Here is a 576,716-nt window from a genome sequence, read left to right as displayed (position 1 = left end):
CAGATGTGTACAGAATGGTGTCGTCTGCATAGAGGTGTATCAGGGAATCACCCGCAGCTAGAGCGACCTCGTTGATATATACAGAGAAAAGAGTCAGCCCGAGAATTGAACCCTGTGGTACCCCCATAGAGACTTCCAGAGGTCCGGACAACAGGCCCTCCGATTTGACACACTGAACTCTATCTGAGAAGTAGTTGGTGAACCAGGCGAGGCAGTCATTTGAGAAACCAAGGCTGTTGAGTCTGCCGATAAGAATACGGTGATTGACAGAGTCGAAAGCCTTGGCCAGATCGATGAAGACGGCTGCACAGTACTGTCTTTTATCGATGGCGGTTATGATATCGTTTAATACGTTGAGCGTGGCTGAGGTGCACCTGTGACCAGCTTGGAGACCGGATTACACAGCGTAGAAGGTACAGTGGGATTCGAAAGGGTTAGTGATATGTTTATTAACTTGGCTTTCAAAGACTTTAGAAATGCAGAGCAGGATGGATATAGGTCTTTAACAGTTTTGGTCTAGAGTGTCACCCCCTTTGAAAAGGGGGATGACCGCGGCAGCTTTCCTATCTTTAGGGATCTCGGACGATACAAAAGAGAGGTTGAACAGACTGGTAATAGGGGTTGCAACAATGGCGGCAGATAATTTTAGAAAGAGAGGGCCCAGGTTTTGCATCTCTTTCAGAACATCTGCTATCTGGATTTGGGTGAAGGAGAAGCTGGGGAGGCTTGGGAAGTAGCTGCGGGGGGTGCAGAGCTGTTGGGCGGGGTTGGGTTAGCCAGTAGGAAGTCATGGCCAGCTGTAGAGAAATGCTTATTGAAATTCTCGATTATCGTGGATTTATCGGTGGTGACAGTGTTTCCTAGCCTCAGTGCATTGGGCAGCTGGAAGGAGGTGCTCTTATTCTCCATGGACTTTACAGTGTCCCAAAACCTTTTGGAGTTAGCTACAGGACGCAAATTTCTGTTTGAAAAAGCTAGCCTTTGCTTTCTTGACTGACTGCGTGTATTGGTTCCTGACTTCCCTGAAAAGTTGCATATCGCGGGACTATTCGATGCTAGTGCAGTCTTCCACAGGATGTTTTTGTGCTGTTCGAGGGAAATCAGGTCTAGAGTGAACCAAGGGCAAAATCTGTTCTTAGTTCTACATTTTTTGAAAGGGACATGCTTATTTAAGATGGTGAGGAAATTACTTTTAAAGAATGACCAGGCATGCTCTACCGACAGGATGAGGTCAATATCCTTCCAGGATACCCGGGCCAGGTCGATTAGAAAGGCCTGCTCGCAGAAGTGTTTTAGGGAGTGTTTGACAATGATGAGGGGTGGCCGTTTGAACGCGGATCCATAGTGGATGCAGGCAATGAGGCAGTGATCGCTGAGATCCTGATTGAAAACAGCAGAGTTGAATTTGGAGGGCAAGTTGGTCAGGATAATATCTATGAGGATGCCCATGTTTACGGATTTAGGGCTGTACCTGGTGGGTTCCTTGATAATTTGTGTGAGATTGAGGGCATCTAGCTTAGATTGTAGGACTGCCGGGGTGTTAAGCATATCCCAGTTTAGGTCACCTAACAGAAGGAACTCTGAAGATAGATGGGGGGCAATCAATTCACATATGGTGTCCAGGGCACAGCTGGGAGCTGAGGGGTGTCTATAACAGGCGGCAACAGTGAGAGACTTATTTCTGGAAAGATACATTTTTAAAATTAGAAGTTCTAACTGTTTGGGCATGACCTGGGAAGTATGACAGAACTTTGCAGGCTATCTCTGCAGTAGATTGCAACTCCTCCCCCTTTGGCAGTTCTATCTTGACGGAAAATGTTGAAGTTTGGGATGGATATCTCAGAATTTGTGGTGGCCTTCCTAAGCCAGAATTCAGACACGGCTAGGACATCAGGGTTGGCGGAGTGTGCTAAAGCAGTGAGTAGAAAACTTAGCGAGGAGGCTTCTGATGTTAACATGCATGAAACCAAGGCTTTTGCGGTTAAAGAAGTGAACAAAAAAGAGCGCCAGGGAACACACAGTGCCTGGGTTAACCTCCACATCACCCGAGGAACAGAGGAGGAGTAGGATGATGGTACGGCTAAAGGCTATCAAAACTGGTCGTCGAATGCGTTGGGGACAGAGAATAAAAGGAGAAGATTTCTGGGTGTGGTAGGATAGCTTCAGGGCATAGTGTACAGACAGGGGTATGGTAGGGTGTGGGTACAGTGGAGGAAAACCTAGGCATTGAGTGACGATAAGAGAGGTTGCATCTCTGGATGCACTAGTTATGGTGGGTGAGGTCACTGCATGTGTGGGAGGTGGGACAAAATAGGTATCTGAGGCATGTTGAGTGGGACTAGGGGCTCCACAGTAAACTAAAACAATAATAACTATCCTAAACAACAGTATACAAGGCATATTGACATTAGAGAGAGACATAAAGTGAGGCATAAAGCAATCACAGGTGTTGATTGGGAGAGCTAGCTAAGACAACAACGGGTAAGACAACAACAGCTAATCAGCTAAGACAACAACAGCAGGTAAAATGGCGATGAATGGGCAGAGAGGGTCAGTTAACTACACACAGGGCCCGAGTTTGAGGCTGGGGCTGACAGATAAACAAAAATAAACAAAATGGAGTTCCGTGATTAATGAACAGTCCAGCAGGCATCAGCTATGTAGCCAAGTAATCATAGGGTCCAGTGAACAGCAATAGACGAGACATGGAAGCCGCTGGGTAGTCGTTACTACGCTAGCAAGCGGCAGACACGGCGTTCAAAAAAATAAAGAGTTAGCAGGCCAAGGCTAGTAGAAGCGTCTGCTCCGATGTCCGCCAAAGGCCGGATAGAATTACGTCTTCAGACCAGTCGTGATGGAACGGCAGGGCTCCGTGTCGACAAAGGGTCCGGGCCAGTTGGCAAAAGAGGTATTGTAGCTGGAGTAATTTAGTTTGCTAGCCGGGAGATGCGCCTGGCTCGCGGCTAACTGGTGCTAGCTTTGGGACAAGAGTGTTAGCCACTATAGCCACTCGGTAGCAGCTAGCTAGCAGCGATGATCCGATGCAAGAATTCAGTGGAGTAGTGGATTCTAGTCGTGTTAGTGAAGAGTCCAGGAGGCATCAGCTGTATAGCCAAGTGATCACTGAGCAGGCCGGGAGGTGGGCCTGGCTGAAAGCTAGCTTCGGAGCTTGGCCACTTGGTGGCAGCTAGCTAGCTTTGATGATCAGGGGTAATGGTCCAGGGCTTACGGGAGAAATCCGGTGTTATAGTGGAGAAAACAGTCCGATACAGGCAGGCTGGCAAGTATTATCCAGGCTAAAAGCGGCTGGTGTCTGTGCAAAAGGTAAAGGCTTCTATAGCAGTGGCAAACAATGACTAAATAGCTAGTAGCTAATTAGCTGTTTAGCTTCTAATGGCTAGCTTCTGTTGGAGGTTCTGGCTATCAGGTCTAAAAATATCAGATCCGTATCACATTGGGTGAGGTGGGTTGCTGGAAGGCATATTTAATCTAAAAATGATTTAAAAAAAAGACATTGAAAATGAATTGAAATATATACAAAAAAGACAAAAAATACTAAATGTACACGGGAGAACGACAAACAACTTCTGCACAATTATTTGATGACATACACTGTATGAATATATTTAGTATAGTCGTATCTAAAAAGTACAACTTTTTAAATGTTTCACTATATAAAAAAAAAACTTAAAACATGTACTGAGGAGGATGGTCTTCCCCTTCCTCCACTGGTCAGAATGAGTGACTGACAAATCAACCTTTTTTTCAAAATTTTAATTTGTTGATAAAATGCGGGACATGATTGTTTGGTTGCGGGACAAAGGGCCAAAATGTGGGATAGTCTTGCACAATTCAGAACATCTGGTCACCCTACATGAGATATACATTATCTCCAAGCAGGTTAGGTGGTGAAATATGACACATGGGTAAAATTGCCTGCTACAGTAGCTAGCTACTACTACCCAGCGCACCACAGATGGCAGGCTGTAGAGCACCACTTTACCTTCCCCATCAACAACCCTGTTGTTCTCTGCCTATGTGAGACTTAGACAAAGGTAGGTGAGAGTCATCTGGGAGCAGGTAGAGACAGACAATGTTTGGGCTGTGATGTGTGCGTGATGAGGTGGAATGAGTGAGTAGGCGTTGGAGAGAGGAGAGGTCTATGAATATGCTATTCCCTACTAAGCACTTTTCTACTTTTGTTTAGAGTTCCTTAATCACTTTCTCAATCACTTGCTGTCTATTGAAGCTAACATTATCTTTGTTTGGTTTGTGTCTGAGTGGAGATAGAATGCACATTGACCTGATCATAATATTTAGTGTCACCTCTAAAGTTTTGATGATCTCTCAATGGCTGCCTCAAATCATTCGGCTGTATGCACATTTGTTGTTGTGTATCTGGAGGTTCATTGACTCTATACACTAACACAATGTGACTCCTTTAAGGGAACCACAAACTCACATGTTCAGAACAGGATCTTGGGTTAAACAGCAAAACATTTTACCTGGATAAGTCCAGGTAGTCCCTCCCTGTTTGAGTCAGTTTTATTCAATTTGGTGCCTAATGAATTTTCTGTTCTCCACTTAACTTCAATGCCAATAATGCACCACTCTGACCAGTGGCGTTATGTTGGATGATAAAAGGCTTCCCACTGGTCACAGACATCAATTGAACATCTATTCCAAGGTTGTCTAACACAATTTTATTGAAATTACTTAGAAACAATTTTGATTCAACCAGTGTGTGTTCTGCTTCAAATATAAACATGTATCTTCTACTATGGACAATTGTCATGATTAAACAATGCATGGGTACAAGTAACTGCCCAAATAAATTATACACCAACATAAAATGTCTTAATAGGGCGTTGGGCCAAGGCCAGTATGTAGGAGATCTAGTTTCAGGCGTTTCTTCTACGCCTGTTACGTTAGATTATGGTGATGGTGGGGGAAAACGCTGTCTCAGGCGCTGCTCCAATCTCCCATAAGTGTTCAACTGGTTGAGATTTGATGACTGAAACACACACCAGTGGAGGCTGCTGAAGGGAGGACGACTCATAATAATGGCTGGAACTGCGCAAATGGAATCAAACACATGGAAACCATGTGATTGATGAATTTATACCTTAATTTATACCTTAATTGAGCCCGGCCTCCCCATTAAGGTGCCACCAACCTCCTGTGACACACAAACACATTTTCAAGTCTTGCCACAGATTTTAAAGCAGATTTATGTCAACGCTGTAACTTGGCCACTCAGGAACATTCACTGTCTTCTTGGTAATCAACAGTTAGATTTGGCCTTGTGTTGTAGTTTATTGTCTTGCTGAAAAGTAATTTCCTCTCTGTGGCTAGTGTAAAGCAGACTGAAGCTGATTTTCCTCTATGATTTTGCCAGTGCTTATCCACATGAGAAAAATACAATAGTGTACTATGGTCTAAATACTGTAGTGTTAGTATATTTATAGACTATAGTATTCGTGCTTCTACATCTGCATTGCTTGCTGTTTGGGGTTTTAGGCTGAGTTTCTGTATAGCACTTTGTGACATCGGCTGATGTAAAAAGGGCTTTATAAATATATTTGATTGGTTGATTGATTGATTGATATTGACTTTAGTATTTTTTGCTGTCTTTACTGTAGTATTCACTGTAGTGTTTTTTGCAGACTTGACTATAGTATGCTGTAGTATTCACTGTAGTGTTTTTGTTGACATGCCTGTAGTTTTCCTTGGGTAGCCTTATTAGGGGAGGACATGCAGGAACTGTATAAAGGCACCCCTTGGTCATGTTCAGGTGAGAGCTTTGTACCTGGAAGGTCCTTTGTGTGTATAGGCTGTACTGTGTTGGTGCTATTGGATTATTTCTGTGAGCAACCATTTTCTGTCCAAGCTGTCTTGAAGAAATGTTTGCGGTGTGGCCGGTTGTTCTGAATGGTATGTGTTGAGTTTGACCATCAGTGAATTTATTCACTTCTGACAATATTCAAGATGTTCATTATGTAAAGTCACTGCAATAATGTCCTTTTGATTTCAGTTGGTTTGTTTGCAGAGGCTTTGCTGGTTTGAGGTCCAGGCATTATATTTGCATCATCCCTCCGATATGGTGACTGTCTAAGTAAAGTAATTTGTATTTCTAAAATATCTATTGTTTATGTAAATGTGAACATGGTCAGCCGAATCTCTGTGAAAGCATTATTTCAGAAAGCTACCTAGTGGAAGTAACAGATCTAAGAAATCATTTTGTTGTACTCTTGTTAATGTGTGTTACTTATCTGCATCAAACAAGCAAACCTAATCTTTTAAGCTTTAATAAACGTTGCATGTTCTTCATATCTGTCTCTGTACTGTTTCCATATAAAGGGCCTAGATAGAACCTGTTTAACATTTAGATGTAACAATTCCAATATGGTCTGTTGCATTGCTCAGAACTCAATCAACCTCATTTTATTTGTCACATGCTTTTTGGACAGGTGTAGACGATCTGTCAAATGCTTATTTAGGGGTCCTTCCCAACAATGCAGAGAGAAAAAAAGAGAAATAATAGAATAACAATAACACATGACAAGACCCAATGAGTAACGGTAACTTGGCTAAATAAAGAGAGTACCAAGTCAATGTGCAGGGGTACGAGGTAATTGAGGAAGTGATTTACATATACAGCGCCTTCGGAAAGTATTCAGACTACTTGACTTTTTCCACATTTTGTTAGATTACAGCCTTATTCCAAAATTGATTAAATAAAAAAATGTCCTCAGCAATCTACACAATACCCCATAATGACAAAACGAAAACAGGTTGTGAAATTCTTACACAATACCCCATAATGATAAAGCGAAAACAGGTTTAGAAATGTTTGTTAATTTATTAAACATAAAACAGAAATAACTTATTCACATGAGTATTCAGACCCTTGGCTATGAGACTCGAAATTGAGCTCAGGTGCATCCTGTTTCCATTGATCATCCTTGAGATGTTTCTACAACTTGATTGGAGTCCACCTGTGGTAAATTAAATGAATTGGACATGATTTGGAAAGGCACACACCTGTCTATATAAGGTCCCAAAGTTGACAGTGCATGTCAGAGAAAAAAAACAAGCCATGAGGTCGAAGGAATTGTCCATAGAGCTCAGAGACAGGATTGTGTCGAGGCACAGGTCTGGGGAAAGGTACCAAAATAATTCTGCAGCATTGAAAGTCCCCAAGAACACAGTGGCCTCATTCATCATTCATAAATGGAAGAAGCTTGGAACCACCAAGACTCTTCCTAGAGCTGTCCGCCCGGCCAAACTGAGCAATCGGGGAGAAGGGCCTTCCAGAAGGACAACCATCTCTGCAGCACTCCACCAATCAGGCCTTTAAGGTAGAGTGGCCAGACGAAAGCCACTCCTCAGTAAAAGGCACATGACAGCCTGCTTGGAGTTTGCCAAAAGGCACCTAAAGACTGTCAGACCATGAGAAACAAGATTCTCTGGTCTGATGAAACCAAAATTGAACTCTTTGGCCTGAATGCCAAACGTCACATCTGGAGGAAACCTGGCACCATCCTTACGGTGAAGCATGGTGGTGGCAGCATCATTCCGTGGGGATATTTTTCACCGGCAGAGACTGGGAGACTAGTCAGGATCGAAGCAAAGATGAACGGAGCAAAGTACAGAGAGATCCTTGATGAAAACCTGTTCCAGAGCGCTCAGGACCTCAGACTGGGGGTGAAAGTTCACCTTCCAACAGAACAACAACCCTAAGCACACAGCCAAGACACCGCAGGAGGGGCTTCGGGACCAGTCTCTGAATGTCCTTGAGTGGCCAAGCCAGAACCCGATCGAACATCTCTGAAAAGACCTGAAAATATTTGTGCAGCTCTCCCCATCCAATCCGACAGACCTTGAGAGGATCTGCATAGAAGAATGGGAGAAACTTCCAAAATACAGGTGTGCAAAGCTGGTAGCATCATACCCAAGAAGACTCAAGGCTGTAATCGCTGCCAAAGGTGCTTTAACAAAGTACTGAGTGAAGGGTCTGAATACTTATGTAAATGTGATTTAGTTGTTTATTTTTATACATTTGCAAAAATGTCTAAAAACCTGTTTTTGCTTTGTAGGTAGGGGTAAATTGACTAGGCAACAGGATAGATAAACATTAGCGGCAGTATATGTGATGAGTCAAAAGAGTTAGTGCAAAAAAGGTCAATGCAGATACAGTACCTTCAGAAATGATTCATACCCTTTTACCTTTTCCACATTTTGTTGTGTTACAAAGTGAGATTAAAATGGATTTAATTGAAAAAAATGATCTATCTACACAGAATACTCGAAAAAAAAGTATTTATTTTTTTGACATGTATTTAACCGCCATTTTTTGGCAACAGTCTCCATATATACAGTACTTCCATTCCATTTTTCAACTGGTACCTTGGATCTTAAGAGGAGTCTTTTCTGAAAAAACTGACATGATCGTGTTCGTGAGAGTCTCATCTTTCCATAGAGGAGTCATAATAGTTTGTAGGCCAAACTGTTTGAGTGCTACAGATACTTTTGTGAGAAGACCGATTTTCGGGATGTCTCATGGTCTGACAAACATCGCTCTAGCTCTTCCACCTTTCACCGCAGAAGCGGAAGTTTAGGGATGCGGTGGATTGAGATGCATCCAACGCAAAAATAGATATATCTAGCTTAAACTGATGGATTTTTATGGGGATTTTTTATTGTGCAAATTAGATTTCCGCATGGGCGCGGACATCGACTAGGGGTTAAGCACATTTTTACTCCTGAACTTATTTAGGTTTGCCATAATAAAGGGGTTGAATACTTATTGACTCAAGACATTACATATTTTTTTATGGGGCATTGTGTCAGCCAGTGACCAAACAATCTCAATTTAATACATTTTAACACAACAACATTTGTAAAATGTCAAGGGGGTGTGAATATTTCCTGAAGGCATTGTAGTCCTTGTAACTATTGGTTAACTATTTAACTAACTGTAGGTGGCCTGCCACAAACCTGTGTGTCTTACTGTATGTTCTGGTTGAGGTGTTCCCCTCATTAAACATAACTGGTGTAGTCTGGTAGTTGTGCCATTTTAGCTAACCCTAGTCGGCAATATACTATAGCCATGTCCGCAAAAACACTGCAGTATATTAGTCATTTCCACAAAACACTATAGTGAATACTATAGTATACTACAATCATGTCGGCAAAAAAACATTTCAGTGAAAACTACATTATACTACAATCATGTCTGCAAAAACAGTAAATACTACAGTAAAGTCCACAAACTACAATGAATACTATAGTATATAAATATAGTAATACTACAGTATTTAGACCATAGTATACTATAGTATTTTTTTGATGTGGGTTAGATGTAAATCTGTAACATGTTTGATTTTTGAATCAGGATCACAATAGGAATGTTGAAATGCATTGTATCCACATTTATGGTTGTATTGTGTTTTTAAATAGTCAAATCAAATATATAAATCAAGAGATACTATATAGTGTGGAGTACAGTATTCTACAGTATACTACAAAATTCTATAGTAAGCACGACACAACATAGGGGGAACCTTAGAAGAAATTCTCGGCATGAGCTCCACAAGGACAGCGCGTTCAAATCAAAACATCATCGAAAGCTATCAGTTAGCTGTAAAGCTAGATAGCAGTCCAATCGATAATTTCCCTAGAATTTCTAAGCAAACAGCTGGAGGCAGGGCTTTCTCCTATAGAGCTCCATTTTTATGGAATGATCTGCCTACCCATGTGAGAGACGCAAACTCGGTCTCAACCTTTAAGTCTTTACTGAAGACTAATCTCTTCAGTGGGTCATATGATTGAGTGTAGTCTTGCCCAGGAGTGTGAAGGTGAACAGAACGGCTCTGGAGCAACGAACCGCCCTTGCTGTCTCTGCCTGGCCGGTTCCCCTCTTTCCACTGGGATTCTCTGCCTCTAACCCTATTACAGGGGCTGAGTCATTGGCTTACTGGTGCTCTTTCATGCCGTCCCTAGGAGGGGTGCGTCACGTGAGTGGGTTGAGTCACTGATGTGATCTTCCTGTCTGGGTTGGCGCCCCCCTTGGGTTGTGCCGTGGCGGAGATCTTTGTGGGCTATACTCGGCCTTGTCTCAGGATGGTAAGTTGGTGTTTGAAGATATCCCTCTCGTGGTGTGGGGGCTGTGCTTTGGCAAAGTGGGTGGGGTTATATCCTTCCTGTTTGGTCCTGTCCGGGGGTATCCTCGGATGGGGCCACAGTGTCTCCTGACCCCTCCTGTCTCAGCATTCCAGTATTTATGCTGCAGTAGTTTATGTGTCGGGGGGCTAGGGTCAGTTTGTTATATCTGGAGTACTTCTCCTGTCTTATCCGGTGTCCTGTGTGAATTTAAGTATGCTCTCTCTAATTCTCTCTTTCTCTATTTTTTTCTCTCTCTCTCGGAGGACCTGAGCCCTAGGACCATGCCTCGGGACTACCTGGCATGATGACTCCTTTGCTGTCCCCAGTCCACCTGGCCGTGCTGCTGCTCCAGTTTCAACTGTTCTGCCTGTGATTATTATTATTTGACCATGCTGGTCATTTATGAACATTTGAATATTTTGGCCATGTTCTGTTATAATCTCCACCCGGCACAGCCAGAAGAGGACTGGCCACCCCTCATAGCCTGGTTCCTCTCTAGGTTTCTTCCTAGGTTTTGGCCTTTCTAGGGAGTTTTTCCTAGTCACCATGCTTCTACACCTGCATTGCTTGCTGTTTGGGGTTTTAGGCTGGGTTTCTGTTCAGCACTTTGAGATATCAGCTGATGTACTTAAGGGCTATATAAATAAATTATTTTATTTGATAAAAACATTCTAAAGTAAGCTTAACGTGATCGAGGGATACTACAGTCTGTAGTATAGTATTCTACACAGCATACCCCAACATTCTAAAGTAAGCACTACATGATCAATGGATACTACAGTGTGTAGTATAGTATTCTACAACATTCTATAGTCAGTACTACACAATCAAGGGATACTGCTCTGTACAGTGTAGGATTCTACAGTATACTACAGAATTATATACTAACTACTATTCTATAGTAAACTGTAGTATTTTTTATGTGGGTAGCTCCATCCCATTTCTTTTTATCCAAGAAACTGCCCAGTCTTGGCCGATGTTAAAAGTAAGCTTATCAGGATGCAGCCACCACCATGCTTGTAAATAAGGAGACTGGTACTCAGTGATGTGTTGTGTTGGATTTGGCCCAAACACAAGACTTTGTATTTAGGCCAAAAAGTGTATTCCTTTGCCATGTTTCTTTTTCAGTATTACTTTAGTGCTTTGTTGCATACAGTATGCATGTTTTGGAAATGTTTTATTCTGTATACTTTTATTCTTCTTTTCACATTGTCATTTAGGTAATTCTTGCAGAGTCATGATCCATCCTCAGTTTTCTCCCAACACAGTCATTGAACTCTGTAGCTGTTTTAAAATCACCAATAAAAAATTGCCTTAGCAGTTTCCTCCCTGTCCTGCAGATTAGTTCAGAAGGATGACTGTGTATTTGATGTGTCTGGGTGATTTAACCCATTAATAATAGATCAGCCACAGCATAGCATAATAATTAACTTTGACCATGTTTCAAGAGTTATTCAATGTCTTGTTTGTTATTGTTGCAACCGATCACTGCCCTTCTTTATGAGGCTTTCAAAAAGTTCCCTGGTCTTTGCAGTTGAAAGGTATGCTTGAAATTCAACACTTCACTGAGGTACCTTACCTACAATATGTTTTATGCATGGGGGAAAGACGAAGGAGTAGTCATTAAAAAAAATGTCAAACTATTATTCTAGGGTCCATGTAAGTTACAGTATAATGTGATTTGTTAAGCTACATTTTACTCCTGAACTAATTTAGGCTTCCCTAAACAAAGGTGGTTAATACGTATAATTATAAAAAATAAAAAAACATTTGTAGAATTCTTTTCACTTTGACATTATGGAGTATTTCGTGTAGATCAATGCCCCCCCAAAAATCACTATGAAATATATTTCAATCCCACTTTGATACCCAACGAATGCTTATTCTCAGATATATATTTACAAAGTGTATTTGTGTTTCTTTTGATGGCATTATTCCATTGATTCTGAAGGTGGTACTTAGCCCATAGTAGAGCTGTTCCTAGAAAGTGTTATCCAAAATCAAATCAAATCAAATTTTATTGGTCACATGAACATGGTTAGCAGATGTTAATCTGAGTGCGCCCTGATTAAAAGCAGTGGTTGACACTTTCAGTTTTGCACGAATGCTGCCATCAATCCACGGTTTCTGGTTGGGGAAGGTTTTAATAGTCGCCGTGGGTACAACATCACTGATGCACTTGCTAATAAATTCACTCACCGAATCAGTGTATACATCAATGTTGTTATTCGATGCCATCCGGAACATATCCCAGTCCACGTGATCAACGCAATATTGAAGCGTGGAATCAGATTGGTCGGACCAGCGTTGAACAGACCTGAGGCGTTTCCTGTTTTAGTTTCTGTCTGTAGGCTGGGAGCAACAAAATTAAGTTGTGGTCAAATTTGCCGAATGGGGGGTGAGGGAGGGCTTTGTATGTGTCGCTGAAGTTAGAGTAACAATGCTCCAGGATTTTGCCAGCCCGGGTCGCGCATTCGATATGCTGATAACATTTAGGGAGCCTTGTTTTCAGATTAGCCTTGTTAAAATCCCCAGCTACAATAAATGCAGCCTCAGGATATGTGGTTTCCAGTTTACATAGAGTCCAATGTAGTTCTTCCTGGGCCGTCGAGGTGTCTGCTTGGGGGGGCGGGATTCTAGGTCAGGTGAACAAAAGGACTTGAGTTCCTGTATGTTGTTATGATTACACCACGACTCCTTAATCGTGAGGCATACAACTCCGCCCTTCTTCTTACCAGAGAGATGTTTGTTTCTGTCGGCACGATGCGTGAAGAAACCAGGTGGCTGTACCGACTCTGATAATGTATCCCGAGTGAGCCATGTTTTCCGTGAAACAGAGAATGTTACAATCTCTGATGTCTCTCTGGAAGGCAACCCTTGTTCGGATTTCGTCTACCTTCTTGTCAAGAGACTGGACATTGGCGAGTAGTATACTCAGGAGCGGTGGGCGATGTGCCCGTCTATGGAGCCCCTTCTGCGGCGCCGTTGTTTTCAGTCGCCTGCTGGGATCCGATCCATTGTCCTTGGTGGTGGAACAAACATAGGATCCGCTTCGGGAAAGTTGTATTCCTGGTCATAATATTGGTAAGTTGACGTTGCTCTTATATCCAATAGTTCCTCCCGGCTGTATGTAATAACACTTAAGATTTCCTGGGGTAACAGTGTAAGAAATAATACATTAAAAAAACAAAATGCTGCATAGTTTCCTAAGAATGCGAAGCGAGGCGGCCATCTCTGTCGGCGCCGGAAGTGTTGTCCTTCTATCAAGAGAAAATTGCCTGGAATGCGTAAATTCAGGCTTTTATTGAGATATGTTATATTTTGAGAATTCACTTTTTTCATTTTAAAGATGAAGCTGTATATTCTTTAAAGGAGAAGTTAACTTTTTTTTACAACCAAATCTGTATTTTGGATGTTAATGGCACATTATAGAAGTGTCCAGACACTTATTTTTTTTGTTTGGTGTTTTTGAGAAACTAACTCCAACCAGTGATAAACTTCCTCATCCTCGTTCTGCAGTATCTATCATGACTCAGGGTGAGACCCAGATGCAGACAAGTGAGTACACAAGGGTAGGCCAAAGGCAGGTCCAGGGCAGGCAGAGGTCAGTCATCCAGGGCAGAGTAAGTACGGTACAGAACGGCTGTAGGGTCAGGGCAGGAGGAAAGGTAAAAACCAGAAGAACAGGGACTAAAGCAAACAGGAGTACGGCGGAAACAAACATGCTGGTAGGCTTGACGAGACAAGACAAACTGGCAACAGACACACAGAAAACACAGGTATAAATGCAGGGATGGGAGACACCTGGTGGTGGGTGGAGACCAGCACAAGACAGGCGAAACAGATCAGGGTGTGACGGTATAGGGGCTTAAATTAAAAAAAACTGTCTGGACACTTTTATAACATGCCATTTACATTGAAAATACAGATTTGGTTGTAAAAAGTTAACTTCTCCTTTAAGCTGACATTTTGCTGTGAATGAATGCAGAGTTGGTTTGTTGTTGTCTTTTCACCTTCGATGAAAGGGGTTTTGATTCTATTTGCAATATTTTGTACTAATTTTATACTCATTTTGTGTATAATGAGTATTGATTTATTTTAATGATATGTAGAGATAAAGGACTATATTGTTCCTTCCTGTAGTTGAACTGTGACTATATTTAAATGAGAAATAAATGCAAGTACAATGCAACCTCATAACAGTCTCTTCTTCTTTGTGGTGATTTTATAATAAATAATACAAATAAATAATTGTTTTGATTTATATTGCATTTTACCACCTAGATTCTCAAATGACTACTCTGTGGCATGGGATGGTCGGCCCACCACTTTAAGCTCAACCTCGACAAGACAGAGCTGCTTTTCCTCCCGGGGAAGGCCTGCCCGCTCCAAGACCTCTCGATCACGATTGACAACTCCACGGTATCCCCCTCCCAGAGTGCAAAGAATCTTGGCATGACCCTGGACAACAACCTGTCGTTCTCTGCAAACATCAAAGCAGGCACTTTCTCTTGCAGGTTCATGCTCAACAACATCCATAGAGAACGACCCTACCTCACACAGGAAGCGGCACAGGTCCTCACCCAGGCACTTGTCATCTCCTTTTCTGGACTACTGCAACTCCCTGTTGGCTGCTCTCACCGGTTGTGCTATCAAACCCCTGAAAATGATATAGAACGTTGCAGCCTGCCTGGTGTTCAACCTTCCTATGTTCTCCTATGTTACCCCGCACCTCTGCACACTCCACTTGCTTCCAGTCGAAGCTCGCATCCACCACAAGACCATGGTACTTGACTACGGAGCAGCAAGAGGAACTGCCCCTCCCTACCTTCAGGCTATGCTCAAACCCAACATCCCAACCCAAAGACTCCGTTCTGCCACCTCTGGTCTCTTGGCTCTCCCACTCCTACTTGAGTGCAGCTCCCGCTCAGCCCAGTCCAAGCTCTTCTCTGTCCTGGCACCCCAATGGTAGAACCAACTTCCCCCTGAAGCTAGGACAGCAGAGTACCTGTCCATCTTCTGAAAACATCTGAAACCCTACCTCTGCAAAGAGTATCTTAAATGATCCCACAGCGCTCCATGCACCTGTAGTTTACTGACTGAACTCTAGCTGATTAAACACAGCATGCATCTCACACAGGATTACATCTTTGTCATCTTCAACACCATTGTCTTACACCACCTTTCCGAAGACAATGGTTCATAACCATAGAATGTTTTGGTAAAGGGGAACATTTTGGTAACACTTCCTTAAAGCCTTCCGTAATGTCTAATTATCATCTCATAATGATCCTGACTAATTGTGATTCTTCATTAGTAAAGTTCCAACTTTAAAGTGCTGGAGGGCCATAACTGCAGCCACTAGCAGAGAACAATGATGAGTTTTGTTCTAGTGGCTGGTCTATTACACTCTCAGGCTGTGGTGGAAAATCTCATTTAAAAGGGGCTTATTGCTGTGGTAAACACGCACGCACACACACAGGGGGTTTACTCCTGTTGGAACTCGACCAGTCCTCTGGCAAGAAGCTCATTCAAACACAGCCAAGATTCCACATCAACGGATCCCACTCTTCCCCTTCAATAAAGTGTCTGTGATTGCATGAATCAAATAGATGACCCTATATATTATATTGTATTGTATTGGATGTTATTGAGGTCACTTCAGTAGATCTTTATGTCCATCACTGCATGATGAGACTTCCAGAGATTTGGTGGAATGCGAGAGAGAAGAAATAAAGAAGAAAGAGGGGATGAAAGAGAGGGGTAAATCCTACAGCCCATTGCTTAAAAATTCCTCCATTCATTGATAAGCAACAGGTGAAGTGACATGACAGTAATGAGGCGTGAGAGAGAAGTAGAGAGGAGAACGAAGGAGAGGAGAGATGGAGGAGAGAAGAAAGGGGGGAAAGGAAAGGAGCACAGAGGAGAAGAGAAAGCAAATGATGTGGGGGTTTAGTCCAATGCTCCTTAATTAGTTTTACCCTGGCAGTCCATGTGTTGTGCCAAAGATTTTGTTGCTTGGTCAAGAGGTGGCTGTATAGAAATAAAGACTGACTGCATCCCAAATGACACCCTAATTCCTATGTAGTGCACTACTTTTGTCTAGAGCCCTATGGGTCCAGGTCAAAGGTACTGCACTATATAGGGAATAGGGTGCCATTGGGACATAGCCAGCATGTTGGATCCAGCAGCCCAATGACGTCGGCACAGAGAGAGACTGGCAGTCCTCTGTTAGGGAAGGAACTCTCCATTTCCGGTAGGGTGTCTGGTAAGCGGAAGGAGGCTGATGTGTAGAACAAATTAGACTTTTTAAGAAGAGAATGGTGTTGCTAAGAGAGTAAAGAGATGAGTCAGATAGGAATCAGGGAGGGGGAGGAGTGAGAGGTATGGGGAGAGCGAGGAAGGGGGAGACAGCGAAAAAGAGAGAAAAGGAGAGCGATACAATTGAAAATGGAGAAAGGAAGAGAGATTAAGTAAAGGATAACTGAGGATGATCGAGGAAGTAGACCTAACCTGTAAAAAATGTGACAAAAAAAAGAGAAATTGTTTAACTAACATGGAATTCTCAATTGACCCAACAATTTCTACTGTGAGTTGAATTGGAAAAATAATAATAATACTGTGTGTGTATTGAAGTTTGCCTTTGCAATACAAATACTTGTATTTATCTTTTATTTAAGCAGGGAGTAATGTGAAGTTGATCACCCAAGACCCAGCAATTTTGGAACATGTGGAAACCTGCTCCACCTATTGAAATGCACCTTTTGTTAGGTAAATCATGTGATAAATTTGGTGCTAAGGTAGCTGAAGTTTTATATACTTTGTTGGCTTAAATCTGCAAAAAAATTATGTAACCTTTTGGACACTGACCAAATTCACAAAACATGTGAGTTATAGAGCTGTCATTCTCATTAAAAGCAAGTCTAAGAAGCGGTAGATCTGTTATACAGTATGTGTGCCCTATCTATGCTTGCCTTTCTTGTTTTGTTTTTGCGTCTTTTACTTTCGGTTTTGTACACCAACTTGTAATGGGAATTTTAATGTTTGTGCTTTTCTTATAACTAATTTCTGTGTTCTATTCATGTGCTGTTCTCATAACCAATTTCTGTGTTCATGCAAGTGACTGATTTAACGAATCCTCATTTATTAGTATCTGCAATTTGGCAGTACGCTCAGACCTTCTTTTGAGAATGAACGAAAGATATCTCAGTTTGAAGTTCTCAGCTTAGAGCGAAGAAGCCTCATGAGGTGTTGGTCAGTCACGTGAATGAAACAACACGGTAATGATTAATTCATTATGCTAAATCATGCAAATATAACTTGTCTGTGTATCGCCGTATATAAGTCAACTGCTGGGACTGCCCAAGGAGAGTTCACTTCAGACCGGTACTTATGCATTTAAGTTTGACTGTGCTCCAGCTTGCTGACAATAAAGAGAGATTAATTTAATATTGACTTTGAGTGTCCCGTGTAAGAATTTCCATAACAATTGGCGTCACAAAGAGGATGATTGATTCTGCCTGCAGAGCTTTCTGTGAGGAAAACCAGTGGCGCATTCATGAAGCGCAAGGGAAATTCCTGCTATACCAAAAGAGGACGGAGGTCCGCCCAGAACAGACCCTTACTGTGAGCTGCCCAGGAGGAGACACATCATCCACAAAACAATGGAGGAATGGCAACTGATTTCAGTAAGTCAATTTAAATGAATCTGTGTATTGAGCATTCCAGTTCTGTGTGAGCTGAGTATTCCAGATCTGTATGAGCTGAGTATTCCAGTTCTGTGTGAGCTGACTATTCCAGTTATGTGTGAGCTGAGTATTCCAGTTCTGTGTGAGCTGACTATTCCAGTTATGTGTGAGCTGAGTATTCCAGCTATGTGTGAGCTGAATATTCCAGCTATGTGTGAGCTGAGTATTCCAGCTATGTGTGAGCTGAGTATTCCAGCAATGTGTGAGCTGACTATTCCAGTTCTGTGTGAGCTGAGTATTCCAGTTCTGTGTGAGCTAAGTATTCCAGTTCTGTGTGAGCTGAGTATTCCAGTTCTGTGTGAGCTGAGTATTCCAGTTCTGTGTGAGCTAAGTATTCCAGTTCTGTGTGAGCTGAGTATTCCAGTTCTGTGTGAGCTGACTATTCCAATTCTGTGTGAGCTGAGTATTCCAGTTCTGTGTGTGCTGAGTATTCCAGCTATGTGTGAGCTGAGTATTCCAGTTCTGTGTGAGCTGACTATTCCAGTTATGTGTGAGCTGAGTATTCCAGTTCTGTGTGAGCTGACTATTCCAGTTATGTGTGAGCTGAGTATTCCAGCTATGTGTGAGCTGAATATTCCAGCTATGTGTGAGCTGAGTATTCCAGCTATGTGTGAGCTGAGTATTCCAGCAATGTGTGAGCTGACTATTCCAGTTCTGTGTGAGCTGAGTATTCCAGTTCTGTGTGAGCTAAGTATTCCAGTTCTGTGTGAGCTGAGTATTCCAGTTCTGTGTGAGCTGACTATTCCAATTCTGTGTGAGCTGAGTATTCCAGTTCTGTGTGTGCTGAGTATTCCAGCTATGTGTGAGCTGAGTATTCCAGCTATGTGTGAGCTGAGTATTCCAGTTCTGTGTGAACTGACTATTCCAGTTCTGTGTGAGCTGAGTTTTCCAGTTCTGTGTGAGCTGAGTATTCCAGCAATGTGTGAGCTGAATATTCCAGTTCTGTGTGAGCTGACTATTCCAGTTCTGTGTGAGCTGAGTATTCCAGTTCTGTGTGAGCTAAGTATTCCAGTTCTGTGTGAGCTGAGTATTCCAGTTCTGTGTGAGCTGACTATTCCAATTCTGTGTGAGCTGAGTATTCCAGTTCTGTGTGTGCTGAGTATTCCAGCTATGTGTGAGCTGAGTATTCCAGTTCTGTGTGAGCTGACTATTCCAGTTCTGTGTGAGCTGAGTTTTCCAGTTCTGTGCGAGCTGATCTGTACCGTTATCTAGGGGTCTGTCCATCACCACCGTTGGATCTACAGGTAGAGGATAACATGTCTCAGAAATCAGATATGAACATTTCTCAGAGGATAGCATGTCTTGTTAGTAACAAGGATAACATGTCTCAATAACGAGGATAGCATGTCTCTGAGGTTAACATGACTTTAGATTATATGAGGATAACATGTCTCATCAGTGGAGTTTGATGTATAATGTTATTATGTACGGAGTTAAGAAAGAAGAATATGCTGTTAAATAGAGCTAGTGTAAATATCTAAACCCCAGTATGAATAGAACACCAGTGTAGATGAGGAATTTGTGATGTAACACAAATGCATACTGCGTTACTAGAGATAAAGTAACATAATATTTGTATAATGTGTTCTTATGATGATCTGATAATAATAATAATATACAACCAGCCCACCCACATGTAGACGTACTTAAGTGGTGAAAAAGTATTCTGAGGAATGTTCAGAGTCGTCCCTTTATGGATAATTTGAGGTTAAAGCATTGTACGAGACTTGACTTACCCCTAACCAATAGAACTGATGAAAGCTTAGAAGATTTCCCCCACCCTGGTAATGCATTATGAAATAAGCCCATACACTGTTAAATAGAACCAATGAATGTTGAACATGATTTTCTGTTAACTAAACTTAAAAGGCTACAATTTATCGTACTCCCCATGGAGTTTTCATTGATATCCCAAATGATGACGTTCTAAACCAATTCGTGAGTAGGCAAAATGGGGAGTGAAATCTACTGGGGACTGAGGCAGTGCCAACCCAGTAAATACATATTAATCCCTCCAAAGCATTACGTATGAATCTTAAAATAATAGACCTTTAATAGAATATTGAAACAGAAAGTGAATATCCAACAGAGATTGGTAATGAAAATATAGATTCCCTTTTTGAAGGTATACTAAGATGAAAATAATGCCTTCCAATATGGAGAAAGTTATCATGTTTGTTTGTTTTGTTTTAAACCTTGCAATAGGGGTTAAAGCAGAACATTGTTTGAGAGTGATCCGTGTATATTAGGAGAAGTGATTGAGAATGTTTTTTTTTCTACTGGAAAGAATAGAAGGGTTTTAGATTATGGAGACTAGTGAAAGCAACAAACTGAATGGTAATTGGCTTTCAGATAGCAATCTAACAATGCTATATTTTAGTAATTTGAAGGAATAAGATTGGGATTGAGTATTGGGACTGATATTAAATTAGAGACTGCTCACTCTTCAAGGCCTGGTCCACTGCACTCATGTTTAAGTCATCTGTTGTTTGAGTTAGAGATAACCTCCTGTGGAACCATAGATAGTCACCAGTACACACTGAACTCAAACAAGCAGTGGGGAAATTTGAGAGACACAGTGGGGAAATTTGGGATATTAAGATTACAACAGAGATGTTTACTTTAGAAGGTGCCCAATTCAGCTTTACGGGGCACCATATCGTCTGGTATGTCTTAAGTATAAATGTGTCAGAAGTATAATTCTGTCTATGCATGGGTTTATTGATACTTCCTACCCAAGATACAGTAAACTCGACTAATAATTAAGAATTTTTAGGACTTATCAAAATTAGAAGAAATGTACTGAAAAACCTAATGTAAACCTGATACATAAAATGTTTGAAATATCTTTAAATAATGTCTGTGGTACAGGAAAACAAACACTCACTTAATAGGGCTGACTGACCTTTGACCTCTGTTCTGACTTCCTGGTGAGACCTGATCACCCTCATGAGGAAGACAGCAGACAGCAGTTTTTTTATGGGCTATGTAAAAACAAATAATTAAGAAGAAGTTTATAATGTATCAATAGTCCTATGTTTGATTCGGACCACGAGAAGAACACAGAGAGAGAGAGAGCTGTCTAGTCTATTTACCATTACCTTATGTGATACAATTATTTCCTTATGTAGTTATCAATAAGTGGTGTGGGGGCTGTGCTTTGGCAAAGTGGGTGGGGTTATATATTGCCTGTTTGGCCCTGTCTGGGGGTATCATCGGATGGGGCCACAGTGTCTCCTGACCCCTCCTGTCTCAGCCTCCAGTATTTATGCTGCAGTAGTTTATGTGTCGTGGGGCTAGGGTCAGTCTGTTATATCTGGAGTATTTCTCCTGTCTTATCCGGTGTCCTGTGTGAATTTAAGTATGCTCTCTCTAATTCTTTCTTTCTTTCTTTCTTTCTTTCTTTCTTTCTTTCTTTCTTTCTTTCTTTCTTTCTTTCTTTCTTTCCTTCCCTAGGACCATGCCTCAGGACTACCTGGCATGATGACTCCTTGCTGTCTCCAGTCCACCTGGCCGTGCTGCTGCTCCAGTTTGAACTGTTCTGCCTGCAGCTATGGAACCCTGACCTGTTCACCGGACGTACTACCTGTCCCAGACCTGCTGTTTTCAACTCTCTAGAGACAGCAGGAGTGGTAGAGATACTCTCAATGATCGGCTATGAAAAGCCAACTGACATTTACTCCTGAGGTGCTGACCTGTTGCACCCTCGACAACTACTGTGATTATTATTATTTGACCATGCTGGTCATTTATGAACATTTGAACATCTTGGCCAGGTTCTGTTATAATTTCCACCCGGCACAGCCAGCAGAGGACTGGCCCCCCCTCATAGCCTGGTTCCTCTCTAGGTTTCTTCCTAGGTTTTGGCCTTTCTAGGGAGTTTTTCCTAGCCACCGTGCTTCTACACCTGCATTGCTTGCTGTTTGGGGTTTTAGGCTGGGTTTCTGTACAGCACTTTGAGATATCAGCTGATGTAAGAAGGGCTATATAAATACATTTAATTTGATTTGGTGGGAAAAGTACTCAATTGTCATACTTGAGTAAAAGTAAAGATACCTTAATAGAAAATGACTCAAGTAAAAGTGAATGTCACCCAGTAAAATCTATATCTATATCATCTATATAGCTAATAAAGTTACCCATAGCATTGCAAACTTACATATTACATCACAAGACATAGAGGATCATCATGATCCCAGTGGAACACCATTTTTGATGTTAAAAAGATAATTGGATTCTGTCCAGAAAAATTGTAATGCACAGGGTCCAGAGACAAATACAATCAATAATTGAAGGGCTAGAGAAGTGAAACGTCAGGTTCCTCGATGGTCTTTGAACCAAGGAAGCGCTAACTTTGACCAACATGATAAAGAGGTTCTCTATACCATGATCACAGTGCTCTGCTGGAAGGAGAAGCAGTCAACACCACTGGCTGTCATCTTTTAATGATTGCAAGTGACACTAATGACTGTTTTATGGTTTATACAGTTAGCTTATAACTAATTTATTATTATTTTCCACCATAATTTGCAAATAAATTCATTAAAAATCCTACAATGTTATTTTCTGGATTTTTTTTCTCATTTTGTCTGTCATAGTTGAAGTGTAACTATGATGAATATTACAGGCCTCTCTCATCTTTTTAAGTGGGAGAACTTGCACAATTGGTGGCTGACTAAATGCTTTTTTGCCCCACTGTAAGTGCAGTATATTCAGATGTATGATTTAGAATGGTCAGGATGACATCCTCATTAAAATTACAAATTAACAGGTAAAGAGGTATGCTTAGATAATCTATGCAGAAAAATAGACATATAAATTCAGCAAAAAAATAACCGTCCCTTTTTCAGGACGCTGCCTTTCAAAGATAATACGTAAAAATCAAAATAACTTCACAGATCTTCATCATAAAGGGTTTAAACACTGTTTCCCATGCTTGTTCAATGAACCATAAACAATGAATGATCATGCACCTGTGGAACGGTCATTAAGACACTGACAGCTTACAGACGGTAGGCAATTAAGGTCACAGTTATGAAAACTTAGGGCACTGAAGAGGCCTTTCCTTGTCTCACCAGGGGGTTTTGGTCGGATTCGCGTTTATCGTCGAAGGAATGAGCGTTACACTGTGGCCTGTACTCTGGAGCGGGATCGATTTGGAGGTGGGGGGTCCGTCATGGTCTGGGGTGGTTTGTCACAGCATCATCGGACTGAGCTTGTTGTCATTGTAGGCAATCTCAACACTGTGCATTAACAGGGAAGACGTCCTCCTCCCTCATGTGGTACCCTTCCTGCAGGCTCATCCTGACATGACCCTCCAGCATGACAATGCCACCAGCCATACTGCTCGTTCTGTGCATGATTTCCTGCAAGACAGGATTGTCAGTGTTCTGCCATGACCAGCGAAGAGCCCGGATCTCAATCCCATTGAGGACGTCTGGGACCTTTTGGATCAGAGGGTGAGGGCTAGGGCCATTCCCCCCAGAAATGTCCGGGAGCATGCAGGTGCCTTGGTGGAAGAGTGGGGTAACGTCTCACAGCAAGAACTGGCATATCTGGTGCAGACCATGAGGAGGAGATGCACTGCAATACTTAATGAAGCTGGTGACCACACCAGATACTGACTGTTACTTTTGATTTTTGACCTCCCCTTTGTTCAGGGACACATTATTCCATTTCTGTTAGTCACATGTCTGTGGAACTTGTTCAGTTTATGTATCCGTTGTTGAATATTGTTATGTTCATACAAATATTTACACATGTTAAGTTTGCTGAAAATAAACGCAGTTGACAATGAGAGGACATTTCTTTTTTTTTGCTGGGTTTAGAATAGAATTAGGTGTAATTATTATAGCTCTAGATGGTAGAAAAAAGCTGTTTCAGGTGTTTGAAAAATACTAAATTCTCCAACTAACCACCCCCCTCCATCCTTACGTACTTCATGCCCCCTCTAAAATAATATGAATCAGAAGCATTTATTCTAGTGTCAATATTGATTTCAAAGTGTAAATAGGATCATTTGGGTCATAAAGTCAGTCTTGTCCAAAACGGAGTTTGTTAAGTGACTGCGTCCTAGTATGCATCCCCTTCGCCTCAAGAATGGTCTACCATATAACCAGTTATGCAGGGTTAAATGAATCTGTGGACAGATTTTGACAGCAATGCTAAAAGAATGACAGATAAATTCAAAATGAGAGGCTACAAAGGCGGCAGCAGCAGAGTAGCATAGTGGTTAGAGCGTTGGACTAGTAACCGAAAGGTTGCAAGATCGAATCCCCGAGCTGACAAGGTACAAATCTGTTGTTTTGCTCCTGAACAAGGCAGTTAACCCACTGTTCCTAGGCCGTCATTGAAAATTAGAATTTGTTCTTAACTGACTTGCCTAGTTAAATAACGGTAAAATAAAAACAAGGACAAAACTCTTAATACTGCAATGATGAAAATACTTCAAAAACCAACAGAGGAATTACTAAAAGCTCAACCAAAGAAGAAAACAACGGAACAGTCTTTTGCACCAAGTGTTCGGAGAAAATGAACACAAACATGGTAAAGCACTGGCATATTCTGCAATCAGAACAAAAAAATCGCACACCTCTTCAAAGAACCCCCATTGGTGGTCTATAAGTGTGGTCGCAATATTGGAGATAGCTTGGTGAGATCTGACATGCCCCCTGAGCCCACCCAGACACTCTTGACACCCATTCCATGGGAACTACAAATGTGGCTCATGCGCACAGTGCAATACCACTATAAAAACATCCTTCTTCAGGCACCCACATACAGGTCGAAAAATCCCTGTTAGGGGTATCATCTCATGCAAGACCAAGGGAGTCATCGATCTCATCACCTGTTCATGTGGAAAAGCCTACGTAGGACAAACGAAAAGCCAATTAAAACAACGCATAGCTGAACATCACAGCTCAATCAGGTGTAAGAACATTGACTATCCAGTAGCAGCTCACTTTGTTGAAGCTAAACCTCCAATGTCCTCCCTCAAATAAACAGGAAATGAGCATGTTACTCTACCAAGGAGAGGAGGTGACATTGAGATCCTACTACTACAAAGGGAGGCTTACTGGATATCCTATCTAAAAACATTGACCCCTAGTGGTCTGAATATTAACTTTGGTCTAAGGCCCTTATGAACAATTCTCTCTTTTATGAACAAGTCTCATAAATCGATATGTTCTTTTTACATCTTATTAGCGTACACCTATTCCCCCTGTTGATGATGCTTATTAAAACCTCTAGTGACTCCCCATCCCGCATGAGGGAGCGTAATCATCTACTGACACTAATTAGCATAACGCAACGGACATAAATATTCCAAGAAAATATTCCTATTCATGAAAATCACAAGTGAAATATGTTGAGACACAGCTTGGCCTTTTGTTAATCACCCTGTCATCTCAGATTTTCAAAATATGCTTTACAGCCAAAGCTAGACAAGCATTTGTGTAAGTTTATCGATAGCCTAGCATAGCATTTTGTCCAGCTAGCAGCAGGTAACTTGGTCACGGAAATCAGAAAAGCAATCAAATGAAATCGTTTACCTTTGATGAGCTTCGGATGTTTTCACTCACGAGACTCCCAGTTAGATAGCCAATGTTCCTTTTTTCCAAAAATATTATTTTTGTAGGCGAAATAGCTTTGTTTGTTCTTCACGTTTGGCTAGGAAATCACCCGGAAATTGCAGTCACGAAAACGGCAAAAAATATTCCAAATTAGCTCCATATTATCGACAGAAACATGGCAAAAGTTGTTTATAATCAATCCTCAAGGTGTTTTTCAAATATCTATTCGATAATATATCTACCGGGACAATTAGTTTTTCAGTAGGACCGATTGGAATAATGGCTACCTCTGTATTTTACGCGAGAATCTCCCTGGGAGCATCAGGTGACCACTTGCATAATGTAGCCGCTTACGGGTATTCTTCAACATAAATGCGTAAAACTACGTCACAATGCTGTAGACCCCTTGGGGAATACGGAGAAAAAGTATTCTGGTTGATAGCCCATTCACTGCTCAATAGGGACGCATTGGAACGCAGCGCTTTCAAAACATGAGGCACTTCAAGATTGGATTTTTCTCAGGCTTTCGCCTGCAACATCAGTTCTGTTATACTCACAGACAATATTTTTACAGTTTTGGAAACCTTAGAGTATTTTCTATCCTAATATCCTAGTATTTTTCTAAACCTTATATGCATATTCTAGCATCTTGTCCTGACAAAATATCCTGTTTACTACGGGCACGTTATTTTTACAAAAATAAAAATACTGCCCCCTAGTCACAAAATGATTTATTAAGCATTAAGTTTGAACCAAAAGATTACATGTAACAAATACAAAATGATATAGGAGACAATTAAATATGTGAAATTGAATTAAACAAAAATTAATGTTGATGGTAATATTATGTACAATATTCAATTATGTTTCCATATGATAACAATAGCCTAATATATTTAATATGTCATAAACTATTGTTTTTTAAGTTTCACTCAATTCATTCTAATTAACTTAAAATCAATTAAAATCATTACAACACATCCCTCACTATTGTCATTGGTTGCACTAATTGCACTACATAACTTGGTTCCAGTATTCATGACATTACCCTGAAGAATGCACAATGATGTCGAAACGTTGGTGATTGAAATGAAACGGCTTTCCATGGTTGAGCAGCCACACACTAGCCTAAGATCACCATGCGCAATGCCAAGTGTCGGCTGTACTCTTTGGACTGTGGAGCAGTGGAAACATGTTCTCTGGAGTGATCAATCACCCGTCATAATCTGGCAATCCGAGACAATTCTGGATTTGGCGGATGCCAGGAGATCCCTACCTGCCCGAATGCATAGTGCCAACTGTAAAGTTTGGAGGAGGAGGAGTAATGGTCTGGGGCTGTTTCTCATGGTTCGTGCTAGGCCCCTTAGTTCCAGTGAAGGGACATCTTAACGCAACAGCATACAATGACATTCTAGACGATTATGTGCTTCCAACTTTGTGGCAACAATTTGGGGAAGGACTTGACTGGTCTGCACAGAGCCCTGACCTCAACCCAGTCGAACACCTTTGGGATGAATTGGAACGCCGACTGTGAGCAAGGCTTAATCGCCCAACATCAGTGCCCAACCTCACTAATGCTCTCGTGGCTGAATGGAAGTCCCCGTAGCAATATTCCAACATTTAGTAGAAAGCATACCATTTTCCAAAAATGTACCAACAAATGTAAAAACGTTTTCACTTAGTCATTATAGGGTATTGTGTACACAGAATATTTAATTTACCTAAGTGTTCACACTACTGAGTTAATATATGTTAGAATCACCCTTGGCTGCGATTGCAGCTGTGAGACTTTTTGGGTAAGTATCCACACCTTGATTGTACAATATTTGCCCATTATTCCTTTCAAAATTCTTCAAACTGTGTCAAATTGGTTGTTGATCATTGATAGACAACCATTTTCAAGTCTTGCCATAGATTTTCAAGCAGATTTAAGTCCAAACTAATTCAGCCACACAGGAACATTCAATGTCTTCTTGGTAAGCAACTTCAGTGTAAATTTGGCCTTGCATTTTAGGTAACTGTCCTACTGAAAGGGGCATTCATCTCCCAGTGTCTGGTGGAAAGCAGACTGAACAAGGTTTTCTTCTAGGATTTTGCCTGTGCCTAGCTCCATTCCATTTTTTTTTATCCTGAAAAACTCCCCAGTCCTTAATGATTACAAGCATACCCATAACCTGATGCAGCCACCACTCTGCTTGAAAATATGGAGAGTCGAACCAAGTATGTCACGCCTGTCCCCGCTCCCCCTCCCTGGCACTCGAGGGCACCAGGCTGTCCATCGTTACGCTCACCAGTGCCTCTTTGGACTCACCTGGACTCCATTACTTTGTTGATTGCCCCTCCTATATCTGTCTGTTCCTCGGTTTGATCCCCGTGTCAGCATTATGTTGGTTAGTCTGGCTCCCGTATCTTGGCTGGCCCGTCAGGCTGGCCCAGGTGGGATGCCAGGTGGTGCCCCTAGAGGGGGGGTACTGTCACGCCTGCTTTCCGCTCCTCCTCTCTGGCGCTTAAGGGCGCCAGGCTGCCCATCATTGCGCACACCTGTCACCATCATTACGCTCACCAGCGCCTCTTTGGTCTCATTTGGACTCCATTACTTTGTTGATTGCCCCTCCTATATCTGTCTGTTCCTCGGTTTGATCCCCGTGTCAGCATTATTGTCGTTATGTTTCCCCCTGTCCAGACGCTGTCCTTGTTTGTTTTATATTTTTCATATGTTTCAAATAGTTTTCCCCAAATATAACACTTTGTTTTCAGAACAAAATGTACATTTTTTGGGCCAAATTTGTTACAGTATTACTTTTGTGCCTTATTGCAAACAGGATGCCTCCTCTATAGGGTTTCTTCTTTTCACCCTGTCAATTAGGTTAGTATTGTGGAGCAACTACAAGGTTATTCATCCATCCTCCAGTTTTCTCCTATTACAGCCAGTAAACACTGTAACTGTTTTAAAGTCACCATTGGCCTCATGGTGAAATCCCTGAGTGGTTTTCTTCCTGTCCGGCATCTGAGATAAGGACACCTGTATCTTTGTAGTGACTGGGTGTATAGATAGCATGCATCAAGCTGAACAATACAAGGGTTGAAGAATTGGTGGCCATCCTGCCAAATTTGAGGCTTTTTGAGCCTGACAATGAGCCATCCTCAACAAGGTTGGAAAGTGACAGTGAAGATGAGGCCTCAGAGTCGGATGTTCAAGAGGTGGACATTGAGGAGTTCCAGGGAGAAGACATGGAAACCTGAGAGGAAGACCACCAAAGCTTAAGTTTCTAGACTATCTTTTTACAGACGTATGTTGAAAACATTTTTGGGAGATGCGATGGATCATTGGGATCATTCAATATTCCCTTTATTTTGTTGTTCAGTGAAATCCTCCTACGTGAAGAGTCAACTCCTTTAATTAAAGTTAAATTCGTAACTAAATAGTTTTTGTTCCATTGGAAGGATTTAATTATCTATGATGTCTACTTATGATAAGGTAAAAGGTTTATGTTTCTGTCTCCTTATGATATGGTATATATATCCAATGCAAAAACCATCTACATTTAAATGGTATTAATATTAATTTGCATATATTTCCGTTAATTCCCATATATTCGCGTTAATTTCCACGGAAAGTTTCCACCTCTGAATATTCCCCAAAATGTGCAACCCTTAGTGAGACTATAATTTGTTTTGCAACTTGGACAATGACCCAAAACACGCCTCTAGTGTAAGGGCTATTTGACCGAGAAGGAGAGTGATGGAGTGGTGCATCAGATGACCTGGCCTCCATAATCACCCGACCTCAACTCAATTGAGATGGTTTGGAATGAGTTGGACAGCAGAGTGAAGGAAAAGTAGCCAACAAGTGCTCAACATATGTGGGAACTCCTTCAAGACTGTTTGAAAAGCATTCTTCATCAAGCTGGTTGAGAGAATGCCAAGAGTGTGCAAAGCTGTCATCAAGGCAAAGGGTGGCTACTTTGAAGAATCTAAAATATACCATATATTTTCATTTGTTTAACACGTTTTTGGTTACTACATGATTCCATATGTGTTATTTCATAGTTTTGATGTCTTCACTATTATTCTACAATGTAGAAAATAGTCAAAATAAAGAAAAACCGTTGAATGAGTAGGCGTGTCCAAACTTTTGACTGGTACTGTATATATACACACATTGAAAGATGAAAACACAGTCATGGGAAGAACAAGTAGAACACCACAAATCACCCAGAAAAACAGTTACTTTCCTCCACAAATAATTCCCCAATCAATACTCTAAACATTAAGATATGCATTTACAATTTTGTTCCAGCAATACTGTGCATTAAAACTAAAAGCACGTTTACCTAGATTGGTGGAGACCAGTGGAGGCTCGTGACTTAAACAATTGAGGAGGATGGGAGACCCATGGTATAGGCCCGTAACGCATGGAGACAACAAAGTGTGTTATTTCAACCTAAAGCGTTTAAAAGACATTTATAGTACAATATTATGGGGAATGGGAATGAGGGCTACTTACACCGTGTGGGAAAGGGATCACAGCAGTGATTGAATGAGGGTATGAGGCATGAGTTGAGGTGTTTAGAGGCTTGACCAGTGTAGTAGAGAATTTGACTGGGAAGACAAAAAACAATAACACAACACACTACACAGTCAGACAGAAGTGCTAAGAATTAGTTAGTCCAAGCAAGGAGTAAAATCACTTATGTTGAACAATGTGATTGTGTATGTGATTGACTCTACATAGATAAACATTTATAGGGGTACTGTCATGCCCTGACCTTAGAGATCCTTTTTATGTCTCTATTTTGGTTTGGTCAGGGTGTGAGTTGGGGTGGGCATTCTATGTTTTGTGTTTCTATGATTTTCTATTTCTATGTTTTGGCGTAATTAGGTGTAATTATTATGACTCTAGATTGCAGGAAAAAGCTGTTTCGAGTGTTTGAAAAATACTAAATTCTCCAACTAACCACCCCCATCCATCCTTACGTACTTCGTGCCCCCTCTAAAATAATATGAGTCAAAAACATTGTTCAGTCTATATCTGAGTTGTTGAATATTATGTTCATACAAATATTTACACATGTTAAGTTTGCTGAAAATGAACGCAGTTAACAGTGAGAGGACGTTTCTTTTTTTGCTGAATTTATGTTAACCTAACTAGGAAAACTCTGGACCATATATGGTATGATAGTGATTGATGAGTTGTGAAAAGTTTTAAACGGGCTAAAATGGGACCAGTTTTCCTAATCAGGTCACATGATTTTTTTTTTTACTTCTGAAAAAAAAACCTGGCCCTGGTGGGGTTGGAAATTATATTTAGACTATATTAGGAGGGGGATTTCCTGTAGACACATGAACAACAACTGATGGGCAATAGAACTCACAGGGCTGAGCTTTCATTATCCATGTTTGCTTCATGCAGGCCTATGCAACTATAGGCCTTACAGAACATTTACTCACATCCGTCATTACTATTATGTTGATTCATTCATTCCAGTTACTCATTATGGATAAAAAAATGTATAGGCAGCCTAGCCAGCTCAATTCTGAATAGAGAAACTACATTTCATCACATTCACATTTTCTCCTGACACACAAATGGACTATAAATACATAACGTTACCAATTAGTTTACCCTGACCAGATGGACAGGGCTCATAGGCTGTATGCAGCTGCTCTTATTAGTAGCCGACAGTTGATCAGACTGAAAAAATCGTCTCGTTTTCATCCCATACATCACGTCAGATTTCTAATGTTTAGGTGTAGCCTAGGCAGCTGCAACATTTCTATCATACATTTCTGCTTGTGTCTGTCCGGAGTGATTATGTGTTATCATCTTTGCTAAATAAATATCTGAGGAAAGTGGAAAGCCTACTTAAGCGCATGTGAATAAATGCTCTGTGTCAAACTCTCTCTTTAATCTTTTTAATGGATGGAAGCTATCAAATCATTCGGAATTGTTTTCGACATCCAAGAAAAGACCGTCGAAAGTGCAATTGTAACGTGCAATTACCTCTACAAGCTCCTTGTAGTTGCCCTTGTCGGAAAAACTTTCCATCTCGTCGTATACTCTAATAGCAAATTCTCGCATGCCCAACAACGCAGGCAAGGCCAGCAAGGCCTTGGTTTAGATCATTATACGTCTTTTAGATTGTCTGAAGCTTGCATTTCCCAATCATAATTTAGGTTACCCAGGATAATAACTTCTGATATAGTAAAAGACGACAACAAACAAGTTAACATCACGAGTGCCAAGGGAGGAAGGTAGACCCCTACAGTGGTTCCTCAATTAAAAGTTGAGATAATGCGCAGGATTTAGAGGTAATTTGTGGTTTAGTACATTACCCTGCGTCACTGCTTCACTGCTTCATTGCTCCGGACTCCGTTTTCAGTTGATGCCAAAGTTTGATTGGGTTTAAATCAGGAGACCTGTCAAGGCCCAGGAGAAGACTTGATGCAGACAGTTTTGAAGTAACAACATTTTATTTCAAAAACAGGGGGAGGCTCAGGGTCAGGGCAGTCAGAACGCAGGGATGTAGCTTGAGGTCCAGGGCAGAACGCTGGGACAGGACAGCCCCCACATCCTCCACCATGAACTGACGAGACGGGTCAGGATGAACCAATATGGGAACTGTGGTGAAGCAGTGCTTGAGGTCCCGGAACGCCCGGTCAACAGCTGGGGACCAAGTGAACAGAACCTTGGGAGAGGTGAGTGCAGACAGGGGGAGGCCAGGGTGCTGTAGCCCCAGATAAAGTGTTGATAAAAGTTGGCAAATCCCAGGAAACTTTGCAGCTGCACTTTGGACGTAGGCTGGAGCCAATCCACCACCACTCTCACCTTCCCGGGATCCATCTGTAAATTCCCTGCAGAGATGATGTAACCAATAAAGGTAATGGTGGAGCATTGGAATTTGCATTTCTCCGCTTTCACAAAAAGCTGGTTCTCCAGGAGGCGCTGGAGAACCTGTCGGACGTGGAGCACGTGTCCTTGGGCTGAGTGGGAGAACACGAGGATGTCGTTGAGGTAGACGAAGATGAACCGGTTCAACATGTTGAGGAGAACATAATTTTCCAGGACCTGGAACACAGCTAGCGCGTTGGTAAGGCCAAATGGCATGACCAGATATTCATAGTAACCGCTGGCCATGTTGAAGGAAGTCTTCCACTCGTCCCCCCCTCCCACCCCCCATCCGCACCATGTGGTAGGCGTTCCACAGGTCCAACTTGGAGAAAACGGTGGCCCCTTGGAGCGGCTCAAAGGCCGAGACGATGAGTGGTAGTGGGTAGCGGTTCTTCCATAGCCTTGGTCTCTGGACCCGACAGAGAGTACAGTCATCCCTGGGGCAGTGCCTGGGAGAAGGTCGATCCCGCAGTCATAGGGTCGGTGCGGAGGAAGTGAAGTGGCCCGGGCCTTACTGAAAACCTACCGGAGGACCTGGTAAACCGCAGAAATGGCGGTCCGGGGCAACTTCAGAGCCCACCGGAAGACGTCCCGGGGCTTCAGACAATGGGCATTTCAGAACGGGCTCCAGCCCATGATGGCACCAGCAGTCCAGTCAATAAGGGGATTGATTCGCTGGAGCCAAGAGAATCCCAATACCATGGGAACCTGAGGAGACTTAATCAGAAAAAATTGGATAGCCTCGCTGTGGTTCCCTGACACTCGTAGGTTGATGGGAGTGGTATTGTGGGTGAACCGGCCTATAGAGTGCCCACCCAGCGCTTTAACATCCATGGGAATGGAGAGTGGCTGAGTCGGGATGCCCAGCTTGGACACCAGGGCGTCAATAAAACCTTAATTGGCCCCAGAGTCGATGAGTACCCAGAGAGATTTCGACTGGTTCCCCCACAGCAGGGTGACACGGAAAGGGGTTCGAGTAAAGGGAGAGGAAACGTTCTCCGTATGGCCCACCAGAGTACTTGCTCCTGGACAGGAGGACATGAAATGACCAGTAGACCCGCAATACGGCATCTCTTCGTGTGAAGCCGGTGTAGACGCTCGACTGGGGACTGCCTTGCACTGCCTAGTTGCATCGTCTGAGGTGAATCGTCAGACTTCGGAGACTCTCTGAGTAATTTGGTAGCTTCGGGTCCTCTCGGCAACAGAGACGTAGGGGACTTCTGGGATGCCTCGGAGGCGAGGTGGAATCGAACCTCCTCTCCTTCCTACGATCCTGTAACCACCGATTGATCTGGATGGTCAAGGTAATGAGCAAGCCGAGATCCATCGGTAGTTCCCGGGCTGCTAGTTCATCCTTAACCTCTTCCGTGCAGGAACGTGTTGAACAGCAATTCTGGGTTCCAGGCACTCTCAGCTTCCAACGTGCGGAAATCCACCGCATAGTCTGCCACACTGAGGGAGTCTTGCCGAAGCTGGATTAGCTTCCGGGCAGCCTCTCTCCCGGACAATGGAGAATCAAAAACCTTCTTCACCTCCGCCACGAACTCCTCCAGACTGAAGCATATGGCCGACTGTTATTCCCACACGGCCATAGCCCAGGCTAGAGCCCTCCCGGGCTAGGTACGCTATCTTCGAGCGGTCCGAGGGGAAGGAGAAGACCTGTATGAAAGAACATTGCGCGAGAAACGACCAACAGGTTCCTGACTCTCCAACAAAGCGTTTCGGGGAGGTAAGCGGGGCTTTTGGGGAACCAGGGTGGCCGGGGAGGCCGCACTGCTAACAGCTGGGTTACTGAGGGTCTGGGATGTTACCACCGTGGTTGGCTGCCTGACAGACAACCCGCGGAATTGCTCCAGCAAAGTGTTCAATGCGCGGTCATGGCGTTCGGCCAAGGTCTGGAACCGTTCCATAAGACCATGAAGCAACTCCTCATGCCTTCCAATGGTGGCTCCTTTGGAGGAGATGGCATAGCATATCTGGTCCGAGTCTGCTGTGTCCATCAGGGCCAGTTCGTACTGTCAAGGCTCAGGAGAATACCCAGGTGCAGACAGATTCGAAGTAACAACAGTTTATTACAAAAACAGGGTGGCAGGCAAATCAAGGGCAGGCAGAGGTCAGTAGTCCAGAGCAGAGTCCAAAAGGAACAGAAACGCAAGCAGTATCAGGGTCAGGGAAGCAGAGGCCAGTAATCCAGGGTGGTTTTACAAGGTACAGAACGACAGGCAGGCTCAGGGTCACGGCAGGCAGAATGGTCAGAAACCGGGAAAGCTAGAAAACAGGAACTAGAGACAGACAGGAGCATGGGGAAAACCGCTGATAGGCTTGATAAAACAAAACGAACTGGCAACAGACAAATAGAGAACACATTTCACACTGGAGATAATGGGGAAGATGGGCGACACCTGGAAGGGAGTGGAGACAAGCACAAAGACAGGTGAAACAGATCAGGGTGTGACAAACCTACATGTAGAGATAAAAACAATTTTAGATACATTGTAGGCCTACTTTAGGCAAGGTGAGTCTCACTAGTGTTGAGTAATGTGCTTTGAAAAAGTGTTGTAGGTCTACTTCCTCTGCTGACATCTTGACCCAGTTTATGTCCTCATTTGCCATGCAAACCTGTCGGCAGGGTGTTTGGGTCATTGTCTGCATTTGAGAGAGATTGCTCATCGTCATAGATACAGTATGTGCTACAGCATAATTGAAGTAAGGACAGTGGGAGGTCTGCTGTTAACGTATGGCCTGTTGTAACCTGGAGTCACACCTTTCCAGTATTCCTCACCCAACCCTGAACATTCGCCCTTAATAAATCCTCTTAGGGATAGTGAGACGCTAGCGTCTCAAGTGGCCAATAGCCTCGGGAAATGCATAGCGCCAAATTCAAATAAAACGCGATAAAACTCAAACTTTCATTAAATCACACATGCAGGGTACTCAATTAAAGCTACACTCGTTGTGAATCCAGCCAACATGTCAGATTTAAAAAAATGCTTTTCGGGGGAAGCATGAGAAGCTATTATCTGATAGCATGCACCCCCCCTGAACCACCTGAACTAGCTGTAAACAAAAAAATTAGCTTTGCCGGCGCTACACAAAACGCTGAAATAAAATATAAAACATGCATTACTTTTGACGAGCTTCTTTGTTGGCACTCCAATATGTCCCATAAACATCACAATTGGTCATTTTTTCGATTAATTCTGTCCATGTATACCCAAAATGTCCATTTATAAAGCAGGTTTGATCCGGAAAAAAACAGCTTTCCAAAACACAACGTCACTACAAAACATTTCAAAAGTTGCCTATAAACTTTGCCAAAATATTTCAAACTACTTTTGTAATACAACTTTAGGTATTTTTAAACATTAATAATCGATCAAATTGTAGACGGGGCAAACTGTATTCGATAGAGAAAGTAAACAAAACATGCTCCTTTTTCCCTCTTGCGTAACTATCAAAAGTGTAACGTTGTTCCAGGAAGTGCCTCTTCTTCGTTTCACCAATGATTAACTTCAACCCAATTCCAAAGACTGGTGACATCCTGTGGAAGTCGTAGGAACTGTAAAATGGGCGCTATCTAATTTCCCATGGCAAAGACAACTGAGGGAACTGTCAGAGGGAAATGCTGCCCCCTATCTCTAGGAAGTTTTTAACACAGTTACCATTAAACAATTATCTGTTTATCTCAGAATTTTTCCATTGAGACTAAAGAGAACAGACGGAATGGATATAGTTTTCAGCAAGCCAGCTTCTTTCTATGGTGCTACCCGAGATACGGGTGATACGGAGAGTCAGGCGGCATTGGTGGAGAGTCAGGCAGAGAATGACACATTGAAGAGGGTGAGGGATGAGATGATGAAGTCACTATCTATGTCAGGCACACATGTGAGCTCTGGAACTCCACCTCTGACAGACAGAGACAACAATTGTGGCGGGTTAGTCAGGTTGTCGGTTCACCCATTCCCATTTCCATTTCTCTTCCTCTTCTGACACCAGAACTTGACGAACTGCTCACCACCAGTGATGCCACGAGTGAACACAGAATACCAACTGGGATGGATTCCGAGGCAAATTTGGCTTACCAGTGAACCTCCGAGTGTTCATAATGAATACTGTGTCCCAGAGGTTTCTGTCCATAAGCGTTGCAACCCGAAAAAGCATTAAAGACCGAGTTAATGAGTACTTGAGGTCGCTGAGAAAGTCTGGACATGGCCTGCTCTCCCTTATATAAGGAATTAGGCATGTAGAATATGTAGGCTATACTGTACAACCCTTACAAATATGAAAATTGATTAGAATCCACATTGTCCACCCTACAAAAATCCCCCAATTTCTGGCTCTTATGTCTGGGTGTAAATACATTTGACCTTAATCCTTAGCGGTCTTTATAATAACTTATTTTATTTTCCCACTTGTAATTAAAGCTCATTCACCATTCAAGTGCAGGCAACAGGCTATCAGTGCATCACCCACCACTTTACAATGTGAGCTGGAGCATTTTGAAAACAGGTTTTCAAACACTTTTTACAAGGGTAGCAGGTTGTGAACTCTGCAAACAACGTTTCCACTCCGAGAATGAGAGCGGTAATGACTGTAATTAATAAATTCTTTCAATGCATTGGAATACAAAAGAAGCCATCCACCATTGATTGGCTATTAGCAGGACAATAGACTCTTGCCAAGTTGATTTCTATTTTTAGGGACTTGAAATGTATTAATGGTTGTTTAATGGATGTTTGCCTACTAATGATAATGACATGAATAAGGATATCAAAAAGGAGAGTAGGAGGAGCAAGCTCTGCGTGCTGTCGGGACGTTGTATTGATTAATGTGACGACTTCATCGAATGATTAACTGTTTATAATGAATCAGGTAATTATTAACTCAGTAACCTGGGGCACCATGGGAAAGTTTGGCTTTATTGAGTTTCTATTTCTATTTCCCAAATTAACTCAAAGAATATCAGAATATCGATTTAACAAAAGTCGCTAATTAATTTCCTCCACAGTCTCATTCTGAACGTCGCATAATCCGAGAATCTGCACAAACCCGAGTCCCACTAAATAAGTCCATACCACACCAATTGAGTTAATTATTTATTTACTAACAAGCTAAAATTATAATATAAGATACACAAACACATGGTCTAGGCTATTGATTAGAACTTAGTACAATGAAACTGTCACGGTTCTCTGTAGGCAAAGGAGAGTCGGACCAAAATGCGGCGTGTAGATTGCGATCCATGTTTAATAAACAAACGTAAAACACGAATCGATACAAACACTACAAAACAAAGAACGTAATGAACGTAACGAAAACCGAAACAGCCCTATCTGGTGAAAACACAGAGACAGGAACAATCACCCACAAACACACAGTGAAACCCAGGCTACCTAAATATGGTTCCCAATCAGAGACAATGACTAACACCTGCCTCTGATTGAGAACCATATTAGGCCAGACATAGACAAACTAGACAATGAAACATAGAATGCCCACTCAGCTCACACCCTGACCAACCAAAACATAGAAATATACAAAGTAAACTATGGTCAGGGTGTGACAGAAACAGGTCCCTAGCGGGCCAACACAATATGACACGTGTTACACAAAATGGGGATTTAAAAAGAGAGAGAAAGAGAGAAAAGCACACCAGGGTACATTTGTAAACTATGCTTAGTTTAACCCTAACCTTGTCCCGTACTAACACAATTATGGCTCAGAGTATAATGATGTAACTACGTGTCGAAGGTCTCCGATGGGGTATCTCCTTGTGGGACGAATTTCGACTTCTCCACTGATGGAGACACTTCTGTTGTTACCGGGTGTAACTCTCTGACTGTCCACACGATGTAAGTGTTCTTTCTCTTAGTGGTCCGTTTCCACGCCCTTGTTCTGAAAGAGGGGTCTTCTGAGGACGGCTAATCAGCCATATAGGTGGCTCCAGCGTGGAAATGAAAGCCGTGTAGACACGATTCTAGCTGGTCCTGCTTGAATTCACCCTCTTAGACACAACTACTCATCCGTAGCATAGATTAGCATAGAAAGGTTCCTTTGTCTTCTTCAAACTTGTGTTGTGTTTTGGGTTTTCAACTAATTGGACCTTTGCTGCAGCTCGTGGTCAACTAGTCATAATGTTAATTCTAAACTCACATGTTTTATACCCTCGGGTCAGAAATGGGCATTTCCTCCTTTAGGGCAAGTTCTCTGGGTGTAACGAGTTACGAGGCTAGGTCTGGATTTTTCTCAGATCCGATTTAGACAACTAATTTCACATTTCATCTTTTCAAAAACATTCCCTTTGATCTGGACATTTTCCACACAACGTACAATATGCAGACATCAGGCGCATATTGTGAAAACTATTCAAGTTACAATGTTTTCGTTACAACGTCGTCATTTATCTTTTAATAAACCACATTCAATTTCATATTCCATCTATCGACATTACCACCATTTTGTCTGACGAAACATATTGTCCCAAAGTCAATTTATTGCATGTTACTGTTCTGAGGTAAATTCTCCATAGGCCCATCATACATTCCATTCCTCCACAGTGAGAGGACTAAGGGATTTTGTCTGCTGCCTTAAGATTTACAATGGGTGTGAGGTGTCATAAAACCCCCTACCTCCATACCTCTCGATCTCTCCCCCTCTGGCGGGTGTGAGAGATATCTCTTGTAGAAGTGTGGTCCACAGTAACCTGACTTGAACAGGCCAGTCATGATCGTGCTTATTACAGTATGTGTGATTCATATTTTTTTCGGACCATTTCGAACAGCGTAAACACAACAAACACAATAATAATTTACAAAAACAATCTATCCCATATAGTCTGTTCTAACAAAAAGGTTTTAAAGTCTTTAGTACAGCCAAGATTAAAAACAGTTGAATCAATTCCTGAATTCAATTGCTTTCGCCAACGTTGCGGTTGATTTATTGTTTAGTTATTCAAGGCTTCTTTCTCTTCTCTGTGCTGGAGTTCTTTTAAGAACGTGATGGTATAGCAATAGCCTAATAAACTTGACATTAACTTGAACCTTCTCCCTCATTTTAACCTCTAACAAAATCACTAATAGTCTAGAATAGTCCCATGTAGCTCAGTTGGTGGAGCATGGCGCTTGCAATGCCAGGGCTGTGTGATCGTTTCCCACGGTGGACAAGTATGAGAAGAAAAAAAAGTGTGAAAATATATGCACTCACTACTGCAAGTCTTACCTACTAAAATGTAAATCATATTGTTTTTTATTAGTGCTAGTATAATTTAGCAGCTTTGACATGAGTCATCCAAACAGTGGCTATAGGGCAAACGCGATCTAATGCCGATGTCTCGGCGACAGCTTGCCCATGTGCAAACGCTCTCATCGGCCTGATGTATCATGTACAGTGCATTCGGAAAGTATTCAGACCCCTTCAATTTTCCCACATTTTGTTACGTTACAGCCTTATTCTAAAATGGATTGAATCGTTTTTTCCCCCTCATCAATCTACACACAATACCCTATAATGACGAGGCAAAAACAGCTTTTCAGAAATGTCTGTAAATTTATTAAAAATAAAAAACTGAGATATTACATTTACATAAGTATTCAGACTCTTTACTCAGTACCTTATTGAAGTACCTTCGGCAGCTATTACATCCTCTAGTCTTTTTGGGTATGACGCTACAAGCTTGAAACCTCTGTATTTGGGGAGTTTATCCCATTCTTCTCTGCAGATCCTCTCAAGCTTTGTCAGGTTAGATGGGGAACATCGCTGCACAACTATTTTCAGGTCTCTCCAGAGATGTTCATTCGGTTTCTGGCTGGGCCACTCAAGAATATTCAGTATTTGTCCCAAAGCCACATCTGCATTGTCTTGGCTGTGTGCTTAGGGTAGTTGCCCTGTTGGAAGGTGAACCTTCGCCCCAGTCTAAGGTCAAGAGCACTCTGTATCATGTTTTCATCAAGGATCTCTCTATACTTTGCTCTGTTCATCTTTCTCTCAATCCTGACTAGTCTCCCAGTCCCTGCCGCTGAAAAACCTTCCCACAGCATGATGCTGCCATCACCATGCTTCACCGTAGGGATGGTGCCAGGTTTCCTCCAGATGTGACACTTGTCATTCAGGCCAAAGAGTTCAATATTGGTTTCATCAGACCACAAAATCTTGTTTCTCATGGTCTGAGTGTCCTTTAGGTGCCTTTTGGCAAACTCCAAGTGCTTGTCATGTGTATTTTACTGAGGATTGGCTTTAGTCTGGCCACTCTACCATAAAGGCCTGATTGGTGGAGTGCTGCAGAGATGGTTGTCCTTCTGGAAGGTTCTCCCATCTCCAGGAACTCTAGAGCTCTGTCAGTGACCATTGGGTTTTGGTTACCTCCTTGATCAAGCCATATCTCCCCCGATTGCTCAATTTGGACGGGTGGACAGCTCTAGGAAGAGTCTTTGTGGTTCCAAACTTCTTCCATTTAAGAATGATGGAGGCCTGTCACACACTGTTTCACCTGGCTTTGTGCTTATAACCACCCCCTCCAGGTGTCGCCCATCTTCCCCAAAATCCCCAGTGTATTTATACCTGTGTTCTCTATTTGTTTGTTGCCAGTTCTTTTGTACGTCAAGCCTACCAGCGTTTTCCTCCTTGCTCCTGCCTTTATTCTAGTTCCTGTTTTCTAGTTTTCCCAGTTTTGCCCTTTTTGCCTGCCGTGACCCATAGCCTGCCTGCCGTTCTGTATCTTGTCACACCACCCTGGATTATTGACCTTTGCCTGCCTTGACCCTGCCGTTCTGTACCTTTTGGTCTTGATTACATACCTCTGCTTACCCTTGACCTGTCATTTTGCCTGCCCCCTGTTCTAGTAATAAACTTTTGTTACTTTGGCACTGTCTGCATCTGGGTCTTCTTTAAAACATGATACTACGAACTGGCCCTGACTGACCCAACAGACTCGGACCAGCTCCGCAACACCATCTCCTCCCAAGGAGCCATCATTGGAAGGCATGAGGATTTGCTTTATGGGCTTATGGAAGGGTTCTAGACCTTGGCCAAACGCAATGACCAAGCGTTGAACACTGTTAGGCAGCCTACCACGACGGTAACTTCTCAGCTCCTCAGTAACCTGACTGTTAGCAGCACCGCCTCCCCGGCCACCCTGGTTTCCCTGGAACCCAGCTTGCCTCCCCCGGTGTGCTTCGATGGAGAGTCGGACACCTGTCTGCCATTTCTCGCTCAGTGTTTCCTCATCATCGAGTTGCAGCCCTCCTACTTCCATCTTGACTGCTCTACGATAGAGTATCTCATCAAGCTGATGTCCGAGAGGGCTCTCGCCTGGGATACGGCAGTATGGGAACAACAGTCGGCCATATGCTTCAGTCTGGAGGAGTTTGTGGCGTTACATAAAGTTTTCAATGCCCCATTGTCCGGGAGAGAGGCTGCCCGGTAGTTACTCCAGCTTCGGCAACTGTCTTGTCAGATTTTAAGTGAAATGCAGCGACTAAATCCTCAATCTTCTTGTTGTAATCACTGGCATAAAAGTCAGTTAACTTTTCTACCTGAATGAGAGGCGGCAATAAACTGCCAGCACTTAAATAGGCTTGGAACAGTTGGTGTCTCTCTGCTGGAGTCCAACATAATGTAGTTTCTTAAAGTTGTTTAATTTCCGTGTACACTGCTTGAAGTAAGTATGCTTACTTTCGAACCTCAACGTCCAGAAGCGAATAAGTGGCCCGAACCTAACGATAAGCTTGGGGTAATGGCAGAGATAATGATGCTTTGGCTTGAGGGGTTTGTCAGGAACATTCTTAGTTATTAAATGGATATATTCATCATTGAGGACTTGAAGATATGCCCCCTGGTCAGCAGAAATGGCTAATGCACATATATATCTGACGATTTCTCTTAGGCGCAAAATCAACTGACATACACTTATCTGGTGGATTTTGTACAGCAGTTTTGTACAGCATTTTACCTAGAGTAAAATAGAAAGCAAGCACCTTGTGTTTATTTTTCCCTGAATCCAAAGGATTTGCAACCTCTAATGCATCTTGATATAGTATTAAGGCTAAAGATGATGCTTCTGTTTTAAATAAAGCATTGTCTGCAATATTCTGTCCTCCCAAGAATCTTGAAAGATTTCCTTATCAGAGATGTGAGCGTGTGTACAGTTCTTACTGTGTCTTGAATGTCTCTGAATGTCTCTGTTTGTGGCTGAGAATAGCTCACCTAAATTCAGCTCAAAGGACAGCTGTAATGCAGCAAGCTCGCCAACTTGACAGATTGATTACACATTCAAACCATCAAGCCATAATGGACATAACAAAAATACATCTAGAATCTATTCCATCTTGATTCAAACAACGTTCCAATATTTAGCTAAGGGAGGGCACAGCTAGCTATTAGCTCACGTACAAACATATTTGGAGAAAACAGAACATGGAATAGGTTATTCATTGTGACAGTTTTAGACTGAAGGCTCACAGGGACACTGGACGTTTTCAAACCAATTCACCGGCTCCCAATGCAAAATCTGACCGCAATTGCAGATGTTCGCTTCCATCACGAGACTGCCCAGGCATGTGGAAAGTGTGATGTGCCCAAATGGCCAATTCTTTACAATAGGCTATATGATTCTGTAGGCTATTTTACATCGGGAGCCGTAACCTAGTGAGAAATTGTCTTCTCATTGTATGGCTGATGAAAGTAAAATATGATTTAACCCACCTGATGGATGCTTCAGTGTAGAGGTCTTGTACAAAAATTCACCTGAAAAGACCTCGCAATCCCATAATCCAATGTCCCTACTGTAGGACTAACCATTACTAGCTGTAAATCATCATGCCTGTAATTTGTGTACATGACATTCACTGTTACAAACTGTAATCGTTCGGCAAACCAAGATGCATTGCAGTCTACAATAGTATGTTGTTAATGGGAATTACTGTGCATTTTTTAATGTAAAAACTACAGCAATTTGTTAGAGTGCACTGATTCCACACCAGCCATTACCACAAGCCCATTCTCCCCAATTAAGGTGCTACCAACCTCCTGTGGTCCTTAGAGCTCATCTCGCACTGCAGCCGGGCCTTGCCCTTCTCCTTCACGCACAAGTTCTTCAGGTGGCTTGCATATTTTATGGCGATCCTTGGAGAGAGGGAGGATAGAAAAGGACCAAAAAGGACAAGGCCAAGGGTCAGAATAGAATGGAATTTAACTGAATTAAATATGAAACAATTACCTTCTGTTCCACCTCACAAGTATCTTGATATAAACATGGCTTACATAAATATGGCCTTTGTCTCCTGTCTTTTATGATTGGAGGAACTGTGTTCCTATGTATGTGAAAGCCTAAAGTGGTCAAACAACAGTATATGGAGTCCTTTCAGATGAATGCTTATGAGGGAAAGACTGACAAGAATATGCAATTTAAAATGGTTAAGAACACAGCACTTGTCCTTTTGAAGTTGCACTTGGAGCTAGAAAACAAGTGTGTGTGTTTACATGCATGTGTGTGTGTATGTGTGTGCTTTCATGCATGTGTGCGGGCACTTGTGTGTGTGTCCGTGCTTGTGTGTGTGTGCATGTGCATGCACTTGTGTCTATGTGTAACACAGATAGTCTAATGATGAATAACTTAATTAACACCACCCCAATCACTGTGGCTGAATACCCAGAGGATCAGCTCATGTCCTTGTGCAGATATTTACATGCTTTAGCTTGTTCCTTGGGCTAGTAAACCTCTTGTTAATCAGGCCTGTAATGAATGAGCCTGTTGTCGTGTTTGGGATTTGCATAGATTATATTAAATGAAGCTGCATCATTTGGCTCCGTTTACGTAAAACAGCTGCATCATTTGACTCCCAAATGACTCTTCCTTCAAAATGCTTGAAAATCGACCTACTACCATGAAGAAATTGCAAATCTCTAATGTAAAGCCCCAAACATAATCTGACATAATGGTAGCCTATGATATGCACATAAATAAATGTACCTGGTCAAATTATTAGATTGCCTTTTTTACGTATTGCGGTGAGGATTCACCATCTTCGGAGAAGGATTTTGTAACTTATTAGCAGATAATCGTTGTTTGAAGCGCAAAAAGCAGTAGTAGCTGTATGCAAATCAGTACCGTAAAACATTATTTGTTGTTTGAACTTATTATTTCCAGTGACCTAGTTGCGTGGCTTTTTTCAAGCTCAGAGTACTTCACATTTCACATTATCCTAGCTTTTATTACATTTATTTTGACTAACAATAGACGGTTGAGAATCTGAATCTATGGTTGTTGTGGGGGAAAGGGGTTGAATGTGTATGAGTGTGAATGAGTGTGTATGAGTGTGTGGGTGTGTGTGTGTGTGTATCCCACAACTGTTCCACAAGGAGTAAAAGATGTTAGGGACAATATAGGATGATTCACAATAATTGTTTGCCATTATGTAATTTTGGTAATGGCGAGACTGGTGAGAGGTAAAAATTATTTGCATAAATTGACTACAAATATTAATAGCTAATTATGGAAAATAAGAAACAGTATTTTTAGAAACAGTATTTTTTTTTAATGCCGATATATAATACAAATCGAGTTGAGGGCGATGGAAATGCATTTGTCGGTTGATCTACTTCTGTTCTGTAGGTGGCACTGTGTGCTCTTTTCGAAGTATGGGTCCCGGTCTCTCTGGGGCTATGGGATCTGGGGGGGTCGGGGGTGGTCTGCCGGGCATCCCGATGACAACCCAACTCGGGATGAGGAGGGCTTTTAGCGGGTGGAATAGTGGGGTCCAATTGGAGGTTTACTTAGTAGCAATGCAAATATCATGGTACAGCTATATAGACACTCAATCATCATGTTACGTTTTAGTGGTACGTTTACAAACATCTTTGATAAATAGAATTGAAACTTGTCTCATTATGGTAAGTGATGAAATAAGTATAGCCAGTTATAATTGTAATGGCTTAGCAGAAAATAAGAAAAGACGATCAGTATTTACCTGGCTAAAAGAGAAGGAATATAATAAGAATATAATCTATTGTTTACAGGAAATTCATTCAGCATTTTTAGATTAAGTTTTGTGAAAAAGGACTGGGGGAGGGGCAAAGATGGGCAAAGAAAATCAAAAGGCGTGATGATATTAATTAACAGTGATCCAAATGTGCAAATTATCCAAACAGATCATCAAGGTAGATGGATTATTTTAAATATGTTGTTGGACAATAAACAGATATGGCTTATTAACCTATACGGTCCAAATAATGATGATCCAAGCTTCTTTGAAAATGTATATAAGAATTGATCAACTCTACAAGCAACACTAGACTCTATTGTTATGGTGGGGGATTTTAATACAGTTTTAAATACATCTATGGACCGTAAAGGAAATCACACTACAAACAATAAAGAAGTCCAATCAAAGTGGCAAAGGCATTTGGGACATTGTGAAGCTCATGTATGATCACCTGCTCTTCTATCACAAGGGCAACGTCCACATTGTCAGCTGGCATTGGGTCATCTGCTGCAGCTCCATCCACAACGACACTGATTTTCACTCCGCGGGTGACTTCCTCAGAATCAGTTGTCTTCTGAAAAACAGAACAAAAATAGACAAAGATTAGAGGCATTGCCTTACAAAACATCCTCTGATACAATTTTTCTGTGGAACTGTCTGAAAATGTACTGTTGCAGGCAAGTGTGGTGGCAGGTAGCCTAATGGTTAAGAGAATTGCGCCAGTAAACAAGCATGGTCCTTAAGCACGTCAGTCAACCATGATTGCTCTCAGGTCTAGATAGAATGTGTTCTTAGTTGAGGTTGTCTGTTCTTGCTTATTGAAATTCTCAATTATAGTGGATTTATCACTGGTGACAGATTTTCCTATCCTCAGTGCAGTCGGTAGCTGGGAGGAGGTGTTCTTATTCTCCATGGACTTTACAGTCTACCAGAACTTTTTTGAGTTTGTATTGCAGGAGGCAAATTTCTGATTGAAAAAGCTAGCCTTGGCTTTTCTAACTGCCTGTGTATATTGGTTTCTAACTTTCCTGAAAAGTTGCATATCACGGGGGCTGTTCGATGCTAATGCAGAACACAATAGGATGTTTTTGTGTTGGTTAAAAGGGCAGTCAGGTCTGGAGAGAACCAAGGGCTATATCTGTTCCTGGTTCTAAATTTCTTGAATGAGGAAGGCATTTTTTTTTAATAACTAGGCATCCTCTACTGACGGGATTAGGTCAATATCCTTCCAGGATACCCGGGCCAGGTGGATTAGAAAGGCCTGCTCGCTGAAGTGTTTCAGAGAGCGTTTGACAGTGATGAGTGGAGGTCGTTTGACCGCCGACCCATTACGGATGCAGGCAATGAGGCAGTGATCTCTGAGATCTTGGTTGAAAACAGTCGAGTTGTATTTAGAGGACAAGTTGGTTAGGATGATATCTATGAGGGTGCCCATATTTACTGCTTTTTGGTGGTACCTGGTAGGTTCATTGATAATTTGTGTGAAATTGAGGGCATCAAGCTTAGATTGTAGGATGAAGGTGATTAGAGGACACAAGGAACTACATACATTATGAATGTGTTTCCAAAAATGTATTCCTTTTACAGTGCCTTGCGAAAGTATTCGGCCCCCTTGAACTTTGCGACCTTTTGCCACATTTCAGGCTTCAAACATAAAGATATAAAACTTAATTTTTTTGTGAAGAATCAACAACAACTGGGACACATTCATGAAGTGGAACGACATTTATTGGATATTTCAAACTTTTTTAACAAATCAAAAACTGAAAAATTGGGCGTGCAAAATTATTCAGCCCCCTTAAGTTAATACTTTGTAGCGCCACCTTTTGCTGCGATTACAGCTGTAAGTCGCTTGGGGTATGTCTCTATCAGTTTTGCACATCGAGAGACTGAATTTTTTTCCCATTCCTCCTTGCAAAACAGCTCGAGCTCAGTGAGGTTGGATGGAGAGCATTTGTAAACAGCAGTTTTCAGTTCTTTCCACAGATTCTCGATTGGATTCAGGTCTGGACTTTGACTTGGCCATTCTAACACCTGGATATGTTTATTTTTGAACCATTCCATTGTAGATTTTGCTTTATGTTTTGGATCATTGTCTTGTTGGAAGACAAATCTCCGTCCCAGTCTCAGGTCTTTTGCAGACTCCATCAGGTTCTTCCAGAATGGTCCTGTATTTGGCTCCATCCATCTTCCCATCAATTTTAACCATCTTCCCTGTCCCTGCTGAAGAAAAGCAGGCCCAAACCATGATGCTGCCACCACCATGTTTGACAGTGGGGATGGTGTGTTTCTTGTTCTTCATGATGCTCTCTGCGCTTTTAACGGACCTCTGAGACTATCACAGTGCAGGTGCATTTATACGGAGACTTGATTACACACAGGTGGATTGTATTTATCATCATTAGTCATTTAGGTCAACATTGGATCATTCAGAGATCCTCACTGAACTTCTGGAGAGAGTTTGCTGCACTGAAAATAAAGGGGCTGAATAATTTTGCACGCCCAATTTTTCAGTTTTTGATTTGTTAAAAAAGTTTGAAATATCCAATAAATGTCGTTCCACTTCATGATTGTGTCCCACTTGTTGTTGATTCTTCACAAAAAAATACAGTTTAATATCTTTATGTTTGAAGCCTGAAATGTGGCAAAAGGTCGCAAAGTTCAAGGGGGCCGAATACTTTCGCAAGGCACTGTATCTGTACTGCACTTAGGCTGAGTGTAAAAATCATAACTCTCTGACTGTTAATAGGTCACACAAATGCAGGGCTCTGTACAGTGTAAGCATTTCACTCACATTTTATGACGTCAATTATGGCTATAAACCACAGTTGTCTTCAAAGTATTTCTGTCATTTAGTTTCATAGCTTGACTCTGAATCCCTTAACTTTATTTTACAACGAGCACAGTGGCAGTCACAGGCTGTCATAGACACATTGTATATTATCCCAACTGAGACTTAGCTAGTTTTCATGTTTCCTAGCTTTGTATATTTTAATCACAAGCTTCCTGGTTTTTCAAGGTCCTAAACGACATCATAACCACCATCGATAAGAGACATTACTGTGCAGCCATATTCATCAACCTGGCCAAGGCTTTTGACTCTGTCAATCACCACATCCTCATAGGCAGACTCGATAGCCTTTGTTTCTCAAATGATTGCCTCGCCTGGTTCACCAACCACTTATCTGATAGAGTTCAGTGTGTCAAATCGGAGGGCCTGTTGTCCGGACCTCTGGCAGTCTCTATGGGGGTGCCAAAGGGTTCAATTCTTGGGCCGACTCTCTTCTCGGTATACATCAAGGATGTCGCTCTTGCTGCTGGTGAGTCTCTGATCCACCTCTACGCAGACGACACCATTCTGTATACTTCTGGCCCTTCTTTGGACACTGTGTTAACTAACCTCCAGACGAGCTTCAATGCCATACAGCTCTCCTTCCGTGGCCTCCAACTGTTCTTAAATAGTACATCTAAATTTACTTTGTAAAACTAAGTAAAACTAAATGCATGCTTTTCAACCGATCACTGCCTGCACCTGCCCACCCATCCAGCATCACTACTCTGGACGGTTCTGACTTAGAATATGTGGACAACTACAAATACCTAGGTGTCTGGTTAGACTGTAAACTCTCCTTCCAGACTCACATCAAACATCTCCAATCCAAAGTTAAATCTAGAATTGGCTTCCTATTTCGCAACAAAGCATCCTTCACTCATGCTGCCAAACATACCCTAGTAAAACTGACCATCCTACCGATCCTCGACTTCGGCAATGTCATCTACAAAATAGCCTCCAATACCCTACTCAATAAATTAGATGCAGTCTATCACAGTGCACCACCTGTACGCTCTCATTGGCTGGCCCTCGCTTCATACTCGTCGCCAAACCCACTGGCTCCAGGACATCTACAAGTCTCTGCTAGGTAAAGTCCCCCCTTATCTCAGCTCGCTGGTCACCATAGCAGCACCCACCTGTAGCACGCGCTCCAGCAGGTATATCTCTCTGGTCACCCCCAAAACCAATTCCTCCTTAACTTAACATAACAACACATTTTGCACATTTTGTTAACTTGAATAGATGAAATAAGTTATTTGGACTTTTTATAAACGGTTAGGGAGGCAGATGAATGGCTGTTTCACCGAAACGATTCGGTTACCAACAGTTACCAAATAGAGACCTTCACAGAGCTGTTCATTCGCCAATGACCCATCCTTACTTTATGTAGCTCATACATCTTAATTATACAGAACACACAAAGTCTGTGTCCAAAATGGTACACTATTCCCTATTAAGTGCACTACTTTGACCAGGGCCCAAAAGGGGGTTGGGTGCCATTTGGGACATATAGAGGGGGTGTTTGTCAGGAGTGGTAATGAATCTCAAATATTTGTCGAAGAGACAGATCGTACTCTGAATCGGAATTACCAGGGTAAATGCTTACTTTCACCTCTAAGCTTTTCATTTCATTATTTGATGTGAAATAATTAATTGATACCATTGATACTTTGATATTGTTTGATATTGATACCAGTTGATATGGCAAACAATGAAATCAAACTTTATGTGATTTCTGCAGATTTCACAGACAGTTTTTAAAATGCTCTCTATGATACAGCATGTATCATTACTTTTCTGTGTATCAGACCTTGGTCAAATACGTAAGTAAGAGTAGCAAAATACTTATTTGAGTTGTGCTTGATTTCACTTGGAGTTTGCACGTTTTTGACTATTCTATTGGTGTAACTGTAACGGCTTCCTTCGGTTGAAGTAGAGTCGGACCAAAATGCAGCGTGTAGATTGCGATCCATGTTTATTCAACAATGATAAAACATAAACTGTACGAAAACAATAAACGTAATGTGAAAACCGAAACAGCCTAAACTGGTGCAAACTAACACAAGACAGTTATAAGGACAATCACCCACGAAACACCCAAAGAATATAGCTGCATAAATATGGTTCCCAATCAGAGACAACGATAAACACCTGCCTCTGATTGAGAACCACTTCAGACAGCCATAGACTTCACTAGAACACCCCACTAAGCTACAAACCCAACACACCACATACAAAAACCCATGCCACACCCTGGCCTGACCAAATAAATGAAAATAAACACAAAATACTTCGACCAGGGCGTGACAGTAACGATGTGTGCTGAGAGTCGGGAAGCAAGTTTAGGGAGTGAGTAATTTAATAAACAATAAACAAAACATAATACAAAACAAGAAACACGAACAACACACAGACATGAAACAGAAACAAACAATAACGCCTCAGGAAGGAACCAAAGGGATTTACATATATACGGGCAGGTAATCAAGGAGGTGATGGAGTCCAGGTGAGTTTCAGAATGCGCTGATGCGCGTAACGATGGTGACAGGTGTGCACCATAACAAGGAGCCTGGTGACCTACTGTAGAGGCTGGAGAGGGAGCACACGTGACAATTGGTTCCATTGCACTAAAGCAAACTATACTGAACAAAAATATAAACGCAACAATTTCAAAGACTTTGCTGAGTTTTAGTTAATATAAGGAAATCAGCCAATTGAAATACATTCAATAGGCCCTAATCTATGGATTTCACATGACTGTGCAGGGAGCCAGGCCCACCCACCCACTGGGGGAGCCGGGCAAGCCATTCAGAATGAGTTTTCTTTTTTCAAAAGGGATTTAAAATTGTTTTATTTAACTAATGGACAACGCTTAGGCTTCTACTTCCAGTTAATACATACTATATACATTTTTCAGACACAATGTATTTTACAATAGTTATATTTTGTTTGTTTTTAATCTCGTTCTTCAGCTACCATCAACCCCTCCCATCTATCTCTGTGTCACTTGTGCTCCCTCTCCGGCCTCTAGGTCACCAGGCTGTTCGCTATGGCACACACCTGTCACCATTGTTACGCACGCTTACGCGTCATCAGACTCACCAGGACTCCATCACTTCCCTGATTACCTTCCCTATAAACAGTTGAAGTCGTAAGTTTACATACACCTTAACCAAATACATTTAAACTCAGTTCTTCACAATTCCTGACATTTAATCCAAGTGAAAATTCCCTTTCTTAGGTCAGTTAGGATCACCACTTAATTTTAAGAATGTGAAATGTCAGAATAATAGTAGAGAGAATGATTAATTTCAGCGTTTATTTATTTCATCACATTCCCAGTGGGTCATATGTTTACATACACTCAATTAGTATTTGGTAGCATTGCCTTTAAATTGTTTAACTTGGGTCAAATGTTTCAGGTAGCCTTCAATGCTTCCCACAATAAGTTGGGTGAATTTTGGCCCATTCCTCCTGACAGAGCTGGTGTAACTGAGTTAGGTTTGTAGGCCTCCTTGTTTGCATATCCTTTTTCAGTTCTGCCCACATATTTTCTATGGGATTGAGGTCAGGGCTTTGTCATGGCTACTCCAATACCTTGACTTTGTTGTCCTTAAGCATTTTACCACAATTTTGGAAGTATGCTTGGGGTCATTGTCCATTTAGAAGATCCATTTGCAACCAAGCTTTAACTTCCTGACTGATCCAATGTATCCACAGAATTTTCCGTCCTCATGAAGCCATCTATTTTGTGAAGTGCGCCAGTCCATCCTGCAGCAAAGCACCCCTTACAACATGATGCTGCCACCCCCGTGCTTCACGGTTGGGATGGTGTTCTTCGGCTTGCAAGCCTTCCCATTTTTCTGATGACAATTATACCGGATCCGGGGGGCACTATTTTTATGTTTGGAAAAATAAGGTTCCCAAAGTAAACGGCCTATTTCTCAGGACCAGATGCTAGAATATGCATATAATTGACTGATTAGGATGGAAAACACTCTAAAGTTTCCAAAACTGTTTTTGTCTGTGAGTTAAACAGAACTGATATTGCAGGCTAAAACCTGAGGAAAATCCAATCCGGAAGTGCCCCTGTTTTGAAACCTCTCTGTTCTTATGCATCCCTATTGCCCATTTAAAGGGATATCAACCAGATCCCTTTTTCTATGGCTTCCCTAATGTGTCAACAGCCTTTAGACATAGTTTCAGGCTTTTATTTTGAAGAATGAGCGTGAACGACCACATTGCGTAAGTGGATAGGTGGGGGCTCTCAGAGTGAGTTGTGCGTAAAAGAGAAAGGCAGCAATTGTTACTCCTGGTCCTAGTGAAAAGCCAACTGTCCCGGTTGATATATTATCGAATAGATATTTGAAAATCACCCTGAGGATTGATTATAAAAACGTTTGACATGTTTCTGTGGACATTATGGATATAATTTGGAATTTTTGTCTGCGTTGTCGTGACCGCTCTTTCTGGTGGATTCCTGGGCATAACGCACCAAACTAATGGAGGTATTTGGATATAAAAAATATCTTATGGAACAAAAGGAACATTTGTTGTCTAACTGGGAGTCTCGTGAGTGAAAACATCCGAAGATCATCAAAGGTAAACAATTAATTTGATTGCTTTTCTGATTTTCGTGACCAAGCTACCTGATGCTAAGTGTACTTATTGTTTTGTCGAGCGACCGATAAACTTACACGAACACTTGTATTGCTTTCGCTGTAAAGCATAATTTCAAAATCTGAGACGACAGGTGGATTAACAAAAGGCTAAGCTGTGTTTTGCAATATTGCACTTGTGATTTCATGTATATGAATATTTTCTAGTAATATTATTTGACTGTGGCGCTATGCTATTCAGCGTTGCTGATGACAATTATCCCGGGTCCGGGATGGCTGGTTCAGAAAGGTTAATTTTGTATTGCTTGAAGTTCTAAATAAAAAGTTATATTTTTTGAAAAACAGGTCGCTAGGTGTAGGCGAGACTCTAAGCAAATATTTATCAATCAATCAAATGTATTTATAAAGCCCTTCTTACATCAGCTGATGTTACAAAGTGCTGTACAGAAACCCAGACAAAAACAGCAAGCAATGCAGGTATAGAAGCATGGGGGCTAGGAAAAACTCCCTAGAAACGCCAGAACGTAGGAAGAAACCTAGAGAGGAACCAGGCTATAAACTGGGATATGACTAAAGTTAATTAGGGTGCTTTTTTTCACACAAATAGACAGATATTTTCCTTTCCTTGGTAGCAAAATCGTGTCTATTTTTAATAACTTTCTATTAAAATATATTGTATCGGGATATGTATACCCAGTATGTCCACATCACCGTCAGACCATTTTATTAGTAAACTACACGATAATGTAAACGTTTTTAGTGATCCAATATGTAATTTAGTACACTTAACATAATTTGGTTGTAATCCAGAGAGGTTAGAAAAAGTATCTAGATCCTCTATGAGGCTGTGGAGGGATATTATCAGCATAACAACGACACCTTTGATTTTAAGCCCTTGATTTATAACCCCTGAGTTTAATAGCTCTTGACAGTTTAATACTTTCTGAGAAGTAGCCATTATTTATTATGTTACACCTGGGGGTTACTATATATAACTTTAACCCATTGTAAAGGATTCTCAAAAACTAAAAAAGTCCAGGCATTTATATATAAATTCCAGTAATTTTTTTTCTAATGCCTTTTTAATGTCAGCTATGAATACCAGGCCTGGTTTCCCAGATTTTTCAAATCAAATCAAATTTATTTGTCACATACACATGGTTAGCAGATGTTAATGCGAGTGTAGCAAAATGCTTGTGCTTCTAGTTCCGACAATGCAGTAATAACCAACGAGTAATCTAACCTAACAATTCCAAAACTACTACCTTATACACACAAGTGTAAAGGGATAAAGAATATGTACATAAAGATATGAATGAGTGATGGTACAGAACGGCATAGGCAAGATGCAGTAGATGGTATCGAGTACAGAAAATACACATGTGATGAGTAATGTAGGGTATGTAAACAAAGAGGCATAGTTAAAGTGGCTAGTGATACATGTATTACATAAAGATGCAGTCAATGATATAGAGTACAGTATATACATATACATATGAGATGAGTAATGTAGGGTATGTAAACATTATATTAAGTAGCATTGTTTAAAGTGGCTAGTGATACATTTTATATCCATTTCCATTATTAAAGTGGCTGTAGTTGAGTCATTGTGTTGGCAGCAGCCACTCAATGTTAGTGGTGGCTGTTTAACAGTCTGATGGCCTTGAGATAGAAGCTGTTTTTCAGTCTCTCGGTCCCTGCTTTGACCTCGCCTTCTGGATGACAGTTGCCGTACCAGGCGATGATACAGCCTGACAGGATGCTCTCGATTGTGCATCTGTAGAAGTTTGTGAGTGCTTTTGGTGACAAGCCAAATTTCTTCAGCCTCCTGAGGTTGAAGAGGCGCTGCTTCGCCTTCTTCACGATGCTGTCTGTGTGGGTGGACCAATTCAGTTTGTCCGTGATGTGTACGCCGAGGAACTTAAAACGTACTACCCTCTCCACTACTGTCCAGTCGATGTGGATAGGGGGGTGCTCCCTGTGCTGTTTCCTGAAGTCCACAATAATCTCCTTTGTTTTGTTGACGTTAAGTGTGAGATTATTTTCCCTGACACCACACTCCGAGGGCCCTCACCTCCTCCCTGTAGGCCATCTCGTCAGTGTTGGTAATCAAGCCTCCCACTGTAGTATCGTCCAACAAACTTGATGATTGAGTTGGAGGCGTGCATGGCCACACAGTCGTGGGTGAACAGGGAGTACAGGAGAGGGCTCAGAACGCACCCTTGTGGGGCCCCAGTGTTGAGGATCAGCGGGGTGGAGATGTTGTTACCTACCCTCACCACCTGGGGGAGGCCCGTCAGGAAGTCCAGTACCCAGTTGCACAGGGTCGAGACCCAGGGTCTCGAGCTTGATGACGAGTTTGGAGGGTACTATGGTGCTGAGCTGTAGTCGATGAACAGCATTCTCACATAGGTATTCCTCTTGTCCAGATGGGTTAGGGCAGTGTACAGTGTGGTTGCGATTGTGTCGTCTGTGGACCTATTTGGGTGGTAAGCAAATTGGAGTGGGTCTAGGGTGTCAGGTAGGGTGGAGGTGATATGTTCCTTGACTAGTCTCTCAAAGCACTTCATAATGATGGAAGTCGTTTAAATCAGTTACCTTAGCTTTCTTGGGGACAAGGGACAATGGTGGCCCTCTTGAAGCATGTGGGAACAGCAGACTGGGATAAGGTTTGAATGAATATGTCCGACCAGCCAGCTGGTCTGCACCTGCTCTGAGGACGCGGCTGGGGATGCCGTCTGGTCCTGCAGCCTTACGAGGGTTAACACGTTTAAATGTTTTGCTCACATCAGCTGCAGTGAAGAAGAGTCCGCAGGTTTTGGTTGCGGGCTGTGTCAGTGGCACTTTATTGTCATCAAAGCGGGCAAAAAAGTTATTTTAGTCTGCCTGGGAGCAAGACATCCTGGTCCGCGACGGGGCTGGTTTTCTTTTTGTAATCCGTGATTGACCGTAGACCCTGCCACATACCTCTTGTGTCTGAGCCGTTGAATTGCGACTCTACTTTGACTCTATACTGGCACTTAGCTTGTTTAATTGCCTTGCAGAGGGAATAGCTACACTGTTTGTATTCGGTCATGTTTCCGGTCACCTTGCCCTGGTTAAAAGCAGTGGTTCGTGTTTTCAGTTTCACACGAATGCTGCCATCAATCCACGGTTTCTGGTTTGGGAATGTTTTAATCATTGCTATGGGTACAACATCATCAATGCACTTTCTAATGAACTTGCTCACCGAATCAGTGTATTCGTCAATGTTGTTGTTCACGTGATCGAAGCAGTCTTGAAGCGTGGAATCAGATTGGTCGGACCAGCGTTGAACAGACCTGAGTGCGGGAGTTTTCTATTGTTTCAGTACTTGCCTGATATTATCTCCAATGTATCGTCCATATAAAAAACCTGTCTGATTAGAATGAATAATATCCGACAATACCTTTTTTATTCTATGCACTATACATTTTGCTAGAATTTTCGCATCACAACACTGAAGTGTAAATGGCTTCAAATGTTTTAAATGGACCGGATCTTTATATTTACCACTTGAATCCTGTTTCAGTAATAATGAAATCAGACCTTTTTGTTGAGTTTCTGGTAATATACCATTTTTATAGGATAATAATAATATAATATAATAATATATCTTAATAAATCTTCTTAATAAACCTTTTTTTCAGAATTTCCACCTGACTGACATGCCCAAAAGTAAACTGCCTGTTGCTCAGGCCTGTCACGCGCTGGCCATAGGATTTTTATTCTCTATTTTGGTTAGGCCAGGGTGTGACTAGGGTGGCATTCTATGTCCTATTTTCTATGATTTTCTATTTCTATGTGTTTGGCCGGGTGTGGTTCTAAATCAGAGGCAGCTGTCTATCGTTGTCTCTGATTGAGAACCATACTTAGGTACCCTTTTCCCCCACCTGTTGACTTTGTTCAGGGCACATAGCCCAAAGCTTCACGGTTTGGTTTTGTTCTTTGTTTTGTCGGTGTCATTTTTAATAAAAAGAAAATGTACGCTTACCATGCTGCACCTTGGTCCAGTCCTTCAGCCAGCCGTGACAAGGCCCAGAAGCCAGGATATTCATATAATTGGTATCATTGGATAGAAAACACTTAAATTTTTTTTTTTTTATGTTAAAATAATGTATGAGACTATAACACAATTAATATGGTAGAAAAAACTCAAAAGAAAAACTAACCGGACATTTATTTTTTGAGATCCCATGCTCTTACAATAGAAAGCTATGGGTCCTATGCAATTCCAGCTCCAAGATTGCAATTCCTATGGCTTCCACTAGATGCCAACAGTCTTTGTTCAAGGTTTCAGGCTTGTGTCTTTCCAAACGAGGAAGAATTTTTGGTACTTGGAGTTTTGGTACTGGGCGTCACAGTTGGAAATCAGTCTGTTGGAACGCGGCGAAGAGGATGCGCACTTGCTAATTTTAATTTTCTATTGAACATACTTCATTCCGTATTAAATATTATAGTTCAATTACACTTTAGAGTACCTGAGGATTATATAGAAACATAGGTTGACTTGTTTTTACAAAGTTTAGCGATAGCTTTTCCGATTCCTTTGTCTGCACGTTACTCAAATCGGATTACTCAAATCGATGGCGCCAACTAAACTGACTTCTTGGGATATAAAGAAGGATTTCATCTAACAAAACGACCATGCATGTTGTAGCTGGGACCCTTTGGACTGCAAATCAGAGGAAGATTTTCAAAAAGTAAGTGATCATTTAATCGCTATTTGTGAAGGTTGAAAAATATGTTGATGTGGGGCATCGTCCTCAAACAATCGCATGGCATGCTTTCGCTGTAAAGCCTATTGTAAATCGGACAATGCATTTAGATTAACAAGAATGTAAGCTTTTAACCGATATAAGACACTTGTATGTACCAAGATGTTTAATATCCATCATTTTTACGATTATTTATTTCATTTGTGTGCCCTCCAATTTCACCGGAAATTATTGACAGGTGTTGACAGGTGTCCCGCTGGCGGGCCTAGCCCTAAGAAGTCCTTTGAGTATAGGTTTGGAAAATCTCCACTGGTATGCTATCCAAACCTGGTGTTTTCCCAGACTTAAAGACAGCTACGAAAAATGATGATGAAAATTCTCTAGGTAGATAGTGTAGTCTACAGCTTTCGTGAGATACTCTACCTCAGGCAAGCAAAACCTAAGGAAGTCTTGATGTTTTGCTTGCCTAAGGTAGAGTATCTCATGATAAGCTTTAGACCACATTATCTACCTAGAGATTTTTCATCTGTGTTTTTCAAAGCTGTCTACATACCTCCACAGATCAAGGCTGGCACTAAAACCACACTCAATGAGCTCTATTCCGCCATAAGAAAACAGGAAAACGCTCATCCAGAGGTGACGCTCCTAGTGGCCGGGGACTTTAATGCAGGGAAACCTAAATCAGTTTTACCTAATGACTATCAGCATGTTAAATGTGCAGCCAATTATTGACCACCTTTACTCCACACACAGAGACGTGTACAAAGCTCTCCCTCGCCCTCCATTTGGCAAATCTGACCATAACTCTATCCTCCTGATTCCTGCTTACAAGATACATTTATAGAGCTGCCACTTTCAAGGTGTGGGACTCTAACCCGGAAGCTTATAAGAAATCCCGCTATGCCCTCCGAACTATCAAACAGGCAAAGCGTTAATACAGGAATAAGATCGAATTGTACTACACCGGCTACGATGCTCGTCGGATGTGGCAGGGCTTGTAGACTATTACAGACTACAAAGGGAAGCACAGCCGAAAGCTGCCCAGTGACACGAGCCTACCAGACGAGCTAAATAACTTCTATGCTGCTGAAACATGCATGAGAGCATCAGCTGTTCCGGACGACTGTGTGATCATGCTCCATGCAGCAGATGTGAGTAAGACTTTGAAACAGGTCAACAGCCCGGCTGGGCCAGACAGATGTCCAGGACGTGTACTCCGAGCATGCGCTGAACGTCTGTGAATTAAATTGATTGATTTGGAAAGGCACACACCTGTCCCTTCCATTATTAAATGGAAGAAGTTCGGAATGACCAAGACTCTTCTTAGAGCTGACCGCCTGGCTAAACTGAGCAACTTGGAGAGAGGGCCTTGGTCAGGGAGGTGACCAAGAACCCAATGGTCACTCTAACAGAACTCCAGAGTTCCTCTGTGGAGATGGGAGAACCTTCCAGAAGCACAATCATCTCTGCAGCACTCCACCAATCAGGCTTGTATGGTAGAGTGGCCAGATGGAAGCCACTCCTCAATAAAAGGCACATGACAGCCTGCCAAAGAGCACCTAAAGGACTCTCAGACCATGAGAAACAAGATTCTCTGATGAAACCAAGATTGTACTCTTTGGTACTCTTTGGTCTGATGAATCCAAGATTGTACTCTTTGGCCTGAATGCCAAACATCACGTCAGGAGGAAACCTGACACCATCCCAACGGCGAAGCATGGTGGTGGCAGCATCATGCTGTGGGGATGTTTTTCAGCAGCAGGGACTGGGAGACTAGTCAGGATCGAGGGAAAGATGAACGGAGATCCTTGATGAAAACCTGCTCCAGAGCACTCAGGACCTCAAACTGGGTCTAAGGTTTAACTTCCAACAGGACAATAACCATAAGCACACAGCCAAGACAACACAGGAGTGGCTTCGGGACAAGTCTTTGAATGTCCTTGAGTGTTCCAGCCAGGTCCCGGACTTGAACCCGATCAAACATCTCTGGAGAGACCTGAAAAAAAGCTGTCTCAACCTGACAAAGCTTGAGAGGATCTACAGAGAAGAATGGGAGAAACTCTCCAAATACAGGTGTGTCAAGGCTGTAATCGCTGCCAAAGGTGCTTCAACAAAGTACTAAGTAAGGGGTCTGATTACTTACGGAAATGTGATATTTCATGTTTGTCTAAATTTTCAGACATTTATAAAAACCTGCTTTGTCATTATGGGTTATTGTGTGTAGATTGATAAGGAAAAAGTAGCAATTGAAACAATTTTATAATAAGGCTGTAACTTAACAAAATGTGGAACAAGTCAAGGGGTCTGAATACTTTCCAAATGCACTGCATATCCACTTTTTTCCTTAAGTGCATGAGGGTTCTCAAGTGGAGCAGCATTCTAAGGCATTGCATCTCAGTGCAAGAGGCTGGATCACATTCAGCTGTGATTGGGAGTCTCATAGGGTGGTGCACAATTGGCCCTGCATCGTCCAGGTCATCATTGTAAATACAAATGTGTTCTTAACTGTTTTGCCTAGTTTGTAGTGTGATTACCTTTACGGTCCATTGAGGTACTTAAAACTGGATTATAATCTCTCACCATAATAATAGTCTTGTTTCGCTTGTAAATTTGATAAATGATTATATATATTTTCAAAGATAAATGCATCATCATTAGTTGGACCGTATAGATTATTGAGCCATATATGTTTATGGTCAAATAACATACGTAAAATCATCCATCTACCTTGCGGATATGTTTTGACAATTTGCATATTCAGATCAAAATTATAGTTCATTAATATCATCACCCCTTTTGACTTTCTTTACCCAATGGAGAAGTATATTCCCACCAACTAAAGAAAGGACTTGATGTGTGAATGCATATGCTGTACAGCTGCAGCTGTTTGAGAAGGCATGTCAAATTGAGCAAATAGACAACATTTGGGAAATTTGATTAACCAATGTCAAGTCCTAGATTATGGAGATCAGGTACAACCCCTTCCCCTGAAACACACACGCTGGTCCCTCATTGTTACCATTTTCCCAAGCATCTCTGTGCAGTCAGACCTTTGATTATTTCATGCCACCAGGACCACAGTCATTTGCCCCCTCTCTGATTGTCTGAGTGTGAACCCCTCCCAATGTGTTACTGCAGCTAGTGTTGCCAGCAATGCCACAACCTAGCAGCTTTGAGAAAGTCCTTGCATATTATGCTCACCCATCAGAGGGCATTGACTTTGTAGGACCAACCCTGCCAGGCAGGCTCAGAATATTGAGGGGCGGTGCTGCTTTAATGGGTCTCTGACCACATTCATCTTTCTTTTTTGGATGTGTATAGGCTACTGTCAAGTCCCATAAAAGGCCCATAAAACAGATAAGGACTTCTCCTTAGCACATGGGTTGCTCAGGTGAGTGTCTAGAGGGTTGGGGACAGATCCATCATGATTGGACAATAAATAAATAACCTATATTTATAATTTATTTTAAAATGTATATCCCATATCTGCACAAAATTGAAATCTCTCTCTCACAGCCCCTGCTCGCAGACACACACGGGCTCTGGTATTCACAACCATTTTCCTTTTTCACTCACTTAACTCCACACTTTTCCATACAACACCCCCCCCCCCCCAGCACATACTGTGCCTTCTATGTCCTCTGTTTGCTGTGTTTTTGTCCCTACCATGTTGATTCTGAGTACTTTTGTGTTCTAGTTCCTTATTATTTGAAAATGTACTATTTAGCTAATTATCCTTTCTTTTAATGCTGTATTATCTGTTTATGAAATACTAAATACAAATTTTATAGGAAGTCGAATACTAATTATTTTACAACATTCCCTATCTTGAATCGTTTGGTCTAGATGTAGTTTATTTCTTTATCAATTGTTGTATTTTGTTTTCCTATGTTAGCAGTCAATGTACAGAACGTAGCACACGTAGCACACGTTGCTCTGAGTTCTGGAGTGACATTCCACAGATTCTAAACAGCTGTTGAACTGAACTCCTATTTACAATTCCCTACTGACCATTAGTACTCTACTTTTTAGTCCTCTCATCCTCTGCATTGTGTATTTATCTTAAAAATATTCTTATACCTAAATATATATGTTTTATTACAATCTCTACCATGGATAGTATTGTGTATTCCATTATTTGACTCCATTATGGGAACGTTGTAATATTTAGAATAGCCATGGAGTAGTCTTGGTGTCTCGGAACATTTGGTTTTCAATATACAGTTTATCAACTACGAGAGCTACACGTTTGCCTTTTAATCTATTCTCCTTGAAGAGTGGGTACAGAACTTTGCACCATTCTGCAATTTCTTTTGGGAACTGAATATTTCCTATTTTCGTGACAGCAAGTCTTTAACCCATGCTTTTAAATATTATTTTATCTTTAAAAACCTCTTGAGTGTACGTACGGGGCAGTATTTTGATGTTGGATGAAAAACGTACCCAAATGAAACTGCCTATTACTCAGGCCCAGAATATGCATATAATTGTCAGATTAGGATAGAAAACATTCTAAAGTTTCCAAAACTGTCAAAATATTGTCTGTGAGTATAACAGAACTGATATTGCAGTTGAAAACCTGAGGAAAATCCAACCCGGAAGTGCTGTTTTTCCTGAAAGCTCTCTGTTCCATTGCCTGCCTTCGCTCCATTTCAAGGGATATCAACCAGATTCCTTTTCCTATGGCTTCCCCATGGTGTGAACAGTCTTTAGACATAGTTTTAGGCTTTTATTTTGAAAAATGTGCGAGAAAGATCACATCGCATCATTGAATGGCTGGGTGCCAGCAGCATTTTGCATGCACAAAACGAGCAGACATGGAGCAGACATTTTCTCTCTCTCCTATTGAAAAAGCTACAAATATTATCGATTATATATTGTAAAAACAACCTGAGGATTGATTATAAAAAAACGTTTGACATGTTTCTACGAACTTTACGGATACTGTTTGGAATTTTCATCTGCATGGTCGTGACCGCTCGAGCCTGTGTATTTCTGAACATAACGCGCCAACCAAATGGAGGTATTTTGTATATAAAAATAATCTTTATGGAACAAAGGGAACATGTATTGTGTAACTGGGAGTCTCGTGAGTGCAAACATCCGAAGATCATCAAACGTAAGTGATTCATTTTATTGCTTTTCTGACCTTCGTGACCAAATCTTCTTGGCTGCTAGCTGTTTGTAATGTTTTGTCTACTAAGAGAGATGTCCTTACATAAACGCTTGGTATGCTTTCGCCGAAAAGCTTTTTTGAAATCCGACATGCCAGGTGGATTAACAAGCTAAGCTGTGTTTTGCTATATTGCACTTGTGAGTTCATGAAAAGTAAATATTTTTTGTAATTTAATTTGAATTTAATTTCAGGATTTTTGCCTTCTTTTTCTTTGATACCAGTAAGTACCATATTTCCCCTCATAGATGTAGTCTGTACTTCAAGTAAGGCTTCTCAGAAACATATTCTATTTTTTAAGTTCATTAACGTCCGTTTCCATCTTATTGACTGTACCTTTAAGCTTCTTTGTTTCTTTCTCCATCGTCGCAGCTTTTTCATCACTCATCTCGATGCTCGCCTTCAACTCCTTTATATATTTACTGACTAATTCAAGTATGCTCAGTTTATCATTATCAACTTCAACAGATCGGTTTTCACTCTTACCATTCCGGTTGGTGAAAATAATAAATCATTTTCTAGTCTCGTCTTTTGGGGATTGGATCTCCATGTTTACTCTCCGTCATGTTTGGGTGTTGATTGTTTCGGTAATATTAGTCGATAAATTTCTCTCGCCTTATAATTTGTTTTGTGTTGTTACCCAGATTGAACGTTATTACCCACGAGTATGTGGAGTGAAGTGCTAATATTTCGTCAAACTTATAGATATTGAATATTACATTTTTATCTTGGGGCGAGCTGCACCGCTGTGTTCAGTCCGCCATCTTTACGCCACACCTGATCTTAATCAAAAGGGCTTTACTACAGACAGAAATACTCCTCAGCACACACCCCTGGCTGTGAGACTGGCTGAATGTACTGGCAAATTCTCTGAAACGACGTTGGAAGATAAATTAACATTCAATTCTCTGGCAACAGCTCTGGTGGACATTCCTGCAGTCACCAGGCCAATTGCATGCTCCCTCAAAACCTGAGACATACAGTATGTGGCATTGTGTTGTGTGACAAAACTGCACACTTTAGAGTGGCCTTTTATTGTCCCCAGCACAAGGTGCATCTGTATAATGATCATGCTGTTTAATCAGCTTCTTGATATGTCACACCTTTAGGTGGATAAATGCTCACTAACAGGAATGTAAACACATTTAAATAAGCTTTTGTGAGAATGGAAAATGTCTGAGATTTTTTATTTCAGCTCATGAAACATGGGACCAACACTTTACACATTGCATTTATATTTTTTGGTCAGTATACATAAAAGTATTTGAGAAAAGTACATGTGACCCTGCTCCAGTCCATATCAGAGGAGACTGGTAAGGGTAAACATAGGAGGACGGGCTCATCATAATTCCTGGATTGGTCTCTGTGTTTGAGGACTTTCCATTTATTCCATTCCAGCTATTACAATTAGCCCGTCCTTAGATATTTCCACCCACCAGCCACCAGATATAGACCTACTTTCTATAAAGAGTGGTGAGGTCTTTGATGCTCATGGTGTAGTCTCCTGTATGGCTAGCACTCACAACCTTTATCTTCAGGGTTTAGGTCAGGCCATCCTTGGACACTGGCATGTCAAACTTTTCACCCCTCTTCACCTCCTTGCCCTTCACCTGCTACCACACAAAGAGAACAAGGTAGCAACAATTGCTTGTTTTTTATTCTGAAAACTGGAAGCTTAACTTTGAGGATAGTAGACCTGGGGCATGTTCATTACGCACCAAACTGAAGAAAATGGACTGAATCAGAGAATCAGGGACCGCTTGGATGTGTCAAATAAGAAATGCTTATTTTTGTTTTCCTTTGTGAAACATTTACATTGAAAAACAAACCTGGTATTTTCACAATGATCATGGCGATTCTGACCACGGGAAAAAAGGTATGTTTTTATGACACTTGATTTCATTTTGATTTGATTTATTTAATTCATGCTCGCAGTCAACAAGACTACATTTTGCAGAATGCACAGTTACATTTAGACAATACTTTGTGTGGCTACTGTGTGGAACTGTGTGGTTCCTGTACCATCCAGACCAGCGGGGCATCAAATCAAAGTTTATTTGTCACGTGCCCCGAATACAACAGATGTGGACCTTACAGTGAAATGCTTACTTACAGGCTCTAACCAATGGTGCTGAAAAAAAATATATGTGTGTGTGTGTGTGTGTGTGTGTGTGTGTGTGTGTGTGTGTAGGTCAGTAAAGAAATAAAACAACAGTAAAAAGACATTTGAAAAAAAGAGTAGCAAGGATATATACAGACACCTGTTAGTCAGGCTTATTGAGGTAGTATGTACATGTAGGTATCGTTAAAGTGACTATGCATATATGATGAACAGAGAGTAGCAGTAGCGTAAAAAGAGAGGTTGGCGGGTGGTGTCGGGCCAATTTAGGTAGTATGTACATGAAAGTATAGTTAAAGTGACTATGCATATATGATAAACAGAGAGCAGCAGCAGCGTAAAAGAGGGGTTGGGAGGCGGCACACAATGCAAATAGTCCGGGTTCAGGAGTCTTATGGCTTGGGGGTAAAAACTGTTGAGAAGGCTTTTTGTCCTAGACTTGGCACTCCGGTACCGCTTGCCATGTGGTAGTAGAGAGAACAGTCTATGACTGGTGTGGCTGGGGTCTTTGACAATTTTTAGGGCCTTACTCTGACACCTCCTGGTGTAGAGGTCCTGGATGGCAGGCAGCTTTGCCCCAGTGATGTACTGGGCCGTACTCACTATCCTCTGAAGTGCCTATCCTCTCGACCTTGAGGTCGAGCAATTGCCGTAATAGGCAGTGATGCAACTGGTCAGGATGCTCTCGATGTTGCAGCTGTAGAACCTTCTGAGGATCTCAGGACCCATGACAAATCTTTTTAGTTTCCTGAGGGGGAATAGGCTTTGTCGTGCCCTCTTCACGACTGTCTTGGTGTGTTAGGACCAATCTAGCTTGTTGTTCATGTGGACACCAAGTATTTTGAAGCTCTCAACCTGCTCCACTTTAGCCCCGTCGATGAGAATGGGGACGTGCTCGGTGCTCCTTTTCCTGTAGTCCACAATCATTTCCTTAGTCTTGGTTATGTTGAAGGATAGGTTGTTATTCTGGCACCACCCGGCCAGGTCTCTGACCTCCTCCCTATAGGCTGTCTCATCGTTATCTGTGATCAGGCCTACCACTGTTGTGTCGTCAGCAAACTTAATGATGGTGTTGGAGTCATGCCTGGCCATGCAGTCGTGGGTGAACAGGGAGTACAGGAGGGGACTGAGCACGCACCTCTGGGGAGCTCCAGTGTTGAGGATCAGCGTGGCAGATGTGTTGCTACCTACCCTCACCACCTGGAGGCTACGGGTCTGTAGTCATTTAGGCAGGTTGCCTTTGTGTTCTTGGGCACAGGGACTATGGTAGTCTGCTTAAAGCATGTTGGTATTACAGACTCAATCAGGGACATGTTGAAAATATTGGTGAAGACAACTACCAGTTGGTCAGCACATTTCCGGAGCACACGTCATGGTAATCCGTCTGGCCCCGCAGCCTTGTGTATGTTACCTGTTTAAAGGTCTTACTCACGTCGGCTACGGAGAGCGTGATCACACAGCTGATGCTCTCATGCATGCCTCAGTGTTGCTTGCCTCGAAGAGAGCATAGGAGTGATTTAGCTCGTCTGGTAGGCTCGTGTCACTGGGCAGCTCGCGTCTGTGCTTCCCTTTGTAGTCTGTAATAGTTTGCAAGCCCTGCCACATCTGACGAGCATAGGATGCCGGTGTAGTGTAATTCAATCTTAGCCCTGTATTGACGCTTTGCCTGTTTGATGGTTCGCAGTAGGGCATAGCGGGATTTCTTGTAAGCTTCTGGGTTAGAGTCCCACACCTTGAAAGTGGCAGCTCTACCCTTTATCTCAGTGTGAATGTTGCCTGTAATCCATGGCTTCTGGTTGGGGTATGTACGTACAGTCACTGTGGGGACGACGTCCTCAATGCACTTATTGATAAAGCCAGTGACTGATTCCTCAATGTCATCGGAAGAATCCCGGAATGTGTTCCAGTCTGTGATAGCAAAGCAGTCCTGTAGTTTAGCATCTGCTTCAACTGACAATTTTTTTATAGACCGAGTCACTGGTGCTTCTTGCTTTCATTTTTGCTTGTAAACAGGAATCAGGAGGATAGAGTTGTGGTCGGATTTACCAAATGCTTTGTACGCGTCTCTGTGTGTGGACTACAGGTGATCTAGAGTTTTTTTTCCTCTGGTTGCACATTTAACATGTTGATAGAGATTTGGTAGAAGTGATTTAAGTTCCCTGCATTAAAGTCTCCATCCACTAGGAGCGCTGCCTCTGGGTGAGGTTTCCTGTTTGCTTATTTCCTTATACAGCTGGCTGAGTGCGGTCTTAGTGCCAGCATCTGTATGTGGTGGTAAATTAACAGCCACGAAAAGTATAGCTGGGAACTCTCTAGGCAAGTAGTGTGGCCTGCAATTTATCACAATATACTCCAGACTTCCTTAGATTTCGTGCACCAGCTGTTGTTTACAAATATGCACAGACCGCCCCCCTCGTCTTACCGGAGTGTGCTGTTCTATCCTGCCGGTGCAGCGTGTATCCCGCTAACTGAATATCCATGTTGTCATTCAGCCACTATTCCGTGAAGCATAGGATATTACAGTTTTGATGTCCCGTTGGTAGGATATTTGTGATCGTACATCGTCTAGTTTATTGTCCAATGATTGCACGTTGGCGAGTAATATTGACGGTAACGGCAGCTTTCCTAGTTGCCTTCTGCGGGTCCGGACGAGGCATCCGGCTCTTCGTCCTCTGCGTCACTTCCTTTTGTGAATAATTGGGATGTCTGCCCTGTGGGGTGTATGGAAAATATTGTGTGACTCCTGTTTGTTGTTGTTGAAGAAATCTTTGTCTAATCCGAGGTGAGTGATCACTGTCCTCATATCCAGAAACTCTTTTCTCCTGTAAGATACGGTTGCAGAAACATTATGTACAAAATAATTTAAAACACATAATAGCACAATTGGTTAGGAGACCAATTCCCTCCGGAGGGAAACACCTCGAACACAGCCGTCTGGCGCTCTCTCACATGCATGGGCTTCAGATCAGAAACAAACCTAAGAGACTTGTCTGCGAAAAGGATGAGAGAAAGAGAGAGCGATGAGAGGGGAAGGAGGAGAGAGTATGTCTATCTGAAGGTTATTTTGATGTTAGCTTCAGCTCAGAAATGAACAACAGAGACTATACTGCCTGTTTATTAACCAATACATATTAGTGAGGCCTCATAATTGGGTCCAACATTGCAGGGTGTGCCAAAATAAAAGTATGACTTTCAAAATAAAAGCATACCGCAGATCTTGACAGTACTACCCGATTACCCAATTAATAAGGATGTTATGAGCCTGATTTAGTGTGTGAGAGTGAGAGTATTGAACTAGCCAATGACAGTGAGCTTGGCTGAAAGGCTCTTCTCTCTGTCAGGGTGCATGTATACATATCATCAAGTCCCACAATGGAGATGCACAGCATGTACTTAGTTCCCATTCACTTCTGCTCGCATTTTCCCAGAGTACTGGATACGTAACAACTCTGTGCCCTGCATCACAAACAGGCTCACACACACACTAGTGTGGTAACTTTACATCGAATATCCACAAGTGTTTCAATGTTCATTGCCTGTATTTGCAAACTACAAAATAAAGGGGTACAGCCATATACAAACGGTAGAAAACAGGAGAGCGATATACCCAACTCAACATGAGGTAGTGTCATGTTAATACTATACATTAATACTGGGTGATGACATCACAGGAGGATAAAGGTCAGGGTCAACACCAGTGTCCATAATAACAATGCTCCCATGAATATTAATAATACTACTCTGCAGTTAAGTACACCATCTTTTCAGTAGGAATGGTTTGTATAGCGTCTGTTGTTTTGTGTATCAATTCATAAACCATGTGCCATGGAATGGGTACATCAAAAATCTCTTCCCAACTACTTTGGAATATATATGGCACAGGTGTCAGTTTTTTGGTCATCAAATGAAATTGGTATGTGTTTTTATTCATCACAACTTTTCTTTAACCATTTATGTTCTTTAGTACAGGGCCAACATACAAGTTCCTTACTTTTTCTCCCTTCTACTTGCCTCTTACATTTTTTGTGGTAATGCTGCAAGTAGTTGGTTGTAATTTTGGGTAGAGCAGACATTTCCATATGTATGTGTTAGCTGTATGTGTGGCATAACTCCACCAGTCCTATTTATGATATCATTCACAAAAATTATACCTTTTTTAAACATTTCTTCGAAAAATACGTTTTCTTTTTAATCAATTAGTATATTTGAGTTTAACCACAATATTTGTTGTATTATTTGTTCTGTCTTTTCATGTGGATTAAACTGAAATTACAACCAACTTTAGGCCCTCAAGGCCCTTCCTAAACATAGGATGAGACATTCTTCCCAATTTACTAGTGAACCAGTTTGGATTTAAGTATAACTTTTGTATGACTGATACTTTAGTGAGAGGTCTAATGCTTTAACATTTTATAATTTCTGCCCTCCGAATTCATATTTGTTATACAAATAGGCCCTTTTAATTTTGTCTGGCTTGCCGTTCCAAATAAAATGGAATATTTTTTGTTCATATAATTTCAAAAGTAAGGTCACTAGGTGCAGGCAAAACCATAAGCAAATAGGTAAACTGTGATGTGACTAAAGAGTTTATCAGGGTGATTTTTACACAAATAGACAGATATTTGTCTTTCCATGGTAGCAAGATCTTATCAATTTTTGGTAACTTTCTATAAAAATGTATTGTATTGAGATCATTTCTTTCTTTCGGGATATGTATACCCACACTATAACACTTCTCCCCCTTTAATTTAAATCAACAACAGTGTTTCCTCTTCTTTTCTTCACGATACTTTAGTACTTGTGCCAGTGTTACTGTAAACAAACAAAGTTAACATACATTTTTCTTTGAACTCTTTGAACTACTAACACCACGAGTCTCCTAGTCTCAACTATAGAGGCAGTCTGTCAGGAGCCTTGTGACCATGCTGTGATCTGCACAGAACTCCTGGTGTCCCACTAGACACAGTGAGGCCTGCCCCAGTGGAGCTGTGTCTGAGGGCACAAGAGTGGGTCGGATGTTTGTAAGAGAAAGTCCATCACCCTTTCCTGGAGCCACTGATGCCCCTGCTTCTCAGACCCTGTTCCCTGTGGTGTTTCAACTTGTGCTCTACCACCCACAGCTGCTTTGTCTGAAAACGTTGTATTTTCTTTGTCGTAGTGCAGGCGGATATGGTCCTGGTGTCTGTGCATGACTCAACCATCAGTCAGTTTGCCTTCAAAGGAAACTGGACCACTCAGAACGATACCTGACAACAAGCGTTGTCTGCTTGTGAAGTTGTGGATGTAGACAGTGTGGCTTTAACTGTCTCTCTCTTGCGTGATGGTCATGTTTCTCTTATTGTTTCTCCTGCTTTCATTCCACTCGTACTTTGATATCCGGATGCAGTCCAGGTAAGCTTTTGGCTTTCTGCCCATCAGCATCTCAGCTGGAGTCTGCCCTGTTGTTGTTTGTGGTGTGATGCAGTAATGGAACAAGAACCGAGAGAGCATGGTTGCGATGGTTCACCCAATCATCCTTTTGAGCCACTCTTTCAGTGTCTGCACAGCCCGCTCCGCTAAGCCATTAGAGGCCTGGTGAAATGTAGCTCTGCAGACATGGTAAATCCCGTTTCTCTATATGAATTCTTGAAACAAGTCACAGGTGAAGGTTGTCGCATTGTTTGAAACTAGAGAGCCATGCAGATCATGGGTTGAAAACACTTGACACAACTTCTCGATGGTTATTGTTGCTGTGATGTTGTTCATAATGTGAGCTTCCGGCCACTTGGAGATCGTGTCCATCATGATAATGAACATGTGACCCATAAAAGGGACTGCAAAGTCTAGGCCACTTCCACGGATGTAGTGGAGCGGGCTGGGCCATCTTCTGGTTGATCTGGTACTCAGAACAGAATTTTACTTGATCCATGTTTGGCCCCTAGATATAAGATCTGGCTAAACTTTTCATTGAAGGAGGCACCCGGGTGAGCCTCATGAACCTTATCCATGACTTGTGAACGGCCAGGGGATGGGACGGCCACTCTGTACCCCCAGAGTATGCAGCCATCTTGCACGCGGTCTCAGTCCATCATCCTCTATGATAGGAGACCAAACCTGCCTAAGGAATATTTTCACTTGGGACAGGATAGGATCCCAGTCTGTACACTGTTTAATCTGTTTGGCATTCACAGGTGAGTTTTACAATCTCTCCGTTAGGACAATTGTCTCGGGAGGCACCACAGTTGTGTGGTAGTGGGAGACGGCTGCGTTTGCATTGTCCTTCCCCCCTTTGTACACGATGGTGGTTTGGTAAGCTGAAGGTCTGAGAGCCCATTGTCCTTGCTGTAGACATGGGAGGAATACATGGTAGGAATACATATTGGCTCATCAGGGGCTTGTGATAAGTGCATACGCTGAAATGATGACCGTAGAGGTACTGATGAAAACATTTTACAGCAATGGCTAAACCTTCCTTGTCTATCTGTGAATATCCCTTCTCAGCACTTGTCAGCGTGAGCGATGCAAATCCAATGGGTTTTTCTGACCCATCCTCCATCTGATGAGAGAGTCCTGCCCGACGCCATAAGGCGAGGCGTCACATGACAAGATGATCTCTTTGTCTTAGTCGAAGTGAACCAGCAGTTGCTGGTGCTGATTGTAGTAGTACTTTTACTTCCATGAAAGCTTTCTCTTGTGCTGAACCCCACTTCCAATTACAGTCTTTGTGGAGCAGCTGATACAGTGGAGCCAACACTGTTGACAGCTCAGGGAGGAACTTACCTTAATAGTTCACCATGCTCAGGAACGACCTGAGCTCAGACAAGTTCTTGGGGTTTGGAGCATCCTTAATTGTTCTGACTTTGTCCTTAACAGGACACCGACCCTGTGCTGTGATTTTGTGACCTAGGTATGTCACGCTCTGTACTTGTAAGGTGCACTTGCTACACTTCAGGTGCAGCCCTGCATCAGAGTCTCTTTAACACCTGGTCCAGATTGCTGCAATGCTGCTCCTCCAGCTCCCCTGTAACCAGGATGTCATTCAGGTACACTGCTACATGAGGAATCCCATGCAACAGATTGTCCATTGTCCTCTGGAAAATGGTTGGACTGGATACCACTCCGAAAACCAAGTGGTTGTATTTGAACGCCTTTGTGGGTAATGACTGTGCCATACTCTTTTAAGTCATCGTCCAGGAGGAGTTGTTGGTAGGCGTGGCTAATGTCAAGCTTTGAAAACATCTTGCCTCCTGCAAGCGTCACAAACAGGTCCTCCACCTGTGGCAACAGGTAAGCCTCCAGCTTGGAGACCTAGTTGATGGGAAGTTTGTAGTCCCACATATACACACAGTGCAGTCACTTTTCAGAACGGGAACAGTTGCAACTGCCAAGCTAGAGAACTGAATAGTCGTAATGATGTTTGTTTCCTGCAGCCGCTCCAACTCAACCTCCACTTTCTTTTCCATGGCGTATGGCACTGTCCTGGTCTTTAAAAAACGAGGCTCTGCTTGAGGATCCACAAACAGCTTAACTGCAGAACCTTGCAGCGTGCCCAGTTCATCTCTGAAAACCTAGGGTACTTTTCAATGCCATCCTCAGTCACTTGTGTGTGTTTCCTCTCACCCCAGAGTTGTGTTTTGTAGAACCAGTCAAGCCCTAGTAAACTAGGCCCATTCCCCTTCACCACCAGGAGCCATGTTATCGCTTCCTGGCTGTTGTATGCAGTGTCCACATCTAGAGCCCACAACAATGGAATGGTCTCTCCAGTGTATGTACCAAATCTGATCCCTGCCGGTGTGATGGCAGGAGCCTGTTTTGAATCCCAGGTCTTTCTGTAGGTCTCCTCACTGATGATAGATGCAGAGGCCCCTGTGTCAACTTCCATCCACATCTCTTTTCCATCTACCTCAACCATCTACCTCTACCGCTCACTCACATTAAACATGTCGTATGAACAATCCTCTTCTTCTGTGCTTTCTAGGTGCTCTTTAATTTGAACTTGTCCTGCCCTGTCTGCCCACCCTCTGGCTTGCTCTTAGCACCCCTGCACGTTTTAGCTAAATGCCCATTTTTGTTGCAATTGTAAAAGTCAGTGTTGGCTTCCCCCAGCTGCATGCTGTCCTTACTAACGCCACAGACTAATCTGTCACAGCTCATGTCCTCTAACACAACCCCAAACTCACAATGTTAAAAGAGTTGACATAATTCAGCAACAAAGTTTGCAACAGACTGACCTGTTTTCAGATAATTGTAATTAAACTTGAACCTCTGGACGATCACTGAAGTCTTCCGACAGTTGAAAGTGAAGTGTCTAGCTGATAATCAACCCAATAATTTCCTCAAAACTGAACCTAAAATATACCAAAACTAATGTCACACATATAACAACAGATTAAATAAATTAAGTAGGAAAAATGGGGAGAATGGGTGAGTTGATGAGCGAGGGGAAGCGAACGATACATAATTATGTACGTGCTTATTGTTGGTTGGGGTATTTTCATTTTGGCATTATAAAATAAGCTGTTACCATGTTCCAACACATATGCCTTCTGTTTCATAGTTCTAACAAAGACACTCCACCAAGAACATTTCTTGAACACTTTAACGTTTTTTTGTTTTTACAGCCTACAGTAACATAAACTAATGAAAATGCTAATGTTTTACCTGAAATAAAATAAAACATTTGAGTCTGATGTTACCGAAGGCCTTCATAAACGCAACACAATTATAATTTTTGGTATAACATATATTAAATATATGAACTACATTTTTAGAATGTTGCAGTCAAAATGACTGCTCATTAGCATGAAGGGGTGTCCACGGAGGCCCAGCAAATGGTACACACATAGAGATGGCAGTCATAAATCTTTCACCTGTATTGTAATTGTGTATTGTATTCTACTTACAGTTGAATTCGGAAGTTTACATACACTTAGGTTGGAGTCATTAAAACTCGTTTTTCAACCACTCCACAAATGTCTTGTTAATAACTTGTTATGGCTGGGGGCAGTATTGAGTAGCTTGGATGAATAAGGTGCCCAGAGTAAACTGTCTTCAAGTGTTCACGATGTATTTTATTATCAAAAAACACCGAACAAAGTAACAAAACGAAAGCGAACAGTTCTGTCAGGTAACAGAGACTAAACAGAAAATAACTACCCACAAATACAGGTGGGAAAAAGGCTGCCTAAGTATGATTCACAAACAGAGACAACGATAGACAGCTGGCCATTGATTGGGAACCATCCTCGGCCAAAACAAAGAAATAGACAACATAGAATGCCCACCCCAAATCACACCCGTACCTAACTAAATAGAGAAATAAAATGGCTCTCTAAGGTTAGGGCGTGACAATTCCACATTAACCGACAGGGATTTAACAGTTTTTATAGTCATTTTCTTAATGGGTGCATGCTTATTAGTAAATGAAATAAGCTATTTCATAAATGTGTCAAGTCGAGCATCCGGTTTCTCCTCTTTACACACCACAACCAACAAATAATCTTTACATCAACAACATAGGAATCACAACAAAACGCATGCTATGACCTTTTATACTCTATATTAGGCCCAGCCTTAGGAACTTTGGTTTTCCTAGATATGGCAACTGTATTGTGATCACTACACCCAATGGATTTAGATACCGCATTAAAGCAAATTACTGCAGCACTAGTAAAGATGTAATCAATACATGTTGATGATTTCATTCCTGTGCTGTTTGGTACAACCCTGGTAGGTTGACTGATAATCTGAACCAGGTTGCATGCACTGGTTACAGTTTGAAGCTTTTTATTGAGTGGGCAGCATGATGAAAGCCGAACAATAATGCTGCATACTCCAAGAGAGGTTAAAATCTCACCTTTTAGTTGTTGAGTTATTAGTCACCTTTGAGGACACAAGCTCAAGTACGCAGTACAACTACTATGAAAATATGAAATATTTTATGACGTATTTCCTATTCAACAAAACTGGATGAAGAAGGCTTGACATAACTTAAATTCTTTCTAAGTATAGTAGAATCAAATTATAAAACCACTGACTATAAGATTTCACCTTTCTTATAACTGTAAAATACATATTTGCATGTTTAGTGTTAGAGGAAATGTGCATGTTTTCTCTTGATCAAAACATCTGCCCCCCCCCCCCTTTGAATGTCACACAGATCTTTAGCTTGGCTTCCCGAACTTGTTAGGAACTCACCTTTCATGTCATATTAATCTTGTCCACCAATAGAAAGTGTTTTCTTAAATTTTTATTTGTGAATTATTTTAGATGAATGGCTATAAATCGATCTCTGAATCGATCTCTGAACACTCTCTCCTGCTACACTACAATTGTGGCGGAATCCTGCACGTAGCCTGCAACATGCGCTGCCACTTTAAGAGCGCATCAGCAGTCAGAAAGGAGGAAATAAATAGCTCTTCCGGCTCTCTGGGAGGTAGCTCTTGGTTGGCGCGGCAGTTTGATTAGGGTGTGCAATGCTGCAATGCTTAACACAGATTATTGCAAATCCTCTAATGTTGATGACTGGGTTCTTTCTTGTAAATTGTTTCTTTGAAGTTGCCGTTAAATTGCTCTGCCATTATTATTGTATGAGGTATTATTGGTTGGGTTACCCCTGTGCTGTGATGTGTCTTATTGTTTCTCTCCACTAGCTATCTGGCAAACAGGCTACACTCTAGGCAGTCTCTTCTGTGTGTGTGTGTGTGTGTGTGTGTGTGTGTGTGTGTGTGTGTGTGTGTGTGTGTGTGTGTGTGTGTGTGTGTGTGGTACTCTATCCTACTATTTTCCTTTTCGGCATAGTTAATACCTGCCTGGCGCCCGAACAAAATCTTTATCTTTGCCCCTCTCTAACAATACCGCTACAGAATTGGAGCCCGAACATGTACTTGAAGAGAAGCACCCATGACACCACCAACACAAAGTTGAATCATGTCTTGTTGGCACCCCCTTGTGTCAGTGTGGACACACTTAATGGTAAGCGTGACCGGGATTCTTTCATTGTGGAAGGACTCGATGGTCTAATGGAGTTAGAGAGCATTGTCCCTTATCCTCAGGCTTCTGGCTCAGCTATAACTTCTCCACCATTACCCTCCCCTAAACCTCTTCCTGTTACCTTGCCCAGACAGACTGGGAGAGGTGCCTCTATGCTCAATGGACAAATGGAACAACAATGGACACACACCAATCATAGTTTGACAATGCCACTCGCAAACTGAAAGTGTGGAGGCTCATCAGAAAGATGTGCAGTGGAGGTTGGCTCACCTCCCCCATCAAATGGAGGAAAACCAACAAACTGTTCAGAGACAGAAATATTTACAAGATTCTCTGAAGCAGGATATTCAAGGAAAAATGCAAAGTTTCAGCACTAATGGAAACGAAGCATCAATATAAGGGCACAGGGCGAGACCCAGATGCAGACACGGGAGGCAGATGGTTTGAGTCTCTCATATTTATTAGTATCCAAGGGGCAGGCAAGAGAATGGTCGTGGACAGGAAAAATATCATTTAGAAGGTCAGAGTCCAGGAGGTACAGAGTGGCAGGTAGGCTCGAGGTCAGGGCAGGACGAACTGGTCAGGACAGGACGAACTGGCAATGGACAAACAGGGAACACCGGTATAAATACCCTGGGACTAATGGGGAAAACAGGTGACACCTGGAGGTGGGTGGAGACAATCACAGACAGTTGAAACAGATCAGGGTGTGAAAATCAAGTCATAACCTATCTTGTGGAGGAACAAAAACAGAAAGCAGAGGCGTCAGCCGTCAGCTGTGAAGGGAGTGTGTTCTTATCCGAACAAAGTTATGGAGGACATGAAGAACTCTCTCTCAGGGGAACTACGATGTTTGAGTGAACAGACTCAAAAGGAGATCTTTAATGAGATGGAAAAAGCACAGAAGGCCACAGATCTTCAACTGGAGGAGCTACACCAGGATGTAATGCAGTGCTTTTCCCTTCTGGACAAATCCTCTGCACTTCCCTCAGGCCTTGCAATTAAGGAAATAAGAACAGGTAGCACTACACCTTTGCCAAATACATTTAAACTCATTTTTTTCACAATTCCTGACATTTAATCCAAGTGAAAATTCCCTGTCTGAGGTCAGTTAGGATCACCACTTTATTTTAAGAATGTGAAAAGTCAGAATAATAGTAGAGAGAATGATTTATTTCAGCTTTTATTTCTTTCATCATATTCCCAGTGGGTCAGAAGTTTACATACATTCAATTAGTATTTGGTAGCATTGCCTTTAACTTTGGGTTGAATGTTTTGGGTAGCCTTCCTCAAGTTTCCCACAATAAGTTGGGTGAATTTTGGTCCATTCATCCTGGCAGAGCTGGTGTAACTGAGTCAGGTTTGTATGCCTCCTTGCTCACGCACGCCTTTTCAGTTCTGCCCACACATTTTCTTTGGGATTGAGGTCAGGGCTTTGTGATGGCCACTCCGTTACCTTGACTTTGTTGTCCTTAAGCCATTTTGACACAACTTGGAAGTATGCTTGGGGTCATTGTCCATTTGGAAGACCCATTTGCGACCAAGCTTTAACTTCCTGACTGATGTCTTGAGATGTTGCTTCAATATATCCACATAATTTTCATCTATTTTGTGAAGTGCACCAGTCCCTCCTGCAGCAAAGCACCCCCAGAACATGATGCTGCCACCCCCGTGCTTCACGGTTGGGATGGTGTTCTTCGGCTTGCAAGCCTCCCCTTTATCCCTCCAAAAATAACGATGGTCATGGCCAAGCAGTTCTATCTTTGTTTCATCAGACCAGAGGACATTTCTCCAGAAAGTATGGTCTTTGTCCCCATGTACAGTTGCAAACCGTAGTCTGGCTTTTTTATGGCGGTTTTGGAGCAGTGGCTTCTTCCTTGCTGAGCAGCCTTTCAGGTTATGTCGATATAGGACTTGTTTTACTCTGGATATTGATACTTTATACCTGTTTCCTCCAGCATCTTCACAAGGTCCTTTGCTCTTCTTCTGAGATTGATTTGCACTTTTCGCACCAAAGTACGTTCATCTCTAGGAGTTTGAGGGTAGGCCTTGAAATACATCTACAGGTACACCTTGACTCAAATGATGTCAATTAGCCTATCAGAAGCTTCTAAAGCCATGACATAATTTTCTGTCATTTTCCAAGCTGTTTAAAGGTAAAGTCAACTTAGTGTATGTAAACTTCTGACTCACTGGAATTGTGATACAGTGAATTATATGTGAAATAATAATAATAAATTGCTGGAAAAATGACTTGTGTCATGTACAAAGTAGATGTCCTAACCGACTTGCCAAAAATATAGTTTGTAACAAGAAATTTGTGGAGTGGTTGAAAAACGATTTTTAATGACTCCAACCTAAGTGTATGTAAACTTCCGATTAATTTGTTCCGAAATGTTGCATCTTACTAAATGCACTCCTGGTCTGTTTGTATGGCAGGTGGTCACGTGTGTTTGAGATCATAGGACCACTGGTTCAAGCCCCGTCGGGGGGCAGGGACAACGGAGGAAGCAAATCTGGTTGCAGCACAGTTACGCAGGTTATATTTACACTAATGTATTTTAAACATAAGGAGAGTGATAATTATATTATGATTATGCTCCCACCTTTCAGTGACAGCTGTGGTTACTGATGTGTCAGTAAGATGCTGAAGAAAACAATACGATTCGTATCATAAAAAGCAACAAATATTTAGAAACATCCAGCTACATGTCAAGTCACAAAACATTATTATTAACAGAGCAATCTGGAGATTCTACATCCATTTTTGGATGGTGTGGCAGTGAAGCAAACCCGGGCCACTAGCGTGAAAAGCAAACACCATACGCATCGCACCAATAGGGTTAATCCACTTGGTGGGAATTGTGGTGCATCGGGAAGGCACGTCCCCGTGCTTAGACTACTCAGCCCCCAAGTGACCATGGGTTCCATTGGCCCCATAGCCGCCATCCCACTTCTGACACCAGTGTAGCGAAAAGCGGGGAAGGAATGCAAAACCGGGTCACTGGTGTGAATGGTCCACAGTAGCTCAGTTGGTAGAGCATGTAACACCAGAGTTGTGGGGTTGATTCCCATGGGCGACAAGCATGAAAATGTATGTACTCACCACTGTAAGTCACTTGAATAAAAAAGTGCATACGAAATAGCATATTCTTCTAAAGGGAAAACCTAGTCACTTGCTCAACAGAAATGTGTCTTCCAGACTTAACCCAACCCTTTTTGAATCAGCAGGAGGCTGCCTTAATAAACATCCACGTCATCGGCACCCGGGGAGCAGTTGTTGTTGGAGATTAACTGCCCTGCCCTGCTATTCTTCCACCTTTCCGGGTCAGGGAATCAAACCAGCAACCTTTTGGTTATTGTCCCAATGCGCTTAACCACTAGGCCACCCTACACATCACACCAATAAGTTTAACCCACTTGGAGGGATTTTTCTCAGCCATCTGCACACAATACCCTATAATGACAAAGTGAAAACATGTTTTTAGAAATATGGAGAGTGGTACTCAGTAATGTGTTGTATTGGCTATGCCCGAAACATAACACTTTGTTTTCAGGACAAAAAGTAAGTACAGTACTATTTTAGTGCCTTGTTGCAAACAAGATGCATGTTTTAGAATATTTGTATTAAGTACAGTACTTCTATTCACTCTGTCAATTAGGTTAGTATTGTGGAGTAACTGCAATGTTATTGATCCATCCTCAGTTTTCTCCTATCACAGCAATTAAACTCTGTAACTGTTTTAAAGTCACCATTGTCCTAATAGTGAAATACCTGATGGAGTTTCCTTCCTCTACGGCAACTGAGTTAGGAAGGGACACCTGTATCTTTGCAGTGACTGGATGTATTGATACACCATCTGAAGTCTAATTAAGAACTCCACCATGCTCAAAGGGATTTTCAATGTCTGCTTAGGTGCCCTTCTTCGCGAGGGACTGGATAACCTCCCTGTCTTTGACGTTAAATTTACTGCTCGACTGAGGGACCTAACAGATGTGTGGTGTACAGAGATGAGTTAGTCATAATGTTAATGTAATGTTAAACATTATTATTGCGCACAGAGTGAGTCCATGTAACTTTTTGTGACTTGTTAAGCACATTTTTACTCCTGAACTTATTTAGGCTTGCCATAACAAAGGGGTTGAAAGCTAATTGATTCAGCTGTTCATTTTTTTTATTAATTTGTCAAAATTCTGAAAACATCACTCTACTTTGACATTATGGGGTATTGTGTGTAGGTCAGTGACAAAGTTCAGGCTGTAACCCAAGAATGTGGAAAATGTCGAGGGGTGTGAATACTTTCTGAAGGCACTGTACATGTGAACTCTCCTTCCATAAGGGATGTAGGAAAGGGAGCTAGGAAAGGATGAAATTAATACAGGAAAGGAATCTAGGAAAGGAGAAAGAGGAACTAGGAAAGGAGGAATGCTCAAAAAGGATAAGAGGAACAGAGCTAGGAAAGGAAAAGCTAGGAAATTAAAGGAAATTAGGGAAGGGAGCTAGGAAAGAAGGAAATGATAGGAAGAAAGGCATCTCGGGAAAGCAAAAGAGGGGAGGGAAGAGAAGGAGGAAAGGAAGGAGGAGAATAGGAGGAAAGATATGTAGGAAAGCAGGAAAGGAAGCCAGGAAAGGATACATTTAGAGATGTAGGATAGGAGGAAAGAATGATAGAGATCTAGGAGAGTTTTTGAGTGAACACCTACTGAGGCTGATGCAACACCTACTGAGGCTGACTCAACTCCTACTGAGAATGACTGAACTCCTACTGACAATGACTAAACTATTAGGGAGAGGATGAAATTTGCACAATTGTTTCCTGGAGGAAAATGGGAGAGGGTCATGCTTTTTCAGTATCAATATCGATTTATATATCAATATTTTTTGATAATTAGTAGTTTATTATACCTTGATGTGTGCTCGATGCTCCACTCCTGATTATCTGCTGGGGATGCAATATCAAGTGTGCCTAGTCTGGTCTCAATCAAATGATCCATAGCCTATACAATAAGCTATAGACCTAGGCTATACGAAAGACATGCTCTGCTCAAAGAAGCACAGGGCAGAGTTATATTTCTGAGTTTTGAGCTTCTGAGATGGTGCATATAAAACTAGGCTACACTACATTACACACCTTAATGTATAGGCTATCCCGATCATAAACCCTGGCCTGCCCTGCTCTTGGTGATGTAAACCCTTTTTTGCTGCCCAACCAATGGCTGTGTTGTGTACGGTGGTTCTTCAGGAGGCGAGTCAAAGACTTCTTACTGAAAACAATTGCGAATTGGTACCAAAAAATGAAATATCTGTGCACACAGACTAGGCGTACTGATGTCCTGTTCAGTTTGAGGGGGAGAGCACGATGATGAGAAGGAGGACTGGAGGTAAGCTGGCTACTGCTATAATAGATTTTGCCCAAAATGAAGCTATTTATCAGAGTTATTGACCTTACAATAAGCCATATTCAAATAATTTACATCTTACATTACTATGAAGTGGCAGCCATGGAGATGGACAGCGCATGGGTGTTGAAAGTAGGCTAATTCGAGCAGGCCTAATTTATTTAAACATTCTTCATTTTAATTTGACTTTATGCTATTAACAAGAAAAGGGGCTTTGTGTTGGAGCCTACTTCTTCCTCTTGAGAAATAATAGGTAGGCCTACCTGTTTGACAGGCAAAATTATAGTCCAATATCCATAGAATTTGTCAGGCAATTCCTTCAGTTACCATGCACTCCTTAAATATCTTTATTTATTGAAACTTTATTTAACTAGGCAAGTCAGTTAAGAACAAATTCTTATTTACAATGATGGCCTACCCCGACCAAACCTGGACGACGGTGGGCCAATTGTGCGCCACCCTATGGGACTCCCAATCACGGCCGGTTGTGATACAGCCTGGAATCAAACCAGGGTCTGTAGTGACACCTCTAGCACTGAGATGCAGTGCCTTAGACGGCTGCGCCACTCGGGAGCCCCGAGTGAATGGCTTGGTGTGTTAACTTAAAACCAGGGCTTGAATTGAAGGGGGTATGTGAGGGTATTGTGGCTTTTGTTAAAGAAAATGGCTAAAAGCTTAGGCCTACCCCTAAGGGTATAATAATAATGGACCTGATTATATAAAGCGATCTACGCTTTAGTCCGCAATACTTTATGCTACAAACAAGCTGTAAAATGCAGAGGAAAGTTGTGATTACGATGCATACAGTGCATTAGCAAAGTATTCAGACCCTTTGACCTTTTCCAATTTTTATTTACTGTACAGCGTTATTCTAAAATGGATTAAATACATATTTTTCCTCATCAATCTACAGACAATACCCCATAATGGAAAAGTGAAAACAGGTTTTTAGGAATTTTTGCAAATGTATTAAACAACAAAAACAGAAATATCTTATTTACATAACTATTCAGACCATTTGCTATGAGATTCAACATTGAGCTCAGGTGCATCCTGTTTGCATTGATCATCCTTGAGAGGTTTCTACAACTTGATTAGAGTCCACCTGTGGTATATTCTATTGATTGGACATGATTTGGAAAGGTACACACTTGTCTTTATAAGGTCCCACACTTGACAGTGAATGTCAGAGCAACAAAAAAAAGCCATGTGGTCGAATTGTCCGTAGAGCTTCGAGAGAAGGTTGTGTCAAGGCACAGATCTGGGGAAGGGTACCAAAAAATGTCTGCAGCATTGAAGGTCCCCAAGAACACAGTGGCCTCCATCATTCTTAAAAATGGAAGGAGTTTGGAACCAAGACTCCTCCTAAAGCTCCTCCTAACTGAGGATGAAATACTATGCAAGAATTTATCAAAACACCTTTTTTTTAATGAAAATACGTCAATCATTATTGGAATATGTTGTAAACCCATTGTATAAAAGTGATAATAACCTCAAAGCCGGTGTTTGGATGATATATTGGCACGGGATCCCAGCTCTTGACTTTGTCTCGAGCCTAACAACACTCATGACAATATATCCTCCAAACACCAGCTTCTCTGGCACTTCACTTGGTACTTTTGGTATGTTATTAGGATCCCCATTAGCTGTTGCAAAAGCAGCAGCTACTCTTCCTGCGGTCCACACAGAACATGAAACATGAGATAATACAGAACATTAATAGACAACAGCCAGAACTACATATTTTTTCCTTCTCAAAAGGCACATGTAGCCTACATATCAATACACACAATCAAACTATCTAGGTCAAATAAATCAATATCAAATGTTTTTGGTCACATACACATATTTAGCAGATGTTATTGTGGATGTAGAGGAATGCTTGTGACTAGTTTTTTGTTGTTGTTTTTTAAAAGTTATTTCCGGCTGTATGTAATAACACAAAACAAATTCTGTGCTAATAATGTAAGGAATAACACACAAATAAAACAAAACAAAACAGCTGCCATATCTTTCGGAGCCATCTTAGGGGAGAGGCTTTGTGCCGTGAGGTGTTGCTTTATCTGTTTTTTGAAACCAGGTTTGCTGTTCATTTGAGCAATATGAGATGGAATTGAGTTCCATGCAATAATGGCTCTATATAATAATGTACGCTTTCTTGAATTTGTTCTGGATTTGGGGACTGAAAAGACATTAAGGCATGTCTGGTGGGGGAAGTGTGTGTCAGAGCTGTGTTTAAGTTGACTATGCAAACAATTTGGGATTTTCAACACATTAATGCTTCTTAGAAAAAGAAGTGATGCAGTCAGTCTCTCCTCAACTCTTATCCAAGAGAGACTGGCATTGTCACGACTTCCGCTGAAGTTGGTCCCTCTCATTGTTCGGGTGGTGTTCGGCGGTCGACGTCACCGACCTTCTAGCCATCGCTGATCCATTCTTCTATTTCCACTTGTTTTGTCTTGTCTTCCATCACACCTGGTTTCAATCCCATCAATTACATGTTGTGTATTTAACCCTCTGTTTCCCCTCATGTCTTTGTCGGTGATTGTTTGTTGTATGTTTTGTGCAAGTCATGTTCTGGTGTGCGACGAGTTTTGTACCCTTTTATACTATTTTTGTATTTGAGAACAAGTATTTGATACACTGCTGATTGTGCAGGTTTTCCTACTACAAATGTTCCTGATATCCTTACACAGCTCTCTGGTCTTGGCCATTGTGGAGAGGTTGGAGTCTGTTTGATTGAGTGTGTGGACAGGTGTCTTTTATACAGGTAACGAGTTCAAACAGGTGCAATTAATACAGGTAATGAGTGGAGAACAGGAGGGCTTCTGCAACATCAGTTCTATAATACTCACAGACAATATCTTTACAGTTTTGGAAACGTTAGTGTTCTCTATCCAAAGCTGTCAATTATATGCATATTCTAGCATCTTTTCCTGACAAAATATCCCGTTTAAAACGGGAACTTTTTTTTTCCAAAAATGAAAATACTGCCCCCTAACACCAAGAGGTTAAAGAAAAACTAACAGGTCTGTGAGAGCCGGAATTCTTACTGGTTGGTAGGTGATCAAATACTTATGTCATGCAATAAAATGCTAATTAATTACTTAAAAATCATACAATGTGATTTTCTGGATTTTGGTTTTAGATTCCGTCTCTCACAGTTGAAGTGAACCTGTGATAAAAAATTACAGACCTCTACATGCTTTGTAAGTAGGAAAACCTGCAAAATCGGCAGTGTATCAAATACTTGTTCTCCCCACTGTACGTTCCTCTCAAGTTCTTGGCTCTTTCCAGAACAGCTACCTTGTCCTTGAACCTGGCCTGGGCCTGTCACTCGTTCTGTGGGCGTGCCCCTCCTCAATCTTCCTGCGGTCTATCTTCAATTTCTCAGAGATATTTTCCCTCACTTTGTCCTCAGATCCCGTCCAGGTCTCAGGTGGAGATTCTGCAAGTCCGGTCATCAGATCGTCCATTCTTTTATTAGTTGATACCACCAGTCTTTTGACAAAACACTTGAAGCTATTTTCTTGTTGTTGTAACAATGGCTTGTAGAACTCTTTTGTTAGTTTTAAAGATCCTTCACGTGTGATACAGAGACACCACTGTCCACAATGGTACTCCCACTGACTTTGGTCTTTGTCATGGTAGCTAGCAACATAGGTTACGCTGTTACTCCTCACAGTTCCAGACAGGGCAGGTCACAAGAACGATTGAAAACAACAAACAACAGGGACCTAGACAGCAACAAATCCAGGACAATCCGCGGTCCCAGCCACAATGGCTATCTGCATCGCGGGCTGCGTTTAAGCGTTCAAGAAACCCCTCTAGAAACCCTGCTACGCAAAATAGCTCCTCAGACCCAGCCTTGGTCAGCAGGATCACTGGACAGAGAGTAGCAGTCCCATCAACTGATGCCAACTACGTTGCAGGATCCAAATAAAAAAGTTAGCTAGCTACTAAGAATGTATATATATATATATATATATATACATACACAGTACAAGTCAACAGTTTGGACACACCTACTCATTCCAGGGTTTTTCTTTATTTTTACTATTTTCTACACTATAGAATAATAGTGAAGACACCAGAACTATGAAATTACACATATGGGATCCTGTAGTAACCAAAAAAAGTGTTAAACAAATCTAAATACATTGCCTGACAGGAAACACATGCCTGACAGGAAACACATTTAACATTTAGTTGATGCTTTCTATTTCCTGTCCAGTCATGGTCTATTGCATTAGATGTTCTTATATATTTTTTTCTTGTAGGTGGATGTACCTTTTGCCTGAGAAATATGGATTGGTAAAGAGTTTCGTTCAGCTATGGCTCTATATAAAACTGTAGATTTAAGGCAATTTGTCCTTGGCTTGGGTTGTCTTAGATGCCCTGAATTTACCTGTCTGGTTTGGTGGTTATGCGTGTTGCTAGTATGTACTAACTGGCCTGAAAAATACTGTGTTTTTTAAATATAACATTCCTAAAGAAAATCAGAAGACCAGATCAGTAAATCTTTTTCATTTTGAAGCCACGAGAAATTCTGATGCATTTGGACAATATTCATAAAGAGAGCAATGAAGAGTTAATCTGTCAGCCCTGGTTTGAGTGATTTAGAGCTTTTTTCTATCTTTCTTTGCTGCAGATGACAATATATCTGGACAGTACTCTAAGTGTGATAGGACCAGGGATTGAATCACCTGATTCAGAGTGCTTGATGTTACATACTCTGAAAATGTTTTCACTTGCTCTACATGCGTTCAATTCATATAAAAATGTAATTGGGGATTATCAGTATGCATATATCTGAAACCAAATACAATACAGAGACTCTGGGTTCACGCCCAGGTTCTGTCGTAACCGGCCACGACCGGGAGGTCCGTGGGGCGACGCACAATTGAACTAGCATCGCCCGGGTTAGGGAGGGGTTGGTCGGTAGGGATATCCTTGTCTCATTGAGCACTCCTGTGGCAGGCCGGGCGCAGTGCGCGCTAACCAAGGTTGCCAGGTGCACAGTGTTTCCTCCGACACATTGGCTTCCGGGTTGGATGCGCGATGTGTTAAGAAGCAGTGCGGCTTGGTTGGGTTGTGTATCGGAGGACGCATGACTTTCAACCTTCGTCTCTCCCGAGCCCATACGGGAGTTGTAGCGATGAGACAATATAGTAGCTACTAAAAACAATTGGATACCAGAAAATTGGGGAGAAAACAGAGTAAAAAAAAGAAAGAAAAAAAAAAGAAATGTTCAACACCAATTTGTTCATATCAACCCATTTAGACACCATTCTTAGTTCACTACTCAGTACATCTGAGTAGTGATGTACTGAGTAGTGAACTCGATCCCCCTCGATCTGGGGCTCCACGCAAGATCTCACCCCGTGGGGTCAAAATGATCACAAGAACAGGTGAGCAAAAATCCCAGAACCACACGTGGGGACCTAGTGAATGACCTGCAGAGAGCTGGGACCAAAGTAACAAAGCCTACCATCAGTAACACACTACGCCGCCAGGGACTCAAATCCTGCAGTGCAAGACGTGTCCCCCTGCTTAAGCCAGTACATGTCCAGGCCCGTCTGAAGTTTGCTAGAAAGCATTTGGATGATCCAGAAGAAGATTGGGTGAATGTCATATGGTCAGATGAAACCAAAACATAACTTTTTGGTAAAAACTGCATTTGGAGGACGAAGAATGCTGAGTTGCATCCAAAGAACACCATACCTACTGTGAAGCATGGGGGTGGAAACATCATGGGCTGTTTTTCTGCAAAGGGACCAGGACGACTGATCCGCGTAAAGGAAAGAATGAATGGGGCCATGTATCGTGAGATTTTGAGTGAAAACCTCCTTCCATCAGCAAGGGCATTGAAGATGAAACGTGGCTGGGTCTTTCAGCATGACAATGATCCCAAACACACCGCCCGGGCAACGAAGGAGTGGCTTCGTAAGAAGCATTTCAATGTCCTGGAGTGGCCTAGCCAGTCTCCAAATCTCAAGACCATAGAAAATCTTCGGAGGGAGTTGAAAGTCTGTGTTGCCCAGCAACAGCCCCAAAACATCACTGCTCTAGAGGAGATCTGCATGGAGGAATGTGCCAAAATACCAGCAACAGTGTGTGAAAACCTTGTGAAGACTTACAGAAAACGTTTGACCTCTGTCATTGCCAACAAAGGGTATATAACAAATTATTGAGATAAACTTTTGTTATTGACCAAATACTTATTTTTTCACCATAATTTGCAAATGAATTCATTAAAAATCCTACAATGTGATTTTCTGGAAATGTTTTTCTCATTTTGTCTGTCATAGTTGAAGTTTACCTATGATGAAAATTACAGGCCTCTCTCATCTTTTTAAGTGGGAGAACTTGCACAATTGGTGGCTGACTAAATACTTTTTTTGCCCCAATGTATATGGTTAGCTGTAACTCTCAGCAATTTGGCATCAATATTATCTGTACCAGGCGACTTGTCAACTGAAAGAGACAATAGCATTCTTTCTAACTCTTCCCTTTCTACTTGGCGAAATTCGAACATGCATTCCCTCTACTTTGTGATACAATATTTTATAAGGGTATATGACATGGAGCCATCAGTTGGAATCATAGCATTCCTCAACTTGTCCACTTTGCCTGTAGAAATTAATTAAAGTAGTTTGCGATGTCATGTGGTTTTGTAATAAATATACCCTCTGATTCAACAAAAGAAGGGGACATGTTCAAATTCCTACCCATAATAGCGTTCAATGTTCTCCACAGTGTTTTCCCCATCACAATTTTATGCTGATAGAATTCCTTCTTCTTTCCTTTGTTTAGGTTGGTCACAAGATTTCTTAATTTACAATAACTTTGCTTATTAAAGAGTGCAAGCTTTATCTGCCGCTTTTTTGGCATCATACCGTTATCATTCGATTTCATCTCATCATCAATCCATGGGCATTGTTTGACCTCACAGTGCATTTTCTTAAAGGGGCATGCTTATCAGCTACACTCATCATAAACAAACTTAGTGACATTTCAGGATCATCCTTACTACACACTTCTACCTTTGCACATTCTTAATCTCATCCACATATGAGTCCTGATTGAACCCTCTGTAGAACCTTCGGTAGATTACCTTAGGGCCAGCATTTGGTATTTTAGTTTTCCTAGTGCGTGCAACCAAGTTATGATCACTACAACCAAGTGCCACTGATACAGCTTTAGAACAATATTCAGCCGTGTTAATAAAAATGTGATCGATACAAGTTGATGATGTGATACCCAACACATTTCTTCTTTGACGAACTGCATCAGAGAAATCCTCATTGATGAACACGAAGGACCCTTTAAGGCATTTGGCTTTTTCAAGGACTGCAAGCTTATCTTTGAACCTGAGGAATTTCACTACAATTGGCCTGTGTATGGTTCCATTGGCACCACCATTGGCACCACCAGTGCCCCCTGGTTTCCCAATTGAATCTCCTCAGAAAACAGCTTTCGAACGTTGTCCTCTGATTCAGCCCATGTCTCACTTTGTCTCTCCTGGATACCATCTACTACAAGATTATTTCTCCTCGATTGTCTATCCAGGTACTCAGCCTTCCCAGATATGTTCTGGAGGCCCTCCCTGACTGTGGTGATTTCATTCCGCACAGAGGAACAGTTTCTGGGAAGTGTGTCCTGTGTGGTCTTCAATACATCCAAATCGTTCTGTGTGAATTGAAGTACTCCTCCCCCTTGGTGTTTTTACTATTTTGTTGAGTTAAATACATTTAAATTGATTTTTATTCGGATTTCATGTAATGGACATACACAAAATAGTCCAAATTGGTTGAAATTAATCAAATAACATGTTTCAAAAAAATCTAAAAAAATCATGGTACGGAAAGGACTCATGGTCAGAGTCCTTTCCGTGCCTCATTGGTAAACTCCAAGCGGGCTGTCTTATGCCTTTTACTGAGCAGTGGCTTCCGTCTGGCCACTCTACCATAAAGGCCTGATTGTTGTCCTTCTGGAAGGTTCTCCCATCTCCACAGAGGAACTCTGGAGCTCTGTCAGAGTGGCCATCAGGTTCTTGGGCACCTCCCTGAACCTTGCTCAGTTTGGGTGGGTAGCCAGCTCTAGGAAGAGTCTTGGTGGTTCCAAACTTCTTCCATTGAAGAATGATGAAGGCCACTGTGTTCTTGGTGATGTTCAATGCTGTAGACATTTGTTGGTACCCTTCCCCAGATCTGTGCCTCGACACAAGCCTGCCTCTGACAATTGCTTCGACCTTATGGCTTGGTTTTTGCTCTGAGATGCACTGTTAGCTGTGTGACCTTATATAGACAGGTGTATGCCTTTCCAAATTATGTCCAATCAGTTTAATTTACCGTAGGTGAACTCCAATCAAGTTGTAGAAGCATCTCAAGGATGATCAATGGAAACAGGATGAACCTGAGCTCAATTTCGAGTCTCATAGCAAAGGGCCAACCGAAACCAGGGCCAACCGCACCAGCATATGGTCTCACAAGGGGTCTGAGGATCTCATCTCGGTACCTAATGGCAGTCAGGCTACCTCTGGCGAGCACATGGAGGGCTGTGCGGCCCCCAAAGAAAGGCCACCCCACACCATGACTGACCCACCGCCAAACTGGTCATCCTGGAGGATGTTGCAGGCAGCAGAATGTTCTCCATGGCGTCTCCAGACTCTGTCACGTATGTCACATGTGCTCAGTGTGAACCTGCTTTCATCTGTGAAGAGCACAGGGCACCAGTGGCGAATTTGCCAATCTTGGTGTTCTCTGGTAACTGCCAAACGTCCTGCACGGTGTTGGGCTGTAAGCACAACCCCCACCTGTGGACGTCGGGCCCTCATACCACCCTCATGGAGTCTGTGTCTGACCGTTTGAGCAGACACATGCACATTTGTGGCCTGCTGGATATCATTATGCAGGGCTCTGGCAGTGCTCCTCCTGCTCCTCGTTGCACAAAGGCGGAGGTAGCGGTCCTGCTGCTGGGTTGTTGTCATCCTACGGCCTCCTCCACGTCTCCTGATGTACTGGCCTGTCTCCTGGTAGCGCCTCCATGCTCTGGACACTAGGCTGACAGACACAGCAAACCTTCTTGCCACAGCTCGCATTGATGTGCCATCCTGGATGAGCTGCACTACCTTAGCCACTTGTGTGGGTTGTAGACTCTGTCTCATGCTACCACTAGAGTGAAAGCACAGCCAGCATTCAAAAGTGACCAAAACATCAGCCAGGAAGCATAGGAACTGAGAAGTGGTCTGTGGTCACCACCTGCAGAACCACTCCTTTATTGGGGGTGTCTTGCTAATTGCCTATAATTTCCACCTGTTGTCTATTCCATTTGCACAACAGCATGTGAAATTTATTGTCAATCAGTGTTGCTTCCTAAGTGGACAGTTTGATTTGACAGAAGTGTGATTGACTTGGAGTTACATTGTGTTGTTTAAGTGTTCCCTTTATTTTTTTGAGCAGTGTATAAAGTCAGAGTTGTTGCCATTAAACATTCCAAAGAGCTGAAGCGCCTGAAGAACCTTAGAGAAAAAGATTTCATGGGCAAGCTTGGCGGTTTTCTAAAGAAAGATAATCTATCTCACGAAGAAGATTCTGCATTTAAATCTTTACAACTAGAATTAGAACAGCTTTACATGGATCTGGCAGGGCTTGTAAACTATTACAGACTACAAAGGGAAGCACAGCCGCGAGCTGCCCAGTGACACGAGCATACCAGATGAGCTAAATTACTTCTATGCTTGCTTCGAGGCAAGTAACACTGAAACATGCATGAGAGAATCAGCTGTTCCGGACGACTGTGTGATAACGCTCTCCGTAGCATATGTGAGTAAGACCTTTAAACAGTTCAACATTCACAATGCCGCAAGGCCAGAAGGATTACCAGGATGTGTACTCCAAGCATACACTGACCAACTGGCAAGTGTCTCCACTGACATTTTTAATCTCTCCTTGTCTGAGTCTGTAATAACAACATGTTTCAAGCAGACCGCCATAGTCCCTGTGCCCAAGAACACTAAGGTAACCTGCCTAAATGACTACCAACCCGTAGCACTCACGTCAGTAGCCATGAAATACTTTGAAAGGCTGGTCATGGCTCATATCAACACTATTATCCTAGAAAGTCAGAGTTGTTGCCATTGCATACCACCCCAACAGATCCACAGATGATGCAATCTCTATTGCACTCCACACTGCCCTGGACAAAAGGAACACCTATATGAAATGCTATTCATTGACTACAGCTCAGCGTTCAACACCATAGTGCCCTCAAAGCTCATCAATAAGCTAAGGACCATGGGCCTAAACACCTCCCTCCACAACTGGATCCTGGACTTCCTGACAGGCTGCCCCCAGGTGGTAAGGGTAGGTAACAACACATCCGCCACGCTGATCCTCAACACGGGGGCCCCTGTGTTGTTCACTCATGACTGCATGGCCAGGCATGACTCCAACGCCATAACTAAGTTTGCTGATGACTTAACAGTGGGATAGCCTATAGGGAGGAGATCAGAGACCTGGCCGTGTTTTGCCAGGACAACAACCTCTCCCTCAACGTCATCAAGACAAAGGAAATGATTGTGGACAACAGGAAAAGGAGGACTGAGCACACCCCCATTCTCATCGATTGGGCTGTAGTGGAGCATGTTGAGAGTTTCAAGTTCCTTGGTGCCCACATCACCAACAAACTAAAATGGTCCAAGCACACCAAGACAGGGGACACGACAAAACCGATTCCCCCTCAGGATACTGAAAAGAGGAGACTGAATTAATTGAATTCAATGAAAAAAGGGAAATCACCTGGCCCTGATGGTCTGTCAGTTAAATTATATAGGCAGTTCTGGGAGTTACTAAACTCAGCAAAAAAAGACCCTGTCTTTCAAAGATAATTCATAAACATCCAACTTCACAGATTCATTGTAAAGGGTTTAAACACTGTTTCCCATGCTTATTCAATGAACTATAAACAATGAATGAATATGCAAGTGTGTAACGGTTGTTAAGTCACTAACAGCTTACAGACGGTAGGCAATTAAGGTCACAGTTATGAAAACTCCACTACGTTCTTCACCAAGAAACAGGGCCTTTATTTCACTGATTCCAAAGCCTGAAAAATACCCTTCTCTTATTGACAATTGGAGACTAATTACTTTATTAAATATTGATTACAAATTGATTGCTCTGGTTCATGCCAAAATATTAAAGAAAGAAATAGATAACGTTATAAATGTGACTCGAAAAGGATTTCTGAAGGGCCGTCACATACGCTCCAACATTCGTTTAGTATTGGACCTTTTATATTATTCAGATGCAATTGATTTAGATGCTGTTGTTTCTTTTTGGACTTCTGTAAAGCCTTTGACATAATTTAACATTAATTTCTATTTCGGTCTCTTAAACTTTTTGGTTTTGGTGAAAATTGTATTAAAGTAATTTGCATGTTTTACAAAGATATAAATAGATATGTAATTCTAAACCTTAATACTTCCAAAAGATTCAGAATCAACAGAAGTGTACGACAGGGATGCCCAGTTTCGCCCTTTTTATTCATTTTGGTAGTGGAACTTCTATCTCTAGATATTCTGAATAACGCAAATCTGCACGGCTTTTCCATTTTTAAAAGAAATCAAAATTTACCAACTGGCTGACAATAGTACTCTTTTTTTAAAAGACAAAGACCAGGTTGCCCATGCCCTTAATGCTATCACTGAATTCTCTATTGGATCTAGATTAAAACTGAACGTTTCTAAATGTGAAATATTTTGTTTATATAACTCTGATGATAAATAAATATAAAATATTCCTGGAAAAGGACTGTGTTAACTATTTAGGAATACATCTATCAAAAAAACCCTTCGTATGACAACGTATGAATTTCTCTCCTAAAATTAAGAAAAACAAGAATATATTTAATAATTGGATACAAAGGGATCCAATTATTAACTTGGGAGAGTGTTTCTTTCCAAGGCAGAGGGACTATCTTGCTTTGTGTACCCCTTCTTATCTTTATTTGTAAAGTCCTTTCTTGACTTTATCGGGAAAAATAAGTCTCGCAAACTAAAAAGTCAGTGCTCCCAAATAAAAGATCTGTAAGAGGTCTGGAAGTGTTGGATTCAAGATCAATTGGGTGAAAAGATGTTTGGTCAATACAGAATCAATTTGGTATTTCATTGCAAAAAATTTGTTTAAGAAGTTGGGAGGTCTTCCATTTTTACTGAAATGTAATTATATCCCTGAAAGATTACCTGCTAAATTGGCTAGGTTTCACCAACAAGCTTTTAATGTCCTTGAAAATATGTTTCCTGCACAATTTTCCCACTCATAAAGCTCTTTTTAAGAACAATTCAGATATAACTGTAAGGAATAACTCATTGTCCTATCCTAGGTATCATGAGAGGATTATTGACTATGTTCTTGATGTTTCCGACAACAAGGGTAATATTCTTTCATATGAACAATTTATAACTTTGAATGAGTTTCCAATACCTTTCAGAGAGTTTATTTCCGTGATCAAAGCCATTCACAGTGGTCTTACTACACTAATGAAAACTCATCTTATCTTTGGTGATGATCACAGACCTTATCCAAAACTCAGTTTGGAAGGCATGGGCTTACTTGAGAAATCTTGTTGTAACAAATACATAAGACGCATTTTTCATTCACAGATCCAATTTACGCATAGAGGAACATTTTAATGGATCATGCTTATTTGTGACATTGTCTTGAAAAAAGTTTGGTTGATGCCTTACAAATATTGTATAGCAAACAAATTTAAGGAAGTGACTGAGATTATACATAAGATTTATCCATGTTATTCTAAGTTCTACAAATGTGTTGATATTGATGATATCTGCATTTTCTACAAAAAAGGTGAAACTCTGACTCACTTGTTCTATGAATGTAAATCTGTGATAGATTTTTGGAAAAACCTTGCAGAATACTTATTTACCTTTTTTAATAGTACCCATGTTTATGACATGAAGGAAATACGTACTATCTTACTATTGCAATGATACCAAGACAATTGAAATAATTGTGAATTGTTTTATTCTTGTTGCCAAATACTTTACACAAACAAAGATTCCAGAATTCTTTATCAAAATTACACATATTTTTGATTGAATTTAATAATCTTGTTAAGACATTATACATAGTGAACAAGAACAACATATTTCTGAATCATTATAATGAGTATTTTTTCTGAGTGAATACAATTGCACTAGAATTGTTTTAATTATTTATTTAGTATTTTCTTGTTTATACCTGTGTTTTGTTCTAATAAGTACTTAACATTTAGGACTTAACATCCATGAACTTGAGGGAGCTTGACCTTGTAAAACTAGGTTATTAATACATTTTTTAGAGGTTTATTATGAGAGGTCTGGTCCTTACCTTCCCATGAACTTGGATGAAGAGAATGAGGAGGTGTGGGTAGAGACCTTGCATAGCTTGGTGGAACTCATGGAAAAGGATGAGGAAGAGGAGGAAGAGGACATCTGCATCTCTGCTAGCTGCTCCATCATGCTGCTCCCACTGGCTTTTAGGACCTCTGTAGCCATTGCCACCATAGAAGCTGGAGGCTGTGATTGGTGGGTGGGCTGGTGGGCTTGCATGTGATTGGTCAGCGGGCTGGTAGGGTGGTCTGTGGTTATTAGGTGGGTTGATAGCCTGGCCTGTGATTGGTGAGTGGGTTGGGTGAGCCGGACCGTGGTTTGGGTCAGAACGCTGGGGAGAGACAAGAAGAGTATTTTCAAAATAGGTGTCGAAATTGTCAAATTTTTGTCACAGTGTGGCACCATAGAAATACTGTTATAGGAGATAATATTGAGTCATACAGTAGTCCTTATCCTCTGATTTATGGTCATGTGTAGGCTAATGAAGGGTCATATATGATTAGATCTAATATTGAACCTGAGATAATGTATGATAATGAGTTAATGAGTTAAGTGACATTTCTGTTGTTTACCCAAAAACGTTTTGTCTGCGAACCAGCCTTCATTTATTTATTTTTTACCTAGATTTAAAAGATTATGGAAGTTTATTTTCTCAACCCATCCACTACAAAACATGCAGTCTTTGAAGATTTAATTGGAGCAGTAGGTGTCTCCTACAGTTGTACTATGCCACTTTACTGTATATATTACCCGATTAGAGAGAAGAAACCGATTGAGGGAGAACAGCACTAACCATGTCTTCTATATTCACACACAGGTGTCTCTAATGTTCCTGAGCGGTGTCTGATGACAAAAGAGGTGATCTTCATTCAGTCGGGCAGAAGCACCTTCTTGTGGATATGTGAGTATAGTGTGTCGGTGTGTGTGTGTGTGCATGTGTGGGTGTGTGAATGCTGATTAATACACCTCCCTCCAGCTCAGTCGGAATTGGCTTAGTATTTCCTGGAGCAAGCTCCAAAGAAGATTGAAATACACCTCCTCTCATTCTGTGCTTTCTTCACATCCACCTCTTCTCTCCCTCCTTTATCTTCCCTGCACCAGTGAATAGAATAGCCTTTTGACTTACACTTGAACCATTACCCGAGTTGAAAAGGTAAGCCGCGGCCCTGCATTTTGTCTCCTTTTTCTCTCTTCTTTCTCTCCCTCTAACACTCCTCCAATACTCTTTCTCACTGCCATTTCCCCGCCTCTATCTCTCTCTATGTGTGTGCACGCGTGTGTGTGCGTGTGTGTGAGAGCAGTCAATTACCTGCGTGGCGGACTCAACCCCTATCCAGTAATTAAGTGTCACTCGCAGTTCGTATATTCAAACACTCAGGCACTACTCACATACTCCAAAGGAAAGGTGGAGGGATATTTATGTGTGTATGTGCGCACATTTACGTATGTGTGTTTGTGTATGCGTTTTTTTATGTGTCTGCCTTTGTCTTGGGAAGGAAAATACTTCACATCTGTGTTTCCTGCCCGACTCCCGGCATGCCAGTGAAATAATTAACGCAAGGATTAGTGACATACCTGGGTAAATAAACAAATCAATCAAAAAGATCCTGGCCCTTCCCCAATGAAACCAACTTCCTCTTGTCTCTGAAGGTGCAGAACCACTTTGATCAGAGCCATATATAGAGTGTTAGGCCAGGTTTTAGAACGGCTTCCATGTTAGCGCCTTCATTCTCCAAAATTGAGTGATGTAACAATACGAAAGCGCCTACGACAATTTCTTATGAAATGACCTGCTGTAAACAAGCAAAACAGAGCAGCAAATTTAACAGACATTTTATTGATTAGCATTTGGGATAATCCTTCAGCACAACACAGAAGCGTCAATTATCACTTGAAAAAGTGCCGCTCTCGGAACGTTGTGCCAGAAACCCAACTGACTGGCTGTGATGTCTGTGTGTGTGCGTGCATGTGTGTCTGTGTGAAAGCACAGCACAAAGCTTCTGAAATTGCATGTCATTTTACATCAAGAAAATTCAAAGAGACTTTGACGCAAGCTCCCCTCTCAACTCAGAAAATTAGCATTATTAAACAAGTTATAACATGATGGATGATCCAGCGCAGTAGCCAACCTCATCTATCTATTTTTCTTTCCTTCTTTCTAATTTGTATCAAGCCACACAAAACATGTAAAACGTACCTGTTTGAGGCCACATTTTCTTCTTCTTGTACAACAATCGGACCCTCAGGTTCCCTTATATGAGGATTTCAAACCAAGCTTTAATGCCTGAAGTTTTCTCCTCATGGTTCCTTGTGTGCCTGGTTTGTTTGCTCCTTACTTGGTCCCTCCACTTTGGATGACCTATGAATTGATGGATCTTAACTCTGGCTAGCACCTGGTAAGTCCTATTAGGACAAATAAGGTTGTGATCTGAGTCTGAGCAGAGCTAGGTTCGTCTAAAGCTGCTCTTAGCTGATCTGGGATGGGTTTGACTCTCCGAGCTTTAGGTCATCTCCCAAAGGGTTATTGGGATTCAGTTTATCCAAATAAACTGAATTCTTCCCTTGCTCTATGTTTTCTACATACTTCAGTCTGAGACTGCCATCGTTGAAGTTGTTTGGGGTGACATCAAAATAAGGTGTGTTGTACAAAAACAAGTCATCAGTGATTGGATAATCTCTAACCAATCAGAGTATCAAAGCCACTTTACCCAAGTTTCTGGCCCAATCCATTGGTTTCTGGGACCAATCAGAACGGTTAGAATGTGTTTGCGTTGTAGAAATCATCTGGGAGGTACTCAGATCCAGACTAATTGCAAAGAAGAAATTAGCGTCCATGGGCATGGCATAGTGTTTGGCCAGAGCAAGGAGTTTGGGTAGACCACAATGCACGACCCTGCATGACCCTGAACTAGTTCAACAAGAACAATGGTCATGTCCCAATTCTGTCTTGCCTACTACTTACAAAAACTATTGTAGTGGTTTCAGGGGTTGTGTGGTGGATGGACGGTATATTCCTGCGAGATTTCTGTGTTTTCTGGCTGGCAGGACCACGGACAGCAATGGGAAGTATTCCCTAGAGGCAGGACCACGGACAGCTCAGGGGAAGCTGCAGACTGCAGCAGAACAGCCACACCTGTCTCCAGTTGTAATTAGAGACTAAACGGCAGACAGGTGAAACCAATCAGGGGCCTCTAATTAACTGCAAACTGGGTTTGCTTCTTTGTCTTTCCTTTGACCCTGACAGGTGAACAAGGAGGTGGCTATTGGAGAGACTGAGCATAGGAGGTTTACCGGAATAAAGAAACTGAAGATTTCATTACGGAGTGAACCCCAAAGACCCAGAGTGGAGGACCTTCCACTGATGACGACATATTTACTTTGTTTGTTGGACTTTTGTAGATCAGGAACACTGCCGATACCTGATAAAAAAATAAACTATGTTAACCCTTCACGTGGCCTGGTGGTGTGTGTTTGTATGTGTAAACCCTGCCTTACCAAGATCATTGTGCCAAAACCGCCACACTATATACTGTGTACTAATCATACTACATACTATTTAGAATGCAATGTAGAATGCAGTAAGCAACACATATCAACACACTGGGATTATACATACTGAGAAGGCATCAAATAGGTGTAATTTGGTTGTTCCCTGCCATCAGTTCATTTTGGTACTGCCTGTCCCCTTATCTGATTATTGTTGTCAAACACACAATGACCTAAAGAAATACTATTGTCTTCCTCAAAAGCATGCAGCAAATTCGTACTAGACGAAAAGCCGAAATGAGTTTGACATCTTTTTTTAAAGCATACTAAATTACTTCATACTTCAACATTTTAACATACTATTACACTTTTAACATGCACAATCCGCATACTATTTAGAACGTAAGTACGGGTAATCGGACATGGTGATTGATTTTGATCTTCCGTTCCAGAATAATTTTCTCCTATTTGTCACTGCTGAAAAGTGACACAGCCAAAACTCTCAGCTGCCTCTGAGGACTTGAATGCACCGCTGCAAAATAAACATGAACCCTTGTTACCTAACATCAGACCACTCGTAATTTCAGACACTGCTCTGTTTGGGAATGAAGGGGTGGGGAGGGAGTGTTGTGTCTCATTGTGTTCTCAGTAATCAAAGAGATCCCAGCAGCATTATACTCCTCTGTTAATCCTTCTCCATGCTACACTTGGCTGACATAATAATGAAGAGGATCTGGCCTATTGTAGATTCCTCTCTTCTATCTCTCTCTCACTCACTCTGTCTCTCTCTGCTCTCTCTCTCTCAAAGCTCTCAGTATCCTCATAGGGTCCTCAGCAAAATGACGAGGAGCTGTGAAGATCATGATTAGTTCATTAGCTTAAACAAGACCCTGACAGAAGGCCTATTTGGAGCTTCCTTGACCTTTTTGTAAAGGAATGCAATTTCTTATTTCTTGGGTGAGGGTTATTTGGGTGTTGTCCAAAATTCCTGGAAGTTCTGTACAGAATGCGTTCAAAAGACGGGTGAGTGGGTGTGACAAAGAGGAAATCTAGGGTGTGTCTAAAGGGAGCTCCATATACCATGTCATTTATGTCATTTATTTTTAAATCAATGAAGAGAAGTGAACAAGTGTACACTTCGGGAGAACGGAGAGACGATTGAGACGTAGCCCTACAGTTCTCTACGGAACAGCAGAATTCCTGGGAGTTCTGTGTACGGAATGCCCTTTGAAGATGGGAGGAGACTGGGCATTATGAGTATCTGATGTTCAAAGCTCCTTTCAAACATCTCCTGGGATGTTTAAGCTTCCAATCTATCTGACTATGTTAGGAGATGGCAGCTGGAGAGGATTGTGTGCCTGTGTGTGTGTATGTGTGTGTGTGTGTGTGTGTGCGTGCGTGAGTGCTTTTGTGTGTGCGTGCCTGCGTAAAATAGAGAGAGAGTACATGTGTGTGTGGGTGAGAATGTGCACGCACTCACTGTCTGTGTTAGAAGAACGTCTATCATCCTCTTCCTATGTGTGTTTGTCTGCGTACATGCATGTACATGCATATGTGTGTGCACATGTTTGTGTGTTTTGAGAATGTGTAGAAGAGAGAGAGAGAGAGAGTATAGTGCTTTGGCTTTAAGTTGAATATGAGTCTTGCAATGAATATCTCATAATGCAAAAGATCAAAGTTCCTAAACAAGTTATCGGTTGCAGTTTGACTCTCCATTTAGCTTGAATGTTTATCTGCCCATCAATCTACTAAAGCTATAGGAGTGATAGAGAATAATCATTTCCTGGAAAGCTGTATCTCTCTCATACATTCAACATCCAAGGGAAAATATGTTGTTGTCTTTCAATTTTCTCATCCTCTCCTCCCCTCTCCTCCCATCACTTTTCTCTCCTCTCATTTCCCTCTTCTTTCCTTTCCTTCCATTGCTTTTCCTCTCCCCTACTCTTCTCTCGTGCCACCTCTTCCTCCTGCTCAATGGGTGACATGTCTGGTGAGTATGCAGGCCAAGAACTGGGACATTTTCAGCTTCCAGGAATTGTGTAGAGATCCTTGTGACATGGGGCGGTGAATTATCATGCTGAAAGTGAGGTAATGGTGGCGGATGAATGGCACGAGAATGGGCCTCAGGATCTGGTCACGGTCTCTCAGTGCATTCAAACTGCCATCAATAAAATGCCATTTGAATGCACTCTACCATAGGGCACTCTGTTCATAACATTGATATCAGCAAACCGCTGGCCCACAGGATGCCATACACGCTGTCTGCCATCTGCCCGGTACAGTTGAAACCGGGATTCATCTGTGAAGAGCACACTTCTCCACCGTACCAGTGGCCATCAAAATGGACCATTTGCTGAAGTTGGTGACGACATCCAACTGCAGGCAGGTCAAAACCCTGGTGAGGACCACACACATGCAGATGAGCTTCCCTGAGACGGTTTCTGATGGTTTGTGCAGAAATACTTATTGGTATATGCAAACCAGTTTCATCATCTGTTTCATCAGCTGTCCGGGTTGGCTGGTTACAGACTATCCCGCATGAGAAGAAGCCAGATGTGGAGGTCCTTGGCTGGCGTGGTTACACGTGGTCTGCTATTGTGAGGCCGGTTGGACATACTGATCTAAAACAAATTATCTAAAACAATGTTTGAGGCGACTTATGGTACAGAAATTAACATTCAATTCTCTGGCAACAGTTCTGGTGGACATTTCTGCAGTCAGCATAACAATTGTACGCTCCCTTTTATTGTCTCCAGCACAAGGTGCACTTGTGTAATGATCATGCTGTTTAATCAGCATCTTGATATGCCACACCTGTCAGGTGGATGGATTATCTTGGCAAAGGAGAAATGCTCAGGGATGTAAACAAATTTGTGCACCAAATTTGAGAGAAATAAGCTTTTTTGTGTGCATCTAGAAAATGTCTGGGATATTTTATTTTAGCTCATGAAACATTGGACCAACACGTTACATGTTGCGTTTTTATTTTTGTTTAGTGTAGTTAAATAGTTTAGTGTAACCAAATAACTACCCGGACTATCCGCACGGACCCTTTTTGCACCCTACCCTTTTTTTTTCTTTGAGGCCCCCATAACAGTCCATTTTTTTCTTCGAGGCCCCCATCACAGTCCATTTTTTTCTTCGAGGCCCCCATCACAGTCCATTTTTTTCTTCGAGGCCCCCATAACAGTCCATTTTTTTCTTCGAGGCCCCCATAACAGTCCATTTTTTTCTTCGAGGCCCCCATAACAGTCCATTTTTTTCTTCGAGGCCCCCATAACAGTCCATTTTTTTCTTCGAGGCCCCCATAACAGTCCATTTTTTTCTTCGAGGCCCCCATAACAGTCCATTTTTTTCTTTGAGGCCCCCATAACAGTCCATTTTTTTCTTTGAGGCCCCCATAACAGTCAATTTTTTTCTTCGAGGCCCCCATAACAGTCCATTTTTTTCTTTGAGGCCCCTATAACAGTCCATTTTTTTCTTCGAGGCCCCCATAACAGTCCATTTTTTTCTTTGAGGCCCCCATAACAGTCCATTTTTTTCTTCGAGGCCCCCATCACAGTCCATTTTTTTATTTGAGGCCCCCATAACAGTCTAATAACATTATTAGTCAACTAACAATCATTCATGAAACAACAACAAAATTGACAGGCCCACTTGACTAAAGATGGGTCAGCAGATCTGGCATTCGTCAGAACTACCCTGTTGTCTTTTCCTGGGTGATAAAGTGAACATGAAGGATGAGAGGAGAGGAGATGAAGCAAGAATCAAATGTAACCTTGCACTTATATAAAAGTGAAACATTTACAGTATGAAATGACGATTGAAATGTGCTTGGCAAGGATATGTTATGTATGCCGAGAATATTTGAACACAAACTGTATTGTGTTGATATTTGCCAATTAGGCAGTAGGCCTCTAAGCCTGCAGATACTGTATGATGTAGTTAGAGGCGTGAATTATGCCTGTAGGCCTTTTTTTGAGAGAGCCTAGCAATGAGGCAGTTCTATTAACCTGAGCAGCGGTGCACCGTCACTTTTGTTTTGAGCAGACAAAACCATGGGCTTTGAATCTTACGCCTGTGAGGCAATCCAGTTCCAAAATGAATGGGCACTTTGGAGACTGGAAACCAAAAGGGAACTTTGGAGACTGGAAAGGCAAAGGGGGATATGCTCTGCTCAGGTAGAGCCCTATCTGTGCATGTGCCTGTCCTTTAAATACACTACAGATGCCAGAAGTATGTGGACACCTGCTCGTCGAACATCTCATTCCAAAATCATGGCATTACAGTTTCTTCCAACTGCTTATACACAAAATCTTTTCATGTCACACGATTTTTGAAACCTCTCACTCAAAGTGCAAAACTACACACCAAATGTGAAAAAGCATAAGCTATTTCTCAGCCTTTGACTCAGTTGTCAATTGCATAAAACACTTTTTTCAAAATACTACACACAATTCTCAACCTAAAACACAAAAATCTAACAGAAAGTGACTTGCTTTCCTTTTCCAAACACAACCAATCAAAATGCTATACTTATTCACCAGGTCACACACACACTCCTCATATGTGCAAACCCTAATAGCTTAACTGATCACTAACCAATCACTGCTTTACTGTAGTATAGGCCTATAAATAGGTCAAAGGCCAGATTACCTGTTTTGAACAATGGATGCCAACAATGGACAGAGAGCAAGAGTAGTAGGAGGGAGAGGAAGAGGACGAGGGCAAAGAAGAGAAGGAAGGCGAGGCATCTCTAATGAGATTAGGGCAAAATTTGTTGATCGTGTGATCAACTACGGTTTGACCATGAGAGAGGCTGAGAGTCCAGCCCAATTTGAGTCGATTTACAGTGGTGTCCATAATTCGAACCTTCAGAAATGAGAACTGGTATGCAACTACCTAATGACTATTTTAGCATTACAGTAATGTACTGTAAAATACGTATGACTTCATAGTATTTACATAAACATTTGTAACTCTAAGCCATCCATTTACTGCACTGCATTGAATGAATGAGGTTGGTTATCATGCTGTACTACATTTTTTTGTACATTGTTTACAGTTCCTATGCTGAACACATACTGTGTTAGAATTCTGTACGGAGTGGAAAGGCAAAGACATCATGGAGGACGAGGATGCTTGTTTACAGATGTACAAGAGACTGCAATTATAAATATGGTCTATGTGGGGACATAGAGGTTGCCTCTGTCCAAGGTTGGATGAGCCATGCTAGGAGATTCTTCCCTCGATGTTTGGCAAGAGAAAACCTATCTTGTGATGTGGACGAAGTATCGTGGCCAGACTCAGGCCGGAGAAGAGATGAAGCGTAGCTTAGCACTGGTGACTGCCTCCCCCCCCCCTCCCCCCTACCAATTCCTGTACTGCCCCCTTGGGACGCCGCACACACAATTGTGTTCTTTACTGTATTCTAAAGAATATACTTTTGGTTTACATATGTTTATGGTTTTGTTGTATGCTACTGTATACAACAGTAATGTTTGGCCTAATAAATATTTTCTGTTTCTACATTGCATTGGTGTTTACACTGTGTACTTGTTACCCCTCTCAGCCGATTACTTTCACTGTAGAACATTGTATTGAAATGTAGATATAAGCCTATGAAAGACCAAAGAGCTTTAGATTTAGAACAACAGTGTTTACATGGTATATCCAAAAATGTAGTATTATGAAAGCAGTGTTTGCCATTTGATGCTAATGCTTAATTCTGACATGTGTTTATGGCATTTTGAATGCAGTGTTACATTTTGAATTGAGATGTGAGGCATTTTGCATTTTGTGTGTGCAGTTTTGGGAATTGTGTGTAGAGTTTTGAAAAAAAGGAGACAGTTTTGAAAACTTGTGTAAGCAGTTGGAAAAAACTGTAATATGGAGTTGGTCCCCTCTTTGCTGCTATAACATCCTCCACTCTTCTGTGAAGGCTTTACACTAGATGTTGGAAAATTGCTGCGGGACGTGCTTACATTCAGCCACAAGAGCATTAGTGATGTGTGGAGATTAGGCCTGGCTCGCTGTTTGCATTCCAACTCATCCCTAAGGTGTTCGATGGGATTGAGGTCAGGGTTCTGTGCAGGCCAGACAAGTTCTTCCATGTGATCTTCCTGTCTGGGTTGGCGCGCCCCCCCCCCCCCCCCCCCTTGGGTTGTGCTGTGGCGGAGATCTTTGTGGGCTATACTCGGCCTTGTCTCAGGATGGTAAGTTGGTGGTTGAAGATATCCCTCTAGTGGTGTGGGGGCTGTGCTTTGGCAAAGTGGGTGGAGTTATATCCTTCCTGTTTGGCCCTGTCCGGGGGTGTCCTCGGATGGGGCCACAGTGTCTCCTGACCCCTCCTGTCTCAGCCTCCAGTATTTATGCTGCAGTAGTTTATGTGTCGGGGGGCTAGGGTCAGTTTGTTATATCTGTATGTAGGAGTACTTCTCCTGTCCTATTCGGTGTCCTGTGTGAATTTAAGTGTGCTCTCTCTAATTGTCTCTTTCTTTCTCTCTCTCGGAGGACCTGAGCCCTAGGACCATGCCTCAGGACTACCTGACATGATGACTCCTTGCTGTCCCCAGTCCACCTGGCCGTGCTGCTGCTCCAGTTTCAACTGTTCTGCCTTATTATTATTGGACCATGCTGGTAATTTATGAACATTTGAACATCTTGGCCATGTTCTGTTATAATCTCCACCCGGCACAGCCAGAAGAGGACTGGCCACCCCACATAGCCTGGTTCCTCTCTAGGTTTCTTCCTAGGTTTTGGCCTTTCTAGGGAGTTTTTCCTAGCCACTGTGCTTCTACACCTGCATTGCTTGCTGTTTGGGGTTTTAGGCTGGGTTTCTGTACAGCACTTTGAGATATCAGCTGATGTACGAAGGGCTATATAAATACATTTGATTTGATTTTGATTTGATTCCACACCGATCTCGACTGAAAGAGGAAAGGACCTACCCCAAACTATTGCCACAAAGCTGGAAGCGCAGAATTGTCTAGAATGTCATTGTTTGCTGTAGCATTAAGATTCCCCTTAACTGGGGCCTAGTACGAACCATGAAAATCAGCCCCAGACCATTATTCCTCCTTCACCAAACTTTACAGTTGGCACTATGCATCCGGGCAGGTAGTGTTCTCTTGGCATCCGCCAAACCCAGATTCCTCTGTCGGACTGCCAGATGGTGAAGCATGATTCATCACTCCAGAGAAAGAATCCAGGTCTAACGACGACAAGCTTTACACCACTCCAGCCGATGCTTGGCATTGCGCATGGTGATTTTAGGCTTGTGTGCTAATCGGCCATGGCCATGGAAACACGTTTCATGAAGCTCCAGACGAACAGTTCTCGTGCTAGCGTTGCTCCCAGAGACAGTTTGGAACTCGGTAGTGAGTGTTGCAATTGATGACAGACGAGCTCGTGTGGCCTAATTAGACCTGCATTCTGTCTTAATGTTAGTGTATCATAGACTATGCTGCAGTAAATGCAGGCCTAATTGTCACAAGAGGACAGACGATTTTACGTGTTATGCGCTTTAGCACCCTGCGGCCCCGTTCTATGGATTTGTGTGGCCTACCACTTCGTGGCTGAGCCATTGTTGCTCCTAGACGTTTCCACTAAAATAACAGCACTTACAGTTGACCGGGCAGCTCTAGCAGGGCAGAAATTTGACAAACTAACTTGTTGGAAAGGTGGCACCCCATGATGTTGTCACGTTGAAAGTCACTGAGCTCTTCAGTAAGGCCATTCTACTGCCAATGTTTGTCTTTGGAGATTGCATGACTGTGTGCCCAATTTTATACACCTGTCATCAATGGGTGTCGTTAAAATAAGCGATTCCACTAATTTGAATGGATGTCCACATACTTTTGGCCATGTAGTGTATTAAGGTTGAAAAGAGGGAACCTGGTTACCGAGAAACCAGTCAATTATAATACATTAGTTATATGAACAGCATGGCGAGAAATTTAACTGTTATATTATATGCCGTCTCAAGCTCAGGGTAGGGACAGACAGCCCATCTCAATATGATTGCAGTTCTCAATGCATGTAAACCAATCATCTCATGATAACTTTTTTTCTTATGACAGTTAGGCCTGCATTTACTCCAGCATAGTCTATGCTACATTAATATAAAGACAGAATGCCGGTTTAATTAGGCCACACAAGCTTGTCTGTCCTCAGTTGCTACACTCACTACCGAGTTCCACACTGCCTCTGGAAGCAACGTCTGCATAATAACAGTTCATTGGGAACGTCATGAAATGGGTTTCCATGGCTGAACAGCCGCAAACAAGCCTAAGATCATCATGCGCAATTCCAAGAGTCAGCTGGAGTGGTGTAAAGCTCGCCACCATTGGACTTTGGAGCAGTGGAAACGCGTTCTCTGGAGTGATGAATCAAGCTTCACCATCTGGCAGTCCGACGGACAAATCTGGGTTTGGCGGATGCAAGGAGAACGTTACCTGTCCGATTGCTATGTGCCAACAGTGAGGTTTGGTGGAGGAGGAATAATGATTTGGGGCTGTTTTTCATGTTTCATGTTTTTCATGTTTTTCATGGTTCGGGCTCCTTAGTTCCAGTGAAGGGAAATCTTAATGCTTCAGCATACAATGACATTCTAGACCAGGTATTCCCAAACTGGGGTACACAAACTCCCAGGGGTACGCACAATGCCGTCGGGGGTACGTCAAATAAAAATGTGATTCACATCTAAGAAAATAAAATGTTTTTTTTCTTTTTTTTCTTCACATTTTCAGACAGTCCATTTATATTTTCCAACAGGGCTATACATTTGTGTGAGGTTTTTTCTCACCTGAGTAGCCTCGTTTCACTGCCAAAAATAAAATGAAACCATCTAGTGTTCAGCAAAATAACAACACAATGTCAAATACAGGTAGCCTAGTCAAATAATTAACATCCAATCACATTAACCGTTACTCGAAATTTACAGCAAACGAAATTACTACAACTACAATACCTCTTTCGCCATCTGGCCTGGACCCTTTGTCGACACGGCGCCCCGCCGTACCACCACGACTGGTCGCTGACAGAACTCCTTCCGCTGCGCTCTCAACCGGCCTTTGACGGATGTCGGAGCATACGCTTCTACTAACCCCGGCCTGCTAACTGTAAACACTGTGTCTCCCGCATGCTAGCGTAGTAACGACTACCCCGCGGCTTCCATGTTCCATCTATTGTTGTTCACTGGACCCTATAATCACTTGGCCACATAGCTGATGCCTGCTGGACTGTTCATTAATCACGGAACTCCATTTTGTTTATTTTTTGTTTATCTGTCGTCCCCAGCCTCAAACTCAGGCCCTATGTGTAGTTAACTGACCCTCTCTGCCCATTCATCGCCATTTTACCTGTTGTTGTTGTCTTAGCTGATTAGCTGTTGTTGTCTTACCCGTTGTTGTCTTAGCTAGCTCTCCCAATCAACACCTGTGATTGCTTTATGCCTCGCTTTATGTCTCTCTCAAATGTCAATATGCCTTGTATAGTGTTGTTTAGGATAGTTATTATTGTTTTAGTTTACTGCAGAGCCCCTAGTCCCACTCAACATGCCTCAGATACCTCCTTTGTCCCACCTCCCACACATGCGGTGACCTCATCCAGCATAACTAGCGCGTCCAAAGATGCAGCCTCTCTTATCATCACTCAGTGCCTGGGTTTACCTCCACTGTACCCGCACGAACCCTGGCTAACAAGTTTAATCAGCAATACAAAATTTGGTTTAATTATTTATTTACTAAATACCTAAATAATCACACAGAATTACATCTACACAGAATGGATTGTACATTGATTACAAATTATGTCATAAAGAAAACGTCCCTGGTGGATGGAACAGATACGACGGATGGTTACACAAAGAGAGGGGGTTGGGTTTGAGTGAAAGAGCGGGAAGACTGAGTAACAAAGGGAGAAGCTATGCTATCGTAAATACAGAATCTTATGCATTCTAAATAACTGCCCATTTGAAAAAGGAAAAGGCAATACATATTTACACTGAGCTGCGTTTCGATAGATTGGTCGTAGATGGTAGGCCGTGTTATACTTTGAAAAATGTCTCTGGTGGTAAACTGAATACGTTGTAGTATCGTTGTGTGTGTTAGACTGGATACGTCGTCCTTCCTTTCCTAGCCCACGTTTACAGCTGCTGCGCTAACGCAACGGCTAGGAGGTATCACTTCTTTAGTGAAAAAGAGTTCAAAGTTCATACCAAGTTGCCATACTTTAAGCTCATGCTATATTCTGGCGGTATAGTCGAAATTCATCATTCCGGCATGTAGGTCGTCACCTTCACATTGAAATTCAATGCTAATTTTCATCGGACACTTGCTGAGGTTGGCTTAGTTCTGTAGGTGATCTTTGTCCTTTCAACGTGGGAACCTCAAGTCTACATGTCCTTGGAACAGGAAGTTACATTTTCGTAAAGGGGCATATATAGGATTGGGAGAGAGGGCCGTGTTTCATAGTTTACCACCAGTGTCTGTTCACATGGGCGGAGCCTCTGAGTGAGCAGAGTGGTGTTCTTCTGACATACCGTTCTCTCATTAAGAAGCTAAAAATTACATTTAATCTTTTCACAAATAGTTGCATATTTAAACATTTAAGTTGCACAACAATTCCATGTAAATCTGATAACTACAATGTGTAGATTTTCCAAGATACAGTTTATGTCGTCCTATCATCAGTAATCATGTCTCAGACGTCAACTGAACTGACATCATATTCATTAAGTACCAACGCATATTTTCAACTGGTTGGATTCCTGAAATATGGTTCCGTTTCCCACCTTTTGATGTCCCCGGAATCTCTATGTTAACAAAGAGCTTTTTCAAGACTCAACTCTATAGAGTAGAGAGAGAGAAACGGGGGGGTATTTATGGGGGTAAACCTCCCCCATCAAGCCAACGTCATGACAAAGGATATTGACCTCATGCCATCAGAGGATAACTGGTCGTTCCTTAAAAGTAATTTCCTCACCATCTTAAATAAGCATGCCCCTTTCAAAAATGTAGAACTAAGAACAGATATAGCCCATGGTTCACCCCAGACCTGACTTCCCTCGACCAGCACAAAAACATCCTGTGGCGGACTGCACAAGCATTGAATAGTCCCGGCGATATGTAACTTTTCAGGGAAGTCCGGATGCAAAGATTAGCTTTTTCAAACAGAAATTTGTATCCTGTAGCTCTAACTCCAAAAAGTTTTGGGACACTGTGAATTCCATGGAGAATAAGAGCACCTCCTCCCAGCTTCCCACTGCACTGAGGTTAGGAAACACTGTCACCACCAATAAATCCACCTATAATCGAGAATTTCAAGAAGCATTTCTCTACGGCTGGCCATGCTTTCCTCCTGGCTAACCCAACCCCGAACAACAGCTCCGCACCCCCCATAGCTACTTGCCCAAGCCTCCCCAGTTTCTCCTTCATCCAAATCCAGACAGCAGATGTTCTGAAAGATCTGCAAAACCTGGACCCATACAAATCAGCAGGGCTAGACAATCTGGACCCTCTCTTTCTAAAATTATCCACCACCATTGTTGCAACCCCTATTACCTCTCTTTCGTATCGTCCGAGATCCCTAAAGATTGGAAAGCTGCCGCGGTCATCCCCCTCATCAAAAGGGGTGACACTCTAGATCCAAACTGTTATAGACCTATATCCATCCAGCCCTGCCTTTCTAAAGTCTTCGAAAGCCAAGTTAATAAACAGATCACTGACCATTTCAAATCCCACCATACCTTCTCCGCTGTGCAATCTGGTTTCCGAGCTGGTCACGGGTGCACCTCAGCCACGCTCAAGGTGCTAATCGATATCATAACCGCCATTGATAAAAGACAGTACTGTGCAGCCACTCTGTCAATCACCGTATTCTTATCGGCAGACTCAACAGCCTTGGTTTCTCTCAAATGACTGCCTCGCCTGGTTCACCAACTACTTCTCAGACAGAGTTTAGTGTGTCAAATTGGAGGGCCTGTCGTCTGGACCTCTGGCAGTCTCTATGGGGGTACCACAGGGTTCAATCCTCGGGCCGACTCTTTTCTCTGTATATATCAATGATGCCGCTCTTGCTGCGGGTGATTCCCTTATCCACCTCTATGCAGAGGACACCATTCTGTATACATCTGGCCCTACTTTGGACACGGTGTTAACTAACCTCCAAACGAGCTTCAATGCCAAACAACACTCCTTCCGTGGCCTCCAACTGCTCTTCAACACAAGTAAAACCAAATGCATGCTTTTCAACCGTTCGCTGCCCGTACCCACCCGCCCGACTAGCATCACTACTCTGGACGGTTCTGACTTAGAATATGTGGACAACTACAAGTACCTAGGTGTCTGGCTAGACTGTAAACTCTCCTTCCAAACTCACATTAAACATCTCCAATCCAATATCAAATCTAGAATTGGCTTCCTATTTCGCAACAAAGCGTCCTTCACTCACGCCGCCAAACATACCCTTGTAAAACTGACCATCCTACGTACCTAGACTTCAGCGATGTCATTTACAAAATAGCTTCCAATACTTTACTCAGAAAACTGGATGCAGTCTCTCACAGTGCCATCCGTTTTGTCTCCAAAGCCCCTTATACCACCCACCACTGTGACCTGTATGCTCTAGTTGGCTGGCCCTTGATACATATTCATCGCCAGACCCACTGGCTCCAGGTCCTCTTTAAGTCTATGCTAGGTAATGCTCCGCCTTATCTCAGCTCACTGGTCACAATAACACCCACCCGTAGTATAAACTCAAGCAGGTATACAGTGCCTTGCGAAAGTATTCGGCCCCCTTGAACTTTGCGACCTTTTGCCACATTTCAGGCTTCAAACATAAAGATATAAAACTGTATTTTTTTGTGAAGAATCAACAACAAGTGGGACACAATCATGAAGTGGAACGACATTTATTGGATATTTCAAACTTCTTTAACAAATCAAAAACTGAAAAATTGGGCGTGCAAAATTATTCAGCCCCCTTAAGTTAATACTTTGTAGCGCCACCTTTTGCTGCGATTACAGCTGTAAGTCGCTTGGGGTATGTCTCTATCAGTTTTGCACATCGAGAGACTGACTTTTTTTCCCATTCCTCCTTGCAAAACAGCTCGAGCTCAGTGAGGTTGGATGGAGAGCATTTGTGAACAGCAGTTTTCAGTTCTTTCCACAGATTCTCGATTGGATTCAGGTCTGGACTTTGACTTGGCCATTCTAACACCTGGATATGTTTATTTTTGAACCATTCCATTGTAGATTTTGCTTTATGTTTTGGATCATTGTCTTGTTGGAAGACAAATCTCCGTCCCAGTCTCAGGTCTTTTGCAGACTCCATCAGGTTTTCTTCCAGAATGGTCCTGTATTTGGCTCCATCCATCTTCCCATCAATTTTAACCATCTTCCCTGTCCTTGCTGAAGAAAAGCAGGCCCAAACCATGATGCTGCCACCACCATGTTTGACAGTGGGGATGGTGTGTTCAGCTGTGTTGCTTTTACGCCAAACATAACGTTTTGCATTGTTGCCAAAAATTTACATTTTGGTTTCATCTGACCAGAGCACCTTCTTCCACATGTTTGGTGTGTCTCCCAGGTGGCTTGTGGCAAACTTTAAACAACACTTTTTATGGATATCTTTAAGAAATGGCTTTCTTCTTGCCACTCTTCCATAAAGGCCAGATTTGTGCAATAGACGACTGATTGTTGTCCTATGGACAGTCTCCCACCTCAGCTGTAGATCTCTGCAGTTCATCCAGAGTGATCATGGGCCTCTTGGCTGCATCTCTGATCAGTCTTCTCCTTGTATGAGCTCAAAGTTTAGAGGGACGCCAGGTCTTGGTTGATTTGCAGTGGTCTGATACTCCTTCCATTTCAATATTATCGCTTGCACAGTGCTCTTTGGGATGTTTAAAGCTTGGGAAATCTTTTTGTATCCAAATCCGGCTTTAAACTTCTCCACAACAGTATCTCGGACCTGCCTGGTGTGTTCCTTGTTCTTCATGATGCTCTCTGCGCTTTTAACGGACCTCTGAGACTATCACAGTGCAGGTGCATTTATACGGAGACTTGATTACACACAGGTGGATTGTATTTATCATTAGTCATTTAGGTCAACATTGGATCATTCAGAAATCCTCACTGAACTTCTGGAGAGAGTTTGCTGCACTGAAAGTAAAGGGGCTGAATAATTTTTACACGCCCAATTTTTCAGTTTTTGATTTGTTAAAAAAGTTTGAAATATCCAATAAATGTCGTTCCACTTCATGATTGTGTCCCACTTGTTGTTGATTCTACACAAAAAATAAAATTGTATTTCTTTATGTTTGAAGCCTGAAATGTGGCAAAAGGTCGCAAAGTTCAAGGGGACCGAATACTTTCGCAAGGCACTGTATCTCACTGGTCATCCCCAAAGCCAACATCCCATTTGGCCATCTTTCCTTCCAGTTTTCTGCTGCCAATGACTGGAACATTTTGCAAATGTCGCTGAACCTGGAGACTTCTATCTCCCTCAATAACTTTAAAACATCAGCTATCTGAGCAGCTAACCGATCGCTGCAGCTGTACATAGCCCATCTGTAAATTGCCCACCCAATCTACCTACCTCATCCCCATATTGTTTTTTATTTAATTTTCTGCTCTTTTGCACACCAGTATTTCTACTTGCACATCATCATCTGCTCATCTATCACTCCAGTGTTAATTTGCTAAATTGTAATTACTCCGCTACTATGTGTAACGGCTGTTTGAAGAAGAGGACCAAGGTGCTGCGTGGTATGTTTTCATGATTTTTAATAAAACTGAACACTAGAACAAAACATAACAAAGCGGAACAAACAAAACAGTTCTGTCTGGTGCAGACACACAAAACAGAAAATAACTACCCACAAAACACAGGTGGGAAAAGGCTAACTAAGTATGGTTCTCAATCAGAGACAACGATAGACAGCTGCCTCTGATTGAGAACCACACCCGGCCATTCACAGAAATAGAAAACATAGAACACATAACATAGAATGCCCACCCCAACTCACGCCCTGACCAAACCAAAATAGAGACATAAAAAGGATCTCTAAGGTCAGGGTGTGACAGTACCCCCCCAAAAGGTGCATACTCCGGCCGCAAAACCTGAACCTATAGGGGAAGGTCTGGGTGGGCATCTATCTGCGATGGCGGCTCTGGTGCAGGACGTGGACCCCGCTCCACCCTAGGCTTGGCCCACTTAGGTGGCGCCTCTGGAGCGGGGACCTTCGCCGCCGACCCCGGACTGGGGACCCTCGCAGCACGCCTTGGACAGGAGGGAGACTCTGGCAGCTCCGGACAGGAGGGAGACTCTGGCAGCTCCGGACAGGAGGGAGACTCTGGCAGCTCCGGACAGGAGGGAGACTCTGGCAGCTCCGGACAGGAGGGAGACTCTGGCAGCTCCGGACAGGAGGGAGACTCTGGCAGCTCCGGACAGGAGGGAGACTCTGGCAGCTCCGGACAGGAGGGAGACTCTGGCAGCTCCGGACAGGAGGGAGACTCTGGCAGCTCCGGACAGGAGGGAGACTCTGGCAGCTCCGGACAGGAGGGAGACTCTGGCAGCTCCGGACAGGAGGGAGACTCTGGCCGCTCCGGACAGGAGGGAGACTATGGCCGCTCCGGACAGGAGGGAGACTCTGGCCGCTCCGGACAGGAGGCAGGCACAGGACTCACCGGGCTGGGGAGACACAGGAGACCTGGCTCTGGGAGCAGGCACAGGACTCACCAGGCTGGGGAGATATCCAGGAGGCCTCTTCCTTGGTCGTGGCACCGGATACACTGGGCCGTGGAGGCGCACTGGCGGTCTTGAGCGCAGAGCTGGCCCCACCCATTCTGGCTGGATGCCAGCTTCCACCCGGCAAATGCGGGACGCTGGCACCGAGCGCCCTGGCCTGTGAATGCTCCGCCTTGACACCGTGAGCATCACCCCATAGCACGGGTCCTGACCAGTCCCATGCTCGCCACGGTAATCACGGGGAGTTGCTCAGGTCTACTACCTGACTCTGCCACACTCCCCGTGTGCCCCCCAATTTTTTTTGGGGGGGCTGCCTCTCTGGCTTCCTTGCCAGCTGTTTTCGTGTCGCCAACTCCATTCTCCGGTATCCCTCCTCGCACTGTTCTAGAGAATCCCAGGCGGGCTCCGGCACTCTTCCTGGGTCGACCGACCACCTCTCTATCTCCTCCCAGGTTGTCTCATACTCCAGATAGCGCTGCTCACCTGTCCAGGAGTCCCTTTCACCACGCTGCTTGGTCCTTTCGTGGTGGGTAGTTCTGTAACGGCTGTTTGACGAAGAGGACCAAGGTGCAGCATGGTACGTGTTCATGATTTTTCATAAAACTGAACACTAGAACAAAAAATAACAAAGCGGAACAAACTAAACAGTTCTGTCTGGTGCAGACACACAAAACAGGAAATAACTACCCACAAAACACAGGTGGGAAAAGGCTACCTATGTATGGTTCTCAATCAGAGACAACGATAGACAGCTGCCTCTGATTGAGAACCACACCCGGCCAAATGCACAGAAATAGAAAACACAAAACATAGAATTCCCACCCCACCCCACCCCAACCCACGCCCTGACCAAACCAAAATAGAGACATAAAAAGGTTTTCTGAGGTCAGGGTGTGACACTATGGCCTATTTATTGCCTTACCTCCTCACACCATTTGCACACACTGTATATAGACTTTCTTTTTTTTCTATTGTGTTATTGACTGTATGCTTGTTTATTCCATGTGTAACTCTGTGTTGTTTGTGTCGCACTGCTTTGCTTTATCTTGGCCAGGTCGCAGTTGTAAATGAGAACTTGTTCAATTACGCAGGTACTTCCCCGAAACGGATGACACAAACAACTGGATTCGTTATCCCTTTCATGCCCTGCCTCCAGTCCACTTACCGATATCTGAACAAGAGAGCCTCATCAAAATTGCAACAAGTGGCTCTGTGAAAATGGAATTTAATCAGAAGCCACTGCCAGATTTCTGTATTGGGCTGCACTTAGAGTAGCTTGCCGTGGCAAATCACACTGTTCAGACACTGATGCTCTTTTTTAACCTTTATTTAACTAGGCACATGAGTTAAGAACAAATTCTTAGCTTTGGAACAGTGGGTTAACTGCCTTGTTCAGTGGCAGAACGTCAGATTTTTTATCTTGTCAGCTCGGGGGTTCGATCTTGCGACCTTACAGTCGAACACTTAGGCTACCTGCCGCCCCTTTAGGCTACCTGCTGCCCCTTTAGGCTACCTGCCGCCCCTTCATGGCCAAAATGTTCAAATGTTCATAAATGACCAGCATGGTGAAATAATAATAATCACAGGCAGAACAGTTGAAACTGGAGCAGCAGCACAGCCAGATGGACTGGGGACAGCACGGAGTCTTCATGCCCGACAGTCCTGAGGCATGGTCCTAGGGCTCAGGTCCTCTGAGAGAGAGAAAGAAAGAGAGAAAGAGAGAATTAGAGAGAGCATACTTGAAATTCACACAGGACACCGGATAGGACAGGAGAAGTACTCCAGATATAACAAACTGACCCTAGCCCCCCGACATATAAACTACTGCAGCATAAATACTGGAGGCTGAGACAGGAGGGGTCAGGAGACACTGTGGCCCCATCCGATGACACCCCCGGACAGGGCCAAACAGGCCAGTCAAGTTTTAAGACTGAGACTCTCTCCATAAGAGCTCTTTGACACTTCCCATGAAGAGCTCACACTCCATAAGAGCTCTTTGACACTTCCCATGAGCTGGGGTGTGACAGAAACTCACCCTCATTCTTATGTTTAATAAAATATATTGTATAGTGTGTGTGTGGCAGGCTTACAATGACGGCAAAAAACAACATTTGAGAGTGCGCTGACCTGGTGCTAGAGGGGCTACGCAGCTGGAGGTTGAATGTTTGAAGGGGTACGGGACTTATAAAAATGTTGGGAACCACTGTTCTAGATGATTCTGTGCTTCCAATGTTGTGGCAACAGTTTGGGGAAGGCCCTTGCCTGTTTCAGCATGACATTGCCCCCATGCACAAAGCGAAGTGAATACAGAAAAGGTTTGTTGAGATCGGTGTGAAAAAACTTGACTGGCCTGCACAGAGTCCTGATCTCAACCCCATCAAACACCTTTGGGATGAATTAGAACCCTGACTGCGAGCCAGGCCTAATCGTGCAACATCAGTGCCCGACCTCACTAATGCTCTCGTGGCTGAATGGAAGCAAGTCCTCGCAGCAATGTTCTACTGGAAAGCCTTCCCAGAAGAGTGGAGACTGTTATAGCAGCAAAGGGGGGAGGGACCAACTCCATAGGAATGAGATGTTCGATGATCAGGAGTCCACATACTTTTTGTCATGTAGTATCTATCTGTCTGTCTGTCTGTCCGTCCATCCATCCATCCAGCTATCCATCTATCTATCTACGTATCTATCTATCTATCTACGTATCTATCTACCTATATATTTTTGGCCATGTAGTATATATAGTGTATGTATTCCAATAAGGCCTAGATGATGGGACGAATACATAAGCATTTAATTTACTTCCTGGTTTTTGTTGTAGGATTATTGGTAAATCCACTGTGAGAGGGAATTACGCTTTGTGGAATAACCTCTTTTCATTGGCCAAATACAAAGGTGGACTGATGAGAGGTCAGTGGTTACATTTTTAGGGCAAACCCTTGCCCTATTGTCCCTGTTTGGGCAGACTGGATTGCTTTCCCAGTTTATGGGCAACACTGATAACCGCTGGGAAAAAACATGATAAGAATGTAGCCTACTTATCCCTGATGGTTAACAATAACATATCCTGACATAATTGTAAACATTATTATTACTCTCTCTCCCTCTGTGAAAGGAATAAGTATATTTCATTATTTCATATGTCAAGAAATCAGAACCCACCAGCTTATGGGCTACACTGATAACCTCTGGAAAAAAACATCACAAGAATGTAACCTACTTATTACCAAGACACACAAGCAAAGAAATGGTAATATAGACAGACAGACAGAGAGACAGAGAAAGAGACAAACACTGACATAGATAGATGCGTGCACACCACCCACCTCTTCTGAGTATATTACTTGCTAATGTTCAGTCCCTAGTTAACAAAGTCGACGAAATTAGGGCAAGAGTTGCTTTCCAAAGAGATATACGGGATTGTAACATGCTTTGTTTCACGGAGACATGGCTAGCTGGGGACATGCTGTCGGAGTCTGTACAGCCAATGGGATTTTCAGTGCATCGAGCCGACAGGAACAAACATCTCTCTGGTAAGAAGGGGGTTTATGTTTAATGATTAACGACTCAAGGTGTAATTGTTACAACATACAAGAACTCAAGTCCTTTTGTTCACCTGACCTAGAATTTATCACAATCAAATACCGACCGTATTATCTCTCAAGAGAACTCTCCTCAGTCACAGCCATGTACCAAGACGGCCATCAAGGAACTTCACTGGACTTAATGCGAACTGGAAACCATATATCCTGAGGCTGCATTTATTGTAACTGTGGATTTTAACAAACCTAATCTGAAAACAAGGCTACCTAAATTCTATCAGCATATCAATTGCAGTACACGAGCAAGTAACACACTGCTACTCTAACTTCCGCAATGCATACAAGGCCCTCTCCTGCCCTCCTTTTGGCAAATCCGACCATGACTCCATCTTGTTGCTCCCCTCCTATAGGCAGAAACTAAAACAGGAAGCACCTGTGCTTAGGTCTATCCAACGCTGGTCTGATCAATCGGATTCCACACTTCAAGATTGCTGCGATCACGTGGACTGGGATATGTTCCGGGTGGCCTCAGACAATGACATTGACGTACAGTATATGCTGAGTCTGTGAGTGAGTTTATAAGGAAGTGTTTAGGAGATGTTGTAACCACTGTGACTATTAAAACCTTCCCTAACCATAAACTGTGTATTGATGGCAGCATTCGCGCAAAACTGAAAGCACATACCACCACTGCATATAATCATGGCAAGGCGACTGGAAACATGACCGAATACAAACAGTGTAGTTATTCCTCCGTAAGGCAATCAAAGCGCAAAGCGTCAGTATAGAGACAAAGTGGAGTTGCAATTCAATGGCTCAAACACAAGACATACGTGGCAGGGTCTACAGACAATCACGTATTGCAATCGCGGACATCAACGTCTTGCTCCCAGACAAATTAAACAACTTCTTTGCTCACTTTGAGGACAACACAGTGCCGCTTACACGGCCAGCTACAAAAGACTGTGGGCTCTGCTTCTCCGTGGCAGACGTGAGTAAAACATTTAAACCTGTTAACCCTCGCAAGGCTGCCGGCCCAGATGTCATCCTTAACCGCGTCCTCAGAGCATGCTCATACCAGCTGGCTGGTGTGTTTACGGACATATTCAATCAAACCCTATCCCAGTCTGCTGTCCCCACATGCTTCAAGTTGGCCTCCATTGTTCCTGTTCCCAAGAAAGCTAAGGTAACGGAACTAAATGACTATTCCCCTGTAGCACTCACTTCTGTCATCATGAAGTGCTTTGAGAAACTACTCAAGCATCATATCACCTCCACCTTACCTGTTACCCTAGACCTACTCCAATTTGCGTACCACCCCAATAAGTCCACAGACGATGCAATTGCCATCACACTGCACACTGCCCTATCCCATCTGTACAAGAGGAATACCTATGTAAGAATGCTGTTCATTGACTACAGCTCAGCATTCAACATAATAGTACCCTTCAAACTCATGATTAAGCTGTGCAACTGGGTCCTGGACTTCCTGACGGGCTGCTTCCAGGTGGTGAAGGTAGGGAAACAACATCTTCATTCCGCTGATCCTCAACACTGGGGACCCACAAGGGTGCATTCTCAGCCCTCTCCCGTACTCCCTGTTCACCCACAACTGCGTGGCCATGCACGCCTCCAACTCAATCATTAAGTTTGCAGACGACACTACAGTGGTAGGCTTGATAACCAACAACGACGAGACAGCCTACAGGGAGGAGGTGAGGGCGATGTCAGGACAATAACCTCACTCAATGTCAGCAAAACAAAAGAGATGATTGTGGACTTCAGGAAACAGCAAAGGGAGCATCCCCCTAGCCACATCGATGGGACAGCAGTGGAGAAGGTGGAAAGTTTTAAGTTCCTCGGTGTACATATCCCTGACAAACTGAATTGGTCCACGCACACAGACAGTGTGGTGTAGAAGGCGCAACAGGGCCTCTTCAACCTCAGAAGGCTGAAAAAATGTGGCTTGTCACCAAAAACCCTCACTAACTTTTACAGGTGCGCAATTGAGAGCATCTTGTCGGGTTGTAAGGCAACTGCACCGCTCACAACCGCAGGGCTCTCCAGAGGGTGGTACGGTCTGCACAACAAATCACTGGGGGCATTTCAAGGCATTTCAAGGTCCTGGAGTGGCCTAGCCAGTCTCCAGATCTCAACCCCATAGAAAATCTTTGGAGGGAGTTGAAAGTCTGTGTTGCCCAGCAACAGCCCCAAAACATCACTGCTCTAGAGGAGATCTGCATGGAGGAATGGGCCAAAATACCAGCAACAGTGTGTGAAAACCTTGTGAAGACTTACAGAAAACTTTTGAGCTCTGTCATTGCCAACAAAGGGTATATAACAAAGTATAACTTTTGTTATTGACCAAATACTTATTTTCCACCATAATTTGCAAATAAATTCATTAAAAATCCTACAATGTGATTTTCTGGATTTTTTTCTTCTCATTTTGTCTGTCATAGTTGATGTGTACCTATGATGAAAATTACAGGCGTCTCTCATCTTTTTAAGTGGGAGAACTTGCACAATTGGTGGCTGACTAAATACTTTTTTGCCCCACTGTATATACAGTGCCTTGCGAAAGTATTCGGCCCCCTTGAACTTTGCGACCTTTTGCCACATTTCAGGCTTCAAACGTAAAGATATAAAACTGTATTTTTTTTGTGAAGAATCAACAACAAGTGGGACACAATCATGAAGTGGAGCGACATTTATTGGATATTTCAAACTTTTTTAACAAATCAAAAACTGAAAAATTGGGCGTGCAAAATTATTCAGCCCCTTTACTTTCAGTGCAGCAAACTCTCTCCAGAAGTTCAGTGAGGATCTCTGAATGATCCAATGTTGACCTAAATGACTAATGATGATAAATACAATCCACCTGTGTGTAATCAAGTCTCCGTATAAATGCACCTGCACTGTGATAGTCTCAGAGGTCCGTTAAAAGCGCAGAGAGCATCATGAAGAACAAGGAACACACCAGGCAGGTCCGAGATACTGTTGTGAAGAAGTTTAAAGCCGGATTTGGATACAAAAAGATTTCCCAAGCTTTAAACATCCCAAGGAGCACTGTGCAAGCGATAATATTGAAATGGAAGGAGTATCAGACCACTGCAAATCTACCAAGACCTGGCCGTCCCTCTAAACTTTCAGCTCATACAAGGAGAAGACTGATCAGAGATGCAGCCAAGAGGCCCATGATCACTCTGGATGAACTGCAGAGATCTACAGCTGAGGTGGGAGACTCTGTCCATAGGACAACAATCAGTCGAATATTGCACAAATCTGGCCTTTATGGAAGAGTGGCAAGAAGAAAGACATTTCTTAAAGATATCCATAAAAAGTGTTGTTTAAAGTTTGTCACAAGCCACCTGGGAGACCCACCAAACATGTGGAAGAAGGTGCTCTGGTCAGATGAAACCAAAATTGAACTTTTTGGCAACAATGCAAAACGTTATGTTTGGTGTAAAAGCAACACATCTCATCACCCTGAACACACCATCACCACTGTCAAACATGGTGGTGGCAGCATCATGGTTTGGTTCTGCTTTTTTTCAGCAGGGACAGGGAAGATGGTTAAAATTGATGGGAAGATGGATGGAGCCAAATACAGGACCATTCTGGAAGAAAACCTGATGGAGTCTGCAAAAGACCTGAGACTGGGACGGAGATTTGTCTTCCAACAAGACAATGATCCAAAACATAAAGCAAAATCTACAATGGGATGGTTCAAAAATAAACATATCCAGGTGTTAGAATGGCCAAGTCAAAGTCCAGACCTGAATCCAATCGAGAATCTGTGGAAAGAACTGAAAACTGCTGTTCACAAATGCTCTCCATTCAACCTCACTGAGCTCGAGCTGTTTTGCAAGGAGGAATGGGAAAAAATGTCAGTCTCTCGATGTGCAAAACTGATAGAGACATACCCCAAGCGACTTACAGCTGTAATCGCAGCAAAAGGTGGCGCTACAAAGTATTAACTTAAGGGGGCTGAATAATTTCGCACAACCAATTTTTCAGTTTTTGATTTGTTAAAAAAGTTTGAAATATCCAATAAATGTCGTTCCACTTCATGATTGTGTCCCACTTGTTGTTGATTCTTCACAAAAAATACAGTTTTATATCTTTATGTTTGAAGCCTGAAATGTGGCAAAAGGTCGCAAAGTTCAAGGGGGCCGAATACTTTCGCAAGGCACTGTATAGTATACTGTATCCTTCACTATCAATTCTTTACCATGTATTGTACCTTAGCTGCTCTGTCACTGCTCATCCATATATTTTATACTTGTGTATATTCTCATCCCATTCCTTTACCAGATTGTGTGTATTAGGTTTTGTTATGGAATTAGTTAGATATTAGGTTTTGTTGTGGAATTGTTAGATATTACCTGTTAGATACTGCTGCACTGTAAGATTTAGAAGCATAATCATTTTGTTACACTCACGACAACATCTGCTATTTGATTTGATAGATTTGTTATGCTTCACCCCTATGTAGCATTGTTATCATTTTCTGTTTAGGATCTACTGTAGAATTATAGAACACCTCGGGGCAAATTAACTGCCCAGTGTACATAGTTCTGAAAACAGCGCAAACACATTAGGCCTTCAAACCCTACCACACAATCAGTTGTAATGATGGTATTGACGAAATTCTTTACACTATTTGAAACGGGTTTCAAAGTCTGTATGCTCAGTTTCCTGTTACATTTCAAGTGAGTATTTTTGTTCTGACCAAAAGGCGGCACTCAAGGGCGCATCTTGGAGTGTCTGTCTCCAAAGCAGCTTCACCTGTGAGCGTGGACTGCCTTGCCTTGCCTTGGACGGTGTATTATGACTTTTGGACAGGACACGCTACTTACTTTGGACGCCACATCACGGGGTGGGATTTACATTCAATAGACCTGACCCGATTTAAAACCACATTTAAAAAAATAAGCTGATAGTCGAGCTATGTAGAACTGTTTTCCATGCTAGATAACGGGTCACTACAATATTTACCATTCTCATCATTGGGAAAAGGCTACGACGTCTAATGGCCAATGTCGTCATCCCACCTCCTACGAGCGCAGGTTACGGTTGGATACCGGACCTGTCGATCACGGGCTCTCCCAAGTTCGGTTGCCCAGCAGCGTTTCTGATGCCCAATTGATGGACGAAGAGGAGTAGTCTCAAAAACCAAATCATAGGCAACAGCCGAAGCGTTTAAAAATTGTGGGAGACTAGAAGAGCAGTATATAGATGACATGGGCAAGGGAGAATAGCCTCTGTCTGTGCTTTACTAGGGTATAGCATTTCTTTAATATTATGTATTATTTATAATATTATAAATATATCCATATTCTGCGACACCTTGCATTGAGCAAGGGTTCATTTCGACATGATGCGCCATGTAAGGGCAGAGGAGGACGATGTTATTACGGTGTAATAACGAAGAAGAGCTCACGAATGGAATAACACTGCTAGCCAGTGCATCGCGGCTAGCAACATTGTAGCGTTCATCCATACTGCATCTCTCCTGAATGTGGATGTTATTGTTTCGCGAGAGCTTGCGTTTCGCCTGCACCGCGAACGCTCATAAGGGTCGGGACCTGGTCGGGAGCATTTCGGTCAAATGCAGCGACTGAGAGAGCAGCAGCACCGACGATCGGGGCGCGTGAAGGTGCACATGGACCTCTGAGAGGAATCCCTTGTCTCTCGAAACGAACCGGCACATTTAACGTTTCATGTTTAGTCTAGGCCTCCTCCTCTCACCTGGCACCCAGCGCGCTGTTCTGTTCTCAACGCAGGTATTTTGTTGATAGCGTTTTATATTTCTCAACTGGGTCTTTAAATTAGCCAGAATAGGTTATGAGGATGATGCCAGCTGATATCGAATCACTTCTCTGGGGAATATAGGAAAGCGGTCCAACTGATCCATTATCATTAGCCAAATTACTTCTCCAGATTACGGTTTCATCAGTGTTTAACGATTAGGAACGGAACGCGTGGAGTTTAGATATGACAGTTGGTTATTACGGAGTAAGGTGGATCAGGCCATTTCTACAGTGCCACATAATAAACAGAGAGCACACGAGAGCAACCCTATAATGCTACGTACGACGCGCGGGTGTTGATTTGGATAGATCAAACCCTCTAGTCTATTTGGAAATGCGCATGTACAATCTCGAACTGTGACTCGCTCTGTTTAGTGTTTACTATGTCATGGAAACTCACTGCACGCTGTCGTGGGAGCGAAAGTAGTAAGATACTTATTTAGCCGCGATTTGGCAGCCTTTAGAATAGAAACACGTCTATTTTACAATTGTACGTTTTCAGATTTTTTTCTGTGGAAGCCGCTCAGCTGTGCCCTCGAATTCGCCTTAATCTGGGGCATGATCCTCGTGTGAGAAATCGTTGAAATAATCAGCGTCGGGGTGTCAACGAGGCTAGAGCGAGTAGGAGATTTAGCTAGATTATCGCTGGACTGCTATTTTGTTCCCTTTGTCGAACACTGACCGAACCGCGGCTTCTGATCTGCCGCCTTTCCCTGCCCAAACTGCCACCGCAGAGCGCCTGGAATGCGATTTGGGGACCCTTTCTTCGTTTTTTCTAGGAGTTTGTCTCCGTGGACAACGGTTCTCTTGCAGAGTAAGAACGTAAATAATAATTTACAATTGATAAAGTTAGTCTATAGCAATGACATGAAGCGAGTCTGGAGCGCTATTTTACGGTCAAATTTGGAGCATCAGAGAATGCGTTTTTTTCATTTAGAACTCAACTAAATTCACTGTTTGCTTTAGTGTCGAACAATGGATACACCACGGATGGACTAGGGGACTACACCTCGATCTCATCCAAGGAGTACCGGTTAGACACGATTACTTCAGTAACCTACTCCTCCAGAACCGCGGACGGTTAGTTCGGTTAACGAGCATCAGTCATTCTCCCCATTCTGCAGCCGGTAAACGGATGATGTTTGAGCGAGGATGCTGCGCTTCCCCGTGAAGAAAATTCGGAAGCAGTTCAAACTCCTTCTGCTGCTTGTGCTGCTCACCTTTGCCGTGTGGTTCACCTACCTACACATCAATCAGGGAAAAGCTATCAAACTCCACTTCAACTACGGCAAAGGTATGATGCATTTTAAACTGCCTTTCATGTGTGAAGTTGTGTTTTTGAGTGAAGTGGTAAGTGAAGTCATGTTTCATAGGGTTTGGCTTTTATGAACTTTGTCCGATATGAATTGGAAATATGTACTTTTGATTTATAAACAATATGCAGTGCTGCTGGTGTTGTGACTTCTGTGGTTGTTTTTCCCTGATATCCTGGTTGCTTGGTTGTTTGTCACTTAGTGCCGAAGAAGTATAATTTTGCAGGAGTAGAAATAGTAGAGAAAACAACATCTCCTCAATAATGACCAATGCACAGTCAAATCGCAATTTTTAATTCAACTCGTATAGGGTCACATGTAACATTATTTGGGGGTTTATATGGTCCCACCCCCATTTTGTGTTAACACTACTCTGGTCACGGCATGGATATTTTGGGAGTTAAAACTACACTAGGCCTAAATGGAGTAAATATCAAACTTAATTTAACACACTGACCTGCCATTTTATTATTTTCAGTGTTGCTTTTAATCAACTTCCTTGCCATTTTACACTTTTCTGTGTTGTTCTGAATTAACAATCAACTCCAGCAGAGTTCACTTCTCTTTCAATTTACTTCCTTTGAGTTAATAGGGTGTAAAGTCTTATTTTAATATTTCTTAATGTTTTACATTGTGGTGGTTTGCAATGTGATATCCAATGTCTATTAGATCCAACTTGCAGGAAAACATGCAGCACTTTTATACAACCCAGAACGTGCAATTAGAACACCTGTCAGAGTAGGGAAGAAATACAGTGCATGGGGACCACCTACACCAGTGGCGGGTTTAGGTATAGGCGACATGGGCAGACGCCCAGGGCGGCATCTTGCCTGGGCTGGCACGGGGCGCCCACACAAAAAGCAATCAGAATGGTGACATTTGCACGATCGGTTTTCTATCGCTCATTTGCACGTCACGTCAATGATATCATGTCACCGTGTGGGACTGTGGGTCAATTAACCTCGTCGGAGTGGGCTCCCCGATTCTAGTTTGTGAGCAGGCTACTGCTACTGCCTGGGAAGGTCTCCCACTCAGAAGTACGAGATGGGAAGGGGGGCGCGGGGGTAGGTTGATCTCAGGTCTCTCCACTGGAAGCCCGAGGTAGGGGTAGTGGGGGAGTCTATCAAATAGCGCACCTCTAACTTTGTACAGTACTAATGCAATTAGTAAAATCAGTCACATATTGAAACCAACAATAAAAACATTCAACCTGCAGCATGCTGGGATATACAGTTTTTACAATGAGGCCCCTCCCAGCCTCACTGAATACAAAGTATTCTTGATGGAGTGAAAAATACTCTGTCCCAATCAACTCCAGTTATCAACACTAACTGCAGGGAGCGTATCACTCTCTTGAGGGTTAAGATAACTCCCAGTAGAGTCAATTCAACCCCAACACTGTGATTTTAACTATCCTTGATTTACTGTGTATCTTTCCTCTCTCTCCAACCTCACCTATGGGCCCTGGTCAAAAGTAGTGCACTAAATAGGGGAATATAGTGCCATTTGGGACGCAACATGGCTGCGTAGCGAGGCCAAGCCAAAGTGCAATGTGCTGCAGCCAGGTCGAAATAAGAGGCTGTAGTCTCATTAATAATGAACAGGCGGATCATGGAAGCAGCTACAGAGGTCATGACATGCCAATCACATGGGAAAATGTGGGAAAAACACCACCCACTCTTTTTCAGTCACCCAACTATAAACCTAAATCCAATGACAGGGTTCAAATTGTTGTTGATTTCAAGTTGAGTTCACGTTAGTTGGTAACTCGATCTAATGTAAATCAAAACGACATGTTGAACTCACATCTGTACCCAGTGGAAACCGCTGGGTTCTTAAAAGGCTTGTCACAGCTGTGTACATTGTTTTTGGTGGCTTGACATGTTCCTTGTGAATGATGTAAAGTGACACCTTGTAATTATTGAATCCTTGACATGTGTGTAACCCCCGTATTGGTATAGGTTAAGTGCAGTGGAGACCCTTTCCTTCTGATGTTCTCTGGCTGAGCGAGGGGTTTTCCCTGCGCTAGAGCCTACTGATGATGACAGGGCTGCGTGTGTGTGTGTGTATGTCGCGTGTGTTTGAAAGGCTGGTGGGTGTTGCCCCATTTTGTTGCTGCCTTACTGAAGGTGAGTGGGCTTTAGTTAAATGACAGGGGTTGGAGGGGCTTAAATTGTTCAAACGGATTGGCAGGTTTTGCATTCTTGCTATACTTACAGTGCCATATTCACAACACTTGACTGTTTTCAAATGTTGTTGTGTTACAGCCTGAATTTAGATTTTGTGTCACTGGGTTGCACACAATACCCGATAATGTCAAAGTGTAATTATGTTTTTAGAAACAAAAAAAATTATAATGTGAAATGTCTTCAGTCTAAGTATTCAACCCCTTTGTTTTGGCAAGCTTAAACAAGTCAGGACAAAAAATGTGCTTAACAGAAATAATAGTGTTTAACATGATTTTTGAATTACTACTTAATCTCTGTACAACACACGTACAATTATCTTTAAGGTCCCTCAGTGGAGCAGTGAATTTTAAACACAGATACAACCACAAAGACCAGGGAAGTTTTCCAATGCCTCGCAACGAAAGGCACCTATTGGTAGATGGGTAAAAAAAAAGCAGACACTGAATGTCCTTTTGATCATGTTGTAGTTATCAATACAGCCAGTCACTACAAGGATATAGGCGTCCTTCCTAACTCAGTTGCCAGAGAGGGAAAAAAAAACGCTCAGGGATTTTACCATGACGCCAATGGTGACTTTAAAACAGCTACAGAGTTTAATGGCTGTGATAGGAGAAAACTGAGGATCAGGGCCTAAAACGAACACCTGCCACCCACCAAATGCGGGTAGATTTTGTCAATGGCGGGTAAGAATGTCTAACTCACCAGCCACGTTGGCGGGTGGTCACACACAGGGCTCTACAATTGCAAGCATTTCTTACAAATAGTCAAAAGTCAAGCGTGAGCCATGTGTGAGTAGTGATTTATAGCAAGATAAATGCTGCAGTAGATGTTTTCAAATTATTTATACCATTTTGCTTCATATCTGGTGATGCACAAAGAAATAGGACTGCTACTGTTATAGCTATCCCACCTCGCGCAGCAACACTGCCTGCTGGGGGACTTTGTTTGTTTCTTGGATATTTACATTGTTTTGTTCAAAAGTTAGGTTGTTTTTAAATGTTTGAATTCATTTCCACTGCTAGCGAAGAGAAGAGATGTCATCGCCCTCTACTAGTGAGATTCTCACAGGCACCTGTGAAGACTGGAATGGCCACGTTACCAAGGTAACCTTAAAGAGGCAGCTGAACATTTGTCTCATCTGTGATATTTTAGTTTAATGACTCAGGTCTAAAAATACATAAATAATACATTCCTTGTATTAGAAACATTACATAACATGCATTTTTGTGTTTTTTTGTGTAGGTAATGCAGCAAAAAATATTTTGGCAGGTAAAAAAAATATGAGTGTCTGGTAGATTTAAAAAAATGTATCTACATGCCACAGTGGCTGGTAGACAAAGTTAGTTTTAGGCCCTGTTGAGACTGGATCAACAACATTGTAGTTACTCCACAATAATAACATACATGACAGAGTGAAAAGAAAGAATCCTGTACAAAATAAAATATTCCAAAACATGCATCCTCTTTGCAATAAGGCACTAAAACAAAACTGCAAAAAAAAATTCCAAAGAAATTAATGTCTTGAATACAAAAGAGAGTACAAAAGAGAGTACCACTCTTCATGTTTTCAAGCATGGTGGTGGGTGCGCCATGTTATGGGTATGTGTGTCATTGTCAAAACTAGGGAATAGAGTTAAGCACAGGCAACATCCTGGAGGAAAACCTGCTTCAGTCTGCTTTCCTACAGACACTGGGAAACAAATTCACCTTTCAGCAGGACAATAACATAAAACATAGGGCCAAATATACACTGGAATTGCTTACCAAGACGACATTGAATGTTCCTGAGTGGCCTAGTTAAAAATGTGACTTAAATCAACTTGAAAATCTATGGCAAGACTTGAAAATAGCTCTCTAGTAATGATCAATAACCAACTTGAAGAATTTTCTAAGAATAATATGCAAATATTATACAATCCAGGTGTGCCAAGCTCTTAGAGACTTACCCAGAAAGACTCACAGGTGTAATCATTGCCAAAGGTGATTCTAACATGTATGGACTCAGGCGGGTGAACATTTTTTCTTCCAATTTGACATGACAGAGTATTTTGTATAGCACGTTGACAAAAAAATGACAATTAAATATTAGTCCTATCTTGTAACACAACAAAATGTGGAAAAAGTCAAGAGATGTGAATACTTTCTGAAAGCACCGTACATTAGTGTGTCTGAAACACACACACACACACACACACACACACACACACACACACACACACACACACACACACACACACACACACACACACACACACACACACACACACACACACACACACACACACACATACGTGTCTCTTGCACACACACTGAAAGTCGTTCAACAGGTCAGCAGTCCACTTCACCCAGCCAAATGGACAACATTTCTTTCATAGTCCAAGGCTTTATTAGTGTAATAATCACAAATATGCAAAACAAGGACTCTAAAAAGTGTTTTAATATTCTTGGATGAAAATTATGGGTTGTGCTTTTTGAGTTTGTTGTTAATTTTTTTCTCTCCGTGCTTGTGTTAAGTCCATTATTAACCTGGGACAATTCTAGCTGTCTAGGAAAGCACACGTTGAGGTAAACCCCCATTTCTGCTTGTGCCTTAGATTCATTTTGGCTAAACAAATCAAATTTACTCATACAGTGCCCATTGGATCATTGGGAATTCCATTAAGTCCTGAAGTGACCCAGCTACTCACCAGAACTACATCACTCCAGGTCCCCCTGGCTGAAACCTACGTTGTATTTACCAGAGCGTTGGGTGCGCCACTCCCCCCCGAGGTGGCCCAGCTGCTCTCCTGACCGACATCCATCTAGGCCCACCCAGGCAAGCCCCCAGAGCAGCCTAGCTCACCAGCAGATCATCACAATTCCGCAGTGCACAGTCCACAACACAAAGGTCTGCACCCCCTTCATTCAGAGCCTCGACTAGCCATAGTTAAGGAGGCTTCTGCTTCAGTTGTGGAGCTACAGCCAGCTGCTGACACGGGGCCTGTTCTGGCTGCCGTTGTTCTGGCTGCCATCCTCTATTCCCTGTGAGGATCCCCTATTGGTCGAGGCAGATGCTCGTCTGCCTGAGGTTTGACTGTCTGATACCCTGGAACCTTAAGCCACGTCTCCACCCCTGCCAGCTTCTGGCACAGACTCCTGCTCCCCCGGTAGGCTCCAAGTTTCCGGATATACCAGGCCCTTAGTCTCTGGCCCTAGTTGCAGGCTCAGACTTCTGGCTTAGGCCCCTGGACTGCTGTCTTAGTACTAGGACCTCAGTCCACAGTCCCCTGCACTAGCAGCCTCTAAGTATCCTACCCAGCTAGGCCCTACATTCATTTGCAGGTCTGCAGTCTCCTGCCCTTCTCAGATCACAGCCCCCTGCCTTAGTTGGTAGGCAGTTGCCTAACCCGCCAGACTTAGATCCTCCTGCCCCGCTAGGCCACAAGTTACCTATGCTAGGCTCTCAGTCCTTAGCCCTCTTCGGCTCAGTCCCTAGCACTAGGTCTGTTGTCTCCAGCACTAGTCGGCCCTCTGTCCCTTGCCCAGGTGGGTAATCAGGCTCCTGCCTGGCTGGGCTCAGAGTTACCTTTCCTCTAGTAGGCCCAAAGCTCTATTGCTCTCCTAGCACTCAATTGTTTTCCCTGTCAGTTCCAGCACCATTTTCCCTGTCAGGTCCAGAGTCAGTTTCAGTTTCCCAGTCAGGTCCAGAGTCAGTTTCCCTCTCAGGTCCAGAGTCAGTATCCCTGTAAGTTCCAGAGTCAGTTTCCCTCTCAGGCCCAGAGTCAGTATCCCTGTAAGTTCCAGAGTCAGTTTCCCTGCCAGGCACAGAGTCATTCTCTCTATCAGGTCCAGAATCGTTCTCACTGTCAGGCCCAATGTTACCAGCACCAGACTCCCAGCCTTCAAGCGTCCTAGGTGCGCTGTCCCCAGACCTAGTCGACCTTCAGTCTCCTGCTCTGCCAGGCTTTAGGTTCTGTGCCCCACTAGGTCTGTGATCTCTGCCCTCAGTTGGTCTACAGCCACCCCTCCTAGTGCTACACGCTAAACCTCCTGCACTAGTTCCTGGCCCTGGGTTTCCTGTCCTGTTCAGCCCTGAGTTGTCTGTCTTTCTAGGTCTGCAGTCCTTGCTGCTAGCCAGTTCACAATCCCCAGTTTCAGCCGGTGCCCAGAGAAGTTCCCTTCTCAGGTAGGTTCTCAGTCTCCTGTAACACCTGGCCTGCAGTCTCCAGTCATAGTTTTAGGTTGTATGTTTCCTGCCCTGCTAGGCCCTCAGCCCACTGACCTGGGGGACCCACTTTTCTCTGACCCAGGGGGCCTGCTGTCTCCAGTTCTAGGGGGCAGCCCACCTCCCGCAATGGAAGACCCTCCAGCCCTTGCACCTGGGGAATCACCTGACCTCGTCTCTGGGGACCAGTTGGCCCCTGCTTTTGAATCCCTGATGAGCCTCATCCAGGTGTCCCCAGTTGCTCCAACATGGGAGCCATCGCCGTCAGTAGTGGTGAGAGAGTCACCAACCCCAGCAGAAGCCAGCGAGCTGTCAACAACAGCTGTGGCAGGCTTGCCACATTCCTCTGCAGTATGATCCTCTGCCACACCGTAGCGTTCTATGGCGCAGCCCAGAACTGTCCCTCCCTCATGGGGTAGCCCTAAGCCCCTTACATGCACTGGAGCCGGCATCCTACTAGCCCCCATGGTCCTCTAAGAGACACCCGCAACCAGCTACCCTTTTACGGCCAGATGCGCACAAGGACCCCAGCTAGTCTGGTCCCTTCACTGCTCTGGCCCTCTGTCCTGCCAGGTAAGACTCTTCCAGGACTAAGCCCCCTATTGAGGCCTTTCAGGATGTGTGGATTTCCAACAGAAAAATCCAGGGGCAGCTGTAAAAAAATCTGACCCTTTCAATCTGATTGGCCTTCAGGTCTGTCGATCACCTGCCTATTCCAACCAATCAGGACGCTTGGAGACACTCCAGGGCCCTGACACCTCACGTTAGTGAGTGTTTACATGCTGTCACAAGAAGAAGGAAGTGCACTAACTAGCGTAGAGGACGGGGAAGGATCAAGGCAGAAGTGGATGCCAAGTCTGAATCGAGTAAAGTTGAATATGATGAATGGAAAACTATAGTGTCCAAGAATAAAACAAAAAAGGAAATTGCCAAAAATTGTAATGGATGGTGAGTGTAGGTCAGATAAGGATTTGTTTCCTGTTGGGATTAGTTTTTTGAATAAGGACATTTATCTGAGAAACCCATTTGAGTTATCGAAGGAGGTAAGTATGTGTAGGGAAAAGTGGAATCAATCAGATTGACCAGGAGTGGGCTTGTTCTGGTTAATTGTGTTTCTGAAGAGCAAAAGAAGGAGGCTTTGGGAATCACAAGATTTCAAAATTCTGAAGTATAATACTTTGAACTGCGAAGTAGAGCACGGGGGTGTCGATAACGGTAGATATTGAATACTTTAAGAGAATCCAATGCAATGTGGCATGATATAAACATATGAGTGAATGCAATGGTAATACAGGAATATTGATGTAAATGTAAACATACTGCCCGAGAGGGGGAGAGAACTGATCCTAGGGCTATTAAGATTTAAGGTCCTCTCTGGCCTGGCTATAGATCTTGTCTGAGGAAATTAGTTACTGTGCATGTGCGAGAGCATGAGAGAGGCAATAGTGCCCCCTAATACAGCAGTATCTAAGGCTATACCTTGCAGCGGTAGCAGGCAATCAATATAAATATTGCTAATAAAATAGTAGTTAGTTGCACTTAAAACACACCTGTAGCAATAAATAACTAAATGAACTAAATTAGATCGCATGTACAGAGTACACAAATCCTTGTTATTGACTTTCAGTTCCATTACATTACACATAAGAGTCATTGGACAAAGGCGTCTTCTGTAGGGGGAGTTTTGTTAAAAGCAGCAATGTTCAGTCAGAGCATTTAACACATCGTTTGTGGTACGGTTTTGGAAGCATAAGGACCTTGTCTTTCATATCAGTGAGAAATCACAAAAAACAAAAGGTTAAATTGATACATACCTTCAGAGGGTTACGGTTCACACACAGCCATATTTCAATGTTACAGCACTTGTTTACATGCTAATTAGCTATCTGCATCTCCAAACACCTCTGTGTAAACGGAAGACAGATTGTCACTGAAAAATACTGTCGGCTGCAACTGTGTTAAAACCGGTTGAAACAGTTGACAGGAAGTGTGTATTTTGAATTTGTTAAATTACTTTGATGTGATATGAAAGTAAGAGGGATTTATGTTTCTAGAACTTGTAACGATTGTCTTCCTCTTCTGATGAGGAATAAGAAGGATCGGACCAAAATGCAGCATGGTATGTGTCCATGATAACTTTAATAACTCGGAACACGAGAGAAAAAAAACAAAAGAACAAAGTGCAGGAAAGAAATGAAAATCGAAACAGTCCCGTATGGTGCAAACACAGAAACGGAAAACAACTCCCCACAAATCATAGTGGGAAAATAGGCTGCCTAAGTATGGTTCTCAATCAGAGACAACGATAAACAGCTGCCTCTGATTGGGAACCATACCAGGCCAAACACAGAAATACAAATACGTAGAACAACACATAGAATGCCCACCCCAACTCACGCCCTGACCAAACTAAAATAGGGACATAAAAAAGGAACTAAGGTCAGGACGTGACAGAACTGTACCACAATTGAAAAACAATTTCAAATATATTCAGGAAAAAAAGAAACGTCCCTTTTTCAGAACCCTGTCTTTCAAAGATAATTCGTAAAAATCTAAATAATTTCACAGATCTTCATTGTAAAGGGTTTAAACACTGTTTCCCATGCTTGTTCAATGAACCATTCACAATTAATGAACATGGAGCTGTGGAACGGTCGTTAAGACACTAATAGATAACAGACGGTAGGCAATTAAGGTTACAGTTATGAAAACCTAGGACACAAAAGAGGCCTTTCTACTGACTCTGAAAAACACCAAAAGAAAGATGCCCAGGGTCCCTGCTCATCTGTGTGAACATGCCTTAGGCATGCTGCAAGGAGGCATGAGGACTACAGATGTGGCCATGGCAATAAATTGCCATGTCCGTCCTGTGGGAACCCTAAGGCAGCGCTACAGGGAGACAGGATGGACAGCTGATCATCCTCACAGTGGCAGACCACGTGTAACAACACCTACACAGGATCGGTACATCCGAACATCCCACCTGCGGGACAAGTACAGGATGGCATCAACAACTGCCCGAGTTACACTAGGAATGCACAATCCCTCCAGTGCTCAGGCTGGAGAGGCTGGACTGAGGGCTTGTAGGGCTTGTAGGCCTGTTGAAAGGCAGGTCCTCAACAGACATCACCGGCAACAACGTCACCTATGTGCACAAACCCACCATTGCTGGACCAGACAGGACTGGCAAAAAGTGCTCTTCATTGACGAGTCGCGGTTTGTGTCACCAGGGGTGATGGTTGGATTTGCGATTATCATCGAAGGAATGAGCGTTACACAGAGGCCTGTACTCTGGAGCGGGATCAAGGTGGAGGGTCCGCCATGGTCTGGGGCGGTGTGTCACAGCATCATCGGACTGAGCTTGTTGTCATTGCAGGCAATCTCAACACTGTGCGTTACAGGGATAGACATCCTCCTCCCTCATGTGGTACCCTTCCTGCAGGCTCATCCTGACATGACCCTCCAGCATGACAATGCCACCAGCCATATTGCTTGCTCTGTGTGTGATTTCCTGCAAGACAGAAATGTCAGTGTTCTGCCATGGCCAGCGAAGAGACCAGATCTCAATCCTATTGGGCACATCTGGGACCTGTTGGATCGTAGGGTGAGGGCTAGGGCCGTTCCCCCCAGAAATGTCTGGGAACTTGCAGGTGCCTTGGTGGAAGAGTGAACAGCAAGAACTGGAAAATCTGGTGCAGTCCATGATGAGGAGATGCTCTGCAGTAAAAATAATAACAGGAGCTGGCTAAAATAATGTAATAGCCTACATAGATAAAAAAAGGGGACATCCGTTCACTGTTTTCTTGCTGCTCAGCTTGATCTTTTGATGGACTCATTTGTGATTATTGTGTCGAGACAGGTAAATTACCAATACTGGCACTAGGGTTTGAAAATAGAAACGCTTTAAAAGGTCAAATTTGCAAAAAAATCCTGCGTTTGACAATTGCGCTGGCTTAACGCCAGCCGAAAATAGAGCCAATTGATCGTTTCACTAGATCAAAATAATACAGTACGTGGAGTAAATGCTTGCGTTCCTATCACATTTTTCATCACGGCTTCAAGCATTTGATGTAGTATGAGCCAGGGTTGTCACGGTACCAGTATCCCAATACTAAAATGCTGATACTTTCCCATGGCAAAAAGAAAAACAAGAAGCAGACTCCACTGTATAGTCCTGTAGAAACCTGCATGTATAATAGTGTATTTTTGCTTAAAAAAAACTAAAACAAATGTGACAACATACGGGTGACAACAAAAGGTTGTTTGTTTCCAACAACTTTGCCTCATGTTTTGTTTCCTTGCCATAATATCGATAGTAGTGTGACAACCCTAGTATAATGGATAAGTCACCGCTATTCACCATTAACTGTAATGCGATCTTATCGTTTCTCAGAGCTACAGTATATGTGAGTAGTTCCTTATTTAGCCTGTACCATGATCACACGGAGAGTGTATACTGCACACACTGATGTCATCTCCTAGCATGTTTTGCACAGATCAGTCCCTGTGTGCTGCTGTGTATGGTTTACTACTCGCCTACGTATTATGGCATTCGAAAAGTATTCAGACCCCTTGACTTTTTCCACATTTTATTATGTTACAGCCTTATTCTAAAATGGATTAAATAAATATGAATCCTCATCAATCTACACACAATACCCCATAATGACAATGCAAAAACAGGTTTTTAGAAAAGTTTACAAATGTATTAAAAATAAAAACAGAAGTACCTTATTTACATAAGTTTTCATACCCTTTGCTATGGGACTCGAAATTGAGCTCCATTCAGGTTCCATTGATCGTCCTTGAGATGTTTCTACAACTTGATTGGAGTCGACCTGTGGTAAATTCAATTGACTGGACATGATTTGGAAAGGCACGTGTCTATATAAGGTCCCACAGTTGACAGTGCATGTCAGTGCAAAATATCAAGCCATGACGACAAAGGAATTGTCCATAGAGGTCTGAGACAGGATTGTGTCGAGGCACACATCTGGGGAAGGGTACCAAAAAGTTTGAATGTCAAGCGTCACGTCTGGAGGAAATTTTGCTCCATCCCTACGGTGAAGCATGGTGGTAGCAGCATCATGCTGTGGGGATGTTTTTCAGGGACAGGGACTGGGAATCTAGTCGGGATCGAGGGAAAGATGAACGGAGCTACTGTAAGTACAGAGAGATCCTTGATGAAAACTTGCTCCAGAGCGCTCAGGACCTCCAACTGGGGCGAAGTTTCACCTTCCAACAGGACAACGACCCTAAGCACACAGCCAAGACAACGCAGGAGTGGCTTCAGGACAAGTCTCTGAAAGTCCTTGAGTGGCCCAGCCAGAGCCCGGTCTTGAACCCGATCTAATATCTGGAGAGACCTGAAAATAGCTGTGTAACAATGCTCCCATCCAACCTGACAGAGCTTGAGAGGAACTGCCGAGAAGAATGGGAGGAACTCCAAGTACAGGTGTGCCAAGCCTGTAGCATCATACCCAAGAAGACTTGAATACTTATGTAAATGTGATATTTAAGTTTTTTATTTTTAATACATTTGCAAAAATGTCTAAAAACCTGTTTTTGCTTTGTCATAATGGTGTATTGTGTGTAGATTGATTAGATTATTATTATTTTTTAAATCAATTTTAGAATAAGGCTGTAACATAACAAAAATGTAGAAAAAGTCAATGGGTCTGAGTCCTTTCTGTGTTTGCATGCAGGCAAGCAGGCAGGGAGACACACAGGGAGGCAAGCACACACGCAGGCACACGTGCACGCACACACGCTCGCAAGCAAGCAAGCACGCAGGCAGACACACACGTGCACAGATTCCTGCTTTAAAAGCACTCACTCATGTACTGTGGTGGTAGCTTAGGCAGTTACAGACTGATTGATGGTGGTTTTGTATCAGCCTCTGGTTGCTCGAGAACAACTGAACTCCGAACAACTTGTGTGTGTGTTTGTATTGTGAGTAAAATCATATGATACGGACTGGACAAATGAGGTGAAACATGATTTCCGTTTTTTTGGGGGGGAGCAAAGTCACTTTGGTTTGGTTGAAGTTCGTGGAGTCGGTGGATTTTGGAACAGAGTTTATTTAATTTGAATTTGAATGAGGAAGAGTGTTGGTCGGCAGGCAGCGGTGCATTTTAGATGAGGGACATGTCAGCCAGCAGCACAACAGACACCCTGTTCCCCATCAACAGGTCCATTGAGGGGCTGGATGGGGGAGGATGGAGGATGGAGCTGGGCCGGCTGAGAGAGATGTCTGGGGAATAGAGAGCTCTTTTGATTGACCACAATCGCACACACATGCGTGCGTACACAGACGGGAATATGCACACCGCACACACACACACTTGCACCGTTGTGTAGTGGTTTTTCCTGTGTTATACACACTCTCACCACTCGACCAGCTTGACATCACACCTCTAGGGGACAGGAAGGCAGTAACAGGAAGTCCCAGAAGTCCGGACAGATTGGCTGCTGGGTTGCCCAGGGAGACGACATATGGAAGAGGGCGTAGTGTTATAGAATGCCCAAACATTCCTTAGCTGAACCAGACCTCCTCCTGATGGGAGGAAAAGCATTCTGAATCTGGATTCTAGAACTAGTAGAGAACATGTTCATTTTCGTCATGCGACAAAGCAGGCTCATGTTCAAAAGGGCACACCGTGGAAAACCGTTTTGCAATAAAAAAACAAAATTACATTTACAGCATAGGAGTGTCATGAAAACAGTATTTGGCAGTGAAACACAATGGTGGTGCAGGTGAAAACTGAAGCAGATATGACTGGCTTAGTCCATGTAATGTGTACACACACACACACACACACACACACACACACACACACAGACACACACACAGAGAGAGATATCTAATGAGTTGTATCTGCATTGTTGTTCTCTTGCCTCGTCAATACCCACAGGCCTCTCTGCTGTCATGGCAACCATGCACTCCGATGTCACCTCTCTAAATTTAGCCGCGGCGGTTGTCACGGTCGTACACACTTAAATTCTCTTGCTAACACATGCTAACACACACACACATGATAACACATGTTGACACACAAACACTAGTACACACACTAACACACACTTACACGCATGCACGCTAACACACACAGACGCTAACACGCTGCATTATTCATTATTTCTGTTGCTGTTATTGTGCATCTGCTTTAGCAACAATTGTCTGTAGACTCTGAACTGCTAGTCTCACTCTCCAAACCAATTTCAATGTTTCCATGTGGTACTATTGTTATGAGTTACCAGAAACCACAGTGCTACTATAGGCGAGCCATTTCAAACTCATGTACAGTGCACAAACTCATGTACTTTCATTTGAAAATCTGAAAGATGTTCAAGGCAAGCCAAGTTAAATTATACTACTCTGAAGGGAGCAGTTTGTGATTTGTAAGTGTGTTAGCCAATGCCAAATGCAAGTCACAAGTGAACCCAGTTGGTCGGTTTAGTTTAACAGATTGCAGATCATTTAGAAATGCAATGAGATTCCAACCATACATGGACAGGTGCTACAACACTGCCTGGAAAATGCCCTCCATTCACCTGTTATGGTATCAAAAATGCCCTCATTTGCTGTATAATTTAGAAATGTTGGAACTGGGCCATGTCAGTTTCTAAAAGAAAGCAGAATGGCAAATTTGATAGTATTTCTATAGAGGTGTGGGCAGAATGTTTTAATATTTTGCAATGACTTTTTCAAATAAAAAATGGATAGCGAATGCCGAACACTATATCTACTGTAGGATACTGAAAAAAAGGAAAGTAGGCTACATACAGTAGTAAAATATCAACTGTCTGCATGTTCACCTGTTAAATTCGACTGTAGGTGATGTTATAAACTGTGCCACCTATGGGATCACGTACAGCAAAACTTGAAATACCTAGCCTATCTATTTACTAGGCTACTGTGTCCAACAAACTGAGATATGCGCACTGTAATTTGTTGTAGCATATGGCTACTTTGACAATATGAACCCATCACGGACAGAAAAGGTAAGGAATTTTAATGATATTTATAATCATCACATTTCATTCTCTTTGAGGGCCCACTGACCCCAGGTAGACCCACACCAGACACTTTCATTATTAGGTAATACAAATCAACCACAGTACTTAAGTGGTAGTCTTTGTCACGTCCTGACCATAGAGAGCTGTTTATTCTCTATGTTGGTTGGTGCCTGACAGTGACTACGGTGGTTTATCTAGGTGAATTATATATCTATGTTGTTCTGGTATGGTTCCCAATCAGAGGCAGCTGTTTATCGTTGTCTCTGATTGGGGATCATATTTAGGTAACCATTTCCCCATTGTGCTTTGTGGGATCTTGTCTAGGTATAGTTGCCTGCGAGCACTACTCTGAGTTTCACGGTTCGTTTGTTCGCTTTATTGTTTTTGTTCTTTGAGTTTCACTACCTAATAAAGAGGATGGAACCATACCACGCTGCATCTTGGTCCACTCATTATAACGATCGTGACAGTCTTTTTTCAAATGTATGTACAATGTATGAGTCCACACCTTTTTAAAAATCTTAAATTAGGAGAAGAGTTGGGGCAAAAAAACCTTAAAGGCAAGGTACAAAGATGTAATTTGCTTTGTTATGTGTTTTTTGCTAGATGTCTGATCAACCCACATACACTATATATGTAATTTATACAACAACTATGTATTTATACTACGATCCTCCCATTGAATGCCCACCACCCTCAAATGTCTGATAAAATATTTTTACTTGGTTCGTCAACGATGGTTAACCTAGAATGTGCACAGGCTCCATGATGGAGAAAAAAGTATAAGGTGCTCAAACACTTATTGTCAGTAGATGTGGTTTTCTTCCAAGAATTACACATAAAATGAGACATTTTACATTTAACTGGGTTGGAGAGGCCTATGCTTTCTTTACTATAGAAACTGTAGGCACCCTGATAAATAAAAGGTACACCCTTTTTCCTTATATCCCAGCACATGAACCAAGAAGGCCATTTTCTAATATTGAATTGTACATTACATGGTGAAAAATACACATTGATTTCATTGTATATGTCACCAGGGGCAAATCTGGTGTTTTTAGATTCAAGCTATATTAGATCAAATCCAGACAGGAACTATTATTTTATCAGGTGACCTCAATTTTGACCCGTTTCAGGAAACTAGGCATATGTCACGGGTCACTACTTCACAGGAGAGCTGTTTATGCGTTTTTTTGTCAGATATGCCCACTTCACCTCTAGGCACTCTTTCTCAACAGTAGAGTACTTTTTTACTCTGGGTATCAGTTTTCAGCTTATTTACATGATGGGGTGCTGCTCTCCATTGTGTACCTGGGACAGGGCGGCCTGTACCTGGGACAGTCCCGTGTCGCATGCGTCGGTCTGGACCAACATCGGTACCTGGAAATCGGGCATTACGAGAACAGCACTTCCTTCAGGCACCTGAACGCCGCTTCAGTCTCACCCGTCCATTTCACTGTTTTCGGGAGGCGGGCCCTAGTTAGATAGGTTAGGGGGATTAAGCAGGCTGTTGTATCCTGCCAGTCCCAGGAAGGACTTAACCTGTGTCTTGGTGCATGGCACGGGTCAGTTACGTGGACCTTCCTCAAAACCCCAGGTACTCCACCTCCTCGAACGCTAGCTTGCATTATTGGGGTTTGCTGTCAACCCAGCTTGCCTGAGCGTGTCCAGCACCGCCTGGAGGCGTGTCAGATGCTCTTCCCAACCTTGGCTTTGAATAATGATATCATCCAATTAACTCGCTAGGTACTGTTGGTGGGGTCAGAGGACTCGGTCCATCAGGCGCTGGAATGTGGGAGGGGCTCTATAAGCCATTTTGTGTTGAAAACGTACTCTTCTCCCTGGAGGAGGCTGCCAAAGGTACCTACGAATATCCTTTAGTCAGGTCAACTGTGCTGATGTACCGGGCCTTTCCCAATTGGTCGATGAGCTCGTCCACCCTCAGCATGGGGTAGGTTTGGGCACCAACACAATGGGGCTGCATTATGCGCTGTGGGACTCTTCGATGACCCCCATCCTCAGCATAGCCTCCACTTCCTGCTTCATGGCTTTCCTCGGGGTCCGATATGGCCTCTTTTGTACCGTTTCCCTGGAGAACACCGCCATATTCTGATCGACAAGCTGGGCCCGGGCCGAGGTCCTCATTGCTCGCGACCAACACTGGTACCATTGGCGTCCTGGGTCCTGACCATAACACGGCCAAAACTGTCCTCTCGTGCCACATCTTCAATAGGTTCAAGTGGTAAATCTGCTGGGGCTGCCGTACGCGGTATTTGACAGATCCCAGCTTCGCTATCAACCGTGCCATGTTGCCAGGAACTTACTTTCGGCCGTGGGGATTAAGACCAGCACCTTGTCTCCCACCTTGAATTCTCGGTGCTGGGTTCCCTGATTGCAGACCTGAGCTTGAGCGTGTTGGGCCTTCTCAATATGTTCCCTTACCACTGGCCATATGGCTATCATCCGCTCCGTAATCGTCTCCACCTGTTCTACAATGCTGCGTAACTGGGTCGGTTGAGCTTCCCACACTTCCTTGGCGTGGCCCCCTCCCATAGAGGAGATCGAAAGGGGAAAACCCGGTGGATGACTGGGGCACTTCTCAGACCGAGAACATTAGGTGGGATAGTAGCTCGTCCCAGTTCTCGTAGTGCTCGATGACCTTCCGCAGCATTTGTTTGAGCGTTTTATTGAACCGCTCAATGAGCCCATTCGTCTGCAGGTGAAAGACAGAGATCCGGATCTGCTTGATCTGCAGGAGAGCACAAAAATCTTTCATTAGGCGGGACATGATCTCAGTAGCTTGGTCAGCAGGATCTCTTTCAGGATGACCGCCCTGCTAAATAGGTAGAACAGCTCCCGGGTGATTCCCTTAAACACCGCCTCCTACCACATATTATGCATGATAGAAAACATAAAGCAGAACTGATTTAAGATGTCTTTGGTACATAATCGATCTAGCCTATACTCCAAAATTAAACAAATTTGAGTTATTGCCTTTTGAGTGTGGACTGTATTATTATGCATACTGGATGGACTGGTTACCTTATGTTACCCTCCATGATTGTTGGAGAGAACATATACTGTAGGTGGTGATATAGTATAGCAGGTGATGCTTTTGGTTAATTTATTGTGTAGGGCGGCTTACAATTAGTGAAGCCTACAATTAGTGAATTTGTATTTGGTTTTGAATAGCCTAGTAATAGGGATTTAATTTTTTTTTTTCATAATTAATTGGGTGACACATTACCTACCATTAGCTTTAACTACAGTATACATCAGTATGTATCTCAACACCATGCGTTTCCATCTCCTTCTGTCTTTCCTTTATTTACTTCTCGAGCGTGCAGGCTGTCAACAGTTTGGTGAAATACCTTTTGTTGCGAAAACATGTTACCAGCAATGTTCCCGAACATATTTTACTTGATTTCCCAAATGAAGCACTCGGTAGCTGCTGGAACAAGTTTGGAGAGCCCATGGCATACAGAGTTTGGGCGGAATATCCCGTAGGGCAGCGAGAGCATGCTCCTAAAACAGTGGTTGATGCTTGGAGTGAAAAATGTTCTTATATTTATTTCTCAGCTGACCACATTAAGCACATGCTATGCTATAAAACCAAAGAAGCCTACAGAACAGACCGGCGGGAAAGTGCGCGGCCTCCATTCGCTATGCATTCATTTGACGTCTTTTTTCCCCTGTCCCTGTTCCTACCCATTTGATAATGGGCCGTTCTAAATCGAAACTAATTTGACATATTAGTAAAGACAAGATTAAATTGAGAGTAGTCTGATGGGTGAACATACTTGTTGAGAGAACAGATGTGCAGTCTGATGCAAGGAACAGTGCAAGCTTTTTTAACTACTCTCTCAAATGGCCTATGCACCATGCAGCCCATATATATGTTTCATTTCTAAGACATTCTTATGGTTGTATCATTAACAACTAAAATTGCCAAATAACTCTAAATCTAGCATATCACCTGTTTCCAATGATCACTTTTACGTTCAACATAGCCACTTCCTATGCACACTCACTCTTTAATGGGGAAAATATTATTTCTATTCATCTATGTTCAATTATATTATTTTTACTATAAAATCATATAAATCATCTGAAATAAAACAATGGCACAGGACTTCTAAGCATATTGTCTGCTAAATGAACAAGCCTACAGCCTATGGCATGGAGCATAGTCAGATAATATAGTGCAACGGAGACGCTGGGAGTCAAGAAGCAAGTGCAGGGGCTGGGTTTAATAATACAATAACCATAGACTGGTATAAACCATGCATCACATCTGGACATGAAACACATAACCAATATTCCCTGAGGAATGGAACTAAGCGAGTGACAGATATAGGATAGGTAATCAGTGAAGTGATGGAGTCCAGGTGTGTCTCATGATGAGGTGCAGGTGCGCGTAATGATGGTGACAGGTGTGCGCAATGATGGCAGTCAGAACCAGTGATTAGTAAACCGGTGATGTCTAGCTCTGGAAAGGGGAAGCCGACGTAGACATGGCACATAGGCCTACAGACAGCCAACTCATATTCTGTTCTTCTGAAATACATTTTCTTCATATCATAATGTTTCTTGACTAACATAAATAATTGATGTATTGTGATGGTGTATATTACATTTATTTATTAGATTTTTTTAAATGTAGCTGTTCCAAAGGCGTGCATCAGTGGCTTTAAACTTAGAGGTCTGGAAACTTCCACGCTGCTAATTCATAATACGTGCACACACCTAGAGGAGTGGGGGTCATAACATTTTGCAAAAGACTGCCGGTCTCACAGTAATTGAATGTTAATTAACTAATGGTCACCTTATGGACACTGTAGTCTTGTTTTAATCCGAGGTTTATAATTTGAGCTAGGTTTGGGCAACAACAAAAAAATGTCTGATGGCCCTACTGCTAATGACCCTGTCAAAAATCTGGTATAGTGGTTCTTGGTAACGGCCGGATGGATCATGATGAGCGACGGGAAGGGTGTTGTGTACAGTGGTTCCTCCTTTAAAAGTTGCGAGCTTACACCGCTGGAGTTAGAAGTCATGGCTTCATTACTCCAGACCCCCCCTCCAGACCCCCGCAAGAGGGAGTTAGAGCACTCATACATATGGCTAGAAAGGTTTTTATATGACCAATCATATCGAGTGGTTCCAATGCCGAATTCGCTGGTGACTTTCTTTAGCAAAGATAGCTGACAAAACATTACGGTGGAAGCAAATCTAAGTAATTATAACGTCATAACGAGTCAAGCAAATATTGTACAATTGAGAGGAATATGTTAGTTAATGTAGAGACAAACGATTGTGCATATTTTTTGTCTAAAGTTCATTTACGAAAATCGGTATTTAGCAAGTTAGCTGAAAAGCTAATTAGCCAGCTAGCTAGCTTGTGTTATGACATGAGTATGAAATTGTAATTTGTGTTGTTTAATGTTTAGGGTTTCCTGAGAAAACCAGCAAACCAGGCTGTCGTCTTATGTAACAGTGGATGTAAGGAATCTAGCTGGCTGATGCGTTTGCTGCAAATTGAATGTACAATTGTTTTAGCTTGCCTTGCTTATATTTGCCATGCAATGCAGCTGAAGTAACATAACTAGCTAACTATTTATTTGCTTATTGTGTAGTGGAGGATAAATATAACTGTATGCCTATGGATGTGTAGCTAGCTACAGTATGTAGCCCATCTGTGTATGGACCTTAAACTAAGAATATTCGTTCAGAACCTATGAACCTCAGCTATCATAGTTGTTGTATTGACTTCAAGTCTGAATGGCATTAATGCAGCCTATGGATTGAGTAGAATATAATAACTTTATTGTGCCAAGGATGCAAGTCCTATATACATGTACTGTGGTTATTACCACGCATGAGATCCCCACATTGTAGCCTGTACATTGAATATATTTATATATTGAAAATTGAATATATGTACTCTTCCTTGGCAAATAAAGGTGCGGTTCAGGTATGAATCTCTGTGAGACATTCTTTTTCAGTCATATCCAATACCAGGTGTATCAAACTCCATACTTTGAATAATGCTGTGTCTGCATGTATGTATTACAATTATAAACTTCAACAGTGTTTACCACTCCTGCTCCTGGGACATCCATGATTACACATTGTAACTATGCAATAGACTAGAAACATGATTTAAGTAAAGGCTGATTTGTAATTCAAATATACAGAAGAAGAAAAAACAGTACACTACAATTCCTATGCATATCTAACTCCCTTCATCTGCATTAACCTGAGGACACAGGATAGGTGTAGTGCTTTAATGAGACACTTAATTTCAACCAGTGGAGAATGTGAAATGCTTTATTGAAAGTTCATTATCCAGGTGTTATAAATACATAATACATGCATTATAAATATTATAGTTGTAATATTATATTATAAATACAAGTTCAATCTGTACTTCAATGCACACATGGTGTGCATTATAAAAAAGAGAAAGAAAGAGGAGGTGGGGAAAGAGGTGTAGAAGACAGAAAAGGAAAGAGGTAAAACAGAGGATCAGGGAAGAAAGCATATGATTAATGAATTACAGTGCTGCCCTAATATTCTCTCAGTTCATCACAATTACATAGTGTCTCTAGCGGTGTCTCCTAACCAGCCTTGGGGTCCCAGTCAGCCTGAAGGTTATCTTAAGAACTGGTGAGGTGGCGATGACGGGACTGGCTTCCTCTCTCACATCAAAACATCTCTGCAGACGAGAGACAGATGGATAGAGAGAGAGCATGATTAAGCTTGTTTTTTTTTTTTATTCTAACATGGTCAGTCATCATAATAAATAGGAAGTGAAATGCAAAACTGACCTTGGATCATTAACTCTGGGACTACTACATCTCTATCTATATTTCAATGTAAAGCATCTCTTTAATAATAATTCCTGTTGAGCCGACCAAGTGACCTCTCACCTATGATCATGCTGTGCCCTCTTTGTCAGCCAGTTCAGATGCGGGAGGGGTTCAGCAACACAGCTGATATAACTGTGTGTGTGTAGTCTCACCTGGTGTCCACACTAAGTGGCTACAGCATACTTTATGCTTTAAAACAGACACATGAGGACTTTAACATTACCAGATCACAAATGAATACATAAATACCACAGAAAGCTTGATGATGACTTGATCATTTGAATCAGTGTAGTGCTAAGGCAACAGCTGGTGAGGTGTCAGGTTCGCCCCTGTACTTAAAGGGGGATTATTCCAACTCTCCGTGAAATGCTGCAGATCTGCCCGCAGATGAGGTAGGAACACATATCCCACACAGAAGTGGTGGATAGAATTTGACAGGTCAAGGTAGCCTTCGTCCTCAAAACTGTGCAGCAAGTTGTAGTACTGACATGTCACAGCACTCCAAACATCTCTCCATAAGCGTTCCACCTTAACAGAGAGAAATAAAAGGTTTTGTGGGGGACGACAATAGTGAACACTGAGGTGGGTCCGCGGTTATAGAAATGCAAGTTGTGTGTGCCTCTGTGATTGGTTACTGACTGTATGTGACGCAGACACCTATCTGAGTGTACCTGAAACATTTAAATATAGAGGGCTATGTGTCTCACCACTTGGTTATTGCAAGGCTAACAACCAGGGAAATCATGACTTGGCAGCAACAGGGGCTTGATAGTCCAGTTCATGTGGTGTAAATCTGAAAATGAGCAGCTGACATCTTAATTTTTTAAAAATTAATGCATGTGAGACAGGTTTAATGTACAACAAGACAGGCAGAGAGGAAGAGAGAAAAATAACACAGAACATTTTAATTACTACTGGTTACGGACACTTTTGCCAGCAATAAAACTTCCACTGCCTGTTCCTCGGACAGTGAACATACATCTGGCATACATTTTTGACCCTTTGATCAGATCGCACTCGGAAAGTAAAGAAAATAGCTTATTTTTTGTAGATATGAAAACAATAACTGAGATATGACTGTTCAATCTGAAGCAGCAGATGTAATTTTCAGGATATGTCAATACAGCACAGAAAGCTGAACACCAGACTGGTATTGTGGTTGTTCATTAGGTGAAGGGAAATATGCAAAATGCATACAAAATAATATACTTACCTTCCTTGAAAGTCCATCAATACCGCCAAAGATGACAATGTTATATCTTGGAAAAAAACATTGGAATTAAAAGTGAAATGTTTAACCTATTAACCTGCTTCATTATTTATCTATTACCAGTTGATGAAGGACAACTACACTTTCACACATACATGAAAATGTGTCTACGAATAAGTAAGAATAAAAAAGTTTAAATAACTTCTTATATTTGATGGAGACATTATACATCTTAGTACACAGCTCTTAGCCATTTCCTTCTGGAGGATGAAGGCATACACCACAGCAATGTCAATGAAATGATAGAAAAATAGAGAACATTGTAGTATCCTATCAGCGCATATGACAGATCCACACCTCCCATGCTCTTGTTGTAGTCCTTCACAGCAGCTGGAATGGGGACATTTTTTGTGGTCCTTCACACGCCTGACGACGTATCTATCTATTTCCTCTATAATTATGGTTAAATCTGTATACCTAGACTTTGTTTTAGCTTTTCCTGATTTATTCGCCATATTTTAAATATATAAACTTTTTGAAAATGCTTTTGAATATGTACTGCTATGCGTAACACCCGTGGCTCCGTCAAGTAGGATTTGCAATGGTGAATGAACCTCTTTTACGCCAGAGTTTACGACAAAGGCTGGTCTTCAAACGTATAACCATTACATATTGCTGTTTACCTCAGCTCATTGGCTATCTTCCAAGCTAGATTTCAAGATGATCAGTGGTCATTGGGCCAAAATACAGTCAATCAATGATAGACCGGTCCTACCATTGGTGCGCAATGATGTCATTGATTGGTGTCTTCAAATTGGTTTGTTTCGGTCAATATGTCCCGGGAAAAGAACCATCAAGTATGGTTGTGTTAGTAACAACCAGCGGATTGCAATGAAACCAACCAATGCTGGATAAACGTTTGTTTAGTGTGTGTAATTACCACGAACGCATCTTCCAAAGTTGAATGAGATGGAAATCATGACGCAAGCGGTTTACAAATGTTTCGTGTTAGGCTATAAAAATTGATTTTATCAAACAAAACGAACATTCACTGTGTAGTTAGGACACTTGCCACCAGAGGAAGATCTTCAATGGTAAGCGATTTATTTTATTGTTATTTCTGACTTTCATGACGCTAATGCTTGGTTGGAAAATGCTAGTAATACTTGTGTGTGCGTGGCGCCGTCCTCAGAAAATAGCATGTTTGCTTTCACAGTAACGGCTTTTTGAAATCTGACACAGCGGCTGGATTAATAAGACATTCATCTTTTAAACGATGTAAGATACATATATTTACAAGAATGTTTACTATAACAAATGGTGTATTTAGAATGTTAGCTCTCTGCAGTTTCACCGGATGTTGGCCTGGTGGGACATTAGCGTCTCACCTACCCTAGAGAGGTTTAAATAAGAGAGGTTAAGCTCAGTTTTTCACAAATCCTGACATTTAATCCTAGTAAAAAAAATCTGTCTTAGGTCAGTTAGGATCACCACTTTATTTTAAGAATGTGAAATGTCAGAGTAATAGTAGAGAGAATGATTTATTTCAACTTTTATTTCTTTCATCACATTCCCAGTGGGTCAGAAGTTTACATACACTCAATTAGTATCTTGTAGCATTGCCTTTAAATTGTTTAACTTTGGGTAGCCTTCCACAAGCTTCCCACAATAAGTTGGGTGAATTTTGGCCCATTCCTCCTGACAGAGCTGGTGTAACTGAGTCAGGTTTGTAGGCCTCCTTGCCCTCACACGCTTTTTCAGTTCTGCCCACAAATTTTACATAGGATTCTTGGGCTGGGCGATAAATCAATATCAATAATTATTGAGGTAATTACTTCCCTCAATAACGAGATAAAAACGTTTTAGATTCATTTTCGATAATGTCGATATAGAATCATTAGGTACAGCAGTCTATTTCACCTTTGTGACGCAGCAGGAACGTGGGGAGAAGTGACAATTTGCTCCTCGGTATTGATAAACGCCCTTCAAGCACGAGCCAATCTAGGGATGTTTGCTCAAAGCAGTCAACACTGACAGCATTTATGCCCTACATTCAAACATCAAAAAGACAAAGACATCACAAATGCTATTATGCATTGCATTCCTAAAGACAGGCTACCAATTAGCACTGGTAAAAAGGAAGATTTAAAGAGGCTTATCATTTTAATTGACCCCAGGTACGTGCTCCCTGGCTGCAAACATGGAACAATTTTCCTTAAAGTATAACTTTATGTGTAGCTCACATAATTAAAAAATAAAGGTTAAAAATGTAACCTTTATTTAACTAGGCAAGTCAGTTAAGAACAACTTCTTATTTACCATGACGGCCTATCGGGGGAACAGTGGGGTTACTGCCTTGTTCAGGGGTAGAACAACAGATTTTTATCTTGTCAGCTCGGGGATTCAATCTTAGCAACCTTTTGGTTACTGGCCCAACGCTCTAACCACTAAGCTACCTGTCTAGTGGTTTATTCAGGCATTAGGTATTCTTGAGTCTGAAGCAGATATGCACCTTTTAAACATTATTTGATTATCGTGATAATTATCGTTATCGGATGAAAAAATATATATAGATATCATGATAATTGATTTGCCATATCGCCCAGCCCTAGGATTGAGGTCAAGACTTAGTGATGGCCACTCCAATACCTTGCCTTTGTTGTCCTTAAGCCATTTTGCCACAACTTTGGAAGTATGCTTGGGGTCATTGTCCAGTTTGTGACCAAGCTTTAACTGATGTCTTGAGATTTTGCGTCAATATATCCACAGAATTTTCCTCCCCCATGATGCCATCTATTTTGTGAAGCGCACCAGTCCCTCCTGCAGCAAAGCACCCCTACAACATGATGCTGCCACCCCCGTGCTTCACGGTTGGGATGGTGTTCTTCGGCTTCAAGTCTAACCCTTTTTCCTCCAATCATAACAATGGTCATTATGGCCAAACAGTTCTTACTGAACTTAGTGTATGTAAACTTCTGACCCACTGAAATTGTGAATCAGTGAATTATAAGGGAAATAATCTGTCTGTAAACAATTGTTGGAAAAATTACTTGTGTAATGCACAAAGTAGATGTCCTAACCGACTTGCTAAAACTATAGTTTGTTAACAAGAAATTTGTGGAGTGTTTGAAAACCCGAGTTTTAAATGACATTAACCTAAGTGTATGTAAACTTCCGACTTCAACTGTATGTATCTAAGTAATATAGTAGAATGTTATGAACCGACACTGAATCGTAGGAGATAACTACTAGCTATGTAGAAGTTGGACGGAAGAACACCCAGTGCTGCTTACCTGAGATGCCATCATCACACAGTCTTTCGTGGGTATCCGCTAGGACTTCCTTTATATCGGAACGAAAGGCTGAACATTATTGGTTGTAGCCAAACTGACACTCAAAATATGTGCCAAAATGGAGGGTGGTTGATAGTGTAATTACATTTTTTGTCCTCTAAAAAGTTGTTGGGATAAAATGCATAAAGTTTTGTGCTCTATAAAAAAATATTGGATTGCAAATTTTTTTTTACTTTGAAGCCTTGTTTTTGCTTTCAGAACAATCATTATTGATTGAACATTTAAAAAGTTGCTTTCAGATCAATTATCTTTGATTGAATAGAAAAAGGTTTTGCTTTTGAGAAAAAGGCACAAATGTACCTCCATAGCATATAGCAATTTTCCTGTGAATGACCTGATCTTCATACAAACCTGCTATGCAGAATTCTTGGCGCACAACTGAAGGTGCTGACATATCCTGCCAGCAAGCCCACAAGCGAACCACTCAGGCGAAGAATGGCGTGTGGAAGAGGGCGAGGAATGCAACCATTTTTATTGCAAGTTGGGGAGGGGGGCTAATAGCTGAATAATAGACTATTCAACCTTTACTAAAGAATAGTCTAATAGCCGAGCTAGGTGTGAAAACATACCCTCCTATCACAGACCAGATTTGCCCTAACGACCAAGGGGGAGTTAGAGCACTGATTATGCTTTTGGGTCACATAGCACTACTGTGTCTCTAACTGACAATAAATGGGCAATATAAACCAAATAATAAACTGATAATTGTGCACGACTTCAAATGAAACAAACAGTGAGCAGGTGTCTAACCCTCAACCTTCTTGCCCGAAGCCCAGCTTGCTATCGACTGTGCACCAAAAGCATGTTCAAGCCGCAGTGTCGATAGAGTGCGTCCTCGCGGTAGCTTGCTATTCAATGTAATAAAGTAATGACTTTTCAAATAAGTTACCTTACACGTTATGTTGGCTGACAACTTGTTAGCTACGCTGTCCTTACGAACCACATAGCATATCATTACAGCAATTTGTACCGGTATGTTAGCTATCTATCTAACGTTAGTAGTTATACATCAATCTTGCCAGTATATTAACTATAGGCTATCTAGCTAGCCAATCTTTATTGACTTGATTACTCCCGTCATTCTTAGTTTAGCTAAATGGTATAGTCGTTGTGCGTTCTTAATGGACATTCGGGTGCTTTCGTAAATTCGCTCTTGATATCTACTCTGAGCACTCTCATCTGAGTGCAGAATAATGAATTTACAAGCGCTCAACACCCGTTGGATATGGCCAGTGTCAGTAAACGTCGGCAAAAAAGCATAATTCTATTGTTTCCAGCAGCACAGTTACAGTCACCAATGCTCTGGTTAACACAAAAACTACCTAACCAGCTCTGCTAGGGCAAGTAAAATGGTCAGAGTGGTCATTCTCGGAATAGAAACAGCATAATATTAATCAAATAAATTAAGCCCAATTTCTTAAAATCAATCCCATATACTATGATATTACAAAAAAGGTTTTTAAATTCTCTGGTAATGCCAATATGGAAGACTATCAAATACTGCAGCAGCCCGCAAGGTGTGCTGCAGTATGACACAACTTTTAAAGGAGCAACCACTGTACCTCCAAGTTGATTTGCAAATTTTCATTGACATTGGTGTCATTGGCTTACATAATGATGGTAGGGAGATTTTAATTTAACATTGAGCTTCAACCAGTGCATACTATAGTTGCGCCAACCAACACAACACAATTTTAGTGTTTTGGGAACCTATCTCTCGTCATATCCCCACAATGTTCCCACCAGACCTAATGAAACGTTATGGGAAACTTTAAAGGACAGACGAAATGTGTTCTGGGAACATTCTTGCAACATCAGGAGAATGTTTTATGCCAACACTGTATAATCATCAGCACGACTTGACAGCTTTTGTGTTATGCCAACAGTTTCCGCAACCTAACAAACTTAAACAGAACCAGTTTTGGTTTGCTGGGAACATTTTAGTGAATGTTAGGAAAACATTCCAATGATATTTCATTTTAAACTTGGAATGTTTTTGGGATGTTATCATACTATTATTAGATAAAACCCTACCTAGAACTTAACTTCTTAAGTTTTGGTAAGTTTTTATGCTACCGAATGATGTAAACACTGTCCTGACATGTCAAGGAATAGAAGTAGATGCAGTACTTGATTGACCTTCAGGAGAATGTAATTGTCACTCACAGCATGGACAAAAGCATGGACAAGAGCATGGACAAGAGCATGGACAAGAGCATGGACAAGAGCATGGACAAGAGCCAGAAAGTTACCAGCCCTCTGGTGGCATTTTCTAAACGATGCAAAATATGGGAATTTTAGCTAATGTTTTGGGAATGTTCCCGGTTTGCTGGGTAGTTTATTGGTGTGTGTTATACAGTGCCTTGCGAAAGTATTCGGCCCCCTTGAACTTTGCGACCTTTTGCCACATTTCAGGCTTCAAACATAAAGATATAAAACTGTATTTTTTTGTGAAGAATCAACAACGAGTGGGACACAATCATGAAGTGGAACGACATTTATTGGATATTTCAAACTTTTTTAACAAATCAAAAACTGAAAAATTGGGCGTGCAAAATTATTCAGCCCCCTTAAGTTAATACTTTGTAGCGCCACCTTTTGCTGCGATTACAGCTGTAAGTCGCTTGGGGTATGTCTCTATCACAAAACAGCTCGAGCTCAGTGAGGTTGGATGGAGAGCATTTGTGAACAGCAGTTTTCAGTTCTTTCCACAGATTCTCGATTGGATTCAGGTTTGGACTTTGACTTGGCCATTCTAACACCTGGATATGTTTATTTTTGAACCATTCCATTGTAGATTTTGCTTTATGTTTTGGATCATTGTCTTGTTGGAAGACAAATCTCCGTCCCAGTCTCAGGTCTTTTGCAGACTCCATCAGGTTTTCTTCCAGAATGGTCCTGTATTTGTCTCCATCCATCTTCCCATCAATTTTAACCATCTTCCCTGTCCCTGCTGAAGAAAAGCAGGCCCAAACCATGATGCTGCCACCACCATGTTTGACAGTGGGGATGGTGTGTTCAGCTGTGTTGCTTTTACGCCAAACATAACGTTTTGCATTGTTGCCAAAAAGTTCAATTTTGGTTTCATCTGACCAGAGCACCTTCTTCCACATGTTTGGTGTGTCTCCCAGGTGGCTTGTGGCAAACTTTAAACAACACTTTTTATGAATATCTTTAAGAAATGTCTTTCTTCTTGCCACTCTTCCATAAAGGCCAGATTTGTGCAATATACGACTGATTGTTGTCCTATGGACAGAGTCTCCCACCTCAGCTGTAGATCTCTGCAGTTCATCCAGAGTGATCATGGGCCTCTTGGCTGCATCTCTGATCAGTCTTCTCCTTGTATGAGCTGAAAGTTTAGAGGGACGGCCAGGTCTTGGTAGATTTGCAGTGGTCTGATACTCCTTCCATTTTAATATTATCACTTGCACAGTGCTCCTTGGGATGTTTAAAGCTTGGGAAATCTTTTTGTATCCAAATCCGGCTTTAAACTTCTTCACAACAGTATCTCGGACCTGCCTGGTGTGTTCCTTGTTCTTCATGATGCTCTCTGCGCTTTTGACGGCCCTCTGAGACTATCACAGTGCAGGTGCATTTATACGGAGACTTGATTACACACAGGTGGATTGTATTTATCATCATTAGTCATTTAGGTCAACATTGGATCATTCAGAGATCCTCACTGAACTTCTGGAGAGAGTTTGCTGCACTGAAAGTAAAGGGGCTGAATAATTTTGCACGCCCAATTGTTCAGTTTTTGATTTGTTAAAAAAGTTTGAAATATCCAATAAATGTCGTTCCACTTCATGATTGTGTCCCACTTGTTGTTGATTCTTCACAAAAAAATACAGTTTTATATCTTTATGTTTTAAGCCTGAAATGTGGCAAAAGGTCGCAAAGTTCAAGGGGGCCGAATACTTTCGCAAGGCACTGTAGATTGTATTTTGTGACAAGAAACCGTAATGCAACAGGTGACAGATGGGTAAAAAAATAGCCTTTTCAAACGAAAATGTCCAGTTATGTGCACCAGCCTCGGTCAAATCGGTCATTAATGCAATGATGTGAAAGTGCGTATCATATTAGTAATGCATGCACATCTCAAGTGAGGATTCAACCCAACATTTTATTTTTAACTTTGTAGCGGGTGGTGGTCAGTTCCCTGAATACATAGGTGTCGTATAACCAACTTGAGTAATATTTATAATGGTTGTAAAAATGTAAATCGTTCCCCCACAGTACACCCTGAGTTCTATCTCTGTGGAGGCCGGCCCCTCACTTCCCTGTATGTAACAGTAGGTGTTATGTCCATATTGATTCTAGAATTGATTGTGGATGCAAAGTACCCCTGCTTCCCCTCCCCTCAAGTAGGCTGCCTCCCTATAGTAGTGCACTACTTTGACCAGGCCCCGTAGGGTCCCCTATAGGGCTCTGTTCAAAATAAATGCATTATGTCCCACTAATAGGGTGCCATTTGGGACTCAACCATAGTCTGCCAGTACATTTGGCTGGACATCTCATCCAGTATATCGACTGTGTAAGAAAAACAGATGAAGACTGAGGGGATTGATGGGAGCAAGCTGAGGGGGGGCCAAAAAAACTGAAACTCAGAGTATTTTAACCATGGGGCTAATGCAATTTGTTTTGGCCTGCTTAACAAGCCACCTTCAAGGTACTAACTAATGCCTACGCAAATTAGGGTAGTTGGACACCTGCCATGGCTCTCCTGATGGGGGCTGTGTGTGTGTTGCTGTGTGTCCCTGTGTATCCCTGTGTGTGTGTGCATGTGTTACATGGTTGAAGAGTTACTTATCCAAAAGAACACAGTGTTATTCAATGGAAGCTTCTCTAACATTTGTACAGTGTTGTGTCCATCAGGGCAGTTGCCTTGTGCTGTTACTGTTCTTCATATATATATATATATATATATAAGCTATACAGTATATATATCTTAAAATAAGCTAAAATATCTTTATATGGTGATGATTCCACACTCTGCATGTCAGCAAAGAAAGACCTAGCAAAGCTGTAGCTGGCTCAAAACAGAGCAGCACAACCTGTCCTTAACTGCACACACACAACTAACGTACACAGCATGCATGCTCCTTCCTGGTTTATGCTTAAAGATAGTTTGAGTACTTCTCTTTTAGTCATAAGAAACATTTGTGTGTTGAAAATTCCTAACCACTTGTATAATCTATTTGCATAGACTTCAAACAGACATACAGTGGAACAGCTTTCTTCCTGAGAAGGAGAGGAGGACCAAAACGCAGCGTGGTTGAAGTTCATGGTTCTTTAATAAGAGACACTTAACATTAACAAACTACAAAACAATAAACGTGGCAAAACCGAAACAGCCCTATCTGGTGCAGAAAACACAAAGACAGGAAACAACCACCCACAAAACCCAACACAAAACAGGCTACCTAAATATGGTTCCCAATCAGAGACATTGGCTAACACCTGCCTCTGATTGAGAACCATATCAGGCCAAACATATAAATAGACAAACTAGACATACAACATAGAATGCCCACCCAGCTCCCGTCCTGACCAACACTAAAACAAGAAAAACACAAAATAATTATGGTCAGAACGTGACAGTAACCCCCCCCCCCCCCCCCCCCCCAAGGTGCGACTCCGACCGCACAACCTAAACCTATAGGGGAGGGTCTGGGTGGGCATCTGTCCGCGGTGGCGGCTCTGGCGCTGGACGTGGAACCCACTCCATCATAGTCTTTGTCCACCTCCTTAGCGTCCTTTGAGTGGCGACCCTCGCCGCCGACCTTGGCCTAGTAACCCTAACAAAGGGCCCCACTGGACTGAGGGGCAGCTCGGGACTGAGGGGCAGCTCGGGACTGAGGGGTAGCTCAGGCTGGTTGACGGCTCTGGCAGCTTCTGGCTGAATGGCGGCTCTGGCAGATCCTTGCTGAATGGCGGCTCTGGCAGATCCTTGCTGAATGGCGGCTCTGGCAGATCCTGGCTGAATGGCGGCTCTGGCAGATCCTGGCTGACTGGCAGCTCTTGGCTGAATGGCAGCTCTGGCAGATCCTGGCTGAATGGCAGATCCTGGCTGAATGGCGGCTCTGGCGGATCCTGGCTGAATGGCGGCTCTGGCGGATCCTGACTGACTGGCGGCTCTGGCGGATCCTGGCTAACTGGCGGCTCTGGCGGATCCTGGCTGACTGGCGGATCCTGGCTGAATGGAGGCTCTGGCGGCTCCCTGCAGACTGGCGGCTCTCTGCAGACTGGCGGCTCTGGCAGCTCTGGACAGACGGGAGACTCTGGCAGCTCTGGACAGACGGGAGACTCTGGCAGCTCTGGACAGACGGGAGACTCTGGCAGCTCTGGACAGACGGGAGACTCTGGCAGCTCTGGTCAGACGGGAGACTCTGGCAGCTCTGGACAGACGGGAGACTCTGGGAGCTCTGGACAGACGGGAGACTCTGGCAGCTCTGGACAGACGGGAGACTCTGGCAGCTCTGGTCAGACGGAAGACTCTAGCGGCGCTGGAGAGGAGGAAGGCTCTGACAGCGCTGGACAGGCGAGGTGCACTGTAGGCCTGGTGCGTGGTGCTGGCACTGGTGGTACTGGCCCGAGGACACGCACCTCAGGGCGAGTGCGGGGAGCTGCCACCGGAGGGCTGGTGCATGGAGGTGGTACTGGATAGACCGGACCATGCAGGCGCACTGGAGCTTTTGAGCAACGACCCTGCCCAACCTTACCTGGTTGAATGCTCCCGGTCGCCCTGCCAGTGCGGCGAGGTGGAATAGCCCGCACTGGGCTGTGCAGGCGAACCGGGAACACCAAGCGCAAGCTGGTGCCATGTACACCGGCCCAAGTAGACGCACTGGAGACCAGATGCGTAGAGCCGGCTTCATGGCACCTTGCTCGATGCCCACTCTAGCCCGGCCGATCCGAGGAGCTGGTATGTACCGCACCGGGCTATGCATCCGCACTGGGGACACCGTGCGCTCCACAGCATAACACGGTGCCTGCCCGGTCTCTCTCGCCCTCCGGTAGGCACAGGAAGTTGGCGCAGGTCTCCTACCTGGCTTCCCCACACTTCCTGTGTGCGTCCCCCCCAATAACTTTTTGGGGCTGACTCTCGGGCTTCCATCCAAGCCGCCGGGCTGCCTCCTCATACCAGCGCCTCTCCGCCTTCGCTGCCTCCAGCTCTTCCTTGGGGTGGCGATAATCTCCTGGCTGTGCACAGGGTCCTTTCCCGTCTAGGATCTCCTCCCAAATCCAGGAGTCCTGTGATGCTGGCCGCTGCCTGTCACCACGCCGCTTGGTCCTGTTGTGGTGGGTGGTTCTGTAACGTCTTTCTTCCTGGGAAGGAGAGGAGGACCAAAACGCAGAGTTGTTGAAGTTCATGGTTCTTTAATAAGAGACACTTAACATGAACAAACTACAAAACAATAAACGTGGCAAAACCAAAAGAGCCCTAGAATGCCCACCCAGCTCACGTCCTGACCAACACTAAAACAAGGAAAACACAAAAGAACTATGGTCAGAACGTGACATACAGCACATACCCCACTAGACACGCCACAATGGGTTTCTTCACCGTTCTTCACCGTTTCTACCCAAACGTTTCTACCCAAACCAAAAATGTATTTATATAGAGCCATGTCATTGTGGAATGCTCTGCCACCGGAGGTTACTCAGGAAAAATGCAACATTAGCTTGTATCACAGTACCTCTTTCTTTCTTTTTTCTTTCTTTCTTTTTTAGAATGATTTTTACCCCCTTTTTCGTAGTATCCAATTGTTAGTAGTTACTGTCTTGTCTCATCGCTACAACTCCCGTACGGGCTCAGGAGAGATGAAGGTCGAGAGCCATGCATCCTCCGAAACACAACCCAACCTAGCCGGACTGCTTCTTAACACAGCGCACATCCAGCCCGCAAGCCAGCCGCACCAATGTGTCAGAGGAAACACCGTGCACCTAGCGACCTGGTCAGCGTGCACTGCGCCTGGACCACCACAGGAGTCACTAGTGCGCGATTAGACAAGGATATCCCTACCGGCCAAACCCCCCCTAACCCGGACGACGCTAGGCCGCCCCATGGACCTCCCGGTAGCGGCCGGCTGCAACAGAGCCTGGGCTCAAACCCAGAGTCTCAGGTGGCACAGCTAGCACTGCGATGCAGTGCCTTAGACCACTGCGCCACCCAGGAGGCCCCCACAGTACCTCTTTCTAAAGATATAATTTAAGTGTACTGATATAATAATATGAATTGTGTGTGAATAGTATTTTATTTTATTTACATTTTATGTAATAGTTTCTCATGTTGTTCTTGTCTATAACTGTTCGGTACTTTAATGTGGACCCCAGGAAGATTAGCTGCTGCATGTGAAATTGCTAATTGCTCTCTCATTTTCGTTTTCTCACTTTGAATTGTTCAGAACTGGTGAAGGAAGGGGATGGAAAAAGGGAGGAAGCAAGAATGAAGAGAGAGACTGAAATGACGGAGGAAAGGGATAGGGAGAAAATTGTGGAGAGCATAGGGGGAGATGATGGAAGCCTAAAACACTACGTATTTATACCATAAACATACCAGGGCCCATGGCCTCGGGAACTAGGGGTATTGCAGGTGCTGCAGCACCCACTGAAAAATCTATATATATTTAAAAAAAGATCTGTATATTTTTTATAGGCTATACAGTATATATATATATATATATATATATATATATATATATATATATATATATATATATATATATATATATATATATATATATATATATATATATTGTTGCTACATTTGTGCACTGGGCTTTTAATAATCCTATATTAATGGGCCGATATAGCCGTCTGCAGCAACATTGCGGGCAACCCCCCCCCCCCCCCCCCCAAAAAAAAAGTAGTGGTAGTCTCCCCTGGTTCTCTGTGTTTTGGTGCCTAATGAAGGCGACCCAGGTAGATATGAGGAGGGATACACAGTACCCAGCTCAAACATCAGGGGTAATCACATGGCAATCATAGTGTTTAACCGTGCCATCAACTCCTAATGAATCCCAATTTACTCAGCAGAGGGTTTCCTAACCATCCAGTTATAAGCCTACAAATTGGACCATTTAGTGAGAATGAAAGAGCGGGAGAAGGAGAGAGAGAGACACTGACAGACAGACAGAGATAGACAGACAGACAGATGGACAAGCAGGCTGACTGGCTGGTTAGCAGAGAGACAGTGGGACTGGACAGAGACAGACAGGATCTTCACTCCTGATAAGATCTATCATGGTTTTCCCAGTAGCTCTGCTCAATGCGGCTCTCCTTACACAGCCCAAATACTCCTTGCAGTAAGAGTGCAGCTCAGTATCGGCCCTGGTGTAACCTTACAGTAAGTGATCCAGACCTAGCAGGGTTTCAATCAATCATCAAAGAGCGAGCCGTGTTGGAGTTCTCCAACTGCTCCATGAATCAGCCTTTGTAGTGGTGGTTATTGGGAAAGGTCACCTTTCCAAAGAGTCGTGTCGCCTTTCGGTAGGCACTTGCGTGATGAAGTGATGAGGGAGGGGGAGGAGAACTAAAGACATGAGAGGGATAGTGATAGTCAGCGATAGTGTTTTTTAAACATGGGAAGGTTGGTTTGGCTGGTGTCAGTGTAACGCTGTTGTGTCTCTTGTAAACATTGAAAAAGAGGAAGAAGGAAATTGGCTAGATAATGATTAGACCCCCCCTGAGATGAAAGCTTTATCTCATTCACTAATCTCTCTCTTTTTTTCTCTATCTCTCTTTCTCTAACTCATTTTTTTCTTTGCCTACATATTTCTCACTGTTTCTCTCTCACTGCCTCTCTCTTTGCCCATCTCTCATTACATAGGACCGAATCACCTTTATTCGCCAAGCATATTTACATATACTCAGAATTTTCCTTGATGACATGGGGCTGCTAGTGATATACAACATTTAGAGACATAATACAGACCGAGGTGTTTAAAAAGTTTACATACAGTACCAGTCAAAGGTTTGGACACACCTACTCATTCAAAGGTTTATCTATATTTTTTGTATTTTATACGTTGTAGAATAATAGTGACGACATCAAAACTATGAATGAACATATCGAATTATGTAGTAACCAAAAAAGTGTTATATTTGAGATTCTTCAAAGTTGCCACCCTTTGCCTTGATGACAGCTTTGCACACTCTTGGCATTCTCTCGACTAACTTCATGAGGAAGTCACCTGGAATGCATTTCAATTAACAGGTGTGACTTGTTAAAAGTTAATTTGTGGAATTTCTTTCCTTCTTAATGCATATGAGACAATCAGTTATGTTGTAACAAGGTAGGGGTGGTATACAGAAGATAGCCCTATTTGGTAAAAGACCAAGTCCATATTATGGCAAGAACAGCTCAAATAAGCAAAGAGAAACGACAGTCCACCATTACTTTAAGACATGAAGGTCAGTCAAAAAACCATTGAGCGCTATGATTAAACTGGCTCTCATGAGGACCGCCACATGAATGGAAGACACAGAGTTACCTCTGCTGCAGAGGTTATGTTAATTCGAGTTGCCAACCTCAGAAATTGCAGCCTAAATAAATGCTTCACAGATTTCAAGTGACAGACACACCTCAACATCAACTGTTCAGAGGAGACTGCGTTCAGGCCTTCATGGTCTAATTGCTTCAAAGAAACCACTACTAAAGGACACCAATAAGAGGAAGAGACTTGCTTGGGCCAATAAACATGAGCAATGGACATTAGCCCGGTGGAAATTCATTTATTGTTGTTACCTTGTTCTGACGCTGTTCCTGTCCTGTTCCATGTCTCTGCTATATTACATGTTTAACTCCCTATACCTGCTTCTTATCTCCAGCGCTGGTCCTTACAGGCAGTTCATGCGAAGGATTGTTACCTATAACCAGGATTGCCATTACAAAAATTACATTTTTGGCAAGCAAATATTATTTTAGCAAACAGTTTTTGTGATTCACCCTGTATTGTCCCTAACATAACTTTCCCATAGCAACAGATATGGGGTACATACACACACATACACACTCCCCACCCTTCCCCACAAACAACCACAAGCTCAAATGTTCAACAGTTGTTCCAAGCCCAACTCAAGAAAGTACTTGATGTGCAAAACATAAACAGTTGTAGCTGTTTGAGAAGGCATGCAAAATTGAGCAAGAATGGGGAGATTTGATTAACCAATGTCAAGTCCTAGCTGATGGATCTCAGATACACCCCCTTCCCCTGAAACACACTCTCGCTGGTCCCCCGTTGTGACCATTTTCCCAATCCCAATCTCAGTGCAGTCAGATCATTGATTATTTTGTGCCACCAGGGCCACAATAATTTGCCCCCTCTCTGATTATCTGAGTGTGACCCGCTCCCCATGGGTTGCTGCAGCTAGTGTTGCCAGCACTGCCACTACCAGGTTGGGGGTACCCCACTGGAATCCCCACTGGCTCGGTACAAGGTCGTCAAGGTTCTCATTAGCAGATTTGAGAAATTCCTTGTATATTATGCTCTCCCATCCGGGGACTTTAGCTTTGTAGGACCAACCCTGCCAGGCATGCTCAGCATCTTGAGGTGGCGGTGCTGCTTTAATGGGTCTCTGACCGAATGTATCTTTCTGTCTTGGCTGCGTATAGGCTACTTGCAGTAGGCCTATAAAGCAGATAAGAACTTCTCCTTAATGTATGGGTCACTCAGGTGGGTGTCTAGGATATAGGGTTGGGGCCTCTTCATGATAGGACAATAAATAAACTATATATACAAATTATTTTAAAAAATATGTCCTATATCTGCACAAAAGGGAACGCTCTTCTCTGTCACAACTCCTGCTCGCAGACAAACATAGACTCTGGCATTTGCAATCATTTTCCCTTTTCACTCCCTTAACTTTCCCAAACACAAAGACACACACCACCTTCCATTACAATGAACCTGCACATACCCAGATATTGTACCTTCAATGTCCTCTGTTTGCTGTCTTTTTATCACTACCATGTTGATTCCAACCTCATTTCAGGCTTTTGAGTGCTTTCGTGTTCCATTTCCTTATATTTATAATGACCCTGGGTTTATAAGCGCTTGAGCATGCTTTTGCGGCACGGTCGATAGCGCGCCGGACCTCGGGCTAGAAGGTCGAGGGTTTGAGACCTGCTCCCTGCCTGTTTCATTATATTAAAAAGCATGCTCGTGCGGCTTATAAACCCAGGGTCGTTACAATACTGTAAATAGAAAGTCGAATACTAATTATTTTATAACATCCCTATCTTGAATGGTAGTTTATTGTAGTTTATTTCTTTATCAATTGTTGCATTTGATTATTTTCCTTTTTTTGAATTATAATCCCTACCATGTATAGTGTTAGGTGTTCCATTATTCGACTCCTCTATGGGAACTTTGTAAAATGTATAACAGCCATGGAGTAGTCTTGGTGTCTCGGAGCAATTGGTTATCAATATGTAGTTCATTGACTACAAGAGCAACACTTTTCCCTTTTAATCTATTCATCTTGAAGAGTGGGTACAGAACTTTGCGCCGTTCTGCAATTTCCTTTGGGAACTGATCATTCATGCCTATTTTGTGCCAGCGAGTCTTTACACAGGCATTTAGCCATTATTTTATCTTCAAAGAATGCAAATTTGGCAACGATTGGGCTCTCATATCACAATTTCAGGATCTTCACCCTCTTTTTCTATGATACCAGTCTGTATTTCAAGTAAGGCTTCTCTCAGAAACATGTTCTCCTTTTAAAGTTATTTAACGTCTATTTCAATTGTATTGACTGCACTTTTTAACTTGTTTGTTTCTTTCTCCATTGTCGCAGCTTTTTTGTCACTCTTCTCGAGGCTCTCGCCTTCAACTCCTTTATATCTTTACTGACTTGTTCAAGTATGCCGTTTATCATTTATCAACTTCAGCAAGTCGGTTTATACACTTACCATTCCCGGTGGTGAAAACAATAAATTGTCTGTGTTCACCGAGGAGTATCGTTTTCTTTTGGGGATTGGTTCTCCATGCTTACTCTCCGACATGTTTGGGTTTGTATTGTTTTTAAAAAATTGGTCAATAAAATTCTCTTGCCTCATAATTTGTTTTCTGTTGTTACCTAGATTGAAGGTTATTACCCACGAGTATGTGGAGTGAAGTGCTAATATTTAGTCAAAATTAAAGATATTGAATATTACGTTTTTTATCTTGAGGCATTCTGCACCTCCTTGTTCAGTCTGCCATGACACCGCTAACTGGGCACTTTGGTCTTCCTTTGTTTTCTCTTTGAATGCTCTGCCCTGGGGGTTGATTAGGGCATGGGGACGATGTTTCTGATGAAACCGAAAGACTTTGTCTCAATCCCAATAGCCCTCCCCCTCGTTTTCAAGTGTCCCTCGTTGGGGGATTGGCGCAACTTTGTGGTAGGTAGAGATAAGTAACCCTAGGAAATGGGACATCTCTACATCACTCGTGCACATCAGAAGCCGCCAACAGAAACCACTCAATTCCTTGACAACGAGCAATATGTTTTTCACACTTGTACTGGCGGCAGTAATAGCTTTCTTTATGCTTCTAATGCAACAAAAACTGACTTATCATATGAGTGTAACGGGTGTGAAATAGCTAGCTAGTTAGCGGTGGTGCGCGCGAATAGCGGTTCAATCGGTGACGTCACTTGCTCTGAGACCTTGAAGTAGTGGTTCCCCTTGCTCTGCAAGAGCCGCAGCTTTTGTGGAGCGATGGGTAACGATGCTTCGTGGGTGACTGTTGTTGATGTGTGCAAAGTGTCCCTGGTTCGCGCCCTGGTTTGGGCGAGTGGACAGTCTAAAGTTATACTGTTACATGAGCAACGCAGCAACACTACAATGTGCCCGTAACCTCTGACTGTGGTTGAATGTGGAGTCGTGAAACAGGACTTTCATTCCAAAATAGCAGCTTGACGTGCCAGTTCTGCAATTAATTGTGGTAGTAGCCCTTCGCGATTTATAATGGAACATTTTTGGATTGCGTAAACAATAACTGTAATTGTGTCAGGGTGGAGACGTGGGGCTGTGTTTCAAACAAGAAACTGCAAGTGTGCTCCAAAAATGTACAGTTGAAAGCTCTTTCCTTTAGTCATAAGTGCATTGAAATTACTTAGGAACGGTGCACAGTTTTGGAGAGCTCTGTGGCCACTTGGTAACACCAGTTAGACCTCACAGTGAACCCTTATAATATATTTGTTCTTATCTTGCACATACTCCAAAATAGAAATGGATATTTGTATTATGTTACTGAATGTATCCAGAGTATTTTCAGATTTTGTTATTGACAAATTCTGTGAAAAGTACAGTACATGTAAAATGCAACAGTGTGATGTCTGGATTCAGTCTTGTGTCAGATGAACTGTTGTGTTCTCAACGTTGGTCTGATAATTCCCCCATAATCTCCAAAGTGTTCTCTTTCAATTGCTACCATGGTCATGCATATGCTTTTCATAGTTCTTCTGTTATAAATATTTCAATTTGGCCCTATCCATATAGGCCAAATTCCACGAAGTGGAAGGGGTTAATGATTAACCAGTATAAGCATTGTATAACAATTTAAACCACTGTTCTGAACTAATATTTATACCAAATGTTTTAGGGTCTGTAATAACATTACAGATTGGCTACTTAGCTACAGTACGCACCCATTTGAGAGGCTAGTTAAGGATCATATCACCTCCACCTTACCTGACACCCTAGATACCCATTGCAATTTCCATACTGCCACAATAGCTTCACGGATGATGCAATCGCCATCACACTGCACACTGCCCTATCCCATCTGGACAAGAGGAATACCTATGTAGGAATGCTGTTCATTGACTACAGCTCAGCCTTCTACACCATAGTACCCTCCAAGCTCATCAGTAAGCTTGGGACCCTGGGTCTGAACTAGAGGTCAACCGATTATGATTTTTCAACGCCGATGCCGATTATTGGAAGACCAAAAAAGTCGATACCGATTAATCGGACGATTAATAATGACAATTACAACAATACTGAATTAACACTTATTTTAACTTAATATTAAACATCAATAAAATCAATTTAGCCTCAAATAAATAATGAAACATGTTCAATTTGGTTTAAATAATGCAAAAACTAAGTGTTGGAGAAGAAAGTTATATGTGCCATGTAAAATATATGCCATGTAAAAAAGCTAACGTTTAAGTTCCTTGCTCAGAACATGAGAACATATGAAAGTTGGTGGTTCCTTTTAACATGAGACTTCAATATTCCAAGGTAAGAGGTTTTAGGTTGTAGTTAATATAGTATTTATAGGACTATTTCTCTCTATACCATTTGTATTTCATGTACCTTTGACTATTGGATGTTCTTATAGGCACTATAGTATTGCCAGTGTAACAGTATAGCTTCCGTCCCCCTTCTCGCCCCTACCTGGGCTCGAACCAGGAACACATCGACAACAGCCACACTCGAAGCATCGTTACCCATCGCTCCACAAAAGCCGCGGCCCTTGCAGCGCAAGGGGAATAACTACTCCAAATCTAAAAGCGAGTGATGTTTGAAACAGTATTAGTGCACACCCAGCTAACTAGCTAGCCATTTCACATTGGTTACACCAGCCATTAGGCTGATAGGCTTGAAGTCATCAACAGCGCTGTGCTTGCGAAGAGCTGCTGTCAAAACGCACGAAAGTGCTGTTTGAATGAATGATTACGGGCCTGCTGCTGCTCAGTCAGACTGCTCTATCAAATCAGACTTAATTATAACATAATAACACACAGAAATACGAGCCTTTGATCAGTAATATGATCGAATTCGGAAACTATCATTTCGAAAACAAAACGTTTATTATTTCAGTGAAATACGGAACCGTTCGTTATTTTATCTAACGGGTGGCATCCCTAAGTCTAATTATTATTGTTACATTGCACAACCTTAAATGTATGTCATAATTATGTAACATTCTGGCAAATTAGTTCGCAAAGAGCCAGGTTGCACAAACTGCTGCATGTACCCTGACTCTGCGTGCAATGAACGCAAGAGAAATTACACAATTTCACCTGGTTAATAATGCCTTCTAAACTGGAGTAGTTATAACTAGTGATTATGATTGATTGTTTTTTATAAGATAAGTTTAATGCTAGCTAGCAATTTACCTTGGCTTCTACTGCATTCGCGTAACAGGCAGGCTACTCGTGGAGTGCAATGGTTAGAGCGTTGGACTAGTTAACTGTGCGGTTGCAAGATTGGAACCCCTGAGCTGACAAGGTGAAAATCTGTCGTTCTGCCCCTGAACAAGGCAGTTAACCTACTGTTCCTAGGCAGTCATTGAAAATAAGAATGTGTTCTTAACTGACTTGCCTAGTTAAATAAAAGGTATTTAAAAAAAGGTATAAATAAATAATCGTAAATCGCCCCAAAATACCGATTAAGTTCCTTGCTCAGAACATGAGAACATATGAAAGTTGGTGGTGGTGGAGTGCAATGGTTAGAGCGTTGGACTAGTTAACTGTGCGGTTGCAAGATTGGAACTCCTGAGCTGACAAGGTGAAAATCTGTCGTTCTGCCCCTGAACAAGGCAGTTAACCCACAGTTCCTAGGCAGTCATTGAAAATAAGAATGTGTTCTTAACTGACTTGCCTAGTTAAATAAAAGGTATTTAAAAAAAGGTATAAATAAATAATCGTAAATCGCCCCAAAATACCGATTTCTGATTGTTATGAAAACTTGAAATCGGCCCTAATTAATCGGCCATTCCGATTAATCGGTCGACCTCTAGTCTGAACTCCGCCCTGTGCAACTGTGACCTGGACTTCCTGACGGGCCGCCCCCAGGTGGTGAAGGTAGGAAACAACATCTCCACTACGCTGATTCTCAACACTGGGTGCCCCATAAGGGTGCTGCTCATCCCCCTCCTGTACTCCCTGTTCACACATGGCTGCGTGGCCACGCACGCCTCCAACTCAATCATCAAGTTTGCAGACGACACAACAGTAGTAGGCCTGATTACCAACAATGACGAAACAGCCTACAGGGAGGAGATGAGGGCCCTGGTGGAGTGGTGCCAGGAAAATAACCTCTCCCTCAACGTCACCAAAACGAAGGAGCTGATTTTGGACTTCAAGAGACAGCAGAGGGAGCACGCCCCATCCACATCGACAGGGCCGCAGTGGAGAAGGAGAAAAGCTTAAAGTTCCTCGGTGTACACATCACTGACAATCTGAAATGGTCCACCCACACAGACAGTGTGGTGAAGAAGGTGCAACAGCACTATCATCCTGAAGACGAGGTCAGTACAGGTTCATCAAACCTGGGACCGAGAGACTAAAAAACAGGCCATCAGACTGTTAAATAGCCATCACTAGCTGGCCTCCACCCAGTACCCTGCCCTGAACTGTCACTAGCCGGCCAACAGCCGGTTACTGCCCTATGTACATGGACATGTCACACTGGTTACTTTAATAATGGAACACTGGTCTCTTTAATAATATTTACGTACTGTTTTACCCATTTCAAATGTATGTACTGTATTCTAGTCAAGGCAAACCTATTCAATTATTATTGTACATGTACTATTCTATTCATGTATTCTTCAGATACTACATGTTCTAGCTACATACTGTCCATCATTTCTATACATCCCATCACATATATATATATTTATACTCACAGGATCGCGCAAAACAGAGGGGAGGGCTAAGGAAGGGTATTGGGATTGAGCCTTTCTTTTTCTCTGAGGGCTGTCAAACACTTCTTCTCCCAATTTTTTATGACCAGTTATGGAAAAAAGGGCTATGTCCGAATTGGCACCCTATTCTCTATATAGTGCACTACTTGAGCTCTGATGAAAAGTAGTGCACTATGTCGGGAATATGGTGCCATTTAGGACAAACTTAAGATATCAGGGAGAGGAAAAAATGTCTTTGTTTTCGGTTGGGCTTTGAGTGTAGGGAACCAAGTCGCTGTGTGTACTGTGAATTTTAACATCAGCTGGGATTTTTTTCTATAATCGACTAGATTGTTTTAATATTCACTGTGGCATCCTTTTTATGCCAGCCAGTCTAGCAGCTTTCATCAGAACATTTCCATCAGTTCAACTGCAGTTCAGAATCTCGAAAGTTAACAGACATGTTGCACAGACTCTTACCCAGTTGGCACAACTGGTTGCTTCATCATAACATTTTGTGACTTCGTGTAAAGGTTGTGTACTTCTTGTACAGGGACGTTTTGTTAACCCTAAAAGCACCTACATATTTCGACCCCTAAAACAAGGGCATTTCCATCGAGAAGACCCATGAGAACCCACATGTGTAGTTCATAGGAGCATATCAAATTGGGTGTCAAATGAAATCTAAGAGTCTATATTTCTTCGAAGTGAAGGTATAGATACATTTCCAACCATTCATCTGAAGAATTTGGCATAAGTAAAGGCTGTGATTTCTGGATAAACAGGTGGAAAAGGGGTCTTAGAAAAGTCAGAAATACATCAAAACACAATAATGTTGATGTAAAGACCCCTGTCAACTAATATCAACACTTATATTTTGTTTTGGAGAAATTGTTTACCTTCTGTAAGTTTAAGAAATATTGCCCTGTGCCTTGTAACTGAATTGGCTACAATCTAAGTTTGAACCATTGTTTTGTGCTTTGAAAATCCATTACCAAAAACCGACATATCGTTCAACGTCCAATGCAGCCATTTTTATCTCAATACTAAATCATTTCTGGGTAAGAATGAAGTACCTTACTGTGATTGTTTTCAATGAAAATGTTATATTTTTTTAAAACAAAAATACCTTCTTGGCAAAGAGCAATTTCTCAAGCAATAATTTTGCTAGGACTGTGTCGGAGTGGTCTGAGTGGAGAGGGAAAAAACAAAAACTAGCTCTTATTGGCAGAGTTTGTAACTCTCTTTCTTATTGATCAATTAATTAATTACCACCCGGTGATGTCACCAGGGAGGCCAAAATTCCATACCACCAAAAAATGCTGAAATTTTAGGTGGTCTTTTCTAAAATATCCTACAAGGGCATTATCATAATTTTAACAGTTTCACTGTATTATTCCAACTCTCTTTCTTAGTGTTGAAATATATACAGTATATTTAAAACACAGATGAATCACATTTTCCTAATTTCTCTCCCTCATGAGGATATCAATTTTTGTTTATGAATTATTAAGTGATTAAAACGTTTAATTCTGTTACCAAATCTGTAACATAATTACTGAAAAATCCATACCAGAATGACTGGAACTGAAGTGGGAAATCATAGTAGTCACGAACCACAGTCGGGTCACCTGCTGTTGTCCTCTCTTCTACTAGCATACTGTTATGTTCAGCTCATAACAGTTGTCTTTCTCTTTCTGTTGTCTGGTGGTCAAAGCGAGGGTGTGAAAACAGTCTGGACAACCCCTCCCTCTCTCTGCTTCTCTCTTCTCTCTCTCTCTCTCTAGTTAATGTTACCTCTCCCGGCTCTTACTGACACCTACCCATGAGCCCTCTCTCTTTCCATTTACTGTAACCAGCATCCTCACCCACTGAGCACCGACTGACAACGGATGTCCATGGACTTTGAACAATTGTTGAAATTTGGTCAGTCCGCCCTGGCCTTGACTTTAACATCCACAGACGTCGTTTCTTGGGCTGGTCCGGACCGGCCTTGATTTGACCCAAACATAGACATCCATGATTGGTTACCGGACCAAATCTGAACCAATCATAGACTTCTATGTTTCACAAGTTTGGACAGCACAGCACGTGTGTAGAATAGTAGCCATATATGCAAAGGATTATATTGCATATTTCTACTTTTGTGTATACATCACCATTAAGAGAATGAATTTCATATCCATAATTATGCATTTCTGTGTAGTGCAGATCAGGGACCCGTAGAATTGCCCTCAGTCAGTTCAACACCTTTTATAAACTAGTCAATACTTACTGTTTGCCCAGACTGTTCCATATGAAAATGCATCCAATCCCGGAATGCTCTCTATGTCCTTATGTTTCTCCTGGGACCTTCATTCATATGGTCTGGGAGTGCCCTGAGGTATCCCAATTCTGGAGACTTTCTCCCGGGACCTTCATTCATATAGTCTGGGAGTGCCCTGAGGTATCCCAATTCTGGAGACTAGTCTCCAATATGTTCCAATATGTTCCACTATTTTCTTCACAATTCTCTCACCGCAGATTATACTCCTCAATGATACATCCAAATTGGATTTTTGCAGGAAAAGCGATTATGGTTGCCTGTCAATGGAAACCTCCCCATTCACGGTCTAAACATGAAATGTTCCTTTATTTTATTGACCTTGCTCAATTAGAGCTTTCGGTGGCGCAAAAAGCCCTAACATTCACTATTGGAGTTCTGTGGGGGTTAAGATGAAATCATACCTTTAATTACAATGAGTACCTGTAGCGGTCCTGTGGGTGGTTGGGTGGGTACAGCTGACTTGTGGGATGAGGGGTGGTCCTGTGGGTGGGTGGGTACAGCTGACTTGTTGGAGGAGGGGTGTTCCTGTGGGGAGGAGCAGTGGGAGGGTGGGGGGGTCTACTGAACTTTACACTTTTCTGCATCTTATTGAATTGGTCTATCAAAGCGGTCTGAATACTTATGTAAATGGCATATTTCGTTTTTTTTATTCGTAATAAATGTGCAAACATTTCTAAAAACTTGTTTTTGCTTTGTCATTATGGGGTGTGTGTACATTGATTAGGGGAAAAAAACTATTTAATACATTTTAGAATACAATTTCTTTGGAAATAGTAAAGGGGTCTGAATACTTTCCAAATGCACTGTATGCTTAAATCATTGGAATAATTTTTGTGTGCTCTAGAAAACAATATATACTTTGTTTTCTCCACATTCAATACTCATTCCAGGTCAATAAAGGTTGTCTGTAAAACAATGAAAGCAGACTGTAGTTCAGACAGAACCTGATCAACAATGGGGACAGTAGAATTAACAACAGTATCGTCCACATACAGGTGCAGGGTCCAATCATTTCCCTACAAACCAATATTTTTTTTAATGTATACAGTAAAAAGTTCTGGACCCAGAACTGACCCCTGTTGGACACCATTCATTATATATAGAAAACTGGATATAACATTGAGTTCTATCACACACATTGAGTTCTATCTGTCAAGTAGCTTTTAAACCAGTTACACGCAGCCTGGTCTAGGTCAGTTGAGGAATACATCTGAATTATCAGTGAGTGATCAACAGTATTGAAGGCCTTTGACAGGTCTATGAAGAGGGCAGCACACTGTTGCCTGTTATCCATACAGTTAACTACGTAGACTACGCCAGACTGATGAACATTCAGGATACAAACCATAAATATGAAAGATCTTAGCTGAGAACTAATCACGGATTCTAATATTTTTAGACAAGAGAGTTTTGCGATAGGGCGATAGTTATCTAGGTCACAAGGGTCACCATTTTTGTGAAGGGGGAGTACATGTATTTGGGGAGTTTCACCCATGCTCCACGCTCTGGAGCAGGTTTTCCTCAAGGATCTCTCTGTACTTTGCTCTGTTCATCGTTCCTTCGGTCCTGACTAGTCTCCCAGTCCCTGCCGCTGAAAAACATCCCCACAGCTTGATGCTGCCACCACCATGCTTCACCATAGGGATGGTGCCAGGTTTCCTCCAGATGTGACGCTTGGCATTTATGCCAAAGAGCTCAATCTTGTTTTCATCAGACCAGAGAATCTAGTTTCTCATGGTCTGAGAGTCCTTTAGGTGCCTTTTGGCAACCTCCAAGTGGGCTGTCATGTGCCTTTTACTGAGGAGTGATTTTTTTGTCTGGCCACTCTACCATAAAGGCCTTGGTGGAGTGCTGCAAAGATGGTTGTCCTTCTGGAAGGTTCTCTCATATCCACAGAGGAACTCTGGAGCTCTGTCAAAATGACCATCGGGTTCTTGGTCACCTCCCTGACCAAGGCCCTTCTTCCCCGATTGTTCAGTTTGGCTGAAGGGCCAGCACTAGGAAGATGATTGGTAGTTCAAAACTTCTTCCATTTAAGAATGATGGAGGCCACTGTGTTCTTGGGGACCTTGAATGCTGCAGACAATTTTTGGTACCCTTCCCCACATCTCTGCCTCAACACAATCCTGTCTCGGAGCTCTACGGACAATTCCGTCAACCTCATGGCTTGGTTTTTGCTCTGACATGCACTGTCAAGTGTGGGACGTTATATTTTGTGTGCCTTTCCAAATCATGTCCATTCAATTGAATTTACTACAGGTGGACTCCAGTCAAGTTGTAGAAACATCTCAAGAATGATCAATGGAAACAGGATACGCCTGAGCTCAATTTCGAGTCTCATAGCAAAGGGTCTGAATACTTATGTAAATAAAGTATTTCTGTTTTTTTATTATGATAAATTTGCAAAAAAATCTAAAAAAACGTTTTCAATTTGTCATTATCGGTTATTGTGTGTAGATTGATGAGGACATTTTTTTTATTTAATCCATTTTAGAATAAGGCTCTAATGTATCAAAATTGGGAAAAAGTCAAAGGGTCTGAATACTTTCCGAATGCACTGTATGTACCATGGATGGTGCCCACATGGATCGTGCCCCTGCTGGCAAATATCTGTGCATTTGGATACATGATAAGCTGTCTTTGAAAAAGCATATTGATGAGTTAACTAAGAAGTTCAGAGTTAAAAAGGGCTTTACCAATAGACATAAGCCATGCATCTCACTAAACAGTAGAATGCAGATCATTCAGTCAATGTTCCTTCCTGTCCTAGACTATGGCGACATCATCTACGTGATGCAGTTGGCCATAGTGCACTTAATTTTTCTCACAGGTGACAGGTTTTGCACTAATCTCTGCTTGCTCTATCAGAAAGTAGAATGGCCCTCTGCTACCTCACATATTTCATTCATTTTTAAAGCCCTTTTGCAAAAACTCTCACAGTACCTGACATCTTTAGTTCAAGTTCAGGAGCAAACATTTGCTCAAAACGTCATGTAATAGTTGCATGGACTCACTCTGTGTGCCATAATAGTGTTTTTTTGTATTTTTTTGTGCATGTTGTGTGCATGTTCATGTTTTTGTGCATTTTTTTGGGCCTCTCTCATCTTTTTAAGTGGGAGAACTTGCACAATTAGTGGCTGACTAAATACTTTTTTGCCCCACTGTACAATTGTAAATTCCCTCAGTTGAGCAGTGAATTTCAAACACAGAGGGAGGGTTTCCAAGAAGGGCACCTATTGGTAGATTTTTAAAAAGTAAAGTAATCCTGCAAAAACTGTGGCAAAACAATTCGCTTTTTGTCCTGAATACAGTGTTACAGTATATTTGTGTTTTATTTTTCATGAATATGTTTGACACTTGGACATATTTAGACTAATAATGACAATTAAATCAATTTTAATCCCACTTTGTAACACAACAAAATGTGTAAAGGGTCAAGGGGTGGGTCTATACTTTCTGAAGGCATTGTATGGACAGTGGTGGAAAAAGTTACCGATTGTCATAGTTGAGTTAAAGTATAGATACTTCAATAGAAAGTTATTCAAGTAAAAGTGAATGTCACCCAGTTAAATACTACTTGAGTAAAAGTCTAACAAGTATTTGGTTTAAAATATACTTAAGTATCAAAAGTAAAAGTATAAATAATGTCATTCATTATATATAGCAAAGCAGACGGCACAAATTTATTGTTTTTAAACTGTACGGATTGCCAGGGCCACACTTAAAAACTCAGACATTATTTACAAAAGATACATGTGTTTAGTGAGTCCGCCAGATCATATCTTGATATGCTATCTTGTTGTCAGGGAAAATGTATGGAGTAAAATATTTTCTTTAGAAATGTAGGGAGGTAAAAGTTGTAAAAAATATAAGTAGTAAAGTAAAGTACAGATACCCCACAAAACGACTTAAATAGTACTTTAAAGTATTTTTACTTAATACACCACTGTGTATGGAACCATCTTCAGAGATCCCTAAAAATGAATGCATTGGTGCCTTTCGGGCAGTTCAGAGTGTTGCTTGACTACCTCTTCGCTGAGAAATTAAATAGTTTTTCATAAGTGTGTTTTATTAGATTTTTTGTATTCTCTTTTTTTCTATTACATTTTTCTGGTGTATTTCTAGTGTCTCAATAGGACTTCCTGCTAAAATAACTAAGTGATAATGCACGAGAAGCCCGTGTTTGGAGGATATATTTGCACGGGTGTTGTTAGGCCTGAGACTAAGTCACTATACCCTCCAAACACCGACTTCGAGGGCATTATCACTTTTTTACAACGTGTTACCAACATATTCTAATAATGATTGACATATTTTCATTAAATCCTTTATTTTGATAAATGTGTTCATACTATTTTATCCTTCCACTAGATATTGTCCTGACACAAATCTAGGGTTGCTACCTAAGCCGCCGTTCGTTCTATTGGTTCCGTTGCCAGAGACTCTACCCAGTTGTTAAGTCTTTTTGTTCTGTATCTATGGACGCGACCCAGTCGTTTCATCTAAATATTCTATTTCTATATGTTCTTATCCCTTGCTTACAGTCACTTCAAACAGGGCAGCCAGAATAACAGAAAAGTAGCTGCATTTGCATTTGTTTAAGCTATTTTCTAGTGATATTTATTTGGATATATTCATAAGAATGAGCTAATGATCAGCGATTTCACCTGGCAGAGAAAATGTGCGCATTCATCAGGACCCTGTTATTCAGAGGAGCTAGCCAACAACACAGCTAACACAAGGAGGGCCAAGCACGCCCCCATTCTCATCGACGGGGCTGTAGTGGAGCAGGTTGAGAGCTTCAAGTTCCTTGGTGTCCACATCACTAACAAACTGTCATGGATGCAGATGCATGCATGCGTATCTGTGTCCGCTCATAAAGGTTATCGCATATGGGTGGCATTTAATTCTTATCATCTATCTGCTGTAGCCGAATCTAGCTATGGTAATGTAACACCACATAGACTATGTTTTCTGGCCTTTAATTGGGTGTAGTGAATAGGACTAGGGTGAAGTTGCCCCTATAGACACTGATCTTGAGTCAATTAGGATTGGGGGGAGGAGTAGCTGATTCTAGACCTGTACTAGGGGAAACTTCCCCCCAGAGCTAGTGAATAGTAGCCTGTCTGATGCGACCAACGTGGTACAGGAGGACATCGAGTTCGGTAGTAGCCAGACTAAGTGTATAGGTGTGTGAGTTGGAGAACTGTATTCTAGACTGTATATTGTATCCGAATGTCACAGCCAGGTTATTTCTTATTCTTATTTATTTTTCTCCCTTCTTATTGTTCCCTTCCTTTTTTTGTTTATCCATATTCACAGTAAGTCGTATCAAATACTCAAGCTCTCTCCTTTGCTCTATTTTTTCTTATACATTTTTCTCCCTCTCTCATTCCCTCTTTTTCCCTCCCTTTCTCTTTCCCCCAACTTCTCTTTCATACTTTCCCTGCCCATATATCTCTCTCAGTCAAGCTCTCTCCTTTCTTCTATCACTGTCCTCTTTTTGTTGTCTCTATTTCCCCCTCTCCTTCCCTCCCACCTTACTTCCTTCTCCTCGCTCTCTGTTTCTGATCTCCCTGTGCAATTTTACAATTTTGAGTTCTGTTCCGTCTCTCTTTCTGGGTTAGGTTTCATCTGGGCTGCTATTCACTCTCTCTCTCTTGGTTTATCTCAGTCTCTCTTTCTATCGTCCTGGGTTTCTGTCCGTTTCCTTAGCGCTCTTAAAGCTCTCGTATTCTTTCTCTCTCTCTCTCTCTTTCATTCATTCATGCTCATTCATATTTCCGAGGAAGCTCACCTCTGCTGCCTAATCAGCACAGCCAGTGTCTTAGCACCTGTGTGTTTTGCACACACACACACACACACACACACACACACACACACACACACACACACACACACACACACACACACACACACACACACACACACCGAGGAGAGATCAGTCTGTTTAATCTATTTTATACTGTCTATAAAGTGCCGACAGGGAGGAGAAAATAACAGAGCAATTATAGTATCATTTATGTCAAACCTGCCGTGTGATATTTCATGATAACACTTTCTCTGAATTCATTACCAAAGTCATGACAGTGGAGATTCCACTTGGTTTAATTCGTATATGATTCATGCTAAACATTGAGTTACACAAGCGCATTTAAGTTTGGATTGAACACAGAAATGTGACTGAATAACTGTGGTTTCTCCTGTCGTACGTTCAGTGAACAGCTTCACCCGACATCTCTTTTCCAGGTGCTTTGGTGGTAATTATGTCAGACACCTGCAGTGGCCTGTGGGAACGGCTGAGTGAGAAAGCTGAAGGACGAGAGAAAGAGGGTGTTGGATACAGATGTACTGTCACTGTGAATTAGGAGGGATATCATGTTGGAGACAAATTATAAGTGTGTGTGTGCTAGAGTGAGATTGTGTGAAATAGTGACTTGTGAGAGTGTGTGTGTGGGTGTGACTGCGTGAGAAAGAGAGCATATGTGTGTGTGTGAGTGAGTAATATAAATGACAGTGGAGACACCTAAAACGGGCATCAGTACAGCTCTCTACCTCCACACTCTCTCTCCCGTTAGCATTCTGAATCACTCAGCCACTCAGCGTTAGTTGCCAAGTGTGTGACACTATGCCCCTACATACACACACACACACACACCTCTGCAACTACCTCTGTGAGTGAGATACATGTGCCAGCCCTCACTGCCCCATCGTCAAAGCTGTACGGACACTGCCGTGAGTCGAGCTGACATCAGTTACAGCTAAAAATGGCAGTCACCTGTCCAGGCCCCCGAAAACCACTCGCATTGTTTGTGCTCGACTGAGCATCTCTCCGAATCCTCGCCTCCTCGGATATACTACCTGCATGCGTGGCAAATTGGAGGAGACGCAGGAGCAACTCCAGCGATTTCTTCAGGTCAGGGGAAAACGCAACCCCTTTCCGAGAGCCTTTTCCTCCCTTCAGACAACACAGCCTTGGATCTCACCAAGCAGAATGCTGCTGCTTTAGGGAGCCTCAGCTCACCGAGAACTGTGTCTTCGCAAGCTTTCGCTATCTGTTTACCCCTAGTAAGATCTATTAATGATGAAATGTTCTTACAACTCTTTATGGATACATTTTGCTTGTTGACTTACTCAGCTAAGGACCAGTTCATAGCATCTTCACATCAGGGTTGGAGTCAATTCAATAAAAATGTTGTCAATTCTGGAAGTTAACTGAAAAAAAGGGAAATTAAGTTTAATTCCAGAATTGACACCAACCCTGGTTCACATGTAATTTACACTAAATTGATAATGTCAGCAAAATATGCTAAAATAGGCACTGAACATCTGTGGCCGGTTGCACTAGTTGGGCGTAAAAAAGTTGGTCTTAAATGCTAATCGGTCGTTGCTACGTCTGACTTTGTGATCCGAGTTTACACCTGTTGCACCAACCAAAAACAAGATTAGTCGTAGCAGGGTCCGGCGTGAGCAATGTACCTTCATGAGATTAGACGCCTCATAATGATGGTTGCTAGGCAGCGCCCGTTACTAAGCTGTGACCATGCTTGTGGCAGGTCTAAACTTTGTCAGGCATGTACATCGCTCATCACTTCGCATAGCCCACCACTATGCATGCACGTTTTCTCAACCACAACTGGATGGATCCATAAAGAATTACTGTGGGAATAAATATCACTGAATTATGAAAATATTGAAATAAAAGGCTAATGCAATTCAAGGCATTTATAAAATTGTTCCTTAATGAAACTTACAGCCATTCAACTGCTATAATAAATGTAAAGCAATAGCCATGTGCTGTTTAGATGATAATTTCAGTACCGTTTTGATTGGGACAGCGTCATCACGCTGAGTCCTCAGCATGGGGACTCGTCTTGATAAATGGGGACTCGTCTTGATAAATCAATCAATGTCAGATTTTTGTTTTAACTGAATCTCAGTTTGGATATTAGGCTAGGAATTATTAGCTATGTTAAGGTGAGTGTTCATGATCATTAGTCTAGTTTGCTCATCTATTAGCAGGACTGATAACATTTTGCTAGCATGGTAGGCTATGTAATTTAGTTTTACTCGGATTTGAGTTTTACTTGAATAGTTTTAATTTAGCCTAAAAAGTGTATTATTTTATTATTAATTCACACATTTAGGCAACTCCAAAATGACGCAGAGGTTGTCAAATATGAACATGAAACTTGCATGCTTTTGAAAATATAGATTGCTAATATTTTCTATGAATATCATGATAAAGATCATCCCAATTTAACACCCTATGCCTGCTCCCCACTACAGTGGCTTGCGAAAGTATTCACCCCCTTGGCATTTGTCCTATTTTGTTGCCTTACAACCTGGAATAAACATAGATTTTGGGGGGGTTTGTATCATTTGATTTACACAACATGCCTATATGAAGATGTAAAATATGTTTAATTGTGAAACAAACTTGAAATAAGACTAAAAAACAGAAAACTTGAGCGTGCTTATCTATTCAGTCCCCCCCCCCCCCCCCCCCCCCCCCCCCCAAAGTCAATACTTTGTAGACCCACCTTTTGCAGCAATTACAGCTGCAAGTCTCTTTTGGTATATAAGCTTGGCACATCTAGACACTGGGATTTTTGCCCGTTATTTAAGGCAAAACTGCTCTGGCTCCTTCAAGTTGGATGGGTTCTGCTGGTATACAGCAATCTTTAAGTCATACCACATTATTTCAATTGGATTGAGTTCTGGGTTTTGACTAGGCCATTCCAAGACATTTAAATGTTTCCACTTAAACCACTTGAGTGTTGCTTTAGCAGTATTCTTAGGGTCATTGTCCTGCTGGAAGGTGAACCTCTGTCCAAGTCTCAAATCTCTGGAAGACTGAAACAGGTTTCCCTCAAGAATTTCCCTGTATTTAGCGCCATCCATTTATTCCTTCAATTCTGTCCAGTTTCCAAGTCCCTGCCGATGGAAAAACATCCCCACAGCATGATGGTTTTGTCAGGGTGATGAGAGGTGTTGGGTTTGCGCCAGACATAGAATTTTCCTTGATGGCCAGAGTACCTTCTTCCATATGTTTGGGGAGTCTCCCACATGCCTTTTGGCAAACACCAAACATGTTTGCTTATTTTTTTCTTTAAGCAATGGCTTTTTTCTAGCCACTCTTTTGTAAAGCCCAGTTCTGTGGAGTGTAAGGCTTAAAGTTGTACTATGGACAGATACTCCAATCACCACTGTGGAGCTTTGCAGCTCCTTCAGGGTTATCTTTGGTCTCTTTGTTGCCGCTCTGATTAATGCCCTCCTTGCCTGGTCCGTGAGTTTTGGTGGGCGGCCCTCTCTTTGCAGTTTTATTGTGGTGCCATATTCTTTCCACTTTTTAATAATGGATTCAATGGCGCTCCGTGGGATGTTCAAAGTTTCTGATAATTTTTTATAACCCAACCCTGATCTGTATTTCTCCACAACTTTGTCCTTGACCTGTTTGGAGAGCTCCTTGGTCTTCATGGTGCCGCTTGCTTGGTGGTGCCACTGCCTTAGTGGTGTTGCAGACTCTGGGGCCTTTCATAACAGGTGTATACAGTGTAACAGCTGTATACAGTGCCTTGCGAAAGTATTCGGCCCCCTTGAACTTTGCGACCTTTTGCCACATTTCAGGCTTAAACATAAAGATATAAAACTGTATTTTTTTGTGACGAATCAACAACAAGTGGGACACAATCATGAAGTGGAACGACATTTATTGGATATTTCAAACTTTTTTAACAAATCAAAAACTGAAAAATTGGGCGTGCAAAATTTTTCAGCCCCTTTACTTTCAGTGCAGCAAACTCTCTCCAGAAGTTCAGTGAGGATCTCTGAATGATCCAATGTTGACCTAAATGACTAATGATGATAAATACAATCCACCTGTGTGTAATCAAGTCTCCGTATAAATGCACCTGCACTGTGATAGTCTCAGACGTCCGTTAAAAGCGCAGAGAGCATCATGAAGAACAAGGAACACACCAGGCAGGTCCGAGATACTGTTGTGAAGAAGTTTAAAGCCGGATTTGGATACAAAAAGATTTCCCAATCTTTAAACATCCCAAGGAGCACTGTGCAAGCGATAATATTGAAATGGAAGGAGTATCAGACCACTGCAAATCTACCAAGACCTCCCTCTAAACTTTCAGCTCATACAAGGAGAAGACTGATCAGAGATGCAGCCAAGAGGCCCATGATCACTCTGGATGAACTGCAGAGATCTACAGCTGAGGTGGGAGACTCTGTCCATAGGACAACAATCAGTCGTATATTGCACAAATCTGGCCTTTATGGAAGAGTGGCAAGAAGAAAGACATTTCTTAAAGATATCCATAAAAAGTGTCGGTTAAAGTTTGCCACAAGCCACACCAAACATGTGGAAGAAGGTGCTCTGGTCAGATAGAAACCAAAATTGAACTTTTTGGCAACAATGCAAAACGTTATGTTTGGCGTAAAAGCAACACAGCTGAACACACCATCCCCACTGTCAAACATGGTGGTGGCAGCATCATGGTTTGGGCCTGCTTTTCTTCAGCAGGGACAGTGAAGATGGTTAAAATTGATGGGAAGATGGATGGAGCCAAATACAGGACCATTCTGGAAGAAAACCTGATGGAGTCTGCAAAAGACCTGAGACTGATCCAAAACATAAAGCAAAATCTACAATGGAATGGTTCAAAAATAAACATATCCAGGTGTAGAATGGCCAAGTCAAAGTCCAGACCTGAATCCAATCGAGAATCTGTGGAAAGAACTGAAAACTGCTGTTCACAAATGCTCTCCATCCAACCTCACTGAGCTCGAGCTGTTTTGCAAGGAGGAATGGGAAAAAATGTCAGTCTCTCGATGTGCAAAACTGATAGAGACATACCCCAAGCGACTTACAGCTGCGGCAGGGTAGCCTAGTGGTTAGAGCGTTGGACTAGTAACCGGAAGGTTGCAAGTTCAAACCCCCGAGCTGACAAGGTACAAATCTGTCGTTCTGCCCCTGAACAGGCAGTTAACCCACTGTTCCTAGGCCGTCATTGTAAATAAGAATTTGTTCTTAACTGACTTGCCTAGTTAAATAAAGGTAAAATAAATAAAATAAAATAAATAATCGCAGCAAAAGGTGGCGCTACAAAGTATTAACTTAAGGGGGCTGAATAATTTTGCACGCCCAATTTTTCTGTTTTTGATATGTTCAAAAAGTTTGAAATATCCAATAAATGTCGTTCCACTTCATGATTGTGTCCCACTTGTTGTTGATTCTTCACAAAAAAATACAGTTTTATATCTTTATGTTTGAAGCCTGAAATGTGGCAAAGGTCGCAAAGTTCAAGGGGGGCGAATACTTTCGCAAGGCACTGTATATTGAGATCATGTGACAGATCATGTGACACTTAGATTTGCGTACAGGTGGACTTTATTTAACTAATTATGTGACTTCTGAAGGTAATTGGTTGCACTAGATCTTATTTAGGGGCTTCATAGCAAAGGGGGTGAAAACATATGCACACACCACTTTTCCATTTAGTATTTTTCATAATTTTTTGAAACAAGTCATTTTTTTACATTTCATTTCACCAATTTGGACTATTTTGTGTATGCCCATTACATGAAATCCAAATAAAAATCCATTTAAATGCCTGATTGTAATGCAACAAAATTGGAAAAACACCAAGGGGTATGAATACTTTTGCAAGGCACTGTAGGTGCCACTGGTATAATTTTTAGGTCCGGCGTAGAGCGCATTTTACGTCGGACGTAGAGTTACAACCAATTTACGACCAACTGGTGCCCTTAACGATTTTAAGTACCCCAGTTCGCTCATTTACCCCTTAGAGAAGTGGTGTCAAACTCATTCTACGGAGGGCTGAGTGTCTGCAGATTTTTGCTTTTTCCTTTCAATTAAGACCGAGACAACCATGTGAGAGGAGTTCCTTACTAATTAGTGGCCTTAATTCACCAATCAAGTAAATGGTGGAGCAAAATCCCGCAGACAATCTTATCCATATGTGGAATGAGTTTGACACGTGCCTTAAAGCATGTGTTCCCCAGGTGGTAGTATCCCATGCAGTTTGCCAATCACCTAGAACACAGTAACTGTCTACATCTCTGTTCCTTCCTCTTCCTCTAACACAGTCCCTGTGATGTTTTTGTTCTGCTGCTGTTTTCTCTGTGTGTAAAAGTCGTTGTTGAATTCATTGAGATGTCTAGGCTGATTGAGGTGTCATCGCGTGTTGCCATGGTTCTCATCTTTTGCCCGTGGTGGCAGGCAAGTGCGTCGTGCTACCGCCCGCCACCCGCTGCCTTCTCCCCCTCGCAGCAAGGCAGGCAGGGAAAAGAGGCGTCGAGACGTATTCAAGCCCCGCCAAGTCATTGCTTAATTAGATGGTTCTTGTACTTTGTGTTTGTGTGTTGGTGTGTTTGTCTCTGTGTGTCTGTGTTTGTGTGTCTGTCTTTCTCTCTGTGTCTGTGAGGTGTATTTGTGTGAATGTTACAGAATAATTAATGGTTGTGTTCTTCTCAACAATTCTTCTTTCGCTTGTCTGTCAGTGAGTTGGCTTTGTTTATTTAGTCAGTCACTCACACATCAAAGAGGAAACCAGGCCAGCTGTGATTTACAACCTGATAGCAATATTTTTTGGACAACCAAGAAATGTATTGGTGAATTATATTACTCATGCATTGAACTGCATCCATCCATTCTGCCAACAATTCCTTACTGTACGTCAAATAGAGTCAAATATAACCTATTTTTAAAGGCTCTTATAAAGTTGGTTTTGTAGCATAATCTGGGAATTTTATATTCTTAACTGATAATATGATTGTCTGTTTGTTTCATGTCTGCAAAGTTATCAAAACACTGTCAGTTCCACTTTAAATGTACAAGCAGAGCTAACATCAATAACGTGCATGTCAATCTCTTCTGGCTCAAAGTAGAGGAGAGATTGACTGCATCACTACTTGTCTTTGTGAGAGGTATTGACATGTTGAAAGCAATGAGCTATCTGTTCAAACGACTAGCACACAGCTTAGACAACCATAAAAACCCCACAAGACATGCCACCAGGGGTTTCTTCAAAGTCCCCGAGTCCAGGAACTCTATTCCACATCAAGTAACTCAAGCGAGCAGTAAACTCAGATTTTAAAAAACAGATAAAATTACACCTTATGGAACAAAGCGAACTGTAAAGAGACACACACACAGGCACACACATACAGTGGCAATAAAACGTATGTGAACCCTTTGTAATTATCTGGATTTCTGGATCCATTACCTGAATTGGTCATCAAATGTGATCTGATCTTCATCTAAATCACAACAATAGACAAACATAGTGTGCTTAAACTAATAACACAAACATTATTGTATTTTTATTGTCTATTTTGAATACATAATTTAAACATTCACAGTGTAGGTTGGAAAAATTATGTGAACCCCTAGGCTAATCACTTCTCCAAAAGCTAATCGGAGTCAGGAGTCAGCTAACCTGGAGTCCAATCAATGAGACGAGATTAGAGATGTTGGTTAGAGCTGCCTTGCATTATAAAAAACACTCACAAAATTGTGAGTTTTCTATTCACAAGAAGCATTGCCTGATGTGAATCACGCCTCGAACAAAAGAGATCTCAGAAGACCGGAAGATTAAGAATTGTTGACTTGCATAAAGATGGAAAGTGTTACAAAAGTATCTCTAAAGCCTTGATGTTCATCAGTCCACGATAGGAAAATTGTCTATAAATGGAGAAAGTTTAGCATTGTTGCTACTCCCCTAAGAGTGGCCATCCTGCAAAGATGACTGTAATAGAACAGTCGCTTGGGGTATGTCTCTATCAGTTTTGCACATCGAGAGACTGACATTTTTTCCCATTCCTCCTTGCAAAACAGCTCGAGCTCAGTGAGGTTGGATAGAGAGCATTTGTGAACAGCAGTTTTCAGTTCTTTCCACAGATTCTCGATTGGATTCAGGTCTGGACTTTGACTTGGCCATTCTAACACCTGGATATGTTTATTTTTGAACCATTCAAAAATTCCCATCAATTTTAACCATCTTCCCTGTCCCTGCTGAAGAAAAGCAGGCCCAAACCATGATGCTGCCACCACCATGTTTGACAGTGGGGATGGTGTGTTGCTTTTACGCCAAACATAAAGTTTTGCATTGTTGCCAAAAAGTTCAATTTTGGTTTCATCTGACCAGAGAACCTTCTTCCACATGTTTGGTGTGTCTCCCAGGTGGCTTGTGGCAAACTTTAAACAACACTTTTTATGGATATCTTTAAGAAATGGCTTTCTTCTTGCCACTCTTCCATAAAGGCCAGATTTGTGCAATATACGACTGATTGTTGTCCTATGGACAGAGTCTCCCACCTCAGCTGTAGATCTCTGCAGTTCATCCAGAGTGATCATGGGCCTCTTGGCTGCATCTCTGATCAGTCTTCTCCTTGTATGAGCTGAAAGTTTAGAGGGACGGCCAGGTCTTGGTAGATTTGCAGTGGTCTGATACTCCTTCCATTTCAATATTATTGCTTGCACAGTGCTCCTTGGGATGTTTAAAGCTTGGGAAATCTTTTTGTATCCAAATCCGGCTTTAAACTTCTTCACAACAGTATCTCGGACCTGCCTGGTGTGTTCCTTGTTCTTCATGATGCTCTCTGCGCTTTTAACGGACGTCTGAGACTATCACAGTGCAGGTGCATTTATACGGAGACTTGATTACACACAGGTGGATTGTATTTATCATCATTAGTCATTTAGGTCAACATTGGATCATTCAGAGATCCTCACTGAACTTCTGGAGAGAGTTTGCTGCACTGAAAGTAAAGGGGCTGAATCATTTTGCACGCCCAATTTTTCAGTTTTTGATTTGTTAAAAAAGTTTGAAAAATCCAATAAATGTCGTTCCACTTCATGATTGTGTCCCACTTGTTGTTGATTCTTCACAAAAAAATACAGTTTTATATCTTTATGTTTGAAGCCTGAAATGTGGCAAAAGGTCGCAAAGTTCAAGGGGGCCGAATACTTTCGCAAGGCACTGTATTTTGCCAATTGGCCTGGTTTACCACACGGAGCCCTGCTGATCCGTCCGCTGATGTAACTGTACGAGGGGGGCACAACAGATGTGTCATTTCAATAAGCATTTCTCTCCGTCGCGTCATCCCTCTAAGGCCTTTCTGTTAGCCTGCTATCCCCGTGCCGCTAGCTGCTTGAAGCCTCGCACTGGACTTCTATGATCACCTGGCTATGCATGCCTTTCACTAACGTCACCATGCCATGTTGATTGCTGTTCTGGTTTGTAACTATTGTTTTATTTCACTGTAGAGCCTCTAGCACTGCTCAACACGCCCCGGCTAACAATTTAGTTCCACCCCCCTCACACGCAGTGACATCACCTGGTTTAAATGCTATTTCTAGAGATAATATCTCTTTCATTATCACTATATGCACAGGTTTACCCCCACTGTATTCACATCCTACTATACCTTTGTCTGTACATTATGCCTTGAGTATATTCTGCCATGCCCAGAAATCTGCTCCTTTTACTCTCTGTTCTGAACGTACTAGGCGTCCAGTTCTTTAGCCGTACCCTTATCCTACTCCTCCTCTGTTCCTCCGGTGATGTAGAGGTTAATCCAGGCCCTGCAGTGTCTACCTCCACTCCCATCCCCGAGGCTCTCTCATTTGTTGACTTCTGCAACCGTAAAAGCCTTGGTTTCACGCATGTTAACATTAGAAGCCTCCTCCCTAAGTTTGTTTTATTCACTGCCCTAGCACACTCCACCAATCCGGATGTCTTAGCCGTGTCTGAATCCTGGCTTAGGAAGACCACCAAAAACCTTGAAATTTCCATTCCTAACTATAACATTTTCTGACAAGATAGAACTGCCAAAGGGGGCGGTGTTGCAATTTACTGCAAAGATAGCCTGCAGATTTCTGTCCTACTATCCAGGTCTGTACCTAAACAATTTGAGCTTCTACTTCTAAAAATGCACCTTTCCAGAAACAAGTCTCTCACCGTTGCCGCTTGCTATAGACCACGCTCTGCCCCCAGCTGTGCCCTCGACACCATATGTGATTTGATTGCCCCCATCTATCTTCTGAGCTCGTGCTGCTAGGTGACCTAAACTGGGACATGCTTAACACCCCGGCCATCCTACAATCTAAGCTTGATGCCCTCAATCTCACACAACTTATCAATGAACCTACCAGATATAACCCCAAATCCGTAAACACGGGCACCCTCATAGATATCATCCTAACTAACTCACCCTCCAAATACACCTCTGCTGTTTTCAACAAAGATCTCAGCTATCACTGCCACATTGCCTGCATCCGTAATGGGTCTGCGAGCAAACGACCACCCCTCATCACTGTCAAACGCTCCCTAAAACACTTCTGTGAGCAGGCCTTTCTAATCGACCTGGCCGGGGTATCCTGGAACGACATTGACCTCATCCCGACAGTAGAGGATGCCAGGTTATTCTTTAAAAGTACCTTCCTCACCATCTTAAATTAGCATGCCCCATTCAAAAAATGTAGAACCAGGAATAGATATAGCCCTTGGTTCACTCCAGACCTGTCTGCCCTTGACCAGCACAAAAACATCCTGTGGCGTTCTGCGTTAGCATCGAAAAGCCCCCGTGATATTCAACTTTTCAGGGAAGTTAGGAACCAATATACAGTACAAAGGCAGTTAGGAAAGCTAAGGCTAGCTTTTTAAACAGAAATTTGCATCCTGCAGTACAAACTCAAAAAAAGTAAAGTCCATGGAGAATAAGAGCACATCATCCCAGCTACCCACTGCTCTGACACTAGGAAACACTGTTACAAACGACAAATCCACTATAATTGAGAATTTCAATAAGCATTTCTCTACGGCTAGCCATGCTTTCCACCTGGCTACCCGTACCCCGGTCAACTGCCCGGCACCCTCCACAGCAACCCGCCCAAGCCCCCACAATTTCTCCTTCACCCATATCCAGATAGCTGATGTTGTGAAAGAGCTGCAAAATCTGGACCCCTACAAATCAGCCGGGCTAGACAATCTGGACCCTCTCTTTCTTAAATTATCCGCCGAAATTGTTGCAACCCCTATTACTAGCCTAGCCTGTTCAACCTCTCTTTTGTATCGTCTGAGATTCCCAGAGATTGGAAAGCTGCCGCGGTCATCCCCCTCTTCAAAGGGGGAGACACTCTCGACCCAAACTGCTACAGACCTATATCTATCCTACCCTGCATCTCTAAGGTCTTCGAAAGCCAAGTTAACAAACAGATTACTGACCGTTTTGAATCACATCGTACCTTCACCGCTATGCAATCTGGTTTCCGAGCTGGTCATGGGTGCACCTCAGCCACGCTCAAGGTCCTTAACGATATCATAACCGCCATCGATAAGAGACATTACTGTGCAGCTGTATTCATCGACCTGGCCAAGGCTTTCGACTTTGTCAATCACCACATTCTTATTGGCAGACTCAACAGCCTTGGTTTCTCAAATGATTGCCTCACCTGGTTCACCAAATACTTCTCTGATAGAGCTCAGTGTGTCAAATCGGAGGGCCTGTTGTCCGGACCTCTGGCAGTCTATGGGGTTGCCACAGGGTTCAATTCTCGGGCCGACTCTCTTCTCTGTATACATCAATGATGTCGCTCTTGCTGCTGGTGATTCTCTAATCCACCTCTACGCAGACAACACCATTCTGTATACTTCTGGCCCTTCTTTGGACACTGTGTTAACTAACCTCCAGACGAGCTTCAATGCCATACAACTCTCCTTCCGTGGCCTCCAACTGCTCTTAAACGCAAATAAAACTAAATGCATGCTTTTCAACCGATCATTGCCCTCATCTGCCCGCCCATCCAGCATCACTACTCTGGACGGCTCTGACTTAGAATACGTGGATAACTACAAATACCTAGGTGTCTGGCTAGACTGTAAACTCTCCTTCCAGACTCACATTAAGCATCTCCAATCAAAAATTAAATCCAGAATCGGCTTCCTATTTCGCAACAAAGCTTCCTTCACTCATGCTGCCAAACATACCCTCGTAAAAGTGACCATCCTACCGATCCATGACTTCGGCGATGTCATCTATAAAATAGCCTCCAACACTCTACTCAGCAAACTGGATGTAGTCTATCACAGTGCCATCCGTATTGTCACCAAATCCCCATATACTACCCACCACTGCGACCTGTACGCTCTCGTTGGCTGGCCCTCGCTTCATACTCGTCGCCAAACCCACTGGCTACAGGTTATCTACAAGTCTCTGCTAGGTAAAGCCCCGCCCTATCTCAGCTCGCTGGTCACCATAGCAACACCCACTCGTAGCACACGCTCCAGCAGGTATATCTCACTGGTCACCCCCAAAGCCAATTCCTCCTTTGGTCGCCTTTCCTTCCAGTTATCTGCTGCCACTGACTGGAACGAACTGCAAAAATCACTGAAGCTAGAGATTCCCATCTCCCTCACAAGCTTTAAGAACCAGCTGTCAGAGCAGCTCACAGATCACTGCACCTGTTCATAGCCCATCTGTATACAGCCCATCTATCTACCTCATTCCCATACTGTATTTATTTATTTAGCTCCTTTTGCACCACAGTATCTCTACTTGCACATCCATCTTTTGCTCATCTACCATTCCAGTGTTTAATTGCCAAATTGTAATGACTTCGCCACCATGGCTTATTTATTGCCTTAAACTCCCTTAATTGACCTTATTTGCACTCTGTATATAGACTTTGTTTTCTTTTTTTTCTACTGTCTGTATGTTTTGTTCGTTCCATGTGTAACTCTGTGTTGTTGTATGTGTCGAACTGCTATGCTTAATCTTGGCCAGGTCGCAGTTGCAAATGAGAACTTGTTCTCAACTAGCTTACCTTGTTAAATAAAGGTGAAATAAAATAAAAAAATGTAAAAGAATATTGCTGAAGTGAAACAGTTTTGTAAAGAGGAATGGTCCAAAATTCTTCCTGACTGTTGCGCAGGCCTGTTCCGCAACTACAGAAAACGTTTTGTTATTGCTGCCAAAGGAGGGTCAACCAGTTATTAAATCCAAGGGTTCACATACTTTTCCCACCCTGCACTGTGAATGTTTACACAGTGTGTTCAATAAAGACATGAAACCTGTATAATTGTTTGTGTTATTAGTTTAAGCAGACTGTGTTTGTCTATCGTTGTGACCTAGATGAAGATCAGATCACATTTTATGACCACTTTATGCAGAAATCCAGGTATTTCCAAAGGGTTCACATACTTTTTCTAGCCACTGTATGCATGCTAACACACACACTTTACACACGTACATTATAATGTTTTTGTTGTATTGTGGTATTATACATTTTGTATTGTAAATTGGTGGTGGTGTATGACATACAGTTTTTTAATGTAATTGCCTTAATCTTGTTTGGACCCCAGGCCTTGGCAGCAGCTAATGTCATTCCTTAATAAATACAAATATCGGGAATATGGTGCCATTTTGGATGCAGCCTTCAGCCCTATTCGCATGTTTTCCACCACAATATTTCCCTTCAATACACTGTGTTGAACAAGGGAAAAGACTTGCAGAGAATTCCCAATCTCGAAATCCCATTTCATGATTCAAAATTCCCTTTATGTACACGCTCACTTAGCAGAGGGGAACGGCATCATATGTGCACTGACATGTACGTTTACCCGTGTTAGAGGTCTGGTATTCATTGGTTGCTGTACCGAGTTGCCTGAGGCCTGAACAGATTAACAATAATGCTTTTTTAAATTTCTTGGGTGAGTAGACAGCCTTTAGCTTAGTGGGCTAAAGCAGTCTAAGGAGTTCGGTCTGATCTGAGGTGGCAGGCTTCAATAATAGCTTATAGCATTACTGTAGATAGAGTACACAGAGTTTGGCAAGCTAGATTCCATTGGAACTACAGCTATCATGACAATAACATTTTTAGTTTGTATTGATTATCAGTGAAATGTAACATGTAACTTTGTGTGGGTGCAATTTTCCATTCTCTCTCTCACATTCACCAATCACTCCCCAAATGCCCTTGGTTCCCTCTTTGCTCCATTCTTTAGCTGTGTACTCGGACATGTTGGCGTCCATTCACAAGCACACAAGCGTGATATCGAATCACACAAAGAGCTCTGGTCATTTCCCTGCAGGGTTGTGCCCCACTGTGTTGGGTGGGACAGGGGCATAGAGAGAGAGGGAGAGAGGAGAGGATGGAAAACACTCATGTCCACGTGGTTGTTGTAACTCTGCTTGCACATTCTTCTACTCTTCCTTTTGTCATCGCTGTAACACTTCTGGTTGTTATTAGATGCATGTAGGTCATTTCCATGTAAAAAAGGACCCATGAGCACCAGTATGTGATGTTCATAGGAGCATGTCAAATTAGAGGACAAATGAATGCTGAGTTTATTTATTTATAAATTAAAGCATAAATACATTTTTCATCCATTTGCCATCCTAAAAAAAAAATGGAATAAGCAAAGGCAGCAAAAACAGATTGAAAAGAGTCTTCGAAAACATGTACCAGAAAAAGTCTTAAAAGGTATTAAAAATACATCAAAACACAATTATGTTGTGTTAATAATAAGACCCCTGCCAACTAATATCAACACTTACGGTATATTTAGTTTTAGAGACATTGTTCTGCCCTCTGTAAGTTTAAGAAGCATTGCCTTGTGCCTTAAGATTCTGTGACCAAATGCCCACATATCTTTAAGATATTTTCTAATTTCTCTCCCTCATGGAGACATTTCACAGAAGTAACGAGTAAATGTAGACCATATTTATTAATTATAGTGTTTTTACTGATTTACATTTTGTTTAGGAATCGTTAACGGAATGTCTGCAATTGAATTTGCTACAACAGGAAATCACAGTATTCACAAACAAGAGTTTGGTTTACAATTTTGGGCAGCACAGTACAGTACAGTAAAGAAGTACAGCACAGTAGAGTACAGTGCAGTAAAGACAAGTACTGTACTGTAATACGGTACACAGTCGTGCGCACTAGAGTTGAGTACACTATATTGTACTGTATTATACTGTACTGAACTATAAATCTTCTCTACTGTACTTTACAATCATAGACATCTATGTTTCGAAAGCCTGGACATCAAAATACAGCACAGTAGAGCTCACTAAAGTACAGTAGAGTACAATACAGTAAAGCACAGCACAGTAGAGCTCACTAAAGTACAGTAGAGTACAATACAGTAAAGCACAGCACAGAACAGTAGAGTTCAGCTGTACAGTACAGTAAAGTAGAGTTCAGTATTGTAGAGTACAGTATAGCACAGAACAAGTACAGTAGAGTACAGTGGTGATACAGCTTCAGATTTGGTCCGGTCCGGACCAACCACATTTGGTTTTGTTTGGGGGCAGAGCTCATTAATATAATAACCAGTGTGTAAAATAATACCCAACTATGCAAAGGAGGATAATGCATAATTCTACCTGTTGTGTACCTATTTAGGATACATCACCATGAAGAGAATGACATTACCGGGTGTAAATCCACTCCATTTACTGTAGTTGAATAAGTCAAAGTGTCATGTCATCGTTGACACCCACTTTTTTTCTGCAGACATCGTTGAATCTTATTTCGGAGCAGATATTAAATAGTTTTTGGAAAACGTGGACACATAAAACTATGAGGGAGCTTTTAAAGAAATCCCATTACCAAACAGTTCCTCCGGTAAATGTGTTTTTGTGAAAATGTCAGTGAAAATTGTTAAAAGTAGTCATTGTGCATGGTTGTGTGTGCATAGTCATTGTGTGTGCATAGTCATTGTGTGAGTTGTATGGTTTGATCAACTTATACCACAGTTGCCAAAGAAAACAATACTAAGAACACATTTACCGGTAGATAAAAAAAAAAAATATATATATATGTTGATATTTTAGATAAGATAATTCAGACTTTCTCATATTTTGGTTACTAAAGACGCCACCCAGTCGTTTGTTTGATTAGTTCAATATTTATGGACGCGACCCAGTTGTTCGTTCTTCATGTTCTGTTGCCATGCTTGCTGGAAATGTTCCTATCCCTTGCTTGTTAGCTAGCTATGGCTATCAAAGTCACAACCTCTACAGCCAGAATAACAACAAAGTAGATGTATTCTATTGACATTCATTTAGATACATCCATAACAATGAGCTGTTGATTCATGATTTTGCCTGGCATAGCTAGAAAAGTCTGCCTTCTCGTCAGGACAATTGTCAACACTAACTGTTAATTATGAGGAGATTGCATTGCATATCAAACACTAGGCTACTAAACTGTTTATTGCCAGCAAACCTGCCAAAATGACAATAATAATACCCGTTGCTGAAAACAGCTGGTCCAACTAGAAACATGCGGGAGAATTTGATAGCATATTGGCAGGTTTGGAAGCATATTCATGTTCATCACTCACCACGTTAGGTCATAATCAGATGCAAAAAAAATAAAAATAATTTGGACCTTCGTTTAGAATGTATCCAATTTAATTTTGTGTAGTTGTCTGTTTAGCATTCTGTAACTTTGCAGCAAGTACGCATGTGTGTAGGCGCATATTGCGTCATGATTGCAAGGTGTCCCGTTATCTTTTCCAACTGTTATCTACTTTTAATGTCCATTATATAATGCCCTTCTAGCCAATCAGAAACTAGTATTAAAACTTGTCTTCATAGAATAATATTCTGTCATATTTATTTGAATAATAGATCAATATCAAGTCTTTCTATGAAAATGCCTTTACTGCAAGTCTTACCAGTACCATACACATCTTCTGATAATGAACAAGCTCTTGTACTGTCGCAGGTAAATGCATTATACAAAATGAACACAGGTCTCATTAACATAATCTTATAGTAGTTGTGGCAATACAAACAGCAAGTGACGACATTAGTGTCAGGGTTAATTGACTAACAGGCTTGGGGTGGTATATTGATCTGATTCTGTTTAATCTGGCACCTCAGTTAGGTTAATGACTGGGTCAGTCAAAACACAGACCTCAACTGCAGCCTGAGGCTTCCTGCACCAAATACATAGACCTGGGTCGTATTCATTAGAGCACAACGTAGCAAAAATGTTTGCAATGGAAAAGGAAAACTTGCATTTCATAATGGACAAGTTCAGGTAGTCCCTCCCTTCTTCAGGGCATTTTCTTCAATTTGGTGTTCAATGAATATGACACTGCTGGTTTGCCAGTATGTGTTGTATCCAGCCCTTTTCTCCACACCTATATACAGTACCAGTCAAAAGTTTGGACAAACCTACTCATTCCATTTTTTTATAATAGTGAAGATATCAAAACTATGGAATAGCACATATGGAATCATGTAGTAATCAAAAAAGTGTTAAACAAATCTAAATATACAGTGGCGAGAACAAGTATTTGATACACTGTCGATTTTGCAGGTTTTCCTACTTACGAAGCATGTAGAGGTTTGTAATTTTTATCATAGGTACACTTCAACTGTGAGAGACAGAATCTAAAACAAAAATCCAGAAAATCACATTGTCTGATTTTTAAGTAAATAATTTGCATTTTATTGCATGATATAAGTATTTGATCACCTACCAACCAGTAAGAATTCTGGCTCTCACAGACCTGTTAGTTTTTCTTTAAGAAGCCCTCCTGTTCTCCACTCATTACCTGTATTAACTGCACCTATTTGAACTCGTTACCTTTATAAAAGACACCTGTCCACACACTCAATCAAACAGACTCCAACCTCTCCACAATGGCCAAGACCAGAGAGCTGTGTAAGGACATCAGGGATAAAATTGTAGACCTGCACAAGGCTGGGATGGGCTACAGGACAATAGGCAACCAGCTTGGTGAGAAGGCAACAACTGTTGCCGCAATTATTAGAAAATGGAAGAAGTTCAAGATGATGGTCAATCACCCTCGGTCTGGGGCTCCATGCAAGATCTCACCTCGTGGGGCATCAATGATCATGAGGAAGGTGAGGGATCAGCCCAGAACTACACGGCAGGACCTGGTCAATGGCCTGAAGGAGCTGGGGCCACAGTCTCAAAGAAAACCATTAGTAACACACTACGCCGTCATGGATTAAAATCCTGCAGCGCACGCAAGGTCCCCCTGCTCAAGCCAGCGCATGTCCAGGCCCGTCTGAAGTTTGCCAATGACCATCTGGATGATCCAGAGGAGGAATGGGAGAAGGTCATATGGGCTGATGAGACAAAAATAGAGCTTTTTGGTCTAAACTCCAATGCAAATTAATTACATAAAAATCATACAATGTGATTTTCTGGATTTTTGTTTTAGATTCCGTCTGTCACAGTTGAAGTGTACCTATGATAAAAAATGACAAACCTCTACATGCTTTGTAAGTAGGGAAACCTGCAAAATCGGTAGTGTATCAAATACTTATTCTCCCCACTGTATATAATATTTGAGATTCTTCAATGTAGCCACCCTTTTCCTTGATGACAGATTTGCACACTCTTGGCATTCTCTCAACCAGCTTAATGAGGTATGGAATGCATGTCAATTAATTTGTGGAACTTCTTTCCTTCTTAATGCGTTTGAATCAATCAGTTGTGTTGTGACAAGGTAGTGATGGTATACAGAAGATAGCTCTATTTTGTAAAAAACCAAGTCCATATTATGGCAACACCAGCTCAAATAAGCAAAGAGAAATGACAGTCCATCATTACTATAAGACATGAAGGTCAGTCAATCCGGACAATTGGTTAGAGCATTGGGCCCGTAACCGAAAGGTTACTGGATTGAATCCCCAAGCTGACAAGGTAAAACAAATCTGTTGTTCTGCCCCTGAACAAGGCAGTTAACCCACTGTTCCCTGGTAGACCATCATTGTAAATAAGAATTTGTTCTTACCTGACTTGCCTAGTTAAATATCTATATTTTTTTAATGCAGAACATTACATGAACTTTGTGCAGTCGCAAAAACCATCAAGTGCTATGATGAAACTGGCTCTCATGAGGACTGCCACAGGAAAGGAAGACCCAGAGTTACTTCTGCTGCAGAGTATGAGCCTCAGAAATCGGCAATTACAGTGGTTCGTCCTTTAAAAGTTGCGCCGCAGCTTGCATGGTGACACATAATTCAATGGCACGTTATTTAAGTGTGAATCACTGGTACCATTAATGCTAGTTAGTGCTAATTTGACCAACAGTGGGCAGCTTTGAGAAGCATTTGATAGCCTTCAATAGTGGCTGTACTGGAGAATGCAGGCACGCAAGAGACCGGGGTTCAATTCCCCGATGGGGAGGAAGGAGTAGGCTGTCATTGTAAATAGGATTTTTTTCTTAACTGATTCCATGTGTGTTATTTCATAGTTGTGTCTTCACTATTATTCTACAATGTAGAAAATAGTAAAAATAAAGAAAAAATCTTGGAATGAGTAGGTGTATCTAAAATTTTGACTGGTACTTCCTTAATTAATTAGATTAATATTATGGTGTTTCTTTTACAATAAAAACTAAAAACCCTCTGGGGTTCCGTCATGATGGTACGAAAAATATGGCCCTGTACAACGTGACAGTCGGGAGTACAGTACTGGGCTATTTAGCTAAAGAATTACTGTGTCGTGTGGGCCTGTGGGAGACCGGGGTTCAATTCCCCCGACGGGAAGGAAGGAGTAGGCTGTCCTTGTAAATAAGAATTTGTTCTTAACTGACTTGCCTAGTTAAATGAAGGTTACACTAAGAGCATAACATTTATACACCCTAATTTTCTAATTATAGTCTAACCAATACCCAAATGTCTTGATTTGTCAAGACCAGTCCCCATGCTTGTCTCAGAGCAGCGCAAAACGGTGGATCCACTCCCCTTCCCCCTTCCTCTTTCTCCACAGTTCCCACTGTGAGTATGGCAGAGGTGTGATTACGTGGGGGTGCTTTGCTGGTGACACTGTCTGTGATTTATTTAGAATTCAAGGCACACTTAACCAGCATGGCTACCACAGCATTCTGCAGCGATACCCCATTAGTGGGACTATCATTTGTTTTTCAACAGGGGAATGACCTAAGCTGTGTTTCAGGGCTACTTTACCAGAAAGGAGATTGATGGAGTGCTGCATCAGATGACCTGGCCTCCACAATCACTCAACCTCAACCCATGAGAGATGGTTTTGAATTAAAAGCAGCCAACAAGTGCTCAGAATATGTGGGAACTCCTTCAAGTCTGGAAAAGCATTCCACCTCATGAAGCTGGTTGAGAGAATGCCAAGAGTGTGCAAAGCTGTCATAAAGGGAAAGGGTGGCTGCTTTGAAGAATCTCAAATGTAAAATATATTTTGATTTGTTTAACACTTTTTTGGTTACTATATAATTCCATATGTGTTATTTGATAGTTTTGATGTCTCCACTATTATTATACAATGTAGAAAATTGTAAAAATAAAAACCCTTGAATGAGTAGGCGTGTCCAAACTTTTGACTGGAACTGTATTCCTATCACACTTTCTCTTTACCAGGTTAAGGTTAAGGGGTAGATCACCCTAAACTGAAAGTTGTTCCAATGTTTTCAAAACTCCATAGTACACAGCCGTCTGTTGTGTAGATCCTGCTAAATGCATTTTGAGGGTTCAATCCCAAATTAATTGGAAAGATTGGTATACTCTAATTTCCGGCTAAATCCATCTAATTAGATGTTTTTAATCTTTACCATTCATTTCATTTATGATTTGAGGCCTGAACATTTCTCCTGACACACAAATTGCATCCCAAATGGCACGCTTATGTCAGTAGGCAAGACCCAAATGCAGACATAGGAGGCAGATGGTTGGAGTTTAAGATGTTTAATAAATCCAAAGGGAATAGGCAAGAGAATGGTCGCGGACAGGTAAAAGGTCATAACCAGATCAGAGTCAGATCAGGGGCCATAGGGTTCTGGTCAAAAGTAGTGCACTGTGAAGTGAATAGGATGCAATTTGGAAAGCATAGGTCATATAGTTGGATCTCTCTATTAACTGACTAATGGTTTGGAATATAATCTCATACCTACTTTAGATGGCATTGGACATGTGCAAATATCTGACAAACTTAGATTTTGGGCTGGTCTATCCTTTCAAAGCTTGATCCACATTGACTGGGTTGCCATATTGCCTCTGTGGCCATATGTATCAAGCGCCTCAGAGTAGGAGTGGTGATTTAGGATCAGGGCACGTGTTCATAAAATGTTTCAGAGTAGAAGTGCTGATCTAGGATCAGGTCCCCCAAGTCTATATAACTTTTGTATTATGATCTTAGATCAGCACTTCTTCTCTGAGAAGCTGTATGAATATGGAGCTAGATTCCCCTGTCCATGTAATCCTATTCATTGTGATCTAAAAGGCTAAATGAATCCTAAATAAGCTCTCCTACTCTGAGACCCAGGGCCTTTCTTGCTTTCCGTCTTTCACTCCTCGTAACCAGATCTCTACTGGCTAGGTTCCCAGGTTTCCTTGTCTTGAAGGTCGACTTGACCGAAACGTCAACAAATAATTGTTAAAAGGAGAAAATGTGTTACCTAGTGGGAGTTCATTTCCATATCTTGATGGCTTGAAGGGATCCCCACTGTCACCACAGATGGTTAGCCAGTACAGTCACACTGTCCCTGCATCCCATTGGCTCCCTACTGGTTCTTTTAATGCCAGAAATCAATAGGGAGTTGTTTCCGGGCCTTTTTTGGGAGGCACTGGTGCCACTGTGCAAATCAATGGCTTTGAACTCAGATGAACAGCGATTCATCCGGGGCCTAACAGTTAATGAAATTCTTCTCTCTAGAGAGGCGCAGAGGGCAAAACTCTAAACCTCTTTAATGCAGAACAAAATTGTGATTTAGCCTTTAAAAAAGTTAAGAAAGTTGGTTGCATTGACCTGACCATTGGTAGAGGAAAGAGGGTTAGAGGAGATAGAGGAGGGACACGGTTGTTTGGTTGAGAGGCATGGTTGTTTGGTTGAGAACGAGATTAGGGGTAGAGGAGGAGATGGCGTCTCATTCTCATTTTATCATGAGTTAAACAGTGTGAGGTAGATTAGCCTGAGGAGAAGGCAAGAGGAAGGGGCAATCTTTACATAGAACACACACAGAAATGTTTAATTAAGCAATGATGAATGCTGAGGGTCACAGGGTCAGCAGGTCTAGACATCAGCCTCTGGGCATCTCTCTTGTTCTGTCCTTTTTTTCTATCCATCCCGAATAGGGGGGGAAGATACTGCACCAGTCAAAAGTTTGGGCACACCTACTCATTCAAGGCTTTTGCTTTATTTTTTACTATTTTCTACATTGTAGAATAATAGTGAAGTCAGCAAAACTACGAAATAACATATATGGAATCAATCATGTAGTAACAAAAAAGTGTTAAACAAATCAAAATATATAATATATTTTATATTCTTAAAAATAGCCACCCTACTTTGAAGGCAGCTTTGCACACACTTGGTATTCTCTCAACCAACTTCACCTGGAATGCTTTTCCAACAGTCTTGAAGGAATTCCCACATATGCTGAGCACTTGTTGGCTGCTTTTCCTTCACTCTGCGGTCCAGCTCATCCCGAACCATCTCAATTGGGTTGAAGTCGGGTAATTGTGGAGGCCAGGTCTTCTGATGCAGAACACCATCACTCCCCTTCTTGGTGAAATAGCCCTTACACAGCCTGGCGGTGTGTTGAAAAACAAATGATAGTCCCACTAAGCACAAACCAGATGGCATGGCGTATCAAAGCAAAATGCTGTGGTAGCCATGCTGGTTAAGTGTGCCTTAAATTCTAAATAAATCCCAGACAGTGTCACCAGCAAAGCACCCCCACACCATCACACCTCCTCCTCCATGCTTCACTGTGGGAATCACACATGTGGAAATTATCCATTCACCTACTCTGCGTCTCACAAAGACATGGCAGTTGGAACCAAAAATCTCAAATTTGGACTCCAGACCAAAGGACACATTTCCACCAGTCTAATGTCCATGGCTCGTGTTTCTTGGACCATGCAAGTCTCTTCCTCTTATTGGTGTCCTTCAGTAGTGGTTTCTTTGCAGCAATTCGACCATGAAGGCCTGATTCACACAGTCTTCTCTGAACAGTTGATGTTGTGATGTGTCTGTTACTTGAACTCTGTGAAGCATTTATTTGGGTTGCAATTTCTGAGGCTGGTAACTCTAATGAACTTATCCTCTGCCGCAGAGGTAACTCTGGGTCTTCCATTCCTGTGGTGGTCCTCATGAGAGCCAGTTTTATCATAGCGCTTGATGGTTTTTGCGACCGCACTTGATGAAACTTTCAAAGTTCTTGACATTTTCCGGATTGATTGACCTTCATGTCTTAAAGTGATGTTGGACTGTCATTTCTCTTTGCTTATTTGAGCTGTTCTTGCCATGATATGGACTTGGTCTTTCACCAAATAGGGCTATCTTCTGTATACCACCCCTACCTTGTCACAACACAACTGATTGGCTCAAACGCATTAAGAAGGAAATAAATTCCACAAATTCACTTTTAAGAAGGCACACCTGTTAATTGAAATGTATTCCAGGTGACTTCCTCATGAAGCTGGTTGAGAGAATCCCAGAGTGTGCAAAACTGTTATCAAGGTCAAAGTGTGGCTATTTGAAGAATGTCAAATATAAAATAGATTTTGATTTGTTTAACACTTTTTTGTTTACTACCTGATTCCATGTGTATTTCATAATTTTGACGCCTTCACTAATATTCTACAATGTAGAAAATAGGTAAAATAAAGAAAAACCCTTAAATGACTGTCCAGACTTTTGACCGGTAATGTACACACACACAGAGAGATTCAAACCAGCAAACTTTTGGTTACTGGCCCAACGCTCTTAACCACTAAACAGATGTTGTATGCTTTAGCAATGAAGAATGTTTACACTGTGAAGTAAAGTGCATGGTTTCCATTAGACGGAAATTGCTGGCTTTTGCCACCCCCCCCCCCATACTTAATTGTTATAAACCTACATGTTTTACTTCATATTAAGAGGCATCTCTTACCTTGCTTCAAAGTAGCTTTTTTGCAAAATCCGACCATGGAAACGCGGAGGCAATGATTTTATAAAGACTTCATAGGCAGTGGGGGAGTTTTAAGTTTGGGGAAACTTACAATTTATCCCTCCATTTCTACCAATCTGCGTGCCAGTTATGATTTTCATATGCAGATTTTCGTGGAGCAGTTTCATTTGAATAATACAGTTTTCATTGTCTTTGTCACGCGGTTAATCATACAAATCTGAATTTAAATGCAAAAAAAAATCTAAAAGTTAAAATTCAACTAATGTGAGAGCACCTGTATCACACATTGATACACCGTGAACCATTGGCAGATAAATAAACGAGTGCATGGAACACATAGCCTATAGGCCAATGTAGCAGTAGGCCTATAACTTCCATTGTCAAGTAAAAATCCAAGCTGACAAATAATAACTGTCTTGACTTGAGCTATCGCTATAGTGAAGCGCAACATTGTATCAAATCCATCAACTGTGTCAGGCCCGCTAGCGAACTTGCAACATCTTATCAACTAGCCCGTTCCCATGCCAGTGAGCTCAAGACAGACAGCTGTTTTTGCCCAATGGAAAAGTGTTCAGATATTTTATGATGTTTCCACTATATAGTGCATTTGGAAAGTATTCAGACCCATTGACTTTTTCCACATTTTGTTACGTTACAGCCTTATTCTAAAATTGATTAAATATCACATTTACACATTTACACTCTCTACTGTTGAAGCACCTTGGGCAGCGATTGCAGCCTCAAGTTTTCTTGGGTATGACGCTACAAGCTTGGCACACCTGTATTTGGGGAGTTTCTCCCATTCTTCTCTGCTGATCCTCTCAAGCTCTGTTAGGTTGGATGGGGAGCGTCACTGCACAGTTAATTTCAGGTCTCTCCAGAGATCTTTGATCGGGCTCTGGCTGGGCCACTCAAGGACATTCAGAGACTTGTCCCGAAACCATTCCTGTGTTGTCTTGGCTGTGTGCTAAGGGTCATTGTCCTGTTGGAAGGTGAACCTTTACCCCAGTCTGAGGTCCTGAGTGCTGTGGAGCAGGTTTTCATCAAGGATCTCTTTGTATTTATTTATCTTCCCTCAATCCTGACTAGTCTGCCAGTCCCTGCCGCTGAAAATCCTCCCCACAGCATGATGCAGCCACCACCATGCTTCACCGTAGGGATGGTGCCAAAGAGTTCATTCTCTGTTTCATCAGACCAGATAACCTTGTTTCTCATGGTCTGAGTCCTTTATGTACCTTTTGGAAAACTCCAAGCGGGCTGTCATGTGCCTTGTAATGGGGAGTGGCTTCTGTCTGGCCACTCTACCTTAAAGGCTTGATTGGTGGGGTGCTCAGTTTGACCGGCAGCCAGCGCTAGGAAGAGTCTTGGTGGTTCCAAACTTCTTCTATTTATGAATGATGGAGGCCACTCTGTTCTTGGGTACCTTCAATGCTGCATAACAAACCTGTCTCTGAGCTCTACGGACAATTCCTTTGACCTCCTGGCTTGGTTTTTGCTCTGACATCCACTGTCAACTGAGGGACCTTATATAGACAGGTGTGTGCCTTCCCAAATCATGTCTGATCAATAGAATTTACCACAGGTGGACTCCAATCAAGATGTAGAAACATCAAGGATGATCAATGGAAACAGGATGCACTTGAGCTCAATTTCAATACCTTAAATAAATAAGGTATTTTTGACAACAGTGGTTGTCGAGAGTGCAACAGGTTACCTACCACCTCAGGAGTAAATGTCAGTTGGCTTTTCATAGCCAATCATTCAGAGTATCTCTACCGCTCCTGCTGTCTCTAGAGAGTTGAAAACAGCAGGTCTGGGACAGATAGCATGCATGTCAGTTGAATAGGTCAGCGTTCCATAGCCGCAGGCAGAACAGTTGAACCTGGAGCAGCAGAACGGCCAGGTGGACAACAAGGAGTCATCATGCCAGGTAGTCCTGAGGCATGAGAGAGAGAGAGAGAGAGAGAGAGAGAGAGAGAGAGAGAGAGAGAGAGAGAGAGAGAGAGAGAGAGAGAGAGAGAGAGAGAGAGAGAGAGAGAGAGAGAGAGAGAGAGAGAGAGAGAGAGAGAGAGAGAGAGAGAGAGAGAGAGAGAGAGAGAGAGAGAGAGAGAGAGAGAGAGAGAGAGAGAGAGAGAGAGAGAGAGAGAGAGAGAGAGAGAGAGAGAGAGAGAGAGAGAGAGAGAGAGAGAGAGAGAGAGAGAGAGAGAGAGAGAGAGAGAGAGAGAGAGAGAGAGAGAGAGAGAGCGAGCGAGAGAGAGAGAGAGCGAGAGAGAGAGAGAGAGAGAGAGAGAGAGAGAGAGAGAGAGAGAGCCGGACAGGAAGATCACTTCAGTGATGCACCCCTCCTAGGGACGGCATGGAAGAGCACCAGTAAGCCAGTGACTCAGCCCCTGTATTAGGGTTAGAGGCAGAGAATCCCAGTGGAAAGAGGGAAACCGGGCCAGGCAGAGACAGCAAGGTACTTCTATGCCTGCTCAGGCGGGTGCACTCCCTCAACAACAGGACAGAGAAACCAGAAAAATACTCATTGCTCACATGGAGCACTCCAAACAAATGACAATGAAAACATTGACAAAACTCATAAATGATGGCTATGAAATATAGCAAAATTTGTTTCTCACAAGTGTAGCAGGTTGTGAACTCTGCAAACAACATTTCCACTCTGAGAATGAGAATGGTAAATTACTGAAATGAACACATACATACAGTAACAGAAATGAATGGAACCAAATGACGCGAATTAATGGCACATTTACTACTGGTGCTTCGGCATCACTGTGCCTTCTTCAGGGTAATGTGATGAATACTTGAACCAGGTTATGTAGACAAACAGTGCAATTAGTGCAACCAATGACAATAGTGAAGTGTGTGTCATAATGATTAAGTTAATTAGAACGAATTAGTGAAACAGTTAAAAAAACAATAGTTTATGGCATATTAAATATATTAGGCTATTGTTATCATATGGAAACATCACTAAATATTGTACATCGTAGCATCAACATGCATTATTGTTGAATTAAATTTCACATATTTCATTGTTTTGTATTTCATTTCATATTTGTCACATGTAATATTTTGGTTCAAGCTTAATGTATAATGAGCATCGTCAACAGGGGGAACATGTTAGGTGTACGCTAATGATGCCGAAACATTGGTAAGCACCCAATAAATTACTGGGAGTTTATACATGGAGTGTGCGACTTTCTTTATTTTGATAGTTTATAGTTTATTCGCCGTTAGTCAGCACCTCCACGCAAACACATTTTTCTGAGTGTGCGCCAGCTCATGTTTTTTAATCTACTATTATCTCTCACTGACAACACCGCAATAAATCATCTCCCTTGCCAACATGGGAACTGAACCAAATTCAAACGATGCTCAATGGAGCCTTTTTGAATACAGCCAACAACAACGAGACAACATTTTAGCAACAGAGTCTCTATTTGATAGTTTTAAAGAATTCCAAGACTGTTCATTCAAGAAAACTAGAACCATCGTCACTTTGAGTATGTTAGAAACAGAGTTATCCCACACGGACTACGTTGGCAAAAAGAGCCTTCACTTGGCCAACACACTGAAAAGTTGTGTGAACGATGGTGTGCTATAGTTAATATATGTTCATTGGACCTGATGACTCTGATCATTGTACAACTTAGAAAGGATATTATCGAGATTGCAACCTCAGTTGAAAATTCACAGCAAGCTCTACGAGATGAGCTTAATGACCCTGTCAAACTGGATGATCTCATTAAGAGTAACGCTGACCTTCAGACTACTTTATGACCGAACTGAAGGGGAAGAAAATCAAGAAGTATAAACGCGATTTGGGAGAGAAGAACAACGGACTAGTTTTCCTCTGGTGAGGTTCTGAGCACAAGAAACCACAAAACCAGAACTATCCACAGACAACGCTAACTCTGGATCCTCTACCACCGGTGAGAGTTTTTTCTACAACAGAGGGCGTGGACACCGGGGACAACGTCGAGGACAACAACCCCAGCACATAAGAGGGTTCTGCGCATACGTCGGGGGAAGAAGAAATCCACTACCACCCCGCGACTCCTATCAATTGAGATCCAGGACGGGCCCTCAGTCCAAAAGGAGCTAAATATCTTCAACTTGTCAAGTAGGACCCTGACATCAGCTCACCTCATTGTTCTCAATAAGGGGTTATGACCCTGACATCAGCTCACCTCATTGTTCTCAATAAGGGGTTATGACCCTGACATCAGCTCACCTCATTGTTCTCAATAAGGGGTTATGACCCTGACATCAGCTCACCTCATTGTTCTCAATAAGGGGTTATGACCCTGACATCAGCTCACCTCATTGTTCTCAATAAGGGGTTATGACCCTGACATCAGCTCACCTCATTGTTCTCAATAAGGGGTTATGACCCTGACATCAGCTCACCTCATTGTTCTCAATAAGGGGTTATGACCCTGACATCAGCTCACCTCATTGTTCTCAATAAGGGGTTATCATTTGTACCCACTGCATACATGAATGACTTTGACGTCCAGATAGATCTATTAAACTTTTTCGGTAATCTGAGATTGCGTGAGTTCTTTGATAAGAGTGAAACTTACATGACTACACTTGAAATGTCATCCTCGGTGAGATGTATACATAGGTCTACCACGCTAATCAATAGACTTACCTGTCCTACTGTGAGTCAAGGAGGAGATGGAGCCATTAACCTAGCTGAGGAACCTGAGAACTCTGAGAGAACTACATTTAGAGCAAAAAGTTAATTTGTACATCCCCCCCCAAACGCAATGCGTCCATAGAAACCTTCTGTAGGATTGTTGAAAATTATATAGGTGACCTATTGAAAGACAAAGAAACACAAATCCTATGATAACCTGAGTAGAGACGAGAGAATGGCTCTTGAGGAGTCAGATCCTTTGATTATCATAAAAAAAATGTGACAAAGGAGGAGGAATTTGTATACAAAACAAATGTGACTATGTGAATGAATGTTGCCGACAACTATCTAAAGGTGACTTCGATCGCAAACTGAATTATGACTCTACCCTAGAATTCCAGCATAATATCTAATCCGCATTGGAAAGCTGTTTGGAATCAGGACAAATTATAATAATTATAATTATAAAATAATTTGGTTTTCTATGTGTGAATTTCCCCAAGATACCAACTTTCTATACAGTCGCTAAATTACAATTACAAGTGTCTCCTCCTCCAGGTAGACCCATTGTAGCAGCAATCGACTCTCTGACATACAACATTTCTAAGTTTGTGGATTACCACATTAAACCGATGGTTGAGAATCTCCCATTTTATGTCCAAGACACTAGTCACATGATCTCATTGATAGAGGGCTTAGGAGGGATACCAGAGGGCACGCTGCCGGCCACTTTTGATGTGGAGAGCTTGTACACTAACATCATACACTGAAGGCTTGTAGGCGCTGCAACACATCCTTCAGCAGAAAGACTCGACCCTTGCTCCATCCAATGAATGCATTTTACAACTTACTGAACTGGTATTATCCAATAACTACTTTGTCTTAGAGTCAGACTTTTTCCTTCAAATTCGTGGTGTAGCCATTGGCTCCCCCTTTTCTCCCAACTATGCAAACCTGTATGTGGGACAATTTGAGAAAGCACTCCTTTATAAAAACAGAGACACACCCCTTACTTTCTAAAATCCTCCTGTGGAAGAGATACGTAGATGATGTCTTTGTGCTCTGGGAAGGAAGTCATCAGGAACTAAATGAATTCCAAACTCTACTAAACGAGAGCTCTGAATACCTCAAATTCACCATGCAGACTGATGAGAAAAATAAAGTACCTGGATTTATGGATTATCAAAAAGAATGATGCATTACACACAGACTTATACACAAAGCCCACAGACCGCAATACCGTGCTATGTGCAGATAGTATGCATCCCCTTTCCCTCAAGAACTGTCTACCATATAGCCAGTTATGCAGGGCTAAACGAATCTGTGGCCACCAGACAGATTTTGAGAGCAATGCAAAACAAATGACAGATAAATCCAAACTGAGAGGCTACAAGCACAAAACTCTTGATGCTGCAATGATGAAAATATCTCAAAAAGCAAGAGAGGAATTACTAAAAACTCAACCTAAGAAGAAACACAACGCAACTGTCTTTTGCACCAAGGGTTTGGAGAAAATTAAAGCATTCCTGAAAAAGCACTGGCATATTCTGTAATCAGACAAAAATTGCACAACTTTTCAAGGAACTCCCACTGGTGTTCTATATGCGTGGTCGCAATATTGGAGATAGCTTGGTGAGACCTGACCTGCCCCCTGAGCCCACTCAGACACCTATCCCAAATGGGAACTACAAATGTGGCTCATGCGCATAGTGCAATATCACTATTATTTATTTATTTAACTTTTATTTAACCAGGAAGGGCTCATTGAGATTCAAATCTATTTTTCAAGAGCGCCCTGGCCAAGATAGGCCAAGTCATTACAAAAAAAATACAGACAGACAACATGAAAAACTACAAGTAATCTAGTAAAAACCATTGAATTCACAAGAGTATAAAACAGCAAATTAAAAACATTGACAGGTCAGGGAATCAGCCTCAAAATCATTCATCAGTGATTTATAAACACCAATCGGGACAAGTTCTTCCAGTTTAAAAGTATTTTGTTAGTAGGATAAAGTCCAGCGAACGAAGAGTACCCACCACATTTCTGAACAATAAAAATGCACAAATAAAAAGGTAGTAAACCCAAAATGGCATTGTAAATAAAAGTATACCAGTGACTGAGCCTACGAGTGACTAGAGAAGGCCAGCCAACCCTGGTATACAAAGTGCAGTGGTGCGTAAGGGTTTTGCAGTTTAAAATAAATCTCAAACTGCCATGGTAAAGAGTGTCAATTGATCTCAAACACTGAGCGGAAGCATTCATATATAAAATATCCCCATAGTCTAGTAAAGGCATAAATATAGATGATATTCTATATAAGCCTGCTTCTGGCTTCAAAATAAAAACAGCCCTTATTCCTAAAATAAAATCCCAATTTCAGTTTAAATTTTCTTTGTAATTTGTTGAATTTGCAATTTAAAAGAGAGGCCGTCATCCATTAAAATTGCAAGATATTTATATGAGGTTACAACCGCAATCTCGTTGCCCTGACAGGTAGTAATAGGTGAAGGGTTCTGAGGTCTATTTCTTGCATTAGAAAACACCATTAGTTAAGTTTTGTCAGTATTGAGGATAAGCTTCAATTGACACAAGGTATGTTGAACAGTATAAAAAGCAGTTTGCATGTTCTGGAAAGCTATAAAAACATCCTTCTTCAGACACCCACATACAGGTTGAAAAATCCCTGTTAGAAGTATCATCTCATGCAAGACCAAGGGAGTAATCTATCTCATCACATGTTCATGTGGAAAAGCCTACAAAAACATTGACCCCTAGTGGTCTGAATATTGACTTTGATCTCAGGCCCTTCTTATGAACAATTGTTTATGAACAAGTCTTATAAATTGATATATTCTTTCTACAGCTTATTAGCGTACACCGCATTGATGATGCTCATTATGCATTAAGGTTGAACCAAAAGATTACATGTAACAAATATGAAATTAATTACGAAATAATTAAATATGTGAAATTGAATTGAACAATAATGTATGTTGATGCTAATATTATGTACAATATTCAATGATGTTTCCACATGATAACAATAGGCTAATATATTTAATATGCCATAAACTATAGTTGCTTTTAACAGTTTCACTAATTCGTTCTAATTAACATAATCATTATGACACACACTTCACTATTGTCATTGGTTGCACTAATTGCACTGTTTTTCTACATAACCTGGTTCAAGTATTCATGACATTACCTTGAAGAAGGCACAGTGATGCCCCAACGTTGGTAAATACACATTCAATTACTGGTAGTTTATATGTGGAGTGTGTGACTTTATTTTGATAGTTTGTTGTTTATTCGCCGTTAGTCAGCACCTCCACACAATTTACATTTACTACTGGTGACATATGTAATGGGGAATTCATCAAAATAAACAATCAATGGGCAAACAATTCAACATTTAAAAATATACTCAACATATTTTAGATGTTTTTCACTGATCCCCGCAACTCAATCTGCTAGGCCTATTGCTAGGCCCACTGCCCAAATTGTGTGCTTCCCAAATATGCATTCTGTAAGGATCGACAAGAAGCAAGTACCTGGAGTGAACATATAATGAACAACGGACATGAAACAGGACAGCGTCTTGACATGAAAACTTAACAACATTTCTGCTGACACGGGGAACCAATGGAGGAACAGACAGATATAGATGGAAATCAACAAGGTAAAGGAGTCCAGGTGAGTCCAATGAGCGCTGATGAGCATAATGATGGTGACAGGTGTGCGTAATGAAGGGCAGCCTGGTGCACTCAAGCGCCAGAGAGGGAGAGGCGTGACACATACACTCTTAGAATAAAGGGTTCCAAAACGGTCCTCAGCTGTCCCCATAGAGGAACCCTTTTTGGTTCCAGGGAGAACTTGCTGTCAAAAGAGTTCTACTTGGAACCAAAAGTGTTCTACCTGGGACAAAAAAGGGTTCTTCAAAGGGTTCTCCTATGGGGAGTAGGAGCTTTTGATTTGAACCAATGCACAGTAATATTTTTAAAGAAGCTAATGGTTCTTCATTCCTCTGGTGAAATATTTTGAATTAGTAATTATATAATTTGGCGAAATGTATTTAAATGTACTTCTCTAGCCTATTGGATACACCGCTATGCCATTTCTCTCCTGTTCTATTGGTATTCCTACCAACTTTCTTTCATTGTCCATAAGCACAATCCTAGTCATATTAGCCACCTATCCTAGTTGTTGCATCTTTAGATTCAATCAATCAAATGTATTTATAAAGCCCTTTTTACATCAGCAGATGTCACAAAATGCTATATAGAAACGCAGCTTAAAACCCCATACATCAAGCAATGCAGATGTAGAAGCACAGTGGATAGGAAAAACTCCTAGAAAGGCAGGAACCTAGGATTTGTCTCCTAATGTGTAAGGGTGCGTGCTGGTGCCAGGGAAGTCAGCCGCAGGAGATCAAACTTGGTATAAACAGAGCAGTTTAAGTGCTCAAAAACTCAGAAAACCAAAATATACAAAATAATACAAGTGGGTACAAAACCCGTCGCACACCAGAACATATCTTGCACAATGCTTACAAACAAAACGATCACCGACACGGACAAACTTCGATGGAAGTCGTGACAAAATGTCAGTTAGAAAGCAGACTGAACTAGGGTTTTCTCTAGGATTTTGGCTGTGCTTTACTCTATTCCATTTATTTTTATCCCAAAAAACTATTCCTTGCTGATGACAAGCATATCCATAACGTGATGCAGCCACCACCATACTTATGAAGACTGGTACTCAGTGATGTGTTGTGTTGGATTTGCCCCAAACATAACGCTTTGTATTCAGGACATAATGTTCATTTCTTTGCAGTTTTACTTTAGTGCTCCATCTGTAACTGTTTTAAAGTCACCTTGGCCTCATAGTGAAATAAATCCCTGAGTGGTTTCCTTCCTCTCTGGCAGCTGACTTAGGAAGGGCACCTGTATCTTTGAAGTGACTGGGTGTATTGATTCACCATCCAAAGTGTAATTAATAACCCCCATTGCTCAAAGGGATATTCAATGTTTGCTTTTTTTATTTTATTTTTTACCCATCTACCAATAGGTGTCCTTTTTTGCGAGCCTTTGGAAAACTTCCCTGTACTTTGAATTTCACTGCTCGACTGAGAGAACTTACAGATAATTGTATGTGTGGGGTACAGAGATGAGGTAGTCATTTAAAAATCATGTTAAACACTATTATTGTCCATGAAACTTAGTATGTGACTTATTAAGCACATTTTTACTCCTGAACCTATTTAGGCTTGCTGTAACAAATGGGTTGAATACTTATTGACTCAAGACATTTCAGCTTTTCATTTTTTATACATTTGTAATATGGGATATTGTGTGTAAGCCATTGACACAAAATCTAAATGTAACCCAATTTACATTCCAGCTGTAACAACAAAATGTGGGAAAAGGCAAGGGGTATGAATACTTTCTGAAGGCACTGTATGTTGTATTCAGTAGCCTAACGGATTAGGCCTAGTGTGTCAAAGATGCCTAGACCTGTGCCCATGCCACCTGCATACACACACACACACACACACACACACACACACACACACACACACACACACACACACACACACACACACACACACACACACAGAACCAACACACACACAGCTTAACACAGACACAAACAGACCAATCAGCATCCCCACACACTCACACTGCACACACACATACAAACACACATAGCCTAACACCGACACACACAGCCTAACACAGACACACACTTCTCAATAAGTCTAAACTGTAACACTGACGGCTACATTACTTGTCTAATAACATAGCTTACACCCGAGAAGGGTTATATTGGAGATAGATGGGACACATGTTCAATTCACTGGTATTTAGCTAAGTTTTCATCAATTGTAGGGCTGTAGCCGCTGAATTCTGGTAGTTTTCACCTGAAATAATATACTGCTGGCACAATACAGCCACTGCAGTGCTGCTTCTCGCCCAGAGCGTTACCTTAGTGAATGTCGTCAAGCTAACAATCACTCCCTCACACAGCTAGCTAGCATCTCATCATGAAAATGGGTGGCAACACATGAATTTGGACCAATCCCTGACAACCCCAGTGGTGGAAAAAGTACCCAATTGTCATACTTGAGGTAAATATACCCTCAATAGAAAATGACTCAAGTAAAAGTGAAAGTCACCCAGTAAAATACTACTTGAGTAAAAATAATTTGGTTTTAAATGTACTTAACTATCAGAAGTAAATGTAATTGCTAAAAAAAGTAGAAGTATACATTATTTTAAATTCCTTATATTAAGCCAAACAAACAGCAACATTTTCTTGTTTTTTAAATTTAGAGATAGCGAGGGGCACACTCCAAAACTCAGACATCATTTACAAATGAAGCATCTGCATATAGTGAGTCCACCAGCAGTAGGGATGACCAAGGATAATCTCTTGATAAGTGCATGAATTTGACACTTTTTCTATCCTGCTAAGCGTTCAAAATGTAACGAATACTTCTGGGTTTCAGGGAAAATGTATGGAGTAAAAACTACATAATAGGAATGTAGTGAAGTAAAAACTGGTCAAAAATATAAATAGTAAAGTACTGTACAGATACCCAAAAAGCTACTTAAGTAATACTTTAAAGTATTTTTACTGAAGTACTTTACACCACTGGACAATCCATACACCAAAATGTAGCTAGGAAGCTTTACTTTTTAACATGTTATGTATTCTTTGTGTCTCTGAAAACATCTAAATGGCAGAAGCGAGGGAAAAACAGCCTCCACTCTTTTGGGAAAGCTTTACACTAGATGTTGGAACATTGCTGCGGGGACTTGCTTCCATTCAGCCACAAGAGCGTTAGTTATGTCAGGCACATATGTTGGGCCTAGCTTGCAGTCAGCCTTCCAATTCATCCCAAAGGTGTTCGAAAGGGTTGAGGTCCGGGCTCTGTGCAGGCCAGTCAAGTTCTTCCACACCGATCTCGAGAAACCATTTCTGTATGGACCTCAACTGTAGAGCCTCCAGCCCTGCTCAATATGCCTCAGCTAACCTTCTTGTCCCACCTCCCACAAATGCGGTGACCTCACCTGGTTTAATTGATATCTCTAGAGACAATACCCCTTTCTAATCGACCTGGCCCGGGTATCCTGGAAGGATATTGACCTCATTCCGTCAGTAGAAGATGCCAGGTTATTCTTTAAAAGTGCTTTCAAATAAGTATGCCCCATTCAAAAAATATTGAACCAGGAACAGATATAGCCCGTGGTTCACTCCAGACCTGACTGCCCTTGACCAGCACAAAAACATCCTGTGGCGTATGGGATTTGCATCGAATAGCTCCCGCGATATGTAACTTTTCAGGGAAGTTAGGAACCAAAATACACAGGCATTTAGGAAAGCAAAGGCTAACTTTTTCAAACAGAAATGTGCATCCTGCAGCACAAACTCCGAAAAGTTCTGGGAAACTGTAAAGTCCATGGAGAATAAGAGAACCTCCTTCAAGCTACCTACTGCACTGAGGCTAGGAAACACTGTCACCACCGATAAATCCATTATAATTGAGAATTTCAATAAGCATTTTTCTACGGCTGGCCATGCTTTCCACCTGGCCACCCCTACCCTGGTAAACAGCCCTGTACCCCCCACAGCAACTTGCCAAAGCCTCCCCCATTCTCCTTCACCCAAATCCAGATAGCTGATGTTCTGAAAGAGCTGCAAAATCTGGAACCCTACAAATCAGCAGGGCTAGACAATCTGGACCCTCCCTTTCTAAAATGATCAGCCGAAGTTGTTGCAACCCCTATTACTAGCCTGTCCAACCTCATCTATATTTCACTGGTCACCCTGTCGTGGAAATGCAGTACTGAGAGAGACTTGGTCTTGGTCATTTCTTCAAACAATCATCTTCATTTAATATCGATTAAATATTGCAATAATGAGACCGCCAGCCCACCAGTCTTGACTGTTAGGCTGAGAGTCTAGCCTTTACAGACAATGCACAGTTTTTGCTACACAGGATGGTATTTTACTTAGTTTCCCAGATGCCAGGAAGATGAGACAATGAGGCATTGTTCTTAACTCTTCCAGGCTATCTCTATCTCTCCGAGTCACACACCACATATTGTCTATAGAATGCTAGCTTTTAGGTTTTTATCACCAACACAAATCAATTGTCAGCTTCAAAGTATCTCTTGTAGAACCCATGTGCTCAACACACAGACCCGCCTGCTGCCAATGAATGGAACGAATTGCAAAAATTACTGAAGCTGGAGAACCATATCTCCCTCCCTAATGAGAACTTGTTCTCAACTAGCCTACCTGGTTAAATAAAGGTGAAATACATGTTTTAAAATTAAATGGAGGCGAGCTTTACACCGCACACGTTGTGGTCTTAGGCTTGTGTGTGGCTGCTCAGCCATGGAAACAAATTTTATGAAGCTCTCGATGAAAAGTTATTGTGATGCTTCCTGAGGAAATTTGGAACTCAGTAGTGAGTGTTGTAACCGAGGACAAACCATTTTTTACATGATTTGCGCTTCAGCACTCGCCAGTTCCGTTCTGTGAGCTTGTGTGGCCTACCCCTTTGATGCTGAGCTGTTGAACCTATACGTTTCCACTTCACAATACCAGCAGCTCTAGCAGGGCACAGATTTGACAAACTAACTTGTTGGAAAGCTGGCACCCTATGACGGTGCCACATTGAAAGTCACTGAGCTCTTCAATACTCCCTATGTTTGTCTATGGAGATTGCATGGCGGTGTACTCGATTTTATAAACCTGTCAGCAATGTGTGTGGCTGAAATAGCCGAATACAGTAATTTGAAGGGGTGTCCACACACTTTTGTATGTATAGTGTACCTTTCATACACACAGAGAGCTCTACAGAACCATAGAAACAGTCCCTTATGTACTACTATGTACTATAACACAAATATCATGTTTGTCTTTACCACTGAAAATGAATACATGAAGGTTTAATACTGTATATGCGCACACACACACACACACACACACATACACACACACATACATACAGTATATATATATACAGAGTCACACGCACACACAGACAGTCACACACACCTGTTTGAAACCAAAATAGAAAATCTATTTTCATTTGAAGTAATTGTATAGAATGAACACAGCTTTATAAACTGCCCCCCTGGACTGCAATGCTCCTTGTATCCTCTCCTCTCACTGGTGGATTTGATTACATGCCCAGAGCAGTCTTGGTTTTTCCTACTCTGTTGTTGTCTCCCGTTTACCATGCATTAATACAGATTTGGTTGTGTTCCCCTTGGCTGAGTGAGTATAGTGAGCAATGGTGCATCCTCCCTCTTTCTGTAACCTTGAAGACTGATGTGAGCAATAGTGGGCCGTCTCTCTTTCTGTGACCCTAGTTTGATTCAGCCTGTGACACTAGTATAGAGAACTTCACTAGTTCTCTAGTGTAGTGAGGAATAGTATGCCCTCTCTCTTTCTTTGACTCTTGACAGCCCAGTGCTCTGGAGGGTTTGGTGTAGTGATCAATAGTGCATTCTCGCTCTTTCTGTGACCCTTGAATTGCCCCATGAAATGTTTAGATGAGTTTGGTGTAGTGAGCAGTAGTTCTCCCATTTCTATTTCTGTAACGCTTGTCTTGACCCAAAGTGTGCTTTTAGGGAATATGCTCTTTCTCTCCAAACCCAGAGTAGTCTCCCTTTTCCTCTTCAGTCTCTCTTCAGTCTCTCCTTCATCTCCCTTCTTCAGGTCACACCTTTTCCTCTTTCTCTGCCTCTCTTCCTCACCTGCCTCTTTTCTCTTTCACCACAGGTCACACCTTTCCCTCCTTCTCTCCTTCTACCTCCAGTTTTTACCCTCTCACTCACTCTTGCTCACCATCCTTCTCATCTTGCCTTCTAATCCAGTTTCGGTTCTTTCCTTCCAATATTCCTCTCCAAACAAGGAGTAGTCTTTCCCTTTCCCTGTCTGTGTATTAGGCTGGCGAAATAGAGTGCTAATGAAAGAGAGTAGCACTAGGCAAACAAGAGGTCCACTAGGTCTTATAGTGTGTGTGTGTGTGTGTGTGTGTGTGTGCGTGTGTGTGTCTGTGTGTGTGCTTGATGGATGTGCATGTGTGTGTGAGACAGACAGAGAGCCTAGTCAGTCTGATTAAGGTCAACTCTTCTCTCAGCACATCACTTTCTCTGTTCTCTACTGTTCTCTCCGGTCCTTCGTTTACCTCTTTTTCTCTCCTTTACCCTCCACTATATCTATCTCCTTTTCAGCCAGGTCACCCGTGATACAAGTCATTATTCGACATCCATCCATGTCTGAGGACGTCGGCAGATAACGTGGAAGCCACTAGGAGCAATATTGAGCGCTGTTACCTTCAAGTAGGTTTGTTGCTAGAGGCAACAGTTTGAAATGTGAAAATACTGCTGCTTTGCCTTTACCTGGTGCTCCGGTCAGCCCTGTTGCCCACAGCGAATGTTTCCCCACATTAAACCCTACTACAGGATGCGTAACTGGTTACCCATGGAGATACTTTGCTGGAGGGATCACAGAGATGATGATGGGTTGGGGTTGACATACGGGCAATTCTATGAAAACAGAATTACGCTTTGACTAAAATGTATGCAAAACAAAAACCATATCTGTATGCCAGTGGAAGGGAGGAAGGACAGTAGCAGGTGACCCAACTGTGGTTTGTGATTATAATGATTTCAAATTGTAGCCAATTAAGTTGCAGTAATTCTGTTACAGATTTTTTGGTAATTCTGTTTTCAATTTGGTAACAGAAATACGAATTTGAATACATTTTTAATTCAACAAAATTGATATCAGTAAAATCACTATTACTCATTGGTAGGTCGACCAATACCTGTTACTTTTGTGAACTTTCATTATCCTCTCTCCTCATGAGGGAGAGAAATTAGAACATGTCTTAAAGATTTGTGGGGTTTTGGTAACGTAAGAAGAACGTAAACAATTTCTCCAAAACAAAATAAGTGTTGATGTTAGTTGGCAGGGGTCTTTACATCGCAGCGTGATTGGAAACTAACAAACAAAACAACAAAACAAACGTTACACACGAGTGCTGACATGCAACTACACATAGACAATAACCCACGAAATACCCAAGGAATATGGCTACCTAAATATGGTCCCCAATCAGAGACAACGATAAACAGCTGCCTCTGATTGATTGGGAACCAATCTAGGCAACCATAGACATAAAACACCTAGATATACAAAAACCCCTAGACAATACAAAAACTACACAAACCACCCTCGTCACACCCTGACCTACCCAAAATAATAAAGAAAATAAAGATAACTAAGGTCAGGGCGTGACAACGTCAACATTAATGTGACTGGGCACCCTCGCTGCGGGCCCCGGACTGGGCACCCTGGCTGCGGGCCCCGGACTGGGCACCCTCGTTGCAGGTCCCGGACTGGGCACCCTCGTTGCGGGCCCCGGACTGGGCACCCTCGTTGCGGGCCCCGGACTGGGCACCCTCGTTGCGGGTCCCGGACTGGGCACCCTCGTTGCGGGCCCCGGACTGGGCACCCTCGTTGCGGGCCCCGGACTGGGCACCCTCGTTGCGGGCCCCGGACTGGGCACCCTCGTTGCGGGTCCCGGACTGGGCACCCTCGTTGCGGGCCCCGGACTGGGCACCCTCGTTGCGGGTCCCGGACTGGGCACCCTCGTTGCGGGCCCCGGACTGTGCACCCTCGTTGCGGGCCCCGGACTGGGGACCTCCATTCCATTCTCCGGTATCCCTCCTCGTACTGCTCAATTGAATCCCAGGCGGGCTCTAGCACTTTCTCTGGGTCGACCGACCACCTCGCTACCTCCTCCCAGGTTGTCTCATACTCCTGGCCACGCTGCTTGGTCCTTTTGTGGTGGGTAGTTCTGTCACGGCCGTTGCTGGAAGAAATCCAAGGTGCAGCGTGGTGAGCGTACATTTTCTTTTATTTAAAATGAAATACAAAACATAGAAAATAGAACATAGAATGCCCACCCCACATCACACCCTGACCTAACCAAATAGAGAAATAAAACGGCTCTCTAAGGTCAGGGCGTGACACACTCACCATCAAAAACATATTATTTTATTTAAACAACCCTCAAAACTACCAACCGGGGTCTATTTGACCTCAGAGGCATGTTTTTTAATCATATCTCCAGAATGCATTTGACAAGGCTGACCATAGTATTATGCTCTACAATGATGATGATGATGATGACATTGATGATGAAGATCGTGATAGTGATGATGATGATTGCAATATTACGCTTCGGTAATGGGGTATATCATTGGGCATATCAGTCAAAAAATTATTTGTCAGCTCAATATGCTCTCACCATTCTACTCGACTTTTCTCTTCTTCTCTTCTGTCTCCTATGTCCTCATCTCTTCTGTCTCCTATGTCCTCCTCTCTTCTGTCTCCTATGTCCTCCTCTCTTCTGTCTCCTATGTCCTCCTCTCTTCTGTCTCCTATGTCCTCCTCTCTTCTGTCTCCTATGTCCTCTTCTCTTCTGTCTCCTATGTCCTCCTCTCTTCTGTCTCCTATGTCCTCCTCTCTTCTGTCTCCTATGTCCTCCTCTCTTCTGTCTCCTATGTCCTCCTCTCTTCCCCTTGATCCTGTTGGCCTCGTCGGTAGAGAGAAGAGCCACCCTGTGGTAGGCAGGAGACTTCCACAGCATGCATATATACATCTATAAATATTTACGCTTGAGTTTATTCAAAGATAACAGTCTTGGTGAGCTTGAAACAAACACTACAGAAGCTATGGTAAGGTGCTGTGAACACTACAGGGAAGGGAGATCGCTCAAGATTGACTTGGATGATGTAGGAAAATGCCTTCGAAATCAACCGCTAGGGGTAACAGTGAGCGCTACTACCATCAAGTAGGCTTGACTCCGGATCCGAAGGCCGTGTGAGCCTGACAGCTGCTGTCCAAAGGTGAAGAGAGGAATCAGACACACACGCACACACACACCCATCAGTTAGTGTGTGTGTCTGTGTGCATGGCCAGACACTTATGTGTGTCATTGAGAATATCATTTATGGGCTTGCTTATGCTGTATGGTTTTGTTTTGGAGCCAAGCATACATTGCTTGCATTTCTGTGTGTGTGTGTTTGTGTCTGTGTATCTGTGTGTCTGTGTGTTAGGAATAATATATTTTGTGCGGAAAATGCTGAACCCGAAGATATAGACGAACAATAGATAGGCATATGCATATGGGGAGGCGGATTTTAAAGGGCCTTTAGTTGAATTACAGCCATCGACCTTAGCCCAAGGAATGTAATTTTAGGACCATAAATGCTGTCTAAGTGCTGTTTTATGGTGACCCTTATCCTCAGAGAGGGGTTAACCTCTGGTTTAAAATGCAGCTAGAATTTAGAAACGATCAGTCGGTGTGTGTGTGTGTGTGTGTGTGTGTGTGTGTGTGTGTGTGTGTGTGTGTGTGTGTGTGGGTGCGCGCGTGCGCGTGCGTATGTGAGAGAGGTGTGTGTGCTTTTGTATCTGCTTCACTTTCTCGCCTGATCTTGTTACTCTACCTCTGTCTCATTTCTAATTCCCCATTCAATCCGTCGATCAATCCATCATCCTCGACACTTCCACACATTTCTGTATCCGCTTCGTTTGGAGAATACATCAATGAATGATTTAATCTGAGCAGGAATACATAAATGGGTAAACAGACAGATGAAACAAAATGCTAACTATTGCAGCATGCATAAATTAAAAGAGCAAGATATTTTCTTTGAACCTTAGTTGGCCTGTTACCGATGTGTCCTTATAAACTGCTTCAGTGTCTGTTTTTATACAGTAATACTGGTGTGGGCAGGGTGGGGGTAGACAAAGCTGGTCTGGAATCAAGTGTTCAATCATTGCATGCAATGTAGCATAGCAGTTAGATATTATATTCATAGAATCTATGATGCACAGTAGAATAGCGGACTGTGCCTGTATTACCATGCTGGTAATATTTGGTTGAGACGTTGATCAATGAGATTTCAAACATTATTCACCCAACCAGAAGTTTGGGAGTTAAACAATGTGTTATCGCTGTGCTTTCAAGTAGGGGTGTGAACGGTTAAACAAAGTTGTGATGCTTAATGTTAAGAAAAATCCCCACTTTATAACAATCACAGTTCAGTTATCACAAATGATACTGTTTTCTGTGTACATCATAGGCTATAAAGGGAAGATGTGTAATTAAAATAAAACCAGAGAGAAAGAGGCAAACTTTAGGCTACTTGGTAAAGTCATGCAAGACAAGACATTGCGAGATGCAGATTGCCAAAACATATGAGCAGTTTTCTGCCTCTCTCTCCCTCACACTGGCCTGCCTACTCTGTCTCTTTGCTAATGATGCATGTGTGTGTTCAGTCTTCGTTCTGTTGCATGTGGAATAGCCTATCTAATTCATGGCACCAATGCCAGTCTTGTGAGCATGGGGCAGCCTACTCTTCATTTTTGCCTCATATGAAATACAATAGGCTACCGGTAACCTGTATCGATTTATGCTTTTCAGACATAATGGAATCTTGCCTCTTGAAAGCGCCTCGTACTATAGCATATTTGTCTGTCTGTTAGGGTAGGCTAAAAATTCACACCACGACACCTTCTCGGGTGATATGAACAGAGATTTTACTTGTTTGGACTAAAATCCATCACTAGGCAACCAGATCTGTCAATCAAATAACTAGAGCAGCTTGCCTGCTGCCTGCACGCAGACCACTCTCTTCTAAATACTGTGACTTACCAACACATTTAGTCAGTGTTGTGTTCAAGACCACCTAAAGCGAGTCCGATTCAAGACCAAGACCGGATCAAATCGAGTCCTGAGTCAAGACCGAGACCAGAAAAATGAGAGTCCATTTCAAGACCATGATTGTAATTTTGTCTAATCACCACCATAATACGAGTTCAAAATGTCCAGTGTTTCTGTGTTCATATTTCAGACCAACATATGTTATGTACATACAGTGCCTTGCGAAAGTATTTGGCCCCCTTGAACTTTGCGACCTTTTGCCACATTTCAGGCTTCAAACATAAAGATATAAAACTGTATTTTTTTGTGAAGAATCAACAACAAGTGGGACACAATCATGAAGTGGAACGACATTTATTGGATATTTCAAACTTTTTTAACAAATCAAAAACAGAAAAATTGGGCGTGCAAAATTATTCAGCCCCTTTACTTTCAGTGCAGCAAACTCTCTCCAGAAGTTCAGTGAGGATCTCTGAATGATCCAATGTTGACCTAAATGTCTAATGATGATAAATACAATCCACCTGTGTGTAATCAAGTCTCCGTATAAATGCACCTGCACTGTGATAGTCTCAGAGGTCCGTTAAAAGCGAAGAGAGCATCATGAAGAACAAGGAACACACCAGGCAGGTCCGAGATACTGTTGTGAAGAAGTTTAAAGCCGGATTTGGATACAAAAAGATTTCCCAAGCTTTAAACATCCCAAGGAGCACTGTGCAAGCGATAATATTGAAATGGAAGGAGTATCAGACCACTGCAAATCTACCAAGACCTGGCCGCCCCTCTAAACTGTCAGCTCATACAAGGAGAAGACTGATCAGAGATGCAGCCAAGAGGCCCATGATCACTCTGGATGAACTGCAGAGATCTACAGCTGAGGTGGGAGACTCTGTCCATAGGACAACAATCAGTCGTATATTGCACAAATCTGGCCTTTATGGAAGAGTGGCAAGAAGAAAGCCATTTCTTAAAGATATCCATAAAAAGTGTTGTTTAAAGTTTGCCACAAGCCACCTGGGAGACACACCAAACATGTGGAAGAAGGTGCTCTGGTCAGATGAAACCAAAATTGAACTTTTTGGCAACAATGCAAGACGTTATGTTTGGCGTAAAAGCAACACAGCTCATCACATTGAACACACCATCCCCACTGTCAAACATGGTGGTGGCAGCATCATGGTTTGGGCCTGCTTTTCTTCAGCAGGGACAGGGAAGATGGTTAAAATTGATGGGAAGATGGATGGAGCCAAATACAGGACCATTCTGGAAGAAAACCTGATGGAGTCTGCAAAAGACCTGAGACTGGACGGAGATTTGTCTTCCAACAAGACAATGTTCCAAAACATAAAGCAAAATCTACAATGGAATGGTTAAAAAATAAACATATCCAGGTGATAGAATGGCCAAGTCAAAGTCCAGACCTGAATCCAATCGAGAATCTGTGGAAAGAACTGAAAACTGCTGTTCACAAATGCTCTCCATCCAACCTCACTGAGCTCGAGCTGTTTTGCAAGGAGGAATGGGAAAAAATGTCAGTCTCTCGATGTGCAAAACTGATAGAGACATACCCCAAGCGACTTACAGCTGTAATCGCAGCAAAAGGTGGCGCTACAAAGTATTAACTTAAGGGGGCTGAATAATTTTGCACGCCCAATTTTTCAGTTTTGGATTTGTTAAAAAAGTTTGAAATATCCAATAAATGTCGTTCCACTTCATGATTGTGTCACACTTGTTGTTGATTCTTCACAAAAAAATACAGTTTTATATCTTTATGTTTGAAGCCTGAAATGTGGCAAAAGGTCGCAAAGTTCAAGGGGGCCGAATACTTTCGCAAGGCACTGTATATAGCCAAGTTATCGTTACTCATTGTATATTTATTATTACACGTTATCACTTTTCTAGTATTTCTTTATTTTCTCTCTCTGCATTGTTGGGATCTGCCCATTAGTAAGCATTTCACTGTTAGTCTACACCTGTTTATGAAGCATGTGACAAATACAAATTGATTTGATTTGTGTAGAGCACAGGACAGTACAATACAATACATTACTTAAGCAATAAGGCACAAACGGTTGTTCGGTCCGACGCGATAGCTTTTATAAAACTGTTACCAACATATTTAAATAACAATTACATATTTGCATTAAAATGTGAAGTCAATTCATACAATTTCATTCTTCCACCAGAAGATATAGTCTGGACAAAAATCTGGTTGTTCTTTTGGTCATGTTGCTACAGACGCGACCCAGTTGTTAATTATTTTTGTATAGTTGCTATACAAAGGGACTGGTTGTCCGTTCCAAAACAAAATGGTTGCTATGCAGGCTAACATTCTTGTCACTTGCTAGCGACTTAGCCAACTTCAGCTAACTTAGTCGCGTTAAACATTGAACCTGGAATGACAGTACAATAGCTGCATTTTCATTTGTTTTATATTTTTTTTATATTGGCATTTACTTGGATATGTCCATGAAAATGACGTTGATGCGTGATTTCAACTGGCTCAGAAAAAGTTTTCTCGTCTAGGTACTAGAGAAATGAAAATTCAAAGTGAAACATTGAGTACGGTGACATGCACACAATAATGTGATTATTGTGGATAGTCAGATTAATATAATAGTTTGATTAATAAAAACTTTACATGCTTTGCAAGAAGAATGATTTCACTAATAAGCCTGTAGTCAGGCTACCCGATGGCACTCTGATAAATGCAGAAAATCACCAATTTAAAAAAAAACATTCTACCATGTTATTTTTGGGAAGCATATTTGATTCTGAGTTCGGACATATGAAGGTTGTATGTGGAAGCTGTTAAGGTGTTTACATGTCCTAATAGATTACTCAGAAAACCAGGTGTTTTAATCGGCGTCAGCTTTCTTTTATTTTGACCTCATGGTGATTAAGATTGGCAGAGTAAGGTGTTTACAGGACTATATTCTTATGGAGGTATTCTTATGTGTGTCTGTGACGGCCAATATGGCTTGGAACGCTGCTCGTCCAATCATCATCCAGGATCCAAACAACCAGTTTTATAAAGTACTATAGTGGTTGCTCATCTAAAAGTTTTGACATTATGCTGCAGGATTTAGAGGTGATTTGTGGTTTAGTACGGTACCCTTGCGTCACTGCATCACTGCTCCAGACCAGTGCAAGGGGGAGTTACACTGATTATGTAGAGGCTGTCGTGGGCTGAAGAAGGTGAGGACCAAGGTGCAGCGTGGTACGTGTTCATCTTTATTTATGAATTGAACACTGAATGAAAAAACAACGAAAGAGAATCAACGAAACCAAAACAGTTCTGTCCATTTTGTACAAAATACAAAAACAAAAATCAACTACCCACAAACACAGGTGGGAACAGGGTACCTAAGTATGGTTCTCAATCAGAGACAACGATTGACAGCTGCCTCTGATTGGGAACCATACCAGGTCAAACACATAGAAATACAACACACAGAACAGAACATAGAATGCCCACCCCAACTCACGCCCTGACCAAACCAAAATAGAGACAAAAAAGGAATTAAGGTCAGGACGTGACAGATTATGCTTTGTGGAAGGGGGAAAAGACAGTGCTGCGCTGAGACGAGCATGGGGACCGGTCTTGATTAATCAATGAGATTTTTATTTTCACTGAATCTCCGTTTGGGTATTAGTTAGACTACAATTAGGGTGTGGAAATGTTAGGATTATTTTGCTCTTACTGTAGTACTGTAGCTTACTCCCAACCAGTCATGTCATACAGTGCCATTATGGGCTATTAGCAGGACAATAAGGAGGGTAGGGGGAGAATTGTATCGTCAAATGTATTTCTTAGGTAGGTTGGCTGTATCACAACCGGCCGTGATTGGGAGTCCCATAGGGCGGCACACAATTGGCCCAGTGTCGTCGAGGTTTGGCCGGTGTAGGTGGTCATTGTAAATAAGAATTTGTTCTTAGCTGACTTGTCTAGTTAAATAAGAGTTAAATAAAAAAGAATGTTGCAATTTTGTTTTGTGTTTTGTTTGGTAAATTGTTTTGTAAATATTAATTCACATTTGATGTGCCACTAAATAAACAATTAATTATTTCAATCAATATTGTCATTAAATATTTGTTTTTATAATGGAGGGAGGGTGGACAGGGAGTTACAGTTTTTCTCAATTGCTAAAACACTAAAACCCATTGGCTGAACAAAGTTCTCAGTTGCTTGGACTCATTTAGCTAATTATGCAGTCTGTTGTCAATACCTTAAACCATTTCACATGGTAAAACACAATTTGCAGATCTCACTTAGACTTTTTAGCAAAACTCTTAACACACTCTCATTCTCAAAACACATTCTGCACTCCAATGCACATGTCATCCATACTGGTAAACACAAGTGGCAACAATCAAATACAAATAGAGAACATATGTCATTGATTGAACACAACCACTCAAAATTGATTTAACCTGTTTCAAATGATGCGACACAACCAATATAAGCCAGTTTAGAGAGCAAACAGGTTGTTGAAGGTGGGAAGGAGAAAGTCTGAGAATGGATACTGTAGTACAGTGCATTGTAGGCTGTATACTGTACAATGGACATTGTGCTTTCCATTTATTACTGCTAAATAGATTTTGACCCATTTGCGACCAAGCTTTATCTTCCTGACTGATGTCCTGAGATGTTGCTTCAATATATCCACATAATTGTCCTTTCTCATGATTCCATCTATTTTGTGAAGTGCACCAGTCCCTCCTGCAGCAAAGCACCCCCACAACACGATGCTGCCACCCCCGTGCTTCACAGTTGGGATGGTGTTCTTCGGCTTGCAAGTCTCCCCCTTTTTCCTCCAAACATAACGATGGTCATTATGGCCAAACAGTTATATTTTTGTTTCATCAGACCAGAGGACATTTCTCCAAAAAGTACGATCTTTGTCCCCATGTGCAGTTGCAAACCGTAGTCTGGCTTTTTTAAGGCAGTTTGGAGCAGTGGCTTCTTCCTTGCTGATTGGCCTTTCCGGTTATGACGATATAGGACTAGTTTTACTGTGGATATAGATAATTTTGTACCTGTTTCCTCCTGCATCTTCACAAGGTCCTTTGCTGTTGTTCTGATATTGATTTGCACTTTTCGCGGTAAAGTACGTTCATCTCTAGGAGACAGAACGCATCTCCTTCCTGAGCGGTATGACGGCTGCGTGGTCCCATGGTGTTTATACTTGTGTACTATTGCTTGTACAGATGAACGTGGTACCTTCAGGCATTTGGAAATTACTCCCAAGGATGAACCAGACTTGTCGATGTCTACACATTTTTTTCTGAGGTCTTGGCTGATTTCTTTTGATTTTTCCATGATGTCAAGCAAAGAGGCACTGAGTTAGGCCTTGAAATACATCCACAGGTACACCTCCAATTGACACAGATGATGTCAATTAGCCTTTCAGAAGCTTCCAAAGACATGACTTACTTTTCTGGGATTTTCCAAGCTTCTTAAAGGCACAGTCAACTTTGTGTATGTAAACTTCTGACCCACTGGAATTGTGATGTGAAATATATGTGAAATAATCTGTTTGTAAACAATTATTGGAAAAATGACTTGCACAAAGTAGATGTCCTAACCGACTTGCCAAAACTATAGTTTGTTAGCAAGACATTTGTGGATTGGTTGAAAAATGTATTTTACTAACTCCAACCTAAGTGTATGTAAACTTCCGACTTCAACTGTATGTTACCCATTGGCAGTGTTATCAGATACCACACCACAGTCCCCATAAAAAGCTGTCACTTAAATAGAGATATCTTCCGCATCTGAAGTAAACGGTGTCGAACGGTTTGACCTACAAACTATTATGACCCCTCTTTGGAAAGATGAGACTCTCACAAACACGGTGTTTTCCCTTTTGCTCTATGACCCACACAAGCATCTTGGGACTCGTCTGAAGTCGGTACAGCATTCCAGGTGAAGCTGGTTGAGAGAATGCCAAGAGTGTGCAAAGCTGTCATCAAGGCAATGGGTGGCTATTTGAAGAATCTGTTTAACACTTTTTTAATTACTACATGATTCCATATGTGTTGTTTCATAGTTCTGATGTCTTCACTATTATTATACAGTGTAGAATATAGTAAAAATAAAGAAAAACCCTTGAATGATTTAGGTGTGTCTAAACCTTTGACTGGTACTGTGCAGGCCTCACAAGACTTGTCTGAAGGGCTCCCGGTACCAGTTGAAAAGATTTATGGAAATACAGTATACTGTGCCTTCGGAAAGTATTCAGACCCCTTTGTTATGCCTTATTCTAAAGGCTATATATTAGATATTTTTCCCCCTCATCAATCTACACACAATAACCCATAATGACAAAGCAAAAACAGGTTTCTAGAAAGTTTTGCTCATTTATAAAAATACAAAAATATCATACGTACATATTATGTAAATATGATAGACCCTTGACTAGTACTTTCTTGAAGCACGAAAACTTTAAAATGCTCTATATTCTGTTCCCCTTTTCTCTCACAGTAACTTTCCATTCACAAAGTCCCTTTTCACCCTTCATTGACCCCTAACATGTGCATTTATTATACATATTACATAGGCAATAAGTTCTAATATCCTGACAGGAATAGATATATTTCAAGTTAGAACCTAACACTCGTTAAGCACATTTTTACTCCTGAACTTGGTTAGGCTTGCCATAACAAAAGTGTTGAATGCTTATTGACTCAATACATTTTAGCTTAGCATTCTCAATTATTTGTAAACATTTCTAAATACATAATTCCACTTTGACTTTATGGGGTATTGTGTGAAGATCAGTGAAACAAAATATCAATTTAATCCATTATAAATTCAGGCTGTTACACAATAACATGTGGAGGGGTTTGAATACTTTCTGAAGGTACTGTATTTGCTATTAGATATCATCGGTACAGGACATGCACCAGTACAATTACATGGTACCAGTGCATATGGATCAGTTAGGGGTGAGAATTACAGCACATTACAGTGAACAACAAAAACAAAAACAAAAAAAAAGCACGATTGTGCTGTTCTCTCCATTTCATTTACCTCTGGGTCTCCATTGCACCTTGCTGCACACCAAAACATGTGATTCGTGATTAGAGTGTATTCATGGACATAAGGCCTTATTCCCTCGCTTCTTGGCCTTTAGCAGAAGTTTCTTTTGGAAGCCTGTTTGAAAGAAATATCTGACTGACCATTCAACGTTTGTAAACAACACATTAATCATGCATTCTTGATACTAGGTCAGAAAGCAGTGTATACAATTTCTGATACCATATAAATAGTCTTGTTAGGTTGGATTCTGCAGTGCTAATCTTCCAGTGTATGCCACACAATGAGTTCATGATGGATGTCAGAGAAGAGCTCCCTCATCATCTTGCGACTAGATGGGGAACTGTCAGTTGTGACCCCACCCATGTCCAACCGCTCTGTCAGGGCCAGCTTGAAGCCAATTACCTGCATCGCTACAGAGCAGGATGCCTCCGTAACCTGTAACAGGCAAAGTAAAACAGAATTACAACCAGTCACCAGGTGTGATAACACAACATGTCATTGACCGTCATACTATAAACTGTATTCATTGTACTGTACCTGGATCAGTTCGCTCTGCACATTCTCGTTGGTGTCATCAGGAAATAGGTGGTGTATTTGCCGCTATAGTAAGAGAGTAGAGTAGAGAGTAGTACTTTATTGATCCCAACTTGGGAAATTGTTTTACCACTTAGCATCACTATAAAAAATGACAAAGACAAGACCCGAATCAATGAAAGCACATGATAAGAAACACATACTAACACACATAAGAAGGCACCTGCACACTAAATAGCAATAAAAAGATAGAGGCCTGGACTGTCGCTGCGTGCATCCCCAGATAGCTGCACTTCAACACAATTTTCCTCCTGATCCAGGAACAGTCTTGACAAAATAGCCAATCTTCATTCCCCATACACTGCATTTATGACTGGAAAAATGAAGGAATTTTGAATGCCATAGAAGGTGGATTTGCCAAACCAAGAATTTCTAGCCTACTTTTAAACACACCAACAATAACAACAAGACACAGACCATGTTTATGCCTAGCTCCAGTATATTTATTAGTTCATCATGGAGTCATGGAAATATTTAGCAAAGGTGACTTACACCAGTTCCTGGTGGTGAGCTTGATGTTGATGCGGCTGCAGATGTTGATGGGATCGGTATCCATGAAGAAACATATAGTCATGGTAGTTAGTTAGCTAAAGCTAGGTAACGGTTAGATACGGTCTGGTAGGCTGTAGCTAACGTAAGGTTACAAGGTTGCAAGGTTTCAAGGTTACAAATCACATCGCCGTGTAGCAGCTGGCAAATTACATTGTTTGCTTTGCAATGTCTAGCCAGCGTATTATGAAAGCTAGCTAGTTAGATTTCGATTTAGATAAACAAATGTACTGTCGTTCGCTAGCTAGTTAGTTAGCTACGTTACCTAAGCTCAACTTATTATCTGCTGCGCTGATGTTAGCTGATTGGATGCCTTCCTCTTTGAAGTGAATAGCATCACTTTTCAACGTTCGACGACCTGGCAAACCCCATCAGTTAAATCTTCAGGTCTGTTTCCAAATCCTCTGTCTGAAACTGCTGGCTACAAACATGGACATTTGGATATTTTTCCCCGGGAAGATTCACATCATAGGCACCAGTATTTGTTGCCGCCAGCCACTGTCGGCACTGAGGAATACCTCCGGCAGGTAACCAATGAAATGCTACTCCAACAGCCTGTGCTTGCATGTAGTTTGGACGTCCAGGTACTGTGCACCACACCATGACTAAACTTTACAGCTGTTGTCAATAAAACATAAACAGTTATTTGCAATCTGATGTTTTGTGAACAAGTGGCTAACGTTGGTTATAGTTGGGAGGTGTGTTGGATAGTACAGTAGTGAGCTACCTGTTGATGCCCATTCTCAACTGGATCCACCTCCAACGTGGTGGTATTACGTCCTGAATCCCTATGAATTCTGGATATTTTGGTTTACTTACAACCAGGAAATGTAGATGGCCTGTTTCTATTAGTGAGATGCGGAAACGCTTGAATTTGCGTGCAGTGAAGAAATTCTAAATTGTTATGTTTATGTTAATAACATATTAATGTACATATACAGTGACATATAAGCAGTGAAATTTCCCTTTAAGGTTACGATTGGGGGAGGGGAAGCTGATCCCAGATCTGTACATAGTGGAAACTTTGTCTTAGAGCGGTGGGTGGATGGTAGACTGAGACAAAGTGATCCATTTGAATTTGTCACTTCGTCTCAGGAATGACGACACGCTGTGGGGATGGAAGGCGACACTGGTCTTGTTGGACTGCCCAGTCGAACTGCCTGATCATAAATAGCTGCTATGGTGTGGGAGGAAGGAAATTTGTCATCAGGCAATCTATTAGGCCTACCCTACTCCACAGCCAGACCCCGATTCTCCAATGAGAAGGGAATTTATCACTGCAGAGCTATAGGACAAGGCTATTATTGTTCCTGTCTTTCTCCCTCCTCCATCCTCCTCCCTCGCTTTCTCATTACTCCTCTCCAAGTTCCTCTCCTCTGCCTCCCTCCCGTGCTTGTAACAGATCTCCTTCCCTTCCTCCTTCTCCTCCTCTTCTTTTCGCATTCCTCTCCTTCATTGCCTACATCCTTCCTCTTTGTCCATCTCCCTACTTCACAAATTCCCTCTTCTTTCTTCCTATTTTTTCTTCATCCTTCTTCACTTTGCTTGTTCTCCCTCCCCTGCTCCTCCTGCCCCTATCCTCCTCTTTTCCTTCACCCCATTTCCTTGTTCGGTTCTATTGTCTTGTTCTCTTCTCTCTTTTTTCATCCTCTCCTCTTCCTTCCTTCCCCCGGCTCACACCTGATCCTATCAGATACTTAATTACTGTTGGTGGTGATTGTAATCAGATATGCACGCAGGATAATCACTACCTTGGGAATGTAAGGAGCAGCCGTAATCACACACTAATCGCTGCCACCATGTCTGGTAGTGGGAGAGGGAGAAAGCGAGTGAAAAGGATGTAACAGTAAATGCAGGGATAGAGGGAAAAGAGAGAGACATTTCACAGTATTTTTTCAACCTCATAGTTTGGAAATATATATAAAACAAAGGTTAATCACATTTTTGACTTTTAAGGGATAGAAGGAAAATATAGAGAAAGGAAGTAGTGGTAAATTAAGGGATAGAGGGAAAAGGGAGAAAAAGAGAGAAAATAAAGTAACAGTTAATAAAAGGATAGAGGGAAAAGAGATAAAAAAAGGAAGTAACAGTAAACTATAAGAATATAGGGAGGTATAGGGTGTGTCCTCTCCAGACAATCCTCATCACACAAACCTGATAGCAGGGGAGAGCGAAAATGGATGGTGGCAGGTCCAGACTATACCCTCATCAGATACGCACACACCTCTCCTGTCATCTTCTGACACAGTGTCAGACTAAAACAAAAAGACACCTTGCTTTCTTTGTCTCTGTTCTGTGGATGTTCTTCCCTCCTCTTTCTCCATCTATTCTCTGCTTATCCCTTTGTCCTTGATTTGGTGTAGGAGTCCTGATGCTTCTGATGTTGTTGTTGTTATTGTTGTTGTTCGTGAAACATAGGCATCAGTGCAAGCAGAAGGTCATGGTCAAGGTTTCATCTCCATAGTTGCCTACATGGTTGAATGTTCTTTTTCTCCACACATGATAGGAAATTGTATTGACTGTATCAGTATCGGTATTGATTGACTACCAGGGTTTGAGTTAAACCCTTAAGGTTGATGTCCGCGCCCCCACGGAAATCTAATTATGATAATAAAAAAATCCCCATTAAAAATCGGTTATTTTAAGCTAGAGATATGTTTTTTTTTTTTTGCATTGGATGCGTCTCCATCCACCACATTCGTCTATGTCGCAGTTCCACATCTGTGGTGAAAGGTGACAGAGCTAGAGCAATGTTTGTCATACAATGAGACATCCCGAAAATAAATCTTCTCACAAAATCGTCTGTAGCGTCCAAACGATTTGGCCATCTACAAACCCCTCTGTGGAAAGATGAGCCTCTCAATAACACAATGGGGTTCTCCATTTTGCTTTACGACCCTCACAAGCGTCAGGGAACTCGTCTGATGTCGGTACCGCAGATCTGCCATCTTCTGTCTGTAGCGTTGGAACAGTTATGGGTACACACTAATATAACCCCACCATTGAAAGATGAGTCATCACGAACAAGTAAGTACATGTCAGTTGTTTTGCTCTAGGACACCCACCTCAAAAGACTTGCCTCAAAAGACTCGTCTGAAGGCAGTATATTATGGAAAAACCTTTGTGCCAAAAAAGGGGTTAAATATGTGTAAAATATAAACACAACATGTAAGCGTTGGTCCCATTTTCCATGAGCTGAAATAGAAGATCTCACAAATGTGCCATACGCTTTTTTCTCTAAATGTTTTCCACAAACGTATTTACATACCTGTTAGTCAGCCGTTCTCCTTTGCCAAGAACATCCATCCACCTGACAGGTGTGGCATATCAAGAAACTGATTAAACATTATGATCATTACACAGGTGCACCTTGTGCTGAGGACCGTAAAAGACCACTCTAAAATGTGCAGTTTTGTCACACAACAAAATGCCACAGATGTCTCAAGTTTTATGGGAGCGTGCAATTGGCATGCTGACTGCAGGAATGTCCAACAGGGCTGTTGCCAGATATTTAAATCTTAATTTCTCGACCATAAACCACCTCCAACCTCGTTTTAGAAAATTTGGCAGTATGTCCAACCGGCCTTACGACCGCAGACCACATGTAACCATTCCAGCCCAGGACCTCCATATCCGGCTTCTTCACTTGTGGAGGGGAGGGAAGGTGCTGAGGAGTATTTCTGTCTGTAATAAAGCCCTTTGTGGGGAAAAACTCATTCTGAATGCCTGGGCCTGGCTCCCCAGTGGTTGGACTCGCCCCGCCAATGGCTGCGCCCCGGCCCAATCATGTGAAATCCATAGATTAGGGCCTAATCTATCTCTCTCAAATATAGGACAGCCACTTCAAAACATACTTCCTTTTGTCACATTCTTTGACTACCTGTTTTTCCAAATGTTTTATATACGCTAGATGACTGACAGAGGGCGCTGTTTTGTGTGGGGGCTGACGCTAATGAGGATGGGGGCTCGGAGAACATATTACCTCTCTGCGCACGCTCTAATTCCTTCCCCAGTGACACAGAGACTGTGGTTTGTACTAGTTCTGTGTCGGCAGCACAGGAAAGCTTATCTTTTTTGCTGTGATTAGAGTGGCCGCTCCTGTGTTTCGGAGGCAGCTGTGGGATCGTTCAGAAGGGTGTGTGTGTTTGTATGATTGCACAGAGAGGCATGATTAACCTCCTACAGATGGATTAGGACAGCTGACACACATCAAATGTTGATTTTACTGAACACAGGCATTGGAATGACCTACAGTTGAAGTCGGAAGTTTGCATACACTTAGTTAGGTCAAAGTCATTAAAACTCGTTTTTCAACCACAAATTTCTTGTTAACAAACTATAGTTTTGGCAAATCGGTTAGGACATCTACTTTGTGCATGACACAAGTAATTTTTCCAACAATTGTTTACAGACAGATTATTTCACTTATAATTCACTGTATCACAATTCGAGTGGGTCAGAAGTTTACATACACTAAGTTGACTGTGCCTGTAAACAGCTTGGAAAATTCCAGAAAATGATGTCATGGCTTTAGAAGCTTCTGATAGGCTAATCATTTGAGTCAATTGGAGATGTACCTGTAGATGTATTTCAAGGCCTACTGTCAAACTCAGTGCCTCTTTGCTTGACATCATGGGAAAATCAAAAGAAAACATCCAAGACCTCAGATTTTTTTTTTTATACCTCCACAAGTCTGGTTCATCCTTGGGAGCAATTTCCAAATGCCTGAAGGTACCACGTTCATCTGTACAAACAATAGTACGCAAGTATTAACACCATGGGACCACGCAGGTTTCATACCGCCCAGGCAGGAGACAGGTTCTGTCTCCTAGAGATGAACATACTTTGGTGTGAAAAGTGCAAATCAATCCCAGAACAACAGCAAAGGACCTTGTGAAGAAGCTGGAGGAAACAGGTACAAAAGTATCTATATCCACAGTAAAACGAGTCCTATATTGACATAACCTGAAAGGCCGCTCAGCAAGGAAGAAGCCACTGCTCCAAAACCGCCATAAAAAGCCAGACTACGGTTTGCAACTGCACATGGGGACAAAGATCGTACTTTTTGGAGAAATGTCCTCTGGTCTGATGAAACAAAAATATAACTGTTTGGCCATAATGACCATCATTATGTTTGTAGGAAAAAGGGGGCGGCTTGCAAGCCGAAGAACAGCATCCCAGCCGTGAAGCACAGGGGTGGTAGCATCATGTTGTGGAGGTGCTTTGCTGCAGGAGGGACTGGTGCACTTCACAAAATAGATGGCAATAATGAGAAAGGAAAATTGCGTGGATATATTGAAGCAACATCTCAAGACATCAGTCAGGAAGTTAAAGCTTGGTCGCAAATGGGTCTTCCAAATGGACAATGACCCCAAGCATACTTCCAAAGTTGTGACAACATGGCTTAAGGACAACAAAGTCAAGGTATTGGAGTGGCCGTCACAAAGCCCTGACCTCAATCCTGTAGAAAATGTGTGGGCAGAACTGAAAAGACGTGTTTGAGCAAGGAGGCCTACAAACCGGACTCAGTTACACCAGCTCTGTCAGGAGGAATGGACCAAAATTCACCCAACTTATTGTGGGAAGCTCTTGGAAGGCTACCCAAAATGTTTGACCCAAGTTAAACAATTTAAAGGCAATGCTACCAAATACTAATTGTAACTAAATACTAACTAAATACTAAAGACAGGGAATTCTTACTAGGATTAAATGTCAGGAATTGTGAAAAACGTAACCTTTCTAGTGCAGGCGTTCTGCTAGCAGAGCCCCTCGACAACATTCTGCTGAAAAGGCAGTGCGCAAAATTCAAAAATATTTTTTTAGAAATATTTAACTTTCTTCCATTAACAAGTTCAATACAGCAAATTAAAAATAAAAATGTTAATCTACCCATCATTTCCGATTTCAAAAATGCTTTACAGCGAAAGCACAACATATGTTAGGTCATAGCCAAGTCAAAAAAACACAGCCATTTTTCCAGCCAAAGATAGGAGTCACAAAAAGCAGAAATATCGATAAAATTAATCACTAACCTTTGATGATCTTCATCAGACGACACTCATAAGACATCATGTTACACAATATATGTGTGTTTTGTTCGATAATGTGCATATTTATATCCAAAAATCTCAGTTTACATTGGCGCGTTACATGCAGTAATGTTTTGATTCCAAAACATCCGGTGATTTTGCAGAAATACTCATAATAAACATTGATAAAAGATACAAGTGTTATTCACAGAATTAAAGATAGACTTCTCCTTAATGCAACCGCTGTGTCAGATTTCAAAAAAACTTTACGGAAAAGCATTATCTGAGAACGGCGCTCAGACCCTAAAACAGCCAGAGGATTATCCGCCATTTTGGAGTCAACAAAGTTAGAAATAACACCATAAATATTCACTTACCTTTGATGTTCTTCATCAGAAGGCACTCCCAGGAATCCCAGTTCGACAATAAATGACTGAGTTGTTCCATAAAGTTCCATAAAGACCATCATTTATGTCCAAATATCCACTTGTTGTTAGCATGTTCAGCCCAGTAATCCATCTTCATGAGGTGCAGGCACTTCGTCCAGACAAGAACTCGAAGAGTTCCGTTACAGTCCTTTAGAAACATGTGAAACGATATATGGAATCAATCTTTAGGATGATTTTAACCTCTCTAGGGTATGTGGGACGCTAGCGTCCCATCTGGCCAACATCCAGTGAGGTTGCAGAGCGCCAAATTCAATTACAGAAATGCTCATTTTAAAAATTCAGAAAACAAAACATATTTTACATAGGTTTAAAGATTAACTTCTTGTTAAACCAACCACAGTGTCATATTTATAAAATGCTTTTCGGCGAAAGCATACCTAGCCCAGAACATACCTAGTCCAGAACATAGCCCAGTTGACAAATTATTACAAACAGTAACCAGCCAAACAGAAGCGTTACAAAACTCAGAAATAAAGATAAAATTAATCCCTTACCTTTGATTATCTTCATATGGTGGTAATCAGAAGACATTCATTTACTCAATAAATGTTCCTTTTGTTCGATGAAGTCTTTATATCCAAAAACCTCTGTTTTGTTAGCGCGTTTTCTTCAGTAATCCACAGGCTCAAACTCAGACAAATAATCCAAATTGTATCCGTAAAGTTCATAGAAACATGTCAAACAATGTTTATATTCAATCCTCAGGTTGTTTTTTAGCCTAAATGATCTATAATATTTCAACCGGACAATAACGTTGTCAATATAAAAAGGTAAACAAGAAATGCGCATGCGCCTGAAAAAAACTCTGCGTCACGTTAGGGTCCACTCGTTCAGAATGGTCTTACTCCCTCATTTGTAAGAATACAAGCCTGAAACTATTTCTAAAGACTGTTGACATCTAGTGGAACGAATCGGAACTGCAAATGGAGTCCTAAGTCAATGGATACTGTAATGCCATTGAATAGAAAACTACAAAACCAAAAACTTCCTGATTGGATTTTTCTCAGGTTTTCGCCTGCTAAATCAGTTCTGTTATACTCACAGACACTATTTTATTAACAGTTTTGGAAACTTTAGAGTGTTTTCTATCCAAATCTACCAGTTATATGCACATCATATCTTCTGGGCCCGAGTAGCAGGCCATTTCATTTGGGCATGCTTTTCATCCAAAATTCCGAATGCTGCCCCCTACCCTAGAGAGGTTAACATAAAACATCAATAATGTTCCAACTGGAGAATTCCTTTGTCTGAAGAAAAGCACTGGAACGAGAGGTAACTCTGTCGGGACCGCGCGTCATGAGACCAAGACACTCTGCCAGACCAATGACTCAAAGAGGTCTCATGAGCCCCTCCTTTATAGTAGAATCCTCATTCAAGTTTCTAAAGACGGTTGACATCTAGTGGAAGCCGTAGGAAGTGCAACTTTATCCATATCTCAATGTGTATTCGGTAGGCCACGTTTTGAAAAACTACAAACCTCAGATGTCCCACTTCCTTGTTGGATTTTTCTCAGGTTTTCGCCTGCCATATGAGTCTATGAGTTCTATCCAATACTAATAATAATATGCATATATTAGCATCTGGGACAGAGTAGAAGGCAGTTCACTCTGGGCACGCTATTCATCCAAATGTGAAAATGCTGCCCCTTATTCCAAAAAGGTTAAATGTATTTGGCTAAGGTGTATGTGAACTTCCAACTTCAACTGTATCCCTCTACTCTGTACCTCACTCTCTCTCTCTTAGATACACACATGTTTCGGTACTGTATAGATACACATAAAGGTAGCTACACACCCATAACATAATAACGTCCTGCTTTGGCTTGCTACACTTTTCTGCCCATGGGGCTTTACTGTGCCATGCTCATGTCACACATGCACACACAGACACATTTTCCCCACTCCTGCCTTTTTCACTGTTTTTCACTGTTCCCCACTCCTGTTCCCCACTCCTGTTCCCCCCATGTTCTTGTCCGGAATTGTTTATTGTAAGATCTTGTGCACATTTATCTGGTGTGTGACGGGTTTTGTACCCATTTGATTGTTTGTTCTGATTCCGGTGTTTTTTATTATTAAACTGCTCTGTTGTAAATACAGTTTTTTCTCTCCTGAGCCTGACTTCTCTGCCGTCAGTACGCACTCCTTACAGCAGCTCAGTGACCCATGATGTAATTCTGTTAATGGGTGTAAATCCACAGTTCTGTAACGGCTTTCTTCTGTGGACGAAGGAGAGGACCAAAGCACAGCGTTGTTAGTGTTCATCATGTTTAATAAAGACAATAAACGTGAAGACTACAAAATACAAAACAACAACTGTGACAAAACCGAAACAGTTCTGTCTGGTGCAGAAGACAACCACCCACAAAACCCAACACAAAACAGGCTACCTAAATATGGTTCCCAATCAGAGACAATGACTAACACCTGCCTCTGATTGAGAACCATATCAGGCCAAACATAGAAACGGGAAAACTAGACACACAACATAGAATGCCCACTCAGTTCACTTCCTGACCAACACTAAAACAAAGAAAACACAAAAGAACTATGGTCAGAACGTGACAAGTTCAATAACTCAAGGTTCCGATTCTCGATTCTTTCTGCAGACATCTTTGAATCTTAATTCAGAGCAGATATTTAAGAGTTTTTGGAAAATGTGGTCACATAAAAACTGAGGGAGATTTTACTGTAAGTCAAACGCAATTCCATTAGAATTGCCCTTTATAGTAGCTGTGTTTGTGTGGCATGGGCCATGGGCTGGGAGTATGGGGGCTGTGTCATGTGTGCAGAGGTACAAACATCCCTCTGTGTGGTACACACAAACTCAAACACATTCATGCTCGTATACGCACACACACCTCTGTGTAAAAGTCAGGGGCGGACAGACATTCATTCAGCCTATGCGTTTGGAGGTGGGCCCAGACACAAGTCCCCTCACATCTACCCCCCCCCCCCCCCCCCGAACAAAGTCTACATTCATCACAACCCCCCTAACGCAACCTGCTGGACCTAAAGCTATGGAAGTGCACCCCCCTTTTTCTTCCAGCCTCCCCGTTGTCACAAACAAACTCATTTTCTCCCACTCGCCATCTCGCTCTCTGCTTTGTTTGTCGAGCATGTGTGTATGTGCTTCTGTATACATCCGCCTGAAGCCCTCTATCAATTCAAAACAAAAAACAATTAGAAATGAACACAAAACATTGCGCTCAAAAATTTCAAAAAGATATAGCCATTTCAAATGTTACATTATCAGCTGCGTACAGTGTTTTAACAATCTCACTTTCTCTCATGTCCTGTTTTATTGAGCATGATGGGAATGTTTTCCTTTCGCTCCCGCCCATTGCTCTGGCAACCAAGCCCTGAGGCCGAGGCGGGCCCTAGAAAGGCAAACAGACACTCAAGCTAGCTAATGTGGATGGTTAAACCTCTATGCTACCTACCCGGTGGGGATTCTTTACGCTAGGGTGGTATGATGAGAAATGTATTGACCGTAGTAGCGCTACCAGCAGCACACACACACACACACACACACACACACACACACACACACACACACACACACACACACACACACACACACACACACACACACACACACACACACACACACACATGGGGTGTGTAGAAAAGGACAGCCTTTTATTTTTAGATTTCCCTATGCACCCCTAGTTTGTCCACTTAGTTAGAATGCCCGACAGTTCATCAGTCAATCACCCCTAACTTTCGATCCAATAAACTACATTCTCTTTAGCCTGCGCATTGTAAATTCTGCATCCAGCCAGTGAGTTGTGGTTGTATTAATTTGTATTTCATTCAACCTTTATTTAATTTGGCAAGTAAGTTAAGAACAAATGATTATTTACCCCGCCACCTGCGGGGACGGGAGCTGAGATTTAAAGAAAATAGGACAAAACACATCACGACGAGACAACACAACACAAAAATAGACCTAAGTGTTACGGTGAGTGAATGAGGACCCAAAAGCGAACTAACTTAAACAGAGCTTCTTTAATAACCAAACATAGGTAGGCTCAGATAGACCGGCAGATTCCGACAGGACAGGACAAGGTTACAGCAAACATGACGATAGTCTGGCTCAGGCATGAAACACAACAAACAAGAATCCGACAAGGACAGGAGCAGAAACAGAGAGAGATATAGGGACCTAATCAGAGGGAAAAAGGGAACAGGTGGGAAAAGGGGTGACGAGGTGGTTAGGAGGAGACAAGGCACAGCTGGGGGAAAAGAGGGGGAGAAAAGGTAACCTAACAACGACCAGCAGAGGGAGACAGGGTGAAGGGAAAGGACAGAGACAAGACACAACATGACAGTACATGACAGTACCCCCCCACTCACCGAGCGCCTCCTGGCGCACTCGAGGAGGAAACCTGGCGGCAACGGAGGAAATCCTCGATCAGCGCACGGTCCAGCACGTCCCGAGAGGGAACCCAACTCCTCTCCTCAGGACCGTACCCCTCCCAATCTACGAGGTACTGGTGACCACGGCCCCGAGGACGCATGTCCAAAATTCTACGGACCCTGTAGATGGGTGCGCCCTCGACAAGGATGGGGGGGGGGGGAAGACGAGCGGGGGCGCGAAGGACGGGCTTGATGCAGGAGACATGGAAGACCGGGTGGACGCGACGAAGGTATCGCGGAAGAAGAAGTCGAACTGCGACAGGATTAATGACCCGAGAAATACGGAACGGACCAATGAACCGCGGGGTCAACTTGCGAGAAGCCGTCTTAAGGGGAAGGTTCTGAGTGGAGAGCCAAACTCTCTGACCGCGACAATATCTAGGACTCTTAGTTCTACGCTTATTAGCAGCCCTCACAGTCTGCGTCCTATAACGGCAAAGTGCAGACCTGACCCTCTTCCAGGTGCGCTCGCAACGTTGGACAAAAGCCTGAGCGGAGGGGACGCTGGACTCGGCGAACTGAGATGAGAACAGCGGAGGCTGGTACCCGAGGCTACTCTGAAAAGGAGATAGCCCGGTCGCAGACGAAGGAAGCGAGTTGTGGGCGTATTCTGCCCAGGGGAGCTGTTCTGACCAAGACGCAGGGTTGCGAAAAGAAAGACTGCGTAAGATGCGACCAATAGTCTGATTGGCCCGTTCTGCTTGACCGTTAGACTGGGGGTGAAAGCCGGAAGAGAGACTGACGGAAGCCCCAATCAAACGGCAAAACTCCCTCCAAAATTGAGACGTGAATTGCGGACCTCTGTCCGAAACGACGTCTGACGGAAGGCCATGAATTCTGAAAACATTCTCGATGATGATTTGTGCCGTCTCTTTAGCAGAAGGAAGCTTAGCAAGGGGAATGAAATGAGCCGCCTTAGAGAACCTATCGACAACCGTAAGAATAACAGTCTTCCCCGCTGACGAAGGCAGTCCGGTGACAAAATCTAAGGCGATGTGAGACCACGGTCGAGAGGGAATAGGAAGCGGCCTGAGACGGCCGGCAGGAGGAGAGTTACCGGACTTAGTCTGCGCGCAGACCGAACAAGCAGCCACGAAACGACGCGTGTCATGCTCCCGGGTGGGCCACCAAAAACGCTGGCGAATGGAAGCAAGCATACCCCGAACGCCAGGGTGGCCGGCTAACTTGGCAGAGTGAGCCCACTGAAGAACGGCCAGACGAGTAGGAACGGGAACGAAAAGAAGGTTCCTAGGACAAGCGCGCGGCGACGGAGTGTGAGTGAGCGCTTGCTTTACCTGCCTCTCAATTCCCCAGACAGTCAACCCGACAACACGCCCCTCAGGGAGAATCCACTCGGGGTCAGTGGAGGCTACTGAAGAACTGAAGAGACGAGACAAAGCATCAGGCTTGGTGTTCTTAGAGCCCGGACGATAAGAAATCACGAACTCGAAACGAGCGAAAAACAGCGCCCAACGCGCCTGACGCGCATTAAGTCGTTTGGCAGAACGGATGTACTCAAGGTTCCTATGGTCAGTCCAAACGACAAAAGGAACGGTCGCCCCCTCCAACCACTGTCGCCATTCGCCTAGGGCTAACCGGATGGCGAGCAGTTCGCGGTTACCCACATCATAGTTACGTTCCGACGGCGACAGGCGATGAGAAAAATACGCGCATGGGTGGACCTTGTCGTCAGAGAGGGAGCGCTGAGAAAGAATGGCTCCCACGCCCACCTCTGACGCGTCAACCTCGACAACGAACTGTCTAGAGACGTCAGGTGTAACAAGGATAGGAGCGGATGTAAAACGATTCTTGAGGAGATCAAAAGCTCCCTGGGCGGAAACGGACCACTTAAAGCACGTCTTGACAGAAGTAAGGGCTGTGAGAGGAGCTGCCACCTGACCGAAATTACCCCAGACAGTCAACCCGACAACACGCCCCTCAGGGAGAATCCCCTCGGGGTCAGTGGAGGCTACTGAAGAACTGAAGAGACGAGACAAAGCATCAGGCTTGGTGTTCTTAGAGCCCGGACGATAAGAAATCACAAACTCGAAACGAGCGAAAAACAGCGCCCAACGCGCCTGACGCGCATTAAGTCGTTTGGCAGAACGGATGTACTCAAGGTTCCTATGGTCAGTCCAAACGACAAAAGGAACGGGGTCGGATTCTTCTGTTACGGTGAGTGAATGAGGACCCAAAAGCGAACTAACTTAAACAGAGCTTCTTTAATAACCAAACATAGGTAGGCTCAGATAGACCGGCAGATTCCGACAGGACAGGACAAGGTTACAGCAAACATGACGATAGTCTGGCTCAGGCATGAAACACAACAAACAAGAATCCGACAAGGACAGGAGCAGAAACAGAGAGAGATATAGGGACCTAATCAGAGGGAAAAAGGGAACAGGTGGGAAAAGGGGTGACGAGGTGGTTAGGAGGAGACAAGGCACAGCTGGGGGAAAAGAGGGGGAGAAAAGGTAACCTAACAACGACCAGCAGAGGGAGACAGGGTGAAGGGAAAGGACAGAGACAAGACACAACATGACAGTACATGACACTAAGACAACATAGCATGGCAGCAACACAACACAGCAACACATGACAACTCAGCATGGTAGCAACACAACATGATAATAAGATGGTAGCAACACAAAACATGGTATAAACACTATTGCGCACAGACAACAGCACAAAGGGCAAGAAGATGGATACAACAATAATTCACACAAAGCAACCACAACTATCAGTAAGAGTGTCCATGATTGAATCTTTGAATGAAGAGATTCTCACGCTGTTATAAAGGATTTGGAGACAGGCGCAGTAATACATAATAGTGGTTTTTAATATACCCAAAACAAACACGTATACATAACACTGGGATGTACCCAAACAAAAAAGTGAGGGAAAACATCGTAGAACGACACGGGACGAGATCCGTAATACACAAAAGCTGAAACAATGCATAGGTACTCACACGACCAACGGACATGGGAACAGTAACTGACAAGAACAATGGGGAACAGAGGGCACATACAGTGGGGCAAAAAAGTATTTAGTCAGCCACCAATTGTGCAAGTTCTCCCACTTAAAAAGATGAGAGAGGCCTGTATAATGTTCATCATAGGTACACTTCAACTATGACAGACAAAATTAGAAAAGAAAATCCAGAAAATCACATTGTAGGATTTTTTGTGAATTTATTTGAAAATTATGGTGGAAAATAAGTATTTGGTCACCTATAAACAAGCAAGATTTCTGGCTCTCACAGACCTGTAACTTCTTCTTTAAGAGGCTCCTCTGTCCTCCACTCGTTACCTGTATTAATGGCACCTGTTTGAACTTGTTATCAGTATAAAAGACACCTGTCCTCAACCTCAAACAGTCACACTCCAAACTCCACTATGGCCAAGACCAAAGAGCTGTCAAAGGACACCAGAAACAGAATTGTAGACCTGCACCAGGCTGGGAAGACTGATATATGCTGAGAGAAGGACAGTGTACTGTCAAGCCCAGGGATGGGAAATTCCAGTCCTCGAGGGCCTGATTGGTGCCACAGTTTTCCCCAGCCCCAGGTAACACACCTGACTCCAATAATAACCTAATCATGATCTTCAGTTTAGAATGCAATTTGATTAATCAGCTGTGTTTGCTAGAGATGGAATTAAAAGTGTGACACCAATCAGGCCCTCGAGGACTGGAGTTGCCCACCCCTGGTCAAGCCATACTCCCAAGTCAAAGTCTAAACCCTCAGAGGTAGTAATCACACCTGTGGGGAGAGGGGCATTCTTCTTATCAAATCACATGACTTTTGCTTTAGAGGTGTTCAGAACAAGGTTAAGGGCAGAAAAAGCTGGTTGGACACTAAGAAAGCTTTGTTGTAGAGCGTTTAACACAATATCCGGGCAGGGGCCAGAAGAGTATAAGACTTTATCATCTGCATATAAATGGATGAGAGAGCTTCCTACTGCCTGAGCTATGTTGGTGATGCAAATTTAGAAGAGCGTGGGGCCTAGGATCGAGCCTTGGGGTACTCCCTTGGTGACAGGCAGTGGCTGAGACAGCAGTTGTTCTGACTTTATACACTGCCCTCTTTGAGAGAGGTAGTTAGTAAACCAGGCCAAAGACCCCTCAGAGAAACCGATAATCCTTAGCCGGCCCACAATAATGGAATGGTCTACCATATCAAAAACGTTGGCCAAGTTAATAAAAATAACAACATTGCTTAGAATCAAGAGCAACGTTGACATCATTGAGGACCTTTATTAAGTTTGCAGTGACACATTCATATCCTGAGTGGAAACCAGATTGCATAACAGAGAGAATACTATAGACATCAAGAAAGTCAGTCAGTTGATTGTTTACAAGTTTTTCCAACACCTTTGATAAACAGGGCAAAATAGAAATAGGCCAATAACAGTTATGATCAGCTTGATCAGCTTAAAATAAAGGACGAACTGTGGCTGCCTTCCACACAATGGGAACCTTCCCAGAGAGGAGAGACAGGTTAAAAAGGTCAGATAGGCTTGACAATGATAGGGGCAGCAACTTTAAAGAAGAAAGGGTCTAAACCATTTGACACAGATGTTTTTTTGGGGTCAAGTTTAAGGAGCTTCTTTAGCACCTCGGACTCATTGACTGCCTGCAGGGAGAAACTTTGTCGCGGAGCAGGGAAAAAGAGGGAGGAGCATCGGGGCTAGTCACATTAGAAAGGGTGGGGGATGAGGAAATGTTGGACGGGCAAGGAGGCATGGCTGAGTCAAATAGGAATCCAAACTTAATGAAGTGTTGATTAAAGAGCTCGGTGACGACAAAGAATGGACAGTTTATAATTTACTGTCAATGTATGCATACTAGAACTGTATTTTGTTGCAGTGTATAGACTGATGCTGTATTCTGCTATTGTAATTCAAGTTCTCTTATACTGCCTATTAAATAATAGAAGCCTATTACGTACAATATATACAGTACCAGTCAAAGGTTTTGACACACCTACTTATTCAAGGGTTTTTCTTTATTCTTGACTCTTTTATACATTGTATAATAATAGCGAAGACTTCAAAACTATGAAATAGCATATATGGAATATATAGTGTAACTGTAATTTAATTATTCCAATATGTTTTCATTAATTGAATTCTCCATCCCGTGAACGGGACCGTTTTCATCATCTTACACTAATTAGCATAACGCAACAGACATAAATCTTCCTAGAAAATATTCCTATTCATGAAAATCACAAGTGAAATATATTGCAACACAGCTTAGCCTTTTGTTAATCACCCTGTCATCTCAGATTTTCAGAATATGCTTTACAGCCAACGCTAGACAAGCATTTGTGTAAGTTTATAATAGCCTAGCATAGCATTATGCCTTGCTAGCAGCAAGCAACCTTGTCACGGAAATCAGAAAAGCGTTTACCTTTGATGAACTTTGGATGTTTTCACTCACGAGACTCCCAGGTCGATAGCCAAAGTTCATTTTTTCCCAAAATATTATTTTTGTAGGCGAAACAGCTCCGTTTGTTCTTCACGTTTGGCTGAGAAATCGCCCGGAAATTGCGGTCACCACAAAGCCAAATTGTTTTCCAAATTAGCTCCATAATATCGACAGAAACATGGCAAACGTTTAGAATCCATCCTCAAGGTGTTTTTCTAACATCTATTCGATAATATATCCGTCGGCACAATTCCTTTTTCTCTAGGACCGATTGGAGTAATGGCTACCTCTGCACTTTACGCGAGAATCTCTCTCGGAGCCACCATGTGACCACTTACGCAATGTGCCCCCATACGGCTATTCTTCAACAGAAATGCGTAAAACTACGACACAATGCTGTAGACACCTTGGGGAATACGTAGAAAGCGTAAGCTCGTTGATGGTACATTCACAGCCATATAGGGAGTCATTGGAACGCAGCGCTTTCAAAACCTGGGGTACAACCGGATTGGATTTTTCTCAGGCTTTCTCTTGCAACATCAGTTCTGTTATACTCACAGACAATATCTTTACAGTTTTGGAAACGTTAGTGTTTTCTATCGAAAGCTGTCAATTATATGCATATTCTAGCATCTTTTCCTGACAGAATATCCCGTTTAAAACGGGAACGGTTTTTTTCAAAAAATGAAAATACTGCCCCCTAACACCAACAGGTTAATCTATTTTATGAGAATTTGTAAGATTCTTGTTTGCATAAAATAGACAGAGACCAGTCTTATCAATAATAGGTAACATAATTTATTCTCGGAGCGCGTTGCCACATTACCACGAGCAACAGTTTATATACAATAACATGACGTCATTTCATTGCTTCTAGAATGAATCCCCTCCTCCCGACCTAGAATTAAGTGAGTTTAAAAGTTCATTCCAACTCACTAACACACTCACAGGACACACAACATAACTGAATTAACTTTTGACTCCTCACCATTATCGATCACCACTTAGCTGACAGTTCTAATTAACAGAAAACCTAGGAATGCACTCACTGCCTTATCTAAAACACCCCATAGGTTAACGACCCTATCTGCTTACTTAATCCACAACCCATTCCTCCCTGCCTAGTTGGAATGGTGTTCATTAACTTTAATTACTCCTTGTCCGTGTCACACAATCCCTTCTTATTAACTCATATTGTTAAACAGATATAATAAAACAGAGTATAAGTTTACTTAGTTGCAGTTCTATTTAAAATGAGGATATTGTTTCATCATTTATTCATAATATTCCTAACAATAGTCACCAAAACAGTGTTAAACAAAACAGATTATTCAAAGTAGCCACGCCTTGATGACAGCTTGCATACTCTTGGCATGCTCTCAACCAGCTTCATGAGGTAGTCACCTGGAATGCATTTCAATTAACAGGTGTGCCTTTTTAAAAGTTAATTTGTGGAATTTCATTCCTTCTTAATGCATTTGAGCCAATCAGTTGTGTTGTAACAAGGTAGGGGTGGTATTTAGAAGATGGCCCTATTTGGTAAAAGACCAAGTCCATATTATGGCAAGAACAGCTCAAATAAGCAAAAAAAACGACAGTCTATCGTTACTTTAAATTTCAAGAACTGTTAACGTTTCTTCAAGTGCAGTCGCAAAAACCATCAAGCGCTAAGATGAAACTGGCTCTCAAAGATGAAACTGGCTCTCATGAGGACCGTCACAGGAAAGGAAGACCCAGAGTCACCTCTGTTGCAGAGAATAATTTCATTAGAGTTACAGTAACTGCACCTCAGAAATTGCAGAGTTCAAGTAACAGACACATCTCAACATCAACTGTTCAGAGGAGACTGCATGAATCAGGACTTTATGGTCGAATTGCTGTAAAGAAACAACTATTAAAGAAAGGACACCAATAAGAAGAAGAGGCTTGCTTGGGCCAAGAAACACAAGCAATAGACATTAGACAGGTGGAAATCTGTCCTTTGGTCTGATGAATCCACATTTGTGATTTTTGGTTCCAACCACCGTGTCTTTGTGAGACGCAGAGTAGTGAAAGCATTATCTCCTCGTGTGGTTCCCACCGTGCAGCATGGAGGAGAAGGTGTGATGGTGTGGGGGTGCTTTGCTGGTGACACTGTCAGTGATTTATTTAGAATTCAAGGCTCTCTAAACCAGCATGGCTACCACAGCATTCTGCAGTGATACGCCATCCCATCTGGTTTGCGCATAGTGGGACTATCATTTGTTTTTCAACAGGACAATGACCCAACCCACCTCTAGGCTGTGTAAGGGCTATTTGACCACGAAGGAGAGTGATGGAGTGCTGCATCAGATGATCTTCCCAACCTCAACCCAATTGAGGTGGTTTGGGATGAGTTGGACCGCAGAGTGAATGAAAAGCAGCCAACAACTGCTCAGCATAAGTGGGAAGTCCTTCAACGTGAAGCTGGTTGAGAGAATGCCAAGAGTCCTTAAGGCAAAGGATATCTACTTGAAGAATATAAAATATATTTTGATTTGTTTAACACTTTTTTTGTTACTACATGATTCCATATGTGTTATTTCATAGTTTTGATGTCTTCACTATTATTCTACAATGTAGACAATAGTAAAAAATAAAGAAAAACCATTGAGTATGTGTTTTTCCAAACTATTGACTGGTACTGTACATAATACAATGCAAAATACAATACAAAATGCATATATGTCTGTGTGTCTTTTTACTGACCCCTTTGTACCATAAGTGTTATTTTTTTATCTGCTTTTATTGCTAGTGTGTTTCGCAGCCTCTGTTCTGTACCTCGGTAACATCGACACCTCGCACAAAGACAATAGAGTTGCACTCAGCTTTGAGCCAGGGGAGATTGACATGCATGTCATTGACATATGCCCTCTGTGTACATCTAAGTGCAGTACATGCTGCTCAGATTTGGACCAACTGCAAGTTGCCTATGTCCTTATTTTCCGCACCCGACCGACCACACAACTGCACAGTAATCCAAGTCCTATTGGATAGGTTCATCCATGAATAGACAGAAGTTTTTTCAGTTGCTGACAGGTGCTGACAGGTGTATAAAATCAAGCACTCCATAGAAAACATTGGCAGTAGAATGTCCTTTTTGAAGAGCTCTGTGACTTTCAATGTGGCACTATCATAGGATGCCAACTTTCCAAAAAGTCAGTTCGTCAAATTTCTGCCCCGGTCAACTGTAGGTGCTGTTATTGTGAAGTGGAATTGTCTTGGAGCAACAATGGCACAGCCGAAAAGTGGTAGGCCACTCAAGCTCACAGAATGGGACCGCCGAGTGCTGAAGCACATAAAGACGGTCTGTCCTCGGTTGCAACACTCACTACCAAGTTTCAAACTGCCTCTGGAAGCAAAGTCAGCACAATAACGGTTCTTCGGGAGCTTCATGAAATGGGTTTCCATGGCCGAGCAGCCACACACAAGTCTAAGATCACCATGCGGACCGCCAAGCATCGGTGAAGTGGTGTAAAGCTCGCCGCCATTGGACTACAGAGCAGTGGAAATGTGTTCTCTGGACTGATGAATCCCGCTTCACCATCTGGCAGTCGGACAGACACATCTGGCTTTAGCGGATGCCAGGAGAACACTACCTGCCCGAATGCATAGTGTCAACTGTAAAGTTTGGTGGAGGAGGAATAATGGTCTGGGGCTGTTTTAGTTCCAGTGAAGGGAAATCTTAATGCTACAGCATACAATGACATTTTAAATGTTTCTGTGCTTCCAAATTTGTGGCAATAGTTTGGGGAAGGCCCTTTCCTTTTTTCAGCATGACAATGCCCCTGTGCACAAAGCGAGATCCATACAGAAATGGTTTATTGAGATCGGTGTGTAAGAACTTGGCTGGCCTGCACAACCCCATTGAACACCTTTGGGATGAATTGGAAGGCTAAATGCGAGCCAGGCCTAATCGCCCATCATCAGTGCCCGACCTCACTAATGCTCTTGTGGCTGAATGGAAGCAAGTCCCTGCAGCAATGTTCCAACTTCTAGTGGAAAGCCTTCCCAGAAGAGTGGAGCAGCAGGGGGGTACCAACTCCATATTAATACCTATTTTTTTAACAAGATTTTTGACGAGCTGGCTTCCACTTACTTTTGTTATGTAGTGTAAGTAAGAAAGGGAGAGATGACGAAGCCAACTTTTAGAGATGGAGTGATAATCAATGTTTGAGGCATTGATAAATAGAGATAGACAGAGGGCTCTATTTTAACAAACCTAACGCAATGGCAAATCTCATCGCTGGCGGTAGCGCTATAGGTCTGGGTATGTCAGAAATAGTTTTTCAGATTTTACAGTAGAAATAATGGGCACAGTGGTGCAAAAGGCCTGGGTTTTGATGAATACATAAGTTGTTGGTGTGTCAAGGCTTGACACCTCCCTGGCCAATCGGACCATGTTCCATGGCTAAATACAGTGCCTTGCGAAAGTATTCGGCCCCCTTGAACTTTGCGACCTTTTGCCACATTTCAGGCTTCAAACATAAAGATATAAAACTGTATTTTTTTGTGAAGAATCAACAACAAGTGGGACGCAATCATGAAGTGGAACGACATTTATTGGATATTTCAAACTTTTTTAACAAATCAAAAACTGAAAAATTGGGCGTGCAAAATTATTCAGCCCCTTTACTTTCAGTGCAGCAAACTCTCTCCAGGAGTTCAGTGAGGATCTCTGAATGATCCAATGTTGACCTAAATGACTAATGATGATAAATACAATCCACCTGTGTGTAATCAAGTCTCCGTATAAATGCACCTGCACTGTGATAGTCTCAGAGGTCCGTTAAAAGCGCAGAGAGCATCATGAAGAACAAGGAACACACCAGGCAGGTCCGAGATACTGTTGTGAAGAAGTTTAAAGCCGGATTTGGATACAAAAAAGATTTCCCAAGCTTTAAACATCCCAAGGAGCACTGTGCAAGCGATAATATTGAAATGGAAGGAGTATCAGACCACTGCAAATCTACCAAGACCTGGCCGTCCCTCTAAACTTTCAGCTCATACAAGGAGAAGACTGATCAGAGATGCAGCCAAGAGGCCCATGATCACTCTGGATGAACTGCAGAGATCTACAGCTGAGGTGGGAGACTCTGTCCATAGGACAACAATCAGTCGTATATTTCACAAATCTGGCCTTTATGGAAGAGTGGCAAGAAGAAAGCCACTTCTTAAAGATATTCATAAAAAGTGTCGGTTAAAGTTTGCCACAAGCCACCTGGGAGACACACCAAACATGTGGAAGAAGGTTCTCTGGTCAGATGAAACCAAAACTGAACTTTTTGGCAACAATGCAAAACTATATGTTTGGCGTAAAAGCAACACACCATCCCCACTGTCAAACATGGTGGTGGCAGCATCATGGTTTGGGCCTGCTTTTCTTCAGCAGGGACAGGGAAGATGGTTAAAATTGATGGGAAGATGGATGGAGCCCAATACAGGACCATTCTGTAAGAAAACCTGATGGAGTCTGCAAAAGACCTGAGACTGGGACGGAGATTTGTCTTCCAACAAGACAATGATCCAAAACATAAAGCAAAATCTACAATGGAATGGTTCAAAAATAAACATATCCAGGTGTTAGAATGGCCAAGTCAAAGTCCAGACCTGAATCCAATCGAGAATCTGTGGAAAGAACTGAAAACTGCTGTTCACAAATGCTCTCCATCCAACCTCACTGAGCTCGAGCTGTTATGCAAGGAGGAATGGGAAAAAAAATTCAGTCTCTCGATGTGCAAAACTGATAGAGACATACCCCAAGCGACTTACAGCTGTAATCGCAGCAAAAGGTGGCGCTACAAAGTATTAACTTAAGGGGGCTGAATAATTTTGCACGCCCAATTTTTCAGTTTTTGATTTGTTAAAAAAGTTTGAAATATCCAATAAATGTCGTTCCACTTCATGATTGTGTCCCACTTGTTGTTGATTCTTCACAAAAAAATACAGTTTTATATCTTTATGTTTGAAGCCTGAAATGTGGCAAAAGGTCGCAAAGTTCAAGGGGGCCGAATACTTTCGCAAGGCACTGTATATGGTTGTTTCAAGTTGTGTATATACAGCCTTTTATGTATGGCGTTGTCATCAACTCCAATTCAAAGGTTTGTCCATGATAAATGAAACGCCAACTTGTTTTAAATAGGCCATGTCTAAATACAGTTACAGGCACCATAATCGCTCCCCGTGGGAATATAATATTCAGGCAATATAGAATATGGACAGTTTTACACACATCCAAACTTTTCACAGGAGCTGGACAAAGATCCTATGCCCGAATGCATAGTTACAACTGTAAAGATTGGAAGAGAAATAATGGTCTGGGGCTGTTTTTCATGGTTCGGGCTAGGCCCCTTAGTTCCAGTAAAGGAACATCTTAATGCTACAGCATACATTGACATTCTAGACAATTCTGTGCTTCCAACTTTGTGGCAACAGTTTGGGGGAGGCCCTTTCCTGTTTCAGCATGACAATTCCCCCGTGCACAAAGCGAGGTCCATACATAAATGGTTTGTCAAGACCGGTGTGGAAGAACTTGACTGAACTGCACAAAGCCCTGACCTCAACCCCATCGAACACCTATGGGATGAATTGGAATGCCGACTACGAGACAGGCCTAATCGCCCAAAATTAGTGCCCGACTTTCTAATGCTCTTGGCAGCAAGTCCAAAATCTAGTGGAAAGCCTTCCCAGAAGAGTGAAGGCTGTTATTGCAGCAAAGGGGGAACCAACTCCATATTAATGCCCATAATTCTTAGAACGAGATATTCGACGAGCTGTTGTCCACATTCTTTTGGCCATGTAGTGTATGTGAATTTTTTTTAAAGCTCAAGACGGTACTCTCAGTAGAGAATTTATAATGTAGGTTAACTTGCCTAAACCCAGTTCTATGATAATATGAGTGAGATATCTCACTTTATGGTGATTTGCTCAGGAAGTACCAATCACAGCGTCTGATGTCGAATGAGGTGAGCCCTTCTCCTCTTCACAAGACTCCACTCGCCTCGCCTTTGGTCATTCACAAGCATGCCTAGCTTCCTTGCGCTCTTGCAAGCAGGGAAAAGTGGTGAGATATGTCACTCATATTATCAAAACACCCCTCAAGAGGCCCCAACACTGAGGAAGTATGTGCTGATGAAAGTGCAGTGACAGTCGGTAAAGCCATAGTGCAAATCTCCTGTTAAAGGAGATGCCCTTGAACAGCGCCTAAGTGGTGTCAGTCCTCTGGTGGAATAAGCCCCTCTGGCCTGCAACCCTTTGCTTTCCAATATACCAGTTGATGAGAGAGGGGCCTTCCTTGCAGGAAGGCGCCCAAGAAACAAAGAGGTTGTTTCTAGCTCTTGTGCAATACTCTCACTCTATCCAAGTAAAATACAAAGCACATACCGGATACCAGCAGAGGAAAAGCTTCTGTCCTGTTTCACAGGGAGAGTGACAGCTGAGAAACCACAAGCTCTATGGTGAAGCAAAGCAGTTGCTGCTGAAGGTGGGGTCAGGTAACAAAGGTGGCATCAAATGTGGGGTCAGGTAACAAGGTTCCTACGAGATCCTTGTGCAACTGTAGGCACAAATGGCTCGCTCACTCCTTTTACAGTACATTCTAAGGCCGTATGAGTCGATTTTAAGGATGAAAAAAAGTTGCATGAAAAGACATGCCCTCTGCTCTGATACTTGCGCAGGCTGCACACATTTCATCAGTCTCATTCACAATTTGACAAGCACTTGATGATATTCTCACCCATCAGACTATTCACAATGTAATCTGGTCTTTAAATATAGCCTACTAATATATGTGTGGAATATTTTTTTATTTAGAATGTCCCACCAAAAAATAGCTAATGGAATAGCGCTTCCCAAGGTTACATTTTTAATATGCCAGGTAGGCAATATCTGGTTGTAAAGTGGATTAATGTGCTTCATTTTAAGAATTGAGCATTACATATAGAGCATAAGAAAGCTGGGTTCCTCTTTTCACAAGCAATTGCATGACTGGGCTTATAAGAACACGTTTCACCAGGTTCTGTAGGCTATGGGTGAATCCAACCATGTTCCAGGGGTCCTAGGGCTATATGCTATAGAGCTATCTAGCCACTTTAGGTGTGATACAAACCTTACCAAAACAAAACAAACATATAAAACTATGTGCTAGGCTACATGATGCATGCGACTACGATTTGATAATGTTGCCAAAAAACGCATGTACTCTTTTTATATTAGAATGCTCATGCCTACTCATTCAAGGGTTTTTCTTTATTTTTGCTATTGTCTACATTGTAGAATAATAGTGAAAAGATCAACACGATGAAATAACACATTTGGAATCATGTAGTAGCCAAAAACAAACAACCAAACAACAAATCAAAATATATTTTAGATTTTAGATTATTCAAAGTAGCCACCCTTTGCATTGATGGCAGCTTTGCACACTCTTGGCATTCTCTCAACCAGCTTCACCTGGAATGCTTTTCCAACATGCTTGAAGGATTATTGCTTTTGCTTCACTCTGTGGTCCAACTCATCCCAAACCATCTCAATTGGGATGAGGTCGGGTGATTGCGGAGGCAAGGTCATCTGATTCTTCTGATTCTTCTTATTCTTCTTATTGGTACAACAATTTGACCATGATGGCCTGATTCACACGGTCTCCTGTGAACAGTTGATGTTGAGATGTGAAGCATTTATTAGGGCTGCAATTTCTGAGGCTGGTAACTCTAATGAACTTATCGTCTACAGCAGAGGTAACTCTGGGTCTTTCATTCCTGTGGCGGTCCTCATGAGAGCCAGTTTCATCATAGCGCTTGATGTTTTTTGTGACTGCACTTGAAGAAACTTTCAAAGTTCTTGAAATTTTCCAGAATGACTGACCTTCATGTCTTAAAGTAATGATGTAATGATGGACTGTCATTTCTCTTTGCTTATTTGAGCTGTTCTTGACATAAAAAAAATATGTTTTATACATTTGCCCCCCAAAAAAATCTAAAAACCAGTTTACGCTTCGTCATTATGGGGCATTGTGTGTACAAATCTATTTTAGAATAAGGCTGTAACGTATCAAAATGTGGAAACGGTCAAGGGGTCTAAAGGCACATTTACAGGAGCTCTTTGCTTAGGCTGCTACTTGGCCACAATGGCAACTATAGAACATGTTATGGGTATTTGGTATTTTATTATGATCCCCATTAGCTGCTGAAAAAGCAGCAGTTACTCTTCCTGGGGTCCAAGTTGTCAGACAGTAGAATGGAATCGAGGCTATCCATAACATTCCACCTCTGCCAATGGCCGAGGGAGGGGGTAAAGATAGTGGAGCATTTAATCCTCCTTCTCAATCCTCCTTTATATTTTTGACAACTTTTACTTTTACTTCACTACATTCCTAAAGAAAATAATGTACTTTTTACTGCATACATTTTACCTGACACCCAAAAGTACTTGTTACATTTTGACAGGAAAATGGTCCAATTCACACACTTATCAAGAGAACATCCCTGGTCATCCCAACTGCCTCTGATCTGGCGGACTCACTAAACAAAAATGCTTTGTTTGTAAATTATTGTCAGGGCGTTGTAGTGTGCCCCGGGTTATCCGTAATTAAAAATAAAATAAAAATAGTAATTGTGCTGTCTGGTTTGCATAATTTAAGGAATTTGAAATTATTAATTATTTTACTTTTGATTCTTAATTACATTTGAGAAATTCCATTTAATTTTGATTCTTAAGTATATTTAAAATGAAATACTTTTAGACTTTTACTCAAGTAATATTTTAGTGGGTGACTTTCACTTTTACTTGAGTCATGTTCTTTTAAGGTATCAAAAATATGACTTTTGAGTACTTTTTCCACCACTAGTCAGAAGCCTCATTCCAGCTAGGGTGAGCACCGTGTGAATGCTAAACCGTAAAGCTAAAGATGCATTAGCTAGCTAGCAGATACCTCTTGGCCAAGATGTGCTGTAGCTAGCCGAAGTGAACTGCGTGCGGGCAGTTCCCTTTCGGGTAGCTATACTCCCGAGACCTTAAAGCCATGAGGCAGCCAGTCAGTCGAATTAACACAAACGAGTAAAAATAGGTGAAAATAAGACGAGAGAAGGGATCCAGCAATATGTGTTTCAAGTAGTGATGCTGGTGCTAGCTTCCCAGCTGGTTTGCCAAGTTAACTAAAGCCTTCCTGTGAAGGATCACCAAGTCACTAAAGGTAGCCTGTGATCCTAGCTACCAACTGGAGACTGAAGAGGAGAAAATGAATTGTACTCGAAGCAAAACTTTCCTTTCGGTCAGTACTCTTTCCTTTCTGTCAAACACTATTGACAGGAGCTGGGGTCCTACGTCCGGAAGCGTCAACCTCGTGGTTCGCCAGAGAACAGTTCAGTAGAAAGACAAAATCTAGTAGTGCTGAGGAGAGTTAGAGAGAACTCTTCACAAGGATGTCTCCAACAGACGCTCCGATTAGTACTTCCGTTAGAGAATCCAGCTGAGCGAATCCCCATAAAGTGAGATATTGAGATGATATATTTGAAATTGAACCCCTTTATTGATAGGTTACTTGTCTGATGCATGGCCAGGATAAAAAAGACACACCTATGTGAAGCTGCTAAACCAGCCTTGATTTAGGGGAGGGGAGGCTGTGCTTGATTTTTAATCAAATTAAACTAAATGAGGGAAAATCTATATTTTTTTATGTTTCTAAATATGAGGTTCACTGGCACAAAAGACACATCTCATTCCATGGGCACTGTGCATCACTGCTGGATAGGCAGCACTTCCGCTCTCAAAATCCATGCCATAACCAACTGCCTTACTGCTAAGACCAGCTTTTGGTTGGTTTAAATATCCCAACCAGCGTTTCCTGAAATTGTCACTTTGGCACAAGTTTTTAAGCACACACCTAAGATATTGCCACACCTCCCACCTCAGCGCAAGGGAGCACATATAGAACAGGTAAATTACCAATCCTGGCGCAAGGGTTAGAAAATTATAGAGCGCTGGCTTCAACAGGTCAATATTGCCAACGAGCATGCATTTGACTAATTGTGCAGATTTAATAGCAGACAAAAATAGAGCCCAGAGAGGGACATGGAGGAGGGAAGACATAGAGAGATGACAACAGACAAAGAAAGAGAGAGAGAGGTATGACAGACATAGTTATGAAGAGCCAGAAAGATGGAAAGAGTACACAGAGAGCTGAGAAAGGAAAAAGGACGGTAACACGAAACAAATAAAGAACAAAAGTTGGATAGAGCAGGTAAGGAGGAGTAGCAGTAGAGTGCATAGTTGGAAAAGAAGAGTTAATATTAGGCTCATGCAGCCACAATAAGATTAGTCTTTTTAACCTTGTCATATATTAGCCAAGTCACACTAAAGGCCAAAGTTTTTGCACTTTTCACACTACCAGAATCAACTTTTTTTTGAGAGAGAGAGTTTTGAGAATCCGAGAGGAGGAAAGAAGAGGCAGAGCGGACTGCTATAGCCCACTGCCTGGCTCCCAGCCTCTGTACCCCTGACCTAGATTACAGCACATAATTAAACAGATCTCAACAGCATTTCTACTTTAATCTGCACTGATCTGAAAGAACGGACTATGTTATTTTGTTTTCACCTCTCAGGTCCTATTAGTGTACGGAGGGAGACGAGGAGACATGGAGACGAGGAGAGGAATAGTTTCTTTCTACAAAACACTGTCCACGTCCACAATTCAGTCTCTTTTGCTCTCTCTCACACACACACAGTCTCGTTCATTAAGTGTGGTGAGGCGGCCCACCTCGGGCTCTGCTGGGATGGGCAATTGGGGTTGGCTAATTATAGCAAATAAACTGCACTGATCTGTGCAATTAACATGCAGTAATCGAGCCCAGTGCTGCTGTGACACTGATTAATAGCCCAGTAGTCTGAGTGTGCTGCCCTTTAGCTCAGCCTCACTCCACAGCCTTCAATAAACGAAGAGAAGAGGGGCGGAGGAGGATGCTCTGGTAATAGACGTTGATGTTGAGTAGCCGATGTCCAGACGTTAAGTCACAGGTGATAGGCTCATAACTAGTCACGTGCTTTCTCTCCCTGAAGTTGTCATCTAATAATTGTATAAGTTTGTGCTTGGAAATGTCGCTTTGTCTTGAGAGTTGATACTTATAATATAACAGGCTATAGAGATTCACTGCTGTGTGTGGGTGAGAGAGAAAGAGATGGAGAAGAGGTGGGGAGATAGGTTATTATTTCCCTCCTCTTCTCTGATATTAGCTATTCTCTCTGATGGTCAGCTCTCTCCAAGGTGCATTGCCTGTGGCAAAATAGTTTTCATTCCTTTTTGCACATCTCTTCATTTTCTCTTTTACTTCCTCTCTCTTCCCTCTATTCCACAGCTCCTGTTTGTAAAAGCTCAGGGCTTGTTTCTGCACCATATGTCTTTTTTATTTTTATTACACCGAGTGCAATATTCAGCAAGTTTCGGGAGCACAGTCAGAGCACAGTCAGCAGCACAGTCAGCAGCATAGTCAGAGCACAGTTAAAGCACAGTTAGGAGCACAGTCAGAGCACAGTTACAGCACAGTCAGCAGCATAGTCAGAGCACAGTTAAAGCACAGTCAGGAGCATAGTCAGAGCACAGTTCAAGCACAGTCAGGAGCATAGTCAGCACAGTTAAAGCACAGTCAACAGCATAGTCAGAGCACAGTCAGGAGCACAGTCAGGAGCACAGTCAGCAGCATAGTCAGAGCACAGTCAGAGCACAGTCAGGAGCACAGTCAGCAGCATAGTCAGAGCACAGTCAGGAGCACAGTCAGCAGCATAGTCAGAGCACAGTCAGGAGTACAGTCAGCAGCATAGTCAGAGCACAGTCAGGGGCACAGTCAGCAGCATGGTCAGAGCACAGTCAGCAGCATAGTCAGAGCACAGTCAGAGCAGCACAGTTAAAGCACAGTCAGCAGCATAGTCAGAGCACAGTCAGGAGCACAGTCAGGAGCATAGTCATAGCACAGTCAGGAGCACAGTCAGCAGCATAGTCAGAGCACAGTCAGGAGCACAGTCAGGAGCATAGTCAGGAGCACAGTCAGCAGCATAGTCAGAGCACAGTCAGGAGCAGTCAGGAGCACAGTTAAAGCACAGTCAGCAGCATAGTCAGAGCACAGTCAGCAGTATAGTCAGAGCACAGTCAGAGCAGCACAGTTAAAGCACAGTCAGCAGCATAGTCAGAGCACAGTCAGGAGCACAGTCAGGAGCATAGTCAGAGCACAGTCAGCAGCATAGTCAGAGCACAGTCAGGAGCACAGTCAGGAGCATAGTCAGGAGCACAGTCAGCAGCATAGTCAGAGCACAGTCAGGAGCACAGCCAGGAGCACAGTTAAAGCACAGTCAGCAGCACAGTCAGAGCACAGTCAGGAGCACAGTCAACAGCATAGTCAGAGCACAGTCAGGAGCACAGTCAGGAACACAGTCAGTGTTACCTCGGACAGTTTTCCCAATGCGAGGAGACGAACCGTGTCAATAACTTAGATCCTCTATGGTAGTCCCTCGCTATCCCAACTTCTGATTCCTTGTCTAACTTCCTGTCTCTCCCTATCTCTCTCGCTAACAGCTTGTATCTCCCGGTCTCTTCTTCTCATAACCTATAGTTGTGGCCATTAAAAAGTTAGGTTGTGTGCAACACAACACTTTTGCATATTCTATCAGTAGTTGGTCACAAAAACCTATACCGTGGATCAGGACTCTTAAAAATAAGGTTTTAATGTCCACAACTGTATTGCTCCATATTTAATTAACCTGTTTCCCATTTTTTCTATACCCTTGCCTCAGTACCTCAAACTTCCCTCTCTCTTTTTCACTTACCCATCCTTTCTTGTATTTGCTCTCAATTCTCCACTTTCTCTCCCCACCTCTCGCTCAACCACCCCTTCTCGTCTCTCTTTGTGCTCTAGTAATGCTACACCTCTTTGATTTGTATTCTGTTGTCTTCCCCTTTCTATCGACTACTGTCTGTAACTGATGACTGTCTGGGGCAGATTTGCAGTGTAACTTTAGCCCGGCTGTTTGTCAATGTCTGTGAAAGGCTGGACAAGGAAGATGGTAACCCGAGCCTCGTAGGGATGCAAGTAACCCGAGCCTCATAGGGTTGCTAGTAAGCTAAGACTCATTTCAGTAAGGGCCAGCAAACGGAATATTATCATTGATAAAAGGTAGCTGTGCCAAGGACTTAAATGTTTCCTATATACTCAATCCTTGTCTGAATCTCTTCGGGGTATGCCCTTATCAACTGTTGATAAGACTTTTGTTTTTGTGGTTCTTAATACTTTCTGTCATCGACTTTGCCCTAAAACCCCTCTCTAAAGAACTCACTATCTCTGTCCCGTAGAGGACAAAGCTCTGTCTCTCTTATCTCCATACCAACCAGCCTTGGTGTTTTTAGAACCGTGGGACAGGAACAGATTAGGCTGTCTGGAACTGCAGTGTGTAATATCGGAGTGCTTTTTTATTCTGCCATTGGTTCCCATGGTGATGGGCCTGCTGGTGTAGCACACACTCGATTGACTCCCATTAACCTGCCGGTCGGACCTTAATGATTTCATTAGAATCGTCATGGTGGGGCATAGCATGGTGAGGAGGGGAGGCCCAGTCGCAGGAGAGGGACTGGGTCAGCCACTTCTCTCTCAGCAATTATCTTGGAGCTAGCGGTTTGACTTGCCCCCTGCCCCGTTATGTCATCAGCCATGATCACGCTTGCACTATCCCACTGGGTACAGATGTCCGTTCAACATCTAGTTTTGATTTACATTTGGTTGAGTTGTCAAGTCACTTGAATTCAATGTGAAAGCAACAAAATATTTCACCATGTCATTGGATTTTGGTTAAAATGTGAAATGCCCTTATGTTGATGACTTTTTGCATATCCTATCAGGTTTCCACGTTGATTCAACATCATCACATATATTTTGGGGTGAAATGACGTGAAAACAACGTTGATTCAACCAGTTTTTGCCCAGTGGGATAGTGCTACTTGGAAAAGGAATTTTCTTTAGGGCTGTTGTATTTATACAGATACAAATCCTAATTTGTGATACGAGCATATCCCTCACATTTTCATGACGATGGACATCAATTATTAATACAAAACTCCAAGTAGCCCGTGTCGTGTTTCTCAAGGATTCAGCCTGTGTGGATTAAAGTTTGGATGTGAGTGTCCTTGTTTTATGGAGCTTGTGCATATCTTGGTTTGGATTAAACCAGTTTAAACTAGTTAGTCTGTGGAATCCCATTCCGGTTGCTTTTTCTCTCATTGTGGGATTTGTCCCACAAACCTCTGCATCCTCCCCGTCGGGGAGCCTGTCCTAGCATTATTCACGACTCAAGTCTTAATTTAACTTCACTACTTCTTTCCCAGATAACTAGATACGGCACCGCTCTTTAGAACTCGGAGACAGTTCTCACTCCAGGTCCCTGAGGGAGTGTCGATTATGATGTTAGAAGAGAATGTTCCTCTGAAAATGATCAGAATGCGTTTATCCAAATGAAAATGTTGTTAAATGTACTGTAGGCGGAAAGCGTTCCACTTGCGTCACATTTCACCCGTCAAGGAACATCCCTCTGCAGTTTTGGGAATGAGGCCGGGCTCTTTGTGTAATTTTTGTGATGGAACGCTTTCGGAACACTCCAACACACAAAACTGGATGCACAGATGTTAGATCTAAATGTTGGAGCAACGTTCTTCAAACCTGGTCCTGGAGCCCACCCAGTACTAACCCACCTGAATGCAACCAATCAAGGGCTTGATGATTCATTCATTAGTTCAATCCGTGTGTTAAGTAGCACGAGGCTGGAATAAAGACCTGCACACAGTGCATCCTCTCCTTTCATCCCTCCCTTTCCATGGAGAGACAATGCCCCTCATATTTTGCAATCATGTTATTCCATCCCAAAGGATTTTACTAATCCGGTCAAACCGACAACCCAATTCTTTACTGGTTCTTGTTTCGGTACGGATGATGCTCTTAATCTCTCATCTCTATTTATGGAGGTTGTTAAGTAAAGCTCAGTTTGGGCACGTACTGTACAGTGCAGTCCAATGATTAATTCCTTCAGTAAATCAAACACTTAGCATCACCAGCCTCTGTGTGAATGCCTAGTTTGAGAATGGGGCAAGGTCTTTGAATCCCAAAGCTTCGGCTGCTGCGTGGTGGATTTTAGGATTACAAGCCCTATCTGTTGTTCACCTTTCTTTCTGCAGTCTCAGATGCTATCTGAAGTATACATTTGCTTCGCATCAAGACGTTTGGGAGATCTGTGTGTCAGAGTCTCCGTTCACTCATACATATTTGAAGATCAGGGTTTGGTTACATAAGGGAGGTGGATGAGAAATGCACCTCTATAGTTTGTTCTTTGTTAATGTATGCTGTAGTTCATTAACTATGAACTTTATCCTTGAAGTCACGGTGAGACTTTCTTTGCAGTACAAAGCCTTATGTTCAAGATGTATCAGTTTACAAGTCCTTGTAATACATTATTTATGTAATCTACAGATGTTTTGTAAGAATTTTCAACAAGATATTACAAAACCCTGGTGTTTTGCATCTAAAGGTCAATGTGCCGTATACAGTGCCTTCGGAAAGTATCCAGACTTTGTTCCACATTTTGTTACGTTACAGCCTTATTCTAAAATGGATTAAATAAACAAAAATCCTCAGGCATCTACACACAATGTAGTGCCTTGCGGTCCGAGGCCGAGCAGTTGCCATACGAGGCAGTGATGCAACCACTCAGGATGCTCTCGATGGTGCAGCTGTAGACCTTTTTGAGGATCTGAGGACCCATGCCAAATTCAGTCTCCTGAGGGGGAATAGGCTTTGTCGTACCCTCTTCACGACTGTCTTGGTGTGTTTGGACCATAATAGTTTGTTGGTGATGTGGACACCAAGGAACTTGAAGCTCTCAACCTGCTCCACTACAGCCCTTTGGTGGGAATGGGGGCGTGTTCTGTCCTCCTCTTCCTGTAGTTCACAATCATCTCCTTTGTCTTGATCACTTTGAGGGAGAGGTTGTTATCCTGGCACCACATGGCCAGGTCTCTGACCTCCTCCCTATAGGCTGTCTCATCATTGTCGGTGATCAGGCTGTTGTGTCGTCGGCAAACTTAATGATGGTGTAGGAGTCGTGACTGACCATGCAGTTACGAGTGAACAGGGAGTACAGGAGGGGACTGAGCATGCACCCCTAAGGGGCCCCCGTGTTGAAGGTCAGCGTGGCAGATGTGTTGTTACCTACCCTTACCACCTGAGGATGGCCCGTCAGGAAGTCCAGGATCCAGCAGAGGGAGGTGTTTAGTCCCAGGGTTCTTAGCTTACTGATGAGCTTTGAGGGCACTATAGTGTTGAACACTGAGCTGCAGTCAAAGAATATCATTCTCACATAGGTGTTCCCTTTGTCCAGGTAGGAAAGGACAGTATGCAGATCAATAGAGATCTGTGGATCTTTTGGGGCGGGCGGTATGCAAATTGAGTGGGTCTAGGGTTTCTGTGATAATGGTGTTGACATGAGCCATGATCAGCCTTTCAATGCGCTTCATGGCTACAGGTAGGTTACCTTTGTGTTCTTGTGCAATAGAGATCTGTGGATCTTTTGGGGTGGTATGCAAATTGGAGTGGGTCTAGGGTTTCTGGGATAATGGTGTTGACGTGAGCCATGGCCTTTCAAAGCACTTCATGACTACAGGCAGGTTACCTTTGTGTTCTTGGGCGCAGGGACTATGGTGGTCTGCTTGAAACATGTTGGTATTACAGACTCAGTCAGGGACAGGTTGAAAATATTAGTGAAGACACTTGCCAGTTGGTCAGCGCATGCTTGAAGAACACGTACTGGTAATCCGTCTGACCCTGCGGCCTTGTGAATGTTGACCTGTTTAAAGTTCTTACTCACATCGGCTACGGAGAGCGTTATCACACAGTCATTCAGAACAGCTGATGCTCTCATATGCATGCTTCAGTGTTGCTTGCCTCGAAGTGAGCATAGAAGTCATTTAGCTTGTCTGGTAGGCTCGTGTCACTGGGCAGCTCACGGCTGTGCTTTCTTTTGTAGTCTTTAATAGTTTGCAAGCCATGCCACATTCGAAGAGCATTGGAGCCAGTGTAGTACGATTCAATCTTAGTCCTGTATTAACGGTTTGCCTGTTTGATGGTTCGTCGGATGGGATTTCTTATAAGCTTCAGTGCCTTAGACCGCTGCACCACTCGGGAGCCCAAAGGGTTTTGGCCAGTATGTCTTGTCTGTTTAATGAACAAAATAATGAACCATTGATTTCATTCATTTGGATGTAACATAATGAAACTCAAACTATGCTATTCTATTATTTTGAAAATACATTTTATTTTATTAGTGTTATAAATTCATAGTGGATTTTAGTTCTGATGGTGTATAGTCACTGGATTTAGTAAAATGGACTCCCACCCACATCTGCACATGACTACTACCACTCTTAACCGGCATGCGCATGGGAGGTATAAAAAGTGTATGCAGGCAAGAATGTGGTAAAAAAAGAAAAATACAGGCAAAATACCATGAATCCTAAGTGAAAAATCTCTTTCCCTCTCTCTCTCTCTCTCTCTCTCTCTCTCTCATGCAAGAAAAGATGGGTGAGTCGTAATACACTCCCCCCCCACTCCATCTCTCCTCCCTGGTGCTCAGGCGTCCCTACATAAACCCCAGTCAGCCACTCATTCAGCGTTTAGAGGACGTATTGGAAAACCATTACCTCAATTTATGCTTTATGGCTGCTTTCTCTCCACGCATGCTCCCATTTAATCACTGCCGCGCCTTCTGCTAGCTCACACACTCAGCCAGTGCGTGTGTGTGTTTTTGTTTGTGTGAAAGAGGAATACAATATTTTGTATTTTGCACACAGCATTTAGGAATTATTTTATTGCTACTGAGTAAGTGTGATAAGAGTTTGAGTATATGTGCATTTGTGTGAGTGTGTGTGTGTACGTGCATGCATGCGTGTGTGTGTGTGTATATGAGTGTGTGTGTGAGTGTGCCAATCTACTCTGTGTGCAGTGATGAGCCACTTTCACAGTAATTGCATTGTGGGACCACAAAAAGTTATCCTCAGATTTTTATGATGGAGTCGATGACCCAGGCGCCACCCTTTTATTATACCCCTCTCCAAACCTTGGCAATGTTATGCATTTCTGAACAGGCACCTGAATAAGACCCTATATAGTGCAATACAAATAAAAGGAGATTGAACTGAATAGGATATAGATGGCATTTTATGTGAACTCCACCTGAAGATATAGTGAAACACATTGAGGCCTGTCCAGTAACTGGTATCTGCAAATAACTAAAGCCTTCATATAGTGTTAAAAACCCTGTTACTGATTGGAATTGAATTGGGTTCGTACATCTTCCATTGTGTTTGTCTGGTGTTTTTTTCAGGAAGAATGGAGAGATGGGGATCATAATGGTTCCCCTGTGATATGGTGACACACACATGTATACACACTGCCGCACAATCACGCACACATACAAACATACACACAAACAAATAATAATGCACCTTTCAAAGGTATCAGAAATGCATCAAAACACAACGATGTTGACGTAAGGACCCGTGCCAACTAATATCAACACTAAGTTTAAAAAATATTGACTTGTGCCTTATAATAATTCATAGAGGTAATGGTAGACCTACCAATGAGTGATTTTACTGATATACATTTTGTTTATTCATTATTAAGTGATTATAACTCGTAGTTTCGTTACCAAATTGGTAATGGTATTAACAAGAAATCAAATAGAATTACTAAAATTGAATGGCTAAAATGGGAAATCATAATAGTCACAAACCACAATTGGGTCACCTGCTACGGTCCTCGCATCCACTGGCATATTGTTATGTTCAGCTCATAACTATATTATTTGTCTTTGTGTTGTCTGCTAGTCAAACCAAGAGTGATAACAGCCTGAGTCTGGAAAACACTCCCTCTTCCCCCTCCCCCACTCTCTCTCTCGCTGCCTCTATCTCTCGCTCTCCAGTTATTGCCACCTCTCCCAGATCTTACTGACACCTACCCATGAGCCTCCTCTCTTTCCATTTACTGTAACCAGCATCTTCACCCACTCAGCACCGAATGACTCCGGACGTCCATGGACTTTGAAAAGTAGTTGAAATTTGGTCAGTCCACCCTGGCCTTGATGTTAACGTCCACAGACGGACCGGACTGGACCAAATCTGTACCTATCATAGACATACACTACCGTTCAAAAGTTTGGGGTCATTTAGAAATCTCCTCGTTTTCGAAAGAAAAGCACATTTTTGCCCATTAAAATCAAATCAAAGTTTATTTGTCACGTGCGCCGAATACAACAGGTATTACAGCTAAATGCTTACTTACAGGCTCGAGCCAATAGTGTAAAAAAGTGCAAAAAAGGTATTAGGTGAACAATAGGTAGGTAAAGAAATAAAACAGCAGTAAAAAGAATATGGCCGGTGTCAGTAAACGTCGGCAAAAAAGCGTACATAATTTGTTTCCAGGAGCAAAGTTACAGTCACCAACGCTCTGGTTAACACGAAAACTGTCTAACCAGCTCTGCTAGAGTGGTCTCATTTGTGTCTGGAAGTAGCTAGCAAGCTAGCCAACGTTAGCTTGGGTGCTTGACTGTCGTTGTAAGGCCAGAACGCTCAAATCAACCCTACTCCTCGGCCCCGAACGTCCAGTGTGTGCTCCGAGTGTGAAACAGTCTGAATTTACAAACTGACGATCTGACAACGCTCTGAATTTATGAGCGTCACATTGTACAGCGCCATATTTTCTGTTCCATCCTGACGGAAACCCAGAGGGTTTTTCATTTTTCATGGAATAGAAACACAATAATATTAATCAAATTAATTAAGCAAGTACCAGTCAAAAGTTTGGACACACCTACTCATTCCACAATATTTATTTATTTTTACAATTTTCTACATTGTTTATTTTCTATAGAATAATAGTGAAGATAACTATGAAATAACATCGGTCTCCCGCGTGCCCCACATTCTGTAGTACAAACATGGCCTGCTCTCCCTTATGTAAGGAATTAGGCAATTTCCCATGTTTACTACAGTATGTATTGTAGCCGAATAAACACATTTCGTTAATAAAATCATGATAAAACAAATACTCAAATTTAAAATTGCAGATGATGATTTAGATATGGATCCATAACAAATTACTATGGGAATAAATATCACTGATTTACAGAAAATTGGAACAAAGTTCTCATGAAGACTAGCAATTTAGAATCCTCCAATCCTGTACGCTACTCCCGGCCGTCACTTTGTACAGCTCCATATTTTCCATTCTATCCTAATGGAAACCCTGATTTTTTTGGAATAGAAACACCATAATATTAATCAAATTAATTAAGCCAAATTTCTTCAAGTCAATCCCATATACTATGTTATTACAAAAAAGGTTTTAAATTCTCTAGTTATGACAATACAGAATATTATCAAATGCTTCTCAAATATGCCCTCTGGTGGTCAAACTAGCAATAACTTGCAGTAACAGAAAAAATGGCTGACAATTTAATGACGTGCCACAGAATTCTGCGGCAGCACGCAAGGTGTGCCGCAGCATGACACAACTTTTAAAGGAGAAACCACTGTATGTAGACTACGTGTGCCATTTTTAGATTAATGTAGTTCTGTCCTTGAACTGTTCTTGTCTATTAATCTTCTGTATTATGTCATTATGCCTTGTTTCATTTGTGAACGCCAGGAAGAGTAGCTGCTGCTTTCACAACAGCTAATGGGGATCCTAATAAAATACCAAGTATAGTACATTACAATACTGTACAGTGAGTAGAGCACTGTAGAGTATAGTACAATACGGTACAGTATGTTGTATGGTACTCTATTGTACTGAATTATACGCTACTTTACTGTACTTTACTCTACTGCACTTTATTGAACTTTGCTGTGCTGCACTGTGATGTCCAAAGTTGTGAAACATGAGGAGAATGACATTCCATGTCCATATCTCACAGTGCCAGGTCATAGATGACACACGGTTCTTTCTGCAGACATCTTTGAATTTTAATTCGGATGTGATATTTCGTTTTTGGAAAACATTGTCGCATAAAAACCTGAGGGAGATTTTACTATAATTCAGTCAGCGAAGTTTGCATCTGCACAGTTCTTCCACTAGATACGTTTTTTTTGTAAAAGTTTTAGTGGAAATTGTTAAAAGTAGTTATTTTGCGTAGAGTATTGTTAGTTACACTTTGAAGTAAATAGTTTTATTTGGCATACATTTTAAAGAAAGAAAACGGTGTCAAAGTATAATTCCGTTACCGTAGACTTGCCCTGGGTTTAAATCCTGGTCTCCCTTGGCCAACCCAGCAGTCATCATCACACCAAAAAGCTCCCGTAATTCATCTGCAGCATGACAGAGGCCCAGCCTTCTCTGTTCCTCACAAGATAAACCTCTCCTTCTCTCCCTCTCCTTTTTGTCCCTATTTTTTATCTCTCTCTTTCCCTCCTTTTTCTCTCTTCCTCAGCTGGCTGCTGTTTCTCTCTCTCTCACTTATTGTGTAAGATATTTGACATTATATTTGCCACTTGTGATGATGAGGATGATGAGGATGGCACCAATGATAATGACTACTGATGATGAATGTTATACTGACGATGATGATGGCGGTGGTGGTGATGATGACAATGATAATAATGACACTGCTAACGATAGAGAGGATGATGTAATGATGGGGATGATTATGATGATACTACTAATTACAATGATGTTGCTGCCAAAGATGATGGCAATGATGATGATGATGATGATGAAGGCTCTCCCTCTGACCCTGCTGTCTCTGTGTTGCCTCCAGATGGGGAGAGGCAGTTGGAGGGGACAGACACCAGCCGCAAGAGGGACTCTCGCTCCTCAGCCGACCACCACAAGACAGAGGACACCAGCGACAGTCACGAGGACGATGCTCGGGTGAGTCCATGACTCTCTCTCTACTCTCACTCTCCGTTTTTTTCTATATCATATATTATTTACCTCTCTCATTTACTGTACGTAGTCTGTTGAGGTGACATAGGGTCATAATATTTGGGTATGGTTAGCTGTTTTTGGTGCTTTGTAAGGAGAGGGACTGAGTACGGGCTTTGGCCAATGTATAGGTGTTTTCCGTCCACTTCCGTCATTTCAGATTTGAACTCCATAGCCTCAACTTGCTAGCTAGCTATAGCACCCAATATTTGCTGTTGGTTTTCGAGATGGCTATACATATAGTGGACAACATGCCTTTCTCTCGTTCTCCCTCTCTCTTGTTTGTTCTTATTCCTCTTACTCTCAGTCTTAGAATAGTAGTCAAATGCCCTGTGGGCAGTATGTTAGTTATGAATAAGATACTATAAGTCCTATTGCTGAGCTCTAGGCTGACTATTACATCAGATCCTCATCATCATAGATCACCATGTACAATGCACTTACTCTTTTGACTCATTACATTACACTGCTGATGCTGTTTATTATCTATCCTGTTGCCTACTCACGTTACCCCTGCTTATATGTATATACACTACCGTTCAAAAGTTTGGGGTCACTTAGAAATGTCCTTGTTTTTGAAAGAAAAGCACATTTTTTGTGCATTAAAATCAAATCAAATTAATCAGAAATACAGTGTAGACATTGTTAATGTTGTAAATGACTATTGTAGTTGTTAACAGCAGATTTGTTTATGGAATATCTACATAGGTGTACAGAGGCCCATTATCAGCAACCATCACTCCTGTGTTCCAATGGCATGTTGTGTTAGCTAATTCAAGTTCCTAATTTTAAAAGGCTAATTTATCATTAGAAAACCCTCTCGCAATTATGTTAGCACAGCTGAAAACTGTTGTGCTAGTTAAAGAAGCAATAAAACTGACTTTCTTTAGACTAGTTGATTATCTGTAGCATCAGCATTTGTGGGTTTGATTACAGGCTCAAAATGGCCAGAAATAAATACCTTTCTTCTGAAACTCGTTAGTCTATTCTTGTTCTGAGAAATGAAGGCTATTCCATGCGTGAAATTGCCAAGAAACTGAAGATATGGTACAACGCTGTGTACTTCTCCCTTCACAGAACAGCACAAACTGTCTCTAACCAGAATAGAAAGAGGAGTGAGAGGCCCCGGTACACAACTGAGCAAGAGGACAAGTACATTAGAGTGTCTAGTTTGAGAAACAGACCCCTCTCAAGTCCTCAACAAATTGACAACTAGAATGCCAAAGGTCTGCAAGGCTGTAATTGCTGCAAATGGAGGATTATTTGACGAAAGCAAAGTTTGAAGGACACAATTATTATTTCAATTAAAAATCTTTATTTATAACCTTGTCAACTTCTTGACTATATTGCCTATTAATTTTGCAACTCATTTCATGTGTGTTTTCAGGGAAAACAAGGACATTTCTAAGTGACCCAACATTTTTGAACGGGAGTGTATCTACCTCAATTACCTTGTACCTCTGCACATCGACTCGGTACAGGTACCCTGTGTATATAGCCAAGTTATTGTTACTCATTTGTGTATTTATTCCTCTTGTTATTATTTTTTCTATATTTCACTGTTAGTTTACACCTGTTTTTTACGAAAGCATGTGACAAATACAATTTGACACACCCCATCTCTCCTCTCCGTCTCAAACACTACATCTCGCTCTCCCTATCTATTTCTTAAAACTGTAATAGTCTGAGCCCCTCAAAAAGTATAGTGTTGACATGTTTAGGGAGCGACTTGGTAAAGTTGACTAATCACCTGTGCTGACTAGTGTGAGCATTGATGGACCCTGGGAGGCTTTCAAGAGTAGGTTCCTCTGGACAAATCTTCTGGATTGTTAACACTGTGGGTCCCATTAGACAAGTTAGAGTAAAGCAGAGATCCAACCCTTGGTTTAATCATGAAATCACTGAAGCCATTGAATCAAGGAACAAGGCCTTTAAGAAATATATCCTTGTCTCGTCGCGCACTAGCGACTCCTGTGGCGGGCTGGGCGCAGTGCACGTCGACCAGGTCACTAGGTGTACGGTGTTTCCTCCAACACATTGGTGCGGCTGGCTTCCGGGTTGGATGTGCATTGTGTCAAAAAGCAGTGCGGCTTGGTTGGGTTGTGTTTCGGAGGACGCATGGCTCTCGACCTTTGCCTCTCCCGAGTCCGTGCGGGAGTTGCAGCGATGAGACAAGACTGTAACTTCTACCAATTGGATACCACGAAATTGGGGAGAAAAAAAGGGGTAATTTTTTAATATAAAAAAAAGAACCTCTCTCTCGATCAAGGTACATTTCCAAAGGATATGAAAATGGCCAGTCAATCCTTTGCACCAGAAGGGGAGTAGGCCCGTCCCTGGGAACTACAGGCCAGTTTCTATCCTCAGTGTCATGACCAAGATATTGGAGAGAGTGTTTCATGTGCAGCTCTCATGTTTGAATTTCAGTCAGGGTTCAGAAAATCATAATCTACTGACTCATGCCCCCTATACTTAAATGACCACATAAGGAAGGAGATTGATAATAGTAACTTATGTGGAATTGTGCTGCTTGACCTCCAGAAGGCTTTTGATACAGTTAATCGTAGCATCCTACTTGCCAAGCTAGAGGCTCTGGGATTGGGCAGTACCACTCTTGAATGGGGTAAGTCCTACTTGTTGGGCGGGAACAAGTGGTTCATGTAAATGATTTGCCTTCCAGAGGCTAAACCCATAAGCTGTGGCGTGCTATGAAGGATGCTTGCTCATGTCACTTGTTTCTTTATGGAGATGACTCTGCACTTCTGTTGTCTCACAAAAACCAAACCACACTGGAGAGTATAATGAGTGCAGAGCTCACTAACATCAATGCATGGCTCATAGACAACAAGCTATCTCTGCACCTCAGGAAAACAGAAGCAATTATGTTCGGGTACAAAATGAAAGTAAGTCCAAAAGGGTACAGCTACCAAGAGAGGTACTCACAGCCCCAAAACAACAGTTACTTACTTGGAATGTACACTAGATGGAAAACTGGAAGGGGTGTACACTAGATGGTTTAGTCCATTGTCTAGCTAGATAGTTATTGTCATGAACTGAAGTTCGATTTCAGTAGAACAACAAGTGGCTAAATCAATCTAGTCATTGTTTTCAGGCTAGTTGCGTTGGTGCTAGCTAGGTACCAAGCTAAAGCTAGCTCGACCAAAAGCTGCTAAAAACATCTATTTTATTTCACGAGGCAAGTCAGTTAAGAACAAATTCTTATTTACAAATCAAATCAAATCAAATTTTATTTGTCACATACACATGGTTAGCAGATGTTAATGCGAGTGTAGCGAAATGCTTGTGCTTCTAGTTCCAACAATGCAGTAATAACAAGTAATCTAACTAACAATTCCAAAACTACTGTCTTGTACACAGTGTAAGGGGATAAAGAATATGTACATAAGGATATATGAATGAGTGATGGTACAGAGCAGCATAGGCAAGATACAGTAGATGGTATCGAGTACAGTATGTACAAATGAGATGAGTATGTAAACAAAGTGGCATAGTACAAAGTGGCTAGTGGTACATGTATTACATAAGGATACCGTCGATGATATAGAGTACAGTATATACGTATGCATATGAGATGAATAATGTAGGGTAAGTAACATTTATATAAGGTAGCATTGTTTAAAGTGGCTAGTGATATATTTACATAATTTCCCATCAATTCCCATTATTAAAGTGGCTGGAGTTGAGTCAGTGTCAGTGTGTTGGCAGCAGCCACTCAGTGTTAGTGGTGGCTGTTTAACAGTCTGATGGCCTTGAGATAGAAGCTGTTTTTCAGTCTCTCGGTCCCAGCTTTGATGCACCTGTACTGACCTCGCCTACCGGGAAACAGTGGGTTAACTGCCTTGTTCAGGGGTAGAGCGACAGGTTTTTACCTTATCAGATCCAGGAACCTTTCAGGTATTGGCCCAATGCTCTAACCACTAGGCTACCTGCCGCCCCTACCGGTATCAAATCAAGTCACATGCTTTGTAACAACAGGTGTGGACTAACAGCGAAATTAAATACTTATGGCCCTTATCAACAATGCAGAGAGATAGATAATAGAAAGTAAAACACATAATAACAAAAGTAATAATAGATACACAATGAGTAATGATAACTGATATACAGTGCCTTGCGAAAGTATTCGGCCCCCTTGAACTTTGCGACCTTTTGCCACATTTCAGGCTTCAAACATAAAGATATAAAACTGTATTTTTTTGTGAAGAATCAACAACAAGTGGGACACAATCATGAAGTGGAACGACATTTATTGGATATTTCAAACTTTTTTAACAAATCAAAAACTGAAAAATTGGGCGTGCAAAATTATTCAGCCCCCTTAAGTTAATACTTTGTAGCGCCACCTTTTGCTGCGATTACAGCTGTAAGTCGCTTGGGGTATGTCTCTATCAGTTTTGCACATCGAGAGACTGACATTTTTTCCCATTCCTCCTTGCAAAACAGCTCGAGCTCAGTGAGGTTGGATGGAGAGCATTTGTGAACAGCAGTTTTCAGTTCTTTCCACAGATTCTCAATTGGATTCAGGTCTGGACTTTGACTTGGCCATTCTAACACCTGGATATGTTTATTTTTGAACCATTCCATTGTAGATTTTGCTTTATGTTTTGCATCATTGTCTTGTTGGAAGACAAATCTCCGTCCCAGTCTCAGGTCTTTTGCAGACTCCATCAGGTTTTCTTCCAGAATGGTCCTGTATTTGGCTCCATCCATCTTCCCATCAATTTTAACCATCTTCCCTGTCCCTGCTGAAGAAAAGCAGGCCCAAACCATGATGCTGCCACCACCATGTTTGACAGTGGGGATGGTGTGTTCAGCTGTGTTGCTTTTACACCAAACATAACGTTTTGCATTGTTGACAAAAAGTTCAATTTTGGTTTCATCTGACCAGAGCACCTTCTTCCACATGTTTGGTGTGTCTCCCAGGTGGCTTGTGGCAAACTTTAAACTACACTTTTTATGGATATCTTTAAGAAATGGCTTTCTTCTTGCCACTTCCATAAAGGCCAGATTTGTGCAATATACGACTGATTGTTGTCCTATGGACAGAGTCTCCCACCTCAGCTGTAGATCGCTGCAGTTCATCCAGAGTGATCATGGGCCTCTTGGCTGCATCTCTGATCAGTCTTCTCCTTGTATGAGCTGAAAGTTTAGAGGGACGGCCAGGTCTTTGTAGATTTGCAGTGGTCTGATACTCCTTCCATTTCAATATTATCGCTTGCACAGTGCTCCTTGGGATGTTTAAAGCTTGGGAAATCTTTTTGTATCCAAATCCGGCTTTAAACTTCTTCACAACAATATCTCGGACCTGCCTGGTGTGTTCCTTGTTCTTCATGATGCTCTCTGCGCTTTTAACGGACCTCTGAGACTATCACAGTGCAGGTGCATTTATACGGAGACTTGATTACACACAGGTGGATTTTATTTATCATCATTAGTCATTTAGGTCAACATTGGATCATTCAGAGATCCTCACTGAACATCTGGAGAGAGTTTGCTGCATTGAAAGTAAAGGGGCTGAATAATTTTGTAATAATAATTAATTTAATAACTGCACCATGATCAAAGGGATATTCAATGTCTGTTGTTTTTTACCCATCTACCAATATACAGTGGGGAGAACAAGTATTTGATACACTGCCGATTTTGCAGGTTTTCCTACTTATGTATATGTAGAGGTACACTTCAACTGTGAGAGATGGAATCTAAAACAAAAATACAGAAAATCACATTGTATGATTTTTAAGTAATTAATTTGCATTTTATTGCATGACATAAGTATTTGATCACCTACCAACCAGTAAGACCTGTTAGTTTTTCTTTAAGAAGCCCTCCTGTTCTCCACTCATTACCTGTATTAACTGCACCTATTTGAACTCGTTACCTGTATAAAAGACACCTGTCCACACACTCAATCAAACAGACTCCAACCTCTCCACAATGGCCAAGACCAGAGAGCTGTTCATGTATTTAACCCTCTGCTTCCCCCATGTTTTTGTGCGTGATAGTTTCGATGTTCATTTCGGTTGATGATGGCTGGTTCTTCGATGGGTGCTGTTTTTCACCCGTGCGTAATATTCACCGTTCGTATTTGGTCAAGTGTACTTGTTTACCTTGTGCCTTTATTTTTGAGTAAAGTACTTTGCTCACTCATTTTGTTCTCCTGCACCTGACTTCATGCACCAGCTACACTCACCTTCTGACACACTCTCTCTCTCTCTCTCTCTCTATCTCTCTCTCTGAAGGGTATGCATTAATGCAGAATGATGCTGTGGTGGATTACATACCATACACGTTAAATCATGAGTCTGTGATGAAGCACACAGCCTACACCTCCCTTTGGGTATCTATGCTCCTCTCAGGTTTCTCACTCAGGGCAGGTAGAGCTCATTAGCTCAGTGGAGTGACTGACTGATGTGCCTCTATAGCCTTAGGCTCCATACAGAGGTACTAGACTTTATCCACTTCTGAGAGCTCTCTTGTATCAAGTATCACACCTACCTTACGTCAGCTCTTTCTCACTCCCTCTCTCTCCATCTCCCCTTCTGTCTCTCCCCTCCTTCTTTCTTTTTTTTCTCTCTGCCTCTCCTTCTTTCTCTTTCTCTCTCCCATCTACTTCTTTCTTTCTCTCTCTTTCTCTCAATTCAATTAAATTTGCTTTATTGGCATGACGTAACAATGTACATATTAAAAAAAGCTTATTTTGGATATTTACAATATATAAATAAAAATGAGAATCAAAATTGTCAACGGGACAACAGTAACAACAATAACAAAGGGTCACAATAACCATACATTCAACAATAACAATAAGCATACAGTAGAGCACATGTGCAGGTTGATTGGTCTGTCAGACACTGTCCCTCAACTTATGGCAGGCAGCAATGTAGTGCGCTGCCAACCCACAGCTCTCTGCGTCCTCCCCCAACAGGACGGGTAGCCTATCCTCATTAGAGAGGTCTTTGAAACCTTGAATAAGGGTTTTAAATTTGGGAAAATGACACTCTCTAATTGTTTTATATTTTTGACATTTTGTCAGGAAATGCAGCTCCGTCTCAGGTTCAGCTGTTGTGCAGTGGTTGCACAGCTTTTCCTCTACAGGGAGTCAGGTTTTCCTGTGTCTACCCTTCTCAATGGCAAGGCTGTGCTCACTGAGCCTGTACTTTGTCAAGGTTTTTCTAAGGTTTTGATCAGTAACCATGGTCAAAATATTTAGCCATGGTGTACTGTCAATTTAGGGCCAGATCTCTCTCTCTCTCTCTCTCTTTCTCAATTATTCATTTTTTTCAATCCAATACACTTTATTGACATGGCAAGTTAAATTCATTTATTTTCAAAGTGCACATATAACAACAATGATTGAGCTAACAGTAATAATAATAATAATCATAATAACAGTAGTAGTAGTAGTAGTGGTAATGATATTAACATTAACAGCAATTACATCAACAATAGTAAGGATAATAGTAATGAAGAAAGGTAATAGTATTAGGATACTTTTAACATGACTGAAAAGCCACATGGCTTGGTATGAAAGCCAAAACAAAACAAACTTACATACTACTGTTACATTGCATTTTTCACTGGATGTCGCTCAGGTTGTGGCAGGATGCCACATACAGTGGGGCAAAAAAGTATTTAGTCAGCCACCAATTGTGCAAGTTCTCCCACTTAAAAAGATGAGAGAGGCCTGTAATTGTCATCGTAGGTACACTTCAACTATCACAGGCAAAATGAGAAAAAAAATACAGAAAATCACATTGTAGGATTTTTTATGAATTTATTTGCAAATTATGGTGGAAAATAAGTATTTGGTCACCTACAAACAAGCAAGATTTCTGTCTCTCACAGACCTGTAACGTCTTCTTTAAGAGGCTCCTCTGTCCTCCACTCGTTACCTGTATTAATGGCACCTGTTTGAACTTGCTATCAGTATAAAAGACACCTGTCCACAAACTCAAACAGTCACACTCCAAACTCCACTAGGGCTAAGACCAAAGAGCTGTCAAAGGACACCAGAAACAAAATTGTAGACCTGCACCAGGCTGGGAAGACTGAATCTGCAATAGGTAAGCAGCTTGGTTTGAAGAAATCAACTGTGGGAGCAATTATTAGGAAATGGAAGACATACAAGACCACTGATAATCTCCCTCGATCTGGGGCTCCAAGCAAGATCTCACCCCGTGGGGTCAAAATGATCACAAGAACGGTGAGCAAAAATCCCAGAACCACACGGGGGGACCTAGTGAATGACCTGCAGAGACCTGGGACCAAAGTAACAAAGCCTACCATCAGTAACACACTACGCCGCCAGGGACTCAAATCCTGCAGTGCCAGACGTGTCCCCCTGCTTAAGCCAGTACATGTCCAGGCCCGTCTGAAGTTTGCTAGAGAGCATTAGGATGATCCAGAAGAAGATTGGGAGAATGTCATATGGTCAGATGAAACCAAAATATAACTTTTTGGTAAAAACTCAACTCGTCGTGTTTGGAGGACAAAGAATGCTGAGTTGCATCCAAAGAACACCATACCTACTGTGAAGCATGGGGGTGGAAACATCATGCTTTGGGGCTGTTTTTCTGCAAAGGGACCAGGACGACTGATCCGTGTAAAGGAAAGAATGAATGGGGCCATGTATCATGAGATTTTGAGTGAAAACCTCCTTCCATCAGCAAGGGCATTGAAGATGAAACGTGGCTGGGTCTTTCAGCATGACAATGATCCCAAACACACCGCCCGGGCAACGAAGGAGTGGCTTCGTAAGAAGCATTTCAAGGTCCTGGAGTGGCCTAGCCAGTCTCCAGATCACAACCCCATAGAAAATATTTGGAGGGAGTTGAAAGTCCATGTTGCCCAGCAGCAGCCCCAAAACATCACTGCTCTAGAGGAGATCTGCATGTAGGAATGAGCCAAAATATCAGCAACAGTGTGTGAAAACCTTGTGAAGACTTACAGAAAATGTTTGACCTCTGTCATTGCCAACAAAGGGTATATAACAAAGTATTAAGATACACTTTTGTTATTGACCAAATACTTATTTTCCACCATAATTTGCAAATAAATTCATTAAAAATCCTACAATGTGATTTTCTGGATTTGTTTTCTCATTTTGTCTGTCATAGTTGAAGTGTACCTATGATGACAATTACAAGCCTCTCTCATCTTTTTAAGTGGGAGAACTTGCACAATTGGTGGCTGACTATATACTTTTTTGCCCCATTGTATTTGGCTGCCAAAACTGCACATTTTGGTTTTTCACCCAATAAATATTAGTTTTTTTCTTCAAATTTTATAGTTTCACATTTTTTGTAATGAATGCTAATTTTGTGAAAGAAAGATTATCTTAGGTCTGAGTATTTTTAACAGTGTAATTGGAAATGCAGCTCTCTCTCTCTCTCCTCTCAAATCCTCTCTAATGCTGTCTTCTCCTCTCCCTCCTTCTATGCCTCTCCCTCTCCATCAGAATTGTACAGGAATGATTATGGTCAATGATGATGATGGTGGATGATGCTGATAATGATGGTGTCATCACCACAGTCTCGGGTGAAAGTTCTAATGTCTAATACACCTTGCTACCTCTCAGAAAGACTGGAGTCTGCTCAACTGGTTTTCCTCACTCATGCTTTCCATCTGAAATGTTTCCTTTCTCCCTATCCGACCTCTCTCCTCATCGCTCTCAGACAATTGGACGTGTCATAAAACCGCTATGCCATCTGGGAAGGCGCCGCTCCACATCTCACCGCTCTCTCATCTCTCTTCTCTCTCTCTCTCTCTCCCTCCCCTTTTCATTTTCATCTCTAACTAATGCTCTCATGAGGTTTGCTGTTCACCCAAGTGCAGGGAATCTCATCAGGACTCCATGCAGCAATCACGAGTCCAGATCTTAATTGTCGTGAAACAGTGCCGCTCTGTTCTCTGTGTACCTTCCTATAACCACTTAATTATTTTGATTTACCACCAAGTAGAGGGGGGCTTCAGTCTATTGCCATGGAAAATATGTAAAAGGGTGATTCTGAATGTGTCTTTATTTTCTAAAAGTTCCCTGGTTTTCATACATCTTTGTTGGAGTGTTCCTAGAATCAGGAGGGAATAGTTTCCAGAATTTAGCAACTGTATTATGAATCAGACGATGATGCAATCAACAGCACATGTGCTATATGTGATGAGTGGCAGTGGAATAATACTCTTTGTGCAATGGGTGGGTCCAATCCTGAACGCTGATGGGTTAAAACCGCATTCCAGCCCAGTGTCTATTTCACAAGTTACCACTGGCTAAATCAAATCAAATCAAATAGTATTGGTCACATACACATATTTAGCAGATGTTATTGCGGGTGTAGTGAAATGCTTGTGTTCCTAGCTCCAACAGTGCAGTAGTATCGAACAGTTCACAACAATGCACACATCTAAAAGTAAAAGAATGGAATTAAGAAAAATATAGATATTAGGATGACCAATGTTGGAGTGGCACTGACTAAAATACAGTAGAATAGAATACTATATATAAATATGAGATGAGTAAAGCAGTATGTAAATATTATTAAAGTGACTATTGTTCCATTATTAAAGTGACCAGTGATTCCATGTCTATGTATATAGGGAAGAAAATATATGGTGTTAAAAAGCCTATTTACTCTGTTCCATCTGACTGCACCATCCACTGTCTCATCAGCCCAGCCATTCAATTTATAAACTTGATCTCCACCATGAAAAGCATCTAGACATTATCTCCCATTTCTTTAAGACTAGCATTTGGTTTTCAACAGCGGATATTTGTATAAATCTTGCTGTCTGCTCCTCCGAAATTTACACATTTTTATTAAAATTTGAAATTCGATCCGGTCTCCAGCTGTCCGATAATAATGAATGTGTTGGGAGTCAGAAATAGACAGACAGGCAGCTTTCCTCAGCCAGTCGAAATCATTAATCAGCTGGTATAATTTGTATGGATATATACAAAGAAATGTCAATAGAAAACATGTACAATGAAACAAAATACAGCTAGTTTGCTCTCTTTCCAGCTTCAGTTTGAAGTGATTGTGTTAGCTGTGTTGTTGGCTAGTGCCTCTAAACAACAGTGTCCTGATAAGAGAGCACATTTTCTATGCCAGGCGAAATCGAGCATCATTTGCACATTGTTATGGATGTATCTAAATAAATGTCACTAGTAAACAGCTTAAACAAATGCAAATGCAGCTACTTTGCTGTTATTGTGGCTACCCTGTTTGAAGTGACTGTACAGTGAGTTAACCGTAGTTGGCTAGCTAGCAAGCAAGGGATAAGAATGTTGACAGCCAGTATGGCAATAGAACATTTCGAACGAACAACTGGGTCGCGTCCATAGATACAGAACAAAAAGACTTAACAACTGTGTCACCTCTCTGGCAACCGAACCGATAGAACAATCGAGCAGCCGGCTTACCTTAGATTTGTGTCAAAATCAAAATAACATTTTTCATGAAAATATGTAAATAATTGGAATATGTTTGTAACCCGTTGAATACAAGTGGCAATGCCCTCGAAGCTGACTTTTGGAGGATATATTGGCACGGTTTGCCACCCGTTCCAATGTATCCTCCAAACATCGGCTTCTCGGGCATTGTCACTTAACTATGTTTCTATCTGCTCTGAGTAGATATCTGAGATTGGTTCTTGGTAGTGTAGCTCACAAACAATTTTGTGCTTTGACCTTGTCCTTGAAAGCCAATGTTTCTGAGCTTCCATTAGGGAAACACTGCACTGTATTAATGTTCATTCATTGTAATCAATAAATATTGTACATTACAGTATTGCGATACATCTCTTGACCCCTGCTTGTAATTGACGTCTGGCGTCACAGACATAATCCATAGATAAAAGTCAGACTTCTGAAATCATAGACATAAGTCATAAATGGAAGTCACACACTACAGGAGTCACAGACGGAGGTCACAGATGGAGGTCACAGACGGAGGTCACAGACGGAGAGCACAGACAGAGGTCACAGACGGAGGTCACAGACGACGGAAGTCAGAGATGGAGGTCACAGACGGAGGTCACAGACGACGGAAGTTAGAGACAGAGGTCACAGACGGAGATCACAGACGACAGAAGTCAGAGACGGAAGTCCTAGACTACTGAAGTCTGACATAAATCACAGACTACCACATCACATACCTGAAGTTGCGTCAAAAGTCAAAATGTGTAAATCACAGACTACTGAGGTTACTGACAAAGTCACATACTACTAGGGTCACAGACAGAAGTCACAAATGGAAATCACATACCGTTAAAGTCATATACTGAGGTGTCATACTACTGAGTGGGAACAGTTCATTAGCTAGGGCACATTGTTTAAATAGAAGTTAAAATTATGTCATTTGACGCCTGGGCTCACATCTAGCACAGGGAAATAGTGACTGAGGGACTGTAGTAAGGAGAGAGAAAATTATACGCTCACTTCCTAAAATCAATTTAACTCAAAGCTTTTGGAAATACGCTTGAAGTGATAAGTACTGGAGGAGTGGAAGGTTTTTCTCTATGAGTTTTTCTCTTTTTTAAACCTGACTTTTTTTATACTGTTCTTCTATGTTCCAATCCAAGTAGAGTTTTCAGCACGACTCATACAGTACGCTTTAACTGAAGACATGCTTCACTACTGTACTGAACATACTTTACAGTATGTGCTGTATATACTGTATGGGTCTAATGCATTTAAGTGCACTGAATTACATGAATTTAGATGAGTAAAACACCATAACCAGCTGAGACATAAAAGCAATGTTCCCCGTGTAGAGTACATTACACCAAACCAACAGCAATGATTTATTATTGTGTACATCTTCCTTTGCAAGAGGACAAAGGTCATTCTGATTCATGCATTTTACTGTATATCACTCTGTTCTATTTGGAGACATCACGATTAAGAGTGCACATGTAGGAGGCATTATGTACTCCGTGGGGATGTGTCTGTGCGTGTGAGTGTGTGTATGTCTATATACTGTGTGCATGCGTGTGTGTGTGTGTGTGTGTGTGTGTGTGTGTGTGTGTGTGAGAAGCTGTCACATTTAACTAGGAGGGATGTGTGAGTGTGTGTAAGTGTGTGCGTGTGCATGTGTGCTGTGCGTCAGTGAGGTTTACCCTTAGGACTCATCTATTATTAACACACCCATTTACCAGCTCTTTGTTCTAGCTACACTTCATCTTGGTGTGTGCATGTGTTTGTGCCTGCCTTAGTGCGTGCGTGTGTTTATAAGTGTGTGTGTGCGTGTGCATGTGTGTGTTTCTGAGGAAAGCACACACACATACACACTGATGAACTTTTGTTACCCCCCTATTCTAAGTTTCTTATTCAGTCAAGTGAACAAGACAACAATATTCAATCAATAACAGGGGAAACAACGCATCATTTATTCTTACACACTTTGCCATAAGAAAGGAAGAATGCTTCATCCTTACCTTTACCAATGTGTGCAATGATCCAGATCCAGATCCAGACTTTTTTTTTTAAAGGCTTCTAATATAACAATAGAATAGTGGGGAGGCTTATGCTGCCTACAAATGCTCCTATGAATATTGTATTTCCCATTTGTGAAGTCGTAAATACAACATAATTGTGTTCAAGTGCTTTTGAAGTTGGAACGATTCTTCAACCAATGAGGATTTAGCTAGCTGGATGAGCTAGCTAACATTGCAAAAAACAAAGTTAGCTAGCTTGCTAATATTGAAATGATGTTCTTACTAGCTACATTACCCACACTGTAAAAATGTGATATTGTCAAAAATGTACTTTTTTTGAAACAGTGATGGGTCAGTGACGAACATGAAATCAGATTTTCCCACTTGTAATTCTGGCTCGGAGGGTCATGCAGGCGGTTATTTCTGAACCTGAATTTCCACATTTCTGACCGCACTTGAAGGCAACACACAGTGATGAGTCAACACTGTCATGAATATGTTGGTTAGAGAGTGGCTCATGCATTCCAAAGGATTCTTCTTAATTAAGAACTGATTTCAATCAATTGGAGGGGTCTTAAACTGTACATACCAGACACTTTCTAAGAACAGATATTCCGATCGGACATTCCGATTGGTTAGAGAGCGTCTGACGCATTCCATCGGACATTGTTTTTATGAAAGGACATTCAATTGGTTTGAGTAACCAGTGACACAAGTTAACCCAACATTCTTTTTAGTTGGTGCACACTGGTCTCATAGGCTAGACGTAGCAGAACTCCCAAATCAGTACGATATGTTACGTTTGTTAGGGTTACACAAGACAGAAGATTACATAAGGCAAATATGAAAGAAGGGTGGTTGGTTAGGGTGGATGGCTGGACGTATAACATGAACGTAGCAACTTTGAAAGTACTTACTACTTTTTAGCTACATTGCAACTACCTAGCATGTTAGCTAACCCTTACCCTAACCTTAACGCTTTAACCTAACTCCTAACCCAAACCTTAACCCCTAACCCCAGGCCATAGCCACCTAGCTAATGGTAGCGTTAGCCATCAAGCCACCTAACTAACATTAACAACAACAAATTGGAATTCGTAACATATTATACGTATTGAAAATTGGTAACATATTGTATGAATTGCAATTCATAAAATATCATAAAAATTGTAATTCGTGGCATATCATATCATACAAAAACCAGCTTCAATCCCATCTGTCTTCCAATCAGCTGTACAATGTTTTTCAGTCTGGCTTCCGGCCCTTGCACAGCGCTGAAACGGCTCTGGTGAAAGTTACCAATGACCTACTAGTGACTGCAGAATCTGGATCACCTAACCTCCTCCTCCTCCTAGATCTCAGTGCTGCTTTTGAAACTGTTGACCACAACATCCTCCTGGGGCATCTTAAAATAAATCAAATCAAATGTATTTGTCACATACACATGGTTAGCAGATGTTAATGCGAGTGTAGCGAAATGCTTGTGCTTCTAGTTCTGACAATGCAGTAAAAACCAACGAGTAATCTAGCTAACAATTCCAAAACTACTACCTTATACACACAAGTGTGAAGGGATAAAGAATATGTACATAAAGATATATGAATGAGTGATGGTACAGAGCGGCATAGGCAAGATGCAGTAGATGGTATCGAGTATAGTACATACATATGAGATGAGTATGTAAACAAAGTGGCATAGTTTAAAGTGGCTAGTGATACATGTATTATATAAAGATGCAGTAGATGATGTAGAGTACAGTATATACGTATACATATGAGATAAATAATGTGGGGTATGTAAACATTATATTAAGTAGCATTGTTTAAAGTGGCTAGTGATACATTTTACATCAATTCCCATCAATTCCCATTATTAAAGTGGCTGGAGTTGAGTCAGTGTGTTGGCAGCAGCCACTCAATGTTAGTGGTGGCTGTTTAACAGTCTGATGGCCTTGAGATAGAAGCTGTTTTTCAGTCTCTCGGTCTCAGCTTTGATGCACCTGTACTGACCTCGCCTTCTGGATGATAGCGGGGTGAACAGGCAGTGGCTCGGGTGGTTGTTGATGATCTTTATGGCCTTCCTGTGACATCGGGTGGTGTAGGTGTCCTGGAGGGCAGGTAGTTTGCCCCCGGTGATGCGTTGTGCAGACCTCACTACCCTCTGGAGAGCCTTACGGTTGTGGGCGGAGCATTTGCCGTACCAGGCGGTGATACAGCCCGCCAGGATGCTCTCGATTGTGCATCTATAGAAGTTTGTGAGTGCTTTTGGTGACAGGCCGAATTTCTTCAGCCTCCTGAGGTTGAAGAGGCGCTGCTGCGCCTTCTTCACGATAATGTCTGTGTGGGGGGACCAATTCAGTTTATCTGTGATGTGTACGCCGAGGAACTTAAAACTTACTACCCTCTCCACTACTGTTCCATCGATGTGGATAGGGGGGTGTTCCCTCTGCTGTTTCCTGAAGTCCACAATCATCTCCTTAGTTTTGTTGACGTTGAGTGTGAGGTTATTTTCCTGACACCACACTCCGAGGGCCCTCACCTCCTTCCTGTAGGCCATCTCGTCGTTGTTGGTAATCAAGCCTACCACTGTTGTGTCGTCCGCAAACTTGATGATTGAGTTGGAGGCGTGCGTGGCCACGCAGTCGTGGATGAACAGGGAGTACAGGAGAGGGCTCAGAACGCACCCTTGTGGGGCCCCAGTGTTGAGGATCAGCGGGGTGGAGATGTTGTTACCTACCCTCACCACCTGGGGGCGGCCCGTCAGGAAGTCCAGTACCCAGTTGTACAGGGCAGGGTCGAGACCCAGGGTCTCAAGCTTGATGACGAGTTTGGAGGGTACTATGGTGTTAAATGCTGAGCTGTAGTCGATGAACAGCATTCTCACATAGGTATTCCTCTTGTCCAGATGGGTTAGGGCAGTGTGCAGTGTGGTTGAGATTGCATCGTCTGTGGACCTATTTGGGCGGTAAGCAAATTGGAGTGGGTCTAGGGTGTCAGGTAGGGTGGAGGTGATGTGCTCCTTGACTAGTCTCTCAAAGCACTTCATGATGACGGAAGTGAGTGCTACGGGGCGGTAGTCGTTTAGCTCAGTTACCTTAGCTTTCTTGGGAACAGGAACAATGGTGGCCCTCTTGAAGCATGTGGGAACAGCAGACTGGGATAAGGATTGATTGAATATGTCCGTAAACACACCAGCCAGCTGGTCTGCGCATGCTCTGAGGGCGCACCTGGGGATGCCGTCTGGGCCTGCAGCCTTGCGAGGGTTAACACGTTTAAATGTTTTACTCACCTCGGCTGCAGTGAAGGAGAGTTCATATGTTTTGGTTGCGGGCCGTGTCAGTGGCACTGTATTGTCCTCAAAGCGTTCAAAAAAGTTATTTAGTCTGCCTGGGAGCATGGCATCCTGGTCCGTGACTGGGCTGGTTTTCTTTTTGTAATCCGTGATTGACTGTAGACCCTGCCACATACCTCCTGTGTCTGAGCCGTTGAATTGCGATTCTACTTTGTCTCTATACTGACGCTTAGCTTGTTTGATTGCCTTGCGGAAGGAATAGCTACACTGTTTGTATTCGGTCACGTTTCCGGTCACCTTGCCCTGATTAAAAGCAGTGGTTCGCGCTTTCAGTTTCACGCGAATGCTGCCATCAATCCACAGTTTCTGGTTTGGGAATGTTTTAATCGTTGCTATGAGAACGACATCTTCAACGCACGTTCTAATGAACTCGCTCACCGAATCAGCGTATTCATCAATGTTGTTGTTTGACGCAATACGAAACATATCCCAGTCCTCGTGATCGAAGCAGTCTTGTAGCGTGGAATCAGATTGGTCGGACCAGCGTTGAACAGACCTCAGCGTGGGAGCTTCTTGTTTTAGCTTCTGTCTGTAGGCAGGGAACAACAAACTGGAGTCGTGGTCAGCTTTTCCGAAAGGAGGGCGGGGGAGGGCCTTATATGCATCGCGGAAGTTAGAATAGCAATGACCCAAGGTTTTACCAGCCCTGGTTGCGATATGCTGATACAATTTAGGGTTTCTTGTTTTCAGATTAGCCTTGTTAAAATCCCCAGCTACAATGAATGCAGCCTCAGCATGTGTGGATTCCAGTTTGCAAAGAGTCAAATAAAGTTCGTTCATAGCCATCAATGTGTCTGCTTGGGGGGGAATATATACGGCTGTGATTATAATCGAAGAGAATTCCCTTGGTAGATAATGCGGTCAACATTTGATTGTGAGGAATTCTAAATCAGGTGAACAGCAGGACTTGAGTTCCTGTATGTTGTTGTGACCACACCACGTCTCGTTAACCATAAAGCATACGCCCCCGCCCCTCTTCTTACCAGAAAGATGTTTGTTTCTGTCGGCGCGATGCGTGGAGAAACCAGCTGGCTGCACCGACCCGATAGCGTCTCTCGAGTGAGCCATGTTTCCGTGAAGCAAAGAACGTTACAGTCCCTGATGTTCCTCTGGAATCCTACCCTTGCTCGGATTGCATCAACCTTGTTGTCAAGAGACTGGACATTGGCGAGTAGTATGCTAGGGAGTGGTGCGCGATGTGCCCGTCTCCGGAGCCTGACCAGAAGACCACTTTGTTTGCCTCTTTTACGACGTCGTTGTTTTGGGTCGCAGGCTGGGATCCATTCCGTTGTCCTGGGTGGAAGGCAGAACACAGGATCCGCTCCGGGAAAGTCATATTCTTGGTCGTACTGATGGTGAGTTGACGCTGCTCTTATATTCAGTAGTTCTTCTCGACTGTTTGTAATGAAACCTAAGATGACCTGGGGTACCAATGTAAGAAATAACACGTAAAAAAACAAAAAACTGCATAGTTTCCTATGAACGCAAAGCGAGGCGGCCATCTCTGTCGGTGCCGGAAGTCAACAATTAGGAGAAAAAGGTGCTATCTAGAACCTAACAGGGTTCTTCGGCTGGCATAGGAGAAACCTTTGAAGAACCCTTTTTGGTTCCAGATAGAACCCTTTTGGTTCCAGGTATAACCCCATTGGGTTCCATGTAAAACCCTTTCCACCAAGAGTTCTACATGGAACCCAAAGGGTTCTACCTGGAACCAAAACGGGTTCTCCTATGGGGACAGCCAAAGAACCCTTTTGGATCCCTTTTTTTAATGTGTGTACGCCCTTCCTTCCTTCCCTGTCATCTCCTTACTCCTCTCCCCAATCTTCCCTACCGCCTCTCTCCCATTTTCCCTTTACTCCAAATGTCCTACTCCCTCTCCTGTCATCGTCCTCTACCCTCATCCCTCTCCTCCCCCCAGTCTCTCATCAGGTATGTGTGATGAGGTACAGCCTCATGGGACAGATCTGCCACATTCCCTGGGAGCGAAAGGCACACAGTCACTTTGTCTCATCCATATTCATATTCATAACACACAAAACACACAAAACTCACACAACACACACACACACACACACACACACACACACACACACACACACACACACACACACAGCTTAGTGGATCTTTAAGTAGTGTAGTGTGTCAGTTCGGGCCACCTGGAAAGTCCCTAGGAAGGGGTGAAAGGGTCAGGGGGATAGTAAAGTCACTCCTGGGGATGGAATTTAATTGCAACAAGGGAGATGGTCAGATACCCTAGTTGTAAAGTAAATGATAATTTTTCCAGTTACACTCTGGGTTTGAGGCAATGCAAAGCCGTTAAAACCTTAGCTATGATTTTAGGAGGGAGATAAAGGTGCATTTTCTCGCAGTGGAGGATGACCCATTTCCCAGGTTCTCAGGCGTGTGATAGAAGTAGAGAAGTGTGTAATTATTTGTGCTACAGAAATTACTCAAAGGAACATCCCTTCTTCTTCTCTCCCTCTTTTCTCCTCCCTCTCCCCACTCCTCCTCACTCTCTCCTCTAAACACAAGTAAAAGCTTTTAGAACAGGAGAGCACTTTAGCGTGGGTCTTTTAGCTGCTTCCCAAATGGTACCCTATTCCCTACATAGTGCACAACTTTTGAACAGAGCCCTATGGGGCTTGTTTCAAAGTAGTGCATTAAATAGGGATTAGGGTGCCATTTGGTGTGCAACCTTAGTAAAAGCTAATGTCCATTGGGATGCAGAATTAGTAAAAGCTAATGTCCATACTCTCACCTACCCTTTAGACATTGGTAACACCATCTCTCATCTCTTTCTCCCTATATAGCCAAATGCCCTCTTACTTAGCCTTCCATCCACCCTCTCAACTTCCATCCACCCTCTACCATTTCAAGACATAGGTAACAGCATTTGTCCTTTCGTTCACCCTCCCTCCACTAGTCTTTCTCTGTTCTCACCTCCTTACCTACATTATACATGGGTAACACCAGCCCTCATATCCTCGCCCTTCCCTTAGACATGTAGCCTAATGTCCTTTCTCTGACCCTAACTCTCCCATTCACATAATTTATCCATTCTCTCACCCTATTTATACCTCCATTAGATACAGGTAACACCACCTGTCCACCCTCTAGCCCTACCTCTTTTAGAAGTACTGTAGGTACAGTAACACCTCCTCTCACCCTACTGTACTTCACTAAATACACATCTCCTTTCCACCGACCTGATCTGGATATCGAGCCCAATGTCCTCACTTTCAGACTCAGGTAACACTGTATTTAAGAGAAAGAAGAATAGAGAAAGTGCATAAGCGAGATAAGTAGAGGAAGGAAAGGAAACAAAGATAGGAAGCCTCTCAAGACTATTGGAACACAGAACAACGCTCTAATAGTGGCAACGGGGCGGTATAATGACACAGAGAGGCCCCAGTAAATAAGGTCACGGCGAGCCACAGATTTACAACACGCTCCCGTTTGAAGCCGATTTTAATCATACTGGCGGGATTACAGCCGCTCGTAAAGCCAAGCAGTCAGCCTCATTGTTAACCTCCGATTGCTTTCAGAGCAGTAAATATGGCCGTCGAGGCCTTGCCAGATGCTTTATGGGAGAAGGGGGCGGAGCCTACCACCTCCAGCGCCCATCCTTGGCGTGATGGATAACAGAGAGGATGGAGCAGCTAGTAAATAAACGTGTGGTTCCCAGACAGAACGCAGACAGAATAGACTGACTGGACTGGGTGGAGTTCACAATGGCTTCCATTGATGTGGAGATCTGGGTCCTAAGCTCCACCTTTTTAGGTCCTTTAATCTGTGATAGAATACAATGCACAGTTACACTTTGTAATTTGCTAGGTGATTCAACACAAACCTAACACAAGAAAACAAAAACATCAGCTTACTTTTGTTCCTACTCCCAGGACATTAGCTAACTTATGTTCCTACACCTTTCCCACAAACTAATGAAATGTTACCAGAGCATTCACAATGCTGGTTTGTGGATTTATTAATAACTTATTGGTTTATTTATGTAGAGCTATTACAGTGGTGGCCTAAACTTGACCTAAATGTCTGAAATGCCCTAAATGCCTCCATATAGAGCTGGGTTTTGTTATCGATCAGCTGATTGGCTTGTTGGTTAAGTGAATGTAGATCTCCCATGAGGCATTTGGCACAGAGGTTCTACAGTACATAGCCTAGCCTTGAGTGTGTGCGTGACACAGGGTTTGCTTTGTGTCATTTTCCACAAGTGTGTTATCAAGCCCATTTAGGGCTCTGGGTTTGTTCAGTCTTCTGTGATTTGAAGTAAAGCACTTGTTCAGTTGCCAAGGAAAGGCTAGTAGCTATTATAGCCAGTCCATTCCCCGTTTTGGCTAAATGATATAACATGTTTTTAAAATGGGACTTTCCTCAAGTGTTCCTTCAGCCACGCAACCAGAATAGGGCTCAGGGTCCATCTAGACGTCTGTGATTTAGATTCAGTATAACAGTGATTTTGAGGCACCCTGGACTTGTTTAAAAAATCACAAGGCTGTACCGGTAGAGCTATTGTACCGCTGGGTCTTCCTACCTCTGGTTTATAGAGGTGTTAGTGAGACTGTCAAATCCCTCCCCAGGCGGTTCTAAAGATTACTTCTCCATATTAAATACAAAACCTTAAGTAGGTGAGCTCTCCTCATAGACAGAAAGGGACAGAAAGACAAAGAGAGGGTGTGGGAGAGAGTTGATAAACATTTCTTCTCCATATGACAAACGCACAACACCGTCAGTAGGTGAGCTCTCCTCAGAGACAGAGAGGGAGCGAGAGTGGGAGAGTGGGAGAGCGGAGGAGAGTGAATGAAAGAGAGATGGACAGAAAGACATGGCGAGAGAGTGAGGAAGATAATGAGAGAAGGTTGAAGATTTATCATCCATATTAAATATAACAACTTCAGTCTATGCAGAGACATAGATGTAGATAGAGTGGGATAGTGAGTGAAAGAGAGATGGAGCTACAGATGCAGGGAAAGAAAGAGTTGGTAAAGATTTCTACTTCAAATTACATGGAACAACAAGATTAATGTAACATGTAAAGTGTTGGTTTCATGAGCCGAAATTAAAGATCCCAGACATTTTCTAAATGCACTAAAAAGCTTATTTCTCTCAAATGTTGTGCTTAAATTACCACAGATGTCCCAAATTTTAAGGGAGCATGCAATTGGAATGCTGACTGCAGTCATGTCCACCAGAGCTGTTGCCAAATAATTGTAGGTTTAGAGAAATTGGCAGTACGTCCAACTGGCCTCACAATCGCAGACCACGTGTATGGTGTCTTGTGTGCGAGCGTTTTGCTGATGTCAAATCAAATCAAATCAAATTTATTTATATAGCCCTTCGTACATCAGCTGATATCTCAAAGTGCTGTACAGAAACCCAGCCTAAAACCCCAAACAGCAAGCAATGCAGGTGTAGAAGCACGGTGGCTAGGAAAAACTCCCTAGAAAGGCCAAAACCTAGGAAGAAACCTAGAGAGGAACCAGGCTATGTGGGGTGGCCAGTCCTCTTCTGGCTGTGCCGGGTGGAGATTATAACAAAACATGGTCAAGTTGTTCAAATGTTCATAAATGACCAGCATGGTCGAATAATAATAAGGCAGAATAGTTGAAACTGGCCAACCCAGACAGGATGACCACATCAGAGTACCCCATGGTGGCAGTGGAGTTATGGTATGGGCAGACATAAGCTACAGACAAAGAACACAATGGCATTTTATCAATTGCAATTTGAATGCACAGAGATACCGTGACGAGATCCTGAGTCCATTCATCTGCCGCCATCACCTCATGTTTCAGCATAGTAATTCAAGCCCCATGTCGCAAGGATCTGTACACAATCCCTGGAAACTGAAAATGTCCCAGTTCTTCCATGGCCTGCATACTCACCAGCCATGTCACCCATTGAGCATGTTTGGGATTCTCTGGATCAACGTGTATGACAGCATGGTTCAGTTCCCACCAATATCCAGCAACTTCGCACAGTCATTGAACAGGAGTGGGACAACAGTCTACAGGCCACAATCCACAGCCTAATCAACTCTATGTGAAGGAGTTGTGTCGCATTGCATGAGGCAAACGGTGGTCAGTCCAGGTACTGGTTTTCTGATGATGTCTGTGATGCATATCTGTATACCCAGTCATGTTAAATCCATAGATTAGGGCCTAATTAATTTTATTTAAATTGACTGATTTCCTTATATGAACTGCAACTCAGTAAAATCTTTGAAAATGGGACCCGATTCAGGAAACTAGGCGTATATCGCAGGTCATGACTTCACAGGAGAGCCTTTTGAACTTTTTTAATTAATTTTTTATTAAAATACATTTTTGGGGGCAGAAATGCCATCTCGAGCATGTGAACTTTCATGTGCCTTAATATCAAACTTGTATGTCATCTGTAAATACGAATAAAATTGTTAAATTACGGGCCTAGTTGGTTTAACCACAGAGGAAGGGAGCAACCTTCCCGCTAACCACGATTGGCTGAGATAATGAGTGGGCTGGACATGCCGAGAGATGAGTTCGGATTGGCCTTTCTACTGCAGTATTTTTTAAAGATATAATGTTAGCCATGGAGAACTGCAAATATGTTGCTACTGCTCTCAATAACATTGCTGCCCTGAATTTATCAGGTGCTATTGACGAAGGTGGGAAAAAGTTGTGATGGACTACTTTCTGAACGAGGAATGCTGGCTCTCTCACTCTGAAATTAACATGTTTTATAATCAGTGGAACACAACGGGCCAAACAAGCTGTGCAAACTAAATGGAAACAACACAGGAACTCTTATAAAAGGGATTGCAGTCTGCCATGAAGCTTTCATCCATGTATACAGGTAAGAATCTAGCTACAGATTCAGATATTATACATTTCTAATTTAGGCAGAAAGCAGTTTTCATTGCAAGCTAATGCTTGCTGTTAGCTAGCCAGTTGGAGTTCGATGGCTGGCTTGCTAGCTAATGTTTAACCTATTTGGTTAAACGGTTTGTATTGCTAGTAATGTTACTCTATGGATTAGGATTATAGGTCATTTTTTAGCTAGCTAACGTTAACGTGACCTGTCTAAACAAAATATCCCAAGTTAAAGCTTGCTGTTAGCTAGTTAACTTTAGCTGAGGTTAGATGGCTGGCTTGCTAGCTAACATTAACTTATGTGTATGACGCGTGTGTAATGTTAGTGATGTTTTCTCAGAATGCCATTTTGCATTGCTAGTTATAGCCTAATATTAGCTAGCTAACTAGCTAACATTGAACCTATTGGTTAACTCTAGCTATGACGATTGGTTTGTACTGCTAGTTAAAGCTTGCAGTTAGATGGCCGGCTAGCTACAGTAGCTAACATTACCTGTATGAACTGTGTGTAGTGATGTTCTCAGAATGCCATTTCGCATGTATTGCGTAATAATGCTAAAATATTTCTATCTGGAATTTCTTTCAGCATCAATCAGTAGAACACACCTGACTCTAAGCCACCAGCCATACAGTCATCAAAAAGAGAGCTAGCAAGCAAAGGCAGCAGCGCAGTCATCAACTACATGCACCATTTCTTCACCAACGACCGAGTTGGAAAAACAGCTGTGGACCTGAATTGTGATAACTGCAGTGGCCAAAACAAGAACAAGTTTGTGCTCTGGTATTGTGCCTGGTGGACCACCAGAATCTGGACCTTCACTTCCTGATCACAGCCACACCAAGTTTGTCCCAGATAGGTGCTTCGGCCTCATCAAGCAGTGCTTCCAAAAGACCAGAGTGAACACTGAGATTGCTGGTGTTGTGAAGGACAGCGCTGTGACAGGGGTCAACATCCCACAGCTGGTTGGACTGGAGGATGGTACAGTGCCGGTGGAAAGCTATGGTTGGCAACAACACCTTACTCTGTACTCCAGGCCTCTTCCACAGATCAAGCGGTATCAGCACTTCAGGTAAAAAAAATATATATATTCATTGTATGAGGTTATTCTTATCTAAACTTGGGAGGTGAATTGATATTTGTGCAGGGTTGTAATGTTTTCCAATTTTTGTTGTTGTTTTTATTCTCTGTTTTACAGCTTCGTTGCTCTGGAGCCTGGTGTTGTCGCCAAGGAGTGTTCGGACTGTTGGGACCAGGTTTCAGCTGCTGCGCAACGCTGACATCCTTCCTCCCATAGATGGTCTGCCTGTTAAAGCACCACCTGGACTGGACACAGCTAGATAAACTATATTTTTGACAAGATCAGGGAGTTTTGCGATGAAGAGACTATGGACATCACATGCCCTTTTACCAAAGTCAAGGACAGGACAGAAGCAGGCTCCCTGCTTGGGAATATCGATTCCCTTTGTTCATGCGTGGTTTGGACGGACCAGACATGAGCTCTATCTGTAGTGCCTCTATTCACATGACTCTCTCCTAACACACACGCCATATGTTGCTGATACTATTGTTTACCCTGCTGCTCAGCCACTTTACCTCTGATTGTATGCATTTAATTACCTCGTCTGTCACTGATATCGTTATTGATATAGTTTTTTTTACATACTGTATATTTTATCTATATTGACACTATCTATTTCTGATATTGCTACTATGCAAGTAACCATTTGGCTGTATCATTTACACCTTCTGTAGAGACCATCCACTTAGCAAGACTTAGCAAAATATTGATATATAAAATCAATATTGATGTGTGGTCGTAACATGATTTTATGACATACCACAATAATATCTTGTGACTGTATCCAGTGTCCAACACATAAATATATGGAGCATGCATCAGTTTATGTACTGTAAAAAAAACTCACTCAGGTTTCAACTCAGGTTGCATGGCCTTAATTTAGGTATGGAATACTATGTGATAAGTGCGTGTGTAACAGTATATAAAGTATGCTACTGTAGTGCTGTGAAGGTATTTGGGCAGTGATATAAAGTACTTCAGTAAAAATACTTTAAAGTATTACTTAAGTAGTTTTTTGTGGTATCTGTACATTACTTTCCTATTTATACTTTCCTACCCTATTGAACTTTTACTTCGCTACATTCGTAAGGAAAACAAAGTGCTTGTTACATTTTGACAGGAAAATTGTCCAATTCACACACTTATCAAGAGAAGATCCCTGGTCATCCCTGCGGCGTCTGATCTGGCAGACTCACTAAACACAAATGCTTCGTTTGTAAATTATGTCAGAGTGTTGGAGTATGCCCCTGGCTCTCCGTCAAGAATAATTATGAAATTGTGCAATCTGATTTGCTTAATATAAGGAATTTGAAATGGTTTATATTTCAACTTTTACTTTTGATACTTAAGTACATTGTGCCCCTGGCTATCAGTCAAATAATTAAAAAACAAATACAATTGTGCCGTCTGGTTTGCTTATATAAGGAATTTGAAATTATTTATTATTTTACTGAAGTGACAATATAGTACTTTTTAAGCGTCATCTAATATTTATAAAATATTTGTATCTGTTTACCTGGAATGTTTCCTTATTGTAGGCTACTACCACTTTTAGTCTTTTAGTCTGACTTAAGAGGGTGGGAACAATGCTGAATGTGTGTAGACAAAGGAGAGCTCTCTAGTAGGTACCAAAACATTCTAAAGCCCTTTTCTCAAAAGTGAGAATACAAGTTAATCAACTTTCAAAGCAGAAATACTTTCCCATTATTCCTCAACTGTAGTGTATGACATTCCATTTTGTAGCTCTGAGTCTCTATTTTTATCCAATGTAAAAAATGTAAAAAACAATTCCAAATGTTGCTACCTAAGACCGAATCCAGGTGGTGAGTCACATTTGTGTTCAGTATAGATACACCAAAGTGTCTAAAGGTTCCCTGGAGGGCTTCCTGAACACGTTCTTAGCCCCACTCGCCACCTCTGTAGGTATGGCTCTCAATCTATTCAACACAAGTGTTATAAAGCCCAGCTGAAGGTCTACAACAACAATGTTGGGTTTTTGTAAGATCCATTCAAAAAGTGGAGCATCAGAATGCTAGTGTGCTGTTTTATCTTGGCTGTGGGATATATAACTGACAAAGGATAAATCAAATGGAGAAAAGGAATAGCCACCATTTTGCAAGACACAAAAAACTTATTTAGGGTTGTCGATGATATTCAAGGCATTCTTCATGGCATTATTATTAGTTAGAATTGTAACTTTTATTATAAAACAAATCTAATTTCTAGAAATACAGCCAATACTATTATGACCGCTCCATACACATCCAATACTAATTTTATTGCTCCATACAGTATATAAATCAATTCGCCACAGACACAACTCTGGCTGTTGTTGTGTGGTCAGTAAAGCTGGCCCTCAAGTATTTCACAGGCCAGTGTTGGTCCACACTGTCCACACACAGCCCTGGTGTGAGTCTGGATGTTCATAAATACATCAGGCATGGCTACAGGGGCCTGTCCTTACATCCACACCCCACCACCATGGGCTATTTCTGGGCCAGCAGGAATCCTGTTTACTCTCATACTAACACGTTTTCCGGCAACTTTACAATTTCGTCAACCTTTTCCGCTTTTTCCTTATATCTGAACGTTTTTGCCAGTATCAAAGCCGAAACGGTTATTTCCGCCTGCCGACCTACAGTGGTTCTTCCTTTAAAAGTTACAAGCTTATGCCGCGACCGTTAGTGGTGTGATTGCACCACACTATCACAAGGGGGAGTTAGAACGCTGATCTATCGGTAGTCTAAACTGTGGCAATTAATGGTGGTGTTTTCAGTCTGAGAGTCTCTCTTCTCTGGCACTAGAGTCCTGCACCAAGCAACAACAAAAAACGGTTGGCAGTCCTGGAGTGAAGAGAGAACTTCGGTAAATACAATGGGGGAATGTGGACCGATTTTTTTTTTTTAAATAGGCACGGTGAGCTTTTGGTTTCTCTCGCTCTAAAAACAGAAATAAATAATTCAAAATAACAAACTGGCTTTATTTACAAATTAGTAAGAATGTCTCACCCCATGTTCAAGAATGGCCCTTTTCCCTTTATTCAGATTACAACCGATCACTTTCAGTTATTTGAAACAAAATATTCTCCAAATTATCTTGACTTTTTAAACAAGCCATAGAAAGCTGGTTGCAATTTCAGTTTAATTGTCACGCGCTGACCATAGAGAGCCTTTTATTCTCTTTGTTGGTTAGGTTGGAGTGTGACTAGGGTGGGTTATCTAGGTTATTATATGTCTATTTTGGCCTGGTATGGTTCCCAATCGTTGTCTCTGATTGGGGATCATATTTAGGCAGCCTTTTCCCACTGGGTTTTTATGGGATCTTGTTTTTGTGTAGTGCCTGTGAGCACTGCGTTGACTTCACGTTTCATTTGTTTTGTATTGTTTTGGTGAGTTTAATTTATGAATTATGTGGAACTCTACGCACGCTGCGCCTTGGTCCATTTATTCTTTAGACGATCGTGACATTCATCCACCAGAAAAGACAGAAGTAAGGAACTTGTCTGTCGGCCCTGCATTAAAGACCAAAATTGGTTGAAGAAAATTGTGATAAATAAAAATCTAGGTTGCTGGCCAATATTAAAAACTGTCAAATGCATTTGTGAATTCAATCGCTTTATTGTTTAATTATTTAAGGCTCCTTTCTCTTCTCTGTGCTGGAGTTCTTTTAAGAATAAAGTAGGCTAATAAAGGCAACAAATGGTTGCTTACTGGCATACCCAAAGTCATTGTTATAATAGGATTACCCGTGTGTGGTCGACTATTTCAGCTATTTCTGCTCTGAGACAAGTATGGGGACTGGTCTTGATAAATCAATTCAATTTTTCGTTTCACTGAATCTCCATTTTGTTATTGGTAAACCTACAATTAGGGTGTGGCGATGCTAGGATTATTTTGCTCTTCACTTGCAGTCACTTAGTAGCCTACTCCCAACCGGTCACGTTGTACAGCGCCAATTTTTGAAAGCAAGTCACCGCTTCCACCCCCCCCCCCCCCATGTTAACAAAACTATTTTTTATTCTCCTATTTTCTTCTCGTCACCTTTCCCTCAGCTATACATCCATGGCTCTTCCTATAACATCTGTCTCCATCTAATCCTTGTTTAGTGTTACTGAATCAGACGCTGTCTGTCAGATATATACTTTTTTGTTTTTCTTGGAATAGAAACACCATCATTGTAATCAAATTAATTAAGCTACATTTCTTAAAATCAATCCCATATACTATGTTCTTACAAAAAATGTTTTTAAATTCTCTAGTACAGCCAATATTAATAACAGTCAAAAGCTTCTCAGTGATGCCCTCTGGTGGTCAAACTAGCACTAACTAGCATTAATGGCAGAAATGGCTGACACTTAAATAACGTGCCATAGAATTCTGCGGCAGCTGGCAAGCTGTGCTGCAGTATGACGCAACTTTTAAAGGAAGAACCACTGAAATAATCATTTCTGTAAACTTCTGCCTACAGCTTAGTATGAAATGTAGCCGTAATGTTGAGGCAGCATTGGCACACACTACACTTTTAAGCTGTTTATGATTGCTAGGCAGTGCCAGTTAACCATCCTCGTGCCAGTCCTAAACTTTGCTAGACATGTCACTTCTCCCATTTCTTCACATATCCCACCACTAAGCATCCACTGTTACACTAAGCATGCAATGTTTTCTTTACCACAACTGGGTGGGTCAATAAAGTATTACTTTGGGAATAAATATCACTGAATTACAAAAATATTGGAATAAAGTAGGCTAATGCAATTAAAGGCATGTCTGAAATGGTTGCTTCCTCAAACTCTCAAAGTTATCCAATCGTTGTAGTACATTTTAATCAATAGCCTATCCACATGTAGTCAACTAGATGATCATTTCAGCACCATTTTGATTGCTTTGAGACAAGCGTCTGAACTCGTCTTGATGAATCAACCAATTTTAGATTTTTGTTTTCACTGAATCTCCGCAGCCTACAATTATATGGTCTAGTTGGCTCATTTATTAGAACATGTTGCCAGCATTTTATGTAGTTTAAAACCTCTTGGCGCACCGATCCATTTAGCGGGATCATTTTTGTCAACATGCTGAATTGCAGAGCGCCAAATTCAAATTAAATTACTAAAAATATATTTTCATTAAATCACAAGTGCAATATACCAAAACACAGTTTAGCTTGTTGTTAATCTGACACCTGGCGTGTCAGATTTCAAAAAAGCTTTACAGCGAAAGCAAACCAAGCGTTTATGTTAGGACAGCTCTCTCAGCAGACAAAACATTACAAACAGCTAGCAGCAAAGTAGATTGGTCACGAAAGTCAGAAAAGCAATAAGATTAATCACTTACCTTTGATGATCTTCGGATGTGTGCACTCACAAGACTCCCAGTTACACAATAAATGATAAAGATTATTTTTATAACCAAATGGTTGGCGCATTTTGTTGAGTAATCCACAGGCTCGTGCAGGTCACGACGGGCAGACGACAATTCCAAATAGTATCCGTAAAGTTCGTAGAAACATGTCAAATGTTTTTATAATCAATCCTCAGGTTGTTTTTACAAGAAATAATCGATACTATTTCAACCGGGTGGCAGCCTTTTCAATAGGAGAGAGAGAGAAAATGTCTGCTCCAAGCTGCTCGCGCATGCAAAACTCTGGGGACACAGCCATCCACCGACGTGATGTGATCATTCTCGACTCATTTTTCAGAATAAAAGCCTGAAACTATGTCTAAAGACTGTTCACACCTTGTGGAAGCTATAGGGAAATGCATTTGGTTGATATCCCTTTAAATGGTGGACAGGCTTGCAATGGAACAGTGAGGTTTCAAAATAACAGCATTTCCTGGTTGGATTTTCCTCAGGTTTTCGCCTGCAATATCAGTTCTGTTATACTCACAGACAATATTTTGACAGTTTTGGAAACTTTAGAGTGTTTTCTATCCTAATCTGCCAATTATATGCATATTCTAGCTTCTCGGCCTGATAAATAGGCAGTTTCATTTGGGTACGTTATTCTTCCAAACATCAAAGCCCCCTAGTCTCAAGAGGTTATTAACAAGTGGATTATTTTGCTCTTCACTCAAAGTCACTAGTAGCCTAGTCCTACTCCCGACCAAAAGCCTGTGACTTCACTGACTTGTCTCAATCAATGTGCTTTTGTTCAAGTGAATCTCCATCTGTGTAGGCTGTTTGGTTAATTGGTTTCTGGCTGGGTAAACAAGTGGAGGTGGTATAGCTCGAGACTCAGATCCTTTTGAAAATAGAATTGGTATTAATTGATTTCATTTATTTGGACGTAGCATAATTCAACTCAAAATATGCCTTTCTGTTGTTTTGAAAATACATTTTATAAGTCTTATAATGTTTCTTAGGACCTGCCTAAAACAATTCATAATGGATTTTATTTTTGATGGTGTATATTCAATGGATTTATCAAAATAGATGCCCATCGGCACACCACTACTACCACTCGTCATCGGTATGCTGGCATGCACACGGGAGGTGCAGTGGAAGTCGGAGGTTTACATACACCTTAGCCAAATACATTTAAACTCAGTTTTTCACAATTCCTGACATTTAATCATAGTAAAAATTCCCTGTCTTAAGTAAGTTAGGATCAACACTTTATTTTAAGAATGTGAAATGTCAGAATAATAGTAGAGATAATGATATATTTCAGCTTTTATTTCTTTCATCACGTTCCCAGTGGGTCAGAAGATTCCATAAATGCAATTAATATTTGGTAGCATTGCTTGGGTCAAACGTTTTGGTTAGCCTTCCACAAGCTTCCCACAATAAGTTGGGTGAATTTTGGCCCATTCCTCCTGACAGAGCTGGTGTAACTGAGTCAGGATTGTAGGCCTCCTTGCTCACACACGCTTTTTCAGTTCTGCCTACACATTTTCTATAGGTTTGAGGTCAGGGCTTTGTGATGGCCACTCCAATACCTTGACTTTGTTGTCCTGAAGCCATTTTGCCACAACTTTGGAAGTATGCTTGGGGTCATTGTCCATTTGGAAGACCCATTAACGACCAAGCTTTAACTTCCTGACTGATGTCTTGAGATGTTGCTTCAATATATCCACATATTTTTCCGTTCTCTTGATGCCATCTATTTTGTGAAGTGCACCAGTCCCTCCTGCAGCAAAGCACCCCCACAACATGATGCTGCTACCCGTGTGCTTCACGGTTGGGATGGTGTTTTTCAGCTTGCAAGCCGCCCCCTTTTTCCTCCAAACATAACAATGGTCATTATGGCCGAACAGTTCTATTGATACTTTTGTACCTGTCTCCTCCAGCATCTTCACAAGGTCCTTTGCTGCTGTTCAGGGATTGATTTGCACTTTTTGCACCAAAGTATGTTCAGAACACGTCTCCTTCCTGAGCGTTATGCCGGCTGCGTGGTCCCATGGTGTTTATACTTGCATACTGTTGTTTGTACAGATGAACGTGGTACCTTCAGGCATTTGTAAATTGCTCCCAATGATGAACCAGACTTGTGGAGGTCTCACATTTTTTGGGAGGAATTTCCTGAATTATTTTTATTTCCCCATGATGTCAAGCAAAGAGGCACTGAGTATGAAGGTAGGCCTTGAAATACATCCACAGGTACACATCCAATTGACTCAAATTATGTCAATTAGCCTATCAGAAGCTTCTAAAGCCATGACATCATTTTCTGGGATTTTCAAAGCTGTTTAAAGGCACAGTCAACTTAGTGTATGTACAGTGCCTTGCGAAAGTATTCGGCCCCCTTGAACTTTGCGACCTTTTGCCACATTTCAGGCTTCAAACATAAAGATATAAAACTGTATTTTTTTGTGAAGAATCAACAACAAGTGGGACACAATCATGAAGTGGAACGACATTTATTGGATATTTCAAACTTTTTTAACAAATCCAAAAACTGAAAAATTGGGCGTGCAAAATTATTCAGCCCCTTTACTTTCAGTGCAGCAAACTCTCTCCAGAAGTTCAGTGAGGATCTCTGAATGATCCAATGTTGACCTAAATGACAAATGAGGATAAATACAATCCACCTGTGTGTAATCAAGTCTCCGTATAAATGCACCTGCACTGTGATAGTCTCAGAGGTCCGTTAAAAGCACAGAGAGCATCATGAAGAACAAGGAACACACCAGGCAGGGCCGAGATACTGTTGTGAAGAAGTTTAAAGCCGGATTTGGATACAAAAAGATTTCCCAAGCTTTAAACATCCCAAGGAGCACTGTGCAAGCGATAATATTGAAATGGAAGGAGTATCAGACCACTGCAAATCTACCAAGACCTGGCCGTCCCTCTAAACTTTCAGCTCATACAAGAGGAAGACTGATCAGAGATGCAGCCAAGAGGCCCATGATCACTCTGGATGAACTACAGAGATCTACAGTTGAGGTGGGAGACTCTGTCCATAGGACAACAATCAGTCGTATATTGCACAAATCTGGCCTTTATGGAAGAGTGGCAAGAAGAAAGCCATTTCTTAAAGATATCCATAAAAAGTGTTGTTTAAAGTTTGCCACAAGACACCTGGGTGACACACCAAACATGTGGAAGAAGGTGCTCTGGTCAGATGAAACCAAAATTGAACTTTTTGGCAACAATGCAAAACGTTATGTTTGGCGTACAAGCAACACAGCTGAACACACCATCCCCACTGTCAAACATGGTGGTGGCAGCATCATGGTTTGGGCCTGCTTTTCTTCAGCAGGGACAGGGAAGATGGTTAAAATTGATGGGAAGATTGATGGAGCCAAATACAGGACCATTCTGGAAGAAAACCTGATGGAGTCTGCAAAAGACCTGAGACTGGGACGGAGATTTGTCTTCCAACAAGACAATGATCCAAAACATAAAGCAAAATCTACAATGGAATGGTTCAAAAATAAACATATCCAGGTGTTAGAATGGCCAAGTCAAAGTCCAGACCTGAATCCAATTGAGAATCTGTGGAAAGAACTGAAAACTGCTGTTCACAAATGCTCTCCATCCAACCTCACTGAGCTCGAGCTGTTTTGCAAGGAGGAATGGGAAAAAATGTCAGTCTCTCGATGTGCAAAACTGATAGAGACATACCCCAAGCGACTTACAGCTGTAATCGCAGAAAAAGGTGGCGCTACAAAGTATTAACTTAAGGGGGCTGAATAATTTTGCACGCCCAATTTTTCAGTTTTTGATTTGTTAAAAAAGTTTGAAATATCCAATAAATGTCGTTCCACTTCATGATTGTGTCCCACTTGTTGTTGATTCTTCACAAAAAAATACAGTTTTATATCTTTATGTTTGAAGCCTGAAATGTGGCAAAAGGTCGCAAAGTTCAAGGGGGCCGAATACTTTCGCAAGGCACTGTAAACTTCTGACCTACTGGAATTGTGATACAGTGAATTATAAATTAAATAATCTGTCTGTAAACAATTGTTGGAAAAATGACTTGTGTCATTCACAAAGTAGATGTCCTAACTGACTTGCCAAAACTATAGTTTGTTAACAAGACATTTGTGGAGTGAAAAACAAGTTTTAATGACTCCAACCTAAGTGTATGTAAACCTCCGACTTCAACTGTAATTGTAGGCAAGAATATGGAAAAAATGGGCCTGTTTGTAAGGGGGTGATATAAACAATGTCCCAAAAAATTACAGCTAAAATATCGTAAATCCTATGTGAACTCTGTATTTTTGAGACGAATCAGAGAGAGGGAGAGAGACCTGCCTACACAATGTTGTCTGTGCCTCTCATCCTCGCTCCTTGCCAGGGTTGGGTAGGTTACTTTCTAAATATAATCCGTTACAGTTACTAGTTAGTTACCTGTCCAAAAATTGTAATCAGTAACGTAACTTTTAGATCCCCCAAACTCAGTAATGTAATTTGATTACTTTAATTTTGGATTACGTTCCCTTAATAGCCAATCGAAGAAGACAAAAAGGGTCCATCAAACGCATCTGGTGTGGTCTCTGACTCGGTCAGAGTCGCTCAGGTGGAACAAACTTAAACTTGCGCTTTTTTTCAATGCTAAATTGAACTCATGGATACCGTTTTTAGCAGCTTCCTTCAAACTGCACAGTGACATACAAATGGTATCAACCAGTTCAGTTCATCTGACTCTGGGGAAGTAGAAAAAGTGTCCTTTAATGCCTTCGTGAAACAGTTGTGGACTATTGACGCAGTCGTGAAATCCCTTTGTAGAGTTGATTAACGTTTACACTCGTGGGAATTGGTCTATATGGATAGGGCTAAATTTAAATGTTTCTTACAGAATAAATGTGAAAGCATAATGCATAACCATGGTACCAATTGAAAGGGAACAGTTTAGAGATAATGGGAAAATGATTAGACCAAAGGTGAGGAGGACACAACAGTTCACCTGACTGACACAAGACTGAATCCAAATATGACTGATTTTATGTGCCTTTTACATCTACTGTACTTTTTGCCTCATTTGTTGATAAATACATCTGAAAATACTCTGGATACGTTCAGTAACATGATAATAATATTCCTGGAGAATGTGGGGTAGGTGCAACATGAAAAAATAATTACAAGGGTTTGAGTGAGAGGACCGACTGGTGTCTCCAAGTGGCCACACATCTCACTGAAGTGTGCACAGTTCCTAAGTCACTTTAATGCACTTTATGACTCAAATAATAGTCTTTAACTATAAGGGGCTTTTTTGAGCTCTCCTAGCTGTGCCGTTGAGGAACTAGAGCAAGAACACTTGGACTTGTTGTATTTGGATCCCTGCGTCCCCACCATAACACAATTACTGTTGTTGTTTACACAATCCAAAATGGTCCATTATAAATCACAACCTGGGTCAGATAGGTATAATATTGTTCTATTGCCAACAGTGTTGGGCTTTCACAATGCAATTCAGGGAAACCAATCATAATTTTGATGCGCATAGAAAGGAGTCATGAGTGCATTTAGGTGCGTGTAGACAAACATAGGCTCATTCTGTTCAAAACAACCCAGGGTATGACGCCATGTCATCTTGTAACTGTACATCAAACATAGTCATCATAAACGTTGGCACTGTATATGACATTAGTTTTATGATTTGGAAATGTGCACATTTGGACTCACTGGTGTTTGGCTTGCTTGTATGACATCAAAGCGGTATTTGTTATAATCCTCAGTGTCTCGTCTTTCAAAATACATACGAGTCTTCTGAATTTACAGCCTTTCCCTCACCCAGACAATGAACAAGTTCCCCTATTAGTGGGAGGGGTGGGGACGAATTCTTGTCGCACGAGATGCTCAAGTTCAGAACGGCTGTCAGTCAAAACCCATACAGCGCTGTGAAGCGCAGCGCCAGAGCATGTTACTGTACAGCCGCTGCATCCATTTTAGGCGTTCATTCATTTTAGACGTTAGGCGTTAATCAGCCAAATCTGACATTTTTCAACCCGTATACTACGAGTGTAAAGTGTTAAGTCGTGCAGCTACTTTGGACTGTTGTGAAGCCGTTCTGCACTATTCGTGCAGTTACAGTGAGCTCCAAAAGTATTGGGACTGTTGGCTCTGTACTCCAGCACTTTGGATTTGAAATGACACAATGAGGTTAAAGTACAGACTTTCAGCTTTAATTTGAGGGTATTTTCATATCGGGTGAACCGTTTACAGCACTTTTTGTACATAGTCACCCCCATTTTGTGGACCTAAAGTATTGGGACAAATTCACTTATACTGTATGTGTATTAAAGTAGTAAAAATCTAAGCATTTAGTTCCATATTCCTAGCATGCAATGACTACATTAAGCTTGTGCCTGTACAAACGTGTTGGATGCATTTGCTGTTTGTTTTGGTTGTGTTTCACTTTATTTTTGTGTCTAATAGAAATGAATGGTAAATAATGTATTGTGCCATTTTGGAGTCACTTTTATTGTAAATAAGAATATAATATGGTTCTAAACACTTCTACATTAATGTGGATGTTACCATGATTAGGGATAATCCTGAATGAATTGTGAATAATGATGAGTGAGAAAGTACCCCAAAGACATGTTAACCTCTCACCATTACAATAACGGGAGGTTCGTATTTTTTGGGATGGTATGATATTTATGCCTCTAACTTTCTCACTCATCGTTATTCACGATTCATTTGTCCCTAATCATGGTAGCATCCACATTAATGTAGAAGTGGTTCGAAACATATTCTATTCTTATTTACAATAAAAGTGACTCCAAAATAACATACATTATTTACCATTAATTTCTATTGGGCACAAAAAAATAATAACACAACCAAAACAAACAGCAAATGCAAAATACCCTCAAATTAAAGCTCACAGTGTCACGTTCTGACCTTAGTTCTTTTGTTATGTCTTTGTTTTAGTATGATCAGGGCGTGAGTTGGGTGGGTTGTCTATGTTCCTTTTTCTATGTGGTGTTTTTGTGTTTGGCCTGGTATGGTTCTCAATCAGAGGCAGGTGTCGTTAGTTGTCTCTGATTGAGAATCATACTTAGGTAGCCTTTTCCCACCTGTGTGGTGTGGGTGATTGTTTTCTGTTGAGTGTTTGTAGCTGCACCAGACAGAACTGTTTCGGTTTTGTTCGTTCACTTTGTTGTTTTTGTTCAGGGTTCATTTACTTTATTAAAAAGATGGACACTTACCACGCTGCGCATTGGTCCTCACCTTCTTCTACCACTAACGACCGTTACACACAGTCTTCCCTTTAACCTGATAATCATTGTACAATGTCAAATCCAAAGTTCTAGAGTACAGAGCCAAAACAACAACAAAAATGGTCACTGTCCCAATAATTTGGGAGCTCACTTGTTCCTGTAGCAGTGGTGCAATTCTGAACACCCTTGTATGTACATTTGGACAGCAGGGAGTGTCTTGAACTCAGGGGCCCTGGACCCCCACCTCACAAGAATCAAGACAAATCACAAGACAAATTAGGCCTATGTGGTTAAGCATCCACAGAGGGCCAGATCACAGTGCGAGAGAGTGGGTACTCAGCAGGGAGGGAAAAAATAAAAGCGTTCTTCCCTGATAATACCAGTAAGTCTGCTCTGTATCTCCTGTTTCTCTATGGGAGGGTTAGAGGGGGATTTGAGTGGGTGTAGTAAGAGCAGGTGCTGCTGCTTTTGCTCTTGGACAAAGAGAACGTGGTAAAGAAAAGAAAAACATCTCTATGTTATTTCCTCTTCTCTACAAACACCCTCCTCTACCAGAGAGATTCAAAGAGAGGAATGAGGCCCTACCAAAAAAACAAAACAAAACAAAAAGTGTGTTTTTTCACACTCAGGCTCCATCTCCTCTCCCTAATCTCCTATGTCTGAAGCATTTACCTCAAAGACTAAAGGAGTTAACGAGAGATTTGGCAACCTAGCAGCATGGACGGCTTGAATGCTATGAATTATGAATGCGAAGAGTGAAGTCTCTGGATTTGCGTTTTATTTTTTTCATAGCTTTTTATTCTCTTTAATTTCCTGTATTCACGTCAAAGAGCTGTGCATTCACTGGGGTTCCCGTGGGAGCACCTCCTACTTTGGCTTTCATCATCATGGCTGTTTGTCTGGATCACAGAAAGAGAGGCTGTGCTATATCTCTTTGGACACTGAGTTAGGTTTTACGTTATATTTTTGGTTTCTTTTTTAGAATGTGTGTGTCTATTTCTCCCAGGTATTTCTATAGGTGTGAGCAGCAGAGTGGCTCCTATAGAATACTTTCTTTTTTAAAATCTGGGATGAGCAAGAAACATTACAATCTATACCACAACCATACCAAGGCAACATTCTAGTCAGTTTATTACTATTATTACACAAGACCCCAGATTTTCGAGAAGAAACTATTGCTTAAATAAATATACCTACGCTCTCTGCTCCTCTTAAGGTTTCTTGTTGTTTGTCACTTGCTCTGTAAGGGGTTCAGTTCCACTTTGAAACAAATGCATTTTTGGTTGGTTGATTGATTCGGATGGTTTGCTCCATTATTAACCTCTGGCACCTTCTATTGACCTGTATGATGTCCGGGTGCTGGTCAAACCACCTTATACATTTTAATTTAATTGATTAATGGGTAAAGGTCAGGGCCTGGCCTAAGCACTACCTCTCTCTTTCTCTTTCTCTCTATCCTGTCCACTCTCTCTCTCTCTCCACTCCCTCCCTCTCACCCTCTCGCACTTCCTCTCACCCTGTCTTCCCCTCCCTCTCCACCTGTCCCTCTTCCTTCATCTCTGTGTAGTCCATAATGTAGTTTATCCTGTTGATAAAATGCCTGTGGGCCTCACTTGTCATTGATCGGGCCTGATTGATCTCCTCACTGAGCCATTGTTGCCTGCACCACTCCAGCCGACGGTTGGCATTGCGCATGGTGATCTTAGGCTTGTGTTCGGCCATGGAGACCCGTTTCATGAAGCACCCGAAGAAACAGTTATTGTGCTGACTTTGCTTCCAGAGGCAGTTTGGAACTCGTTAGTGAGTGTTGCAATCGAGGACAGATGATTTTTACGTGCTTCAACACTCGATGGTCCAGTTTTGTGTGCTTGTGTGGCCTACCACATCGCGGCTGGGCCGCTGTCGCTCCTAGACATTTCCATTTCACAATAACAGTACTTACAGTTGACTGGATCAGCTCTAGCAGGACAGAGATTTGACGAACTGACTTGTTGGAAAGGTGGCATTCTATGCCACGTTGAAAGTCACTGAGATCTGTAGTGTATCTCGGTTGTGATGGGATCGGATGACAAATTAAAAATCTATATTTTTAGATGGACACAGAGATATATATTGATTATTAGTGTGTGTGTGTGTGTGTGTGTGTGTGTTTGTGTGTGTATGTATATGTGTGTGTGCTCATGTGCATGTCTGAGAGACTATTTGGATAACAGTCCCAATAAAGAGAAACGGATGAGATTTTATCTCTCCTATTATTCCCCCACTGGGCACTTATGCCAATTTGACGCTGGTTCAAAGTCATTTAATTGAAATGGCGTGGAAACAACGTTGATTCAACGAGTGTGTGTCCAGTGGACCGTCTTTTTTCTCTCCTTTTTCCTATCCCTCTCTCCATTGATCCATGTGTTCCTTGGACTGATTCATCTTATAAACAGATCCACTCCACTCTCCATGACTACAGTAATGCCACACATCAAGTCAGTCAAGCGGTTTATTCTTTTTGCCAGGTTTTTGATTCCTTTAAGCTTCCTTCTGGATTTATTCTGTCGTTAGACAAGCATTCGGCTTGATTTTCCTCACATGAGGTAGTAGGAGTCCATGATTATTGACGTTCCGGGTCGATACAGCAGGCTTGGAGGCGTGGGATGCATCCCAAAATGGTACCCAATTCCTTATGTAGTGCACTTCTGTTGACCAGGGCTTTTGGCCAGGACCCATAGGGCTTTGTCCAAAGTAGTGCATATACATGGAATAGGGTGCCATTTGAGAAGCAGGCATGGCCTGGACTACTGTGACCCCTCTCAGTCTGGAGAGAGATGTGCATTTTGGATTGACAGGGGTGATGCTATGTGTTTATTGCAGTGGATGCTTCAATTGTTTGTGGGAGCATGGAAGCGTGTGGGGGAGTGTGTGTGGGAGTGAGAGAGAGGGAACTGATGCTAGCGTCATGTTTATATGATGCAACTAATCAAAACGGTACTGGCGACTAATCGATGTTCACCCAGGCCAACAAGACCAGCACAGAGACCAGCACACGCAGGCCAGTCAAACAATCACCACACACAGGACCGATCCCAGCGGTGTACCTTCAGACAATCATTAAGATAAAAAGTTCTCGTGAGAGATAGGACACATTTTTCTCAACCAAAATGAAGTGCAGAAGGTGATAATAAAAATATAGCTCTGGTTTTATACAGTGAATGCATGCAGGGTGTTTTTGCACTGTTGGATAATGCATGATCACACACACGCACACTGTAAGAGAAGCCCCTGATGAAACATTACAGTTTCAAGTGGAGCGTCGGTTTAGAAGTCGCCTGACAGCAGCTCAGTGACAGGTCTAGGATTAGTTTACCGAACCATAACCCTAACCTTAAACATTAAAGTAAGAGACTTATGACCTTGGATCAGTGTGTACTTGGAAGCTGGCACTTTTCAAAGTCATCAAGTGGCAACTGTGGTTGGCATATCGATAGGGTGTGTCTGTGAACCAAATGACACCTTATTCCCTACATAGTACACTACTTTAGTAGGTGGGGCCTGGACAAAGGTAGTGCACTATGTAGGGAATAGTGTGCAATTTGGAACGCTGGTAGCGTATGGCTCTCAACACTATGGTGGCCTGACAGGGACATTAAGCACCAAGCTGCAGGTGCATTTTTAATTACTCTCGGTCTGTTGTTGTCATGGAGATGAAGGAGGTGAGGGATGTTTGCAGATGGCTGCTCACAGCACATTGCGAGAGGGGGAGAAGGACAGAGAGAGAGAGAGAGAGAGAGAGAGAAAAACAAGAGAGCGAAAGAGCGAGACCATACAGGCCCATACCCAATACACTACCATTGTGTGTGTATGCATGCACTGTAGGAGTGTATATTTAGATTTTTCTAGGTCTGTGAAGTGTTATTTTATGTATTTATAAGAACGAGATGAATAAAAGAGAGAGACTGAGACAGGAAGGCAGACATACTTGAAGTCAGACAGACAGGAAGGCAGGCAGACAGACCGGCAGATAAACAAACAAGTGGGCGGACAGACAGACAAAATGGGCAGATGTGATAATGTCAGTGACATGTCCTACAGTGTGTGTGGAGGAGGGAGTAGTGACTGACACACGAAGCGATCAAGACACAGTGAGAAAGAGAAAGAAATTTAGAGACAAAGAGATACAGTGGGGCAAAAAAGTATTTAGTCAGCCACCAATTGTGCAAGTTCTCCCACTTAAAAAGATGAGAGAGGCCTGTAATTTTCATCATATGTACACTTCAACTATGACAGACAAAATGAAAAAAAAATCCAGAAAATCACATTGTAGGATTTTTTATGAATTTATTTGCAAATTATGGTGGAAAATAAGTATTTGGTCACCTACAAACAGGAAGATTTCTGTCTCTCACAGACCTGTAACTTCTTCTTTAAGAGGCTCCTCTGTCCTCCACTCGTTACCTGTATTAATGGCACCTGTTTGAACTTGTTATCAGTATAAAAGACACCTGTCCATAACCTCAAACAGTCACACTCCAAACTCCACTATGGCCAAGACCAAAGAGCTGTCAAAGGACACCAGAAACAACATTGTAGACCTGCACCAGGCTGGGAAGACTGAATCTGCAATAGGTAATCAGCTTTGTTTGAAGAAATCAACTATGGGAGCAATTATTAGGAAATGGAAGACATACAAGACCACTGATAATCTCCCTCGATCTGGGGCTCCACGCAAGATCTCACCCCGTGGGGTCAAAATGATCACAAGAACGGTGAGCAAAAATCTCAGAACCACACGTGGGGACCTAGTGAATGACCTGCAGAGAGCTGGGACCAAAGTAACAAAGCCTACCATCAGTAACACACTACGCCGCCCGGGACGGGCCCAGACGTGTACCCCTGCTTAAGCCAGTACATGTCCAGGCCCGTCTGAAGTTTGCTAGAGAGCATTTTGATGATCCAGAAGAAGATTGGGAGAATGTCATATGGTCAGATGAAACCAAAATATAACTTTTTGGTAAAAACTCAACTCGTCGTGTTTGGAGGACAAAGAATGCTGAGTTGCATCCAAAGAACACCATACCTACTGTGAAGCATGGGGGTGGAAACATCATGCTTTGGTGCTGTTTTTCTGCAAAGGGACCAGGACGACTGATCCGTGTAAAGGAAATAATGAATGGGGCCATGTATCGTGAGATTTTGAGTGAAAACCTCCTTCCATCAGCAAGGGCATTGAAGATGTAACGTGGCTGGGTCTTTCAGCATGACAATTATCCCAAACACACGAAGGAGTGGCTTCGTAAGAAGCATTTCAAGGTCCTGGAGTGGCCTTAGCCAGTCTCCAGATCTCAACCCCATAGAAAATCTTTGGAGGGAGTTGAAAGTCCGTGTTGCCCAGCAACAGCCCCAAAACATCACTGCTCTAGAGGAGATCTGCATGGAGGAATGGGCCAAAATACCAGCAACAGTGTGTGAAAACCTTGTGAAGACTTACAGAAAATGTTTGACCTCTATCATTGCCAACAAAGGGTATATAACAAAGTATTGAGATAAACTTTTGTTATTGACCAAATACTTATTTTCCACCATAATTTGCAAATAAATTAATAAAAAATCCTACAATGTGATTTTCTGGATTTTTTTTCTCATTTTGTCTGTCATAGTTGAAGTGTACCTATGATGAAAATTACAGGCCTCTCTCTTCTTTTTAAGTGGGAGAACTTGCACAATTGACTAAATACTGACTAAATACTTTTTTGCCCCACTGTATGGCAGCCAGAGAAACAGAGAGACAGGTGCGCAGGTAGGAGAGCAGCGACCAGGTGTCTTTGTCACATCTCCTACATTGCGTGAAAGAGAAGGAGATGGAGATAAATCATGTCCCAAATTGCCTTGGTAAAAAGTAGTGCACTACAAAAGGAATATGATGCCATTTGGGGACTCAGTCTTCCAGCATGGTGGTGCTTATTAATTGACTTCACTTTTCACTGCTGCTCACCTCTGGTCTGTCTGCCCCTCCTGATGAGAGAGAGGGAGAGAGGAAAATATACCAAGAGGGGAAAAAGGTGTTTTGGGATGCTTCAGTTCAAAGACAGTTTAGGTTTACACACACATACGCAAGCAGCACACACGCACGCATGCACATATGCACACACACCTTGTCTGAGATGAGAGATGGTGCCTGACTTCTCCCCGGGTCTGAGGATGACCAGGGAAGTTAAAAGACAGAGAGAGAAAAAGAGAAGGAAAATAAAAAGGTGTGAGTAGGAAGGAGGGAAATATGTCCCCTGACGCCACAGGCTTTACTGGCAGAATGCATAGTTTATTTACTGAGATAAAAATGTCTGGCATGGCCGCTCTCTCCTCTATTTCCCCGTTCCTTTCTTTCCTCAATCCTGGCCCAGTCACACACACTGTTAACCATGTTTTGATATGGTTTTATTTATACCGTACCAGCAACTAGTGGTTAGGTTTTTTTAATAGTGTGAGTTTGTAAGTGATCCAATCTTGCAAAAACTAATTAACATGATTCAATGAAAGAAAATTTGCAGTATATAAAGTTTCGATATTTGTTCAAGCAATAGTAAAATAAGGTTAACTTTTTATAAACCACAGTCTTACACACCCACAGTAGATATTACAGAGAGAGAGAGAGGACCCATGAGAGAATGTTTGAGACATTCTATTCATGTCTACAGTGGAGATGTAGTGATTAGGAGGAGAGGAGCAGAGGAGGGAAAGATGAGCGGAGGGAGGGGAAGATAGGAGAGGAAAAGAAAGAGAGAAGGGAGTAGAGGAGGGATAGAAGACTAGGGAGTGCTGGTCAGCAGAACTGCCAGGCCCCGTTATTGTGTTCAATCAATTAGACTCTATACAGGACCATGCCAACGTGTGTGTATGCATACTAATGTATTGTGTGTGTGTGTGTGTGTGTGTGTGTGTGTGTGTGTGTGTGTGTGTGTGTGTGTGTGTGCGCGAGTATATGTGTGTATAATTTGTTTATAGAGCCGCTGGTGGACTGGAATACACTTCTGGCTGTGTGAAGTGCTATTTTATGTATTTTATCTATTTATACGAATGGGATGAATAACATGGTGTGAATTGATTAGAAATCTTGGCTCAGCTGAATCTCATTGCAGCTCCCTCTCTTTTCTCCAAAATTTTTTGTTTTTTTTTATCTATTTTTGTTCTGAACCCACTGCCCGCAAGTCGTCACTAAAGACGCTGAAGGTGTCAGATTTGGTCATTAATAAGCACCTACATTGGAACGCATTGGTTGTACAGTAACATGCCATACATGACGTCAGAGCTCAGGGTTTCCAATTCACAGCACTGTTTGGGTTTTGACTGAGAGACAATCTAAATTTGAGCACCCCATCCCTCCCGTTGATTGGGCTTCTTTTGAGAAGTTGTTGTCGGAGCAGAATGTGGCAAGAGGGGATGGCTGCCGTTTTACAGGCTCCTAACCAGTTGATCTATTTTGCGTTTTTTTTCGTGTTGTTCGTAACTTATTTTCTCATTTTTGTTTTATGACCGAAAAGAGCTTAAGGATATCAAAACAGCTATTACTCACCTTGAACTGGACTAATATTGGAACTGGACGCAAAGGATTTCCTGCTGCTACCGGACCAGGCCCGAATCCCGCCCTTCGCATCCGGTGTCTTGTGAGAATTCGTCGGTGAGTGGGTAACCCGCCTCTACCATCCATCATATTGGCCAACGTGCAATCATTAGAGAACAAACTCGATGAACTCTGTTCAAGACTATCCTACCAATGGTGTCAGGGCCCGGTTACGAACCCGGGTCTCCGGAGTGAGAAACAGTCACTTAACCTACTGAGCCACGAATAGTCGGCAGAACCCAGAAGATGAGGCAGACACAGCAGTACTTGAGACGGTGTATTTAATGAAGTAAAAAGAGAAGTCCTTCAGGAAAACATGTAACTCCACAACCTCAAAAGGAATTCCACAAGAACAAAGGTAATCCTCCAAGACAAAAAAGGTAAATCCACAAGGTGGTAGGAATAGCATAAAAAGCCTCAAAAGATACTCAAAAATAAATAAACAAGAACAAAAACAGAATTCCACAAGAGAGTCCACCGGGATCAACAAGAGTTCACAGAATACTAGGGCTGGGTGCTAACATACAAACACAGAGCAAAGAACTGAGGAAAACTAAGGGTTTAAATACAATCAGGGGAAACGAGGCACAGGTGCAAATAATAATGGGGATCAAGGGAAAACAAGAGGTCAAAAAGCACAATGGGGGCATCTAGTGACCAAAAACCGGAACAACCCTGGCCAAATCCTGACAAATGGGACATTAAAAACTGTAATATCTTATCTTATGTTTCACCGGGTCGTGGCTGAACGATGACATGGATAATATACAGTTGGCTGGGTTTTCCGTGCATCGGCAAGAGAGAACAGCTACCCCCTGTAAGATGACGGGTGGTGGTCTGTGTCTAGGACTGTTGCGGTGACCATATTACCGCCACACCGGCAGTCACGAGTCATGAAGGCAGTCAAATTCCTCTTGACCAAGGTAATTAGGCTTCTCCAAGCTGTGATGCTGCTGATGGTCAGTAGTGGCCTAACAAACTTGCTAACTACCTCGTACTCAGCACTCCATGGTCCCTCTAATCACTCTGACATCAATGCAAATGGAATCGAAAATCTAATCAAACACTTCATGAAAGGCCATGAGCTTTTCAATGTTGCACAACATTTCTATAGGCTATGCAATTGCGCAAGAACACAGAGGGATGGCCTCTATTAAAAAGAGGAGGATCCCATCAGCTTTCTATATGCTAGGCATACTATATTCATTTCTCAACTTTTCTAATATTAAGCACATTGCTTCTCTTTACAACAGGAGTATAGCCTACCTGGCTGGCATGAAAATAAAGCGTCCTCCATTCGCTATTTAAGTGTATAGATGACATGTATTTTTTACCCTTCCACTGTTTCGAGACAGGTGCATGATAATGGTCCATTCTAAATCAAAACAAATTTCACACATATATTTAGTATTTGTATAGACAAGATTTAATCAAGAATAGTCTAATGTGTGACACTATTAGCCTATCAATTGTGAATGATATATAATCACTTGGGAATGATGCCCAGCATAAGGCAAGAAACAACATTTGGGTTTGTGGCCAGATAACTTCTTAAAATGAAGCACATTAATCCACTTTACAAGGGGTGTAGAGCCTGACTGACATACATAAGCAACGCATGAGTTTCAAGTTTGGGGAAGATAAAATGCATAATCACATTTGTGATCACTTTTGAAATAGCCTAATAGATTATCAAAATGTTTTGCGTCAGAGTAAAAAAAAACATTTTTTGATGCTAGTGGTTTAGGATCTATCGCATTCCACAACTGTTCCAGACTATGTTTGGAATATTTATTTCTCGCACAGAATAGGTACACTTATGTACTATGGAGGATAGTAGATTGACATAGGCCAGTGCTTTTTCTCTTCGTTAGGCCTACTCATCTTGTTGGCTAAAGAAAAGTAAATGTGGACAGTTCTTCCAATATCTTCAATATGCACCTTGGAATTGGATAAGGACGCATGCAGTTGCTTCCCCGATGTGTCTGTCTTCACTTGTAGCCTGTCAGAAAGACCCGATCGCGTCATGGAGAGCCATGTGAGTGAGAGGTGCTTCGGAGCAAGCAGCACTCAGGGAGAAGGGCACAACACAGCAATCTGGGCCAAGGGCACAATGGCCACTTGCAACAAAAGGCCTGGATTTTTTAGGGTGCATTACAGCCACACAAAGGGGATGCCACTGTGAAATTCGAGGCATTATCAAATGCTTGTCAAAATGATGTAGTGTGTACAGCCTGCGCAAAAAAACAAAGCAGAGCTCATGCCTTTCAAGCAACTTTTTTTCAAATCATAATTAGAGGTGCATCATGCAGCCTTACAATGTATTAAAAATCAAAACATATAGCACAACATTTGTAGAACAACTAAAGTTACAATAGTCACTCTAAATTAAGCATATAGGAAGGAGTACCTATTTCTTTATTAACTTCTTGACGCTACCCATCCCTTGAGCAGGATAATTGTCATCAGCAACCGCTGAATAGCATAGCGCCTCAGTCAAATAATATTACTAAAAATATTCATATTCATGAAATCACAAGTGCAATATTGCAAAACACAGCTTAGCCTTTTGTTAATCCACCTGTTGTCTCAGATTTTGAAATTATGCTTTACAGCGAAAGCAATCCAAGGTTTTGTGTAAGTTTATCGATAGCACAACATAACATTATGTACACTAAGCATTAAGTAGCTAGGTCACGAAAATCAGAAAAGCAATCAAATTAATAACTTACCTTTGATGATCTTCGGATGTTTTCACTCATGAGACTCCCAGTTACACAACAAATGTTCCTTTTGTTCCATAAAGAATATTTTTATATCCAAAATACCTCCGTTTGTTTGGCGCATTATGTTCAGAAATCCACAGGAAAGAGCAACGCAGACAAATTCCAAATAATATCCCTAATGTTCACAGAAACATGTCAAACGTTTTTTATAATCAATCCTCAGGTTGTTTTTAAAATAAATAATTGATAATATATCAATCGCAAATGTCTTTCACAGTAGAAGAGGGAAAAACAATAGCTGTCCAAATTCTGTTGCGATTTTGCAGGTTTTCCTACTTACAAAGCATGAAGAGGTCTGTAATTTTTATCATAGGTACACTTCAACTATGAGAGAATCTAAAACAAAAATCCAGAAAATCACATTGTATGATTTTTAAGTAATTAATTTGCATTTTATTGCATGACATACGTATTTGATCACCTACCAACCAGTAAGAATTCTGGCTCTCACAGACCTGTTAGTTTTTCTTTAAGAAGCCCTCCTGTTCTCCACTCATTACCTGTATTAACTGCACCTGTTTGAACTTGTTACCTGTATAAAAGACACCTGTCCACACACTCAATCAAACAGACTCCAACCTCTCCACAATGACCAAGAACAGAGATCTGTGTAAGGACATCAGGGATACAATTGTAGACCTGCACAAGGCTGGGATGTGCTACAGGACAATAGGCAAGCAGCTTGGGAAGAAGGCAACAACTGTTGGCACAATTATTAGAAAATGGAAGAAGTTCAAGTTGACGGTCAATCAACCTCGGTCTGGGGCTCCATGCAAGATCTCACCTCGTGGGGCATCAATGATCATGAGGAAGGTGAGGGATCAGCCTAGAACTACACGGCAGGACCTGGTCAATGACCTGAAGAGAGCTGGGACCACAGTCTCAAAGAAAACCATTAGTAACACACTACGCCGTCATGGATTAAAATCCTGCAGCGCACGCAAGGTCACCCTGCTCAAGCCAGCGCATGTCCAGGCCCGTCTGAAGTTTGCCAATGACCATCTGGTTGATCCAGAGGAGGAATGGGAGAAGGTCATGTGGTCTGATGAGACAAAATAGAGCTTTTTGGTCTAAACTCCACTCGCCGTGTTTGGAGGAAGAAGAAGGATGAGTACAACCCCAAGAACCCCATCCCAACCGTGAAGCATGGAGGTGGAAACATCATTCTTTGGGGATGCTTTTCTGCAAAGGGGACATGACTACTGCACCGTATTGAGGGGAGGATGGATGGGGCCATGTATCTCGAGATCTTGGCCAACAACTTCCTTCCCTCAGTAAGAGCATTGAAGATGTGTCGTGTTTGGGTCTTCCAGCATGACAATGACCCGAAACACACAGCCAGGGCAACTAAGGAGTGGCTCCGTTAGAAGCATCTCAAGGTCCTGGAGTGGCCTAGCCAGTCTCCAGACCTGAACCCAATAGAACATATTTGGAGGGAGCTGAAAGTCCGTATTGCCCAGAGACCGCCCCGAAACCTGAAGGATCTGGAGAAGGTCTGTATGGAGGAGTGGGACAAAATCCCTGCTGCAGTGTGTGCAAACCTGGTCAAGAACTACAGGAAACGTATGATCTCTGTAATTGCAAACAAAGGTTTCTGTACCAAATATTAAGTTCTGCTTTTCTGATGTATCAAATACTTATGTCATGCAATAAAATGCAAATTAATTACTTAAAAATCATTAAATGTGATTTTCTGGATTTTTGTTTTAGATTCATTCTCTCAGAGTTGAAGTGTACCTATGATAAAAAGTACAGACCTCCACATGCTTTGTAAGTAGGAAAATCAGCAGTGTATCAAATACTTGTTCTCCCCACTGTGTGTGAGAATGTTGTTAATTGACTACAGCTCAGTGTTCAACATTATAGTGGCCTCTAAGCTCCTCAGTAAGCTAAGGACCCTGGGACTAAACACCTCCCTCTGCAACTGGATCCTGAACTTCCTGACGGGACACCCACAGGTGGAAAGGGTAGGCAACAACACACCTGTCATACTGATCCTCAACATGGGGACCCCTCAGGGGTGTGTACTTAGTCCCTTCCTGTACTTCTTGTTCACTCACAATTGAGTGGCCAAGCACGACTCCAACACCATCATTAAGTTTGCAGAACGATGGTAGGCCTGATCACCGACAATGATGAGACAGCCTATAGGGAGGAGGTCAGAGACCTGGCAGTGTGGTGCCAGGGCGACAACCTCTCACTCAACATGATCAAGACAAAGGATATGATTGTGGACTCCAGGAAAGGAGTCCCTCATTGCAAGAGCTACCGGAGAGCCATGTCTAGGTCCCGAATGGCTACCCGGACTCTTTGCATTGAACCCCCCTTTTTATTTTTTATTTTCGCTGCCTCTACTCGCTGTTTATTTTTCATACATAGTCACTTTACTCCTACCTTCATATATACAGTTGAAGTCGGAAGTTTACATACAATTAGGTTGGAGTCATTAAAACTCGTTTTTCAACCACTCCACAAATTTCATGTTAACAAACTATAGTTTTAGCAAGTTGGTTAGGACATCTACTTTGTGCATGACACTAGTAAAAAGTCCTCTCACTCAAACCCTTGTATTTATTTTTTCATGTTGCACCTACCCCACATTTTCCAGGAATATTCTTATCGTGTTACTGAATGTATCCAGATTATTTTCAGATTTCATTATCAACAAATGAGGCCAAAAGTACAGTAAAAGTACAGTAAAAGGCACAAAATAAACAGTGTAATATTTGGATTCAGTCTTGTGTCAGTCAGGTGAACTGTTGTGTCCTCCTCACCTTTGGTCTAATAATATTCCCATGATCTCTAAACTGTTCCCTTTCAATTGATACCATGGTTATGCATTTTCATATTTATTCTGTAAGAAACCTTTAATTTTAGCCCTATCCATATAGGCCAATTCCTGTGAGTGTAAAGGGTTAACCCTCTGCACCAGGGGAAAACTGTGGCATTGCATTTTTTTGTTTTGTCCAATATGGTCAATCTGGAAACAATTAGCCAATCCTCTTCACATCCCGTGTACATGTAAGACTGTGTTTTATGATTTTGCTCTTTGCTATTGCGTTTATTTTTATTTTTTTTAAACAATTTTTATTGAAAGCAATCACAGTAAGTTTCTTAATTGTTACAGAGAAATGACTGCATTGGACCTTTAAATCAATAAAATATAATCGCATTTTTTGCATGTGAATTTGTTTTTGTATATCTTTTATATATCATCATTTTTCAGAATGGGTAATGCATGCATTTATGTGTTTTGATTTAAATGGAGAAAGGGTCCAATTGTTTTCATATTTAGTTTCAAGGTACTGAGCCTGTATTTATACTAAACAACAATATAAATGCAATATGTAAAGTGTTGGTACCATGTTTCATGAGCTGAAATAAAAGATCCCAGAAATGTTCTATATGCACAAAAAGCTTATTTCTCTCAAATTCTTTTCACAAATTTGTTTTGAGGGAGCATGCAATTGGCATGCTGACTGTAGAAATTTCCACCAGTGCTGTTGGGGGAGAATTTGATTGTTCATTTCTCTACCATCAGCCACCTACAACATCGTTTTAGAGAATTTGGCCGTATGTACAACCGGCCTCACAACTGCAGACCACATGTAGCCACGCCAGCCCAGAACCTCCACATCCGGCTTCTTCACCTGTGGGATCATCTGATACCAACCACCTGGAGAGCTGATGAAACTGTGTTTGCACAAGCAAATAATTTTTGTCAGAAACCGACACAGGGAACCTCATCTGCGTGCTCGCCGTCCTCACCAGGGTCTAGACCTGACTGCAGTTCGGCATCGTAACCGACTTCAGTATGCAAATGCTCTACCTTGATGTCCACTGGCATGCTGGGTAAGTGTGCTCTTCACGGATGAATCCCGGTTTTATCTCCACCCAGCAGATGGCAGACGTATGGCGTCATGTGGGTGAGCGGTTTGCTGATGCCAAAGTGTGCCCAATGGTGGCAGTAGGGGTATGGTATGGGCAGGCATAAGCTACATACAATGAACACGATTGCATTTTTTCAATAGCAATTTCGATGCACAGAGATACCGTGACAAGATCCTAAGGCCCATTGTCATACCATTCATCCGCCACCATCACCAGATGTTTCAGCAAGATAATGCGTGGCCCCATGTCGCAAGGATCTGTACACAATCCCTGGGAGCTGAAAATGTCCCAGTTCTTCCATGGCCTGCATATTCACCAGACATGTCACCCATGGAGCATGTTTGGAATGATCTGGATCGACGTGTACGACAGAGTGTTCCAGTTCCCGCCAATATCCAGCAACTTTGCTTAGCCATTGAAGAGGAGTGGGAAAACATTCCACAGGCCACAATCAACAGCCTGATCAACTCTATGTGAAGATGTGTCACGCTGCATGAGGCAAATGGTGGTCACACCAGATACTGACTGGTTTTCTGATCCACGCTCCTAACGTTTTTTAACGTATCTGTGACCAACAGAAACATATCTGTATTTCAAGTCATGTGAAATATGTAGTTCAGGGCCTAATCCATTGATTGTTTTCCTTATATGAACTGTATCTCAGTAAAACTGTTGAAAGTGTTGCATGTTGTGTTTAAACTTTTGTTCAGTATAAAATACAAAATACATCACTCTGCTGAAGTAAAATAATAGGCTATAACCATGCTAGGTAGCATCTGTACACTGGAAGGCAAAGGGCTAACATAACTAGCAATGCATAACGCAATTATGACAACAGAGCATTGTGAGTGCATAACTGTTCTAATAAAATGTGCTAAATGAAATTAAACACATACTGCTAGTACCACAAAAGGTAACATTAACTATGCAATAAATAATGTGGTCAGCAGATGGCGCTAAATCTCAAATTGCATACATACCCCAAATGAGAGGCAGAACAGTAATATTAAGTAAAATTTAAAGATGCACTATGAGGAAATGGGAAGCATAGAAATAGCACACATACTGTCTCTACCGCTTCTTAGACTTGCTAAGTGAATTTTGTCAGGTCAGCCAAAAAGTGACATATTGTTGCTTTAAGTATCACATTTTCTAAATGTTCTTGAAATGTTCTGAGGACCGCCAAGACAAGGTAAAATGTATATTGCGTGAACATCAATGGAATAATATGTTTAACCGAAAACAAATATCCTTTGAACGTTATAAAACTGACTTATTGTGGGAATGTTCTGTGCAACCCATGTGAATATCACAATAATATTCTTGCAACATCCCAGAATACTCCCATAACTTAATTAAATGTTCTTGGAACCTTTGAAGACCTAAGGCCAGGTGTTATTAGAGTGCACCTAACTTAATAGTGCACCTAACGTATAGTGCACCTAACTAACTAACCTGTGCACCTAACTTAAACTCAACTGAGCATATTTTGTGTTTTGGGAACTTATCTCTTGTAATGTATCCACACTATTCCAACAACCTTATTAAATGTTCTGGGAACCAAAAGGTGGCTGGTTCGAATACCCGAGCCGACAAGGTGACAAATGTGCCCATGTGCTCTTGAGCAAGGAACTTAACCCTAATTTGCTCCAGGAGCGCCATACTCTATGGCTGACCCTTTAAATTTCACTGCACCTATCCGGTGTGTTTTGTGCTGGGATTGAACAAACAACCTTTACGTCTATCCGCCAACCACCGTCCACAACACCCTAGCAAAACCAAAGCCTACTCGATGGTAGTAGCGCTCAATGTTGCCCCTAGTGGACATTTTTTAAGGTATTTACTAACGTCCTCAAGACATGGACAGATGACAACTTTCAGAGTCAATCTTGAGCGATCTGCCTGGTCCTCAGCTCACACACAACTCATCATACACTGTGTGTGTGTGTGTGTGTGTGTGTGTGTGTGTGTGTGTGTGTGTGTGTGTGTGTGTGTGTGTGTGTGTGTGTGTGTGTGTGTGTGTGTTTTGCTAGTTGTAATACCAGGGCTTTGGCTCCAGCTGCCAGTGTCTTTACATTCATCTGTGCTGTTCCATTCTTTTGATGAGAATCCTTTTCACTGACATGGAATATTATCGAGTGTGTTTGATTGTGTGTGTGTTTATGTGCAAATGTGTGTGTGCGTCCTAGTTTATACGCTTATGTGTGTGAACTTTGTGTGTCTGTGTGTGTGTGATATTTGCGCAAGTGTCTATACGTGAGTCTGTGTGTGTGTGTGTGTGTGTTTGTTTGTTTGATGTGTGTATGTGCATGTGTATTCAGAGTTGGCACCACAGGTCCCAGAGTGGTGGGGCATTTTCTTTTCTGGGACCCATAGTTTTTTCTGATCTGGTAACCTAACCAGGTTAAACTCTGGACCTTATACGGTATGACATGATTATTCAGTCTGATTTTTTTTTAAAATATTGGCTATGATGGGATCAGAGTTTTTTCTAATCCACATGGTTTTAAAAATCTCCTGGATCAACTCCTGGCCTCGGGGAGGATGAAAACCCTGTCAAACTCTCAGCTATTGTGTTTATTAATTAAGTCCAGTTAATATATTTGAATTGAAAAAGTATAGGTAGCCTAGTCAACCCAAGTTTGAATATATACCAAATTTGTGACTCGTTTCAGGACACTAGGCAGATGTAGCGCATCACTACTAGCCATTTGAACGTAAACTTTTATTTATTTATCAAAATGCATTTTTTTTGTGGCAGAAATGCATTCTGGAACGTGAACTTTCCTGTCCCTTAATAACAAACTTGTTTGGCCTCCACTTTTGTACACTGCTGCTACTCGCTGCTTGTTTTTTTACCTATGCATGGTCACTTCGCACCCACCTACATTTACAGATAACCTCAACTAGACTGTACCCCTACAGACTCTGTACCGGTGCCCCCTATATATAGCTTCGTTATTCTTATTGTGTTACTTTTTATTATTACTTTTTATTTTAGTCTACTTGGTAAATATTTTCTTCTTCTTGAACTGCACTGTTGGTTAAGGGCTTGTAAGTAAGCATTTCACAGTAAAGTTTACACGTATTCGGCGCATGTGACAAAGTTTTTTTTAAAAGTAAAAAAAAAAAAAAAAATTTTTTTTTAACCTTCCTGCTAGCCATGATTGGCTGAGATAATGATTGGGCTGGACATGCCGAGAGATGAGTTTGGATTGGTCTGCCATGTAGCACGCTTCTGTCTATAATATGAGGTGGTCAGTATGTGTAGGTAATCTTTTCTAACGCAGATTTTTTGAAAGATATCACGTAGTAGAACTGCATAAGTGTTGCTCTCCACTTTCTGGAGGACAAAGTTTGGAAATCAGTGGAATTAGAGTATGATAGCTAGTTGGAGAAAATTCTGGAGTTTGATTGCAAATATACAGACGGAGTCGAAAAGAGAACAGACTGTTGTAAAACACCTGTCTTTGGATTACATATTCAAACTAAGGGTAACCATGGCATCTGGGACAGAGAGGGAGAAGTGTCCATCCATGTAAGAGAGTCTAGCTAGCTACATTTTCAGATATTACACGTTTCTAATTTTTTCAGAAAGTCATTTTCAAGTTAAAGTGTACTCTTAGCTAGCTAGCTAACGTTACATGTATGATCTCAGTACCATTTGCACTGCTAGTTATAGCCTAGCCTAGAACCTGGTTGGTTAGCTACCTGCAGATTCATGCAGGGTAGTCTCGTTATGAGTTGGGATTAAGGTTCATTGTTTAGCTAGCCACTTAAACATCTAAACAAAAGACTACGTTATGCAAGTAACTATTTCAATAGAATGTTTATGATGTCACTGTGACAACTGTCGATAGATGTACAGCTGTAGCTGGTAAATTCACTCTGGATATCTACTTCGATTTCAGAGGACTCTCGTCTTGCAAACGCTCCACACCTGTTGAATATGGCCGGTATCAGCAAACTTTGGCAATTAATTAAATTGTTGCCAGCAGCGCAGTTGCAGTCATCAACGCACTGGATAACATAAAAACAGCCTAACCAGCTCTGCTAGGGTGAGTAAAATGGTAAAAGTGAGCTGTTCTCTCATTTGTGTCTGGAAGTAGCTAGCAAGCTAGGCAACATTAGCCAGTTAGCTTGGGTGCTTGACTGCGGTTGTTAAGTCAGAACGCTCGGATCAACCCTACTTTTAAACCAGAGCATTCAGTGTGTGCTCTGAATGATCCAAGAGCGAAGCGCTCTGAATTTACGAACGGCCAATCCGACAAACACCCAGAGCACACTCCAGATAAAATTTACCAACACCTGTAGTATTAGCCCGCCTTTAGTCTTGAAATCTTTGCTTGTTTAGTACATAGCCTCACATCTGAATCCTTAAAGAGATGTGTGGGGCTAAAACTTACGAGGGTGTGAACGATGCTGAATGGGTGTAGACAAAGAATAGCTCTCCAGTAAGTACCAAAATATTCAAGGGCCATTTTCTCAAAAATGAGGTTACAAGTTTATCAACTTTCAAAGCGGAATTACTTTTCCGTTGTTCCTCCAACGTAGTGTATGATGTACCATTTTCTAGCTCTGAGTCTCTACTTTTATCCTAATGTAAAAACACAATTTCTAATTTTGCTACATTAGACCATGCTGGGGTAAATGTCAGCTCGCAATACATTGTCGTGCGGTCCTGTGTGTGATGCACTTATTTGTGTATGTTTTATATGCGTGTGTGTGATGCACTTAAGTGTGTGTATGTCTGTTCGTCTGTGTTTATGTGTAGTAGAGGGGGAGGTTAGAGGAGTTCAACCCCAGCCAGAGGCTCTGGAGTAGCTAATTGTGTTTCCATGTAATTAATCTTCTACTCCCGGCCTATATTTCATTCATTCATAATTTAGCCTCTTTAATATATTCACTGTAATAACCTTCTACAGTATTAGTACAGTACATTGTGGTGTTCTTTGGTTATACAGTTGATCTGTCTTTCTCTGCAGGCTAAATACTTGTTTTTTGTTTGTGTGTTTTTGTGTGTGTGTGCACCATAAGTTATAGCTGGGTTGACCTGGAGTGACCAGCATGGGTGGAGAGAGACTGATTGATTAATAGCTAATATTACACTTTGAGATCCACCCATTCTCATTCACATTCGGGTTTGAGACACAGGCATTCATAACACACACACACACACACACACAGAGAGAAACACACACACAGAAATATTTGTTCACATTTTCTTTACTTTAACCTTTATTTAACTAGGCAAGTCGGTTAGGAACAAATTCTTAATTACAATGAGGACCTACCCCCCCGGCCAAACCTTCCCCTAACCCAGGCCAATTGTGCGCCGTCCTATGTGACTTAAATACACATATCAGGCAGGAACGCGCACACACACAGTCACACTCCTCTCCCTCTCTCTCTCTCAACCCCCCACACACTTCTCTTTCTATACACACACACACACAACACACACACACACAACTGTATTTGATCATTAACCATATATAAGCCACTGATGAGGCCCGAGCTGAGCAGTTAGCAGCAGGCAACCTAGGGCAACCAGAGGTGATTGACAGCTCAGTTTTCCCGGCTGGTCTAAATCACAGCCAATCGGAGCTAATCAGAGAGGACACAACGGTTTCTGACACTGATGACCAACTAAACTATGTCCTCTCTACCTCTCCTTCCTCCTGTTCTTTCTTTCTTTCTCTTTCTTTCTTTCTTTTTCTTTCTTTCTTTCTTTCCTTCTTTCTTTCTTTCTTTCTTTCTTTCTTTCTTTCTTCCTTTCTTTCTTTCTTCCTTTCTTTCTTTCTTTCTTTCTTTCTTTCTTTCTTTCTTTCTTTCTTTCTTTCTTTCTCTTTCGTTCTTCCTTCTCTCCCACTTATCCTCCTTACATCACCACAGTCTCAGACTGTATGAAATATCTGGGTTGTGTTCATTAGGCAGCAAAAGGAGGAAAATGGACTGATACAGCGATGGATTACCTGGACTTGTCCAATAAGAAACACTCATTTTCGTCTCAATTTATTTTCAATTGCATGTCCTAATAAACAAGACCCAGCTGGTGTTCAGTATGCAGGTTACAGGACAGGGGAGATACAGGCAGTGTCCCAAATGGCAACCTATTCCCTATATATTTTTCTATTGTGTTATTGACTGTACGTTTGTGTATGTGTAACTCTGTGTTGTTGTTTTTTTCACACTTCTTTCCTTTGTCTTGGCCAGGTAGCAGTTGTAAATGAGAACTTGTTCTCAACTGGCCTACCTGGTTAAATAAAGGTGAAATTAAAAAATTAAGCCTTAGCCCCATCCATCTCTTGAAGGATTGAGCCAAACGTTCTGTTCTAACTTTCCAGATAGTTCCAGACATCTAAGAGATAGAGAACAGCTCACTGAACATTACTCTTCCTATCGCTCAATCTGTAGTTTCGCTTTCAGAGCGCACACTGGACGCTCTGGCCAATAATGGGTCCTGGTCAAAAATAGTGTACTAAATAAGAAATAGGGTGCCGTTTGTGACACAGTCCAAGAGAAAGCTGTGTTTCTGTGAATGCTTCCATCGATCTCTAGAGGATTCACTCCAGATTTACACACCTTTGGCTTTAAACGGGAGATATTGACCAAGTTCCAAGGATGACAGTTCAATAGTTCTCCCTTAAAGACGTACTTGCATGTATATCCCTTGTACACACACACAGACACAAAACATGCACCCCTTTTATCATATGAATCATGTTGCACTCAATGGTGTGTAACTACATATGAAGTCGCTAATTGCTCTTACTTCTCTTCTTTCCCTTCTCTCTCCCTCTATTCCTCCCTTCTCTCTCCCTTGCCCTTCTCTCCCTGCAATGCTTGTACTCACACAAACAAACACACACACACACACACACACACACACACACACACACACACACACACACACACACACACACACACACACACACACACACACACACACACACACAATCCATAGTGTCTGATTGTCTCGCCCCTCATTCTTACTGCTGGCTCATTTATCTTCCAGCAAATTAATCAGAGCCTCTCTATCAGAAGTTTTATCGACTCCAGCTCACTCGTTGTTTGTTAGCTCCCTCCCTCCCTCTTCCCCTCTACCTCTCCCTTTTTAGCATCTCTCTCATCTCTCCATCTCTCTCTTTCTCTCTTTCTTGCTGTCCTGTCGACGAGTATGAATAATGCAGGAGAAGAGACCAAAACCTCTTCTCTTGGCTTCTAGGTTTTTGTCTGTCACGGTATCGACAGTGTTATGGGCTTCTTTCATCTGAAAACTGCATGTATGATCTTTCACCATGTTAGCCTGCTAGCCCTTTACATGAATTTGACTTGTGTTTCTTGAGCTCTGTGACTTCACACATCATAGATGACCATTGAGACAATGGCAAAGTCAAGCACATAGGACTACAGATGATGATATACTGTAGATTGGTTTGGGTTTAGCCTTCCTTGCAGTGGTATAGTATTCTGGCTTTCACATTGAGAAGTGAAACATGTAGTTATTACATAGCCTTAAAGAGCTACTCTTCTCATATTCGAGTATATAACGTACTGTAGATTTATTGTAATGTAGGTGGTTCTGGAGGGATGCCAGACTGTGAAGTTCAATGCACTGAATCATTTAGTATTGCTGCTCTTTTTCACACTTGGCAACTTTTGATATTAGAATTATGCACAATTAAATATAATTTTTCTCTCGAAGTATACTATATAGTGCATTCGGAAAGTATTCAGACCCCTTTATTTTTTCCAAATGTTGTTATGCCTTATTCTAAAATTGATGAAATTGTATTTTTTCCTCAACAATCTACACACAATACCCCATAATGACAAAGTAAAAACAGGTTGTAGAAATGTTTGAAATTAAAAAACAGAAATATCACATTTACATAAGTATTCAGATCCTTTACCCAGTACTTTGTTGAAGCACTTTTGGCAGTGATTACAGTCTCAATTCTTCTTGGGTATGACGCTACATGCTTGGCACAACTGCATTTGGGGAGTTAATCCCATTCTTCTTTGCAGATCCTTTCAAGCTCTGTCAGGTTGGATGGGGTGCTCTGGAGCTGGTTTTCATCAAGGATCTCGCTATTATTTGCTCTGTTCATCGTTCCCTCAATACTGACTAGTCTCCCAGTCCCTGAAAAGCATCCCCACAACAAGACGCTGCCACCACCATGATTCACCTTAGGGATGGTGCCAGGTTTCGTCCAGACGTGACGCTTGGCATTCAGGCCAAAGAGTTCAATCTTGGTTTCATTGGACCACAGAATATTGTTTTCCTGGTCTGAGAGTCCTTTAGGTGCCTTTTGTCAAACTCCAAGCGGGCTGTCATGTGACTTTTACTGAGGAGTTGCTTCCGCCTGGCCACTCTACCATAAAGGCCTGATTGGTGGAGTGCTGCAGAGATGGTTGTCCTTCTGGAAGGTTCTTCCATCTCCACACAGGAACTCTGAAGCTCTTTCAGAGTGACAATTGTGTTCTTGGACACCTCCCTGACCAAGGCCCTTCTTTCACGATTGCTCAGTTTGGCCTTGCAGCCAGCTCTAGGAAGGGTCTTTGTGGTTCCAAACTTCTTCAATTGAAGAATGATGAATGGCACTGTGTTCTTGGGGACCTTCAATGCTGCAGCAATTTTATTGGTACTCTTCCCCAGATCTGTACCTTGACACAATCCTGTCTCGGAGCTTTACAGACAATTGCGTTGACCTGATGGCTTAGTTATTGCACTGAAATGCACTTTCAACTGTGGGACCTTATGTAGACAGGTGTGTGCCTTTCCAAATCATGTCCAATCAATTGAATTTACCACAGGTGGACTCCAATCAAGTTCTAGAAACACCTCATGGATACTCAATGCAAACAAGCTATTTTTGTTTTTTTATTTTTAATAATTGTCATTATGGGGTTTTGTGGTCTGAATACTTTCCAAAATGCATTGTATATCCAAAAGTATCTGGACAGCCCTTCAGATTCGTGGATTTGGCCACGCCCGTTGCTGACAGATGTTTTAAATTGAGCACACAGCCATGCAATCTCCATAGACAGACATTGGCAGTATAATGGACTTACTAAAGAGCTCAGTGACTTTCAATGTGGCACTGTCATTTCCAAATAGTGCTCTTATTGTGGAAGTGGAAACGTCTAGGAGCAACAACAGCTCAGCCGCGAAGTGGTAGGCCACACAAGCTCACAGAATGGGACCGCTGAGTGCTGGAGCACGTAGTGCGTAAAAATAGTCTGTCCTTGGTTGCAACACTCACTACCGAGTTCCAAACTGCCTCTGGAAGCAACGTCTGCACAATAACTGTTCGTAGGGAGCTTCATGAAATGGGTTTCCATGGCCGAGCAGCCACAAACAAAGCCATAAGATTACCATGCACAATGCCAAGCGCCGGCTGGAGTGGTGTAAAGCTCACCGACATTGGACTCTGGAGCAGTGGAAACTCATTCTCTGGAGTGATGAATCATACGTCACCTTTTGGAATTCCAACAGACACATCTGGGTTTAGCAGATGCTAGGAGGAGAATGCTACCTGCCACAATGTATAGTGCCAACGGTAAAGTTTGGTGGAGGAGGAATAATACTCTGGTCTCCTTAGTTCCAGTGAAGGAAAATCTTAACGCTACAGCATCCAATGACATTCTAGACGATTCTGTGCTACCGACTATGTGGCAACAGTTTGGGGAAGGTCCTTTCCTGTTTCAGCATGACAATGACCCCGTGCACCAAGTGAGGTTCATACAGAAATGGTTTGTCAAGATTGGTGTGGAAGAACTTGACTGGCCTGCACAGTGCCCAGACCTCAATCCCATCGAACAGCTTTGGGATGACCTCACTAATGCCCTTGTGGCTGAATGGAAACAAGTCCCCACATCAATGTTCCAAGCAGCAGAGGACTCAATATTAATGCCCATGATTTTGGAATGAGATGTTTGATGAGCAGATGCCCACATACTTTTTGTCAGGTAGTGAATGTTGTTTTCAAGATATCTTTGTCTGGGCCATCTAACCCCCTATTTGAGAGTAGTGTGTGTGTTTCAAATATTATTTTGTTTTAAGATTAGGACTGTGGTAGGGAATGTTCATACCATTGAAATGTTATTGGCAGAATGAGGTTCCCATTCAAGTCAATGCCATGTGCTGGGTGGAGCCATAGGAGTAAAATTAGGATGAGATATAAATGTCTACCCATAAGTTTTCCACTTAAATTCTTGCAGTCTGAAGCACTGTGTCCCATCTAGTAATTATATTTACAGTGCCTTGCGAAAGTATTCGGCCCCCTTGAACTTTGCGACCTTTTGCCACATTTCAGGCTTCAAACATAAAGATATAAAACTGTATTTTTTTGTGAAGAATCAACAACAAGTGGGACACAATCATGAAGTGGAACGACATTTATTGGATATTTCAAACTTTTTTAACAAATCAAAAACTGAAAAATTGGGTGTGCAAAATTATTCATTGGTAATTGGTAGTGGGGATTTTTAGTAATTAGATTTTTTTTTTTCGTGAAGATTTCTGGTATGTACCATTTGATAATTGTATTCTTATTGCATAACTGTAATAAATTTGACTACTTTTAAATGGAAACGAACAGTAGTCCTTACATTTCTGAGTAATATTCCTTGAATTATTGTTTGGTGTATTGTCTTATGGCAAATGTTATTCACAATACACATAGCAATATATGCTTGGCCTCTTAACTATGCAGCTCTGAGTTAAGGTTAACTCAATCATTTAATTCTAGGACACTGATTGCAAGATATTAGCTCCTTGTCCCTTTGCCTCTTAATAATTGCATAACAGTACACCTAAACACGTGCATCTTATAGTATTCCGAGAAGTGGCGTAAGGCTCCCTACCTTAGCTAGATTCATTAGATATGATTATGGGCCTCTAGCATTCACATGATAATGGAGTCAGTTGGTAGTATGGTAATATTCCACTACACTAATTCTCTGTCATCCTCAGAGGAAGTGGATTTTCACTAATCTACACTCTCACCATGGAGACTGTCTGTCTGTCTGTGTGTGTGTGTGCGTGTCTTTGTGTGGGGGTGTGTGCATATGCACGTAAGTTTGCATGCTCGAATATAAAGTGAGTGTACTAAACATTAGGTGCCACTGCTCTTTTCATGACATATACTGAACAGTTGAATCCAGATGAAAGCTATGATCCCTTATTGATGTCAGTTGTGAAATCCACTTCAATCAGCGTCTGATTGAAGTTTAAATTCAGAGTTTAAAGAGTTTAAATTCAAAGTTTAAATTCAGGTTTTATTCTTCCAAGAGAGCCTGTGTACATTTAAGGGCCAGCCATGCTGCCCTGTTCTGAGCCAATTGTAATTTTCCTAAGTACCTCTTTGTAGCACTTGACAAAACGACTGGACAGAAGTCCAGGTGCGACAAAACTAGGGCCTCTAGGACCTGCTTTGTTGATAGTGTTGTTAAGAAAGCAGAGCAGCATTTTATCATGGACAAACCTCTTCCCAACTTAGCTACTGTTGCGTCAATATATTTTTACCATGACAGTTTACAATCCAGGGTTACTCCAAGCAGTTTACTCTCCCCAACATGCTAAATGTCCATATCCATTGCAATATTTAGATGCGGTTTAGGGTTTAGTGAAGGATTTGTCCAAATTACAATGCTTTTAGTTTTTTTTTTATATTTAGGACTATCTTATTTCTTGCCACCCATTCTGAAACTCAGTTGCTATGGTAGCTGACCTGTATAGTGTTGAGTTGTCAGCATACATAGACACACAGGTTTTAGTCAGAGCCAGTGGCATTAGTAAAGATTGAATAAAGTAAGGGGCTTAGACAGCTGCCCTGTGGAATGCCTGACTCGACCTGAATTATGTTGATGTTGGAGAGGCTTCCATTACAGAACACCCTCTATGTTCTGTTAGACAGGTAACTCTCGATCCACAATATATCAGGGTATGTAAAGCTTTAACACATGCATTTTTCCAGCAGCAGATTATGATTGATAATTTCAAAAGCTGCACTGAAGTCTAAAAAAACAGCCAAACATCAGTCATTTGTGTAAGTGCTGTACATGTTGAATGTTCTTTCCTATAAGTGTGCTGAAAATCTGTTGTTCATTTGTTTACTCTGAAATAGCATTGTATCAAACTCCAAGCGGGCTGTCATGTGCCTTTTACTAAGGAGTGGCTTCCGTCTGCCCACTCTAACATAAATGCCTGATTGGTGGAGTGCTGCAGAGATGGTTGTCCTTCTGGAAGGTTCTCCCATCTCCACAGAGGAGCTCTGTCAGAGTGACCGTTGGGTATTTTTCCCCTCCCTGACCAAGGCCCTTCTCCCCCATTGCTCAGTTTGGCCGGGTGGCTTGGTAGTTCCACTAAAGAGTGATGGAGGCCACTGTGTTCTTGGGTACTTTCAATGCTGCAGAATTTTTTTGGTACTCTTCCCCACTTCTGTGCCTCCACACAATCCTGTCTTGGAGCTCTATGGACAATTCCGTCGACCTCATGGCTTGGTTTTTGCTCTGACATGTGTTCTCAACTGTGGGACCTTATATGGACATGTATGTGCCTTTCCAAATCATGTCCAATCAATTGAATTTACCACAGGTGGTCTCCAATCAAGTTGTAGATACATCTAAAGGATGATTATTGGAAACCTCAACTCAATTTCGAGTCTCATAGCAAAGGGTCTGAATACTTATGTAAAATAAGGTTTTTATGTTTTGTATTTTTAATACATTTGCAAATATTTTTAAAAACCTGTTTTCGCTTTATCATTATGGGGTATTGTGTGTAGATTGCTTAGTTTTAAAAATTGTATTTAATACATTTTATTCAATACATCTGTTACGTAACAAAATGTGGAAAAGGTCAAGGGGTCTGAATACTTTCCGAAAGCTCTGTCAATGGATGTTCTGTTACTAGCAAGTTATTTATTTCATGAACCTTGTTCCTTAAGCTACGCACAGTATAAGTTAGTGGCGCAGCAGTCTAAGACACTGCATCTCAGTGCAGATGGCGTACCTGCAGTCTCTGGTTTGAATCCAGGCTGCATCACAACTGGCCATGATTGGGAGTCCCATAGGGGGGCAAACATTTGGCCCAGCGTTGTCCGGGGTAGGCCGTCATTGTAAATAAGAATTTGTTCTGAACTAATGTGGGCAATTTTTTTTTTTACTTTTCAAGAATTCCCCATGGTTTTTATTGCTTTACTGGGAGGAATATCTGAGGTAGACATGACAGTGATATTCGTATTTGAGCTGAGAGTGCAGAGTGAGCTGCACACGGTGGACTTCCTACTAGTGCAATCCACCTCAATGCTAACAGTATAACTGCATACAATAGCTGTGGGATCTGCAGAGGCATTCGGGGCAGTTAGAGGGACTTACGTTAGATTACTAGGTTATTAGGTTATTATTATTAGGTTATTTGGTTATTAGGTTACTTACATTATGACTGCCAACGACCCTGGGACAATGTACATTTGCAGCAGCATTAAAACAACTCAGCGACACTATGGTAGGGATTATCTGAGCAGGGCTTGGGTCACTGATCGTTAATTGTCACAACGTAGCCTTTAAATGTGCTAACGGGGTCCAGGAGCCAAGCTGATTTGGATGGACTCCGTCATTCCTTTAGAGCAGCGGTATTCAACTCTTACCTTACAAGGTCCAGAGCTTGCTGGTTTTCTGATCTACCTGATAATGAATTGCACACATCTGGTGTCCCAGGTCTAAATCAGTCCCTGATTAGAGAGGAGCAATAAACACATTTAATGGAACTGGCTTCAAGGTCCAAAGTTGAGTTTGAAGGCTGTAGAGCATCTTTTGTTTCCTAAATGTTTCAACGTTATCTTTAAACATTATGCCAAAAGAGTTACAGTAGTCTTTTAGCCAGGTGTATAATGCCAGTAGCCTGCTGAATCTTTCACAGCCGAGACTCAGCAATGGTACCGGGTCACTTTGGAATCTTTCAGAGCTAGAATCAGTTCTTCAAAGTCAATTTTCAGCAGTTCCAAGCTGGTGAAATGGCTGATGGCGTCTGGGCATTCTTTCGCCTCGAGTGGTTTAGAAGACCACTTGAGGTGGGGCCCAATGGACCCGAGCCAGCCGTAGAACCAATCGTAGCTGATGAAGGGTCCAGAATCTCAGACACCTTCACAGTTTAATGAGGGGGGGCTCTGAAGGTCTGAACCCAAGGTAGAAGCCACTGGAAATGGAGGAAGAGCAGAGGAGGAAGGTGCAGGTAACTTCGGACCCGATCTCAAAGTGGAAGCCCCCAGGAATAAAAGCGCCAAAACCTCTGGATCCAGTCTGGGCTTTCCAATCGCCAAGGAGGCTCCAATTACCAAAGGCCGATGCTTTCGACTTCCATGGTGAGTGACGTGCCTCTGTGACTGGTTGGTAGAATAGGAATATACACTAAGTCATCCAGAAGCAACCTATTAACTCCAGTCGCCCTTCGGGGAGGTATCTCTGCAGAGCAGAGAAACGGCCAGTCGGCTGCAGAGAGAGGCACCGAACACTCCCACCAGGCCAACGCGGCGTCCAGTTTTGGAGTAGAAGAGAAAGAGAAAATAGGTGGGCGTGGATTCCCCAGTAGCTTGTGTAAATGTTCTACTTGTTTGCTATGAGTAGCCACTTCGATCCTGTAGCAAGCAAACAGTTGCTACATTGATCAGTCCAGACGGATCACCTTGTCCCGGAATAGAGCAAAAATCAACACAGCTCCTGCAGCATTGGACACTTTCATTAGTGACCTCCATTTGAAACTACAGGCTAGCTAGGATAGCATGTCTCTTCTTGACAGGAATTCACAAAAAGTTTGCTATGAGCTACAGTGGGTTCACAAATACATCCCGCACCCCACCTCCCAAAAAAAGAACAGCAAGTGAAATGGCTAACACACAAGCAACACACACCCGAGCCACACACCAGTACGGCAAATAGAAGGAAAGAGGATGACTTTCTCGCTGTATTGATCCTAGCTGCACATGCACTATACGAGCGGGAGATGACCAACTCGCAAGTTGGTTCTGTAGAAACAAGCAGTAAAATGCAGGGCAGAGAGCCAAAACATTGTCAGCAAGTTAGGGAGAGACAGGTAGCAGGAGCATTCGCTAACCAATGGGAAGCATGAATTACAAGCATGAATGAGCAGTCCTGGTGATAGCCCACAGATGGCGAGCCATCAATACAATGCTCGGTCTCGGTGACAGCAAGTCGCTCGACGCATCTTCACCACTGGCCTTAATCAGCATTCACATTTGTTCATTCTCTATTTTTTGATGACAAGGGTTTATCAGAATGTGTCTTGATAAATGACGAAATCTTTACAGTAGATAACTGGTTAATTTGACACCAAAAATCTACCAAACTATTTCTCAAAATGACTGTAGCTGGCTAATTAATTTGATCATGCTTCGTGATACACCCAGTTTTATGCTGTTTTAGTTGATACAACATGTTTCCCTGTCTCCTACAGCAGAACCTGACAAACATCATCAGGGGGAAACAATACAATTGTCCATGATTTTTTATCCTACCAGATCTGCGATGAGAAGGTTCTATCTAGTCTATCCCTCTGTCCTTCGACTCTCGTTGGATGTAGTTTTCCGGTTTATCAGGTCCCAGCCTCCTGTGACTGTTATTATTATTTATTTACAAGTTAATTACAATTCATTTTTTGCTTAAGCCCTATCTGACAGCAGATATAGTCAAGTCTAGGTTCCCATCTTCAACCTAGAGTCACGTCACGGAGTAAGCCGTCTGGCGAGAGAGACTCATTGGAAGGAGACTAGAGCGCAGCCCCAGAAGTTCTGACTGACTTTGTTCTGTTATATTTTTATGCTAGGGGAAGTTCCACCTCATAGTAAATAGCTGGCAACACAATCCAAGCACTGCTCACAAGGCCCCTGTGCCCACAGAGGCGGAGCTGCCACTGCTGGCAGTGACCGAGGGGCAGAGTAGTAACTGAACAGATTGTTTTGAATAATATATTTTTGAAACAGAAAAATGTGCACATTTACTACACCTTGAGCATTTAGAACATAATACATAAATTATAATATATATATATATATATATATATATATATATATATAATTAGTTAATAAAAGTATGTTTTTTTTACCAATCACAGTAATACCTAACAATACAAAACAATACACGCAAATCCCCAAACTAAATAAAACATTCAATTAAGATATATAGAAATATTAGAATGAGCAATTAGCAAATTTTATTGAATCAATTTAGAATAAGGCAAGATTCTCTGGTCTGATGAAACCAAAATTGAACTCTTTTGCCTCAATGCCAAGCGCCACGTCTGGAGGAAACCTGGCACCATCCCTACGGTGAAGCATGTTGGTGGCAGCATCATGCTGTGGGAATGTTTTTCAGCAGCAGGGAGTACAGAGAGACCCTTGATGAAAACATGGTCCAGAGCGCTCAGGACCTCAGACTGGGACTAAGGTTCACCTTTGAATAGGGCAATGACCCTAAGTATACAGTCAAGACAACGCAGGAGTGGCTTCAGGGAAGTCTCTGAATGTCCTTGAGTGGCACAGCCAGAGCCCGACTTGAACCCTATCGAACATCTCTTGAGAGACCTGAAAATAGCTGTACAGCGACGCTCCCCATCCAACCTGACAGAGCTTGAGAGGATCTGCAGAGAAAAGTGGGAGAAACTCCCTAAATACAGGTGTACCAAGCTTGTAGCGTCATACCCAAGAAGAAACAAGGGTGTAATCACTGCCCAAGGTGCTTCAACAAAGTACTGACTAAAGGTTCTGAATACTCATGTAAATGTCATATTTCATTTTATTTATTTTTTACTTTAAAAAATGTAAGAAAAACTGTCATTATGGAGTATTGTCTGTAGATTGATGAGGGGAAAAACAATTGAACCAATTTTAGAACAAGGCTGAAACGTAACATAATGTGGAAAAAGTCAAGGGGTCTGAATAATTAGATGGTGTGAATGGACGTTATGAGCAGTATATACATATGAAGTCGGTAAAACAGTATGTAAACATTATTAAAGTGACAATGACTACATTACCAGTCACAAGTTTGAACACACCTACTCATTCCAGGGTTTTCCTTTATTTTTACTATTTTCTACATTGTAGAACAATAGTGATGACATCAAAACTATGAAATAATACATATGGAATCATGTATTAATTTGAGATTCTTCAAAGTAGCCACCCTTTGCCTTGATGACAGCTTTGCACACTCTTTGCATTCTCTCAACCAGCTTCATGAGGTAGTCAGTCACCTGGAAGATTGAGCTGTAGTCAATGAACAGCATTCTTACATAGGTATTCCTCTTGTCCAGATGTCATAGTGCAGTGTGCAGTGCGATTATGATTGTGATTGCACCACCATCGGTGGATCTGTTGGGGCGGTATACAAATTGAAGTGGGTGTCGGTTAAGGGGGAGGTGATATGATCCTTAACTAGCCTCTCAAAGCACTGCATCATGACAAAAGTGAGCGCTATGGGGCAATAGTCATCTTCGCTTTCTTGGGTACAGAAACAATGGTGGACAGACTGGGATAAGGAGAGATTGAATATGTCCGTAAACAGTCCAGCCAGCTGGTCTGAACATGCTCTGACAACGTGGCTAGGGATGCTGTCTGGACCGGCAGCCCTGTGAAGGTTAACACGCTTAAATGTCTTACTCAAGTTGGCCACAGAGAACGAGCGCTCACAGTCCTCTCTCTCTCTCTCTCTCTCTCTCTGTCTCATTCTCTCGTTCTCTTCCAAGCGCTTTGAAAAACATAATGAGTTCCACTCGCTGTGGCTTCTACCGTTTTCCCTGTTAACAAATGAGGTCCATAGAAGTCAACTTTCCAAGTACTGCAATTTGTACTCATCACATTTTCCCTTTCTGTACACAATTACTTTTTATATTTATTTTGTGTTAGCCTCTTTCTAGCAATCTTCAATTGTGCTTCTAATGTGTTTATTTCTTCTGCGGTGTAGTTATATCTTTCCGTTAACAGATGTATCAACAGGATGATTTGAATCAGAGTAGTACTTTTATTTTGAGTAGTGCAGGTAGGTTTTTACCCAAATTCATGCATGTTGTCATACAGGTTTGCTTGCCTTGTTATAAACTTCCCTTTCGAAAGGTGAAAAAAACAAACATTTAAAACCAACCTGAAGAACCATGACTTTACAACCTGATATTGCAGTGAATTCAAGGGCTAGCCCAGACTGGGATTTGAACCCTGGTCCAATGATTGACTTCTAGCTGTTACGCCAAGTGATCCAAACCTCCAGAGGTTGCTATGTGTTGCTATGTGCCACAACATTATATTATATTATATTAGATTATGGAGTATCTAGCAGTGTAATAAAGTATTTCCATCATAGAAATAGAATCAATGGATTCTATGGTTTGCATGCTATTCTCCCATCATATCATCGAATGGAGAGCATCATTGCTCTAATTTATAACATTGGGTGGCATGGGACATCTTGCACTAGAGTAGTACGGTTGTATCATACAGTAATATTGCCTTAGGGAGTTGTGATCTCACAAGAATAGTATCTAAGTGAGATAATTAACATAATTCTAATTAGCATAGTGTCATGCTGGGGGTCAAGTTTATTTGCCTTCTTTGTAGGAATTTGCCTTACAATTCTTGAGGTCCTTAACAGAACAGTGACAATGGCAAAGATGGGCAGATAGGATCACAGACAGATAGATGAATCCATGACATAACAAAGCCATAAAACGTATAATATATATATATATATATATATATATATATATATATATATATATACAGTGCATTGCGAAAGTATTCGGCCCCCTTGAACTTTGCGACCTTTTGCCTCATTTCAGGCTTCAAACATAAAGATATAAAACTGTATTTTTTTGTGAAGAATCAACAACAAGTGGGACACAATCATGAAGTGGAACGACATTTATTGGATATTTCAAACTTTTTTAACATATCAAAAACTGAAAAATTGGGCGTGCAAAATTATTCAGCCCCCTTAAGTTAATACTTTGTAGCGCCACCTTTTGCTGCGATTACAGCTGTAAGTCGCTTCGGGTATGTCACTATCAGTTTTGCACATCGAGAGACTGACATTTTTTTCCCATTCCTCCTTGCAAAACAGCTCGAGCTCAGTGAGGTTGGATGGAGAGCATTTGTGAACAGCAGTTTTCTGTTCTTTCCACAGATTCTCAATTGGATTCAGGTCTGGACTTTGACTTGGCTATTCTAACACCTGGATATGTTTATTTTTGAACCATTCCATTGTAGATTTTGCTTTATGTTTTGGATCATTGTCTTGTTGGAAGACAAATCTCCGTCCCAGTCTCAGGTCTTTTGCAGACTCCATCAGGGTTTCTTCCAGAATGGTCCTGTATTTGGCTCCATCCATCTTCCCATCAATTTTAACCATCTTCCCTGTCCCTGCTGAAGAAAAGCAGGCCCAAACCATGATGCTGCCACCACCATGCTTAACAGTGGGGATGGTGTGTTCAGGGTGATGAGCTGTGTTGCTTTTACACCAAACATAACGTCTTGCATTGTTGCCAAAAAGTTCAATTTTGGTTTCATCTGACCAGAGCACCTTCTTCCACATGTTTGGTGTGTCTCCCAGGTGGCTTGTGGCAAACTTTAAACAACCCTTTTTATGGATATCTTTAAGAAATGGCTTTCTTCTTGCCACTCTTCCATAAAGGCCAGATTTGTGCAATATACGACTGATGGTTGTCCTATGGACAGAGTCTCCCACCTCAGCTGTAGATCTCTGCAGTTCATCCAGAGTGATCATGGGCCTCTTGGCTGCACCTCTGATCAGTCTTCTCCTTGTATGAGCTGAAAGTTTAGAGGGACGGCCAGGTCTTGGTAGATTTGCAGGGGTCTGATACTCCTTCCATTTCAATATTATCGCTTGTACCGTGCTCCTTGGGATGTTTAAAGCTTGGGAAATCTTTTTGTATCCAAATCCGGCTTTACACTTCTTCACAACAGTATCTCGGACCTGCCTGGTGTGTTCCTTGTTCTTCATGATGCTCTCTGCGCTTTTAACGGACCTCTGAGACTATCACAGTGCAGGTGCATTTATACGGAGACTTGATTACACACAGGTGGATTGTATTTATCATCATTAGTCATTTAGGTCAACATTGGATCATTCAGAGATCCTCACTGAACTTCTGGAGAGAGTTTGCTGCACTGAAAGTAAAGGGGCTGAATAATTTTGCACGGACAATTTTTCAGTTTTTGATTTATTAAAAAAGTTTGAAATATCCAATAAATGTCGTTCCACTTCATGATTGTGTCCCACTTGTTGTTGATTCTTCACAAAAAAATACAGTTTTATATATTTTTGTTTGAAGCCTGAAATGAGGCAAAAGGTTGCAAAGTTCAAGGGGGCCGAATACTTTCGCAAGGCACTGTATATATATATATATATATATATATATATATACACATGTATGTAACCTTTTTTTAACTATGCAAGTCAGTTAACAACAAACTCTCATTTACAATGACGGCCTACACCGGCCAAATCCGGACGACACTGGGCCAATTGTGCGCCGCCCTATGGGACTCCCAATTACGGTTGGTTGTGATACAGCCTGGATTCAAAGCAGGGTGTCTGTAGTGATGCCTCAAGCACTGAGATGCAGTGCCTTAGACCACTGCGCCACTCCTCAACTAAACGAGATTACAAACACAGTGAATTAATAAATTAGTGGTTGAATGGATTAATTAATGAATGAATGAACAAAATAATGAAAATGTATTTATTTACATGTCAAGTCGCCTTAAGCATTCACACACTGGCCCTAGTATTCTGGCCATTTTCTCATATTCATATCTTACCCCCATATTTCATTGAACCATAGGCAGAGGCAGGTCTCTGATCTGTTCTTAATACTACCTGGCTAAGGCTATTGCAGCCGAAACAGTATCTGCGTTATAATGCAGGTTAAATGACAGTGCTTGTGAGCGGCATATGCCGTTTGTTGTTGAGCACTGGTGTGACACACATACACAATTGTTTTGGTGTACAGTACATTGGGTTAACCAACATGACCTTTGAGTCAGTTGAAATGTGGATCCATAGAGACATATACAGGTAACTGCCAAAATAAAGGAAACACTTGAGTAAATTAGGGATGCAAAGTATATTGAAAGCAGGTGCTTCCACACAAGTGTAGTTCCTGAGTTAATTAAGCAATTAATATCCCATCATGCTTAGGGTCATGTATAAAAATTCACAGTTGCCCAATATTTTGGCTACCATGGCTAGAAGAATGGAGATCACACTGCATCAAATACCCTAGTTTTCAGACTCCTAATTATAATCACACCTCTGAAGACTCTAGCCACTTCCCTGCCAGTCGGAAGACCTTAAGTGTTTTTATCTCTGAACACTCAAAAGTTGGTTTCTCCGCCGACTAAGGGGAACATGGGGTGTTAATAACAACACTTGGTGGAAATTCAAGATCCTGAATGCCAATGTGTCCAGCCTGAGACGTGCCATTCATTTATCCTGACACTCACACTTCACAATTGTTACACTCTCCTCAAAAGTGCAATACAAAATAAAATAAAAATAAAAACAATATCAGGGAATGTATTAAAAAAAAACAATGAAGAGTAGTTTAAAGAAGAGGGTAATGTTTGAAAATATATACACGTAATAAGAACATACAGTATAGACCACATCTGTCAAACTCATTCCACTGAGGGCCGAGTGTCTCCGGGTTTTCACTCTTTCCTTGTACTCCGTTGATGAAATAAAGTCAATAATTAGTAAGGAACTCCCATCATCTGGTTGCTATGTCTTCATTGAAAGGAAAAACAAAAAACCTGCAGACACTAGGACCTCAATGTAATGAGCTTGCCACCCCTGGAATAGACTATGAAATGTGCAGCTTATATAAAAAACAATAACTAGCAGCATCAATGATGCATGTGTGTGTGTGCATGTGCGTGCATGTGCGTGTGCAGTGGTGTAAAGTACTTAAGTCAAAATAATTTAAAGTACTACTTAAGTAGTTTTTTGGGGTATCTAAACTTTTACTTTTACTTCACTACATTCCTAAAGAAAATATTGTACTTTTTACTCCGTACATTTTACCTGACACGTCGTGGAAATGTCCTTTATTTACCAAATCATGAGAGCAAACCACACACAAGTCAGAGTTATCACAAAGTCCCTTTTTAATTATATGAGCTCCATCACAACCCTGTGACTCTCAGATCAATTCAGTGTCTATAAATGAATTCTCTGAGAGTCCCTTACACATTGCAACTGAGATCCTTTATAGCAAAGACACACATAGCCAAACAGCATTGGCCATAATTTATCGTTCAGCTTTGTCTCCTAAACTATGTTATTTTCTCAAACTCAGAACCATAAACCAAATCCACATATCAACAGGCCTATATCAAATCCATCCTATCTTGACAAGATCACAGAGACACATTGACTGGCACACATTGTGGAGCCAAGAGATACACGCTTGACCTCTCCCCTCTCTGCGGCCCAAGTAACTTAGTCTTGACAGAGACCAGATGACTGCAACCCCGCCACAGTATTATACAAAAATAAACATTCGGATGAGAAGTAACTTACAAACATATGATGAATATAAAACATCTTACCTATGTTACCAACTAATTCTGATTATTCCCCAACACACACAAAAGTACTCCTTACATTTTGAATGCTTAGCAGGAAAGAAAAATGGCCAATTCACGCACTTATCAAAAGAGCCTCCCTGGCATCTTTACTGCCTCTGATGTGACAGATCCACTAAACACAAATGCTTTGGTTGTAAATTATGTAAGTAATTAATTACTTAAAAATCATACAGTGTGATTTTCTGGATTTTTGTTTTAGATTCCGTCTCTCACAGTTGAAGTGTACCTATGATAAAAAATTACAGACCTCTACATGCTTTGTAAGTAGGAAAACCTGCAAAATCGGAAGTGTATCAAATACTTGTTCTCCCCACTGTATATAATGGGACCCATGTCATCCAAAAAGTTTTACTTTTGACTTTTGTCCATGGAACATTCTTCCAAGAGTCTTGATGATCACCCGGGTGCTTCCAGGCGTTTTTTGGCAAACTTGAGTCAACTTTTTGGATGACATGGGTCCCTGATGACATGGGTTACGCCTGGTGAAAACCAAACACTGCATTCCACAGTAAGAACCTCATACCAACGGTCAAGCATGGTGATGGTAGTGTGATGGTTTGGGGATGCTTTGCTGCCTCAGGACCTGGATGACTTGCCTTAACAGAAGGAACCAAAGTCTGCTCTGTATCAGAGAATTCTACAGGAAAATGTCAGGCCATCCGTCTGTGAGCTGAAGCGTAGCTGGGTCGTGCTGCAAGACAATGATTCAAAATACACAATCAAGTCTACATGAAAATGGTTAAAAAGCAACAAATTTGAAGTTTTGGAATGGCTTAGTCAAAGTCCAGACCTAATCGTAATTGAGATGTGGCAGGACTTGAAACGAGCAGTTCATGCTTGAAAACCCGCAAATGTTGCTGAGTTAAAGCAGTTCTACATGCAAGGGTAGGACAGAATTCCTCCACAGTGATGTGAGAGACTGATCAACAACTTCAGGAAGCATTTGGTTGCAGTCATTGCAGCTAAAGGTGGCACAACCTGTTATTGAGTGTAAGGGGAATTACTTTTTTCACCCAGGGAAATTGCATAACTTTTTAATTAAATGAAGAAAATAAGTAGATCTATTTTTTGTTATTTGTCAACTCAGATTCCCTTTATCTAATGTTAGGTTTTAGTTGAAGATCTAATAACATTCAGTATCAAAAATATGCAAAAATAGAGAAAATCAGAAAGCATTATTATATTATTATAAAACCTCATACGTGTCTATAAAAGTCATAAAGCATTATACCTACAGTGTTACCCATAGAAATATAATCATTAGAATAGGCATCCCCATTCACGTCAATTGGCCTGTAATGATGTGATTCTGTTTCTTTGGTGTAACTGACTTTTCTTTGTAAGAGCAGTGCAGGTGCCAGGGGTGAATCAATCCATAGCAGCCTCAGATAGTTTGCTTGGCACTCAGGGAGTGTAATCAGTGATTAAGAGTGTTTCCTTACCCCGTGCCAGTCTGGCGAGATCCCACGATACCCAGAGGCTGTTTTTAGAGGTTACTTCTCCCTCGCGTCTCTTTGGCTCTCTATCCCTTTATCTTTTTTCCCTCTATCGCTCTCTGTCAGTCTGTCTGTCTTTTCGATTGTCTACATGTCTGTTTGTTTCCCTTTCTCTCTCTCTTACTCCCTCTCTCTCTCTGCTCCTCAGGTGTCTCTGTGCTTATGGAAAGGAGCTGACTGTGCAAGAATATAACAGTAGTATTGTACATCCTGGAGTTATTGTATGCCAATTAGGAATGGCTGCTTGAGAGTCTATACCTTATCCTGCTGCCTCTCGCTTCTTGACCAGGGTCGTGTTCATTAGGCACCAAATGGAAGAAAGCGGACTGAAACAGGGAGAGACTTTCCAACAAGAAACACATTTTCCGTTGCAAAACACTCAACTGTTTTCCGTTGCATGCCCTAATGAACATGACCCTGGTCTCCCTTGAAAAATACACTGTCTCTTTCAATGGGACTTCCAGGTTTAAAAGTAAAATAGAAGGGGAACAATGAGACATACAGTGAGCACATGGACACACAGAAAGAGAGTTGATCTTGTTGACCCGTGTCACTCAAGTTGTTTGGATGACTCTTTGTATGAGTGGGTTTAGACCAGGGCTACCCTTACAGCAACAACAAAAACATGTTAAAAAAACTATGTGGTTTTTCAGACACTTGTATGACCACACGTTTGAACAAATCACAAATCAAATTTCTGAAAATCAATGCATGCAAAATGCTCATAAGATGTCCAGAGATGCCTCAGCACATTTTAAAATACAAATATTTTTTGGGGGGGCGAAGTATAGTCACTTGAAATGTGCGAAACATAACCTACATGACCAAATGTATGTGAACACCTGCTTGTCAAACATCTCATTCCAAAATCATGGGCATTAATATGGAGTTGGTACCCCTTTTTCTGCTCTAACAGCCACCACTCTTCAGAGAAGGCTTTCACCAGATGTTGGAACATTGCTGCGGGGACTTGGGCGATTAGGCCTGGCTCATAGTCAGTATTCCAATTCATCCCAAAGGTGTTCGATGGGATTGAAGTCAGGGCTCTGGACCTCGCTTTCTGCATTGGGGCATTGTTAGACTGAAACAGGAAAGGGCCAGCCCCAAACTGTTGCCACAAAGTTGTAAGCACAGAATCGTCTAAAATGTTAAGGTTTTCCTTCACTGAAACTAAGGGAACTGGCCTGAACCATGAAAAACAGCCCCAGACCATTAGTCCTCCTCCATCAAACTTTACAGTTGGCAGTATGCATTGGGGCATGTAGCGTTTTCCTGGCATCTGCCAAACCCAAAATGTGTGTACCGGGCCTTTATTATTCCTGTATGAGCGGACAAAAATAGTCATCAGCAATGCAGGGAAAACAAATGATCTTACCAACCCCACACCTAAACATCTCCACATGGCAATGCGTAGCAACGTCCTTCCCTGACTTTTCATAAATATCTGTATTATATGTTGCTAAGTTGTCAGACTTTTAAAATCAAATCACAAGCAGTGACGTATGTAGATGCCATTGACCTTTTTTCTTTTACAGATATTACTACATTAAGGCCAAGACAAATTATAAGTAAGGCTTTGGAACCCAGGCAGTAATTTGTCTCTCTCCTCAATAATTCTGCACATGACTTCACGATTGAATGTGAATGAACTGAATAATGAGAATGAAGAGAGGAGGGTGAAGAGGGTATTTTAATTTAGAACAATAGTGTAAAAATTGTGGCAGCAGCGCATCTGGCTCTTCCCGGGATATAGCTCACACCTGGGAAAAAGACACCTCTTTTTAGTTTCTACTTGATCAGAAGAAGCTGTAACTGGACTGTATTACTCACTATAACTCTAGTATTAATAAAATCTACAAATAAAAAGTATCAAATGTATTACACTGTAATGTTTTTATTGTAAAATACATTAAAATAAGTAACGCCTACGTGTTGCAGTATGCCTTTGTAGAATAATGCAAAAGAGCCCTTGACTCAATATATTTTTATAACTTTTCATGAACGTACACTGAGCAAAAATACACATGTAAAGTGTTGGTGTCACGACTTTCGCCCGAAGTTGGTCCCTCTCCTTGTTCTGGCGGCGTTCGGCGGTCGAAGTCACCGACCTTCTAGTCATCGCTGATCCACTTTTAATTTTCCATTGTTTTTGTCTTGTCTTCCATCACACCTGGTTCCAATTCCAATATGTTGTGTATTTAACCCTCTGTCCCCCCCCCCCCCCCATGTCCTTGTCGGTAATTGTTTCTTGTAGTGCTTATGCAACGGTATGCTGGTATTTACCGGGTTTTGTTTGACCCATTTATTAAATTGTGCTGTTGACGGTGGTTTATGGATATGAAACGACACCGTTGTAAATCCGTTTTCGCTCTCCTGCGCCTGACTTCTCTGCTGCCAGTACGAACCTCACTACAGTTGGTTCCATGTTTCACGAGCTGATATAGGATAACCCAGAAATGTTCCATACACACAAAAGGCATATTCCTCTCAAATATTATGCATAAATTTGTTTATATTCCTGTAAATCTCCATCCACCTGACAGGTGTAGCATATCAAAAAGCTGATTAAACAGCATGATCATTACATAGGTGCATCTTGTTGGGACAATAAAAGGCCACACTAAAATGTGCAGTTTTGTCACACAACACAATGCCATAAACAGCACCAGTCAAAGTTTGGACACACCTGCTCATTTTTTAAAATTTTATTTGTACTATTTACTACATTGTAGAATAATAGTGAAAACGTCAAAACTATGAAATAACACATATGCAATCATGTAGTAACCAAAAAAGTGTTAAACAAATCAAAATATATTTTGTATTTAAGATTCTTAAAAGTGTTCATCCTTTGCCTTGATGACAGCTTTGCACACTCTTGGCATTCTCTCATCCAGCTTCATGAGGTAGTCACCTGGAATGCATTTCAATTAACAGGTGTGCCTTGTTAAAAGTTCATTTGTGGAATTTCTTTCCTTCTTAATACGTTTCAGCCAATCAGTTGTGGTGTGACAAGGTAGGGGTGGTATACAGAAGATACCCCTATTTGGTAAAAGACCAAGTCCGTAATATGGCAAGAAGAGCTCAAATAAGCAAAATGAAACAACAGTCCATCATTACTTTTAAGACATGAAAGTCAGTCTATGCGGAAAATGTCAAGACCTTTGAAAGTTTCTTTAAGTGCAGTTTCAAAAACCATCAAGCGCTATAATGAAACTCGGTCTCATGAGGACCGCCACAGGAAAGGAAAACCAGCCTCAGAAGTTGCTGCCCAAATAAATGCTTCACAGAGTTCAAGTAACAGACACATCTCAACATCAACTGTTCAGAGGAGACTGTGTGAATCAGGCCTTCATGGTCGAATTGCTGCAAAGAAACCACTACTAAAGGACACCAATAATAAGAAGAGACTTGCTTGGCCAAGAAACACGAGCAATAGACATTAGACCGGTGGAAATCTGTCCTTTGGCCTGATGAGTGCAAGTTTGAGATTGTTGGTTCCAACCGCTGTGTCTTTTTGAGATGCAGAGTAGGTGAACTGATGATCTCTGCATGTATGAATCCCACCGTGAAGCATGGAGGAGATGGTGTGATGGTGTGGGGGTGTTTTACTGGTGACACTGTCAGTGATTTATTTAGAATTCAAAGCACACTTAACCAGCATGGCTACCACAGCATTCTGCAGCAGTACGCGTCATCCCATCTGGTGTACTCTTAGTAGGACTGTCATTTGTTTTTCAGCAGGACAATGACCCAACACACCTCCAGGCTGTGTAAGGGCTATTTGACCAAGAAGGAGAGTGATGAAGTGCGGCATCAGATGATTTGGTCTCCACAATCAGCTGACCTCAACCGAACTGAGAGCGTTTGGGATGAGTTGGACCTTCAAGACTGTTGAAAAAGCAATGCTCATGAGGCTGGTTGAGAGAATGCAAAGCTGTCATCAAGGCAAAGGATGGCTATTTTGAAGAATCTAATATCTAAAATATATTTTGATTTGTTTAACACTTTTTGGGTTAATACATGATTCCATATGTGTTAGTTCATAGTTTTGATGTCTTCACTATATTATTCTACAATGTAGAAAATAGTAAAAATTAAGAAAAACCCCTGAATGAGTAGGTTTGTCCAAACTTTTGACTGGTACTGTATGTCTCAAGTTTTGAGGGAGTGTGCATTTGGAATGTCCACCAGAGCTGTTGTGAGAGAATTGAATGTTCATTTGTGTACCATAAACTGCCTCTAACTTCGTTTTAGAGATTTTGTCAGCACGTCCAACCTGCATCTCATTCCGCAGACCATGTGTAACCACGCCAGCCCAGCACCTCCACATTTGGCTTCTTCACCTGCACGATTGTCTTAGACCAACCACCCGGACAGCTGATGAAACTGTGGGTTTTCTCAACCGAAGAATTTCGGCACAAACTGTCAGAAACCGTCTCAGGGAAGCTCATCTGAGTGCTCGTTGTCCTTACCAGTGTCTTGATCTGCCTGCAGTTCGGCGTCGTAACTAACTTCAGTGGGCAAATGCTTACCTTTGATGGCCACTGGCACGCTGGAGAAGTGTGCTCTTTACAGATGAATCCCGGTTTCAACTGTACTAGGCAGATGGTGTCATGTGGGCAAGCGGTTTGCTGATGTCTAAGTTGAAAACAGAGTGCCCCATGGTGGTGGTGGGGTAATGGTATGGGCAGGCATAAGTTATGGACAACGAACACAATCAAAAAAATATATGGCAATTTGAACACACAGAGATACCGTGACAAGATCGTGAGGCCCATTGTCATTACATTTATCCACTTCATGTTTCAGCAAGATAATGTTTTGCATTTCTGTATTCCCAGTTGTGTGAAATCCATATATTAGGGCCTTATGAATTGATTTACATTGACTGATTTCCTCATATGAACTATAAAATCTTGAAATCTTTGAAATTCTCGAAAATTGTGTCCAGGGTATTTTCATGAATATTTCCATTTCTTTATGCAATATTTTCACAAATATTTATTAATGCAATGTAACCTTTACAAGTGTTTATTAACTGTGTACTGTGTGGCTCAGTGGGTAGAGCATGGTGCTTGCAACCATGTTCTATTCCCATGGAGGACAAGTACAAAAATATGTGCACTCAGTACTGTAAGTTGCTCTGGATAAGAGTGTCTGCTAAATGACAAAAATGTAGTCATCAAACATTGGTGCTTCAATTAAAATTGTGTTTGTCACACGCTATGAAAACAACGATGAAACACTTACTAATGGGTCCATTTCTAACAATGCAGAGATAAAGATAGAAATAGTCACATGCTATATGCAGGGAGTACCAGTAAGCAGTAGGATAGACACTAAACTGTGTGTGGTCAGTATGTTTGTGTTGGGGTGTCAGTGTAAGTATGTGTTGATAGAGTCCATTGTGTGTGGATAGAGTGTGCAAGATAATTAGTAAAATGCAGGTAACCATTTTGATGATCTATTTACCGTAGTAGCCTTGTTTACCAGTCTTATGGTTTATTCGGCTCTCCATTAGATTTTGCAGAAGTAGCATCTTCACTTTCTGGGGTCCACAAAAGACACACAACATTACAAGTAACAAAATACTGATATACTGATAGACAATGACAGTCACACAAATAGACAAGGACAGTCACACAAATAGTTCTACAGCTTGGGGGTAGAAGCTGTTCAGGATCAGACATGGGGCACGGGTACTACTTGCCATTCAGATGGTGGAGTTTTTTGGACCTTCCTCTGACACCGTCTGGAATAGAGGTCCTGGATTGCAGGGAGCTCGCTCTCAGTGATGTACTGGGTATTACTCACCACCTTTTGTAGGGTCATGCGGTCAGGTATCTTGCAGTTGCCATATCAAGTGGTGATGCAGCCAGTCAAGATGCTCTCAATGGCATAGCTGTAGACATTTTTGAGAATGTGAGGGACTATGCCAAATATTTTCAGCCTTCTGAGGGGGAAGATTCGCTGTTGTGCTGTCTTTACAACTGTGTGGACCATGTTAATTCCTTAGTGATGTGGACAGAAAGGAACTTGAAGCTCTTGAACTTGAAACTCCAATACCACTCTATCGATGTGGATGGGGGCGTGCTCACCCCTGTTTCTTGTAGTCCACGATCAGCTCCTTTGTCTTGCTGAAGTTGAGGGAGAGGTTGTTACCCTGGCACCGCACTGCCCGGTCTCTGACCTACTCCCTATAGGATGCCTCATCGTCGTAGGTGATCAGTCCTACCACCGCTGTTTCATCAGCAAACTTGATGATAGTGTTGGAGTCATGCACGGCCACACAGTCGTGGGTTAAAAGGGAGTACAGGAGGGGACCTTGCACACACACCTGAGGGGCCCCCTTATTGATGGTCAACGTAACAGATGTGTTGTTGCCTTCCCTCACTGCCTGGGTTTGGCATATCAGAAAGTCCAGGATCCTGTTGGAGATGGATGTGTTCAGTCCCAGGGTTCTGAGCTTGGTGATGAGCTTGGAGGGTACTATGGTTTTGAATGCTCTAGTGTACAGAAATGAAAAGCATTCTTACATAGGTATTCCCGTTTGTCCAGGTGGGTGAGGCCATCTGTGTATCAGTTGGGGTGGTATGAGAATTGGAGTGGGTCCAGGGTGTCTGGGGTGAGGTGTTGATGTGTGCAATGACCAGCCTTTCAAAGCACTGCATGGCTATACAGTGCATTTGGAAGTTATTCAGACCATTTTATTTTTTCCACATTTTGTTACGTTACAGCCATATTCTAAAATGTATAAAATTATTTTTTCCCTCATCAATCTACACACAAACCTACATAATGACGTAGTGTAAATAGTTTTTTAGAAATGTGTGCAAATGTATTAAAAAAATATAAAAAAACACCTTATTTACATAAGTATTCAGACAATTTTCTTTGAAAATGAGCTAAGGTGCATCCTGTTTCCATTGATCATCCTTGAGATGTTTCTACAACTTGACTGGAGTCCACCTGTGGTAAATTCAATTGATTAGACATGCTCTGGAAACCTGGCACCATCCCTGCGGTGAAGCATGGTGGTGGTGGTATCATGCTGTGGGGATGTTTTTCAGCAGCAGGGACTGGGAGACTATTCAGGATCTAGGGAAAGATGAAAGGAGGAAAGTACAGAAAGATCCTTGATGAAAACCTGCTCCAGAGCATTTAGGACCTCAGACTGGGATGATGATTCACCTTCTAACAGGACAATGACCCTAAGCACACAGCCAAGACAACACATGAGTGGTTTTGGGACAAGTCTCTAGATTTCCTTGAGTGGCCCAGTCCGAGCCCGGACTTGAACCCTATCGAACAGCTCTGGAGACCTGAAAATAGCTGTGCAGTGACTCTCCCCATCCAACCTGACAGAGCTTGAGAGCATCTGCAGAAAAGAATGCGAGAAACTTCCCAAATACAGTTTTTTCAAGCTTGTAGCATCATACCTAAGAAGACTCAAGGCTGTAATCACTGCCAAAGGTGCTTCAACAAAGTACTGAGTAAAGTGTCTGAATATTTATGTAAATGTAATATTTAAGTTTTTTATTTTTTATAAATTAGCTACATTTTCTAAACCTGTTTTTGCTTTGTCATTATGGGGTATTGTGTATAGATTGATGATGGACAAAAACAATTCAATCAATTCAAACCAAGCTGCTTACCTATTGCAGATTCAGTCTTCCCAGCCTGGTGCAGGTCTACAATTTTGTTTCTGGTGTCCTTTGACAGCTCTTTGGTCTTGGCCATAGTGGAGTTTGGAGTGTGACTGTTTGAGGTTGTGGACAGGTGTCTTTTATACTGATAACAAGTTTAAACAGGTGCCATTAATACAGGTAACGAGTGGAGGACAGAGGAGCCTCTTAAAGAAGAAGTTACAGGTCTGTGAGAGCCAGAAATCTTGCTTGTTTGTAGGTGACCAAATACTTATTTTCCACCATAATTTGCAAATAAATTCATTAAAAATCCTACAATGTGATTTTCTGGATTTTTTTTATCTCATTTTGTCTGTCATAGTTTAAGTATACCTATGATGAAAACTTGCACAATTGGTGGCTGACTAAATACTTTTTTGCCCCACTGTATATCAATGCAACACCATGGAGGATTACAATAATTATGAAGTAAAAATTGTATGCCCTGGTTGCACATTGTGTTTTTTCCCGTAGCACTACACAGCTGATTCAAATAACCAACTCACCATCAAGCTTTGATTATTTTCATCAGCTGTGTAGTGCTAGGGCAAAATGTGCACCCAAGGGGACCCCAGGACCCTAGTTTGGGAGTCCCTGGCTAAGTAACCTTTTTAGAGAATGGCATCACAGAATGAGCAATGCTACTGCAACATGTTAACACCGCCTTTTCACAAGTGAGGAGAATAACACGATTTCACCCCCACATGTGAACTTGCAATTCCACATGTGAATGTTTCTCACGTGTAAAACTGCAAATTCGATTCAAATTTCAAAAACACAATTTTCACATGTGAATCTCTTTTGTAAGGGTACACTTGGTGGTCAGCTCTAAAGCATCACAATTTCTCCACCGGCACCTTGGGATACATGCTACTGTATCATTTCTTTCTGTTTTTTTATTGAACACCCATCAGCGAGAATGACAGAATGGAAAGTGAGAGGGAGAACGTGTCAGAAGGCAGTAAGTGATATTCAAACCCATGCCAACATGCCTCCGGCACGGAGGCTGCAGCCCAAACTCCTAGACCACCCAGGCCACATGCTGGGTATCAATTATTCTGGGTATCAATTCTGGGTATCAATGCTGGGTATCAATTATTCCATGCCGGTTATTAACTTGCGCATTGTCGCTAGGTCGCTAGATTTGAAACTATGATTTGTGGACTCTCTCTCCTTGCTCCCTCCCTACTGCTCTCTCTTTATCTATTTCTCCCCCTCCCCCTTTAATCTCTCCCTCCTTGCTTTCTCCCGCGTCTCCCTCCCTCTCCCCCTTTGCTCTCTCTCTCTCTCTCTCTCTCTGCTCTCTCAGACTGGGGCGTGTTTGTGCTTAACGGGGGGAATTAATTAAGATGATTGGTATTCAGGGGCTGTGGTTCCAGCTGTTTCTTTGGGCTGGGATCAACAGGATCGTTATTCCTCGCTCGTTTCAAAAGTGGCTGAGGGGAAGAGGGGAAGAGAGGGAAGAAATGGAAGACAGGGAGAGAGGAAATAAATGGATGAGAGGATTCTATCTGGTTAAATTGTTTACACACAAAACCTATCACATTGAAAAGTCTGGGTTGTGTTCATAAGGCACCAACTGGAAGAAAGCAGACTGAAACAGGGAGAGTCTTCCTGGATTTGTCCAATTAGAAGTGCTTAATTTTAGTTTTCCTTTGCAAAAAGATAGACACGTTTCATCTTTACATAATTATCCTGACACCCTGGGTTCTACTTTATGGCTTACACTTTTATGGTAACGGATGTAGAAAGTCATTTAAGATGCATTTCCCTACCATAAGCTCTTAAATAGTTGATTGTTTATCATATTCTCCGATTTAAACTCAACACCGTAATGTAAACGTTGAATAAATCACCAGTCTAGTCAGTATTTGATTGATATTCCATGACGACTTTCAATACCATCATGCTTAATGCATGAGGCTATCTGATGGTTTCTTCAGGCATAAACCTTGTCTGTGTGCCAAATGACACCCTATTTCCTACATAATGACACCCTATTTCCTACATAGTGCGCTACTTTGACCAGATCGCTATGGGCCCTGGTCAAAAGTAGGGAATAGGGCGCCATCTGGGACGCACACCTTAATTAAAAGTGAAATGTGATAACACAAGCATCGGGCCCACTGCCAGATAAAATAGATTGAGAAATACATTTATGTTTGAAATAGAAAATAATGACTGATTTCAAACAGGGTAAACATTCACAGAATACATAGTAGTATCATCCATGGTCATCGAGAGGGTCAACACAGCAGATGCTGAAAGTAAAGATGTTGTCACGTTCTGACCTTTATTTTCTTTGTTTTGTCATTATTTAGTATGGTCAGGGCGTGAGTTGGGGTGGGCAGTCTGTTTGTTTTTCTATGTTTTGGGTATTTCTATGTTTCGGCCTAGTATGGTTCTCAATCAGAGGCAGGTGTCATTAGTTGTCTCTGATTGAGAATCATACTTAGGTAGCCTGGGTTTCACTGTGTGTTTGTGGGCGATTGTTCCTGTCTCTGTGTTTGCACCAGATAGGGCTGTTTTGGTTTTTTCACATTTCTTGTTTTGCTAGTTTATTCATGTATAGTTTCTTTATTAAAGAACCATGAATAACCACCACGTTGCGTTTTGGTCCGCCTCTCCTTCACCTCAAGAAAACCGTTATACAGTGCCATATAAGAAAAACATAATTCTGCATTCTCAGGTCAATTGCAGAACTGTTTTCATGTGTACTTTAAGTCATATTTAATGGGCATAGTTCTACAATCTCAGGGCAGTACAGGACTATTTCAATGTGTATTTTAATTCATATTGAATGTGAATGATGAAGCATTGAAACAAGTGATGTCATGGCATGTTGCAGTGTCAGTACTTTGACTCTCCTTGGAAGTATTGAGACTGTTTTGTACTTGAATGCAATCACAACTGTGTTTAGAAGAGTAACCTCATTGACAGGAAAATACTCAACCCCCCCCCCCTCTCCCTTCCTGTCTGACCCACTAGCCTAACTGGGATCTGTTCAGTAGGTTTGTGTGTTCTGGAACGTTCAACTGAAAAGGAAACGGTGCTGTACGACCAGTTGAACAATGGGGAGGGTTGTGGGTTAGTGAACATTGTCAGCGTGGCCACTGTCGTTTAAATGTGTCACTCCTTGCTTCAAACTACAACTTGCCACACCCACCAAATGGGAGCAAATGTACCTCAAAGTCCGTTCAAGAACGTTTTGTTCAATACAAATCGTTCCGGAATGTAGCAAACATTCAAGCGAACTGAACGCACGTCTGTGTTCCAATTCTCTAACCTTCTCCAGAAGTGTGCACCCATTCTCTCCCCCTCATGCATTTCAAATCATTGGATTGGTGCAAGCATGGCTGGAGGGAGTTTCCATCATATTCCTAACACCAATCTACTCCTTTTAATTTGTACGAGGGCACACTTCCGGGGGAGGGTAGAGAATTACAATGTAGAAACTATATACTACCCTCTCTTTCCTCCCCTGCTCCATTTACCCTGAGAGGGAAGTTTACATATCTCTCCCTGATGGTTCCTTCATAATCACTCCCTTATTCCACAATTAAGAGTTTAGTTGTTCAGAGAAGCCTATGCATGCGCATGCATGCATGTTTGCTCATTTGGTGTGTGCAAACCCTCTTCCCTCCCCTTTTGTTTCATTCTGTTGGAAGTAAAAAATGTAATCAAAAGTTCAGCACCAAACTTTTCACTTCTTTTTTTTTTATTGTGTGATTTTCTCCGTTTTCTCATACTGCTCAAGCTTTTGTGACAAAGCCATTGTTCTTCTCTTGTTTTGCGTGTGAAGCAGGCGCCTGTTTAAATAGATCCATCTCTCCGGGGCTGTACCTTTCTCTCTCCAACATCCCCGGCAAATAGAGGAGACTTGTTTAACAGCACTCCGACTCACACTCACTCTCTCTCCTCAGGGATCTGAGCGCCATTCCTTTTCTTGTTGCCTGCTTAGCTACTCCTGTGGGCTGCCTTTACAGCAACATTACCATTTAACATGCTTTTTACCAGAGCTGCCGAGAAAAGAGCCACGGTATTCCGTCCGGAGCATTCTGAGTAGTAGTGTAAATCCCAGATCAGGGGAAGGACTTCAGGGGTCCTAGGAAGTGGTTTGTTGGCCAATAGGGCGGATGGCAGGAGTATGTCAGAGGCTTTAGGAAGTCAAATGCGGGACAAGGGCATGAATAGTGAAAGGAGATTCCACTGGCACTTTAATTGTGGTCCGCAGGCTTAGCCCTGGCAAGGCGAGTACTGGTGAGGGAGTGTGTGTGTGTTCATGCACGTGTGTGCCTGTCTGCGCACGTCTGTTACTCCACTAAGTACATAAAAGCACCACTACAGCTCCTACCAATGCAAAATGAAACTGCGAGCCATGCTGCCAGAGTGTAATTGAGATGTTGAGATATTACTAAACGTCAGCATTGCATAATGCACAGTATGTTTTAAAAAGGCATAGCTTCATGAATTAAAGATAGATGACTTTGGGGTGATATGGAATTTGACCCAAATGGCACCCTATTCCCTACTGGTGTTGCAAGGTATACCGGAACCTTTGTACTTTTTTGATACAAGAACATGAAAAACAGTTTGGTACTAGAATTCGTATTGCTTTCGCTACTTCTTTGACATGTCTCACATCAACTGGTTGAGAGAGGATCATGTTTGTATAGCTCCGCAGCCGGTGTATCCTTATAGCGTGAGTGCACCGTGCCTGCTCTGTCCCTGCTCCACTTACTCATTGCTAGCTCTAGCCTGAGGAACCACTGCGCGCACTGGGAGTCTGGACTGCCTCACCACTTATGCTGCACAGAAGTTAACACACTTAAATAATGCAACACGGCATGTAGCAATCTTGAAACACTTCATTACTGTTCGCAGAACAATGTCCTATAGAGGCTAGAACACTTTACAATGCAAGAAGATACCGGTAGCGTCCAGCTTTGTTGGCTAACTTTCCTTGTTATCTTAGAGCTGAGGCTAACATCAATTCCATACCCTAGTACAGGCGTGGGCAATTATTATTGTCCATGGAGGGCTACAGTAGAATATATTTTTGCCATTGCAGGCCAGAATCATAGTACAGTATTATACATCATGTGTATGACTGTGTTGACAGATTTATCTACCGTAAATGTTTCTACTTATTTTACTTTTTTAACATGCACAGAAATAAACCACATCCATGTTCTCCTTTTGGTAGGTATTTTCTGTGCATTCAGCACCACGGACAGAACTCTTGTTAACGGGTATGCACAAAAACTCAAGAAAGATTACAGTTAATGGCCTAAGAACCCTAACAGAGGGCCCCACTGGACTGAGGGCCTCACTGGACTGAGGGGCAGCTCCGGACTGAGGGACAGCTTGGGACTGAGGTAGCTCGGGACTGAGGGGTAGCTCGGGACTGAGGGGTAGCTCAAGACTGAGGGTAGCTCAAGACTGAGGGGTAGCTCAAGACTGAGGGGTAGCTGAAGACTGAGGGGTAGCTGAAGACTGAGAGGTAGCTCAGGACTGATAGGTAGCCCAAGACTAAGAAATAACTCAGGCAGGTTGACGGCTCTGGCAGATCCTGGCTGAATGGCGGCTCTGGCGGATCCTGGCTGACTGGCGGCTCTGGCAGATCCTGGCTGACTGGCGGCTCTGGCAGATCCTGGCTGACTGGCGGCTCTGGCAGATCCTGGCTTACTGGCGGCTCTGGCAGATCCTGGCTTACGGGCGGCTCTGGCAGATCCTGGCTGACTGGCGGCTCTGGCAGATCCTGGCTGACTGGCGGCTCTGGCAGATCAATGCAGACTGGCGGCTCTGGCGGCTCATGACAGACGGGAGACCCTGGCGGCTCATGACAGACGGGAGACTCTGGCGGCTCATGACAGACGGGCAGCTCAGGCGGCGCTGGGCAGACGAGCAGCTCTGGACAGACGGGAGACTCTAGCAGCTCTGGACAGACTGGAGACTCTAGCAGCTCTGGACAGGTGAGGCTCACTGTAGGCCTGGTGCGTGGTGCCGGCGCCGGTGGTACTGGGCCGAGGACACGCACCTCAGGGTGAGTGCGGGGAGGAGGAACAGGGAGTACTGGGCTCTGGACACGCACAGGAAGCCTGGTGCGGGGAGCTGCCACCGGAGGGCTGGTGTGTGGAGGTAGCACTGGATGGACCGGACCGTGAAGGTGTACTGGAGATCTTGAGAGCAGTGCTGGCACCAACCGCCCTGGCTGGATCTTCACCCTAGCCCGGCAGATGTGGGGAGCTGGGATGTAGCGTACCGGGCTAGGCACGCGTACTGGGGACACCGTGTGTTCCACCGCATAACACGGTGCCTGACCAGTACCACGCCCGCCACTGTTAGCACTGCTAGGAGCACTGTAGCGCTGAGCTGGCACAGGACGTGAAAGGCTAGGGAGGTGCACAGGAGGCCTGGTGCGTGGGGCTGGCACAATCTTCACCAGACGACTAGCGTGCACCTCAGGACGAGTATGGAGAGCTGACCCAGGTGCCATCAAATCCCCGACACACTCCTTCGAGCGAATGCCGTACCTCATGCACCAACACAGAAACTCCCTCATAACTCTCTCCTCCAATTTCCCCATTAACCTGTTGCGTCTACCAAACCCGGATCCGGGATTCTATTTACAGACCTAAGCTCATTACCATAACGCAACGTTAACTATTCATGAAAATCGCAAATGAAATGAAATAAATATGCCATCTCTCAAGCTTAGCCTTTTGTAAACAACACTGTCATCTCAGATTTTCAAAATATGCTTCTCCACCATAGGAAAACAATCATTTGTGTAAAAGTGGCTAGCTAGCGTAGCATTTAGCGTTAGCGTTAGCGTTAGCATCCAGCATGCAAGATTTCAACAAAAACATAAAAGCCTTCAAATAAAATAATTTACCTTTGAAGAACTTTGGATGTTTTCAATGAGGAGACTCTCAGTTAGATAGCAGATGCTCAGTTTTTCCAAAAAAGATTCTTTGTGAATTCGAAATAGCTCCGTTTTCTACATCACATTTGGCTACCAAAAAAAAAACGAAAATTCAGTCCACAAAACGCAAACTTTTTTCCAAATTTTCCACTTGGAAAATGTAGTCTCTTATGGTCAATCTTCCAATGATATGCCTACAAATACGTCACAATGCTGCTAACACCTTGGGGGAACGACAGAAAGTGTAGGCTCATTCCTTGCGCAATCACAGCCATATAAGGAGACAATGGAAAACAGAGCTTCAGAGATTCTGCTCATTTCCTGGTTGACGCATCATCTTGGTTTCGCCTGTAGAATGAGTTCTGGGGCACTTACAGACAATATCTTTGCAGATTCTGAAACTTCAGAGTGTTTTCTTTCCAAAACGGTCAATAATATGCATAGTCGAGCATCTTTTCGTGACAAAATATCGCGCTTAAAACGGGAACGTTTTTTATCCAAAAATGAAATAGCGCCCCTAGAGATCAAAGAGGTTAACTCCTTCACGGTCTCTGCTTCGCTCACCTCCAACACCGGCTCTGGTTCTGGTTTCCTCCTTGGCTCCTTACGATAAACAGGGGGAGTTGGCTCAGGTCTGACTCCTGACTCTGCCACACTCTCCCTGTGCATCCCCCCAATACATTTTTGGGGCTGACTCTCAGGCTTCCATCCGCGCCGCCGTGCTGCCTCCTCAAACCGCCGCCTCTCCGCTTTGGCTGCCTCCAGCTCTGCCTTTGGGCGGCGATATTCCTGGCTGTGCCCAGGGTCCTTTCCTGTCTAGGATCTCCTCCCACGTCCAGGAGTCTTGATTCTTCGGCTGTTGTTGCTGCTGCCCGTTACCACGCTGCTTGGTCCTTGGTTGGTGGGTGATTCTGTAACGGATTTCCTCCTCTTCTTCCGAAGAGGAGAGGCGAGAAGGATCGGAGGACCAAAATGCAGCGTCGTTATTTATAAACATCTTTAACCTCTTGCTCCTACTTGAGACGCAGACGTCTCATCTAGACACCTGGAAATGCAAATGCGCTACGCTAAATGCTAAATGTACTCGTTAAAACTCAAACGTTCATTAAAACACACATGCAGGGTATTGAATTAAAGCTACACTCGTTGTGAATCTAGCCAACAAGTCAGATTTTTACAATGCTTTTCGGCGAAAGCATGAGAAGCTATTATCTGATAGCATGCAACACCCCAATATACCTGAAGGGGACGTAAACAAAAGAATTAGCGTAGCCGGCGCTACACAAAACGCAGAAATAAAATATAAAACATTCATTACCTTTGATGATATTCTTTGTTGGCACTCCTATATGTTCCATAAACATCACAATTGGGTCTTTTTCCCGATTAAATCCATCCATGTATGCCCAAAATATGCCCAAAATGCCCTTTGACAAAACACTTCAACCTACTTTTGTAACCCAACTTTAGGTATTTGTAAACGTTAATAAGCGATCAAATTGATCACTGGGCGATCTGTATTCAATAGCAGCTACTCAAGAAAACGATGTCCTTTTTCTCTCTTCCAAAATCGATTGCTGTATGTTGGACGGAATGAAGGATCTATTTGTCATTACACAAAGGATTTTTGTCAATGAAAATGACGTTTTTGGCTACATCGTGTGGAAGTTGTAGGAACTGCAAGCTCCCAGCTATATATTTTTGCTTGCAATAAACAACTCAGAGACTGGCGGATTAATACTTTTCTGTGGTTTTTGTGACCAGGTTTTTCTTGGGATTTCGCTTGCTGTTCACGTTCTGTTATAGTCACAGACTTTATTTAACCAGTTTTAGAAACTTCAGAGTGTTTTCTATCCACACATACTAATCATATGCACATACTACATTCCTGGCATGAGTAGCAGGACGCTGAAATGTTGCGCGATTTTTAACAGAATGTTCGAAAAAGGAGGGCGTAGACTGAAGAGGTTTTTAATAAAGATGAAAAACGTGAACACTATACAAAATAAGAAACCGTGGAAAAACCGAAACAGTCCTAACGAGTGCAAAACACAGAGACAGGAACTATCACCCACAAGATACCTAAAGAATATGGCTGCCTAAATATGGTTCCCAATCAGAGACAACGATAAACACCTGCCTCTGATTGAGAACCACTCCAGGCAACCATAGACTTACCTAGAACACTCAACTGAACACAACCCCATAGACTACAAAAACCCCTAGACAAAACAAGACACATAAATCACCCATGTCACACCCTGGCCCAATCAACATAATAAAGAAAACCCAGAATACTTAGGCCAGGTCATGACAGTTTTGTGAAAAGTCCTTGCTGCTTTAGCAAATGAGATAGCAACTCTTTCAATGCACTTTCTCTTTGCTCAGAAGACATATTCCTATATTTCTCTGCATGCTTCGCCTGGAAGTGTCGGGACAAGTTGTAGTCTTTCAAGTTAGCGATGCTCTCTTTTCACAATAAGCACACAGCTTTCCCTGATACCTCAATAAATAAATATTTAAATTTCCACTCTTGCTGGAACAGCCTACATTCATTGTCTACTTTCCTTTTCTTTGAAATCATTGGAAAACTCATTTTTGCGCAATTTCTAGCAAGCTACTATTTTTAACTGTGATGTGTGTGTCAGCTTGTCAGTCACTGTCTGTCCTGTGCAGTTGTTATTTATACGTGCCTTCAAATTAAATGTCCCACAAGCGGTGGGAGTTAAATCATTACACAAAGGCGATTATTCATTGGGCTTTTAATTTGAATAACAAATAAGTTTTTCTAAACTTTACCGTCGCAAATTCTTTATGTGATCTGAGCATGATTCCGCAGGCCGTATTGAATCAGGTCGCGGGCCATATATGCCCCCTGGGCCGGCCTTTACCCAGGCCTGCCCCAGTACCTTGTTTGTGAACCATAACCATAAACCAAAAGACTGCTGATTTTAACGCTGTTTGTCACCAAAAAACGTTATTAATTCCCATTGTCTCTACTTCCCGTCGTCTCCCCCGCCTCATGTCTCTCCCAGTCAAGATCATACAGTATTTTCTTAAACCTCAAACTCAATGTGTGTGTGAATGAAGTCATGGGTCTTTTTTAAATTTTTTATAATATATTTATTATTTTCCAATAAAATTGTTTTTTTAAAAAGACAGCGACATTCATTGTACAGTTGAATGGGATGGCCAATTTAGAGGACAAAACAAAACTTAACTCACACATACACAAAATAAAACTAAATCCTATTAGGTCGCACGTGTATAAGAAGACAGCATATAGTCATGACAAGCAGTGTAGTTAAGCAAAAAATAAATATTGAGTGGAGTACAGCACAGAGTAGCAGCAGATCATCAACCCAGTTATGAAGCGGGACTAGACCATTTATCCAGTATCGGCTGCCATATTTTGTAAAACATTGGACTTCTATTGGAGGTATTGTATCGAATCTTTTCCATATGTATTACATTCCCTAAATCCCGTAACCGCATTTCAAAGGTAGGTACAGTCTCCAATTTCCAAAATTGCGATATGAGCCTTTTGGCTAATAGAGTACAAAGGGAGACAGCCTTCCCTTCCTGGTTATTCCCAACAACTGTACCAAACAGAGCGATCAATGGTTCTGGGGCTATAACTCTATCGAAGGCTTTAGATAAGTCATAAAAAATGAGAGCCCAGTAAGCATGTAACTTAGGACATGTCCAAAATAAGTGGGTCAACGTCCCCTCATCCTGTTTGCACCTCTCACACAGTGGTGAGGTGTCCGGGAATATTTTATGCAGTTTCACTTTTGAGTAATGTAACCTGTGTGTCACCTTAAACTGTACAAGGTTGTGTCTGGCATTCACTGAACTGTGGTTTATATTCCTGAGAGTTTCTACCCAGTCCTCATCTGAGATTTCTTAACCAAGTTCTTGTTCCCAAGCCCTTTTAATAGTGTCTGTGTATACCTCTACGTGGGCCTGTAGCACATTATACAGTCTAGAGACCGACCCTTTTGGATGGGGTTTGACAAGGATCAGGCTATCTAATGTAGGATTATTTAGCTTAATGCCATACTGTGGGATATGTGTCCTTAAGAAATTCCTGATTTGGAGGTATCTGGAAAAATATGTTGTTGGCATGTTAAACTCAGCTAACTGACCATCAATGTATAAGTTCCCAATTGTTGTGAGCCCCTTCTCGCTCCACTGTGAAAGAAAACATATCATCCAATGCAGGGTGGAAGCATGATTCAGGAAAATCGGTCTGTCATTGAACAGTCGTGCCCAAAAGTTTTGAGAATGACACTAATATTAATTTTCACAAAGTCTGCTGCCTCAGTTTGTATGATGGTAATTTGCATATACTCCAGAATGTTATTAAGAGTGATCAGAAGAATTGCAATTCATTACAAAGTCCCTCTTTGCCATGCAAATTAACTGAACCCCCAAAACACATTTTCACTGCATTTCAGCCCTGCCACAAAAGGACCAGCTGACATCATGTCAGTGATTCTCTCGTTAACACAGGTGTGAATGTTAACAAGGACAAGGCTGGAGATCACTCTGTCATGCTGATTGAGTTCAAATAACAGACTGGAAGCTTCAAAAGGAGGGTGCTTGGAATCATTGTTCTTCCTCTGTCAATCATGGTTACCTGCAAGGAAACACGTGCCGTCGTCATTGCTTTGCACAAAAAGGGCTTCACAGGCAAGGATATTGCTGCCAGTAAGATAGCACCTAAATCAACCATTTATCGGATTATCAAGAACTTCAAGGAGAGTGGTTCAATTGTTGTGAAGAAGGCTCCAGGGCACCCAAGAAAGTCCAACAAGCGCCAGGACCGTCTCCTAAAGTTGATTCAGTGTCACGCCCTGGTCTTAGTATTTTGTGTTTTCTTTATTATTTTGGTCAGGCCAGGGTGTGACATGGGTTTATTTTGTGATGTGTTTTGTCTTGGGGTTTTGTAGGTATTGGGATTGTGGTATAGTGGGGTTCTCTAGGAAAGTCTATGGTTGCCTGAAGTGGTTCTCAATCAGAGGCAGGTGTTTATCGTTGTCTCTGATTGGGAACCATATTTAGGCAGCCATATTCTTTGAGTGTTTTGTGGGTGATTGTTCCTGTCTCTGTTTTGCACCAGTATAGGCTGTTAAGTTTTTGTGTTACGGTTCTTGTTTTTGTATTGTTCATTTTTCATCTTTATTAAAGATGTATGAAAATTACCACGCTGCATTTTGGTCCGATCCTTGCTACACCTCCTCGTCAGAGGAACAGGAGAAAGAAAACCCTAACATTCGGGGCACCACCAGTACAGAGCTTGCTGAGGAATGGCAGCAGGCAGGTGTGAGTGCATCTACACGCACAGTGAGGCGAAGACTTTTGGAGGATGGCCAGGTGTCAAGAAGAGCAGCAAAAAAGCCACTTCTCTCCAGGAAAAACATCAGGGACAGACTGATATTCCGATAAAGGAAGTCCATTTTAATTCCTAACTTCTTAACTTACTCAATATGCTTTCTGAAAGATAGCTTTTTGTCCATGCAATCTACAATGTAATGTATCCCCAAAGAAGCAGCAGATATGAAACCAGACTGAGATCAAGTGAATATTAATCAAGTCAAAGGGGTCACCATCTTTGTGGAGAGGGAGCACATGAGCAGACTTCCAGACCCTAGCAAAACATGAGCAGACTTCCAGACCCTAGCAGCACATGAGCAGACTTCCAGACCCTAGCAGCACATGAGCAGACTTCCAGACCCTAGCAGCACATGAGCAGACTTCCAGACCCTAGCAGCACATGAGCAGACTTCCAGACCCTAGCAGCACATGAGCAGACTTCCAGACCCTAGCAGCACATGAGCAGACTTCCAGACCCTAGCAGCACATGAGCAGACTTACAGTCCCTAGCAGCACATGAGCAGACTTCCAGACCCTAGCAGCACATGAGGCGGCAGGGTAGCCTAGTGGTTAGAGCGTTGGACTAGTAACCGGAAGGTTGTGAGTTCAAACCCCCGAGCTGACAAGGTACAAATCTGTTGTTCTTACGTATCGGCCTCACGGACTTCGTCAGAGCTTTTGTACCGAAAAAAAAATGTTAAATGGGTGTCCATCGCATTTTCAACTCTACTGATGGTTTTCTCACAAAAATGTTACGTTATTTAGCGAGTGGGCACACTCTGGTATTGGCACGTGTGCTCTAGCCAACAGCGCGCATCAGAATATTTTTATTTGTCAAATGATAGCCGAGCATCGATGATTCAGTCACCAGAATAAGACCCTCAAGGAGCATCAAGTTCATCACCTTGCAATGATCCCAGCGTATTTCCTAGTGCATTTGGTTAGTGACACATTTTTTACCTGACAATTATCTTGGGTGCTAGGGTCCCTGAACAGGCAGTTAACCCACTGTTCCCAGGCCGTCATTGAAAATAAGAATTTGTTCTTAACTGACTTGCCTGGTTAAATAAAGGTAAAATAAAAAAATAAAAATGAGCAGACTTCCAGACCCTAGCACCCAAGATAATTGTCAGGTAAAAAATGTGTCACTAACCAGGTTTCCATCCAATCTTTTTATGCGAGTAAAGTCCATAAACATTTCAGGACAGGCCTGATGGAAACAGAACATTTTTCAATACACTTTCCAAATGTCGATATAACCAAATGCACTAGGAAATACGCTGGGATCATTGCAAGGTGATGAACTTGATGCTCCTTGAGGGTCTTATTCTGGTGACTGAATCATCGATGCTCGGCTATCATTTGACAAATAAAAATATTCTGATGCGCACTGTTGGCTAGAGCACACGTGCCAATACCAGAGTGTGCCCACTCGCTAAATAACGTAACATTTTTGTGAGAAAACCATCAGTAGAGTTGAAAATGCGATGGACACCCATTTAACATTTTTTTTTTCGGTACAAAAGCTCTGACGAAGTCCGTGAGGCCGATACGTAAGCTTATTAAAAATCAGTGATACTATCAAGAGCAGTGTGCAGTTTCCTTTTTCCTCCGTCTTGTTCAACTGTTACCATGCACCTGCAAAAAAGATTGCTCGGATGTGCCTTTTGAATTTTGAGGTACATGGGAATTTAACAAAATAGTATTTTTAGCATCACGCACAGCCATTTAGCTGCAATAATTCAATTTGATGGAAACACATCTCTGGAAGGACAGTTTTGAAAACATTCCTATGATAATCTGTCGCCAATTGAATGGAAACTGATACCACAATTAGGGGAAAGCTGCAGCAAGACAGGCTCATGTGCCCTGATCAAAAGTAGTGCGCTGCATACTGTACAGTAGGGAATAGTGTTGTCACGATACCAGAATTTTGACTTCAATACCAATACAAGGTTAAGTATTGCGATACGCGATACCATCACGATACTCGATACCAAAACGATACCACAGCAAAAAAAGGTATTTGGGATCCAGGAGGACACTGAGAAAGGGAAAACCACTGAATTTGTCTAGGAGCTGATAACTGTATTGCTGGGGAGTGAACACTTCAAAATGGCCATTCTGATCGACCACGCACACAGATCACAGGCAACGAAGCCGGCCAAGGGCGCGCCACCAAGGCCATTTATCGCAAGGCTGCACTAACCCCAGACCAGGGATATTATCCTCAAGCTGGCTAGTCAAAAGTTCCCCCTTAACTTCAACGGAGCCAGGGTGTCTTTCTACCCAGATCTTACTTAGGAGGTGAGGAACCAACGCAAAGAGTATGATGAGTTACGCAAGAAATTCCTCTTCCCAGCCCGGTTTAAGGTGACAATCGAGGGATCAACACATACGTTTGACAACCCAAAAGAGGCCGATCTGTTCTTGTCAAGCAAACTCCCTGGCTGAGGTGTCAACCGGCAAAATGGACAAATACAGGCCAGGACTGTGTTTGAATGTGTCTTTTTGATCAGAAGATCAGAAATTGGGACTTATATGATGGGTGAGATGTTATGGCTTATATAGCATTGTTTAGCCTATCATGTTTTAGCACCACTCACCCCCTAACGTGAGAGTTATATGTCTACTGGTTGGCGACCGTGGCGCTTAGACGCATACTCGTTGAAAGATGAGACTTTTTGTCAGTATTTGAAGGAGCAGATTGCCTTTTTCCTCTGAGCTAACGACACGGTGGATGTTGACGACTCCACTCTTTGGGAATCTCTAAAGGCTGTGATTAGAGGTTACATCATTTCTTATACATCAGAGAGGAAGAAACACGCCAATACTAGGCTGAGAGAAACTGAATGAGAGTTAGGGGAACAGGATAATGTTTTTAGGACGAATTCCTTCGAATGCAGTCCTTGAGAAGATCACAAAGTTGAAATATGAATACAATACCATCCTTTCGAAACGAGGGGGCTCTTTACTTGCTAGTCATTACAAAGTTATTTTGAACTGGGTGACAAACCACATAAATTATTAGCAAGACAGCTAAGGCATGTACAGGCATCTAGAGCTATTCACAAAATAAAAGACGAGAAGGGTCAAGTAGTAACAGAACCACAGGATATTAATAAATGCATTGTGCAGTTTTACTCAGAGTTATATCAATCAAAATGCGATGCTACTGATCCACAAACTAGGGCACGCTTTCTCGCTGAATGTGAACTTTCTAAACTAGACAGAGGGGCATCTGCTGCTCTCGATGCTGGGATAACTTTAGAGGAAATTCACACGGCGATAGCACAATTTCCAAACAGCAAGGCCCCTGGGCCCGATGGATATGTAGTAGAATTATATAAGAAGCAATGCGCCAGTCTAGCTCCACTTATGTTGCGAATGTTTAAACATTCCAAAGACAATGCCAAACTCCCGCAAACACTGTATGAGGGTACAATAGCGCTGATCTTGTAAAATATATAGATTCCATTGAGATGCCGTCTTATCGCCCCATGTCGTTACTCCACATAGGTGTTGACAAAAGTATTGGCAAACCGATTGAAAACATATATTCCTGACCGGACAGGTTTTATCCTGGGTCGACATATACTGTATACTACAATTTGAGACGCCTTTTCAACGTAATGTATCATGATCATAACGTTGAGGCAGTGGTAATTGCTCTTGACACAGAGAAGGCATTTGATCAGATTGAGTGGAAGTATTTGATGTCGGTTCTGGAGCATTCCAGTTTTGGAAAGGAATTTATTAATTGGATAAGAATTATTCATGCACACCCAATGCTGTCCGTGGTAACCTATCAGGAAATGTCGCAGTTATGCCTGTTCAAGGGCTGCCTGCTCTCTTCGCTATAGCCATGGAACCCCTTGCTACTCTCATTCGTGCAGGTGCCGATATAGCTCCGTTTAAAATAAAAGACGCAGCACGGAATTTCCCTATAGGGAGACAATATTATTTTGTTTTTATCCAAGCCTAAAACTTCTATTCCCCCCTTAACCTGATAAATACATTCGGCTCATTCTCTGGCTACAAGATAAACTGGTAAAAAGCTAATTGATGCCGAATATCACGGTCTGTGATATGGTCTGTGATATGCAATTTCGGCAATCTACCCCATTTAGGACAGTGGTGGACAGGTTCACAAGCCTTGGCATTGTAGTGATAAGATAACTTGATCAGCTATTGAAAGTGATTGGGGAATGAAAATGTATCAGCTTAAAGAAAATATAGATTTTTGGAAAACACTGCCTATCTCCTTGGTTGGTCGTATAAAAACTATTAAAATGGTTTTCCTACCCAGGTTTCTTTACCTCTTCCAATGTCTCCCGAATTTCATACCACAAAGCTATTTTAAGATACTGGATTCAATAGTAATTCCATTTTTATGGGATAACAAGGAAGCCAGAATTTCAAAGAAGCCTCTATGCAAGTACAAGATAGAGGGGGGCTTTGGCCTTCCTCACTTTAAACTGTATTATTGGGCTTCTAATCTGAACATTGTGTCTTTCTGGAAGGAAAGTTTACCTGGGATGCGACTGAATGATATGCCTTCATGGCTTTTGATTGAGCAGGCTTCCTGCCAACGTTCCTCACTCCCTGCACTTGTTAATAGTCCTGCATATGTGAAGAAAGCCACTTATGACTCTAAATCAGTCATTCGTCATACTCTTAGGATCTGGAAACAAATGAGGTATTTTCTTAACATACCGACTGTAATACAGTTAAAAGTTATACAGGCAATGTTATACAGAGAATGACAAATATTAATTTCAACAAAGTTTGCTGCTTCAGTGTCTTTAGATACTTTGTCAGATGTTACTATGGAATACTGAAGTATAATTAAAAGCATTTCATAAGTGTCAAAGACTTTTATTGACAATTACATGAAGTTGATGAAAAGAGTCAACATTTGCAGTGTTGACCCTTCTTTTTAAAGACCTCTGCAATCCGCCCTGGCATGCTGTCAATTAACGTCTGGGCCACACATCCTGACTGATGGCAGCCCTTTCTTGCATAATCAATGTTTGGAGTTTGTCAGAATTTGTGGGTTGTTGTTTGTCCACCCGCTTCTTGACGATTGACCACAAGTTCTCAATGGGATTAAGGTCTGGGGAGTTTCATGGCCATAGACCCAAAATATCAATGTTTTGTTCCCCGAGCCACTTAGTAATCACTTTTGCCTTATGGCAAGGTGCTCCATCATGCTGGAAAAGGCATTGTTCGTCACCAAACTGTTCTTGGATGGTTGGGAGAAGTTGCTCTTGGAGGATGTGTTGGTACCATTCTTTATTCGTGGCTGTGTTCTTCGGCAAAATTGTGAGTGAAGCCACTCCCTTGGCTGAGAAGCAACCCCACACATGAATGGTCTCAGGATGCTTTACTGTTGGCATGACACAGGATTGATGGTAGCGCTCACCTTGTCTTCTCCGGACAAGCTTTTTTCCGGATGCCCCAAACAATCGGAAAGAGGATTCATCAGAGAAAATGACTTTACCCCAGTTCTCAGCAGTCCAATCCCTGTACCTTTTTGCGGAATAGGGCATGCCTTTCGTTAAATAGCAGAAAACAAATAATTCAGTTGACATTCATACCGGTTATAGATTATGGTGATATTGTTTATATGAATGCAGCTTCCACTGTGTTTGGACACAGTTTATCATAACAAACTACACTTTATTATTGGCGACAGGTTCTGTACACATCATTGCTTTCGTTTTCACAAGCACTGTTCATGACACACACTGTTCACACCCCTCTTGTTGGCGTCCCCACAGTTTGGGAACCTGTGCCTAACTTCATTGTTACATACAAACTACCAAGGATGGCTAACTCTGAAGATCCCTTCGATATCCAATGAGTTACTTAAATCTGCTTTTAGTTCTTTTGCACCGCACTTGTGAAATAATTTCCTAAACTCTCTAAAATTAGAAGAGTTGGTGCCTGTAGAACAATTCAGATGGCTGATAGAATTATTTTTTACTGAAGAATGTGTCTGTTTTATATGATTTTGTTTCGCATCTTGTGTATTGATGTGAGTGTACAAAACATTAGTAGCACCTGCTCTTTCCATGACCTAGACATACCAGGGGAACCCTGGTGAAAGCTATGATCCCTTATTTATGTAATTTGTTAAACCCACTTCAATCCGTGTAGATGAAGGGGAGGAGACAGTTTAAATAAGGATTTTTAAGCCTTGAGATATGGATTGTGTATGTACAAGGCATTCGGAAAGTATTCAAACCCCTTGACCTTTTCCACATTTTATTAAGTTACAGCCTTATTCTAAAATGGATTAAATGTTTTTTTCCCCTTCATCAATCTACACACAATACCCCATAATGACAAAGCAAAAACAGGTTTTTAGACATTTTTGCAACAAACAAAAAAATACAAAAATAAACTGAAACATCACACCGCTATGAGCAGAACATGTTCCAATATTCAGAACCTTTCCTCAGTACTTTGTTGAAGCACTATTGGCAGCGATTAGAGCCTCTGGTCTTCTTGGGTATGAAGCTACATGCTTGGCACACCTGTGTTTGTTGAATTTCTCCCATTCTTCTCTGCAGATCCTCTCAAGTACTCTCAAGCTGCACAGCTTTCAGGTCTCTCCAGAGATGTTCGATGGGGTTCAAGTCCGGGCTCTGGCTGGGCCACTCACAGACATTCAGATACTTGTCCCGATGCCACTACTGTGTTGTCTTGGCTGTGTGCTTAGATTCGTTGTCCTGTTGGAAGGTGAACCTTCACCCCAGTCTGAGGGCCTCTGGAGCAGGTTATCATCAAGGATCTCTCTGTTCTTTGCTCCGTTCATCTTTCTCTTGATCCTGACTAGTATCTCAGTCCCTGAAAAACGTCCCCACAGCATGATATTGCCACCAACATGCTTTAACATAGGGATGGTGCCAAGTTTACTCCAGACGTGATGCTTGGCATTCAGGCCAAAGAGTCCAATCTTGGTTTCATCAGACCAGATAATCTTTTTTCTCATTGTCTGAGTCCTTTAGGTGCTTTTTGGCACTCTCCAAGCGGGCTGTCACATGCCTTTTACTGAGGAGTGGCTTCCGTCTGGCCACTCTACCATAAAGGCCTGATTGGTGGAGTGCTGCATGGATGGTTGTCCTTCTGGAAGGTTCTCCCATCTCCACAGAGGAACTATGGAGCTCTGTCAGAGTAACGATCGGGTTCTTGCTCACCTCTCTGACCAAGGCCCTTCTCCCCCGATTTCTCAGTTTGGCCCGGGCAGCCAGTTCTAGGAAGTGTCTTGGTGGATCCAAACTTTTCGTCCATTTAAGAATGATGGAGGTCACTGTGTACTTAGCGACCTTCAATGCTGCAGAATGTTTTGGTAGCCTTCCCCAGATCTGTGCCTCAACACAATTCTGTCTCGGAGCTCTACGGACAATTCCTTCGACCTCATGGCTTGGTTTTTGCTCTGACATGCACTGTCAAATGTGGGACCTTATATAGACAGGTGTGTGCCTTTCCAAATCATGTAAAATCAATTGAATTTGCCACTGGTGGACTCCAATCGAGTTGTAAAGGATGATCAATGGGAACAGGATGCACCTGAACTCAATTTTGAGTCTCATAGCAATGAGTCTGAATATTTTATGTAGATAACGTATTTCAGTTTTTATTTTCCCTTTGTCATTATGGGGTATTGTGTGTAGATTAATGAGGAAAATAAATATTTAATCCAATTTAGTATAAGGCTGTAACATACAGAATGTGGAAAAAGTCAAGGGGTCTGAATAGCATTCAGAGGGTGAATGGGCAAGATAAATTATTTAAGTGACTTTGAACGGGGTATGGCAGTAGGTGCTAGGCACACTGGTTTGAGTGCATGAAGAACTGCAAAGCTGCTGGGTTTTTCATGCTCAACAGTTTCCCATGTGTATCAAGAATTGTCCACCACCCAAACGACAGCCAGCCAACTTGACAAACTGTGGCAAGAATTGGAGTCAACGTCCTGTAGATCAGCGTCCTGTAGATCAGTTTCAACACCTTGTAGAGTCCATGCCCCGACAAATTGAAGCTGTTCTAAGAAACTCAATATTAGGAAGCTGTTCTAATGTTTTCAACACTCAGTGAACATAATTTGTCAAAACACACATAGAGCCTGCAGCAGCACTCAGAAGTGAAGGACAGAGAAATTGGTATAAAAAGCTTTTCCCTCAATATTTTGTATTAAACTAAATCAAAAGGGGTGGGAAGTTCCAGCTCAATATTAGGATGGTGTTTCTAATGTTTTGTTCACTCAGTTGATGTGTATAGTGTTAGGTTCTAAACGAACAGTGTAAAAACTCAAATGGATGACTTGGAAAAGCTCAAACCAAGTTTATTCACCCACTGGGTCAAACAGCTGCAAAGACAAAGACATGTTTACACAAGCACATACGGTTCCAGTCAAAAGTGGACACGTACTCATTCAAGGGTTTAACTTTATTTGTACTATTTTCTACATTATAGAATTATAGTGAAGACATCAAAACTATGAAATAACACATATGGAATCAGCTAGTCACCAAAAAAGTGTTAAACAAATCAAAATATATTTTAGATTCTTCAAAGTGTTCATCCTTTCCCTTGATGACAGCTTTGCACACTCTTGGCATTCTCTCAACCAGCTAGATGAGGAATGCTGTTCCAACAGTCTTGAAGGAGTTCCAACATATGCTCAACACTTGTTGGCTGCTTTTCCTTCGCTCAGCGGTCCAATTCATCCCAAACCATCTCAATTGGCTGTGACTGTGGAGGCCAGGTCATCTGATGCAGCACTCCATCACTTTCCTTACACAGCCTGAAGGTGTGTTGGGTCATTGACCTGTTGAAAAACAAATGATAGTCCCAAAAAGCGCAAACCAGATGGGATGGTGTATCACTGCAGAATGTTGTGGTAGTCATGCTGGTAAAGTGTGCCTTGAATTCTATATAAATCAAACACAGTGTCACCAGCAAAGCACCCCCACACCATCACACCTCCTCCTACATGCTTCACGGTGGGAACCACACATGCGGAGATCATCCATTCACCTACTCTGCATCTCACAAACGGCGGCAGGTAGCCTGGTGATTAGAGCGTTAGACTAGTAACTGAAAGTTTGCTAGATCAAATCCCTGAGCTGACAAGGTAAAAAAAACTGTTGTTCTGCCTCTGAACAAGGCAGTTTAACCCACTGATCCTAGGCTGTCATTGAACATAAGAATGTGTTATTTACTGACTTGCCTAGTTAAATAAAGATAAAATGATTGAAGACATGGTGGTTGGTGGTTGGAAGCAAAAATCTCAAATTTGGACTCATCAGACCAAAGGACAGATTTCCACTGATCTAATGTCCATTGCGTGTGTTTCTTTGCCGAAGCTAGTCTCTTCTTATTATTGATGTATTTTAGTAGTGGTTTCTTTGCAGCAATTCGACCATGAAGGCCTGATTCACGCAGTCTCCTCTGACCAGTTGATGTTGAGATGTGTCTGTTATTTGGGCTGCAATCTGAGGTGCAGTCAACTCTAATGAACTTATCCTCTGCAGCAGAGGTAACCTGGGTCTTCCTTTCCTTTGGCTGTCCTCTCGAGAGCCAGTTTCATCATAACTCTTGATGGTTTCTGCGACTGCATTTGAAGTTCTTGAAATGGTCCGTGTTGACTGACCTTCACGTCTTAAAGTAATGATGTACTGTTCTGTCATTTCTCTTTGCTTATTTGAGCTGTTCTTGCCATAATATGGACTTGGTCTTTTACTAAATAGGGCTATCTTTTATATAACCCCCCCCCCCCCCCAACATTGTCACAACACAACTGATTGGCTCAGACACATTAAAAAGGAAAGAAATTCCACAAATTAACTTTTAACAAGGCACACCTGTTAATTGAAATTAATTCCAGGTGACTACCTAATGAAGCTGATTGAGAGAATGCCAAGAATGTGCAAAGCTGTCATCAAGGCAAAGGATGAAAACTTTTAAGAATCTAATATCTAAAACATATTTTTATTTGCTTAACACTTTTTTGGCTACTACATGATTCTATATGTGTTATTTCATAGTTTCACTTTAATTTACAATGCAGAAAATAGTAAAAAATAAAGAAAAACCCTTGAATGAGTAGGTGTGTCCAAACTTTTGACTGGTGCTGTATATTTATACCCTCATACTAGGTAGAGTCAAGTCCTTGCACATGTAGACAGCCAATACATCTCTGTTGCTAGTCATGGTCTTAATTTGTTCCTCTCACTTGTGTAGTCATGGCCCCGCCTCCTGCTAGAACATTTGTGTGCATGTAAGTATATATGTGTTCCATGTCACTTCATCTGACCTGACATCGGGCCAAATTCCTCACTCCTCCCTTATCCACGGCTGTCCTACCTTATCAGTGACTGAAACCAGACTGTTGCCCTTTGCCTCCCTCCATAGGATCCATGAGATTTAAGAATAACATGTTTGACAGAATGTAAATGTTTTGCCTCCCCCCCCCATTTTCTCACTCAGTAACTTTCCATACACCTAGTTCTTATCCACCCTCCATTGACCCCAACATATACAATCATTATGCATGTCAAGTAATCAATAAGTTATTGTAAGGTAACATGAATAAGTGTATTTCAAGATAAAATAAACAATAGTGTATATTGGTGTGTATTGATGTGTATGTCTGATACACGGATCATCTGTAAAAAAAGACATTGGTCTCAGCATGACTCCCTGTCAAATTAAAGGTTAAAGAAATAGGGCTCTGTTCAAAAGTAATGCACTCTATAGGGAATAGGGTGCCATTTGGGACACATCCATGACTGGCGCAGCAGTCTAAGGCACTGCATCTCCTTGCAGTAGGTACCTGTCACTATAGTACCTGGTTTGAATCCAGGCTGTATCACATCTGGCTGTGATTGGGAGTCCCACAGGGTGGCACACAATTGGCCAAGCATCATCCGGATTTAGCTGGAGTTGGCCATCATTGTAAATAAGAATTTGTTCTAAACGTCGTAAGGATCTGACCCTTTAAAAATTTGTTTTGCCTAAAATGACATACCCACATCTAACTGCCTGTAGCTCAGGACCTGGAGCAAGGATGTGCATATTCTTGAGACCATTTGAAAGGAAATACTTTGAAGTTTGTAGAAATGTGAAATTAATGTAGGAGAATATAACACATTAGATCTGGTAAAAGATGCAAGAGAAAGGCCATAATGCATTATTCCAGCCCAGGCACAATTTAGATTTTGGCCACTAGATGGCAGCAGTGTATGTGCAAAGTTTAGACTTATCCAATGAACCATTGCATATCTGTTCAAAACTTTGTATCAATACAGGGCCAAATTTGCCTAATTGGTTTATTAATACATTTTCAAGTTCATAATTGTGCACTCTGCTCAAACAATAGCATGGTTTTCTTTCACTGTAATAGCTCATGTAAATTGGACAGTGCAGTTAGATTAACAAGAATTTAAGCTTTCTACCCATGTCAGATATGTCTATGTCCTGGGATTTTTGTTTGTTACTTACAACCTCATGCTAATCACATTAGCCTACGTTAGCTCAACCATCCCGCGGGGGGGGGGGGGGACGACGACACACCGATCTGGTTAAATAAAGGTTAAATAAGAAATATACACATTTTGTTTATGTTGATGTGGTCACAGGAGGCTAGAACTGTGGATGGATGGATAAGTGGATAAATTAGCTATTTATGTGCACTGCAAGTGATACCACATTTCTATTGTTGCACTTTTTGATTTATACACTGAAAGAGTAACGGTACAATCTTTCCCTTTACCCCTCTCTCATATTCTCATCTGCTTTTTCATCCTGTAATGTGCATATTTTTCCCTCTTCCTCTTTACCATAATCGTTCTTTCATCTAGACCTGTACTTTCTTCAATTTCTAGGTCCTTTGGATGCTTTTTCTTTCTCTCTCTTTTCTCCATAGCTGTCATCCCTGTCTCAACCCCCACTGACCATGTTCTCTGTCCTTCTCCAGGAGGATGAGTCCAATGCTGTTGGAGCTGACCCCAGAGACCATGGCCACATCAGGAAGTTTCTCAGCCAGCGCCACAAGAAGTTGCCATGGAAACCTGAGGTAAGTTCACAGGATAGGATTTAGTGTTTGGTCTCTCTGAAGTATATTTGAATCCGCTTTGAGACCAGGTCCCTTATTAACAAAACATCTCAGTGTAGGAGTGCTGATCTAGAATCAGGTGCCGCCTACCCCAGTGATATACATTTTTATGATCTAAATGTAAACAAAAATGATCAAAAATCTGTCTCCCTCTCTTAGTATCTGAGAAACTTTTCTGAGGCCCTGGCTAGAATAACAAACATGGCATGAATCCTCTTAAAGACTTGGCTAAAGCCACACACCTGGATTGAAGTGACCCCAAACTTTTGAACAGTAGTGTATATACAGTGCATTTGGAAAGTTTTCAGACACCTTCCCTTTTTCCACATTTAGTTATGTTACTGCATTATTCTAAAAAAATCTAATCGGTGTACCCATAATGACGAAGCGAAAACAGGTGTTTTGAAATTGTTGAAAATATATATATACTGTATATATACATGCTCGACTCTTCTTGGGTATGACATAGTTTTTCCCATTCTTCTCTGCAAATCCTGTTGTGGAATATTTGAATTCAGTGAGAGAGACTTTGTCATTTCTTCAAACATTCATCTTTATTTAATATTGATTCATTATTGTAATAACGAAGCTGGTCGATCCCACACTCTGAAGTGTGATGCCAAGAGCTCAAAGAGCTGAACAGAGCCACAGTATTTTATAGTTAAGACATCTCCTCCCTGGTACCTCAAAGTACACAAACACCAACTCATTATATGGAATGCAGGCTGTAGGTTTTATCACCAAGCCATCAATAATCAATTGCCAGCGCTGAGCCCCAGAGGCCCAACTCAGTCCCACAGACACAGACGAGAGAGTACTCATCAAACCTTATTTGATGCATAAACAGTATGTAAACATAAACATAATCTTGTCAGTTTTCTACCAAATCCTCTCAAGCTTTGTCAGATTGGAAGGGAAGCGTTGCTACACAGCTATTTTCAGGTCTCTCCAGAGACTTTCGATCGGGTTCAAGTCCAGGCTGGCTGGGCCACTCAAGGACATTCAGAGACTTGTCCCGAAGCCACTCCTTTGTTGTCTTGGCTGTGTGCTAGGGTCGTTGTTCTATTGGAAGGTATGATGCTGCCACAGCATGATGCTGCCACCACCGTGCTTCACTGTAGGAATGGTACCAGGATGGTACCAGGTTTCCTCCAGGTGCTCAGCATTCAGGCCAAAGAGTTGAATATTGGTTTCATCAGACCAGAGAAACTTGCTTCTCATGGACTGAGAGTCCTTTAGGTGCCTTTTGGCAAACTCCAAGCGGGCTGTCATGTGCCTTTTACTGGGTAGTGGCTTCCGTCTGGTTACTACCATGAAGGCCTGATTGGTGGAGTGGTTCAGAGATGGTTGTCCATCTGGAAGATTCTCCCATCTCCACAGGGGAAATCTAGAGCTCTATCAGAGTGACCATTGGGTTCTTGGTCACCTCCCTGACCAAGGCCCTTCTCACCGGTTTGCTTAGTTTGGCCGGGCGGCCAGCTCTAGGAAGAGTCTTGGTGGTTCCAAACTTCTTCCATTTAAGAATGATTGAGGGCACTATGTTCTTGGGGAACTTCAAACCTGCAGACATGTTATGGTATCCTTCCCCAGAGCTGTGCCTCGAAACAATTCTGTCTCCGAGCTCTTCGGACAATTTCTTCGACATCATGTCTTGGTTTTTGCTCTGAAATGCACTGTAAACTGTGGGACCTTATATAGACAGGTGTGTGCCTTTCCAAATCATGCCAAATCAATGGATATTACCACAGGTGGACTCCAATCAAATTGTAAAAACATCTCAAGGATGATCAATGGAAACAGGATGCACCTGAGTTCATTTTCGAGTCTCATAGCAAAGGGTCTGAATACTTATTTAAATACATATTCTTTTTTTTTTTAAATTGGCAAACGCTTGTAAAAACCTGTTCGCTTTGTCAGTATGTGGTATTACGTGTAGATTGCTGAGGATTAAAAAAAAAATGTTTTAATCCATTGTACAATAAAGCTGTAATGTAACAGAATTTGGGAAAAGTCAATGGGTCTGAATACTTTCCAAAGGCATTGTACCCTTTGAAAAAATTATTTTATTCAAGAAAAAGAATCACAAGTAATTATAGATCAGCAAATAATTGCTACTATAGGTGTTTTTTGCACTGTAATTCAAGAGAAGATGTTTTCTCTCCATGTTGTCCTTTTTTGTGGGCCCTGGTCAAAATAGGAAATAGGGTTTGCAGACTTAAACTGTAATTTCCTCACATTAGAGCCTGAGTAGTGAAAACATACTCTCCATCTATTTTGCCTTAGCTTGTGGATGAGAATGTTTCTCCAAAACCATTTTTCACCTTCTAAAATGTCACCTTAGACCAGAGCACTAGAAGGTACTCTAATTTCCAAGCTGTAAGCAGTTCAGACACGCACGGACACACACGGACACGCATATACGCACTTATACGCACACGCACGCACACACACACAGACATACGTCTAACTGCTATAACAATAGGGAACAGAAGGCAGGCCAATTAAGCAGAGAAAGTGTGATAAGAAGAGCCGTGCTCGATGTGTAACCTGCTCAGCACAGTGTAATGAACTCTGGCCGCGGAGGCCCTGTGTGTCTCAGAGGACCTAATGCAAAGCACATCTGTGAACTGGTCAAGCGAGAAGACAACCGACCAATTTAGCCTTTATTATTTCAATGGCTCTCTGGCTCTTTAGTGTCAGTTTTGTGCATGTTGTTGTGTGTGTGTGTCAGACAAGGACATTCAAGGGTGTGTGATGGAATGTACTTAAGCAAGTCTCCAGGTCTCGGAAAGTTTACTCATCACGTGATCCACCTTCACTACCCTTTGATCAAGACACACATCAACACCCTACTTCCTCCACAAAAGACAACAATTAAAATATGCCAGGATTTAGTGTGTTCTATATAGTCTCGGGGAGACACTGTAAAATCTGTATAGTTATTCCACCCATGTTCTCCTAGGCTATTCATTCTTCAGTTATTCCACTATTGTTCCCTCAGGGTATCCAAAATAGTGTTCAGCATGCAGAAGTGAGTCCACAGGACAGGGACCCAGAACCATTGGGTGTAGAACAGGCATATGGACACAGCTATGGACTTAGAAGAGTGTTACTGACCATTCGGAATTATGTGTATGGTCCCACCTCATTTGTAAACATAGGATGAGTCAGGGCCACCAAGAAGAAAAAAACATGTGACGAGCTGGCATTTCCCCCCCATCACTTTTGAATCAGGTGGGGCAACGTCCCACCCCTTTTGATTTAGTTTAATACAAAATATTGAGGCAAAATCTTTAAAAAGAGGGGTAAAGTGCCGTTTTTTTTTTAATACCAATTTGCCAACTCACACACAATGTCTCTGTCCTTCACTTCTGAGTGCTGCTGCAGGCTCTATGTGTGTCTTTAGGAATGATGTACACTGAGTGTTCAAAACGTTAGGAACACCTTCCTAATATTGAGTTGCACCCCCTTTTGCCCTTAGAACAGCTTCAATTTGTCGGGGCATTGACTCTACAAGGTTTCGAAAGCATTCCACAGTTAGGCTGGCCCATGATGACTCCAATGTGTCCCACAATTATGTCAAGTTGGCTGGATGTCCTTTGGATAGTGGACCGTTCTTAATAACACAGTAAACTGTTGAGCGTTAAAAAAAAACAGCAGCATTGCAATTCTTGACAGACTCAAACCTGACACCTAATTCCATACATCATTCAAAGGCACTTAAATATTTTGCCTTGCCCATTCACTCTCTGAATTGCACACATACACAATTACATTTGAGTAATTTAGCAGATGCTCTTATCGTGAGCGACATACAGTAGTGAGTGTATACATCTGTCATACTTTTTCATATTGGTTCCCCTTCGGGAATCAAACCCACGACCCTGGCGTTGCAAGCACCATCTACACTGATTAAAGTGGATTTAACAGGTGACATCAATGAGGAATCATAGCGTTCACCTGGATTCACCTGGTCAGTCTATGTCGTGGAAAGAGCAGGTGTTCCTAATGTGTTCCTAATCAGATTCACGGAACTCCACCCCCACCTCTGTGTCATGATTTTTTTTAAACTATCCCATGTGGCTGTACTTCTCATCCTGGGACTGTCCCGTTTCTCAGACCCTTTTCAGGTGTCCCAACTTTTCTTTCTACAAAAGAAGGTAATTTTGTCAGCATGACGCATCAATTAATTTAGGCTACAAGAATGTAGACCCAGTGACAATAGCCGAATGTCATAACACTTTTGGTGTTTTGCAACCGATGGTTCTCTTTCCATTCATCAATTGGCGTGAGTGCACAGTGCACTGTTTGGATGCTGGAGTTATTTTGGAGTGGACAAAAATGCTCAGGTAGTCTACTTTTTGAAGTTATGTATTTGACAATAAGATGAAAACATCATGATTGTGTTCATGCCAAATTAAAAGGAAACACTTTTTTTTTAAATGACATCTTTACTATTAGGCCCATAATAAATAGAAAATGCTAGTGCATGCACACATAGGCCCCACTAAAAAAATTAAGGCCCCAGAATGTCACGGTATAATGTGCACTCTGGCCCAGAAACCCAACTTGTATTTTTACTTAAGTACTTTACACATTTGCTGCTGATCAGTTATCTAATATAGCTAATATAGCAACTATTGAATTTGAAGCAGGGGAATTTCTATCAGAACCAAAAGTAATCAATCAAAGATTCAGTAGTGGAAAAAGTACCCATTTGTTATACTTTAGTAAATGTGAATATTTACTCAAGTAAGTGTGAAAGTCACCCAGTAAAACACTATTTGAGTAAAAGTCTAAAAGTATTTGGTTTTAAATAAACTTAAGTATCAAAAGTAAATGTAATTGAAAATTATACTATCATTTCAAAATGCTTATATTAAGTACACCAGGAAACACAAATGTATTTTTTATTTTATTTACAGATAGCCACTACAACACGCAGACATAATTTACAAATGAAGATTTTGTGTTTAGTGAGTCCTTCAGATCAGAGGCAGTAGGGATGACCAGTGATGTTATTTTAATAATTTTGTGAATTGCACCATTTCTCTGTCCTGCTAAGCATTCGATACGTAACGAGTACTTTTGGGTGTCACCAACTTTTACTTTGAGTTCACCACATTCCAATAGAAAATAATGTACTTTTTACTTCATACATTTTCCCTGACCCCCAAAAGTACTCCTTACATTTTGACAGGAAACAAATGATAGATGATAATCCCACTAAGCCCAAACCAGATGGGATGGCATATCGCTGCAGAATGCTGTGGTAGCCATGCATGTTAAGTGTGCCTTGAATTCTAAATGATCACAGACAGTGTCACCAGCAAAGCACCCCCACACAATTACACCACCTCCTCCATGCTTTACGGTGGGAAATAAACACGTGGAGATCATCCGTTCACTCACACCGCGTTTCACAAAGACACAGTGGTTGGAACCAAAAATCTCCAATTTGGACACCAGACCAAAGGATACATTTCCACCGGTCTAATGTCCATTGCTTATGTTTCTGTTGCGCAGAATACAGTGAAAGTGAAATGCTTACAAGCCCTTAACCAACAATGCAGTTTTAAGAAAATACCTACAGAAAAAAAGTTACGAGATAATAAAAACAAATAATTAAGGAGCAGCAGTAAATAACAATAGCGGGGCTATATACCGTACACGGGGTACCGGTTCAGAGTCAATGTTCGGTTGCACCGGTGTCGAGGTAATTGAGGTAATTATGTACATGCAGGTAGGGTTATTAAAATGACTATGCATAGATAATAACAAAGAGTAGCAAATAGTCTGGGTAGCTATTTGATGAAACTGTTCAGGAGTCTTATGGCTTGGGGGTAGAAGCTGTTTAGAAGCCTCTTGGACCTAGACTTGGCGCTCCGGTACTGCTTGCCATGCGGTAACATATTTTTATTGGTGTCCTTTAATAATCATTTATTTTGCAGCAATTTGACCATGAAGGCCTGATTCACACAGTCTCCTCTGAACAGTTGATGTTGAGATGTGTCTGTTACTTGAACTCTGTGAACTCTGTCAATTCCCTTTGCTTATTTGAGCTGTTCTTGGCATGATATGGACTTGGTATTTTACCAAATAGGTCAACCCCCCCCCCCCCACACACCTTGTCACACAACCGATAACCGATTGGCTCAAACACATTAAAAAGGACAGAAATTCCACAAATGTACTTTTAACAAGGCACACCTGTTAATTGAAATGCATATATTTTTATTTGTTTAACACTTTTTTGGTTACTACATGATTCCATATGTGTTATGTATAGTTTTGATGTCTTCACTATTATTCTACAAATAAAGAAAAACCCTTGAAGAGTAGGTGTTCTAAAACCTTTGACCGGTAGTGTATCTCAATCACTCCCAAATTCTTTGAAACTCGTAGGTACATTCAGCTTCATCTCAAGTTATAAAATGAATCTAACCAAATCAGCCCTACTGCCTTTCAAGATCCCAACAGAGGACTCCATCTCTACCTATGGAATCCCAATATTTTCCCACTTTATATAATTGGAAGTAGATATATTTTCTTTATTAGATAAAAAGCACTGCCAGAAACTTGAACAGAAAACTCAAATCAATTAAATCCGACCTTAGTAGATTAATGAACATCCCAGTTGCTTTAACAGGCAAAATATCTGTTGTCAAAACAAATATTTTGCCACGCCTCAATTTCTGTAGTCAACTCTTCCCATGTCTCCACCTTATGGTTTTTGGGATAAAATCCATAGTGCGGTTTCAAAATGTATATGGCAAGGTAATCGATCCCGGATAAGATTAACAAATAAGCGTAGAGGGAAAGACGTAACTTTTAAAAAAAACGAAGCCTTTCGTGAACTAACACTCACACTTTTTTCCCTCTTACTAGCTCTGACTTTACTGATAGCTACTTTCTTGAGAAAACATGTACTTACAATGATTGTGATATGGGGTTGTCCCACATAGCTATCTTAAGACGAATTTCCTAACTGTAATTCACTCTGGATAAGAGTGTCTACTAAATGACTAAAATGTAAAATGTATAAAAAAAGAGGCATAGTACAGTCTTTGTGCATATCATCCATCTCTGTCTGGCTGAGGCCTTAGCTGTGGTCTTATTAGCCCTTTTCTCCAGGCACCACTGTGCCATGTTGGGATCCCAGGTGCCAGGACAGAGGTCTGAGGGGCACCAGGCTGGCACTGTCAGTGGCACACCATCAGACACACAGAACCAGACTGCTTCCATATGCCAACTGTCACACAGCAGGGGTTGCTGAACACACACACATTCCGACACACTTACAGACATGCACAAACAAGCATACACACACAGATGCATATTTACACACGCACATGCACACACGCACACACACACACACACACACACACACACACACACACACACACACACACACACACACACACACACACACACACACACACACACACACACACACACACACACACACACACACACACACAAACACAGCTGTCGGTTACCAATAATGAGTTGCCCTCTGCCTTGACATTGGCCGAGTAGTTAGGTTCCTTTCTACCACTAATTATGACATGAGAGTGCCTCCAGACCTGTCAAAGTAGCCCAGAGCTGACTTAGCATTAGCATATCAAATAGAGGCAACTCTATAATGTTTGATAAGCAGACCTATACCATTATGTAAATGATAGTATGCTGGCACTCTAACCAGGATTTAAAATATATTCTGGACCACTGAAGTCCTAGGCATGTAAAACTGAAATGCTGGAAGAGGTGGGTAGAGTACTGAAAATCTGTACTTAAGTAAAAGTACTTACTTAGATCGTAATTTAATCAAGTAAAAGTAGCCCTCTTAAGAAACAACTTTTATTAAGTTGTATTACATCCCCCTGAGTCTCTCTGTCAGAGTAATGGCCTGCAATAACTTCTTCACTGGCCCACCAATCACAGCCCTATAAATAACACTGGCCCACCAATACAGTATCCGGTCAGAAAATTGCTTAAGTACTACTTACAAATATAGTTTTATAATTGTTTTACAAACAAAAATAGCAACTACTTACAGTAGCGCAATTGATTTGACATGAATTTATTATTTAAGCCTGCCAGCACCATGACCAGCACCACTTGTTGACTGTGCACCTCAGAGAGAAACTCACAGAGTATTTTGACAGAAAAAACTAAAAAACTATTCACAACATAGCATTTATGTGTAGTTGCCCTTTAATTAAATTCCGCACCTAGCAAGAGACCCATTGTGGTTTGCTAGCAGTGTTTCAGTAGCCTACTGCAGGCTACAATGTATAGTAATGCACATTTGATGGCAGAGTTTGCAGTCAACATTTAAAATTCATAACTGAATATCACATAGCAAACATTTAACAAAGACTTCAGACTATACTTTTTAAGTACCTGGTTTGCATACCTATTGCTGCCTTAGCATTTACTGGTAGATATCATGAGTTGAAATGTATTTCCTACCTACAGTGCATTCAGGAAATATTCACACCCTTTGACTTTTACCAAAATGTTTTGTTTTACAGCCTGAATTTAAAAGATTTTGTGTCACTGGCCTACACACAATACCCCATAATGTCAAAGTGGAATTATGTTTTTCAAAATGTTTACAAATTCATAAAAGAAAAGAAAAAGCTAAAATGTCACTAAGTATTCAAACCCTTTGTTATGGCAAGCCTTTTTAAATGTATTCAATTTTTATTTAATGAGGCAAGTCAGTTAAGAACACATTCTTATTCACAATGATGGCCTAGGAACTGTGTGTTAACTGCCTTGTTCAGGGGCAGAACGACAGATTTATACCTTGTCAGCTCGGGGATTCAATCTAGAAACCTTTTGGTTACAGGTCCAACACTCTATCCACTAGGCTACCTGCCTAAATAAGTTCAGGAGTAAAAAATGTGCTTAACAAGTCACTTAATAAGTTGCATGAACTCTGTGTGCAATAATAGTGTTAAACATGATTTTTGAATGACTACCCCACACCCCACACATACAATTATCTGTAAGGTCCCTCAGTCGAGCAGTGAGTTTCAAACACAGATTAAAACAGATCAGAAAAGTGTGTGTTCTTGACCAGGAGTCAGGAGTGCGTTGGACTGGAGTGGGTAGGGGCAGGGTTGAGTGAATCTAGCTGGAGTGACTACCAGCAAACCGGGTATACATTCCCAAAACATTAGCTAAGAATCCCATTAAGTTAAGATCTAACATTAGGATGATAACATCCCAAAAACACGAAAATAATGTTTTTGCTAACATTATTATTGTTTTTACATTATCAATGTTCTCCTCACAGTCAGTAACATGCTGTGCACAACGTGTAGAACAACCGCCACAGAACATTGCCCAAAAGTTCTTGTTAGGTTACCAGGTAATGTAATAACATCAGTAATTTTTCCCAGCAAACCAAACCAAACCAAACATGCAGGATTATGTTTATTGTCATGTGTCGTGGAGGCAGTATTGATCTGTTCTGGGAATTCTGTCCGGTCTGTGTGAGTCTATGGCAGCCAAGCTGGAAGAGCTGGCTGTTATTTATAGGGCTGTGATTGGTGGGCCAGTGAAGAAGTTATTGCAGGCCATTACTCTGACAGAGAGACTCAGGGGGAAGACAAAGAGACAAATTACAGCAGGCCTGTCAGAGAGGCATACAGAGTGATGGGAGGAGGAGTAGGAAAAAAGAATAAGAGGTAGATGAAGAGTATGGGGGTAAGGAAGAGGAGTGAAACAGCTCCCTCTCGTCTTCCTCTCCCGACCCCTCCCTCTCTTTCTCTCTTATCCACACTCTCTCTTTCTGTCCACCCCATCTCTCTCTATCTTGTATACAAATTCATAGGAGGCAGATAGTTAGGATGCCATGTGGTTGGTTAGTTTTCTGTGCCTCAACCTGTCTCCCGTTGGTGCTCTGTAGACAGGCAGCTGTGGGACTAGAGACAATAGAGGAGCAGTCACTGCTTTCCATCTCTCCTATGTTAATAATACAGTTGAAGTCTGAAGTTTATATATGCTTTGGTTGGAGTCATTAAAACTCATTTCTCAACCACTTCACAAAGTTCTTGTTAACAAACTATAGTTTTGGCAAGTCGGTTAGGACATCTACTTTGTGCATGACACAAGTAATTTTTCCAACAATTGTTTACAGACAGATTATTTCACATATAACTCACTGTATCACACTTCCAGTGGGCCAGAAGTTTACATACACTAAATTGACTGTGCCTTTTAACAGCTTGGAAAATTCCAGAAAATGATGTCATGGCCTTAGAAGCTTCTGATCTGCTAATTGACATCATTTGAGTCAACTAGAGGTGTACCTGTGGATGTATTTCAAGGCCTACCTTCAAACTCAGTGCCTCTTTGCTTGACATCATGGGAAAATCAAAAGAAATCAGCCAAGACCTCAGAAAAAAATTGTAGACCTCCACAAGTCTGGTTCATCCTTGGGAGCAATTTCCAAAAGGCTGAAGTTACCATGTTCATTTGTACAAACAATAGTACGCAAGTATAAACACCATGGGACCACGCAGCCGTCATACCGCTCAGGAAAGAGACGCGTTCTGTCTCCTAGAGATGAACGTACTTTGGTGTGAAAAGTGCAAATCAATCACAGAGCAACAGCAAAGGACCTTGTGAAGATGCTGGCTGGAGGAAACGGGTACAAAAGTATCTATATCCACAGTAAAACGAGTCCTATATCTACATAACCTGAAACGCCTCTCAGCAAGGAGGAAGCCACTGCTCCAAAACCGTCATTAAAAAAGCCAGACTATGGTTTGCAACTGCACATGGGGACAAAGATTGTACTTTTTGGAGAAATGTCCTCGTGTGTGATGAAACAAAAATAGAACTGTTCGGCCATAATGACCATTGTTATGTTTGGAGGAAAAAGGGGGATGCTTGCAAGCCAAAGATCACCATCCCAACCGTGAAGCACGGGGGTGGCAGCATCATGTTGTGGGGGTGCTTTGATGCAGGAGGGACTGGTGCACTTCACAAAATAGATGGCATCATGAGGTAGGAAAATTATGTGGATATATTGAAGCAACATCTCAAGACATCACAAGTTAAAGCTTGGTCGCAAATGGGTCTTCCAAATGGACAATGACCCCAAGCATACTTCCAAAGTTGTGGCAAAATGGCTTCAGGACAACAAATGGAAATGTGATGAAAGAAATAAAAGCTGAAATAAATAATTATATTTTCTATTATTCTGACATTTCACATTCTTAAAATAAAGTGGTGATCCTAACTGACCTAAAACAGGGAATTAAATGTCAGGAGTTTAAATGTATTTGGCTAAGGTGTATGTAAACCTCTGACTTCAACTTTACATAGGATTTATATATGTTATTTCTTCTATGAATGGTGAGTGGAGGAGTCAAGCGCAGAGAGCAGGTAATTCCGTACGTGGATCTTTTATTCCAAAGACAGCGGATACACGTACATGCAAAACACAAGGGCGCATGAAACAACCTGTCCAAAACACACAGGACTAAAACTGTCTGGAAAAATAGAGATCACACTAATACACCAACAACAATAAACAGAAAACAAGCCCGCACAATACCCAGCGGGCCTAGTGCCCTTAAATAGCCTACAAACAAAACTAACTCAAAACAGGTGTAACCAATTAGACCCAATTAACAGAAACAAAAGGAAAGGGAATCGATGGCCGGCGACGACGAGCAGGAAGAGGCACAATCTTCGGCGGGACTCGTGACAGTACCCGAGGTACTGCAGGCCCCTCACCCGGCGTCTCGAGTCCAGAATAGCTCGTACTGTGTACGCCGGGGGCCCCTCGATGTCCAGAGGGGGCGGAGGGCCCTTTGGTACCTCACCTTCTTGTAGGGGACCAGCTACCACCGGCCTGAGGAGAGACACATGAAACGAGGGGTTAATGCGATAGTAAGAGGGAAGTTGCAATCTATGACACACCTTGTTTATCCTCCTCAGGACTTTAAATGGCCCAACACACTGCGGCCCCAGCTTCCGGCAGGGCAGGCGGAGGGGCAGGTTTCGGGTCGAGAGCCAGACCCTGTCCCCTGGTGCAAACACAGGGGCCTCACTGCGGTGGCGGTCAGCGTTTCTTTTCTGCCGTTCACTGGCCTGCCTGAGAGAATCCTGGACTGCCCGCCAGGTCTCTCTAGAGCGCTGTACCCACTCCTCCTCCGCAGGAGCTTCGGTCTGACTCTGATGCCACGGAGCCAGGACCGGCTGGTAGCCCAGTACGCATTCAAATGGCGACATGTTCGTGGATGAGTGACGAAGTGAGTTCTGGGCCAACTCTGCCCACGGGACGTACCTCGCCCATTCTCCTGGCCGGTCCTGGCAATACGACCTCAGAAACCTACCCACTTCCTGGTTTACTCTCTCCACCTGCCCATTACTTTCTGAGTGATAACCAGAGGTAAGGCTGACCGAGACCCCCAGACGCTCCATAAACGCCCTCCAAACCCGGGACGTGAACTGGGGACCTCGATCAGATACGATGTCCTCTGGAACCCAGTAGTGCCGGAAGACATGGGTAAATAGAGCCTCAGCAGTCTGTAGGGCCGTAGGGAGACCAGGCAATGGGAGGAGATGGCAGGACTTTGAGAACCGATCCACAACGACCAGAACGGTAGTGTTCCCCTGAGATGGGGGAAGATCAGTAAGGAAATCTACCGAGAGATGAGACCATGGCCGTTGTGGAACCGGGAGGGGTTGTAACTTCCCTCTAGGCAGATGCCTAGGAGCCTTACTCTGAGCGCATACCGTACAGGAAGAGACATAGAGCTTCACATCCTTAGCTAAGGTGGGCCACCAGTATTTCCCCCTAAGATCCCGCACTGTCCTATCAATCCCCGGATGACCCGAAGAAGGTAGTGTGTGAGCCCACCGAATCAATTTACACCAAGCGGCACGTACCTAAGACCGGTCGGACACTGTGAAGGCGCAGGTTCAACCCTCAACGGAAAGGGAATCGATGGCAGCTAATAGGCCGGCGACGACGACCACCGAGCGCCGCCCGAACAGGAAGAGGCACCATCTTCGGCGGGATTCGTGACAATATAAATCCAAAGACAAATGGCACCTTATTCCCTTAATAGTGCATTACTTTTTAACAGAGTCCTATTGGCCCTGATCAAAAGTAGTGCACTATATATCTGGATGCGCTAGGCTATATCCTCCAGAACACTTGACTTTACAGTACACAGTCATCTCAGTGCCTTTAATACAGTTATATAAACCAAAGCATGACAAACAGCATGTTTAAGGAGGAGTGGTAGATTATCAATCATAGACAGTGTCATGTAAAGGGTCAAAGACGGATGGAAATGTTGACAATAAACAACATACAGGTAGTTATAGTTTATTTTGATTTATATTTGGAGACCATAGTGAGTCATGTAATGGCTGATTGGTCTTAAAGGGACATTACACTCCAAACGTGTAATTTATTAATTTATGGCATCATACTTAGTTGTTCTTCTCTCTTTGTGAAAAGTCTCCCTGCTGCAGGGAAAATATGGAAGCACTAGTTTTGTGCATTTGGATGATGACTCCCATAAGATTATTAGGCCAGTATACAATAGTACAATCTATGGAATCCATGCCAGGGTCTTCAGTAGAAATTCATAGGGAGAGGACCACTGCACTAATCTAAAATATATCACTCTAGACATGCAGCGTGGTGTCATAGATTAGACGTGACATAGTAAATGTAAATCCTGGACACTCAAATTAGTATAATATGTCATGTTTGGTGTCAAAATGTTTGGACGACACAACTACTCATTCAAGTGTTTTTCTTTATTTGTACTATTTCTACATTGTAGAATAATAGTGAAGACATCAAAACTATAAATAACAAAATGGAATCATGTAATAACCAAAATAGTGTTAAACAAATCAAAATATATTTTATGTTTGAGATTCTTCAAAGTAGCCACCCTTTGCCTTTACAGCTTTGCACACTATTGGCATTCTCTCAACGAGCTTCATGAGGTGCATTTCAATTAACAGGTGTGCCTTGTTAAAAGTTCATTTGTGGAATTCCTTATCTTCTTATTGCATTTGAGCCAATCAGTTGTGTTGTGACAAGGTAGGGGTGGTATACAGAAGATAGCCCTATTTAGTAAATGACCAAGTCCATATTATGGCAAGAACAGCTCAAATAAGCAGGTAGAAACAACAGTCCATCATTGCTTTAAGACATGAAGGTCAGTCAATCCGGAAAATTTCAAAATCATCAAGCGCTATGATGAAACTGGCTCTCATGAGAACCGCCACTGGAATGAAAGACCCAGAGTTACCTCTGCTGCAGAGGACACATTCTTTAGCGTTAACTGAAACTCAGATTGAAGCCCAAATAAATGCTACACAGATTGGTAAAAGATAATACAAAGGAAAAACCAAACATTATTTTATTTTTTGTACCATCATCTTTGTTATGCAACAGATGCAATGCCATAATATATTATTCCAGCCCAGGTGCAATTTAGTATATGTGCACATTTTTAGACTGATCCAATGAACCATTGTGTTTCTGTTCAAAATGTTGTATCAAGAATGCCTAAATGTGCCTAATTGGTTTATTAATAACGTTTCATGTTCAAAATTGTGCACTCTCCTCAAACAGTTGCATGGTATTCTTTCACTGTAATAGCTACTGTAAATTGGACAGTGCAGTTAGATTAATACGGATTTAAGCTTCCTGAGCATGGCCACGCACGCCTCCAACTCAATCATCAAGTTTGCGGACGACACAACAGTGGTAGGCTTGATTACCAACAACGACGAGACGGCCTACAGGGAGGAGGTGAGGGCCCTCGGAGTGTGGTGTCAGGAAAATAACCTCACACTCAACGTCAACAAAACTAAGGAGATGATTGTGGACTTCAGGAAACAGCAGAGGGAACAGTAGTGGAGAGGGTAGTAAGTTTTAAGTTCCTCGGCGTACACATCACAGACAAACTGAATGGATCGACCCACACAGACAGCATCGTGAAGAAGGCGCAGCAGCGCCTCTTCAACCTCAGGAGGCTGAAGAAATTTGGCTTGTCACCAAAAGCACTCACAAACTTCTACAGATGCACAATCGAGAGCATCCAGTCGGGCTGTATCACCGCCTGGTACGGCAACTGCTCCGCCCACAACCGTAAGGCTCTCCAGAGGGTAGTGAGGTCTGCACAACGCATCACCGGGGGCAAACTACCTGCCCTCCAGGACACCTACACCACCCGATGTCACAGGAAGGCCATAAAGATCATCAAGGACAACAACCAACCGAGCCACTGCCTGTTCACCCCGCTAGCGTCCAGAAGGCGAGGTCAGTACAGGTGCATCAAAGCTGGGACCGAGAGACTGAAAAACAGCTTCTATCTCAAGGCCATCAGACTGTTAAAAAGCCACCACTAACATCAACTCCAGCCACTTTAATAATGGGAATTGATGGGAATTGATGTAAATACAGTATATCACTAGCCCCTTTAAACAATGCTACTTAATATAATGTTTACATACCCTACATTATTTATCTCATATGTATACGTATATATTGTACTCTATATCATCTACTGCATCTTTATGTAATACATGTATCACTAGCCACTTTAAACTATGCCACTTTGTTTACATTCTCATCTCATATGTATATACTGTACTCGATACCATCTACTGCATCTTGCCTATGCCGCTCTGTACCATCACTCATTTGTATATCTTTATGTACATATTCTTTATCCCTTTACACCTATGTGTATAAGGTAGTAGTTTTGGAATTGTTAGCTAGATTACTCGTTGGTTATTACTGCAATGTCGGAAATAGAAGCACAAGCATTTCACTACACTCGCATTAACATCTGCTAACCATGTGTATGTGACAAATAAAATTGTATTTGATTTGACAATATCTGGTATCACTATGTCCTGGGAAATGTTATTGTTACTTACAACCTCATGCTAATCACATTAGCCTATGTTAGCTCAACCGTCCCGTGGAAGGGACACCGATCCCGAAGTTTTAACTGCACCTCAGATTGCAGCCCAAATAACAGACACATCTCAGCATCAAGAGTTCAGAGGAGACTACCTGAATCAGGCCTTCGTGGTCAAATTGCTGCAAAGAAACCACTGCTGAAGGACACCAATAAGAAGAAGAGACTTGTCTGGGCCAAGAAAGATGAGCAATGGACATTAGACGGGTGGAAATCTGTCCTTTGGTCTGATGAGTCCAAATTTGAGATTTTTGTTCCAACCGCTGTGTCTTGGTGAGACGCAGAATAGGTGAACGGATGATCTCTGTGTCGTTCCCACCGTGAAGCATGGAGCAAGGCACTTGAGCAAGGCACTTACTCCCCCACAATAACTGCTTTTGGGGTGCCCAGTGTGGCAGCCACCCACATCTCTCCAAAAACCTGTATATTTATGTATGTGTATGTACTGGAAATCGTACGTTATTGAGGTGTATCATTGTATTGAGTCACACTACTGTAATACTTTATCCACTGCCACAGGGATTGTGGTATTAGGTATACACTGATGGGCTGTTGTTGGGAACATTGCGTCTCAGTTTCTTCCTCCCAAGGGGATTTTCAATGTCAGCCGGTGCGTCGGGCTCGTCAGCTGGAGCGACGCTCAGTCATTTGTCAGTGCCAAGCCAACTGGCAAGCTGAGGCTTTCCACAATGTAAGAGCAACATTCCCAGAAAGATGTTTGTGTCCCGTAGGAGATGGGCTGCTGTATTCTGGTGCTGATAACAGAATGGAGAGGAGACGTTGGTTTTGAAAAGCTCTTATTTAACCGTTATTAATAACCTGTCTTTCGCTCTCTCTTTCACTCTCTCTCTTTCATGCTCTCTCGCTCTCTCCATCTCTCGCTCCCTCTCTACACCTGTCTTTCTTCTAGACATACAGTATATGCCGAATCCATAGGAAGAGCCTTCAAATATTCCTCTCTTTTCTCTAGATCCACACCAGGCATAGTGTGTGTGTGTTTGTGCGTGAGCTGCTGTGAGAGGAATGTAGCTCAGAGCTATATATAGGACAGATCCTGGAGGGATGACTGAAGTGAGAGAGAGAGGGAGGGAGGGATAGAAAAAGAGAGAGGGGATATAGATGGGGATATAGACAGCGGAAAAGAGAGAGATGGAAAAGACAGAGAGAGGAAAGAGAAATGGAGAGGGAGGGAGTGGAAGAGACAGAGAAAAGAGCGACAGTGGTAGAGAGATGGGGAAGCATCAGAGTATCTACGGACAGACAGAGATAAGCACACTCATCCCATCATGGTATGCGTGTGTAGCAGTATTGCTTTTGTCCCTCTCCCCACCCCGAACCAGGGACCCTCTGCACACATCAACAACAGCCACCCTCGAAGCATCGTTACCCATCACTCCACAAAAGCCGCGGCCCTTGCAGAGCAAGGGGAACAACTACTTCAAGGTCTCAGAGTGAGTGATGTCACCAATTGAAACGCACTACCGCTAACTAGCTAGCCATTTCACATCGGTTACACTCACCCCCCTTTTGACCTCCTCCTTTTCCACAGCAACCAGTGATCTGGGTCACGGCACCAATGTAGCAGTATTGCTTCCGTCCCTCTCCTCGCCCCTACCTGGGCTCGAACCAGGGACCCTCTGCACACATCAACAACAGCCACCCTCGAAGCATCGTTACCCATCATTTCACAAAAGCCACACCCTTGCAGAGCAAGGGGAACAACTACTTCAAGGTCTCAGAGCGAGTGACGTCACCAATTGAAACGCTATTTGCGCGCATCACTGCTAGCTAGCTAGCCATTTCACATCGGTTACACGTGAAAGCATAACAGAAATAGAGTCCGGATGTGTCCCAAATGGCACCCTATTACCTATGAATGCACTATGTAGGGAATATGGTGCCATTTGGGATGTAACCTCAAGGTGGGATCTGCTATAGGAATACCTCTCTCTACACATGGTACTGGAGATAGCAGACATGATGGGCTCAATATGTTACAATTTAGATTTGTCAGTAGAAAATCACATACAGTATGTGGTTCTGTGTAGCTTAGTTGGTAAGAACATGGTGCTAGCAATGACAAGCTTGTGCGTTCAATTCCCGCAAGATTAACATGTGAAAAAAATAATACACTTTTAGATAATGTGGCATAATATAATGTTATTAACAAATGTGACTTCTGAATCATGTGTCAAGTCACTCTATCCAGGAAACACTGCTGGGCTACTCAAACGCAGTTCTGAAAACCGCTTTCTGTACCACTCTATATTGACCTTGAGTAAAGAACATGTCTGTTTCCCAATAATGTATGACAGATCCTTGAGTGACTCTGATACTGGTCAAAATACATCATTATTTCTCTCTCTCCTCACATTTTTGCCTCCCTCTATTGTTTACTACTTTTAGTAAACAAGTACACAGTGTGTGACCAGAAAAGCTATACTGTAAGTATTCTATAGTGTTTTAGCATCCCAAAACGTATAACTATCTCCTTTAGCCTCCGCAGAATTGCATTGGATTTAATGTAATTGCTGTAGATAAAGTGAATAGTGGCTTATTCATGTTTTGTCATGCAGGGTAAAGAATACAGCCTAAAAAAGGATTGCTTTTAAAAAACCATTGGAAATCTATTAAAAGCTTTGCATGGTACATATTTACACTGGGACATCCTGGTATCAGCTAAATCCCTTACCTCCCTCCTCATCCTGTCCCATCGCTTTCTCTACCTCTCCTCTCCTCTCCTCTCCTCTCCTCTCCTCTCCTCTCCTCTCCTCTCCTCTCCTCTCCTCTCCTCTCCCAGCCCTGTCCAATCCCATCCTTATCCTGTCCCCCTCTCTACCACACTCTACTCTCTCTTTCCTTTCTCTCTCTCGCTCACTCGCTCATACACACACACGCACACACACACACACACACACACACACACACACACACACACACACACACACACACACACACACACACACACACACACACACACACACACACTCAGTAAAGGACTAGAGTGCAGCAGATTTGTAAACAAATCACTTATGCTTTATTCATGATTCATAATCACTGCTTGGCTGTTATCGTGCAGGGTGGCTAGAATACAGCGCCTGTACAGAAATGAGTAGGACCCCGGTCAGGCCATCCATGAGAATGCCTGTGTGACACTAATCAAACGTGACTTTTACCATCAACAGCAGCAGTCGCCATGGGCAGGAATGTGGAATCAGAAAGGGATGCTTACCCTTCCGTTTGGCCTCTCTAACCTTTCTTGTTTGTTGGTTTTGTTTGATTGTTTTCTTTTTCGCCGTGCAGAGTAGGGTTATCAAACTAGGTTTAGTTTAGCCTTGCATGGAGGGATGTCACCTTCACTGAGAGCTGGAGTAACTGCTCCCCCTGAAACATAAAGGCATTTTTTTCTGGATACAGATTAAGCCTAGTTTTACACTAATAAGCACTTTCAATGGTGAGTCCAAGTCAGTAGACTAAATATGTGTTTTGGAAACTGTTCCTATACATGAACAGTTTATAATTGCAGTTCACTTGTGATACTATCTGTAACTTGGCGAGTGTAGGCGGAAGTATTGTATTAAATCCTGGGGGCGAATTACAACGTGTAACAGAGGTTGTTCGGTGAATATCCCAAGCATCGTGAATAAACTTGTTTGAGACTTGAAGACTTACATTAGCTCCCCATATTGTACAGATAACTCTGATTTTAAAGTCCTGTGCCAACCCATCTCTGGTGAATATCAGTTGTAAATGAAACAATGTGATTATTGAAAATTCTGCCCTCCTTGATCTTCTGTCTGATGAGAGACACGGGATTTAGTGGCTGCCGTCAAAACAGAGTTAGACGGCTGTGTGTTTTAAGTGTCAGGTTTTATTAGTCGTATGAACGGGATACACATGGTATATACCGTCTAACTAAATGCTCACCGGAAAGTTCTTTCTCCACAATGCAACAACAATAAGAAATAATAAAAGATAAGACTACAAACATAAAGTAAATGGCTCAGGAGAATAGAATTTACATTTTTACATACGTAAGCATAAAACAGCAAGGCACAATTTATAGTCCAATATTTACATGTGTATTGGGGAAGGGGGATTGGGGGAGCAAGTGTTTAAATTGTGCAGTATTTAGAAATCATAATAATATTCTTCTAGCAGCGTTTGGGTGTGCGTGTGTGTGCGTGTGGGGTGTGTGTGTGGGGGGGGGTGTACAGCATGTCTGTGTGTCACAGCCATGAAATTCTGTAACTGTTTTAAATTCCCCATTTGTCACATTCTGACCTTAGTTCTTTTGTTATGTCTTTGTTTTAGTATGGTCAGGGCGTGAGTTGGGTGGGTTGTCTATGTTCTTTTTTCTATTGATTTGGGATTGCTGTGTTCGGCCTGGTATGGTTCTCAATCAGAGGCAGCTGTCAATCGTTGTCCCTGATTGAGAATCATACTTAGGGATCCTGGTTTCACTTTTGAGTTGTGGGTGTTGATTTTCCGTGTCGGGGTTTGTTTCCACACGGAACTGTTTCAGTTGTTTTTTGTCACATTGTTGTTTATTGTTTTGTTCAGTGTTCTTATTAAAAACCAAGATGAACACTTACCACGCTGCGTATTGGTCCGATCCTTGCTACTCCTCCTCAGAAGAGGAAGAGGAGAGCCTTTACACCATTGGGCTCATCGTGAAAGGAAGGAAGGACTGGGTGTATTGATACACCATCCAAAATATAATTAATAACTTCTCCATGCTCAAATGGATATCCAATATCTGCTTTTTTACCCATCTACCAATAGGGTAAAAAAAAATCTTTGTGTTTGAAATTCACTGCTCGACTGAGGGACCTTACAGATAATTGTGATCGACCGGCTCGATTCAGTTTTATGTAGCAAAATTTGTGTTTTTTACATTGGATAAAAGTAGAGACTCGGGGCTAGAAAATGGTACAGTACCAGTAAAAAGTTTGGACACACCTACTCATTCAAGGGTTTTTCTTTATTTTTACTATTTTCTACGTTGTGGAATAATAGTGAAGACATCAAAACTATGAAATAACACATATAGAGTCATGTAGTAACCAAAAAACTGTTAAATCAAAATATATTTTATAATTGAGATTCTTCAAAGTAGCCACCCTTTGCCTTGATGACCGCTTTGCACACTCTTGGCATTCTCTCAACCAGCTCCATGAGGTAGTCACCTGGAATGCATTTCAATTAACAGGTGTGCCTTGTTAAAAGTTCATTTCTATCATTGTTCCCACCCATTCAGATGATGAAAAATATTGTCCCAAAGTTCATTTTTTTGATGTTCTGTAGTTTTGGGCTGTAAACTCTTCCTAAGGCACACAGACATTCCAGTCTCTCACACTAGAGACCAGAAAGGAGTTGGGCTGCTGCCTTCTTATTTACAATGGGCGTGAGGTCATAACCCCCACCCATCAAACTCTCTATACCTCTCCCGCTCTGCGGGAAGGAGAGATATCTCTGTAGAACTGTGATCCACTGTAACCTGACCCTCACAGGCCAGTCATGACATCTGTCTGTCGTCTGTGTGTGCATACGTGCGCTCATGTTAGTGTATGTCTGTGCGTCTGTGTGAGTGTGCATGGGCGTGTGTCTCTGAATGTGTTATTTGTGTGTGTGTTTGTGCGTTAACGGATGTGTGTCTGTACATATCCAGACTGTATCATATCCGGCTGTGATTGGGAGTCCCATAGGGCGTCGCACAATTGGCCCAGTGTCGTCCGGGTTTGGCCAGGGTAGGCCGTCATTGTAAATAAGAATTTATTCGTAACTGACTTGCCTAGTTAAATAAAGGTTAAATAAAAAATAAAATAAATATGCATGCTTGTGTAGGTGCGTGTGTCCGTTTCTGCGTCTGTGTGTGTGTGTGTGTGTGTTTTGGGGTATGCTTCACCACCCCCTGCTGTTTACCCATAGGCTGCAATGTATGCGAGGGACTCAAACCAGTCACCCTTAATTTCCCTTTATGTTCTGATGACACACAAACCTTCTGAGTCTGTTATGTCTTCTGATGTGTGTGCTCCTCAGAGCGTCCTCTGTTTCCCCCCATGCAGCTGAGCTAATGCAGACAAATGTCAAACTCTGGGGCTGGTCTTTTTCTGCCGAGCTGTCTTAGACACACAATGTTCAGGCTCAGCTCTGAGTTCCTCTTATTTTGTCAGTGTCAAATGCTCTGATGCCCGTCCCTGAGGGAAATGGAGGGGATCACTATGCTAGAATCCATGGTATTATAGATTGGTAGAAATAACAGTAATGGCTCTATCATCACACCATTTGTGCTACTCAGTTGTAGTGTTTTGAGTAAGGTTAGAGTTGTTAGGTTATTAGGTCAGTTGTTATGAAGTGATGAACAGAAAGTGAACCTATGTGGCTTACTTGGTAAGAGTGCGATGCTAGCCATGCCAATGCTGCTCGTTCAGTTCCCTAAAGGATCTCACACACACACACACTGAAAACATAGGCACTCACTGTACTATAAGTCAGGATAAAAATGTCTGTTAAGTGACAGTACAGTATTGTTATTATATATTTTAATGAGTCCCTTCTCTCTGGTCTCTCTTTCTCTCTCCACAGTTCAAAGGGCAGGCCAACCTCCATGTGTTTGAGGACTGGTGTGGCTCGTCTGTAGCCCAGCTCCGAAAGAACCTGCACTTCCCTCTATATCCCCATGTGAGTATACTGTAGAGCTCTGTCTGTTTGTCCGTCCGTCTGTCTGCCTTTTCTATGTCTGTCCGTTCGTCCGCCAGACATGTTCAGGTCTTCATCTTATGGTTTGTACACGTCTATCATTCCAGACGAGAACTACGGTGAAGAAGCTGGCTGTGGCTCCAAAATGGAAGAACTACGGCCTCCGAATATTTGGTTTCATTCATCCATACAGAGATGGTGAGAAACCACTAATCATACTTTCTACTTACACCCTAGAGGTTGAGTTCCATTAGATGAAGTGCCCATGGGTGGAGTTGCCTATATGTGTCCAACCAAGTGCCCAACACTACATCAAGTGCCCTACCAACTGACTCAATTCAACTTGGGCTAAATGCCATCCACTAATGAGACCTTTGACAAGTACCCCTAGTAGAACCCTATCAGAGGTTCTCATACCCTCTCAAGGGCTATTGCAAAAAGGTTAGATGGATAACCTCCATAGTATCAGTTAAAGGGACATTTCACTCGTAAGTAAACATTGTTTCCAGACATTTTCCAATCTCTAAAGTAGTCTAATGTCAAGATGAAATCATGTCCAATGACATCAGTTGTATAAATCCAGCTATATGCCTCCATTCCAAATGAATGGAAAATATGTTTTTCCAAAAACAAGAAAGTAGACAGTGCTTATCTTTTCCATTCATTTGAGATTGAGGCGTACAGCTGGATCTACACTATCGATCTACACTATTGATGTCGTGGGACACGGTTTCATCTTGACATTACTTTACTTTCCGTTTCTGAGTGAAATGTCCCTTTAAGAGGGACCATAACCCCCATAGTATCAAACCACTGTGGTGGAATTATTGTAATCAAAAGGAGAGACTTTTAGATTTCTTCAGAACAATCAAACTTTATTATTTAATTACTGCAGTAATGGAGCTGGTCAGTAATCACCCCTGGAGGTGATCACCGAGAACTCAACCAGCTGGTTTGAGCCACAGCATTTTATAGCCAAGTCCATTCATGACAAACAACAGATGTATGCAATGGGTCACAATGTTACTAATAATTCACAGCCAACTGTATCTGCTGTAAATACTGTCCTCATTGTGTAGAAACCAGGGTCTAGCCCTGAGCCATCTCTCCCTGGTACCTTACAGTCAGTCACACAGACACTAATCATGCTATGGAATGCGGTCTTTATCACCAATCCATCGTAAATCCACTGTCAGTTTTAAATCTCCCAGAGGCCCAGTTTCAATTCACACAAACACAATAGAGTTATAATAATCCTCTATTCTGTTGCATAAAACAACCATTTGATGCAATAACAGTATTATAACATAATATTGTAATTTCTCCACCATACCACACTTATCACTCAGTCTATGTGGTTTTTGGCCATTCCTGTCTTGGCCTCTGAGCTTTAACTCCAGAGCAGAAGCATACTGTGTACTTGTGCCGCTGCTACTCCGTTGCCACACACACACACACACACACACACACACACACTCTGTCTCTTAGTGAGGTCAGCTGTATAAATATAGCTACAGAACCAGGCCCCAAATCCCCATACAGCAACTGACAAGAGTGTTATATAGAGTTATATAGAGAGTTACTGAAGGCTGGGGCCTGGCTCTAGGTGTGGACTGAGGACACTGTGTCTGTCAGTCCTGCCTCAGTAACGCACATCTTGTACACACACACACACACACACACACATACACACACACACACACACACACACACACACACACACACACACACACACACACTAACTATTTTGACTGTATTTCTATTTCCCAGGTGATTTCCAGTTTTCGGTGTCGTCAGATGATAACTCTGAGTTCTGGGTGAGTCCTGACGAGAGCCCTCTCAATGCCAGACTACTGGTCTACGTTGGACAGGTAAGGACTGCACCAAACACAAACTATTCTATTCTATTATTTTCTTTCGATTATGTTTCATTTAGTTTCTATTCACCCTTAAAGGGATAGTTTTCCAGATTAAGATTAGGGTAAAACACTGAACAATATCCCTTTAAAATATACCAGTACTATCACAGTAGTAGGGATATAGGATACTTTGCATGTCAACGTTGTGATTTATGAGGGTGGCGTGTATGGGGTTTTTATGAGAGGGGGCGTGACGGGATATAACATGTATAATATGGGTTTCTTACCATTTGTTTTTTGATTCTTTAATCTAGTTTTTTTTTATCTAGTGATCAAGGCACATATGTGTGTGTATGTATGTGTATGTACACTGATTGTATAAAACATTATGAATGACAGACTGGCCAGGAGAATCCAGGTGAAAGCGACGATCCCTTATTGATGTCACTTGTTAAATCCACTTCAATCAGTGTAGATGAAGGGGAGGAGACAGGTTAAAGAAGGCTTTTAAAGCATTAATACAATTGAGGCATGGATTGTGTATGTGTGCCTTTCAGAAGGTGAATGAGCAAGACAAAAGATGTAAGTGCCTTTGAACGGGGTATGGTCATTACTTAATTTGAGCCAGATAATGTCAGAACAGGGTCCGGTACCTCTCAGTTTTGGACAGTTTCGTTCCGGAACACATTTGCCAGGATCTGGTACATCTTGTGACATGAAACATTATTTTTCACTGTTAGTATTTTTTGTTGTTGTAAACATTTGAATAAAAGCAATCACAGTTAATTCAAGTTGACTCCTCTGTAATTCTCCTGGCTGCCAACTCAAAAACATAATGTAAAAAAAACAGTGCCTGATATTCTAAGAACTTGATTTGTGTTGGGCTGGCCCGGGTTCATGGTTTGCACAACATTGTAGTCTTATATTGATAATGGTGCCGGAGGGGATGGCTGCTATTTAACGGGCTCCTAACCAACTGTGCTATTTTGTTTATTTTTCGCATTGTTTGTAACTTATTTTGTACATAATGTTGCATCTACCATCTCTTATGACTGAAAAGAGTTTCTGAACATCAGAACAGCGATTACTCACCTCAAACTCGACGAAGATTTTTGAATGAGTTCGACACGAAGGTTATACTGCTTTGACGAGTCCAGGTCCAAATCCCTGTCATACGTGTGAAGAAAAGACAGAGAAAAGGTGGATGAGGGTGGAGTGCCATGTGAGAATTTGTGGGCAAATAGGTAAACCACCACTACCCTCCATATTATTGGCAAACATTAATTGGAAAATAAACGGGACGATTTACGATTAAGACTACCCTACCAACGGGCCATTAAAAACTGTACTATCTTATGTTTCACCGAGACGTGGCCAAACGACAACAAGGATAATATAGAGCTGGCTGGGTTTTCCTGCCGATGCAGGACAGAGACAGAGACAGGACAGGACAGAGCAGCTACGTCTGGTAAGACGAGGGGCGGGGGTGTGTGTCTAACAGTCAATAACTGCTGGTGCGCGATGTCTAGAATTAAAGAAGTCTCGAGTTAATGCTCGCCTGAGGTCGAATAACTCATGATAAGCTGTAGACCATACTATCTAAGAGAGAGTTCTCATCTATATTATTTGTAGCCGTTAACTGTTCACCACAAACCGATGCTGGCACTAAGACCGCACTCAACGAGCTGTATAAGGCCATGTGCAAACAAAAAAATGCTCATCCACAAGCGCCGCTCCTAGTGGACGTGGGCCTTTAATGCAGGCAAACTTAAATCCATTTTTACCTCATTTCTACCAGCATGTCACATGTGCAACCAGAGGGAAAAAAAACTCTAGACCACCTCTAGACCACCTCTCCCTCGCCCTCCATTTGGCAAATCTGACCACGATTATATCCTCCTGATTCTTGCTTATAACAAAAACTAAAGCAAATGACTTGCCAGTGACTTGCTCAAGTACTTCCGGCGCCGACAGAGATGGCCGCCTCGCTTCGCGTTCCTAGGAAACGATGCAGTTTTTTGTTTTTTTACGTGTTATTTCTTACATTGGTACCCCAGGTCATCTTAGGTTTCATTACATACAGTCGAGAAGAACTACTGAATATAAGAGCAGCGTCAACTCACCATCAGTACGACCAAGAATATGACTTTCGCAAAGCGGATCCTGTGTTCTGCCTTTCACCCAGGACAACGGAATGGATCCCAGCCGGCGACCCAAAAAAACGACTTCGTAAAAGGGGGAAACGAAGCGGTCTTCTGGTCAGGCTCCGGAGACGGGAGACTCCGGAGACATCGCGCGCCACTCCCTAGCATTCTACTCGCCAATGTCCAGTCTCTTGACAACAAGGTTGATGAAATCCGAGCAAGGGTAGCATTCCAGAGGGACATCAGAGACTGTAACGTTCTTTGCTTCACGGAAACATGGCTCACTGGAGAGACGCTATCGGAGTCGGTGCAGCCAGCTGGTTTCTCCACGCATCGCGCCAACAGAAACAAACATCTTTCTGGTAAGAAGAGGGGCGGGGGCGTATGCTTTATGGTTAACGAGACGTGGTGTGGCCACAACAACATACAGGAACTCAAGTCCTTCTGTTCACCTGATTTAGAATTCCTCACAATCAAATGTCGACCGCATTATCTACCAAGGGAATTCTCTTCAATTATAATCACAGCCGTATATATTCCCCCCAAGCAGACACATGGATGGCTCTGAACGAACTTTATTTGACTCTTTGCAAACTGGAATCCATATATCCTGTGGCTGCATTCATTGTAGCTGGGGATTTTAACAAGGCCAATCTGAAAACAAGACTCCCTAAATTGTATCAGCATTTCGATTGCGCAACCAGGGCTGGAAAAACCTTGGATCATTGCTATTCTAACTTCCGCGACGCATATAAGGCCCTGCCCCGCTCTCCTTTCGGAAAAACTGACCACGACTCCATTTTGTTGATCCCTGCCTACAGACAGAAACTAAAACAAGAAGCTCCCACGCTGAGGTCTGTTCAACGCTGGTCCGACCAATCTGATTCCACACTCCAAGACTGCTTCCATCACGTGGACTGGGATATGTTTCGTATTGCATCAAACAACAACATTGAGTTCGAGTTCATTAGAACGTGCGTTGAAGATGTCATTCCCATAGCAACGATTAAAACATTCCCAAACCAGAAACCGTGGATTGATGGCAGCATTCGTGTGAAACTGAAAGCGCGAACCAATGCTTTTAATCAGGACAAGGTGACCGGAAACATGACCAAATACAAACAGTGCAGCTATTCCCTCCGCAAGGCAATCAAACAAGCTAAGCGTCAGTATAGAGACAAAGTAGAATCTCAATTCAACGGCTCAGACACAAGAGGTATGTGGCAGGGTCTACAGTCAATCACGGATTACAAAAAGAAAACCAGCCCCGTCAAGGACCAGGATGTCTTGCTCCCAGGCAGACTAAATAACTTTTTTGCCCGCTTTAAGGACAATACAGTGCCACTGACACGGCCTGCAACCAAAACATGCGGACTCTCCTTCACTGCAGCCGAGGTGAGTAAAACATTTAAACGTGTCAACCCTCGCAAGGCTGCAGGCCCAGACGGCATCCCCAGCCGCGCCCTCAGAGCATGCGCAGACCAGCTGGCTGGTGTGTTTACGGACATATTCAATCAATCCCTATCCCAGTCTGTTGTTCCCACATGCTTCAAGAGGGCCACCATTGTTCCTGTTCCCAAGAAAGCTAAGGTAACTGAGCTAAACGACTACCGCCCCGTAGCACTCACTTCCGTCATCATGAAGTGCTTTGAGAGACTAGTCAAGGACCATATCACCTCCACCCTACCTGACACCCTAGACCCACTCCAATTTGCTTACCGCCCAAATAGGTCCACAGACGACGCAATCTCAACCACACTGCACACTGCCCTAACCCATCTGGACAAGAGGAATACCTATGTGAGAATGCTGTTCATCGACTACAGCTCGGCATTTAACACCATAGTGCCCTCCAAGCTCGTCATCAAGCTCGAGACCCTGGGTCTCGACCCCGCCCTGTGCAACTGGGTACTGGACTTCTTGACGGGCCGCTCCGAGGTGGTGAGGGTAGGCAACAACATCTCCACCCCGCTGATCCTCAATACTGGGGCCCCACAAGGGTGCGTTCTGAGCCCTCTCCTGTACTCCCTGTTCACCCACGACTGTGTGGCCACGCACGCCTCCAACTCAATCTTTAAGTTTGCAGACGACACAACAGTGGTAGGCTTGATTACCAACAACGACGAGACGGCCAACAGGGAGGAGGTGAGGGCCCTCGGAGTGTGGTGTCAGGAAAATAACCTAACACTCAACGTCAACAAAACTAAGGAGATGATTGTGGACTTCAGGAAACAGCACAGGGAACACCCCCCTATCCACATCGATGGAACAGTAGTGGAGAGGGTAGTAAGTTTTAAGTTCCTCGGCGTACACATCACAGACAAACTGAATTGGTCCACCCACACAGACAGCATCGTGAAGAAGGTGCAGCAGCGCCTCTTCAACCTCAGGAGGCTGAAGAAATGTGGCTTGTCACCAAAAGCACTCACAAACTTCTACAGATGCACAATCGAGAGCATCCTGTCGGGCTGTATCACCGCCTGGTACGGCAACTGCTCCGCCCACAACCGTAAGGCTCTCCAGAGGGTAGTGAGGTCTGCACAATGCATCACCGGGGGCAAACTACCTGCCCTCCAGGACACCTACACCACCCGATGTCACAGGAAGGCCATAAAGATCATAAAGGACAACAACCACCCGAGCCACTGCCTGTTCACCCCGCTATCATCCAGAAGGCGAGGTCAGTACAGGTGCATCAAAGCTGGGGCCGAGAGACTGAAAAACAGCTTCTATCTCAAGGCCATCAGACTGTTAAACAGCCACCACTAACATTGAGTGGCTGCTGCCAACACGCTGACTCAACTCCAGCCACTTTAATAATGGGAATTGATGGGAAATGATGTAAAATATATCACTAGCCCCTTTAAACAATGCTACCTAATATAATGTTTACATACCCTACATTATTCATCTCATATGTATATGTATATACTGTACTCTATATCATCTACTGCATCTTTATGTAATACATGTATCACTAGCCATTTTAACTATGCCACTTTGTTTACATTCTCATCTCATATGTATATACTGTACTCAATACCATCTACTGTATCTTGCCTATGCCGCTCTGTACCATCACTCATTCATATATCTTTGTGTACATATTCTTTATCCCTTTACACTTGTGTGTATAAGGTAGTAGTTTTGGAATTGTTAGCTAGATTACTCGTTGGTTATTACTGCATTGTCGGAACTAGAAGCACAAGCATTTCGCTACACTCGCATTAACATCTGCTAACCATGTGTATGTGACAAATACAATTTGATTTGATTTAATTTGAAGTACCAGTGACTTGCTCAATACGGAAGTGGTCAGATGACGCGGATGTTATGCTACAGGACTGTTTTGCTAGCACAGACTGGAATACCTTTTGGGATTCATCCAATGGCATTAAGGAGTATACCACCTCAGTAACCGTCTTCATCAGTAAGTGCATCGACGACGTTGTCCCCACAGTGACCGTACGTACATATCCCAACCAGAAGCCAGAAGGCAACATCCACAATGAGCTAAAGGCTAGAGAGTCCCGCTTTCAAGTCCAGACGCTTATAAGAAATCCCACCATTCCCTCAGACGAACCATCAAACAGGCAAAGTGTTAATACAGGAATAAGATTGAATCCTACTACACCGGCTCTGATGCTCATCGGAGGTGGCAGTGCTTGCAAACTATTAAGGACTACAACAGGAAACCCAGCCGCGAGCTGCCCAGTGACGGGAGCCTACCGAACGAGCTAATAGCATTTTATGTTCGCATCAAGGCAAACAACACTGAAGCATGCATGAGAGCACCAGCTCTTCTGGATGACTGTGTGATCACTCTCTCCGTTGCCGATGTGAGCAAGATCTTTAAACAGGTCAACATTCACAAAGCCGCAGGGCCAGAAGGATTACCAGAACGTGTACTCAAAGCATGCACGGACCAACTGGCAACTGTCATCGCTGACATTTTCATACTTTCCCGGAACGAGTCTGTAATTCCTACATGTTTCAAACAGACCAACATAGTCCCTGTGCCTAAGAAAGCAAAAGTAACATGCCTACATGATTAGCGCCCTGTAGCACTCATGTCGGTAGCCATGAAGTGCTTTAAATTGGCTCACATCAACACCACCATGCCGGAAACCCTAGACTCACTCCAATTCGCATACCACAGATCCAAAAATGACACAATCTAAATTGCACACCACACTGACCTTTCCTACCTGGACAAAAGGAACACCTATGTGAGAAAGCTGTTCATTGACTACAGCTCAGTGTTCAACACTATAGTGCCCACAAAGCTCATCAGTAAGCTAAGGACCCTGGGACTAAACACCTCCCTCTGCTACTGGATCCTGGACTTCCTAACAGGCCGCCCCCCAGGTGGTAAGAGTAGGCAACAACACATCTGCCACACTGATCCTCAAAACTGGGGCCCCTCAGGGGTGCATGCTTAGTCCACTCCTGTACTCCCTGTTCACCCACAACTGCATGTCCAAGCACAACTCCAACACCATCATTAAGTTTACTGACGACACAACAGTGTTAGGCCTGATCACTGACAATGATGAGACAGCCTATAGGGAGGAGGTCAGAGAACTGGCAGTGTGGTGCCAGGACAAAAACCTCTCCCTCAGTGTGAGCAAGACAAAGGAGCTGATCATGGACTATAGGAAAAGGAGGGCTGAAACAGGCTCCCATTAACATCGACGGGGCTGTAGTGGAGCAGGTTCAGAGTTTCAAGTTCCTTGATGTCCCCATCACCAACAAACTATAATGGTCCAAACACACCAAGACAGTTGTGAAGAGGGCACGACACCACCTTTTCCTCCTCAGGAGACTAACATTTTTTGGCATGGGTTCCCAGATTCTCAAAAAATTCTATAGCTGCATCCTGACCGGTTACATCACTGCCTGGTATGGTAACTGCTCGGCATCTGACCGTAAGGCACTACAGCGGGTAGTGTGTATGGCCCAGTCCATCACTGGTGCCAAGTTTCCTGCCATCCAAAACCTATAAACTAGGCGATGTCAAAGGAAGGCCCAAAAAATTGTCAAAGACTCCAGTCTCCCAAGTCATAGACTGTTCTCTCTGCTACCGCAAGGCAAGTGGTATCGGAGCATCAAGTCTAGGTCCAAAAGACTCCTTAACAGCTTCTACCCCCAAGCCATAAGACTGCTGAACAATTAATCAAATGTCCACCCGGACTATTTACATTTATATAGACCAATGCGTGGCCATTGATGTGGTGAAAGAGAGAAGCCACCTGCATTTCTCACAGAACTAGAATGAGATTCACTTTAAGTGATCTTTCTCCATATCCCTGCTCTGAGCATGAAACTCCCATCTTTCCAGCATTGTACTTAATAATTTATTACCTTATAGAATCATAGTCGTGGGAAGGGTGCTGGAGGTGCCGCAACACCCCTGATAAATTGAAATACATTTGCCAAAGTTATAGAATTACTGCTGTCATCCAAAACAGGCCTTTCACGATATTTCAAATACAATTGCGGGAAAACACAGATCATGCTGAAAAGAGAATAATAATCTGTCTGTGGGCTACCAAGTTATCAACTTCAAAATAGACCTTTTGAGCTAACATCATTGTTTTACAAAGTAAGAGAGAGATAAGCTTTTGTCACGAGCGCATTGGCCATGGCTGGTGAGTTGCCTGCGCCTCATTGGGTGAGTCAGTGAAACTCGAAAGCTTTTTTAGGACTATAATTTCCTCCTCATATTGTACAATATGTGGGTCTCCACACACCTAGGTCTAGGCTATTGATGGATTCAAAACAGTGTCGTTTTTATTGATCTCAGATTTTCAGTATAGCCTGTCATTTCGATCATTTGTAAGCTATTAATAAATATTCTGCTGAAGTCTCCAGTCATCTAAAATTATGTAGAAGGAAAACGTTTTTCCGGACCATAGGCTATTAAACATTTTCCCCATGTGTGCAATTAATGGAAGTGCCTCTCTCTACTTTACTGTTCTATGCCAGTACGCAAAAGCGATGATAATGCATGAAATGCTTTATTATAAGGGATTTTTCTTTCATGTGTTCCGGTACCTCTGAGCCCCCCAGGTCACCCACCTCTCTGGCTTTTTGTTCTGTATTTTTCCACCTCCCAATTGACAATTAAGCACAGGGTATGGTAGTACGTGCCAGGCACACCAGTTTGTGTTAAGAACTGCAACGCTGCTGGGTTTCTGAAGTGCAACAGTTTTCCATGGTCAACTCCTTCACAACCCCTGAGTCTCCTAGAGATGAAGCTTAAGGGCTAAGTGCCATAAACAAAGTTAACTTCCCACACTGATTGAGAACCATACCCGGCCAAAACATAGAAATACAAAATCATAGAATGCCCACCCCAAATCACACCCTGACCAAACCAAATAGAGGCATAAAAATGCTCTCTAAGGTCAGGGCGTGACAGTACTTTGGTGCGAAACGTGCAAATCAATCCCAGAACAACAGCAAAGGACCTTGTGAAGATGCTGGAGGAAACAGGTACAAAAGTATCTATATCCACAGTAAAATGTGTCCTACAGTGCCTTACGAAAGTATTCGGCCCCCTTGAACTTTGTGACCTTTTGCCACATTTCAGGCTTCAAACATAAAGATATACAACTGCATTTTTTTGTGAAGAATCAACAACAAGTGGGACACAATCATGAAGTGGAACAACATTTATTGGATATTTCAAACTTTTTTAACAAATCAAAAACTGAAAAATTGGGCGTGCAAAATTATTCAGCCCCTTTACTTTCAGTGCAGCAAACTCTCTCCAGAAGTTCAGTGAGGATCTCTGAATGATCCAATGTTGACCTAAATGACTAATGATAATAAATACAATCCACCTGTGTGTAATCAAGTCTCCGTATAAATGCACCTGCACTGTGATAGTCTCAGAGGTCCGTTAAAAGTGCAGAGAGCATCATGAAGAACAAGGAACACACCAGGCAGGTCCGAGATACTGTTGTGAAGAAGTTTAAAGCCGGATTTGGATACAAAAGGATTTCCCAAGCTTTAAACATCCCAAGGAGCACTGTGCAAGCGATAATATTGAAATGGAAGGAGTATCAGACCACTGTAAATCTACCAAGACCTGGCCGTCCCTCTAAACTTTCAGCTCATACAAGGAGAAGACTGATCAGAGATGCAGCCAAGAGGCCCATGATCACTCTGGATGAACTGCAGAGATCTACAGCTGAGGTGGGAGACTCTGTCCATAGGACAACAATCAGTCGTATATTGCACAAATCTGGCCTTTATGGAAGAGTGGCAAGAAGAAAGCCATTTCTTAAAGATATCCATAAAAAGTGTCGTTTAAAGTTTGCCACAAGCCACCTGGGAGACACACCAAACATGTGGAAGAAGGTGCTCTGGTCAGATGAAACCAAAATTGAACTTTTTGGCAACAATGCAAAACGTTATGTTTGGCGTAAAAGCAACACAGCTCATCACACTGAACACACCATGCCCACTGTCAAACATGGTGGTGGCAGCATCATGGTTTGGGCCTGCTTTTCCTCAGCAGGGACAGGGAAGATGGTTAAAATTGATGGGAAGATGGATGGAGCCAAATACAGGACCATTCTTTAAGAAAACCTGATGAGGTCTGCAAAAGACCTGAGACTAGGACAGAGATTTGTCTTCCAACAAGACAATGATCCAAAACATAAAGCAAAATCTACAATGGAATGGTTCAAAAATAAACATATCCAGGTGTTAGAATGGCCAAAGTCAAAGTCCAGACCTGAATCCAATCGAGAATCTGTGGAAAGAACTGAAAACTGCTGTTCACAAATGCTCTCCATCCAACCTCACTGAGCTCGAGTTGTTTTGCAAGGAGGAATGGGAAAAAATGTCAGTCTCTCGATGTGCAAAACTGATAGAGACATACCCCAAGCGACTTACAGCTGTAATCGCAGCAAAAGGAGGCGCTACAAAGTATTAACTTAAGGGGGCTGAAGAATTTTGCACGCCCAATTTTTCAGTTTTTGATTTGTTAAAAAAGTTTGAAATATCCAATAAATGTCGTTCTACTTCATGATTGTGTCCCACTTGTTGTTGATTCTTCACAAAAAAATACAGTTTTATATCTTTATGTTTGAAGCCTGAAATGTGGCAAAAAGGTCGCAAAGTTCAAGGGGGCCGAATACTTTCGCAAGGCACTGTATATCGACATAACCTGATGACCTCCTATACCGCCATAAAAAAGCCAGACTACGGTTTGAAACTGCACATGGGGACAAAGATCGTACTTTTTGGAGAAGTGTCCTCTGGTCTGATGAAACAAAAATAGAACTGTTTGGCCATAATGACCATCGTTATGATAGGAAATAGGAGGAGGCTTGCAAGCCAAAGAACACCATCCCAACCGTGAAGCACGGGAGTGGCAGCATCATGTTGTGGGGGTGCTTTGCTGCAGGAGAGACTGGTGCACTTCAGAAAATAGTTGGCATCATAAGGCAGGAAAATTATGTGGGTATACTGAAGCAACATCTCAAGACATCAGTCAGGAAGTTAAAGCTTGGTCGCAAATGGGTCTTCCAAATGGACAATGACCCCAAGCATACTTCCAAGTTGTGTCAAAATGGCTTAAGGACAATAAAGTCAAAGTATTGGAGTGGCCATCACAAAACCCTGACCTCTATCCTATAGAAAAGTTGTGGGCAGAACTGAAAAAGCGTGTGAGAGCAAGGAGGCCTACAAAACTGACTCAGTTACACCACCTCTGTCAGGAGGAATGGGCCAAAATTCACCCAACTTATTGTGGGAAGCTCATGGAAGGCTACCCAAAATGTTTGACCCAAGTTAAAATTTTTGAAGGCAATGCTACCAAATACTAATTGAGTGTATGTAAACTTCTGGCCCACTGGGAATGTGATGAAAGAAATAAAAGCTGAAATAAATAATTCTCTCTACTATTATTCAGAAATGTCACATTCTTAAAATAAAGTGGTGGTCCTAACTGACCTAAGACAGGGAATTTTTACTTGGATTAAATGTCAGGAATTGTGAAAACCTGAGTTTAAATGTATTTGGCTAAGGTGTATGTAAATTTCCGACTTCAACTGTATGTGAATAATTCATGAATACGTGCAATAAGCAGTTAACAAATGTAAATTAGGGTAGTGTACTTACAGGTTCTTTGCAACATTGAAAATATTATTGGACAAGTATTTGTTGATAATTTAAGATCTCTTACACATATGAATACTGTATGTAATATGTCAAATATTAGTAGACTAAATGTGGGTAACACTTTATTTGGATAGTCTCTAGATGCCACAGACTATCTGTAACATTTCAACTAACTACATTCTTTTTTTAACTGCATAGTGTACAGACTCTATAAACAGGGTCCTTATAGGATCACAATTGCTTTGCAGCATGTTCAGGATTTCTTTCAGCGAGTCAGGATACCATTTGAATAAACTAGATATCCTAAATAGTGTTGTGTTTGCATTGGCTAAAATAGGCTATACAACACTAACTCGGCCAGCCAGGAGTACTTGTAGGTTTCCTTCAGGATAGAGGTTTTCTCCGAGCAGGGGGAACATCAAATAGAAAAAAATGCCATAAATCCAACACAGTTCTACACAATACAGTGTGTACAGGGCAACGTCCATGAATGTATGGTGACGTTAGCCATTATTAAGGAAGCATCAAACTGGTTATGCCATTGAATAATCCACATTGAACATGACAAAATACTCATTTCTAATGTGTTCTTTGGTGATTTGATTTGTTGTTTATATCGCTTCTAAAACTGGACATGGAATGGAATGTATTTGATAGAAGAATCTCTCCGGCTTGTGCATGCTAGGCTAAATAGAAAACAAGATAACCAACTTTGGCTCAAAATGTGATTACTTCCTGTAGCTTAGAACATCACAATTTTCCTTTGACTTCTACATTAATCTTCCATCCGCACGGGATAATTACAGGAAGTCGCTGGTTGAGTCTCTTGGTAGACTAGCGTCTCTGATTCAAGTTTCTCCGGTGATAAAGTTATCCATTTTCCATGACAGAAAGATATGTGATGAACAGAGTTGAAAGGATTCTAAATACTACGCCAGACGTATAGTGTTCTATAATATACAATCTGAATGTTTTGTTTCCCTTATAATGTGTCTTATGATACCGCTCCACCCCTTTGTTTAGGCTAAGCCAATGACAGTATATATGAAAGCTACTGGCTACAATGGCGTTCTATGAAACCTGAACGCTCGTCACGCTATGTAACTAACATTATAACAATAACTACACATTCTAGCTATAACAATAATACCAATAATCAATACAAATACTTAATGTTTCTACTTACAAGTAATGTCCAGCAGCAATAAGGCCATCTCTTGCCTGCTCGAATGTGTCTGCCACCAAAGCAAGTCCATGTGCTGAACAACAGCTAGCCATGTTGAGGTCCAAGCATGGACAGCGCTGGCTTTGTATATGTGACTCAAATACTATCAGGATAGACTGAAGGTGATGCTGTTAAATGACAAAGACTTATCCAATTGTTTACCAGATCGATACAAAAGTGCAGTGGGCTAGTAGGTCATGTGCTCCTTGCATACAAGCTGTGTACAACACTGTGTTTTCTGAGAGGCACACGCTAATTCACTACAAAGAGAGGGCCACGCATACATGCTATAGTGATACTTCAACCGAATAGGACAAGTTATACATCTTGGGAAAGCTGAAAGACTAAACCAAATGTGCATAGGTGCTGTGCAAAATATTTGTGCATCTTTTCCAGAAATCAATTTCTGTGTAGCCAAAACATCAACACATTAGCATTAGCCATTTTGCACTATGCGAATGAGGACATATTTTCTAGTACATCTGAAATGATTATCATATCAAATGTTATTTGGCACATGCGCCGAATACAGTGAAATGCTTACTTACAAGCCCTTAACCAACAATACAGTTTTAAGAAAAAATAAGTGTTCAAGTTTTTACTAAATAAACTGAAGAAACAATAAATACAAATAAAAATGAAAAAAATAAGAAAATAGAAAAATAACAAATAATAACAAATAATAATAACAACAATAAAATAACAGTAATGAGGCTATATACAGGGGGTACCGGTACAAATTCAATGTGTGGGGGCATCGGTTAGTCCAGGTAATGGAGGTAATTGTCAAAGGAATTTAATAATTCCTATATGTGTTCATTAACCAATTCAATTAAAATCACTCTGTCTGTTTATAAGAATTTGTAAGATCCTTATTTGCATAAAATAGACAGAGACCAGTCTATCAAAATTAGCCAATAGCATTTATTCTCAAGAGTGCGCTGCTCCTAGAACCATGTACAACAGCTTATATTGCACATATGACGTCATAGGTTTTAAAATGTCCTTCCTCCTCTCGACCAGGACAAAGCAGGTTCAAAAGTTCATTCCAACTCACTGGCGCACATACATGACACACAATATATCTGGATAAACTCCTGAAGTCTCACCATAATGTATTACCACTTTAGCAGACAGTTCCAGATGCGGAAAACCTGGAGGGGCTCTCACTGTCTTATTTGATCACCACAGAGTTATAGTTGAGTCGGTTCAAACACAGGTTAATGACCCTCTTTGCTTACTTAAGACACACACACACATTCCTTCCTACACAATGGTTATAATTTCCAATTGTTCCTTATCCATGCTACATAACCTCTTTCTTAGGAACTAACATTATTTATCAGATATTGTTAAACAGGGTAGTTTAATTAATTTTATTTCTATTTAAATGTAAATATTGTTTAGTCATTATTCATAAAATTCCTAACAGTAACATGTACATGTCTGTAGAGGTGAAGTGGCTATGCATAGATCATAAACAGAGAGTGGCTTATCGGTGGTTTATTGGGAAGTGTATTGTTGTGATCAAACCGGATGTACATGGGTTTCAAAGGCTGACATGTGAGCAGGGATAATATATAATATAGATTTTTTTTATTCAAGTTTTGAAGTTGGTCATTTTGTTTGTGTATTGAAAAAGGAGTTGTCAGAGTTGAGGTTCTCAGTTTTGGTGCACTTTTGACATGTGAGGAAGACTGAGTAGGGGCTGGTGATTTATGCCCCTGCTGACAGCTGACGATTTATGGCCCTATGTTGGAGGGGAGAAAGGCTGATAAAGATCTCAACTGGTGATTTGGCTGGCTGAGAGCCCGGATTTTCGTTGAAAAAAAAAAGTTGATTAATTACTAAATTATAAACAACATTAATTAAATCCCACCCATGGGTCCACTAGAAGGTGTTTTTGGTCATTCAACTGCAGGATAATGAATCAATGGGTATATATATCATTCATTTCTAAGTAGCAAATAAGAATTCTAGCTTTAAATCACACAATTGATTGTTCAAGCGGTTACACCAATCTAGCACGTCACTTTACTTACTTCGCTCACTTTGAACAATGCCGGCCATCTGTTTCAGATTCAGCAATCATTGGTTTGTCCAGAACCACCTCCTGTCTTCTGTATGAGAAAGGTTCACTCAATTATTTTCATTGATCACTATCTTGTTGTACCTCTTTTTCACTTCTGTCAAGAGGTTTTCCCTTTAGGGTGGTTTGGGCAGAAATCTGCCCTCCTCGGTTTCTTTGTTTGAGGCAGCCTTTCACTGGCCTTGCCTCTTATATTTTATGAAGTTGACGTGGACTCCTGGGCATCCAAGTCAGTCAAACTTGGGGTAGTATGCCATCTTGTACTTAAGGCAGTGTTTCCATCCATCAAGGCCGGTGTGGGATGCTTTTATCTCTGAAACAATGGTGGGTCTTTGTTAAGGCTTCAGCCACCTCTTCTAATTGGGAATCATTTGGGTATGCTGTGTACTTGATTATATATATATATATACTGAACATTAACCATGTGTATTCTCTTCTTTTGTACTGTTCTGTAGCTTCGACCCAATGATTCATCTGACAAACAAAGAAATGTGTGTGCTGCAGGCCAAGGCATGGATCAAAGCTGGCGAGACATTCAATGACATCATCAAGAGATATGCTGGACCCTATGTCAGAAAGGTGTTTTTGGGACCACGTCGTGTCTATTGTCCTAATAGCCTCCAGGGCTGAAAGACAAGTTCCTTACGTTTTTCCCCTTCCACTTGCCTCTTCCATTTTTGCGGTAATGCTGCAATTATTTGGTTGTAATTTTGGGCAGAGCAGACATTTCCATATATTTGTGTTAGCTGCATGTGTGACATAACTCCACCAGTCCTATTTATGATATAATTTACAAAGATTGTACCTTTTTTAAAATGTTATCAAAAAATTACGTTTTTAACCACAATATTTGATGGAGTATTTGATCTGTCTTTTCTGGTGGATTAAACTGAAATTGCAACCAACTTTCTATGGCTGGTTAAAAAAATTATGATATTTCGTAATACCTGAAAATCAGCTGTTGTAATCTGAAGAAAGGGAAAAGGCCATTCTTGAACATGGGGTGAGACATTCTTACTAATTTGCTAGAGAACCAGTTTGGATTTAAGTGTAACTTTCGTATGACTGATGCCTGTAGTGAGAGGTCTAAATGCTTTAATATTTAATCATTTCTGCCCTCCGAATTTTAGATTCATTATATAAATAGGCCCATGTGCACCTTCATCAGATGAACTGAAATATGTTGCCTAAAGCGATTTAATTCATGAATGCATTTGAATGTTTTTAATATTGTGATAGTGAAGAGCAAAATAATCCTAACATTTCCAAATAAAAATCTGATTCAGTGAAATGTATTCCCATGGTAATTCGTTATGGATCCATTAATATATTTAAAGTCTCTAAACTCGGCAAGAGTATTGTCCTGCTGATAGTTGAAATAAACATCTGCATTTTGAAAGTATTTTTATCATTCTTTTATTAACGAAAGCATAAAGATGTTGATGAAGAAATACTGTACAGTATAGGCTTTACCCGACATTTTGCGGTTGCATGATGTTTGTAGATAGAAATGTAAAACTTTAGAGTACTTATTAATACTTTACAAGTTGGGGGGATTTTTTTCACACCTAGCTGAGCTATCCTTTTGTAAAGAGTCTACTGTCCAGCTAATAGCCCATCATGGAAACGATGTTTGCACCCATAGGTTTTAGGCCTGCAGTAGGTTATAATAATCCATGCCTTCTGGGTATGTTTAAATGTCCAAAGGTGTGGGTGGAGTTAGAATTTTGGCTGTCAGAAGTTTTTAAATCAATCAATGTCAGCCTTTAAATGCTTTATTATCCAAATGTTTCAAGTGCGTGTGGGCGATGGAGAGAATGCATTGGACTTTTTTTTAAATATTAGAGCTTTCAGGAGGAACAGGAAATTGGGTGTCAATTCATTAACCATGTGCCATAGAATCGGTACATCGGACATTTCTTCCCAACTATTTTGCAATCTATATGGCATAGCTGTATTTGTTTTGGTCCTTAAACTTCTTATGGCTGGGGGCAGTATTGAGTAGCTTGGATGAATAAGGTGCCCAGAGTAAACTGCCTGCTACTCAGTCCCAATTGCTAATATATACATATTTCTGGTATATTTGGATAGAAAAAACTCTGAAGTTTCTAAAACTGTTTGAATGATGTCTGTGAGTATAACAGAACTCATATGGCAGGCAAAAACCTGAGAAAAAATTCCAACGAGGTGGGAAATCTGTCGTTTTTCAACTCATTCCCTATTGAAGATACAGTGGGATATTGGTCATGTTGCACTTCCTAAGGTTTCCACCAGATGTCAACAGTCTTTAGAAACTTGTTTGAGGCTTCTACTGTAAAGGAGGGGCTCATAAGGGCTCTTTGAGTCAGTGAACAAAACATACATGTATTGTGTAACATAAAGTCCTATGAGTGTCATCTGATGAAGATCATCAAAGGTTAGTGATTAATTCTATCTCTACTTCGGATTTTTGTGGCTCCTCTCCTCTTTGGCTGGAAAAATGGCTGTGTTTTTCTGTGACTTGGCTCTGACCTAACGTAATTGTTTGTGGTGCTTTCGCCGTAAAGCCTATTTGAAATCAAACACTGTGGTGGGATTAACAAGAAGTGTATCTTTAAAATGGTGTGAAATACTTCTATGTTTGCGGAATTTTAATTATGGGATTTCTGTTGTTTTGACACTGGCTGTTGTCATATCGATCCCGTTAGCGGGATCTCAGCCCTAAGAAGTTGTTAAATGAATCTGGTTTATATTTTTATTTATCACAATTTTCTTTAACCATTTTTGTTCTTTAATGCAGGGCCGACAGACAAGTTCCTTACTTTTTCCCCCTTCCACTTGGTAAAGGTTCCAATTGATAAAGACATTTCTAATTTCTCCAAATTCCTATTCATTTTATAAATAGGCCCTTTTAATTTTGTCTGGCTTGCCATTCCAAATAAAATTGAATATTTTTTGCTCATATATTTTAAACAGGTCGCTAGGTGTAGGCAAAACCATAAGGAAATAGGTAAACTGTGATATGACTAAAGACTTAATCAGGGGGATTTTTCCAAAAATAGACAGGTGTTTTACTTTCCATGGTAGAAGATCTTATCTATTTTTGCTAACTTTCTATTACAATTTATTGGTGTGAGATAATTTATTTATTTCGGGATATGTATATCGTGTATTTCCACACCCCTGTCAGTCCATTTTATTGGTAAACTTCATGGTAATGTAAAATTTTTATTTTTTTTGTGATCCAAAACGTAATATAGCAATATTTGAACACACACAACATGAGCAGATTAACTTGTTCAAAACAGTCAAAATATTATTTATTAAAGACTAGAATAAATAATGTTGGTACTTATTTATTTTGATCCAAAGCTATTAATTAGTGAATAATCCACTAATAATTGGTATGACACGACTCTCGGAACTCATTAAGAGGCGGCTTCTAAATGAAAATAATTACAGATCAATAAAATGTCCTTGTACTGTAGATCTAATAAAATTGAGAGGATTGGAGGATTCTAAATTTGTATTTATTTATTTTTTATTTCACCTTTATTTAACCAGGTAGGCAAGTTGAGAACAAGTTCTCATTTACAATTGCGACCTGGCCAAGATAAAGCAAAGCAGTTCGACACATACAACGACACAGAGTTACACATGGAGTAAAACAAACATACAGTCAATAATACAGTATAAACAAGTCTATATACGATGTGAGCAAATGAGGTGAGATAAGGGAGGTAAAGGCAAAAAGGCCATGGTGGCAAAGAAAATACAATATAGCAAGTAAAACACTGGAATGGTAGATTTTCAATGGGAGAATGTGCAAAGTAGAAATAAAAATAATGGGGTGCAAAGGAGCAAAATAAATAAATAAATAAAATACAGTAGGGAAAGAGGTAGTTGTTTGGGCTAAATTATAGGTGGGCTATGTACAGGTGCAGTAATCTGTGAGCTGCTCTGACAGTTGGTGCTTAAAGCTAGTGAGGGAGATAAGTGTTTCCAGTTTCAGAGATTTTTGTAGTTCGTTCCAGTCATTGGCAGCAGAGAATTGGAAGGAGAGGCGGCCAAAGAAATAATTGGTTTTGGGGGTGACTAGAGAGATATACCTGCTGGAGCGTGTGCTACACAGGTGGGAGATGCAGTGGTGACCAGCGAGCTGAGATAAGGGGGGACTTTACCTAGCAGGGTCTTGTAGATGACATGGAGCCAGTGGGTTTGGCGACGAGTATGAAGCGAGGGCCAGCCAACGAGAGCGTACAGGTCGCAATGGTGGGTAGTATATGGGGCTTTGGTGACAAAACGGATTGCACTGTGATAGACTGCATCCAATTTGTTGAGTAGGGTATTGGAGGCTATTTTGTAAATGACATCGCCAAAGTCGAGGATTGGTAGGATGGTCAGTTTTACAAGGGTATGTTTGGCAGCATGAGTGAAGGATGCTTTGTTGCGAAATAGGAAGCCAATTCTAGATTTAACTTTGGATTGGAGATGTTTGATATGGGTCTGGAAGGAGAGTTTACAGTCTAACCAGACACCTAAGTATTTGTAGTTGTCCACGTATTCTAAGTCAGAGCCGTCCAGAGTAGTAATGTTGGACAGGCGGGTAGGTACAGGTAGCGATCGGTTGAAGAGCATGCATTTAGTTTTACTTGTATTTAAGAGCAATTGGAGGCCACGGAAGGAGAGTTGTATGGCATTGAAGCTTGCCTGGAGGGTTGTTAACACAGTGTCCAAAGAAGGGCCAGAAGTATACAGAATGGTGTCGTCTGCGTAGAGGTGGATCAGAGACTCACCATCAGCAAGAGTGACCTCATTGATGTATACAGAGAAGAGAGTCGGTCCAAGAATTGAACCCTGTGGCACCCCCATAGAGACTGCCAGAGGTCCGGACAGCAGACCCTCCGATTTGACACACTGAACTCTATCAGAGAAGTAGTTGGTGAACCAGGCGAGGCAATAATTTGAGAAACCAAGGCTGTCGAGTCTGCCGATGAGGATGTGGTGATTGACAGAGTCGAAAGCCTTGGCCAGATCAATGAATACGGCTGCACAGTAATGTTTCTTATCGATGGCGGTTAAGATATCATTTAGGACCTTGAGCGTGGCTGAGGTGCACCCATGACCAGCTCTGAAACCAGATTGCATAGCAGAGAAGGTATGGTGAGATTCGAAATGGTCGGTAATCTGTTTGTTGACTTGGCTTTCGAAGACCTTAGAAAGGCATGGTAGGATAGATATAGGTCTGTAGCAGTTTGGGTCAAGAGTGTCCCCCCCTTTGAAGAGGGGGATGACCGCAGCTGCTTTCCAATCTTTGGGAATCTCAGACGACACGAAAGAGAGGTTGAACAGGCTAGTAATAGGGGTGGCAACAATTTTGGCAGATAATTTTAGAAAGAAAGGGTCCAGATTGTCTAGCCCGGCTGATTTGTAGGGGTCCAGATTTTGCAGCTCATTCAGAACATCAGCTGAGCAGATTTGGGAGAAGGAGAAATGGGGAAGGCTTGGGCAAGTTGTTGTGGGGGGTGCAGTGCTGTTGACCGGGGTAATAGCAGCCAGGTGGAAAGCATGGCCAGCCGTAGAAAAATGCTTATTGAAATTCTCAATTATGGTGGATTTATCAGTGGTGACAGTGTTTCCTATCTTCAGTGCAGTGGGCAGCTGGGAGGAGGTGTTCTTATTCTCCATGGACTTTACAGTGTCCCAGAACTTTTTTGAGTTAGTGTTGCAGGAAGCAAATTTCTGCTTGAAAAAGCTACCCTTGGCTTTTCTAACTGCCTGTGTATAATGGTTTCTAGCTTCCCTGAACAGCTGCATATCACGGGGGCTGTTCGATGCTAATGCAGAACGCCATAGGATGTTTTTGTGTTGGTTAAGGGCAGTCAGGTCTGGGGAGAACCAAGGGCTATATCTGTTCCTGGTTCTAAATTTCTTGAATGGGGCATGTTTATTTAAGATGGTTAGGAAGGCATTTAAAAAAAATATCCAGGCATCCTCTACTGACGGGATGAGATCAATATCCTTCCAGGATACCCCGGCCAGGTCGATTAGAAAGGCCTGCTCGCTGAAGTGTTTCAGGGAGCGTTTTACAGTGATGAGTGGAGGTCGTTTGACCGCTGACCCATTACGGATGCAGGCAATGAGGCAGTGATCGCTGAGATCTTGGTTGAAAACAGCAGAGGTGTATTTAGAGGGCAAGTTGGTTAGGATGATATCTATGAGGGTGCCCGTGTTTAAGGCTTTGGGGAGGTACCTGGTAGGTTCATTGATAATTTGTGTGAGGTTGAGGGCATCAAGTTTAGATTGTAGGATGGCTAGGTTGGTAAGCATGTTCCAGTTTAGGTCGCCTAGCAGCACAAGCTCTGAAGATAGATGGGGGCAATCAGTTCACATATGGTGTCCAGAGCACAGCTGGGGGCAGAGGGTGGTCTATAGCAGGCGGCAACGGTGAGAGACTTGTTTTTAGAGAGGTGGATTTTTAAAAGTAGAAGTTCAAATTGTTTGGGTACAGACCTGGATAGTAGGACAGAACTCTGCAGGCTATCTTTGCAGTAGATTGCAACACCGCCCCCTTTGGCAGTTCTATCTTGTCTGAAAATGTTGTAGTTTGGAATTAAAATGTCAGAATTTTTGGTGGTCTTCCTAAGCCAGGATTCAGACACAGCTAGAACATCCGGGTTGGCAGAGTGTGCTAAAGCAGTGAATAGAACAAACTTAGGGAGGAGGCTTCTAATGTTAACATGCATGAAACCAAGGCTATTACGGTTACAGAAGTCGTCAAAAGAGAGCGCCTGGGGAATAGGAGTGGAGCTAGGCACTGCAGGGCCTGGATTCACCTCTACATCGCCAGAGGAACAGAGTAGGAGTAGAATAAGGGTGCGGCTAAAAGCAATAAGAATTGGTCGTTTAGAACGTCTGGAACAGAGAGTAAAAGGAGGTTTCTGGGGGCGATAAAATAGCATCAAGGTATAATGTACAGACAAAGGTAAGGTAGGCTGTGAATACAGTGGAGGTAAACCTAGGTATTGAGTGATGAAGAGAGAGATATTGTCTCTAGAAACATCATTGAAACCAGGAGATGTCATTGCATGTGTGGGTGGTGGAACTAATAGGTTGGATAAGGTATAATGAGCAGGACTAGAGGCTCTACAGTGAAATAAGCCAATAAACACTAACCAGAACAGCAATGGACAAGGCATATTGACATTAAGGAGAGGCATGCTCAGTCGAGTGATCAAAAGGGTCCAGTGAGTGGAGAGGTTGGTTGGGGGTCACGGCGATTTAGACAGCTAAATCGGTAGCAAGCTAGCATAGGAGCAAGCTAGCATAGAATGGAGGTCTGTTATTAGCCAACTCTTGCGTTCCGTCAGTAGATTAGTGGGTTTCCGTGTGGTAGAGGGGATTAATCCAAATCACACAACAACAACAAAAATAAAAACAATAGATATAGTTATAGAGGCCCAAGAAGAAAAATAAATAAATAAATAAAAATAAAATAAAATAAAAATTGTCCGATTGTCTATTCAGATAGCAGCCGATAAGATAGCCAACGGCTAGCAGGCCGCAGATGGGCGCCCAGGCAACGTTGCGCCGGAGGAGCCAGCCGGACAATTCCCTCGGGTAGACAAAATGAATATCTAAGGGGCACTTTTCGTTAGGGCAAATCTGGTCTGTGAGAATATCTAAGGGGCTTTTATATCATTATAATGCAGGGTTAATAATAATAATAATAATAATCGTTGGATAACAGATCAGCTCTCGGAACTCATTAAGAGGTGGCTTCTGTCTTCAATATACTTTAAATGCTTTATTATCCAAATGTTTAAAGTGCGTGTGGGCCACAGAGAGAAACAAAATGGTGCAGGTTGAGGCCATGTGGCTGTGAGTGATGTGGGCGCTGGAGAGAATATAAATTAGTAAAAAATAAAATAAGGAAAAATAAAGCTTGCAACACGCATCTGATTATTCAAAATTAATAGGATTTTATTTTGTTTACATTCTTCATTGTAACCACAATGTCAAAAATAATTGAACACACACACCATGAGCAGATTAACTTGGTCAAAACAGTCAAAACATTTATTCATTAAAGACTATCAGACTGAAAACACCTCCATTAATTTACAAAAAGAGAGTAAATTTGTGCCACAGTTTAGACTACCGATAGATCAGAGTTCTAACTCCCCCTTGTGATAGTGTGGTGCAATGACAGAATGCCACAATCTACCACTAATGGTCATGGCATAAACTCAAAACTTTTAAAGGAAGAACCACTGTACCCAAGAAGACTCAAGGCTGTCATCGCTGTCAAAGATGCTTCAGTAAAGTACTAAGTAAAGGGTCTGAATAGTTATGTAAATGTGATTTTTCTGTTTTTTATTTCAAATACATTTGCTAAAAATTCTAAAAAAACAAATTTGCTTTGTCATTAGGGGGTATTATGTGTAGATTGATGAGGAACAAAAAATATTTTATAAATTTTACAATAAGGCTGTAACGTAACAAAATGTGGAAAAAGTCAAGGGGTCTGAATACTTTCCAAATGCACTGTAAAATGGTAACAACACAACCATATCTTTCCAGGAGACATGCAGTGCCAGCAAATATTCTGCAAGAGGTCCAAACACTTGGTGGTTAAGGTCTACGAGCCCTACACCACTTCCAGCAGTCTTATCCAACTGGCCTTACACCACAGACAGGACAAGACCATTCGCCACAAGCACTCTGCTTCCACAGCCCAGCATGCCTAACACCATTGCCAGTGTACTGAAGCTGTATAAAGGATATCAATCTCCTAAAAATGTGTCTGCCTTTATGCAGAACACATTTATATAATATATTTATATAATCTCTACAGGGCTCTGTAGCATCAAACAGATGTCAGACATTCAGATATATCCAAATAATGTTGATTTGTCAACCTAAAATACAGGGGAGTGTACAATATTTAAGGCTAACTCAAAAGGGTAACTGGGTATTCAACAAGAATGTTATATTGTAAAAGTAACATGCCCCCCAAAAATCAGAATGAACAGTACATTTTAGTGTGTCTAAGATGTAGTGAAGTGCAGAGAACTGTAGCTACAGATTTTTACAGATATTGTGATTGAACCAACGATTTTTGGTGTCCATTACTGGGAGTTACAGAATAGGTACTGTTTCGTGTAGCACAGCCTAAGCTTGGTGATGCTGTCTTTGTCCTTGATTCCACGAAACAGGAGTCTCAAAATGTCCATGTCCAGTTGCAGGGCATCCGTTTGAATAAAAAAAATGCTCCAGAGTTAAAATAAACAATTGTTTTGCTCAATGAAGTAATCCAACAATATACGGGGTTGCAGGTAGCCTGGTGGGTAGGAGCGTTAGGACAGTAAAAGGAAGGTTTCTGGATCAAATCCCTGAGCTGACAAGGTAAAAATCTGTTGTTCTGCCCCTGAGCAAGGCAGCTCTTTCCTGGGTGCTGATGATGTTGATTAAGGCAGCCCCCCTCACCTCTCTGATTCAGAGAGGTGCAGAAGACACATCTTAGTTGTACAGCTGACTAGGTATCCCCTTTTCAATTGTTCTGTCATTGATCGAGACAAGTGAGCGTCCATCTCAAAGTGCCGCATGTCATGATGACAGACACCTGTCTCGATCAATGAGAGAAGACATGAAATATACAAGATGGCGGCGTACACATTGTTGGATTACTTCATGGAGCAAATAAAGTATTTATTTTAATAACTGAGTGTTTTCTAAATACAAACTGATCCCCTGCAACTGGACACAGACATTTTATGAAATTCATGTTTCTACGAATCAAGACTGCATCGCCAAGTTAAGGTTGGTCAAAAATGATGTGCTACACCAAGCAGCACCTTTCCTTTAACTCGGAGTAATGGATATCAAATTTCTTTGCATAAATATCATTATCTGGTTTAATAATCTGCATCTAAGATAACTTGTGATCAACAGATGATGGGGGAGGTGGTCATGATGAAAGTACCATTCCAAAGAAACATACAGTAAGTTCAGGAAACACTTTTATAGCTGTGGGAGGTGTATTTCCAAAATCAAACTGCCATTCATCTCCTCTTGAGTCATTTTATGCTTGAAATGCAGCATAATGTCCAATCCATTGAGAAGGATACAGTTCACAGTATACAGTTCTGCTACAATGACATACGCAGGCCAAGGAATTATTTTTCTCTCCAAGAATCCACTTCAGAAAGAAGCCCAGGCATCACACGGTATTGTATGTAAGACAAAAATATATAATAAATTATACTCTAAATTATACATTGCACAGTTTGAACGACAGTTGAAATATGCCAGCATATCTCCATGTGTGTAGACTAGATGAACATGCACACATGTGCATAGGCACATTCTCTGTGTGTGTTCCTGTCAGACCAACACAGCAGCCCAGAAATAAGCTCTCTCTCTCTCTGTGTGTACGAACTAAGAAGGGGGGATCAGTTACTACACCACAAAATATGCCCTCCCCTGCTTCCAAACCAGAGAGAATGCCAACACTAACAATTAAAGCTGAGCCCGCTGTGATCCTGGCCTTATTCTTTCATTACGGATCAGCAACCGCAGGGTTCTAGTTAGTTTCCTCGGCTGGTTGAGGAAATTAATGGGCTGGGATGCGACTGTGAGAGGAGGCGCTGGGGAGCCTCATGAGTCCGGCATCTCGTAGAGGCTCCTGGCAGGCAGGCTCTCTCGATCTCTCATTTCTCATCTGTTTAATCTCATCCTTTCTTTTTCACTTCTCTTTTACATTTAAATAGAAAACAAAAGCACTGATTATTGTGCTTTTACATTTAAATAGAAAACATGGCTCAAATCTATACACATTATCTCTGGTTCCTTGTGTGTTTTATTTTTATTGAACGATTACTTAAATGGGAACACACTCTCATTTACAGTAACGACCTGGGGAATAGTTACAGAGGAGAGAAGATGAATGAGCCAATTGTAAACTAGGGATGATTAGGTGCCATGAGGGCCAGACTGGGAATTTAGCCAGGACACTAGTGTTAACACCCCTACTCTTACAATGTGTCATGGGAACTTTAGTGACCACAGAGAGTCAGGACACCCGTTGAACGTCCCATCCGAAGGATGGCACCCTACACAGGGCAATGTCCCCAATCACTGCCCTGGGGCATTGGGATATTTTTTTTTAGGCCAGAGGAAAGGGTGCCTCCTACTGGCCCTCCAACACCACTTCCAGCAGCATCTGGTCTCCCCCAGTATATGTAATACGACAGTTGATGATAGTGTTGTTGTTGATGTTGTTAAAATGATATATTATTGGATGTAATGTATTTCCATTTTGTTTTAGTCATTATTTGTATTGTGGCTGTGTAATTGACCTCACCTGCCCTGCGACTACAGGGGCAAATTAGCTTTGGCTAACCTCTGCACAATTTTTTTTTTTACATTTACCTGGATGTTGCATTATTGTAATATTGATGTTGATTAATGTGCATTGTCCCCTTTAAATAAATAAATAAAACAAATCATTTAGTCAGTATTCTGGAGGAAGAAGTGATCCCCTGTGGTTTTCTCTACTATTCTCCATCACACTCCTTCTCTTATTTGGCTCCCGAGTGGCGCAGCGGTCCAAGGCACTGCATCTCAGTTTGAATTCAGGTTGTATCACAACCGACTGTGATTGTGAGTCCCATAGGGCAGTGCCCGATTGGCCCAGCGTCGTGGCCAATGTAGGCCATCATTGTAAATAAGAATTTGATCCTAACTGACTTGCCTAGTTAAATAAAGGTTAAATAAAAAAATAGATGCGTCTCTCAACTGTGCAGCATACAGTAGGAGCTAAAGGTGAGGGAAGCTGGGAGGGAGGGAATGGGCTCTTAGCTCATATACTACTATTTAATGACATGCTATTTTATAAGAGTGTTAGTATGAGTTGGTGGAGAGGATTGCAAAAAAAACATGCTGTAACTGCTATTATGAATATTATGCTATTGCTATAACAATTGTATAACAGTTCTACTGCTAGTAGTGACAGCATACCCGGTTTATATGGAGTGAATGGGGTCCCAATAACAAATGGATGCATAGAAAAGTATTTTTGATATGAACCGGTTCACTGTCCTCCAAACGTGGCCCGAAAACATTCTCATATCCCTCCAGTTTGTTCTTCCATTAATTGACCTTGTGGCACAATTCTTCATCCTCTGCCCTGTAATGAAGTTTTTCATTCATGATGCCAAGCTGGTGATCAGGTTTAAGCCATCAAGGACACAGACAGAGGTGTGGGCCCCAGTCAAAGGTAGTGCACTATTTAGGAATTAGAGATCCATTTGGGATGCAGTGAGTGAATGCTTGAGAGGAGCTTAAGAGAGCTCTGCTTTGAATAATACAACTTCATTCCTCCATCACTGTGTGTGTGTGTGTGTGTGTGTGTGTGTGTGTGTGTGTGTGTGTGTGTGTGTGTGTGTGTGTGTGTGTGTGTGTGTGTGTGTGTGTGTGTGTGTGTAATGATACAACACAACTGTGGGAATCATTTGAGTCAACATGGGCCAGCATCCCTGTGGAAGGCTTTAATGCCCCGACATATTGAGGCTGTTCTGAGGGCAAAGGAGGGGTGGGAGGGGGCATGCGTCCCGCGGGCCGCCAGTTACCCATCCCTGATATACAGTGGCTAGAACAAGTATTTGATACACTGCCGATTTTTCAGGTTTTCCTACTTACAAAGCATGTAGAGGTCTGTAATTTTTATCATAGGTACACTTCAACTGTGAGAGACAGAATCTAAAACAAAAATCCAGAAAATCACATTGTATGATTTTTAAGTAATTCATTTGCATTTTATTGCATGACATAAGTATTTGATCACCTACCAACCAGTAAGAATTCCGGCTCTCACAGACCTGTTAGTTTTTCTTTAAGAAGCCTTCTTGTTCTCCACTCATTACCTGTATGAACTGCATCTGTTTGAACTCGTTACCTGTATAAAAGACACTTGTCCACACACTCGATCAAACAAACTCCAACCTCCACAATGGCCAAAACCAGACAGCTGTGTAAGGACATCAGGGGTAAAATTGTATACCTGTACAAGGCTGGGATGGGCTACAGGACAATAGGCAAGCAGCTTGGTGAGAAGGCAACAGCTGTTGGTGCAATTATTAGAAAATGGAAGAAGTTCAAGATGGCGGTCAATCACCCTCGGTCTGGGGCTCCATGCAAGATCTCACCTCGTGGGGTATCAATGATCATGAGGAATGTGAGGGATCAACCCAGAACTATACGGCAGGACCTGGTCAATGACCTGAAGAGAGCTGGGACCACAGTCTCAAAGAAAACCATTAGTAACACACTAAGCCGTCAAGAAGACAGCATATGGTTAATGGAATACAGTGCTACCCTAATATTTTCTCAGTTCATCACAATTACATAGTGTCTCTTGCGGTGGCTCCTAACCAGCCTTGGGCTCCCAGTCAGCCAAAAGGTTATCTTAAGAGCGGGTAAGGTGGCGATGACGGGACTGGCTTCCTCTCTAACATCAAAACATACCTGCAGACGAGAGACAGAAGGATAGAGAGAGAGCATGATTAAGCTTTTTTTTATTATTCTAACACAGGGATTCTTTAGCTAAATACCCCGGTACTGTACTGCCGACCATCACGTTGTACAGCACCATATTTTCCATTCCATCCTCAGAGAAACCCAGAAGGTGTTTCATATTTCATGGAATAGAGACACCATAAAATTAATCAAATTACCAGTCGAAAGTTTGGACACACCTACTCATTCCAGGATTTGTCTATATTTTTACTATTTTCTACATTGTAGAATAATAGTGAAGACATCACAACTATGAAATAACATATATGGAATCAGTTAAGAACAAATTCGTATTTACAAGGACAGCCTACTCCTTCCTCCCGGTCGGACAATTGAACCCCGGTCTCCCGCAAGCTTGCAATATGGAAGACTATCGAATGGTTCTCAAAGATGCCCTCTGGTGGTCAAACTAGCACTAACTTGAATTAACAGAAAAAAATGTCTGACAATTAAATGACGTACCACAGAATGCTGCGGCAGTCCTCAAGGTGTGCCGCAGTATGATGCAACTTTTAAAGGAGAAACCCCTGATTGAAGTGGATTTAACAAGTGACATCAAAAAAGGTTTAGACTGACCAGGTGAATCCAGGTAAAAGCTATATGTCGTGGAAAGAGGAGTGGTTCTTAATGCTTTGTATACTCAATGTACAACCAAGTATATTATGTTCATGTTTTTATGCTTGCTCTATCATTTTCTTCTTTATTTTTTGTACACCTCTCTGTCCTCTCCCTCGCTCTACCTCTATATATCTTTCCTTCCCTCCTCTCTCTCTCTCTCTCCCTCTATCTTTCTTCTGCCTTTCTTTCCTCCCTGTCTCCCACACTCTTCTAATCTTTCTCTCCTGTATGTTACAGCTGGGCACTGAGTGGACTGCTCCAGGGGAGTTCAGCAAGTTCAGGTCCCAGTCCTCAAAGTCTGTGCAGTAAGTACCTGTGACAACACACACATGCACACACACATAGTGATACACAGAAAAGTGGAAAGCAGCATAGTTTTCACCAACAATTTGTTGTATCTGATGCAGACCATGCTGAGTGAACTTGGAAGTCTAAGCTGTCAACAATAACAGCCCAAAGAATAACAACACCAAACATAGCTAATCAGGACAATGAGCCTCCTCAATTCAGTTACATTTCAATTTAAGGGGCTTTATTGGAATGGGAATCATATATTTACATTAAACAAAGCAAGTAAAATAGATAAACAAAAGTTAAATAAACAATACAAAATTAACAATAAAAATTACACTCACGAAAGTTCCAAAAGAATAAAGATATTTCAAATGCCATATTATGTCTATATACAGTGTTGTAACAATGTGCCAATAAGGTACAAAATGTAAAATAAATAAAGATAAATATGGGTTGTATTTACAATGGTGTTTGTTCTTCAATGGTTGCCCTTTTCTGAGTCTGTACATAGTCAAAGCTCGCCTTAATTTTGGATCAGTCACAGTGGTCAGGTATTCTGCCACTGTGTACTCTCTGTTTAGGGTGAAATAGATTTCTAGTTTGCTCAGTTTTATTTGTTAATTCTTTCCAGTTTGTCAAGTAATTATATTTTTGTTTTCTCGTGATTTGGTTGTGTCTAATTGTGTTGCCATCCTGGGGCTCTGCGGGGCCTGTTCGTGTTTGTGAACAGAGCCCCAGGACCAGCTTGCTTAGGGGACTCTTCTCCAGGTTCATATCTCTGTAGGTGATGGCTTTGTAATGGAAGGGTTGGGAATCGCTTTTAGGTGGTTGTAGAATTTAAGGGCTCTTTTCTGGATTTTGATCATTCTTGGGGATCAGCCTAATTCTCCTCTGAATGCATTATTTGGGGTTTTGCGTTGTATACGGAGAACATTTTTACAGAATTCTGTAAGTAGTATTTTTAGCCAGATCCTAATTTGTATGTAAACTTTTATGTTCCTTTTAATGGCGTAGAAGAAGGTTTGTGGAAGTTACCTGTGGCGCTGATGTTTAGGCCGAAGTATGTATAGTTTTTTGTGTGCTCTAGGGCACCGGTGTCTAGATGGAATTTGTATTTGTGGTCCTGCCAACTGGTCCTTTTTCGGAACATCATTATATTTGTCTCACTAAGATTTACTGTCAGGGCCCAGGTCTGACAGAAACTCTGCAGAGATCTAGATGCTGCTGTAGGCCCTCCTTGATTGGGGACCAAAGCACCAGATCATCAGCAAACAGTAGACATTTGACTTGAGATTTTAGTAGAGTGAGGCCGAGTGCTGCAGACTGTTGCAGTGCCATCGCAATTAGTAGATAAATATGTTGAGGACGGTGGGGCTTAAGCTGCATCCATGTCTCTCCCCACAGCCCTGTGGAAAAAAAAAATGTGTTTTTGTCAATTTTAACCACACACTTGTTTGTGTACATACATTTTATAATGTCGGATGTTTTCCCAAAACACAACATTCCATCAATTTGTATAGCAGCCCCTCATGACAAATTGAGTCAAAAGCTTTTTTGAAATCAACAAAGCATGAAAAGACTTTGCATTTGTGACTGACCAGCTCAAATTGGTTTTATGTAGCAACATTTAAAATGCTTCTTTACATTGGTTAAAAGTAGAGACTCAGAGCTACAAAATGGTATATCATACACTGCATGTTTGAGGAATAATGGGAAAGTAATTCTGCTTTGAAAGTTGATATACTTGAAAAACTCACTTTTAAGAAAAGGGCCTTAGAATGTTTTGGTACCTACTGGAGAGCTTTTCTTTGTCTTCACCCATTCAGCATTGTTCACACCCTCTTAAGCCAGCCCCCCATGTGAGGTCATGTTCTAAACAGTGAATAGTGTAGTAAAGATTAATACTAAAAGTGGTAAAAGTAGTAGCCTACAAAATGGAAAAAATCCAGGTAAACAAAGTGTCCAGATAAAAATAATGTATAAATATTAGATGGAGCTTACCCAGATACACTTGTCTAAATTGATGGATCATGTGAAATAAATGCTATAACCCCCAGCCACATCCAGTGGTGGAATAAGTACTAAATTGTCATACTTGAGTAAAAGTAAAGATACCTTAATAGAAAATTACTCAAGTAAAAGTAAAAGTCACCCAGTAAAATAGTACTTGAGTAAACATCTAAAAGTATTTGGTTAAAAAAATACTTAATGACATACAAATCATTCAAATCCAGACAGAAAATATTTACACAAGAAGCAATCTAATATCACACAGTCAAACTCTCCGTCGTTTAGTTAAGTTCAACATTCTGCGATTCTCACTGTTAATAAACATCAGGCGTTTCAACACAACGGTAAATGAAAGTAAATGAAATTACTAAAATGTACTTAAGTTTCAAATTCTTTATATTAAATCAGACAAACCAAATTTAGTTAAAACATTTTGGGTGTTAGGGAAACTGTATGGAGTAAAAAGTACATTGTTTTTTTTCAGGATGTAGTGAAGTAAAAGTTATGTACAGATACCCCCAGAAAATACTTAAGTAGTACTTTAAAGTATTTTTACTGAAGTACTTTGCCCAAATGCCTTCACACCAGTACATTAGCATACTTTATATACGGTTACACACACCCTTATCACATAGTATACCATACATAAGTTAAGGCCATGCATCCTGAGTTGAAACCTGCGTGAGGTGCACATGTACAGTACATAAATAGATGAATGTGCCATATATTTATGTAGGGGAACACTTGATACGGTCAAATGAAATTGTTGTGCTATGTTACAAAATCATGTTACGACCAAACATAGAAAAAATATTGATATATAAAATGAATATTAATAAGTCTTATTAAGTGGATGGGTCTCTACAAAAGGTGAAAACGGTACAGCCAAATGGCTACTTGCATAGTAACAATATCAGAAATAGATAGTGTCAATATAAATAAAATAATATACAGCATGTACAAGAACAATATCAATAACGATATCAGTGATAGACGAGGTAGTTATAATATGCATACAATCAGAGATAAAGTGGCTGAGCACCAGGATAAAAAAAAGGAGAGAGTCATTTGAATAGAGGCACTGCAGATAGTGCTGATGACTGGTCCGTCCTAACCACGCATGAACAAGGGAATCTGTATTCGGAGAGCCTGTTTCTCTCCTGGACTTTGGTGCAGGGCATGTGATGTCCATAGGACTCTTTGTCGCAAAACTCCCTGATCTTCTCAAAAACATAGTGTCCAGTCCAGCTGGTGCTTGTTACAGGTAGACCATCTATGGGAGGAAGGATGTCAGCAGCTGAAACCTGGTCCCGACTGAGTCTGAACACTCCTTGGCAACAACAACACCTGGCTCCAAAGCATCAAAGCTTTGGACATAACAAAAAAAATGTAGAGTACATTACAACCTTGCACAATATTAATTCCCCTCCCGAGTTTAGATAAGAAGAATAACCTCATACAATGAAAATGACATTCACCAGAAATGCTGGTACTATTTGATCTGTGGCAGCGGCCTGAAATATGGAGTCAGGTGTTGTTGCCAGCCATGGCTTTCCACCAGCACTCTTCCATCCAGTCCAACCAGCTGTGGGATGTTGACCCCCATCACAGTGCTGTCCTTCACAACACCAGCAATCTCAGACAAAGTGTTCACTCTGGTCTTTCTGGAGGGCTGCTTGATGAGGACGAAGCACAGGTCGGGGGCAAACTTGGTGTGGCCTGTGATCAGGAAGTGAAGGTCCAGACTGTGGTGGAGCTTGTGCATTGTACGCCAGGCACAGTACCAGAGCACAAACATATTGTTTTGGCAACCTCAGTGATCACAATTCATGTCCACACGTGTTTCCCCAACTCTGTAGTTGGTGAAGAAATGGTGCATGTAGTTGATGACTGCACTGCTGCCTTCGCTGGATGACATGCCTTCAATCAACCAGAAGGATAGTATACCTGCAAACAACAAAATAACATTAAGATAAATTACGATTAATTGTCTCACCCCTGTAAATCTGTCTTTGCACAGCTCAGTGAAGTGTATTTGCCTGCCTCCCTTATATATATATATATATATATGTGCTACCGTTGAAAAGTTTGCGTTCACTTAGAAATGTCATTGTTTTTGAAAGAAAAGCTAATGTTTTATACATTAAAATAACATGAAATTGATCAGAAATACAGTTTCGACATTGTTAATGTTGTGAATGACTATTGTAGCTTGAAAAGGCAGTTTTTTTTATGGAATATCTACTTAGGCGTACAGAGGCCCATTATCAGCAACCATCACTCCTGTGTTCCAATAGCACATTGTGTTAGCTAATTCAAGTTCATAACTTTAAAAGGCTAATTGATCATTAGAAAAACCTTTTGCAATTATGTTAGCACAACTGAAAACTGTTGTGCTGATTAAAGAAGTATTACAACTGGCCTTCTTTAGACTAGTTGAGTATCTGGAGAAATAACTTTCTTCTGAAACTTGTCAGTCTATTCTTGTTCTGCGAAATGAAGGCTGTTCCATGTGAGAAATTGACAAGAAACTGAAGAACCCATACAACGCTGTGTACAACTCCCTTCACAGAACAGCGCAAACTGTCTCTAACCAGAATAGAAAGAGGAGTGGGAGGCCCCGGTGCACAACTGAGCAGGAGGACAAGTATATTAGAGTGTCTAATTTGAGAAACAGATGCCTCACAAGTCCTCAACTGGCAGCTCCATTAAATAGTACCCACAAAACACCAGTCTCATCGTCAACAGTGAAGAGGCGACTCCGGGATGCTGGCCTTCTAGACAGAGTTGCAATGAAAAGGCCATATTTCAGACTGGCCAATTAAAAGAAAAGATTAAGATGGGCAAAAGAATACAGACACTGGACAGAGGAAAATTGGAAAAAAGTGTTATGGACAGACAAATCTAAGTTTGAGGTGTTCGGATCACAGAAGAACATTCGGGAGATGCAGAAAAAACAAAAAGATGCTGGAGGAGTTCTTGACACCATCTGTCAAGCATGGTGGAGGCAATGTGATGTTCTGTGGGTGCTTTGGTGGTGGTAAAATGGGAGATTTGTACAGGGTATCAAATCAAATCAAATGTATTTATACATCAGCTGATATCTCAAAATGCTGTACAGAAACCCAGCCTAAAACCCCAAACAGCCATCAATGCAGGTGTGGAAGCACGGTGGCTAGGAAAAACTCCCTACAAAGGTCAAAACCTAGGAAGAAACCTAGAGAGGAACCAGGTAATGTGGGGTGGCCAGTCCTCTTCTGGCTGTGCCGGGTGGAGATTATAACAGAACATGGCCAAGATGTTCAAATGTTCATAAATGACCAGCATGGTCAAATAATAATAATCACAGTAGTTGTCGAGGGTGCAGCAAGTCCGCACCTCAGGAGTAAACGTCAGTTGGCTTTTCATAGCCGATCATTACGAGTATCTCTACCGCTCCTGCTGTCTCTAGGGAGTTGAAAACAGCAAGTTTGGGACAGGTAGCACATCCGGTGAACAGGTCAGGGTTCCATAGCCGCAGGCAGAACAGTTGAAACTGGAGCAGCAGCACGGCCAGGTGTACTGGGGACAGCAAGGAGTCATCATGCCAGGTGGTCCTAGGGCTCAGGTCCTCCGAGAAAAAGAAAGAGAGAAAGAGATAATTAGAGAGAGCATACTTAAATTCACACAGGACACCGGATAAGACAGGAGAAGTACTCCAGATATAACAAACTGACCCTAGCCCCCCGACACAAACTACTGAGGCATAATTACTGAAGGCTGAGACAGGAAGGGTCAGGAGACACTGTGGCCCCATCAGATGGTACCCACGGACAGGGCCAAACAGGAAGGAAATAACCCCACCCACTTTGCCAAAGCACAGCCCCCATACCAGTAGAGGGATATCTTCAACCACCAACCATCCTGAGACAAGGCCGAGTATAGCCCACAAAGATCTCCACCACAGCACAACCCAAGGGGGGGCGCCAACCCAGACAGGAAGATCACGTCAGTGACCCACTCAAGTGATGCACCCCTCCTAGGGACGGCATGAAAAAGCACCAGTAAGCCAGTGACTCAGCCCTTGTAATAGGGTTAGAGGCAGAGAATCCGAGTGGAGAGAGCGGAACTGGCCAGGCAGACACCGCAAGGGCGGTTCGTTGCTCCAGAACCTTTCCGTTCCCCTTCACACTCCTGGGCCAGACTACACTCAATCATATGACCCACTGAAGAGATGAGTCTTCAGTAAAGACTTAAAGGTTGAGACCGAGTTTGCGTCTCTCACATGGGTAGGCAGACCATTCCATAAAAATTGAGCTCTGTCGAAGAAAGCCCTGCCTCCAGCTGTTTGCTTAGAAATTCTAGGAACAATTAGGAGGCCTGCGTCTTGTGACCGTAGCGTACATGTAGGTATGTACGGCAGGACCAAATCAGAAAGATAGGTAGGAGAAAGCCCATGTAATGCTTTGTAGGTTAGCAGTAAAACCTTGAAATCAGCCCTTGCCTTAACAGGAAGCCAGTGTTGGGAGGCTAGCACTGGAGTAATATGATAAATTTTTTTGGTTCTAGTCAGGATTCTAGCAGCCGTATTTAGCACTAACTAACGTTTATTTAGTGCTTTATCTGGGTAGCCGGAAAGTAAAGCATTGCTGTAGTCTAACCTCGAAGTAACAAAAGGTTGGATTAATTTTTCTGCATAATATTTGGACAGAAAGTTTCTGATTTTTGCAATGTTACGTAGATGGAAAAAAGCTGTCCTTGAAACAGTCTTGATATGTTCGTCAAAAGAGAAATTAGGATCCAGAGTAACGCCGAGGTCCTTCACAGTTTTATATGAGACGACTGTACAACCATCAAGATTAATTGTCAGATTCAACAGTGTAAAAGGGATCTTGAAGAAGGAAGGCTATCATTCCATTTTGCAACGCCCCTGTTGACGGGGCTTAATTAGAGCTAATTTCCTCCTACAACAGGACAAATACCCAAAGCACAGCTCCAAACTATGCAAGAACTATTTAGGGAAGAAGCAGTTTTTCTGTCTATAATAGAGTGGCCAGCACTGTCACTGGATCTCAACCCTATTGAGCTGTTGTGGGAGCAGCTTGACCGTATGGTATGTAAGAAGTGCCCATCATGCCAATCCAACTTGTGGGAGGTGCTTCAGGAAGCATGGGGTGAAATCTCTTCAGATTACCTCAGCAAATTGACAACTAAAATGCCAAATGTCTGCAAAGCTGTAATTGCTGCAAATTGAGGATTCTTTGACAAAAGCAAAGTTAACAATCATTATTTATAACCTTGTCAGTCTTGGCTATATTTCTTTTTTTTTTTTGCAACTAATTTCATGTATGTTTTCATGGAAAACAAGGACATTTCTAAGTGACCCCAAACTTTTAAACGGTAGTGTGTGTGTATAAATATATACACACACACTATATACTGTATATACATATATATATATATATATATATATATATATACGCATATACTTATTTGTTTGTGTATATCTATCTATCCAGCTATGTCCTTAATCAGTATAAAGGAGGAAATGTTGCTTACTTGTTGAGCAAAATCAAATCTGTAATGCATCCTGATGAGACAACTGCAGGTCTTGACAGGTTGTTTTGCAGTCAGCAAACATCTTCTGGTAAACAGCCCACTCACTCTGAACAAACAGGAGATGCTGCTCTTGCTTCTTCAGCTTGGCTGATTTAACAGCTTCTGGTAGATTGTCAGATATGTAGACCTGATAGTTGTTCCTCTGGCAATGCCAGCACAGGTCTGTCCTGGACTTAGTGCTTGTGATGTGGGGAAGAAGTTTTACCCACAGACTCGTGAAGGAAGACAGCCCGACTACAGGTAACTCTGGGAAATATAGAAATAATGTGAGATCAATAAAAGTTGTGCCAATCATGTCAATTACATATTCAAAATGTGTTTATGCTTAACATGCCAAGTGGTGTGATCGATTCCTTGTAAAGACACTACACTGCTGCTTTTGTCACATGGGATGGCAGCAGCTTTCCACCAAAGTGTTTGTGTCCTGGGTGGTGCCCTGGTAGTACTATCACATTATCTTCTGCGTAGTTGTTGATGAAGTTCACCACTCGCTGTAGGTCCTCATGCTTCAGGTGTAACCTGTGCTTGGTTGGGCCAGCTCTCTTTTTGATGGGAGGCATTAGACCATTCACCTTGTATGACTGGTGGAGGAGAGTCAGGCGTGTTCTACTGATGCTGAAAGACAAATTCCAGATACTAACGTTACACACACTTCATACACGTAGGTCAACTTCTTCCGGGACAACAACACTGTTGATTGCCGTTTCTTCCCCATTACTGTCATCAGAAGACTACAATGTCTTCTTCTGTGAAAACGTTTTTACCTCAATTAGGGATTTCCTCATCGTCTGATTCATTTTCAGAGTCAGCATGGCACGATTGTCCTCCAGAAAGTAGTCCATCACAACTTTTTCCCACTGACCTTCGTAGCACCTGAAAAATTAAAGGCAGCAATGTTATTGATAGCAGTAGCAACATATTTGCAGTTCTCAATGGCTAACGTTATATCTTTCGGAAATTCTGGAATTTGTGGTCTGTATATTTTATCAGTTCATTTAGGATACCATCAATACCATAGGCCTTTTTGGCTTGGAGGGTTTGTATTTTGTCCTGTAGTTCATTCAATGTAATTGGAGAATCTAGTGGGTTCTGGTAGTCTTTAATAGTTTATTCTAAGATTTGCATTTGATCCTGTATATGTTTTTGCTGTTTTTTCTTTGTTATAGGGCCCAAAAGATTGGAGAAGTGGTTTATCCATACATCTCCATTTTGGATAGATAACTCTTTGTGTTGTTGTTCGTTTAGTGTGTTCGAATTTTCCCAGAAGTAGTTCGATTAAATGTATTCTTCAATTACATTGAGCTGATTTCTGACGTGTTGTTCCTTATTGTCCATAGTGTATTTCTGTATTGCGTTTGTGATTTACCATAGTGAAGGCGTAGGCTCAGGTTTCCTGGGTCTCCATATTTTTGGTTGGATAGGTTTCTAAATTTCTTTCTTAGGTTTTTGCATTCTTCATCAAACCATTTGTCATTGTTGTTCATTTTCTTAGGTTGTCTGCTTGCAATGTGTAGATTTGAAAGGGAAGCAGAGAGGTCAAATATACTGTTTAGGTTTTCTACTGCCAAGTTTACACCTTCACTATTACTGTGAAACATTTTGTCCAGGATGTTGTCTAAAAGGTATTGAATTTGTTGTTGCCTAATTGTTATTTGTTAGGTTTCTACACTACTTTATTTCCATCCTTAGCATTTCTTATTATTATTTATTTTCTTTGGCTTTGATGCCTCATGATTGGGTATTGCTCTGTTCAAGTAGACTGTGATTTTGCTGTCAACTGATATGGGTGTCAGTGGGCAGACTGTGAACCCTCTGAGAAACTCTGGGTTGAGGTCAACGATAAAATAGTCTACAGTACTACTGCTAAGAGATGAGCTATAGGTGTACCTACCGTAGGAGTCCCCTCAAAGCCTGCCAATGACTGTACATGACCCAGCATGCAACAGAGCTGCAGGAGTTGTGAACCATTGTTGTTGTTTATGTTGTCGTAGTTGTGCCTATGGGGGAGGGAATGCGTTCACCTCCAGGTAGGTGTTTGTCCCCCTGTGTGCTGAGGTTGTCAGGTTATTTTCCAGTTCTGGCATGTAGGTCACCACAGACCACATGTTCCTGGGCCTGGAAATGATTGATTTCACAATCTAGGATGGTATGGGGATTCTAGTGGGTGGATATAGGTATCACACAGGAGGACATTTGTCTCTGTTGAGATCATTTCCTTCTTAATTTCTAGCCAAATGAAAACATTCCTATTTTGATTACTTTAATCGAGTGAGTCAGGTCTGCTCTCTACCAAATTAACATACCCCCTGTGTCCTTTCCCTGTTTCACACTCAGTAGTTTGGCTCTCTGTAACCTGGAGTGCAACCAGTGGGTCCATCTCCTCTATACCATGTTTCTTGAAGGATGACAATGTCTGTATTTCAGATTTCTTTGGTGAAGTCCAGGTTGCTCTTTAGGCAAAATTCAGATATTTTTGTTTTACCTTTATTTAACTAGGCATGTCAGTTAAGAACAAATTCTTATTCACAATGATGTTCTAGGAACAGTGGGTTAACTGTCTTGTTCAGGGGCAGAATTACATATGTGTACCGTGTCAGCTTGGGGATTTGATCTAGCAACCTTTCAGTTATTGGCCCTACACTCTAACCACAAGGCTACCTGCCGTCCCATATAACCTCAGGCCCCGGATATTCCAGGATGAGATAGTGAAAGTGTCCAATGTTATTAGTCGTGTGGTTGGGCCTCAGACCAGTAAGTGTGAGCAGAGCCTGCTGAGCATGCCATTGGCTTGGTCTAGTGTAAGAGTGGGGTGGGCCTGTTTGCCTGCTCACGGCCTGGGTTTATGTGTGACTTTGAGGCCCTCTTTTCGGGAGTGAGGGTTGTGGACATGGTTGATTTGGGGGGGGGGGGGGGGGTGAATGTGGCTGGTGGTGCTGTGGTCTGGATGTAGGTCCTCTCGGCGTGTGTAATCTATGTGTAGGTCCGGGGGTGGGTGGGTCCCGCAGGTCTGGAAGAGTGTCTCGCTGGTCTGGATGGGGTGTCTGATGATCTGTTGCTCCTGTGTGAGGTGGTAGGGCTGCGGTTGAGGGCGATGTCCTTTAGGGTCCTGGCGAAGGTGGGCACTTCGTCTTGTATAGGTGGACCTGGTCATAAAGTTAAAGGCTGTTCAAGTCCAGGGTGGTGTGGTGGGCCAGGTAAACATTTGGTTTTGAGGCACAGTCATGGGAAATACTTGCATTTACCCACTGTATGGTAGCAAGTTGGAGAAAAAACATTTGTGCGTTGGGGGAACTAGAATGATATTTTTCAATCACTCCCTTGACTGCTATGGCCACCCTTTCCTGCTGTGATCTCAGGTCATTTGTGCCTGTGTGTATTATTATGTGGCTGGGTGACCCCAGTTGGTCTACAGCCAAAAGGTCTAGGGTGCACTGGGTGGTTGGACACCAGAGTTTAGAGACTGTGTGTTTAGGGAAAGTTTTTTTGGGGGGGTCCATTAGGAGTACAATCTGGCTTGTGTATGTCCTCAGTGGGTGTGGGTGTGTGTGTGTGTGTGGGGGAGGGGGGGGGGAGTTGTCTGGAGAGCTATCAGGAGGCTGACAGGGGGGTTCTCAGAGGGGGTGAGATCCCCTGGGCTTGGGCTTCTTCATTTATCTTTCCTGCTGTGATGTCGAGGCTATGGTCAGGATCTGAGGTGGGCTGTTCTGCTGGCTTCTCTGCAGGGAGAAGCTCTCTAATGGTTTGTTCTCTGTCACATGCCATCTTTCTCACCTTCTCCTTCAGCACTCTCACCTCCTCTAGTGCTCTGTTATTTTCCTGCCGCTGGGCCTTCTTCTGCTCCTGCTCTTTCTCCTGTTGAAGTTGTCTCACCACAGTCCAGAGTGCAGGAATGTCTCTCTCCCCCTCCAGCTCTCCGGGTCTGGTTGAGGGGGTGGTGTTGTGCTGGACTGTTGTCTTGGTCTGTGCTGACTGGAGTGTGTTCACCTGCTGTTCCAGCTTCACCTGCCTTACCTCCATCTGCGTTAATTTTTCCTTCATTTCAGTGAGGGAGTAGTGCTCTGCGCTGGGAGGTTCTTTCCGCAAGGGGTTGTTCGTCTGTGGGGTTGTTTAATGAAGAGGTCTGGTCTGACTCGCTTGGGGTGGGGGAGTCTTTCTCAAGAGAGAGCTTCTCTAGTCTTCAATTTTGGGAAAGTCCAACTGAAACTGTTTGGGGTTGCCCAGTACCAATACTGTTCCAGACTTGTACAGGTTGACATTGGCAGACTGAGTTCTTCTTGTCTAGTATCCTGAGTTTCCAACCAAGTACTTTCTCTTTCTCATTTAAGTTCTGATCTCAAGCTATACTAATGAGGAGGAACATAGGCTTATTATAAAGCATGATACTTACCAAATACAGTTTTTTTCTGTTAATCAATGGGTAGTGTGTTGATGGGTAGTGTGTTGATATAAATTGCTTACACTCCCATTTTTGTAGCAGTCAGCAAAACTTGTCTATGGGTTGTCCATGAGGAGCTTATTTTGTACTCTTTCCATGCCTTCTAAGTTTTTACATCCAAGGGGTACTTACATCCAAGGGGTACTTTAATGACCTCTGCACAGAGGGAGGCCAGTGAGCGGGGGCTTCAAAATCCTCTGCATTTGGGTGGGGAAGGCTGTGGAACTCTCCTGTCCTTGTTGTGATCAAGGGCTTTGTCACCTCTCACTTCACACCTCCGTGCTAATTGAAATTCCAGCTGGATCTGTTCTGTTTTAGCAATCTTGGTAGTCTTAATTTAGCATTCAGTCCTTATAAAGTAAAAAAATATTATTATAATGTATTTTTCTTCATGGCTTTAAAAGTAGCTTCAGACTAAAGATTACTCACTCAGTTTCAGGTTGGATGGTTTTTTCAGGTATCTGCTGTGATTCTTTTGCTGATCCACTGTATGGTTTGCCAGAGAATTTTCTGTATAGTCCTTGGGAATAAGAATCTTTAGTAGCAGGAAGCTTTCCAGGTAATTTTGTCCAAAATCAGGTTGTAGGTCTGGAGTTTAGATTTTTTAGTGAAGGTTATGTTGTGGAAGGTAGTAAGTATCCTGTTCCTGTGGAAAAATCAACGTTTATCTAACTCTAAATCTATCTTTTGGTAAAAAAAATGCTGAAAAATTCAGGAGCTCGTCTACTCTTGACCTTTCGCTCTCTCTACTTCTGTTCTTATTGTTTCCTTTGAAGAGGCCCCTCTGTCTTACCATAACACTCACATAAGTGCCCTTCAGTGTTCCCTGTGTCAAGTAGCCTTCTGTCGGTCACCCTATTCCGTTTATAGTGCATTACTTTTGACCAGGGCCCATATGGCCCAAAGTAGTGCACTATATAGGGAATAAGGTGCCATTTGGGACATAGTTTCTGACTCTGGTGGCCTACTACATTAAATTGTCTCTGTTGAAAGAGGATCTACTTGGCTTTTAAAAAAGATGGCTACAGGACACAGAACTGTGTTGGAGTGCTGACTGGACACTTGATAGCAGTGTGTGTGTGTTTTGTGTGGGTTTGTTTGTGTGAGTGTGTGTGTGTGAGAGAGAGAGACGGAGAGTGTGAGTGTTTATGCAGACTCTCATAGAGCACAAGTGAGATCAATCAAAGTTTGTACCGAAAGATGTAGCCTATTGAATATCCTATCATTATAGAATATGCGTAAAATGCATGCTCCAATTTCAACGTCTGCCTATGCCCACACATATTGTCTCAATAAAATGTTATATATATATACATATATATATATATATATATATATATATATATATATATATATTTTTTTTTTTTTTTAACTCAACCTATGCATACTTAATATAAAAATAGGCCATCATCATTGTCAATTGTGAATGACAAATATTCACGATTTAACGGTTTAACTGCATCTGCTTGCCAGTCATTTGATTGATCTTCTTGAATTACTGTTTCGTGAGATGAATTAGAGCAGATGGTGCTATTAGCCTTTCTTGTATATTGTTTCAATCAAATCAAAATCAAATCAAATTGTATTGGTCCCATACACATATATAGCAGATGTTATCGCAGGTGTAGTGAAATGATTATGTTCCTAGGTCCAACAGTGCAGTAAAACCTAGCATAGGTCTATATCCTACCTTTGTTGCGTGATCTGTTGAGTTTTGGTGCATTCCTTTTTTTTAAGGGGACTATTCAGCTATTCAGCTTCAGCTAACCATCCTGCAGTGTCATTAGAAAGTAGGTGTTTTTTGGTGTAACAGTAAAGTTATAGAAATACTATGCCATGGTATTTGGGTTCTGTTATGTAAAATCCTAATTCATCATTATGTGATCTTGCCAGACATTGATTCAGCTTTGATTTAACTTTACTAAGTGAGCACCATTATAAGAAGTGATAATCTTATATTTGTAATACTAATAATAAGTGATGAATAGCACAATTAGGTGTAGGCAACAGATCATGATGAGTTTTATTTTAAATGATTGGAGCATCAGGATCGTGCAACGATGTTAAACAAGTTGAAGCAACTTGTGGTGCTGAAGGACAGCTGAATGTTATCTCTGCCATTTGGCCTGTTCAGGAAAAAACAAACACTAATTTGCAGAATAGCCTAAAAGGCTTACGACTACATGGTATTTGTAGGCTAATATACAGTGCATTCGGAAAGTATTCAGACCCCTTCCCATTTTCCACATTTTGTTATGTTACAGCCTTATTCTAAAAGTGATTAAATAAATACATTTCCTCATCAATCTACACGCAATACTCCATATTAACAAAGCAAAAACAGTTTAATAGATTTTTGCAAATGTTTTTTTTTATTTTTTATAAATACCTTATTCACAGAAGTATTCAGAAACTTTGCTATGAGACTCGAAATTGAGCTCAGGTGCATCCTGTTTCCATTGAACTTCCTTGATGTTTCTACAACTTGATTGGAGTCCGCTTGTGGAAAATTCAATTGACTGGACATGATTTGGAAAGGCACACATATATAAGGTCCCACAGTTGACAGTGCATGTCAGAGCAAAAACTGAGCCATGAGGTCGAAGGAATTGTAAGTAGTGTTGTGTTGAGGCAGAGATCTGGGGAAGGGTACCAAAACATTTCTGCAGAAGAACCTTCCAGAAGGACAGCCATCTCTGCAGCACTCCACCAATCAGGACTTTATAGTAGAGTGGCCAGACGGAGACCACTTCTTACTAAAAGGCACATGACAGCCAACTTGGAGTTTATCAAAAGGCACCTGAAGGACTCTCAGATCATGAGAAACAATATTCTGTGGTCCGATGAAACCAAAATTGAACTCTTTGGCCTGAATGCCAAGAGTCATGTCTGGAGGAAACCTGGTACCATACCTGTGGTGGCAGCATCATGCTTTGGGGATGTTTTTCAACTGTAGGGACTGGGGAACTAGTCAGGATTGAGGGAAAGATGAACGGAGAAAAGTACAGAGAGATCCTTGATGAAAACCTGCTCCAGAGCGCTCGAAGACTCACCTTCCAACAGGACAACGACTCTAAGCACACAGCCAAGACAACGCAGGAGTGGCTTCGGGACAAGTCTCTGAATGTCCTTGAGTGGCCCAGCCAGAGCCCGGACTTGAATCCGATCTAACACCTATGGAGGGAACTGAAAATAGCTGTGCAGCGTCACTTCCCATCCAACCTGACAGAGCTTGAGAGGATCTGCAGAGAAGAAGGGAAGAAACTCAACCAAATGCAGGTGTGCCAAGTTTGTAGTGTCATACCCCAAAAGACTGGAGGCTGTAATCAGTGCAAAAGGTGCTTCAACAAAGTACTAAGTAAAGGGTCTGAATACTTACAGTATGTAAATGTCGACTTTCAGTTTAACATTTTTACTAGATTGCAAAAATTTCTAAAAACCTGTTTTTGCTTGGTCATTTGGGGGTATTGTGTGTAGATTGATGAGGGAAATTTGTTTTAATCCATTTTAGAATAATGCTGTCACGTACCAAAATGTAGAAAAAGGAGTGTAAATACTTTCCGAATGCACTGTAAATACAAATACATAGTTTGATCTCATTGCACTGTTTGCGAGGAGAGCTTTATTTATGAGTATGCATTTCATTGTATTGTGTAGCTGTACTACGCTGTATCATAAATAAACTCTTGATGTGATTATCTTCAACACGTTTAAAATATACCCGATTACATATTAAGAAAACAGAGGTGAACTATCAGTTCAAATAAATTGTCCAAATAGGTCTACTGAACATAAATCATCAGCCTACTACGCAGAATTGCAGGAAATTTGTTTTAAAACAGCCTTAAAAATCAAGATTTTGGTGTGTTGTATTCATGCATCTCAATAAAATATAACCTAAATGCATTTTTACCTCCAACTTGGCCCAATTCACATGTCCAATTTCCCACCCTGACATACCAAAGTAGAATGGGCTTTGTGTCTTACCCAATAGCCAATAGCTAAATATCCCAAGCAGGGCTACAGCAGGAGTCAAGTTCCTTGGGCTTTGCGGTGGCCACTCTGGTTTGGGTGTCCTTGGCAGGAACGGTGTCACCTTAACCAAGTGGTCACATATCGTTCACATATCATCGAGTTCAAATGTATCAAAGGAGGCTTGCCACCACCAGAGAGAAGACAGGGTTGAAACCAGCATTTACCTCTAGGCTGCTATACATATTTGTTTTTTCATTCCATCGTTTTTCAAGGACTTTTTGTGGTAATGAAATATAATTAATTTAAAATTGACTAGAAATAGTTTTAACAGCATCGTGTATTTTCAAATTTTAAAAAGTGTCACGCTCAGGCAGCACTACACCCCTGGGTGTGGGGGATCGTGTTTGTTTGTGTATGAGTGACAGAGTGAGTTTGTGCAGACTCTCATGTTTCTGTCTCTGTGTTATTTATATGACACTTGAAGTGTAATATGAGATCTAGTTTAAGACTTCCCTTTGCCCTTCCTCTACCTTCTCCCCTTTTCCACTGTTCTTCTTCTCTTCCTCCCCTCCCCTCTCCTCACTCCTCTTCAATCCTTCTTCCTCTCTTCCTTTACTCCACCCTCCTCCTCCTTTCTTTCTAAAAATGCCTTTTTATACACTGAGGTACATAGAGCTGTAACTGTTGCATAGCTTGTCACACACACACTAGGGCTATTACGGTGGCCTTATCACTGCAACACCGGCGGTCACGAGTCATGGTGGCAGTCCAAATCCACGTGACCATTTAGTCACGGTCTGCAGATGGTCATTAGTAGTCTACCACTTGCTAACTGCCTCGTACTCAGCACTCTATTGTCCCTCTAATCACTCTGACATCAATGCAAATGTGATCGAAAATCTAATCAAACACTTCATTACAGCCCATGAGCTCATGTTGTGCTACATTTCTATGGGCTATGCAACTGCGTAAGAAATCAGAGTTTTGATGGCCTCTTAAAAAAAGGAGGATCCCATCAATTTGATATAGGCTAGGCCTACTATATTTATTTATCAACTTTCTTAATATTAAGCACATTGCTTAGCTTTACAACAAGAGTGTAGCCTACCTGGCTGGCATGAAAATGAACCATGGGAAAAGCGTCCTCCATTTGATATTTAAGTGCAGAGATGCTATTTAAGTGCATTTTACCCCCCATGCCCATGTTCCGAAACTGGTGCATGATAATGGTCCATTCTAAATCAAAACTAATTTCACACATATATTATTTAGGATATACAGTGCCTTGCGAAAGTATTCGGCCCCCTTGAACTTTGCGACCTTTTGCCACATTTCAGGCTTCAAACGTAAATATATAAAACTGTATTTTTTTTGTGAAGAATCAACAACAAGTGGGACACAATCATGAAGTGGAACGACATTTATTGGATATTTCAAACTTTTTTTAACAAATCAAAAACTGAAAAATTGGGCGTGCAAAATTATTCAGCCCCTTTACTTTCAGTACAGCAAACTCTCTCCAGACCTGTTAAGCCTACCCCCTACTTTTTCGAACATTCTGTTAAAAATCGCGCAACATTTCAGCGTCCTGCTACTCATGCCAGGAATATAGTATATGCATATGATTAGTATGTGTGGATAGAAAACACTCTCACGTTTCTAAAACTGGTTAAATCACGGCTGTGACTATAACAGAGCGTGTGTTTCATCGAAAAGCGCAAGAAAAACTGGTCACTGAAAACTGGAAAAAATATCCATGCGCCACTTGCATGTATTGTTTAAGGGACACCAAATTAAATGGTGCTGAGATTGCAATTCCTACAGCTTCCACACGATGTCGCCAGTCTTTCCTGGGAGTTATTTCTTGGTCAAACAAAGGAGAGAGACCCCATTCCATCCGGTCTCCGACAGCAAGTTTTGGAAGAGAGATTTCCGAACATGATTTGAAGACGTGGAGCTATTGAATACACATCGCCCCGTGATCAATTTGATAGATTATTAACGTTTACTAATACCTAAAGTTGGATTACAAAAGTATTTTGAAGTGTTTTGTGAAAGTTTATCGTCAACTTTTTTAATTTTAAAAAATGACGCTGCTTTTTGAAACAGTGTTTTTTTCTGAATCACACAGTTTCCATAGATGGATATTTTGGGTATATATGGACCGATTTAATCGAAAAAAGACCCAATAGTGATGTTTATGGGGCATATAGGAGTGCCAACAAAGAAGCTCGTCTAAGGTAATGAATGTTTTATATTTTATTTCTGCTATTTGTGTAGCGCCGGCTACGCTAATTATTTTGTTTACGTCGCCTTCAGGTTTTTCGGGGTGTTGCATGCTATCAGATAATAGCTTCTCATGCTTTCGTCGAAAAGCATTTTAAAAATCTGACTTGTTGGCTAGATTCACAACGAGTGTAGCTTTAATTCAATAGCCTGCATGTGTGTTTTAATGAACGTTTGAGTTTTAACGAGTACTATTAGCATTTAGCGTAGCGCATTTGCATTTCCAGGTGGCTAGATGGGACGTCTACGTGTCGGGTGGGCGTAAGAAGTTAAAACCTCTCTGGGATATGTGGGACGGTAGCGTCCCACATGGCCAACATCCAGTGAAAATGCAGAGCGCCAAATTAAAATAAATTACTATAAAAATTCAACATTCAACATACCAAATTAAAGCTACATTTGTTTTGAATCCAGCCAATGTGTCAGATTTCAAAAATGCTTTACGGTGAAATCAAACGATGCTATTATCTGAGGATAACACCCCATTAAACAAAGAGAGAAAAGCATATTTCAACCCTGCAGGCACGACACAAAACACAGAAATAAAAATATAATTCATGCCTTACCTTTAACGAGCTTCTTCTGTTGGCACTCCAATATGTCCCATAAACATCACAAATGGTCCTTTTGTTTGATTAATTCCGTCGATATATATCCAAAATGTCCATTTATTTGGCGCGTTGGATCCAGAAAAACACCAGTTCCAACTTGCGCAACGTGACTACAAAATATCTCAAAAGTTACCTGTAAGCATTGTCCAAACATTTCAAACTACTTTTGTGATACAACTTTAGGTATTTTTTAACGTAAATAATCAATAAAATTGAAGACGGGATAAACAGCGTTCAATACAGGATAATAACAAAGTGTAGCGAGCATTTCTGGTAACGCGCCTCTATCTAACAGTACACTTCAAGTTACCCTCGTTCTGGATGGCCGTACTTCTTCATTACACAAAGGAAAAACCTCAACCAATTTCTAAAGACTGTTGACATCCAGTGGAAGCGATGGGAACTGCAAGCCCCTGCCTTAGAATTCTAGATTCCCAATGAAAGCCCATTGAAAAGATGGTGACCTCAAAAAAACACATCCTGGATGGTTTGTCCTCTGGGTTTCGACTGCCAAATAAGTGCTGTTATACTCAGACATCATTCAAGCAGTTTTAGAAACTTCAGTGTTTTCTATCCAAATCTACTAATAATATGCATATCCTGGCTTCTGAGCCAGAGTAGCAGGCTGTATACTTTGGACACGCTTTCATCCTGACGTGAAAATACTGCCCCCTGTCCCAAAGAAGTTAACTGACTTGTCTAGTTAAATTAAAAATAATGTAAATGTTGCGTGTCACTACTTTAAAAAAACTCCAAATACGTTTATTGGCAGAAAGGCCTTTTGGAACATGTGAACTTTCATGTGCCTAATAACAAACTTGTATGCCATCTGTAAATACAAATAAAAATGTTAAATTACCAGCCTAGTTGGTTTAGCCGTGGAAAAAGTAAGAAACCTTCCCGCTAGCCATGATTGGCTGAGATAATAAGTGGTCTGAACATGCTGAGAGATGAGTTCAGATTGGTCTGCCGTGTAGCACACGTCTGTCTACAATATGAGCTGGTCAGTATGTGTAGGTAATCCTTTCTAATGCAGCTTTTTCTAAAGATATCATGTAGTAGAACTGTATAAGTGTTGCTGTCCGCTTTCTGGAGGACCGAGTTTTGAAATCAGTGGAATTAGAGTATGATAGCTAAGGAGATGGAGCCGAGAGCTTTGCAAAATAAATGTAGAAATCCATGTTATTCAATTATTGCACCCACACTGCTTACGCGACAACGAGCGTCTGCGATGCCAAGGGCTAAAATATAACTCCTTTCTATTGCTGACGCAGATCGCGCTGCAAGTCCTGCCTCTCCCATCTCCTCTTTGGTTTATAGAAGCAGGCACCCACGTGCCATCATGGTAAAACTATGTAAGTTTAGATGCGATCACCATATAAGTTGAAAGATGAAAAAGCCTGGAAGGAGGAGAGATGACTAGAAACGATTCGGTTGGCCGTTTTATGTGTGGATTAATTGTCGGAGTAGAGGACCTTGTGCATTTCAGGTAAAATAACAACTCAATGTTTATATCCCAGGACAAATTAGCTAGCAACAGCAAGATAGCTAAATAGGACAAATTAGCTAGCAAGTGCAAGCTAACTACCTAAATTGCCATACATGTTTAATGCTTTTCGATCTGTCCCCAAATTAATATAATTCGTTCAGAGTTTGTTTTGATATTTTAACCTGCATGTCGTGATTGTGTTTGGTGTAGAAGGACAAAATACATTTATGCAAGACAGCGTACGATGGCGCACGCGCGCAGCCGGTTTGGGTTCTGTGTAACTGACAAATTTACGAACGCTCAACACCAATTGAATGTGGCCGGTGCCAGTAAACATTGGCAAAAACGCATAATTAAATTGTTGCCAGCAGCACAGTTGCAGTCACCAACACTCAGGATAACATGAAAACAGCTTAACCAGCTCTGCTAGGGCGAGTAAAATGGTCGGAGTGAGCTCTCATTTGTGTCTGGAAGTAGCTAGCCAGTTAGCTTAGGTGCTTGACTGCTGTTGTTAGGTCAGAATGCTCGGATCAACCCTACTTTTCGGCCAGAGCGTTCAGTGTGCATTTTGAACACTTCTGAAATCTGGAAAATAAATGCAGCAAGCCAAGTTCTGTGACTACGCGTGACGATGTGAAGCTAACTGGACTTGAAAGGATGCTATGCACGGTTTTGTTTTCCATACACAAAAAGCTACAAACACAGGAGTGCACGCTGCGGCCAAAGGTTTCACACGGTGAGTCATTTGCTTTACTTAGCTAACGCTAGATATTAACAGGATATATTTTACCATTATTTGTGTGTGGCATAGTTTTGGATAATTTCTAGTGTTAGGATTCCTATCCCTATCCGAATTGTGCAACAACACGCCTCCTGCCAGGTACCATGTTTTCAGGTTAGCTAACTAACCAATAGACAAGCTATTTAGCTATCTAACCCACACCTTGTAATACAAAACATTGAAGGATATCGGTTTGATATGTGTGGATGGAAGTATGGCTTTGAGAAATAAATCATCTTCTCAATCTAACCATGCTTTTTGGCAGTATGTAACTATGCCACCTAGCTAGCTTGTTGGAGAGCAGCTACAGGCCACAAAGTTATCTGGCATGGAGGTGCACATAATGGCAGAGCTCTTAGTGCAGTGCTGCCTGCCTACATTGTAGCACTGCCAGCATTGCAGTAAGGGAATTTAATTGCACATTTAGAGTAGTGAAACATTCGATTACAAACCAATTCTGAATTGGATGCTTACGTTCTAATGAAATGTTTATTTTCTGAAGTGGACGTAAATAACTTTTAATTTTATTTGATCCATTTTATTTTGTCAAATTAAATCTGCATGAACAGTTATGGGGGCAACATATTTTTACATGTAGACTACTTAACATTTAAGCTTACTGTATGTTAAGAATAGTAACACTCCTAACATTGACACTTTCTCTCTTCAGGCCATACTGAATGATGATGGTGCTCATCTAGGCTTCATGCTACCAATTAAAGGTAAGCTTTGTATTAAATATCTGGAGATACACAAAATAATGCTCTGTTGTAGTGACAGATTTTTCAAAAGGGTTGTACAAGGTTGTGACTAGATAGACTATAGCTACAACGGGAAGTGAGTTTTCGTAGCAGGTTAAGAGAGCATTTTAGCTAACCCTAACCTTAACCATCTCGAATCCCACTGTACCTTCTCCGCTGTGCAATCTGGTTTCCGAGCCGGTCACGGGTGCACCTCAGCCACACTCAAGGTGGTAAACGATATCATAACCGCCATCGATAAAAGACAGTACTGTGCAGCCGTCTTCATCGACCTTGCCAAGGCTTTCGACTCTGTCAATCACCATATTCTTATCGGCAGACTCAGTAGCCTCGGTTTTTCGGATGACTGCCTTGCCTGGTTCACCAATTACTTTGCAGACAGAGTTCAGTGTGTCAAATCGGAGGGCATGCTGTCCGGTCCTCTGGCAGTCTCTATGGGGGTGCCACAGGGTTCAATTCTCGGGCCGACTCTTTTCTCTGTATACATCAATGATGTTGCTCTTGCTGCGGGCGATTCCCTGATCCACCTCTACGCAGACGACACCATTCTATATACTTTCGGCCCGTCATTGGACACTGTGCTATCTAACCTCCAAACAAGCTTCAATGCCATACAACACTCCATCCGTGGCCTCCGACTGCTCTTAAACGCTAGTAAAACCAAATGCATGCTTTTCAACCGATCGCTGCCTGCACCCGCATGCCCGCCTAGCATCACCACCCTGGATGGTTCCGACCTAGAATATGTGGACATCTATAAGTACCTAGGTGTCTGGCTAGACTGCAAACTCTCCTTCCAGACTCATATCAAACATCTCCAATCGAAAATCAAATCAAGAGTCGGCTTTCTATTCCGCAACAAAGCCTCCTTCACTCACGCCGCCAAGCTTACCCTAGTAAAACTGACTATCCTACCGATCCTCGACTTCGGCGATGTCATCTACAAAATGGCTTCCAACACTCTACTCAGCAAACTGGATGCAGTCTATCACAGTGCCATCCGTTTTGTCACTAAAGCACCTTATACCACCCACCACTGCGACTTGTATGCGCTAGTCGGCTGGCCCTCGCTACATATTCGTCGCCAGACCCACTGGCTCCAGGTCATCTACAAGTCCATGCTAGGTAAAGCTCCGCCTTATCTCAGCTCACTGGTCACGATGGCAACACCCATCCGTAGCACGCGCTCCAGCAGGTGTATCTCACTGATCATCCCTAAAGCCAACACCTCATTTGGCCGCCTTTCGTTCCAGTACTCTGCTGCCTGTGACTGGAACGAATTGCAAAAATCGCTGAAGTTGGAGACTTTTATCTCCCTCACCAACTTCAAACATCAGCTATCTGAGCAGCTAACCGATCGCTGCAGCTGTACATAGTCTATTGGTAAATAGCCCACCCATTTTCACCTACCTCATCCCCATACTGTTTTTATTTATTTATTTTTCTGCTCTTTTGCACACCAATATCTCTACCTGTACATGACCATCTGATCATTTATCACTCCAGTGTTAATCTGCAAAATTGTAATTATTCGCCTACCTCATGCCTTTTGCACACATTGTATATAGACTCCCCCTTTGTTTTCTACTGTGTTATTGACTTGTTAATTGTTTACTCCATGTGTAACTCTGTGTTGTCTGCTCATACTGCTATGCTTTATCTTGGCCAGGTCGCAGTTGCAAATGAGAACTTGTTCTCAACTAGCCTACCTGGTTAAATAAAGGTGAAATAAAAAAATAATAAAAAAACCTAATTCTCCTAACCTGCTATGTTAATATTCCTAACCTGCAGTGTAAGTTCTGCTACAAAAAAGTCACTTCCGGTCATAGCTGTTATAATGTGTACACTGTGAGTCGGGAAGCAAGTACAGGGAGTGCAAATTGAATAATAAATAAAATATGGAAGAAACACGACTAGCGTACATGAAACACCTGAGGAATAAATCAAGGGGAGTGACAGATATAGGGGAGGTAATCAGGAAGGTGATGGAGTCCAGGTGAATCTCATGAGGTGCAGGTACGCGTAACGATGGTGGCAGGTGTGCATAATAATGAGACAACTGGCTACGTTGAGCGCCAGAGAGGGGGAGTAAACGTGACAGCTGTATTCCACCTAGTCAAAACTGTTGTACAGGGGAGAATATTAATTGCATTTTCTTGATTCCTCACATCCTCTCTCCACACTCTTTCTCAAGAGGTCCCTCCATTCTGAACTTATCCAATGGGTTTTGATCCAATATAAATAGAAAGGGAGAATGTCCAATCACCTTATTTCTGCTCCCAAATAGGCCTGTTTATGAACATAATCGGAACCATTTTACAGATAAGATTTGCATTCACACATCTCCAGTAGTTGCATTGCAAGCATGCCACGGACTTTGTCACCATAAAACCAGGAAGGTGAACAATTCTAATAAGTTTGGTTGTTGTAACATTTTACGAAAAAACAAGCAATCAGTTAAAAAATAATAACAATAAAAACATGTAAAATGTAATGATATCATAATATAGCCAGGATAAAAAGGGCTTGGGTTTCGAACATATGAAATGGAAAACATCACATTTTTACAGGTTTCATACCATTTCTAAATACAAGGTTCACGGTATTCACTGAGGATCTCCTCTCACCTTTTATGATGGGAATGGACACGTAGCCTACATCATGAAAAGGGTTTTATGAACGTCCAAAACGGGATCTGCATGGCTAAAATAATGGGGGCCTACATATGCATAGATAAAAAAGGGAATGTCAACTCACAGTTACCTCTTTCAACCTGATATTTTAATTTCTTTATATATATTTTTTATTTTAATTTACCCATATTTTACTAGGTAAATTGACAGAACATATTCTCATTTATAGCAACAACCTGGGGAATAGTTACAGGGGAGAGGAGGGGGGATGAATAAGCCTATTTATTGTAAACTGTGGATGATTAGGTGACTGTGATTGTTTGAAAGCCCGATTGGGTTTGAGATTTGTTTCCAAACGGTCTATATATATATATTTTATTTTATATACCTTTATTTAACAAGTCAGTTAAGAACATATTCTTATTTTCAATGACGGCCTAGGAACGGTGGGTTAACTGCCTCGTTCAGGGGCAGAACGACAGATTTTCACCTTGTCAGCTCGGGGGATCCAATCTTGCAGCCTTACAGTTAACTAGTCCAACGCAATAACGACCTGCCTCTCTCTCGTTGCACTCCACAAGGAGACTGTTACGCGAATGCAGTAAGCCAATGTAAGTTGCTAGCTAGCATTAAACGTATCTTATAAAAAAAACAATCAATCATAATCACTAGTTAACTACACATGGTTGATGATATTACTAGATATTATCTAGTGTATCCTGCGTTGCATATAATCTGACTGAGCATACAAGTATACAAGTATCTAAGTATCTGACAGAGCGGTGGTAGGCAGAAGCAGGCGTGTAAACATTCATTCAAACAGCACTTTCGTGCGTTTTGCCAGCAGCTCTTCGTTGTGCGTCAAGCATTGCGCTGTTTATGACTTCAAGCCTATCAACTCCCGAGATGAGGTTGGTGTAACCAAGTGAAATGGCTAGCTAGTTAGCGCACGCTAATAGCGTTTCAAACGCCACTCGCTCTGAGCCCTCTAGTAGTTGTTCCCCTTGCTCTGCATGGGTATCGCTGCTTCGATGGTGGCTGTTGTCGTTGTGTTGCTAGTTTGAGCCCAGGGAGGAGCGAGGAGAGGGACGGAAGCTATACAAGAACATAAGAACATCCAATAGTCAAAGGTTATTGAAATAGAAATGGTATAGAGGGAAATAGTCCTATAATTCCTAAAATAACTACAACCTAAAACTTCTTACCTCTTACCATATTGAAGACTCATGTTAAAAGGAACCACCAACTGTCATATGTTCTGAGCAAGGAACTGAAATGTTAGCTTTCTTACATAGCACATATTGCACTTTTACTTTCTTCTCCAACACTTTGTTTTTGCATTTTTTAAACCAAATTGAACATGTTTCATTATTTACTTGAGGCTAAATTGATTTTATTTATGTATTATATTAAGTTAAAATAAGTGTTCATTCAGTATTGTTGTAATTGTCATTATTACAAATAAATAAAAAAAATGGCTGATTAATCGGTATCGGCTTTTTTGGTCCGCCAATAATCGGTATCGGCGTTGAAAAATCATAATCGGTCATAACCAGCTTTTGGTTGTTCTTAAATATCCCCATCAGCGCTTTGGACCTCAAATATTTCCACTCCGCCCATCTGAGCGCAAGCAAGTTGATATAAAATAGGTACATTTCTGGACCTGGTGTTAGGGCTGGAAAAGGACCGTGTGCCAGTTCACACTAGCACCACCTTAACGCCATCCGAAAATAGAGCCCTAAACATAAAAATGTTTCTCTGGTGGATAATTTTTACATTTTTATTGTTGATGTACCAGGTTAGATTAGTAAGTCTGTCATAAAATGTATTTATCATTATTTATCCTTTTAGGAAGTACATGATGTCAACAGGGCATACCACTGTTCTCCGTGCTCATCCTGTGTTGCTACGTGAAGAAGTTTAGGATTTTTCAAAACATGCAAGGTAGGTTTCTGGTTACTGTTGATTATTGTGCCAATTCCCAATTAACTCACCTAGTCCCTATCCACCTGTGGCTATCTGAGAGGATTAGATGGGTGAGTATTGTGTTAACTTTATCCAGCCAACCATCGGTCAGGGTGGATATATTGTTCTATAACATGTCTATTTAGTATTCTCATCTCAAGTGGATTTGTGGATTTAAGGTGGAGGACAATCGTCAGTGACGGCGCCAAAAAGAAAGTCCACTACAATCCGGTCAAGATTTCCGTTATCTTGGAGAGTGAAGTTGTGGTGACCGACAGTGGGATTCAGAGGGAGGATAGACCATATTTTGTATTTTCTATGTCCTGTCTCCTCCTCAATCCCATTGGAGGACACGAGGAATCAAGGAGAGAGGATGCAGGGAATTGAGGAAATGCGACTGAAATCATACCAATTAATATTGGCTGTGTTAATATTACACAGATTATATGCAGGCCTGTGTAGAATAATAGGAGCATGCCACCAATATGTTTTATTCTGCACAAATCTATTGTCTTGGTGACCACTGACCTTTTACTGCGGGGATCAACTTTACTCTTTAGAAATGTTAATTTTTACTGATTCATTGATATATAGTTACTTTGTTCCAAGCATGTTGTCCATTGTTTGTAAAACATGGCAGTTAGATAGTCCTACCACTGACCAAAATTATTTGGGTGCTTACATACAGTTGACGTTGGAAGTTAACATACACCTTAGCCAAGTTTTTCACAATTCCTGACATTTAATCCCAGTAAAATTTGTTTTAGGTCCGTTAGGATCACCTCTTTATTTTAAGAATATGAAATGTCAGAATAATAGCAGAGAGAATGATTTAAATCAGCTTGTATTTATTTCATCACATTTCCAGTGGGTGAGAAGTTTACATACACTCAATTAGTATTTGGTAGCATAGCATTTAAATTGTTTAACTTGGGTCAAACGTTTCAGGTAGGCTTCCACAAGCTTCCCACAATAAGTTGGGTGAATTTTCGCCCATTCCTCCTGACAGAGCTGGTGAAACTGAGTCAGGTTTGTAGACCTCCTTGCTCACAGATGCTTTTTCAATTCTGCATATACATTTTCTACGGGATTGAGTTCAGGGCTTTGTGATGGGCATTCCAATAGCTTGAATTTGGTTTCCGTCAGCCATTTTGCCACAACTTTGGAAGTATGCTTGGGGTCATTGTCCATTTGGAAGACCCATTTGCGACCAAGCTTTAACTTCCTGACTAATGTCTTGAGATGTTGCTTTAATATATCCACATACTTTTCCTCCCTCATGATGCCATCTATTTTGTGAAGTGCACCAGTCCTTCCTGCAGCAAAGCACCCCAACAACATGTTGCTGCCAACCCCATGCTTCACGGTTGGGATGGTCTTCTTCGGCTTGCAAGCATCCCCCTTTTTCCTCCAAACATAATGAGGGTCATTGTGGCCAAACATTTCTATTGTTTCATCAGACCAGAGGACATTTCTCCAAAGGGTACGACCTTTCTCCCCATGAGCAGTTGCAAACCGTAGTCTGGCTTTCTTTAATGGCGATTTTGGAGCAGAGGCTTATTCCTTGCTGAGCTGCCTTTCGGGCTATGTCGATATAGGACACGTTTTACTGTGGATATAGATACTTTTGTACCGGTTTCCTCCAGCATCTTCACAAGGTCCTTTGCTTTGTTCTGGGATTGATTTGCACTTTTCGCACCAAAGTACGTTCATCTCTAGGAGACAGAACGTATCTCCTTCCTGAGCGGTATGACGGCTGCGTGGTCCCATGGTATTTATACTTGCGTACTATTGTTTGTACAGATGAACGTGGTATCTTCAGGCGTTTGGATATTGCTTTCAAGGATGAACCAGACGTGTGGAGGTCTACAAAAAAGAAATTCTGAGGTGTTGGCTGAATTATTTAGATTTTCCCATGATGTCAAGCAAAGAGGCACTGAGTTTGAAGTTTTGCCTTGAAATACGTCAACAGGTACACCTCCAATTGAATCAAATGATGTCAGTTAGCCTATCAGAAGCGTCTAAAGCCATGACATAACTTTCTGGAAATTTCCAAGTTGTTAAAGGCAGAGTCAACTTAGTGTATGTAAACTTCTGATCCACTGGAATTGTGATACAGTGAATTGTAAGTGAAATAATCTGTCTGTAAACAATTGTTGTAAAAATTGCTTGTGTCATGCACAAAGTAGATGTCCTAACCGACTTGCAAAAACTGTAGATTGTTAACAAGACATTTGTGGAGTGGTTGAAAAATGAGTTTTAATGACTCCAACCTGAGTGTATGTAAACTTCCGACTTCAGCTGTATGTAAAAAAATACCCTTGAATGAGTAGGTGTGTCCAAACTTTTGACTGGTACTGTACATATATCCTCGTGCATCTGAATCGTTTAGAGTAGCTGCCTCTCTTTGACTCCACTCCCTCTCACACTATTCTCAGGTCTGCAGCCCTTGTGTTTATATCTTACAGGTGACCTCTCTATTTTCTCTAAGCATGATTGTTTAACACACGGGTGAGATTCTATATCGCCAGCCAACCAAACATCTACCCTGTAGGGAGAGATTTCATTAAAGCAATGCATGGTTTTGTCGGACTGATCTATACCCCTCCCACACACACACACATACAAGTGCATACACAAACGCACACACATTATTGTTAATGTTCCTGCCATATTCTGCCTGCACGGTTGGTTTACCCTGTTGTCATGTTGATGCCAGATATGGTGTCGTTTTTCAAGCAGGGAGTTAAAACAGAAAATCTTTCCGCCCCCTCGTCTGTCTGTCTGGGTCTGTCTGTCTGTCTGTCTGTGTGTCTGCCTGTCTGTCTACTGCTGAGCTAACAAGGTCAGCCTTCAGAGAAACAGCAGACACAGATACCATGGTGTGTTCCTGTTGTGAGTGTGTCAGTGTGACAGAGCTGTTAATGTGTGAGAAGGGTGTGTATGTTCTGTTGTCAGTCCACCCAATCTTACAGGAATGCAATGTTTTTGATTGTATCTGTGTCTAATGTCACACATGCAGCTAAAAATAATATATGGAAATGTCTGCCCTACTCAAAATTACAACCAACTAATTGCAGCATTACCTCAAAAATGGAAGAGTCACGTGAAAAGGGGAGAAAGTAAGGAACTTGTCTGTCAGCCCTGCATTAAAGACCTACGTTGGCTAAAGAAAATTGCGATAAATAAAAACGTATACCAGTTTAATTTATGAAGCAAAAAATTGACAGCTGTGCCATACAGATTGGAAAATAGTTGGGAATAGATTTTCTATATACCGATTCCATGGCAAATGGTTTCGGAACTGATACACAAAACAACGCTGGATTAAAAACGTAGTTTTTCTATTTAAATTATTATACAAAATTCTTGCAACCAATAGAATGCTACATATACACACACACACACACACACAGTGAGGGGGAAAAAGTATTTCATCCCCTGCTGATTATGTACGTTTGCCCGCTGACAAAGAAATAATCAGTCTATAATTTTAATGGTAGCTTTATCTGAACAGTGAGAGACAGAACGACAAAAAAATCCAGAAAAATGCATGTCAAAAATGTTATAAATTGATTTGCATTTTAATGAGGGAAAAAAGTATTTGACCCCACTGCAAAATATAACTTAGTACTTGGTGGAAAAACCCTTGTTGGCAATCAGAGGTCAGACGTTTCTTGTAGTTGGACACCAGGTTTGCACACATCTCAGGATGGATTTTGTCCCACTCCTCTTTGCAGATCTTCTCCAAGTCATTAAGGTTTCGAGGCTGACGTTTGGCAACTCGAACCTTCAGCTCCCTCCACTGATTTTCTATGGGATTAAGGTCTGGAGACTGCCTAGGCCACTCCAGGACCTTAATGTGCTTCTTATTGAGCCACTCCTTTGTTGCCTTGGCCGTGTGTTTTGGGTCATTGTCATGCTGGAATACCCATCCACGACCCCTTTTCAATGCCCTGGCTGAGGGAAGGAGGCTCTCACCCAAGATTTGACGGTACATGGCCCCGTCCATCGTCCCTTTGATGCAGTGAAGTTGTCCTGTCCCCTTAGCAGAAAAACACCGACAAAGCATAATGTTTCCACCTCCATGTTTGACGGTGGGGATGGTGTTCTTGGGGTCATAGGCAGCATTCCTCCTCCAAACACGGCGAGTTGATGCCAAAGAGCTCCATTTTGGTCTCATCTGACAACAACACTTTCACCCAGTTGTCCTCTGAATCATTGATGTTCATTGGCAAACTTCAGACGGGCATGTATATGTGCTTTCTTGAGCAGGGGGACCTTGCGGGTGCTGCAGGATTTTAGTCCTTCAAGGCGTAATGTGTTACCAATTGTTTTATTGGTGACTGGTCCCAACTGCCTTGAGATCATTGACAAGATTCTCCCGTGTAGTTCTGGGCTGATTCCTCACCGTTCTCATGATCATTACAACTCCGCGAGGTGAGATCTTGCATGGAGCCCCAGGCCGAGGGAGATTGACAGTTATTTTGTGTTTCTTCCATATATAAGAATAAGAATAATCGCACCAACTGTTGTCACCTTTTCACCAAGCTGCTTGGCAATGGTCTTGTAGCCCATTCCAGCCTTGTGTAGGTCTACAATCTTGTCCCTGACATCCTTGGATAGCTCTTTGGTCTTGGCCAGTTTAGAATCTGATTGATTATTTCTGTGGACATGTGTTTTTTATACAGGTAACAAACTGAGATTAGGAGCACTCCTAATCTCAGCTTGTTACCTGTATAAAAGACACCTGGGAGACAGAAATCTTTCTGATTGATTATTAAAATTATTCAGCCCCTTTACTTTCAGTGCAGCAAACTCTCTCCAGAAGTTCAGTGAGGATCTCTGAATGATCCAATGTTGACCTAAATGACTAATGATGATAAATACAATCCACCTGTGTGTAATCAAGTCTCCGTATAAATGCACCTGCACTGTGATAGTCTCAGAGGTCCGTTAAAAGCGCAGAGAGCATCATGAAGAACAAGGAACACACCAGGCAGGTCCGAGATACTGTTGTGAAGAAGTTTAAAGCCGGATTTGGATACAAAAAGATTTCCCAAGCTTTAAACATCCCAAGGAGCACTGTGCAAGCGATAATATTGAAATGGAAGGAGTATCAGACCACTGCAAATCTACCAAGACCTGGCCGTCCCTCTAAACTTTCAGCTCATACAAGGAGAAGACTGATAAAATCTGGCCTTTATGGAAGAGTGGCAAGAAGAAAGCCATTTCGTAAAGATATCCATAACAAGTGTTGTTTAAAGTTTGCCACAAGCCACCTGGGAGACACACCAAACATGTGGAAGAAGGTGCTCTGGTCAGATGAAACCAAAATTGAACTTTTTGGCAACAATGCAAGACGTTATGTTTGGCGTAAAAGCAACACAGCTCATCACCCTGAACACACCATCCCCACTGTCAAACATGGTGGTGGCAGCATCATGGTTTGGGCCTGCTTTTCTTCAGCAGGGACAGGGAAGATGGTTAAAATTGATGGGAAGATGGATGGAGACAAATACAGGACCATTCTGGAAGAAAACCTGATGGAGTCTGCAAAAGACCTGAGACTGGGACGGAGATTTGTCTTCCAACAAGACAATGATCCAAAACATAAAGCAAAATCTACAATGGAATGGTTCAAAAATAAACACATCCAGGTGTTAGAATGGCCAAGTCAAAGTCCAGACCTGAATCCAATCGAGAATCTGTGGAAAGAACTGAAAACTGCTGTTCACAAATGCTCTCCATCCAACCTCACTGAGCTCGAGCTGTTTTGCAAGGAGGAATGGGAAAAAATGTCAGTCTCTCGATGTGCAAAACTGATAGAGACATACCCCAAGCGACTTACAGCTGTAATCGCAGCAAAAGGTGGCGCTACAAAGTATTAACTTAAGGGGGCTGAATAATTTTGCACGCCCAATTTTTCAGTTTTTGATTTGTTAAAAAAGTTTGAAATATCCAATAAATGTCATTCCACTTCATGATTGTGTCCCACTTGTTGTTGATTCTTCACAAAAAAATACAGTTTTATATCTTTATGTTTGAAGCCTGAAATGTGGCAAAAGGTCGCAAAGTTCAAGGGGGCCGAATACTTTCGCAAGGCACTGTATATATATATATATATATATATATATATATATATATATATATACTGCTCAAAAAAATAAAGGGAACACTAACACATCCTAGATCTGAATGAATGAAATATTCTTATTAAATTATTTTTTCTTTACATAGTTGAATGTGCTGACAACAAAATCACACAAATGATCAATGGAAATCAAATTTATCAACCCATGGAGGTCTGGATTTGGAGTCACACTCAAAATTAAAGTGGAAAGCCACACTACAGGCTGATCCAACTTTGATGTAATGTCCTTAAAACAAGTCAAAATGAGGCTCAGTAGTGTGTGTGGCCTCCATGTGCCTGTATGACCTCCCTACAATGCCTGGGCATGCTCCTGATGAGGTGGCGGATGATCTCCTGAGGGATCTCCTCCCAGACCTGGACTAAAGCGTCCGCCAACTCCTGGACAGTCTGTGGTGCAACGTGGCGTTGGTGGATGGAGCGAGACATGATGTCCCAGATGTGCTCAATTTGATTCAGGTCTGGGGAACAGGCGGGCCAGTCCATAGCATCAATGCCTTCCTCTTGCAGGAACTGCTGACACACCCACATGAGGTCTAGCATTGTCTTGCATTAGGAGGAACCCAGGGCCAACCACACCAGCATATGGTCTCAGAAGGGGTCTGAGGATCTCATCTCGGTACCTAATGGCAGTCAGGCAACCTCTGGCGAGCACATGGAGGGCTGTGCGGCCCCCCAAAGAAATGCCACCCCACACCATGACTGACCCACCACCAAACCGGTCATGCTGGAGGATGTTGCAGACAGCAGAACGTTCTCCACGGCGTCTCCAGACTCTGTCACGTCTGTCACATTTGCTCAGTGTGAACCTGCTTTCATCTGTGAAGAGCACAGGGCGCCAGTGGCGAATTTGCCAATCTTGGTGTTCTCTGGCAAATGCCAAACGTCCTGCATGGTGTTGGGCTGTAAGCACAACCCCCACCTGTGGATGTCAGGCCCTCATACCACCCTCATGGATTCTGTTTCTGACCGTTTGAGCAGACACATGCACATTTGTGGCCTGCTGGAGGTCATTTTGCAGGGATCTGGCAGTGCTCCTCCTTGCACAAAGGCGGAGGTAGCGGTCCTGCTGCTGGGTTGTTGCCCTCCTACGGCCTCCTCCACGTCTCCTGATGTACTGGCCTGTCTCCTGGTAGCGCCTCCATGCTCTGGACACTACGCTGACAGACACAGCAAACCTTCTTGCCACAGCTCGCATTGATGTGCCATCCTGGATGAGCTGCACTACCTGAGCCACTTGTGTGGGTTGTAGACTCCGTCTCATGCTACCACTAGAGTGAAAGCACCGCCAGCATTCAAAAGTGACCAAAACATCAGCCAGGAAGCATAGTAATTGAGAAGTGGTCTGTGGTCACCACCTGCAGAAGCACTACTTTTTTGGGGGTGTCTTGCTAATTGCCTGTAATTTACACCTGTTGTCTATTCCATTTGCACAACAGCATGTGAAATTTATTGTCAATCAGTGTTGCTTCCTAAGTGGAAGTTTGATTTCACAGAAGTGTGATTGACTTGGAGTTACATTGTGTTGTTTAAGTGTTCCCTTTATTTTTGTGAGCAGTGTATATATATATATATATATGTATATATATGTTTTATATATATATATTATAGGGGATACAACCTTTCCTGGTCTGAAAATTTCACTGTGAAGAGTCTATCATTTGTTTTGGTACTATCCATGTACAGTACCAGTCAAATGTTTGGAAGTAGCCACCCTTTGCCTTGATGACATCTTTGCACACGCTTGGCATTCCCTCAACTAGCTTCACCTGGAATGCTTTTCCAACCGTCTTGAAGGGGTTCCCACATATGCTGAGCACTTGTTGACTGCTTTTCCTTCAGTCTGTGGTCGAACTCATCCCAAACCATCTCAATTTGTTTGAGGTCAGGTGACTGTGGTCATCTGATGCAGCACTCCATCACTCTCCTTCTTGGTCAAATAGCCCTTAAACAACCTGGATATGTGTTGGGTCATTGTCGAGTAGAAAAACAAATGATAGTCCCACTAAGCGCAAACCAGATGGGATGGCATATCGCTGCAGAATGCTGTGGTATCCATGCTGGTTAAGTGTGCCTTGAATTCTAAATACATCACAGACAGTGTCACCAGCAAAGCACCCCCACACCATCACACCTCCTCCTCCATGCTTCACAGTGGGAACCACACATGTGATCATCCATTCACCGACTCTGCGTCTCACAAAGACATGGTGGTTGGAACCAAAAATCTCAAATTGGGACAGATATCCACCAGTCTAATGTCCATTGCTCCTGTTTCTGGGCCCAAGCAAGTCTCTTGTTATTATTGGTGTACTATAGAAGTGCATCCTTTGTAGCAATTCGACCATGAAGGCCTGATTCACGCAGTCTCTTCTGAACAGTTGATGTTGAGATGTATCTGTTACTTGAACTCTGTGAAGCATTTATTTGGGCTGCAATTTCTGAGGCTGGTAACTCTAATGAACTTATCCTCTGCAGCAGAGGTAACTCTGGGTCTTCCTTTCCTGTGGCGGTCCTCATGAGAGACAGTTTCATAACGCTTGATGTTTTTTGTGACTGCACTTGAAGAAACTTTCAAAGTTCTTAATTTCCAGATTGTCTGGCCTGCATGTTTTCAGGTAATGATGGACTTGTTTATTTGAGCTGTTCTTGCCATAATATGGACTTGGTCATTTACCAAATGTACACCATCCCTACCTTGTCACAACACAACTGACTGGCTCAAACGCATTAAGAAGGAAAGAAATTCCACAAATGAACTTTTAACAAGGCACACCAGTTAATTGAAATGCATTCCAGGTGACTACCTCATGAAGCTGGATGAGAGAATACTTTGAAGAATCTCAAATATAAAATGTATTTTGATTTGTTTAACACTTTTTTGGTTACTACACAATTCCATGTGTTATTTAATTGTTTTGATGTCTCCACTATTATTCTACAATGTAGAAATTAGTCAAAATAAAGAAACTCTTGAATGAGTAGGTGTGTCCAAACTTTTGACTGGTACTGTAACTAAACTACACAAGCTAGAAGCACCTGCACAGAAGTAAAAAAATGTGTACACTTACTGAGCAAACCATAATTTACAGCATCAAGATATTAGATTGTACATGCCACATGAATGACTATGGTGGTGACAGGCTTCAGCGACAATTCCTCAAATTGTTAACAACCCCACCCGGAAGAGGTAGGATAGGCTCCTGTAGCTTTTCCCTGAAAATACACATACACACATTAGCTAATGTATAGAACTAAATGAAACCAAGAATCCAGATTCAACATGGTGATTAACATGTTAACATTGTTATAATCGGGGCATGAAACACACTTTTTGGTCCACTAGGCACTGTGGCAGGTACAGTTGATTAAACAATCTACCAGCCACTATACTGTATTTGTGACGCAGCAGCACGCAAACGGGGGTGTATGACAGACGTTACAAATTTAGAGTGGCATTTTAAATGTAAAAAATAACACGTTTTTTCATTAAAATGTTTTTTTTTTGCAGATATGCCTTCTTGAACGTGAACTTTCATGTGCCTTTTTGAAAGATACAGCCATGGAGAACTGCAAAAGTGTTGCTACAGCTCTCAACAAGCATTGCACTCTGATTTTTACTTCAACATAGTGTGCAGTACACATAAACAATAGCCTAAATCAGTGTTAATTTTGACACTTAAAACAAATGTAGAATGTAATTTTGAATAAAATATCATTAAGTCACATTTTTCTAATTTGAATAATGATGTAGTCTAGTTATTGTCAAAATTATGAAAACAGTGGGCCATTTTAGTAACTAAATGCCCTTTAATTTTAGTCACATCACATTTGTATTGCCTCATTAACCTATAGTTAACATAAACCACTGACTTCCATGTGCACAAACATACATAGCCTTGTCCTACCAACATATGTTTCTGTATAACACCCTATTCATTTCCAAACAGGAGAAATATGACAAACAAAGTGTATAGTAATATACTGTATAAGAATGATCTGGCCATGTAAATTCCTAATTCAGCTTACACAGTGCACGTTACATAGAAAACAATGAGACACACAAGCGCAGACAGCTAGAGAGAGGGACAGAGAGAAACAGACAGAGAGCGAGAGAGAGTACCACAATCACTAGATGGTTCTGCAAAGTATTGTGGGTTGCACCTCTGTCACTCGGTCACTTCATTTCCATTGTTATCAACGTTCCACAGACACTGCGGCTACATTGATGTCCAAAAGTAGAACAGGGACTAATGACTTTGAATGTGAGCTAATGACTGTTTCGCCCAGTGATGTAGTCAAGTCACTAAACCTCAAGTCTGAATCGAGTCCCAAGTCCCCTTTGCTCGAGTCCAAGGTCGAGTCTGAAGTCTGAGTCCCAGTGCTCAAAATAAAGCTATTTACCCAGTCAGATATAGTGCAATGGCAAGAGGAATGTTGTCAATAAATTGTTGGCTATTCCTTTTCCTTTCTTTCTCTGCCACCAAATGTTTGCATATAGGCTACTGGTAATGAATAGAGCTAACGTTATTCCTTATTCAACATGTCAGAGAGGCATGTTTATTCGACATAGAATATTTCTATCTGAACATTCCAAAACGTTGCATGCTGCTGAACGCACCCCAGGTTGTTAGCTATAGCTAGCTAATGAGTTAACAGGACTGAACAAGGTGTAGCCTGAACAAATAGTTAATGGTCCAGTCTGGAAGTAGCCTAGTTGTAGAATGGCCCACATATGCAGCACGCCAATGCACCATAGAAAGAAAATAATTTGTGCCGGTATTATGGGTATTATCATTTGAACGGTAAGGGCTAGAATCAGGATATTTTCTCTGATGAAAAGAGGAAGACTTGGCTATGTTGGCCATATAACCTGGCTATGAAATGTGGTGGGGAAAATGAGACTACAAAATCAAAGATGGCATACTTTTCTACACTTAAAACACATAGCTAGACTGTTGTTTTACTATTAAACTCAATGCTGCTAAGTCAAAAGGTAGCTAATTAGACAGCTGGTGGTGACTGGTTAGCCACGTGGAAGCAAGAGAGTCACCTGCGTGATGTGTATAATCTGAGGTGGAGCCTGAGCGGAGCCTGTCTGCCCACACTCATCGCTTGTTCCCCCATAGCTCACCAGCTGAAGTAGGTTGTGTGTGCCGCGTCCTTGTCCAGTCAAATTAGTTGTCAGATTTTAGTCATCCAGATCATTTAATCTCATCTCATTTTAATCAACTGAAATGAGAAATCATTTTTGTTGAGTTAGTTTTTTTCTGGGTCTATTTAGTTAGTTATAGTCTCATCAATTGCCACTGAAAAATAGGTGTTTTCCAAATATTTTAGTCACTATATTTGTTGATAAAATTGACATAGGCCTAAATGTAGGCTAATTTTGCCTGGGGGACATTGAGGAGATTCGGGATCTTTCCCCCACGCATTTTTGATTGACCTATTTACCTCATGTATGCCCATTGGAAGCGGAGAATGAGAAGGAGATGGAGAACATTCTGAAGTTTGATTGCAAATGAGAGTGGAAAAGAGAACTCAGAATTCTTATGGCATTGCACACTATCAGTGTGAACCGAAATGACTTCATACAACGGCCCAAGCAAACTGTACAAATAAAACGCAAACGACAGAGGACTTCTTACTTAGCTAATCGAAGGAGTTCCCCATCTCCCGTGAAGCACTCATCCATGTATACGGGTAAGAGTCTAGCTACATTTTTAGATATATGTTTCTAATTAGAACAGAAAGTAATTTTCATTGAAAATTAAATAAAGCTTACTGTTAGTTAGCTAGCGAGCTACGTGTATGAGCTGATATTTTTCATACTGCATAATTTCATGCATGTTGGCTAGCTATGACAATCCGTTTGTGTTGCTATACTGTATGGGTTGGTATTATGGTTAATTGTTTAGCTAGCTAGCTAGCTACATGTCTTAACAAAAGACTTCACTTCACCAGATGATTACATGACCCATCAATTTAGCCAGGTGTGTCTGGGTGTGATTACAGCCATATTATGTTTAATGAAAATGTTTATATGTCTAGACACTAGAGAACCATCCACTTACTGTAGCTAGATTTCAATTTTTTTGTCTATTTCCATGTTTTACAGCTTCAATGCTCTGGAGCCTGGTGTTGTTGATGCCAAGGAGCATTCGGATTCAGCTGCTGCGCAAACCGGACGTCCATCCTCCCTGGTCTGTCTGGACTGGACACTACCTGGACTGGACACAGCTCGAAGAGCATATCTTTTGAAAAGATCAGGGAGTTTTGCGATTAAGAGGTCATGGACATCACATGCCCTGAACCAAAATCGAACGCAAGACAGAAACAGGCTCTCAGAATATAGATCCCTATGGTTGATGAATGAAACAGACGACCCAGTCCATCACTACAGTAAGAATGCTGAACGGCTAATCAACGGCTGTCTACTTGCACTCTCTGAATATTTGCACTGATTATGCACATTCACCTGACTCTCGCATAACACACACACACAACTACCATGCGTTGCTGCTACTATTTATTATATTTATCCTGCTGCTCAGCCACTTTACCCCTGATTGTATGCATACAACTACCTCATCAATCGTCAGCATCACTGCCATTATTATTGATATTGGTATTGTTCTTGTACATAGTTTAAATTCTTGTGGTCCCGTGTCGATCAGTTGATAGAGCATGTCTCTTGAAATGTCAGGGTTGTGGGTTTGATTCCCATGGGGGACCAGTACGAAAACGTATGCACTCACTACTGAAAGTCGCTCTGGATGGGAGCGTCTGCTAAAATGGAAACGTTACTACTGACATTGGCACTTTTTCTAAATGTTTATACTGATACTTTAATGGTGACATTTAAAATATATATATATATATTGATATAGGGCAAGGACTAGATCAACTGTATTTTTACCTGGAGTTATTACTTACTGTAGGCTATTACTTTCACCACTGTCACTTGCACTCAGTTTAGCACAAGGCCGTAGACAGACACTTGTCCCCATGTGATTCCTTAAAGAGATGGGTGGGAGCTAAGGCTTAAGAGGGTGTGAAGGATGCTGTAAGGGCGTTAACAAAGAACAGCTCTCTGGCAAGTAAAAAACTTTGAAAGGCTTTTACTCAAAACTGGGTATACAAGATTATCAACTTTTAAAGCTGCATAGCTTTCCCATAGCTTTCTCCAACTGTATGATATACCATTAAGAAGAGTCTGGGCTTTTATACAATGTAAAAAAAAGCAAATAACGTATATTCTACATAAGCCCCCAAAGACAAATTGAGTAAAACATGTTTCGCCATAGTTACACCAAACTAGTAAGAAGTGATGTGGTATATTGCTCAATGTTATAAACATTTTTGTGACCTCACTTTAAAAATGTTCAGCTGCCCCTTTAAGGGTGGGAGGTAACCGTGACAATGAGGTCACCCAAGCTGCTCTAATCATTGTGACAGTGTAACTAGTGGTCAATGTGCCTTTGCTAGCACCCTTACAAAAATGTACTAAGGTACTTTCACTTATACCATATAGTCTGAATCATGGAAATGTAGCATGGTTTTTGCCTTGAAGCATAATGGTACTGCCATTGCACCTAAACATTACCATGGTATTGCATGAATTATACCATGGTAAAGTATAAGTATGATAATTGTGCATTACAATGGCAGTACGTTGGTTGGTATTATGTTACTGTCAAAAAGTAGTAATACGTTCTATATTAATAGTACATTTTTTTGCTCATGTTTGGGTTCCCTGTGTTTCCATCCAAAAATGTGTGAGAATGTGAAATATATGGTAGTCTTTGGCATTTTGTAATGATTGATTTATAGTCCAGGGGTGTTTTGCAGCAAAGGAGTGTAAAAAACAACATTGAACATATAAAATCCACATGGATCACAATAAGACAGTTATAGTGAATACAATGATCTAGCTAGCACATCAAGTCATAGGGCTGACAACAATCAATACAAATATATACAGAGAACGACATTAGCAGCAGAACAAAAATACAGCAAGCCAATGTTGCTTAAAATAATTATTAATCAGTAAAGTGCTCTGTACATTTTACATGCTGACCAGACCGGACACGTCAAGTGTGCGAGTGTTGCAAAATAAATGTACACATTTGTTATTCAATCATTGCACCCACACTGCTCCTGCGCGACAGGGAGCGTCTGCGTGGCCAGGTGCTAAAATAGAAGTTGGTTCTATTTGTGACGCTCAACGCACTGCAAGTCCTCCCTCTCAAAACTCCTCATTGGTTTTTAGGAGCATATACCCACGTAGGTGATTGAAAGATGAACTTACATCCACACTCCAGTCAGTTGTAGTAATGCACTGTAAAGTTGATTGCCAACCGCCATATAAAGTCCAAAGAAGAAAAAGAAGCCTGAAGGAAGGAGGAGAGATGAGGAGAAACATATTTGGTTTACCGTTTTATCTGTGGATTAATTGTCAGAGTAGAGGACCTTGTGCATTTCAGGTAAAATAACAACCCAATGTTTATATCCCAGGACAAATTAGCTAGCAACCGCAAGGTAGCTAGCTAAATTGCCATACATGTTTAAAGTTTTTGGACCTGTCCCCAAATGAATATAATTGGTCCAGAGTTTGTTTTGATATTTGCGTGTCCCGATCGTGTCTGGTGAGGGGGTACAAAATCAACATGCACACGATGGCTCACGCAGGCACACACGCGTGAGTGGTTTGGTCAGCATGTTAGATCATCTCGTGAACAACATATCTTCAATGTGCTGACAAAAACAAACAAACATCTTAAGCTCTGGTTAAGAGCGTCTGCTAAATGACTAAAATGTAAATGTAAGCTTATCCTGTTGTAGTCATGGCGACAGAGGACTCCAACAAATGGAAATATTGTAACTTGTTGAGGTTAGGGATTAGGGATGAAAATGTATTTATGAGATAAGTTGATAATTAATAGCTTTTTACAAAATCTTTTTTCGTTTTTTGGCTATTTAGAAATGTATAAGAGTAGCATTGTCAGTTGTAAATAATGTACATAGCCAAGAAACACAAGAACAAAATCTGGCTTTAGTAGACTTTCGAATAAATTAGACCAACATTTATGCCTGTGCGCAGCGCTTCTAAAAGTTAATGTTCAACACTTGAAACACAGTGCGCAGAGCTCCCCAGCCAGGCACTGTTGCTGCGCATTGCACAAGGTAGGCTATATATTATAGTATTCGTAGTTCTTTGTATGATTAGCTACCAGCTGTAAAACAAAACAAAATAAACACTTTGCTATTAATGTGGTCAATCTTGACTTGCTTTTGTTAGGGATATGTTGAGAATGACATGATGCAAATGCCATGGTATTTTCCTGCCATGGAAGAGTAGGACAATGAAAAAAATACCATGGTAGTATCATGTTTTTTTGGTCATTACCATGATATTTTCCTGCCACGGTAGTGACCAAGTGTCCTACTGTTCCATGGCAGGAAAATACCATGTTATTTGCATCATGTCATTCTCAAAATATCCCTAACAAAAGCAAGTTACAATGAGTCCTCTATCGCCATGACTACGACAGGCTATGTAATATTCATATGTGTAAACATACAGAATTATAATTGGATGCATTTTACCGCCCGTATCATACTGTGCTGTGATTGGTTAAGACCACCCAAATGGTTAGGTCATGGTCAGTTGATCATGTTTGGAGATACGTGAACGTAAAAGTTATAGCTAGCTAATAAAGAGCTACGTTAAGAAATATCCTGTAGTACTGCATTTTATTATTTTGTACAAAGCGTGCAAAACAAGACAGGCTAGCTTGACTGGAGCTAACTTTAGCCGACGTTAGCTTCTATGCTAATTTTTTATAAATGAATTAAAGTATCAATTCAAAACGTCATAAAAAATTACAACAATAATATCATTATACTCCACTTAACTTGGTGTTTCATATCCTCTGCTTTATAACTCGCTCACCGTAAAGATAAGGTTTAAAATAATTTGCCTAACGTGAGTCTCCTTTCTGCGGGCCGCGGCAAAGCACAACACTTCTTGACCATAAATAAATCCTTACAAAATGCAAAAGACTAGGCTACCATATATCTCACATCCTCCCACATTTTTGGTTGGCAACAAAGGGAACCCAAACATCATAGAAAAATAATGAAAATATCATTACACTCCTCTTAACTTGGTGTTTCATATCCTATTCTTTATAACTTGCTCACCATGATGATAAGGTTTAAAATAATTTGTTTATATGGTGCTTCTCTCTTCCGTTTTAAGTTGGCTCTCTCATTAGGTGTGCACAACTCCAGGATTTTTGGAGTCGACTCTGACTCCGACTTCTGACGTTGAAGTCGAAGGAGTTGACTCTTGCTCTGAAACGGCTGCGTGGAGCCTACACGTACACACTATCTCATTTCATTTTTTACAAACTGTCCCCTATAATTCTTATGCCGGAAGCCTGGATTGAAGTATTTTATTCTAGGCATGAAGATATTTCAACATCATGTTTAGCCGATAATAGGTTACACTGATAACTCATGCTTGGCTGCCAAATGTATAGGTGTCTTCATAATATTTAAATTGAAGAAGTGTGATCATAATCATTATTTTAATGATCCACGGTAAACGTGCCTCCTAATAAAAATGCCTACCATCCTGCTGATTTGAGCTGCTGAACAGTATTTGCACTTGAGCGTTTATGTGTGGAATCAAGGATGCCCTGCTTTGTGATTTATTTGTGATTTATTTGTGATTTATTGTGATTTATTGCCTTGAAATCAACAGCCAGGGTTTCATTAAATAAGCTATAGACACAATCATTTTTATTGCACATTTAGACATAATTAAACTTACACATTTGGGTCCTGAGTGGCTCAGTGGCCAAAAGCACTGGATCGCAGTGCTCAGGCGCCATTACAGCCTGGTGTTCGATCCAAGGCTGTGTCACAGCCTGCCGTAACTGGGAGCCCGATAGGACGACGGACAATTGGTCCAGCACCGTCCAGGGAAAGGGAGTGTTTGGCCAGGGGACTTTCCTTGGCTCATCGTGCTTTAGCGACTCATTATGGCAGGACCGGGAGCCTGCAAGCTGACTTTAGTCATCAGTCAAACTGTGTTTCCACCGACACATTTGGTGTGGCTGACTTCTGGAATACGCGACCAGTGTGATAAGAGGACAGGCAAATCATGTTTTGGAGGCCATTGTAGAGTTGCAGTGATGAGCCAAGGTCATAATTTGTGGAGAAAATGTGATCAAAACATATGCTTGTGGCCATACCACCCTGTCTGATCTTGCTAGCTAAGCAGGGTCAGGCCTGGTTAGTACTTGGATGGGAGACCGTCTGGGAATAGCAGATGCTGTAAGCTCCATCACTATGAAAGATGTGTGTCTTCAGTCTTTGGTCTGATGTGTGTAGAATAGCTTAAGGTAGACTACTCATTGATAGCCCCTACTTTAGTGAACTTGCGAAACATTGCAAGCCAAGAAATTATTTAGATATATTTCCTATAGGCTACGAAATTCTTGCTCAGAGAAGCACAGAGCAAAGTTATATTTCTAAGATAGCTGCTTGGATGATGTAAATACAACTAGGTTGCGTAACAACTTCAATGGATATTCCAACCCTGAGCCTCGGCCTGCTCTGATCTTGCTTATCAAAAAATGTTTTGTGTGCTGCTTAACCAATGACTGCGGTGTGTAGGGCTACAGTGGCAGTTCAGGAGGAGAGTCAAAGGTTTCTTCCATTCTGTTAAGTTTAAGAAGGAGAGCGCGAATAGGAGGACCGGAGGTCAATTTCGATAGCTTGCTACTACTATGGTTGATTTTATAAAAAATAATATGTTTCTTGCCCATGATGTATTTATCAGGGTTATTGAGAGTTATTGACCTCACAATAAGCCAGATTCGAGTGACTTAGACTGTGGTGCTGAAACTTGAAGCAGCAGCCTTGGAGCAATCAATCCACAATCAATCGGAAAGGAACCCTCGTGCTGAAAGTAGGAACATTTGTGTTGGAGCCTATTTCTTCCTATTTAAGAAATAAGAGGCAGGCTTACCTGTTTGACAGACGAAATGAGGCTATAGGCTGCTATATCCAGAGATTTGTCGGTCAGTTCCTCAACCCACCATACCTACCTTTTATTAAAGAAAAAACAAAAAAAAACAAATGCACAGCTCTACCCTTTGTTAGCTTAAGATTTTGAAGAAAATGAAACCAATTATATAAAGTGATCTATAACAGCGCTTTGGTCCGCTATGCTTTATGCTAGAAACAATCTGTAATAAACCCGGGAAAGACATGACTCCGATGCACATAGGGATGTCATTGTTTCATGACATTCAGAGGCTGACTTTGCTTGGGAAATAATCCAATTCTGTAAAGTTGCATGAAATGTTAATAAAAAGCTATTTTTCTCAGACTTGCAAATACGATGACATATTCTTGCAATGCCTTTACTCTTAAGGAGATCTTTCCACCCTTACTCTTGTCCACAATTGTCTGCGAACCCAGAACTTTCTGCCCCGCAGCCCTGTGCCCTATCAAAATCCCTGCGTTGCCATGTAATGTATACAGGATGACGAACAGTTTCTAAAACTGCATATCTAAGGCTCTGGTCTGTCTAAGAAGTGAGGGGAAACAGTAGACCTGTTTTCTGCTCTGTTTTAATTATTATTTGTGTATAGGGGAGGATACATTTTTTTTAAGCGTTCAGGGAGGGTTTAGGTAAAATATATTTTGCTGAAGGGAGGGCCCATTTTCATTTCAGAGTGGTCTGATTTTCTCCATGTAATCCTTATTATAAATAACTAACTCCTTTACTGACGAACTAGCATCATCAATAGTAGCATAATGCCTCTGACTTTATCAGAAACTCATATATACCCATAATGGTATATAAATTGGATGACTTTCCCGGAAATATTTGTATCGGTTTTTATTCAACAGATAAAGCACCGATATTATATACATAGACTGAACAAATAAATATGTGTGCTCGTTTGTGGTAATTCTTTGAATTTTTCAATGGTTTCCTGAAGAGAGTGGTCTATGTGCTACTCATTGACCATTACTCAGCCCTAAGTCACGACGTGAGAGAGGACGCATAGTGGTTTGATGGTGAGTAGCTTGCCACAGCCAGCGACAGCGTAAATAATCAAAAGTACACTTCACCAAGCAAGCAACCCTGTCCTCATCACTTTCTCACGTAGTTAACGTTAGCTGGCTAGCTAGCCAGCAAGGTAGTTAACCAAGCTAGCTAGCTGGCAATCTGAGTTATTTAAGTGTGAACACTGGGCTCATCCTTGAAACTAAAATAACACTGTTACTGTCTGGGCTTATTATGTTAGTTAGTTTTCCAAACTATGCAATCCGCAAGACAGTTGGCACAGATCTACCATTCAAGCCATGTGCTTGCATTAATTGTTTGCTAGATTGTTGGCTAGCTAGCTAAATTAGAACGTTTGTGACTAAAACCAGTGTGGCATTTTCCTGCATGAACGGTTTCAGTCATCAGCGCATGCCATTTGCAGTTTAAATATATAGCCAATACATTTAGTTTTGAATAACAGTGTAATTTACATTATGGTTTCAGTAAGAAGACACTGTCATAATGAACAGCTAGCGTATTCTAGTTATTACAAACTATCATTGCAAGGTTGACAAAGTGGTTTATTTACATGACCTTTACTGTTGTAAAGCACTGTAGTGAATCTACTCAATATATATGCTGATGCTGACACCTTGTGGTGATATTACGAACTGCACGTTACTGCATTTCAATGCATAGGTTGTTAACCTGCGAGCAGAGCACAAAGTTGATTTAATTCAGCCCTTCTTGGTTATTAGTGTGCTTGTGGTGCATCAGCACAAACACATCTGCATTCTTATTCAATGCCATAGATAGACAAATCTTTATGTAGTGAGCAGCATGTGTGTTTGCACTTGCACATGCCAATATGCATGAATCCACTAAATTCACACTAGCCTCCTTTACCCTCAGACCTATCTCTTTCTATTCAAGGTAATTGGGTTCATGCAGAATTTGAATAAAGCTGTAGCCTGAAAGCCCGAATGAGGCTTTGAGTGAAACTCTGCTTTCCTCCCCTCAGGCATGTTACTGTAGCATCTGTTTAACAGAATGATGAGAAAGAGGTTAGCGGAGAACGAGGCTTTGCCGAGTGTATAAACTGTATAATTTGAAATGGAGATGACATTGAGGCAAAAGTGAAACACTGTGAAAGACTATAAAAATAGCCATGAATTATCTGATTGGAGCTTATGCATTTTAATATGACAGCAGCGCTGTCAGCTAAGGGTTTGGCTTAGAGGAGGACAGGAACAATCAGAGGAGAGGATTCGGAACATTCTAAGATTATCTAAAGGGATATAGTTTTTCTTTAATGATCAGTGTAGGTTATTTTAAATGATTCAATGAAGATCCATGAAAGGTCTTTACCGATACATACATGTCTCTCTCTAGCTCTCTTTCTCACTCCCTCTCTCTCTAACACATAAGCACACAAACACCCACCCGACACCTCCGCCGACAGCTCGAAGTCAGGAGGAATGGGGAAAATGTCAGCCCCTTTCTGCTGTTCAACAGAAAGCCACTCCTCCTGGAACAAATGCCAGCTGTGACATCAAACACAACCTGGATCTGATCTCAGCCGTGCCTTTTTCCCCAACGCAAATGTCAAAGGTCACCGCCGGCCATTTTAATATCGATCAGCACCTCTCAAGGTGAAACAGTCATTGAGGGAGTCAATTCCCAACCCATGCATGCAGAACCACGTGCGCACAGACACAAGCATACACACACACACACACAAGCATACATGGAGGCACACGCGCCCACAACTGACTCTGGTAAAATGTCTGTTTGATTTCTCGTTAGTGAGGGGGGTTTGTAGTAAGGTTATAGGAGAGTTGAGAGAGAAGAGACAAGGCAGGTGATCTATCACTAGAGCAGGCTCAGACAGGAGTTATGTGAAATGTCAGACAGCACCTGTGTGTGTGGGTGTCAGAGTGAGTCAGACACCTCAAAACTACCAGCTCACCAAACATAGACAGGAAATGAAATGTTTCCTTGGAAAATAGAAAACCACTCTTTTCGCTGTTATTTAGGATAATCTATTACACACACGCACACAAACAGTTCAGAGTATGTTAACTTATCTAGGGGTGGCAGGTAGCCTAGTGGTTAGAGCATTGGACTAGTACCGAAAGGTTGCTAGATCAAATCCCCGAGCCTACAAAGTAAAAATTCTGCCCCTTAACAAGGCAGTTAACTCACTGTTCCTAGGCTGTCAAATCAGACACCAGCCTTAATGAGGTTTGTTTGTATTGCATTGTGTTACGCTGGTATTGTATATGTTCAAACCGGACACCAGTCATAATGAGGTATGATTGCATTGTGTTACATTTGTATTGTATTGTTGCTGTATTCAAATAGGGCCCTATAATTTGGTGGTTTAGTTTCATGAGAGTTCTTTAATGTATACATTGTCACAGCATTGCAGAAACGTTCTATTCATGAGGGACTCCGGAGTGACCGTATACTGTATTTTACTGACGCGCGCACCCACACACAGGCAAGACACACACAGAGACAGACAGACAAATACGTTCAAAGACAAGAATGACGGGCATAGATGGGTTGGTTGTTCAGCAACAAAGCTGACACATGCACAACTATGGGTCAAAACAGACAGGGTTGGCTTGGATTGTTGACAACATGTAAACTATATTTCTTCTCTAATATTGAAAACATAAATATATATGCACAATGAGCACTTGCCTCTTAAATACCTTGTTACAGTTGTTGGTTGGCTACAGTAGTAGCTAGCGAATTATTCAGTCAAAACACCTCAAAGCAAGACATGATATCAAGAATATGATACAATTAGCTGAAAAGAGCCACCTACGATTCCCCACATGGCAGGTTTTTGTCATTGTTGCTTGCTAACTGGCCATCCAGATTTTCAACAATACCCAGCCTTCTGCCCCATTGAAGTGTGTGCATCGTTTTCGTAATGTTGTCAGCAATCCCATCTATATACACACATACACACAGTCACACCTTTCTCTCATACACACACACCTGCAGTGATGTATAAGATTCAGAGCCCTGGGCATCCAGGCCTGAGGAGACAGTCTGTTTGTGTACCAGAAGGCAACATGACAATGTCATCGTCCCCCTCCAATGAACGTCATTCTCTGTCCATGTGACTGCTATTACCAGGAACAGACACACGTCTGCAAATGTTCACACACACGGGCAACGCCACTTGTATGTGTGCATGCATACACATGCACAAGCATGCACAAGTACATACAGTACCTACAGAAAGTATTCATACCCCTAAACGTATTGTATATTTTGTGTTACAGCCTGAATTCATGTAGTTTTTTCTCTCACCCATCTACACAGAATACCCCATAATGACAAAGTGGAAACATGTTTTTGGAACACAACTTTGCTACGACGCTCCAAATTGAGCTCAGGCGCATCACATTTTCTTTGATCATCCTTGAGACGCCACTACAACTTGAAGTCCACCTGTGGCCAGTTAAATTGTTTGGACGTGATTTCGAAAAGAAACACAGCTGCCTATATAAGGTGCGAGAGTGCATGCCAGAGCAAAAACTATACCACGAAGTCCAAGAAACTGTCCGTAGATCTCTCAGATTGTGATGAGGCATACAGCTGGGGAGGTGACCAAGAACCCAATTACCACTCTGACAGAACTACAAAGTTCCTTGACTGATATGGGAGAACCTGCCAGAAGAACACCAGTCTTAACAGTGAAGAGGAGACTCCGGGATGCAGGCATTCTAGGCAGTGTTCCTCTGTCCAGTGTCAGTGTTCTTTTGTCCATCTTAATCTCCGCCTTATCTCAGCTCACTGGTCACGATAACAACACCCTGCCGTAGCACACGCTCCATGTGTAACTCTGTGTTGTTGTTTGTGTCGCACTGCTTTGCTTTATCTTGAATAGGTCGCAGTTGTAAATGAGAACTTGTTCTCAACTAGCTTACCTGGTTAAATAAAGGTGAAATTTAAAAAAAAATCGTGTTTAATACAATTTTTTATTGGTCAGTCTGAGATATGGCTTTTTCTTTGCACGTCTGCCTAGAAGGCCAGCATTCCGGAGTTGCCTCTTCACTGTTGATGTTGAGACTGGTGTTTTGTAGTTACTATTTAATGAAGCTGCCAGTTGAGGACTTGTGAGGCATCAGTTTCTCAAACTAGACACTCTAATGTACTTGTCCTCTTGCTCAGTTGTGCACCGGGGCCTCCCAACCCTCCTTCTATTCTGGTTAGGGCCAGTTTGCGCTGTTTTGTGAAGGGAGTGTTGTATGAGATCTTCAGTTTCTTGGCAATTTCTCGAATTAAATAGTCTTAATTTCTCAGAACAAGAATAGACTGATGAGTTTCAGAAGAAAGTGCTCTGTTTCTGGCCATTTTGAGCTTGTAATCGAACCCACAAACGTTGATGCTCCAGATACTCAACTAGTCTAAAGAAGGCCAGTTTTATTGCTTATTTAATCAGAACAACAGTTTCCAGCTGAGCTAACATAATTGAAAAAGGGTTTTCTCATGATCAATTAGCCTTTTAAAATGATAAACTTTGATTATGGTTGCTGATAATGGGCCTCTGTACACCTATGTTGATATTCCATTAAAAATCTGAATTTTCCAGCTATAATAGTCATTTACAACATTAACAATGTCTACACTGCATTTCTGATCAATTGGAAGTTATTTTAATGGACAAAAAATGTGATTTTCTTTCAAAAACAAGGACATTTTAAGTGACCTTAAACTTTTGAATGGTCGTGTATATTTGGGGGATTGGAAATGACACACACAATTACATTGATGGAAGCTACAATCTATCTGCAATATTAAAGTTGATCTACCCCAAACAAATGACAAAATAATAATTAAAAAAATGATAATAAAAAAAATAGCAACATATGGCTCAGCCTGTAACACCTTAACCCGGCAGAGGGTCCGCGTAGCAGTGACACAAACTGGTGTCAGTGCGGATGCTGCCAGATCATGGCCAGGGATGATCAACTTTAATATTGCAGATAGATTGTAACATCCATCAATGTAATTGTGTGTGTTGTAGAAGGATGGTGGTGATACAGCACAAAGTCCCAGCGGATGGTGGCTGTATTACACCCAGTCAGACGTTTCTGTCTGTCTGGATGGTGATGTGTCACTTATTCTTATGAAGGAATTGGCAGATTTAAAAAAAAATAATAATTTTATTTCACCTTGATTTAACTAGGTAGGCTAGTTGAGAACAAGTTCTCATTTGCAATTGCGTCCTGGCCAAGATAAAGCAAAGCAGTTCGACACATACAACAACACAGAGTTTCACATGGGATAAAAAAAACATAGTCAATAATACAGTATAAAAATCTATATACAGCATGTGCAAATAAGGTTGGATGAGAGAGGTAAAGGCAATACATAGGCCATGGTGGCGAAGTAATTACAATATAGCACTTAAACACTGGAATGGTATGGTGTGCAGAAGATGAATGTGAAAGTAGAGATACTGGGGTGCAAAGGAGCAAGAAAAATAAATAAATACAGTATGGGAATGAGGTAGATTGGATGGGATGTTTACAGATGAGCTATGTACAGGTGCAGTGATCTGTGAGCTGCTTTGACAACTGGTGCTTAAAGCTAGCTTCAGAGATTTTTGCAGTTTGTTCCAGTTACTGGCAGCAGAGAACTGGAAGGAGAGGTGGCCAAAGGAAGAATTGGCTTTGGGGGTGACCAGTGAGATATACTTGCTGGAGTGCGTGCTATGGGTGGGTGCTGCTATGGTGACGAGTGAGCTGAGATAAGGCGGGACTTTACCTAGCAGAGACTTGTAGATGACCTGGAGCCAGTGGGTTTGGTGACGGATATGAAGCGAGGGCCAGCCAACGAGAGCACACAGGTCGCAGTGGTGGGTAGTGTATATGGGGCTTTGGTGACAAAACGGAGGCTATTTTGTAAATGACATCGCCAAAGTCAAGGATTAGTAGGATGGTCAGTTTTACGAGGGTATGCTTGGCAGCATGAGTGAAGGATGCTTTGTTGCGAAATAGGAAGCCAATTCTAGATTTAATTTTGGATTGGAGATGTTTATTAATGTGAGTCTGGAAGTAGACTTTACAGTCTAACCAGACAACTAGGTATTTGTAGTTGTCCACATATTCTAAGTCAGAACCGTCCAGAGTAGTGATGCTGGACGGGCGGGCAGGTGCGGGCAGCGAATGGTTGAAGAGCATGCATTTAGTTTTACTTGCTTTTAAGAGCTGTTGGAGGCCACGTAAGGAGAGTTGTATGGCAATGAAGCTCATCTGGAGGTTAGTTAACACAGTGTACAAAGAAGGGCCAGATGTACTGTATACTGAATGGTGTCGTCTGTGTAGAGGTGGATCAAAGAATCACCAGCAGCGAGAGCAACATCCTTGATGTATACAGAGAAGGAGTCGGCCCGAGAATTGAACCATGTGGCACCCCCATAGAGACTGCCAGAGGTCCGGACAACAGGCAGATGAGCTTACTCAACCAGTCAGCAGCCGGTAAACCAGTTAATGACAACCAATAATGGTGAGGTTAATGTAAAAACTAGAATACACCCTACAGTAATTACTATCACTACCGATGGTAAAGTTCTTACATTTTGATTATACGACCGGGGCTCAAATCGAAGCCTGGAAAATGTAACTTCATAAATACAGTGAGATTTTGTTTCAATGGTGGATTAAAGTACTATCAAAGTAATTTATGTTTTTTACTTTGCAGAGCAGACTGGCTGCTTACCGCCAAGTTCACCCTAGGAGCACAAGGGAGACTTGGAAGAGGTGTACGATGCATCATCCCTTTGTGTGTGGTCTCTTCTATTAGGCTCGCATACCCAGATTCAAGTGGCATCTACATAGGGTTTGAGCCACAGGAGATTAGTGGCACCTTAATTGGAGTGGAATTGGTCGAATGGTTTCAAATAGATCAAACTATTTTGGTTTCCATGTGTTTGATGCCATTTCATTTGCTCTGTTCCTTCCTTTATTATGAGCTGTCCTCCCCTCAGCAGCCTCCACTGCTTTGAGCATTAATAAAACAAGTCAATTGGATCTAGCCTCTACTACCAAATACAATGATATTTGTTTGTTTTACCTCCCGAGTGGTGCAGTGGTCTAAGGCACTGCATCTCATTGCAAGAGGTGTGACTACTGTCCCTAGTTCAAATCCAAGCTCTATCACATCTGACTGTGATTGGAAGTCCCATAGAGGGTGCACAATTGGCCTGGCATTGTCCGGGTTTGGCTGGGGTAGGCGGTCATTGTAAATAAGAATCTGTACTAAACTGACTTGCTTAGTTAAATTAAGGTTACATTTAAAAAACAAAATTGTGCATTATGTAAAAACACATTATGTCAAAAAGCTAGACAATCTTACCTGCTCAAATTATTAATAACATTCCCATACATTTTGTATATTATAATTCTAAGACAAGGTTTCTAAAAATATTATATGTCCGCTTAGTCGACTATAACAACAGGTTCAAGTGTAACCAGAGAAACTAGCTTGGAAGATTAAACTGCTTTGAACACGCACCACTGGCCTGGTTGCTAGAGTGGTGACTTCATCTAGCTTAGGCTACCATCTAGTGGAAAGCGATGGTAACTACACTGAGCAGCTAGTTGAAGATCTTAAGACACTCAAGTTGTCACTTCGTTTGACTAAAAGCATACATTGCAAAGGTAAGTAGTGCAGAAATGCGGTCAGATATTCAGCAGGAGGCAGAAGGTTTGGGTGCATAAGTGTTGATATTTATTTACAGTCTTCAAGTAGTGGTATCCAGTAAAGATATTTACAAAGACAAACTGGATTAATAGATTTACCGGTGATAAAAAAAAAGAAAAAAACTGAGCCTCAAGCCGGCTTGCCCTGTTGTTACCTTAGATAGCTAGACAGGTTGGGGCTCACCAGGCTAAAGCAGCCTCCCCAGTCAATTTTCCAAAACAGGGCCATCCTGGAACGTACCATAAATCATTATAACACTCAACACTGGCTAATACACACACATGTAATTATGTAAAAGTACCACATAACATAATAGCGATTGAGACTTCTATACTGTGATTCCCTCTGTGGACGGGTGTATCTTTGGATTCGGACTTGAATGGCCTGCTCCTTCTCCATTTTCTGAACCCTAGCCCGCTCCCCCAAGGTGACTGCTTTTCTTTATCTTCAGGCACTCAGGAGGGTTTGCTGTGATGGTCCTACAACAAGATAGCAGATGATCTCCCATCTAACTGACCTTCCCCATCCATACTGTTGAACAGTGGGCTATGTGCATACTATATAATATGTGATGGCTGTTTAATGATATTATGGATATTGCCAACTTCCACTTTTTATCTTTGTGGGTCATTGTGATGCATAACACATGTATCTAAGGTGGAACTAACAAAACCAAATAGCTAGCTAGTAACACTTGTTGAAATCTATGTCAGCATAACTAGCTAAGTTTACCTTCACTGACTCGCACCGCATCCTCCGTTTTTTGTAGCAATTAGTACAGTCTGGAACTACAGTTCACTTTTGAATTACTTGTTGCATCTTCGTTGTCCGCTGCTCACTCTTCTATTCACTCTCCGCGGTCAAACAAGGGGGGTGCCACCGAGAAATTTGTGGCCTAGTATTTTATCCAAAACTCAATACCACAGACAATTTGGTCACTCCTACCAATGATGCTTTAGTGTCAGTCATTACTATGGCAATTTAAGATGGTGCTGACCATAAGCCAATAGAATAATAGTATTAAGAGCTGTGTAGCAGCCAGTACCGGGGCATTCCTCTCTGTCTCGCCCAGCATATTTTGGCCAAATAGATGAGATGTGTTTTTGATTAGTCTCATCACAAGGTGGGGCCAGTATGTTTGCGTCTGCCTGTGTGTGTTTTAGTGAGCATACTGTTTATTGGGACTACGCACAGGACAATATCAGGGCTCACGACTGGCACTGCGGTCTAAGGCACTGCATCTCAGTACTAGCCGGAAAGTAGAGCATTGCAGACGTCTAACCTAGAAGTAACAAAAGCATGGATACATTTTTCAAAATTTTTGGCCAGAAAGTTTCTGATTTTTTAAATGTTACGTAGATGGAAAAAAGCTGTCATTGAAACAGTCTTGATATGTTCGTCAAAAGAGTGATCAGGGTCCAGAGTAACGCCGAGGTCCTTCACAGTTTTATTTGCGACGACTGTACAACCATCAAGATTAATTGTCAGATTCAACAGAAGATCTCTTTGTTTTTTAGGAACTAGATAGAACAAGCATCTCTGTTTTGTCCGAGTTTAAAAGTAGAACATTTGCCACAATTCACTTCCTTATGTCTGAAACACAGGCTTCCAGGGAGGGCAATTTTGGGGCTTCACCATGTTACATCGAAATGTACAGCTGTGTGTCATCCGCATAGCAGTGAAAGTTAACATTATGTTTCCGAATGACCTCAACAAGAGATAAAAATATATAGTGAAAAACATAGTGGCCTTAAAACAGAGCCTTTCGGAACACCGAAATGTACAGTTGATTTGTCAGAGGACGAACCATCCACAGAGACAAACTGATATCTTTCCGACAGATAAGATCTAAACCAGGCCAGAACTTGTCCGTTTAGACAAAATTTGGTTTTCCAATCTGTCCAAAAGAATGTGGTGATCGATGTTATCAAAGCAGTCTAGGAGCACGAGGACAGATGCAGAGCCTCGGTCTGACGCCATTAAAAGATAATTTACCACCTTCACAAGTGCAGTCTCAGTGCTATGATGGGGTCTAAAACCAGACTGAAGCGTTTTGTATATATTGTTTGTCTTCAGGAAGGCAGTGAGTTGCTGCACAACAGCTTTTTCTAAAATGTTTGAGAGGAATGGGAGATTCGATATATCCGATTTAGTTTTTATATTTTTTGGGTCAAGGTTTGGCTTTTTCAAGAGAGGCTTCATTACTGCAACTTTTAGTGAGTTTGGTACACATCCGGTGGATAGAGAGCCGTTTATTATGTTCAACATAGGAGGGCCAAGCACTGGAAGCAGCTCTTTCAGTAGTTTAGTTGGTATAGGGTCCAGTATGCAGCTTGAAGGTTTAGATGCCATGATTATTTTCATCAATGTGCCAAGGGATATAGTACTATATTCTTGAGTGTCTCCCTTGATCCTTGGTCCTGGCAGAGTTGTGCAGACTCAGGACAACTGAGCTTTGGAGGACTACGCAGATTTAAAGAGGAGTCCATAATTTGCTTTCTAATGATCATGATCTTTTCCTCAAAGAAGTTCATGAATTTATCACTGCTGAAGTGAAAGCCATCCTCTCTTGGGGAATGCTGCTGTTTAGTTAGCTTTGCGACAGTATCAAAAATGCATATTGGATGGTTCTTATTTTCCTCAATGAAGTTGGAAAAATAGGATGATCGAGCAGCAGTGAGGGCTCTTCGATACTGCACGGTACTGTCTTTCGAAGCTTGTCGGAGCACTTCTATTTTGGCGTACTTCCATTTCCGTTCCAGTTTTCTGGAAGCTTGCTTCAGAGCTTGGGTATTTCCTGTATACCAGGGAGCTTGTTTCTTATGACAAATGTTTTTGTTTTTAGGGGTGCGTCTGCATCTAAGGTATTGCGCAAGGTTAAATTGAGTTCCTCAGTTAGGTGGTTAACTTATTTTTGTACTTGGGTCCTTGGGGAGGCGGGGGGGGGGGGGGGGGGGTCTGGAAGGGCATCTAGGAATCTTTGAGTTGTCCTAGAATTTATAGCACGGCTTCTGATGATCCTTGGTTGGGATCAGATTAAAATGGTGGTCTGATAGTCCAGGATTATGAGGAAAAACATTAAGATCCACAACATTTATTCCACGGGACAAAACTAAGTCTAGAGTATGACTGTGGCAGTGAGTAGGTCCGGAGACATGTTGGACAAAACCCACTGAGTCGATGATGACTCCGAAAGCCTTTTGGAGTGGGCCTGTGGACTTTTCCATGTGAATATTAAAGTCACCAAAAATGTGAATGTTATCTGCCATGACTACAAGGTCTGATAGGAATTCAGGGAACTCAGTGAGGAACGTATATGACCCAGGAGGCCTGTAAACAGTAGCTATAAAAAGTGATTGAGTAGGCTGCATAGATTTCATGACTTGAAGCTCAAAAGATGAAAAAGTTTTTTTTTTTTTGTAAATTGAAATTTGCTATCGTAAATACTAGCAACACCTCCGCCTTTGCGGGATGCATGGTGGATATGGTCGCTAGTGTAACCAGGAGGTGAGGCCTCATTTATCACAGGAAATTCATCAGGCTTAAGCCATGTTTCAGTCAGGCCAATCATATCAAGATTATGATCAGTCATTAGTTCATTGACTATAACTGCCTTGGAAGTGAGGGATCTAACATTAAGTAGCCCTATTTTGAGATGTGCGGTAACACAATCTCTTTCAATAATGGCAGGAATGGAAGAGGCCTTTATTCCAGTGAGATTGCTAGAGCGAACACCACCATGTTTAGTTTTGCCCAACCTAGGTCGAGGCACAGACATGGTCTCAATAGGGATATCTGAGCTGACTACACTGACTGTGCTAGTGGCAGACTCCACTAAACTGGCAGGCTGGCTAACAGCCTGGTGCCTGGCCTGCACCTTATCTCAATGTGGAGCTTGGGGAGTTACAGCCCTGTCTATGTTCGTAGATAAGATGAGAGCACCCCTCCAGCTAGGATGGAGTCTGACACTCCTCAACAGGCCAGGCTTGGTCCTGTTTGTGGGTGAGTCCCAGAAAGAGGGCCAATTATCTACAAATTCTATCTTTTGTGAGGGGCAGAAAACAGTTTTCAACCAGTGATAGAGTTGTGAGACTCTGCTGTGGAACTCATCACTCCCCCTAACTGGGAGGGGGCCAGAGGCAATTACTCGATGCCGACACATCTTTCTAGCTGATTTACACGCTGAAGCTATGTTGCGCTTGGTGACCTCTGACTCTTTCATCCTAACATCGTTGGTGCTGACGTGGATAACAATATCCCTATACTCTCTACACCTGCCAGGTTGGCTTTAGCCAGCACCATCTTCAGATTAGCCTCATCGTCGGTAGCCCTGCCCCCTGGTACACAGTGTATGATCGCTGGATGATTCATTTTAAGTCCAATACTGCGGGTAATGGAGTCGCCAATGACTAGGGTTTTCAATTTGTCAGAGCTAATGGTGGGAGGCGTCGGCATCTCAGACCCCGCAAAAGGAGGAGTAGAGACAAGAGAAGGCTCGGCCTCTGACTCCGACTCGCTGCTTAATGGGGAGAACTGGTTGAAAGTTTCTGTCAGCTGAATGAGCGACACCGGTTGAGCATTCCTACAGCATTTCCTTCCAGAAACCATGACAAAATTGTCCAACTGCGGGGACTGTGCGAGGGGATTTATACTACTGTATGTACTTACTAGTTGCACAGATGCTGTTTCATCCTTTCCTACACTTAAATGACTCTTTCCTAACGATTGCATCTGAAACTGGGCTTGTACCACAGCTATCCTCCGCATAAGGCGATCGTTCTCCTGTATATTATGAGTACAGCTACTGCAATTAGAAGGCATCATGTTAATGTTACTACTTAGCTTCGGCTGGTGGAGGTCCTGACGAACCACGTCCAGATAAAGCGTCCGATGTGAAAAAGTTGAATGAAAAAATTCAAGCAAGGGAAAAAAATAAATATAGAAACGGTAATTAAAAAGTAAAAACAGTCAAATTGGCAGGTAGCAAAGTAAGGTTAGCAAACAAAACGCACAGCAGCACGCAAACAAGTCCACAAGTTGTGACCGGAAATTCTAAGTGTATGTAAACCTCCGACTTGACTTGTAAGTAGTCTTGGGTTCCTCAGCATTAACATTCACTGTAGCCTCAATTTCCATCTTTCCAGCTCAATCTCCTCGCAGCTCATGAGGTGTAAAAATAACTTCTGGCAAATGTTTTAAATCCTAATTGTAATGTAACATTTTCTCCCTCTCCCCTCTCGCTCTCTCTACCTCTCTCTAGCCTTATCTCATCCAGACGGTACTACTTTGAGATCCTTCACAAGCAGGATGACAAGGGGTCAGACCATGTGGAGGTTGGGGTAAGTCCATACAACTTTATTCATTTATGGGGGGCTAGGCTACTAGCTGAAGTTGTACGAAACTATTGAACTAGACCCTGTGTAAGTGCTCTCTAAACTCACTCAATACTGGGTCGCTGTCCCTCTCTCTCGCCCTTCCCCCCTCCCTCTCTCTCTTGCTGTCTATTTCAATTTCTATTTAAGGGCTTTATTGGCATATGTTAACATTGCCAAAGCAAGTGAAGTAGATAATAAACAAAATCCCTTCCCACTGCATGCAGACAGGTGGGCAGGGTACAGGGAGGGAACAGGCTGCGTTTAAAGTGGAGGAATGCTGAGAGAGCGAGAGACAGAGAGATGCTCATGTCATACGGTCACACCTTGTTGTTGTTGCCTCGGTCTGGAGTCAAGTTGAGTTGCTTATTCACTCCTGAGTTCACTAATATTCCATCTAATATTTCTGGAAAATTTGGGGAAAGTTACCAGAATTTTGCAACCCTAGTTAGGGCTTTTGAGTATAACTATTGCATCTGTCCCTCTAACTCTCTTTCTCTCCTTTTCCCCCTCTCACTTTTTCACTCCTACAGTTGTTTTGCAAACTAAATGTTCACTCTTTATGTAATGGAGAGAGCTAACTTAAGGGTAAAGTTTCAGAAAGTACTCCACACACCTGGTGTGTGTGTGTGTGTGTGTGTGTGTGTGTGTGTGTGTGTGTGTGTGTGTGTGTGTGTGTGTGTGTGTGTGTGTGTGTGTGTGACTGGGTAAGCTGGGCTCTTGATAATACATGGTGTGGTTTCTCATGAGATGTACAAACTATGGCATAAGGGGATGACAAGCGGATAAGAGGCAATCCATAATTTTGATTAAGACATTAATTAGCAAGCCAGACTGGACATTGTCAATATAACAATTTGTTTAGCACTTTTGAAATGTACAGCGACAGAATTCAGAACATGGGCCGTTCTTACAGTGTTCTGCCTGTGAAAATAGCTGTGCAGCGACGCTCCCCATCCAACCTGACAGAGTTTGAGAGGATCTGCAGAGAAGCATGGGAGAAACTCTCCAAATACAGGTGTGCCAAGCTTGTCGCATCATACCCAAGAAGACTCAAGGCTGTAATCACTGCCAAAGGTGCTTCAACAAAGTATTGAGTAAAGCCTCTGAATACTTACATTTTGTATTTTTAATACACTGTATTTTTAAACACTGAAGCCCCTCAGGGGTGTGTGCTCAGTCCCCTCCTGTACTCCCTGTCCAACCAGGACTGCAACACCATCATTAAGTTTGCAGATGACACAACAGTGGTAGGCCTGATCACCGACAACGACAAGACAACCTATGGGAAGGAGGTCAGAGACCTGGCCAGTTGGTGCCAGAATAACAACCTATCCCTCAACGTAACCAAGGCTAAGGAGATAATTGTGGACTACAGGAGAAGGAGGACCGAGCACGCCCCCATTCTCATCGACGGGGCAGTAGTGGAGCAGGTTGAGAGCTTCAAGCTCCTTGGTGTCTACATCACCAACAAACTAGAATGGTCCAAACATACCAAGACAGTCGTGAAGAGGGCACAACAAAGCCTATTTCCCCTCAGGAAACTAAAAAGATTTGGCATGGGTCCTCAGATCCTCAAAAGGTTCCACAGCTGCAACATCCTGAATGCTTTTATCACTGCCTGGTATGGGAACTGCTCGGCCTCCGACCGCAAGGCACTACAGAGGGTAGTGCGTACGGCCCAGTACATCACTGGGGCTAAGCTGCCTGCCATCTAGGACCTCTACACCAGGCGGTGTCAGAGGAAGGCCCTAAAAATGGTCAAAGACCCCAGCCATAAACTGTTCTCTCTACTACTGCTGCATGGCAAGTGGTACTGGAGTGCCAAGTCTAGGACCAAAGCCACACTGCTTCTTAACACAGCACATATCCAACCCGGAAGCCAGCTGCACCAATGTGTCAGAGGAAACACCGTGCACCTGGCGACCTTGTGCACTGCGCCCGGCCCGCCACAGGAGTCACTGGTGCGCGATGAAACAAGGATATCCCTATCGGCCAAGCCCTCCCTAACCCGGACGACGCTAGGCCAATTGTGCGTCACCCCACGGACCTCCCGGTCGCGGCCAGTCGCGACAGAGCCTGGGTGGGAACCCAGGGTCTCTGGTGGCACAGCTGGCACTGCAGTACAGCGCCCTCAACCACTGTGCCACCTGGGAGGCCCTTAAGTATAACTTTTGACTGACGCCTTAAATGAGAGACTGGCAAGAACAGCGGGAACATTTCCCTAGTCAGCGCAATTATTGGTGCAATGCACCTTTAGAGTTGCTCTGTGCTACCCAGTGGGGTGAGGTGTGCTACCCCCCTCCCCCTACATCCTCCTCCCCCATTCCCCCTCCTCCCTTACCCATGTGCTAGGTCAGTGTTCTGTGCGCGGCCATCCCGTGCCCCCTGCCCTCATTCCTTGAACTTTGCGCGCCCACCGCTGTTTCAGTGGATACAGCAGGAGAACTGCAAGGCAATCCCATTCTGCGTCACTCATTTGCCATGACCAATATGACCAATATATATTGTCCTGCTAATAATATCCACGGGGCTTTTTTATCATTCTAAATTTATAATAATAATAATAATAGCTTTGTTTACAATATAACAATATTTTGGAGATTATTTTGTTTTCAAATAACGTAAAATAAGCGAGAAAAGGCCATTCTTGAACATGGGGTGAGACATTGTTACTAATTTGTAAATAAAGCCAGTTTGTTATTTTGAATGATTTATTTATGTTTTTAGAGGGAGAGAACCAAAAACCTACAGTCATCTCATCGGTCTCCCAGTTGAGGCTGGCTAAGGTTTTGAACCAGCATCTGTGCCAACACAGTTGCACTGTGATGCAGTGTTTTAGACCACTACACAATTCAGGTACAACGTGTACAACATGACTGGTCGGGATTACCCTACACTACAGTAAGAGCACATTTCCTTTAGAATAAAAACCTTAGTTTTAGTAAGTAATACTGAAGTCGTGCACAATTATCAGTTTCTATTTAGGTTTATGTCACCCATTCATTGTCACTATGAGACAGTAGCGCCCTGGGATCCAAAAGCATAATCAGCTCTCTAACTCCCCCTTGCGCTGGTTTGGAGCAATGAAGTAGTGATGGAGGGTACCGTACTAAACCACAAGTTACCTCTAAATCCTGCAGCATAATCACAAAACTTTTAGTGGAGCATCCACTGTATCTAGGTAGGCTAACAGAGGCTGCAGTGCATGTGTTTTCTCAGTAGCAGCCTGCCTACCGGTTGGCTCTTGGTCATTGTAGCCTATCCTTCTCCTTTTACTTTTAATTTTGTCATTTTAATTCCATCTTCCATTGATTAAATATCTCATAACTTTTGCCTCACATGGAGCGAGGCTCTGTGACTGTTACTATTGCTGCTTTAATGACTTATGATTGGCCAACATCGAGCTACATGCGCCACGCTCCACTCTTGTGAAAAGCCAGAGCTGAAGTCGCATACGGATCTGTATGGGCCATTCCCGACAAGTCAGTTAAAATTATAAATACCCGAGATCCATGACAATCATATCAGATCCGATCCAGACCCGTGAAATTATTTCGAATTCTGGATCTGGACACACTTGGGTACCGGATTGGGTCTCAGGTATTCGGGTACAGGTGGATCCATGAAGACCTCTAACCAGGACGCGTACTCAGAGCACGCCCTGACCAGTTGGCCAGTGTCTTCACTGACATTTTTAACCTATCCCTGACCCGGCCTGTAATAAATACCAACTTGTTTCAAGCAGACCATAGTCCCTGTGCCCAAAGAATGCCAAGGTAACCTGACTAAATTATTTTTGCCCCGTAGCACGCACATCTATAGCCATGAAATGTTTTGAAAGGCTAGTCATGGCCTACATCAACACCATCATCCCAGACACCCTTGACCCACTAAAATTTGCATACCGCCCCAACAGATCCACAGATGATGCAATCTCTATTGTGCTCCACACTGCCCTAACCCACCTTGACAAAAGGAATACCTATGCAAAAATTATAATCATTGACTACAGATCAGCATTCAACACCATCGGCCCCTCCTAGCTTATCACCAAGCTCAAGTCACCCCCAGGTGATGATGGTAGGCAACAATACATCTGCCACGCTGACCAACACGGGGGCCCCTCAGGGGTGTGTGATTAGCCCCTCCTGTACTCCCTGTTCACCCATGACTGTGTTGCCTGCATGACTCCAACACCATCATCAAGTTTGCTGACAACACAACAGTGGTAGGACTGATCACCCATGACGATGACCTCGCCCTCAATGTCAGCAAGACAAATTAGTTGATCATGGACTACAGGAAACAGATGGGCGAGCACGCCCCCCATCCACATTGATAGGGCTGTAGTGGAGCTCGTCGAGAGCTTCAAGTTCCTTGGTGTCCACATCACTAAGGAATTAACATGGTCCACACACACACCCACACGGTTGTGAAGAGGGCACGGCAGTTGCACCATTGAGAGTATCTTGACTGGCAGCATCAGGGGGGGAGGGGGGGGCTTGGGCAAGTTGCTGCAGGGGGTGAAGAGCTGTTGGCCGGGGTAGGGGTAGCCCGGTGGAAAGCATGCCAGATGTTGAAATTATAGATTATCATAGGTTTACCGGTGTTGACAGTGTTTCCTAGCCTCAGTGCAACTGGTATAAGGTTATCTTATTCTCCATAGCCTTTACAGTGTCCCAAAACTTTTTGAAATTAGTGCTACAGGATGCAAATTTCTGTTTGAAAAAGCTAGCCTTAGCTTTCCTAATGGACTGTGTGTTCCTGTCTTCCCTGAAAAGTGTGACTGTTTGAGGTTGTGGACAGGTGTCTTTTATACTGATAACAAGTTCAAACAGGTGCCATTAATACAGGTAACGAGTGGAGGACAGAGGAGCCTCTTAAAGAAGAAGTTACAGGTCTGTGAGAGCCAGAAATCTTTCTTGTTTGTAGGTGACCAAATACTTATTTTCCACCATAATTTGCAAATCAATTCATTAAAAATCCTACAATGTGATTTTCTGGATTTTTTTTGTCATTTTGTCTGTCATAGTTGAAGTGTACCTATGATGAAAATTACAGACCTCTCTCATCTTTTTAAGTGGGAGAACTTGCACAATTGGTGGCTGACTAAATACTTTTTTGCCCCACTGTAGAAGGGGGGGCAATCAATTCACATATGATGTCCAGGGCACAGCTGGGGGTTGAGGGGATTCTATAAAAAGCAGCAATGGTGAGAGACTTGTTTCTGGAAAGGTGGAATTTTAAAAGTAGAAGCTCGAATTGTTTGGGCAGAAACCTGGATAGTAAGCCTGCAGAGTTCTGTCAATCTCTGCAGTAGATTGCAACTTCGCCCCCTTTGGCAGTTCTATCTTGTCGGAAAATGTTGTAGTTGGGGATGAGATTTCAGGATTTTTGGTGGCCTTCCTAAGCCAGGATTCAGACACGGCTAGGACATCAGGGTAGGCGGAGTGTGCTAAAGCAGTGAATAAAACCAACTTAGGGAGGAGGCGTCTGATGTTAACCTTTCTCGCCCAGGGGTTCCGCTAGAAGAACACCCACAACATTCCGCTGAAAAGGCAGTGCGCGAAATTCAAAAATATTTTTTTTGAAATATGTCACTTTCACACATTAACAAGTCCAATACAGCAAATGATAAAAATATAAACATCACGTTATACATGTATTGTGTGTTTTGTTCGATAATGTGCATATATATATATTAAAAAAATAATTGGCGCGTGCAATAATGTTTTGATTCCAAAACATCTGGTGATTTTGCAGAAATAATCACAATAAACATTGATAAAAGATGCAAGTGTTATTCACAGAATTAAAGACAAACTTATCCTCTATCCAACCTCTGTGTCAGATTTCAAAAAAACTTTACGGAAAAAGAATAATCTGAGAACGGCGCTCAGAACCCAAAATAGCCAAAGAAATAGCCGCCATTTTGGCGTCGACAGAAGCTACAAAAAACACTATAAATATTTACTTACCTTTGAGTTTCATTGTCTGAAGAAAAGCATTGGAACGAGAGCATACTCTCTCGTGACCGCGCGTAATGAGACCGAGGCTTTCTGCAGACCATTCAGTAAAAGAGCTCCTATGAGCCCCTCCTTTATAGTAGAATCCTAAAACCAGAATCTAAAGACGGTGACATATTGTGGAAGCCCTAGGAAGTGCATGCACATCCATAACTAACATGGATTTAAATTGGCACTGTTTTAAAAATCGATTTCTCACTTCCTGTTTGGATTTCTTCTCAGGTTTTTGTCAGCCATATGAGTTCTGTTATACTCACAGACATAATTCAAACAGTTTCAGAAACTTCAGAGTGTTTTCTATCCAATAGTAATAATAATATGCATATATTACCATCTGGGACAGAGTAGGAGGCAGTTCAGTTTGGGCACGCAATTCATCCAAAATGAAAATGCTGCCCCCTATCCCTAACAGGTTTTAACATGCATTAAACCAAGGCTTTTACGGTTACAGAAGTCAACAAATGAGAGCGTCTGGGGAATAGGAGTGGTGCAGGGGGCTGCAGGGCCTGGGTTAACCTCTAATTCACCAGAGGAACAGAGGAGGAGTAGGATAAGGGTAAAGGCTATAAGAACTGATCATCTAGTGCGTTCGTAACAGAGAGTAAAATGAGCAGATTTCTGGGTGTGGAAGAATAGATTCAAGGCTAAATGTACAGACAAGGGTAAGATGTGAGTACAGTGGAGGTAAACCTAGGCATTGAGTGACAATGAGATGTTGGGGGTGGGACAAAAGGGCTATCTAAGGCATATTTGGTAGTACTGGGGGCTCTACAGTGAAATAAGACAATAATAACTAACCAAAACAGCAATAGACAAGGCATATTGACATTAGGGAGAGGCATGTGTCGCAGAGTGATCATAGGGTCCAATGAGTAGCAATAGGGGAGTCAGGGAGCCGTTCAGTTGTCGCTACTACGCTAGGAGAGCTGGAGACACGGCCATTCAGACAGCTAGCGGGCCGGGGCTAGCAGATGGGCCTTCGGCAACGGAGAGCCTGTTGAAACCACCTCAGACGATTACATCGGCAGACCAGTCGTGATAAATCGGCGGTGCTCCGTGTCGACAGTAAAGAGTCCAGGCCAATTGGCAAAAGAGGTATTGTAGCCCAAGAATTAGCTGGTGGACCTCTACGGCTAGCAGGGAGATGGTCCTAGCTTGAGGCTAGCTCAAGGCTAACTGGTGCTTGCTTCAGGACAGAGACGTTAGCCAGGAGTAGCCACTCGGATTGCAGCTAGCTAGCTGTGATGACCCGGTGTAAAGGTTCAGAGCTTGCGGTAGGAATCCGGAGATGTGGTAGAGAAAAAGCAGTCCGATATGCTCTGGGTTGATATCATGCTGTGCAGATTGGCAGTTATTGACCGAGCTGAGGCTGGCTGGTGTCCGATTTAGCCACTGCTAGCGGCCTTCACCGTTAACTGACTAGTAGCTAGTTAGCTGGCTAGCTTCTGATGGGGGTTCCGGTTCTAAAGTATAAAAATAGCAGATCCTTACAGCATTGGGTGAGGCAGTTTGCAGGACAGTATATTCAGTCCGTAGATAGAAAGTGAGATTAAAATTTATACGAAATATATACGAAAACAAAATGAGGAAAACGATATTTACAACGGACAGGAGAAGAGAAAACACACGTCTGACTGCTACGCCATCTTGGAACGCCACGGTCTATGGCAATGGCGGTCCATTTGTTTGCCGATGTAGTCTCGTCAGGTTGCTCCCAAGCCGCCGCTTCCGCTTTCGAGTCCAGGGGATTAGGGCCTGGTCCGGAGTAAACTGAACGTCCAGAGCTGCCTACTTGCTGAAGTAAAAATGTGTATCCAGACAGACAGACGTATATGAGACATTGAGTTGGTCCCATCATCCACACACCATCTCTGCTGCCCAGGTTGTCATGGAAATTGGAAACTGAACTGAACTGAGATGGAACTGAGATGGCTGGTGATGATGACATTCTGTGGTGGTTTCATTGTAATGTTTGGAGAGAAGCAACAGAGAGAGAGAGACAGCATGCGCATGTATGCCTGTGTCTGTGTACGTGTGTGCATGCATGCAAGCGTATACAGTATATGCATGTGCTCATGCATATGTGCGTGTATGTGAGTGCCCAACTCCACTCGGACACACTGACATTTGTACCGTCCTAACACACAGCTGGCCTTGCTTTATGTGGAGACAAAGAGCGACTGAACAGACTTGTCTAAGAAAGGGAGAGAAGAGGAGGAGAAGGAGGTGAGAGGAGAGGGGATGGAAGGTAGAGGAAGGGAGAACATGGGGGAAGAGAGGAGGGAGAGAGGGGGTGAGGAGAATAGAAGAGGAGAAAGAGAAAGTGAGAGGAGAGGAAAATGTGAACTTTCAACTTTATTTGAAAAGATGGATAGAGGGAGGGAGACAGCGAGTAAAGGAGAAATCAATGGATCTATGGTTGTCTTTTCTTTCCACTTCATGGTATTTCTGAGTAAGACTATATAAGCTTTATATCATCATCAGTGTCATAAAGACGGCAGCCATTATTTTGTAGAACCTGATTATATCTATAGTAGCAAGGTCATATGGGCACCCGTCTCCATTCTCCTCTGAAATGTGTCCTAAATGGCACCCAATACCCTATAATTAATGTATTACTTTTAACCAAGGACAAAAGTAGTGCACTACATAGGGACTAGGATGAAGGGTGCCATTTGGGACAAAACCTGAGACTGCACAGAGAATAGGAAACCAACCCCAGAGGCTGTAAAAGTCGGTTTGAACTGCATAGAAAAGACACGCTGCAAATCATGTGTGTGTGTGTATATATATTGCTGTGTGTGTATATATAGCTGTGTGTGTATGTGTGTGTGTGCGTGTGTGTGTGAGAGAGAGCTATCTTACTGGTTACACTGGCTTAGCAAGGCCCCTGTGCTGGATTTAATAGCGGAATTAATTTCACACTTTGACAGAAACAGCAGATTTACCGTGACTAGGCCGCCGCAGCCGCATTAGCCAATGGGCACAATAAATTGCAGTGGCCAAGACACTGATTTATAAAGGAAAAGATAGAAACGGATTCACACTCGTCTTTATACTGAAATGCCCACGATACCATGGCTAAAGGTATGATGTCCCTCTGGGGAGCTGTAGATCAGCTGAGATGTTTTGTTAGCATTAGTTTCAGGAGTGAGAAGCTATGCGCAACTTTTGCCCATGTGGGTACCCTTGAGGGGGCCCCCTAAATGGACAGAAATATTGTGCAGAAATTACCTTATTGGATAAAAATGTACAGTCCTCCCCACTCGCATGAGAAAAAGTATAGTACAGTACAGTACAGTGGTGGTCAGTGCCATTTAAGATGAGGGAGAATTCGTTTTTTTCATAAGCATGGCCTTATTTCTATTACAGCATATTGGATGACAATTGGTTCATTCATCCCCCCCTCCTCTCCCCTGTAACTATTCCCCAGGTTTTAATCAGTTATTTGGTGACGTGATTATATTTAGTATAGTTTTACCTAAAAAGTATAACTTTTTAAATATTTTACGAATTACATTTTTATGAAATTCACTGAGGAGGAGCCTCCACTGGTACAGTATGTTTGCCTAAAACAATGGATCTGTGTGATTTCATGAGATAAGAAATGTGTATATGAACCACACAGCTAACATTTACACCAACATTTTACTTAAAAAATGTGCAAGTAAACGTCCATGTGGATCTTTAAAAGAGAGCGAATAAAAAGAGAGAATAAAAGACTCCCTTCTTTTCACTCTGTTATTTAGGTTAGAATTATGGAATAAATAAAATCAAGCTTTATTTATACAGCACATTTCAGACATGAAATGCAATGCAATGTGATTTACAGGAAAACAAACAAATGAATAATGAAAATAAAAAATATTAAATATTTACTACACCACAAATATTAAGATAAAAAAATTAAGAATGACAGAAACTGAACAACTTAAAAGCACCCTAAGGAAAAGCAAAGCTAAAATATGTTTTTTAAGATCTCTTTTAAATATGTCCTCAGTTACGGCCCCCGCAGGTTCTCTAGCAGGCTATTCCAGAGGCTGGGGGCATAATAACTAAAGGCTTCCTCTCCATGCCTCTTGGTCCCCCTCAGGTTCTCTGACAGGCTATTCCAGAGGCTGGGGGCATAATAACTGAAGGCTGTCTCTCCATGCCTCTTGGTGCTAGGCAATGGGATAGTTAAAAGGCTAGTGCCAGAGGACCTGAGGGACCTACTGGGTACTTAACTTAAAAAGCCTGTCTGACATGTATGGGGGTGCACAATCGTAGATTGATTTAAAAACCAATAAAATAATATTTCAATTAATTCTAAAACTCACAGGCAGTCAGTGCTTAAAACTGGTGCAATATGTCCTCTTTCAATTTCAAAGGTTTTACTCAGTTATTGTTCATATTTTTTAAGTATATTTTTTTATTTCACCTTTATTTAACCAGGTAGGCAAGTTTAGAACAAATTCTCATTTACAATTGCGACCTGGCCAAGATAAAGCAAAGCAGTTCGACACGTACAACAACACAGAGTTACACATGGAGTAAAACACACACACAGTCAATTATACAGTAGAAAAATACATCTATATGCAATGTGAGCAAGTGAGGTGAGATAAGTGAGGTAAAGGCAAAAAAGGCCATGGTGGCGAAGTAAATACAATATAGCAAGTTAAACACTGGCATGGTTGATTTGCAGTGGAAGAATGTGCAAAGTAGAGAGAAATAATGGGGTGCAAAGGAGCAAAATAAATAAATAAATACAGAAGGGAAAGAGGTAGTTGTTTGTGCTAAATTATAGATGGGCTATGTACAGGTGCAGTAATCTGTGAGCTGCTCTGACAGCTGGTGCTTATAGCTAGTGAGGAAGTTAAGTGTTTCCAGTTTCAGAGATTTTTGTAGTTCGTTCCAGTCATTGGCAGCAAAGAACTGGAAGGAGAGGCGGCCAAATAATTGGTTTTGGGGGTGACCAGAGAGATATACCTGCTGGAGCGCGTGCTACAGGTGGGTGTTGCTATGGTGACCAGCGAGCTGAGATAAGGGTGGGACTTAACTAGCAGGGTCTTGTGGGTGACCTGGAGCCAGTGGGTTAGGCGACGAGTATGAAGCGAGGGCCAGCCAACGAGAGTGTACAGGTTGCAGTGGTGGGTAGTATATGGGGCTTTGGTCACAAAACGGATTGCGCTGTGATAGACTGCATCCAATTTATTGAGTAGGGTATTGGAGGCTATTTTGTAAATGACTTCGCCGAAGTCGAGGATTGGTAGGATGGTCAGTTTTACAAGGGTATGTTTGGCAGCATGAGTGAAGGATGCTTTGTTTGCGAAATAGGAAGCTAATTCTAGATTTAACTTTGGATTGGAGATGTTTGATGTGAGGCTGGAAGGAGAGTTTACAGTCTAACCAGACACCTAGGTATTTGTAGTTGTCTACATATTCTAAGTCAGAACCTTCCAGACTAGTGATGTTGGACAGGCGGGCAGGTGCAGGCGGCGATCGGTTGAAGACCGTGCATTTAGTTTTATTTGTAATTGGAGGCCACGGAAGGAGAGTTTTATGGCATTGAAGCTCACCTGGAGGGTTGTTAACACAGTGTCCAAAAAAGGGCCAGAAGTATACAGAATGCTGTCGTCTGCGTAGAGGTGGATCAGAGACTCACCAGCAGCAAGAGCGACATAATTGCTGTATACAGAGAAGAGAGTCGGTCCAAGAATTGAACCCTGTGGCACCCCCATAGAGACTGCCAGAGGCCCGGACAACAGACCCTCCGATTTGACACACTAAACTCTATCAGAGAAGTCGTTGGTGAACCAGACGAGGTAATCATTTGAGAAACCAAGGCTGTCGAGTCTGCCAATGAGGATGTGGTGATTGACAGAGTCGAAAACCTTGGCCAGGTCAATGAATACGGCTGCACAGTATTGTTTCTTATCTTATATTGTCACGGATCCCTCCGGAACTTTCATTACGCACACCTGTCCCATATTCCCACTGATTAGTACTTGTAGAAGTGTGCCCTTTGGTTTCCATTGGGCTGTCGATTTTTGTTACATGTCCGTTGGTGCGTGTGAGTACCTGTGCTGTGTGTTTTGGCTTTCATGCCATTGTTGAGTGCGCAGATGATTACGGGTCTAGTCCTGTGTGATAATCATTGTGCGCTAGTGATATTTATTTGAGGTACTCCTCTCTCTTTTGTTTGGGTTTCAACCCTGTGTGTTGAATAGTGTTTGGTCTTCATCCCCGTGGCCTTACATGGCATTCCATAATTTGGGGTATAATAATGCATTCCTGCGCCTGTCTCTTGACTCTTCATACCAATGTGACAGAATATTGGACCATTGAGGGAGAAAGCGGGAATGGCCCGTCCGATGACGCTACGACTGGTCCGTCTGGCGCCGCCGCAACGGGTCCATCCGACACAACTTCAGCAGCCACAACCGGTCCATCCGACAACACTGCTACTGGTCCGTTCGATGCCGCCACAACTTCGACAGCAGAAACTGGCCCATCCGACGACGCAACTTCGGCAGCTCTGGTCCTGATTGACCCGCACTACGTTACTGTGATTGTCCTCGAGACCGATTATATGTGCCCTTTTGTTCACCATGGTGCTATCCATTATTGTTACAATGTCATGTGTGTACCTGTGCTGTGTTGTTTTGGCTTTCTTGCCACTTGTATTGTGCAGATGATTATGGGTCTCATCCCGTGTGTTAATCATTGTGCTCCCCATTTATTTATTCGAGGTACTCCGTTCCTCTTTTGTTTGGGTTACAACCCTGTGTTTTGTATATGTGTTTTTTTGGTCTTCGTTCCCATGCCTTTACATCCATTCCTTCGCCTGTCTCCCGATCCCTTTAAATAAACGTGACATATATAAGGTAATCAGTCAATTTAAATGAATTCATTAGGCCCTAATCTATGGATTTCATATGACTGGGAATACAGATATGCACCTGTTGGTCACAAATACCTTAAAAAAAAGTAGGGACGTGGATCAGAAAACCAGTCAATATCTGGTGTGACCACCATTTGCCTCATGCAGCGCGACACATCTCCTTTGCATTGAGTTGATCAGGCTGTTGATTGTGGCCTGTGGAATGTTGTCCTATTCCTCTTTAATGGCTAAGCAAAGTTGCTGGATATTGGTGGGAACAGGAGCACGTTGTCGTACATGTACAGTTGAAGTCGGAGGTTTACATACACTTAGGTTATAGTTATTAAAACTTGTTTTTCAACCAATCCACAAATGTCTTGTTAATAAACTATAGTTTTGGCAAGTTGGTTAGGTCATCTACCTTGTGCATGACACAAGTCATTTTTTCCAACAATAGTTTACAGATTATTTCACTATATCACAATTCTAGTGGGTCAGAAGTTTACATACACTAAGCTGACTGTGCCTTTAAACAGTTTGGAAAATTCCAGAAAATTATGTATTGGCTTTAGAAGCTTCTGATAGGCTAATTGACATAATTTGAGTCAATTGGTGGAATCCTTGTACGTACCTTCAAACTCAATGCCACTTTGCTTGACATCATGGGAAAATCAAAAGAATTCATCCAAGACCTCAGGAAAAAATGATGGACAAGTCTGGTTCATTCTTGGGAACAATTTTCAAACGCCTGATTTTCCCATTGATTTATTTCAGCTTTTGTTTCATTCATCACTTTCCCAGTGGGTCAGTAGTTTACATATACTCAATTAGTATTTGGTAGCGTTGCCTTTAAATTGTTTAACTTGGGTCAAATGTTTCGGGTAGCCTTCCACAAGCTTCCCACAATAAGTTGGGTGAATTTTGGCCCATTCCTCCTGACAGAGCTGGTGTAACTGAGTCAGGTTTGTAAGGCCTCCTTGCTCACACACACTTTTTCAGTTCTGCCCACCAATTTTCTACAGGATTGAGGTCAGGGCTTTGTGATGGCCACTCCAATACCTTGACTTTGTTGTCCGTTCAACTGTGAGAGACGGAATCTAAAACAAAAATCCAGAAAATCACATTGTATGATTTTTAAGTAATTAATTTGCATTTTATTGCATGACATAAGTATTTGATCACCAACCAAACAGTAAGAATTCCGGCTCTCACAGACCTGTTAGTTGTTCTTAAAGAATCCCTCCTGTTCTCCACTCATTACCTGTATTAACTGCACCTGTTTGAACTCGTTACCTGTATAAATGTCACCTGTCCACACACTTAATCAAACAGACTCCAACCTCTCTACAATGGCCAAGACCAGGGAGCTGTGCAAGGACATCAGGGATAAAATTGTAGACCTGCACAAGGCTGGGATGGGCTACAGGACAATAGACAAGCAGCTAGGTGATGAGGCAACAACTGTTGGCGCAAATTATTAGAAAATGGAATTAGTTCAAGATGACGGTCAATCACCCTCAGTCTGAGGCTCCATGCAAGATCTCACCTCGTGGGGCATCAATGATCATGAGGAAGGTGAGGGATCAGCCCAGAACTACACGACAGAACCTAGTCAATGACCTGAAGAGAGCTGGGACCACAGTCTCAAAGAAAACCATTAGTAACACACTACGCCGTCATGGATTAAAATCCTGCAGCGCACGCAAGGTCCCCCTGCTCAAGCCGGCACATGTCCAGGCCCGTCTGAAGTTTGCCAATGACCATCTGGATGATCCAGAGGAGGAATGAGAGAAGGTAATGTGGTCTGATGAGACAAAAATAGAGCTTTTTGGTCTAAACTCCACTCGCCGTGTTTGGAGGAAGAAGAAGGATGAGTACAACCCCAAGAACACCATCCCAACCATGAAGCATGGAGGTGGAAACATCATTCTTTGGGGATGCTTTTCTGCAAAGGGGAAAGGATGACTGCACCGTATTGAGGGGAGGATAGATGGGGCCATGTATCGCGAGATCTTGGCCAACAACCTCCTTCCCTCAGTAAAAGTATTGAAGATGGGTCATGGCTGGGTTTTCCAGCATGACAACGACCCGAAACACACAGCCAGGGCAACTAACGAGTGGCTCCGTAAGAAGCATCTCAAGGTCCTGGAGTGGCCTAGCCAGTCTCCAGACCTAAACCCAATAGAAATCTTTGGAGGGAGCTGAAAGTCCGTATTGCCTAGCGACAGCCCCAAAACCTGAAGGATCTGGAGAAGGTCTGTATGAAGGAGTGGGCCAAAATCCCTGCTGCAGTGTGTGCTTACCTGGTCAAGAACTACAGGAAACGTATGATCTCTGTAATTGCAAACAAAGGTTTCTGTACCAAATATTAAGTTCTGCTTTTCTGATGTATCAAATACTTATGTCATCCAATAAAATACCGGTTGCAATATGCGCTACAGAGGGTAGTGCGTACGCAACCTGACCGGTTGCGTAAGGCGCTACAGAGGATAGTGCGTATGGGGCCAAGCTTCCTGCAATCCAGGACCTATATAATTGGCGTGTCAGAGGAAAGCTATTAAAATTGTCAGAGACTCCAGTCACCCAAGTCATAGACTGTTTTCTCTGCTACCGCATGGCAAGCGCTACCGGAGCGACAAGTCTAGGACCAAAAGTTTCCTTAACAGCTTCTACCCCCTAGCCATAAGACTGCTAAACAATTAATCAAATGCTTTAGTATTGGTTGTTAGCTGTAGCATAGCCAAAAAATATCCGTAGTGTCGCCTCTATGGTGTTCACTTTAGCTTAAATTGGTTCTGTTAGCATATGTGACCACCACCTCAATTCGGTCTTATGTAACAAAATTGTGTTTTTTAAATTGGATAAAAGTAGAGGCTCAGAGCTATGAAATGGTATATCTAACAATGAAATTTAGGAACAGTGGGAAAGTAATGCTGCTTTGAAAGTTAATAAACTTGTAATCCCACTTTTGAGAAAATGGCCTTTGAATGTTTTTGGTACACCTACTGGAGAGCTCTTTGTCTACATGTACTCAGCATCGTTCACACCCTCTTAAACCTTAGCCCCATCCATCTCTTTAAGGATTCACATGTGAGACCATGTGCTAATCAGATTGATCAACATAGTGTAGTAAACAACCAATATCTTCAAGACTAAAAGTGGTGAAAGTAGTAGCCTACAATAAAGAAAATCTCCAGGTAAAAATACAGTTCATCAAATCCTTGGCCTATATCCTAATCTGACTTTTTAGATTTAGCTTGCTGCTGCCCGCTACTATGATAAATCACATGGCCAATATTGTCACGCCCTGACCATAGTTTACTTTGTATTTTCTATGTTTTGATTGGTCAGGGTGTGATCTGAGTGGGCATTCTATGTTTCATGTCTTGTTTGTCTATTTCTATGTTCAGCCTGATATGGTTCTCAGTCAGAGGCAGGTGTTCGTCATTGTCTCTGATTGGGAACCATATTTAGGTAGCCTGGGGTTCACTGTGTGTTTGTGGGTGATTGTTCCTGTCTATGTGTTTTTTCACCAGATAGGCTGTTTTAGGTTTTCGTTACGTTCATCACGTTCTTTATTTTGTAGTGTTTGCATTGATTCGTGTTTTACGTTTGTTCATTAAAACATGGATCGCAATCTACACGCTGCATTTTGGTCTGATCCTTGTTCTACCTCTTCATCAGAGGAGGAGATAGAAGAAAACCGTTACAGAATCACCCACCACAAAAGGACCAAGCAGCGTGTCAACAGGCAGGAGCAGCGCGAGGAGACGCGCAATAAGGATTTCTGGACATGGGAGGAAATCCTCGACGGGAGAGGACCCTGGGCTAAACCAGGGGAGTGTAGCCGCACTAAGGTGCAGCGGGAGAAGAAACAACAGGAACAGCCCAAGGAGGAGTACAGTATGGAGTATACTACTTGGGAGGAGATCGACAGGTGGGCGGCCGACCCAGGGAGAGTGCCGGAGCCCGCCTGGGATTCGCTGGAGCAGTGCGAGGAAGGTTACCGTAGAATGGAGGCGGTGAAAGCAGAGAGGCGCTGGTATGAGAAGGCAGCACGGCGACGCGGATGGAAGCCTGAGAGGCAGCCCCAAAAATTTCTTGGGGGGGGGCTAACAGGGAGTATGGCTATGCCAGGTAGGAGACCTGGGCAGACTCCCTGTGCTTACCGGGGGGCTAGAGAGACCGGACAGGCACCGTGTTATGCAGTGGTGCGCACGGTGTCTCCAGTGCGGGTGCATAGCCCGGTGCGGTATATTCCAGCTCCGCGTGTCGGCCGGGCTAGATTGAGCGTCGAGCCTAATGCCATGAAGCCGGCTCTACGCAGCTGGTCCCCAGTGCGTCTCCTTGGGCCGGTTTACATGGCACCAGCCTTGCGCTCGGTTTCTCCGGTTCGCCTGCATAGTCCAGTGCGGGCTATTCCACCTCGCCGCACTGGCAGGGCGACCGTGAGCATTCAACCAGGTAAGGTTGGGCAGGCTCGGTGCTCAAGAGCTCCAGTGCGCCTGCACGGTCCGGTTTTTCCAGTACCACCTCCACACCCCAGCCCTCCGGTAGCAGCTCCCCGCACCAGGCTTCCTGTGCGTGTCCTCGGCCCAGTACCACCAGTGCCAGCACCACGCATCAGGCCTACAGTGCGCCTCGCCTGTCCAGCGCTGCCAGAGCCTCCCTTCTCTTCAGCGCTGTCGGAGTCTCCCGCCTGTTTAGCGCTGTTAGAGCCTGCCTTCTCTACAGCGCTGCCGGAGTCTCCCGCCTGTTCAGAACTGCCAGTTAGCATAGAGCTGCCAGTTAGCATAGAGCTGCCAGTTAGCATAGAGCTGCCAGTTAGCATAGAGCTGCCAGTTAGCATAGAGCTGCCAGTTAGCTTAGAGCTGCCAGTTAGCAAGGAGCTGCCAGTCTGCAAGGAGCTGCCAGTCTGCAAGGAGCTGCCAGTCTGCATAGAGCTGCCAGTCTGCATGGAGCTGCCAGTCTGCAAGGAGCCGCCAGAGCTGCCAGTCTGCAGGATGCCGCCAAAGCTGCCAGTCTGCAAGGAGCCGCCAGAGCTGCCAGTCTGCAAGGAGCCGCCAGAGCTGCCAGTTAGCATGGAGCAGCCAGGGCCGCCAGTCAGCATGGAGCAGCCAGGGCCGCCAGTCAGCATGGAGCAGCCAGGGCCGCCAGTCAGCATGGAGCAGCCAGGGCCGCCAGTCAGCATGGAGCAGCCAGTCAGCATGGAGCAGCCAGTCAGCATGGAGCAGCCAGAGCAGCCAGTCAGCATGGAGCAGCCAGAGCTGCCAGTCAGCATGGAGCAGCCAGTCAGCATGGAGCAGCCAGAGCTGCCAGTCAGCATGGAGCAGCCAGTCAGCATGGAGCAGCCAGAGCTACCAGTCATCATGGAGCAGCCAGAGCAGTCTGCCAGCATGGAGCAGCCAGAGCTGTCAGTCAGCATGGAGCAGCCAGAGCAGCCAGTCTGTGTCGACCAGTCTCTTCCAGATCTGCCAGTCGTCCAGACTCTTCCAGATCTGCCAGTCGTCCAGACTCTTCCAGATCTGCCAGTCGACCAGACTCTTCCAGATCTGCCAGTCGACCAGACTCTTCCAGATCTGCCCGTCGTCCAGACTCTTCCAGATCTGCCAGTCGTCCAGACTCTTCCAGATCTGCCAGTCGTCCAGACTCTTCCAGATCTGCCAGTCGTCCAGACTCTTCCAGATCTGCCAGTCGTCCAGACTCTTCCAGATCTGCCAGTCGACCAGACTCTTCCAGATCTGCCAGTCGACCAGACTCTTCCAGATCTGCCAGTCGACCAGACTCTTCCAGATCTGCCAGTCGGCCAGATTCTCCCAGATCTGCCAGTCGGCCAGATTCTCCCAGATCTGCCAGTCGGCCAGATTCTCCCAGATCTGCCAGTCGGCCAGATTCTCCCAGATCTGCCAGTCGTCCAGATTCTCCCAGATCCGCCAGTCAGCCAGGATCTTCCGGATCCGCCAGTCAGCCAGGATCTTCCAGAACCGCCAGCCAGCCAGGATCTGCCGGATCTAACCACCTGCCTGAGCTTCTTCTCAGTGCTGAGCTTCTTCTCAGTGCTGAGCTTCCTCTCAGGGCTGAGCTACCCATCTGTCCCGAGTTACCTCTGTCCCGAGCTGTCCCTCTGTCCCATGTTATCATTGTGGTGGGTAACCTATTTAGGGACGTTTAGGAGGGGGATTAAAACTGTCATGGAGTGGGGTCCACGTCCAGCGCCAGAGCCGCCACCGCGGACAGATGCCCACCCAGACCCTCCCCTATAGGTTCAGGTTTTGCGGCCGGAGTCCGCACCTTGGGGGGGGGGGTACTGTCACGCCCTGACCATAGTTTACTTTGTATTTTCTATGTTTTGATTGGTCAGGGTGTGATCTGAGTGGGCATTCTATGTTTCATGTCTTGTTTGTCTATTTCTATGTTCAGCCTGATATGGTTCTCAGTCAGAGGCAGGTGTTCGTCATTGTCTCTGATTGGGAACCATATTTAGGTAGCCTGGGGTTCACTGTGTGTTTGTGGGTGATTGTTCCTGTCTATGTGTTTTTTCACCAGATAGGCTGTTTTAGGTTTTCGTTACGTTCATCACGTTCTTTATTTTGTAGTGTTTGCATTGATTCGTGTTTTACGTTTGTTCATTAAAACATGGATCGCAATCTACACGCTGCATTTTGGTCTGATCCTTGTTCTACCTCTTCATCAGAGGAGGAGATAGAAGAAAACCGTTACAAATATATTTGCTATCAAGCTATCAATGAGAATAATATTTAACAAGTGGGGCAAGGGTAGGAAAAAATATGAAATGCTAATGCACATTCTGACTGAGTGACAGCAAACCCAGCTGCCTGCTGCAAATTGAGGACACACAGACACACACACCCCTCCTGTCACGTTCGTCGTATGAAGGAGACAAAGGCGCAGTGTGGTATGCATATTACTCTTATTAAAAGAATGAACACCGAACAAACTAACAAAATAACAAACAAAACGCAAAGCTATACAATATAGTGCTGACAGGCAACTACACATAGATAAGATCCCATACCAGAAAGTGAGAGAAAGGCCTGCCTAAATATGATCCCCAATCAGAGACAACGATAAACAGCTGTCTCTGATTGGGAACCATATGAGGCCAACATAGACATACAAAACCCCTAGATATACAAACATCCTAGACATACAAAAACCCTAGAGTACCCACCCTAGTCACACCGTGACCAAACCAAAATATATAGAAAACAGAGATATCTAAGGTCAGGGCTTGACACCTCCACGCACTAATCTGCATTTTTTTCCCAGTGAGAACGTGCAGGAAGGTATTTTGCCGACATCAATTTAGGCATATTAAAACACTTCCGTTTTTTCAGATCACGAGTCTCATCTGATCCAACTGTCAATTTACTGATATAATTATGAGTCATGGCCATATCGGCACACCCCTACCAGACACATTTGTCTAAATTGATGGGTCATGTGAAATAAATTATAGCCATATCTAGCTAAGTGGATGGGTCACTATTGTCTAGACATGTACACATGTTCATGAAATACAATGGATGGCCGTAATCACCCCCAGACACACCTGGCTAACTTGATGGGTCATGTAATCATCTGGCAAAGTATAGTAGCTAGCTAAACAATTAACCATAAACCCATCCCATACTACTAGTAATACAAACTGATTGTCATAGCTAGCCACCATGCATTAAATGCTGTAGTAACATGGTTAATGTTAGCTAGCTTATTCAGCATCAGTGTGTCCCCTGTGGGACGGTTGAGCTAACGTAGGCTAATGCAATTTGCATGAGATTGTAAGTAACAAGAAAATTTCCCAGGACATAGACATATCTGATATTGGCAGAAATTCTTCTTAATCTAACTGCACTGTCCAATTTACATGAGCTATTACATTGAAATAATACCATACTATTGTTTGAGGAGAATGCACAGTTTTGAACATAAAGTTTTGAATAAACAAATTAGGCACATTTGGGCAGTCTTGATACAAAATTTTGAACAGAAATGCAATGGTTCATTGGATCAATTAAACATTGCACATACACTGCTCCATCTAGTGGCCAACATCTAAATTGCACCTGGGCTGGAATAATACATTATAGCATTTCTCTTGCATTTCAAAGATGTACAAAAAATACAATTGTTTTGTTTGTTTTTTCTTTGTATTATCTTATACCAGATCTAATGTGTTATAATGCTACATTCCTAATGCTACATTCCTTTCAAATTTCCACAAACTTCTAAGTGTTTCCTTTCAAATGGTACCAATAAAATGCATATCCTTGCTTCAGGGCAGTTAGATTATGGTATGTCATTTTAGGCTAAAATGTAAAAAAAAGGGGGCTGATCCTTAAGAGGCTAGCTAACATTAGGCTATAACTAGCAATTCAATGTCGCTAGTTACAGCTTGTTTGGCCCATTGTTATGTCAAGTTACTCTGGTTCACACTGATTGTGTGCAGAATGTAGTCCATCACAACTTTTGCCCACTGATCATTGTCAGTAGCGCCTGCTATATTCTGGGCAGCAATGTTGTTGCGAGCAGTAGCTATGGCTAAAGTTATATATTTTTAAAAAGCTGCGGGAGAAAGGGTTATCTGTACATACTGAGCAGCTCATGTTAAAGACAGAAACGTGCTACATGGGATACCAATCCGAACTCATCTCTCAGCATGTCCAGCCCATCCATTATCTCAAGCAATCATAGGTAGCGGGAAGGTTATTTTTCAGTGGTTAAACCAAATAGGCTTATAATTTAACAATTTTACTTTTATTTACAGATGGCATACAAGTTTGTTATTAAGGCACATGAAAGTTCATGTTTTCCAGAAAGCATTTCTGCCCAAAAGCACATTTTGCAACAAAAAAGTCTAATCAAATGCCTCTTCTGTGAAGTAGTGACGTGCAACATATGCCTAGCTTCTTGAGACAGGTCATATATTAATGTAGTCGTAACGATACAGTAGGTTATGTAATTGTGTGCTGTTAGCCACCTCCATCGAATTAGCTTTAACTTAGCCCAATTCTGTTTGCACCAGTGCCTGGTGCCAGAGTAGGCACTTGATTGCCACAAACAGGCAGAACTTAGCGTGCTCTGGTTACCGCTGATGTTCTTAAAACGCTACTAATGGGATGCACCTGCGGGCTAAACTAAGCTTGATTTCAACTAAAAAACCCACAAGGATAAACCAGCAGATCAGTTTATTTAATGTTATTACCGTGTCAAGTGATTATGATACCAGGAAGTGGTCTAGATTCTCTACTGCCTCCCCAAATGAAATAATCACTTAATAATCACTTATCAGGAGCATTGGCTGGTGAATGCAAAAATACGTATTTGAGTATAAGAATATAGAAGTGTCGTGTTTTTGGCTGTGACGGATTAAGTGATATGACATGCTATTCTATAAAATCCTTTCTCCGTAATTAATATTACCTGATTGAACTAATCATGTAAATGTAATTAACTAGAGAGTCGGGGCACCACAAAATAATATTTATAGAGCTTTGATCTTCCGAATAAACTCTTAAAGACCTAGTAATATTTTACATCAATAGCAGTCAATATTAATCGTCACCTTAATTCAGTCTCATCTGAAAGTTTTAAATTATTGGTTATGTTCACGAACCCTGGCTAAAAACTTGAATCAGCAAAACAAAATTGGGTTTAATTATTGTTACAGGAATTAAATTGCTCTATGTTTTAATACCCAATTAAAATTAAACACTCTGTCAATTCATATGGATTTGTAAGACCCTTATTCTATAATAATGGACAGAGCCCAGTCTTAAAGTCAATAAGCAGAGTTTATTCATGAGAGTACTGAATACGATACAGTTTACCACAGGTTATAAACTGAAAATGACGTCATTAGTTTCAGCACCAACCCGTGCCATCTCCGTTCCAGTACAAAGGCTGTATCTCAAGCCTTCCCACATCCGTCTCCCTACCAATTTAATATAATTTACGAGCCAAGGTCTTCTCGTGTAGATAAGCATTCTAGCCAGTCTGAAGATATTATTCATTCATTTCTACCAAGGAACAGACAGTCATTGTTCTAACTCTTGACCACATTCACACACATTATATTCAGTACTGGGATCAAGAAAAAAACTCATACATACAGTGCCTTGCGAAAGTATTCAACCCCCTTGAACTTTGTGACCTTTTGCCACATTTGAGGCTTCAAACATAAAGATATAAAACTGTATTTTTTTGTGAAGAATCAACAACAAGTGGGACACAATCATGAAGTGGAACGACATTTATTGGATATTTCAAACGTTTTTAACAAATCAAAAACTGAAAAATTGGGCGTGCAAAATTATTCAGCCCCCTTAAGTTAATACTTTGTAGCGCCACCTTTTGCTGCGATTACAGCTGTAAGTCGCTTGGGGTATGTCTCTATCAGTTTTGCACATCGAGAGACTGAAATGTTTTCCCATTCCTCCTTGCAAAACAGCTCGAGCTCAGTGAGGTTGGATGGAGAGCATTTGTGAACAGCAGTTTTCAGTTCTTTCCACAGATTCTCGATTGGATTCAGGTCTGGACTTTGACTTGGCCATTCTAACACCTGGATATGTTTATTTTTGAACCATTCCATTGTAGATTTTGCTTTATGTTTTGGATCATTGTCTTGTTGGAAGACAAATCTCCGTCCCAGTCTCAGGTCTTTTGCAGACTCCATCAGGTTTTCTTCCAGAATGGTCCTGTATTTGGCTCCATCCATCTTCCCATCAATTTTAACCATCTTCCCTGTCCCTGCTGAAGAAAAGCAGGCCCAAACCATGATGCTGCCACCACCATGTTTGACAGTGGGGATGGTGTGTTCAGCTGTGTTGCTTTTACGCCAAACATAATGTTTTGCATTGTTGCCAAAAAGTTCAATTTTGGTTTCATCTGACCAGAGCACCTTCTTCCACATGTTTGGTGTGTCTCCCAGGTGGGAGAAAAAAGTGTTGTTTAAAGTGTGCCACAAGCCACCTGGGAGACACACCAAACATGTGGAAGAAGGTGCTCTGGTCTCTCGATGTGCAAAACTGATAGAGACATACCCCAAGCGACTTACAGCTGTAATCGCAGCAAAAGGTGGCGCTACAAAGTATTAACTTAAGGGGGCTGAATAATTTTGCACGCCCAATTTTTCAGTTTTTGATTTGTTAAAAAAGTTTGAAATATCCAATAAATGTCGTTCCACTTCATGATTGTGTCCCACTTGTTGTTGATTCTTCACAAAAAAATACAGTTTTATATCTTTATGTTTGAAGCCTGAAATGTGGCAAAAGGTCACAAAGTTCAAGGGGGCCGAATACTTTCGCAATGCACTGTATACATAATTAGTCGTCATTGATAAAAATTCCCTTAACAATTATTACTTTACTAAATACCTAAATAATCACACAGAATTACATATACGCAGAATGAATTATACCTTGATTACGTCAAAAAGGAAAACGTCCCTAGCGGGCGGAACAGATAACAGTTACACAAAAGAAAAGGGGCTGGGTTTGAGTGAAAGAGCGGGAAGACTGAGGGACAAAAGGGAGAAGCTGTGCTATCGTAAATACAGTATCTTATGCATTCTAAATTACCGCCCATTTGGAAAAGGAAAATGCAAAAAAATATTTACTCTGAGCTGCGTTTTGGTAGGTTGGTGGTAGATGGAAGGCCGTGTTGCCAAACCGAGTCCTTTGTCCTTTGAAGAATGTCTATGGTGGTCAATTGAATACCTTGTAGTAACGTCGTTGTGTGGTAGACGGGATACTCTGTCTGTTCTTTCCTAGCCGCGTTTGCAGCTGCTGTTGCTAACTCAACGGCTAGGAAGTATCACTTCTGTAGTGAATAACAGTTCAAAGTTCATACCATTCGCAACCAAAGCTCACGCTGAGGTTGGCTTAGTTCTGTAGTTGACATGCAGACCTCACATACTTGGAACAGGAGGTTACATTTTCATCAAGGCTTTATATAGTGGAGCGAGAAGCGTGTGTTTGAAAAACCCATGTCTCTTCACAGGGGCGGGTCACTGATTGAGCAGAGCCCTAACCTTATAAAAACCCAAATCTCTAATTTGGAAGCTAAAATTACATTTAATCTCTTCACCAATAATTTAATATTCAAACATTTAAATTGAACAACAATTCCATGTGAATCCAATAACTACAGTGTGCAGACTTTCCACTGTAGAGTTTATGTCATCCTATCATTGATGAGAATGCCTCAGATGACAACCGAACTGACATCATATTCTTTAAGTACCACCGCATATGTTCAATTGGTTGGATTACAAGAATATAGTTCATTTCCCCCCCCCCCCCCACCTTCTGATGTTCCCAGAATCACTATGTTAACCAAGGGGTTTTCAAATGTCACATCAGTAGGGTAGAGAGAGTAAACAGGGGGGAAGAGGTATTTATGACTGTCATAAACCTACCCCCCAGGCCAACGTCATGACAGAAGTATAGGCCTATATTTCATTCAAATGTTTCAAAATGGCAAAATAATATAATATATTCAAAATAACTTTATAGACTACATATAGACTACATACAGTTGAAGTCGGAGGTTTACATACACTTAGGTTGGAGTCATTAAAACTCGTTTTTCAACCACTCCACAAATTTCTTGTTAACAAACTATAGTTTTGGCAAGTCGGTTAGGACATCAACTTTGTGAATGACACAAGTCATTTTTCCAACAATTGTTTACAGACAGATTATTTCATTTATAATTCACTGTATCACAATTCCAGTGGGTCAGAAGTTTACATGCACTAAGTTGACTGTGCCTTTAAACAGCTTGGAAAATTCCCGAAAATAATGTCATGGCTTTAGAAGCTTCTGATAGGCTAATTGACATAATTGGAGTCAATTGGAGGTGTACCTGTGGATTTATTTCAAAGCCTACCTTCAAACTCAGTGCCTCTTTGCTTGACGTCATGGGAAAATCAAAGGAAGTCATCCAATACCTCAGAAAAAAATGTAGACCTCCACAAGTCTGGTTCATCCTAGGGAGCAATTTACAAACGCCTGAAGGTACCATGTTCATCTGTACAAACAATACTACGCAGGTATTAACACCAGGGGACCACTCAGCCATCATACCACTCAGGAAGGAGATACGTTCTGTCTCCTAGAGATGAACTTACTTTGGTGTGAAAAGTGCAAATCAATCCCAGAACAACAGCATAGGACCTTGTGAAGATGCTGGAGGAAACAGGTACAAAAGTATCTATATCCACAGTAAAATGAGCCATAAATCGACATAAACTTAAAGGCCGCTCAGCAAGGAAGAAGCCGCTGCTCCAAAAGATTGTACCTTTTGGAGAAATGTCCTCTGGTCTGATGAAACAAAAATAGAACTGTTTGGCCATAATGACCATCATTATGTTTGGAGGAAAAAGGGGGATGCTTGCAAGCCGAAGAACACCATCCCAACTGTAAAGCACGGGGTGGCAGCATCATGTTGTGGGAGTGCTTTGCTGCAGGAGGGACTGGTGCACTTCACAAAATAGATGGCATGATGAGGTAGGAATTATGTGGATATATTGAAGCAACATCTCAAGGCATCATTCAATATGTCAATGTGAGTGAGTAATCTTCTTCTTTAATTTTTTGGGGTGGATCGCAACCAACTGACAGGTGCATGCACGGTCACCTACTGTACTGGAGTGTGAGGCCAGTCACAACCTACTACATTGAACAAAACTCATTTAATGAGCTGAAATAAAATAAAACATCCACAAAAATCTTATTTCTCTCAAATGTTGTGCACAAATTTGTTTACATCCCTATTAGTGAGCATTTTATCACTTGCCAAGATAATCCATCCATCTGACAGCTGTGACATATCAAGAAGCTGATAAAAGGGACTGGTGCACTTCACAAAATAGATGGCATGATGAGGTAGGAATTATGTGGATATATTGAAGCAACATCTCAAGGCATCATTCAATATGTCAATGTGAGTGAGTAATCTTCTTCTTTAATTTTTTGGGGTGGATCGCAACCAACTGACAGGTGCATGCACGGTCACCTACTGTACTGGAGTGTGAGGCCAGTCACAACCTACTACATTGAACAAAACTCATTTAATGAGCTGAAATAAAATAAAACATCCACAAAAATCTTATTTCTCTCAAATGTTGTGCACAAATTTGTTTACATCCCTATTAGTGAGCATTTTATCACTTGCCAAGATAATCCATCCATCTGACAGCTGTGACATATCAAGAAGCTGATAAAACAGCATGATCATTACATAGAATGTGCTGTGCATTACCTTGTGCTGGTGACAATAAAAACCCACTTTAACATTTTGTCACACAATGCCACAGATGTCTCAAGTTTTGAGGGAGTGTGCAATTTACATGCTAACTGCAGGAATGTCCACCTGAGCTGTTGCTAGTTAATATAATTTAAATGATTTACCATAAGCCGCATCCAACGTCGTTTCAGACAATTTGTCAGTACATCAAACTAGCTTCACATCCGCAGACCACGTGTAACCATAATTAAAATTCCTCGAACATACATGTATTTTATAGCATTTTAAAGGTAATATTTTTGTTAATCCCACCAAAGTGTCCGATTTCAAATAGGCTTTACAGTGAAAGCACCACGAACGATTATGTTAGGTAACCACCAAGCCAAAGAAAAACTCAGCCATTTTTCCAGCCAAAGAGAGGAGTCACAAAAAGCATAAATAGACATAAAATGAATCACTAACCTTTGATGATCTTCATCAGATGACACTCATAGGACTTCATTTTACACAATGTTTTGTTTGATAAAGTTCATATTTATATTTAAAAAAATCTGAGTTTGCATTGGCGCGTTACGTTCACTAGTTCCAAAAACATCCAGTGATTTTGCATAGCCACATCGATTCAACAGAAATACTCATCATATATGTAGATGATAATATAAACTATACACATGGAATTATAGATATACCTCTCCTTAATGCAACCGCTGTGTCAGATTACGGAAAAATTATCAAATTAGCCACCATGTTGTAGTCAAGATAAACCAGAAATCACATTATAAATATTCCCTTACCTTTGATGATCTTCATCAGAATGCACTCCCAGGTTTGGCAGTTCCACAATAAATGCTTGATTTGTTCGATAATGTCCGTTATTTATGTCCAAGTAGCTACTTTAGTTAGCACGTTATGTACACTTATCCAAACGCTCGTGCATTACTTCGGACAAAAACTTCAAAAAGTTATATTACAGGTCGAAGAAACATTTTAAACTAAGTATAGAATCAATCATTAGGATGTTTTTATCATAAATCTTCAATAAAGTTCCAACCGGTGAAATCCGTTCTGTCTAGAGGAGCAATGGAACGCAGGGCGATATCATGTGGAATGCGAGTGACCAGGAAATGGCTCTCTGCCAGTAACCTGACTCATTCAGCTCTCATTCAGTCCCACAAAACAGTAAAAGCCTCATTCAAGTTTATAAAGACGGTTGACATCTAGTGGAAGCCCTAGGAAGTGCAACTTCATTCATATCCCACTGTCAATTCAATAGGGCCTGAAAATCGACCAACCTCAGATTTCTCACTTCCTGTTTGGATTTCTTCTCAGGTTTTTGCCTGCCATATGAGTTATATTATACTCACAGACATCATTCAAACAAACACTTTTAGAAACATCAGAGTGTTTCCTATCCAATCCTAATAATACTATGCATATATTAGCAACTGAGACTGAGGAGCAGGCCGTTTACTCTGGGTACCTCTGGGCACCTTTCATCCAAGCTACTCAATGCTGCCCCTGCAGCCATAAGAAGTTAAATAGTGTCTTGTAGTCTTCCATTGTTCCCCCATAGTAGTTGTAACCAGAGGGCTCTCACTATTTACAGATCTGCCAATTACAGATTTCAGTCAGGTGTGTGTGTGTGTGTGTGTGTGCCTGTGTGTGCCTTGTGTGTGTTTTGTGTGTGTTTTGTGTGTGTGTGTGTGTGTGTGTGTGTGTGTGTGTGTGTGTGTGTGTGTGTGTGTGTGTGTGTGTGTGTGGAGTAAGTACAGTAAATTTCTCCACTCTGACCTCACTGAGTAAACTGTCTGCCTGGTATTTTCCACTGGACTGTCCTTTTCCATTCAAAGGCCTTCTCTTTCCTCCCATGTCCTGGTGAAAGAACTAGAAACGTTTCTGCCATTTTTTTGTTGTTGTTTTTACTCTGACCTTTTCTGATCAGGAGAGTAGGGGAGAAGGAGTAGAGCTTTTTCAGAAGTAGTTATAAAGGAGAGGAGATGAGGAGAATAGGGAGAGAGTGTAGGGAGAGAAGAATGGGGAGGGATTTGAGATCGTGAAGAAGAGGAAGGTAAGGTTAGGGGTGAAAGCAGACCTGGGTTCAAGTACTATTTAGGGTATTTCAATGACCTTTACAGACATTTGGAAGTAAGTATTTAGATTTTTAAAAGACAAGTAGTTTAAAAAAACAATATTATATCCCTATATGTCACAGGGCGTATTGGGGCTGAAAGACTGAGACTGTTGGCCGCCTGCTCCATTTTGATGTCCGATTCGTCCGTTTTATTATTTCCCCCAACTATATTGATTTTCTTTCCTTTCTGTTGATCTTGCAGTGCCAGTTAGCAGTACTCAGGTTCTCCCGTCAAGCTGTGTCAGACCACACACAGACAAACACATGCAGACGTACACATGCACACACATCAACGCTTGTGTATGCACGCACATGCAGACACACACACACACACACTTTCTCCTGAATCCTCATATTTAGATTGTCCACACCATAACTCTTCAACATCTACATGTATTATCAAGGAGAATCTTCTAGATGTTAGAATGCCATTACTTTTTTTGCTGTCATTGCTATTTAATTGAACCCTATTCCTTTTTCAAATCTAAATGTGTACGCCTTTTCAGCAAGACACAATGAAAAGTATGTAGCACATTTCACGTGCTTGCTCGGTGCGGTGGTGTGTGTCTGTCTCCTGGGCTGTTCTGACAGTGTTGGGGTGCCAGTTTCCATTGATCCCTGAGAGGACAGGCAGAGTCGACCTTGAGAGGAGACAATGGCAGCATGCTAAAACCTCATACATGCCCTGCTGTGCTGTCTTTCTGCACAGTGTGTGTGTGCGTGTGAATGTGTTCGAGTGTGAGTAAGAGAGAGAGAGTGTGATTTGTGTGTGATTTGTGTGTGTGTGTGTGTGTGTGTGTGTGTGTGTGTGTGTGTGTGTGTGTGTGTGTGTGTTTGGTGCATCACAAGTAGTAGAGGAAAAGATACACCAAAGGGTAGTAGGCACTTGAACAGTGCTTAGTTGTACACACTTTAGCAGAGGTTCTATGCATCATGTACATGTATGTTGTTTGTAAGCGGGAGTATGCACTAACACATATTGCCCTAAGTCTATTGCAGTATGATGGTGTTACTGGACCTATGTTCCAAAACATAGAGATGTCAAGCAGTGTCAGAGTGGCATAGACTAAGATACAGTAGAATAGAATACAGTATATACATATGAGATGAGTAATGCAAAATATTTCAACATTATTAAAGTGACTAGTGTGAGGACAGACAACTAGTGTTCCATTATTAAAGTGGCCAGTGATTTAAAGTCTATGTATACAGGGCAGCAGCCTCTAATGTGCTAGATGGCTTTTTAAAAGTCTGACGGCCTTGAGATATAAGCTGTCTCTTGGTCCCAGCTTTGATGCACCTGTACTGACCTCACCTTCTGGATGGTAGTGGGGTGAACAGGCAGTGGCTCGGGTGGTTGTTGTCGTTGATGATTTTTTTGGCCTTCCTGTGACATTGGGTACTGTAGGTGTCCTGGAGGGCAGGTAGTTTGCCCCCGGTGGTGGGGAGGTTGAGTCCTGAGGTTGCGGGTCCTGCGTTGTCGTACCAGGCGGTGATAAAGCCCGACAGGATGCTCTCAATTGTGCATCTGTAAAAGTTTGTGGGAGTTTTTCAGCGCCAAGACAAATTTCTTCAGCCTCCTGAGCCTCGCTGTCTGTATGGGTGGAGCATTTTAGTTTGCCAGTAATGTGTATGCCGAAGAACTTGAAGCTTTCCACCTTCTCCACTATGGTCCCGTCGATGTGGATAGGGGGGTGCTCCATCTGCTATTTCCTGAAGTCCACGATCAGCTCCTTTGTTTTGTTGACGTTGTGTGATTTCCCTGGCACCACACTCCCAGGGCCCTCACCTCCTCCCTGTAGGCTTTCTCGTCATTGTTGGTAATAAGGCCTACTACTGTTGTGTCATCTGCAATCTTGATGATTAAGTTGGAGGTGTGCATGGCCACGCAGCCATGGGTGAACAGGGAGAACAGGAGGGGGATGAGCAGGCATCCTTTGTGGGGCCCCACTTTAAAAAATATATATATATTTCACCTTTATTTAACCAGGTAAGCTGGTTGAGAACAAGTTCTCATTTACAACTGCGTCCTGCCCAAGATAAAGCAAAGCAGTGCGACACAAACAACGCAGAGTTACATGTGGGATGAACAAAAGTACAGTCAATAACACAGTAGAAAAATCTACATAAAGTGTGTGCAAATGGAGTAAGGAGTTAAGGCAATAAATAGGCCATAGTAGCGAAGTAATTACAATTTTGCAAATAAACACTGGAGTGATAGATGTGCAGATGAGCATGTGCAAGTAGAAAAAGTAAATAAAAACAATATGGGGATGAGGTAGGTAGTTGGACTATTTAGAGTTGTGTACAGCTGCAGCGATCGGTTAGCTGCTCAGTTAGCTGAGCAGATATGCTCTAGACAGCTAGCAGACGGGCCTTCAGGGGACATTGTGACGGAAGAGCCTGTTGAAACCCCCTCGGGTGGATTACGTCGGTAGACCAGTCATGATGGATCGGCGGGGCGCCGTGTCGGCAGTAAAATGAGTCCAGGCCAATTCTCAAAATAGGTATTGTAGCCCAAAGAGTGTCTGATGGACCTCTTCAGCCAGCTGGGAGATGGGCCTAGCACTAGGATAGTTCCAGGCTAACTGATGCTTGCTTATTTTGTTGAAGGCTGATCTATAGTCAATGAACAGCATTCTTACATAACTATTCATGTGTGCAGTGCGATGGCGTTTGCATCGTCTGTGGATCTATTGGGGCGGTAAGCAAATTGAAGTGGGTCTAGGGTGTCAAGTAAGGTAGAGGTGATATGATCCTTGACTAGTCTCTCAAAGCACTTCATGATGACAGAAGTGAGTGCTATGTGGCGATAGTCATTTAGTTCAGTTACCTTAGCTTTCTTGGGTACAGGCACAATGGTGGCCATCTTGAAGCATGTGGGGACAGAAGACCGGGATAGGCAGAGATTGAATATGTCCGTAAACACTCCAGCCAGCTGGTCTGCACATGCGCAAGGGTTAACACACTTAAATTACTTACTCACGTCGGCTACGGAGAAGGAGAGCCCACAGTCCTTGGTAGTGGGCCACGTCGGTAGCACTGTGTTATCCTCAAGGTGGGCATAGAAAGTGTTTGGCTTGTCCGGAAGTAAGAAGTCGGTGTCCGCGACGTGGCTGGTTTTCCCTTTGTAGTCCATGATTGTCTGTAGACCCTGCCACATACCTATTGTGTCTGAGCCATTGAATTGCAACTCCACTTTGTCTCTATACTGACATTTTGATGGTTTGGTTGCCTTACAGAGGGAATAACTACACTTTTTGTATTCGGCCATATTCCCAGTAACCTTACAATGGTTAAATGCGGTGGTTCGCGCTTTCACATCTATCCACGGTTTCTTGTTAGGGTAGGTTTTAATAGTTACAGTGGGTACAACATCTCCTATACACTTCCTGATAAACTCAGTCACCATATCAGTGTATTCATCGATGTTATTCTCGGAGCCTACCCAGAACATATCCCAGTCTGCTGAATCAAAACAATATTGAAGCGTGGATTCCAAATGGTGTGACCAGCGTTGAATAATCCTTAGCACGGGTACTTCCTGTTTGAGTTTCTGTCTGTCGGAAGGGGGGAGCAACATTGAGTTGTGATCAAATTTGCCTAAGGGAGGGCGGGGAATGGCCTTTTACGCATCCCGGAAGTTGGAGTACCAGTGTTTGGAGTACCACATTGACTGTGGTACCAGCCCGAGTACTACAGTCAATGTGTTGATAGAACTTTTTGATAGAACTTTTAAAATCCCCTGCTAGAATAAATGCGGCCTCAGGATATGTGGTTTCCAGTTTACATAAAGTCCAGTGAAGTTCTTTGAGGGCCGTCGTGGTATCGGCATGAGGTGGAATATACACGGCTGTGACTATAAACAAAGAGAATTGTCTTGGGAGGGAATACGGTCGGCATTTGATTGTGAGGTATTCTAGGTCGGGTGAACAAAAGGACTTGAGTTTCTGTATGTTATCACAATCACACCATGAGTAGTTAATCATAAAACATACAACCCACCGTTCTTTTTCCCGGAAGGGTTATTTATTCCTATTTATTCCTTTCTGCGGAGAACCAGACTGGCTGTACGACTCAGACAGTATATCCCGAGAGAGCCATGTTTCTGTGAAACAGAGTATGTTACAATCCCTGTTGTCTCTCTGGAAGGAAATCCTCGCCCTGAGCGAGTCAACTTTATTATCCAGAGACTGAACATTAGCGAGTAATATACTCGGAAGTGGTGGGTGGTGTGTGCGCCTCCCGAGTCCACTCCAAATACCTCTCTCCGCCTGCAGTGTTTTGGATCAGCCGTTGGAATCAGTTCAATTGCCCTGAGGGGTACGAACAAAGGACCCGATTTGGGAAGGTCGTATTCCTGGTCGTAATGCTGGTAATTTTGGTTAGTTTCCATCTCTCTGATATCCAAAAGTTCTTCCCGGCTGTATGTAATAACACAAAATAAATTCTGGGCTCATAATGTAAGAAATAACACTGAAAAAAGCTAAATACTGCAAAGTTGTCTAGGGGCTAGAAGCACGGCTGCCCTATCTATCAGCGCCATTTTTCATCTGTATGTAGATGATACGGTTATACAGTATATGCTGTTGACCAAGCTATGTTAGAGCTGCAATCTGACTTTGCAGAAATCCCTTGTTGATTTAAAACTCTTTAGATGGGCTACACATATACTGATTGGATGGTTCTCTCATCCAGCAGATAAATATCTGGGCATTTGGATGGATAAAGTAAAAAAATATATATTTAAAGAGGCCTTTAAAAAACGTACCAATATTGAAATAGATCTTGCCTCTTTCTAAAAAGCAGGAAGCAAATTGTACAATCAACTTCTCCTGCCAGTTTTGGACTATGGTGAAACCATTTGGGGCGGCAGGGTAGCCTAGTGGTTAGAGTGTTGGACCGAAAGGTTGCTGGTAACCAGTAGTGACTTGGTAAATTCAGAATCTCTTTAAAAGGATTGTAGCCTGTCTGTCTCTCTCTCTGTTTGTGTCCCAAATGACTCCTTATTCCCTATATAATGCATTACCTTTTACCAAATGGAAATATATAGGGAATAGGGTACCATTTGGGACACAGTCTCTGTTTGTGCTGCTGCAAGCACTCTGCGTATTACCCAAGCACAGGATTCACACACCAGCCAAGCACTCTCCTTGCTTGCTCTACTTTGTCTCCTCGTTTTGGTCTGTCTGCCTCTTTCTCCCACTGCTGTACTTATTCTCTCTTTTGTTGCTCCCGCATTCTTAAGCCCTCTTTATCTTTCTGTGTCTATCGATACTTCTGTCTGGTTTTCTATCTTTTCTGTTTCTCTGCGACTCCTCTGCGTCCATCTCTATCTCTCCTCTGCATCTCTCCGTCTTTCTGGTAATGGTAGACCTCTGGGCATAGTGGCGCTTGAAGTTTGAGGGTAATTTTATATTTGTTTTTTATTTTTTATTGTCACATATGCCGGGTAGGTGTTGTTTTTACAGTGCCAGCCATAGTGGTACGGCACCCCTTGAGCAAATTAGGGTTAAGTGCCTTGAACAGATTTTCAAATAGTCGGCTCGGGTATTCGAACCAGCAATATTTTGCCCCTGTTCTGAGATAAGACAGAGGTTCAGACTTTCCTCCCATTCTCTCCTCTCATCTCCTCTCATCCCCTCTTCTCCTTTTTCTCTTCTCTTCTCCTCCCCTCCCCTGAATCCATCTTTACATAAGTACTACTGAGTGTGAAAATGAACAGGGCAAATCTTGTACTATGTCTGCATCACAAATTGCACCCATTTCCTATATAGTGCACTACTTTTGACCAGGCGCCTTTGCAATGCCATTTTGGACGCAGCCTATGACACATGAAGTTAAATTGTACGTTCGAGCAGTCTGTCTCACCTGCTCTCTCTCTCTCCTCTCTTTCAGTGGCGTCCATTCCTGCCAGGTCTGAAGTATGAGGTCATCGATTCTGCCTACATTTCCCTCTACACAGGTAAGCTGGGTTTGTTGTTTTTTGGTTGGCTCTGGCCGTAATGCTCTGGCTAGAAGCTCCCCTTAGGCACATATCTACCCAATGGCGTAAGAACGAGTCTTGCTGCTTTCATTGTAGTTTTGGTATACACACACACACACACACACACACACACACACACACACACACACACACACACACACACACACACACACACACTGTTCCCTGGGGTTGATTAGGGGGATAGATGTAGATTGGAGCACAGATGCTATTCCAGGCTGCACTGCCCTATTGTTCCTCAGCAGACAGGAAGGCAGACCTAAGGAACAAAGTGCAGTCCCTTCGCTCTGGACCACTGGACTAGAAATACTATATCAGGAAGTATTGTGTTTCATGGTTGTGTCCATCATTTTGTAACAACCTTAACCCAACCTTGCAAGAGGATTGGAGCTCTGGCATAATGGCTTAGGTGATGGAATGACAGTCACTGGTTCCGGGTTTTTGAATCCCAGTCTGGGCTATCACCAAATGGCTGCCATATTGTTGATGTCATTCACTCTGCCTTTCATAAACATATGAGGATCAAGTTCAAGTAAATCAAAAATGTAAGAACACATTTTGGACACAGGGAAACACAACACTGACCCCTTTCTTACCATAGAGACCAGGGTGACCACCATAGACATAAACACAGGAGAATTGCTTGATAACATTACGTATAATCTCTATGGGGATGTGATGGAGGGACAGAGAGATGGCAAGAATCTAAGCCATGATCTATTCAATGAGTTCACTCTCAATTTCCATTTCTTTATCTTTCTTTTCTTTCCACCATCCTTTCATTTCTACACTGCTGTAATTTTGGAACATACTGGAGGACTGGACTTAAATCTCATTCAATAATCGAAACATGGCCTGCGTCCCAAAAGGCACCCTCTACCCTATATAGAGCACTACTATTGACCAGAGCCCTATTGGCCCTGGACAAAATTTGTGCACGATATGGGGAATAGGGTGACATTTGGGACGCAGACATAGATTCATGGAATCTTTTGCATCACAATTTTCCAAAATATTCTCTATCATGGACACACACAACTACAGTTTTTCACCCATGGTTAAGTTTGACTAACTTAGACAGAAACACAGCAACTTTCCATTCCATCACATTTTTCCAATGTCTTACATATTCCTCTTCAAATCAAACCAAATTGTATTGGTTGCGTACACATGTTTTGCAGATATTATCACTTATGTTCCTAGCTCCAACAGTGCAGTACTACTAACTATACAAAACTATACACACAAATCCCACAAAAATATAAAGAAAGGAATTAAGAAATATAAAAATATTAGGACGAGCAATGTCAGAGTGCGGAAAATAAATATACAGTGCATTTGGAAAGTATTCAGACCCCTTAACATTTTCCACATTTTGTTACATTACAGCCTTATTCTTAAATGGATTAAAATTAAAATTTCCCTCATCAATCTACACACAATAGCCCATAATGAGAAAGCAAAAACTGGTTTGTAGAAATTGTAGCAAATGTATTAAAATAAAAAAACGAAACCATATTTACATAAGTATTCAGACCCTTTAGTCAGTAGGTTGTTGAAACACCATTTGCAGCGATTACAGCCTCGAGTCATCTTAAGTATGACGCTACAAGCTTGGTACACCTGCAAAGCTATTTTCAGGTCTCTCCAGAGATGTTCGATCGGGTTCAAGTCCAGGCGCCGGCTGGGCCACTCAAGGACATTCAGAGACTTGTCCCGAAGCCACTCCTGCGTTGTCTTGGCTGTGTGCTTGGGGTAGATGTCCTGTTGGAAGGTGAATCTTCACTCCAGTCTGAGGTCCTGAGCACTCTGGAGCAGGTTTTCATCAAGGATCTCTCTCTGTACTTTGCTCTGTTCATCTTTGCCTCGATCCTGACTAGTCTCCAAGTCCCTGCCGCTGAAAAACATACCCACAGCATTATGCTGCCACCACCATGCTTCACGGTAGGAATGGTGCCAGGTTTCCACCAGATATGATACTTATCATTCAGGCCAAAGATAGTGACGCCTGTAGTGACGCCACACTGCAATGCAGTGTGCTCTACGGCACAATTGTCTGTAGAGCTCTGAGACAGGATTGTGTCGAGGCACAGATCTGGGGAAGGGTACCAAAAAATGTCTGCGGCATTGAAGGTCCCCAAGAACACAGTGGCCTCCATCATTCTTAAATGGAAGAAGTTTGGAAGAACCAAAAATCTTCCTAGATCTGGCCGTCCGGCCAAACTAAGCAATCGGGGGTGAAGGGCCTTGGTCAGGGAGGTGACCAAGAACTCAATGGTCACTCAGACAGAGCTCCAGAGTTCCTCTGTAGAGATGGGAGAACATTCCAGAAGGACAATCATCTCTGCAGCGTTCCACCAATCAGGGCTTTATGGTGGAGTGGCCAGACGGAAGCCACTCCTGAGTGAAAGGCACATGACAGCCCAGTTGGAGTTTGCCAAAAGACTGTCACACCATGAGAAATAAGATTCTCTGGTCTGATGAAACCAAGATTGAACTCTTTGGCCTGAATGCCAAGCTTCACGTCTGGAGGAAACCTGGCATCATTCCTACGGTGAAGCATGGAGCAGCATTATGCTGTAGGGATGTTTTTCAGTGGCAGGGACTGAGAGACTAGTCAAGATCAAGGCAAAGATGAATGGAGCAGTCAATGAGATACTTAATGAAAACCTGCTCCAGAGCGCTCAGACTGGGTGCGGTAAGGCTCTCCTTCCAACAGGACAACGACCCAAGACAAGACAGGAGTGGCTTCAGAACAAGTCTTTGAATGTTGCAGCCAGAGCCCCAACTTGAACACGATCTAACATCTCTGGAGAGACCTGAATTTTACTGTGCAGCAACGCCCCCCATCCAACCTGGCAGACCTTACGAGGATCTGCAGGGAAGAATGTGAGAAACTCCCTAAATACAGGTATGCCAAGCTTGTAGCGTCATACCCAAGAAGATTTGATGCCGTTATCGCTGCAAAAGGTGCTTTTTGAGTAAAGGGGCCGAATACTTACGTCAATGTGACATTTACGATATATATATATATATATATATAACATTTCTAAAAACCTGCTTTTGCTTTTTAATTATGGGATATTGTGTGTAGATTAATGAGGAAAAAAACGTTTCAATCAATTTTAGAATAAGGCTGAAACAAAGAAAAATGTGGAAAAAGTCAAGTATACACGGCCGTGGCGATGAATGAAGAGAATTATCTTTGGAGGTAATGCTGTCGGCATTTGATAGTGAGTTATTCCATATTGGGAGAACAATTGGACCTTAGTTCCTGTATGTTACCACAATCACATCATGAAACATATACCTGCCTTTCTTTTTCCCAGAGAGTTATTTCTTCCTGTCACCATGATGTACAGAGAACCCTGCTGGCTGTATGGATGGGGACAGTATATCTGGAGAGAGCCATAATTCCCCTGAAACAGAGTATGTTACAGTCCCTTGGCCCCCTTAGATCATCGAGTGTCACAATGGATGTCCAAAGATTTCCAATAGCTCTATGAATACTTTAATTTTAACACATTTAAAACTCAATACCCCATCTCAAAACACTTTATTCTAGCATTGTAATGGAAGGTTGATGAATCTATGACCTCATGATCATTAACGATAATTAACTTCTTATGGCTGCAGGGGCACTATTGAGTAGCTTGGATGAAAGGTGCCCAGAGTAAACGGCCTGCTCCTCAGTCTCAGTTGCTAATATATGCATATTATTAGTATTTGATAGAAAACACTCTGAAGTTTCTGTAACTGTTTGAATGATGTCTGTGAGTACAGCAGAACTCGTATGACAAGCAAGAACCTGAGAAGAAATCCAAACAGGAAGTGAGAAATCTGAGGTTGGTATATTTTCTAACCATTCCCTATTGAAATCCCATTGCGATATGAATGAATATTCACTTCCTAGAGCTTCCAATATATGTCAACCGTCTATAGAAATTTGAATGAGGCTTCTACTGTGTTGTGGGACTGAATAAGAGCAGAATTAGCCATGTGTCTGGCAGTCAGCCATTTCCTGGCCACATGCATTCCACATGATATCCACTTGCGTTCCGTTCCTCCTCAAGACAAAAATTCTCCGGTTGGAACTTTATTGAAGATTTATGGTAAAAACATCCTAGTGATTGATTCTGTACTTAGTTTGAAATGTTTCTTCGACCTGTAATATAACTTTTTGAAGATTTTGTCAGAAAAAATGGTCGAGCAGCACCAGCGTTTGGATAGGTGTACCAAAGTAGCTAATTGGACATAAATAACGGATATTATCGAACAAATCAAGTATTTATTGTGGACCTGGGATTCCTGGGAGTGCATTCTGATGAAGATCATCAAAGGTAAGGGAATATTTAGCATGCAATTTATGGTTTATGTTGACTACAACATGGCGGCTAATTTGACTTGATTGTTATGAGCGCCGTCTCAGGTTTGCCTTTTCCGTAATAAAAAAAATATAATCTGATACAGCGGTTGCATTAAGGAGAGGTATATCTATAATTCCATGTGTATTATCATCTACATTTAAGTATTTCTGTTGAATCGATGTGGCTATGCAAAATCACTGGATGTTTATGGAACTAGTGAATGTAACGCGCCAATGTAAACTCAGATTTTTTTGACATAAATATGAACTTTATCAAACAAAACATACATGTATTGTGTAACATGAAGTCCTATGAGTGTCATCTGATGAAGATCATCAAAGGTTAGTGATTCATTTTATCTCTATTTGTGCTTTTTGTGACTCCTCTCTTTGGCTGGGAAAATGCCTGTTTTTATTGTGGTTTGGTGGTGACCTAACATAATCATTTGTGGTGCTTTCGCTGAAAAGCATATTTGAAATCGGACACTGTGGTGGGATTAACAACAAGACTACCTTTAAAATGGTATAAGATACATTTATGTTTGAGGAATTTAATTATGAGATTTCTGTTGTTTTGAATTTGGTGCCCAGCACTTTCACTGGCTGTTGTCATATCATCTCGTTAACGGGATTGCAGCCCAAAGAGGTTTTAACAAGTTCCGTATTACTGGATCTCAGATGCAGATTGTTGCCTAGCTGTCATGACCTGACCTTAGAGAGCCTTTTTATTTCTCTATTTGATTAGGTCGGGGTGTGATTTGTGTGGGCATTCTAGTTTTTATATTCCTTTGTTGGCAAGATATGTCTATCGTTGTCTCTGATTGGGGATCATACTTAGGCAGCCTTTTTTCCACCTTTAGTTTGTTGGGATCTTGTTTGTGTGTAGTTGCTTTCTGCACTGCATGTAGCTTTACGTTAGTTTTTGTGTTTTGTTGTTTTTTCGGTGTCATGTAAAATAAAGACAAATGTACGCCTACCACGCTGCACCTTGGTCCAATCCATCTTTAAATTAACGTGACACTAGCAATAGTTCACTTGGCAACCATGATGTCAGAGGCTGGCATCCTGTTAACCCTCTCCATTCTGACCGCTCCATCAAATAAGTGATAAGGGAGGAGTGCGTGTGCGCGGTGCAAACTTAATGAAGTGCCCTACAGATTTTTTCCACTTATACCTCACTGCTTCTTCTTGGCTCAGGAAGGGCCCAGCTGTTACAGTATGCAGCACAAACACACACTGAAGTAACTCTCTGGCTCTGAAACTGATCCTCAACTCAATGTGACCTCTCTTGCCAATCCTTTCTCATCCAGCTCTATTCCTCAGTCCAAAATCCTCCAAACACACACACACACACACTCTTTGAACCTGCCCTTCAGCACATGGTGCCAAGAGCAGGTGAACCAAGCAGGAGGTGGGGGGACACCTGCCAGCTTTTTGCATTGATTAATTTATTTAATAAAGCTAATCCTTTACCAACAGCTACTCTTCCTTGGGTCTCTCTCTCTGTCACACACACACACACACACACACACACACATCCTCTCTTACTTTCTCCACCGGGAAAATGCTTCATACAGTACCACTCTGCTTTATCCACAATCCCATTTGGGATTAAAAAGACGACTTGGGCTGCCCTGTTAATTATAAAGCATTCCTCATCTCAGGCCTTGCTACTGACACTCTATAAATAACTGGCACTCACTCCTTCCTGCACACCATTGATTGGTGTAATTATACCCACTCGTCTCACCTATTTTCTTCTCCTCTCGTCCATCTCTCCTTTCCTTTCCTCATCTTGCATCTCCTTTCCTTGCCTCTTCTCGTCTCTTCTCGTCAACCCAACATCTAGTCGAGATCCAAGGTTGCTATAATGACAATACCCAGTGATGTAATGGGAAATCGGGATAAGACAAACTACCACTGAATAGAAACAAAAGAGTATTACATTTTTAGAACTGTATTGTTTGCAGTTTGATTGCATTTTAATGTAGACCTACTAGGTAGGTCACGGAGAGATGTTCATATTGAAACATATCTTCTTCTTTTGTAAAGTTCTTAATTTGTTTGCTAAGATTAGCACAGATTTTCTCAGGGGATCCCAGATGGGGCCCCAATCCCAAGTTTGGGAACTAATGTAATAACCTCTCTCCCTGCTTGCTTCCTCTCTCTGTGTCTCTTCTGCATGCATTGCAGCCTGCCTCGCCCTCGTCACTCTCTGTTTCACTAGTACTCTCTGTAAAGCAACGTTATGATTAGAATTGAGTAGCTTATATTTTGCTCCTGCTGAGGTCAAGCTCCGTTTATCGCTTGCTTCTTACTTCTACCTTCTAGCCAGCCAACTAGCTAGCTGGCTAACACTTGCCAGAGCCATTTAACGTTACTGCAATAGTAATAGAAGTCTCTGCGGCAGCTAGCCAACTGACTAACAGACTGAGATATCTACAGTATAAGTGACTATAACATCAAGTTAAAAAAAATATTTACACAAAGATTAATTTGGAACGGTTGGCCTTGAACTTCCGTGGCTTCAATGAGAGAGGGCAGTTGTTCTCCCCTGCTACAAACACCCCCCCCCCCCCCCCCCCCATTTAGTTGCTAATGACAACCTGCAGTATCCCGGCCGGCCTTCAACTTCAGTTACTCAATGAGAGGGGGCAGCACTGAGCTAGACTTCAACGTCACAACCTGGAGTAGCTCGAACTGCGCATGTTAAATCTCCATGAGATATCTTAACCGACTTCATTTGTCTTCAATGCGCTATTGAGTCTTCCCATAGCAATGAATGGTGTCGTGACCAATGGCTTTGTATATTCATGTACAGTGGCAAGAAAAAGTATGTGAACCTTTTGGAAATACCTATATTTCTAGATGGAAAGAATTTTGGACCATTCCTCTTTACAAAACTGTTTCACTTCAGCAAAAAACTTGGGATGTCTGGTGTGAACTGCTCTCTTGAGGTCATGCCACAGCATTTCCATCTGGTTGAGGTCAGGACTGACTGGGCCACTCCAGAAGTAGTATTTTCTTCTGTTGAAGCCATTCTGTTGTTGATTTACTTCTGTGTTTTGGCTCGTTGTCCTGTTGCATCACCCAACATCTTTTGAGCTTCAATTGGCGGACAGATAGCCTAACATTCTCCTGCAAAATGTCTTGAAAAACTTGGGAATTCATTTTTCCATCGATGATAGCAAGCTGTCCAGGCCCTGAGGCAGCAAAGCAGCCCCAAACCATGATGCTCCCTCCACAATGCTTTAGTGTTGGGATGAGGTTTTGATGTTGGTGTGCTGTGCCTCTTTTTACACACATAGTGTTGTGTGTTCCTTCCAAACAACTCAACTGTAGTTTCATCTGACCACAGAATATTTTTCCAGTAGTGCTGTGGAACATCCAGGTGCACTTTTGCAAACATCAGATGTGAAGCAGTGGCTTCTTCAGTGGTGTCCTCCCATGAACACCATTCTTGTTTAGTGTTTTATGTATCGTAGACTCGTCAACAGAGATGTTAGCATGTTCTTTAGCTGACACTAGGATTCTTCTTAACCTCATTGAGCATTCTGCGCCGTGCTTTTACAGTCACCTTTGCAGGACAGTAGCAACAGTGCTGAACTTTCTCCATTTATAGACCATTTTGTCTTACCGTGGACTGATGAACATCAAGGCTTTTAGAGATACTTCTGTAACCCTTTCCAGCTTTATGCAAGTCAAAATTCTTAATCTTAGATCTTCAGAGATCTATTTTGTTCGAGGCATGATTCACATCAGACAATGCTTCTTGTGGATAGCAAACTCAAATTGTGTGTTTTTTATAGGGCAAGGCATCTCCAATCTTGTCGCACAAGGATGTGAACAAATTTCCACACAAAACTTGAGGGAAATATGATTTTTGTGCTTATGGAACATTTCTGGGATCTTTTATTTCAGTTCATGAAACATGGAACCAGTACTTTACATTATGTTGTGTTTAGATTTTTTTTATTGGCATAATTCAATGTGGCAAAACTTAATCTTGGAGAAGTCTTTAGCCTAGAGGTTCACATACTTTTTGCAATCTACACTGTGAATGTTTAAATTATGTATTCAATATATAAAATGCAATATTTTGTGTGTTATTTGTTTTAGTACACTATATTTCTCTATTGTTGTGACTTAGATGAAGATCAGATCACATTTGATGACCAATTTATGCAGAAATCCAGGTAATTCCAAAGGGTTCACATACTTTATCTTGCCACTGTATACTGTCATTGGTTTGTAGACACGGCAGGCAGTCGCGGTCGTTAAAAAAAAGGCCTTATGTCCAGCGTCTCCCAAATCCACTAGTCTGTCAGCTGCGTCTCTAGTTGCTTACTTGTATAGCCACTTGCCTTTGGTTTGCGGAGTCCGACTCCGAGCTGGTTAGTTCATTTCACGTCTCACTGGCTCTTGGCCATAATTTATCATTATCATTATCAAATGTGATTTTTTGGGGGCAGCTATATATATATCCATAAATTGCGGCCCCAAATCTGCAACATATTCAAACAGTGTGGGGTAGAGCAGGGGTTTCCAACATTTTGTTGCAACCTAAAAAAAAATCATGAGCTACTCATATACACCCTGCATATTTTGGCATTATGTATAAGGCGAATGTCTATCAACCCAAAGGAAACTTTTGCATTTTTGCTAATTGCCAATTTTTCAACCACTTCTACTTTTCATGTACTTTGCAACCTAGCATTTTAGCTAACCCTTCTCCTAACGCTAACCGTAAACACTTTTAGCCAAGCCTTCCCCTAACCTTAACCTTTTAACCTAACTTTAACCTCTAGCGTCGCGCAAACCCGTATCCGGGAGCGTAATCATAGCCTCAAGCTCATTACCATAACGCAACGTTAACTATTCATGAAAATCGCAAATGAAATGAAAGAAATATATTGACTCACAAGCTTAGCCTTTTGTTAACAACACTGTCATCTCAGATTTTCAAAATATGCTTTTCAACCATAGCTACACAAGCATTTGTGTAAGAGTATTGATAGCTAGCATAGCATTAAGCCTAGCATTCAGAAGGCAACATTTTCACAAAAACAAGAAAAGTATTCAAATAAAATCATTTACCTTTGAAGAACTTCAGATGTTTTCAATGAGGAGACTCTCAGTTAGATAGCAAATGTTAATTTTTTCCAAAAAGATTATTTGTGTAGGGGAAATCGCTCCGTTTTGTTCATCACATTTGGCTAAGAAAAAAAAACGAAAATTCAGTCATTACAACGCCAAACTTTTTTCCAAATTAACTCCATAATATCGACAGAAACATGGCAAACGTTGTTTAGAATCAATCCTCAAGGTGTTTTCACATATCTATTCGATGATAAATCATTTGTGGCAGTTGGGTTTCTCCTCGGAAGCAAACAGAAAAATACATGCAGCTGGAGATTACGCAATAATTGTGACGGAGGACACCAAGCGGCCACCTGGTATATGTAGTGTAAAATGGTCAATCTTCCAATGATATGCCTACAAATACGTCACAATGCTGTCGACACTATGGGGAAACGACAGAAAGTCTAAGCTCATTCGTGACCCATACACAGCCATATAAGGACTCATTGAAACACAGCGCCTTCAAAATCTGGGTGCACTTCCTGTTTGAAATTTCATCTTGGTTTTGCCTGTAGCATCAGTTCTGGGGCACTCACAGACAATATCTTTGCAGATTTGGAAACGTCAGAGTGTTTTATTTCCAAAGCTGTCAATTATATGCATAGTCAAGCATCTTTTCGTGACAAAATATCGCGCTTAAAACGGGAACGTTTTTTTTATCCAATAATGAAATAGCGCCCCCAGAGTTCCAAGAAGTTAACCCTTACCTCAGCCCTAACCCCACGTTAGCATTATGCACCTAGACACCTAGGTAACGTTACTCACAACAAATTAGAACATATTATATGTTTTGCAAATTTGTAAGATGTTGTACATTTTGCAAATTTGTAACTTATCATACGAATTGTAATTTGGAACATATCATACTTAATGGATGATGGACATCCACCAATGAATACATACCATACGAAATGTAACACATCACACTGAATGGAGAGTCTCAGATTTACGTACAGAGAAATACATAATGCTCTGAGACCAGGTCGCCCAGCCAGGTCGCCCAGCCAGGACTGTTACTTTTGTAACTGAATGTAAACATTTTAACAATGTGATTTAGCCGATTTAAGTTGGGAAAATAGATAGCAAAAATGCAGAATGGTGTTAAATGCCTGTAAATCTTGGGGATGAAAATGATTTCACATATTTAATATTACTACTGATTATTTCTCACTATCTACTTGCAAGCTACTCATTGACAGCACATGAGCTACCAGACATGCAGTTTCCTGCTCAAGTGCAACCTTTGGTAGGCTGATGGAAGGCTACTCAGAGTCAGAATCTGCTCTACAGCGAATCAGACATGCCCGTGCTCATCATGGTTCTTACAGGCACATTTAAATTATACAATACATTTGCTTGTGGTGCGCAGCTCAAATGATTTGTAACAACTCCATTGAACCAACACCACTGGACACAGCTAAAAATAATAGATAAACAATTTTATTTTGCAGGTGGCTTTTAATTTTAAACACCAGTGGTGCAACTAGTGCTTTCTATTTGCACGGAATCAAAACAGTGGTGCGTACGAGCGAAGCAAAAATTGCAATCTGTTGATCATTATATAATACGGACATATCTATTTGAATACAGACTAGCTTAAAACATTACAAATAATTTGCACCCCTATTTTGAAAGTGGGGGTGGAGCTGCTCCGTTTGCTCTATTGCTCAGGTGCCTATGTACGTCCCTCCCTATCCCTCTCTTTTGCTCTCAACCCCGCTTTCTCACTCACCCTCTCTCTATTTTGCTCTCAACCCCGCTTTCTCACTCTCCCCCTCTCTCTCTCTCTGTCCTAGATGAATCCAGTCTGAAGATGAACAGTGTGGACCACATCCCTCAGACCCTGGCCAGTCACAGTAGACCATCATCAGTAGAGGAACAGTCACAAGAGCACAGTCACTTCAGCAGCCAGCACGGAGCAGACATGCTCAAACCAGACCCCCGAGACACTTTCTATAGCAGTAAGTATATAGTATAGCAGCAGGCAGCCATGCACATCTCTCTCTACCAGTCTTTTTCTCTCTTAATCTTACCCTATTTTTCCTTTTTCAAGAAACTCCATCATGCCTCTACTCCAGTATCCATATATAGCATAACACCTACAATGAAGCAATATTTTTTTGTATTTTTTATTTATTTTTTACATTTTAGTCTATTATCCAGAGCGACTTACAGTTAGTTCATCTTAAGATAGCTAGGTGGGACAACCACATATCACAGGCATCGTATGTACACTTTTCCTCATTGAAGTAGCTATCAGCAATGTCAGAGATGGAAATGGGGGGTGATTGAAGTGCAAGTGTTGGTTCAGAAAAGTATTTCTAGAGTATGCATTCTAGTATAGACAGTGGAACGCAGTTTCTATCTTCTCTCTCTCTCTCTTCCTCTCCTCCATCCTTCTCTCTAGCCCCTATGATCCAGGCATCTCATCTGGAGAACGTGCTGCCAGCCTGTCTCTACTCCCCTACCTACGTCGTCAAAGACTTCCCCATAGCCAGATACCAGGGCCTACAGTTTGTAAGTCAGCCCTCCAGTTCTGTGTGTGTATGCATAAGTGCGTGCCTGCGTGCGTTCCTGCGTGCATGTGCGTGTGGGTGTCCGCATGTCCACCTATTTAGGGGGTACTTACCCATCAAGGCATTTGGTAAGTAACCCCTCATGGGAGGGAAGACAGACGGTCACACATTGTGCGCGTTTCTGTGTGTGGGCATGTCTGTGTGTGGGTTTGAGTATTCCCTGTGAAACATGCTAGAAACATGATATGAATGGGTGTGTTTGCATTTGTGTGTGTGTGTGTGTGTGTGTGTGTGTGTGTGTGTGTGTGTGTGTGTGTGTGTGTGTGTGTGTGTGTGTGTGTGTGTGTGTGTGTGTGTGTGTGTGTGTGTGTGTGGATGCATTTTAATATGCACACACACTTGTGTGGGGTCATTAGGCTGTATCCCAAATGGCACATACTCCCTACATTGTGCACTACCTTTGACCAGAGCCCTATTGGGAATAGGGTGTCATTTGGGATGCTGCCCTGCCCTATCACCTGTTTAGAGCAGCACACATCAAGGACTTACACTTCATATTCAAATGACCTCAGCCTAGAACAAAGCAGAGAGGATTCGGTCCTACGTGGCTAAATTTAAATTGTGTTTTTTATATTGGATAAAATTAGAGACTCAGAGCTAGAAAATGGTATATCATACACTACAGTTGAGGAACAATGGGAAAGTAATTCTGCTTTGAAAGTTGATAAACTTGTAACCTCACTTTTGAGAAAATGGCTCTTGAATGTTTTGGTACCTACTGGAGTGCTCTTCTTTGTCTACACCCATTCAGCATCGTTCACACCCTTTTAAGCTTTAGCCCCACACATTTCTTCAAGGATTCACATGTGAGACTATGTACTAAACAACCAAATATTTCAAGACTTAAAGCTGGCTTATACTACAGGTGTGTTCGTCAATTTAATCTGGAATGCCAGAGTGTGCTCTGGGCGTTCGTAAACTCAGAGCATTGTCAGATTGTCCTTTCGTAAATTCAGAGTATTTCACCCTCGGAGCTCTGGACGAAAAGTAGGGTTGATCTGAGCGTTCTGCCCTAAAAACAGCAGTCAAGCACCCAGGCTAAATGGCTAACGTTGGCTAGGTTGCTAGCTACTTCCAGACACAAATGAGAGAACAACTCTGTCATGTATTGTCATGTTGTGTCCTGTTCCTGTTCTTTCTCTTCACCCTGTCTCCCTCTGCTGGTCGTATTAGGTTACCTTTTCTTCCCCTCTTTCCCCCAGCTGTTCCTTGTCTTCTCTAACTACCTCGTTCACCCCTTTTCCCACCTGTTCCCTTTTTTCCTCTGATTAGGTCTCTATATCTCTCTCTGTTTCTGCTCCTGTCTTTGTCGGATTCTCGTTTGTGTTACTCATGCCTGAACCAGACTATCGTCGTGTTTGCTGCAACCTTGTCCTGTCCTGTCGGAATCTGCCTGTTCATCTAACCTTGTCCTGTCCTGTCGGAATCTGCCTGTCCATCTGAGCCTACGTGTGTTTCGTCATTAAAGAAACTCTGTTTTGTTAATTCGCTTTTGGGTCCTCATTCACGCACCTGACAGAAGAATCCGACCAAGAATGGACCCAGCGACTTCGGATCCTCTCCACTCAGCCGTCGAGATCCAGGGAGCGATGCTAGGCAGACACGAGCAGGAATTGTCTGCTGCTCGACATGCCGTTGAGACCCTGGCCACCCAAGTCTCCAACCTCACAGAACAGGTTCACCATCTCCGCCTCGATCCACCGGCCACTTCCAGGGCTTTCGAATCTCCGGAGCCCAGAATCAATAACCCGCCGTGTTACTCTGGGGAGCCCACTGAATGCCGCTCGTTCCTCACCCAGTGTGATATTGTGTTTTCTCTCCAGCCCAACACGTACTCCAGGAGCACTGCTCGTATCGCCTACGTCATATCCCTCCTTACTGGACGGGCTCGTGAGTGGGGCACGGCAATCTGGGAGGCAAGGGCTGAGTGTACTAACCAGTATCAGGACTTTAAGGAGGAGATGATACAGGTTTTTGATCGATCTGTTTTTGGGGAGGAGGCTTCCAGGGTCCTGTCTTCCCTATGTCAAGGTAATCGATCCATAACAGACTACTCTATTGAGTTTCGCACTCTTGCTGCCTCCAGTGGCTGGAACGAGCCGGCTTTGCTCGCTCGTTTTCTGGAGGGTCTCCGCGCAGAGGTAAAGGATGAGATTCTCTCCCGGGAGGTTCCTTCCAGCATGGATTCCTTGATTGAACTCGCTATTCGCATTGAGCGACGGGTTGATCTTCGTCACCGAGCTCGTGGAAAGGAGCTTGCGTTCTCTGTTGCCCCCCTCTCCGCATCACTACCATCTTCCTCTGCCGGCTCGGGTGCTGAGCCTATGCAGCTGGGAGGTATCCGCATCTCGACTAAAGAGAGGGAACGGAGAATCACCAACCGCCTCTGTCTCTATTGCGGTTCCGCTGGTCATTTTGTCACTTCATGTCCAGTAAAAGCCAGAGCTCATCAGTAAGCGGAGGGCTACTGGTGAGCGCTACTACTCCTGTCTCTCCTTCAAGATCCTGCACTACCTTGTCGGTCCATCTACGCTGGACCGGTTCGTCAGCTTCCTGCAGTGCCTTGATAGACTCTGGGGCGGAGGGCTGTTTTATGGACGAGACCTGGGCTCGGGAACATGACATTCCTCTCAGACAGTTAAGGGAGCCCACGGCCTTGTTCGCCTTGGATGGTAGTCCTCTCCCCAGGATTCAGCGTGAGACGCTACCTTTAACCCTCACTGTCTCTGGTAATCATAGCGAAACCATTTCTTTTTTAATTTTTCGTTCACCTTTTACACCTGTTGTTTTGGGCCATCCCTGGCTAGTTTGTCATAATCCTTCTATTAATTGGTCTAGTAATTCTATCCTCTCCTGGAACGTCTCTTGTCATGTGAAATGTTTAATGTCTGCTATCCCTCCTGTTTCCTCTGTCTCTTCTTCACAGGAGGAGCCTGGTGATTTGACAGGGGTGCCGGAGGAATATCACGATCTGCGCACGGTGTTCAGTCGGTCCAGGGCCACCTCTCTTCCTCCACACCGGTCGTATGATTGTAGTATTGATCTCCTTCCGGGAACCACTCCCCCCCGGGGTAGACTATACTCTCTGTCGGCCCCCGAACGTAAGGCTCTCGAAGATTATTTGTCTGTAGCTCTTGCCGCCGGTACCATAGTCCCCTCCTCCTCTCCCGCCGGAGCGGGGTTTTTTTTTGTTAAGAAGAAGGACGGGTCCCTGCGCCCCTGCACAGATTATCGAGGGCTGAATGACATAACAGTGAAGAATCGTTATCCGCTTCCTCTTATGTCTTCAGCCTTCGAGATCCTGCAGGGAGCCAGGTTTTTCACTAAGTTGGACCTTCGTAACGCTTACCATCTCGTGCGCATCAGGGAGGGGGACGAGTGGAAGACGGCGTTTAACACTCCGTTAGGGCACTTTGAATACCGGGTTCTTCCTTTCGGCCTCGCTAACGCTCCAGCTGTCTTTCAGGCATTAGTCAATGATGTCCTGAGAGACATGCTGAACATCTTTGTTTTCGTTTACCTTGACGATATCCTGATTTTTTCACCGTCACTCCAGATTCATGTTCAGCACGTTCGACGTGTCCTCCAGCGCCTTTTAGAGAATTGTCTTTTTGTGAAGGCTGAGAAGTGCACTTTTCATGCCTCCTCCGTCACATTTCTCGGTTCTGTTATTTCCGCTGAAGGCATTAAGATGGATCCCGCTAAGGTCCAAGCTGTCATTGATTGGCCCGTCCCTAAGTCACGCGTCGAGCTGCAGCGCTTTCTCGGCTTCGCGAACTTCTATCGTCGTTTCATCCGTAATTTCGGTCAGGTGGCAGCTCCTCTCACAGCCCTTACTTCTGTCAAGACGTGCTTTAAGTGGTCCGTTTCCGCCCAGGGAGCTTTTGATCTCCTCAAGAATCGTTTTACATCCGCACCTATCCTTGTTACACCTGACGTCTCTAGACAGTTCGTTGTCGAGGTTGACGCGTCAGAGGTGGGCGTGGGAGCCATTCTTTCTCAGCGCTCCCTCTCTGACGACAAGGTCCACCCTTGCGCGTATTTTTCTCATCGCCTGTCGCCGTCGGAACGTAACTATGATGTGGGAAACCGCGAACTGCTCGCCATCCGCTTAGCCCTAGGCGAATGGCGACAGTGGTTGGAGGGGGCGACCGTTCCTTTTGTCGTTTGGACTGACCATAGGAACCTTGAGTACATCCGTTCTGCCAAACGACTTAATGCACGTCAGGCGCGCTGGGCGCTGTTTTTTGCTCGTTTCGAGTTCGTGATTTCTTATCGTCCGGGCTCTAAGAACACCAAGCCTGATGCTTTATCTCATCTCTTCAGTTCTTCAGTAGCCTCCACTGACCCCGAGGGGATTCTCCCTGAGGGGCGTGTTGTCGGGTTGACTGTCTGGGGAATTGAGAGGCAGGTAAAGCAAGCACTCACTCACACTCCGTCGCCGCGCGCTTGTCCTAGGAACCTTCTTTTCGTTCCCGTTCCTACTCGTCTGGCCGTTCTTCAGTGGGCTCACTCTGCCAAGTTAGCCGGCCACCCTGGCGTTCGGGGTACGCTTGCTTCCATTCGCCAGCGTTTTTGGTGGCCCACCCGGGAGCATGACACGCGTCGTTTTGTGGCTGCTTGTTCGGTCTGCGCGCAGACTAAGTCCGGTAACTCCCCTCCTGCCGGCCGTCTCAGGCCGCTTCCCATTCCCTCTCGACCATGGTCTCACATCGCCTTAGATTTTGTCACCGGACTGCCTTCGTCAGCGGGGAAGACTGTTATTCTTACGGTTGTCGATAGGTTCTCTAAGGCGGCTCATTTTATTCCCCTTGCTAAGCTTCCTTCTGCTAAAGAGACGGCCACAAATCATCATCGAGAATGTTTTCAGAATTCATGGCCTTCCGTCAGACGTCGTTTCGGACAGAGGTCCGCAATTCACGTCTCAATTTTGGAGGGAGTTTTGCCGTTTGATTGGGGCTTCCGTCAGTCTCTCTTCCGGCTTTCACCCCCAGTCTAACGGTCAAGCAGAACGGGCCAATCAGACTATTGGTCGCATCTTACGCAGTCTTTCTTTTCGCAACCCTGCGTCTTGGTCAGAACAGCTCCCCTGGGCAGAATACGCCCACAACTCGCTTCCTTTGTCTGCGACCGGGCTGTCTCCTTTTCAGAGTAGCCTCGGGTACCAGCCTCCGCTGTTCTCATCTTAGTTCGCCGAGTCCAGCGTCCCCTCCGCTCAGGCTTTTGTCCAACGTTGCGAGCGCACCTGGAAGAGGGTCAGGTCTGCACTTTGCCGTTATAGGGCGCAGACTGTGAGAGCTGCTAATAAGCGTAGAACTAAGAGTCCTAGATATTGTCGCGGTCAGAGAGTTTGGCTCTCCACTCAGAACCTTCCCCTTAAGACAGCTTCTCGCAAGTTGACCCCGCGGTTCATTGGTCTGTTCCGTATTTCTCGGATCATTAATCCTGTCGCAGTGCGACTTCTTCTTCCGCGATATCTTCGTCGCGTCCACCCGGTCTTCCATGTCTCCTGTGTTAAGCCCGTTCTTCGCGCCCCCGCTCGTCTTCCCCCCCCCCCCCATCCTTGTCGAGGGCGCACCTATCTACAGGGTCCGTAAGATTTTGGACATGCGTCCTCGGGGCCGTGGTCACCAGTACCTAGTGGATTGGGAGGGGTACGGTCCTGAGGAGAGGAGTTGGGTTCCCTCTCGGGACGTGCTGGACCGTTCGCTGATCGATGATTTCCTCCGTTGCCGCCAGGTTTCCTCCTCGAGTGCGCCAGGAGGCGCTCGGTGAGTGGGGGGGTACTGTCATGTATTGTCATGTTGTGTCCTGTTCCTGTTCTTTCTCTTCACCCTGTCTCCCTCTGCTGGTCGTATTAGGTTACCTTTTCTTCCCCTCTTTCCCCCAGCTGTTCCTTGTCTTCTCTAACTACCTCGTTCACCCCTTTTCCCACCTGTTCCCTTTTTTCCTCTGATTAGGTCTCTATATCTCTCTCTGTTTCTGCTCCTGTCTTTGTCGGATTCTCGTTTGTGTTACTCATGCCTGAACCAGACTATCGTCGTGTTTGCTGCAACCTTGTCCTGTCCTGTCGGAATCTGCCTGTTCATCTAACCTTGTCCTGTCCTGTCGGAATCTGCCTGTCCATCTGAGCCTACGTGTGTTTCGTCATTAAAGAAACTCTGTTTTGTTAATTCGCTTTTGGGTCCTCATTCACGCACCTGACAAACTCGCTCTAGCAGAGCTAGTTACGCTGTTTTTATGTTATCCAGAGCTTTGGTGACAGCAACTGTCCTGCTGCCAAGAATTTAATTACGCTTTTTTGCCAATGTTTACTGACACCAGCCATATTCAACGGGTGTTGAGCGTTTGTAAATTAGTCAGTTATTCTGCGCTCTGGCACACTCAGACGAGATTGCTTTGAAATTGGAGAAGATAGCCAGAATGAATTAACCAGCTACGTCTATCGACAGTTATCGCAGTGACATCATAAACATTTTATTAAAATAGTTACTTGCATAGTGGAGTCTTTTGTTCAGACATGTAGCTAGTTAGCTAAACAATGAACCATAATCCCAACACATAGCATTACTACCCTGCATGAATCTGCAGGTAGCTAACCAACCAAGATCAATGTTAGCTAGCTAACATTAGGCTATAACAAGCAATGCAAATGAGATATGAGATATGAATAATATTACTACACAGATCATACATGTAACGTTAGCTTGCTTGTCAGCCAGCTAAAGTTAGCTAGCTAGCTAATAGTACACTTTAACCTGAAAAGAAAACAACTTTCTGACAAAATTTGAAATGTGTAATATCTGAAAATGTTCTCTCTTACTCTCTTTTACCTGTAGTCATGGATGGATGCTTCTCCCTCTCTGTCATGGATGCCATTGTTGCCCAGTTTGAAGATGTAATTCGGAGACAGGTGTTTTAGACAACAGCCTTCTTGCATATTTACGATAAAACGCCAGCATTTTCTCCATCTCCTTAGCTATCATACTCTAATTCCAATGATTTCAAAACTCGGTCCTCCAGAAAGTGGAGAGCAACACTTTTGCAGTTCTACTACGTGATATCTTTAAAAAAAACATGTTAGAAAGGATTACCTACACATACTGACCAGCTCATATTGTAGACAGAAGCCTGCTACATGGCAGACCAAGCCGAACTCATCTCTTGGCATGTCCAGCCCCTCATTATCTCAGCCAATCATGGCTAGCGGGAAGGTTCCTTACTTTTTCCATGGCTATACCAACTAGGCTTGTGATTTAAATGTTTTTTTCGTATTTACAGATGGTATACACGTTTGTTATTAAGGCACATGAAAGTTCATGAAGGCATTTCTGCCAAAAAAACGCATAAAAAAAGAAAAAATAAGTTTACATTCAAATGGCACTCCTGTGAAGTAGTGACGCGCAACATACGCCAAGTTTCCTGAAACGAGTCACATATGAAAATGCAAATGCATTCATCATTGTCCGTTTTTGTCTGTCAAAAGTTCAACTAATCTCTACTTTTTCAGAAAGGTTGCATGCAAGGTGGATATACTGTGCATTTTTTTCTGACAATCCTCTTCATTGTCCATCAGCCATCAAAGGATGACACCCTTTAAAAAAACATTGTCTCAATCCGTAATTTCCACACACAAAATCTCTGTGTGGCCGTACCCTTACTCACTGCCCACAATGAATTCAACGAACAGCACACAGGGGCTGAGATGGAGAGAGAGAGAGGGAGGGGGTCATCAGAGCACACAGCTAAACAGTATTCTCTCCTACACTTGGTTTGTTTTTACACAAAATGTTTATATGAAATAGTTTCTCAATCAAAGTTGAATGTCTGATAGCTAAGAATTCTACGATGCATTTAGCAACATTCATGTTCTTGCCATCTCTGAAACACACTTAGATAATTAGTTTGATGATGCAATAGTAGCTATATATGGCTATAGAATATATAGTAAAGATACAAATGCAAATGGAGGAGGTGTTGCTAAGTATGTCTAGAGTCATATTCCATGTCAGATGAAGTAGAAGTAATATGGCTACAGGTTCATCTGCCTCAGCTAAAGACTATTCGCGTAGGAAGTTGGTATAGACCACTGCTTGCTTGAAGTCATTATTTGGAGTAAATGTGTGAAATGCTGGATATTATACAACGGGTGTGTCTAATCCTGTATGCTGATTGGTTAAAACTGCATTCCAGCCGGTGTCTATTCCACAAGTTACCAACGGCTAAATGTATGACATTATGCCTTTTTACTCTGTTCCATCTGACTGCGCAATCCACTGTCTAATCAGCCCACACAAGCAATTTATAAACTTGATCTCCACTATAAAAACCATCTAGACATTATCTCACATTTCTTTTAGACTAACATTTAGTTTTCAACAGTAAAGATTTGTATGAGCCTTGCTGTCTGTCTCTCTGACATTTGATCTCCAGCTGTCCCATAGTAACGAACATATCGGGAGGAGAGAGACAGGCAGGCAGAATTTTTCAGCCAGTCAAAGTCATGAATCAGCTGGCATAATTTTTATGGCTATATATAAAGAAATGTCAATTGAAAAAAGGTCAAATGAAATGAAGTGCAGCTAGTTTGCAGTCTTTCCAGTTTCAGTTTGAAGTCATTATGTTAGTTGTGCTGTTTGCTAGCTCCTCTGAACAACAGTGTTCAGACGAGTGAGCACATTTTCTATGCCGGCGAAATGACACCTCATTAGCTCATCGTTATGAATGTATCCAAATAAATGTCACTAGAAAACAGCTTAAACAAATGAGGCTTCTTGACTGTTATTCTGGCTGCACTTCTTGACATGATTCTAAGTTAGCATCAGTTTGCTAGCTAGCAAACAAGGGATATGAATGTTGCAAGCCAGTATGGCAATGGAACATTTAGAACGGATGACTGGGACGCGTCCATAGATACAGAACAAAAAGACCAAACGACTGGGTCACGTCTCTGGCAACCAAACCAAACCGAAAGAACGAACGACCATGTCAAGAGGTGAGTGTAGCTGGTGCATCGAAGTCAGGCGCAGGAGAGCAGAGATGAGTGGACAAAGCACTTTACTAAGGCAATCATATGCACAAAACGGAACTGCGTCACAAAACAAATGCCCAATGAACCAGTGAAGCAACACAAAGTACAAAAAACACAAGTACAAAGTACAGGCTGCCACAAAGCACGGTAATAAAATTAACCCGGCGCAAACCAGCCGGAAGCATGCCAACCTCAACAATAAACAATTACGCACACAGACATGGGAGGAACAGAGGGTTAAATACACAACATGTAATGAGGGAATGAATACCAGGTGTGTGGGAAAACAAGACAAAACAAATGGAGAATGAAAGGTGGATCGGCGATGGCTAGAAAACCTGTGACGCCGAACGCCGCCCGAACACGGAGAGGGTCCGACTTCGATGGAAGTCGTGACAGACCAGCCAGCTTGAGAAGCAACCATAGATTTGCGTCGGGACTATATCTTGTGGAAGGATGAAATTATATGAATAAATTCATTAAAATAAAATAAAATTATGAAATCATTATTTGAATATGTTGGTAACCCATTTAAAAGTGATGATGCATTCGAAGCCAGTGTTTGGACTTCATCTTGGGCCTAACAACACCCGTCCCAATATATCCTCTAAACACCGGTTTCTTGGGCATTATATCACTTAAATGTCTGTGATATCAACAGAGAGGTACATTTTCTGGGTGACCTAAATATTGACTTGGCTCTGGAGTACTTTAAATGAAATTCTAGGCAAAAAAGCAAACTCGGCTCTATCCTTCATTGACACAGATGGCTTGTTCATAACAAAACCTTTTGATATTACCAACCACTTTAATAACTTTTTTGCTGACAAGATTAGCAAAATTAGGAATGACATGCAAACAACAAATGCTGAGCCTTCATTTTAATGCATAATGGACCAAATAAGGAAAGACAAGCACTGTAGTTTTTTTGCTTTCTATAAATAAGGACATACTACCTGGTACCGACAACCTGATGGTAAAATGCTGAGGTTGGTAGCGAAATCATTGTGACTCCTGTTTGCCACATCTTCAATTTAAGCCTAGTAGATGGTATGTGCCCTCAGACATGGAGGAGGCAAAGGTCATTCCGCTACCCAAGAATAGCAAAGCACCCTTTAATGGTTCAATCAGCCTGTTACGTGCTTAGCAACCTTTTGGAAAAAAAGTTGTTTGATGAAAGTGGTTCGCAAAGAAGGGCATCTAATTGGAAGATGGGTAATAAAAAGCAGACATTGAATATTCCTTTGAGCATGGCAAAGTTATTAATTACACTTTGGATTTGTATATCAATACACCCAGTCACTATAAAGATACAGACGCCCTTCCTAACTCAGTTGCCGAAGAGGAAGGAAACCACTCATGGATTTCACCATGAGGCCAATAAGGATTTAAACAGTTACAGAGTTTAATGGCTGTGATATGAGATAACTGAGGATGGATCAACAACATTGTAGTTACTCCACAATGCAAACATAAATGACAGAGTGAAAAGAAGGAAGCCTGTACAAAATAAAAATATTCCAAAACATGCATCCTGTTTTCATTAAGGCACTAAAGTAATACTACACAAACGTGGTAACGAAATTAACTTTTTGTCCTGAATACAAAGCGTTATGTTTGATACAAATCCACCACAACACATCACCGAGTACAACTCTCCATATTATCAAGCATGGTGGTGGCTGCATCAAGTTAGGGGTATGCTTGTCATCTGCAGGGACTAGGGATTTTTTTTTTTAGGAAATATACTAAGTAGAGCTAGGCACAGGCAAATCCTAGAGGAAAACTTATTTCAGTCTGCTTTCCTACAGACATTGGGGAAAAAATGAACCTTTCAGCAGAACAATTACCTAAAACACAAGGCCAAATATATTGAATGTTCCTGAGAGGCCTAGTTACAGTTTGACTTAAATCGGCTTCAAAATCTATGGCAAGACTTGAAAATGGATGTCTAGCAATGATCAACAACCAACTTGACAGAACTTGAAGATTTATTTAAAGAATAATAGCCAATCCAGGTGTGCAAAGCTTTTAGGTCCAGATTCCAAACTGAAACTAAATGGAACGCAAATCCCTTTTTATGTGCTTTTCTTTCTGTGCGTATTCTGACCTTGAATTTAAGCATGAGGATAGTTGTGTTGTGTCTTTACTATGGTTAAATGAGATGACATGCTATTTTCAAATCAATTACCTAACTAAATTAATCAGGCAATGACTAACTCATTAGGAATCTGGGGCACCACGGAATCTCCCAAATCCACTCTTAAAGATCTTTTATATCAATAGCAGTCAATCATTAATTATTCTTTACCTTCTATCAGACTCATCTTAACATCATACAATTATTGGTTATCTGCAAGAATCCTAGTATAAATGATGAATCAGCAATATACAAATTTGCTTAATTAACTAAATAATCACAGAAATACACAACAAACCAACTGTAAATATTGGTTACTAACAATGATAGAAAAGTCCCTAGTGGACTAAGCTGATATGACAGCTTGGTGGACAAAAGGAAGGGGTGGGACTGAGAAAGAGTGGGAAAGACAAATGGATTCACTACACAGTCTATAATTATGTTAATTGAAATGCTAATCCTTTGCACATGAACGGGCGCTCATTCGAGAATAATTGCAATGTATATATATATTTACACCTGTGTGTCGAGTACCATTCAGAATTTTCCACGATCTACACCCAGAAAGGGCCAAGTCATGACAATAGAATGCTATTCACCCTCTATTAATTTGAGGTGGACCATGCGTATATGAAGGTGTGGCGGAGATGTGTCTACAGATTACACCGTATTCTGACTTTGATTTAATCCCTAATAATTCCACCACCGTTACGTGCGAGTAAACCATGAATAAGGACTAGCAAACCTACTGGTTTCAATTGGAAAAAGCATTTACTTCATTTTTTCAGATAGAAATAACAGCATTCTCCATACACTTTAATTTGTAAATTCATAAGAGCTAGGTAAATTAGTAATCCGTTTGGAGAAGGCGATTGTAAATACACACAGCAATTGTTGTAGATGATTTCTTATGAAACCAGCCATATGGAAGACATGTATTGCAGCCCTTCTTCCACAGTGAAATAGGATATGAGTAGCTGCACCGTTATTCAGAATTGTAATTGTGTGCCCTCATAATTTGCATTGATGAAGTTTGGAGACCTAAACTGAAGGCTTCTGTGGGGATGAACCTGCCGAGTTGATGTATACGCTTTAGAATGTTTTTATTATATACCTGGGCTTTTCTCCATTTTATTTTAAAAATGTTATCATGTTAAATATTAGTTGCTTTCGGGAGCCACCGTCAGTAATACCCACATACATTTATTTTTGCATCATTCCATTCTGTTTATCTTTCTTTCTTCTGTCATGTCCTTGTAAATTGTTCCTGAGGGTCACTAGCATTAGTGGATCATATTAGGCTAACGTTGTGCAATAATTAAGGACATGTAGCCTATTTGAATCACTATGGAAATCCGACCACACGTAGCAGGCTACTCCTGGAGCCTGGCGCACGGTTCACGACAACTGGACCATTGTCATACAGTTCCATGATTAGAGAGATTATTGTTCAACTCTTACTTTACATTTTTTTCCACCTTCCAACATTTAATGGATTGAACTTGAATATGACAACTTTCAGGATGAATCAAACCACAGTTTTTTTATTCATCAATATCTAGTATTTTGTGCATTTGAAAACCCTAAAATGTGTCGGAATAATTTACAAGATCATAGTATTTATTAAATCTACCAGTTGGTGCTGAAACAGAGACTAATTTGCTGCTTTCTTTTTTTCACATTGAACCTTTATTTAACTAGGCAAGTCAGTTAAGAACAAATTCTTATTTGCAATGACAGCCTAGGAACAGTGGGTTAACTGCCTTGTTCAGGGGCAGAACGACAGATTTTTACCTTATCAGCTCAGGGATTCGATCTAGCAACCATTCAGTTACTGGCGCAATGCTCTAACCACTAGGCTATCTGCCGTTTTCATTGATCCATATGTTCAGAATCTATTCTTTCAATGTATTCTATTGACTCTGTCGACTAAATTATAATTAAAGGTGCACCACCATATGTAAAGGGATGGTTTAAGATGAATGTACTGAAAGCCCCATTGAATGAAATGTCCACAAGAAAATCTGTTGGCCATCAAGTGGGAGAGTTTTCAGCGGTTGAATGGTTTTTATTTAGAGTATGCAAGGTAACCACACCTGCAGTGCGTTACGCGACTGAATAAGGAAAGTCTGAATACCAAATACTGAGAAGTGCATAGGAAGGCGTGCGTAGGGAAGGCATAAATTCCTAAGTTGGGATCGGCCCCTTAGAGACTTACGCAGAAAGACTCACAGCTGTAAGATGATTCTAACATGTATTGACTCAGGGTGTTGAATACTTATCTAATCCAGATATATTCAAGTGTATTTTCGATTATTACAATTTATTTTATTCAAATGTTTCTTTCACATTACAGAGTATTTTGTGTAGATCGTTGGCAAAAAATGTTCAGTTAAATCCATTTGGATCCCACTTTGTAACACAACAAAATGTGGAAAAAGTCAAGGCGCGTAAATACACTGCTCAAAAAAATAAGGGGAACACTTAAACAACACACTGTAACTCCAAGTCAATCACACTTCTGTGAAATCAAAATGTCCACTTAGGAAGCAACACTGATTGACAATAAATTTCACATGCTGTTGTGCAAATGGAATAGACAACAGGTGGAAATTGTAGGCATTTACCAAGACAACCTCTCAGTTCCTATGCTTCCTGGCTGATGTTTTGGTCACTTTTGAATGCTGGCGGTGCTTTCACTCTAGTGGTAGCATGAGATGGAGTCTACAACCCACACAAGTGGCTCAGGTAGTGCAGCTCATCCAGGATGGCACATCAATGCGAGCTGTTGCAAGAAGGTTTGCTGTGTCTGTCAGCATAGTGTGCAGAGCATGGAGGCGCTACCAGGAGACAGGCCAGTACATCAGGAGACGTGGAGGAGGCCGTAGGAGGGCAACAACCCAGCAGCAGGAACGCTACCTCCGCCTTTGTGCAAGGAGGAGCAGGAGGAGCACTGCCAGAGCCCTGCAAAATGACCTCCAGCAGGCCACAAATGTGCATGTGTCTGCTCAAACGGTCAGAAACAGACTCCATGAGGGTGGTATGAGGGCCCGACGTCCACAGGTGGGGGTTGTGCTTACAGCCCAACACCGTGCAGGACATTTGGCATTTGCCAGAGAACACCAAGATTGGCAAATTCGCCACTGGTGCCCTGTGCTCTTCACAGATGAAAGTAGGCGCACACTGAGCACATGTGACAGACGTGACAGAATCTGGAGACGCCGTGGAGAAAGTTCTGCTGCCTGCAACATCCTCCAGCATGACTGGTTTTGCGGTGGGTCAGTCATGGTGTGGGGTGGCATTTCTTTGGGGGGCTTCACAGCCTTCCATGTGCTCGCCAGAGGTAGCCTGACTGCCATTAGGTACCGATATGAGATCCTCAGACCCCTTGTGAGACAATCTGCTGGTGCGGTTGGCCCTGAGTTCCTCCTAATGCAAGACAATGCTAGACCTCATGTGGCTGGAGTGTGTCAGCAGTTCCTGCAAGAGGAAGGCATTCATGCTATGGACTGGCCCGCCCGTTCCCCAGACCTGAATCCAATTGCGCACATCTGGGACATCATGTCTCGCTCCATCCCCCAACGCCACATTGCACCCCAGGAGTTGGTGGATGCTTTAGTTCAGGTCTGGGAGGAGATCCCTCAGGAGACCATCCGCCACCTCATCAGGAGCATGCCCAGGCGTTGTATAGAGTTCATACAGGCACGTGGAGGCCACACACACGACTGAGCCTAATTTTGACTTGTTTTAAGGACATTACATCAAAGTTGGATCAGCCTGTTGTGTGGTTTTCCACTTTAATTTTGAGTGTGACTCCAAATCCAGACCTCCATGGGTTGATACATTTGATTTCCATTCATAATTTTTGTGTGATTTTGTTGCCAGCACATTCAACTATGTAAAGAAAAAAGTATTTAATAAGAATATTTCATTCATTCAGATCTAGGATGTGTTATTTTAGTGTTCCCTTTATTTTTTTGAGCAGTGTACTTTCTGAAGGCACTGTAGCGATATTCTTTATTCTCTCTGTTTTCATTTCAACAAGCTAGCTAGCTATATATCAATGATTTATTTTAACTAACCTTTATTTTTTACATTCCAAGTTGGTATATATCAGTGCAGACGTGTTTGTCTTTGTCCCATGTAAATGTTGTCCTTTTTCGTCGTTTTTTTAAATATATTTAAATATATTTCAATCTCTTTTTCCATTTTTAAATTAAATATACCTTCCGGCAACCCGCCTCACAGAATGTGATATGGATCTGCTATTTAGCCTGCTATCTTTATGAACGCTGTGTCTCCCGCTTGCTAGCGTAGTAACGACTTACCTGTTTCATCTTTTGCTGTTCACTGGACCCTATGATCACAAGGCTACATAGCTGGTGCCTGCTGGACTGTTCATTAATAACGGTATTCCATTTAGTGTATTTTGTTTATCTTTCGGCCCCATTCTTCGAACTCAGGCCCTGTGTGTCTGATTAGCTGTTGCTGTCTTACCCGTTGTTGTCTTAGCTAGCTCTCCCAATCAACACATGTGATTGCTTTATGCCTCGCTTTATGTCTCTCTCTGTCAATATGCCTTGTATACTGTTGTTTAGGGTAGTTATCATTATTTTATTTTACTGCGGAGCCCCACCTCCCACACATGGGGTGATGTCACCTAGCATAACTATTGCCTCCAGAGATGCAACCTCTCTTATTGTCCCTCAATACCTAGGTTTATCTCCAATGTACCCGCACCCCACCATACCCCTGTCTGTACATTATGCCCTGAATCTATTCTTATTCTCCGTCCCCAAAGTACTTGACGACCAGATTTGAGAGCCTTTAGCCGTACCCTCGTCCTACTCCTCCTCTGTTCCTCGGGTGATGTGGAGGTTAACCCAGGCCCTGTGTGTCCCCAGGTGCTCTCATTTGTTGACTTCTGTAACCGTAAAAGCCTTGGTTTCATGCATGTTAACATCAGAAGCCTCCTCCCTAAGTTTGTTTTACTCACTGCTTTAGCTCACTCCTCCAAGGAGCCAGCCATGTCTGAATCCTGGCTTAGGAAGGCCACCAAAAATTCTGAGATTTCCATCCCCAACTACCACATTTTCCATCAAGATAGAACTGCCAAAGGGGGAGGAGTTGCAATATACTGCAGAGATAGCCTGCAAAGTTATGTCAGACTTTCCAGGTCTATGCCAAAACAGTTTGTGCTTCTAATTATAAAAATGAATTTCTTTAGAATAAGTCTCTCACTGTTCATGTCTGCTATAGACCCCCCTCAGCTCCTATCTGTGCCCTGGCCGCCATATGTGAAATGATTGCCCCTCATCTATCTTCAGAGTTCGTTCTGTTAGGTGACCTAAACTGGGATATGCTTAACACCCCGGCCATCCTACAATCTAAACTAGATGCCCTCAATCTCAAGTAAATCATCAAGGAACCCACCAGGTGCAACCCTATATCTGTAAACAAGGGCACCCTCATAGATATTATCCTGACCAACTTGTCCTCCAAATACACCTCTGTTTTCAATCAGGATCTCAGCGATCACTGCCTCATTGCATCCGTTATGGGTTCACGGTCAAATGACCACCCCTCATCACTGTTAAATGCTCCCTAAAACACTTCTGCGAGCAGGCCTATCTAATCGACCTGGCCCGGCTTTCCTATAAGGATATTGACCTCATCCCGTCAGTAGAGGATGCTTGGTTGTTCTTTGAAAGTAATTTCCTCACCATCTTAAATAAGCATGCCCCTTTCAAAAAATGTAGAACTAAAAACAGATATAGCCCATGGTTCACTCCAGATCTCTGCCCTCGACCAGCACAAAAACATCCTGTGGGGTACTGCACTAGCATCGAATAGTCCCCGCGATATGCAACTTTTCAGGGAAGTCAGGAACCAATACACACAGTTAGGAAAGCAAAGGCTAGCTTTTTCAAACAGAAATATGCATTCTGTAGCTCTAACTACAAAAAGTTATGGGACACTGTAAAGTCCATGGAGAATAAGAGCACCTCCTCCTAGCTGTCCACTGCACTGAGGCTAGGAAACACTGTCACCACCGATAAATCCATGATAATTGACAATTTCAATAAGCATTTTTCTATGGCTGGTCAATCTTTCCTCCTGGCTACCTCAACCCCGGCCAACAGCTCTGCACCCCCCGCAGCTACTTGCCCAAGCCTCCCCAGCTTCTCCTTCACCCAAATCCAGAGAGCAGATGTTGTGAAAGAGCCGCAAAATCTGGACCTGTACAAATCAGTTGGGCTACAATCTGGACCCTCTCTTTCTAAAATGATCTGCCGCCATTGTTGCAACTTCTGTCTGTTCAACCTCTCTTTTGTATCGTCCGAAATTCCTAAAGATTGGAAAGCTGCTGTAGTCATCCCCCTTTTAAAACGGGGTGACACTCTAGACCCAAACTGTTACAGACATATATCCATTCTGCCCTGCCTTTCTAAAGTCTTTGATAGCCAAGTTAACGAACAGATCACTGACAATTTCAAATCCCACCGTACCTTCTCCGCTGTGCAATCCGGGTTCCGAGCTGGTCACGGGTGCACATCAGCCACGCTCAAGGTACTAAACGATATCATAACCGCCATCGATAAAAGACAATACTGGGCAGTCGTCGTCATCGACCTGGCCAAGGCTTTCGACTCTGTCAATCACCGTATTCTTATCGGCAGACTCAACAGCCTTGGTTTCTCAAATGACTGCCTCGCCTGGTTCACCAACTACTTCTCAGATAGAGTTCAGTGTGTCAAATCGGAGGGCCTGTTGTCCGGACCTCTGGCAGTCTCTATGGGGTACCACAGCGTTCAATTCTCGGGCCGACTCTTTTCTCTGTATATACCAATGATGTCGCTCTTGCTGTGCGTTACTCCTTGTTCCACTTCTACGCGGATGACACCATTCTGTATACATCTGGCCCTACTTTGGACATTGTGTTAACAAACCTCCAAACGAGCTTCAGTGCCATACAACACTCCTTCTGTGGCCTCCAATTGCTTATCCGGGAGCCTCCAATCCCGTATCCGGGAGCGTAATTATAGCCTCAAGCTCATTACCATAACGCAACGTTAACTATTCATGAAAATCGCAAATGAAATGAAATAAATATATTGGCTCACAAGCTTAGCCTTTTGTTAACAACACTGTCATCTCAGATTTTCAAAAAATGCTTTTCAACCATAGCTACACAAGCATTTGTGTAAGACTATTGATAGCTAGCATTAAGCCTAGCATTCAGCAGGCAACATTTTCACAAAAACAAGAAAAGCATTCAAATATAATCATTTACCTTTGAAGAACTTCGGATGTTTTCAATGAGGAGACTCTCAGTTAGATAGCAAATGTTCAGTTTTTCCAAAAAGATTATTTGTGTAGGAGAAATCGCTCCGTTTTGTTCATCACGTTTGGCTAAGAAAAAAACCCGTATCCAGGAGCGTAATTATAGCCTCAAGCTCATTACCATAACGCAACGTTAACTATTCATGAAAATCGCAAATGAAATGAAATAAATATATTGGCTCACAAGCTTAGCCTTTTGTTAACAACACTGTCATCTCAGATTTTCAAAAAATGCTTTTCAACCATAGCTAAACAAGCATTTGTGTAAGAGTATTGATAGCTAGCATAGCATTAAGCCTAGCATTCAGCAGGCAACATGTTCACAAAAACAAGAAAAGCATTCAAATAAAATAATTTACCTTTGAAGAACTTCGGATGTTTTCAATGAGGAGACTCTCAGTTAGATAGCAAATGTTCAGTTTTTCCAAAAAGATTATTTGTGTAGGAGAAATCGCTCCGTTTTGTTCATCACGTTTGGCTAAGAAAAAAACCCCGAAAATTCAGTCATTACAACGCAAACTTTTTTCCAAATTAACTCCATAATATCGACAGAAACATGGCAAACGTTGTTTAGAATCAATCTTCAAGGTGTTTTTCACATATCTATTCGATGATAAATCACTCGTGGCAGTTTTGTTTCTCCTCTGTTCAAAGTGGAAAAGTGCACGCACCTGGAGATGACGCAATAGTTTCGACGGAGGACACCGAGCGGACACCTGGTAAATGTAGTCTCTTATGGTCAATTTTCCAATGATATGCCTACAAATACGTCACAATGCTGCAAACACCTTGGGGAAACGACAGAAAGTGTAGGCTCATTCCTTGCGCATTCACAGCCATATAAGGAGACATTGGAACACAGCGCATTCGAAATCTGGCTCACTTCCTGTATGAAATTTCATCTTGGATTCGCCTGTAGCATTAGTTCTGTGGCACTCACAGACAATATCTTTGCAGTTTTGGAATCGTCAGAGTGTTTTCTTTCCAAAGCTGTCATTATATGCATAGTCGAGCATCTTTTCGTGACAGAATATCTTGTTTAAAACGGGAACTGCCCCCAGAGGTTCAAGAGGTTAAGCATCTCCAATCCAAAATTAAATCTAGAATCAGCTTCCTATTTCGCAACAAAGCCTCCTTCACTCATGCTGCCAAACATACCCTCGTGAAACTGACTATCCTACCGATCCTCGACTTCGGCGATGTCATTTACAAAAGAGCCTCCAACACTCTACTCAGTAAATTGGATCTAGTCTATCACAGTGCCATCCGTTTTGTCACCAAAACCCCATATACCACCCACCACTGCGACCTGTATGCTCTCGTTGGCTGGCCCTCGCTTCATATCCGTCGCCAGACGCACTGGCTCCAGGTCATCTATAAGTCTTTGCTAGGTAAAGATCCGCCTTATCTCAGCACACTGGTCACCATAACAACACCCACCCGTAGCACGCGCTCCAGTAGGTATATCTCACTGGTCATCCCCAAAACCAACACCTGCTTTGGCCGCCTTTCCTTCCAGTTTTCTGCTGCCAATGACTGGAACGTATTGCAAAAATCGCTGAAGCTGGAGACTTATATTTCCCTCACTAACTTTAAGCATCAGCTATCTGAGCAGCTTTTCTATCACTGCAGCTGTACATAGTTCATCTGTAAATAGCCCATCCAACTACGTACGTATCCCCAAATTATTTTTATTTACTTTTTTTGCTCTTTTGCACATCAGTATTTCTACTTGCACATCCTCATTTGCACATCTATCACTCCAGTGTTAATTTGCTAAATTGTAATTACTTCGCTACTATGGCCTATTTATTGCCTTACCTCCCTACTCCATTTCCACACACTGTGTATAGATTTTTCTATTGTGTTATTGACTGTACTTTTGTTTTTCCCATGTGTAACTCTATGTTGTTGTTTTTGTTGCACTGCTTTGCTTTATATTGGCCAGGTCGCAGTTGAAAATGAGTACTTGTTCTCAACTAGCCTACCTGGTTAAATAAAAAATAAAAATATATATTTTAACAGGGTGTCATAATGAGACCAAGTCTCTTTTTCAAATGAGCCCTACACAATACAAAACACACATCAATATAAAAACTCAAGAAAATACTTAATTTCAAAACATGATCATAAAAAACAAACACAATCTTCACTTAGCACATTCCCCACTGTTTATAATTCCCTAAATGGCAACAGGCATTTAAGCCTGAGCCTCCCCTGCAACACATTTCACATCTGTGTAGGATACAAACCAAACAGAAATACCTTATTTACATAAGTATGCAGACCCTTTGCTATGAAACTTGAAATTGAGTTCAGGTGCATCCTGTTTCCATTGATTATCCTTGAGATGTGGTAAATTAAATGGATTCAACATGATTTGGAAAGGCACACACCTCGAAGGAATTGTCCGTAGAGCTCCGTGACAGGATTGTGACGAGGCACAAGATCTGGGGAAAGGTCCCAAGTTCCCCAATAACTCAGTCCATCATTCTTAAATGGTAGAAGTTTGGAGTTCCTAGAGGTTCCTAGAGCTGGCCGCCCGGCCAAACTGAGCAATTGGGGGAGAAGGGTCTTGGTCAGGGAGTTGACAAAGAACCCAATGGTCACTCTGACAGAGCTCCAGAGTTCCTCTGTGATGATGGGAGAACCTTCCAGAAGGACAACCATCACTGCAGCACTCCACCAATCAGGCCTTTATGGTAGAGTGGCCAGACAGAAGCTACTCATCAGTAAAAGGCACATGACATAAAGGACTCTCAGATCATGAGAAACAATATTCTCTGGTCTGATGAAACCAAGGTTGAACTCTTTGGCATTCCACGTCTGGATGAAACCTGGCACCATCCCTATGGTGAAGTATGGTGGTGGCAGCGTCATGCTGTGGGGATGTTTTTTAGCGGCAGGGACTTGGAGACTAGTCAGGATCGAGATGCTCAGGACCTCAGACTGGGGTGAAGGTTCACCTTCCAATAGTACAAAGACCATAAGCACACAGCCAAGACAACACAGGAGTTGCTTTGGGGACAATTCTCTGAATGTCCTTGAGTGGCACAGCCAGAGCCCTGACTTGAACCCGATTGAACATCTCTGGAGAGACCGAAAATAGCTGTGCAGCGATGCTCTCCATCCAACTTGACAGAGCTTGAGAGAATCGCCAGAGCGCCAAGTCTAGGACCAAAAGGCGTAATGTACGTAATGTACACCGGAACTGACCATTTGGTAAATGGTAAAAAGCCTGAGTAAACTATCTTAATTTATCCACCATGTTTGCTATAGCCAAAGATTATCTATTATATTGCTCAGCTCAGTCGCGACTCTCAAACGCTGCATGTGTTTCTGATTCATAAACAATGCCATGCTGGTGGGTGCTACCATTCATATTTAACCCAGCCCTGAAACATAGATGGAAAAAAAATTCCACATCATATCAGAGGGAAAGACTTGGCACAAATGTTCACGAAGCGGGCAGTTCGGTATTGTCACTTCATGCCCAAATATATCATACTTTGACAAAGACTATGACTTATTGACTTACATTGTTGCGCAAATTCATGGGTAAGCTCTGGCCATCATTTTTCAGCTCGAAAAAATGGATATCAACTGGTTTGAGTGTTTAAAACTCATCTTCTTCCTCTTCTGTATTGAAGACAGCGCTGAACAAACCTCTAGGGTTCTCTTTTGGTCAAAGTGTGTTTTTACACCAAAATATTATTAACAGATAAATATCATATTTTTTGAGGAAGGAATACCAGGGTCATATTCATTTGGCACCAAATGGATAAAAACAGACTGAAACAGTAAGGGGCTACCCTGGACTTTCCTTTTCCTTTGCAAAACCTTTTCCTTAATGAACAGGACCCTGCACTTGATCAGTATTTATCCATACATGTTATTAGCACTGTATCTATTAGTTCTGTCTTTATTCACTGAGTTGTCCCTGTTTGTCTCCCCCTCAGGTGTACCTGTCCTTCATTTATCCCAATGACTTTACACGTCTGACACACATGGAGAGAGAGAACAAGTGTTTCTACAGGGAGTCTCCCATCTACTTGGAGAAGTAAGTTCGGTTGGCTATTTTCCACATACAGTTGATTATTATATTGTAATTCACAGATGGAAGCAGAGCAGAGAAATATGCCTGCTCCACCACTTGGTTTGGAAAGATGAAGATGGACAAATGTAACCACTCTCAAAAGCATAGGTGGAGAGATACAAACAGAAAAATATATAAAACAGAAAAAAAAGAAGAGAGAAAGAGAAACACTTAGTTGGGGTATTGTTAGACTTCTGTGTATATGTGTGTGCTAACTGTCTCTCTCGCTCTCTCGCTCTCGTGCTCTCTCTCTGACAGGTTTGGCTTCTACAAGTACATGAAGATAGACGAGGAGGACGATGATAGACCCTTCTTCTTCCCTAACCCAGACGGTAAGTACACACACCCACTGACACACAGATACACATATACATACACAAGACACATACACACACACCCTTTAACGATTAACTTTCTCTGTTGCCACAGATTTCCCGGAAGAGGAGGAAGGGGTGGACCCGGAAGATGAGGCCGAGATCGTAGGTACCCAATCACCAAATAGGACCGCTCCGCCTAGCCTATCAGCTAATAGGACCTCCCACCCCAGCCTATCCATCCACACCTCCAGACCCACCCTTGGAGAAAGAGAGGGGGAGGAGGAGAACAGTATTGTGGTCCGTAGAGAGAAAAAACAATTCCACAAGAGTGATGGACAGACAGACAGAGAGTGGGACAAGGACGGGCCGAGGAGAAGAGGGGGACAGACCTCCAGGAGGGGACTTCTAGAGAGACCCGAGGCAGAGAGCGAGGAGCTGCACCCGCAGTCTGACAACATGGTCCACGGTCGCTCCCTCTCCTGGATCAGGATGGGTCCCTCTGCGCTAGGACCCGGGGGGCCGGGCAGGAAGGGAGGAGTAGGAGGGGGTGCAGGAGAGGAGACCCCTCCCAAACTGAGCAAGTCGTCCCTGCTCTTCCCCCAGAAGACCTCTCTCTCGGCCCTTGCCAGCCGTGCCAAGCAGATCCTTAGTAACTCCGCCCCCAGCAACAACGCCGCCAACGCCCGTCTCCATGATAACGCCGCCCGTAACCATGGTAATGACAAAAATGCTGCCGCCGCCGCCGGCAACAACAACAATAGGGAAAAGAAGGATGAAAACAAGATCTACATCACCAGGCCGCGGCCAGTCAAAGAAAGGGAGCGAGAGAAGGAGGAGAGGAGGGCGGAGAGGGAGAGGGGCAGGGGTCCGGGGTCGCGTCATCCGAGAGAGGTCTTTCCTGGGGTGTTTCTGTACCAGAGTGGAAAGACCACCAGACTGGTCAACCTCCAGAGCACTCGATCCAGGGGGAGAGGGGGAGCGGGGAGCAGGGGGCTCGTCACTGCCCCCCAACTCTGGCCCAAACCCCCACTAAGAGACGGCAAAGCTCCCCCACGTGGCACTAATGCTAGTGTTAGCAGACAAGGCGCAGTTCACCAGGCTGCCAGCAGGGTGGCGGTAGTGAGGCTCCGAAACAGAGAGAGAAGGAGAGTTAGAGGAGGGGGAAGGGAGCCCCACATACCCCCAGAAAGAGAGGCTGCCGCAGACTCCACCTTACCCAGTAAAAGAGGCACCCCATTGCCCCAGCACCTGCAGCCCCCGCCACCTCATTCACCCACTCCCCCCAACTCTTTGGAGAATCCCCAAACTATCGAGAGCAGAGTTGAAAGCAGGCTAGAAACCAGGGTCACCTCATACCTCAAAACCTCTGAGATCACTGAGTCACAGCAAAAACAACCCGACCCAGACCAAGAACCCTCAGAACCCGACCCAGAGCCTGATCCAATCCGCTCGAACGCTGACCCAGACCCAGAACCAGAGGAGGGTGGGGTGTCCGACTACAGTTACGAGGCTGAAGAGGCGCGTCCAGGCTGGGCTGAGGTTTGTTGTGATTTAACTGCTTCTGATTGTATTGAATTGAGCCAGACCGATATATCGGTTGATGTTGACCTTTTACCAACATATCTAATCGGCCTTTAAACCACCCATAGTATTTACATAGAGGAGAGTAGGGTATGTTGAGTCATTTTTTACGTTCAGCATCACTGCGTCCACGGTCAGACCAGGACAAGAATTCAGCCCTGGCATTTTATCCCCACCAGCACACATCACTGCATGCCCCACCAAGTCACCGCCTCCCACACTACCCATCCCCAAACATAAATCCTACACCCTGACCCTACACACACACCCTACATAGACACAGGCGTTAGGGCTGTACAGTATAGCGTTTCTTAACCGTTTCGGTACAAGTGACTGGCGAGACATGGTCCTCCTCCTTCTTTTTTTAACCAACTCATGTTTAAAACAAGGTCGTGGCTGCATATCAGACTTTTTGGGGGACTTTTATGCACAGAGAACACGCTGCTCAGGCGAATGGTGCTTGTTTAAAAAAGTTGGATCATGTTGAATCAATGTCTCACATAATAATCACAGTATTCTACATAACGGAACCAAATATATCCACACCACCGCATTCAATCGTGAATGATAATTCCTCAAGTTTTACCCATCAACCATTTCATCTCAATCAGTTTCATGGGGATATGCATTTAGATCTTGAGTTATATAGTGTTGTTTCGAAGTAGCCTACAGTGTTGTTTTTTGACTGATGTGCAGAGAGAATTTTAGAGCAGATGTTGTTTACTGTAGAATAGCCTACCTGTGTATTTTGCCTAGTGGCACGAGCTGTTGAGTTTTGGCCACGAGAAAAATGCGCTGGTGTTTTTGTCTTGCAGTAACGTTATGCTAAAGATCCTGAAAAGTTGGATCCGCAGCCACTTCCTTAAAACAAATACAATATGTAAAAACACCACTGGAAATACAACCCACCACTGTAACTGTGGCTTCTCTGCTGTCACTGTGCTTCTTCTAGTTGTCTGTCTGTCTGCCTGCCTGCTTAAGCCTTATACTGTACATTATAAATGATAATGACTTATTTAAGCAATAAGGCCCGAGGAGGTGTGGTATATGGACAATATAACACGGCTAAGGACTGTTCTTATGCACGGCGCAATGTGGAGGGCCTGGATACAGCCATGGTATATTGGCCATATACCAAAAACCCCTGAGGTGCCTTATTGCTATTATAAACTGGTTACCAATGTAATTAGAGCAGTAAAAATACATTTTGCTATACCCGTGGTTCAGTATATGGGCTGATATACAGTGGGGCAAAAAAAGTATTTAGTCAGCCACCAATTGTGCAAGTTCTCCCACTTAACAAGATGAGAGAGGCCTGTAATTTTCATCATAGGTACACTTCAACTATGACGGACAAAATGAGAAAAAAATCCAGAAAATCACATTGTAGGATTTTTAATGAATTTATTTGCAAATTATGGTGGAAAATAAGTATTTGGTCAAAAACAAAAGTTAATCTCAATACTGTTGATACAAATACCCTTTGTTGGCAATGACAGAGATCAAACGTTTTCTGTAACTCTTCACAAGGTTTTCACACACTGTTGCTGATATTTTGGCCCATTCCTCCATGCAGATCTCCTCTAGAGCAGTGATGTTTTGGGGCTGTTGCTGGGCAACACGGACATTCAACTCCCTCCAAAGATTTTCTATGGGGTTGAGATCTGGAGACAGGCTAGGCCACTCCAGGACCTTGAAATGCTTCTTACGAAGCCACTCCTTCATTGCCCGGGCGGTGTGTTTGGGATCATTGTCATGCTGAAAGACCCAGCCACGTTTCATCTTCAATGCCCTTGCTGATGGAAGGAGGTTTTCACTCAAAATCTCAGTCGTCCTGGTCCCTTTGCAGAAAAACAGCCCCAAAGCATGATGTTTCCACCCCCATGCTTCACAGTAGGTATGGTGTTCTTTGGATGCAACTCAGCATTCTTTGTCCTCCAAACACGATGAGTTGAGTTTTTACCAAAAAGTTATATTTTGGTTTCATCTGACCATATGACATTCTCCCAATCTTCTTCTGGATCATCCAAATGCTCTCTAGCAAACTTCAGACGGGCCTGGACATGTACTGGCTTAAGCAGGGGGACACGTCTGGCACTGCAGGATTTGAGTCCCTGGCGGCGTAGTGTGTTACTAATGGTATGCTTTGTTACTTTGGTCCCAGCTCTTTGCAGGTCATTCACTAGGTCCCCCCGTGTGGTTCTGGGACTTTTGCTCACCGTTCTTGTGATCATTTTGACCCCACGGGGTGAGATCTTGCGTGGAGCCCCAGATCGAGGGAGATTATCAGTGGTCTTGTATGTCTTCCATTTCCTAATAATTTCTCCCACAGTTGATTTCTTCAAACCACGCTGCTTACCTATTGCAGATTCAGTCTTCCCAGCCTGGTGCAGGTCTACAATTTTGTTTCTGGTGTCCTTTGACAGCTCTTTGGTCTTGGCCATAGTGGAGTTTGGAGTGTGACTTTTTGAGGTTGTGGACAGGTGTCTTTTATACTGATAACAAGTTCAAACAGGTGCCATTAATACAGGTAACGAGTGGAGGAACGAGGAGCCTCTTAAAGAAGAAGTTACAGGTCTGTGAGAGCCAGAAACTTTGCTTGTGTGTAGGTGACTAAATACTTGTTTTCCACCATAATTTGCAAATAAATTCATTACAAAATTATTTTTTAAATAATTTTCTAATTTTGTCTGTCATAGTTGAAGTTTACCTATGATGAAAATTACAGGCCTCTCTTATCTTTTTAAGTGGCAGAACTTGCACAATTGGTGGCTGACTAAATACTTTTTTGCCCCACTGTACCACAGCTGTCAGGCAATCAGCATTCAGGGCTTGAACCATCCAGTTTATAATACAAATTAGTGCCTGTCACACCCTAAGTGTTAATTACTATTACAGGGCTCCAGACATTTTCCCCTGGTATCACTGGTCCCACTAACTTTTACAGTTGGTAGCACCAGCCCCTGGCCAAATAAAGTACTTAATAGTGCTTTATTAAGAATGTAATAAATAGACTTCGGAGGTATTCAATATATTTATATTATTTTAATATATAAATATAAATATGTCCAAGCAGGGAGGTATTTTTCAAGATTTTGTGCAACCTAATCCAGTGATTGTCATTAATTTTGGGTTGACAATTACGACTGTAATTGCTATATTTTACTGTCAAAATAGGACTCCTTTCCTGATTTTTGGGGTTCAATAGAGATTAATTACATACATCTTTATGTGTACAAACTAATATCATAGGTAGTGTTTAGAGTTTTTGGAGGATATATTGGCACAGGTGTTAGGCCCACGCTGACAATCCATGCCAATGTATCCTCCAAACACTGGCTTCGAGGGCATTATCACTGTTATGCAACAGGTTACCAACATATTAAAATAATGATTGAAATATTTTAATTAAAAACATTATTTTTATGGATTTATTCATACTATTTCATCCTTCCACAAGATGGAGTGGTTTGTTCTATTGGTTTGGTTGCCAGTCGTTTGTTCTAAATGTTCCATTGCCATACTGGCTGGCGCTGTTCTTATCCCTTGCTTGCTACTCTGGAACAGAGTAAATAGTCATTTTAACGTCATAGATTTAGCTGGTGGTAACTTGTGGAATAGACTCCTGCTGGAATGCGCCTCAACAGGATCGGTGGGTCCCCCGCGTGATGGTTGAGCTAGCGTAGGCTAATGTGATTAGCATGAGGTTGTAAGTATCAATAACATTTCCCAGGACAAAGACATATCTGATATTGGCAGAAAGCTTAAATTCTTGTTATTCTATCTGTACTGTCCAATTTTCAGTATCTATTACAGTGAAATAATATCATGCTATTGTTTGAGGAAAGTGCACAGTTATGAACTTGAAAATGTATTAATAAACCAATTAGGCACATCTGGGCAGTCTTGATACAAAGTTTTGAACAGAAATGCAATGGTTCATTGGATTTAACATTTCCACAAACTTCAAAGTGTTTATTTTCAAGTGGTATCATTAATATGTATATCCTTGCTTCAGGTCCTGAGCTACAGGCAGTTGGATTTGGGTCTGTCATTTTATGCAAAAATCTTTAAAAAGGGGCGAATCCTTAAGAGGGTCGCCAATCAGCATTCAGGAGTAGACCTATATGCCTATGCTCTCGCAATGGCTGGTGCGCATTTCGCACGCGTGCCACTCCAACATCACAAGGCCATATCAAATATATTGGTTGTAAAATAGTTGTTATTGAGCTGAATATTGAGAGTTGAGAAATACAAATTATACATACAGAAAGACGAGGCCCTCGTCTCTTCGACAGGGAGAAGGGATGAAGCTTCCAAAGCTGTTTTTTTCAGAAATTGCATCTTAAAATGTTATACGTTCAGAACACATTTTTCGAGCGGATGGGGGAAGAGGACAGTGACTTGCTCATTACAGTAGCAGGCCCCAGCGAAACAGGCACAGGTGCACATACTTTCATGAACGGAATCATGAGGATAATACACTTTACTATTTGGTCAAAACATGGTTTTAGAGGCCAAAAAATAGAGTGCTTTGATTGAGGTAACAATGTAGAATGTGCTTATTCTACATTTATAGGCACCCTTTCCATTTTGTAAAGATCCATGATCTTGGCTGTTTAACTGATGACAGAGTTGGAGCAGGTCTCTTTTGCTGATGCCACGTTTGACTTTGAATGTGAGTTTGTGTGATCTCAGCTCAGCCTATAAGCAAGCCGGGCCAGCCCATCTTGGTAGGGGGGCGGCCGTTGCCCACTGATCAGCCATTATAGATTAGTATAACAGAAATTGCACAAAAATCTTAACAGGCCCATGGGCTGCTGGCCATGTCACCAAAATAGTGTGTTCGTGTGTCGATTTTGACCAGCCCACCCAACTAAAAAAACTGTCCAGCCCACCCAACTAAAAAACTGTCCAGCCCACCCAACTAAAAAACTGTCCAGTCATCTGGCATTTGCCAGAATTGCCAGATGGCTAATCCACCCCTCAAGGGAAATGTAGAATTCTTTCTAACAAATATATCAACATATATTTCAGGATGTTGTGTATCCCTGAAAATAATCTGCTTCTCCAAAAAAAGTGGTCTCTTGGTACAACTTACCCTAGGTAAGTGGGTAAGTAGGGTAAGTTGAGCATAGGGACAGGGTAAGTTGAGCTGCCTTGGGGTAAGTTGGTGCTGGTATCCTGTGACACTAGGTGATGGTGCTGTGTTTAGTTTATGGAATAAGGGTGTGGTATATTGTATATCTTAAATGTATGCCTACATTCCGATATAGAGCTCTATGTTCAATATCACTTACCCTTCAATTTCTTGACCACTTGTTTTGGACAGGGTTGTTGTTTCTATGTGCCAATTTGTAGGCCATGAAACTGCTCCTTTTAGATTCTTGATATGTTTATCAAGCTCAGACTCCATGTCATCAGAGAAGACCTTGTGTGCCTCTGCCCATCTATCATAGCCTCTCTTACACGCAGGTACATGTTTGTTTAATTTGATGTTAAATGTACATCTTCAGTGTCATTCAGTCTATTTTTTTTCATCCCTTTGCTGCTGTTCAAATGGACTTCTACCCTTATCTCACTTCCTTGTCTGCTCTCTCAAGAACCTCACGGGGGGCTAGACTCCTGCTTATTTTACGTTTGTATGCACGGGGCATGATGATGTCTGCTCTGGAACAATAAAAATACACTATCTTGAGTTCATATCCATGACACATTGCCAAAATACTATGCATAGCATGCATAAAACGGACAGGATTTAATCCTAATTTGTATGGGGTGTGGTGACCATGGGCTCAGCTTACCCCATGGCCATGTGCTCAACCTACCCCAAGGCAAACATTATGACTATATTAGCCCACACAGCTATAATGATGCATTTTCATGCTAGGTTTAGGACCACATTGTAGCATATAGACACCCCAACTGATGTACAAAACTATCGTAAAACGATCTACTTTGGTTTAGATACAAGCATCATGAAACCTATAACACAATAAATTCATTTGACTTTGTGAAAATAATTTTGCTTACCACTTTTCCATGTGGTCTCTTCCTTCAGACTCCATGAAATGATAACCTCTTCCTAAATATTTGGTCACATGATTCATTTTGTGTATGGTTTCCTCGAAACAAGGCTCAATTTACCCCACTTTTCCCTACAATAAACAACACGTCATGCTAATCTAATCAGTTCATTGTAATAATGTTTATTTTTCTTTGTAGAGCTGTTTTTCATTTGAAATTCAATTTGTGCAGAACACGTCTATATTTCATCCCTTGTCTAAAATAACAACAAAAGTCACACACAAAAAATCCCAAAGCCTATCGCTCAGGCTCTAATGTTGAATGATTTTATTGTTCATTTGCCCAGGGACTGTCTACCTATATCTGGTACAATGCATAAAACATGAATGTTTTAAGTGCAGAAACTGTCAAATAAACATAATTATGAATAAATAGGAGAGCATCAACTGGCAGAGAACGTTTTCAGTCAACCCCATGGACTTTGAGCTGCTGCGTTCCGACTGGAATGACCTGCGCTGCAACGTGTCTGGGAACCTGCAGCTGGCCGAGAGCGAGGTGGTGGATGTGCTGGCACAGTACATGGAGAAGCTCAACGAGCGCAACGGAGGGTTAGTGTGTGATTGTGCAAGACCTGGGTTCAGATACTATATGAATACTTTTAGTGTTTGCCTTATCCTGCCTGGAGTACTAGATGGGCGAGGTTTACAGTCTTGTAACTTTTTTATTGGGTCAATTGCCCCAGAAAAGCTCAATCAAGCCCAGTTAAAGTATTTGAACTCTCTCTCTGTGTGTGTGTGTGTGTGTGTGTGTGTGTGTGTGTGTGTGTGTGTGTGTGTGTGTGTGTGTGTGTGTGTGTGTGTGTGTGTGTGTGTGTGTGTGTGCGTGTGCGTGTGCATGTGTATTTGGGGATGGAAGCAATGCAGTAAAGTTGCATGTTTGTTTTACTAAACACACCCTCCCCTTTCTCCCCCAGTATCTACACCCTTTTGCGGATCATCAATGTGGAGAAGAGGCGAGACTCAGCCCGGGGAAACCGCTACCTGGTGGAACTGGAGCTGATGGAGCGCGGTCGGAACGTGGTGCGCCTCTCGGAATACATCTACCTTCTCCTCCACCGTGGCCGGTTGGGAGGAGACAGCCTGGAGAACACGGAGTTCATCCCCGCCTCGGCCCCTGCTGGGTCCCCACCTGGTCTCATTCTCAGCACCCCCGCACCCCCAACCTCCACACACCCCCCTGCCCAGCCCGGGGCCACCCCGTGGGGCACGGCCTACGCCAACCCCCTGCTGTGCCAGCCGGTCATGCTGCAGTGGCGGAAGGATGTGATGGTGCATTTTGTGGTGCCAGGTAGGTACCAGGCGCCTCGCGTGTGCACCAGTTTTCACGCAAAAGTTGGCATTTATTTATTTTTCACTTGACGTAAGAATGTGCTCACCTCCCCTCAAACTTTAGACCATGTATAAGCACATTTTCTAATGGTTGAAATATTATATTGCAAGCTGGAAAGTAAGTATTTTGTGCAAATGGGAGATATGATGAAAAGCTTACTCATAAAAAACTAAAAACAGGAAAACATATTAACAAGAATGCAACCATTTGCCATTAGGGATAGTCTAAAATAATTAGACATAAGAAGCTTATAATTAGACAAAGGAATATTTTTCCAATTTTTTTTTTCATACCCATTGCAGAATATATTCTCCACCTTTTCTGACTGGTTCATATTCCCAAAGGGGCCAATACAATAAATTACCATGTGCATCTCTCATTTAATTGGACCAAGTAGCCTAGTAAATAGATGTATTTAAAGTTTTGCAACATCATAGGCAGCGCAAACTTTTACATTTAAGTAGGTCTATGTATCAAGGTTCATGTTTTTATTGTCATGTGCATGTGCATGTCAAGTAGCCTACAGTGAAATGCCTTTCGTGCTTGATTTTTCCCAACAATGCAGTAGTGAATATCAGTAGTACTATAAAAAAAAAAGTTTATGAATCTCAGTATTTTTGTACGTGCGTAGACTTTTCAGAAAAACGAGCACGCAGAAATGTTGTGTGCAATTTATTACGGTTATAAATGAGGCCCCAGTACTGGAGGGTTGACCTCTCGTTGGGTCAATAGTCCCTTCTCCAACAGTAGTGTTTCTCAAACCATTCCTCAAGGACTCCCACACCTTTCACAATTTTATTGTAGCCCTGGAAAGTGTGCTAGCTCCGGAATAGATAAACTACATGGAATGGCAGGGGAGAGGTTTGGAAAATAAAGCAGACACTCTTGTAGATCTGAAAGGAAAGCTTGGGAATTGAAGATTGCTCTATCTGATTTAGGTAGTCTTGTGTTGTAAACACAAATTTCCCATTCCTCAATTCAATTCAATAATCTTTATTGGCATGGAAAGTTAAAGCACTTACCACTCTTTCTGTGTGTCTCTAGTGAAGAACCAGGCTCGCTGGGTGCAGCAGTTCATCACAGACATGGAGGAGCTGCACCGTCAGACTAAGGACGACAACTTCAGCATCATCATGGTCGACTTCGAGAGCACCGACATGGACGTGGAGCAGGCCCTCCGAGAGAGCACTGTGCCTAGGTGCGTGTGTGTGTGTGTTTGTCTCAGAATTCATCCGTAGCTCCATAGGAGTGTATTTGAATTACTACAGGAATTGAATTGATTCATGAATTTATGAACAGTCCTATGGAGCAATTCTAACTGACACACACACATATTGGATATGTAATTGGACCAAACTCTGGAGTTGACTGATGTGATTGTTTGTGTGTTTTGTCAGGTATGAGTACTTGAGAAGAGAAGGGAACTTTGAGCGCTCAGCGGGACTACAGATCGGAGTGGACACTATTGAGGTGAGAGATAGCGGTCGTTCAGGAAGGGAAAGAAAATTAATATACAGCCAATACATTTGCAAATTCCCTGATTGAGGTGACACACATGCACACTCAGTAGAGAGCAGGCTGAAGCTTCTAGACAACTTTTTACTCTTACAATGACACACGCCATGACCATACTAACCATACAATTTCACATTGACAGGATGAGTAATATAAAAAGCTGCATCACAATTTTATATCCTAACTCTTGTAACTGTTACTCAATCTCAGTGAGGTCTTTTTAAATACAGTGAGATAGTCACGGTATATGCTCTGATATCGTGAGGGGCCGTATTCGGAGCTCCCTTTAAATTATTATGGTTAGCTTCTGACTCTGCAGAGGTCAAGAGGTCCCAGATGCTCCCACGAGAGTCACGCACACATTCAGACTGTCACAAACTGTCCAGTTCTCTGTGACCCCATAGCCTGACAGATTGATAGACAGGCAGACAGACATGTATTCAATGGGGTTCTCTTTCTGTTTGTGCGACAGGGATTTGTGCAGACATTTATCTGTCATTGGAGTGTCAAAGCTGTCACATAGTCTATCTCTATTTCTCTTTCCCTCTCCCACTACTACCCTCCCCTCTATCTCTCTCTCTCCGATCTCTCTCTTTCTCCCAACTCTCTCTTTCTTGTTTTTTTTGTTTCTCTCTCGCTCTCTTTCTCTGTGCGACAGGGATTTGGGCAGACAGTTATGTATCATTGGAGTGTCATGACTTTCACATAGACTTTCTCTTTCGCTCTTGCTCTCTCTCTCTCTCTCTCTCTCTCTCTCTCTCTTTCTCTCTCTCTCTCTCTCTCTCGCTCAATGATTTGGGTAAACAGTTATCTGTCATTTGAGTGTCAAGCCTGTCACATGGGGAAGACTGGGGTGTCACTCACAGTTGAATGACTGTGGGTGTTTTATATCAAAGCCTTTCACACACATACAGACACACGAGTGCATGCTTCGCACACGCACACACACACACACACACACACACACACACACATAGACGCACACACACACACAGTAGAGTAGAGCATTTAGATTGACTGTTTTTGGGTGGCGTTTGAGTTAGTGGGACTGAGTATGTTGGGAATCTGTAACCATGATTGTGTGTACTTTAGTGTTGATTACATCGTATTTATGTGTATGTGTGTTTTACAGGACAACCACAGTATAGCATTCCTGTGTGACCTTCACATCCACTTCCCCCTCAACATCCTGGAAAGCATCAGGAAGCACTGTGTAGAGGGACGTCTGGCCTTTGCCCCTATCGTCATGAGACTGGGCTGTGGCAGCTCCCCGCTAGAGCCTGATGGTAATACACACATGATAGACACACACACACATCACGCACACGGCATGCACACACATCCACACATATCTCGCACGCAGCATGCCCACACTACACACCATGTTTGGGATTTACTTTCCCTCTGCAGGCTACTGGGAGGTGAATGGCTTTGGGCTGTTTGGGATTTATAAGTCGGACTTTGATAAGATCGGAGGGATGAACACAGAGGAGTTTAAAGACCGCTGGGGAGGAGAGGACTGGGAACTACTGGACAGGTAAACTGGCAACCCTCACCATTGCAAACACAACACCCTCTGCTTTCGAACCCTCTTCCCCCCCTTTCTGGGCTCTTTCTCAATTGTCTTAAAATGATGTATTCTCTTCTTCTTCATTGCACTGATTTGAAAGAGCTGACCAGATGGAAACCAGCCTAATGTTGAGCTTCCACCTCATTGTTTTCACCTGTTAAGTATTTTACACTCATTGGAGGCGACAAGAAAAGGAGTGATTTTTATAGCAACCGCTGGCTCCTAACCTGATTGTTCCTCTCTTCCCTCCTTCAAGGGTACTACAGAACGGTCTCGAGGTGGAGAGACTGAGACTGAGGAACTTCTTCCACTACTACCACTCCAAAAGGGGCATGTGGAATGCTCAGAACAAGAAAACCCCTAAGGGAGGGGGTTAGCTAAGGAGGACCCAAAACACATGGCCTATACCTGCAGCTCCACTGTGTGTGAGGAGAGACCCTGAATAAGCTTACTTACTGCCTGACTTTGCCTTTTTTAGATAGGCACTTTTCAGGGATGCCCTTCCCTGCTTCTCTGAGGAACATCTTTTCCCTGAGGATGTTTTTTCCGTCAATGGAGGACATTGAGGGGGAAAACCGAGGGAATCTGTTTTTTATGTTGGTGTTGACGTCTACCCGGATAGACTTGACCTTTCGCCTCACTAACAGAACTCAATGTAGAGGCAATGTCTTTTTCTTTTTTGGTGCAATGTTACCTGACAGACTAAAAAATGTTGTTTATTTGTATTTTGTTTGTTTTGTTCAGAGGAAGCATATTTTATTTTCTAGCGAGACATTTGTAAAGACAACCTAAGATTTTCTACAAAAACATCCATGTGAGGAGATGTCTGAGGAACGTTAGAAGGACTTTGTGTTGATGACAGTATGTTTATTTGTTTGTGTTCAGGTACGTGCGAACAGTACTCGTTCCGGAAACGCGTTCCGTCACTCGGGTGTCAAATTTCAGATATTAGTACTGCAACGACATGTCTGGGTGTTGAAAGTAACAGTGTGTAGTGGGTCTACCTGATGTGCTTCTTCATATAAACCTAACCGGGGTGCTTCATATGTACTATAGAGGCCTATGATGCGGTATGTGCAGCTTTCCCAAATGTCCTGCTTATTTACTCCTGATTACGGATATCTTTTAACATCTTCCAACCTGGGAATTTTGGGAAAGTTTACCCTAAATTGTTGCATATTAAATATAAGCTCTGTTATGTGTACAGTTCTATGGGAGGAGGACACAGACACTGGACCGTATGGAGTGGGGGATCCACAGCGAGGCATCAGATTTATCAAAGTGCTTTGCAAAACGTACTTCGTTTCACAGTCTATCCTGCTTTCTTTTGGTCTGTCTTTCTCTCTCTTTTTTTGTTTTTATTTTCTTATCTATTGCTCTCTTTCTCTACAATCTCTCTCTCTCGCTTTTGCTATCTCTCTCTGTTTCTCTCTCTTTTCTGGCATTGACATGGATTCCTTGTATCTTTCCAAACATTGTGCGTTGCCTCGCTGCTGTTTTGTTGGAAGAATTTTAGGGGAGAGTGGAGTAAGTTGAGTCAAAGGGGTAAGTTGAGCCACCCTTATTTCTAGGAAACCATACACCAAATGAATAATTTGACCTAACATTTAGGAAGAGGTCATCACTTCATGGAGTCTATGAAGGAAGAAACCACATCGAAAAAGTGGTAAGCAATTAGGCCAACAACAAAAAAAAATTCACCAAGTCAAATGAATTCATTGTGTTAGAGGTTTCATGATGCTTGTATTTAAACCAATGTGGATAATTTTAAGATTGTTAAATCATTTGGGGTCTATATACGCTTCAATATGAGGTCCTAAACCTAGCATGAAAGTGCATAATTGTAGCTGTGTGGGCTAATATAGTCAAAATGTTTACTTTGGGGTAAGTTCAGCCATAATTCAAGGCATTATCACTGGGATATGAGGTAACAACAGGGCCTGGCCTATGTACAACATGTCTGTTAGGTGTTAACTTAAGCTTGTATTAAAATATGCTTAAAATTATTTAAAGACAGAAAAGTGATTGTGTTGAATTGTGTTTGGGAAATAAAGATAGACATAGTTTTAAAAATGTATTAGTAATATTTAAATCATTGCAAAAATGTGTAGGTGGCCTAACTTACCCTGTCCTGTGGCTCAACTTGCCCGATACCTGGGGTAATTTGTGCCAAGAGAGACCACTTTTTTTGGACAAGCTATGTTTTCATAACTGTAATGTTTGCATGAATTCTTCCAGGATTACACAACATCCTGAAATGTATGTAGATATCTTTGTTAGAAAGAATGCTATATTTCCTTCACGGAGTGATGCAGAATGTAAAGAAAGGCTCAACTTACCCCACTCTCCCCTTACTATTTACAGATGATATTGTGCTGTGTTCATGGTCAGGCTAGCCAACACTAATGAATTACTTGACTTATTACTTGATACATTTTATTAAAATATTCCAGGTTGATCTACTATCCCCTACAGAGGTATTTCAGAAAACAGATGCCTACCTATCTCAGGTCACAGTGATGAGTGGGTTGAATAAAGGCACTAATATTGGGTTTGGGTGTACTATTATTTCTCTCAGACACTGAATCGGCACATGGTTTATCCCCTGATCCCTCGTTGATCCTGCTGATGGTACGCTCCATTCTCCAGAGTTCTCTGAAAAACCCTCAGATATAACTGGAACGAACCAAGAAGTGCACTGGGAAGGGAGCAGTGAACTGTGAGTGATAAGTGGTAGACTTTGAAACATTTTTTTTTTTTTTACATTTATGCTTTAAGGCCTGTGATGTTTTAAACATATGCTGAGCTGAACTTGGTTAATCAAAGTATGACTGGGTTTCGGGATGAAGCTTCATATTTCTTTAGCTACATAAGAATACTAACAGAGAAACGCACACAGAGACAGAATGAGTTACTCAGAGCACTGGAGCTCTTCCCTGAAGATGTGGATCTACATAAAGTCAAACAGATTTTATTTGAGTGAGATTTGGTAGTGCAAGGCCATTTTACAATGTGTGCCTTTTATCCTGGGTTTGGTGGGAGTCTATAGTTTAGGTAGTGAAGAGGGGAGAAGCAGGGGAATCAAGATAATACCAGTGGGCTTTTTCAAGAGGGGTGACGTTACAGAAGTGTCAGATAGAAATACATTTTGTAGAGCAAAAAGGATGTCCTGTCAGGTAGAATGATGGAATCGTGTCAGTTCTGTACATTACTTTTCTATCTGGAACGTTCTATAAATGTTACATCCTACTCAAAAAGCTTGATACACTGAACAAACAAGTTCCAAGATACAGAGAGAATGAGAGAGAGAGAGAGAGGGGGAGAAAGAACACGGGATTGTGAGAGAGAGCGAAAAAGAGGGGGGGGGGGTATAAAGCTATAGAAACTGTGAGGACCAGGGTGGTCTGTGGTTGGGTGGGTGGGGGGGGGGGGGGGGGGGTTGGCATAAAGGGTATGTGAGGTGTGATGGAGAGACACTGGCAGCTTCTGTTGTGTAACAGGAAGCCACCTGCTCCCATCAGAATGACTGGAGGCCAGTTTGTTTACTTACCCAGTACTTATTGTGACGGGATGGACTGGAAGGCTTCAAGAAGGCCATATATGGGCGTTAGCTTGCTAATGATTGGTTATTGACTATGATAGTTAAAGTCCCTCTTATTTGCCCCTTCCTTTTCTCCCCCTCTAAAGAAAGGTCTACTGTACATCATTTAGCATTGACACAGGACTATTTAAAAATGAAACATGAAAATATATACATATATAAGTTAAAAACAGGAATATACATTCCAAGGTAATTTCTGTGAAATTGTTTTGTAGAGAAAAAAGTTTTAAGAATGTATTGTATTTTTATTTTAATCCGTTTTGGTTTGTTTTTGCAAATAAAATGTTATGCTAAAGTCTCCACATTGTTGGGATGTTTCTCTCGACCTCTTAGGGATGCTCAGACACAGATAGGAGTTCCTATTGCAGTCTGGTCAAAACCTGCCTACAAGAACAGCTGTGGCTCTTAAAGCGACAATGTGGGATTCATATTTCAGCAAAATGGCAGCCCTGCCACTTGTTTTGGTTATATACTTAAATAATTACCACTTGTTTTGGTTATATACTTAAATAATGAATAAGTACGTATCAACAATTGAAATGACCATTTAACAGATTCTCAGATTGTAAACGATGACAATATTGTTCCATATGTGAACACTAAGGGGCGCTGTATCTACACACTTCATTTGGAAGGTAAAGAATATCAAATGTAGTTGGAAAGACATGGCAGTAGATTACAACTTGGTCCCCCCAAAAAGGTTTTACCCATGTCCCTCTAAAGAGGGTTGTGAGAGCATTTGCATTGATCAAATAATGGCACACACACACACAGGATATCTGTGTGACTGTATACATACATACATACACACACACACACACACACACACACACACACACACACACACACACACAGAGTCATGTTTAACTAACCTTGTGGGGACACACAATTGTTTCCCATTCAAAATCCTATTTTATTTAACCCCTAACCCTAACCCTCCTTAACCCTAACCCTTACCCTAACCTCATCCCAAAATCTAACCTTAATCTTAACCCTAACTCCTAAACCTGACCTTTAACCCCTACCTCTCATTCTAACCCTAACACAAATTATACCCTTAACCCTAAACCCCCTAGAAATCGCCTTTTTCCTTGAGGGAACTAGCAAAATATCCCCAGTTGGTCAAAATGTCTTAGTTTACTAATATTGTGGGGACTTCTGGTTCCCGCAAGTATAGTTAAACACGTGCACACACACAAACACACAGGAGATCGTTGTGACTGTATGTGTTTCATCAGCCTGGCCATTAAAAGCTCAATGTAATTACCCCTCACAGTGACTGGTACAGGACGAGGCATGCCCCGCCTTCTGCACTATCACAGCCTCTCCCATCCTCTCCTAGGCTTCATACAAATCTAACAGATTAAACATGCCAATAACACATTATGCAACATCTGCTCTGTTGAAGTAACTCTCACCTCCTCTCTCACACCAGATCCTATGCCTGAAACAAACATACATTTCAGTCAATTAGCAGATGCTCTTATCCAGAGCAACTTACTGTTTATTGAACTAAAGCAGGTGGATTAACGACATATCACAAACATGGTAATAACACGATGTATAAATATCAACATTCATCCTTATTTTATGTTTGTACACTCCAGATACACACCCATTTATTCAAACCAATATGTTATATGCAACATGATATCTCTATAGTTATGTTTTGAACACATTACCACTCACCTCTGCCTCATTCGCCCACTTTTTACAAGTTACAACCAATTTATCATTCAGCTTTTAAACTGTTCATAAACATGATTACAGTAGTATCACTACTTTTAAGATTATGATTATATTCCTATTCTTACACCTCTTAAAAGATCATGCAAAATGTAGATTTCCACCTAAATAGACATACCCAAAAGTTATCATTTTTCATGAGATGTCCATAAACAATAACTAGTAGTGCTGCATAGTTCTATAAAAAGTTACTCAAGTGTACTCACTTTTGAAGACACAAGCTCAAGTACATAGTAGAAATTCTGTGGAAATATGATGTTTTTACTATTCAACAAAAGTGAGGTAATAGGACTTGAAATGACTGAAATGCTTAGTAACAATCAAATTACAAACCACATACTATAAGGTTTCTTCTTCTTACTGTAAAACAAATATGATCATATTTAGTGACAGTACATATTTGGTCCAATTTCATAGAACTGACGACAGAGCATTTTCTGCCAAGCGAACTCTGAGTGATGCAGACACAGCATTCAAATTGCTACAGACTTCAGCTTTACGCACACAGTGATTTCATCCTTCTGTGGCCAAGAGAAAGTGGTTGTGTTTCAATTCTATAAAATTATTTAGTATTTTTTCATGTTAAGAGCTCTTAATCAGGGTGGGAATGTCAAAGCGAGATGAAGCCACAACTGCTGGAATCTCTAGACTGTCCGCTCTCATATGCGATCCCCCAGACTGGACTCAGAGAGAGGGCAAACCAATTATTTGTCTGGATTGGCCAGAAAATGTGACACTTCACTCCCTATGTAAACGTGGTGTGTGAAACCTGACACTTCAAGCCACTTCGGCTGACAGAGTGGTAGCAGAAAACAGGTGGGGCTTTATGGTACTATAAGGCACTGGACCCTACAATGTTCAGAGAGTGCTTTGTACACCAAAATGTCAGCCGGAACGGGTCAAGAACCCCTCAAAGTGCCTCATATATGGGACTTAACCTGGACCCTGTTCCACAAGCGGAACCCCTCGCCAACAGCCAATGAAATTGCAGGGCGCCAAATTCAATCAACAGAAATCTCATGATTCAAATTTCTCAAACATACAAGTAATCATTTAAAAAATTCTCGTTAATCCAACCACAGTGTCCGATTTCAAAAAAGCTTTTCGGCGAAAGCAGAACATATCATTATGTTAGGTCAGCACCTTTTCACAGAAAGCCATACAGCCATTTTCCAACCAGGGAGAAGTCACAAAAAGCAGAAATAGAGATAAAATGAATCACTAACCTTTGATATTCTTCATCAGATGACACTCCCGGGACAACATGTTACACAATACATGTATGTTTTGTTCGATCAAGTTCATATTCATATCTAAAAACC

General features: G+C 42.2%; 1 protein-coding gene and 2 long non-coding RNA genes across 4 annotated transcripts in view; all 3 read left to right on the top strand.

The window, feature by feature from the left end:
- LOC149985120 (uncharacterized) overlaps positions 1–98,054 on the top strand; it is a 414,522-nt gene extending 316,468 nt beyond the window's left edge. The window contains exons 2-3 of the long non-coding RNA XR_016486904.1: positions 95,423–95,506; positions 97,850–98,054. This is a non-coding gene — a long non-coding RNA (uncharacterized LOC149985120). The remainder of the gene's footprint in view (positions 1–95,422; positions 95,507–97,849) is intronic.
- Positions 98,055–122,547: 24,493 nt separating this feature from the next.
- b4galnt4a (beta-1,4-N-acetyl-galactosaminyltransferase 4a) lies at positions 122,548–572,598 on the top strand. Of its 2 annotated transcripts, XM_021564073.3 has the most exons (21): positions 122,548–124,490; positions 267,054–267,166; positions 375,028–375,126; positions 397,743–397,838; positions 397,964–398,054; positions 399,627–399,727; positions 428,724–428,791; positions 487,542–487,620; positions 522,848–522,914; positions 534,258–534,422; positions 534,869–534,978; positions 557,512–557,612; positions 557,907–557,980; positions 558,078–559,504; positions 566,009–566,181; positions 566,547–566,920; positions 568,007–568,160; positions 568,360–568,432; positions 569,610–569,763; positions 569,888–570,014; positions 570,304–572,598. In XM_021564073.3, exons 1-21 carry the CDS (start codon positions 124,349–124,351, stop codon positions 570,422–570,424), a joined length of 3,909 nt encoding a protein of 1,302 aa, XP_021419748.3. In that variant the 5' UTR covers positions 122,548–124,348; the 3' UTR covers positions 570,425–572,598. The 2 variants fall into 2 exon arrangements, with proteins under 2 accessions (XP_021419748.3, XP_036805640.2); XM_036949745.2 differs by lacking the exons at positions 122,548–124,490; positions 267,054–267,166; positions 375,028–375,126 and adding an exon at positions 394,298–394,608.
- Positions 290,532–293,370, top strand: LOC118940396 (uncharacterized). Its single transcript, XR_005036958.2, has 3 exons — positions 290,532–290,876; positions 291,480–291,963; positions 292,090–293,370. It is a non-coding gene; the product is annotated as an uncharacterized LOC118940396 (long non-coding RNA).
- Positions 572,599–576,716: the final 4,118 nt, after the last annotated feature.

The sequence above is a fragment of the Oncorhynchus mykiss genome, chromosome 2, assembly GCF_057628025.1.
Source record: "Oncorhynchus mykiss isolate SJ-2025 chromosome 2, ASM5762802v1, whole genome shotgun sequence".
NCBI classification, from domain to species: domain Eukaryota; kingdom Metazoa; phylum Chordata; class Actinopteri; order Salmoniformes; family Salmonidae; genus Oncorhynchus; species Oncorhynchus mykiss.
This window is presented reverse-complemented; position numbering and strand designations above follow the sequence as displayed.

Coding starts and splice junctions, on each gene's coding strand:
- b4galnt4a (XM_021564073.3), top strand. CDS start 124,349: ATGCTGCGCTTCCCCGTGAAGAAAATTCGGAAGCAGTTCAAACTCCTT. Junction 397,839..397,963: donor ACTTCCCTCTATATCCCCAT/GTGAGTATACTG, acceptor CTATCATTCCAG/ACGAGAACTACGGTGAAGAA. Junction 568,161..568,359: donor CGAGAGAGCACTGTGCCTAG/GTGCGTGTGTGT, acceptor GTGTTTTGTCAG/GTATGAGTACTTGAGAAGAG.